This window comes from Agelaius tricolor, unplaced genomic scaffold (assembly GCF_023055355.1).
Source record: "Agelaius tricolor isolate 1412-34295 unplaced genomic scaffold, bAgeTri1.0.p SCAF_4, whole genome shotgun sequence".
Classification (NCBI taxonomy): Eukaryota; Metazoa; Chordata; class Aves; order Passeriformes; family Icteridae; genus Agelaius; species Agelaius tricolor.
In genome coordinates this window covers 5,861,728-6,374,626 of record NW_027269264.1, presented here as the reverse complement: position 1 = coordinate 6,374,626, position 512,899 = coordinate 5,861,728, and the positions used below count along the sequence as shown (strand labels likewise).

At 42.3% G+C, this 512,899-nt stretch overlaps 4 protein-coding genes and 1 long non-coding RNA gene across 13 annotated transcripts; 2 read left to right on the top strand and 3 right to left on the bottom strand.

Moving 5' to 3' along the window:
* Window positions 1-19,491: 19,491 nt before the first annotated feature.
* Window positions 19,492-31,983, bottom strand: INIP (INTS3 and NABP interacting protein). 3 transcript variants are annotated; one of them, XM_071424446.1, is made up of 6 exons: window positions 31,765-31,983; window positions 31,035-31,142; window positions 30,433-30,520; window positions 23,624-23,726; window positions 21,038-21,128; window positions 19,492-20,160 (listed from the first exon to the last, which is right to left on the bottom strand). In XM_071424446.1, exons 3-6 carry the CDS (start codon window positions 30,455-30,457, stop codon window positions 20,065-20,067), a joined length of 315 nt encoding a protein of 104 aa, XP_071280547.1. In that variant the 5' UTR covers window positions 30,458-30,520; window positions 31,035-31,142; window positions 31,765-31,983; the 3' UTR covers window positions 19,492-20,064. The 3 variants fall into 3 exon arrangements, 2 of the variants coding, with proteins under 2 accessions (XP_071280547.1, XP_071280546.1); XM_071424445.1 differs by lacking the exon at window positions 31,765-31,983 and adding an exon at window positions 31,502-31,639; XR_011678813.1 differs by lacking the exons at window positions 23,624-23,726; window positions 31,765-31,983 and adding an exon at window positions 31,502-31,639 and having other exon boundaries at window positions 20,114-20,160.
* Window positions 31,984-42,923: 10,940 nt separating this feature from the next.
* On the top strand, window positions 42,924-95,825 carry SNX30 (sorting nexin family member 30). The gene is made up of 9 exons (XM_071424442.1): window positions 42,924-43,239; window positions 64,724-64,912; window positions 71,255-71,365; window positions 74,091-74,249; window positions 76,609-76,804; window positions 77,453-77,652; window positions 83,226-83,312; window positions 88,610-88,762; window positions 90,915-95,825. The coding sequence occupies exons 1-9, from the start codon at window positions 43,078-43,080 to the stop codon at window positions 90,972-90,974; spliced, it is 1,317 nt and encodes a 438-aa protein (XP_071280543.1). The 5' UTR covers window positions 42,924-43,077; the 3' UTR covers window positions 90,975-95,825.
* Window positions 95,826-95,827: 2 nt separating this feature from the next.
* Window positions 95,828-103,718, bottom strand: SLC46A2 (solute carrier family 46 member 2). The gene is made up of 4 exons (XM_071424441.1): window positions 102,045-103,718; window positions 100,434-100,517; window positions 98,660-98,816; window positions 95,828-97,214 (listed from the first exon to the last, which is right to left on the bottom strand). Exons 1-4 carry the CDS (start codon window positions 103,102-103,104, stop codon window positions 97,157-97,159), a joined length of 1,359 nt encoding a protein of 452 aa, XP_071280542.1. The 5' UTR covers window positions 103,105-103,718; the 3' UTR covers window positions 95,828-97,156.
* An 11,376-nt stretch (window positions 103,719-115,094) lies between these two features.
* PALM2AKAP2 (PALM2 and AKAP2 fusion) lies at window positions 115,095-382,286 on the bottom strand. Of its 7 annotated transcripts, XM_071424436.1 has the most exons (12): window positions 382,196-382,286; window positions 381,706-381,751; window positions 332,998-333,078; window positions 317,046-317,176; window positions 271,964-272,078; window positions 271,323-271,344; window positions 263,045-263,146; window positions 221,933-222,015; window positions 134,822-137,213; window positions 127,951-128,129; window positions 124,734-124,772; window positions 115,095-118,664 (listed from the first exon to the last, which is right to left on the bottom strand). In XM_071424436.1, exons 2-12 carry the CDS (start codon window positions 381,748-381,750, stop codon window positions 118,572-118,574), a joined length of 3,282 nt encoding a protein of 1,093 aa, XP_071280537.1. In that variant the 5' UTR covers window position 381,751; window positions 382,196-382,286; the 3' UTR covers window positions 115,095-118,571. The 7 variants fall into 7 exon arrangements, with proteins under 7 accessions (XP_071280537.1, XP_071280534.1, XP_071280536.1 ...); XM_071424433.1 differs by lacking the exons at window positions 381,706-381,751; window positions 382,196-382,286 and adding an exon at window positions 333,254-333,403; XM_071424435.1 differs by lacking the exons at window positions 124,734-124,772; window positions 381,706-381,751; window positions 382,196-382,286 and adding an exon at window positions 333,254-333,403.
* On the top strand, window positions 208,855-210,772 carry LOC139588789 (uncharacterized). Its single transcript, XR_011678812.1, has 2 exons — window positions 208,855-209,475; window positions 210,065-210,772. It is a non-coding gene; the product is annotated as an uncharacterized lncRNA (long non-coding RNA).
* Window positions 382,287-512,899: the final 130,613 nt, after the last annotated feature.

The following is a 512,899-nucleotide window of genomic DNA, read 5'->3' as shown; positions in this document are numbered from 1 at the left end:
AGTTAAACAATTGCTTAAGTAAGTCCTTCCCTGCTCAGGAATGTACTTAAAAGCGAGCTTGACTTAAACCATGTGTTTATTCAATCTCAATATAGTAGGACTGAAAGCCTACATTCTTAGAGCCATTTTGGAGAGCCTTTTGGAAGTCATTTTCCTGAACCTCAATTCCAAGGCACAATTTGGCCTGAAATTATTTATTTTGCATGCAGAATTTCAGCAGTAAGGTCTGATTTCCACATTGTTTTGTTTTAAAGTTCATTTAGAATAAAGTGTGAATCCAAGAATATGCATCCTTTAAGTCAGGCTTGTCAGATGTGAAGTTTTTCTGTTCAAGAGGTTTTAAAATGAAAAGACCAGAAAACTAAAGCTAATAAAGCCCCTATATTATGAAAGTGAAAGATCACAATTGGAAAAGGTCAATGTCTAGATTTCTGCCAAAGGAACATGAGAAAAAGGAAAAAGCCAAATCCCCCTGAAAAGTGGTATCCAGGGAACAGCAATGTGCATTGTTTTTAAGACATCAATGCAGGATAGTACAGGATAGTAAGAGGTAAGTGACATCATGGGTGAGGTTTAGAGGAACATGCTTTTCACCAGGTATTCCGGGAATGCATTTCCAGCACCTGGCAAATTCTGCTAAAAAAAAATCCATTCTTGATGCTTGGTGCTAGCAGATGCACTGTGCTTGTAAAACATGTAAAAAGAATCCTGTCAAAGATCCTGCTGTTTTCCCAGTAACAAGTGGAAGGAAGAAAGGAAGACTTTTGGATGAAGAGACATGGAAGTTACACATGCACAGTAAACCTGTTGAATTAAACTTTATAGCTTGGATTAAACTGTCTTCACAGAGGTAGAAGGTAATGAACTTCTGTTGGGCTAAAGGTGAGTATGTAGTGGGTGGTTAATGGTTAAGGTGTTTAATGCAGATTCAGGTAAGTAAATTGGCAAAATTCTGGTACCTCAGCTACTTTCACTTTTCCCTTTGTACACTGATTAACTTAAGATTGCCGCTTGAAGAACTGCTGTGCTCCCACAGCCGGTGGAACGGCTGGATAACCAGCAGCAGTGTGCACATGCTGGCAGCATATGAGATGCTTACTTTGCTACTTCTCTAAAAAACTAGAAGGAAATGACACCTGGAGGAGCTTTAAGACAAAATCCTGCATGTAGCATGATGTGGGTGCAGTTTATCAGGGACAGGTATTTCGACTGATGCAGTTTAACATTTTTGCCAGTGATGTGGAGAGTGGGATTGAGAGAACCCTCAGCAAGTTTGCTAAAAACACTGAGCTGTGTGGTGTGGTAACACTCTGGAGGGAAGGGACACCTGAGTGTGGGCTGATGCATGAAGTTAAAAAAGGCCAAGAACAAGGTGCTGCACCTGGGCTGGGGCAATCCCAAGGACAAACGCAGGCTGGGGGATGAACGAATGGAGAGCAGCCCTGTGAGAAGGACTGGGGGGTGCTGCTGGGTGAGAGGCTGGACATGACCCAGTCATGAGCACTCACAGCCCAGAAAGGCAAATGTGCCCTGGGCTGCAACCAAAGCAGTGTGGGCAGCAGGGGAGGGAGGGGATTCTGCCCCTCTGCTCTGCTCTGCTCTGCTCTGCTCTGATCTGGTGAGACCCCACCTGGAACACTACCTCCAGCTCTGGGGTCCCCAACATAAGAAAGATGTGGACCTCATGGAGCAAATCCAGAAAAGAGCCATGACAATGACCAGAGGGCTGCAGCACCTTTCTACAATAACAGGATGACTGGGGCTATTCAGCCTGGAGAGGAGAAGGCTCTGTGGAGATTTCATGGCTATCTTCCAGTACCTAAAGGGGTTCTAATAGAAAGGTACAGAGGAACTTTTTCCAAGGGCATGAAGTGATAGGATAAGGGGGAATGTTTTTAACCAAAAAGGGGAAAGGGAAAACCTTTTAACCAGGGTGGGGTTAGTTTAAATATTAGGAAGAAATCCTTTGCTGTGAGGGTGGTGACACACTGGCACAGGTTGGTGAGAGAAGCTGTGGATGCTCCATCTCTGGAAGTGTCAAAGGCCAGGTTAGTTGTGTTGTGGATGGGGTCCAGCGGAAGGTACCCATTTGTGGCAGAGAGTTGAAACTAGATGATCTCCGAGGTCCCTTCCAACCCAAACATTTATGACTCTATGATTATTCACCTCAAAACTCCTAATGTACTAGCAATAACTTTTAGTTACACTTGTCACCATGTCTCCTAATTTTGCTTGTGGAGGCTGAGAAGAGGTGGAGCCTGTGGTCATGCAGGCACAGCTGGGCTGCTATTCTGTACCACCCCCATCATCACTGGGCTGTGGCATTGGGGGTAGAAAAAGTGAACACACTGCAGAAGCAGCACTGTTTCATTCCATTTCTTCCTCAGGGAACTTTCCGGGACCACCATGGCAGACTTTGTCCCTCTCCTGCTACTGCCTGTCCATTCCTGTCCCTCAGGAAGAATGCAACTCCAAGCAGCAAGCACAGCTGAGCCCAGCAGAGCACCATGGTGACAGTGTGGGAAGAGCCATGGGGAATAAAACTGAGCCTGAGCCTGAGCCTGAGCCTGAGCCTGAGCCTGAGCCTGAGCCTGAGCCTGAGCCTGAGCCCAGCCAAGCCAAGCCCAGCAGAGAAGACCCTAGACAAGCTGATGCTACTAAGCACAGTTGAGCCCAGCAGTCAAAATTAGGTGACACAACATAGACTATTCCAGCTTTTGGGAGGTTTTTCCATCATTTTTATTCACTGTCTTGTGCTCGGGGACTGAGAATGCCATCTGGGGAGAGCATCTGCCATCTTGTCTTTGTCTCAGCAGCCAAGCATGCTGAGTTGAGGCAGCGAACATCTCTTGTGTGTAAAGCACCTTCCCTTTGGCATACTTTTGTTACTAGTATTGCGCTGTTTTTCTGTGTTTCTTATTTCATTGCTGTTTGTTTTCAGTAAATTTTTATCTCAACCATTGTTATCTCAACCTTTGTCCCTCTCTCACTGGAACAGGAGTAGGGGGAACAGGAACACCTTATCTGTTTACCTGGAGTTTAATTCCAAGCTATTTTTAAACCACCACACCATGCAAAATAGTAAATTAAACGGGACTGGAGAAAACCATGCTTTAAATGTGTAGCTAGGGAAAAGCAGCAGAAGCATTGACCACTGAGGAAATAGGATGCCACTAGCCATGGAACCATTAACTCTGTCATACAAGATGATGCCATTCATCTGCTTTTGGAAGGAGATTTCTGTGTGTCTGGACCTTGGTGAAGGACACTCAGAAATGTCCCTGAAGGCTCAGGGTGGCCAGAAGTTCTCATGTGCAAAGGGTCGCATGAAGAAATGATTGAGTAGAAAAACATTGCCCGTGCGACAAAAATGGAGAGTTAAGCTGTATCCTCCTCTGCCATGCCATCTGCTGTGGGGGTCACCTCTCCACAGCATCTGTGCTCAGTCTCATGGGTCTGGAGCCCCTTCTGGAGACAGGTCTGTTTACACAGTTGTAAAAAGTGGTTATGAAACTATTCAGCAGACCAGAAATTGATCAGACCACATTGGTGCTGCATCAGGCCCATGATGCTTGCAGGCCAGCAGGAAGTGTGTTCTGGCTCACCAAATGAGAGCTGGGTGGCCTCTAAACGGCATCTAAAATCCTTGTTCTTGCTGAACAACAGTGGGATCTGCCAGGAGCCTCTGGTGTGTGTCAGTGTCTTTGCTGCATGTGCTAGCACAAAATTTAGTAAGAGACAGTTGAAGATGAGCAGAATCTGTGGATTTTAGGAACCTCCAGATACTGCAGATATCTTTATCTTCTTTATTTACAGTAGTTGTGGGGGAAGATTAGTATTTTTGCCTCCATAGAGAGAGAATGAATACAGACACTGTTTTTTCTGATGCAGTGCCACTGAGAAGGTGACTGCTGATTTGCATTATGAGCAGCAGTGGGCTCTGCATAAGGAACTGCCTGTGCTCTAGAAGAAGCATGCAGAGATGGAAAGAGACATCAGAGCTGAGCTCTAACTAGTTTTGATGGCACCTTATTAGCTTATCTGGCAGGTCTCCTCTTCTTCCCTCACCAAACACATGCAGAGTGCAACTCCTGGCACCAGCATGGAGCAGAGCATTAGGTGTCCAGACATTTACCATGTGCATTTCAACTTAAATGGTCTGGCATGGAGCACCCACCAGTCATCAGATAATAGCACAATTGTCTGAATAGATGTAGGGTGTGTGCGTGTTTTGGCAAGAAAATATAACTGTTTTCTTCCTGTATCATCTCAGTGACAGACGTTTGGCAAGAGGGCTTGTGCCTGCACAGATGGCAGTGTTGTGTGATTTTGCAGGGTTTCTGCTATGAGTATGGCATCAGCTGAACCAAAAACAGAGATAAATTTTCCAAAGGAACCTGCCTTATTGAAGGTAAGGAAGCTCAGGTGCTGTGTGTTCACATGGCTAGCCTGCATCCCCTGTGGGTTAGAAAATAAACCCTCCAGGAAGACCTCGGAAGAGGGAGACAAAAGGCATTTTAGAGATGAGGGAGCAGGACTCAGATTTAGGTGCAAGATCTCCTCCTTTATCAGTTACTCATGTACCTACAGTGGCACTGAGTTTGCACAGGCAGCCTGTCAGTTACACACATAAAAATTCAGTCCTGTGGGACTTGATCTAGAATCGTCTAGTGCTGATGTGATTATAACACAGGGAACCAGTGATTGCATGGCTCTTCTGGCTATAGGGACACATGTTCCTGGCTGCTTAATGCTTTTCCAAATTCAGTGTGATAGGTCCCAGTAGGAACTCCTTAAGGAGTAAGGGTGTAGATTTGTTAGCATGTCCTGTTGATGGCCCAACAGTACTGCAAGTACTCCACGAGGTATTCAGACATAATTTCAAATGCTTGGAGCATCATCTGGCTCCTGACAGGCAATGCTGGGCAAAGGGCTTTGTGGTTTGGTATGCAGCCACTGAAGCCAGTGATCGAGGCAGAATGGGAATACCCTTATCTTTAAACAGAGCCCATGAGCTGGTGTTGTATTGAACCAATATCCCAGTTTCTTCAGGACTCTTCTACATTGTCCAAGAATGAAAGTGATAAAGTGTTTTCTTTGGGACCAGAAAAAAGCAAGTTACCCCAATAAAAAACCCCAAACAAACCAACAACCAAACAGAAAACCCCCCAAACCCCATAAGCAAGGATGCTGTATTTCCTGGAGGAGTTCAAAGCAGGATAACTCTTATTCCAGCCTTCTGGTGATAGAACACCCTTACAGATGGTAGCTGATACATGCTTGCCATCACAAACTGTAATTTTATTTCAGTTTTTTTTTGTTAGGCTAAGACTCCTTTTCTGCAAGCATTAGAGCTGCACACTGATTGCAGCAGCCATTGCTTTCTGATCTCATACACATCCAAGCCCTAGAGCAATTCATGCTATTTTTTGTTGTTTATGAGGACAAAGTTGTTACAAATGGAGAGGGGAGTTTTAAACCAGTTTCCATCTTTCCCAGCCCTTGGGCTTTAGACAGCACTTTTACTGAGGTGGCCAGCACCTCAAAGCCCACTCTCATTGCAAGTTATTAACAATGTTTGATTAAGTCTATTACAAAATGAATTATTTATTTGATAGACACAAATTTAAACAACATAAGATTTTACCAGATGACATTATTAACTACACGGGATAAGCAAGGAACAGTACTAGCAGATAAACAATACAGCATGAGTGAGGTCCCTGTACTACAGCTAGTGAAGAAATAGTATAGATTAGGGTTCAATGCATCTTACCATCCAGTTTCTGATGGGGCATACATAGGACCCTTCCTCTCAGCTTCTGGAAAAGTATCCATGGAGATGCATCCAAACATCGTGGGGGAAGCCCTGCATATTTCCAGGGAGTGTGTAGGAGGCTTCTGTTTCTGTGGAAATTTGTGTAGTTTTATATTGTAAAGTAGAGTCTTTTGGTCAATGATATTTAATTTTTATCTCTCTCTACATCTGCTCTCCAGAGCAAGATGTTTATTCTCAGCTGAGGGTCTCAGCCCTCTTGGCACCAGGGATAACCCCCTGGGTTATCTCATCCATATGCACCAGCTGAGGTGTTGACACAAAGGTGTGTAGGGAGAAGGAAAGGAAAAACTGATACAGACTTTAATGTTCACGACTGTGCACGTGCTATGAAGCATTCCTGAATGGCCACCCATGTACCCTGTTCTCACTGTTTCGTTCAGCACTGAGTGGCACTAATCAGAAGCTGTTACTGCAGGCTATCAAGTGTCAGAGCTCAGCTCAAACCAGACACACCACTTTTGAAGATCTGGAATAAGGAAAAAGTAGGAACTAGGACTTAATTTCCTAGCATATGATAAACCTTGCCTTGGGAAGCCAGAAGCATTCTAAGTCTCTGTCTCCTGTTGCAGTTCAATAAATTGCCTAAATAAATTCTTGATTCAAGAAACAACCTTTCATGCCAAGGCCTGCCAGAAGTTAATTAAGTGGGATTAATTGCAGTGTGAGAATATCAGTGAGGCTGGAACTATTATATCTTTCAGGACAACTGGTGTTGTATATTTAGGATCTTGATTTTAGAAGGTTGTTTCCCAAAATGCTCTGGGTGCTCTCAGAAGTAGTCCTTGGATGAGCTACTGTGTGCCAATCACAACTCATAAGACGGCAGGCAGTTTGTGGGGAAATGTGGGACTGAATGTTACTGATCCATGGACTGGGCAGAGAAACATCCTGGGAAGTACAAAACCCTATGGAGAATGGGTAGGGAGCAAGCAGTGCCTGAGCAGTGGCTACGAGAGGGTTGAGCGAGACCCAAGGGCACAAGAGGGCAAACATCTGTCAAGGAGACTGCTGGTGAGAGCAGCTCATCATTTCTGTGAGCACCCTGGCCTCTCTTAGCAGACCTGTCCACCTAATAACTCACCAAGCTCACAGCTCATCAAGTGAGCCAGGCTGCACACAGGCAGAGGAGGAACATTTGCCATAACCAAAGGTTTTAAACACTACTTAGTTTAGGAAAAATGCTTGCAGCCTACGTTTCAGATGGAAATAAGTCCTTTTGTCCACTGACTAGTTGAAGTGCGCAGAAGAGGTGGGTCCCTTCAGTTCAGGAGACTTCTGTCCTTGACAGACTTGCACAGAAATGTGCATTTATCACATGTTCCCTCTGTGTAGTTTTTTTCCAGCAATGTTTCTTGGAGTCTCCAGGACGAGACCCTGAGATGTCAGGGATGTGCACACCACAGAACGGGGACTCCTGTTACAGAAGAGTCTGGAGCTCAGAGGATTAGACAATGGAACTGCACTGTTAGCCTGGTAGGGCTCATCTGTTTCTCTTTCCAGGTTGATTTTCTTGCAGTGGGTCCTTCAGCTGGATTTATGCAGTTCCTTTATCTTTGATATACTATATAAACAGCAAAATCTGCAAAAATGTAAACGTCTTTTTAAAATCACATCTTCCCAGTGTGCAGCATTACACCTCTGGGACTGCAGTAACAGTCAGCAGTGGCCAAAAAAATCAGAGGTTTGAAGGAGAAATCCAGCCTCTCCCTCCCGTTGACCTTCAATGTTCCACCTTTTCCCTCTTCCTACCACACTGAGATAGTCACTGTGGGAATCACAGTCCATTGATGTTCAGAGCAACCGCTCACTGCTGAATTAATTGGGCTGCAAAATCCCATTAGTTTCAGCCCTATAAAAAGTAGACTTTAAAGTATAGTGGATATAATAAAATTATAGTGGTATTGTAAAAATGCATTACTCTTTCAAAAAGGACATTAAGTGTCCGAACATCTATAAAAAATTCTCCATGAATCCTCTGCTTTTAGTTCCTGCCTATAGGGCCAAAGCTCTCAATTTATGAAATGCACACTGCCTGTCTTCATTTGACTCATGGTATTCACCCCGGTGCACCTGCCTTTGGTACACTGAAGCAACAGGATCTTGTTTTGTTGTGCCTCATAGGGAGAAGAAAGTATGTATGGGTGGAAAATGCTACTTGACTATCCTAGCCTGTCTGGCTTGCACAGACACCTGTGGTGGAGAGATGCACTGGCAGCACAGTGTCAGCCAATAAAGGAATAGAGGGAGTTTTTTGCTGGTGCCAGCACCGATTAAAAAAGGAAAAACCTTTGCCTTTGCCATCCTCCCACGGTTTCTACAGTAAGCCAAAAGTACAGTAACGCTGTGTTACTCCTTCTCTATTACTAGCTCTGTGTGGCAATACATATTTAGCTTTTCAGCAACACTAGGGTAAGTCATGTTGGTGCCTCTTAGTTTTCAGCAGATAAACTCATGAGAAAGCATCAGGGAAAACTATCTTTCTTAAATTCTCCCTATTTTGTGAAAAACACATAAATTCCTACTACTCAGCGATGGTGGCAGTGTGTCACTAGGACAAGCTATTTTTATCCCCTTTCTTTATTTTTTTCCTAGTATATTCAACTAAGCTCAACAATTCAATTCTGATGATGACTTCAAGTGCTGTGAGCCCCAACACCATCAAGGATATCCCTGTGCTCTCAGTGTGTGGAGATATTGGTGCATCACCAAAGGACTCAGAGATTATATGGACATCACTAAGGTCAGGAAACTTTGCAGAATACTGGATTATTTCATTGCTGGGAGTCATCCCTTCTGATGAAATGAAGTTATCATAAAGTTTAAAAGAGAAGAATTTTCAGCCTCGTTTATGTCCTTGTGGTCTTGGGGATTTTCCAAGTTTGTCTCAATAAAACTGTAGCCTTTTCTAATTTATACCCTCTTTCCTTCATGGTTGAGCCGGTAGCTTTGAAACCCAGGGCAGTGCTAAAGGTTTCCTTGTACATAACGCTTGTGCACAACCTTAGTCTCATGCTCTATGAGACGAAATTTCCTACTGTTGCCCTAAGGTATGGTTTCTGCTTCTGGAGCTAGCCAGTATAACCTTGGGTATTTGAGAACTTTTCTCCAAAAATGAACTCCCAGAAACATCAAAAACATTACCCAAAAAATAAGAACTTAGGCTAAGATCCAAAGTATAAAAACCCTGCTCACATTTTTTACTAAATTTCTCTGTTAGGTTTATCTAAGATATTGGCAGGCAAAGCAGCCAGACTGGCAGTCTGATTGCAATACTGACATCTCATGGCTAAAAGAAGAAGTTGCTACTGCTTCTTTTTCTCCTCACTCCTCCTTCATCTTCTCCTTTGTCACCTGAAAAGTATCCATTTCCATAAGTACCACATTGCTGTGAAAGTACAGAGTGGTAGGTCACACACATTTGCACAGTCACACTTCAGTGCGACTGGAACCTTCATTCACTTCAAAAAAAAAGCCAGGAATTTGGCTCCTTTCTTCTGAATCTGGATTTCTACAGCTGGCGTAAAAGTGGCACCAGCAAGTGAAATGTATATTATTTGTTTGAACACCCCTTACACTGCTTACACAGCATTTCATTGCAGCCTCTTCCCCGAACTCTAAGGCTGCCGAGAAACAAATATCTGGGGAGGCATGGAAGCTGTTGCAAGGTTCTTCAGAGAGAGCACAGAGAAGCTCTAAATGTGTTTTCCCCACCTGTGATGCATTTCCTTTCTGAAAATACATTGTAATACGTTTCCTCTTCCTCTTATTTCCAATTCCAGAAGTGAAGGTGAGTGAGCCCCTGGAGGACTTCTATATCACCATGAAGAAAACAGATGGATCTGACTTTGTAGTCACATCATTCTGCACTATCCATCTAGGCTCGGATCAGATCCTCAGGAATGCCAGTGGCAGCTTTCTCCACCACCAGCAACACCTGGTGTTAAGCCTAAGGTCTTGAGCAAGGCATGTCTGATGACTGCTCCCACAGTGTCTACTTCTTCCTTGTTGATGAGGAGAGGTGTGGAGGATAGGCTGCCTGGGAGGTGACAGCACCATAGCCCTGCTCTCCAGGGGGAAATACTGCAGCGAGGACCTGAACATGCAAACCTTGCAGGAGAAGGCAGGCAGAGAGTCTGATGACATTGAATTGCTGAGAGACTCCCAGAACAGGTTATTTTTTGCCAGAATGGTAGCAGGAGGCAAGAAAACAGGCAGAACATGGACTGTTATGGCTGGATCCCCCATGAGCACAAGCTCTGCCCACAATGCCTTCTCTACAAGCACATGTGCATACAAGGGCCCCGACACCAAGACAGGCAAGTCACCCCCTGCCTGGGGGTTTGGCAGCAGGTCAGAGGCATGAGGAATGTCTGGTACAAGGAGCCACAGGTGGGGATATGCTCCCTCAGAGCTGTCATCTTCAAGCTGGTGAAGAAACCTGGAGCACTGTGAAAACTTAACTTTTGTTTCCTTCACTAAAGGTTTCCAGGAAGTTTTTCCATCTTCGCATCTAAGACAGAGCAACTCTGCCCTCTGTCTGCTCTCAGCATCCAGCATCCCAAGAAGTCTCTAGGATGATGTGAACAAGTTTAGCTGCTTTCTAACAAGAGAAAAAAGTGGAATGACAGGACAGGGCAGAGGAAGGCAGAACATGCTGTGGGCCCATTTTGGGGATGAATATTGATTTTTTTCTGAAGAGCTGGGGAGCAGTGGTCTCCTTCAACACTACCAGGTCTTCCAAGGAAAGAGCTGGTGCAGAGCTTTTTCTTCACTGGAGGCAGGTAACATGTATATGATGGATTTTCCTTCCTCGTAAGCATAGCTAGGAGAAAGGAGACTGAGTTTTGGGGACCAAGAACCCCTGAAGCTTAAGTGCCTATGCTTTCAGAGCCACTGTACAAAAATTACTTTCTTGTGAATCATATTTTTTAATAGTTCACACCTTTGTATGCTTGTTTGGCATATTGTAAATACAGTTATTTTTCATTACCTGATCATTTACACTAGATCTGTAGGCACTGATAAACTACTACTGGTTTACCAATTAATAGAGATATGGAATTAATTAACAAATTAATAGCAGACAAAAAAATAGCATCACCAAAGGACAGCATTTTCTGTCAGTCATGTATAAATGGTGAACCCTTAAATTAAAAAAAAAAAAACAAAACAGTTTGGGGCTGACCAGGTTTTGAGACATTTTAAGAGGGGCTTATATCAGAAGTCAAATTCTCGGTCTGACACCCAAATGATGTAATTTTCAAAAATTGGTGATCAGATATAAAATTAATTGCCCTGAACTTCTACAGTTATGGCTTTCTCTTGAGAGGAAAACTTCATTTGAGCTGGAGCTGTGACAAGCCTTTAAGTCACAAACAAAGACAACCTGGAAGACAGCACAGAGCTGGGGAGCAGTATTTGATGTGCAATCAGCTTCTGTTCCAATGGAAAGGTATGGCTGGGTTTTTATCTACCCTATTGCAGTGTTGTGAGAGGATTAGTGAGGTTTACCATGCCCACTATACAGACACTGACTGTTCTAGTTCTGTATAACACATCTCCCCTGCCACATCAGAATAAAGCAGAACACTATGGCATAATTGTTGATCATCATCTGACTACTAATGAGATGAAAATGTTTCAACAGATATCCTTGCAACTGGAATCTTTAACTCAACTGGAGCCAGTAAGATCATTACTTCTTCATCTGAGTTTTGAATTTTTTTCAATTCCAAGTCCAGTCCCTAAATGCAAAAAAATTAAGGACACAATTCCCTCCCATTATGTGAGTTATGAATGCAGGAAAGCTAACACTTGCTGGTAAATAAAGCATTATATGTCAGATCAGTAAGAACCCTAGCTGTGATTCAGTGTTTTGCTTTGTTCTTCATGAAAATGGTCTTGGTTTTGAAAAGCTGACATATTTCTAGGAATCTGCAAGGTGTATTTTGTTACTTGCTGTAAATATTACTTATAGGGATATTTCTGAAATCAATTTGATTGTCAAAGAGAAGCCTGTAATTTTCACTATAGCATATGCATTAAGAATTCCCATGGGTAGATCTCCTGCCACTTGAAACCAATATTGTAGGAAATAGCTGACAGAAAAGAAAAACATAGGTAAGAGTCAGGGAGGGGGAAGGAGACCTAGCACTGGCTTTCATTGCAGTATCAAAAGCAAGAAAGAAATCTACAGTGATGTATCTACATGAACTACTGGCACATTTATGTGGAATGCACAATGTATACTGAACACACATCACAGAACTGGGAGGCAGGGAATTGCTGTCTGATGGAGATTTATGTCCTTGAGTGAGGGAAAAGTCCTGTATGAATTCTATCTGGGTGTGAACTACTGAGAGGAGAAAAAGCCTCCTCCAGTTTGGCATTATGCTTGTCCTGACCATGCATAAAAATATTCACTAGCACAGAATAGGCATTTCCCTGACACATCTTTCTCAACCTCCCTCTTTGGAACTGATCCTCTTTAGACAGGCATTGAATTCATTGGTTTGGACAAAACCAACCTTATTACCTTGAGGGTCAGGCTCTCAACTGTGTGAAACTGTGGGTCAGCTTGGGTTCCAATTGTTTTTTCACCATTCATCCCAAGGGAAGGAGCTCCCGTCAGACTGAGAGCACTGCCTTTGCAAGCATGAATCCAGGCACTTTCCTGTGCTGTGGAAGTCAGGTCACATTCCAAGCTTGGACAGAGCAGCACACAGACTACTCCTGTGTGGTAAACTTACCTCTGGGGTTTCTGGTTCCCTTCTCAGATGGTCTGAGAAGCACCAGCACAGGGTAATACTATTTTGAAGTCCCAAGTCCTCCCTTGGAGTGAGAACTAAAGCCTCACTGGGCTCTAATTATCATCTTGCATTTAAAATGACATTTGCACTTCCCAGCACTGAGCTGGAGTGTGAGGCTGTCTCAGGGGAGCAGAGAATAAGAACTCTCCAGAGCTAAAAGGACTGAGGTGCTCCCACATGCACAGCACAAACCCATGTTCCAAGACAGCACTGGCAACTCATCTTGCAGCTCCATGACCCACAAAAGAAACCTTTTTCCAGTCATCACTCATCTGCTTTACCCTCTTTTTTTGACCCTTACAGTCTGGTGGCAAAAGTAAGTTTCTGGGAGGACTGTGCCAATTAATTGCCTTCCACTGGGTCAGAGCCCGAGGATGTGGCAAACTGACCACATGTGAGATGCAGGTGGTCTCTGTGGGTTAAAGCAGAGGAGCCTTACATCCCCTTGCCTTAACCTGTCCCCTTAGAGAGCTCTGGACTGAGATAGATGGCTCCATGTGCACTTTATCAGGTGCTGTTGTTGCTTACCTAGTCTTTGCCAAAATCAGGTAGCATCCCTCACTCATGTCATCAGGCTTCTGCTCAGGCCAGAATCAGCCAGCATTTTGTTTGACTCAGCTTGCTACACTCTTCACAATCTATGTCACTCTTCAATAATAATAGAACTGTTTAAGTGCTGCAAAAAGCCCCCAACTTCCTCATCAATGAATCTGAGTACTTCAGGGTGATGCTGAGCTATCCAATAGCGTCATGACCTTTCTCAGCTGAACATACTCTGAGGGTTCCCAGAAGTAACTTTCTGATCCTAGTCTTGCTTGCATCTGTCAAAAAAGCACTTACATCTTGTTTAGTACTGAAACAGACCTTCATTAAAGCACATTTGCTGTGGCATAACCAAGTAGCTCAGGTAAGGGATATTGCAAGGAAGGAACACTAATGGGAGGGAGGGAAGGAAGAAGTGGAGCTGGAGAAGCAACACAGTGTAACTGAGAGAAATGAATGTGTCTAGCAGAGAGAAAAATGTTAACTGACAGGGTAACCACAGAAAGTTTTAAGAAATTGCTGACAAGACTTACAAAGGACCAAAAGGGCATAAAAACCAGGCCAGCTAGAATTACAGATCACATTAGTGTGGAAAGGCTAAAAAGTAATAATCACAGAAACAAGAATCACCATGTTTCCTGTCTGCTTTAGGGCTCTGCTGCTGTACTGAGTTGTCTTCAGCCATGCTGAGGGAAGCAATTTGCTGACTTAAGACATAGAGGATATCACTGAGGTGGGGCTTTGGATAAGCAATAGTTTATTAGGTTTTAGACTTTCCACTCTAGGTTGAATATCACCAGCTATCCTTAACATATGTCTGCATCACCAGAAAACTGTGGTGAGTGCTGCTGGACTCACAATTTCTTCTTATGTACTCTAGGGATCAAGACATCCTACTGACATCTCTGAAACCTTGCCTCTGAGTTTATCCCTGGAATAAGGTACAAAGGAGCATGGGGGAGCATTTCCATTACTATACATGGAAATATTTTTTTTTTGTTATTGTTCTAGCAATGCTTAGCTGAAAGGAAGATCAGTACCAAAGGCTGAATGAGCAGTTGTTTGTACCTATTAATGACTTCCTGTGCTTAGGAACCTGTCATATGTCAGTACACTGCTGTGTCATGTGATCAGCAAACCCATCAAAAAAAGATGGTCTATCCAAACGGACAGGTTAATAAGCAGGCTTGTTTGCTGACAGAGCAAACTGACCAGTTCAAGGTATTAAATTGAGAGTGATTAGGCCTGAATCTGACAAAACCAATCTGTGTGAGAGGGAGACTGGGACATATACACAGGCCCAGCTCAGAGGGAAAAGTCAGCCTTTACAAACTCAAAGTCCAGGGAAGCACGCTATGCTTAGAATGAGTAGCTTCAAACCAACCCTTCATTTAGATGGGACATAACCCGCCCCCCCCCTTACAGATACTACCGGGGTGCTGGCAAGGCAGCCAGTCCTACACAGGCCAGTGCACAGCATTTTGCTTTCTGTGGACAAACAAGCCCTCTGCTGGGCAGAGTTTGAAAACATATGACTCTTGGTGTGTCTCTTCCTGACAGGCTGTGAACACTCAGTCCTTCTGACCCATCCCAGTTGTCAGCCAGCTGTGCAGTCTTGCTGGCAGAGAAATATCGAGACAGCAGCTTTGCTTGGGCCTACATGTGGCCATTCCCACTTCCACAAGTGGGCACTGACTGACAGGTGGAGAAAATCTACAGTCATCCAGACAGAGAGATCCTCTATCATACTTAGGGCATGCAGTGATGGCTAAACCCCAGCATAATGGGAAACTTTATCTGGTCGCTGTTGCAAACAACAAAGCACAAGAAAGAAAGCTCTTTCCAAACACGGAGTGTAACATTGCTCTTTTGGTTTCCATCTCTCCTGCTCAAAATTTTAAACATAAAAGGCCCAGACTCTGACTTACTTTGTTGTCTTCACCATCTGAAAAAGAAAACCAAACCAAAGCTAAAGCACTAGCTATTAGTGAAAGCAAAGACAAACCAGAAAGCAAAGAGCTCTGCGCCTCCTAGTAGGGGGTGATGAACCAGCCGCTGGTGTGGGATGCAGAGCAATAGTCTCCAGATGATGCCTCACACTACCTGACTAACCAGGAGCTAATCCTGACAGTTCCACTGGCTTTCCATGTACCTGCAGGCATCGGAACCCCTTAGCATTTTTCTTCATCTGCAAAAATGAAGGTAACAGTAACTTAGTTTGCCTCATGTGAGGATTCAAGTAACACACTGAGAAAGCCAATGAAGATGTAAAGATGCCTGTAAATCTACACATATTTTTTACAATGAGACATCTTTCCCTACTGAAGTTTATGCACCACCACCCATTTATATAATATGCTAATATGTGCAACATATGTGCATAGTGAAGGTGGCATGTAAGCTTGTGATTGTAAATTCCAGGTAGATTTTGAACAACATTCAGACCTTATCTACAAAATCTTCATGAAAAAAGAAGCATCCACTGACACCAAAGTATCCAGATTAGAGGCTTCAAGAGAACAGATTGAGAACTATGTCACCACCTTTCATAATTCAATACCTGAATGACACTGGCAGGGGGCAATAGCTGAGGAAAGTTATTTCCTCACCAGTAGTTTAACATAATTTTTCATAAGGTCTCACCAAAATAATCAAGCTTTCTCTATTTAATCCATTAAACTTTCTCTCTAAAAAACGTGTATTCAAGGAAGGAATGTAAACAAACATTTATCATTTGTTTCCTTCTATGAGTGGAAGAGCTAGGAAACAGGACAGTATTGTCTTTGTAAAATACCTGGGTTGTGCTCTGTGCTTCCAATAAATGCAGAAACTCACTGAGCAAGCTATTAACCTAACAGCATGTGAAAACTACTTCACTGATTAGTTGTCAAAGTTGCCATTCTCTACAGAAAGCTCTGTATTTTAGCCCTCCAGAAGTGTTTCAGAACACACTGATTACCAGACTTTCCAGAGACAACAGTGTTACTGACAGGTGCTATGGAATTTTCCCTGTGTGTTAGCAAAACATAAATCAGGCACACAGAGCTCTGGACAGGTGGACTTTTCCAGCTGGGTGTCAGACAATCCTTCCTTCATTCTCCACCTCCTCCTTCAGAGGTGTCTGTGCACACAGACCATCCAGCAGACCAGCTGCCTTCTGTTAATTTTTCCCTTAGGATTCATGTGTCCGTATGTTCCCCAAAACACGGGGATCAGCTTCAGTTTCAGCAGGACTGACTGACTGTCCTTCAAGAAGGCTTGCTATTTGAGCTGATTTGTCAGGAGGAATTGTCACTGCTATAAATTTGGCCATCAGGAATCATCCAGCTGCTTTCTCAGCCATTCTCCTGATTTTGAATGAATTAGCTACCATAATGCTTAAGAGGATGCACTGAGATAGTCACTGCCTGCTCATGTCTGTAATCACATACTACACTGTTTCTGGCTCATTCCCTCCTTCAGCCCTTGTGCTCTCCCCCTACAACCCCGCAGATTCTGTAAGAGAAGCCATAAAAGCTGTGGACTCCTAAGGTGCCATTATCTGCATTTCCCTCCATCAGTTCAAGCTCATGTTCCCTGTAAACTGGTTGATAATTGACATTCTCCTTTTCTCTGAAGAGGCTGGGGAAAGCCAGGCCTCTTCACGCATTTCTTCAAGGCTTGGGTTGGAGCACTAACTTCTCTGCTATGCAGCAAAATGGTAAGTGACCTTAGCCTTTAAATTACAAAGGTGATTTAATAAAAGCCTAGAGCCATCCAAAGTGTGTACCTCAGACAAGGATCCTTGAACAGTGGTCATGAACAGTGCTACCCTGCTGTGTCCACAGGACTAGAAAATTACAGGTGGCTTGACCATTGCTGAAAGCACATGAAGGCAAAAACAGCATTTATCAATTCTGCTGATTGAGCACATCAAAGCAATTAGGAAGATCTAGGCAAGCTGCACCAGGGGCTGTAATTTCTTTCCACAACTGCACTGCACTGAGTCTTTTGTGTTCTGATATAAAGTCCAACACAACATCAGGTATTATTGATCAGTTTCATACCAGTGCTTCTAGGAATTCAGCAGAATGAAAATACTAAGCAAAAAGGGAGAGTAAAACCACATATGGTGGGAAATCACACATGGTTTTACAGGCCAAGCTTTTTGAGTTAAACCAGAGCATTTTCCAGAGGCTACTGTGGTGGGGAAATGCTGGGTGACTTTGGAAAACAAAGATGTGAAAACTTGTCTAGTAGAAGAAAAAGATGACAGAGCTAAGAAACAAGCTGTGGGTTCAGTTCTTTTAGTGCTTCTGTACATCTTTGATCCTTTATCTCATCTGTTCTTGACAGATTACAACTCTGCCATCACTTAGAAAAATCTGATCTCATGATGCTTTAGCCCAGTCTGTGAGCTGCTTCCACCCCACCATTCAGCTCTGACACAGACACTACACCAACCTGTGGTGAGTGGAAAGGCCAATTTCTATTGTAGCAAATTAAATAAAAATTACTTGAGTCATGTGTGTTGAGGTACACAGGCCAGCACTGTATAACAGGCCTTCAGTTTTCATCTGATCAACTTAGTGGTTACTGCTAGGAGCAACACATCCCAGACACTTCCTGGTACACATGTATTCTAACTGGTAATAGTTTGAATCTGAATGTGTAGTTCGAAGAGAAGAAAGGGTTTTGCTGAAGTTACTGTATAGGATAGATTAATGTATCCAATACTGATTAATAGTAGGAAAGAAAGAGTGGCAAGACACACTGATGCATCTGACAGTAAGTGCTTGAGTCTGTCATTTTAAGATAAGTGCTTCTATATATGTAATTTGTGCATTTGACAGTTAATCCTATCTACATATAGCACCAAGACCCTCACAATTGCAAAGAATAATTTGAGACATTATAACTTTAAAATATCATAACAGCTGCATTCATTCCCCCCCCCACCATTCCTCATTCTTGAGCTCAGGCCCTGAATTTCCAAAAGCAGATCTTTCAATACCCAAGGTGAAAACAACCCAGCCAACAAGTGTTAACTCCTTCAGTGGAGCAACCATAACTTTGCCAGGGAAAAAGATGATTACTGTTGCATTGCCTGGACCATTTGCAGTCTGTACAATACCAAGATTCTGTAGTTCAAATATGTAGCACAGAGCTCCTTAAATGTTAATTCAACTCAAATATAAAATCCATGCTTTCTACTGCATTTGCTTTAACACCTTTGCCTTTGTATGTTTCCAGGTTGGACAGATTCATAGCTGCCTCTTTTACACTGAGATTTGCACATCTTTTTCTTCAAAGCATCTAATAAGATATGCAGCTCACACTACAGAATAATTAATAGACAGGACAATTTCATACGGTAATTTCATAATTGATAATTAAAAAGAAAAAGCTACACAGAGCCAACCACAGAAAACAGAAGTGACTTCTTTCTCCACTGCCCACAAAAACCATCATTATTCCCATGACTCATCACATCAGAACCCAGAAAAAAAAGCATATGGTATGAATAGTTCTTGTTAAAATTGCACATCTTTAAGCTCTACCAGGCTGGGTCCAGAAGATTCTCCTTCCTGAAAATGTTTCAGTATGCTCCAGTTTCTGCAAAGGTCTATGTTCAGCTGAGGTATACAAAAGCAGTGGCATTTCCCTCATACCTTCACCCATCTCTTGGTAGTTGTTCTGTATTCCTGATTACTGCAAATATTAACAGTGAAATATGAACAGATAGTTCAGTAGTCTTATTGGGTTCAGGCAATCCCCTGCATATAGAAACAGAATACCCTACATGCCCCTGAGGAAATGCCAACTACAACCCTGGAAACTGCATGGGACAGCTAAGCTTCTGCAAAGGACAGAGCTGTTTCAAATGGGCACCAGTTTAACAGATGCTTTCTGATTTATTGTTCTCACATAAGTTTTCTTGTTCTTTTCTGTTTTCTAAAACTTGCCTCCATAGGTGCAATCAGTGCATAACTGCATGAGCAAAGCTGTGGAGATATAAAGAAGTCTAAGTAAGAACTATTTTTCATTCCAAGTTACTTTATCCTGGTAGCACAATCACAGTTCCAAAATAATTTACCTTAATATCAATAGATTTTCTTCCAGCAGGAAGCTGGAATTGTTTACCATGGACAAAAACACCAAGGAAAAGAGTGAACAAAAATAGAACACACCGAGTCTTGAAAAAGGCATAACTAGAAAAATTTGTCCTTTTAAATGGAATTGTCTTTGCAGACAACACTTTCCATGTGAAATGTCCAGAGAACTTTTGACATTTTGCCCATAAAAAGACTGTTAGAAACATTTTGTTTTTTCCCACTTTAATTCATTTTCATATTTCACAAAGCAAGGTAAGAGGGGAGGAACACTCTAACTAAGGACTTAAGACCAGATGATGCTACAAACAGTACACTAGAAATGTTCCTGCATAGGAGAGGGTGGGGGAGGAAGACTGGCTGATGCATTTGACAAATTCGTGTCTGTTTTAATGAACAGAAATAATTTTCATTATTCATTACAAAAACCATACCTCTACATAATAAAAAGAAACATAAATGCTGTCAGATTGTGCATCTCTTGGTGACTCTGTTTTGGACATTTATTTAAAGGAAGCACTGAAACAGGGAAGAGCAAACCCTGTGCACTTCAAAGTCCAATAAAAGTCTTGCATTTGACTTTGATCCGACAGAGGAACAGAAATAATACAGGATAAAAAATTCTCAACACTATTTCCCCATCACTAGAGCTCACACTTCTGAATGGCATTTGCAAGAACCCAAAAAAAAAGTAGGTTTTAGGATACATAAAGAAATTAAAAGGTCAGACAGCTCCTGCTGTGGACAAAAATCGGATCTTGAATTTCTGAGACAACATTCCTCATTCTGCCTCAAGTCGAGGTAAGACAGGAAGAATAAGATTTCCAAATGCAGAATCTTGAGTTATGAAGTATCCTGAGGAGTGTGCATGTGCGTGCTGGAAAGAGAAAAGCATTTGTTAAAGCATCTCTCCCTGCAGCACTGACATGATTTAAGATTTCATGGCTTCTGCAGCATTATTTATTTCTCCCAGTTTGCTCCTTAATTCTGAAAGTCAAATTCAAACCCAGCATTTTAGATCAGCTACATCAAAATAAGGCCCATCAGGGCAATTAACTTGGGCATTCTCTTCTGCTCTTCTCAGCCAACCCCGTGGAGGTGGAGCAATCAATTCCTCATCGCTCTTTGCCTAGACCCCATGTTTCCACTTCCACTCCCTTCCATGACCAGCTTGCAATTCTTGGTTTACGACAGCTGCTACATGGAGCACCACCAGACAAAATCCCAAACATGGGACACCAGGATTCTGCTCATGTGATGTAGATATATGCTTGTTCACCTGAGGGAGGCAGCTGCTGTATGGCTCTGGAACACCTCTGTGAAATCCTACATGCCCTTTCCCAGTTAAAAAGCTAGATGTTCTGCATATTCCCTCCCTCCACCACTAGGGAAGAGCCCTGCTGGATCTCAAATTCAGCCTGAGCCTTCAGTGTGCCCTTGAAGTGATCAAGGACAACTGGCACAGTGAGCTGCACCAGCAACAGCATGGCCAGCAGGCCAAGTGGAGCCATCTGAGCTCAGTCTGAGACACAAACTGGGGGGAGCTCAACAGAGACACCACGAGATGGCTGTGGGGCTGGGTGGAGCTCTCCAAGCCCAAGAACATGTTTCACAAGAGACTTCACTTATGACAAATGCAGAAATGAGAGATACCTAAAAGGGGCTTTTCAATATTTCTAGGAGCGGGGAAGGTGCTCTCTGAAGGGATGCACATCTAAAAAGAGTCAAACTGAACTCTGACCGTATCAGCTCACCTGCAGTGCAGCCTTCTGCTGTGCTGCAATGTGCTGTTGCTCAGCATGATCACGGAAATCCTTATTCAGAGGTGATCTTGCAAGTGCAATGCTGCAAGAAAGAACAAGATGGTATGACACAGACCACAGCCAAAATGTGTTCTTGCCATTCTAGCCATGAGTACCATGACTTCCTGAGTTCTCATTTCACTCATGGCTTGGCAATTGTCAGTTACTGTTTGGAATTACTATCTGTAAATATAAGAGAAAAAAAGGGTAGGTGGAGTGACCACAGCTGTATAATTTGAGCCACCATAAACAATTTCTGCCAATCTAAACCTGAAGCCTATTGTGGATTTTGCCCATGGGTTGAGTCCCACTGAAGTGAATGAAACCAGTGGGGGGCAGTGTTGGACAATGCAAGGAATTTCTAAAGCAGCTTTGTGCTTTCACCACTACTCATTCACCGAGTGACTGTTCTAAACAGCTGTGACAAACAGAAGCACTAACAAGAGCTCTGCAGACTTCAGTATAAGAACAGATCTTCGGTGGGGGGGAAGCAGTTCACTACCTATGAAACAGGAGCTTCCTATTGATGTTAACTGAAATAATGATCCTTTGGTAACAGCTTGGAGTACCTAAAACTGATTTAGCATATCTATCTCACTGCAGCGTAAGGTTTCAAATTAAAATTTACTGATGCTGTTTCTTGTCTTTTATATCTTAGGACTCATCTGCCTTCTTAAACCAAAAAGAAGACACAAAAAGCACCCCCAACTCTATATATAAAGTAACATGGAAATTAGGTGAGGGTTACCATTGGAACTGTATCGCAAAACAATTCCCAACTACCTCTGAAACTGTCACTGGAGACTGCTGCTGAAATCCCTGCTCTTACCAATCACAGAGACAGAAGTACAAATGACAAGGATCCCAAGCAAATTCATCAACTGAATTTTACCAGCAGTTTCAATGTCAACAGCTGATTTAGTAAATCAGTTTTTGACAAGTAGCCATGCTCATGAAAAGATCTGCAGACAAATCTATGCCTAAATGCATAACAAAAGCTAAACAATTCAGAAAAATTTTTGCTTATGGCAAGTATTAAGATAAGTCTCATTGCTGGAAAAGAGTAGTACTCAGTTTATTTAAAACACAGTATTTTCAGTGATTTTGGAGGCATTTAATTTGCAATTTGTAATCTGTACTCTCTAACTTTTCAATATGATTTCTGTAGATAAGCCTAAGGCTCCACCATAAGCTGACATTTTTCAAAAGAGGTCTTCTGTTCCTGGATACAGGATTTTCACATGCCAAGTCAAGAAATAAACCCATTCACCCCTATGCTGTCCCTGCCACTGTTGTGCTTTAGGTACATCAAGCTCTATTGGTCAAGTTTGCACAATTTTTATGGTCTCAATTCTGACAACTCTGTGGTGCAAGACCTTTGGCACAACATCAAAAAACTGTGAGCTTCTCAAAAATCACACATCAGCCCACCACACCAAAGCAGAGAGTCTGACTGTTGCATTGTAGGTTCCACCCATGTCCACCTTCAAAACTAGAAAATTCTAATTCTGCTCACTAGAATACAGTGTTGTATTTCCTTAAAGAAAAAAGAGAGTAAACAAGCACTCCCTAAAGCTGTCAGGCTTATAATGAAGCACAGAAACACTGCTGCCAGGAGCTGTACATAACAGTATGATATTCTGATTTTCTTCACAACAATTTTGCTCAAGTAATAACCACATAAAGTTTTTAATAGTAACTTCTTACCTCACTCAGAAGCCTACATGAGGCAATTTCAAGTATTCTGCATGTTTTTTGACCTTATGAAGGAATTAAAAGTGCTGTGGAATCTCTCAGAAGAAAAGACACAGGCAGCACTCAGACTGTAGTCAGAGTATTTGACTCTTACACAGGTGTTGTGGGTTACACTGTGTCTAGAACATGGCACTGCACTCACATCACCATAACCCCAAAGTGTAAGGATGTCAATTTCTCCACATAAATTATTGTGTGATTTTCTAGTTACTGATTTATGACAAAAATCTGATCTTCTTGTCTTCTATGGGAGAAACCCACTAACACGCTTCAACTCAGATTAGACTATTACACTTTACAATGTAGAATCATCCCTACAACACAGCATCTTTTACAGGATTATCTGCTGTAACATACACTGGTTTCATCTTGCACATAGGGAGTTTCAAGAATAACTCACTCCTGCTGTAACTGTTCTTTTCTAAGCACACAGAATCCTGAACCTAATGGTCAGCTACTTCCATTCACCAGAGCATTTCAGCTTAATGAAATGTTTTCTGAGTGGCTGCTTCCTGATTTTTCTTTATGATAGACTTTAATGCGCTTGAGTAAGCGTATCTGCTTCTCTCATTCTCAAATGGAAATTATATAGGCCAAAATTCATGCTATGTAAACCATTTTAAGTATGTTCCTAAAGACCAATGTCCCTCTGCCTTGTTATTAAAGATGGTCAGAATACACTTCTGTTGAGTATTTATATAAGTTTACACCTCACTAGCTGTTTGGCTTTTTTTTCCTTGATGTAATCAGTGATGGCCCAACAGGTCTAAGAACATAAAATACCTGGCTCCAGGGTGATTTGTGGAAGACTGGTTTTGCATAAGTAACTTTCTCTTCTCCTTGTCTAGTTCTGCCAGGATTGCAACCCTATTTTTATTCTGGAAACCTGGTGAGAATGACAGAAAAATATTAGAGATATTTATTTGACTTCTGTGGCCCAACTCTAACCCTGTGGAATTAGAAATCCCTGTAGAAAACTACTCTAAGATGAATACACTGATCTTCACTTCAAAAGACTATTATTAAATAGGCTTCATTTTTCAGCATGCAATAGCTTCCATAAGCTATCATGCATATTATTACATTTTAAACAGAAGCTTTTAACTCAAGTTAGAGCCTATCCCTTCCCAAGCCAGCACTGGAGCTACAATCAATGTTTATGTTTAAATAGCTGCCTTCCAAAAAAAAAAAAAAGCAGTAAACTTAGCAGGTTCTACATGTAAAAAGTAGTCACTGAATGTTCAATTCAACAATAACAATGGAGTAATATATGCATGGGGCTTAATTTCTCATGTCAGTGAATTCAAACTGTAACACAAGCATTTCATATATATAACAGGTAAGAATGAGCAAATCACTAAGCTTGCACATGTGTTTATACAAATATGTTTCATTCAATCTATGAAGAAAAGTTTAAATATAATGGGCCCTATACACACTACCCTTACTCTGAGTATGATCAAATGCTGGAATAGAGAAGCAAATTTTAACCATTAAACTGTCCGTACACCACATAAGAATGTGGCCTCCATCTGCTTTCATCACTCTTCCAAAGCGACCTTGAATACTAGAGAAGGGATCAGGAAGTAGGGTGACTTGAGAGAATTTCAAAAATGCCCAAAATAGCTGCCACCCATGTATTCTTCAAAGTTGCCTTCTAAATGCAAACATGGCAAAACTCCTGCACCTACACAGGACTCATATAATAAAGAATCTCCCTGCAGCCCTCAAACAAACCAGAGTCACAAGCCCCTGCTATTGCCCAGTATGCCCAAACAGCACAGCTGAGGACAACAGCTCCAGAGCTGACTCTTACCTGCCTCTATGCCACCAAGTACACTCCTCATGTCAGAAATGCAAACTTCTTGAATCTCTTATTTCCTGCTGTTCTATAAATAACAAGCTATGACAACATCATTTAAAAAAAAAGTTAAGAGTAAAAGTCAGCTCTCCTTTATTTCCTCCATGCAAAAAGTTCAAGATTCCCCCTGGAAGTTGCTGCACGCTGTGCCCCTGCCCTGCAAACTCTGTTAATGACAGCACTAAACATGGTAGTTCACAAGCTGTGAGGAAGGCCACACATGATAACTCTTAAGGAGACTATTAGCATGCCAAGGTAAAATGATTTATTTTCAGTAGCTGCACTCAAAAAGTTCATCCTCTTTGACAGACCATGTCCTGATGCTCAGTCACATAATCCAGAATTCCTTTCATCTGCATGGCATAATGAAGGACACAGTCACCAGAGAGAAACCTTGAACTCTAAATAACAATATGCATCTGTACTGCCTTGCTATCAAGCTCTAACCTTTTTCTTCTACCATGCCTAATATACACATCCATGAACTTCAGTGTCACAAGAGTTCTCGAAAGGAGCACAGTCTTTTGATTATATTGTACTATGGTTTTATGTAAGATCACCCACAATTATTTTGATATTGGTTAACAAGATTTTCAGTTACATTTAATTAACTGGAATTTTTCTGTCCACTAATCTCTCCTTCCTATGTAGCATTAGCTCCACTTAAACTCTGTTTGATAAGAGTACTGATTCAGGCCTTTGATGTTTCTCTGCTCTTCGGGTATTGTACACTATCACTTTTTTTTTTTTTTGAAGACCTTGAGCTTGCAATGAATCTGAAACCTTAAAACAGAGCTGACATACAAAGGCTGACAAATCTTGCCAACAAGCTAGGATTTAATATCTCTGAACCGCAGCTAGCCCAGACTTCACTTTCTGGTAAATTTTGGAGACAATGTGTGGAAAAGATGACTGAATCACCTCTTAGAGGGCCTGACCTAAAACAACCATATGTTTGTATGCTCATTCTACACAACTTTAGTCCAAAAACCATTATACTTGACATATTACTCAGCACCCTACTGATACTGGTTGCTTATCTTAAACTGCATAAATTTAAATGCATGCTTGGAATTCACAAGATATGATGATTATGGAAAGAAAAAGGAGACCACTTTTTAATATAAGTTTGTGATCTAAAAAAATAAAGATTAAATATACTTAAATTTATCATAAAACAGATGGTATGATTCAGAAAAGCCTGAGACATTTTAAATGCTGTTTTTAAACTGTGATCACAAACAGTAGAAGACTCTGTCTTCTATTTTGAGTCTTGTTACAGTATCTTGTGAAAGAAACTCTAGAGGTAGTCAGAAGAAACCCAAGTATCTTTTCTTTCCTCATACCACTACTAAGAGATTTGTGCTGTGCTTTTGTTTGATTGTTTGTTGGTTGGGTTTTTTTAAGTAGTATTTTGCACTAGAGTTCAGACAGTAACCACCATCAACCTGCTGTGCTGAAAAATTAATTTGTTTAAGTGAATTTGTTATTGGCAAGGGAAAAAAAGCCTGTTTAAGAAAGTGGAGGAGCATATTCAACACATACATGTTAGTACTCCTCAGCTGAGCAACGTGATCTTCCTGCAGGAAAACTTCTTCAACGTGCAAAGTAAAGCCTGTTCATTTAAAGGTTAACAATGGAAGGGGGGGAATATGAGAAATCCATTTTACAGAGAAATTCTGGCATCCTTAGAGAGTAATTAACCATATCTGGCAATAAATAAGCAAAACTTTCATTTTCTTCCCTGTTGAGGAACCCAAAATGCTTTCAGAAAGACCAATTTGAAACTCCTACAGAAGTTTCCTGCTTCAATTATAAATAAGAGCAATATTTCATCTGCAGATTTGTCGGTTCTGCTTTCTACTTTCTGCTTTCGTTTCTTCTAAAAACGTGGACATGCAAAAATCAAAAGCTGTCCTTAGTACAGACCAGATTCCCATCTGTGAAAACCAGTGCAGATTTTAAACACCCGAACTTCCTAATAGAGCTTTAAATCTAGACTTCCCTTCACTGGGCTGAGTTGTACTAAGATTTTGAGTTCAAACAGTTCGTATATTGCAGTTTATAAGCATTTTCCTCTGCTTTGCTGACATGCGTCCTGACACAAAACAATCTATTCAAGACAGTTAAATAGATCATGGGAGCGTCAGATGTCAAACTGAGCACCTAGATCCTCAGATTATTCTCTAATGTAGCAAATTCAGGACATTTAGAATTTAAACCTTTCTGACACCTCTGTTTCTGACATCAAGCATTGTATTTGTGCAGGATGAGAAAGATTACTTGCATCTATTTTCTGCACATGAAAGGCAGAAAGCCAGAGAAAGCTGAAACCTTGCTGAGTGATACTGCCAGTTTTAAGAGCTCACAGCAAGCCTCTCTCTCTAACCTACTCTCAACATTTTATCTACCACCCTATCTAACCATTACCTATGTCAGTTAGTTCTTCTAATAAACTCTGCATAGCTAGCAACAGCATTACATTTATCTGTTTTCAATTTTTTGCTTTTCATTGATTATCTTTTCTCCTTGATTTGTTGCTTCAAATTCACAGGACATTTAAGTTTTTTCCAAGATGCACCGTTTATCATTTACCCATAGATGTGTAACAGCACTAAAAAGCCCACTGTTACTTTGTGTCCAAAATACACTTTTACTTAGAAAATGTTTTCAAAGCTGTGTGTGAGCTCCAAGCTCTGAACACTGAAATGCACTGCATTTTGTCCTGCCTGCTCAATTCATAAAGGACTTAAAGCAATTTCTTTACTGAAGTGCATGTTTCTATAAATGGCAGCATTCATTAAGTGAGGCAGCAGCCTCTTAAAAAGCAGAATTCAAAGTCCATATTAAACACACACCGCTTGTGAAGAAAATGGAGTAATTCTATTCTGATGGCCTCTTCTGCTTATGATGACTGGCATCTCAAAACATCATCTAACAATCTGCTGCATGCCAATACTCTCAGTAACAATTTACATCTGGATATGCTTTCATATACTTTGTATGACAATGAAACAAAAGGTGTACTGGTTACTCAGTAAATTAAGTAGAATTACTTAAAAATACATTAGTATTTTGTCTGTGCCTCCAGAAAACCGCTACATACCTATAAGTATATATGTATATATGTATACATGTATATAAGTAACTGACAGCTTTATGGCTGCAAAGTTCTCAAGTACTATGTTTACACACAGATCAGACTCAGATTGGGAAGGGCAAAATGTGTGGATGATGACATAATTCAATGCAGAACAGTACAATCTTCCTTTTCAGACTGGTGAACAGAGAGCCATATCGAACTGCTTAGAATGTGCCCTGGGAATGCCCCCACATATCTTTAGGGAAAAGAATAAACAACTTTCAGGACATAAAGAGACTCTCGAATTGCTGCAGCCTTAAACTTAGAATTCTGTTCATATTTCAAGAGCTTCTTCTTCCAACATACCAGAACTCTTCTTTTCTGAAACGTTCAGCCCTGTCTGAAGCAGGATCTGTATCTTTTCCACCTCTGAGGACCAAAAGGAGAATTCTGTCCTGAACAGTTACATTTCTCTCATTTCAGACAGCTTCCTCTAGGAGAACTCACACAGAGTGGCTCATTCAGTTACACACAACAAGGCTCTGGCCTTGCTGCACACAAGCACAGGCATTTCACAAGAGCAGCCTGATGAATCCATGTTGCCTAAGTACTGTGAAGTATTGCAGTAGGAGCAGTGTATTCCTGAGCACATGGAAGTATTTGCTCTAATTCAGAAGCTGATTTCCACCCCTCAAAGTGTATCACTCTGGTCAATGAGTGCATGTGATAGACAAAACACAGCATACATACAGCAAGACCTTCTATTGCTTATTAAAGCCACAGTCAGTCTCGTGCCATCAGTTCCCTGTGGTACTAATGAACTGAAATAAGGCTTTTCATTCAATTCTTCTTGGTTTTTCTGCACTCATATGCTGCTCGCTACCAAGAGTGCTTTTCTAAGAGGCCAGTGAATAAAAGTCTGGTTCAAAACATCTTAACTTTTATAGTCCAAGTCTGTTATCAATGGAAAACTCATATTTACTCCTAAGAAAATATCTGATACAAATCAAAGGAAAAACATTAGTAATTCAGTACAAAAAATTCCCATCACTGTTTACCTGTGTAGAAGGCTACTGTTTAATTCATCCTTACAGCTCTGCCTGAGTAAGTGCTACCATTCAAAACCCTTCTGGTGAGCATTTCAGTAAACTTGTATGCTTTTTGTCCAAGTGAAGAGAATGGATTCCTTGAACAGTACTAATACATATGCCAGGAGGCAAGCTAAAAATGCAGTGTTTTTCACAGTCCTTTTCACTACCAGACTGCACCTAGCAAAGACAGAAACCCTGAACTGTTGTTCATATTCACCTGTTCCTTTCTAATTTTCCTAGTTGTACTACTTATAGGCTTATTTGGTAATTAAACTTGATAGCGTTTCTTGTCTCCTTAGTTGAAACAATTTTCAAATAATAACTGCATGGTTCCTTTAATGAGTCTATAAAGGATATCCCAAATATAAAAGATCCTAAGGGTCTACTAAATTATAAGTCGCTGGAATTGGGAGGGAAGCAAAAGTATTCTGGCCTTAAAATCCCATCTCAGTAAACCAAGATATTTAAGAAAAAGCAGCTTTTGACTCTCTGTGACAACATTCTATTCCTTGCAATGGTGCTAATTTGGTGTTCATAGAAAAAAAGCAAGATTTACCATTACGTACCAAAAACTTTCTCAGAGTTAAAATTTGCAAACAGACAGCTCTGCAATCTGCAGTACTTCTCTCTCAACACCTCATAAAATCTCAAAAAGTATTCCTGAAACTACCTCCTTTTCATCAAGTAGCAAGTAAAATCTGTGGCTTGGACCACATGAGTCATAGGATACCCCCTGAAGTATCATCCAGCAACACCAGGTTTGCAGGATTGCTTGAGATAAGGACACAAAGACAGACCTGCAAAAAGTCTCCACTTGCTGGGAAAACTGAACCCAGAATTCATTTCTCACAAACAAGTAAGGGAAGAGCCATACCTGAGAAGCTTTGTCCCATATAGGAAAAGCCTCAGAGCTCCCCTAAGGTTTCCAGAAAACCTCTAGAGGGCGATTTAAGATCCTTCTTCAAATTCACTGAGTGGCACCTCCAGACCCTCAGCCCCCTCTAAAGCACATGCAGAGAGATGGACCATTACTAAGACTTTTATTATTTTACAGATACAATTGAGATGCATCTTGGTATAAAGGAACAGTTCATCGCAGTTACCATTATGGTTTTAATTGGCTTTTTCTCCTAAGTCTGGCCAATTGCTGCTGTGACAGATATTACTGCCTGGGTCTTGCTGTTCCCATAGAATGTATTTGACTTCTGGCTGTTCTCTGATGTTGAGTGCAATAGCTGCAAGTCATGTTCAAGGCCAAGTGCTGTAAGTGTCTGAAATAAGCTTCAGGAAAGGATTACTGTAGCATAGGCTTGATACCTACTTCCTAACCCTGAGCACAACATTGTGCTCAGTAATAAAGAGCTTCCCAACCATCAGTGGTCTTTTCCAACCATTAAATGTGTGTGTACCTTGTCCCAGAAGAATTGCTGCCATTCTGCTGCTTTCAGCCCCACCTCTCTTCCCATTCTTCATCTTTCCATAAAAATAAACTTAAGTCATGGTGATTTCACTGATATTTTGCATTTACTTTTCCTTGAATACTTAAATTAAAACTTACCTTGTCCTGAAGGATTTGCTGCCATCCTTCAATCTTCAGCCCTTGTTTTATTCAGCTGGAGTTCAAATCTTTTAACCCCCACAAATATCTGCAAAACAGGCACAATACAAGATGAACATACTCCTTTAAAATAAGAGCTTGGAATTCAACCTGTTAGAGACTTTATAAATATGGCAACTGTTAGAAAGCACAAGCTGAACACAGCATGTGTTTTGCTTAAAATATATTATACAGTTTATATTGTTCTGACTGAAACTTTGGGCTTGAAATAGCAAGGGTTGCGATCAATGCTTTTTTTCAGATTCTAGAAGTAGTAGTAACATTCGAGTATAAATAATATAATAATTGGAGTCATACAGACCATTTTCCCAACTAAACTTTTTCCTGACAAGGTATGTCAGACTACACTTAAGAATCAAATCAAACCTTTGTAGTCCTTAAAAGCTGAAGCCTTGGAAGACCCCAGTTCAGGCTCTAACTCAAGAAAAACTGATTATTTGAGGAGAGACAATTTAAATCCCAGAGACAAGGCCAGCCAAAATTGGCTGCAGCTGTGGCAAAAAAAAAAAAAGGAGGCCTGCTGCTCCTTGGTCATACGTCACCTCGGACCACCATCAACATCTGTTTCCATCAAGGTGCCAGGCTTTAAAGTGCAGTGGCGAAGAGCTCTGGCTCAGCCAGGCGGAGGCGAGGGATGGGAACGCTGAATCCTGCAGGAAACGTGAAGCACAAATCAGCCACACTTCCACAGGAGACCGTGTCATTGCTACGCTCGGGACCTGCGGGTTCCTGAGCAGCAACGCTGCGGTGAATCAATAACCCAATGACAGTATTAATTAAGCTCAGCGAGAGCGGTCGGGACGGGTTTCTCCAAGAGCCATGGACGGCCTGACCCACTCCCCCCGCCGTCCAGTCCCCCCTTCACTCGGGAATGGGCTCTCCCGCTCGCCTTCTCCCTCCCGCCCACAATGGACGGATGGCCTCCCTGGCTCTCCCCGAGCCGGGGCCGCTGCCTTGCCCTAGGCCAGCCGGCCTGGCCCAGGCCCCTGCAGTCCCGCCCGCTACCCACCTGCCCGGCCCGAGAGCGCGGGGCACCGGCTCCTTTCACCCCGCTCGCCCTCCCCGCAGCGCGGCCGCGCCGCTTCCGCCCCCTGCTCGTGACGCTCCACAGCGCGACAGCGGCCGCGCCCTCCTCCCTTCCCGTGCCCTCCCCTCGCACTTCCCGCGCCCTCCTCCCTTCCCGTGCCCTCCCCTCGCACTTCCCGCGCCCTCCTCCCTTCCCGTGCCCTCCCCTCGCACGTCTCGCGGCCTCCTCTCCTCCCGCGTCCTTACCTCGCCCTGCCCAGGCCCGGAAGGGTCGGGGTTGTGCCTGTGGGAATGGGGGCAGGCCGCTCGGAGTGTGGCTTTCAGCTGGGAGGCAGTGTTTGCCTGTGTTTGCTCCTGCCGAGGGCATCCCCCTGGGGATAGGAGCAAGCGCCAGGGTTTCACGCTTGTGCCGCACAGTGGGGGACTCCAGGCAGCATCGAGGTTAAATAGTAAAAAAACCCCACAAGTGGAAGGGAAGAGGTCGTGGAATCAGGTTGGAAAAGACATCCGAGGTCATGGAGTCTAACCTGTGACCCAACACTACCCTATCAGCCAGTCCATGGCACTGAGTGCCACACCCAGTCATTGCTCAACGCTTCCAGGGACGCTGACTCCACCACCTCCCTGGGCTGGGCAGCTCATTCGAAAATCTAATCGCTCTTCAGGGAAGAACTTCCCATGGTGCAACTTGAGGTTGTGTCCTCTTCTCCTGTTTCTTTTTTTCTTTAAATCACTGCCATGCAGATTGTCTTTGAAGAGAGCAGCAATATTTGGAATTAATTCCAGAGAGGTTTGTTCATGGAATTAGCGCGTGGTTTGCTTTTGGAATGTCAAGTAACAACGGTATAGATGAGGGTATCTGATTAAATGATCCGGTCTGACCTGGGGAATAAACCATAGTCTTAAAGCAGCAATCTGAGACTTTTTATGCCCTTGTGGTTAAAATATTTGAATCAAACTGGACTAAGTAGCAGCTGTAGCTTTGATTGAACTATTAAGGACTGCTATAAATACATGATTTAAAGACTGAATACAGATGGATCTGCATACAGATCTCTGACCTCTCTGTAGCCAAAAATCAGTCACATTGTCTAATTCAGTTTGATATGCAGGGTTTTTTTAAGGCATAAAATAATTTTCATGAAATAAAGACCCTTTTCTTCTTTAACTGAATGTAAGGACAAGAACAGGAAAACAGTTACTTTTTTTGTATTACTTAGTTCAAGCTGTCTACGTAGACATGCTTTTACTGCAGGATATTAATTTTTTTCATATTCAGGTTTTGATGGTGTATGTAACAGGCACTTCTGAGAAAATGACCCTTACAGCAAGGGTGATACTGGATCTGGTAGTCAAACATTCTGCATGCTGCAGGGCATTTGATTTCATCTGCTTTCTCTTTCATCAAATGCTAGAAGTCCATAACCTCCTCACTCTTCAGGCCTAAAGTGGAAAAAGAGCTTATTAAAACTGTTGATTTAGTTACAATTTAATTACTTATATTGCTAAGAACACACACAGGGTCTATACGGTGCGAAATGTCACCCTAATTCATTAGCTTGGACAGCCACATATATACAGAAATATTGAAGGCAATTAGTTTCTAAAGATGTGCTGCTGCCAGCTTTACTATCTTAAAGAAATAAATTACGTATTTGAGAGTGTACAGAATACATAAAAATCTTGTTAGTGTCTATAATAATGGAGTCATTTGTCTTAAAATAGTGTGCCTTAGTTATTATACACATGGATTTTATGAGTTAGGCAACAATCTACTAACCAAGCATGCTGTTCTTCCATTCGTATTTTTCAGACACCCACAGTGTTTGACATTTGTAAAACTGAACAAATTTGTGCCTGAAAACTCATAATGTCCAGATGTAGAATTTAGTTACCTGGATTGTTTGCCTGGTAAAAGCAGTGTGTGTGTGTTTGTGTAGAGGTGTGTGTGTGCCTGTACCCAAACCAGCAGACAATCTCAGGGAGTTTTCTGTTTGCTTTAAAGCCCTGTTGATTAATACTGTGGGAAGCAAACATCGCTGCCATTCCCACATACTTGTATTTTTGTCAACTGTTCTCTTTGCATGAGCAGCTGACTGAGCACCTGCCCTCCTGATTCTGTTTTGGTATTGCTTTTGTTTTGTTTCATTTTGTTATTTCTCATTCTGCCTTTGGAAATGTAGTATGTGCTAATTTTTTTCCCTTTTAATTGGTCCCTTTTAACTGTCCCTTTAATTTTCTGACCATTTTATCTAGACACCTCGCTTGCAGTCATTAACTGCTGAGGAGCAGGGTGAGTGAAGAGCAGCACAGCATGCTAAATAATAATCCTACCTAATAATAATCCTACAAACTAATAATCCTACCTGGTGGAATTCTCTGTGAAGTCATTCCAGGACTGAGGATGTAAGTGATTCTGAAATATGCAGTTTGAGGCAGACAGGCCTACCTGCTGTGCTCCTCTTTACACAGCTAACCCTGGCAAGAAGAATTAATTAGGACAGTGGTCCTTGTTTGGGGATCAAGAAAGGAAGATAGAGAAGGAAGAACAGCAGGGCAAGGAGGAAGAGTCATCAGCATGAAAACTCAGGTGAAGAAAAGCTGGGACTTGTTAATTCTACATTTCTGTACAAGTGTGGTGAATGTTGATCATAGCAGTAGCTTCCAGCATCTCTACAAAAACATGATCATGTCTCAAGTCAAATGATCCCTTGGCTTTGAGAGGAGTTTCACATCCATATATTATCAATTAATTTCTCCTTCGGTTGTAGAAACAGGAAGAAGTGTAACCCTTTAAAGGAATGGTGTCTAATCTCCAATGCATCAGAATACTTTTGCCTGAAACTTCTCCTTCTTGTTCAGCATAAGCAAAACAAAAAAACAACAAAAAAACCAAACCAAAATGAAGCATTTATAGCATGTCTTTTGGAAACCCACTACAAAATCTTCACTTTAAAAGGAGGCTGTTCTTGAACACTACCTCACAAATCTTACCATGCTCTTCCTTCAAGCATTAAATGCTCTTTTTCAGGCCAGCTGTTCTCATCATCTTGGAGTAGCGGGAGCTGTGTATCCCATTATATAAACAAAAGCTGTGTTAAATTGAGTGTAGTTCTGAATAAATATAAACTGCAACATGAAAATGTGGTGGGACAACCCACATAGCTGAAATGCTGCACTGGATGGCTACAAGCTCTTAAGCAGAGACAGGAAATGGGGAAGAGGTGGAGGGATGGCCCTTTACATTAGGGAGGCTTTTGATGCTATGGGTGTTGAAACTAATCATGATGAAGCTGAATGCCTGTGGGTAAGAATTAAGGGAATGCCAACAAGGCTAACATCCTCCTGGGAGTCTGTTATTGTCCACCCAACCAGGAGGAAGAGGTCGACAACTTATTCTATAAGCAGATGGAGAATGTATCAGGATCACCAGCCCTTGTTCTTGTAGGTGACTTCAACCTACCAGACATCTGCTGGGAACTTAATACAGCAGAACAGAGACAGTCCAGGAAGTTCTTAGAGTGTGTAGAGGATAACTTTTGTCACAGCTGGTGAGTGAGCCCACCAGGGGAGGGACTATGATAGACCTGCTGTTTGCAAATAGAGAAGGGCTGGTGGGAGATGTGGTGCTTGGAGGCTGCTTGGGGCAGAGTGATCATGAAATTACACAGTTCTCGATATTTGGTGAAAAGAGGAGGAACACCAAGAAGACTTTTACATTAGACTTCTGAAGGGCAGACTTTGGCCTACTCAGGAGACTTAGAGAGTTCCTTGGGAAGCAGCCCTTAAAAACAAGGGAGTCCAGGAAAGGTGGGTGTGCTTCAAAACAGAGATCCTGAGGGCACAGGAACAGACTGTCCCTGTGTGCCGAAAGATGAGTTGATGAGGCAAACGCCCAGCTTGGATGTGCAATGAGGTTTTGAAGGAATTTAGGAATAAAAAGAGGATGTACCATCTTTGGAAGGAGGGTCAGGTCCCTCAGGAAGTATTTAGGAGGCTTGCTAGGGCATGTAAGAAAAAAATTAGAGAGGCCAAACTCAGTTTGACCTTATTTTGGCAACTTTTGTAAAGGATAATAAAAAATGTTTTTACAATAGTAATGGCAAAAGGAAGGGTAAGACCAACCTTTGCTCTCTACTGGATGTGGGAGGGAACTTAGTAACTGTAGATAAGGAAAAGACAGAAGTGCTTAATGCCTTCTTTGCCTCAGTCTTTAGTGGGAAGATGGCTTGTCCTCAGGACAGCTGTCCTCCTGGGCTGGTAGATGGTGTCAGGGAACAGAATGGTCCCCCCGTTATCAAAGAGAAGGCAGTCAGAGAACTTCTGAGATGCTTGGATATTCATAAATCTATGGACCCAGATGGAATCCATCCCAAGGTGATGAGAGAGCTGGCTGATGAGCTTGAGAAGCCACTATCCATCATTTACCAACAGTCCTGGCTCACTGGTGAGGTTCCAGATGACTGGAAGCTGGCCAATGTGACCCCCATTCACAAAATGGTGGGAAGGCAGATCCTGGTAATTATAGGCCAGTTAGCCTGACCTCAGTACCTGGCAAGGTAACGGAGCAGTTTATATTGAGCGTCATCACACAGCACTTACAGGATGGCCAGGGTATCAGACCCAGCCAGCGTGGGTTTAGGAGGGGTAGGTCATGTTTGACCAGCCTGATCTCCTTTTCTTCCACCTGCTGAATGCAGGAAAGGCTGTGGATGTTGTTCATTTAGACTTCAGCAAGGCCTTTGACATCGTCTCCCACAGCACACTCCTAGACAAGCTGGCAGCCCACGGCTTGGACAGGAGCACTCTTTGCTGGGTTAGGAACTGGCTGGATGGCTGGGCCCAGAGGGTGCTGAACGGTGCTGCATCCAGCTGGTGGCTGCTCACCCTGAGGGGTGTCCCTCAGGGGTCTGTGCTGGGGCCAGTTCTGTTCAATATTTTCATTGATGACATGGATGATGGGATTGAGTCTTTCATTAGTAAATTTACAGATGACACCAAGCTGAGAGTCTGTGTTGTTCTCTTGGAAGGTAGGAAGGCTCTGCAGAGACCTGGAATGGTTGGGTGGATGGGCAGAGTCCAATAACATGGTGTTTAATAAGTCCAAGTACCCAGTCCTGCATTTTGGCCACAACAACCCCCTGCAGCACTACAGGCTGGGGACAGTGTGGCTGCACAGTGCCCAGGCAGAAAGGAACCTGGGGGTGCTGGTGACAGCCGGCTGAACATGAGCCAGCAGTGTGCCCTGGGGGCCCAGAAGGCCAACAGCATCCTGGCCTGTATCAGGAACAGTGTGGCCAGCAGGAGCAGGGAGGTCATTCTCCTCTGTACTCAGCACTGGTGAGGCCACACCCTGAGTGCTGGGAAGGACGTTGAGTCACTTGAGCGTGTCCAGAGGAGAGCAACAAGGCTGGTGAGGGGCTTGGAACACAAGCCCTGTGAGGAACAGCTGAGGGAGCTGGGGTTGTTTAGCCTGGAAAAAAGGAGACTCAGGGGTGACCTTTTCACTCTCTACAACTTCTGAAAGGTGGCTGTAGTCAGCCTCTTTCACCAGGCAACAACTGACAGAACCAGAGGACACAGTCTCAAGCTGTGCCAAGGGAAATATAGGTTGGATATTAGGAAAAAGTTTTTCACAGAAAGAGTGATAAAGTACTGGAATGGTCTGCCCAGGGAGGTGGTGGAGTCACCATCCCTGGATGTGTTTAAAAAAAGACTGGATGTGGCACCCAGTGCCATGGTCTAGTTGAGGAGTTAGGGCATGGGTTGGACTCAGTGATCTCAGTGATCTTGAAGGTCTCTTCCAACCTAGTGATTCTGTGATTCTGTGATTTCAGACTGACCACGGACAGTTCTAATCACTAGAGGCTGAAGTAGAATAGTGATTTACATGATGGGTTGTTTTTCCCCCAAGTGAAAATAGTATGTACATGATGTCTCCTCGGGTTGAATCAAGATCTTCCAGAATGCTGTTTTCATTTCCATATGGCAGTGCTACTCATACATACCATCCTAAACACTCCCTTTCTCTATTTATTGTGTGTGTCACAAAAAAACCTCTTCAAACAAATAAAATACATTTTGAAGAGTCTTTAAATGTTTTAGACTGATTGGGGTTTCCATATCCAATTGTGTAAAGATACTGTATCCATAGTTATAGTCTTTCTCCTTGAATGGATTTTTGATTTTTCATTTTATGGCCATTTAGCACAGACTTTGCTTTGTATCACATGTGTCCTTTGTTCCCACAATCCTGTTTATGGCACCTCCACAAAACTTGACAGCTTTGAAGGCTTTTGATATAGGAAAAGCTTATGCATTATCTTACATGTGTGCATGAATGCACAGGTGTTGTGTGCTCATGACTCAAAACTGATCTTATCTCTAGAGAGTCACTGAGCATGTGCATAGGATTTAACATGATGGAGCCAAAAGCCTGCCCTCTCCAATCTCTGCAGTACAAGACATGAAGGTCTAGTAGCATATGGAAGGAAGGACCCTTTTTGAAAAGATAGCTGGATTTTTTTGGTTTTTTAATATCTTCTGGAATGGTGTTTTTCTATTGTAGTTTCCTGTGTGCCTATGTGCAGCCAGACACAAACGTTATCTTTGCCAAGGTAGACCACAGTGGGGAAAAGGCAAAGCAGTTGAGGAGAAGCTGTTGACAGCAGGGGAAAAAAATTTTACTGCCCTTGACCTGTCAAACTAGCCAAGCCTGCCAGTATCTCTGTGGCCTCAAGCCTACCTTATTGTTTGTACTGTCTGGAGTATGCTATTGAGAATCCTAGAAATTTGTCTTTAAACAGAATACTTGATGAAAAGCATGTGGGCTTTACGTGCCTGGTCTAGTAAATAAATACAATGTAGCCTCCTGATAGTCATGGTAAACCCTGTTACCATTTTATGTCTCATCTGGACAAAAATATAAAGATGCATTACAAAAAGAATATTGAGAGACAACTGAGAGTCCTTCTCAGGCTCACACTGAGCAATTGAAAAGCCATCTGCCATTATAAAAACATCCTGGGTGGTATTACTGGTGTAACTGGCACTCCAAATCAGAACAGGTGCTATCTTTAAATTTGCAAGTAGATTTTCCTGCACATCATCTGTGGATCCTTCCTCTCCCTGTTTATCCTAGTAAACAATCTTAAGAGGTAGCCTGCAGGACTTTGATTTCAATGATACAGAAAGAGAACTATTTTTTCAGGAAAAAATGTGTGAAACTGGTGACATTTTTCTTGAATTGGTGAGATTCTTGGTCCCCAAACTGACCATTTGACTTCTTGCCCAGTTAGTATTACACCTGTCTGTTTCATCCTGCTTCTGGGCTGAAATGATATAAACATAATAAACAGTTATGATTTTGCTAGGAGAGCATACGAGTTTTTTCAAGTTCACTTGGGTTAAGATGTGGGCATTGAATAGCAGTCTCTTTTCAGCCTGCCACTGATTCACAGTGTTTTTTATTCTGTTTTCACTGTGTATTTTATTCTGGTTGCATGTTTCATGTGCTGAATGGTTTTAGCTTGGTAGAAGTTTAACAAAAAGAAAATTATCAATGTAAACATCAAGGAAAATATTATGGTTGTAAAATTAAACCACAACAGTGGAGAAGGATATATAACCATGTTTTTAATCAGTCATCATTTCCTAGCAGAATTAAGACATTTGATTATTTCTCTGCTGGTATTATAAAAATAGACACCTTCCTCAGTTTTTGGTAGTACCTCGTGTGCCTGCTGTTGGAGCCAGATGACCACATGCTGACACATTCAGAGGTTCCTATTTGTGTGTAGAAAATAATCCTACAAGAAGTCAGCCACACAGCATATCTATTTTTTTCTATTTCATTTAATGCACAATAGATTTGGAGATCTTTATGACCCCTGTTCATATTGTGCAACTTCTTCTAATCAAGGTACAGGAATTTGCTCCTAACTCTAATTTCACATTCAATGTTCTATCTTCTTTTTGAAGTTCCAGTTCTTGAAATCAACAACATAGTATGCTCATCTTCTGTGTTAAAAAAATAGAAACAGGTTTCCCTTACAGCTGAGGAAGAACCTGCAAACCCACCCTTGTCTGTGATATGAACTTGCAGAGAATACAGCAAAGGCCTGACAGTTGTACAGATTTTTAAGATTACACATTTAAAGTAAGTTTAATCTATTTTAAGGTATGATTTATGATTTTTGAACTCTTCTAATAGGACATAGAAAGGTTTGGTTTGGAAGGGACCTAAAAAATCATCCAGTTCCACCCCCCTTGTCATAGGCAGGGAACCTCCCACTAGACCAGGTCGCTCAGAGCTCCATCCAGCTTTGTCTTTTCCTTGTTTCTCAGTATCATAGTTTGCATTTGCTACCTCAGATATGTATCACTGTTAAACCTAGATTGCTGTCTGTACAAATCTTTGCATATTTGGTACTCACCAAAATCGGAGGACGAGAGACATCTGTCATTAGTCATTAAGACAGGGCTAGATTGCTTACACTGTCCATTTTTTGGGTTTTTTTAAAGCATAATATCATAAATTATCATAAATTACATTTAAGTATTGATTTTATTGATTTAGTGTCAACAGTTAGCCAGCTTGACTTTATAGCTGGTGTGGAATTGGAATTCTGAAATTTAACATAACTTTCATAGCCAGAATTTAGGAATATACTTGATAATAATCATCAAGTTTGTATTTTTCTTGTGTAACAGCTCTTCCACAAATGTCTTCTAAACTTTTTCTAACCAGATTTCAGGTTACTTGTATTCACAGGTGCACAAATATTCCTGCATTTTGCATATACTGATCCAGTTAGTTATTTGAAAATGTGTCTAAGTATTCTATGTCAGATGAAATGAGTAAGGATGACATAGCAGAAACAGGTAACACAGATAATTGTAATTAATACAAAAAAAAGAGGCATATATTGCCCTATCACAGGAAACTAGACCAGTAAGTGGAGCTTGGAACTTCATCCTTGTATACAGGCTATTGAGAGTCACCTTACAAACCTCAGAAACCGGACATAATGACTTCTGTAGCAGCACTGAGTCTTTCAGGCTGGAAAGGATGTAGGGAGGTCTCTGGGCCAATCTCTTGCTTGAAGGAGGGTCAGACGTGAGATCGCACCAGATTGTCTTAAGAATCTCCAAGGGTGGACTGCACAACCTCTCTCTGTAACCTGCTCTGACTCTTGACTTACCTTCAGGGGGAAAAAAGTTGTTTCTAATATCTATCAGGAATTTCCTGTTTCAGTTGATCTTTTGTCTCTTGCCCTCCTGCTATGGTCTGCTGTGGTAAGCCCACTTCCATATTTTCCACCCCTTCCCTATGGGATACTGGAGGATGCAATTAACTGCCCTTGAAGCTATCTGCTTCAGGCTCAAAAAGCCTCAGCCCTGCAGCTGCTGCTTGCAGATTGTCACCAACCATCTCAGTGCCCACCTCTGAACTTTGTCCAGTTTGTCAGCATCTTGTATAAAGGTCCCACAACTGAACACAGGATTTCTGATAAGGTCTAGTGAGTGCCAAGCAGAGTCTGATAAATCCTGCACTCAATCTGCTGCTTGTGCTGCCTGCTGTTTGGGCAGCCTGGATACCACCAGTCTTCCTTGCTGCAAGAATGCAGCCTCCTTATGCTCAGCTCAAGGCCCACTAAGCCAAGGTTTAATGAGTACAAAGAAGGTAATTTGTACTTGCACAGAGCTAGGATGGCCCCAGGTTTCCAAACGTTAGAAGGTGTTGGTGTCCCTGACCAGGCTTTCTTTGGAAAAGGAATGAGTTGGAAACACAACTGGGTGAGAATGCCTAAGGGAAAAGAGAGAAAGAGCTCTCAGTAAGTCATAAACCTTTGAGATACAGGCTGTCACAAAACTGAAGGGAACCAATTCATGAAAGTGCGGCAGATACACACACCTGCCTGCTCCTTTATCACAATAGTTTCCACTTAAGATTTGGATAGTCTAAAAGAGAGTTGGGACACATGTATCTAAACTGACTAATGTGTATTGCTTCCTTTTTCTGATAGATAAATAGGTTGTTGTTTCTGAAGTGTAATGAAGAAGGGATATTTCACAGCCACTTTCTCACTGGGGCCTGGCACTTGGACTTTTGATGTCTGCTGAAGTTCAAACATTATGTAATATTAAGGAGTTATTTATAGTAAGGATTGATTTTTTCCCCGTATTTTTTCCTGTGATACACAGTATTTCTTTCTGTAATTACAGTCCACAGTGTTGTACCCTCATGCTTGTCCTGCCGTGTGGCACCTCACAATGACACCTGTAAAACTTTTTCTATTAGTTTTAGTGCTGCCCTTTTGATTTCAGTGGTCTGTACTCCCCAGGAAAAATTAAACACAAATGAAATGTTTACAGCAACCAAGTCTTATCTGGTCTCATAGGTGTATGTTTATCCTCATATATCTATCGGTAGCTGGAAGGGATTGTGACAGTCTTATAGTGATCCATCACTTTCCCCAGTAGCATGTTACTCTATAATGTCTAATTAGCGCTGAGCAAATTATTTGGGAAAAAGCAACCTATCCACCAGATTTAGCTTAACCTGCTCAGGAAACATCTTAGACCAGCACTATGATTTTCCACCTATTATCTGGTTATTCTGCCAACATGAACACTTTTTCCATGCTGTTAAATGTGGATAGATCACTGAATTTTTGTAATGGATACATGCTGTTAGATGGATTTGCATGAATTGCTTCTAAAGTTCTTGATATATCTTTCGGCTCATTTCAGCACGATCAAACATTCTACAACAATGGGAGATCTCTCAACGTGAGATCTCTGCGGCAAAAGTAGACACGTGGCATCAGTGAAAGGATGTTTCTATGCAAGCCTTGCGTGCAAGACATCTCTCAGTGTATCCGGTGTACTCCCACCGTGAGGGAGTCCCGGAGGCCGGGCCTTGTCCCTCCTGAGCCCGCCTGGGCTCGGTCCTACACCGCAACAAATTTCCCTTCCAACATGAGCGTAATTTGAGGTCGGCAAACCTAGAAAAGTCGAGGAGCAGGATTGCTTTTCTGACACTTAACCCGCCGTGCGACAGCGTGCGGCGACACCGCCGCACTCCAGGGTCACCGTCGGGGCTCGGTGGCGCGGTGCCTCCCCCGTCTCGGGTCGGCTCGAGTCGGCCCGGCCCGGCCCGGCCCACCAGGGGCTCCACCAGAGCTGCTGCCTCCCCCAGCCCGCCCGGGGCTCCACGAATCCTGATGCCTCCCCCGGCCGCCCCTCCGCCCCGACCCGCCCCGCTGCGCTGGGTGGCCGCCGGGGGCGGTGCCTGTGTCCCCGCCGCCAAGCCGGGCCGGGCGGGCGGGGCGGCAGGTGGCGCGGATGTCGCTTTGGAAAGGGGCGGGCGGCGGCGCAGGCGGATGCTGCGCTCGCTCCTCCTCCTCCGTCGTCGCCGCAGCCGCCGCCTCCTGCGCCTCGTCGTATCGCGGCGGTGGCGGGCAGGCTCCGGCCGGGGCCCCGCAGCTTCTCGCCGAGGCGGCGCGGCCTCCGCTCCCTCCTTCCTTGCCTCGGTCGCTGCCTGGCCCCGGCGCAATGTCGGGCGGCGCGGCGAGCGCCCCTAAGCCCCTCCCGTCCTCCGGGCCCAAGTCGCTGCGGGAGATGCCGCATCCCCTGGCCACGTCCAGCAGCGAGGAGATGGGGCCGGCGCTCACCCCCAGCCCCGACCTGCTCCTGCCCCGCAGCATCGCCGACAAGGTATGTCCCGGGGGAAGGAGTTGCGGCATTTGAGAGGGCCTCTGGTGTTGAAGGAGAGCTGGGAGGACTGTGTGTGTGTGTTTCCCTGACACATCCCTTTTCCCGGCTTCGTCTCGCCGTGGGGAGATAAAGCCCTAGGCGCTGCTGACATCCATTGCAAGAGCACAGGGCAGCTCCGGGGGGAGAAGACATCGTGTCCCTTGCTGCGGAGAACCGTCTGGGACACTGGTAGTCGCGCTGTCAGAGGAGGGTTGCGAGAGGCAGGATTTTATTTACTATGTCTCCTGTGGCTCATACTCTACAGATCGGTGTAAATTTTTCAGGCATTGCTGCAGCTCCTTTGCCGTCTCCTTCCTGTAGTCCTCACGGGGAAGGCTTTGAGCTGGCATGGTTTCCTTATCATCAGCTTGTTTGTGATTGTCCTTTCCAGGCTGAATTCCTGCTCACTTCTTCCCAGCACTAGTACCAACACGGTGTTCTGCAGGAGTATCTGTGTTTGTTTTCCCTTCTCTAGGTTTGGGATATGTTCACAGGACAGTAGCGAATTCTGTGAAGTGCCTTCCTCGTGGTAATAATTCGGTAGTGGCAGTATAGCACTGCCGATACATTAACTATGCTTGCAAGGACTTGTATCCCTGTAGACAAGTCTTCCTGAAATTTTTAAGGTAGGATTTCCTGGGAGCAAGAACTGCAAAGGATGATGTGGATTTAAATGCAGTTCTGGTACAGGTGGTTCGTGCATACAAGGTTTTTCTGAGTTGGTGGTGGCAAGAAGTGCTTCTTCTATGGCTGTTGTCCTGGGGAATATGGAGCTGCTTCTGGGTAGGATGGATCCCTTAGGCTCCCGAAACCTTGAGGCTGTCAGCAGTATCTAGCCCAGTACCCTCCCATGCTACAGGAAAGTAAGTCAAGGTAGCCTGGCCTCTTCAGTATTTCACCATCTGCTGTGTGCAGCTGTGATGTAGGGATTCAGCACTTCTTCCTTCCCATGTAAGGAGTCCTCTTCTTGAACATTTGCCCACTGTTGCTCTAGTGAGAAGCAATGTTTACCTTCTCTTCAAGAATTTAGGCCTTCATCTAACAAATGAGTCAATTGATGACCTGTGGAGAAAAGGGTGACTAAGGCAGGGGTAGAAATTAGGGAGGTTTTTGTCAGTGATGGATGGTTTAGTGATCTAACTAGGTTGATGTCTGGCAAACCTGTAGCAATAGAAATTGGCAGCTGCCTTCACAAGTCTTGCCAGCTGAGAAGCTGCAGCTGTTGGCACAGTCTATCCACACTGCTGTAGAGCTGGTGAGAAGCAGTATTATAAGGAGTATCTTTCACCCTGTAATGTCGTTCCTCAGTTGTATTGAAGAACTTTTTTGCTTTTGGAGTGCAAGCAAGCTTCTCTCTGCTTTACTGCTTTGAGGTTTTGAGAAGTGTATCAGTATTCCTGACAGCCTGGGAGCAGAAATAACTCTAGATTTAGGCTTTGGTCAGCTAACTTCTCATAAGTGGGAAAGTTCTTGCCCAGATTTTCCATTGGCAATAGAAATGAAATCCACCTTCCTATACCCTGCATGTAGTACCGTTCTGTTCTAGGCACTTGGCAGCATAGAAATACTCTAAAAGGCAGAGCAAAACTGTGGTACGTGATGTTTAGACTTGAGTGCAGTTCTGTGCTTGACCTGGAAATGACACTAGGCTATGATCCTTGCAGAATAAAAGTAGGAAGAGAGAATATGGTATTTTTTTCCTTCTAGCTGCATTATCAGAAAAAGCCGTATGTCTTATCCTGTTGATGGAAGGAGATCAACAGCTTTGCTGTGTATGGGATATCTCTTCTTCAGCTTAATATGTCATACACTGGCAAGAAAAAAAATGTAGTAACTTCTTTTCCATCTCAGAAAAAAAAAAAAAAAGTAAACAGGTGTTCTAGCTTTAAGGCAATGCCTGCACTGTGTATTAAGTAGTATAGAGAGGGAGTAGAGTAAGTGGAGGTAAGCAGATAAAACCACTTTTTGGGTGGTTTGTATGTCTCAGTCTCAGAATCGTGGAATAGTCTGGGTTGGAAGGGAGCTCAAAGATGACCTAGTCTAACCTCTGTGCTGTGGACAGGGACTCCTCACTACATCAGATTGCTCAGAGCTCCATCCAGTGTGGCCTTGGACACTTCCAGTGCTAATCTTAAGAATCTTAATCTCTGATGATGGATTATTATCTTTTGAGAGACTGGCTCATTAATCAACTAATAGTGCTGAGTAACTTCAATAGCTGAGTAACAAAGGGAGGTCAGCATTCAAGTCTGACTTAGGCTTAAAGCTCTGCATTAGTTATTTATTGATACTTTACTAGGAGCTGTTCTAATCTTCTATCTGGTCTTTTTAGAGAACCTGGTGGAGATTGGTACTGCAGAAATTTTGGTCCAAGTCTCCTGCCTCAAAGTGTCTTTGAGACAGATTTTTTAGGGACAACTGTCCATATTCAGACATGTACTAGGATATCACTTTAGGAAGAGGGCTAGTGAAAATAGGTGGTAGCCCATCACCATGAAGTGGATAATTCGCTTTTTCTGGTTTCCTTGTGTTTCCTCTGAGCAAATACTTCCTAAATTCTGCTGCAAGCTTCAAGTACCTAAGACTGTAATCCTCTGAGGGGAGAAAGTTCAAAAGTAGAGGGAGGTTTTCTGCCCAGAAAGTGCTTCAATTTTCATTCCCACTGATGTATAGCATAGAAGTGGCTGAACCTCTGCCATCACTGCTTTGTATTGTTTAAAGCATGCTTTTCTTACTTATTTTTTTTTATCCATTGAGAAAGAACACCACTTTGTCCTGAGTCAGAGAAACCTGGAGGACAGGAACACTTGCCTCTGTCTCCTTTTGGATTTTGATTCAAATATGGGAATAGTGTAGTATTTCAGATCCTGTGTAACTTTAATGTCTCATAAACCTTAGGTTGCTGTTCAAGAACAGTGGCTAATGCTACTAGAGCAGTAGGTCATTGGAAAGGGAAGGAAAATCTTTTGTGCTGTTTACTGAGGCCATCTAAGTAGACTAGTCTTAAGTTTTCTGAATCTTAGGAAGAGGGCTGCAGAACTTTTGTTATATGAAGTAGTGTCTTTATCCTGACTTGTAATGGACAGTAGTTTTAGAAAACAGGACACCTTGACTTTTGACAGTGTCTTATCTCTTAAATGAAAAGGACATTTTAGCCAAGCACTTGACTTTTACAGTCACGTTGCAGGAGACATGAAACACTTGAGTTGTAGATTCTTGTTTCTAAAGCATTTATATTTGTCATGGTTTGAGAGGAAGTGAGTTTTTTTGGGATGCTGTGGTCAAACCAATAGGTGCTCAGATTTGAATATTGGCACCTGGTGTGGCCGCTGGGGACATGGATACGCCTCTGAGAACACGGGGGTTAAAAGCGGAGAACTCCCAGGAAAACTTTCTCTTTGTTCGGGTCAGGGAAAGGCTCAGGCCTCTTCCCTGCCCGGCTGCTGCGGCTGGGCGGGGGAGGGGAAGCCATGCGGCCGGGTGAGGTAGGCCCGGGCCCTGAGGATGGAAGGGTGGAGGAGCAAGAGGCATTGGGCAGCCAACAACAACCCCCCCCCCCGCCTCCCCAGGGTGGGGAGGGAGAGAGAGAGAGAGAGGGAGAGGGGAAATGGGCCACGGGAGAAGTGGAGAAGAATCTTAGGTGGCAGGGGATGATGGAATGGCCTTTGGCTGGACGTTTGTATAGCCATGGACAGAACCATTTTTCCTGTGACACAGAGACTGCATTTAGGGGGAGGCAAAGGCTCAGAGCCAAGGGAGTGCAGTGATTTTATGTGAAAGAGTGCGTAAACAGAGAGAAGGGTGAGGAGGTTGGTTGGTGCCCTTGATCTTCAGTGGAGGAGAAGATCTCTCTTTTTGAGACCCCTTGGCCCCAGGGGATGAAATGTGGGGGGGACAGGTGTCCCGAAAGTGAAAGACGGTGCTTTTTTTTTTGGAACTGGACAAAGCACCCTCAAAAGGAAGACCCTAGAAGCAGCTCTGGTCCATGTTCAGTGGTGAGAGCACTGGACATGGAAGGAAGATGTCACGATGGCAAATGATCTCCGGGCGGTGCCATGAGTGACATGGAAACACACGAGGTTTCAACTGTGTTTCCTGGGGAAGCCTACGGCACAAGAGGGACTCCTCACCCCTTGATGAACTGAGAATTGATTATCTAAAGGGTGGTGATGGACTGAGAGTTGGTGATCTGAGGGATGGATGTATTGGAAATTTGGTGGGGGGAGGAGGGGTGTTTTTGGAAGGTTTTCAGTCTTTCTGTGTGTTTCTTTTTACATATAGTTGTAGGTTAATAAAGTTTTCTTTATTCTTAAGTTAGAGCCTGTTTCACTCTATTCCTGGTCACAACTCACAGCAGACACCTGAGAGAATGTATTTTCATGGGAGCACTGGCATTGTGCCAGCATCAAACCATGACAATATATTGGCCATGTGTTTCTGTAAAGATCTTTCTGTTCCCCTGAAATCTTATTGCTTAAAATACTGTCTTGATGCCTGAGCACCTTTGAGTGAGTGAGTGTCTTTGAGTTTATTCTCCTTTCACCCTGCTAGCTTTCAGAGAAGGAGGCAGCTAAAGCTGAACCTGAGTGCTACCATGTTTCTTGTGTTTTGTCATTTTTTTCCTTTTATTTGGTTGGGGTTTTTTTAACATCACGTGGGAGGAGAAACATGCAGAAGAAAATAATTTCCCAAGTTGCATGGCAGGTTAGTTGTAGAATTAAAATAATTGTAAAACTGAAGCCTTGCTGGTTTAGCTTTTGGAACACATAAAAGCTAATTAAGATCTCGTTTTTAGAGTAGATACACTGCCGAGGAGGGCAAGACATGGGGAAGTGCCTGAATTTCTCTCTGCCTTTTCTTTTTTAATAAAGAAGGAAGTTCTGCTTGTGCATGTGCTCAAGTTTGTCACTTTCAATAGCAGATCTGCTCTGTGCACCAGGACAGATGCTTTGACAATTAGGAGAAAAGGCAGTATTAATAGGTTACTGAGTTTAGAGCAGAGGTGAGAAGTAGACAATATTTTGCTCCATGAAGGCTTGGATTCAGGCCTTCTGAGGCTATGTAGATTTAGTAGGCTGCTGCTAAGATTGGGAAGTGCCAGGCTATGCAGAGTTAGAAAGGAAGTGTTCTGTATGGCTTAGTTTCGCTGTCGTCTAGCTGTGATCCCTCTAGACTTGTATAATCTAAGAGTATCTTCCTAACATGGTGGTGTTGGCTATTCTTGCTGTGGTCTGCCTTGACACTGGCAGCTGTCTGATAAGAGTCCTGATTCACATCACTGGTTTCTTGCCAAGAACTCCAAAACATTTCATATCCCACCTGTCCTAGGACTCAGGCTCCCTTGTCGTTTTTTAGACATTTCTGACTGCTGCAACTGTACTTGTGGCCAGCTACCTGTAACTTTCTCAGCTTTTATTCTTGGAAGCTCTGCCTACCTTGTTTTTGCCTCAGTTAACTCTATACAGCTGATGGGAGCTTCAAGGCTGTTTTACAGGCAGTCTATCAAGCAGATAGCAGAGCTGATGTGGAATACCAGGCTTGTAGTGAATGCATACCTTGAATTTGCTAGTTCATGGAGATGGACTCCAAGACTCCTACTGCAAACTTCTGGTTACTAACTTAAAACTATTGTTTGCATGCTCCTCTCTTTCCAAGTTACCACCCTGGTGAATTCCTAGACTTCTTATTAGCACTTTATCAAATATCCTTGGTGTTTGCTGGAGTGCTGTTACATAGCGCTTACTCTGAAAGGGAGCCTGGCACCTCTCCAATTCCAAAAAATATACTGGGAGTTTGAGGCTCTACTTCCAGCCTTCTTGGCTGCTATTTTATGATTATTGCTCTTAACTTTATCCACCTACAGATGAAACCAGTTTACAGTGTAATCTGAAAACTTAAAATAGATCTGCATGAGCTTCTACAAACTTAATTCTCTGACTAGATGAGAACTTAGACTCGCACCATGTATTGTTCTTAAAGGAAGCTGGAGGTAAATTCTCAGTTTTGGGACAGACTGAAGACTGTAGAAAGTCAAACTGAAGTTGGTGAACTTGGGAAACAGTGTCAGTATGGATGGGTTGATCTATGCTCCTATCTACAGGATGCAAAAATGACAGTCACAGGGAAGTTGAGGCTAGAAGGCACTTCTGCATATTGTCCAACCTTTTGGCTCAGATAGGCCAGGCTGCCCAGGATGCTGTGAAGTTGTTTTTTGAACAGCTTTCTGAGCATCCTGTTCCTGCATCCAGTCACCCACAAAGTAAAATATCTTTCTAATGTTTAAGTGAAACTTCCAGTATTTAAATTTTCACTAAAAAGAGTCTGTTACTTCCTTCTGTACATGGTTCCATCAAATATTTATCCTTACTGATAAGATTCCCTGAGCATTATTATCTCCAGGCTGTTTGCCTTCTTTGCCTTGAGACACGTTGTTGGCTCTTGGTCAACTTTTCCATCGCTGTCTGTGGGGTTTTTTTTTTCATTCCCTGTGCCAAACTGCTTTTCAGTTGATCAGCCTCCAGCACACACTGCTGCATGGGGTTGCTCCTGGCTGGTGCATGACTTTGCCTTTTCTTCATATCGAATTTTTTGAGGCATCCCACAGCCCATTTCTCCAGCCTGTTGTGGTCTTCCTCAATGACAGCACAGACATCTGATCAAGGATTCTATGCAGTTGTGTACTCTCAGTACAGTTGCTGAGGATGTACCCTGTTCCATCATTTAGTTCCTTAATGATTATAGTTGCCTTCCCGTTTAGAAATGGGAAAGGGTACTTTCATGGTATCTTACACCATAGGTGCTCTAGTACTGTTGTGAAACTCAGTGGTCTCTATGAAACAACTACAGCCAGTTTCTTGAATTGAACTTCTTTTTGAACAACATGAAGGATGGCTGGCAAGTTAGAACAAACACTTGAATCAGCATAACTATTTTAGTACCATTACTTTTTCAATCTCTCCTGGTAAAGCTAAACATAGCTTCTTCTGTACAACAGTGTTATTACTTTGTGGTTCTTACTTCAGCTTAATGGAGGGAGGGGTGTATACTTTGAGGTTGAATTCAGTGTTGCACAGCTTTCATAATATTTTCAACAGGATTGCTTCATACATAATGAGATAGAGTATTGGAAACATAGAGCATACATAGAGCAAGTTGGTTCTTCAGGTTTCAGAAGGATGAGTCTTGGAGTAACTTGTCAGCCATGGAAAAAGTTATGCTTGATTTTGAGAAGGAATCCTCAGCTGCCTGTGCTGGAGTGCCTTAAACTTAACCAAGTAGCTGAATGTTTTCCAACCTCATTCATGGATAGGAAGGGATAACCACTTTGATAACAAAGTTCTCTGATTACTGTTATATGGGGACCACCTCCTACTACCAGTGCCTCAGGAAGCATGTCCCTGTAATTGATGGTGGGAGGGGCAGAGGATAAAGAATGAAGGTTTGCCATTGACACACCTATCTGGGAGACCTCAGTTCCTAGATTTATGTGCAAATTGTTGTCCTGGTGTCTTCTAGCATAGTGGTGTACTCTTGTGGTATCTTAAACAGATGGTCTGGCTGTCACATGCTGCTCCAGCACTGAGCTGGGAGACTGCTCTCTGTAAAGTAGGTCAGGAGACAAGGCAGGCAGCTCTTTTGGTGCAGTGGAGTTAGTGCCACTGCAAGAAAATCTACTTGCCACACCTGAAATGCATATTTAAGATTGTAAATTGCATGTGCTTTAAGTCTGCGGAAGACTTTTTATAAGTCAATTTAAAATGTCACTTTATCTTGTGTATTTCTCAGAAATAACTTTGCTGAGGCTTGTTCTCTGCTGACCATGAGCAAGATCTTACATGTTGTAAGATCTGTACTGACTCTTTAAGTTGTGACTGAGTTGACTGCCTGAGCCTGGATTCCAGTGCACCTGAAATTTCCAAGATCTTGTGGCTGGTAAAAACTGCTTGCATCATTAGGATGTAATGGTGAAAAAAGGTCTGAACTCCACCATGGCAGCTATAACTGTGAAGTAAAATCTGTGGAAAGTTACTCTTCAAGGGGGAACAGTTTCTTTCCAGTTACTAAGAGCAATAACTGACAGCAAGGTAGTTACTAGCTTCCAGTTGCTACCAGAGCAGTGCCATCAGTTCAATTACCAGTTGAAGATGGAAAAAAAACCTCAAGTAAGCTGCAATTATTTTAATGAGTTATCATTTCCATTACCAGTCCAACTTAAATGGCCTTCAAAAAGGGCAGGAAGGGAGACACAGAGGGAGCTACTGACTACTCAGCCTCACCTCCGTCCCTGGAAGGGTGATGGAACAATGAATTTTGGTAGCCATCTTAATCCAGAGAGGATGGAAAGGTGATCAGAAGTAGTCAGCATGGATTCACTAAATCATGCTTGACCAAACTGATTGCTGGCTGTGAAGAAACAGCTACTTGTTGGATGAGCAGTGGATGTTGTCTTCAGAAAGGCTTCTAGGCACTGTCTCTTAAAACATCCTCATAGGGAAGCTCAGGGAGAGTGGACTGGATGAGTGGACAGGGAGGTGGATTGAGAGCTGGCTGAACAGCAGATCCCAGAGTCATAATCAATGGCACAAGCTCTAGTTGGAGGCTTGTTCCTAGTTGTGTCTCCCACCAGTAGTGGGTCCAGTCTTGTTTAATTTACCCATCAATGGCTTGGATGAAGGGCAGAGGCCTCCTCACCAATTTCACTGACAACACAAAGCTGGCAGCAGTGGCCGATAGCCCAGAGGGCTGTGCAGCCCTTCAGAAGGACCTCAGAGCCTGGAGAGATGGGCACAGAGGAACCTTCTGAAATTCAGCCAAGGCAAGGGCAGGGTCCTGCAGCTGGGGAGGAACAACCCCAGGCACCAGCACAGCCTGGGGGTGACCTGCTGGGAAGCAGCTCTGTGGAGAAGGAGCTGGGGGTCCTGGTGGACAACAAGCTCTCCGTGAGCCAGCAGTGCCCTGGTGGCCAAGAAGGCGGTGACATCCTGGGCTGCATCATGAAGAGCAGTGCCAGCAGGCTGAGGCAAGTGACCCGGCCCCTCTACTCAGCCCTGGAGAGGCCTCACCTGGAATGCTGTGTCCAATTCTGGGCTCCTCAGTACAAGAAAGGCATGGAACTCCTGGCCCAGATCTAGCAGAGGGCATCAAAGAAGATTAAGGGAATGGAGCATCTCTTAGTGAGGAAAGGCTGATGGACTTGGGGCTTTTCAGCCTTGAGAAGAGGCAGCTGAGAGAATCTCAACAATGATGATGAGTATCTGAAGGGAGGGTGTCAAGAGGATGGACCAGGCTCCTCCCAGTGGTGCCAAGCCATGCAACAAAGACCAGTGAAGCAGACATGTGCACGAGAAGTTCCAGCGGAATATGAGGAAGAGCTTTACTGTGTAAGAGATGGAACATTGAACAGGCTGCTCACAGAGGTGTATTCTCACTAGAGATATCCAAGAACTGTCTGGGTGCAATAATGTGCAACATGCTCTGGGTTAATGCTGCTTGAGCAGGGAGGCTGGGCCAGATGACCCAATGTGATTCCCTCCAACCTTACCTATTCTGCGATTCTGTGTTTTGACAGGTGAATTTATGGGACAAATTCTACTTTATAAATTGGGTAGGTCAAGGGATGGAAAGAGATGTCATCTTCATCTGGAGGTGATGTTACAATACCAAAACTGTTGATTCTCCACCAGATATTTCACTTAAATCAGGAGGTATTTATTAGAGTAAGCACTTAAGTGATACTGGTTAGTGGAACTAGGTGAAATGGTTCTGAAAATTGAGACAATAATCCAAGGTTCATACAACAGGCAAGGAAAGTGTTTAGCCAAGAGCTGTGATCGGTGTGGTCCAGAAAGCATAAATCCTGTTAGAGAGCATTATTGCCTTAGAGCCACATTCAGAGCTTCTACACTGTGACTTCAGTGAAGTGATGCACAACAGGTGACATGCTACTTTGGAAGTGAAAGTGGTGGTGTATATAACCCTTAAAGATGAGTTTCTCCTTTGTCGTCTTAGGCATCTTGGTTGAAGACAAGCATTGCACAAATGTATGGGAGCAAAGACATGGGAAAAATGTGTAGTACTCTGGTTTGCAGGAAAATGTAGAGAATGTAAAATGCAAACTTGCTTTTAGATCATGCCTCAAATTACAGAGACCTGTGAAGAATGACAGCCTCACTTCCTGTCTTGGAGTAATCAATAGTATTACTACTGCAGTGATCTGTAGTAGTAATGGGAGGCTTACAGCACTGAAGGACATGCTTTTGTTATGATTATCAATCTGTGCTTTGACTTCATGCTGAGTTTAAGTCTGAAAAAGCTTCCCTACCTTAAAGTTTCTCTTTTCTCACTTTTCCAGTAAGCTTGAATGATTCTGTGTGTTCCTTGAAAAGGGATCCTTTGCAGACAGGTGTTGTTCAGGGGCTGGGAAGCCTCCTCCTCATCACTGGTGCAGATGGTGTTAGCAGTAGGCACTTTGAGCTAACTCTGTGGTGAAAGCAGTGGCATCTGGTAGTGATAGACTACCCAGATGATAGAAGCTCATGATTTTCTGAGTGGAACCTTTGCTTTAGCTTTTTAGATGCTAGAATAACGCAAATTAAGTGAAATTTTTGAATACTGACAAGATGAAATTGTGGGTTTTGGATTGTTGCCCAGAAAATCTGTGGACATCTTTAATCAATGCCATTTATTGCAAGTGATCATCCTGACCTCTTCACAATTTGTATGATGACTCCCGGTGTGCTGACTAGCCTGCTTCTGGATCAGTATAGTTCACTTGAAGCCATGTGTGCCTCTTATGTGCCTTTGTGGCTGTGATAAGCCTAGACTATTGACTAAAAGGTGTTTCTCTAGATAGATTAGTCTGTAGATCTCAAGTTATCGTGGGTTGAGGTGGCCCAATGCCAGGCACCCACGAAAGCTGTTCGCTCACGATCTCCTGCCATAGCTGGGCTGTGGAGAGAAAGAAAATTAATGAAGGGTTCATGAATTGAGATTAGGACTGGGAGAAAACACTTCAAGGGAAAACCAGGCTCAACTTAAGTTACAAAGTGAATTTATGACTATAACAGAATCAGAGGAGGATAATCAGAAGTAAAATAAGCCCTTAAACACCTTTTTCCCCCTAGCCCCTCCCTCTTTCCTACCAACAGCGCAGGGAGGCAGGGCATGGGGGTTTGGTCATCACCGAGATTTTCTTCCACTTCTCCGGGAGAGGAGTCCTTCCCCTGTCAGGCCGTGGGGTCCATCCTATGGGAGACAGTTCTCCATGAACTTCTCCAGCATGGGTCCACTCTCACAGACAGCAGCCACACTGAGCCTGCTGCAGCATGAACTCCCCCCTTGGGCAGACAGTCCTCCCAAAACTGCTGCAACATGGGTCACTTTTTCCATGGGGTGAAGTCCTCCAAGGACAGGCTGCTCCAGCCTGGAACAAGGGCCCTCTCCACCAAGTCTCCTGCTGGATCACAGCCTCCTCCAGACATCCACCTGCTCTGGCATGGGCACCTCCCCCACGGGCTGTGGGTGGATCTCTGCATCCCCCTTGGATCCCCACGGGCTCTGGGTGGATCTCTGCATCCCCCTTGGATCCCCACGGGCTCTGGGTGGATCTCTGCATCCCCCTTGGATCCCCACGGGCTCTGGGTGGATCTCTGCATCCCCCTTGGATCCCCACGGGCTCTGGGTGGATCTCTGCATCCCCCTTGGATCCCCACAGGCTCTGGGTGGATCTCTGTATCCCCCTTGGATCCCCATGGGCTGTGGGTGGATCTCTGCATCCCCTGTGGATCCCCATGCCTGTGGGTGGATCTCTGCATCTCCCGTGGATCCCCATGGCTGTGAGTGGATCTCTGCATCTCCCATGGATCCCCACACACTGCAGGAACACAGCTGTTTCACCGTGGTAGACCACGGCCTGCAAGAGGAATCTTGGCACCTCCTCCCCCTCCTTCTGACCTTGGTGTCTCCATGTTGTTTCCTTCACGTGTTCTCACCTCCTTCTCTTCTCTGACTAGAAGCAAAAACCTGTGACTTTGTTTTGGTTTTCTTCTTAAATATGTTATCAGAGAGGTGTTACCAACTTCTCTAGTTTTGGCCAGTAGCATGTCCATCTTCAGAGCCATCAGGGATTGGCTCTGCTGGACACTGTGGAAGTTTCCAGCAACTTCTCACAGAAGCCACCTCTGTGGCTCCCCGGCTACCAGAAACCAGGCTGTGCAAAACCAATACAAAAGTCCATCAGTCTCTATAGATAGTTTTCTTATTGTGAGGAAATATTTTGTGATTGCTTTTCCTCAATTTTTCTCCTCAAAGCAGCAACTAAAGCAGTCATGCTGTGTGGGTTTTGGTTTGGGTTTGTTTGGTTTGGTTAGTTTAGGGTTGTTTGTGGGTTGTTTGGTTAGGTTGCTGTGTTTGTTTGGTTTGGTTAGGGTTGGTTTTTTTTTTTTTTCCTTTCAACAGATAAGCACTTTATTTATTTTATCCCTTTGAGAGCAAATGCCTTTCTACTGGAAAATGTCTTGTATATCAGCAAATGTGATAGAGGGATATCGCTTAAATTGCACCTGCATAAACTAACTCTGAGAGCTTCTCCAAGAGTACACTCCTCCAGGTCTTCCAGGGCATGAGATGTAGACATGAATACTCCCCTCTAAGTATCTTTGCCTCTGGCCTCTGTTACTTGCACAGTGGTACCTTGTCAGTACGACTTGCTCTCACAAAATCTTCACTCGTCTGTGTCAGGAAAACTATTGCAAGTCATCTGAAACAGAGAGCATGAGGGAACCCACATTGTAGTGTATGCATATTCTTTCTTTCTTGTTTAAATGAAATAATCACTAGGATACTACAGTGCTTTCCAGCCCTCTTATCTCTTTCCCTCATATTTCTTCTCTGTTTCTCCTCAATCCTTTGCATCTGTTCACATTGAAAAAACCCAGCATATTACTGTTTGCTCTCAAAAGCCAAATGAATAGTTTGGTGACACTGGGTAGCTGGATAACAGATGTAACAACGAAATCTGCTTCTAGAGAGTGGAGGGAAAACCCCAGCTTCTGCATGATATGTCTGCAGAGCTTTAACACAAAACTGTATGTCTCTAGGAGAAGGTAGTTTAGTTTGGACAAGCTTAATAAACTGTTCCATCTGTAATCAGATATAAATCTAGTTTCCTGGATTGGGAATGATTCCTAGTCATATGCAGCATTCAAGTTTTCCTGCTCGTGGTCTGAAATCCTGGCTGCTGCTTTGCTATGTAGAAGGTCAGCGCTCAGCTTCTGAAAATGAAGCTTTAAACATAACACAGGGTTCCTTAGCCTTGTTTCTTGACAAGGTGCTCTTTAACATGTTGAAATATTTGTGGTGTTTTTGTGCACACAACTGCAGAATCTCACGTAACAAATAATATTACTGGAAGAAAAACCTTTCCTACAGACATGGAACTTAACAGAGCTAGAGGTCATAAATTCCATTATTTTCTGAATCTTTCTAAGGACATGTAGCTTCTGCCATTTGTGGAGGCCTTTGAGCTCTGAAGATAGACTTGAATTGGTGCCTGTTGCCTACTACTGAAAACCATAGAAGGACAAAAAAACCTCCAGCTCTTTTAAAGGAGCATCCAAGTTCTGCCCAAACCTTAAACTCTATTGCTTCCTATCAGGTCATAATCACTTTTATACTACTTTCTGCAGCTTAAACACAACTGAACTAATCATGCTGCACAGTTGCCAGCCTGGCAGTTTGCTTAGGAAGACAGATTCAGCCTTCTGCAAGGACTCAAGTGCTCTAAAAACAGATGTAAAAGCTAGCCTTGTATCTGAAACTTCTTATTTTAAGAGAAAAGCTCATCCTGTGGATGAGCTACCTCTCGATATTTACCACAGTAAGGAAGCTATGGTAATCTTGAAGTTATTCCTTGCACTTTATTTCCTGTGCAAAGGATTTGGGGGATGTGCATGTCAGCTTCGTGGCAGTTAGTAAGTTCAAAACATGTATTATAACTTTACATTTTGCCTTATTAATGTCTGCTGCAAATAATTACCCATTTCATCTTCCAGATGCCTGTCCTCCAAAGGCATTTGGCCTTTCATGCACAAAGCAGCACAGTAACATGGCTTATTACTAGTATTGAAAGTTTTGTCTTAACTGTTGTAAACTGTTGTAAAACATCTATTGGATTCCACTCACATTCCTGATTTTTAGAACCATAACCATGGTTCTAAAATGGTTCTAAATATGGTTCTAACCTGAACCATATTTAGGTTTAGAGTGGGATTTGCACACTCCCCCTTCTGGACCACAGAAAGAAACGTGCTTTTTATGGACTGTGGGAAGACAGACTTATAGCCAGACTGACTGTATGAGCAGATAGTCTGATGTGATACTTGGCACTTTCTTCTGACACTTTCTTTAGCCCTGGTACACAGGAGTGCTGAAACTAAGCTGTATTATAGCTGTGTCCCTAAAGACTTTAGCAACAGAGGTAGGAGATAGCTTATCGCTCTTCCTGAAAATGCTGTTTGCCAGAATGTTCCTGTGCCCACATTCTTGTTCTGTTTAGCTTAACTGGGATGACTTATTAGAAAACAAACCACAAAGTATAATAATCCATCCTATGAAATTTGGCTGTTAACCTCAGAAACAAGGTGTGAATCCCATGACCTACATGAGAAGGCTTAGAAAATGCTTGTGTCAACCATGTGGTGCCTCTGTGAAGCTTGTTTCAGTGTTTTTCTGTCCAGCTGAAATGCAAAGAAGCACTATTCCAAGTATGATACCTGTATAAGCAAGAATGATCCCAGGCCTTAAGCAGTACCAAACTGCAGGCCATCATGATTAGCTGTTGCATCTTAAATTCCTTTTTTTTTTCACACACTGAGGAGTGTGTCTCTAGCCAAATCTGACCTACAGAGCAGAAATAGTAGTTCAAATGATGAACACCAGAGCAAAGTCACCAGACTTATGGCTTGGCAGCATGTTTATACTTGGACACTTATTTAAAATATTCTGAGAGCAAATTGGTCTAGTCTTTATCTAGTGGATTTTTGGCTAGATGAGCAAAATACCAGTTGTATTGCTGAAACTTTAGAGATGAAGCGTGGCCCTGTTAAATTGGGTATTTTCTGCCTGACCCTGCAGAACCCACAGACTCAGTTCATAATACCCTTCATAGCTAAGAAGTTTAAATTTCACTTGGGTCCTCAGCAGCCCATCATTGTTCCTCCTCTACTGACACATTAGGAGCAAGAGGAATTCCTTTTGATTTGTTCTTAGTCTCTGTTCCTCTTAAAATGGCCTCAACCTTACAGTCTGATTTTAGATGATTATTATAATGGAAACCACTGACCTCTTTGGAAAGTATCATCTTGTTCCTTGTGAGTACATCCACATAAACTGTACCATCCCTTCCATTACTGGAGAAGAATATCAGGAGCTGGTACGTGTAACAATTTACACTTCTCCAGGACGGTAGGTCTAGACTAGAAATTTATTATCACAGTTCTTCAGTTTTTGTCAAACAACAACTTAGCACTGTCTTATTTGTGGATCAGTGTAGGAACATGGTTCTTCTTCTTGAAAATGAACAGGGTTTTTGGCATTTAACTGTGGGGATTTTTTTTTTTAAACCCAGTTGAGTATGACTGCCTTGTTCTTTCCATCCCTTCTGTGTCCACAGCATTCTCTCTTCTCTGCACTCTGTATGCCCACTTTGGTGCCTTAAATTAACTGTTCAAAAGCAAGTGCAAAAGGCTGGGACATGTACTATCTCAGATATGTGAAGAAACAGAAGTGACCTCTGAAAAACAAAATCTGATGTTCCTGCCTGGTAGAGAAGGAAATTGAACATACATAAAGGGGAAGTAAATGCATTTTCTTCTGTTGTTCTGTTTCTAGCTGGTATTGAATAATAGTATTGTGTAGACTGAAATTTCACTAAACAGGTGGGTCTTCTGATAGAATACTGTACATGGATGAGCTAATCTAGGTGTAGTGGAAGATGCAGAAGTGCTTTTTCTTTCTACATGGAGTTGACCTATACAAAAAATACCTGCATTCAAAACTTGCTGGGATAAGACAAGGAGTGTTACGAATAGATCTGTGAAAGCCAAGTTCATGTAAGCTCTTACAGTGCTCTCAGGAATGTTGGTGTCTAAACCACTTCAGTTTTCCAGTCACTGGCTGCCATTCCCATGTGACTTACTGTCATGTACTGAAGGTATGGAGATAAGAGTGTTCCAAAACCCAGCTATAATTGTGTGGAATTGTTGTCTGCTTAACATGGCTCTGTCATTGTGTCTTTGTGAAATGAATGGCAAAAAGCAATGGAACACCTTGAAACAGAAGGAGAAAGTCTACAGCACTCTGAATTTCGGAAGTAAAGCAATGGCGTTCTAGGAGCAGTATAGGCCTGGCTCTCAGGTCTCTAAGTTATGCAGGGGTATTTAGGGTTAAGTGCACCTCTAAACAGCAACATTTCTAAATGTCTCTTTGTGTCACACAATACTTGTTGAATGGGAGTAGTGTGCCCGCAGCATCACATGGGTTCAGGGTAACTCTTTGCAGAGGTGAGTTTATTTGTGCTTGGAAGACCTGGCTGAGCCACATCTTCTGCTTCTTCATGGACTGCTGCTTTGACAGCAAAGCTATCTGGTTAAGCTGTACACTTTCTCAGGCAGGATAGGTGAAAACTAGCATTCATTTTCTGGAAACCTTAATATTAACTAGTTGCTCGTAACTCAGCAGAAGACTCCATGGTCTCCACAGTAAAACAATACCTATGGAAATTTAGGCCCTCAAGGTTGAGTCCTGGATGTTTTCTCTGGCAAACTACTCCCTGAGGGGAGGCTGCCATCCAGAAGACTGAATACCAAGCTCCTGAAGTTTCTACTTTTTGTAGATCCAAACTGCTCTGTAAATGCAGTTGTGGAACTCTTGGGAGAAGATGACAACAGTTGGAAACTTCCCAGCTAATTTTGAATCTCACATGCAGACTTCTAGTATAAAAAATTCAGTTGAATTTTGTGTTTGGATGAAGTGAACTTCTTGATAGATTTAATATCTGTTTCTGGGCTGGCTGACTAGTCAAGATGTTTGGAGAGCATGATTTAGCAAACTAACGTGAAGCAGCCTTACCAGATGGCAGCCTGCATAGTTGTCAGGTTGCATTTCCAACACAGGCAGTTTGGTCCTACTTGCCTGGTACTGTAGGATACCAAACATGCTGCTAAAATCACCTGACTTCTGTATCCATAAATTCAGATGTCTTGAGGAATTCTGGGAACTTCATAGGAATGCATGAAAAGCCTGCTCTTGTGGTTGTTTCACAGCTGTATGCAAGAACCAGTAGCTCATGAACCCGAAAGTCTGAATATCATACTGTATCTACTATAGGTTGTGATCCAGGCCTTGCTACACCTTGACCTGACCTACTTCAACAGATGACAAAGCTGTTTAGACTGTCCTGAGGAAGTAGGGGACAGAGACTAAGGATCTTTACTCTTTAATTTAGAAAAAGCTTTGAAACTTTGGAAAAAGTACTGAGTACTGTGAGTAACAGGTACTTGACAAAAGGCTTTGAAAGCAGTAGGTACCTGCTGTGACCTGGACTGTGCTGGTCTCTTATAATACTACCTCAGAGAGTTACTTAAAACATGGATGGGCAGCTACTTGATGCCCTAAAGGTGAAGCTGATGCATGAGCCACTGGTACTGAAGTCAGACACAGCTTGCTAGCTTGTTTATATAAAATGGATAATACTAGCCAGTATTTCAGATGCTTGTGAGTATGATAGTTCTGCCAACAGGTAGAAACACAGGTGGCTGCATATCTCCTTTCCTACTAGGCTCTGCAGAACATACTGCTCTTCCTGTGGTAAAAGCAGACTAACACAAATGCTGCAGTCTTGTTTCCTGAACACCAAAAAAAGAAAAAAATTAAATCACCCAAGTCTCATGGAAGAAAGGCTGGGAAATTAACATGACATGGAGGTGCTCTGATGGTAGGATTACAACCTGAGGTATCTTGCTGTCATACTTCAAAGCCTGTCTCTTTCTAGCAATAGCATAAGACTTAAGCAAAACTGATCCTGCGTACTGTTAAACAAGGATTCAGCAGCTATATGTGTTGTTTCTAGTGCACTTATCTAGGAGGTTCCACCCTTTCAGGAGGAGAAATAGTTCGCTTCTAACTTGGCTTTCATCTACTGAAAAGTAGCCAAGTAGCAGGGTATGATGCCAGCTGTCTTTTCCAGGGGAGGATCCTGCAGATGAGGCAGTACAGCGCAGTAACACATCATCTCTCCTTTCCCCACCACCACAGCTAGCAGCTCTCCTGATTTGAACCGCTGCTGGTACAGAAGCTTTGCTTTATGTAGGTCTGGAGTGTTTTCATCCAATATAGAACTATCACAGCCTTTAACACCCAAGACATTCCACTGGACCCATGACTGCATGAATACACTTAAGTGCAATGAAGTGAATTCAAACCTTCACAGACTTCTGTGCTGCTGAAAATGTGCAAGACATACTCGTATGTTATTGTAACTTCCCAAGAGAATTAGTGAGGAAAGTGCTATCTTCATACTAACTGGCTTGCAGCTAACTGACTTTGGTTCTTTTTCTAGATTCTCATATTTTAAGCAGGTTCCATCACATGCTTTAAGCTCTCTTTTGGAGAAGTTTTATTACAAGCTTTTGAGATCTCCTCTGGAATCAGGCTTAAGCTGTTTTTCCAAGTTAATTGTCCTACTGGAAGCTTAGAATATGACTGGCTGCAGTTCTGGTGCAAGTTCTATGTTAATGCTCAATGCACATGGGCAATGATGAGCTGTCTTTTACTTTGGAAACAGAAACAAATTTGTCTTCTGTGGTATGAAGGTATGAAGCTACTGTGGTATCCCAAGGTTTGCTTTGCTTTTTACTCTGGTCAGCAAATTCTCTTGTCTTGCTGAACTGTAGATTTTCTGAATCCATCTCCTGTTGTTAACCTTATCTTGTCTACTGCTTATTTTGTTTGTGTAATTTCAACAGAACTTCTTATCTACTGAGTTACTGTGCCATTGCTTCCTCCTGTTGTATATGTTCCTCCTATGCTGAGTCTGAGCAAGAAGCTTGTGTAGTTTGAAGTGTCTACCTCATGTCTGAACTCGCAAGCTGTGCCTTGCTCCTCCTGCTCTTTTTGCCCTCCTGAGAGCATTTGAGTGCCTGAGTTCTTGTCTTGCTCACCTGCCAGTTAAATCTGAAACCATCTATTTGTTGGCAACTGCTTCTGTACGTTAGCTGAGGGAACATATCTAACCTCAGTTAGTACACAATAGTTTAGATTACCCCTTTCCCAAAATGTCTAGGCTAAACAATTATTTTCTCTACTTCATAAGGCAGCCCTCAAGGTGAAGAGCAATGCTGCCACAGTTCTACAGTACTGCAACACACAGATGGCTCTTTTTTAAATCCCAGTACACCCATGATGATGGGCAATGACTGGTAGAAATTTAGCTGTGATTTTAGCCGTTATCAAAAGCTGACCTTTGTAAGTAACTTTACCTCAAAGCTCTTGCCTGTGATTCTGTACCTTTGGCTAAAGGAGCATGGATGAATAGAGGGGGTCTCATTGACATGTGATTGCTTTGCTAAGATGTTATGTTTTGTCTGGCCACTTACAGTTGTGTGAAGTTGGGTCTAGGAAGTCATTGTGTAACTAAAACACTTACAGTTAATGTGGTGCTTAGCTGTAGTGATGTTTCTCTGTTTAGCAACAAGGTAAATCACTCTGTGGATAAATCTATTCCTGTGCTACTATTAAAAATATGCAAACAAAAAACTGTCCTGTCTTCTCTGAAAAGAAGAGCCATTGATCCTTAGGACTTTCTCTGTACAACTTGTCACACACTGACAGCTCCCTCTGCTATAAAACCAGAGCAAAAAATGTGTTAAGTTGCTGTGATAATTATGCAAGTGCAATGTGAAAAACGCCAATAATTTGTTTTTAAAATATTAAAAGTTTAATAGTAATAAAATGGTTATAAAAATAGTAATACAATTAGAGTAATAATAATTTGGACAGTTTGAATTAGTACAATATGAGACAATAGAAACAAAGAGTTACAGATGTCCGGGTACCTTTTTCTGGGCAGCACAAGCCTGAAAAAGGACATCCGTTAACAAAGGATTAACCCTTAAAAGCAATAGCCTGTTGCATATTCATACACTTCATACATGATGCATAAATTACATTCAAACAAAGGATTCTGTCTGGTCATTGTCAGCTTCTTTCTCCTAATCCTAACAGTGCCTTCGAGGTGGGAAGAAGTTTGTTTCTTCTGATGAGAGGGCAATAAATTCTTTTTCTCTGAAAGATTTAGGTGTCCTGTGGCTGCTATCTCCCTGTGAGTCCTTTCTTTAAAAAAAGTATCCTACATAGCATAGTTCCTATTTTAACATTTTTTATAACCTAAAACTATATTTAACACACTACTTAAGAGAATTAATACAGCATTACTTTCTAACACAACACATACAATATTCATTTTAATATTTGCAAAAAGCCAATCACAAAATACGCATTTTTCATATGCAATAACAACTGTTATGGAGTAGTTGGTTTGTATTGAAGTGTGAGATATGAAGGTGTGTGGATGTACCATGTTAGCTATAAAGTTGTTTTGCTGCATTTTTCTTCCTAAAATAGCAACTTGCTGGATCTTTTGGCCTCTCTCTTCTCTAGGTGCTGGATGACACTCTTAGGCTGGGGAGAATGGGGATGAGGGCCTCTCCAAAAAAAAAGTAGTGTTTTCATTTGCATTAGGACTCCAGAAGGGAGGTGTGCCTAGTCTCTTGTGCGGGAGAGTATAATCTGTGACTGTTGTGTACTGCAGTGATGGCAGTTCAGACTCTGGCTGCTGTCAACATGTGTGGAGGTTAATGGATTGGATGGGAGCCCTCTGATGGAAGTTTTGCTCCTTCCTCCACCATAGGAGTCTCCAGAGGTGAAAGCTAACTGCATTCCAGACAACTGAACTGTTGCCATTTCGCCTGAAACCTGTCTTATAAGGTCTCTTGATTTGCCTAGCTGTTTTGTTTTCAGTCTAGGTTGGCTCAGTCTCACCAGGAAGTGTTGGTTCATCAATGCTGTCGTTCCTTAGGAACTGAAAGCAGGTTGTGCTGTACTTAGGGAAGGTATATTGGTAATGTGCTTTATCCTCAGCTCAATGCTTGAAGACTTTAGTTTGTTGCCCAAGTGTCCTGGAAGAGGGTGGTCCTTGGGGATGCTGAAACAAACAACCCTTATAATATATCAGAGAGAGGGTGGTCCTTGGGGATGCTGAAACAAGCAACCCTTATAATATATCAGAGAAGCTTGTCTGTGGTGTCTTTGAAAATACTATGTTTTACCTTGAGTCTGTTAAGCTTATTAAAAACTTCCTTTTTTTTTTTTTTTTTTCTCTCCAATACAGGATCTCAGCCTGCCCAATGGCACACCTGTGGACACTTCTAGCCCGGCCTCCTCCTCATCTCTCCTCAACAGACTGCAGTTGGATGATGACTTGGATGTGGAAACTAGAGACCTCTTTGTTACTGTTGATGATCCCAAAAAACACGTGTGCACAATGGAGACGTATATTACATACAGGGTTACAACAAAGGTATGAAGCAATATTCTCTTTCCTAGTACTTCCTTCTTTGTGGAATAACTGGAGGTCATGCTGGATATTCACATCTTGCACTGTTTTCCTATCTTAAGGACAAGAACTGAGTGTCTTTTGGTACCTTGTGAATGTGTTGAAGATGATGACTTTTCTTAGCACAACTTATTTCAGTGTCTGAAATTGTGGAAAAAGCTTTTAACATGTCAACGTAGGTTTATTATTTTTTTGTCTCTGACTCCTAAGAATCAGAGTAAACTTGCAAGGCCAGTTTCTTTCATTAACTTCACAGTTTGTTCATTTAAGTAATCTGACACTCACTTGGTTTGAGTTCCCTTAAGGTGAATGTGCCTTGTTACTCGTTCACTGTTAATCATCTCACTTTTTGTGTCTATCCTTTTCTGAAATGCTTTAAGCTTGTTGCTGGAAGTGTTTTCTACATTTCCTCTGTTATCCACTAAAATCATAGTCTTGATCCTCAGCTGTAAACTAGCTTTCATGCAGTTGCTGGTTCAGATAGCTCTACAGCTGATAATAAAATGAAGAAGCCTGGGAATGCTGCTGCCAACCAAAAGTGTCTGGAGATTATTTCAGCACCTGTTGCAGTTCAGTCATGAATGTAATCTATATATATTTATATGAAAAGTGATCTGAAAAGTCCACTACATTCACAGCTGAAATATTGATTCCTCTTAACTAATTCATTCTTATTATAATGAGCTCCTAGGTGATGTTGACATCTGCTTTGGGCACTTGTAGTTACCAAGGCAAAAGGTGTTTAGTAACATTACTGGTAATATACCTGATATATTTGTCCAGAAAGATTAACATACCTCCAGCCCACTTAGATGGCAGTATGTACTGGAGCAAATATTTTCCATGGAGATAAGGAACCTTTACAGGCCACAGATAATTTTTTTCCAAATGTCCACTTCAAAGTTTCACTTTCAGACTGCACAGGACAAAATGGAGTTTCTCCAAAATAGTAACTATCTCTTCCTGCACATTTAACACAGCTCTGTCATTCATTTTTACTCTTAACAATTTTAATCTTGCAGGAAACACTGTATCTTTTTTTAGTTGGAGCAGTTTAGCCTTCAGCTATTACTTCATCAGAAGGAATAGGAACCACAAAATAAAATGCATCTTCCCACAGAGAAATGGCTAAAATTGGCTAATGTTGTTTCTCTCTTAAATTAAGATTCAAATTATTCTGCCAATATAAAATATTTCTATATAGCGGCACCCTAATAATGTTCCTATGCTTGGAAATCCTAATGTTCAAGGGTTCATTTTCTTTTTAAAGCAGAACTCTGAAACATGGCCAAGGTCTTTACCATATTTAGATCAGAAGTATTACCAAACTGTGTCTCTTTTCTTATTTAAAAAATAATTCTATACTTCTGATTTTGATGTCTACCTACCTGTCTGTTAATACTTGTTTTATTTTGGGTCTCATTTAGCACATGAATCTGCTATATCATTCCATTGCAATGCAGTTAAGAAACTGAGTAAGTTGTTCTTCTGAATCATCATGAAATCCTCATCTATTTAGTTTTATTATTTGTGGAAACTTCTGGTTAATCTCTAGGGTCAGAACCTCTAGGACTATCTAGGACTATCATTGTTCGAGACTTAACAGTATTAATGAATGAGTTACATTCTTGCCCTACAAACAAGGTGTCTTCGGTGACAAGCTAATTGCCAATTAGCCATTGAATCTGCAAGCAGTAATTAAACATGGCAAAAAAGCTGCACAAGAATAATCCATGGAGTGAGATGAGGAGCCTTCGCAACACCTCCCTTGTAGCCTTGCAGGAAAGAAATTTGAGGCCTCTCTGGTGACTCTGAATGAGGAGGCAGGGACAGCTGGGTTTTTTTCCTTTACTGGAGAATGCTTCTGGAACCTCAAAGGTTTGGATAAACATAGGTCATAGAATGAGTTATTCTGAAGACTGAAAAGCAGCATCACCAGGGGAGTTGCTAATTCTGTAATGTGTGGTTGTGACAGAATATCACTGTAGGGAAGAGTGTGGACTGATCACAGTCTCATTTGTGTTGTGTGGGGTTTTTTTTCCCTCTTTGTTTTTACAGGTCCTTCATTCTAATAGGAAAAAAAATGTCTTGCAGTATGCCCTGTGCTTTTCATCTCATACCTTTGTCAGCAGGTGGTGGTGACTGAGGAAGGGTCAAAACATTGGCTTGCAAAGGAAGACATAAGAGTTTACTTGATCCTGATTGTGTACCTGTTTTCACAGCTCCCTAGCTGTGAATGCCAGGTAGCATTCCCTAGCCTGTCTTGTGGATGAACACATTTAAAGAATGTAATGGTAATCCTCCAGCTAACAAGAAAGTGATTCAGGACTGACTTCTTGATTCTCTCATATCCTGTGTTCATCTTGCTAATGCAGTTACTAATGCAAGTTAGTAAGCAGTTTCCTTACACAGGGCGGCTAGTGAAACTGTAAAGGTAGGTAGAAGTTGTGATGGAACTTAATGGGTCATGACTGTGATGATTGAAGTCTCTGTGTGTCCTTCAGATAGATGGAGGTGCATTTTAGGGAGACTTTACCAAACAGAGTTCTTTTTTAGGAAGAAAGAGGAAAGTAAAGCTTGACCATATGTTATGTAGTCACCTATCCTAAGAAAACATAAATAAGTGTACTTCTAACTTCACTTTCATTGTACTTTCTAGGATGGCAAGGCCTTCTTCTGTGCCTTTTCCCATGGAGGTCTGAACAGCTGAGTGCCATTGCTCAGAGTCATGCAGTTGCTCTGCAGGCTTGAAGGGAGAGTCTTTCAAACCAGTCAGTACTAGCCATTGGACCAAGTGGAGGTCTTGTTTTCACTTTCCTGTCCTTCTCATGCTTCCATGAGATTAGTTGAACACATGAAACAGCTTGATTCCCTAGAGAGGAGCAGGTAAAAGTGATATGAAGTCTTTTTCAAGGCTAAACCGTTTGAGGCAAAAAGAAATACTGGAGTGCTAAGAATACCAGCCTTCTTCCCTTCCCCCTCTCTGTCATTCTCCTCTTTTCCTAGCTGAAGATGTTGCCTCAAACTTAAATAGTGGCATGGAGGGGAATCTGCAGTCAAGTCTGGTGAGTTAGAGAGTAGAACTAGGGTACAAAAATATTTTTGTCTTGTTATCACAGGCTAGCTTCAGGTTTGGCTGTTAACTCCTTCCAAGGAAGACAAGAATCTTATGCAAGACCAAGACAGGTGATTGCCTTAATACTGCCTCTAGTCAAAACCATTCCAGCAATTGAGGTAAAAGTGTCTGTAACTGTCTGCTTTCCAGAAAGTAAAACTGAGCCCAGAGTGTTGCAGTGCTGACTTAGTGGAACTGTGCTGGAATTTTCAATAAGTTCCTGGAAACATCTTGCCCATTATTTTTTGTGAGGTTGACATCTGCCATGTAAGTTTCTCAGGTTCCTTTGGAAAAGACACATGTCCTTGCAAGATGAGATTTATAAATCTTGCTGAGAAAGCAGGAGGAATTTAACTGTGTTGAAAACATAGGTGCTTTACTTGTTGTCTGCTATGGAAATATCCCTGCTCAACCATCCAGGATCCACTCTGGCAGGCACTCTTGCACCACCTGAGCTGGACCAAAGGCCTCTTCCCAGCTATGCCCCCTCACACAGTCACACCAGGTTTCCATCCCTAGGTTTTCCATAGCAGTCTCGAACGTCCCAACCATTAAAATCATTTCATCACAGCACAATTGCAAACAAACAGCTCGGGCTGGTGTCTCTGGGGAGGGACCCAGAACAAAGGAACCCCTGGGCTTTTATCCCCTCACCAAGCATGGGAAGGTCTGGGACCGTTGGCTCCTGCCATGTCCCAGTGTCCGGCCCCCTGGCTGGGCCACAGGTCCCCGGGCCCTCGTGTGCCCAGGGTGGGCTCTTCAGGGCCTCTTTCCCTGGGCTGCCCCAGCCTGAGCTTAACCTGCAGCTCCCACTGCAGCTGCACCCTGAGCTACCTCAGTGAACATGTTCCTCAGTGCTGCTTCGACAGTGGCGGGATCCTCCTTCCTCTTTTGTGCAATCTGGAAGAAATAACTTGGGCTAAACTAATGAAGAGTTTGATCTGAGATCCAAATTCTTTCAGCATTAGCGACGTTTCATTAAAACCTTGAAGGGCCTTTATGTTCTGCCCAAATAGTCTTTGAAAAGCTTATTTGCTGTCTAGATTTCATAACCTTTACAGTAAACACTGAAATGTTGCTGCTGTATTTTCATCTCAGTGGAAAAATGTGATATATGGAAAACTTTGCACTTCTGCTTGTAAAGTAAAGGCAACAAGAGCAGTTTGGTAGAGGTGAGCTATAGCTAATGTATGGTTTGTGTACTGGGACTTAACCCTGCTTTCCAACTCCTAGGCAGTCCTATATGGTTTTCCTTAACTGTTAGCAGCATAGTGGTTAATAAGCTTCTCAGTGCTAACAGATGGGAGACTTTACCTTCATTCTCATGCTGCAGGATAAGACACTGTACTGTGTAGCCATTCTGATTACTCTCATTCACTCACTATGTGATCTCTTAAAATGCCATTGGGCAGTGACAGCCAGTTAACAGAAGGTCTGCCTTCTACTGAATTACTACTGCCTCATCACAAGCTTTTTTTTCCCTTTCTTTTATTTATAGATGGCTTTATATTTAAAGCCATTTATATTTATTTATTTTTATTTATTTTCTTTACTATAGCTTTATATTTAAAGCCATTCATTCTCTTACTCCAAACAAGTGAAAATGATTCAAATGAAGTCTCAGAAGTCACATTCATAGTGTGGCACTCTTTGATGTTAAATTAGCTGGTGTTACTCTGAGAAGTGCATAGCTGAGTAAAGCACAGATCTGCAGTGGATATTGGGGTCTTGGTAGTCCCTCATCTACAAACAAAACTGCTCCAATTCATGAAGATTCTTTATGTTAATCCATGGACTAACCTCTATATTGCTTATTATGGCTAGCAGGTCAAAGAAGGGAGGAGCTGATCCTGATTTATTTTTCTGTCTGTGCCTTCCTTTACTAGAATCCAAACAATTTTATAGGTAATGACACATCAGCTTGCTGCTTACAGTATTGTAGACCTACTGTGCTGTTGATACCATATTGAGGCTCCTGAGTTCACCCTAGAAAGAGATTTCATATATAGAACTTTTACAGGATCCCCAGTGGTGATTGGTAGGAGTAAAATGCAGCAATTGAAGAGGTAAAGTCATTCAGAGAGCAAGTGAAGAGGTGGATGACGTTTAAAGGCTGCTACTGGCTGGGACTAGCAAAGCAACCAGGTGCTGGACTCGATGCCAGCTCAAGGCTGGAGTTGCCGTGTATTCCTCAGAGTGTGCTGGGTTTGATGCCTGGCTGCAGGCATGTAGTGTGCTGGCACTGCAAGCCATGCATTGCAAGGTGGACATAATGCTGCAAGTAACTGAAGTATAGCTGCCTGTGCTTCTCAGAGGGACATAACTACAAGGGCCATCTACCTTCTAATCAGGGCTGCTGCAATGCCAGGCTCTTCAGCAGACACTCCTAGTTGGTACACGGTTTCACGAGTGATTTTAGGCAGTTGCAGTACATGCTGTGCAAGCAGCCCCATACAGTCAATCAACCTTCCAGGTTATGGACTCTTCAAAGACTGGATAAAACACTTGCCAGCAGTTTATCTGCATACTTATTTTTTTCCCCTCAAACTTGTAGTGACCTTGCCCTAAAGAAGGAAAAGTTTAATTTAATGTACTAATATATCTAATTGGACATACACATAAGCAGACTTGTTTCTTCATCTTGGAAGTCAACAAAAATGGTCCATCAAACCTTGCGGTAGCTTATATTCTCATCTTTTCACCTTGGAGTGTGATAAGCCCATCAGTCTTAGAATACAAGACAGTGGTGAAACACTTTTTCACCTGTGGATAGTGCATGTCATAGAATAAACAAATCAGTAAACACCTTTACTTTTAATTCTTGATGGTTAAAATAGTCTTGTCCTCGCAATGAATATCTCATACAGTCTTTGCAATCTTGTAACTACCAAGAGAGTTATGTGGTGCACAGTGCTTCTGCTCTACAGACTTCTACCATGATGAGGGCAGAACATGTAATGAACTTCAAATAGATCTTAACACATCAGCTCTAAGCAATCATTTTTCATATTGCTACTTTTCCACTGCTTGGAAGACCAGGGGATCTTTCTCTCATGCTGGCTGCAAAATTTTGGGGATTAACACCCCCCTGCAAGGCTTGTCTGGCTTCACCCTTGCCAGAGATGGCTGTACTGCATTTGCTGCTAAGCTCTGAAGTTGCTGCACACTAATTATATCCTGTTCTTTTCCAGACCACACGAGCAGAATTTGATTTGCCGGAGTATTCTGTCCGTCGGCGGTACCAAGACTTCGACTGGTTGAGAAACAAGCTGGAAGAGTCTCAGCCAACACATCTTATTCCCGTAGGTACTAAGCAAGAATCTGCTGTTAAGGACAGTTGTGCATCTGTCTTCCAAGGGTAATATTTGGATGCAATGTGTCTAGGTTTAAAAAACAGTACTTTATTCTGTTTCGCTTCCCGTTCCTGACTAGTTAGGAAGCTTAGGCTTTCCTTGAGTGGCACACCTGAGAGGTAAGCTTTGTCAACCTCCCGCAGGGCAATACATGTGCTGACTACAGTAGCTGTGACATAAATAGAATACATTTAATCTGTTTACTCAATTATTACATCTGTATTTCAAAGTATCTAGGAATTATGAAAAGCCACAGGTACTTCAGGTTCTAGTCTCAGTTTTCAAGATGGCCTTTTGAGCTGGTTTTACAAAGTAATTTAAAACTGCTTGTGCAAACGTTTAATAGCACTGACATGTAATAGCACTGACTTGGAAGTCTCAGCCTCTGGTTTGGTAGCTATTGCATGCCTTCAGTAGGTAGAAGCTTGCCTAATAAGATTAGCTAAACTACTGCACCCATTGTTGCTGAAACTGGTGATCTGACCACCTTATTTGATGTGAGGTTAGTACTACCTTATACGTAGGTATAGGAAACCTTTGAGATCACTGCCTTCAGTCCTTTTAAACAAAGACATTTAAAAAGCCCCGCAGGAATTGAATTGGCAGGAAATAGCAACACTACTAGCATACTTTAGCTTGCCTGGGGTGGGTGATGGGGTGGAAGTTTCTCTGCCCTCCCTCCCTCAGCAAGGAGTAGGCTGTGTGAGAAGTATTGTTAGGTTGCTCTATGGTTGAGCGCTGTTTAAGTCCTTAATTATGCTAGGACTTGCCTCAAGTGGAATAATAGCTGAGTGTTTCAGAGATAAGAAGTACTTCACAAAATCATGTGACACCACTAACTTCCAGCAAATATGTTTAGTGAACAGTAGTGAAAAGAAAGACAGTGAGCTTGAGAGCATAAGGTGGAGGCATGTGTAATGTCTTAAATGCTCATACTGTTTTCTCACGTCCCATTCTCTGAACAGCTGGAACAATCACAATTCAGCTTCTGCTTCTTGGGTACACTAATAGGCAGCCAGTTCTGCCTGAAGCCTGCAAGGCTGTAAATAATAGTCGAGTAGCAGAAGGTGAGTCATAGCTGGGGAATCAAGCTGCTTTGCTCCTACCAGGAATTTGTTGCAGACAGAACAGAAAACTTTGCATGAGTAGCTGTAATACTGGACATGGAACTGGCTGTAGAACAAGCCAGTATCTTAGGTGCATTTGTTCTAGAAAATCTGGAGGTAAAAGGATGTGCTGTTAATAAGGGAGATAAAGGATTTTGTCTGTTTATGCACAAGTTAGCAATTACAGAATCCCCTGATAATCTCCTTCATGTGGGATATGGTAGGGAGGTTGCTGAATGTTTTATGTATTTATTGTCTAGAAATAGATGAGGTATAGAAGCTAAAGGTGGTTTCAGATGCACTGGCTCAAGTGTTTTCTGAAAAGATGTTTCAAGACAATCTAAGACTATCTGTATTTATAATTATAGATACTGGAATCCCTAAAAGCCTTCTGTTTTAACAAATTATCAAAAGGGAGTTGTCTTCCTAATCTCAATATAGTGATTCTGCCTAAAATCTTGCTGTAGCAAATGATAATGTCTTATCAGTGCAGTGTGTCATGACAGCCTACACTTGGAAGTCAAAACTAACCTCACTGTGAGTTCCTCTTCATCTCTTCAGTTTCTGATATTACTTCTTTTTAAAAGATCTGAGACATTCTAATATTTTCTTTCAAAAGACAGTAAACTGATCTCAGTTCTGTCTCTAGACTACAAAGGTAAAGCACAATTTTAAAACTTATATTAATCTTGAAGTCTATGCTGTCTGGACAGAACAAAAGCATGAAATTAACCATGCATCAGCTTAAAAAGTTACCTTTCATCCAAAGTGGTACTGTGTATTCTGTAATCCAAGTGTAACAGGGGGGACTGTATAACTAGCAAGTCTGGAGATAGTCTGGGCTTACATGTCAAACTGAACTGCAGAGATGAACTGCAAAATAGTAAGATGTAAAAGTGAATGTATCATCAGGCTTTTGTCACTTACAGAAACATACCCAGGAAAGTCAGCTGTGATAGATGACCAGGTGTACTCGCTCACACTTCAGAAAAGATCCAGCCATTTTCTGTGTCAAGTCCCTGGTTTGGTTTTGCTCAGTGTTCTCACTAAGGCTGTTGGCCTTTTACAGGAGGGCCCTGTTCAAAAGCTCTAAATTGTTCATAGAGGGTTTGTGGGAAGTAGAATTGTGCAATTTTCTGAGTTTCCTGAGGCTGGGCAGCCTTGCTTCAGCACTGGCTGGTGGCGGGGGTGGTGGTTATGTGTGCTTCTGTTATAAATAGCATGCAGCTCTTCTGGCATCTCTTCAGAGCTGGATCTTGAATATGGATAGCAGTAGGGAGAACAATCTAAGCTATGCTACAAGTATTTAGTGTGAGTACTGTTTGACTTCCCTGGTGTGTCTCTCAGCTGAAGCCATTCAGTAGAATGGCTAGCTTTAAGCCAGACCAGCTTAAGGATAATTTTGAGCACAGCTTGCATCCCATCTGATGCATGGTACCTGTTCACAAACACAATGTTTCAGTTCCTGTCAAGACTGGAATTTGATTGCTTTGTTTATTTCCAAATTTCCAAAACAGAAGCAAGTTTTTGGTCTTTTGAATCTTGTACTGTTTGCTTATCTCTGACAGCCTCTTCCTGAAAAATTTGTGGTGAAGGGTGTTGTTGATCGCTTTTCGGAAGAGTTTGTGGAGACAAGGAGGAAAGCGTTAGACAAGTTCTTGAAGAGAATAACTGATCACCCAGTGTTGTCTTTTAATGAGCACTTCAACGTCTTTCTCACAGCTAAGGTAAGCCAGTAACTTTCGAATACAGTTGTTGACCTTTGCAGTCCCTTCTGAAATGAGGGTAAAAAGGCATTAACAAAACTACATGAGCAGATCAGAGCTTCCACTTCCTCCAGAGGGTTATTGGGCACTCTGACTATTGTGTGTGACAGACCCTTGTGTGTGACAACAGTATGGGTTCCCTGTGCTTGAAGGGAAGAGGAATCCTCTCTGCAGATTGATAAATTGAATTCTCCAGACTTTCTTGTTTTGTAGCATGTAATCCTATTATGCAAGAGAGAATAAAAATTCAGAAAACTGTAGACTTTAAAATCCTCTTTTGGGGAGGAGGGAAGGGGGAGAGGAAGAAGAGTCTCCCTTGCACAAAAGCTTATGAATTTCTTGACTTTTTATCTTGTCTGTTCTTTTTATACTGCTTGCACTTGATGCCCTCAAAACTAAGCATGGAGGCCTCATTCTTGTTTGTTCTCAGCCAACAATTTCATGCATCTCTTCTGCATGACTCATGCAGGAATAGTGCAATTTTCTTTGGCTTTCTTTAGAACTGCATTCCAAATAAGACTAGGAGGACTTGCAGCTATGCTTGGGTTTTACCAGATAGGTGAGAAGTGCTGTAAAGGTATGCCCTTCCAAAGTCACATTAATCTAGCTCACTTAAATGTGATGTTTGAGCTCACTTCAGGTTCATGCTTCGCTTGCTGTTAATAATCAAATTCCAGTGTTTTTATTTCCCCTCCATGGTGAAATTAACCACTGAAACAAGCCAGAAATGCAGAATTTGTTTAAATGTCTTATAGCTAGTTCCTCTTTTGATCTGTCCAAACACAATGCAGCTTTCTTAGCTGCTCTATTTGTCTTCTGCCATCCCTGCAAAATGAATGTCAAGGGCTTCATCCTCTGCTTTAGGAAGAGTTTGCCTTGAGATTACAGAGCATCCTGGGGAAAGGATGCCTGTTCTGCTGAATGGTTCTAATGTTTGAACCTGGTCTAGTGGAGCAGTGAGGTGTCAGTTCAGTGTACTAGGATTTCAGAATTTAGTTACTACAGGAAGTTGTAAGATCACCTCCTGGTTGAAGAAGAGAGACCAATGTTTCTTCATATTCCCTCTTTGGACCTGTAACATACCAGAATGCTTGAGAGAGTGAGTGAATAATTTTGAGTTCAAGGATCTTTTCTGATGCCTGCTTGTAGCTCATACTGATGACATGTGGAAAGAAAAAATCAAATTGCATTTAAATGCAAACATAATTGAAAATTACACTAACTGCTAAGACGTCAGGTTTTCTTAATCAGGCTTACATTTGACTTACATTAAGTACTGGGAAGGAATACCATAGTACATGTTTTGAAGATGGCTATTTTTTTATTTGTTTTTTGGGTTTTTTTTTTAAGAAAAAACTTTAGTCTCTTAAGCTTTTAGTCTCGTCTGTAGTAATACGTCTGAATTCTTGATCTCTACAGCCTACTTGGTCTGAACACATCTCTTCCTCAGGCTCTATAGGACAACCAAACTATAGCTCCTGAGTCTGTTTTGAGATGTTGAATACTGACCTCTGCTGGAAGAAATAAAACGAAACATTGTCAGCGTTTTGACTAACTAAAACCATTTTTTTCTGGTGTACTGTTAAGGTGAAATCCCATGAAAATTGTAGAGTAGCAGTCTTGTTAGCATAGATAATCTGAAAGTTGGTTTATGCAAATGTGTAAAGGAGTGAGAAGGAGGTTTACACTTTCTGTGCAGCAATATGGATGCATCTGACCCAGCCTGAGCTACAGTCTCTCTTGCAGAGAAGTTTTGCTGGTCTCCTCACGCTGCATTTTTTCTGCTTGCAGTCTTCACCTGCCTCCTGTTTGACCACAGAACTGGAGTGAGGAGGCTGCTTACCAAATAGGTGTGCAGTGTGTAGCTCTGTAGTAGGTCAGTAGAGCCAGCTGGTGCATCTGATTAATACCGGTATTGTACTGGTATTGACTTAGAAGTATGTGTAGATGAATGATGTGAAATGTTTTGGTGGAACCAGAACTGTTAATAAGCTTGCTTCCCTGGTGAGAGTACAGGAAAATGGGAAAGTATGGCCATATGCAAAGTTGGCCTACTTGTTTATTTCTAATGTACTTCATACTATTCTCCTGGATAATTTATCTCCATGGAGCCTTGAAGCTGTGCTCAACTGTACTGCTTGTAGAAAGCCTTTGTTCAAGGCTGTGTGTCAGATGTAATCTGTTGCTTTCACAAGATTTGATCTTGACTGTAAAGTATTCTTCACTGTATTAATATTTAAACATATAAGTGAGTATTCCTAAACATATTCTTTTTTGTTTCTTTTTTGTTGTTTGTTTGTTTGTTCATTTTAATTCCTAGGATCTTAATGCCTACAAAAAGCAAGGAATGGCTTTGCTGTCAAAGATGGGGGAGTCTGTCAAATACGTTACAGGAGGCTACAAATTAAGAAGTCGGCCACTGGAGTTTGCAGCCATTGGGGATTATCTGGACACATTCTCTCTAAAGCTTGGTACCATTGATAGAATAGCACAACGGATCATCAAGGAACAGCTGGGTAAGGAGACAGGATGTTCCATCATAATACTCCAGTCTGAATGTTCTGTGTCTTATTCTGGGTGATATAATGATAATAACAATTTGTGTTGATGATTCTGGCCTGTAATAAGTCACACACAGGGCAAAATCTAATGCCTGTTCCAGATTTTAGAAAGGCCCAAAACACAGTAACACAGTATCTGATATTAGCTCAATTTAAATCTTGTTTTAAAGTTGAGTAATTTTTTGAAAGATTTCTGGAGTAATTTTTTGAAAAATTTTTGAAAGATTACAGGTGGGATAACCTGTAGATTCCACCTGGAGGAATACAAATGGAATTCCTAGATGAATACAAGCTTTACGAGTCTGTCTTAGTAGAGTTAGGTTTTACGTATGTTTAAAAAACTGACCTTGGCTACTGCACAGGTGCAAGAATCTTTGTATTGGAAGTCTGTAGGAATCATAAGTTAAGAAAGAGACAACTTGAACCTGTCACCTGTGCAGCCACAGAGCTCTATTAAGTCTATTAAGAAGCTAATGTAAGCGTTGACTCCCTGTGGGGATTAATGTTATTCAAAATTTGTGCGTGATTTCACCTATTTTGTGTTTGCTCATCTTTGTGCCTTGCTCTTATTCTGTAATCTATTTTTTCATCTGCCTCTTGTAGAATACTTGGTGGAACTACGAGAATATGGACCTGTTTATTCAACCTGGGGAGGGCTGGAGGTTGAGCTATCAGAGCCACTGGAAGGAGTGTCTGCCTGTATTGGGAATTGCTGCACAGCTCTTGAAGAACTCAGTGAGGACATGACAGAAGACTTCCTGCCTGTGCTTAGGGAATATATATTGTATGCTGAGTCCATGAAGGTAAAGAGAGCCCTGTGGCAGAAAGCGCTGTCGTGTTTGCCTGGAATTAGCAAGTTCATTTGTTTTGAACAGTGAGAAAAGGTGGTCATGGGAAAAGTGGGGAAGTAATACATTAAGTAGGAGGATATTTTCATAGTCAAAACACAATTAGGTATGTTTAATAGCAGGGTACTGCATGAATAGCATTATCTGTCTGCTCTGCTCTTCAATCAAGCTAGGGTCAATATTATAGGGTGTACACAACATGTGCACCCTACAATAAATAACCAATGAGTTGCCCCTTCATTGGTTTGGCAGGTGATACTCTATAGGAGACTTCCAGTGGCTGCCTAGAATCTCTCTTTGAATTGAAGCTAGTTGTGCTTCAGCTCTTCACTACTTCACTAGAGAGTCACTGTGGGGTCCAACAGGAATTACAGCATTAGCAGTTTATATCACTCGTATGAAGCAGAGTTGGGTGCCTTATTTTAGAACCATGTGTCCAAATGATAGATATTGCTTCCTCTGTCATCCCTATACCCTAGGCATGATATGTCAGTTAAGTTCTGCATACCAAGTAACTGCTTAAAGATGGTATTCTGTGACTCATAATTTTTAAGAACTTTATGTTTTACTGCTTACGCAGACATAATAAAAGCTACTTTAATGTGGGTTTTATTCTCTTGAAGTTATGGAGCGTTGGTAATCAATCACATCTAATGGGGAAAAGAATTACTGAGTTAACTTTACTAAAAAATTATATCCAGGACTTTAGTTTATCCATCAGAGCTTTTCACAACTTGCCTGTGGCACAGTATGTGTGCCATATGTATGTATCAGTCCCACTATGGGGTACTAGCAGACAAGTTCCTTCTGAAGACTTATCATTTGGAACAACTGTTACAAGGCTGTGATATGCACTCCTTTACAGATCTAATAGCCCACCGTAAACTTACAGTCTTACATGTAGTCCTTACTTACATGGTATTCCTTCTCTGTCTTAATGTCATCCTATGCTTCTCAAACTGAGAATTTAAACACTTTCTTGTGATCTTTTCCCAGCTTCAGGAGTTGTACATCTTTGTGTTTAAAGTATTCTTGCAGGTGGCTTTGCACTAATTCTCTGGGTATATTCTTTGCTTTTGTCACCATGGATTTGGCCCCAGCATGAATAAGTTGTATTTTCTCTATGGGTCTATTAACAGTAAAGTATTTCTTGAACAGAGTGAGCTGTAAGAAGCCTTGTCTTGGGATGTTTGGACTGTAGGAATTGGAGGTGGATGGAGTGTGATTATAAATAAACAGAGTGTGAGGCTAGTGATTAAATACTTTAACTCAGAACATCTGGCTTTTGATGCTAAAAATACCTACCAAAGATGGCATCTGAAGGGGCAGGCTGAATTGTGAGAGGTGCTCTTCAAAAATACAGCAGGGGAAATTTTTTTAAGCTGAAAGCCAGGGTTTCTTCAGCTGAAGAGGTACTTTAGGCAGATAATCACCACTCACCACAGGCAGAGCGGCATTACAGACTTGCACCTAGGCTTCCTTTTGGTCTTTTACAGCCCTTTTAGAATGGCACTGTCTCCAAGCCAACACTTACTTTACTGTCTAAAGTACTTGTTCAGCTAAAGAAACCCTTGCTTTTTAGCTTGAACTGTTTAGACTGTTGACTTGACTTTCTAGTGCTCTAAAGAATTACGCTGTTTAGTGTCTGGCTTGGACATCTTATTAGCTTTACTCAGTCTAAAAATTTGGAAATCGAGAACAAAAACTATTATTAGCAAAGACAGACGGTTTGTATTTTCCTTTCTTCTCAAATAGCAAAACTGAACTCTCAGGTTCTACAAAGTGCAGTTTTCTTCTGTTAGAAAACATCAGCCTGTTTCTGTTTCTGAAGTGAGCAGCTACTGAACTGTCCTTGCAGAATCCGTAACGCTAAGTAAGTAACCAAAGTTAGTAAGGAGTGCACCCTTGGAGTGCAGGAGACTTTCTGTTGAAAGGGTGGTCCTCTTCACTAGCAGTGCATTCCTCTTCATCAGCTGCTGTGAGGACTGCTTGTGAGATGAAAGTCTGTTTTGTTCTTTCAGAGCATATCTTTTGCACAGGGTACTTGATGGAAGGTAACTCCTCAGGTACTAGGAGTTCAGTGAAACCTTGCTTTCTTTGTTGTACACTGTACCCCTGGTGTAGGTGTGGGAACATGATCTATAGAGCAGTCATAGCTGAATGTCCCTTGAGTAAGAACTGCCAGATTATTGTCACTGTTCAGAGACAAAGAGGCCTTGATGTCTTCAGGAGCACTGTTGTACCTAAGGAGAAGAGCCTGAGGGAACTGCACCCCAGTAGTTCTGCTTGAATAGAAAATTGGTTGTTTCGAGGGAAGCCTAGCCTCTGGATTTGTTTGAAAGATTTGCAGAACAGGGCAGAAGCTGGTGTTGTGTCCTTGAGTTAAAATGTGTGCTGGTAGTATCTGGAAGAGACCGACCCTTTCCAAATTACTTGCCTTGCTCAGCACTGGTTAGGCCACAACTGTCTTCAGTTTTTATCCCTGCTGCACACAAAAAGATGTGGATAAGCTGAAGAGGGTCTGGAAGAGGACCCGAGATGGTCAAGGGACTGAGAAGACTGCTGTATGAGGAAAGGCTGAGAGAGCTGGGTATGTTCAACCTTGAGGAAGAAGGCTTAGGGAAAATCTTATCACCACCTACTAGTATTTAATGATTGAGTACAAATATGATTAAAGCTCCCTTTTCACAAGAAGACCCATGGAAAAACGGGGACAGTCAGTGCAAATTACTCTTGGGGACATTTTCATTAAACACAAGAGGAGAATTTTCACAATGAGAACAATCATCCTTTTGAATAATGTCTCCAGGGAAGTGGTGGACTCCCCAACACTGGACACATTTAAGATCCAGCTGGACAGGGTGCTGATCCATCTTGTCTTTTGCCAAGAAGGGTAGGATGAGCTAATCCTTGAGGTCTCTTCCAGCCTGGTATTCTGTGGTTTCTATTACATGTCAAGGTGATGTCTCAGTTCCTGGTGCAGCGAGGCCCTTGTCAGCAAACATGGTACCACATTTGCTGATGTACATTGGTGTTGCCCTGGGAGGCATGTGCAGAGGACAAAATCTCCTATACACGATTCAGTGCAGATACTAGGATGTTACATGACTTCTGTTTGCTCAACATTGCTATAAAGGTTTATCATGTGACGTGATCCCCCGGGGTGTTCTTGGACATTACTTTTAAGGCATGTTTAAAGCAAGCACCACACTAGTAGGTAACTGTGTCCTTAAGGGCATGGAGTAACTAGAGATCCTCTTGTGATGTTTAGTCACAGTAGGAAGCTATGGAGTGTGCAAGCAGGATTGAAATTTAAATTTGAGGTAAGAGGCTGATGGCAAGCCCCTGAAAGCTCTGTGTGGGCCCAGGTGGAATGTTTCAACTAAATACAAAATGGTGAAGGACCTGCTGAAACTAGGCTAAGTCTTTCGTGTTAAGATACCACTGGTATAGTTCTGGCCTGAAATAACTGAAGTGTGTTGATTGAGGTTTTTTAGTTTTGAGTTTGGTTTCTTCCAACTTTTTTTTTAAAAAAAACTTTTTTTCCCTCTGAGTGAGGCCTTAATGAGTATTGCATGGTCTGTGGTAATTTTGAGGATACTTGATGCAGAGCTTTTCATAATTGCTGCTAAAGCATCAAGGCATCAATCTAGAACAGAGAGATTGCTTAAAGGTGCCAGAGGAAAATACGAGACAAGTGAAAGGGAGGGCAATATTTTTTTCATTACCTACAGGTCAGCCATTACTGGATACTTAAAACCATATTCACAAGCTCATTATTAGTGGTCCCCAGTAGGTGGACTTGAGCGCTTAAGGGGAATTAAGACACCTGTTCTTTGAATCCAGTTTGCCAATAACTGTTAATCATTGGCTACTCCTGGTAGAGATTCGGCTTCCTGCACTAACTCCAGGCTTCTAAAGGCAAAATACAATTGCTGGAGGCAGTTGTTTTTCACAGAAGAAATTTCAGTTGATTCAGGTTCAAGAGGCAATACAAAGTAGAAATATCTATTAAATCTCTCAGACTTTTGTTGCATTGGTAACCTCAATCACTTAAAGGCCATCCCAGATAGTTGCATAGATTCCAAAAAGAAGGGGCAGTATTGCGGTTTTTCAACCAAACACAACCAGTGGTATGATTCTTCATCCTTTTTGGAACAAAAGGGAGAGTTGAGCTCTTGAAGGTGAATTCTTCAGGTTTGCCCTCTTTTTATTGACTAATCTAATAGTAGCTTTGTGGATGGAGTGCCATTCCCATTTATAATGGATTGAACATCCCTACTCTAGAGCAGCTGCATTGGTGACCTTCTCTTGGCTTAAGAAGGAGGAGAGGGATGATGATTAGTAGATATATGTACGTCCTTAGTTGCTCTTAATTAGATCTAGAGTGGCTGTTAGAGGAGTTACTTTTTTAGAAACATGTTTCAGTAGGCAGCACTGCACATAACTAGTCATGTGTTACGAGCCTTGTCTGGACGTGTTGCAATGAGTAGTTACTACTTGGTGTCCTAATGGGACAATTCCTTCTGGATGTCCGAAGGGAAGACTCAAAGCCAAGTTAGCTGCAAGAGAATTTCAAACTTACAGAGAGTGTTGGTTGACTCCCCTCTGAGCACTTTTAATAATAACTTTGCATGGACAGAGTAATTTAAAAATACGAGTTGTTTCTTTGTGGTGTACCACTTCAGTGTACCTGAAGTGGTAAGTTGCCTGCTCTTGCAGACACGAAGCTGTTTATTTTTTAGAAAGACTAATTCCTGTGGTTCTTTTCAAACTGTAAGATTGTAATATAAACTTGGTGAAGTTCTTTGTGGATATAGTACAAACTAAGGGTAGCATCTTTGCCTCTCTATTTTGAAAATACTCTGTCAATAAGATGTTTACTGCTTGAGAAGCTCTCTCAGGCAGTCCAGTGCTTTTCATGTAAATTGTTCTTTTCATAATTTTATTTTTTTTTTTAATTAAACCAACAACTAACCTCCCCCCCCCCCCCCCCGCCTCCAGCTGATCTAAAATAAAGGCTTGCTTTTGCTCTAACACTGGAATGTGACAGCTTGCTTAAAAGGATTCTGAAGAGTCTTTGCAAGTGAAAAGGGATTTGTAATACCTTCTGTGATGGTCTTCCTGTCTCTTAGCCAATGCTGTTGTCTGTCTGCTGCTTGAGGATATCCAAAACTTTACATTAGTCCTTGTCAGCTTTCATGTTTTTGTTTGTATCCTTTTCATGGTAGTAATAGGTCAACTGATTAATTAAATTTACTTGCTCAGGATTATATTAGTGGTTTCATGATTGCTTCTATATTGCATGCCTCCAGCTTATCCAAATGTTTAATTTTATATGCCCCTGCCAGCAAGTGCTGCTCATTATTAAAAGCTACTCCCTAAATGCTGTAAAACAGGACAGAGTATATCTGGAAGTCTGACTTTGGGCTTACTTAGCACTGAAGATGTATCACTTTAGAGTTTCTTGTGGCCTGGGGGAAAGAACAAGAGGATCCCTTCACAGCTCTCTTTTCTCTTGCCCATAGAATGTTTTGAAGAAAAGGGACCAAGTTCAAGCGGAGTATGAAGCAAAACTGGAAGCAGTAGCCTTGAAAAGAGAAGACCGTCCAAAGGTTAGCACTTAAAATTGCTCTACAAAAACAGTTTGCACTACAATACTTCCTGAAATGAATGGAGAAGCAGAACTTGCTTTTTTCATGGATCTGGGGGCTTCTTTGCAGTTTAAGCAGTTTCTGGCAGAACAGAAATTTGTTGTTGGCAAGCTGGTGTGAAATAAAACCTAAGTATAAATATATGTAACTTGTCTAACAACTTCTGAAGTACTGATCTCTCACAGTTCAGAGCAGGATGACTCTGTAACACTTCAACAACAGACAGCAGTCAGTTGGACTGTTCAGTGACAGGTTAACAAAGCAGTGGTGGAACAGTCCCTGGTGACTCAGCAGTATGCCAGCTCACTGAGTTAAAGTCCTATCCCTGGCACTGTGAAACTGTATTGTTGCAGAACCCTGGGTTTGGCTGTGGAAAACTCCTTATTTTGCCATTTCTGCTAGGGAGCTCTACCTGCATGATGCTGAACAGAGATTGCACCATGCATCACTTGATGACAGGTTTTGGCTGGGCACCATGCAAAAGCAAAGCTGTGAACTGACATGCTTATGCTGCCACCCGCTTCTGCATGAAACACAGTGCAAGAGCCTTTTCTTAAATCATTGCAGCTTTAACTGATGATGGCAATAGGGTTTGTTCCCTTCCTCTGTTTGGAGGTTTTTGGTTTCCCTTGTATTTGTGTTAATAATTAATGGGTGACTTTCCAGTATTATGACTACTATACAATAATGTTCACTCTACAGTAGGTTCACATAATATTTTGAACCTAAGAAACTGAAGAGTATGAGAGCACAGAAATGCTAAAGTGTTTTTCTGATCTTGTGGCTATAAAAATAGTGGTGTACTAGGTGTTTTGTGGTGCTCTTGTATTTGGGTCTACGACGTGTCCCTCTGCTGGCTGGTGTGGTATACACTCTACTTCCTCAGTGTAGCTTTGTATAAACAGGAGCTAGCAGTTTTATCTAGGATGGAGGGAACTAAACCTAGCATATCCAGCAAGCTGGTTCTTAGACATTTCACTGTACCAATCTTGCGCATGTTAAAAGTCCTTTGGATCTCATACCTCGGAGGGATTATTTTGAATAACTTTTGGAATACTTTTTTGCATACTTACATCTTCTCTTCAGAGTATCAGAATATTTTTTGGCAACTGTTTTACCTTTTTGTAACATAAGTAGTTTGTGTCATTTACAAGATGAAGTTGAACAAACTGTGTAGAACTCCTTGCATAGTTCACAAAATACTGTCTGTGGGGTTTTCAGAATCTTTCCAGCTGGAGGATGTGTCATTACCTGTAAGAGCTCAGAGCTGTGCCTAGAAGCATATCTTACATTCAGCAAGGTCTCCTGGCTCTATGACATGCTGGAAACTAAAAGCTGGCAGAGGGCTGCAGTCTCGCTTCCGCGGCCACAGGAGCTGACGGGTGCTGGCTAGCCGCTCCCAGAGTGACCGGTGGAGACCACAAATCCCGCCACTGCCAGGTCCTCTGCGAGAATCCCCGAGTAGTGACTCTGTCTGCGACGTGGTGACGCAGGCGTGAGCAGAACTGCGAAGCACTGAGGTGAAGGAAGGAAGGAGCGGACACGCCTATGGATGCCAAGGCGTTTTACTGACCCAGGCGGGGCCAGTGACGGTGTCAGAGAATGACCGTTGGGGAGGCACTGATAAAGGGGATGGGCGTGACGGGAGGAGACACAAGGGAACCAATGAACGAAGCCCAGGGGAGGAGCGAGGGACACAACTGAACCAATAAGAATGGCACAGGGGAGGGAAAAGGCTCAGGAGACAAATCATATCTTAAGTAAGGGATGATTGACAGAATAAAGTCTCAAAATAAAGGGGGGGTGGTTACAATGATGGACAGCTAACTGGCAGGAGGAACAAACCATTATGAGGGAGAGCATGGGGGGAACCGAGGGCCAAACCATAATCTTAACTTATAAAAAATAACCAACTTTACAATAAAACCCGTATAGAACACACCGTGCTACAGAGGATCATGTTGTGGAATGGCGTTTGTCTTCCTTGGCATATTTGCTGATTTGGTTGAAATTATGTAAAAAGATCCCAAACAAAACTTTAAGAGATCAAAGGCCTTCTTTTAGATCTTGAAAGATAAGCCTATCACTACTTAAAAATCTCTCACTGGAAGACATTCTGGGACTCCTGTGCACATACCCAGCCTGGCATCACAGAGCTCACCAGGCCATTAGATTGTTCTGGCAGTGAGATCAGCCTAGAGCTCAGTGGCCTATGAGTGCAGAAGGCTTGTAGTGCTTCTGTGGCTCTTTGTCAGCAGCTACTGCTCAGAATGCTGAAGCTTACACCAAAAGCCACCATAGTGGCTTACACCGCAGTGTGGGTGGTGTTTACCAGTAGCATCATGGTGTTTGTGTGGTGTCTGCAGCCTTTCAGTTTCTAACATGTGCAGTGGTGAAATGCCTCTCACCCATTTCTGACCCATGCTGGAGCTGATTTTGCAGTAATCTAACCAGCACAATAAAGAATGGGTGTGGTTTTGTTTTAGTGAGATGAAGTTTGCCTCTGATGATCTGTTTTATTCTGTCTACCTCAAGGCTTTGAAGTGTGGTGATCTATGGGAACAGTAAATATGGCAGTGCAGAACTTGAAGTAGAAGGTGGGGGAAAAAGGCCTTGTAATAAATAACTGTTTCCCAAGAGCTAGGAAGGTAGAAATATCTTATGCAAAGATTGGTTGTCTAATTAATGCTGGATTTGTTGTACTTTTGGACCATTTGCTACTTGGTAATGCTGATATAGAAGAGTTTTAAAGTGGACATGCTGTTTGTAATTGAGCACACCAAATTACAGATATTAGGCAAGCTTAGATTTTAAGAGAACAGAATCATTGTGAAGAGGATTAGATGCAGATGCAGAACTTTGTATCACATATGTACAACTTTATGCTTAGTTCTTGCCTGCGTGTACCTCTCTCATCAGTTGAAATTGACTACTAAAATAGTCCTGGCCCCTTTAAGAGTGTGTTGGAGTTTCAGCAACAAGTTTGAGGGGTTTTTGAGCTATTAAGTAGTTGAGAGCAGGTATCAGTAAAGAAGTAGCATTTTCCCTGAGTCCAATCTACTGTCTTCCTGGTTCTTAGTTGTTAGCTAATATTTAGTGTCTCCATTGGTAAAAAGAGATAAAAGTATCAGCTTTGATGCTTCAGCTTGGGCTAAATTTGATGACAAACATATAAATCTCTGCATTTGAGTTTTCACTGATATAAAGTGCTTAAATGCTGTTAATTAACTTAAAATTTTGTCGTAACTACTGAATGGCAATTTATGTACTAGGAAGCTGCAGTTTGTAAGGTAAGGCATTTGCACACCCAGATAGGACTGCTGCATGTGCAGACACTATTTTCATGATGTCTTTGGAGACTTAGTTGGAGTTAGCTGTTGTTGTTCTTAATGAGAGCACACATGACACATCTCCTGACCACTGGGTTATCCCTGTAGCTCTAAATTCATACAGCCCTCTCAGCCTGAGCAGCCAGAGACTTGCTGTGAGAAAGAACAGATTTCTACATATCTTCATTGTGGTTTCAGATCCTGGCAGAAGAAGCAGGGAGCTGGTGAGTGCTTAGAAGCTAAGTTAGTTAGATTGGGAAATCTTACAGGGTTTTGCTTCCAGACTTCATAAATATTTCTCTTGATAGCCTAGATTTCCCCATTAAGATAGCAGAGTACTTATGATGCAAGGCATGCATGCCTTGAGGGGAGCATCCCCTAAATCTTACAGTCACTGACTTGGTTGTTCTTGTCTGCAGCCTGTGAGGAAACTTCATCTGGAGTTGTAGCAGAGTGAATTCTGTAGCCATAGGTATAGTGCTCAGACATGGCAGTGAGAAAAAGTATCTACTGAACCTCCAAGCTGCCTGTAGCGTAAATTCAGTTGTGTGAATAAAGGGGAACTCAAATCCCATGAGTGTAAAGAGCTCCTGCATGTCAAACAGGTTGGTTTATTGAAGAACAGATGTAAGACCTTCTGTGAGTAATAAAGTGATCAGTCCTAATCCATGTCCTGGAGCAGAAACACAGTCAGTGTGTTTCTGCCTAAATTGAGTACCTTGCCAAACTGCAAGATAGTAGCCCACCTCAAACTTCATGTAAGTATCCATGAAAAGCTTCTTATGTAGTCTGTTAATCCTCTTCCTTCTTTCACACTCCTCCAAGTTTACTAATAAAGTATCAAGTACGAGAGGAGCTATCCCAAAGTTCTTCAAATGTTCTTCATTCTGTATTTTGCCTTCGTACAAGTCACAGCTTCCAGAGCAAATGTTCACCTCTCACTTTGGTACCAGGATTCAGGAGTTTCTTCTTCTGAGCTCATGGGCTTAGTCTGCATGTCCTTACAGCATTCCTGTCTGTGTGGACCATGCAGCAGTGAGAAGGGAAAAAAAGGTGTTCGTCTTTCCTGCTTGAGGAAACACTAGTAAATTATTCCTGTATTTGCCTGGTGATATACATTATATTAGTTAAAACATAAGCAAAGAACACCAACTTAGTTGGTCTAAAGTGTGTGTACCTTTAGACCAACTAAGTGAGTTGGTCTAAAGGTAGGCGAGTGACTACTGTCAAAAATTCATTTAAATCTCTACCTCAGCTTGCAGCAGGCTGTCCTTCAAGATGTTGTTTGTTGCTTTTGCATGGTTGCATGTCCATTGTTGAGCCTAAAAGTCCATGAGCCAATCCCATGTTGATGATCACGAGTGCTGCGCAGTTAAATTTTGTTCAGGAAGCCTGGAATGTTAAAAGTGGAAGCTAAAAACTAAGGACTTAGAAATTTTATTCTGCAGTTGTCAATACCGAGGTGTCTTACCCACCTTTTTTGATAAACCTAAATATTGTTGTTATATACACACTGGTGTAAATTGGGACATTCCTACTGCAGCTGTAAATGGGAAGCAGAAGAGCTTGCTGTGGAGCTAAGCTGCTTAGTTTGAGCACTAGGAAGTGACCCTCAGTACCACTACTTACGCCAAATGGTTTTTCTGTGCCTTTAAAAGGTGCTTCCTCCACGCCTCTATATCAGGCATAGAGATGGACAAGCACAAGCGCTCACCCACCTCAAACAGCAACAAACAAATTAAACAATCTCATATCCTCTCTAGTTCAGAACCATAGCTTTTTCCCTGCAGCCATAACTCAGTTGATTCAGGATAACTACTGCTTTGTGAACTTACCCTTTCTTCTGTAGTTCTGCTCAGTAAGGTTTGAGCTAATTCAGCAATCTAGCACGCTTACTGACAGTTTTAATCCTCATTTATCTTGCTGCAGGTACCCGCAGATGTTGAGAAATGTCAAGACCGAGTAGAATGTTTCAATGCTGACTTGAAAGCAGATATGGAGAGATGGCAGAACAACAAAAGACAAGACTTTAGGCAGCTACTCATGGGGATGGCAGATAAAAACATCCAGTACTATGAGAAGGTATGTGTCACTGTTGGAGCACTGGCCGGAATAAGAGTAGTTTATTTTCCTCTGAAATGGTGATAATTCTTCAGGAAATCTTCACACTGTCTTGAAGACAAGAATATTAGACATCTGAAGCTGCTCTTTGTCAGAGTTGGAAGTTGTGGTCAAGTGAACTCTGTCAGACTAGTGGTCTTTTGCAAGTCAGCACTCTAACAGCGTTTTATCATGCATGCTTGTCTGTTTTGCACTTTTGAATTGAACAAATTACTGAGCAGCAGCGGTAGTGATTAAAAAACCCCAGAATTACACATACTAGTAATACTATGAGAGTAGAAAAATCCCTTGATTCTGCCTTTTCTGAACAAAACTACATGAGTTAATGCACGGCCACAGACTCATATATAGATTTAACTTATACATCTGCTATGTATAAGTTATTCTAATTCCTGTCCCTTTGTGCATCATTCTGTCCCTTGTATATTAGTCCTGAAAACAGCTAGCCCTCTGCCCTTTTTCAGTTCGTGTATTTGTACCTGAGGTTTAGTGTTAGATTTTTTTTATTTTTAATTAAAAGGACGTTGACATTTAACTGCATATGCTTCCAATCTAATTTTCTTTTGTGCTAGAACAGTGCGGCCCAATGCAGTGGTTGATACCATAGATCACAGCACAGAATGGTTTGGAAGGGACCTTAGAGGTCATGTAAGTGTCAACCTCCTGCTAGAGGTAGGGATGCCTTTCACTACAGTAGGTGATTCAGAGCCCCATCCAGTATGAACCAAAACCACTTGCAGAGATGGGGCATCCACAGCTTCTCAGGGAAAGGTGTTCCAGTGTTTTCTTATTCTAAAAGTAAAGAATTTCTTCCTAATTGTCTAATCTAAACCTGCCCTCTTCCAGTTTAAAGCACTGTCCCTTTTCCTATCACCACTAGCCCTTGTAAAAAGTCCTCCTCCAACTGTCTCATAAGCCCCCTTCAGGTGTATTAAATATTTATGAAATATTAAACACTTCTAGAACTACTAGGCTTATGCATTGCCTAGTAAACTATACTTAATCTTGTCTATTCATGTTTACACATCTGTTTTACAAGCTTCTTCCTGTGCTAGGTTACCTCTCCATGTAATATTATATGCAGTACCTTTTCCCCTTCCAATCATAGTTCATAACTGCTCACACAGAACTTCCTTCACCCTGGTCTCTCAGTTCTAAGGCTGCTGTGGAGAGGAATATTAGAGACTTCACTGAACATCCAGTAGTGCCTCTGCAATTGACAGTTAGATCTGTACATTAGTTTTGCTTTTAGCAAGAGGGTTTTTTGGTCAGAAAGTGTCCAGTCGCTTCAAGGTACACAACTAGAAGTACTCTATTCATCTGCAGTACAATCAGCAAGGTTAGAAGGAGGATGTCTGTCAACAATGACTTGTGGATATAAGAGCTGCTGATGAGTTTGCCCCATTTCAGCATTTAATAATTTGGATTTCACAGTCTGCATTTGCCCACTTTGACTTCTGGGCTCTATGTGGTTGAAAGACAGTAACAACATACAGTACAAGGATTGTAGTAAGTGTATGTGTCTGGGGAAATGACTCCAAAGCCTGGAGTGGCTTTCTAATAACCCAGAAACTACACTTACAGTTCCCTATACCAGGCACTACCAGTTTGTCCTGTAGTGGAGTTGAGTCCCAGAGCCATACTGGAATACACCGTGTCTCAGAATTAACATCCCTAAATGCATGTTTTCTTTCAAATAAGTTTGCTGGATTGTTAGCTGCTATTGTGTCCAAATCAGCCTTCACCCACAGTCACACCACAAAGATGTACATTTCTACTCAAAACAGTTCATCTGCCTAGCTGAAAGCTGTGATATTCTTCAGCTAGAAAAATCTAGGTTAGTATTTGGAAATCCTGGATGTTCTGATGATTTTTAATGGCTTGGGCCAGCTGATGACTTTGGAAAACTTGAATTTGTTGAATTTGTTGGGAAGGTGCAGCTATTCTAATGCTTCCTTGCTGTTTGACATTCTGGTATTTTTTCCCACTTCTGTAATAATCTGTAGAGACCCACATTACTTTTCTTCAACTTGCATGCTGTTGGTCTGGAAGGGTTGGTCAGAAGTCACATGAACTGATATAAATTAAATTTTGTAAATCTTTCTTTCTTCAGTGCCTTACGGCGTGGGAGTCAATTATACCACTATTGCAAGACAAGCCAGAGACCAAATAAGAAGTACCTTCATGGACAGTCTAGCACTTCTGTGCTCAGTACCACTAGTCATACTGGAACTGTATGGAGGACTCTTTTTGTTAAGTTAACTGAAATGACAGCTGCACTTAGTTTTTCAGAGTATCTGTTCCAGCCTATTTGAAATTTTTTTCCTGAATTTTTGTGTTTAAACAGGGGCATGTTTCATCTTTTTGAGTTATCTTGAATGGTTCCTTCTTTATTCTATGGAGTGATTGGGGTTCACAGAGAAAGTGCATGGGGATCTTGATAAAATTTACCTCTCTAGTCTGGAAGGAACTGATGAATGGAACACTAAAAAGATGAAAATAAAACTCTACTGCAAGGTGCCAAATGACATCTTTATTACCATTCTGTTTTAACCAATCCTTCTCTCTATTTTTTTTTTTTGAATGGACAAAGAAAGGCTGGGAAAGAATATTTTCTGTTTTGCTACCACCTGTGTGCTCCCTCTGGATGAGATGGTCTCTGTAGACTTTTCTGTCCAGGAATCAGGCTGGTTCTAGACAGACCATACCAGCACCAGCTGCAGATGGCTGGTGATGGAAGCATGAGCTGTGGTTTTTGTGAGTGTGGCATGCTGTTGGTTCATACTGAGTATCTTTGTTTACCTTGGTGATTATGAAGTAATGTCAGTTGACTGAAGTGTACTTGTGACTGACTTGGGGATCAAAACCAGCTTAGCTACGGGAATGAGTTGGACTGCTGCCTTTCAGGGGTTGTGGGAATGGGGAAGGATGGGTCTTTTAATTTTCCAAAGCTAGCTCTGGAAGTTGCATGGTGGAGATCTCTTATACCATGCTTTATGTATGGGTTTTACTAGAGCCACTTTAGGCTTGGTCACCTAAGATGCCTGCTGTAGTAAAAGTAGAACTCTTTTCTTTCTCCATGCTTTATTTGCAGCAGCCAAAAGCCAAAAGGTGTCAAATGCTTCCTTCCACCAAGCATCAGAGTGTGTGAAACTTGCCTTAAATGGGTTGGTGGGGGATAGATGGGTACCCTATTAGGTTCATACCTGTCTCTGCTGAACCACATGGCAAGTTTTTTAGGGCTACTTTTGTTACAGATCTATTTTCTTAGTAGCTTCTCTTGGCCTTTAGAATTGCAGCTGCTTCTGCAAGTCCCTTTTTTGTCCTTGCTCTTGCAATCCAACCTCAAGTAAATGCCTGCTTGGTGTTAATGGCCTTAGGCCTTAGGAATGCTGCCGTGATTTAACAATCCTAGTGCAGGGGGTTGGGACTCACATGAGTGTAATACTGAGATTTAGGGCAATAAATAACTCTGTGCTTACTTTCTAAATTGGAGTGATTACTTGTTCTCTGGCAACGTTCTTGCAAAGAATGTGAGCAGTGATTGATTTTGTGGAACTTCTCTGCTCTCCTGTAACAAGGTACCCACCAAGTACTAGTCTGATTTAGAATTTATTCCTTCATAAACACCAACTGAACATGCAGCCACCCTTCTCAGCCTGGTGGCTTTATGGAACTCTCAAGATGAGTTATTGCAGCACTGTGGTAGCTGTCAGGCTAATGAGATGGTGCTCTCTGCATGAAAAAGTAAAATATAAGACATTTTAAGAAATTTTTCTTTTTGGCTCAGCCTTATTGTCAGCTCTGTGGTACTAAACAAACTATGTTTCTTGTTTAAGATCAGTTTGTCAATATGCACTTTTTGGTGTAAATGAGAACTCTGGTTTAAGTTACTGTTAGGTTCAGAATCACAGACTCCTCTTTTTCAGGGGAAGTACTTAAGGGCATCATCTTGAAGTAATCTAGAATAAGCACTTGCATGCTATCCAACAGTCTGTCCTTTAGGGTTACAGTCTTCCCCATTTTCCACGAAGAAAGATCAACATGCTTTTTGAATTAGTTCAAAAAGAACGTGGAATAAATGGAATTTTGTAATTGACTCTACAACATCACTGGGACTCAAGCAAAATATAACTTGAACTAATATTTAGTTGGTCTTCCCACCATCTTAGTAAAATAAACAGCACAAGATGAGTAGAAAGAATGGTGATTTCTTTCCTGCAGGTGGTTTCATCTGATGCCTTACAATACTAAGGGAGTCTTCCTGCTTTGCTTTATGTCAAACTGAAGTGGGTGTTGCTTTTGGGGAGTTCAGCAATTAACATCACAGCTGTTCAAGAGAAGCATAATGGACAGTGGAGAGTACCAAGTGAAGCTCAAATCAGCATGTAACTGTTGAGGCTGGAGCTGCTGAAGATCAAGCTACCTTACATGATCTGGACTGAAACCTCTTAAGCTCTTACTAGGGCAGTAAAACCTGGCATTCAAAGGAAGAATCCTCTGCAGGAGGATTTGCTGCAGTGTAATAAGGGTGTGCATAGGTGGATCTCAGTTTCTACAGACTGTGGAGTGGTCTGTTCTTATGAAGAGCTGTTGTAAATCACAAGGTGACTGAGGGAGAGGCTGTGGGTGAGGTGTGGGGAGGATCCTGATTGTGATGTTTGGGGCAGCCTTGCCAGTCAGGAAAAGTACAAAAGTTGCAGGAAATTCCTGTAAGATGCAGAGTGACACTTGTATCACATAACTGTTGTTAGAAGGAAGTTGAGTCCTGAACTGACAGTAAAACTCTTAATATGTGATCCTGTAGTCCTTATAGAATGAAAGTCTTTACTTTGGATGGTCTACACTTCCCTGAGAGAAACAGAAGATGTTGGTAAAGGGAAGCAAGAATAATGCAGGAGCTTCATCTTTGAGTAACTTGTTGAATGTTAAGTCACTGAAGATGACTCTCTGCATGTGCACCAAAATGACACCAGAAGTAGTTGGTGCCCTTTTTATGAGCCTGTTTAAAATGTGGTTCTTTCAGCAGTCCTTAAATCAGCCCAGTTTTGCTCATAATCCATAACCGGGGCAAGGCCCTCGCAGGGGATGCATAATTCACTGCTGCCCAGTTACTTCTGTATAGTTTCTGTGGTGTTTGTTTCTTCTGTTAAGAGGCACCAGCACAATAAAGCAGACACTGAGCTCATTTCTGTGCTCAGTATGAACCATGTATTGTTCATGTATACCTTTATCAGGATCTAAATCTTGCAATAAACATAGATGTTAAAACATCATGGCTTTTTCAGGTATACATTGAAAAATGAAAAGGTAATATGTGTAGCCCTAAAGACACAAACAGTTTTGGTGTGAATTATATTAAAGAATAAAGTATGGATTCTTCACTGAAATCTACTTGGATTTTTGCTGCACTAAAACTTATTCTGAGGATAAAGTAGTGGAATAACTGATAGAAACAAAGCAGGAGTGGCAGAGACAGTTCTGTGGAGGCACTGTGCAGTAGCCTTGAAGCAGTGGCTCTGCATAGCCTGTTCATGAAACATTTCTTCAGCTGTCAGTCCTGCAGATGCAAGGGTACAAAAGAATTCTATCCCAGATAGCAGGGACGGTTCATTATTTTAACAGGAGCCATGCTTTTGTTAAACTTGCACAATTTAACTGGATATCATTATGATTATTGTTGCAGACTGTTGAAAATCCTTGTCCTGATCATCACTGTACAAAATTGTATAGACTAAATTAGCTCGTTAGATGTTCTGTCATCTTAAATTCTGAAGGTAGAACATTCTTTCCTTGGGTGTATTAAACTTTTACTACAACAACACATAGGGAAAATCAGGACTTTTTTTTTAAAGACAGGCAAGTTGCTACTACTTGTTGGATTTTTTTTTCCTCTTGTGAAGTAAAACTGGGGATCACAGGAAAAAACTTGCCTTCTGGCAGACTGAATGTGGCATTTAAAACTTTTTGGGAGTACTGTCGAACCAATTTACAAATGAAAATGGCAGTGCTTATTTCTCTGCTTAGCACTTGAAAGTCCTGCTGAAGTATCTGACTTGCAGAAGTACTTAGTAATGAACTGGACAGGTTTTAAGGTTGCATGCCTAAAGCACAGTGAATTTGCAGAAAATAATGAGCTTTCCAAAGAGGCACAAGTAGATCACCCTTATGTAAATGGCATGCTAAGACAAGCATGTCCTAGACTACTTTGAAGGTCTTGGTATTCTATGCTTTGAAGCAAACCATTACCTTAACCTGGTGCTGGGATGTGTATCCATACTTTCAGATCAAGCTGCAGCGTTATGGCCAGTGCAACATTCCCACTGCGCAAGGAGACAGGTTGCTGAGGGCCAGTCTTACAATAAGAGCCAAAGGGCTTTTGTACAGAACACAAAAATAAAGAAGCACCGTCCTTGCTCTCGCTTCTCTGTGACTGTATCCCTCTGTCACTCCCTAAGGTCTGGAGAGCTGTGAAGGCAAGCTGGCTGTGAGCTTCACACACTGTGTTGAAGGTGTCAGTGATGGGGACCAAACGGTGCTGGTTCCTTGTCCAGACTCTTCTGCTTTCACTCTGTAAACCTACTCACCAGAACTAGAGTCACTGTTCATACCATTAAAATACAAAATGAAAGCTGTGAAAATACTTGTCTCTGTGTGAATTAGCTAGTAAACAATGTAAAAATGGGAAGGAGGCTTTTGTTTCCTGTACTTGGTCAAATCTGGCAACAATGCTCTTGTTCAGACTCGCAGGCTAGGAAATGTTGTCTTGCCTTCTGGTGCTGGCATGTTTCTATATCCTTTCATATATCTCTTTAAATATATTTTGTGCATTGTTTACTATGGAGATAGTATTGATGGAGAAAAATGCTTTGAGGTAAAACTGTTTGTAATTCTCTATTACTGTGTAAATTTTTTTAAAATGCACCATTTGTTTACCTCAATTAATTTAATGGAATGGACCAATAAATGTATTAAAAGATGACTCCTTTACTTAGAATAAAGTTTCAATTTTTTGCGGTCTTCACTGGTGAAATGATGCATGTGCTTGTTTTTTTCAGCAGCTCACTATCTTACTGCAGAAATACCCTTCCTGTAAAATTTTCCATGGTTGATCTAAATAGAAATCATCTGACCTGTTGTTGCATTACTTCTGATACTGAAAGTGAAGGAGCTGAGGAAAGATTGCGGGGGCGGGGGGATGGATGGGGGGGAACAGGGTGACAGCAACTTCCTCAGAGGCAGGGATTGTGTAATGATGAACTGACTTCTGCTTGCTATACCCCTGGCTCAAACAGAAGCTGCCTGATTTGCCTCCAGATTATTTCAGTTATTTAAGGGCTTTTAACTTTCCTTTACTTAGTCCAGGACCTTGGAAGCCACTTAATCCTTCTTAGTTCAATTAGCAGACATATCCTTGTGATATGTAAGCAGACATATCCTTGTGAGATATGCCACACTTTTGACTAATGTTTGGATTTATGTGACATCATCTCATGCTAGCTGCTGTATGGTATGAGGTTCCTTTCCAACCCAGATAAAAGCTTTGGTAACACAGTACTATTACATGGTATCAGTGTCCGTACAACTCCATAAATCCTGTAGGAGCTGTGTGCTGCACTTAGCTGTTCTTTACCTGTGACAAGAGTAGCACATTGTGGTGGTATGAGTTGAAACACCAGCATTAGCTCTTGAGTCTTAGTCCTTGCATGAGCTCTGTTGAAGCACTGTCCAGTGTGACATTCTCCCAGAAATCAGGGACATGAACATCTGTTCAGGGTTGTTTTATTGTAGGGATTACTAAAGTTCTGTTAATCTTACATATTTTTATGGTGTTATTTCTCTATTTAATGGTCTTGTACATAACATTAATTGGCCGGGCTGATAACATCTGCAGGAGATGGAGAGCTGGTGTGTCGTGCTGATGGACCTCTGCATGTGGCATGTGGTTTGCAGCTCTCTTTCATCAGCCAGAGTCACAGAACTGCCCTGAGATTTCTGAATGAACAAACAAGAAGGAAATGGAATGGAAAACCAATCCTCTGCTTTCCGCTTCCTCTCTGAACGATGTGTCTGGAAATGCCACTTTCATTTCTAGCCTATATCCTTGTGCCTCTTTGGTATTGCTGACCAGTGTAGCAAAGAGCAGAATGCTCTGAGGACTGCTGGTGTGCAATAGCTAATGCACATACTCTGCAGGATGAGGTGTGTGCTGCAGAAATAACAAGGAAAACATCTCTTCCTGGGCGAGAGGCTTAGTGGCTCAGTGGTTGTGGCATGCTGTGAAGTGGAAATACAAATGCTACGTATCCTATTGTGTTGGTAGAGACTAATGATAACAACCAGAAGATGCCTCTGTTACTCAGTCAGAATCTCAAGGGAGCCAGTGGTTGACCGTTGTTTGATGGCCACAAAGCTGTAAAGAACAATAAAAAATGCAGATAATAAGAATTAGCAAACTACCTTCTCAAACTGCAGTTTGCTCTTTCCACATCTATGTCTTAAACTTTGCCGGGGTATCTGGAGCTGGCTGCGTGCTAATGGCATTCCTCTCAATGGTCTGCCAGCCTCTCTTGTGTGCATTCAGTGACATTGGCACCATCTGTCATCCCTCACTTTATTAACCTGTGTTTGTACTGGTAATAGTACTTCTATTTGGAACCTGTATTAAAAAGCATTTGAGTAGCTAGCAGTGACCCCTGTTAGAGAGAGGGTTGCATATAAGAAACAAGTCTTTTGTGTCTGGAAGATCTGAGAAGGAAAGCAGACCCAGTGGAATGATGAGTAGAAGTAGCCTTCCTCACACTAGTAGTCCTGAAGTCACTGATTGTCAAATGCATTCACAACCCCAGAAAGCCTTTGATGCTCTGGATAAAACAGAGGTGGTGGTGGAGGAGCTTTCCTTACAGGCTCTGCTTCCTGTCTAGGTGGTGCAGCTGAGGTCAGTATACTTTGTCCTTTCAGACTTTGTACTACTCTATTTTGTTTAACTACAGCAGAGCTAGGCAAGAATTTTGCCTAGAGTGAGGCATTAGCCTATCCAGTACATGCCTTACATCTGAATGAAGATATTGTTCTTACGTGGATTAAATACTGACATTATCACAGTTCACTTTATACAGAAAGAATCTTGCCGTTTCTAGTAAAGCAACAAGCTGGAGAGTCTTGGGGAGGCTCTAATGGACAAAGTGAGACTTGGAGGGAGATCCTTCAAGAATTCTGTAAAAGTAGGTGGAGGGGTTGTTTCAGCTTTCTCTCTTCAGATTAAACTGGTTTTGTGCTTAAAAGTTGTTCCTGAAATTGTATATCGCAGTCACTCCATGGTGGTACAGTTGGGCAAATTCAATGGATCAGAAAAGTAACCATTTCCTCCACTGTGGTAATAGTGTCTCTTTGAAACATTTGAGGAAGACTGAAATTATTCTTTTCTCAATGGATAAGTAACATTTAATGGAATTTTAAAAAAACATTTTACTTTGTGTAGGGTTATTCCTTCATTCTACTTACTACTATTTTCACAGTACCAAACAATTACATTTGGGTGAATGCTTTGTCCCCAGGATTATCTGTTAAACTGCCAGATACTCTTCCTACAGCAATTCGTGTTACATTAAACAAAAATAAGATTTAAAAAAGCACTTGCTAGACATTGCAACTTTCATTCTTTGAATCTCTTTGATATTTGTTAACTCATTTCTGCAAGTTTGGTTTTTCCCCTTTTTTAAAAAATTCAATTGGTGTGGGGTGTTGTTTTCTTTTTAAAATTCTTTCCTATCTACTTTATAAATTTTAGACCTAGAATCAGGAAGTACAGAGAAAATACAGCATGTCTTTTTCAACAAAATCTTTCCCATTTCTTACCTTAAAGGGAGGAGACTCAGGCAGCCAACTAGAAAAGACAAAATGAAGCAGAAGCCGCTGTACCAGTCCAGTGTGTTTTGATAGATCTTGTTGTAGACTGTAGATGTCACTACTCCCGTGGTGACTAAAGACAGCTGCAGCAGGACAAACACCTTACCTGTAAGACAAGAACATAGTTTGTTGCTGGAGATTAACAAACCAGCTGTGGTATCTCCCTGGCAAATCCAGGATCACAATTGTGTAGTCATTGCTCCACTAACACCACATGGCATGAGCTTCTATCTGCTTCTGTTCTAGACAGCAATTAAATAATTTTTCTTTTTAGGTGTTGGACAAAAGATTCAACTGGAAAACTGTCTGCTTAAACAGTCTACATATAAAGATAGTTGCTTGTAAGAGCAGCAATAAACTGCTCAATAAGTGCTCCTTTTCCTAGAGGTAGAAAAATAGTCTAGAGCTGACATCTTCAGGATGATGGAGACATTTTAGTCAGGGTCTGCTTCTGGCCTAGGCCAGAAAAGTGATTCACAGGGTTGAAATTACAATAATGCCTGAAATGGGGATGTGTGTGTGATTTGTATGATATTTCATGTGGAAGAAAGGCAGAAACTGAATTCTAGTTGAAGCCAATCTTTACTGCAGGGTTTCTGTCATGGTAAATGGATGAAAGGGAAATAAGCCCGCTGGGACTTGCAGACTGGGGGCAAGGTCAGGGCTGTGTGCTGAGCTTGCTGCCCTTGTAGCAGTCTGCAGCCACTCAGCACCAGGAGGTGAAACTGCAACCAGAAGGCAAGTGCTGCTCTGCTGCAGGGTCCTACTCGAGGTCTGGACTGACACCATCGTCATGTGCAGCCCATATGGCTCAAGGTGGCGATTAAAAATGTTTGATTTATAGTGATTAATTTGGGATGTGAGCTGTGCTGTTTGTGGCAGGGAGATGATTTTGCTGTGGTGGATGTTGAGGGAGCACAAGCAGTAGGAATGAACTGGTGACTGAGCAGTGTCGTGTTCATATGGGAGAAAGGAAAAGGATGTGTAGGATGCAGAGGAAACTTGTTTGGAGGAGGCATGAGCAGTTTTGGGCCTGTGGTGCTGTTTGAATGAATGGCCAGTCCTGTATCTTGTGTCTAAATCTAGCTCATTGGGGTAAGGTAAAAATGGTAGGCCTCAATATGCTGCTGTAAAATACATTTTACTAATTTTTATTATGTAATTTAATGGAAAAGAATTCCAGCCACTATTCCAAGAAGGGTCAATTTTTATGCAAAAGCTATTCTTTGTAGTTAAATCAGGTGTGACAGGAACAAACTGCAAACACCTGAAGAAATCTTTAGAAAGCATAACTGAAAAAAAGATTAAAATAATCCATCCTTCCCAAAGATGGAAGCAAAAGAAGCCAGATATAAATGGTGCGACTATAACAGTGCTTCAACTCAATGTCCTGCTTTTCTTGGCTCTCCCTGCAGTACTGTGTTTTTGAGAAGCACCTCAGCTATTTTCCCTACCTTTGAACTATGCACTAATTGTAATGTTTTGAAGTATGTGCTGAAAATTCTGTTGATAAATGATGATGCAACCAAGGACAAGAAGATTGGATGTGAGAATCTTGTCCAGCAAGTTTCTCTGCTTCTCCCTTCCTGTTTGTGGTATCGTTTCCTCTGGTATTATTACACAAAGCACAGATTGCAGCAATAACTTACTTTTCTCTTAGTATTCTAGGCTGAATAAAGGGATTTCAGGGGGTTTTGGTTGGTAAGGTAACCAAAATACTCACCATAGGATGATCCTTCAACATGCTTGGACAACATGGACCTGATAGTTGGTAAGGGGATGAGGGCAAAGAGCATCACTGCCCGTGCTGTAATGCAATGAATTATGAGTTATCACCAGTATCTGCTCTTTGTGATCCAGCACAGCCACTGCTTTTGAAGATTATATGCCACTGGCTTGGACAGACACCTTGTCTCACCTTTTGTCTGCTAAAAAAAGCCACCTATTGCTCCCATTATCAGAGGTCCTTTGCCCAAACTAGACACGGTCTCTTGTTCTCAGCCAGACATCCCAGCGTGGATGGGATCCTCCCTCTCCTTTGAGATCCATGAGGATGATGATTTAAGTTTTAACATGCAGAGAGCCCTCTGTGCTACACAGCCTTGACAGGAACAGTACTTTTATAATGCTACATCTGTCTTGCATCTTGGTGCTTCTGGCTTGCAGTATTCTAGCCTGTCTCTACTGTGAAAATCTGTGGGGAGCTGGAATTACCTTCCTGTCAGCAGAACCAGCCTCAGTGAAAACATGGTCCATGTCTAGTGTATCAAGGTGTTTCTGCAATGCAGGGAATAAGCATCCAACACACTGCATAGCAGCAGGCCTTCAGGATGAAAATAAGCTTAATTATTAAGTAAGCTTTTTTATTTTTTACTTAATTTTTAAATCTTTTTTCCCCAGCTTGATTGGCTAAACAAACATAATCTCTTAAAATTTTCACTCAGTGTTTGGCTTAGTACACAAATACAATATCCTATCATCTTTCCCTTTAGAAAAACTTTGTTTACTTTTCAATTCCCCATTCCCTGTAGGGACAGAGAGAAAAAGCACTTCAGGGCATTTATCTCCAGTGTCTTTCTCATTCTGAGAAACAAAACCTTAAAGTCATGCAATAGATAATACTCTGTGAGATAGCTCTGGCACAATGCATGCAGTTCTTGGATTTTGTTTTTCATCACAGGTTAGCTCCCAGAAGTAAACTTCCCTTTCCTTTATCATGGGATGCTGCCCTATCTATTCTTACCTGTCCCTTAGTAATTTATGTAACAGTATGAGATCTGTAAACTACATTATTGTGGTATTTTACAACACCAATGTTTCATTAAGTTTCCCATCAGCTGTAAGTGCCTTCATATGACAAAAATAAATCACACCTTAAGATGTTCCCATAATAGGAAGCCTTTGCCATTTTGCTTCTGTTGTAGCCTTAAGCCTTGCCTCAAAGGAAGCAAGTGCTTCCTATTGCTGCAGTGGTGCAATCCCACTAGTACAGGGAGTCAGCAACAATTCCCAGTCTCCCAGAGTGTGAACACTGTTCTGCTCAGATCTGGTGTGTGACCAACTGATGAATTACAAGTCAATGAGCCTTAAACTAATCCTTGGCAGACGTGTATGCCTCCTCAGGATATTGTTGAGTGCTGAGTCTTAAGAGTACTAAGGGAGATGTGGGGAAAGAGGACTAAAAAGAATGCTTTCTTGCAAATTGTTCCTGTGATGATCTGCCTAACTCCCTGCTTGCAAATTTGCCACAAAGCAAAGCAAAAAGCCCTTCCAGTGATGTTGAAACAACCATTTCTCAGCTGTATTTGCTCATGTGCATGACTGTTCAACTCACCAATGTAGAACAGGAACGTCCACTGCACGAAGGCCATAATGAGGATGCCAGCACTGAATGAAGCTACTCCGATCATGATCATGGTAACATCCCTCATATATCTGGAGAACACAAGAACTCCTAGGAAACTGGTAATGAAGATCACATACCCAGCAGCATTGCCATGGCCAATCTCCACAGCATTCCAACTTAAAGGTTCCCTGAGCAAGAACAGTGGGAGTACGTTCATGGCACCAACCACAGCCAGGTCATAGAGTATTGCTGCCACAAACAGCAGGATGATGATGAGCTTCGACGGTGACACTGGAGTGAAAATGCTGTTCTCTGAAGGCTGGGAGCTCCCTGCTACCACTGCTTCTGGTAGCTGACCACCTACCTCCTCTGCACTCTTGGCTTTGGCTGGGCAGGAAGCTGCTGGCTTGGGGACTGTGAGGACAAAAATGCTGTAGAGGAGACAAAAGGCATAGCAAGCAATGCTGCAGCACACCAGCACGGTGCCTTCTCGGTAGCGGTCGCTGAAGCCAACAAAGAGGTAGCCAGATGCCATGCTTCCCAGAAAGCCAGCCAGGCCATATACCAGTTCAATAATGATGAGCCGCAGAGACCTCTTGCTTTCAGAGGACCCCAGGGATCCCAGAGCCATGATGCCTGCCCAAAGTGTGGTGAAGCCTCCTGTCAGCCCATTTAAGGCAGCAGCCCCATACATCACCTCCACTGGCCAGCCCAGCAGAATCAGGAGGAGCAGGAGAGTTTTGGAGCCCAAATAACCAAGAAGAGGGAAGCAGATGGGGATCTTGCGATGTATTCTGTCCCCCAGCTTGGATAAGCCATAGGCTGACACCAGTGGGCTCAGGCCCAGAACTAGGTTGTAGATGATATAAAAATTAGATACAGCCTTCTGCTGAGCATCTTCCAGGACGTGGGAGGGAGCAGTGCTGTTGGTCTGGTTGTAGTAGTTCTTCACTACCAGCAGCAGTGCTGTGTCGTAGAAGGCACTGGCCACTTGGGAACCCGCGACCACTGGCTCAATCCACGTCCTCATTGACATTATTCCCACCATGCTGCTAGTTGCCACCTCTTCTTGGAGAGAGCTGCTTTCAGCAGCGTTTAAGGAAACAGCATGCGAGGAAACAGCTCCTCAGAAGGTCTGCTCTGGAGGCATGTTTAGAAACAAGCAGCAGAAGGTCTGCTGGGCTGCACAGGACTGGAGAGTTGTGCAAGAGATGATCTGGCTGGCAGGATACTCGCAGCTCACCTTGCTATGTGTACACACACCTGCACATCCCTGCGCTGCTCTGAGCTCTGGCTCAGACATGGGAGGCTTTTGTACAGCCAGAGAACGCCCTGCACTCGTCAACTGCTGCTGCTCCTCTTCCTGGTGTAGTTTCAACAGAGGTCAGATGACCTGGGGAATTTCTCTCTCCCAGAATAGGAAGTGAAAATGCCCTGATCAAGTAATTGCTGTAATTTGGGGTGGTGGTTTCTTTTTGTTTGTTGACGTTTTGGGTGGTTTTTTTTCTTCTTTTGGTGTCCTTCATGTGTCAGAGAACTCTCAAAGTGGTTGTGGGGGCAGGGAATGGCTATGTGCCTTTTTATCAGATAATTTGTGAATTCCCCTTTACTCCCAGCTCATTTTTCTTTTTTTCTACACAAATATGACATTGTTTCTTTTGCTTTTACCTGCTTCTGTCTTCCCTGTTGCTGTATCATGCCCCTTATGTCATTGTTGTTTCAATAATTCAGTCAGGAAATTACACCAAAAAGAAATTAAAAGGCGAAAAGTCTATTTCTGGTAACCTATCTCCTGTGGCTGCCACTCTGCTTGCTGCATCCTTTGGCTTTACAATGTGGGAATTTGCAAGAGGAGGCAATTTATCCAGAGGCATCAATGACTGCTGTGTCTCAGTAATCAGCCTCAGCTCACCTGCAGGCTGAGGTGGGTGAGAGTCCACCTCTGGAGAAGAGAAGAGTTTCCAGCCCTAGCTCCTCAGGGAGATGGCTGTGCATCTCTTCAGGTGCTTATTTCCATAGACTCTCAAGCTTTGCAGGTTGAAGTCAGTTTACAATTTTCTGCTGCCTGAGGGGCAGGTAAAGTGACCCACTCAAGCAGGGCCCCGTGGGCACAGCAGTGCTGCTAGCCAGAGGCACAAGAAGCTCTTGGACCAGGATATGGTGCAAGCAGGCTGCCAGCTCCAAGGACAATGCTTGCAGTCCCAGCTGCAGGAAGTACTTGAAGGATATTTGGCAGTCTCAAAAATGCTAACTTAAATGATAATGATCTCATTCTGTACTGGTTTAATGAATCATAACAGGCAGAAAAACAATCTGTTCTAGGAAGATTTATGGTCATTACTTTAAAAATAAATTACTGATGAATTTGAAAAAACAATGTTAAAGCCTCCATCTGTTGGACTCTTTGTTGACTCAGGTGACATTTACTCAATGCCATGGCTCAAGAGTTTCTTTTTTTCACTCTGTTTGGTTTGCAATAATTTTTGGCTTATATTTCAAATACAGAAAGAAAGGTACAGGATCTAACAGGGTAAGGAGTGGGGAACTGACCACTAGAATGATTTGCTCTAGAAAATTCCACCTTCATCAGAGAATTTTTTGTTAGACCAAAAGGCTTTTAGCCAGCTCTAAGTTTTGTGTGTTGTGCCAACAGCTGCCTTTTTTTCTTTTTCCCAGATTAGCTGCAAAAGGTGTCTAGTTTCTTCAGCTTTTTTTGAGAAGGGGGACAGTTTTTTTTCAGCAAACCCTGAAATATATCCAGAAGACAGAAATTCCAGACAGCCTTACTGAATACCCCACAGCATCAGCCTGTGACCAGTTTAAGCAACAAATGCAACCAAAGGAACTACCTTTCTACCTAACTACATTTCAGTTCACCCAGGGAGCCTTGTGTCTCCCACCAGAATTACAGGGCGAGAAAAATTACTTGTCCCATTCAAGCTTCAGTTTGGGACACGGGGTCTGGTGCAAAGGAATCAAATTGGAGTGCAGAGGTGTGTTACAGTCACTGTGCTCAAGACACTATAATCTGCTCCACTCCTACATGAGGGATATATTTCCTCCACACTTCGTTGCACATACAGACTGCTTGGCTTATTCAGCCAACTCTGTTCGGGCCTAGATAGCTAATGAACTGTGCTTAATGTTCCTAGTGATCTCATGAATTTTGTCTACATGTCTGGGATACTCTGTGTGTTCACTCACGTTAAATGTACTTTTTAGAACTAGTTCTCATGGAAGGATATATTTCCATGTCAGTAATTTCAAAACAGTAAGTGCTAAAGTAGGAGTTTAGCTCAGGCTCCAAAATATTTACTACTGCAAAACAATTTTCACAAATACCATATTCATTTGATGCCACAAAATTTTCAAAATTACTATTATCGAGTAATTTTTCAGACTCCCCTGTTTTTATAGTGCTAATATTTATAGGGACATTTGCATCTGCTTTAAAATATGTTCATGCAGCATAAGTTTGGTGGAGCCTCAAGAGAGTGGTCCTTGACATTTAAGAAAAATGTATGTACAGAATCAGAGACTATCTTAGCACACAAATACAATGGTGTAGCCTACTGGAGAAGGACCACACAGTTTTAGGGCATTTTTCCCTAGAATGGTCTTGTCTGGAGGCCCACTAGAGGAATAGTCAGCACGTTTCACCAGCTCTTCAAAGTTTGTCAATCTGGCCAAACCAGAGCTGTTTTATGTTTCTCTGTGGTGATGTTTTACATTCCTCTGCTGTTTCTTTTTTCTTCAAACCATTTATAGCAATTCCATCACTTTTTCTTTCTGAACAGAGTTGCCATAGGGATTTCAGTATGCTAGGGGACCTGGGCTACACTCTGGAACTTGGTCTTCAGCATTCCTTGTCTGAAGAGGTCCTTTTGAGATCCAGGACTGCAATCCAATGTGGGCAAGTAAGCCCTCCTCATCTCTTTCCCTTAAGCCTGCTATTAGGATCTGTGATTTACAATCCCTGCCTGGCAAGGCATTTTGCCTCCAAGGTGGTAAATCAGCTCTAACTCCTCCTCTTCCTACTTGGTATGTGCAGATCATCCTCTCCACTGTGGCTTTGTGGCAGTGGTAAAGTGGGGAAACATGACTAGAAACTGTAAAGTGCCTGGGTCTGATCCTGGACGGAGCTGCAGCCCCACTACAGCTCCAGAGGGAGGGAGAGCTGGTTGAAAACACTGGGGAGAAGCAGCTGTTCTAGTGATGGCTGGTTTTCCTTTGGAAAATACTTCCTAAGTGACCAAAACATTCTGTGGTTTGGGAGACTCGCTTCCTCAGTGGCTGCCATCTAATTATATACAGCCCCTGTCCTCACAAGGTGTGTGGTTCTGCTTGCAGGGATGGGGGAGATGGAGGGAGGATGGGAGCTGTGTGGAGAGTCAGGGGCACAGGGATGCAGCATTCTAGCCCAAGGCAGTTGCTTGCTGGATCCAGAGCCACTGATGGTGGAAGCTAATGCCCAGACTGTGTTAAAAAACATCTATCAGCCTTGTTTTGTGGCTCTGAGAAACAACATCAATGTTGTTTGGACACTCAGGAGTCTGGTGTCAGTGTCTGTGGCACCATTACTGTAATAAAATGCAAGACCATGCCTTTACAGGTGCACATGGAGGTGCCTCAGACACTGAGACCTCTGGGCCAGCAGTCTGGCATTTGGGATCTCCAGCATCATCAGACATGTGGGGATCATCTATGGAGAAATCTGCTCTCCTCTGCTTCCCCTGGGAGGAAAAGGGAGCACAGGCCATAGGCAATGGGAGCACATGGGTGCCTTTTCCCCCATGCCTTCAGGCCTCACCCACTGCTCCACAAGAGCAAAGGCCAGGGTGGTGTGCAGGCTACAGACACACTGGAGGAGGGATTTGCTCCATGGAGAGACCTCATGGGGCACACTGACATGGAGCATGGAGAGGAGGGGTGACCCCCCCACAAGGGTAGGGAGGTCTGCCAGCCCTCCTTTGGAAAAGGCTGGCACTCTCCATTGCTTCAGCACCGCTTTCAGAACAACACAGGAGAGCAGCAGGGAGTTGCGAATGGCAGCACTGTCCAGGGCTCCTTCAGGACGGTCACTGGCTGACCAAGCAGCACCAGACACCTACATTCCCTTGCTGTCACCACCAGTCATCATGGTTTTCTCTATTTTTCTCCATTCAGAATTTTCTGCTTACTTTTTGGAGTCTCCTCTGGGCCTATCCCCTGCTGAAAATAAAACACAGCATCCTTTGATAGGTGCTTTTTGCTGAGTCAGCTTTTCCCCCCTTAGCTTGAGAAATTTGGGCAATTAATAGTCCTGACAGCTAATTGTATGCCTCAACATTAGTACTCTCTATGGAAGCAGGAAAAAATGCTTCTTGCAGTACCTGGTGTTGGCCTGATCAGTTGGACCACAGAACAAATTCTGCAGTCAGTCTTAGATAAGGCCCAGATAATCCTCACACTAAATTAATTTTTTTGTGTGTGTGCACATCCTCCTTTTCATTTATATTCATTACCCTTTTTTAATTGTTGCCAAGGTATATATGTGTTTGGAACAGAAGCACTGCAAATTTTAAGAGTGTGCAGGCAGCAATGGCCTTGAAAATTGGGATGAAATAAACTGTCCTAGCACTACAACTTAAGCAATCCAACCTTGCATAATAGTGGATAGTCTGAAAAAATTATATAGCTATAGCAAAAACATTATTATTTAAAAAAATCACTGCTGAATGAACAACAGTCATTAATGTATAAAAACTTGGTTCAAACCCACAGACTTCTTTCCCCTTCCTAGGTGCTCTCCAAAGCTATTTTGAAATAATTTTGCAGGACTAGTTCATATTTTGTTTTCTGTTTAGGTCTAGAAAACTTTTTGGCAATAGTAAATCACCTATCCTTAGAAGTAAGGGGAAGAAAGAAGAAGAGGAGAGCAAAGGAAAGAGGAGTGCTGATTTTTCTGGTCTGATAGGACCTTTGCTAAATAACTCAGCCCTAGCCAGGTACAATTAGAGGGAATCTATATCTCTCCATAAGCCTGAGACTCTACAAGAAGTAAGAGTAGCTGGAAAAGAACATCAGGACAGTGGAGAAAAAAGGGATGAATCCACTCCATTTTCCTGGCTGAGAGGTGGAGACCATCAAAAGCATCATAAATGCATAAAGATACAGGCTCTGCATTTCTGCTTTGTGCAAGGCATCGTGGTTTCTCTGGAAAGGAGGGAAGGTATATAGTTCTTTAAATCTTCTGGAGACACCCTTGCCTGGTAATCCATTTGTTTTCATCTGACAGATCTCAAGCTAGCTCCTTGCCTGGCTAAATTTCCGTTTTTCAGGCAGGTAAAGTTAGCGCCAAAGGCATCACTTGCTGTAAGCCCTCAGTGATACCCCAGACATTTAGAGCAGGCAGATGGTAACTCACTTCTCACAACCTCTCTCTGTTTACTCTGCTGGGCTGGGTCCTCAGTACAGAAACTGGCTATGGTTTTAGCAATTTAGATTTTTAAATTTTTTGTGGTGTTTTATGCAGAACATCCTGTCAAACACATTCAGTCATTTGTTAAAAAGAAAAAGCAAAAATCAAGAAATGGCATACACAATCCAGTGACCCTTCTAAGCCGTAGCACCCTTTTTTCCATACAGCAGACAGCAGCTTTTCACATTCTTCACGTGGGGTGTGTTTACTCAACCTCAGCAGCTCAGAAATGAAAAACACAGGAAACTTGATAACAAGCTCTCCTTGATTACAGAGCGCCATCTGATCCTCTGTGGCCCACTCACACAGGCCCTTCAGCACAGGTGGGGGTGAATGCAGAGCCCACACACAGGTGGTTCTGGGCTACAAGGTTGCATGGCAGTGCCTATCCCTGTCTTCACTGCAAACAGACTCCAATGCCAGCTGAGGATTTCTGAACCTGTGCAACCAGGCACAGAAAATAATAGGGATAACCCTGTTTATAACATGTGCCATAGCCACACCTGGCTAATTATCCAGCTTGTTTTGAGCTGGCAGGGTGGAGAGGCTCCTGAGACAGAAGGGAAAGGCACCAGCTTTGTCCATGAGGGTGGCTGGGAGGCTATGGGGGAGATGTCCCTTCTCATTTTGCTTCAGGGCACCAGTGAAAAAAGGCACCAGTGGTGTAATCTTAGGACAAGAGAGCAGAATTGTGCATGGGTGGGCAAACTGCAGTCCTAGTGCTGGAGAAGCCTTAACTGGAAAACAGCAAGGGCTTTTGAGGCTCTGTAACCCATCCAGAGGCGTCACCTCCACTTGAGACACGGGAAGATGTGTCTGGAGTTCCCCAGCCCCACAACTCTGCATCAAAGTGTTCCAGAAGATAGCTCCAGACTCTGGAGAAAGCTCATGTAGACAGTGCATACTACTTGGAGGTTAGCTAGCACCCTCCCAGCAGCTAATGAATGAACAGCCTTGGTAGATTTTGTGTATTCTTAGTACATGTATAAAAAGATATTGAAAAATACATCTAAGAGACTTAAATACTGCACATCTTCTCCTTTCTTTGCAGATCCTGTTATATCTGCAGGAAATTTTGGAGTTGAAGAGGGGTACTGGGTAAAGGGCACTAGGGAAGCAAGAAAGTCCAGGCAGCTTTCCAGCAATATTGCTGCTGCTAACTTTTTACAGGCTGGATTTCTTCAGTGTCTAACAAGCACAGCTGAATATAAATATACATATATACATAAATGTAAATTTTAAACTGTGTGGCAAGACAGATGCTGTTACTGGTATTTGCTATTTCCTCAATGCTTCATTTCAGCACTGTGGATATTCAAAGCTTCCCTGGGCTAAAACTTTTCTTTTATGCCCATTGTGTAGATGCTGAAATGGCCATACTAGTTGAGAGCAGGACTGCTTTTCCCCACTACAACCTCTGCCCATTCTGGGCAATGGTTTCAAAGCTCCTGATTAACTGCATGTGGGCAATGGGGAGACATCTCCCAGCCACTTTACCTATTGCAGCATGGCTTTGTACCTTGGTGGCCAGCCTAGAATGAGTGATCCTCTTGAAGGGAGGACTGCCAGCTATACTCACCTCCTGAAAGACTGCTATCACCAGTCGTTGCAGGACCTGAGACACTCCTGTTTGCTGAAGAGCAACAGGACACGGCTGAGGGTCACGTCACAAGCCCTCCAGAGGACCGTGCTGCTCTTGCTCTGCTGTAGATGAAGTTGTTTTGCTGCCGCAGGGCCAGGACCTTGTGTGGGGGATGTGGGATCACACCTCCCACTGCCACATGTGATGCACTTCCACACCACCACTTTCCAAGAGTAAATAGCTGTCACCTTCAGGGATTTTATGTTGGACTTCACCTCCAAGATGCCAGTGGGAACTATTAGCAGCTAGCAAGTCATGTCTGGCAATGAACTTTAGGGCACCCTCAGCAAGGACTCATAAGCAGGGTAACCTAGGGCCTGGAGAATAAACTGAGCTCCTGACATTTTAAAACCACACTGATTTAATATTTCTATACAGGAAGGGAACAAGAGATTAAACAAGATTGGAAAAATAGAGCCCACTGAGGTACTGAAATGCTGGTTTGATCCTTTAGTAATCCTTAGTTTGATCCTTTATAATAAATTCCTTGGAAACACCCAGCTAAGCTTAGACTATATTGACATATCTTTTAATTTATAAACTCTGAGTCCTCACGTCAATAAATTATGAGGCTCATGAACAATTATATCATTCAGCTATTTCCTGATTCCCTTCTGCTGAAGACTGACCCAGCAAACAGAGGCAAAGGAGGACAGCTGAGCTGGATCTTGTCCACCACAGTCCAGACCTGGCAGCAGGTGAGACTTAGGCTGTAACTGACAAGAGCTTTTTTGTGGTTTCCAGAGAGCTTGGGTAAATATGCTTTTTGCTGTATACTTTCCACCCCTGCTGAAACATTGCCTGATCATGCTTTTTACTGACTTCTGAAATGGCTTCTTCCATGAAAAATTCCCATCAGCATAATTTCCCCCTATTTATCTTTCTGTTTTCCACTGTTTATACCACTCTGACCTGCATTACTAATCCTCACTTTCTTTATACAGCAAGTCCCACAAGTTGAAATTACTTTTTTCTTTGAAAACTACCCTCTGCACCACATACAAGCTCAGCCTGCCTTCTGTTCAGCAGTTGTTTTCCTCAAACACAGCATTAAAGAAAAGCAGAAATCATGCCCTTTTGGCATGAGCAGTACAACAAAGAGAAGAATTTTGTTTCACGTGGCTCTCCCCCAATACCCCTTCCAGTCAGTCCCACTAACATATCCTCATCATTTTATAGTATGCTGGCACAGGCTCAGTCCATGAGCTTCCAGCTGAGTTTAGTGCTGTGTGGCCCTCAAAGAGCAAGGCCCTTACAGTATATGGCTATCTAAGTGCTTTGGTACATTTGGATTTAGTCCATTTAAGGTTTATCTCATGGTTCTCAGTTTATCCATCTTCCATGGGATGGATAATAGGATGATTTGGCAAAGTGTAAATCCAGTGAAATACCTGAGGAGAGGAGACCAGCCTGGGAACGAGTCTGTCTGGAAGCTGATGGGGCCTTGCAGGGGTGGTCAGTCAGGAGGCTCAGTGTAGGCAAGGTGAGATACCTCTGTGCCCATAGAAACCACCTAGTCCTGGTGCCCAAAACCAGCCATATTTTGGGGGTCAATAGCATCATGTGGAAATCAGAAGGGAGCAGCAGAAGGCAAGGAGATGGCAGGGAGAGGAAAAGGTAATATTGTGAAAGTCTGGGTCCACCTTGGGCTGGTGCTGTACCCCAAAACCATGGTCTTAGAAGCAAACAAGCCTTCTCAGAGAGTGAGCAAGTGCCCTACTTTAGCATCTTCCTTCTTTCACTCCAATTAAATAGGGCTGAATACTTTCTGCCACCTCCACACAATGTGGGGGTTAGAAAGCTGTCCAGCAAGTCAACTCCCATTGCATATCTGGAAACTCCACCTTTCTCCATGGAGATAATGCTTCACAGAGACCTCTTTCCCCTATTCTAATGACTGCAATAATTTTGAACACTGCAACGTTGTTGCCAGCAACACTTTGGAAACCTTATATGAGTCCTGTGAAAAGCTATTTCATCAAGGTCGTGTCATTATCCATGTGATTATCCATGTGTTTTTGCTAATATTTTCCTGGTTTAGTGTGTTTCAGTTGCAGCTTGAGGACTTGATGCTCACTTTAATATAAGAAAGTTCAGATTTCTCAGATACTACAAGAGGAAGAAATACTTGTAGGGGTCATTTGAACATAAGCATCCTGGCTCACTCTGGGTCACCAGAGTAACACCCAATGGGGACAGCACTGCCCTGGTGTGTCTGCTGTGGCTCAGTATGATATCCTCCCCATTTTGTGGAGCAGTTTCCAGCCTCCTGCTCCTTCCCCCTGCTCTGCATCCACCTTCTCAGCCAGTAACAGTTCCCACAACAAGGGTTCAGTGCAGTAAGGCCCCTTGTCAAGTGCTCTGTGTGTCCAGCCATGGTCCTGCACCAAGCTGCCTGCCAAGGCAACACAGAGCCTGCAGTTGTTCCCAGCAGTGGCTTCCTGGCAGGGCTGGTGTGCCCCAGGAGCTCCTGTAGGAAGGGCCATGACCAGGGCACTGGGTATGCATGCTAAGCACAGCAGCTTTTTCTGGGAATCCCAAGCGTCTCCCCATGGGAGGCTTGTGAGATGTGCCATGGCTCTCTTCCTGATCCTCTACTGGCCGCGGGAGGGCTTCCTGCATTAGTGGCAGGGTGCTACAGCAGTGAGCTCGGCACTGAACGGGCCCTGGGGCTGGGGCATCGCTCAACACGTCCCTCCCACGTACTGGCTGCCCCGAGGACCTGTCTTCCAGGGCCCGTCCTTGGAAATGAAGCTCTCACCATGTCATTGCAATCCCACCTGCAGATGTCACTGGTGCCACACAAATCCCCACCACGCAATGCTCCCCGTGCTGTTTGCAGGAAGAGAACGGGACAAGGTAGCTTTGCACATTTTTCTTCCTTCATCGGTTTTCTTGCCGCTGCTCCCACACTCTAGATTGTACCAAGGCCTGAATAATTTCCAGCTCCTGGGGGCATACCATTCTCAATTCACTGCAAAGCTGACACATGCCTGGAGTGGAGCAGGAGCTCTCACACTGCCTGCCATGTTTAGTGCTTACTGCAAAAGCTCTCTTCCTAAAGACCCCATTGGTAAAGCAGTGGGTTACGATGCCAATTAATCGGTGCTCAGCCAGAGCTATCACCAGACCATGAACTCTAGATGGCATTCTTGTTATTTTTCTGCTGCTGCTTGTTTGTTGTTTAGCATTTTGTTTGTTTGTTTTCCCCCTCTGTTATTGCTGAAGTGACAGGATAGCCCTTGGATCTCAGTCTTGTGCCATGTGAAACACTAGGAGGCTTTCAGCCTTTAGCCTGGGAAGGAGTGGAGGGCTGGATGCAGACTGCTAGTAGTTTCCTGCACTGCTCCCCCCAGTCAATTCAGCAGCTAGAACGTAAGTGGAAGTCTTTAGTGCTTAAGTTCGTCCTTGTATTTGTAGTTCTGTCCCTCCACCCTGTTACAGCTTGTGCTGCTCTGACTTGCTTTCCTTACACTACAGATCCCTGTTTGTATGATTTTTTTAATGTCCTGTGCCCATTCACAACTGAAAACACTGTATTGAATGCTCTCCCTCCTTTTAAAGCAGTTTCATCAAACCTGGCTCTGTAGAGGAGATTCTTTTCCTCTCCTTTTGCTTTCCTATTGTTCTGGGGCCCCTTAAAGCCACCTGAAACTAAATGCAGTATCTTCAAATTCCATGGGGCAATGCCAGAAATTATTGATAAAATGCTCTTCTATAGTCCTTACTTACATTGTAAAAAACACCCTAAAGCTTGGCACATGCCATTTCAGCTAAGCAATGGGGTGACAGGGACTTTAAATGTCCTGAGTGCGTTAGGAAACAGATAACAACAGCCGATAACTGCAAAATTCCTGACCTGCTGCCACCCACTGGTGTCAGTGAATTACTTTTGCAATGTCTGAATGCTCCCTTGCAAAAGTCCAGTTTTCACTTTTAATTCACTGAAAATCCAAAGAAGATGCCAAGGAGTTCCTTTTCCCCACTGTGTGCCCCTAGTACACCATCCTTCTTGGCACAGAGAAGGGCAAGGCAGAGGAAGACAGAAAGCCTCTCCTATGTTGAGAAGACAGCAACACCTTTTTTTTTTCAAAGACAGAGGGACTGGAACTGGTGGGTAAATTTTCAAGCTTGTTCTCTAGCCTATTTCTTGACTTCCATTTACTACACTGGCATGTAAATCAACAACTGATTTTCTCCATAGGCATTTCTGATACAATCTGCACAGGGAGAAGAGAGCTGGTGTTATGGAGAGCACGAACTGCAGGCAGCACTTGTTCCCTAGGCAACTCCCACCAAAATCACCAGTGTCCTCTGCTGCTTCCCACAGAGGGCTGTAATTAAATACTTGACTGTTCCCGGCACAGGGAGGGGCAGAGGCTGGCATGAACCTGGCTAGATCCCAACAAGTCCCTGTGGCCCTTCTGAGGTGCACCCAGTGCTCCGGCACCTCCCAGCTCTTGTCGGGAAAAGCTGGCAGCAGCTTCCTCACAGGGTCAAGGGAGGGGATCTCCCCTCGTCTGGCTGACCCTAAAGGGGGTGTGAGGGCCAATGGGCAAGCAGCTGGTTGCTGCAGCCAGGCGTGTGACAAATGGACAGCTGGCTGAAGGGTGTGCTCTGCCACACAGGACAGTGGGGCTCCTGCAGGGGTGAAGGAAGCAAGGAAAGAAAGGTCATGAGATTGATCATATTTGGCCTCTGCAAACCTCCACAAGCATGATAGTGGAAATGTGCAGGGATGCTCTTGTTCCTGCAATTGACACCACTAAGTGGGGAGAGATCTCTTCCACCTCTAGACAAAGAGAGAGACAAAAGTCAAGAACCACAGGAAGAGACCGACTGATTGCCACGGGAGGCGGGACACAGGCCATTCTCTTCCAGCTACATGCAGCTTTCAGGGGCACACCTTCCTGCAATAACATGAAGAAACAGGCAGTTTTATAGAAACACAACACAGGTTTCTATTTTAATGAGAAAATAATTATATACTTGCATTGTAGGCCTCACAGTCACTATAAAACAGAAGCAGGATAACATTTAAGTGGTTAACATACAGAAAGCCAGGTATTGTTGAAACTGGTTGATAAGTCATGACAAAGATGCTGCCTTTTGGCTGCCTTTTGGTTGCCAAACAAGTCAAGACTAGTCTATTCTCCCTCAGAAATGTCAGTACAGAGCAAGATGAAGCCCAAATCGGCAGCTTTAAAAACAAATTGTTCAGAAAACCTGCACTGTAACCTCAAACCAATTATATTCACAAATGCTAATGCTTAACTATTTTTCAATACACAGTTTCATTAAAACCAGTCTTTGCCACGGGAAAGGATCTGAGCATTTCTTTTGTGGAGACAAGGTTAACTCTGCAATAGTGCTCTTTTGTTGCATTTGATATAGTCATATATAGATAGATATGTATTACTGCTGTATACTTATAAACACCTAAGCTTGGTAGCATGCAAATGAAATAACAGAGGCAAGGAAACTGCATCTCACTCTTGTTACCACAGCACTAAATGTGCTGCTGACTATAAGTGTCCATAATTTCTGGAAGAGAAAAACTGCTGGGTGAAAAGTCTGTCTGTCCTGGACTGAAATACTTTTGTTGCAGGGGCTGAAAGGAAATGCTTCTATAACAGAGAACAAAGCATGAAAAGATGTCTTATGATGGGTAATTATTGTCACTGGCCTCCAGTGAGAAAGCTGGAAGGAAAAACAGGCTTACAGACTAAAGAAAATAAAGATGCAAGTTCCTGGGAAGGTAGTCCAGGGTTGACCCAGCTTTCAGGAGCAAATACTGGGGGAAATCTGATGAGTGCCATTTACTGCAAGACCACCACACCACAAAGGCCATCTCCTATTCTCAGGAAACTCCTTTTTCTCTCTTAAGCTCTCCCCAAAGGCCAAGAATCTTCTTGACACAGGTTTGTGGGGCTCACATCTGCAGCTACGTGACATATGGTCTCACTAGTGCTGCACTGGTGCTGGTGGCTTTTCCTACAGCTGCATGGCAACAACCCACCCTGAGACAGGAATTGCCCTTGATTCACCCTTGATTACCACGCCTGAAAAACAGGTCCACTTCATTAGATACATGACTCATTCACAGGCATGGAACCTCCCCATGGTGCCTCTCCTTGAGATAAGCTTGCTGCCCTCATCACAGTGAACTCTTGGTTCAGCAGGTCTTCTTCAGTTCAGTAGGACTTACAGGGGACAGGGAAAGAACTGAGTCAATGGGTAGATATAAATGTATTTTACTACAGTTCCCTAAAAATAAGCCTGAAAATTATAAGTGTCCATGGACAAAAATCACATGCTGGAGGAACTGAAGTGTGGTGGTGGTGAATAATTTGGTTGCAAGCTCTGTGTTTGTTTAAAAAAAGCACCAGAAGTATGCTCACAGTATCAGTACTCATTTTAAATAAGTTCACTGTTTCAGGATAAAACAGCACAGCAGGTCATGAAACCAAGGAATGGCTTAGGGAGGACACAGTATTCTGGCTGATGACTTTTTAAAAGATACCGAAATAATAACTGATTATAAAAAAGAAAGAATATTTTTTAGAGAAAAAAGGCTTTGATGCTTTTTTTCCTATCACCTCCCAAATTTTTGTTTTCTAGTCCAGAAATTATGGTTCCCAGTTGTAAAATATTCCTATTGTATTGCTTGGTGATAAGAAAGAGTAAACCCGCAGCCTCTATACTACATACAAATACAAAGCACAAGAATAAATACCACATTTCTTTTCCTAATTGTCAGCTTACAAAACTGGTCAATACTTTGCAATTGTGACTCATGCAAATACCATGTTGGGTCAAATTTTAATATCACAAATACTGCATTAACTCAGTGCCTTATTTTTATATCCCCTTTCGGAAAAAAAAAAAAATAGCACTCACCCCTATAGCTGGTAAACAGCTGTGGAGAAAATAATCAGTGCACGCACTGCCATACACTTTGTGGTATGCCAGCCTCATGCACTCCCCCACACACTCCCCCACACTTCCACACACTCCCACACACACACACACACACACACACACACTAATCCTTCACTGCTGATCCCAAGCCTAAGCAATAACTAAAGGCTCTATGGTTTGCTTGTAGCGCTGAAAACACTGGCTGAACAGCTAAAATAATATTTTCTTCCCTTGTTTGCTCTTCCTTGCTCATTCCTTCCAACTCATTATGCCCTTTAGCTTTTTTGTTGCCTGGAAACGTGAAGACTTTCACAAAGCACTCTACTTCAAAGGCTTTTTAAGTTGTATAAATATAGTTGAAGACATAACTCTCTTCCTTCTTTATTTGATACCTCTTTCTAGGCCAGAGTCTGGCTTAGTTCATTTATTGCCTCATTTAAAAATTAAATGTCCTTTATTTGTATCCCTTTCCCACTACCTTTCTACTTCAAATTATCCATCTTCAAAGATTTTACACATATGCCATTCTTTCCCACCCCACCATCAAAAAATAGTTGTCATTGCTAAATACAGATTTTCTACTTAGAAACTTTGTTGCGTAAATATGCTCTGAGAACCTGGAGCTCAGGTGATATTGCAAGCATATAGGATCCTAAAGCTAAGGTAATCCATTTGGCTTAGCTCTCATCCCCATCTATTCCACTCCTAAATTGTGATGGCTTGTGTTTGCAACACAAGGATTGTTTGACTGAGTTTGCTGGATTGTACATTTGCAGTAACTGCCTCCCTGTTTGTTGGGTTTTTCTTGTTTTAAACAGATAAATTGCTAGAAAGGGGAGCAGAACCCACCCCCCCCCACCCCAAAAAAAAAAAAAAAACCACCAACCAACCCAATCCCAAACCCAACCCTTCAGTCTCCTCAAAGAAACAGAACAGAGGGCAGTATCTTTGTGTTTTGTGGCTGGATAAGAGTATGCCGAATTAATGCCGACAGTCTTGTGCAGCGGCTGTGGGAGGCGAAGGAACTGCAGGAGGTTCTGACAGGAGCTACCGTGGTCCTGGGGACAAGCAGGGCTGGCAATTCAGTCAGCGAGAAATACAGGTGTGAGCCCTGGCTGCAGACTCCTCCACGAATCACTTCCCGACACATGCCTGCAGCCTGTCTGGTCCATGGGCGCAATCACCCTCTTGTGCCCACCCCAAGGCCTCCCACCCCCTGCACCCTTCTCCATTGCATTATTTCAGAGGGGAGATGGAGAGAAGAAAAAGGGGCTGTTTCCTAGGTGTGTTTTTCCTGTAGTTTTAGGATTGCCAGGAGCTGGATCATTTCTGTGTCTATGTGCATCGAGTTTCTTGTGTATTTAATAAATATTGGACTAAAATGCTGCTGCTTTCACGGTGGGTTTTTGTGTTTGCTTTTTTTTTTTCTTTCTTCCTTTCTCATTTTTTTGGTTCCGGCACGCCTGGTTGCTGTCTTCACACTGCAGAGTGGTTATTCATCCTCCTCTCGGTTGGCATAAATGCCAGCTTCCCAGCGCAACGCCAGAGCACTCTTCCTGCGGTTCACCCTGGTTGCCTCCAGGACCTGGTCAGGAGAGAAAAGGAAAGCACAGGATGTCACTCAGCTGGCCCTCCCACGGGGCTCCAGTGCCACACCCTGTGCAGGAAGGAAGACATGCAATGGAAGCACTCGCTGGTGTGAGAGAGGGAAGATGGCACACAGGAGCAAAGCCACACCACAGGAGGACAGAAGTGGTAGGAGTTGTCTGGCAGCATCTGGCTCTCTGCAAGGGAGCCCCAGCTGACCTCTACCAGCCCAGCTGCACTTGCCCTGTCCAGGTCTTGGTCCTCTCCCCAAGGCCAAGTTTAGTTTAGTTTCAAACTAAAACTGCAGGAGCCAGAAAGCACTCTGCAGCTTTGTCCAGAGTCTGCTCTGGAGCTGCACATGAGGCCCAGGAAGCAGCCAGCCACCTCTTTCAGCACATCACCCTCTCGGGCAGACTTGGCAGCAGTGCCTGCCCCCAGCCCCTTCTCGTGGTCGTGGGGCTGCAGCTATGGCACACTGTGATCAAAGTGAAAAATCCTTGAGGGAAAAATCACTCCACGCACATGTGAAAGGATATTTACATGAGGAAGGCCTACAAAGCCTGGTACAAGATGGGCCTGATACATTTATATGTATTTCATATACACACATCATACACACGGGTACATGCACACACTGTATCTATTTGTACATATGCACACACACGAACAATTAAATAAAAACGTAAGAAACAGTTTTGACACGTGTTTTGAGAAAGTCAAAAAGAGACAACATCAAAAGGCATTATTGTGATGTATCTGAGGTACTCCTCAGCAAATAATGCATGGCTGTGGGTGTTTTTCACAGAGCAGAATGAGATATAAAGGGGCCTGGAGCCTTCTTACAGAAGCACACAACAGTGTTATTTTCTAACCAACACTGAATAACAGCTCCATGATGAAACTACAGAGCTGGCAATGTCAATTGTCCTCAGTGTGTTTTAACCATCTCTCCCAAAGAAGCAAGCTTTTGAAGCTTTTTACGTCAGTAAAAAAAAATCCCACAACAAATACATGACTTTTCATTGAAGCAATGCTGGCCATCCCTCATCACTAATGCTTCCTGCAAGCTGCTCTGCACAATCCCTGACTGCAGAAGAGTAGATGACCTTTTGAGATAGGATGATGGTATTTTATTCTTCTGTGAAGAAAGTCACATGCATTGAGGACTTAAGCCTTGACTAGAACGAAAGTAAAATTATTCAAGACTAAAGAAATTCTTCTTCCAGCTTATGACAAGCTGTGGTTGGAAGAATACATACTGTACCAGCAGTATCAGAAAATCAGCTCTGACTGCCAGCTGAAATTACAGGCCACTGTAACTTTGCTTATGGGAATGAGAATGCACTACTGCATTTATGCCAATTGTAACCTCTAGATCCTTCATTCAGGAGCTGAAGATAGGACAGAGTTTGCCAGCATTAGTATTTCTTTGCCCTCTTAGTTTCTTTTGACTATAACTGAACAAGTCAAAGACCTAAAGATAAAATCTGGCCAACAGAGATGAATTTTAACAAAAACTCCATCTCATTCTCAGCACTGACCAAGGCTACAAAGTTAGTCCAGTTCCACTAGTGGGATTTTGTTCTGAAATTCTGCCCAAAATCATGCTTCCTCTTTTTGCAGAACCACCACCAGAAGGAGGGACCAGGGCTGAGTGGTTTCTGTTTTTCCTAGCAGAGGAGCAAATGTGCTCACAAGAAAAGGAAAAGGAAAAGAATGAGAGGAGAGGAGAGGAGAGGAGAGGAGAGGAGAGGAGAGGAGAGGAGAGGAGAGGAGAGGAGAGGAGAGGAGAAAAAGAAAATAATCAGTAGGAAAAAATTGGTCTGAGACATCAGTCTGTAAGAGGTGTACTGGAGTTACTCCCACTGCAGAATGCCTAAACCAAGAAAAGACACCTCAAACTGAACAATGGAGAAGCAAAACTGGGAGTGGGTATCAGTGCATCATTCAGCATAAATTTCAAACTAAAACTGCCACTATGTTTTTAAATAAAGTCTGTGGAATTTGGTCTGCAAAGTATGCCAGCTGAAAATAAAATGGATTTTGCATAGTTTAGAACAGCCTGAAATCAGCAGCTTCTTTGCTGTACATCACAGTATTTGGATGGTCTCTGGTGATGGATTGCAACAGTCAGGACACCTGAACTTTGAAGATTCTCACTTTGGACCAGTCAGCTTCTATTTGTCTTCAAAGATGGCAATGGGGTTTCTTCCATTTATCCCTGGTCTGCACAGCTACCCCACAGTTTGTAAGCTTCTACAGATGCTGCTGGGTCTCCAAGCAAAACTGTATCCAGATTCATATCTGAGGTACCATGAGGGCATAGCGTGTGGATTTGCCCCTTACAGGAAATCAAGTCTAGCTCAGTATTAACACTAAATGGTACAGCATATAAACTAAAGATCCTTTTGAATAGTTATTCCAGAACTATTCTTCTATCTATTGAAAAGTGTGTTTGACCTAAAACAACCCTTGTTTTTACAAGGCTGTGACAGTTTTAGACCCTCTAGAGGAAACAGTGGCATAATTATAGCATGCAACTGGAATGACTGAGTGGGGAATTGGGACTCCTCAATGGAGCAGTGAAATCATGACCCAGGAAACTGCTTGCCTAAAAACAGCCAACTATCTCAATTTTGAAATAAATTTGGCCGGTATCAGGGCTGACTCTAGACCCACAATGAGTGCAGCACCACCAGGCTCTCCACAGCAAGTCAAAAATGCTATGTCAATGCTTCACAAGCACCCTCCTTGATAATGCCCTGCATCAGCTGAGTGGGGGCAGGCAGGGCAGATTGGTGCTCAGGGTGTCTGTCCTAAGGCAGCTAAGGGCCACAGCTTCAGGAAGATCATGAAGCAGGTGCTTCACTTAAGCTTGGGCTCCTTCAGCCTGTGAACTATGTCCTATTGAAAAGGCCAAACCAGGGAAAAAAGCAATGTTACATAAAATGTCTTATTTGGCAGAGGTGATTTGAATACCAGCTGTAGTAGAAGAGGAAGAACTTGGAGGGCAGAAGTAGGTGTGAGGGAAAGACAAAAGATATGCAGGGCTGTAAGAACTGCTCTTCACCTCTCTGCAGAAAATGTCTTTATGGATCTTGTGGTTGCAGCTCAAGGTCTCATTAGGAACTGCAGAAGGTTCTTTCCTTGAAGATTTAATTTATTTTTTTAGGATTTTGGGGAAAAAAATTGTAACAGCTGCCACTTTAAGGTGGCATATGAATAATTTTTCTATCCATCCTAGAGATGGAGACTTTCCATCATCATTCTGAATTTCCCATCATCAGATTTTACAAACCCAGCACACAGCTTACAGCTTTAATAAGTGCTCTCTTACTGACAACAAGAGTAAGCAATATATATATATATTCTTTAGCCCAAATAATATTTATCACAGCCACTGAAATAGTGGTGTTATTTTTGAGTAATCATAAAACTGACTGCTATACAGTACACGACAATTTTTGTTGAACAGTAGTAGCAGAACTGATGTGGAAGTGAAACAGTTTTTCTGAGGTTTAATATTTAACTGATTCTTTCCATCTGAATCTGGAAGAACTAAAAGAAGAAGAGAAAGCAGAAAATGCAAAGGTCTGCATGTCTAAAATCTGTAAGTACTAGGTGATAAAGTTGCTGCAGAAAACACATTCATGGAGCACAGTGTGCATAAAGAGATGGAAGTGCAAATGCAGGCAAGAGGCTGCCTGCTCCTGCAGATGTGAGTGTTCCTGCTCAGGAATGATAAACTAAATGCTTTAAATGCTGGAACTACCGAGAGAACATCTATTTCTTCTTCAGGTATTTTCTTTACTGTACCCACTTAATGCTGTTTACTGAATACCCAGACTGCTAGTAAACACAGTAAGGAGCTGGGTATCTGAGACTTAAAATTTGTTTACTTGAAACAAGACAGTGGCAGTATTAAATTGCTGCTTCTAAGTATTAAAACATGAACTGTGTGCCCCATGCCATCAAATCTAGTATCATCAAATCTAGTTCATCTTCTGTTTAGTAACACAAAAATTTTCAGCAGTAGCCTTTAATGTTACATAAATCACCTTACTGCAGTTATCTGCTACAGCATGATTGGTATTACGGAAACTCAAGCTAGTGTCCTGTACATTTGAATGTATGTATAGGTGTAAGGCCAAAACCAGAGGGTTCTGAAGATAAAAGTATCCTATACAAGGGCATGCACTTAGGTCTCTTTAAACAGCAATGGGGTGTGCTGCTATTACAGGCGGCAGGAATCTGGGGGAGATGCAACACATCACCCTAATGAAGCCGGATGTAGCTGCTGTGGTAGCTGAACTTCAGCACTTACTGTGCCCTGCTGGGGGGCTGTGTTCTGCTTTCCAGAGTGCAGCTGTCAGGATGACTGTGTGGATGCCCCTGCTCCCAAGCCAGGGCAAGCACAGCTGGCACAGCTACAATGATTAAAACTGGGCCACCTGCCTGCACCAAAGTGCATTTTGGTAGGCTCTGGTGAACAGGAGACACAGGTCAGCTGTGGGGTTAGTAGAGAGTAGGGGCATATGTGCCTTGAATCTTGCTGTTGCTTCTGAAACAACCTGCCTAGTTTCAGCTGAAGATTTCCAGTGAGAATCATTGCATGGTTTCTTCAGTTTGAGGATGGATGCTGGGGAATAGCCAGAGAACATACTTTCACCTTTCATACTTTCACATGAGGAATTACTGTGTCCTACAGTATTTTTTATTTCTAGCCCCTTTCCCATTCATACACACTCTTCTTCAGCTCCTTACTCTTTGTATCATTATCGTAACACAAGGTGGGCACAAAACTCTTCCCAGCAGAAGACCATGGCCTGGGCCTGTGAAAACTACACCTGAACTGCCTCTCACACAACATTGAACACTCTGATCACTATCTGCTGTTCACAAATCTTGACTTAGATTATTGCATATATTATGGAGGAGAAAAGGCACAACCTCTGTTTAAACCAGGACTCTGAAAGCACACTGCTCTGATACTGATTTAACTACACAAAGATCAATCACTGGCTTGTATCAGTGTGATAAAACTTACTATAAATTATTTAATGAATAGGAAATGGCTTGTCTTTGCTTTACTCTCCAGGTCAGAAAATGCTCATGTACTTGTCTTGAGGTAGCTGATGTGGTCAAATATATTATGAAATAGAAAAAGAAATGGAAGATTCAGGTTTATAAAAAAGTGCTGGACAAAATGTTGGACAAATGAGTATCTGTCATTACCACAATCTGCAGAGAGAATTACAGGCATTTGAAATACACATATTACCGAGCACCTCATTAACAAACATGGCAGAAACAAACATTGTAGTTAGTATCAACTACCTGCTCTTTAAATTACTTACTTTGGCAAAGTCCAACTTTGGGGGGTATAAGGACTGTGCCAATTACTACTTTGCTTAAATATTGAATGTCACTGTAAATACCCTTTATGTGGCAGATTTGGGTTTATTCCACCCCGAGACAAACACTGATGCTAAGTTGTGGAACTGTGATCAGTCATCACATCACAACAGACAAGGACAAGGAAAGGTTCACAGTATGAAACAGACTGAGGCCATGCACTCGGATCTGACTCTTCCACAGATCAAAGGATGGTGTGCAAGTTTTTTTTATAAAACACTAGAGATTTTGATAGTATTAAATATATTGTAATCAAAGATAAAGGAAAACCACGGAAGTTTCATGCAGCATCTGAAGACACTTGGATCCCAGATTAGCTTTGCCAGCTAAATAAATAGTAAGGGGGATTAAGGGGAAGTTCTTGTTTCTCACCTCCGGAATGCTGCACTCCCAGGCAACAGCTCCCATCCCTTTAATTACAACCCCTCCCATGCCATAAATTGTAACTAGAATCCAAGGGTTAGAAAACCAGCCACAAAAATATTTGCTGATGAGAGTATACGGGAATATCACACACACACACACACACACACACACACATTTTTTATATGAAATGTCACTGGCACACACTATGAAAATGACAACTGCAGCAACGTGCACTTGGAATCACCATGCAAGAAGAAGCAAAAATAAACAAGCACTTGAAAAGTACCTCAGAAGTAACCTTGCTAGACAGTAATTTACAGGTGTACTGGTAGAAAGGGAAAAGACCAACATTAGTACATTGAACAAGCATGTTATAACTAGGAAACAAGAACAAATTACAAAAATTCTAAGAACTGGCACATTCCACAGTATAAAACTTCAAGCAACTTAGTGTCATAAAAAATAAAAAGTAAAGATTAGCCAGTTGGTGTTATTTTAATGTTGTTGCTTGGCCAGTCTCAGTCTTGTTTACCATCAGTGCTTGACCCCTTTCCTTGCTGCTGCTTTTTCTCTTTCACTTATCTCCTGAAACCTGAACTGCAACACATCCTCTGGAAGAAACTGCCCCCCTTCCTGAGCAGCACAGCTCTTCCAAGATGTGCTTGATTTGTCCTCTCTGAAAGGCATAACCCACAAGCCTTGACCACAGAGGCCACGTTGTAGCCACTAAAACCACCGAAGCCAGACATGAAACAGAAGGTGGTGGTGCCTGAAGGAGAGACTACAGAGGGTAAATGCCCTACAGAAACCACCCTCCTGTCTTTTGTTGTGTCTTACACAGGATGAAAGTGGATGTCTGTACATCAGTACTGCTGGTGTGCTCAGCATGAAAGGGAGTTCCCATGGACATGAAACCTTTCCACAAATCTGTCCATTCAGGAGACCATGGCTGCTGTGCCAGGCACCCTGACTGCTTCCAGTACTTGAGGAAGTGTCTGGTTCTCCTCACTCACATAGAGAGACGCTGAGCCACATTCAGCTCTCAGGACATAATGCTCCAAGAAGCAGCTGCCTGTCTGGTTGTCAGTTATGCTGCTTCTCCTGCTGTATTTAATGTATTTTTAAAAACAGTGCAGTGATTGGCTGTTTTGTTTCTTTAGTTACACAAACACCGTTTCCTGAGAACACTGCTCAAATGCTCTCTGCTGACAAATTAAAGCTATTTGGTTTTTAAATAAATAGTTGCTTAGCCTGGACTACAAAATATTCACTCAAACTGACAGTGGTACAAGTGCAGCATTTCTTATTAAAATTATGCCATTGACAGGCAAAGGCAATGGCAGAGTTGTTTACCAAAGGAGAGTGGAAAAAGCCAGGGAAAAGAAACAAAACACTCTCACTCATGTCAGGAAGTTCTCTCTGGGCTCTGCAGGACACAGACATCTAATTGGATTTGGGTGGGCAGCAAAAAAATCTTGTTTGGCTTTATGCAGTGGGCTTACAGAAGAGGAGAATTGACGACGAACCTCAGCTCTGTGGGACACTGGTGTGCACTGGGACTTTTCAAATTCACTGAAGCCTTGAAAATTCATGCCAGAAAAGGATCTATCCCACAGGTTGTTTCAGTGGCACCAATGCCCTGGCAGTGCATCTTTGGGTTGTCAGTGGCTGGGCAGCTTTAGCAGCAGTGGAGAGCTGAGATGGCACCCAGAGCACACCTCTGTGGTCAGATACTGCCCAGACCACTGCCCAGCATTCTGGACAGGACATCAATTCAAACTGTAGCAGAGACCAGGCAACTGTGGCCAGTCCACCTTCCAGGGAGCATGTGTGCAGCTCTGCAAGCACTTGAGGAACTGTGCTCAGGTAAATAAATGAGCAGGACCTAAGATTCCAGCCACAAACTACCACTTCACAGGCTGGGCAGGTGACCTTCACTCTTCACAGGGGCAGAGGAAGAGCACAGGGTGAGTACAAGCTGAATGCCACCCCATCAGCAGAGCAGCTGCTCTGAAGTTCGCAACCACCAGGCCAATGATCTTGATGTGGGACTCCAGTGCTGGTTTGCACAGTGGGTGTTTTATACCCAACTCTTTTTAATGTTGCTCTCAGCCTCTGCAAAGGTCATGAGTGTTGCCCTGCAAGCCTCTGAGCACCTTCAGGGACAGATGCTCTGGGGAGATGCCAGGAAACAGCACCCACCAGAGCAGGTGGGACCACCCCGTTTTCACTGGGTGCTTTGGGGAGGGAGAGAAACCAGAGAGTGGCTCCTTCCTAAGATGTGGCCCCAAGATGCCACTGCCAGAACGAGACATGCTCCTGTGCACAAACTGGTTTTCTATTTGCTGTAGAAGTCTGATGGGCAATGGAACCTTGCTCATCAGCAGCCTCAGTAGAATAAGGGACCAGAAATTCAGGTGTGCACTGGAAACAAATCTATCTGCATTTTTAGTTAGCCAACAAAAGTACAACAGGACCCCTCCATATTGCATTCCTTCTGATTTTTACTGCCTTTTGTTACTGTGCAATATCCACAAGCAACTAAAAGCTGCCACACTAGTGCAGTACTTGTGTTACAAAACTTCGCTTACATCTATACCCCTAATAAGAGCCTGCCTTTAGTGAACATTACTAGAAAGCAGTTTGTTGGAGCATCCTTGGCAGTAGGGTCATTGTTCAGCCATCTTTGGGAAATGTCTGGAGGACTTTGGCTGCTTCAGCAAACACTGACTCTGACACTGAACTTGTATCTTACTACCTTCTGCACTCACTGCACAGGAATAATGACTCTGAATAAGAAACAGCTCATGCTCTCTTAGGAAAAAGAAATTTTCCTGAATTTTGATACTTGCAGTTAAAAAATCTGTAGCTCTTATTACTAGTGTCTCTAATAAAGACTACCTTAATTCAGAAACACCTTAATTCAGATGAACTCTACTACTGCTTGTGTGGAAGGAAGACAACAAATCCAGCAACAACATACCAGCTGTTAAAGGATCCAAGTTAACTCCCAGTCTAGTTCCACAACTGCTGGTTTCTGGGGAAATTATCAACTTACAGTGAAGACTGAGCACACTTGGATTGGATTTTGGGGATTGGGGGGGGGGGGCAGTCTACAAACACAGATGTGAATACATGCTTGATCCAGAAATTTCAATGCACCACTGAAATAAACCATTGGAGGGTCCTGGTGATGTGTGAATTAACAGAATCTGCCAATTACAGGGCAGCTACACACTGCTCTTATTATTAGTTAACATAATTAGCGAAAATTAAACATAATATGAGCTGCCTTTAATATTTGTAGTGACACACTCTTCCTTTTCACTGGCCTGTATCCTTCTGTTTTGAACACCTGCCCCTTGCAATGTGTTAAAATCCTTACCCACTTGCAAGGTGATCTGATCAGATTCTGGTGAAATGACCTTTCTCAGTGTCTGTTGGTTCTTGCAAGTCATGGTCTCTATCACAGAGCATAAAGGAAGAAGGAGAATGGCGCTTACCGCACTGTCGTCCATCCTTTCTCGTCTCTTGGTTTTGTGTGTTTCATAATCCTCCATCAGGGTCTGCATCAGGTTCTTGGGTCGCTGGGCTCCTGCAGACTCCTCGGGTGGAGGGTCCAACTGTGAGGCAGGGCCTTCTGTGATGGAGGATGGAGGAGGCTTGATCTTCTCTATCTTCCCTGCAATGACATGAAAAAGAAGGACCCCTTCTAAGCTGAGGACTCACAAATTGTTTACCAAAGATGACAGCTGGAGAAGCATTTCCAGCAGATTTTGAATGAGGAAACAGTTTGGAATGAAGTCTATGAAACAATCTGGTAAATCAGGATGGTCATAGACTTTAAAAAAAATTCTCCCTCTTCCTGTAACCCACTACAAAATCTTTTTACAAAACCACTGTTTACAAAAGTACCTGTTTGAAATACCTGTTTCCTCCTACAGGATACATTTCTGTGATTTGGAAATGTTTGTAAGATTCTGGAAAACCACAAGACGATTTTTTTCTTGCTCAGCCAGTACAACACAGGGACCATGCACAAGACATCCAAAGAAGGCATCTTGTTAAACACAGCTGCCTTCTCTTTTTCCAGTGCTTTTTATATGCTTTGTAAGCAAGAAGGGCTTTGGGTTGATCCTCAGTGCTGCTCTTCCTTGCAGCATTTTCCTGCAGGTTGCAAAGAGTGCTTCTGTGGCAGAGGAGGATCAGGTCTCTGTCCTATAAACTCTTAGTTCAGATAGGGCCTTTGAGTTCCCTCCTGGTTGAAGGAAAGCCACAGAGAACTCATTTTGCTCTCTGGCTGAATCCATTGCATCCCATGGAAGGTTACTGTTTTGAGCACAGTGACCCCAAAGGCAGGTAAAAGGCACTCCAGGACAAGCCTGTAAGCTGCAGGAGGACTCACAGGTGGACAACCCATACTTCTTTGGGAAGGACAGCCTGCCTTTCTCATCATCAGGCGCTGACTTGGGGTGAACCACCCATCATCCTGCTGGGAAGAATGAGGACGACAGTGGCAGGTCATGGGAATGATATGTGGGGGTTCTCAGCTGTGACGGGAGAAAGAAATGCTGAACCAAAATCACGTTTCCTTTTCCATCGGACCATCATCAACTCTTTCAAATAAGACACTTCAATGAATGTAAAAAAAAATACCATGAAAAGAGAAAAATACCCACTGCAAACCCCTTAAAAATAAGTGAAATAATCAGAAGGATCATGCTGATTTTTAGGAAACTTGTTGATAAAACATATGAAAACCCTAGCTGGTCCTTCAAAAAGCGTCATGACAGTTGCAGCCACTAGAGGGCAGCCTTGAAATCTCCTGTAAAAATCAACACGATTTATTCTTGAAAGTAGAAGTGAGCCAACACTCCAGAGGTATTTTTACAAGAACTTCCCCTGCCAGGGTTTTCCATTTCTGATCAGTGTTAAAAAACCCAGCATGATTAGTTTCTCATTAATTTAAGCTTAATTTTAGCTTAATTTAAGCTTAATTAATTGGGCAGTGATGAGGATAGGAATCCATCCTTTTTATAACACCCTACCAGAGACCGAAGGGGGAGCTTCTATGAGCACAGGCTCTTCTCTGGGTTGCATCAAAACTTGCTCCACAGATAAAGAGGAGTTGTGCTGCCAAAGCAGAGACCAACAATAGGTCCTGAGCTGCCCAGCTGCACCCATGTGTGAAGCTTAGACTGATCAGCAGCAGAGACTTGAAACTACTGACACCCTGCCAGTTAGGCCCACTGGGTAAAAAAGTGTGGTGAAAATGAAAGGCCTGATTAAGGGTCAGATATCTTGGTGATTAAGGACTTCATCCTTCCACTAGTAATTGCCTTGGATGGATGTACATAATGGGGGAAGAATGAGGCTTCTCAGATGTCTGCCAAACTTGTACCTTCTCCAGGGATACATACACACACCACAAGATGCTCAAATCTACAAACAAGCCTAATGGCTGAAAAGAGATCCTTTCATTCCCTTTCACCTGGAATACAATGCAAATTGTAGGTTTTGGGGATTTCCATTTAAGAAAGGGGAAATCTTCATGGAGGGCTGTTTGCCCTGGACACAAGGCCCATCAATTTCGATTATCACAGATGAGAAAAACATTAATGTTGGAAAAGACCTTCAAGAAATCATTGACTCCAAGCTTTGTATTGCACGTACATATATATATATATATATATACACAATATATGTACACATATTATACATATCTGTATTTATATGAAGGCTACAGCATCCCAAATCTATAAACACACATTTACTTAGAGATGCTGTTGAAATTTTTTTAAGACATTTGCGTAGCAGAGAAAACTTTTCAAAGTAAGACATTTCAGCAGGAAACCAGTCTGTGCTGGACTCAGGGGATTGCCTAAGTATATAACAAAAAAAAAAAAAAAAAAAAGATTCCTCTAGTAACACACAGCCTCATTACCACTCCTGGTGAAATGTGGGCTTCTCTGCTCTTCTTGGGCACCAGGTGAACAATGCAAATATGCAAAACCACAAACAAGGAAACAGTAAATAAAGTGTGTCTCAAAGATTCTCTCACTTCATAGACATCCTCCACTAGGGAGGGAGTAAGAAAGCAAAGGACAAATGAACTGGGTTAGTATGTTGTTAAGGCACTCCTGGAAGTATTCTGGGGATGACTGATGAGTACTCCAGAGAAATCCCTGGAGAAAATGATTAACTTTCTTATTTTCATACCAGTGCCTATAAAAGGGTAAGGAAACAGCATCTTCCATGAACATTTCTACTTTAGGCTTTCTCATAATTCTGATTTTAAGAGGGAGTTCATACATATGTATTATATCTGATCCTTATTCTGCACATGCATACAAGGCATTAAAAATTTTGCAACGACCACAGAATATCTTGCCCTAAGTTTCTGCTCCTCTTCCCACTACACAAAAAGTATCTTCAGGCTTTGGCTGAACCTGAGAAGCTTCCTAAACATAGGTCTTTATTAGAGAAAAATTGAACTGGAAAATGGTTTTGAAGCTGAAGTGGTTTCTCTGACAGAGGCTTAAGCTCCACAGCTGCCACTCAGGGTAAGAAAGTAGAGAGAAGAAAGAAAAGGACAGCACATACATATCCCTCACAGTTACTGACAATTTAGAGGTATCTGACTGCTTGTGTGTCTGAGCTGCAACTTCCCCACTAAGCTTACAACACCCACTGAAGTTCTCTCATTTAGTTCATCAGCTGACGGCAACAGAAGATGAGCATGGGGGGCAGTTCTCCTTGATGCCTGTGCAAGTGTTTGAGTGCCTGCACACAAGCACAATGTGCCTTATGCCTCACCTGGCAATACTTTAGTGACAAGCACCAAAAAGGCAGATGTGGCAGCTTCCCAAAGTACCTCTCAGGCATGGTTTCTCTGCTAGTTACTCCCCATCTCTCAGCCTGAGACAGCAGATATTGACAAAGGGTTTGGCTCCAGATGAAAAGCCTTCACTGAACCAAAACCTCCCCTGTAATGATTCTCACACCTCCTTTTGAGGAACAGGACTACTCAGAGCCAGGCACTACAGGAACTTAGATATAAGTCCTACATAGTCAAAGTTACTTCTAATAAAAGGAATAACAAAAACCATGGGAATTACATAACCATGCTTATGCTGGATTCATCTCATGTCACACGCTCATCATCCTGCTCAAATAAACTATCAGACAGCCCCTCTTCTCTGCCCAGGAGAGATGCTGTATCACCTGCACGTTGTTGGAGGAAACCACTGTCTTGCTGTGCAGCTGCTCACACCATGCCAAGTGCAGCAGGAGCTCCAGCAAAACAATGCAGGAGACATTCAGTTTTAAATAGTGCTCCAGAAATATTTTGGGATCCAGGGTGACTACCCATACAGCAATACTCTGGCACTTTGGTCTTTCTTGAGTCTCCTCATGCAGGAAACCCAACTTTTCTGGGAAAAATTCACATAGGCTCTTCATCTTCACCTTTCCAGGAGTGCCCTGGAGAAGAGTGTACACATTCCACTGAAATTACTCTGCGTCTCAATTCAGTGGTCTGAGATGGGTTAAAAGGTTGTTTCAAAGCATCAACAAACAATTTTAAAGGATAATTGTTAGCAGTACAGAAGTTTATTACTAAAAGACCTTTTGGATTGTGCTGAGTGATTGGCAGACAAACTGAGTGTTACCATCAGTTCTATGAAGTTGCATGTCAGGGTGAGTAAAGCCAGACTGTTTGCTATCTAAAGTAATTAGTGGTTATTGCACAATTGCACCTACATGAACTGTGTTAATCTGCCACACTTCAGTTAAATTACACTGCAGTTCACTGCAGTCCCTTTTCATGGCTTGTCTTTCTGTTACCTATGTCAGTATCCACCCAATTCAAAGCAGAGAAGGGGAGCAGCAGTAATAAGTAGTCAGGGAACACCAAGAGTCCTAAAAAAGCTACTCTGCCCAGACCACCACCAAAATACAGCCTGATTTTTAGGCCATTGCTAATTAAGTTTATTATTATGCCTTCTCAAAACAATAAGTATGCACTTCCACACTTAAGGATTAGAAACAGATTTTTCAAATTTATACTTGACCCCTTAATCCCTTCCTGCTGAGGTATCCTGATGTTAGTGCCAGTTCTTTCCTTGGAAAAGGCAATTTGCTGACAGATATACCTCTGTTTCTTTTTTATTATTATCATCAGTAGTAGAATTGCTATTATTTTTCTTTGTGAAACTAGATATACATACTACAGTACCAGACCTATTCTACAGCATATTTCTTACTGGCCCCAGCAGAAGCAGGTTTTCTTTTCTGATGCGTGTGTCACCTCTGCTCTGTCTATCCTAACAGCCTGATGTTTGTAACTCTGCTAAATTATATTTTGACTTTTTTCACAAATATTGAAAAGATCCTGTAACTTTAAAAGGGAAGTTGCTGCAATCTCGCAAGAGATTACATGGTATTCCTCCACCCTATTTCTAAGGATGCCTGCTGGTGTTAACAGCAATACAGCTGGCTAAAGGGACAGCAAGGAGGAGATGAACTTTATGAGAGGTGAGGTTTATACACCTTCCAATGCTAAGGGTCCTGCAGCTGAGAGCTATGCTGAGCACATCTGCTGTTCAGCAAGCACTAAAAGTAGAAGAACTAAGAAGAACTTTGCCAATGTTCTTTGTGGGTTTTTTGATAAATGATAGTCTTAAACACTGACACATATTCATCTTTTCCTAGAAATTATTTCTTTGCCTTGTCATCGGCTGCAAATTGCAGTAGCTTGAGTCATCGGCTAAGAGATCCCAATTTTCTTTCTTGAACATATGGCAGTTGGACATTTAAAGGAAACTGTCTGGAATGATTCATTATAAACAGAAGTTTATAATTTTCTCTAGAATGTAATTTACGACAAACATTTTTACAGACAAAAAGTAAATGCCTTGTTGTGTAGAGAAAGCAGAAGTACGTTGTTTTCCCAGAAGCTCTGTTAAAACAAGCATTAGTGTCAGCAGCCCATCCAACATCACTTCTGAGTAAAATACAATCATTATCTACCCCATTTTGAGCACTTTCAGTACAGATGACGCTGTTTTTGAACACAGTCATGAGCACACCTTATGAAACAAGTCCTCCTAACTGAAGTCTGTAGTGCCCTGTATCTCATGTCTTGTCAGATATTTCTCAGAACACCTCAGATTAGAGAGGATCCTTATGGAAAATGCTATACTAGGAGTTATACCAATAGCACTTCAAAAAAAAGACTGGTATTTGCTACATTTTTTCAAAAAATACATGTTAAGATCATTCTCTTTGCAGAAGAAACTAAATTAAGTATTCTCTATTTATGTGCTCCATAAAACTCCAAGTTCACAATCATACTGAATAATGGGCTAAATCTACTTCTGATTCAAACTTACCATGACTTTCAAAAGAAAATTACTACCACTGACTGGTATTTACACCAGTGAAATAAAGACAGCACTTAAGTACTTTTGGTAGAATCAATACTTTTTCACAATGACCACTGTTAATAAACCCTACAGGCACTTGCAAAGCATATGCAGGTATATGCTTAATAAAAATCACTACACAGAAATAGTGTGTTTCTGGGGTTTTTTTTTAAATGTATTTTTTTCTGTATTATATTTAGAAGGCATCAGTGTTTGACATTATTTCTTGAGAAGGGGAATGGAGAGACAGATATGCTGTAATTGCTGTGAATGTCAGAAAAAGAATGCAGAAACTGACTGGTCAAGAGGACTTCCACTGAATCTATTGAACTATTTGTTTGTGTTGCTTGTTTAATTCAGTAGTGAATAACACCAGCTAAAATACACAGCAACTCATAACTCTGGATATAATTTTACAAGACAAAGCTCATTAAGACCAAGATCTCAAAACAGAAAGCAAAACACAGAGAAAAATATATCTAATTCATACCCCAAAATCTGCACATCTCCACTTATTCTGCACTTCCCTAATGGCGTGCAAGAGAACAGGAAACCTATTAAGGATAGTCTTGGATGTTTGTCTTTCAAACAGCCACACAGCTGTAAAAACTGCTGCTGTGCTTCCTTGAAATGATCCTAAATTTCAGTGGGTGGTCTGAGCAGCACAGTGATGGACATGTCATGCTACCATGTGGCAATGGGTGAATACAGAATGGGGTTTAGTAAGGATGATCAGCATCTCTGCACTGTATTTGTGAAAACCCAGAACCTTCTGCAGGTGTGCTCACAGCCAGAAAATTAAGCTGTCCCATGCAGTTTCCAGGCAGGTGAAGTCATCTGCCCTCCCATCCCTGCAAAACAGTATTTTCATTAAAAAATTACATAAAACTAAACCATACCTGACCCTTCAGTCACGTTTCACTTCTGCTCTGACACTTTGAGCTCTTACCTGGTGCAGTTTTGTAAGACACGGTTCTGGTGGGCATGGGTGGTGCACTCTTTGTAACAGGGCTTGGTGCCATTTGCAAACCCTGCCGCTGCCTCTTCAGCTCCTCTTCTCGTTCCTGGGCAGCTCTGATCTCTTCTTCAATCATGGACAAAGTCCGCTGTTTCCTTGACCGCAACTTGAAAGGGCCCACAGTCACTTCAGGCTCCTGTGTGGCCAGGATGGAGGCAGTGCTCCGAAGCTCTGCTGCCTCTGAATACTTGCTGAAATAGCTGACTTCATGCCTGTTTTCTTCCACAAGAAATGGCTGGCTGGCTGAGTACATGGGCGACTGCTGCAAACTCTTCCCTTCCCTGAGTCCTGAGTCTTCCTCTTTTGAAGTCTTTGGTATGGTGTCCCTTTTCTCTTGAACTGGTGAAGACACCTGGGGTGGCTCAAACATTGGGTTTTGATGCTCCTTGGAGGCTGGACCTGGCCCAGTGCCGGCTGGCTGCTCTTTGGCTGAGGCCTCTTTCTCTGCTGGGATTCCTTCTTCCTTCGGGTTTCCTTTCTCCACCTGCTCAGCTATGGCTTGTTGGATGGCGTTTTGAACTAGCAGGCCAGCCTGGTAGTCCAGCTGGTCGTCCATCAGCATGGAATCTGCCAAGGCAGAGGAGGGTGAATCACAGCCTGGGTCACTGAAAGACTTGGAGATGCCTTCAGCCCTGCACTCTGCTGGAGTTTCAGCCTGTGGGGTCTGCGGCAGAGAGAAATCCGCTAGAGAGCTTTCCTGCAGGGCGCTCATGGTCTCATTGGAGGCACCGCTGTCACTTACGTTATCCATGCTGAAGTCATTGGAAAGGGTCTCCAAGACCGTGGTATCCTGAGACCTGACAGACAAGTCATCCAAACCGGAGTCAAGCTCCTCTGGCGGCGAAGAGGCGCTTCCTGACTTTGGGAAGTGATCTAGAATTCCCTGTCCATCGTCCTTGACCATTGTGAAGACTGCCCTTGCACTCATGAATTCTCCATCCTCTGCCCACAGTTTTGAGGCTGGTCCAGCTCTGGGGCTATCACTGCAAGGTAAGTCTCGTGCTGTGTCAGCTGTGGTATTCTGAGTGCTTTTGTCATCTTCTGAGCTACAGGAGACCTTCTGTGCTTTGACGACCGTGGCGTTGTTACCCTCAAGCTGTCCAGTTTGCCCACACACTGAAACGGGTCTTGTCACGGACGACATCGGCCTGTCCACATATGGAGAATTGAGGCTTTTGTAGAAGGGTTTGACAGAGAACATTTTGGGTGTTACTGACCGCCTTGGTGGGGCCTGACCCTGAGATGGACCTGAATTCTCCATCAGCTGGAACTGCTTCCTGGCAGCTGAGAAGTCAATTTGCTCTGTGACAATATCTTCTTTCTTGATATTGACAGGCTCTGGGGATACAAAGGAGCAGCTGACCTGTTTGGGGGATGTTGGTGCTGCACCTTGCTGCTGCTGCCTCTCCTTACGTTCCTTGTACTTCTTGTGAGACTCCAGATGCTCTTCATCCAGCTGATCCTCCAGGGGCTTCTCCTGAGGAGGGTTCCACCATTTGGCAGCAATGTTGGGGTTCTTCTTGACAGCCTGGCTTTTAATGAGTTCCCTTCTTTCTTTTTCAAGTTCCATCATTTCCTCTGATGGTCTCACTTTGCGGACTCTGTATTTTTCTTTCTCTTCCTCATCTTCAAAGAGCTTTGAGGGCTTTTTATCTTCATGGAAGGCTCGCAGTTCAAACTTTGCTTCTTTCTTAAGGGTTGTAAGAGTTGTCTCTCCATCCTTAGAGGATCTTCTAGAACTGTTTGAAGAAGTGGGACTTCCTGGCACCTTCAGACTCTCCTTAGTGTCTTCTTTCAGACCACCCACAGAATGGCCATTGGATTTCAGATTCTCATCTGTTATATTAGCTTCACGTGTCTCAACCTCCAAGGATACCTGCTTGTCTGCTACATTTTCTTCCCTTTCACTAGATACTGACTCTTTATTGACATTAGCAGATGCTCCTGAACCATCCATAACGGAGACTGCACTTGGTTCAGGGGAGGATGTCCCATTAAATGTACTGTCTGCAGCAGAATCGCAACAATTTGCCTCCAGCACTTCATCTAGGTATCTGATCTCTTTAGCAACTTCACTGTCCAGAGATTCATGTCTGTCCCTAAGTCCATTTCGGCTGGAAGCAGGCGAAAAGAAGTGGGTTGGATTGTCTGTGGGATGTGGTGAAGCCACTGTGGTGATGCTTTTATGTTCAGAAACTGGAACTTCAATTTCCATTTTCTCTTCCTTTGTAGCAAGCACAGTAGATGGCTCCAAGAAATTGGCACAGTTTTGGTCTCTGTTTTTTCTTAACCTGATGTCATCCTCAGGGATTCTGGAAGATTTCTAAAATAAAAGAGAGAAAAATTATGAAGTCTTAAAAAATGAACACCTAATTTTTTGCAGAGCAAACACCATCTGGAAAACAAATCCTAGCACTTCTTAAAGTTGAGATTAAAGCATTCCCTCAGAGCATGGGAAAGCAAGGCAAGCCATTAACACAAAAAGTAGGGAGTTACCTACCATAAGCTGGAAAAGGTACTAAAACAACAACAAACTTTCATTTAAGAATCTCCCACTTGCTTACCATCCTCACTTTGTCTTTATTTCATGCCTGTGTCTTGGTCTGTGACCAGGAATAAACTTTGAATTTCTAAGTTAACAGTAACTTGGCAGTTTAGATTCCTCAATGATTTGCACATGCAGTACACAACGCCTATCATCTTGGTACTCCAAAAATGCTTTCCACGCCTAAGTGAAATCTCATAATGCTTCTACTGATGAAAAGTATTACTGCCTGTGCTTTGCAGAAACAGATACTCATATGCTGAAAGAGTTGGTCACTCATACCAAGTTAGGAAAAATGATGTGGCAATGGTAGGGAATGTTCAATTCTCAATGCTCAATCCTGGTCATAAAACATGGAGCAGAATTACATGGTGCTGGAAAGACATGGGGTCTTCCTCCATCCCACATGGAAACCTACACACAATTGCACTTGGGAGACAGGAAGCATCTGTAACTCCCATAGCATGAAAAACACCACAAAGAGCATGACAGGGACCATAGTCATGGTATCCTCCCTTCCACTTTGATCTGTAGTGCAGATCTACTGGATTCATGTTTCTCCCTGATGTGTTGCCTCTGGTCACAAGCTTATTGACATAAATACTATTTATGCTCATATATAGGCAAATTTTACTGGTCAAGCAGCCTAGTGAACTTATTGAGAGTAAAGTCTGAAGGAACTTCTGATTAAGTTGGTAACACGTCAATTAACTTCTCAATAATTCTATACTGCTAAAAGGCAAAACCAATCCACAACACCAAAACTAAAGAGGACATTTTAAACACGGTTCTTCAAAAAGCACTTGCTAACTTCCTAAATAATGAAAACCAAAAGTGATACATTATTCCCTTTGACTCACATTTTAAAAGATAAAGGCAGTATCTGGAGCTCTCTGCCTGCTTTGCACATGTGTTTCTATGTGTGAGGCGTTGACTTTGAAAGCAAATGGCATTGATCAAACCCTGTGAACTCAGTGGCCACCAACAAGAGCACCATTGTCAGGTACTCACCCCTGCCTTGCTGTCCCTTATCCAGCATGGTATTAACACACACCACAGCAGAAGATGATGAACAAGGAGCACAATGGCACTTACCAGTGACCTGAACAATCATATTGTCACTGGATTTATACTGGCAGCCAAATGCATTTGACACACCTTAATGAATTACAGCCAGTCACCCAGAAGAGCTCTTTCTAAAAACACTCTGAAAAGCTTTCTGTCTAATTACATAGTTGTACACAGTTGAAGACAATGCAGGCTTCAGCCATCAGATACTTTCTTCCTAACTGTGCTTAAACACCGGAGGAAAAAAATCTTTAAAAACAAACAACCTGCTTTTGTCTACATATTTTACTTGACAAACTTCAAACTGGTTTTACTTGCTTCACTTCTTCACTTTCTGTTGAACTTAGAAATATTCCAGCTGAAGTTCATAGCAGTTCTTTTCTTAAAGGATATTGCATTTTTTATCATTTAAATATTGAAATGTGGTCAGTTTCTTCTTTAGTCCTGTTAATGATACATTCAAGAAATCAGATGCTCTGCAAACAAATATAAAGCATAAAAAGTGCTTACTCTGTACAGTGGGCACAGATGGAATGAAAGAATCATAGATAACAGCTTCTTTTAAAATGAAAGGGTATTGCTCTTGATTTGCTCGCAGAGCTCCATGTACACAACAGGTACTCAGGTGACAGGATTTAAGACTGCAATACCTTTTTGATATTTGCGGTTACATCTTCCCAGCTCGACTTGCTGGTGCAAAAATGAGTATGGTGGCCCCTAGAGCAGTCTGTGCAAAGTCCAGGACTGATAGCTGTCCCCTTTCACACAAACCATGGGTATGAAATTATGCTCCCACTAATATTTACTTATAATCTGATAGATCAAAGCCACTAGTGACATCGGTAGCTAACTATGTCCTCTTTAGCTTCAAAACCATATCCTAAATGGACAGAAAATCAGTTAATGAAGATGTGTTCTCCTGCCACCAAAACACATCTCCTTGCAGAGCTGAAGGAGCTCTTGCTCCTGTGCTTCTTGTACCTGCACACCATGGAGCTGGAAATATACCTGATTGTCCCAGAGACTGCATTCACTGAAGCAGGTCTGTTTCCACCTCTGCGCTGTGTGAACCACTCCAGTTCACATCATATTTGGATATTCAAGTTCGGTAAGAGAACCACAGGTAGTTTTTTGCCTAAACCTCTTAGCAAGTAAGAGCCCACCCTCTCACCACAGCTGCAATCCATAACTCACAATTAAGGCACATGCATGTAACAGCCTAATCAGGGTGTGCACTTGTGACAGCATGTAATTCTGGAAGTGCATGTTGTCTATGCAATTAGTGTGGGACAGGTAATTATGTAGCAAAATAGACAATTATGCAGTAAAACCTACGAGAAAACACTGCTTCTTATTGGAGGAGCCTTTCTGGTGAGGACTCCAAGCATGGCAGAGGAGCCAGTGAGGATTGCTAGGAGACGAAAAAAAATACATTCAAAGGAACCACCCATTTATTTTCCTCAAAACATTCTGCCAGAACCTGGGGACAACTTTGTGAGGTTGTGGCAATAAAAATTATGCTCCAGACACTCCTGCAGGGAGCAGAAATCAATCTACTGATGTATTTCTTGAAGAGAACTGAGAGAGCTAAGGACAGAAGCAGATGGCAAAACAAAGCTTTTCAAGACAGTCCAGGCCACAGAACCTGCCCAGGTCAACTGAATGGGTGCAGGAAATGGCACATGTTGGGGACGAGCCACCATGGGTGGGAGGAGGGGGGCAGTGGGGTACACACAGACCCCCATGCCTCAGCTGCTTGGTGGAAGGAGGAGAGCTTTCCAGGGGGCTGCTTTTGCTCCTCTCTGATAAGCCTGCATCAGCAGCTTTGTATTTGCCACCTACAGGGAGAAGCTTTTAAAAGCCTGCACCATTACAAAGACCTGTGAATAGGAAAAGGGCTGCATTCAAACCTAATGGTAGTCAGTCACAAGGCATTCACAGTGATGCCCTTAAACTACTCATCTAGACCCAGATTTTCCAGAAGTTGCTGTTACATTTACACTGTCTCTGAATGTGTGTTCATTTTTGTCTAAGTCAAGATGCAACAGGGCAATTAGTGTCACTTCTACAATGCTGCTGCACTTTAGTAAACTATAGTTATTAGCAGCTTAGAAAATTATTAGCATATTTTCTCTTTGGCTGAATTCTTCATCTACAAAAGTGCAAGTGTTTGGGCAATCAGCTCTTTTAGAAGGAATAAAATGTGGGTGTGCTACTAGCAGGACCCAACAAACGTGCTGCCAGTGCCTTCCTTTGTTTGATGCAACAAAAAATGCCTACAGAAACAAGTGGGAGGAAATCCTTCTGAGTCAGATCAACATTCTTCTGAAGCATCAGTAGCAGTGGTGGGAAGGGAGAGGAAAGGATCAAACAACTAAGAAGTTTCATGGTTTAAGAAAATCTGGAAGTTTCCTCATTGTGGGCTTTTACAATCACTCCAGCCAAGTTTCAAGACAGCTTTTGATGCTTTTGGTCTCCTGGCTTTGTTAGGACTATCAACCTTCCATTTCTTTGGCTTTCATATTCTTTTGGAGATGTCCTGTACTTCATTTGCTCCTCCTCCCCCTGCTTCAGCATTAAACCAGTGTTTTGTTCAACCCTTTCCACTCTTCTCTTCAATCTGACCATCAGGCCCACCATACATCAAGCAGTTTTAGTAGCAAAACCTCATTTGCGATGGTTTACTGGCTAATCCATACCATCCTTGCTGATGTCAGTCATCTTCTCCCCCTTCACCTACTGTCTTGGCCAGCCTCTCTGATTGTCTTATTTGCAATTAAGAAGGAAGCAAATGATGGATTTGTTAGGAGATTGACTCTGGCAAACCTTCAAGGGAGCAGCTGCTTTCATTCACCTCACCCTTTTGAAGAACACAGTCACCACCTGCATACCAGATGGAGCCAATCCCAAACACTGCAAAGACACAGAAGTCAGCTGAACCTCTGTGGTTCCAGACAGACACCCTGTCCAGAGACAAAACTCCTAGCCAGCAGAGGTGTTGCCCCATGCTTGCTAGCGACAGTCTTTGCAGAACTCATTTTCTTTAGGACCCCAAGTGTTGCAGTTCATAATGAACCAGAAAAGCAACAAAAGTTGTAAAAGGTAATAGCATCTATCCCTCACAGCCCATATCCCCTACCACACAACAGGTGCTCAGACAGGTGCCACCATCCTACCCCATCCCAGGTGGGAATGGCAGCCCAAACCACTGTGGCAGCTCCTGTCTCACAATGGCTCCTGCACTCCCTCCCTCTCTCTCTCAGCAGGGAGCTGCCACCCCATCTAAGTCCAAATATGTGGTGAACCCCCCTTGGCACAGGAGGGAGAAGAATGTGACAGAGGGAGCCTTTGCACAAAGCAGTCTAAAGAAATGGGCCAAACATCTGTGTTTTAGAAACTACCTATTTGGGTGAGCTAAGAGAAAGCAGTAGCAGGAAAAAAAGTTCAAAAAGATCCTAGTAATGGATGGGAGAAGGGGTGAAGATGATGATGAGGAACTCAAGGAAAGAAAGTGTTTCTACTCACATTACTTACAGAAACTATACATTTTGATTTAAAAGAAACAAATCAAAGCACAAAAAAAATCCCAAATCCAAACCCTAAGTGTTGTCTTCTTGCTTCCATGCAAAAAGGCCTTCCTTTTTCATACACTCTTTTATACTGACATCTAAAGATTCTTAAACTACTAAGGGAAATGTTGCACAAAAAATTTAGAAGTTTTCTCTTAATAAAATAAAATTCAAGTTTCAGGAAAAAACCCAACCCAACAAAACCCCTCAAATCCTGTGGCCAGATTTTGAATTTAAGACATGTCAGGCACACACTGACACTACCTCGAATAGTTCCATTCACAACCCTACTTGCACCCAAAAAGCAAAACCTGGCCTGTTCCTCACAGTGCATTATACAGTGTCTTCAATACAAAAACTGAAACAATATCTGCTTTCTAAAATGTTTTAATGTTGAGTGTCACAGTGACATTCTCTTCAAGCAGCTCTCCACGCTCTTCTGTGACTTTTCTGAGGCAGCCAGACAGGACAATATTTTCTTTGTGAAATGCTGGTTTGTCTCCTAAACACTTCAGAAATCACAAGAGTACATTCAAATGCAACAAAAATCAATGCAACTTTGTATTATCTCCTCCTAAGAACCAGTGTAAGGAGCTCTTTTGGACTACAGACAGTGATAAGTGATGTGGGGATAGAGTGCCAAACAAAGTGCTTATTTGGAGAGCTTGCTGTGTGACTTTTTTTACGTGGTTTTCCTATTTCCTTTCTTCATGGTTTAGCAAAGAAGTTGTGATTGCATTCATTCAGAAAACACGTGAAAGGTTTTGCAATATTCTTTTGGAAATATCCATCTGAGCCACAGGCTTCAGCTTCCCCATGTGATACACTGTAAAGCTCTTTTATCAAATCAAACTCCAATCTTCTTTTGCTGCTGTAATAAATTAAAGAGGGATAAAAGTGGCCCAAGAATTATCACAACTTTAATGATAAACATATATTGTACGACAGGATATTTAATGATGAGGACACAGTCACTTGATACTGTATTTTTCCATATGTGCCTCTGTAGCTACAGTATTTTTTTGTGCCCTCAATTGCAAATAGGTGAATTTTTTTCCTGGGTAAGTTAGGATCCAAATTTGTAATAAACCTTACTATCTCCTGCTAATGCCAGGGTACATAAATTGAAGAGGTACTCTACTGGTAGGAAACCAGGTGATCTTGCATGCCAGTTATTTTCTCTTGCTTCCTAAAAACACAGATCTGGTCTCTCCATGAAAAATTTTCAACCCTAATAACTAGATTTCAGCCAGTGCTACAGCAGTAAGAAAATCAAGTATCTTCCTTCTTTAATACTTGTGCAGCTGTTGTAAAAAAGCAACAATAAAATGCTGAGTTCTTTTTACAAAATATTTTAATTCAGCAAAGAACTGAAACTACACAAAGTACCTATATGGATAAAGTGATTTATACAGAAATTAATATTTAGAAACAAAAGGCTGCTAACTGCTGAGTGAAAAGAAATATCACCTCTGATTAAGAAAAAACAATGCAGAGTTTATTAGAGCATGATGGTTACACCGCTGGTAGTATGGAAAGCAACATATATTCAAGTGGTGTAGACGCAGATACTACTCTGTGTGGAGCTGGTTAGCTTTGCTATGAAAGCTCTGTTCAATTTTACATAATCAAGATGGAAATCTGAAATTACAGGAATCTGTGATTATACTCTCATAAAGAAAGTGCAGCACTGTTTGGTACTGCCACACTCCACATTCACACCACATTTTCAATCAGTTGCACATGGGTAGAGCCAGGAGCTTGAAGTACCCAAGAGATCAGTAAATTGGCAATGATTTCAGGTACCAGAACCTGCAATCAAAAGGCCATTCTCCTGTTCTCTGCACTGTTGGCTTCTTGTAATGTAGGTCAGCCTGAAAGTGCAGCTGAATTAGAGCAGTAAATGCATGCAAAATAATGCATCTCATGCAGAAAAATGTGGTTTTATCATTACTCTCATCAGTTCAAATCACACTTCTGATGCTCCTTTCACCTGCAAAATTATTTTCACCTCAAATTAAAATACACCAGTAGGTATTATTATTTCTCATGCTGCTTCATTCAGTTCCCTAGGACAGAAAGGACAGCACGCTCTCTGTGCAGGCATGGGAAACAAACCAATGCCACTGAGGGACAGCACTGGACTAAAGGTCAATACAAACCACGTTAATGTGTTAATCAAGCGCACCACCACAGATGGTTAGTACTTTTTAACTTTGTTACACATTTTTCCTAAGGCTTATTTTTCCGTGGCTTGCGTCCAAAATCTGCTTTTGCTGAAACAAGATTGAATTCCAACAGCTGGGATACTTGATTTAAAGAGGTTGTAGTGCTAAGTCACTTAAATTGGTAAATATGGTCTTGTGAAGCAGCCTCCAATGCTGCCTAAGAAAGCACAATGGTCTGCTGGAGAAATAAAGAGCATCCCATCCAACTAACACATAAGGAACATGACACAGTTAGAAAACTGCCCACACTTGGCGGGCAATTCAATGAATGATAAAATCCTTAAGAAACAGAAGGAGAATTTCTTTACAGCTGAAGGTCACAGAATGAGGGCCTGTACCATTGCACTTACAGACACCGCTTGGCTAGGCTCCCCACTCAGCTGGTGCTGGTGGAGCTGAGCTAAGGGCTTGGCTGTTTAGTAGCACTCTCACACTCAGCCTCTGGTTTGATGTTAAATTAAAGAGGAGAAATCCCAGGTGAATAAGGAAAGAGAAATGTTCAGCTTAACAGAGAGCCTAATACTGATACTGAGTTGAGCAGAACATGACTTCTGAATGTATGGATGAAAAATCAGTTTCACAAAATGCTGCAGTTGAAATCTGCCCTGCACATGTCGGGGATGGAACAATTGCTCTGATAAAGCATGATCTAATCCCAGCGGGGAGGGGAAAGGACGCTAAACTAAGCCTTGCTCTTAATACTCTCTAACCCATCTAGATAATGTCAGCACAAGGAAAGAGTGACCTTTACGGTTGCTTGCACGAAAAAGGATAGAGACAAGGGGAAAATTCCTTAGTCTTTTCACCGGGGGGCACAGGGCTCCTGTTCCATCTAAAGAATGAATCTACAACTCTCCTATGTAAATGAGAGAGCTCGAAAAAAATACTGACATGTTAATAATTTTGGTGAATAAGAAAGGGACCTCCTGAGGAAGGAATTTGGGTTAGGCAGGGGCAGGAGGAAGGCAGTAAATGGAGACAAAAGGCCATGCAGTTCACTTGCTCTCTGAACAGGTATTAGGATTGCTAGGAAAACCTTCTTTAATATATATTAGGAACAGAGATAAACATGCCTTAAACAAACAAATAGGCTTTCTGAGGTGTATCAGTGTTAAAGTCTTCTGAGGATACAGTCTTTCAGTAGCTGGTACAATTCGGTAAATATTTCATAAATGGCAGCCTAACCTTTAATTTCTGAAAAAAGATACATGATCTCTATGCTGGAGTTCTTTGACCACTTACTTTCAAGGGCAATAGAGTAGGAATTGAATGCTTTAACTGAAACAACCACCTACAAACCTTTGCAAATAAAGACTAAGATTTTTCACTTTCAATTCTGTTTCACAAATGTTAATGGTTGGAGGTCATGCTGCTTTTAACTATTTTCTAAAGCCTAATTAATACTTGCTGTACTTCTGAAAGGCATGGCTGTTCAATACCTATTGGAGTTTGACAAGACTGCTGCCACACAGGCTATGCTGGACTAATGGAACAAATTATGCTCAGAAATATAAGGCCAAACATCTGTTTCTCTGACAGCTGAAGAAAGTTAAGAATTATCGTTGATGTTTTGTCTTTATCAGTAGGACTTGTTAGAGCTGCTCTCATCCATTAGATTAAGACTCATCACAGCAAAATCTCCTTAAATGAAGGTATGCCTACGTAACTGTGCTTGGTGCAGTGTGTCTCACCCAGCGGCAGCCTGCTCTGCCAGGAGCACAAAGAACAGTGAATGTTTATTCACTGCAAGCAGTGAGTCTTGGGAAGGTTACAGTCTGAGGTCTCAACCAGCCAGCAGGCTTAAGCACTCTGCAGACTGCTTTCTTCCCAATTTTTCAAGGAAATGGAATTGTTTTAAAGCTAGGAACCTCTAAAACGCTCTATTGTGAGAGAGCATGTAGCTGCTTGAAAAGGTCCCTATGTAGAATTAGCTCTACCCAAAATGTATTTTAGGCTGCTACCTCCAGACCCAGGCAAAAGCCTGTAACAGGAACATTATAAAAAGAAAACTGAAATGATATGAATGAAGAGGATATCTAGGCTAGTACTAGCTCAAAAATCACATTATGTAAGTGAAGAGGGGGGGAAACATGATGGTGGTCCAAGGATATAACTGAAGTCTGTGCCATTAGCTGTGTTACACACACAAGTGGGAAGAGAAGCCATTTCCAACAAGAGCAGCACATCACCTCCCCTGCCTGAGTCGCACTCCCCACTGTGTCACCATGCCCACTGTCCATCAGGGAACTAGCACACAAAAATGCCTTCACTCTCAGTCCCTTTTACTAGAAACAGATCATGGAGAAAACAGCAATTGGAGATTTTATACAAGAGCCAAAACCTTGTAACTCTAGTGGAGTGCAGTTTGCAGAGCTCTCCCTCTAAGGGCATGCATGTAATTTAATTTTCTGCACAGGGCATGTAGAAAAATCCCCCTTCAAAGATACATATCAACAAATGAAACTTGCTATCATTAAATGATGAATCCAATATAGCCAGGATGTTTGACTTTAACCTATCATTTCAGTGGACTTTGACACACCATTTCAACAAATATCCAGCAAACAAGTAATATTTAACAGTAAGTCAGACTACAGAGTCCACAAAACAGTTTTGCTAGTGAGAGGCCAAATGTGTACAGTCTGTAAAGAAGGAGGATGTTGCTAAATTCTCCACATGCCACTGCTGTTCCTAGGCTATAAATAGGACATACCATGTGAGTTTGGGGTTTTGAACAGTTAGCAACTTCATCTATGCTTTGCACAAAATTATGCACTTCAGTCATCTCACTATTCTCCTGCAGGAGAATATTTCATTGAAAGTGAGACTTGCACAGGCTGTTTTTTTTTAATTCCTTGTTTGGGGAAAGTAGTTGAGAAATCCCTGAGACATCTCCTTTCAAGCACCTACCACTTCCTGTCCCTCTGCCCCTGCTTCCCTCCCCTCTTCCAAGCAAAAACTCATTACTCCTTCTTTTCCTGCTGAAAAGGACTGGATTAAAATGACCTACAGCACATTTGGATTATATTAGGATATTATTTGATTAAGGTGTTCATTACTTTCTCTTTGGGCACGTGGAGGAAAATGTTATTAACTGAACTGGTTATTCCAGCTCAAACTGCTCTGCTTTAAAATTCCTTCAGATTGCCAAGTTCCTCAGATGTGGGTTCTTTTCTACCTAATTACAGAAAATTAAAATAAACAGTGGTTAATTCATTTAATGTTAGCAAAATCTCTAAATACAACTAAACTGTCATATTAATAGTTGCTGTATTTCTCAGACAATTTGCTATTTGATAGGAAATGCTTGCTTGGAGCTATTTTAAATGCTTGCTTGGAGCTTTTATAAGTCATAAAAAGGCTCGACATTAAACAGCAAGGAGCACCTCACATTTCTGTAGAAACACAAGTTTGACACATTCCAGATCAAATTGCTTTAGAGAGGGGGGAAGACCAGACATTCTCAAAAGAGTATTTGTTTACTAGCATATCACACAAGCAATAGCTTGGTTTTCAGTATTTTAACTGACTGCATGAGACTTCAGCTATGGAGTCTGTCTACCTAAAAGCCAAAGCACAGGCTATTAGGACACAGCAAGTCATCTTGGCTTTCAGATGCTTTCCCCTAAAATACCCTTCCTCATTTCTCAGGAGTTAAAGAATGTGCTATCCTGATGCATGCACAGAGATATCAACTAAGCGCCACAGCACACATCAAATGCCATAAAACCCAGGAATGCTGTTGCTGCTAAATGTGACTGCTCACAGTACTACGCTTAATTTCCTCCAGTGTTAAACAACTAAAAGATGAAGCTGAACAGACACTCGGAAAGCATCTTTATGAACTGAAATTTGCTTTAGTGTCAGGAAGAGTAATACACTCAACTAGAGAAATATACCCCTTCAGAGCAACTAAACACTGAAGCAACAAGACTTTGCAAGTGCTGTCGGAAGAATATAGACACTGAATGTGCTGGGTGGTTCTCCTAGTTATCACATGCACAGGATATACAAAAGTATATTTTCTCCTGAGAATCAATATCCTCCTGTATTACGTCTAGTAGAAAGTTGTAAATTTCACTACTACAATGAACAAACCAGCTACAATTCAAAGAATTCCACAAGTATCACCTGGAAAAATGCTACTTTAAATACACCTCCCAATATAGAAAGATAAAGATTAAATTTGATAGATAATGTGTGGCAGGTCAGAAACCTTAGTTTGCCCTTTCTCTCTGCTTCTGTAAACTCTGAAGCAAACTCCAAACGTGCTGTTTTCCATAAAGACCTTAGCTTTTTTTGGCTTGTTAAATCAAATTCCTTCCCCAGCTCATTACCGTACTGTGATGTCACAGGCTAAGGGAGACCTGGTTTAAAAAAAAAATAAGCCCATAACCTCAGTCTATTCACACAAAGAGAGTCTTGTACAAGGGAAAATGCCAGCTCACACTTGGAAAGAGCACAACTTCACTTAAACTGTAATAGACGCAGCCACCTCCTTGGAGATACTTTCAAAAGCACCGTGTTGGCAAGAGACATCTTTTCAGGTAGCATAAGCAGGAATTTACTGTTGTAGGTTTTTTGTGGGTAGGTTTGTTTGGGATTTTTCTTTTTTTTCTTGGTTTTTGGGGTTTTTTTTGTTGTTGTTTTAGTTAGTTTTTTGGGAGGGGGTTTGTTGTTGCTGTTTTTGGTTTTTTGGTTTGGTTGTTGGTTTTGGGTTTTTTTTCTTTTTTTTTTTAAATTTGGGTTTTGTTTTGGTTGTGGGTTTTTTTTGGTGGGAGGGGGCAGGCTGGAAGGGGGCTGGCAGGGAGAGCCACAACTCAACAACACAGCATGTGGCTGGCTTAGTACTAAGAAACAGCAATTAAATGAAGGGCTGCTGTGAAAGACACAAGCTCCAAGTGGTAATTACCAGTAATTTTTACCTACCACAAAACAAAAAAAGGCTTGACTATATTCTTTCCACAGGGGTGGCTGAAATGTTAATGGAAGCACTTAGGCCACCTTTGGTAAGCAGTTTCAGAAGACTCAGGTCAGGGTAGAGGTGCACCGCTTGCATGGAAAGTACCAGCCATATGGAAAACAACTGGATACAAGGAATGTAAAAAAAATCCTCAAAACACAAACAAACAAAAAAACCCCCACCCAAATTTAGAAGGGTGAAGGAGAAAATAAGCAGAACTTTTTGAACAGCACCGTACCTGTTCATTACTGCTGCCCGTGGGCTAGTGACATTTGAGTACCCTTGGATTAAGTTTCCTGGAAGCTTGATAGTTTAAGGTAAAAACATGAGCTGTGCTGACCAGACATCCCCTGCAAAGGCCCTCTGGACTTCGGGTTAAAATGGCTTGAATTTAGGGTCACACATGATGCTAAAAATGACATATCTCAAGCAGATTTTACTCACTTGAGGAGTTACATAAAACTTGCTTTCTTACTTCTAGGGCATCAGCAAAGGGAAGGCACAGCCATTCTTTACCAGCAATAATGAAAGTGACATTTTCGACAGGAGAACCCTTGAAGGCAGTGGTAGCTCATTTCACCAGATGCTCCACAACCTGCCTGAGCCACATTAAATGAGGCATGTCAAGCCTCTACATTTTTAAAACGGGTAGTAAGAAACTCTTTGTCATCTGTTAAATATATCTATGAAAAGAGAATGTAAATAAGAGTCTCACCAGAACGGAAAAAAACAAAAACAAAAACAAAACCCAACAAAAAATGGCACTCAACATCCCTGTCCTAAGCGCTAAGAGTGGCTTTAGTGAGCCTAAAGTGACAGGAAATATCGTGTGCCTTCATGTAACACTTCCCACACTGTCTGCACAGTAGAGGGATGGATATTTTAATGCACAGTTACAGATTTTACAATGTTAGTTATTTTATTCCCTTGGATTGTCCCAGAATTTTACACTATGAAGAGGTATTTTATTTCTCCCACAGAGAAATAAAATACCCTTTTTAAATAAAGTGCAAACACTTAAAATACAATTTCTATAGCTGATTACTGATTAAATACGACGTTTAGGTAACCTTGCCTCATCTGTGGTCACTGAAGGAGCAGAAGGTCACCAGATATTTATCTTCTGTACTCGCCCTGACACCAGATGTCTAAAGCCCCACATGCCTGGGAGGTCACTGGAGGACAGAGCTGTAACTGGAGCACTCCCCAGGTGTGCAGGAGATGGAGCTCAAGACCCTTGTTTGATAGAGACTCATGGGAACTGTCCATTTGACATGCAAATGCTCAGTTTTCACTGAACCCTAAAGGAGTTGCACTATATAATTTTTCTTTTTTTTTAATGACCTGTTTCTCATATCAACTTTTGGAAAAGTTTTGGAAAATATCAGTTTTGGAAAATATATTGGCATATTGCAAGAATGAATGAGCTAAATGGTAATGACATGTGTCCAGTAGAGCAGTGTAGCTTAGTAGCAAAGGCAGCAGACACACCCTGCTAAACCCTTTTCTGCTATACCTGGCCTCAGATAAACCAACAAGGCTTTTCCCCTCAGGAACTCAGACTCACCATTGCCATCAACTTAAAGTAAGGTGGGGCTTCTCTTATTTTTTGTTGTTTGGGTTTTTTCCCCCTTAAAGCATCAGTCCCACACAAAAGAACCCGAAGTTTATTTTAAAAAAAATAAAATTGTAGAGTTCTTGGTTAAAACAAAAAATTTGAACAGAAACTTGAAACAACTGAATGATCAAGAAACAAATAAGAATTAATAAACTAACTCAAAGTGGTCCAAGAATACTTTAAAATTATTCCTTTTAACTTCAGAATAATTTCTTTTAACTTCCTGAAGTGCAAAGACTCTTGACATATCTGAATTTTTAACCAACTCTTCTGCATGACTATAAGCAGTATGCCTCTGGGTCCCGTACATCATGCCATACTGAAATGAAGTAAGCCTACAAAGATTGAAATGTTTTTCTCTCCTAAAGATTCTGTACTGGTATCAGAGATCCGCTGAACAATCAGCCATTATTATCTTCTAGAGACATCAAGGGCAAGATTACAAAAGGCAGAGTGCTGGCCTCAGTATGTGGGGAAAAAAGGACCCTTACAAAGTGATTTACCTGCTTCAGACCCTAATCTTCCAAATTTGCAGCATAAATGCACATTATATCCAAGGATTATGGGTTTCATGTCTAAATCTGCATGTATGTAATATAAGTGTAAGCAGGCAACTCTTTTTTTTTTTTTTTCTGCAGATCTGAGGATCCTCAGACCTGCAGCACATGGAATCCTGGTGGTAAATGGCCATAAGACTGCTCTGTGCATGCCAAGAGGCCACCTGTGAAGGCAGGTGAGGTGTGTAAAGCAAGAGCTCAACCAGTAAAAAAAAATTATGTAGGTGGCACCATGTTCTCCGCTAGGGCCTTCACTTTGGGAGGCTTCTTTAAGCTGAAACAGCCCTCCTCAGTGAACCTTCACAGTACACGATGAGGCACTGAGTGTCAGGCACAACCTATGCTATGTTTCTGAGAGAGACCATCCCAGATTTCAGCAGGAGTTTTCAATTTATGGTTTTGGTTCAACACAAATTCTTTAAAAATGTGGCAGAAGCACTGATCTGCAGTGTTATGTCTCCTGATTAAGTAGTAACAAAATTACAGCATTCACAATCCCTTTCAGCTACCTCAGGCCACAGACGCTTATCAGCCCAAACACCTTCCCACACTGGAGGTAACTGCATGACTTGAACCACAAGGCTCATTGCTACAACCTTGTAAACAGCTAATTCTGCTCTTTTAACATATGGGAAAAGGGAGAAAAAGAAAAAGGGGGGGGGGGGGGGGGGGGAAGGGCGGGGGGGGAAAGAAGTGTTCCTCTTTATGGAAAGTATACACAAGCTTAACATAAATAAACCAAACAAATCCTCTTGTGCATCCCTTTCCTGTTCAGGGAGTAAATACCCTACCTCACCTTCTGGGTCTGTTGGACTAGCATAGGATCCTTACATGACTATTAAATACAAGATGTCCAATTGCAGAAGAAAAAACAAGTATCAGAACTTTTCCCTTACCTCCTTCTGTATCAACACACCTCACTGGAGGAAGTGTGGTATGTCCTCTGTGTGACAGCAAAGCTGCCTGCATGTGAGGGAAGGTCTGATGGGCCCAGAGACACCATATTGGCACATTATTTTTAAACTATAATCTCCACAGACATCTCTATCTGGGACTGTAAAATGAAGAGTGCCCCAGAAGCCTGTCTGCTTGAAGCAAAACTGGTGCTTAAGCCTACAACTGCTAGAGTTCACGAAACATTTTAATGATCTCCTTCTCATTTTTAATGCTTCCTCTAGAAATGTACCGTTACCAAACCAGTGGAGGATTAATTATGGGTGATGAACATTATGGATGGTGAACATCTGAGGGTATCCTGTGCAAGGGACCAGAGTAAAACAATAAAGATACAGGGCATTTGGTGAGGCTTTTAATGCCAGCCTGCCACTTGCTGGTTTGGTGCTTTTTCACTTTTAAACGAATTGCTCCATTCCCCAGACTTCTCTCCAGGTAAAACATTTCAGACCTCACTGCATGGTCCAGCACGGTGAAGAGATGCAGGGAGCACATCTCATGAGAGGGAAGGCAGTTTCCTGAGCAGGTGCCCAGCAGATGCCAGCCTGAGCATGCTTGCTCCCAAGCTGATTTTCAATCTTTGGCAGAGACAGCTCATAGCAGCAAGGAAAGGCAGTTTGACAGAATTCCTTTTTGCAACAAAATCTTTTAAAAAAATAAATAGTTTTCTTGGATATTTCCTCATGTTTAAGGGGCTATTTGAAAACAAGCAATTACAAAGAATTTAATCTGGTGAGCAATCGTAATTGTTCTTCCTCCTCCTTCCAAGGAAATCACACACTTTAAACCCAAAGTTTCCCATGGTGCTGTAACCAGGCCTCCTTTTCTTAAAAAGAAGAACAGTATGAGACAACCAGTATGAGACAGAAATAAAAAGTTTCTGAGATAGGTGGTACGAACAACACGCTCACTGCTCAAACCTCTCCCTTCCAAAGAGTACCCCCCAATTGAAACTTGCATTTCAGATAAAGTCTTCACTGCTGCTGTAGCAGCAGGAGAATAACTGCTCAGTATGAATTACCCAAGGATGGCCACCAAAATAAATTCCAATAGGAAACTGTCACATTAAACCTTGATGGGAGAGCCGAGGGCTCTTACATTTCACTAGTGCTTTGCATTTTGCAGTGAGGAGGCGCAATGCAGTTGCTTTTTGCTGCTCACTTTCACAAGGGAAGGGGTCCAGTGCCAGGCTCTGATGCTGCTCACTGTCAGGGCCATGTCTTCTTATGACAGAAAAAGACTACAGCTTCTTTGGGAAAAAAATGCTCACACTGGCAATGTGTACTTGTACTTATGTGAATGTCTACTCACACTGGCTGCTGGGTTAGGTAACATAAGCAGGAAACCTTTAACCCCGGTGAAAACTAAGAGTTTGTCTTCAACCCAACCCAAAGAATACCTGGAGGCTCTCTCTCCATGCCATTTGGATTGAAATTTATTTCCAATGCTAAAACTGGTCTTCATTCATAGTTCTGTGCTTAACAGGTAACACTTCTTAAATGATGTGTTCACACTTGACTGCTCTGGAAACTGGGGCTTTGGGGGCATTCTCCATTCAGAAAAAAAGTGGCACATGGCATGTGTACTACCCCCAGCACAGCAAACATAAAATACCTTGTCAAAATTACCAGGGATGGAGCAATAAATGCCAATCAGCTGAGAATGCTATGTGTCATGAAAAGATGAGAGCAGGAAAAACAAGTCAGAAAGATCATACAGCATCCCACTTCTTTTCCTCAGATAGTGACACTTAATATTTAAGGAGCTATTCATCTCCTTACCTGCTCTTGCACACAAACAAGGGATCCAAAATGAAAAATTACTTAAGTTTGCTGCAAGCCCCTTAGAAGGGAAAAGACTTCCTCTCGTCTCTTCTCCACTTTTTCAGTACCTCTCAAAAGCACTGTCTTACCCACAGGCTTTTGTTGTGGATACTGAGGTGGGTGAAAATTCCACAACCTGTGACATCACATGCCAACACCCGGTGTGATTCCTGTAGCCATGTACCAGTCACTCCACAGTAAACTCTTCACTCTTCTGAGGTTTAAAAGTCTAAAGCTGATTTAAGCATCTCTCACTGGAGGGGTGTGCAAGCAGAGAGCGCCTCCTTAGTCTTCAAGGGGAGATAACCCAAGCTGGCCTGACTTACACTCACAGTAGGAGTATGAAGCCAGCCTGCACTTCTAAAAGCCATCTTTAGCTGCTCCATGCTCCATATGGGGACACAAAAGGGTAACTGAGCAATCCTCTATCAGCTGCCTGATGGCAATGGTCCTGTGCAGGCTCTTGCCTCTCCCTAAACACAAGAGGCTTCCTCTGGAATGATTTTAAATGTTGTTAGCACTTCAGATGACCTGTCATCCTACATGCTGAGCCTGTTTCTCAGGCAAACACAAAAGACAAGGAAAAATACCCAAAACCAAACCAGTCCACAACCACCCCAGTTAAAACAATCAATTTATTGTGGTAGCAAGGAACCTGTGCTCAGTGTTTGTTTTGATTTGTTTAGATAAGGTGGCTGGAAACAAAGATCCTCAGGAATTTTGAAAAAGCTGAGAGAAAAATGTTTGTTTTAAAATAGAACAAAGTGTTTAGGTAACTCCCAGACTCCTAGTCTTGCAAGCTGGAGTTAATTTCTATTAATTCAGCCAAAATCTAAAGCTTTTTAACTCTGGTGCCGTCTTGCAAAGTTACATGTTCTGCACTGGCAAAACAGAGGAATGTTCAGAGATATAGGAACCATAATTTCTTTAATGTAGTCAAACTTTCTCGTATATGGTGCTCTTCCAGATGCAGAGCTGCTGTAGCTTTCAACAGACACAGTACTTTTAACTAAACACATAGATAGAAAATTAGAGAGATCTTAACAGTCTGGAAAAAAACCAAACACTTATTTGCAACAACAGCACGCACTGCTATCTGCCATCTACCTAAAGGAGACCAGTAAGAAGCACAGGACAGCTTATCAACATAAATTGATTATGGCCAGTCTATTACAAACCAAGATTAACACTACAAAATGTCAAACATCCCCAAGCTTAGAAAATATATGTGTATTTCAAGTTGCATTTAATGCTTCTTTTGCTGTAATTACTCAGCTGTTATTTCCTCTACACTTAATATTGGCAAATTGGTCAAAACACACCTGATTTTGTTCTACAACAATTCACTGGTTTCATTAATAGGGTAGCTTTTTTTTTTTTTTCTTAATAGCGTAGCTCTCTTTATGTCACAACAACAGTAGCAGCAATAAAATTCCTTCATGTCAGGGAAAAGACCCTCCAAATTTTTTTCCCCTGATTTTCTCCCTCTCATCCCAAACCCTGAACTTCCTGCCCTTTACCGTCATCCAGCACCAGCAGAATATTCAGAGGGAATCCTGCATAGCACCATGACTATGCTGACTGGCCAACTGATGTTGTGTTTCTCCTGTGACAGGCAGCAACTTCTGAGGCTAAACTCCGCCACAGCTCTGCATTTTCCTTGAAGAACTGCTGAACACAGCTTAGGAGGTGCAGGCAGGCTATTTCTGGTCTAAAAACACAGCTTAAGCCCATTTAATTAAAACCTTCAAGAAATCCATATTCTTGCTTTCCTATGATTCCAGAAGCATGTGGGAAAGGCAAATACAAGGAAGATGTCTACTGGTCACAGCTTAAGTCTTAGACATACATCTGTTGCCAATACAGAATTATGCCATCCAGCAGGACTTCACACAAACAAAGATAAGAACTCTGATGCTTAATCAAATGAGCAACAACATTTCAGGAAATGTTAAGGCATCTTTAACTACAAGACAAACACAAGCATGCATTCCCTGATTACAGTGATTTTCTAGCATTTAGAGGCAATTACCTAAATTTTTCTAGTAGTGGGTTACTGATAAGTTTGTGTCAAGGCACTGTGCTATCTTCCAAGTCATTATAAATTTCCTCTACTGCTCCCTGCTATGAAACTAAGCTTCACTGAATTGATGGCCATGGGCAAAGAACTGTAGATACAATTGCAACATAATATCCTACATAAATTCAGTATTAAAACCTAGCTCAGTCTTCAAGAATTTAATTGAAGAATTTATAATTGATTTCTCTCTCAGCAAGTGAAATGCAATACAACCACATGAATTCCCCTGAAATTTAGGATCCCCTTGAAATTTCACTGCTTTTTGAGACACGACATTAAACCTAAATAAGAGAGAACAGGAATGAGCTTGCTGACAGTAAATGCCCTGAAACAAGCACCATGTCCCACTATAAGCATATTCCTCCTGATGCAATAATATTTTCTTATTTTAAAAAATGCGGGTTGGAAACATCTGAACTGTCCTTCACATTTTGGAAGGGGAGATGAAGAAGAATGCTGACGGAGATTTACCACAGTGAGGCAGAAAGCCCTCATAAATACAGGACATTCCCAAGAAGCACAACTTGTCCTAGGACAACACAGATGTTCAAGTTCACAAAAAAGGAAGAAAAGGTAAGGCACTCTGAAAGTCAAAACATGTGCATACAGGTTTGCACATACCTAATCCTGAAGTCTGTCTGAGACTGTGAAACTCATGGGCACTTTATAGGAAATATCAATCTGAATAACAGATGTATAATACCAAAACCTTGTTAAAGAGGGCTACAGATCTTTTACTTGTGTGATAACTGATTAATTAATAGAATATGTGGAAGAGCCTCTTTTTATTGATAAGAACATTAAAAGATTTCTTAATGGAATTATTTTAGTTTTTTACAAATTATCCTCCTGCAAATTTATTTCTCCTCATTTAAGAACTGATGGTGAAGAGCTCTCTGTAAATCTGTGTTCTTGTGTGAAACAGAGAGCCTTTAGACTGCTGCTGATAGCCTGCTGGGCAGTGTTGCCATATTTGTCAGTTTCTTGTCATTAGAACTTCAACATATGAATTAGGCACCATACACAGACAGTGCAAATTGTCAAGTATTGACAGACCTCAAATCTTACTATACAAATACGGTGCTACTGGTTGATAGTTTACTAATCTTGGAATTATCTGGGGCGACTGTTTGACTGTTTATCTTTTTTTTTCTTTTGTTTTTTTTCTTTTTCAGGGTTGATTTTCCATCATACTAAGACTTGCCTACATCTTTTTCTTTTGCCTAGACAAAAGGGCATTGCAGCAGCTGTAAATGTAGTGTGAACACCCCTTGTGTACATACAATGTTCATTATGAAGCTCTCCATATATTGCTAATGCTCATTACCTATGTTTGGCAGACGATGAAAATGCAGTTGTGGCAGTCTGCACTGCCTGAAGCAGTAGATGAGAAGACATGCAGTGGCTCCCTGGCTGCTGGAGCCACCCTCCAAGTGCTCTGCCCCATCAGGCCTCCCTCATGTCACTGACTGCACATTTCAGTCACTTAAGTGGAGCTTCCTCTTGGCCAGCCTTGAGTAGCACAGATGCTCCCTGGGGGACATCTACCAGAGGCCTTCTTTGCTCCATCACTGCTGAGAGACAAACAGCAGCTGCTGCCTCTTGGAGACTGGAGAACTTGAATTACGATTACCTACGTTAACTTGTGTGTCTGAAATGTCTCTTTTCTGAGGTTTTTTTCCAGAATGCTTTCTCTTCCTTTTATTGATCATTGGCTTTCTTCAAGCTTTCTCTTCAGGAACAGCTGTTCCTGTTCTTCCTCTGGCTTCTTCTATCCACCACCTACTTGCATCTTGATGAAAAGGGTTGTGCTAAATGCATCAAGCAACATTCCTTCCATGTAGCATCTTGTAATAGCAATATCCTGTGGTTTGAGCCCATCCACCCTGCCTCTGCCCAAGCTCACTTCCACTGAAGTTCTGTGTATGGATCCCCTTGGAACATAATGCTTAAACTGAACTTATCAAGTGCCCAGCAGACCTCCTGCCTGGCTTTTTCCAGGCGTTTACAGATCAGTCTCTCACTCTAGTCAAACATCAGCATTGAGGCATTTGTTTTTAATTCCCTCCTCCTATTACAATAATAGCAACAATAAAACCAATCCATAATGATTTCCTGGGCTCAAGTCAACTGCTCAGCAAATTAGGGCTCTAACAATGACAAGAATGCAGGGTTTTGGAAAGCAATTGCAAATGTTGTTCTAGCCTGTGTCCCCTGTCGACAGCTGTCTGTAGGAGCAGTGAGAGGTTCTCTGCTGCAGCATACACTTGGGAATTGCAGTAATCAAACCTGCATGCAGAATGAGCTCATTCGTCCCTTCCTCTTTCTGGCATACATATTATCTATCTATCTATCTATCTATCTATCTATCTATCTATCTATCTATCTATCTATCATCTCCATATGTCTAGAGGGAGACAGACAGGAAGCAGTTCCCACTGTGGTAACTCTGTGAGGCGAGAAAATGACTTTCTGCTGAGCTTTATTCACATAAATCTATGCACAAGCTATCTCATGGCAAATTCTAAGCCAAGGAAAGGCTGCCCAGCTCCAAGTGTCTTCCCAACCTATACTCCTGTATGAAAAACTGCAGAGAGGCAGCTGGAGAAACATGGGATGGTAGTATGCAATCTGGAAAGTGCAGGCAAGAAGAAATCCATAAAGACATTCTGTCATTGTTTTACAGGGATGATGGGCAGAACACCACCTTGCATATTTCTAGTCCCACCATACAAATACTTCTAACCACACTGTAAGCACCTAGGTGTTTCACAATGTTCCAGGAAATTACCTTAATTTCACAGAGTATTCTCAATCAATGTTTTAAAAAATATTTTCTGTAGCATATCACCCTCTTAGTCCATTTTACAAAACCATGGACATTCAGCCATAAAGGCAGTCATCAAACTGGGACAACCTAAACTGGGAAAATACTTGAAAAAATAACACGGATTAAGCAGCATGTCAAATATTTGACTCACAGCAAGACTTGTGAATTAGATGCCAGGGCATTAATGCCTTAGTATGACACTGTACCCAAGACGCTGTAAAGGCTCTGAGATTTTACCTGGGACCTGCAGGTGAATGGTTCTGTGACAATACCACCTCTCCCTCCAGTGTAGCTGTCCTTTCCTGCAATATATGGCATAAACTGGCCCAAAATGTCACACAAAACATTGTCTCACATGGTTCAGGAGGAAAGGCAGAGTAGCTTCAAACTCTGGGAAGAAGAGCTGGATTACCACTCTGTGAATTACATGTGGAGCATTACCAGCTGGAAGGCAGCCACCAACAGGGGAAAGAAACCATGCAACCACTCCCATTCTAAGATTGTTACTCTAGCATGAAATTCTTACAAATTTGTCCATTTGTTCTCCCCCACAGACAACCCTTCTTCACACAACCAGAGGGAGGGCAAGGATGGCTTGTCAGTAAAAAACAGTGAGGGGCTTGTGAGAAATTTCTTATGACAGCTGTCCTTTGTCCACCAAACTAAACACTCACACTGCAATCAGCCCTTTTTTGGGGTTTTGTGTTGCTCTTTCTTCCTTCCACCGCTGAACAGAAACCCTTAGAAAAGGGCAACAGTGTAACCATGGAGTACCCCAAGAACACCATCTGCCTTTCCATGATAACAGCATTAGACCATGGTATCAGCTTCATTTTAATTTCCAACTGTTGCTTCTTTGAATGACTGGGTAGTAATCAGGGCTTTAGCTGGTGGAAACAGTTAACATTAAGATTTATCTTGCATTATTAATACATACTGTGAAAGGAACTGGAATTGTAATTACTTGTAGACTGAATGCTTAAGGTTTGGAGTACAAGCTGTTTGGTGTTCGCCTAGCTCTGGTCTGAACAGGATTCTGGGGTCACACAGCAGATTTGGGGCAAACCTTGGCTGTTTAGTTTCTTGGGAGCAGCCAAAGGGCTGGGGGAAGCGACTGGGGCAGTGGCAGCTCTCAGCTGAACCAGCCACCCGTGCCTGTGGCTTCCCACTAAAAACTCCTTCCCCTGGCTGTAGGCGCCTAAAAAAATGCTGAAGCACCTGTCTAACTTTACTGACCCCAACTGGCTTCTCTGGTTTTAATACAGGAGAGCTTAGAAACTCAGGATGCTGGGAAAAATTCCAAGCTGATTTTCACACAGCAAAAACATTGCAACAATCCCTGCCTGCCCCCTATCCCCTCCCTGCCCCGACTGACATGTTTGTTTGGTGGTTTCCCTTTCGGACTGACAGGTTAACAAGAACTAGGTGTTCAAAAATAACTTTTATGAGGAAGATAAAAATGTATTTTATGTTTCTTTTTACGCACTTTGTAACTCACAAAGTGACAGGAGAGTTTTGTGAGGTGAATATTATTTATCAAAACTGACACATTCAAGATGAGACAGGGACCTAAATCAGTTATTGCAACTAGAAAAAGAAATACAACAGCTAGTCTGAAAACTGAATTTGTATTCCTTATGAGGACCTAAAGCTGGAAGTACTCATCATGTGAGAACTCTGACCTATAAATAATCTTAGCTTAGAACAAATGAACATTTTTGCATAATCCATTACAGTTTTCTGGCAGAACAAAAAATAACACCAAACCAAAACCATGTCTCATTTTTAAGGAAAAAAACCCAAGCCATTAAAGCCGACCTCCAAAAAAGGAAATGTCTAATCTACAAGTGCAAGTATCCAAGCATGTCTCCAACACTTCTCATTCCTTTTAATAAGAGAGGAAACCAGGCCACCAGAAGTTTACAGACTAATGCAATTACAGGGTGGCTCAATAAGCACTGATTTGTCTGTTCTCTGTGACATGCAAGATAAAGCTATGCTAACAGGTCAGCCTTTCACAAAGCTGAATACTCACAAATCAATCACAATGGATGTTTTTCAGGAGGGAAATAGCAATTAGTTGTTCACAAATATATGAATGGTCACTTCTTATACCTATTTTTAAGATCCATTAACTAAATAATTGGATTTACCTATAAATAACAAATGTATTTTCATCAGATAGCATTTAACATTTCTTACATCACAGGTGAAAAAAAAAATCCTCTTAGCAGTATTAAAAGGTAAATAAAATTAAACTCATGATCACAGCACCACTTCAGAGTCACCATGAACTTTGAAAAGTCTGTAAATACAAGGATGCAAGTGTACCATTAAAAAGTCAGTCGCTGCAAAAAAAGCCACTTGAACAAAAAACAAGCTGTTTTGCTATTTGCAAGTGGGATGAACGTGGGAATCAGCCTCTCTTCTGGAATGGTGAGCAGCAGTTAACACGTGGACAACAGCACAGACCTGGACCAGCTCCAGACATACTGAAAGCAGAGCTCATTTGTTTTCAGGAACCACAAACACCACAGATCAGGCCTTTAAAAGAAAAATGCTGGAATCCTGATGCTTAAAGTGAAAGTCCCAGAACTGGCTCCTGACGCCTGTTTCTGGGACAGGCAGATCTAGATGTTACCGAGGTGTATATACTCAGATCTGTATGCTAAATTGCAAGTATTCAACAAATAGCAAATTTGGGGTTGTCAGTGTCCTACCAAGAGGAAAAATAAAATATACACTAGAAGGCCAGTTCCATCACTAACTTAATGTCCAGTGCATAAGAATCTCAGATTCTGAAAAGAAAGGAGTAAAGTGCGACAATTTTCATCACAACCTATATAGGAAAGTTATCAAGGCTACTTCAAGAGTTTGCTGAGCACTGAATCTAAAACACTCATGCCACAGTCCAAGGGCTGACACTTCTCCTAACTAAGGACCATCATTATTCACTTTGTTGACTACAAGGGAAAATATCCAGCTTGCCAAAGGATAATTCAACTTGACCCAGTCAGAACCCGAGCGGGACCTCTGTGTTATTCTATGAGGGCATGGAAAAGCTCTTGTTTGTCTACCCAGAAACGCCCTTCACAGCCTGCTGGTATTCTGCTCAGTGGAAGCCATCATACTTTGCTACGCTTTCTGACTTGTACAAACACACATAAAGCAGTATTTGCATTATGTCAGCTGATAATTTCAGGAAACACTTGTGGACAGAGCGTTGCTGAGGAAGTCAGCTAAACAGAAATTACCCAAAGGAAATAAATGGCGTCAATTAAGGAATCGTGAACATCTCAGCAGCTAAGTAACAACATGGCTAATGTGCTTATCAGTGCCTTAGCACCGTCATCTCTTCTTACCAATTAGTGTCTCAAAAGGGATAAAGAAAGATCATAGCTTTCTGAGATAATTCGATAACCAACTATTACAGAAGCACTGCCCAAACCTGCAGCATAATTAAGGGCATGTCTTCAAAGCAGAGCTCACCCAGACTCACACCTCTGTGTTGCATCCCCCATCACCACTCTGCTTTGCACACATACACCTCATTACAGGGTTTGGGAAAAGTAGCCTTCTGGCCTAGTAACACTGGCTGCAGTCCACAGGGATCCTGGTTTCATGTTGGTACTGCTGCAAGTGGCTGCCAATGGTCCTTATCCAACCCTGAGTCTGCATGTGTCTGGTGTCAGTGCACATGCCAGTTCTGTTGTGGAAATCATAATATAAGCACAACCCTTAACTATGCTGAAACTGTGAAAAGAACTCTTAACCAAGGCACTTCACCTTGACCATTTCATCAGGAAAGCTGATTAATGCTCAGAAGCTCTCAGCACAGCTCAGATGGGGACCTCAATGTACTAGGTTACTCTTGTTTTAAAACAACAATAATGACCTGGTCAGAACCTCCAATGAGAGCTCAGCAAAGAAGTGGACACATGACAGCAGGCTGCAATGTCAGGTGACAAGAAGATGAAAGCAGTATGAATGAAAAGTGGAGATCATGCACATACCATCAACATTACTCTTCTCAGCCACAGGGGTGTGTTGGCATCACAAGGGTAAGACTTCAAGGAAGAGAGTGGCAAGGTTTTTTAGATAGTTAAACAGACTGTAATTAAAGCCATAAGCCAGAACTTCTTCCAACCTCACAGGTTATGCAGGGCAAAAAACAAACAAAAAACCTCCCAATCGCTCTGCAATCCTCAGACAAAGCCTATCCCTCAGAGGAGGAAGGAGCACAAGACATTTCTGATTGTACTGGGGAGTGTTCAGGGAGACCATGAGTAAAATATTGCCTATTTTCTAACAGAACTATCTTAGCAATGATTATAATTAATGAATGGAACAATTTATTAAGGGCTGTGATTAATGCTGCCTTATAGGACATGTGGAATCAAAACTGGATGTTTTTCTAAAAGATAAGTTGTAATCCAAACAAAAATCAATTTGGAGGAATCCACTAGTCTATGTCACAATGCCAGTCATAATGGGATCACAGCTGATGCTTTAAACCTTATAACCCATTAATATAGTGAGTCATGAATATCGACAGTACTGTTCCTTCCTCCAGTGAAGTGTCTGGTGATACGATGCCTAGATGTGGGTGGATTATGATTAATGACATATTTTACTGTGACTTTGCTCAAGAATTTTTTTCCCTAATGATTGCCACGGCTTGGACAAGTTCTTTTTCCAGGAATTATGATTCAAAAACTGACTTCAGCAAAAGCTCGATGTTTTTGTATTTATACCCATGTATACTTTCCCAGCAAAAAATGCACAAAGGTATTCTAATGGGAACTGAAGACAAGTTTTAATTTTATAGAATTTGTACCAAAATGACCCAGAATAAATTTATGAACATATAATCAGAATTTTTAATTTACTGCCAGAAAACAGCAATGCAGGTACACAGCAGCTCAAATGTAACTTGAGAAGGGGCCCTGAAAGTCTTTCTCACTGAATGAGGACAGTGAACTTGGTGGACAGCTCAAAACAGATTAAGACACTTCTGCTGGACAGCTTCTGCTTACAGGTCACGCAACCTGGTGGTATCATCACTCTTTTCTCCTTTTATCTCATTCTTTTCTTCATCAATCTCCAGTCTCTTGATCATATGAAAAACAAAGGGCAGCAAGAGCAGACCTGTGTTCCACTGGGTCAGCATTAAAAGACTGAAAACTAAGAAGGCAAAAAGAAGTTGAAGAGAACTGGGAACACTTTCCAAAGGCAGAAGGGCATCATGTAGGAACAGAAACAACAACCTAGAAGGGCTTTAAGTGTAGTGTGCAGCAGTCTGACTAGCAATAAGAGAGATGAAATGACCCAGCTTACTATAACAATGCGCACAAACTGGTATTGCTAGCACTTGATGGAACTAAAGCTCCCTAATCATACAGCAATAAAAATAATCCCATTTGCTCAGATGTCATTATTAAAAGTCCCAGGAAGCCAAGAGTTGCCAACACAAAAATGTGGCTATATAGCCATTTTTATTTTCCTTATGTTTTTGAGTTCTTAGCAGTAAGTCTGACTTTTTTTCTAAGCTTTTCTCTGATACCAGAAAAAGCTAGAATATCTTTACTTCTGAAAATTCTTTTAAAATTCTTCTAGATCATTAGATAACAACCCTTTAAAAATTCTTCTATGATCCTTCAGTTACATGAACTCTGATTTTCAGCAAAATCCTAATTTTCAAACACTCAAAACAAAAGAAGTGGTGGTATAGAGAGAATAGAACCATTTTTGTGCAACCAAGTACTATCCAGCTATGGTGGGCATTTGTGGCTCATTCATCTGCTTACCTTATAGGGCACTAAGGTTCTTTGCTAGGACCTGTTAAGATCAGAGCAGGACAGGCAGTATGTGACCCAAGTCTATGCAACTCCAGTCATCTGCTGCTGCATTATGTTAAGTGCAAGTCAGCTCCTTGCAGGATGCTTTTGCATTTACTTGCTATCAAGACAAATTACCAGTCTGAAAACACCACTTCAGTTGTAAGGCAAGAGGATTGGTTTTCACTGTGCAGTGCTATTCATCTGCCTGGGAACACAGGTTCTTGAAAGGGCCGGGGAGTTATGTTAGATACCATGCTCAAACTTCTCCTGCCTGAAAAATGTCAGGAAATTGTATCAGCTCTTTAGTCTGAAAAGAAGCAGCCATGACTTGATTCATCTGAATCACTGGAGACATACTAAGAACACTTTTTGTTAAGTATGAAAGTGTATTGGCTTTCAGTGCCATAGTTAATATGTGGTAGCTCAAATCTGGGAACCACCAGCTAGAGACAAATTATTTGCATGTAATAATAATGAGCATTTTTTCTAAATCTTTCCTTTATCACATCATGTGACAAATAAGAAAATCTAGAGATGCTAGGCCTAACAGGTTTATGTGTAAAAGAAAAGCAACCCAGCCAAGCCTAAAGCACCTCAACAATATTAAAGAATCACATCTACCTTTACTGTTAAGATCTTTCTGGGTTTTCTTCTGATCTAATTCAAAACAATTCAATGCAACCATAGAGTCTCAACAGATCAGTAAAAATCAGAATTCCAAACTCAATGGAGCGACTGCAGAACTCTTGGTGATTTACACCCTTTATTTGTTTCTTGTAAGGCTTATGATGTCCTTTAGTCACACACCTGGAAAGACTGTGACTCGGCTTTAGGGAATTTATGTTCACGAAGCTCCCCCTTACTTCCTAAGGGCTTTGCACAAATTACAGCTTTTTAAATGAGCAGCATTCATTTAAACTAATTACCACTACTGCTGCACTGCCTGGATATGCCCCTAATGAGCCTCAGGACAGTTTGCTATGTAGCAGGAGACTAGAGGCAGCCCTGCCTCGTCACTAATCGTACCTGTGCTAACTCCAAGGTCCCCAGTAATAATGTTTTGGCAAAACTTCTCCATTTTTGGGATCACTACAAATAGTACCTTCAAACTACTGCCACATTATCTTGCTACATCCAGTCCTGCACTAGTCTAAATCAAGGAGAGTTTTGCTGCGGACTTGAGCAGAAGCAGGCTGTAAGCCTGAATGCTGATCGCATGCAAAAGTGAGCTGTACAGTCTTACAAGTATGAAATGCTAAATGGTGACTTTAGCTGGGCCTAAGAGAGAAGAAATACTGCAGCCTTCCTCCAGCAAGGTCAACAGTATGCTTTCATCAGCTGTCTAATTAATATGATTTAATAAATATTAATGTACAACAGTGCCTGCTAAGGCAAAAGGTAATGTGAAACATCACTGGCTTGACTAAATTAACTCACTGCAATAGAGAAATGCAAATAAGTAACAAATCCAAACATTGAACTGCACTGTTTATTTTAAAAACATAGAGGGCAGATTTGTGCATGGGGGGGCTATGGACATCTTCCACACTGTTGCCACACTTGAAGTTTTAAACCATTCCGGCATTACCCAGAGAAAATCCTGTGGAATTCAGACTTTCTGAGCACGACTCCACATAACACTTCCCAGTTTGTTCCTGGTCCATGCACATGTGTAATGAATGGCTGGTATGCAGACAGCAGGCTATGATTTCATAGCCTGGCACTGTCATAGCAGGCATTACTTCATCCATATAGGGAAATATCACTTTTTTTCGAAGAAGTCATCTCTGGCTGATTTTGAGTAAACAATTATGGAAAGAAACCTCAGAGTATCACTGAGAGTATCACTTCATCATTACAATGAAGTGGCCATCCTCCTGAGGAATTTAAATTAGAACAGAAATACGCATATTCCTATCTGAGGTGGTATCACAACCACAATATTGCACTGCAAGGACAGTAAATGCATTTAGTCTTTTAACCTTTTTTTGACAGCAAGTGCGCACTTGATTTCATTTGATATGAATGTTCCCCAGGCAGCCTATTTAATTTTTGGCTTAGGCAATATTCTGAGCTGAAGCCCAGAGATTGAACTGCAGCCAATGCTGGCAGCTGGCATTCTGCTTTCTGACACCTTAATGCATTTGGATACAAACATCCAAAATTTATTACCACTGCTCTAGTACTTGAACAGCTCTGTACAGCATAAAATTCAATGAAGAATGCCATGCCTTCAGGGACCCACTGGACACATGGCCAAATTTTCTTTTCATCTATAGCTTCTGGTAATATATTGGGTCTCAGATATGCTGTAACATATGACTGTGGAGCTATGTTAAAATAGAAACAGGATAAAAAAAGCATTTCATGGACTTTCTGAGTATTTTGTTTTCAGTGATGCTTAAGACACCAGGGGGAAAAGGAAGGGACAAATTGCTGCAGAAATTGTGGTTAGATAACTGCTAATTGTGAAAGCCATACATTCCAGATTCATAATTATCGAGAAGTAAGCTTTTATGATATAGTAAAAATAGTTATGAAACCAAAGTCTGTGCTGAAGGAGACCCCAGAGCCAGCTAAGAACCTGCTGCAGGGGGAAAAATCTGCAGAAATACCAACCCTTTGGAAGCCCTGGGCTATCCTTCTTACAGCACAAAATCCCACCTCCATCCCAAAGAAGATTACGTAATGACTGATAAGTGATCTATACAATCTGTATAGTTGGATCCTTTAAGATAAAAGGATTAGAAAAGGCATAGTCAAAATGTACTTAGCAACAAATGCCAATTGTCCTCATATAGGTGTACATAGGTCTTGCTCATTCTGTTTTTAAGTATGCACTTTCTAGAGAGACTGATACAAAAAAAATCAATCTTCAAAGATTCTAAAAGCTAATGAGATACAAACTTGCTAGATGTAAGAATAAAATGGTGTAAATAACATTTTAATTTTGATTTGCCTCTTTCAAGCAGGGAGACAGAAAAACACAGATCAGAAGACATTATTTAGAAACCATAATTTCCAGTATTTTGTTGCAACTTTTGATCCTATAAACCTTTTTTCAAAGTTTAAAGGTTTTTCTGCATTTGGAACTTTTGGAAAGAAGACCCATACCAAGTATTTCAAGAGTTGTGATAAAATCAGAAGAGCCAGGAAATGCAATAGGTATTTTTGAATTGCAAACTAACTCTTTCATATTAAATGCCATCAGAGACTAGTAGACTGGTTTCATGGAAAAGAATACTGTTATGTACTGTGAGAATAGGTGTACAAATAATGACAGCCAAATTAATTTAAGGTTACACTTTTCAGATGTCAATCTTGACCATAGTTGTTCTACTGCTACACTTCATGGTAATTTCATGAATCCTCAACACTAAAGGTTTAAAAAAAAAACAATTTAGAAGACAACTAACTATTATTATCCAACTAGAGTGACTCAGAATCAGAAGTTCTGGAATTCATCCTCCTGTCTGCTCCCGACTTGCTGCATGACCTTGAATAAAATACTTAATTTACCCAGACTGCAATCCTACCTTAACATGTATCTCCTAAGACTCCTATGAATGGTTTAATTAATTACTCCATCTCTATAAATCTTTCAAAAGCTTAAGGATGGAAGGGCCTATGGAAATTAAAATTATTAACAATATTTTCCTAAACAGAGGTAAACAGTGATGTATGTTTGATGTATGAATACAAATTCAGGTTTTCATAAGAGTTCTGACTTGCTCCCTCAAGTTACAGCAATTTGGAAACATGCAGTGACAGAATGAACAAGACACATTCTTACAGATCCTTAATTCTCTGTGTAGCTCTAGCACTGCCTCCCCTTCACATCACATTCATACAATTACAAATTATGGTTGTTTAACATTATGAAAATAAATCATTCTTACCCTCAAACCCTGCTCCATGGACAAGCACAGGACCTGCCAGGGTGCTGTGTACCTGAACATGTTTGGCCCCTTTTGAAGACAGACAAATAGCAAAAGGCACACAAGTCTCTCAGATCTTCGTGTTGCTCTGCATCTGAGGGATGCTTAAATGAAGAGAAATCTTTCAGCTGTACTCTTCAAGGGCCACTCCAGCAGACTCTAAGACAGTGTTACAGCCATTCCACTTGCATCCTGAGGAACTGAATAACTAATTCAATAAGAGGCTTTTTTCCTTGGGAAGAGCTTAGCTCAAACTCAATTAGCATAAATAGGATGATAACCTTTGAACCTCCCACTCCTCCTCTTGATGGTGGACAGCATGTCATGGCAGGGTCACTCCTTCTCCTGCAAATCTTGAGTTTGTTTTATTTCCATTGCAGACTCTACTTTCATTGGACTCTACTTCACAAGTCTAGACGCAGATATCAGGGATAATCTGTAGCTTTGCCTTCTTTATTTTTGCTATTACCTTTTAGTGTGACTGAAGGGAATTCCCTGTTCCTCTTGCCAGGAGGGATTCCCTCCTGTCCCTGTCTCTGGCATCCTGACCTCTACTTTGCAGCCAGCACAGTAATAAATAATAAATTCACACAGAAGCTGCTATGATCACTCTCATGTTACAATCACCACATTAAAAAAAATTACTACCCTAAATGAGACTGAAAGGTTTCCTCCAGAATACCCCATTGTGAGGTCTTTGCAACACTGGAAATAAGATATACTGCAGCCTTGTTTATGGTTACAATTTTCTTAATGGATTATAATTTTTTCTGTTAGAGAACAAGGCTTATTCTCAAAGACAATTAACTGGCAAAAGAGCAAAGCTCAGTTATTTTTACTTTTATGTTATTTCAGTGATGAACCAAAAAGGCACTTGTCAGTGCTACAGTGGGATGCTTTCTATACACCAGTGCCACATTTGCTTTTAAGGAAGTTGTTTGTAAGCATAAACCATCACAGATGGAAGTCCACGTAAACAAATCAAGCAACTAAGTTATCCTGGTTTCTTTCTTTAGTTTTGACAGAGGAAAAAGCAATTTTAGATTTATATTGACTCAAATCAGACTCAGTGAACCTCAATATTTTATCTCCAGTACTTGTACTGCAGCAGTGACACCCAAATAAATTACAGGGAGGCAGGAAGAACTGTACAAGAATTGTCCCTATAGCTACTCTTACCAGAGAACTGAGGCTGTGCAGAGCATTGCTCCCCCTTCAGCTCATAAACAGAAAACAGCTGTAACAGAGTTCTGCAAGTCCAAGTGGAGCACAAAAACCAGCAGAAGCACTTTCACACACAACTCTTTTGTTAAGAAAATTCTCTGAGAAAATGTACCTCCTCATAAATATTTTGTCTTTCTTGACAGCAGAGGGACAGCCAGCCATGAAAAACACCTAGAACACTACTAAAGCACTGATTTCACCACGTACTTGGCAAACAATCAAAACACCTGAAGTCTGGACTAACATGGATTACAGGAGAACTTAAGTTAAAACACAAGCTAGAGGAAGTGCTGCCTTTCTGCTGAAGTAACAGTAATTTACTTCAATAGGGCCAAGGGCAGGGCTGTGCATTTTGGTGAGAAATGGTCATTCTACACATCCTTTGAACCCTCCCATGGCCAGATTTGCAAACAAATGATGTGGCAAAGAAATGAGCTTGTCTGCATGCATCCTAATCTTGTACTTTCTTAATAACTTCCTTTTTTTTTTTTGTTTTGCTTGTCAAAGGCTGTGTGCCTTGCTCATTACCTATATGATGAAGTCTATACCACAGAATTTAACTCTAAATTCCACAGTATTTAACTCTAAATACCATAGTATTTCAACTCTAAAGTTAGATATACATACAGAACAGATCAACCTAAGTACCAAGATACAATCATGTAGACTTGACAGTGAACCAAGTCTGCAAAAATACCTGAAACCCAGGAGATCCTCAGAACAATACTCATGACAAAATGTTTTGTCTTAATATAGAATATTAAACAAGCTTCCTAAAAAGAAAATCTCTGATCTTTGATTTTTGTAGTGGAAGAACTGAATGCTCCTGAACAGCTCAGAAACTAGCTAGCTGAAAATATTGTGATATATCATCCATGTTTAGAACAGTTAATTAACTGTGAACAACACACTGAGGCTGCTTTTACATCTTTTGCATTAAGAAGAAAGAATTCACGCAAGTGAACAATTAAAAATGCATAATCTGAACTTTTATGACCTTACACCCATGCAAACATAATTTGCTTATTTTCTGCAAAAGTAAGCCATCTTCACCCCTTTCATTCTAGGCTTTTCCCCCTTTCTTTTTAATTAGAAAAGAAACCAGGACGCCTCAGCCCACAGCCAATTTTAAATGAGATCACAGAGCCGCTGATGATAATATAAACATTCACATACAAAGATCAGAAAGTCAATGCAACAGCTGACTTGTCTTCAGGGAGAAACAGTGAACAAACACACTGAAAGGGAAGTCACAGAGATATGACTGTGCCATCCAAGCCGGGTCTATTGACAGAGTACATACTAATGAATGCCCACTGTGTCTGAAAGCCTATCATTCTTCCCTTTCACCAAAAATCATTAACACCAGGGGAGAGCTTTCCAGGGCTCGGAAGTCAAAATACTAACACAGTGCTTCTCTCCAGTGGCTGGCTGTCAGAAGAGTTAGTGTTGAAATCTTCTTGGAAAAGATAGGCAGGATTTACAGCAGCAATGCAAAATGCAATCGGTTCTTGGAGGAGAATGCAAAGCACGTAGCAATAAGTATCACGCCCACATTCTGTGGTTTTTGTTTCTCAAGCAAGGGTCATTCAACTTCCTGTGAGACTCTGACAGCACAGGATTTACTAGTGCTGCCCTTCTACCCCTCCTTCTTTTATTTCCCAATAAATACAAAGCCTTAGGATAAGGTTAAGAATTTATTCAAGCTGATGAAGCCAGAAAAGTTGTTTGCCTTCCAGCTGTCCATGAGTAAGGAAGATGAGACACTGCATCAAAGAGATAAAACCTCCTGCTGTGAAAAATGCATGTCTTTAAACTATTAGATTGGAATTTATGAGATCGAATTCAATCCCAGGCTCTGACTTGGAAAAAATAATTTAATCTCAGTGTCTTTTATCAGAAAGGTGTCTATAGCATATTATGAGTTGTATGCAAAGAGTGTGCTTCTGAAGACAGCTGCTAATTTGTCTCCTTCTTTGAAGACTTCAGGACCAATCTCTCACATAACATCAGTGAATAAGGTAAGTATCCATATGGTGTCTTCTTCTTTTGGTATCCAAAGAACCCAAGAAGAAAAGGCATCCAAGATTTTCAATTTTCTTTTTTCATTTTACTGCCCATTAAAATGCTTCATTACATTTTCCTGGTCCCTCAGTGCCCCACTGAAATGCAGTGGCTCATGCACTAGAGCATATTGCAGCTACAGTGCCAGAAGAGTGATGAAGACCTCCACTTCCCTTTCTCTGCTCAGCATACCTGACACTTAATACATGGGAACTTGAAATTTCCTGAAATGCCTTTGTTTCTGTCCATGCTATATGCATGTACAAACACAGAAGTGGTGTGAGAAATAAGGCACCACTGTGCTCTGTTATTCCGTTACAAAAGGAAGGGAAGTATTTGTACCTGTCCTACAGAAGATAGCCTGGCTAAAAAGGACACTGCCACGTAGGAGCCAGAGGCTCTCTCAGTCTTGGCGATGAGCACTCAAAGACTTTAAATAATCACAAGGTTTGACAGTTTCAAAATATAAGGTTTGATGATCTGAAATTTGGGCGAAAAGTACTCAGCAGTCTAATCCTGCCAAATATCCATCTGTAATTACTAAATGTCATGAACACTTTATTGAAGAAACACGAACTGCAGAATTGAACAAGAGAGCCCAAGAATTCAGCCTGAGCTCCTCAGGAAAGAGTGACAGGTATTTCTAGTATGCAGTACTACTATACTGCTGGTCTTCTGTTCCTAGAGTAAGAATTCTCCTACAGGTATAAACCCCTCATTTTTCATTCCTGCCTCCTGATTGGAAAGGAGTAAGATAGAAATTTAAACCAGCCAGTCTCAAAATCTCCTGAATTAAATTTATCATTTTGCTCATCTTACCTCTTCTGTTGCACAACATTTCATAATCCCCATTTTATATGTGACACAAAAGAGCAGATTCAAAACGATATTTGTCATCAGACTATATATGCAAGATGTCAGATAGTAAACCAAAAACATGCAGTATCAGCAACATGAGAAGCCTGTCTTTTCCAATCATGTATCTCAAAGGCTAAGCAAATTTCCATAAAGAAATGGAGAAGTTTGAAAAGAAGCAGCAAATTCTTTTTCCAGACCCTGTATGTAAAGCCTGGAGAACGCAAAGCTAGAAAACATCCGGTTGCTTTGTGGAAGAAAGTCAAATTATTATGCAGGTGTGCTAGTGACTGGATGCTGAGCCCAAAACACTGGGTTTTTTCCTTTTTCTTTTTTTCTTTTTTCCAGTCAGTCTAATAAAATAAATTGTTTCTTCCTACATTACCCAATCTCCATTGTTTTTTGGTAAACCTCTGTGGATACAACACTTCTACTATTACTCAACGTCCATCTTCCTTTCATAAAAGTGCCATCTCTGGGAAAACAAGAATGTGTAGTGATTAGACCATCAGCTAGTCTAGGTGCTCCAAGGAGTAATAACATAAGGTGTATTTCAATAAGAGCACATGCAAGGTTAGCCCAGTACTAAATAATTTTCTCAGTACTTAGAAAAACTTGTTCCATCACAAGAAAAAGTATTTTTTTAGAGTATTTCAAAGTGAAAACATGTAGGTGACTATGGGCTGGACTAACATGGTCTAGAAAGATTAATTCAGATAAATAGAAGGACTTGAGGAGCACAATTTTCTACCTTCTGTTTGAAAGGAAAAGCAGTAAGAAAGGGTGTAAGAAAAAGGTATTTTGTCCAAATGCTCAGCAGCTATACATTAATGTGATTCTTGACTGCATTTTTCAGAAGGAATGCATGAGATCATGAAGGCTAAAATCTTAACAGTCGCTGATTGCAAAACTTCCCTTGAATACATCAACCTGTGCACAGCAAACAACTAGTGATGGTATTGAGGCACGATCATTGAGGTTCTCCCATTGTACAGAAATTACTTGGCTTGGTGAAGATATATAACAACTTCCTAGCATGCTGTCAAACAAATCCTGCCACCAAAAACACAGGAAGAAGACATTATGCAATCCCCGGTTCAGCTCTAGGTTCTCTAGCTGCTAAGGCATGGCTCACAACACAAGGAATTTAACTGAGTATCTGGCTGTAGAGGGCAAGGAGCTTTAGATTTTGCTCATTCACTGGTATTCACATGGCTCTCCCTAAGCAGGAAATCCCTAATTCTCACTTATATTCTTTCCAAAACAGATACATCTGCTGCTTGACCACCTTTTAACCTCTGAAAGACCAAAAGCCAAACATTTTTACAAATGGGAAAGATGACAAAAATCCTGAAACTACAGTAGAAGAGGAAACTCTCTTAAAACCTTCACTGAAACTGCTGTGGAGGGAAGAGAGAGAGAGATGATCCTGAGACAACCAATGTAAAATAAACATCAGGAACAGAATATAAGGGTAGAATTGTCTGTCCTGACTGTGAAACAGTTCTTTTCAGCTTTTCTAGGGTGTCCCTGTCTAGGTAATATGCCAAGTGTATCCCTGGGCTTTCTACAAAAGGAATTATGCACTAATCATAGAACTACAACCTCTTGTGGTTTAGCAGAAAATATCACAAGCACTTAGATGACAACAGTTGGGATCAAGTGTAAAAGTCACCATGGAAAAATAGGCTTTTCATTAGCCTAACGGTACTAGAAAGGTGCTGGCACTGTGGTTTTGATACTGCCACAAGGACAGCAGGCAGCCACAGTCACACAGCAGTGACAAGCCAGGCCAAAGGAGCTGCTGTCATCCTCCTCACCTCTGGCCTGGCCATGCTGGGTTTGGTTGTCTGATGATATGGCTGAAGAGTAACCTCAGTAAAAAGAAAGGGAACAGTGATTCATATCTAAAATCAGCTTCCAACTGAGCAAACACAGCATTACGCAGCATAAATTGACGCTCCAGTAGCCTAATCATCATACTTACCTTGGGTGGTCAGCTAGCAAGCCATCAGCTCACCTTCCCCCCTTGTAATCCTGTGAAATTTGTTCAGCTCATAGTTTGAAGCAGTGTTTGGACAGTTGAAATCCCCAAATGTGCTTTTCATTTGCAGTATCTTAGGCCCCACTGCAAAACTGCTTCCGGAACTTTAACAAATGTATGTACTGACAGAAGAAGGAAACAAGATTTCCTATGTCATCTAGTCCCATCATCGATTATGGCAGGAAAGCATGACAGTTTATCATCTTCATGAAATTATTCAAATTCTGTCTTAAAAAAAAAAGAGGCTAAGAAAATTTGTCTCCATTGTTGCCATGGCAGTGTTAGTCTGATCCTCAAGGGCTGGGTTCTAGTTTCTAGTGGACATCTAATATCTAGTTCACCTCTGTTTTGGTTTTTTCCCAGTACTGACCATTTGATTTAGTAACCTACTGCCCTTCTTGTTGTTTCCCTCCCTGATGCATATATAAACTTTTGATACCTACCAGTCTGCAACTTTCTAGACTAATCAAGTAAAGCTCCTTTAATCTCAAATTGTATGTCAGGCTTTCATCTCTTGGCTGTCCATGCAACCCCTGCAGTGCCAAGTCATGCCCCTATCGCTTTTGCACTGACAGGCAAGTAATCACAGCCCAAGAGGGAAGAAATTCTCTTTGTATTGCCCCATAAGGAAAGTCAGCCCTCAGGGAAACCCCTGGGTACATAAGGAAGGTATTTACATAGAAAGTGTATGGGCAAATACAGGTGTATGGCACGGGAGGTGCTGGCAGTTGGTGGCAGTGCAGGAGATGCTCACAATTCTATTTCCCTCATCCAACAGGATTATACCAATTAAAAGATGACAACAGCTTGACAATATGACAATGACAATAGCAAGCAGATGGCCATTTCAAATACAAACGTTTTCTCCAAAACTGGTAGCAGCAGCAACAGCTGTGCTGAAATGGCAATGAGTCAGTGCACCAAGAAACACAGAAAGTATGTCGTCCTTCATGGACTGCCTTACACCTGCTCCTCTCAGACGGCCCGACACAATTCCTTACCCTCTAATTGTCTTCCAAGCTCAACCGACACTGAGCTAATGAGTGAATGATTAAGCACCAGCCCATGCTACTCTATGCCCTGGATAAGATTACCAAAGTTACACTGCCAAGCCAAACACTTGCAGCTCATTTCCTTTGCATGAAATGGCATCAGAAGGGAAAAATAAAACGGAGGATGCTCACGCAACCACTTTGTTTACAGGAGAGAAAGTTTCAGCAACTCAGTGGGGAACTCCGGGAGAAAATCCCTTCTCCCTTTGCACCATGCTCTAACTCTTCGTGTTGGAGCAGCCAGCACCACCACAGCCACAAAATCAGTCGGACTGTCAGCTGCACGGCACTGCCCTGCCACAAGTAATTTCAGAATGCAACAAATAATTCTCAGAAATATGGATCCAAGCCTCTCTGAATCACGTGCCATACCCCTCACCCTGCTACAAGCCAGCCCCTGCCACATCCTGGCCCTACCGCTCCATCCCTCCTCGCACCTCATTCCCTGCTGTGTCCTGCTCCCTCTGCCAGCACCTCTTGCTGCATGCCTGAGCATGGGAGGGGCCCTGCTGGCACTATCTGCAGGCATTCAGAGGCTCTGTGCCCAGCTGATTTCGAGGCTGCAGAGCCTTGGGAAGGTTTAACAGAGGTTGCCCCTGCACAGCTACGTGGATCTCTGTGCTGCAGAACAGAGCCTACTGGCACAGACTCTGCACAGCTATGGCTGCGGAACTGGGTATGGAGGAAAACTTCTGCTCTTCTCTGTTCACTCAAGTCTCAGCCTCCCTCCTAAAACTAATCATAAAGCCTACATCTAGGTCTCACATACAGCCCTTTTGCACTAAAATGGAAAGTGGGAAAACGGAAAGAAAAAGTCCCAACCAGAAAGCTCCCAGCAGCTCCAGCCACATGAAAATGTTCACCAGCCTGTCTGAGAAAGTTCACCAGCCATACGGCATGATTTTATAATGGCTTTTACATTTGCTTTTTCCATAGGAGTAATACCTTACATATTTGTGCCAAGTGAGGTGTAACATGACAAAATCATTGGAGAAAAAGCTGCCAGTTAAAACTTTAGCATGAAACTCATCTGATTTTCCTTGGAGTAGGTACATGTTGCATCCTTTTACAAAAAATACAGTTTCTAAATGCAACTTAGTAAGTCTGGTGACTGGGGATCAGCTCCACTCAATCAAAAAATGTTAGGAACTTACAGTGTATTAGCCTCATCCCTCCTAAGTCTTTCATGCTTCTTCCCAACTTGTTTTGATCTTTCATTTTATTGCAAAACTTTGTCTTTTACTGTCCAGGTTCTGTCCTTCCAGCAGTGAACTCTCACAGCTGATGGTCTGTGCCCTACTGAGATCTTTGGAAGACAAGCTGTGTCTCCAAAGGACATATCCAGGCACTGTATCCTCAGAAAAAGATCACTGAAGAACCACTGGTGGATGAAGAACAAGGACACATGAATTCACCCCATGACAGGCTGCATACAGAAATGCATATAGAAATCTCATCTCAAGAAGAAGAGATACTATGACAACACCACGATCCTGGTAGTTTGGTTTTCACAAAAGTAAAAAGCAGCAAGAGAAACACCAATGTAATTCCAGCTGTGTCAAATTCATACTTGTTATTTCAACTAATAAATATTCTATTTACATTGGTCAAATATCCCTCCACATGTGTCAGGTATTTTATGTAGAGTTTTGATGAACGCTCAGCATTACCTTAGCCTACCCTTGTCACTCCTTCATTTTTTATCAATTCACAAGGTCTTGTCCCATTTCAAAATCTCAGCAGTCACAACAGCCTCCCATCATGTGCAGAGCACTCAGCTGCTCCAGGGCGTGCTCTTTTCCTCTGAATTCTCCGAACAATGTGTCTTTTCTTCTCCCTTTTAGCCCAATCCCTTTAAAAACGATGAAATTTTGCAACAGGATTTGTACAAATCCCCTCATTTTCTGTTAATTAACTAGTTATAATAAAGCAACATTTATATATAAGCTATGAAAAGTTACTGCACTGCCTCTTGAACTCTTACACTGAAAGCTTTCTACTAAAAGACCTTCTCTGACAATAAGTATGGAATCTGTGCAGAGTTCCCTGCTCCCATCTGCTAACAGATGCTGTGAGACCATTGCACTAACTTCACCCACTTCCAGTGTTTCCAGCATGCAACACCATCTGAGTTTTCCTTACAGCGACTGAGGGCTTCCCGGTGTTAAGTGTGCTGAACAATGTCTGCCCAGACCAGGCAGAGACTGAGCTTGTCCCAGCTTTCTCTTATGTCAGATGCTGCTGCTGCAGGGCACAATTAGGGGAAATAACCTTTGGGAGGGGAAGGGGGAGGCAGAAGGCTCCTTTGGTGCATATGCAGATGTCTTTGAGTGCTCACACCACACACACACACAAACACACACACACACACACACACACACACACACACAGACACAGACACACAGAGACGTGTATGCCTGTATTGCTGCACAAGAATATATATATTCCTGCTGTGTCAACCAACAAGTGGGTTTCTGGAGCACTGTTAACAGTAATTTCATGTTGCTTGCACAAAATGTCACTTTGCCCCTGCCAGGATGGATAAAGGCTACTATTGTACAAGAATCTCACTTAAGATATGGAGCATTTTCAAGGATGAAAGCACTTCAGTCATTGCAACTGCCTAGAAACCCAGCAGTGGGATTGATTCCCTGACTAATGTCATACTGTGACACCCTTCTGGAATCACTTGTTACATGCTGCTTTTTTGCCCACACTGATTAGCCACCACATACTAAGACAAAATATCTGCCACTGCTATTGAACTCATAGCCATATGGTTATTGCACCAGCTCCTCCATTCATCTGGCTGGGTGGGCTGTATGGATATGAGGAGTGGCTGCACATCACACAGCCACAAATGCTCTTCTGGCTCAAGACACTGAGAGCAGCTGTGCCTTTCACAGAGGTTTGTTATGTCTTGAAATGTCTTAAGAGACATGTGAAGAGAGATGCTGAAAAATGAGTCTAAAATCCCAGACTCAGTTCAAGAAACTGCTTCCGTCCATTCAACAATTTTGGGCTGAGGTACGATGCTGTCTGCAGACTTGCAGCTGCCATTCACAGTAAGGGGCAAAATGCAAAGAGAATGAAGATGTGCTATGTTAGAGCCATTTAGACAGCGAGAGTGATCTAACTTATCTTTCACAGACAAGATAAGATCCAAACTTGATGATGCTGTGTATGGAGCTAACCCTTGTGCTTGGAGACCAAGGTATTTTGAAGGACCAAGGACCTTCACCTCAAGGTATTTTTTTAAGGTGCAAGAATAAACAAATGATGAAGTATCAATCCATGAAAGTCAAGAGAACTGCAGCTGATCATTCAGCTACACTTATTTGAAACCAAACACATGCATTTTAAAATCTGGTAGCTAATACAATACCACTGAGCACAGATACAGAATGAAGCAAATATGAGTTTTAAAATGCAGTTTTCAATTGAAAGGTTACAAAGAAGAAAAAAAAGTCAATTCACTGATTTCTCTTCCTTAATCTTAAGTGCAGCATTGCAGTTTTGTGAGTTGCTCCTGCAGGCCTTCAATCTAGATCAGAGACACTTCTGCCCTCCTGCAGAGGGAGAGGGTGCTGCGTGCTCCTAGTGCTGTCAAGGAAAGCAAAACACCAGCAGCTGCTACCTCGTGTAATTTGCAAACAACAGCTAAGGACAGGTAAGAGCCAAAGCTTAGCGGAAATAGATGTTTTGCTAATTGCAGCACCTTTGGATGTAACCAGCCGGAGTGCTGGCTGTGAGTGACAGCCCACCTCTTAAGAGTCAAAAGCAACATTTAAAAGGAAACCCTGACACTCTTTGATTAGCATTGTTTAGGAGCGCCTTGTTAAGCCAGAAAGGAAGCGGACATTCGGTTTCTAAGGAGCACCACCAAACAAAATACCATCTAAACAAGATAAATGTAGCAGCCTGAGCAAGTTTCTCGGCAACTCCACCTAGGAATTTCTCTTGCGAAATTGGTCTCTCCTGTGCTTCTAGACCCATCTTACTGGGATAGATCCAGCTTGGGGGGCACCCTTTCCCTTCTACACAGATTATGTGAATGAGCTTTGTGGAGTTATGTGCAAATCTGTGCTCCTGTAAAGCCCACACACCGGGCTCTTACACACAGAGTGTGCCACTGCCAGACCTTACAAGCCGCGACAGGGCAGTGAGACCTCAGAGGGAGAAAGCCTCTCCCTCCATGGGGTTCATCTGAAGAGTCCTTCTCACCCCCCAGATCTCCATGGGCACTGCTCCAGAGTGCTGGGTGGAACGCAGGGATAGCCCAGGATAGCGGGGTGCAAAGCCCACCCAAAGGCCATCCTGAAGGCACAGCAACACTTCCACACCCTCCTTCCCCACCCACTGCTGTTCCCTGCCTGGAAGCCACTGGCTTTTTTTCCTAGACACTGCTTCCAGTAAGGTTTTATTCACATTAAGCACGTTTGGTTAGTGCGGCACGTGTGGCCTGGGAGAAATGAAATGTTTTTGTTGCTTAACAGCTCTCTGGTGGAGGCAGATCCTCTGAAATGAGGTTTAATACCCAAGTCAGGTTACCTGTGCCAGCCTGTGGAGACAACAGCAAGCAGCAGGGAATCTTTAGAGACATTACCTGACTGACACCATATTCTCTCTTTGAGACCACAAAACCATTTAGGTTGGAAAACACCTCTAAGACCATTGAGTCAAATCAGTAACCCAACACTGCCAAGTGAACCACTAAACCATGTTCTTAAGTGCTATTTCCGAGCTTTTGATATTTCTTCAGTGGCTTCTCCCCTATTTTAGGGAACAAGCCCCTTTCTGAGGAACCATCCAACCACATTTTACATACGCTAAAAGCCTCAGACAGAAATCTTGCCCAAACTGTATTTGTGTTTCCATCTGTATTTATTCTTTAAGAGCTCTGGCTTGTTTTTAATGGCACTTTAATCCAGTGCTTTTTGTATCAAGTGCAGCGAAGGAAATTTAAGGTTAGTGCAAGGCTTCTTTGTGTAGTTAATTTAAACACGTTTCTATTACAGTCAGGCAATAACATGTCTGCCTTCAAACCCGCTGATGTGAAAAAACAAGAAATGGAAATACATGAAACAAAGTCACTGCTTGAACTTCTCTTGGAGCACCTCTCCATGGCTGTCACTGAACCTAACTTAAGTCCTTATTTCTAGTAGGTTAAGCATGGAAATGTTCCTGGGGAGAAAGGCTGCAAGAATGGCCCCTCAAGTGCTTTCTCTTAAGTTAGCATCTTAGTCCCTGGCAGAACAATTTCAAGGGAATATCGTACTGTGGATGTGATGGTGACACCTTTCTCTGCATCCCTCTGGAGGCCCCAGTTAAAAAATGAAAGCAGAGGGAAGAAGCTCAAACTTGAGCAAGTAGCACAGATGTGTAGGAGTCAAAAGGGAACAGACACAGCCACTTCCCTTCTGGGATGAAGGTTGATACTGAGACTGTAAAAGCAAGAAAACAGGGAGCAAGATGACTAATTAAGATACAGCATTTGTAACATTCCGTTTTAACATTAAATTTATTTGGTAAGTAGTCGTCACTAAGGTATTGAAGAACACCAGACAACTGGAGAGACACATTTGCCATTTTGCAACTAAAAGTTAAAACCAAACAGAAAATGAGGAACATATTCCACTTTATGGTTTTTGTCTTGTTTAGTTTGTTTGGGGTTTTTTTTGTCTGAACTGTACATATATGTGAGTTTCATAAGTTTTTCCGACAAAGATTCTGGAGTATCCTGGTTCTTTGTGGATCCCTGAATGTGCAACGGGCTCAAGAGGTTTAAGTCAGCTGATGCAAACGCTGAGCACGTCCACACTCAGACAGATGGTGCACTGCCCAAGTGCACCAACAAAGAGGACGTGTTGTTCACAGACAGAGCAGGCTCAGCAGACTAAGTCAAGGTCTTTAAGATGGTTCTTTCATTGGGGAGAGTGGGGAAGGATGTGTTTTGATCATATCCTTTTCTGTACGGTGGCTAATGAGCTGTACATAAATAATGGCAATGTGCTGTGCAGCTGCTCTGTGGTTAAGGATGGCCTTGGGGCATCATGCTACAAAGGGCAGGGACTCCTGTGAAATGCTTTACAAGCACCTCAGCCACATGTTTGGGAGGGGCAATAACTACTTCAAATTGCAAAGTATGAACACTCAGTCGTCAGATTCCTCGTATTTATCACATCGTTGTTGACTATTCACAACTTGCTTATCAGGATGAAGGACCTGGGCAGCACTTGACACATTCTCACAATGGAATGATAAAGAGTACTACCACTCCATGGTGAGCATAAGCACGTCTGTTGGTGAGTCAAAAGGAAAGCTATTCTATTTTACTCTAAAGGACAATTACCAAAGAAATGTTCACACAAGGAGAAGGACTGGTTATTCGCACTGCATGAAGGTGTGGGACTGTCCTGTGTTTACGGACAGCAGCTGGAGGTGCTGTAAGGCACGTTCCATTGTGAGCAAGCACAGGGATTTGTCCCAGCTTAAGCTGGAATGTCTGGGTGTATCTGATGTGACAGAGAACCATTTGAGGGAGAAACAGAAACTCTCGAGTCCCAGGACTCCAGCCAAGCCTGCTGATAGCCTGTCAGCCCCTCCCTAAAGTTTTCTACTCCTTTGATGCTCTCCCTATCACGACCGTTAATCCCTCCAATTTCACTGGCCTTTTCTGACTGCTTAGGCAGAGATCTCCCTGTCAGATGTTAGGGATGCTGTCTGCTGTATCTTAGAAGCACCGTGAGAACAACTCTTTTCAAAAGCACCAATATAGGTCAGTTTTGCCTAATCGATGGGTCACAGTTTATCTCACTGAAACTGGGCGAAGAACTTCACGTGATGTCAGTGGGCACAAAGCGAAGGCACTGCTGAGATGTTATGCATTTTTGCTAAACCCTCAGCCCATTTTATATAGTAGAAACAGGCAAAAGAATTCCTGAGCATCTACGGCAGTCCTAGGGAACGTCCACACCGTGTTTTTTCCACGCGAAATGAATACCTGAAGCAAGATTCTAAAAGCCATGCCTGAAGGCCAGTAAGAAAATGCAGGAGTGGGTCCAAGTAGCAGTCCTGTCTCTCCCTGCCTACATCCTTTCAGAGGTCAAGTCTTGGGGGATGCTTGTTTGTTAATGTTGTTAAAAGTCAGGACGAAGGCCCATCCACGTTAAATAGCAGCACATACCCAAGGTTTGCTGTCTATGTTTGTCCTTCCTCCCCACACCACATCCTCATGCTAAACTAAGCTAATTTTTCCCCAAAGTATCCCCGAAGAGTGAACTTTCCCTTGATCCACAGGCATATGACTGACCTGTGTGACTGCCTTTGGGATCAAGAGAAAGTGGGGAAACATCTTTTAAGTGTGATTAAAATATTTTGATAGGTTTATTAAAAAGCAATGTTATTTCACACAAGGGCTGTCCTTAATGTTCAACTATTCTCTGTTCTCATGCTGCATTTTACCTTTGGCATCCTCTTTGATTCCTTAAACTCTATTTAAAGAATTTAATAGGTGGACATTATATATATTAGTCAAAAAGGGCATTTCCCACGTGTTTTAAGGAAAAAGCACATGTTGTTTTTTGTTTACAAAAGTATGTATTCTGTGGAAAAAATGGTATAAAAACAGAAGGAAATATTCTTGAAAAATTAGACAAAGTAAACGTTCTTAGAAAAAAGTTCTTACTTAAAAGAGCAATGGGTAAGTTCCTGTGACTTTGTTTATATTAAGCTTGTTCATAAGCACACCACAAAATCTAGGAAAAGGATGAATCTTCTTGAGATTTCTTACTCTGAAGACACAGAACAGTAAGACTAAAATGATGTGACTCTACAGAAAAATCCATGCATATTATCAGACATGGTTAGGATTTTGAATCAGTTAAGAAGGCTAAAGAACAAGGTTCACACTTGCTCACTACTCACAGATGTGCTAGGAAAATGTTTTCTGATTTGGTTTTCTCCTCTTGGGTCATATCAATGTAATATGTAGATTGAAGAAAACTTCCATCTAATTTTCTCTGCCCCACTTCCAATCCTTATCTTGGCAATAGTGCCTGAGGAAAAGCAGCTAACTCTAAGTCTAAAAATGACAGGAGAGATCTTCTGCCTGTCCTTGGAAGTGCAGTGCCGATCTTTCCTGCCTGTTATAGTGTTTTCATCCACTCTTTTTCCAAGATGAAACTGACAGTGGCAGGAAACAACTGGTTAACTCTTTTCCTTATTCCTTATTTTCCTTCTTGTTCATTTTACAGTTCCTGCCTTCTAAATCATTCTGATGACCATCATTCATTCTGATGACCATATGTCTGCTTCAAGGGTAACAGCACACGGAACTGCAAGAGAAGCAGAAGTGAGGGGCTGAAGCACAGCACTACCTCCCAGTGAATGGGGGGAGACAGGAACAGTCTAAATATTTAAGTCTCAAAAGAACATTCACAAGAATGGACTGATCCATGTTCCTCAACATGTCTCCCTTTCTTTGAAGGTCCTTTCAACGAGGTACAGGTAATCAAGGAGTCTCTCAAAGTTCCATGCTGTTATTTAAGCATCTTCAGTAAGTGATTTTATTAGTTCTTCTGGTGGACTTACATTCAAATACTTCACCTGGAAGGAGGTGAATTATCTTTTAACACACTTTTAAATCTTGCCTGACAAGAGGCACATCCTCTTGTCCTGACCAGGAGCTCAGCTGCTACTTGTACTAGTTCATATGCAGATGCTTGTAAATAACTCCTTCCTGCAGGATGATAAGAAAAGCATTTGCTCCCTGATTTTCTGTGCAATTATTTTCAAGAGAAAGGTGCTTTTGTAAATGTGCAAATGAATCACAATCTTCAAATGCAAAAAGAGAACCAAGTCTGAAATGAAAGGCTGGCTGTGATCTGGCTGCCTTACCTGAAAACTTCTCTGGAGAAGGCCATCCTCTACGAATTAAAAGCCTGATAATTTCCATAAGCTTTTTTTTTTGTCTCACTTACCTTCTTCCAGAGTTCCCTACACTTGAGTTTAAAAAAAATGTGTATATATATAAATATCTACATCTATACACACACATAGACAATGAGAAGAAAGCTAAAGATGCCATGGAAGAAATTCCAAAGGATTAAAAGGTTGCATCAGGCCATCTAGAGAATCTTCAACTTCTCCATTGCTTGAGCTCTCTGACGAGAACTGGAAGTATTTTTGCAGTTCATATTTCAGTGTCTGATTGGCAGCATTGTTCTTGTCTGTCTGATCTTCACAAGATACGGGAAGATGAGCTAAAACTTATACTCTAAATATGGAAACCCTGTGTTCAACCTGGTGTTACCCTGCTTCAGCTAACTTCTTTTTGGATGGAACACTGCCAGCAAGTTGGCCTCTTCACAGACCTGTCCAGTGCACCTGGAGTCTATTCCAGTACATGTCTTTCTGGAAGAAGCATCCAGGAGGCCCACTGTACCATCCCCAATCTGTAAAAAGCACTCTTCCCACCACCCCAACAGGTCTCCCTTTAGATGACTGAATTTGCTTGACAGAGATTACATATATGCATCTTGATGTGTCTTGTACTGCTTAACCTATTATTGTACAATGAATCTCAGTTGTGGTAGTTCGTGTCCTTTTAGACCCTGTTAGCACTTTATCCGTGTTATGGTGCTTCTCACACATTGAACAATTCCCTAATGAACTACAATACCCCAAATCTTCTTCACTTTAAAAACTCCTGCAAATTTCCAACAATTCCTGCCATAGTAGTTCCCTCACTTTGCCAGAGCAACGAGCAACCCAAACCCTGTTCTACAAAGGCCATTTGAATCAAGGATACGTGCCTCTGGTGTTTCTGCTTGTCCTGTGTGAACCTTTAGTGCTGGTAAACACAGGGCATGATGTTAACACACGTTCTCCAGTGTTCTATGTGCAATGCAGCTGCAGTGTACCTATGCACCACGCAAACAATACAAAATATTACCTTTAGCTTCAACTGGCCCTGAGCCCTCCTCACTTAGCAGTCCAGAACAATATCCATTGCAAAACATACGCTTTGGCATGCAAAGGAAATACATATTTGCTCCTACAAAAAAGGACACCTATATTTTTTTAATGTGGCATTTATGTGGCAGGGTATGATCCTTCTGTGACCAACTAACAGTAAGGTGCACATCTTAATCAGTTTCTCTTTCCTCTTCTCATTATATTCTTACACCTGACACATTTTGGACATATATCAGGGCATATGAAAAGCACCAGAAGCACCTCCTATCACCTAACTTGGAAGACTGAAGGGGCAGACATGCATACAGAGATGGGATCCTTCCGTTTTGTTTTATGACCAATGTGCCTTGAAATGTGTGATTGGAAACGGGCTGTGGTCCCACTGGATGGCAGGGTGAGAATTGCTACAGCCATTCCCCACCTGAAGTTGGTGAGTGTTGCTTTCAAAGGAGGAATCACAAACCACTCTTCCTTAATCCACCTGCGTTTAAGGGTGCAATCTGGACTATCCTCCCCAGAAAACCAGAAACATTTGAGCCCGAAGTATTCAATCCACTTCAATCCACAGTCCACTATCCACTGCTGTAAACCTCCTCTTTTGCAGAAAAGGTAATCTGTAAATTCTGTAGACTATACTAGCAGCTGCTCCAACTGTTGATGGCATTTAGTCAACCCCGAATTTGTAAAGAATTAAAGACCTTCTCAAAACTGTTCCATTCCTCTGGAAGCACCACGAAAGCACTGCTCTTGGTCTGCCATGAACAGGTATTGTATTTGTTGAAAACAAATCAAAGGCAAAAGATCCATTAATATTCTTGCAAAAATCCAACAATTTGCTCTGATGGACTTATAAAACCCTTCTAAAGAAAAAAAAAATAAAGCAACCCAACCCCACAGGCAATTAAGCCCTGCCAAAGGAGACACTTCCATGGCTGCAGTTTTTGAGTGAGGTAAGAATACAAGAATATTGAATGATATGATGCACTTTAAAATTCATAGGTGTAGATCTAGTGTAGTAATCCAGTCATAAATCCTGGGGGCACACAGAGAGCAACTAGGAAAACACGTTCCACATGAAGAATCCAAACTTACCTTGTGCAACAAAGTGCAGGAGATTTTGTCTTTAAGGTCACCTCAGTGAGAAGTTATCCATTCTATTTAAAAATACACTGTATATTCCTAACCAGATATAAAATCTTCTGCAAGACATATGCTTTAGGCATGCCTTTAGTTGGAGGAATCTTTGTGTGCAACAAGCCTACTTCATTAACACCCCAAAACGTGTGTAAATGTTGATACAGTGGTCTGTATGGCCAAGTTGAGGCCTTCAAACTTTAAGTATGCTAATAGAAGCTGAGAATGTTATATGCAAAAGCAGAACATAACCCAGAAGGTGTAATGGTAATTTTATGGAATAAAATCAGGTTTATAATATTAAAAATATGCAAGCAAATGCTCAATGGAAAACCCAAAGGCAAAACACTTTGTCTTGACCTATTTTTGTTCTCAAACATGACAGGACTTGGACTGACAGTACCCCAAGAGCAATACTCACCTCGAAATAGAGCATAATGCTGTGCTTTAACAAAGCTTTCACCTGAATACAGTAAGACAAAGGTGAGCAGGAGTTATCTTGGAGGTCTGTATCATAGCCTCACATCACGGTAACATTCTGCTGCTGAATTTTGCTCTATAAGCACACCAAAAATCCTGAGTACATGTTCACCATTTCTCCTACATGACAAGTTGCCCTCAGCTCATATACCCATGAATCAAGAGCATGGTTTGTTTTTATCTGAGAGACTCTTACACCCAGCAAAAAATTCATATTTCACTAAAAGAATGCAAAGAAGGTTAAAAATACTTCATGCACACAAGCGCATGAAAAGTTCAAGTCTGCTTTTATTTCAGCCTGTGGTCAATGGCTTTGTAGCGTTTTTCCTGTTCCAGTTTTACATTCATGACTCCCCCAAGATTCTCCTCATGCTATGCTGAAGGCTTTTCAAGAGCCGAAGGGCAGATACAGACTGGTTATCTTGGGTATATTAGATGCCAAACCCATCTCTTCTAAACCTGCCACAAAAAGGCTGTGCATCACATTTCTGGGGGTCTCCACTGCATAGCAGCTGTCTGGGCTGGAGTGGGAATGACCATGCTGTATCCTACTCTGCAAGCACCAAGAAACATCAGCAAGCTCAGAGATAGTCTGCTATAGTATGCAGTTAATCGACCACATTGGTCAGTGACTTTTCTTCCCTGGGTCAGATTCCGCAGCATGTGACGCTGGATTAATTACAGCAATACATAATTACAACAGCATGCTAGGCTGGCCAAAAGTAAAATCTTTTCTTCTTCAGTATCTCTTCTGTATCTGTGAGTTTTCTGCGAACACCAACCAAGCCATTAACACAGCAGAAAGATGTTGATAAAAATTCCCCCATAGCACATATGAAGGATCAAGTACCTAAACACATGGAGATGCGTATCTCTCTTGACAGTAAGAAAAGGTTTGCAGGTAGGACTGCAGGAAAATGAGGCATGGTGCAACAAGGACTGATTTTCTCCTTCCATCAAGGAAGGAATTTATGGTTTTTAATCACTGTCTGGCATTCTGGTTAAGAAGGTATAGGGAATTTAGATTAGTAAGACTGTTAACAGCATGGGGAATAGTCACAGTAATGATGGATATAAAACCCCTTCAATCCTACTATTCTCCAACCTACAATAGACATCTAGTTAGCAAAGGTTTTCATTTTGCTTTTGCTATTGAATGAGAAGAGAATTGGGATATACAAAAGAAAATTTGATTTTACTTTCACAAAGACTCATAGATGAGATTTTAGTTTTTAAAATTCAAAACTTAAGTATCTCTCATCTTTCTTCCTCCCTAACCAAGCTCTTGAAGTTGATGAGGTTCAGACAGAGCTGTCTTTACTTACTTCACTATCAAAGTAATTTACAACTATTTGAGATTTCTGACTGGGATGCTGCTATACAAGGAAATCAGATTGTGAATCACTGTACTTCTTAACTTTGCCAGAGTCCAAGTAAAAAAGGCACCTGAGATTAGTATTTCTTGATTTATTTAATCTGTAGCTAGTAAAATAAGTGTTCCAGAAAACATGCTGATTTTAAGTTCTAACTTTATTAAAAACAAACAAACAAACAACAACAACAAAAAGATGGCAAGCTGTGCAGGAAGAGAGCAAACTGTTTTGTGTTTTCACAATACAATACACATTTCTTTGAGCTTCACAGAAACATAATATAATTTCCTTTGATAGGTTTTATCTTGCATTTTCCCATATATGTAAGCTGGTTTTTTTCCCTTTTATCTAATAAAACATTTTTTTAAGCTTAGAATAGTGTTCTTTCTGGGAACTGGAGCTAAACAATGTACACAAGTGGCATACAGCACCATAAAGGCACATGGTAATAACAACAGAATACTCAGAGAAAGGCAACAGGTGATATTGTGGTTGCTGTGGAGTTGATGCAGTACGTGTCATTAACTGATGATTAATTAGTGAGGGCTTTGCCTAGTGTTTCTGTTGGTCTCCAGGGCTGTGCAGCAGGGCAGAGACACAAGAGCCAGTAAGCTGGGAAGGTTTCTCCAGCTTCAGACTCACCTATTTCTTCCCTCTCTTCCACTTCAAAATGGACTGATGATATTTTTAGCAGGGGGAGGTGGAAGCAGTAGGGGGAAAACCCCCATGTTACTTTCCTTTTACAACTCACTTTCTAAGCACTCAGTCCTGAAGTTCACACTTGCAACTTCACATAAACAGACATCTAAGTCCAGGGGACTCAAATGGGAGGCTCAGGCTTGACACAGGTCTGCCTTTGGTCTGGGACTGAGAAGATATCCTAGCATTTAAGTTCTCCTAAAAAGCAAAGATCATTAGCTTGAATTTTAATTTCTTCCTTCATCAGTGCCTATAGTACAGTCCTCACTATATTTAGTTGCCTTTATCTCCTCTCATCAAATATGGAGAAAGGCCTCTCTCAATCTCAGACATTTTTATAGCATTTTAGAACTGTCATATCATTCTGCTTTCCTGATAATCCTCAAATCTATTTTCTTGCAGCACTGTTAATGGAACAGCATCCTATTTGTATAAGGGGAGTTTGCAACAAAACCAGGATCTACCCTCTGGGATTCACATGCTCTCATTTTAATTAAAAAGAAATCCCACTAAAATCTGCCATTGCCACAAGTGAATCAAATTAATTTAAAAATTTTTGAGGATGGGAACAAACCTGGTTTTTATGAGACAACAATGGCAGCTTAAATCTGTATACTTTTAATAGCATAAATTAAGACTCAGTATTTAGAAGTATTTTCCTTGGGTCTCAGGAAATCCACTGAAGTGGTGGTGTAACCTTGAGTAATGCTGTGCCCACTAAATCCACCTCAGGGAGAGGAATGCTGCTTATTTTTGCATAGATTTTACTCAAAACTGCACACATGTTAATAATGGTCATAAAATTTTTACTTCAGATGAAGAAAGTGTTTAAATATTTACTTCCTTAAAAAATATCAAACCCCAAACACAGCAAGGAACCTAAAAGCAGAATGAAATTGCTCTACTTACAAATGAAATCACATTTGGGGCATCTTTGTTTTAAAGCTTCCAGTAACTGGAGCAAGATGTGTTTGCATTCAATTTCCTACTTATTAAGGAATATAGGTCTGAGCTACTGCTGTACATGATCTTTGCAAGGGTGTACAGGGTTGAATGGTAGGTGAAAGATGGCAGATTAGACACAGATTAGGTTCTCATTGTCTTTGCTGATTGCTCAATCTTTGTTTCACCTGCAGCTGAGGAGCCAAAGAGATTGCAGAGAGAGGGAGAAGGACAGATGGATGGCCAGGCCCTGCTTTGGCTGGTAAATGCAGGCCAGGAAGGAGAACATTGCACAAGCACCACAGCAGCAGGTTAAGAGGAGCATCTGCCAGTCTCATCGGGTGTAAACCTCTGCACTATCTGGGACAAGGGTGTGAACTATTCCAGTAAGTGAAACGGATAAAGCAGATTTGTCCCTGGGGAGGAAGGCCCACTTCCCACTCAGCCCACTCCAGCCCATCTCCAGTGGCCATCAGGGAGAAGACTTGCTGGATTCCCAGGGAGCACAGCCCTGCATGAGGTCATGAAGAGGCTGTCTGGGCAGAAGCTGGGAAGAGGCTATCTCCCAGGTCTGAGGGCGAACTCACACAGATGCTGGGCATGTCTGCACAGTTTCAACCCCTTGGCCGCTGGTTCCTTGCTTGTTCCATCAGTTGCAGTGCTGGCTGTACCACCACAGCCACAGCCTTGGTGCAGGACAAGATACTAACTTAACTGAGCAATGACTTGACAGCCACATCTTCAGTGCAGAACACATTATTAGCTTAATTAAGCAACAAATTACTAAACCAGATGGAAGCTATGACAGCAGCCCAAACTCTGTTGCATTATCAAGCAGCTGAATAAGCTTCCCCCTAACTTTAGTCACAGGGGAGAGAAGACATAGCAGGGGCGGAGGCAGCAGGCATAACTTCTTCCTTTGTATTCATGGAAGTGGCTGTTTGGAGTGGGAAGATGCTGTTAGCACCACGTCGAGAGGAAAGCCTCTGGTTGTGGTTTTTGACTTGGTTCTGTATTTTGTCAGCTCAAATGTCAACCCTGGTTATGTTTCTACACTCTTCTTGAAACTCTCACACATCATGACCACAGTTTCATCTCTCCCCATTCTGCTCACGTAACCAAATAATTGACAGCTAGCACTTATTTCCAAAGTTTGCTGGTTTCTTCCGGTGAGGAAAAAGGCACCTTTATGGCTCACACTGCCATAAAGCAATCCTGCCTCCTCCAGCTGTTAGGTTTCCTCACAGACACTCCTCCCCAGATGGTGGTCTACATTCAGTTCTCTGTTGTGGCCACTGCCATGCTCAGCTATGCCTCCCATAGCTCTTTGGGCTAGACTTTCATGCAGGTAGAGCAGATCACTTCCAGGGTGAACCTGACACCATCCTTAAAAAGATGATCACACCAAAAGAAGTTTAAAAACCCTACCATGCAATAGATATGTAGGGAGTGATTTGGGAACACAGAATAAAAAGCCGAGTAGGAGAGCATGCCACCTCCAGTTTTTGAAGGATGCAAAACTTCTTTCACCTCTTTTTTTAAAAACCTATGCAAACTATTGTACCTTAACATACCACTGAAAATGAGCAAATGCTGGCAGTAAGCATTGGTACCAACTCACTTTAGGAAGCAGCAGGCTGCAGACCTCTCGCTCTGCCTCTCTCTCTCCTATCCAGGCACTCTGAAACTTCACACATGTTAGGAAAACTCCAAACGACTTGGAAAAAACAAAGTCAAGTATGAACCACTTGCTCTCACCTCCCCTGGCATTTCCGGTTTGACATTCCTATTCTTGAATTTATTCATGGTCACAACTAGGTGGAACAGATTCCTGAGTGCCTCCCTTAGAGAGTACAGAGAATAAAACCCAAAATTCTGGCAGAACAGTGGTTTTCCATGTGGATGATTGCTGCTGCAGGCTGCATTCGTGATAAAATATGTTGTTTATGTTACATCTGCTTCTCTCAGTTTCTCCTTAGCAAGGTTGCTGCTTGAATTTGGGTGACAGGACTAGATGCTGACTGAAGGTATTTCAGCACAACCAACAGCAAAATTTAACACAAAATAATCTTCATTATAAATGGCAAAGAAACATCTCTGCTCCACAAGACCCAGCGAGTGCTTGAAGTGAGAAGTGGCATGCTTGTAAACTTACAAAAGAATGACAAAGCAGCAGAAAGGATTCTGGTTGCTTCTCAGAGTAGTCTCTATTAATGGAACATCTTGACTCTTTCCACTATGACCTTGCATAAAGGCAGAAAGGTCTGGAGCATTAAGGAAGGAAAGGGCAAAGAACAGGGGGTTTGCTCCTGCTTGCCAGAAGGCACAATCAGAGTCCCTTGAACAGCCAAGGGGACATGTTACTATCACTCAATTAACAGATTAGGAGATGTATATGATGTTCTTTGTAGAGAATGGATTAGGGACCATCTGTTGATCCATTTCACCCTGGGAAGCATAGGTGAGCATTTCTGATGGGTGTAAAGCTGGACAGTGTGCTCAGTCTGCATTCCTTTGACTGCCTTGCTCCCCATGGAGACACAGTTCATCTGGGGTGTGTGACACTCCTTTCCATCCTGTGCAAGTAATTTTTCATTGCTATCAGCTATCCCTTGGTAGCACTTTATCTGAAGTGAAAAAAGCTGTTTATGGAAGAAAGTGTGATGCTCAATCCCAAGGATTAAAACTGGGAAATGTTGGATCTGAGGGGTAAGCTTTCAATGTGCACAGAAACCTAGGGAAGAATAACCTCAGCCAAGATGTTACTTCCTGCCTTCTGCAGACAAAGAACCAACAGTAGCAAAGCACATTTTGAGAAGAGCTAACAACTCAAGTGCTTCTTTTCTGCTAATGCCTTTCTCCTAGACCTTCTCTTCCCCTCTGTCAGCCAGAGGGGCTGTTCATGTCTACCCCTACACTGCTATTTCAGTGACGCTCTAGTTTTAAGCAGTGTGTGTAGGAGAGTTAAGTCAGACTCACAGCCCTCAGGCAGCTTGCTACTCATGCTAATTAGCTGTCTAAGCAATGAGTATATTAGCTTTACAGCAGCACCAACAGATTTTACTTATATCAGAAACAATAATGCTGCCAGATGAAGCTGTAGGGTGTATACGATAAGAAATCGGTGTAGAAATGAGCAAAAGAAGATAATCACCCCATTAGAAAGATTCCAAGTTAATGGTGACCAGGTCAAATTGAGGTTTTATTACATATGGATTCTGACCCCGATATTCTTTACCAACTGAACTAGGAAGAACAATTTGAAATTCAAGTGAACACAAACTCAGATCTGATTTCAAGGAGAATTTCCATCTGGAAAAATTGTGAAGAACTACTGACGAGTAAAGCAGGTATCAAGGGCTAATAAGATTGCAAGGTGGAAAATGTGTGCATGACAATGGTGAAATTTCCAAACAGCTGAGGATTAGATCTAATAGGATTTGAAGTTGCAGATAAAAAGCCTTAAGTTTCAAGCCAAGTGAAACTGTATTTGAGTAGAATCCTCTTCATCACTGCCTTATTCACCTAATCAAGCTAACTGCCAAATCTACATGCTTACAACCCCTTACTGATTCCAAGTTGTGTTGTTCACTTCTGTGCCCCAGGGATTTTCAATCATTTGTGCAGTGCTGTCCCACATATTTTCCATTTAATTTCTGTTGTCAGGTGTCAACCTTTAAGATTTTTTTCTGCTGAATGTTCAGTAGTGTCCCAGTTACACATCACCAGGGAAATTTCAAAAATTTTCCAGTGAGGTGTCTTAATTGACTTAAAAACATAAGGGTCTTATAATGCAACACTTTCTCCTGGCGTTAGATTCTTCCTATAAACTTGACCAGCCTTATTTTTGACCTAGAGTTACCAGCAGGGTGATCAAAAGCAGAGTGGCCCTAATCAGATGTCAGACCTCCATCCCCACTCACCAGTTTCAGCTTCTTACCTTAAATCAGTCATGCCATCTGTAGGGAAAAGGCAATTAAATCAACCTGAAATCAACCGAAAACTCTTCTTTTTGGATTCACTGTTCCTGCATAGCCTTCACTGCCTGTCAAGACTGTTGGGAACTATTCCCAAGTATGACATATCATGGACACAGTTAGTTAGGCAACTCTTCTTTAGTAGAAAATAGGCTTTAAAGAATACATTGAAATGAGTATTATATAAAGGAAACTATAAATGCTAATAACCAAGTATTTGACATATACAACCTTTTCCAACTACATGAGTGTTCTGAAGACCAAACAAAACCCTGTACCATGCACACATGGTACCATGCTTTCAAATAAAAAATACTCATCTGCATTTCTTCAATTAAAATGAACCATTGGTACTCAACAGCAGGCACCTAAATCTTAATTGAGTTGTATACACACAGTTATATGAAGAGAGTTGCGTTGATGTGGACACCCCTTTGCAAATCTGCTTCATGAGGTCTGCTTTATCAAGATGATGAGCTGACATGGAAGTAATATGTGTGAGAAAAAAAGCCATTCACATTTTGTGATAATTAGCCTCTAACAGGGAAATTACAGGGAACTTACTTTGAAATTCAATAACCCTAAATCTACAGGAACCCCTCCCAGACTGTTCTTGCTAAATCTTCTGAGTCTGATTCAGCCTCAAAATCCCCTTGCTTCAGTACGTAGTGTACTTTAGTTGAACTGTTGTGCTGCATTTGGCTGGGGCAGAATTAACTTTCTTCAGAGTGGCTGGTATGGAGCTATATTTTGTATATTTTATATTTTGTACTTGTGCTGAACACAGGGTTGATAATACAGAGATGTTTTTGTTATTGCTCAGCAGGGCTTACACAAAAACAAGGTCTTATCTGCTCTTTGTTCTTGCATGCTGGTGAGGAAGTTGGGAGAAGACACAGCTGGGACAGGTGACCCAAACTGACCAAAGAGATTTCCAGGCCATGTGACATCATGCTCACTACATAAAGGTGGGAGGAAGGAGGGGAGTATTTGGAATGATGGTGTTTGTCTATGCAAGTAACTGTTATGCATAATGGGGCTCTCCTCTCCTGGAGATGGCTGAACACACACCTGCGACAGGAAACAGTAAAATAATTCCTTGTTTTGTTTTGCTTTGCTTGTGTGTGTGGCTTTTGCTTTCTTTACTGAATGGTTTTGACCTCAACGCATGAGTTTTCCAGCTCTTATCCTTTTAATTCACTCCTCAGCCCCACAGGTGTGGGGATGAGTGAACGACTGCCTCGTGCCTGATTGCTGGCTGAGGTTAAACCACAACACATGCAAATAAGGTAATTCAAATACACCAATTTGAGAAAACAGCATTATATATGCTAACCAGCATTTCATAAAGGCTAACTTTTGGTTGTTTCTACTCGCATATGTTCATATTTTTGCAAGATACAAGTGATGTCCTAAAACTTCTATACTAAAAACAACACCTTGAACTTAATGTGCCATTCTTCTTTAAATGCCTCTTCAACATATCAGAGCATCTGGTAGACAACAGACATGCTTTATGAAAGCCTAAGAACCAAGTACAAGGTAGTGCTATGTCATCTGCTATGCATGTGCCTCTGGAGAGGCATTTGCTATCCATGTGCCTCATGTGAAAGCTTGCCTTACCACAGCTCCACATACAGTAGAAAAAAACCTTGAACTCCCATTTTGCTTCCATTATCGCTACATTTGGTGACAGAGCCACATTCCAAGCTAATAAAATGAAGGACTTTGGATCTCACTCTCCCTGCTTATGTCATACTTGAGTCTTTCACAGGAAGCCAAAAATAATTGAGGGGGCAGGTGACTACTGTCCCATGAGTCAGTGCAGATGTGGGACACCACATTTTCCCCACCCATGTCAATTCAGGCTGCATGAGTAAAGCTAGCAATTAAGAGTACAAAACAATTATTCTTCCTGACATCATTCCAGCCTCAGACCATAAGAGCTTCCTTTCACCCTGCCTCTGCCTCACTGTTTTCCTTCAACCATTTCCCAGGCTTCATCTTGTGACAGTTTTGGCGTAGAATAATGCAAGTCCAGAATCACCAAAAAGGCTATATGTTTCAAACTATGAATATCTGTTCCACCAGGAGCCAAGGAATACCTAATTCTACCAGTGTAAAAGTCTGAATAAGCAATAAGCATTATGCTTGATTGTCCCGTGCTGCAATAGGGAAAAAAAAACCCTGCAAATCTTTGAAGGCTTCTTTTTATCTTCTGGGACTGGCTGGTCCTGCAGGCAGGGATACAGCTGACTTTTAAAAGCATAGCCACGAAAGTAAGAGTTAACCTAGGAGGCTGCAGTTAAGGACCTATCCCACATGTTACGTCTTTCTGCTCTTCAGGCATGGAGGAGGAGGTGACTTGTTACCTAGAGTTAAACCAAGACCTGTAGAAACTTCAGCCTGTCAATCACAACCATTGAAAAGGTTTTAGGTTTGAATTTTACTGGAACTAGTATGCAGAGACAAGGTAATTTTGCTCTTGGCTAGCACTTGTGAGCTCTGTGGTGCTTATTGGCAGCAATGCTGTCTACTGATCTACTGCTGTCTATCTGCTGTTTTTATTCTCTATCTTGTCTACTTGAGATTTTGGGACAGAAACTATACCTTATAACAGGTTTATATAATTACTTAAATCCTATTTTAAATCTTAATTAGGGATGTAACAAAGAACTATTAATAATATTCAGAGCAGCATTAATCTCTCCCTGCTCTTTCACTTGAATGCTAACAGGAACTAGACCATCAGGGAAAGAAATTGAAGGCAATTTGAGTTTTGAGAGAAATGGCAGAACAAGAGCTTGGGATCTGCATAGCTGCAATAGCTTGGGTCTGCAGGAGATCCCAAGGAATGAGGAAAAGGTGGGATGGTGAGCCTACTTACAGTCTGATAAAGTAAAATACATGTACAGGACATCATAAAACTCAAACCCCGATGCTGAGCAAGTGTTTCAATAAAAGTGACTTCAACACAAACTAAAAGAAGGTAATGTCAAACCCTAGTTTAGGCATCTTGCCTGATAAATACAGAAATGGAATATACCCTACCCCACTACCACCCTTAAAAAGCATTTTCCCATTCCCTCAATGGCAGTCAGGCAGGATCAGTAATTATCAAACTGTTTCATAGAGAGTGCCATAAAAGAGATTTCATTCTCACTGAACTGTAAAGTTAACCCGGGCAATCTCTGAACCTTCAGAAAGAGCTATCTTCTGTGAAAATTAACTGAACCGACTATGCTTTAAACTAAAAACAAATCAGGAATTAATTTTTCAATTCTGCACGAAACCGAAACCTTTAGAGTGACAGCTGTACCTTTAAAAGTTTTCACTAAGATCACATAATAATATCCTGAGGAAAACTAAAGCAACTTTTTTCCCTCTCAACAATATCAGTTCACAGCTGAACAACAGAAGGGTGGAGGAGGAAATTCCTTTATTCTCACCTTCCAAAAAAAAGTTCCTTTTCAGCAAGCTTAGTACAATGAGTTTGTCATCAATTGTTTGCAGGAAACATCTCACATTTTTTCCTTCTATGCAATGAGTTTAATCACAGAAGGCTGACTTAATTTTATAAAGAAAACAAGGCAAAGGAAAGGCAAAAGCTATGGTCACATAAGATCAGAAATCCCACCAATCTCAGTAAAAGAACCCACACAATGCTCACAGAAGATTCAAACAATGTATAAACACAAGACCAGAGCACAACAAGAATAACAGCACATAGACAGCATTCCCATTTTGTGCCTGGACTAACCAGAGTTTGCAGATACCTTTTTAATTTTATTGTTTTCATTTTATTGTTTAATTTTATTTAATTTTATTGTTAGCGAATCAACTACTTGGTCTGCAGCAACAATACTGCAACTGGCAAGAACAAGAATTCAAGAGCAAAAGTTAAACTTTTAGTAATTTTTTAAGAGGTTTTCTAGTTTTTCTCTAGTGAAAACTATTTCTGATGCAGCTTTTCCTGATGGAATACAAGCCAACTGCTGCTTTTCCATGTAAAGCTCTGATCTTTCTTTGAAAGAATCAACAATAATGCAGTAACACACAGTTGTTAGAGAAGGTTATATTCTAGAAGGAAATAGAAAGGCATGGATGAATTGTGTTTTTGGCTGCTTAAATCAACCCCTGTATAAGCTTGTGTCAGCCCTGGGGCTTTACTGCCCCAAACCAGGGCACTGCTCCTAGTCTATCTTTTTGAAAGGCGAAGCAGCATTCTGGGAAGAGACCAGCAATAAGATGTAGCCTTCAAGGTGTCCTCCAGGCTTCCTGTTCTGTAGGAGGGTTATGCATGCCATGTATACCTATCTGATGCTGAAAATGCAGATACAGGAGTATCAGCAAAGTGAAAAAGCTTTCCTGGTAACTGCATTCCAGGAAGGCCTTTGTAAATGCACGCAATATCTTAGGAGCAAATATATAATTCAGCCAAGCTGCCCAAGGTACAATGTGAGCAGTGAATCAGATGAAGGACTGTCATGGTGACAAGGATCAAATCTTTTACTCCGTCACACCACCAGATCTGTGTTAACTCTCCAGCAGCTCAGGCAGTTACCAACTCCCTGGTGCACAGCTGGCAGGAGAACTTGGTTCCGCTGACAAGGTTCTTCTGTGTGCTCCCACCACTACTGTCATACATCACGCTGCTTTTTAAACACACATCTCTCTGTGACAAAGAAACTGACAGTATCAGTTGAACACTCAGACCTCTTCCCTGAAGAAAATGACTCAACCTTCCTCTCAACCTCACACAAATCAAACAGTGACCAGAAAAAGTTTGGATATGTACACTTTACTCTTATATTAGGCTCTTGACACCCAGGGCCAACAAACACTTAGAAAAACCCCTTATGTAACACCAAAAGAAGAGAAGCAAACAAGAAACAGGCTAAAGGTGGAGGGAGGACCTCGGTTTTGCAGAACAAAAGCCCAGAAATTCATTAGTGAGACAGACATTGCAAATGTAACGCAGACTAGAAAATACAAGAGTTGCCCCCTCCTACTGAACAAGGGTCTGAGCCAATACCATTGCCCTGGCCAAGCTGACTTGCATGGTCAGATCCCTGAGCAGAGCTGCCTGCTCCAGGGCAATGATGCTACCCACCATCTCCTTCCCATCACAGATCTCGGGAGAACCAGGATCCTGCCCTGCCACTCCAAGGACAGCTGGTTTTTGCTGTTATCCTTTTAACAGCTGAACCAAAGAAACTCTGGCAACACTGTCACAGACTGTGGGAAACACTGAGAGAGACTAATAACATATTTCTCTGTTATTTGTGTTTGTTAGCACAGAGGAAAATCAGAGGGTCTTCTCCTGCCAAGGCTGGGCCTTTGGCTTGAAGGACTTGAAGGAGGAGTAGCTTATTTCAGAACTTTTCAGAAAAGGTTATAAGCCTCAGCATCTGAACAAGAACAACAAAAGACCCAGAGAAGCCTTTCTTTCGGATTTGTCAGGTCTTTATAATACACTCTGAATCTAAATATTTTTGTTAGTTTTTAACTCTGCAGCCCAGGAAATATTTTAAAACTTTAAAGATGAAAAAAAAAATTGCAGTTAACAAGTCCAAATTTGTTATCAGTGAAGCTGCTGTATAGTTACATAAAAGAGGATTTTATTGATTCCTGAAAACTGCAGAAGAGAAAAATTTGGTTTTAGTCTCTTGTGATATTTTTTCTATCATCTATGGTAAGCTCCATATCAAGCCCACATAATCAAAGTAAGTACAAATTAACTAGAAAATTTCAAATATTGTTCAATAGCATGAATTAACTGATGTCTAACAACAGAATATACACACAAAATCTGTTTCACCAAACCAATGCAAAATGTATCACCCAGCATCTAGTCCCAAACCTGAAATGCAACAGAGCAGCAGAGGCCTGTTTCCATACTGCCCAACTTCTTAAAATGCCTGAGGTCTGGCCTGACTAGGAAGAACCTAGAAATTTTGTGATCATGACCCTCTACAGTGGAGGTCAATTGTTGCTGGAGCCCACTGCCATTTTCTTGAGGAATTAAACCATCAAGTCCCTATAAAATCTTGGCATTGTGCCTAGCAAATTGAAATCCTCCTGCTGTGAAACTGGGTCCCCTTTAAAGATGTCGGGCACACTATTTCAAACTCACATTTGCCACAATAAAAACTGCAAATTGTTCAGCGTCTCCTTTTTCCTTTTATCCCCCTCCCTTTTGCTTCCAAAAGAAATTATTCATTAGATCCAGCAGCTAGAAAGATAATTTATATGGCATGATGCATTTCCCAATGCATCATCTGACAGATGACTAATGCAAATGGGATATTGGACAAAGCATCCATGTACACATGGGCCTTTTAACTACAGAGTCAGTCCCCATCCATAAGATACCCCTGTGTCCTGCTGCTACAATTCTACTAAAGTTCCAAATCCTCACCACTTAAGAATGCACAGCCAAAGAGCTGGTAAGTACCTGCAGAGGTAACTTGGCATGATGGTGTTCAGATGTTTAATGTTGACTCTCCCAGTCTGGACCAGCAGTTGTATCTGTGTCTGGAAGATACAAACCCTCAAAAAGGTTGTGTGAGCAGTGAACCCTGGCCTGATGTTTCACATTTTCTGCCGAAGTGTCACTATCTGCAATGCGTGGAACATTGAAGAGCAAATTCTTCAATGAAAGAAGACAAAACTGAGTGGGGCTCAACCAGAGCCCAGCCCTGTTGCTCTTCAGAGGTCATGCAGTGTAGCATGAGTGCTGTCCATGTGTCACAGGCCGACACAGAGGAAAAGATGGCACAGGTTACACTGGTAGAAGTGCTTTAGTCTTTAATTATCTCAGATCCACTGCATCTGCAGATGAACACTTCTGGACAATGCAACTTTGCCACAGCTTTAAATGCCATCTTGCTCTCCATTTACTGAATACTAGCATAAGTAACCTCCTCTCACTTTCTTTCACACTCACCACCACTTTTAATAGAAACTGAGCACTTGATGTGACAAAACTTCAGTCCTATCATCCTTTTCTTCCAGAAAGAAAACAAGTTTCCAGCAGGACACAGTTTAATACAGACCCTACCCAGCTCTCCACAAAGTCACATCCCTCATTCAGGCCAGCAAGATCCAGCAAGATGACCTGCCAGAGTCAACAAGAACAGTAGGCAAGGCGTGCCCAACAGCTGAACTTCTGAGTTTTCCCCACATCCCACTATAACCAGAGAAGAATAAAGCAATTTTGCTGTTGAACTGTTGCTGCTATACAAATGAAACCCCTGAATAATGGAGAAGCGTGGGGAATGAATGACAGTCAGAATAGCCTAAAAACATTTTATTCAGAGCAGAAGTTCATTTGAAAACGACATCTGACAAAAAGACAAGAGCAAAGGATTTCCCCACAAGAAACATTAATTCTATTGTAGTCTCTTATTTTCAGCACACTTCACCCTGAAAGATAGTTTGTCTCAGTCACCAAATATTTGGAATCCAACTCTACTTCTGACCACCAGCCCCCAGCCCCAAGAAATAAATGAAAAGTCAGTGGAATTAACTGCCACTCAGAGCTAAATTCTGGAGAGCCCTGCTCATGTGCTGATCTTATCACAAACTGGCTTCAGGACTGTCTAAATATGGCAGTAGCTGTTGTCAGCTTTCCAGTGACAGCTCCAAATGTGAGTTTTTTCCCCTAAGGGTGATCCTCCTAGAAATTTCAAAATTACCTGAGCTATCTCTGAGTTAATTAGATAGAAAAAGATTTTTCAAGAAGTTTAAGGGCTTAAAATATATCCCAAAATGCCAAAAATGTCAACTAATTAAAAGATATTTTTAATTTGAAGTGAGAACTATTCGCTAGAAGTCTGTCAATACACACTCTGAGCTGCTGTGCCATGCCACTTCTGTTCTCATTAACCAAGTTGATAAGCACATTTTATACATCAAAATGAGCATAAGCCTGGGCCTTACAAATGTATCACTTTAGAAAGCCAAAGAGGCAACAGGACAGAGGTGTTTTGGGTGCCCATCAAAAATGCTGTTAAAAGGTTTCATTTTCAGAAAGTGAATGGGCACTCCTTCAGTCTATGTTAGTTCCTCTTTTAAAAAGTACGCTTCAAATTTTAAAGAACTCCCCAAAAACTGCAGCTGCTGCTCTCCTTCCTCAGAGCTGCTGTTCAGAGATTCAGAGGAGACTCATATGGATTTGAGAGTCAGAGAGGAAGAACAAGCTTTCATTGGCAGTAATGTAAGAGGAAGGTAATACGTCTCCGACATTTTTAAATTAAACAAAGCCAGGAATTGAAACAGAAGAGTGTTAGTGAAAGTACGCATTATAATGTAGTAATAGAAGCATTGTGGAGACTGGGAACATCAAATGGATGCAGGACAGGCTCAGGCACTTATCAAATCAAAGAACAGCATCTAAAGCCAGCACAGGTTCTTCTGTGCTACTCTTTAGATCTAACTAAAGTATCAAAATGGTTGGTTTGATTAGGCCAGTTTCCAGTGATACACTGACCAGTGTGTTCAGTATATGTACCGCTTTCACAACAGAAAAATACAGATTTGTCATAGTTTTTACCGTTGTTCTAAGGGCCTTTTCCAAACTAAATGAATATACGACTCTATTAAAATACTGAAAATACACAATCAAATGGAAAAGTCAGACCATAACTTTGGCTAACAATTTCTCTTTTTAATGATCGCAACCAGCAGCAGGAGCAAGGAACAATGAAGAACTGGATCAGTCTCTGCTCTGCCGAGCTCAGCCAAGCCCTGCCAGAACAATTCTGCTGGGAACCTGCCCTGGTGTGTCCCTGTCTCAGCCCCACATTGTGTGAAACAACATGGTGTTGAGGCCTGAATGTTTTTGAATTCTCATGGCTACATTTCCTACTAATGCACCTGGTCCTCCAGATCTTCCTTGATATTTTGGCCATAGTCATCCTCTCCTAAGTGCAAGCAAGCTGTGCCAGTAAGACATGTATTGAAAACATAGGGACAGTCAGCACAAGCCACAACAGTTTGTTCACCTTGCATATACTTAGTTTTAAAATCAGGTTAAATGACTCTCTGGGTTTATTGATAGTAGTTCCCACACCAGCATGTGGGTTCTCAAGAGCACTGCCAGCAAAAACCTCTTCTTGCGCTCACTCTTGGGGCAGGGTAGCAGCTAATAGGGAACTCTAAAATTGGAAATAAATGACCTATTTCTGAGGAAAGCTGATAGAATAATATTTAAAGGTTTGAGATTGGCTTCACACTGTCTTCCTTACAAGGCTACAGGAGTACTGTGATACACTCCTAACAGACCAGAATTAGAAAGACAAAAGATCTGTACATACCAACTCAACAACTTTAACAAAACCAATCTTTACTGCTTTACTTGTGCAAGCTTTATTAATACATGTACATCTATTTAATTAGTTTGCCAATAGAGTTTGGTGCAGGATGCTAATACAGGTGTAAATTTCATCTCATTCCTTTTTCTGGTCTGTCATCTTCCTGAAACCTGTCCTAGAAGAGCAATTAGGAAAAAAAAAGGGAAGGGAAGGGAACTTCTTAAAAGTGAAGCTTTTGCAAACATGGGTGAATCTTGTTTGTATATTAGCAGCTATGTTAGGGATTTCTTCTCAACTGGCACTACTAAACTTGCTCCACATTTAATGAGATATAGAAATAGGGCACTCCAAGCATGTATACAGATGGAGCTGTATTTTTCCTTGGAGTGCTGGGGAAAAAATGGCTGTTATTAAGCTCAACTCAAACAACCCTGGTGTCACTGTCCTAGAACACGAGGCATAAGATGTCCACTTGAATTCTTGGGTTTAATGGTTAAAAAATAAGATCCCTGTTCTCAAGTATCAGTCCCTGAGAAGAACTGTCAGGAAGGAAGCTCCCTATGTCCTCAGATGCATCTGCACCCAGGCACAGTCATAACGACTTAGTAACTTGGTGATTGAAGCAGTGGTGTTTGTGGGTTTGGTGGTGTTTATTTATCTGCTTGGTTGGTTTTGTCTGCTTGTTTGTTTTGGGGTGTGTGTGTTTAAGTGAGTATAATCCTAATGTGCCACCAGTTTAAAGGTATTTGAAAATTAATATGACAGAAGATTAATTTTTTGCACTATTTTGTTGAAGTGGTCAACTTTAATGGCTAGAAAGGGACTAAATGAGACGCATAAAAGTCACCCTTCCCTGCCAGTACTACACCCACTACACCCTTAAAAACTTTTCCTGATTCATGCATGAATTATACTAACAGATGTTGCATAAAATAACACAAAAACATATAGAATAAAGCTGGTAAAACACAGAGAACCCTTACCTTCTGAGGTACATATGGTGATGTGCATTTAGTAATTGATACAGACAGTTTTCTGCTCTTTTCCCCTTTTGAATCCAGAAACACAGAAGAACAGGAAAATTATGATGCCCAGAGCCCCAAAAGAAATTATTGCAACCAAGAGATTCTAGACAAAAAAAATCCAGAGCTTTGGAAGCATTCTTTCCCCCTGGATAATGATTCATCTCTTTAGTCAATTAGATAAAGATGGAAGAAAATTCCAAAATGAACAGGATACATTTTCATGATTCAGTAGCACATACCAAAGTTTTCCCTAGAGCTTGTGCATGTCTTTTAAAGCAATATTCCTAACCTTTCTAATAGATGTAGATATGTTTTGGAGGAAATCTGATTTATTTTAAATACGATATTGTTTTTCTCTATTATTAATAAGGGATTAAATAAATAATTCTCTGCTAGTATAATACCTAGGGAAAACTCTCACTTTCACACTACACTGCATATAAGTCTCACACTAAGCAATGCAACACTTGAGTCTTGTTACAATACAGTATTTTAATAGCATTTCTGAGGAATTATTCTGAGGATACAGTTTTCTCCTGGAGATCCAGTATCTTACCACCATCAAATAAACAAAAAGTGAACTTTGAACTCTCATTAATTATAAACTTAAATAAAACAATCTATTTTTAAAATTAAGGATGGCATGATTTACAGTTATAATGGATTAATGAAGGTTATTCACCACCAAAAGTAAGAACAACAATTTGTGCTGATGACCCAGAATTTTAATATGAAAAAAATGTATCCTCTTTTTTGTTAATTCTGTCATAATACCAGAAAAGTCAAGCGCTGTGTGTGTTATTACTTGGGAAACAAGCCTGCAGTAGCAGCTGAAATTACAGTTTCAACTTAGTGAGTTTGAGTGAAAATTATGGAAAAGCCCTGAAGACTGTCCAATGTAGAGAAGAAGAAACAAGAATTCTGTTGTACAGGTGAAAAACTTTGGCACTGATGATTCACACTTGTTTTTTGGGATGGACTAAGATACATATGTGATCTCCTGAAGTTGTTGTGTGCGACATGTATTTTTTAAAGCTTTGTACACATTTCAGTACTGAATAACCATGACTCTTAACTGATGACAGAAAATACTGGAAGGGCCTTCATCTTAATCAATATCTAGATTCCTGCAGTCAACTTCAATGACTATGATGACTGGTTACCATAAGGTATTCAAAAACCCCCCGAAATTCCCAATCTGACTCTGTGAAAATGTTTCCCATTTAGCATAATATGGGATAGTTAATGTTACCAACTACAAGTGAACATCTGTCCTTGTTAGATGGCTGAGATGGAAACTATTCCTAACTGACTTACCCCAAGAGGAAGACTGCAAGGTTTGCTTCCTCACTGGAGACTAACCAGCAGAATCATTCTCCAGGTCCCTCCCTATCAAGCTGTACTGTGAAATACATTCTTAGCAGCAGAAGAATCCCAGATAGGAGAGTTCAAAGATTATGGACTTTGCTAATTTACCAGAGCAATGCATGCCAAAGTCTTACAGTTAGTTCAGCAGATAAGACTTAAAATTTTGGAGATGTAGAAGAAAAAGAGCACCACTTTGACATATGGCTCAAAGAAAACTAAATAAATTATAGATATAATGGCATCTGTTGGCATTCATTCAGTGCTGCTGCTATATTTCAAAATTAAGCCTCATTTTATAGAACTGCACTCTAGTGGTCTAGGTCAGCAATCAATTTAAGAACATTCCTCTACAAGACCAATGCAATATTTAGGTAAGCTGGCATCATCGTCAATTAACAGGCCAGCTTCTTTTTTCCACAATAATTTGAATGCCAAGCCTATCCACATCAACTTCAATGGACTTGGTCCTAGTGGGTGGGAGTATTGGAAAAGACTTCCTCAATGAATTATCTGTCCAGAATTTCCTATGGAACCTTCATTAAGTTTTGGCATTGAAACAAATAATAAAAAAAATCCACCTAAAAATGGGAAATAGGCAATGAAAATTGTATCAAAATTACACAGAATTCAGGCTGAACTCTAGCCATCCAAGAAACAGGGTGCACATGAGAACAAAGATCTGCCCCTTCAGCACAGCCTGCTTGAAGAGACAGCTGCCGCAGCTTTTTATTTTTTAAAGGGGGGTAGGAGGAAGAAAGAGACCATTTGGTAGCTTGAACAACCCTCTTTATCCCACAGCCATAAATGTACTGCCCATCAGCTGAAGTCAGAACTGCCTGAGAATCAGTACAGCAGCACATGAACAAGAGAAAAATCACACTGTGAATAGTGACAATAGGGACAGTTCTGGATGATGCTTTATGTAGCTCTTCTTGTCTTGCTATAAATGGAGTATCAATAGTAGTTGCTAAATCAGCAGGTGTTTCCAGTAGCAAAAGTGAATTTTGCGGTTTAGACAAGACAAACCAGGCATGAATCAAATTATCTTATGATCAAAGTATACATCAAACTGCTCAGTATTCTGCTGGCTGTATTTTTCACTCTTTAAGTCATATGATCCTGTGTTCTTAACTCTAGCCAAAACTGTGGCTGAAGTCACAGGAGTTTGGAGTAATTTAAAAGGACTGCACACATCCCTTGTACAGAAGCTGCACATCCACAGTGAAGAGAAATAACCATCAGTGGCCACAAGACCTATTTTTTTACTGGCACTATTACAAAATATCTATAAATATGGCTTAATTTACTTAAGAGCTCACCTGGGACTTGTACTCTTTGGACAGCTAGGAAAACTAATACAAAAACAAGGAATCAGTTCTCAAAAGCCAGTATCTGTATGTAACATTTTAGATTTCTCAACACTTATTTTGGCAGGGGCTTCGGCAGGGCAGCAAATGGACTGGCATTCAAATATAAAATGAAGATCAATCGATAAAAAACACTTAATACTGAGTGGTCAGAAATGCTTGCAATGAATACACTTAAATGAACACAATTTCCGCTGTAACTTCTGCTGTGTGCAGAGACATAAAACTGTGATCTAAAGACATGAAAAAACTTGTATTTTTTAGGGAAAAAACCAGTCACACACTATAACAGATGCTGATATATACATACACAACTTCTTTGGGTTCCTGAGGCTCTGAGATCAGAAAACGTAATTGTGAAATTGAAATAAATCCCTGCCAGATAGGCAAAACCTCTGCAAAACACTTACACAGCATGAATACAAATTGACATACCAGAGCTATGAGACAATGCTAGAATCAGAGAATATCATTACAACGTTGAACTGCTAATCACCACCTATAATAAAACAAGTTTATTTCATTGGTAAAATCACAACTGGGGGTATATGCTCTGTCTCTTCTAACAGCAGGCTGGTACTTGCACCTAATGTACATCTTCTGGGACCTGACAGGCAATTCATGTTAAGATAAAAACCTAACTTCAGTGTGATGACTGCTCTTTAAGGCTAATGATTAATGTCATCAGGAACTCAAACACTGGTATACCCACAATAGCTGCCGGCCTGCTCACCTCAGTAATAATTTCAATAACTTTTTTTCAAAGAGACACCAGTGTTTCGGAAGTTTACACTGCAGTGGTCCTCAGCAGAGGCCAAACAAAAAAGAAAAAAAAATACCTAAAACTCATGAACTCGCTTTGCTGTTACAGAGGAATCTAAAAATAGAAATACTTGGAACAAAGATACAGGGGATTTTCTGTTCAAAATGGGGAGTCCAGGAAAATTTGAGATCGCCATAAAAAACACATGCTGATTAAAAAATAATTACGTCACAGGTTTCTCAGGCTCTGGCTGAACCCCCTCCACACGCCCCCTCCGTGCCCACAGCCCGCTCGTCTCCCAGGCACGGCGGCGGCCCCGGGAGGGCGGCGGAGACCCCGGCGGGGGCAGAGCCGCCCCAGCCTGCGGACACCGCGGGGATGCGGGCACGGACCCGGCGGTCACTACGCGGCCCCCCACTCCGGCGGAGCTCCCGGCAGTCAGCCCGGGCCGTGCACGCCGGGGGATCCCGCGGGGCTGGCGGGCACGCCGCCCAGGACTGCCCATGGCAAGGCTAGAATTGTCCCCCTTCGGCATCCCCTCTTTCCTCCTGGCCTCTTCCCTTCCTCTCCGCGCATCTGCATTCTCCTTTCCTCTTCTTGTCTCTCCCTCCCCGCGATTCCATCTTCCCTCCTCGCTTTTCCCCTGTCCTTCCTCGCACCTCTACCGACAGACCCTCACCTCCCCCGCCTCGCCCTGCCTATCCGCCCTCTCCCCTCTCCCGCTCGCAACCCGCCGAGGGCCAGCTCGCCGGCGCCGCAGCCACCGCCGCCTCCCTTCCCTCCGCGCCGGGAGCCGCTCTCTCTCTCTCTCTCATACACACACACACACACACACACACACACACACGCAGACAGACAGGCAGGCAGACAGAAAGACGCCGCGCGGACGCGCGCATCCCGGTGCTCGGAGGTACCTTATCCAAACCGCTCCCGCTCCTCGGGCTCGCAGCGTGCGCTGCCAGCTCCGCGCGCAGCCCCGGCACGTCGAGTCCCCCTTCCTCCTCCTCTTCCTCCTCCTCTTCCTCCTCCCCACCTCCCTCCTCGCCCGCCCCCTTCGCCGACGCCGAAAGAGGGGGGCAAAGCCGCCGCCCGCCTCGTCCCGCTCCGCCCCGCCCCGCCTCGTCCCGTCGCGCCCGTCCCGTCCCGGCCCGCGGGGCGATGCGCTCCGTGCGGAGGCTCCGCGGCCGCCCCTGCGGCCCCCGCCCTGCCGCGCTCGGGTTACCCTCCGCCTGCGAGCCTCTCCTGTTACGATGCCCGCGGCGGGCGGGAGGGGAGGGAGCCGGGACCGGGGGGGGCCGAGCCCCGTCGAGAAGGAAAGGAACGCGGCCCCGCGGCTCGCCTCCGGGGAGTGCACGGGGCGGGAGCTTCACTCGCCGCCAGCTCCGGGGGTTTCCAAGCCGCGGGTTTCGGACTGTTTTCTTTTTGTTTGGTTTTGGCTTGATTTTCTTTATTGGTGTGGGGTTTTTTTTTTGTTTTGGTTTTTTTTTTTTTTTTAATAGGTAGTACTGCTGTCCCGGACTTCTTCAATGTTGCCTGGATCCCAAATATGCTTGCAAAGATTCCCATTGATGTGCTATTCTTCCTGTGAAGAAGCTCTGCCTTTTATTTTTTGTTTCAATACCAGCTTAATTATCCCCTCAGCTCCTGTGCTGGAGATGAGGAACAACTAGCCCTTTCTTTAAGCTGGAGATGGGAACAATTAACCCTCTCTTAGACCTGCTCATGGGTTTGTAGATCTCCACAGTAATCTCTATACATCATTACATTTCCTGGCTGAAGAGTTGTAGGTTGCTCTCACGGGGACCTTTGTTCACAGACAGTTCTGTACCTCCTAGTGTCCTTGATGCACTCCTGAGCATGACCCTGATCTAACAGGGGTTGAAGAACTTGTGTATTGAAGAAATACACAGGATTTAAGATGTGATCAAAGCACGGATTCATACAGTGGTACAATGATATTTTCCTTGACAATACTTCATGAGGATCTTCTGAGCACAGGAGGTGATGTTTCTGTGGCCTGTCATAACCCTGAGACTTCACTCATGCCAGCTCAGAGCCCACCCTTTTTAATGACTGTTTGTCCATGTGTGTTATTTTACATTCACCTATACTAGATTTCTGATATTGAACATTCAATCTCATAATGTCCAGATAAATTCTTCACAATCTTTCCTCTTATTACTGCCAAATAAATTCATTTTGATGAACTTTGCTATTTGACTCCATTCCCAGGAAAGGCATGAGTACATTGAACAGCACACATTGCAACACTGACTCTTGCAGAACTCTACACCAACCAGCACCTCCCTCCATTGTGAGAACTGGTGATTTATTCGTGTACTTTGAATTTTATCTTCTAAGCAATTACCGAGCTATACCAGCGCTTTCCCTCCTGTTGTTTTCTCTGCTTAGTCTCCTTAAAAGCCTTTGTCAAGAGCCTTTTAGACACCCAGTCTGATATGGAAATTAGATCACCCTTATCCACGTTTTTGTTTACCTTTTCAGAGACCTCCAAAAGGTTTGTTTAAGGCAGGACTTTACAGCAGCAATGTTGACTCTTCTCAGATAGATTGCAGTAAGTGTCCTTTAGTTCTAGCCCAATTAGCATCTCTGTATTTGGACAGTAGAGGCATGAGGTTTGCAAACCTCTAGCTCTTCAGTCTGTATTGAAGTTTAGTGTCACATTTTCCACCTTCCACTCTTCAGTTGCCAGTGTTTTAAATGGGAAGGTACATGCTGTTGCTGATAATTCAGCTGCTGCATTCTCTGTTGAGAACTCAAGGACACAGATGCTCACACAGAGGCATGGTTGCTACCTGAACACTGTGTGATAATGAAAATGATTTGTAATAAAAAGTAATGGAATAAGGAAACCGAGCCATACACATGTAAGTGCAGACATGTAAGCTGGTGCTATAACTGTAAGTAAGAAGCTATCCTAATAATCAACTACACCTGGCCACAACCCTCTTTGTAAATGTATGGGTCTAAAAACATGCAAGAGTATGGTACAGACAAAACCCCACCAAGGTCTTTGACCAGGGAACTGTCTGTCATTCTCCCTACTGGCAGCCATCTGTTTTCTCTTTCTCAGACTTTGCTGTAAATTCTCTGGACAAAGGATGGGCTTTTTAATGAACATTTTTTACTTACCACCTGCATGGGGCACAGGAAGGAGGAAGAGAGATCAGCTCTGAACAGGGGTGTTTCAGCTGCACCATCTAGGAATGTCCCCAGGAATGTCTGCAATGCAGTTATCTGCCCAAAGACAGGACTCCTAGCCTCTGTCCTTCTAGGATAAGGTGCTGGAATCACAATGTGTCCTCATTCAGCCTATTTGCAGAGAGCAGGCAGGGAGCAAAGGAAAGCTGCACCTGTGCATGGACATGCATTGCTGATCCTGCCCTGCAGTCATCAAAGTCTGTACTCCCACAGGTAGGCATGCCATCCAAATGGCAATATGGGGATATGGAGTAAAGAGGAAAAGGAGCATGGGGGTTGCATCCTTTTTGTATGTTTCACAGGTCAGACCACCCTTTATTTGGTTTTTAGGAACTTCAGCTGCTAGAAATAGAGTAAGGCAGTTATTGGAAGGGAGGAAGGGAAATAAATTAGTGATTTTTGCTTGTGGAAACCTTCAGAACCATCCAGAAAAGTCCCCTCCAGGCCTCAGAATCATAATTAAAATAAGCATTGTCAAGTATCCTGCTTGCTAAGAGCCCCATGTTTTGGAGAGACTGGCAGTAGTGGACTGTGGAGGAAACTGTGGAAACCAATGATGCTACATTGTCAAGCAGGGAATTTTAGAGCTCCTCTTCCTCTATCTTATTGTTCCAACAATTACCTTCTGCCCCTTTCCTGCTTTCTGGACTCATACACGATTGGACCGATGCATGTGACTGCAGCACAGATTTTCTTCCATTAGGTAAAGCAATATCACAAATGAGACTGATGCAGTTAATGCTCTGTAATTTTTTTACAGAGAGGTCCAGGTAGTGGAAAGGAGCAATTAATCTTTGCCAGAGTGCAGTCTTCCTTTACTTTTACTGTAATGTTAAAATACCTTTACCTGAATAATGAATTGCAAGATCAGTTGGTATTGTCCTAAAAACTCTGAAAGGAGGAAGAATATAAAGATAGCTGCATTAACCAAATATTTGTCAAGAAAGATAGTTATTTTTAACACTCACATGACAGTTCCTCACTTGTCATTCTATTTCAGGCCTGTTTTATGTGCTTGTGAACTAAAAAGGTGTTATACCTAGTATCACCTCATTCCTCCTCCAATGACTGACCAATTTACATCCCAAGACTGTGCTGAACATGTTGGAAAAATTGACAAAAAAAGATCCTGATATTAATGTGGCGTCTTGGAGAACATCAAGGAGCTGCAACTGTGTATCTGAACTTCTGCTTGCAGGGGACTGCAAAACTGAGGATGCTTTTCTACTTCTGCAGCCTGTGGACATGAAGACTAGTGCCACTGAAGTCAGTGGCAACAGCAGATGCTCAACATCTCTGACAACTGGGCCACGTGCTTGTGTGAGACCTTGTTATTATATAAAAAGGCTCTTATTCCTGCTCTTTTTATCTCTCCATATAAACTGACCTAGTTTGCAATCTGCCTCTGTACAGATGTGTGCCCTTCCATGGACAGAAAGAGGATGGAACCATTGCCAACAAAGAGTGCCTGGAGTTAGAAAGGGGAAGAGACACAGGGCAGCTCAGGATGGGGAGATAAAGAGAAGGAAATTAAAGACAAAGATGTTTGGAGGAGAGGAGAGAAAAATAGGGAGTGAAAAGAGTGAAGCTGTATCAGTATCTGCTGCTCCTCCTTTATTCAGGAGACAGAGGAGTTACTCTGCTTTTGGACCTTGTCAGTACAGGAGAGCCTGGTTTCAGTGAGGCAGATTTTTTTATTGTTATGCAGTGGACCTTCAAATGGAAAATAATTTGAAGAGGTTACCTCTTCCTATTATAAATTTTTTCAGGTTGCTCTTTACAGCCCAGCACACTATTTGTGTTCTCTATGAACTCTAAAAGGTGCTGAGAGCAATGCAGAACAAAGAAAGGAAGGAAAATACTGTGGTAATGATGCTGAATATGCCAGGCACTTTTATAACATTTATTAAACGAAATGCAGTCCAGAAAGGTGATGCTTGATATGGTAGCCTCCACACTGAATTCTACTGAATATGAAAAATGAGTTTTGCTTGGGATGCAGATTTTTAAGTGTCTTAGACTGACTGTCAGAAATGTTGTGATTAGAATAATTTTCCTTTTATTGTGGTTCTGGTTATTTCTCTGACTGAAGAAAAACATGGGGATGAGCTGGATGAGGGAATTCACTAGCTTGTAATGATGTGTGTGAGATGAAAATGGTACTTCAGTGTATTCTCTGTGCATTTATAAAGCTAATGAATGCAGAGATCCACCAGACAGTTAGCAGAAGAGCTGTAGGAAATTTAGGGGTCACATTCATAAATGCTTTGTATTCAGTTCAGGGATTAAATGTTGTGAATTACAGAGGCAGGGAGCTGCTGGTAGAGAATTGACTGGAGATCCCTGTTCTATTTCTGTCATTGCTGTTGACTTGTGATGTGACTGAAGGCAAGTCACTTCCCCTTATTTGTCTGTATGAGTTGATGAGTTTTAGGATAGGGACTGCTGGTTAGTGGGAACGGTTAGTGGGAGCTGGCAAAACGTAATAGGACCTCAGCTGTGGTTAAGGAGTTCAAATAGAAAAAGTTCATACATAGAATGAACTTAAAAATTCCTTTCTGAAGTTATTCACCTGACTTACAGGCTCATTTACACACATCTATTATGTGGTGGAATAGCTTGGCAAGATCTCTATCAGCCACTCACTACATGAGTAATCTCATTGGCTTAAATGTGACTCCTTGAGTGAGTAATGTTTTAGTATTGGCTCCATAAACTGTCTGAGTCACCATCAGCGTACAAACTACGTGTGCAGGCAACCCTTCAAGCACTTACCACACAGTATAGTGTGTTTTACTGCAAGCAGCTCTGTCACCGAAGTAATACCCAGCAGTAACTGTTTCTGTCATCTACACCCACGTGAAAAGGTACTCTAGGCAAGTTTCTCTGGCACCATGTTCTCTTCAATGCACGGGAATTGTTAGTTTCCCTTCACAAGAAATCCAAATAAGCATTCAGTACCTGTAGTATTGTAAATACTGTAAATAAAAAAATCTATTTTATTGCAGCTTTCAGGAATTCCACTGCATAACCAACTCATGGATCTTCCCTCCTTGTCGAAAATACAGTCAATGCAAATCTGGAGCTGTAAAGTTTCACTTAAAGTCCTTTACAGTCTTATTTCAGCTAGTGTTTCTGCTTTGATTCCTCCTGCCTTATCTTTGTCTGATTGTACCCCTGTCCACAATGGCCCCTGTTTCTTTCCCCTATTGTGACTTCCCCTTTGTGACTCTTTTCAGTCTGCTCCTTTTCCTAAGGGTAGAAAAAAATTCCATTCAGTAGTATCCCTCTTTTATTCTATAACCCCTCTTTCTACTCAGCTTCATCAATAACACCAATACGAGGCAGTCCTTAAAGATGTTTTGCCATGTCCATCTTGCCTGATTGAGCCAGATCATCCTCAGGCCAGTACATGAATCTCTATATATTTTTCAAATTACTGTCTCCATAGGAAGAGCCATATCAATATAGCAGTACTTGTTACCACAGCATTACATATTCTACACTTGTATTAACTGGTGGGGCATGATAAACATGGACTACAGTACTGCAATAATTATGTACAGTTGCATATTGTTCCTGTGATAGAACGGGCATAGCGAAAAAGATTTAAAGAGCAGTCATTATTTTAGAAATAGGGAACCTCTGTAATTCTTCTATACAATACTTCAATAGCATATTCTCACAAAAAAGCATTTGTTTGTGAACTAAAGAGCTTGATCCAAAGCCCAGTGGAGACTCTTCCAATGCATTCAATAAGCTTTGGATTAAGTCCTTCCTGAGGAACAGATGCAGCCTTTTATTCACTACCAGTGGAACAATAAAAACAACAAGACAAAGAATAAAGTTATCTACAGAGAATAAAGCAGTGTTCTCCTGCAGCAGCTTAAATAAATTAGGCTCTATAGTTAAAAGAAAGTACTGTAGAGCCCGTCAAATTGTTTGTGTAGGTAATTCACAAAATGAACAGTCCAGAAATGTTTAAGTATCTACACATAAACACCCATACATAGTGTTATTTCACTGATTATTCAACGTTGCAGTATTTGCAAAAACTGAGTTATAAATATAACTATGAATTCCAGTAGTTGAAGCAAAGATAACACAGAAATAATTTGTTGCCGTTAGTGATCAAAACTGTGATGGAAGAAGGAGCTGGAAGTTTTTTTATGCCATAGCTCTTAGAGGGTTCCAAAATGTTTACTGAGACCTGGACTTGAGACAGGCTTTCCTTTAGTAAGTTTATCTCATTCAACATAATGATTTCTTATCTGGCCCATGATGTTATCAAAATGCAGGCAATAATGGGTGCTGATGTGCAGAGACCTCTCCTGCCCCTGCAGGAAAAACTGGGGCCGGAGTCACTCCAGGAAAAAGAGTCTGATAAGGGAGATAAGAAACTGTGGGAGATACAGGAGAGCGGACTAAAGTAAAAGTGACAGCAAACAAGAGGAACAATTAGCAGAAATTGAGCATTAGCAGAAACTAAGCGGGGTGGGAACCTGGGACTTGCAGCAGAGAAAAAATAGGAAGAGAATGTAATCAGATGCTTTCAATAGGCCTGTGTAGATCTTGTGAAGAAATCTAGTGAGAGAGAAAGAGTGAAAAGTATGTTAGAGAAAGAGTGAAAAATATGTTTTTGTAACACCTGCGTGGATTTCAGTAGAAAGTAGAAATTGGAAAAGAAGCCTGATTAGAATAGACTGCAGTCATAGCAAAAAATGCTCTTCAAATGAATATGTGGAGAGACACAAGATGGATTTTGAAAGAAATGTCAATGGAATTTGAGGAACTGTTAGTGTCTGGGACAAGAAAATGTGATGAGCATAAAAGGACATTACACAAAACTTTAACCAGGAAAGGAAAAATAGAATCAAAAACTGAAGACTAATACTACACTAAGCAACTTCTATAATTATTAAAAACAATAACATTTAAACTTTACCTGCTCATATTGCAGGTAAATATAGCCTTTTCAGCTCACAAGTAGCAACCTCCAAAACAGGTCAGTTTTCTTAAATTCTGTACATCTAATTGCTAGGCAAAGCCAACACAGTAGTTACTTCTGAATGAACTAAATGGAGAAAGGCATCTTTTGTCATGATATCTTTTCCTGGAGCATTACCACAGATGCGCTCTGACAATTATGAAGAGAAATCCTTCTGCCTTTGCTTTTACTCCTATATGGGGAATTGTCAGCCTCCAGTGACTGAAATCCCTACTACACAGAACATCAGGATCCTCTTCCCATACTCCCAACATTTTCACCTTTATGTTGCTACAGTCTTAGGGAATGGTCCTGCAAATTCTCGACCTTTCAATCTTCTGAGTTTTGCACTTTGAAGTGCTAATCTTCAGCAGTTAAACTGCCTTCTCAACACACTTTACCAGGCCCTTGCAAGAGAAAAGCTGGATGCTTATTCCTTCTAGTGCTATTGCAAAGGTGTTAAATGCCTCCAACTGGAATGTGTCATGTGTCATCTGCTGCATAGTGGATGGCAACACTAGAAATGACTGAGAAAACCAAGACTACCTAAAAGTTCTCAGAAAATCAGAGACAAGTGGATAATATTTCAAAGAAGCGGATCATAGTTCAAAGAAGAAATTTTTGTCTCATAACTAAGAATATGTTTTTTCACCTCAAATAAAAGTATCATAGCTTCCTAAAGATGTGTCCTTTTCTTGAATTAGAAAGGAAACAGGCCCAGTGACCAAACCTATGGTTAGCTGAAGGACTTGCTGTGCCTGCAATAAGCTAAGGTCTTAGCTTCACTGTGTTTTCTGATCATCAGAAGTGCAATCAGGCAAAATGAAGCTATAATAAGATGATATGAGAACCTGATAATAGCCTGATAATAGGTCTGCTGATTAAATACACACTCTGCAGTACGAAACTGAAACTGATGTGCATTTTAATGTCTAACTCACTGTTGGAGCAGGCAATCTTATTTGTCTTTGGATATGGAGGTGAGGGGGCATATTACACAGGTCCACAGCTTGACAGTGTTGTTACTCAGCTTAGACAGTTTCCACGCAGAGTCACAAAAATAAAACTCCAAAGCCAGGGGTCAAACATAATGTTTGATCACTTTGAATGACTGATAAGTCTCTGGTTTCCCTCAGCAATGTTGCCTGTCTCCATGATGATACAAAGATGCAGTCGAGAGCAATTAGCAGAAATAACTGGGAATGAACTCTTAGCTGTGTGCTGTGACATGCGGTTCAGTAACGCAGATGAATTCTCCTCTCCATCACCCTGCCCAGCTCTGCTGACTTCAGCATGAGGTAAGCTTTGGACAGGACCAGGGATGGACAGTGCAGCTTGGGAAGGCAGTGATGAGAACAGGCAGGAGCCAGCTGGGGAAAGCATCAGTTGCAGAAAACAAACTATTTTCCTCTTTGAAGTTGGCTGGTACCTTGCCTCCGTGTTTTGCTGCATACTGTGAGTGAATTTCAGAAGTATCTGATCATGGTGGGCATAGCAGCGAGACATATCTGATACTCCCTGAAGAGTCAGGAAGAAGGCTTACACATTGAAAGATCCCAATCATCCCAGATGACAGGGATTTTTGCTGTCTGGTCTCTCAATGTCCATATACTTGTACTATGCAGAAAAAGCATTTCCATTATAAACTGATACAGAATGCTGTAAAATACAAAAGCCTCTGCCATTTTGGGTCACATGGAAAGTTTTCATCCACAACACATTTATGGCAGCAGGACAAGAGGGAGGATGAGGGGAAGTGGCATATCCTAGAACTGCTTGAATTGGTTTTTTTTGTTTGTTTGTTTTAAAGCAGCAGCACTATGAAATTAATGATTTTTCCCATAAATTTCTGGACTCGCTTAGGTTCTTTGGTGATACAATATTTTATAAAACCGATGAAAAAGAAAATTAATGTTCTATACTTCTGATAAAGTATGACCCCAAAATATTAGCAATGAAAGATAAATTCAGCCTACTGCTGATGTTCTCCATGGCCCTAAAGGTTTTGTTGAAATTAGAAGTCGTCCACCAAGATAACCTTTCAATCTCCTGTGCAGCAATATTACAGAAAACCAAATATTGTTCATGTACATCTTCTTCCTTCTTGCCAGTCAGCAGCAATAATGGTGGAAATATAAAGACAACCAGCTGCAGTTTATGCTACTCCCACACACATACACTTTTTGAGCAAAAGCTGCAAGAATGGCTCAGTAATAAATTACACTGTATTCTGAACCTGCACTCTAAAGAGAGCTGCAGGCATAACAGGATGCAACAATGCAACAATGAAGAGGCAGCATTTTGCTATTTAGAAATGTAGGAAGAAACATAAAAAACCCTCCAAGATTACTCACAAACTTTGTCTTGTTCAACAATAGGTCTAATTTGGCTTGTTCAGAGCATGTTACATGGAATGGCTCTTAGGGAGGACTACAAATTCTCCCTCTGGTGAGGGAGAGTATTCCAAGTGTAGCACTTGTTTACTGATCCATATCTTGTCTTCACTGGCTATGAATATCATTATCTATTTGATGTAAGAATTTTCTACACTTAATTGAAAGCTACACTAGTTACCATTTACTTGAACCATACAGTCAATAGCACAGTCAGGACCTTAGTGTAGCTTGTTGTGTCTTTTTTAATAGTTCATTAAAGGGAAGGGAACTTTATGATGGCCCAGGCCTCCCCTTGGAGTAAGTTGTTTGTTGAAAATAACACAAATATGAGGATTTCACTTTCTTGTTTCTATTAATTGAAAATATTATTGAAACAATACTGCAACTAGGTGTGCATAGATTATTTTTGGAGTGGATCTAGAACTGATAATTTTCATATATGCAAATAGCATTGCCCATTTGACATTTTAACAATAGAAAGGACAATCATTTTGGATATCTCTCTCAGCAAACTTGGAAGAGTTTATAACCAACTGCTCCATATAATCTTTGCCTCAAACACAGTATTGTCCCTTCCACAAATTGTTAGCACTTAATAGAGGAAAATTTTAGCTCTTTGTAATTTTCAATGACAAAATTAATCCTTTTTCCATGTGGGTAAGGATACTCTCGTGGACTTTATTGACTTTCCTGTGCTGGCATTTTGCTGATTCTGCTCATGCTACATTTGCAGCAGCACTGAGTCAGCCTCCCTTTTGCAAAATTATGTCATTAAACCTCTGCCTTCAGCACGGGGTCTTTATTGAAAAAATGACACCTCTTTTTCAAAGCCAAGGAGGAAACAATGCTAAGTCAGATTTTGTTCTGTGTGATGTTACACTCCCAAGCATTCGAAGTACTGTGCTATTAAAACAAATTGCATTCAGAGTCATCGAACATTTTTCCCCTCTTCCTTAAGGATGACCTTAATTTGAGCTAGAGAATGTTACAGGCTGATTAAACTCCAGCTGAGAGCTTTCCCAGCAGCCCGAGAGGTGCTGCTTGTGACTTTAGAGCTGCCACAAAGCAGCTACACTGAGCAGAGCACTGATAGCAACCCGGGCACAATGTCTAGGAATGCCTGTGCAAGTCCATGCTCCAGCTCCAACCAGAATAATTTAAATATCAGATTTAACTATAACATGAAGGGGGTTTCATTTTGACTTATTTGCACTATCAATTTAGACCTTACTTTTATTGCTTGTGTTAAAAATTATTTCCCTAATGAAAAGTAGTTTATTATTGATTGGTGTCTCTGAGGATGCTTTGACTTGCTGCTTTATATAGATTTAACCTTAAATTTGGTCCTGATACCCAGAAGTGTGAAATTCTGTGTTATGCCATCCATTCTAAATTGTTAATTTAGAACGTGGTACATGTAGTCAGATTCGTATTTGTTATCAGTAGATCTGTTTTGTTTTGGTATTTTTTAAACATTAGCACTGTAGAAAATAAAAAAAGTAGAGTCTGTAGGAAATCTGCATTTTGAGAAAATGATTTTTTTTAGCTAGTAAAAGAAAGAAGTAAGTCTTGTAAGAAAAATCAAAATGTGTTTTGTGTTTACATTTTCCTCATTCAAAAAAAGAAGTTATGCAGATGCTGGCTTGAGCTGATTATTCACCATGGCCTTTAAGATCTTAAAGGTAGCTTCTCACACTAGTTTTCACTCACAGACCAGAAGAAGACACAAGTTTACTGCATTTTATCTTTAAATGCTTCTCTAAAGAAATTTAACTAACTGTAATTAAAAAATTCCAATCAAACCTACTTTTATAGCAGATGTATGAAATATGCTTCATCAGTCTCATATGAACCTATTTAAGAGCCTAGATTGCTGTTTAATTTAATTTTTAAAAGTATGAAAGATTAAAATAAATTTAGGTATTAATATGGCCTATGTATACTCAAGTTTGCATATTTAGAAATGTCTAGAGTAAAATTTTTGTAGACACCTCTAGTTTTTAACATGGTTGTTTTTGGCTTCAGACAAAAACTTCTTCAGCAATGTAGGCCACCATGAAGATGAATATCTTGGCCCTGCAGGAGTTCACTTGCCCATTCACTGCCTTTCCACTCTTTATCTTACTGACAATTTCATTAGCTGCTGTTGGAAACACATGGCTGCACACGACCACAGTGAGAATGACAAAGAAAAAGGAGTATTCCTGTCATGGCTTTTCCAGCAAAACAGCGTTTCCATATGCCACCCCACTATACCAGGCTACCAGGAAAAATACTTGGCAAAGCTTCTCAGGCACTTGCCCTCCTCATGCTGACAAGCTGCTCACAGGAAGCTGCCCAGCAGATGAAAGGAGGTGGGGCAGCAGTATTTGCAGGGGCCTGAGAAGAAGAGAATAGAATGTGCAAGGGAAGATGTGTGGGAGACTGACTGACAGTGAGGAAGGACAGAGCATTGGTTTGACACCATCTTCCATGAGCTGCCAGGATTATTTAACCAAACTTTTCGAGAGATTCACTTCTGTTGAAAATTGTCCTAATCCTAACTGTGGCAGCGGACTTGTAGCTATTTCAAAAGAAGCCCTGTGGAAGCCAAGAGAATACAGTTTACACCAATGGGGTCTACTGTGCAAAACTACGCCCAGCATGACAGCATCCTTGCAGCTGAAGATAGGATGCACTCCACTGAGTGTGGGGTCCGTCAAGAATTATGGACAGTGCAGATCCCTGTGCCTCCCACAAGGCCACAGTGAGAGGAGACTTACCCCTGCACCCTTCTTGGCTTCAGAACTTTCACAGGAGCATGGTCCCGATGGGTCCCTCAGCAGCATAGCCAGTCCTCTTGCATCTACAAAACCAAAGATATTTATTGTCCATGGGAGAATACGCATGGCTGTGAGGTTTTTTTGCTTTGATTGGATCCATTTCTACCCACCATGCTCTGTCACCAACCTGGTGTTTTGTCATTGTTGTTAAATAACATAGAAAGGCTCCAAAACCATGGCTGACAAATATCTTTGCCAGCTGGAGACAGCTCTGTGTGCTGCATAGAGGCGGCTGGCTCTTTGGGGAAAATGCAGTGGGTGGTTAGTGTTGACACGGTGTGCCATGGCTTAGGAAGAACATACTCCATTTCAGACTGCTCAGTGGCCATCCTGTCCCTAGGGTGGCTCCCAGTGGCAGAGCTGCCCTGGTTCCTCATGGGGTGATGGGATGGCCCTTGTCACCCCCAGGCAGCTCCCCAGACACTCGGTGTTCACCCATGTTGCTGTGCTGACGGTGTGCCTGTGGTCACACCCTGTATGAGCTTGTCCTGTCTCTAGAAGAAGCCAGAGGACTTTTCATCACTTCTGTGCATCCAAAGGGCAGGGCAAGTAAGAGCATCTGGACCCCTAACTAAGGTTATGTCATATTAGAGAATGCTGTTTTGTCATGCAGGGAATAGTTACCACTGCTTATTGGGTCATGTCAGGCCACAAGCACAGCTTATAGGGCATGGTGTGAGCAGCCTGTCTGCCACAACCTCTGCTACTTAAGTCTATAATCTTGAGTGTATCTCTTCAACTCACTACTGTTTGTGTATGTACCACCGTTGTGTTATGAGTATTTATGCAAAAAGTATCTGTGTTTCAGAGATACCCTCTGCATATTTTTTGCTCCAGTGGACAGTGGCACATGCTAACAGTGTTAGCTTGAGCTGCAGTTGAGAGAGACTTTCACTACAAGACCTGCATCTTTTCTTCTAACAATGTTTGCTGGTTGCAGTTTCATTTAGACTTCTTTTGCTTTGGGAGAAGAATATTTAAAAGTGCCAGTGGGACTTATGTGCCCATAAAAATCCTGAAAATGCTTTTAACTTTTCCCAGCACAGGTTCTCTGGAGCTGGTCCTTCCTCTTCCTACCTGCTGAGCAATGTTGTCCATGTAGTCCACAGAGCCAATAGATAGCCCTCAGGAAGCCTTGAGAATTGCATTAAAACCAATGTGAGAAGTAATGGAATTGAGACCTTTTTTCTTGTGTTCTCCACACTCTGAAACAGTCCACAAAGTCAGAACTCTAATCCTGTGACTTTACCACAGGATTAATCCCTTCTTTGCATTCATCTCTATGCTCTATGGGGTTCCATATAGCATTGCTGCTCTGGAAGTAATGCTGCAGAAAAAACAACTAGTTTATTCTGCTCTGAGTTCTTTTTTTTCTGTTTTTTTTTTTTTATCTTTCCAGCTCTCTTTGATAGCTTTATTCATGCTAATCTCAGGCCAAAAGAATCCCTCTTTTTATATAACTGTATATAACATTTCAGCATAATGGGTCTTTTATTGTCTACTGATATCTATATTCTCTCTTGCTTTCCAAAACCAGATGTGAAAGAGATCTGTGTACCTTTTTTTATCATTTCACTAGAACTTCCTTCATACCCAAGCTACTATGCATCTTTTTCTGCAATGTATTTGGAATTGTGAAGCTTTTGCATGTTATCCTTGAATGGATGCCTCCGCATTACCTTGTAGCTGTCGGACTGGATCAGAGGATAGGAGCAGTTGGTGCTGAAATATCCAAGTCTATATTATAAATACTTCCAGGATTTAATGTCAGGCTAGATTTAGTCCGATTCCTTGGAGTGAATGTTACCATACTGTCATAAGGAATACTACTTGATTTGAATATTTATGTTTATGCTATGGTTTGAGAAGTGTTCCATGTGACCCTGCAGCAGAGCTTCTGGTTTGGTTTCCTCCAAAAGCACTCTTGCATGCATCTCAACAGTACATCTGTACTGTGAATCACTCCACATCTGAATCAACTGCAAATGTGGTAGAGGAGAGAGGGATGAGTTCACTAAAAACCATACTACTGCTCTCTGATGAAATGCTGATGTCTGTGCAGCCTAAGCCAAGCAAGAAAGTGTATCCTGGTGACTGGGATGCTCATTGGAAATGTGGGTCACCTAATTTCACACTTGTGCCACAACTAGCATTCTGCATACCCCTTGGAAGGCACTGGTATTGTCTTAAGATATATTCCCCATTGATGTGGCAACACTTGAAAGATTAAGAAGAGAGTATTACAGTGATTAAAAATGTACCTTTCTAGAAAAAAGTCATGAAAGTCTGAGGCCTAGAAATTAACATGCATAAGGAAATTATATATTTCCTACACACCTCACAAAATAAATAAGTATCATGAGTAGGCTTCATCCCCCACTGTTTTTGGTGACAGGCCATATGTGCTATAGCATTGACCTCAGACTTGATTTACATGAAGGACGTGGCAACTTCATAATCACCCTTGGATTAAAAAAGATAAATATCCAAGCATTCATGGACATTTTATAAAGGCCTAGATAGTACCAGTTCCTGCTGCCATTATCACAGCTAAGTTTTTACATTTATAATCGTCTGTACAGCAGTGATGAAGTAACTCAAGCAGAACAGCTGCAGGGCAGCTCCATCAGCACTCTTGGGGCTCAGTGGCTTTTCATCCATCTCTGTGCATGCTAGCTCCACGTCTGTGCAGCACTGTGCTGACTTCTTTGTTTCCTTTTATTTGCTGTTCATTTCAACTGTGAATAGGGTTTGATAGATGACAGGAGGTTTGCAATAGAGAGGGCCAAATAATATTACAGGAATGAAGCAGAGCTAAAAGTTTTTCCTTAAGAGACATATCCATACAGATTTGGGAGAGAAATCAAGGTACAGATAATTAGAATGAATTTGGCTCTCATCAGCATCAGCTAGTAGAGAAAGGAACAGATATTGTCAAGATGGGAAGGATGAAATTTGAGTAAAAGTCCAGTAGTTCCTGGTAATTTATTTGGCAGTGAATGTGCAAAATATGGATGGAAAAGAAAGGTACTGATGAGGAATCTGGAAAACTACTGTGCACACCTACTCATTGCTCTCAACAAACAAGGGAAGATTTTATCTGCCTGTTCCTGAATCACAGTTCTTCATGGTTAGCACTGTGACCACAGGGAAGCATCTCTGATTGGGCTGGCTTTGGCCTGTGGGCACCACACTCATCTCAAGGGTCCTTGCTCCAGCACTCTCAGTCTCCCAAACACTTTGAGTTTCTGTTCTACTTCCACAGAAGCTAGACAGAGAAGGGAAACTTAAAGGTGCAATTCCACTACTAAAGTATGTAAACTCTCTGCAGGGACCCAAAACTCCTTTAGAAAACCCTGGATCTACAGATCTTAGGATCTTAGTTTTGATATTTGTTTTAGCGACAGAGAGCTCTGTGTTTTCCGCATACGGACTCCATTGCTGTGCTGGTAAGCTGTCAGGAAACAACTCCAAACCTACGCCACACAGCCATTAACATTGGTGCAGTCTCTATCAATCCAAAATCTGGCAGCCTACATCCTCTTGTCAAAGAAATTGGTTCAGCAAAGAGCAGGTTGTAGTGCAAGAGAAGATGAATCAGAGAACAATTTAGTGCAAATATGTGTCTCCTCTGAGGAAAAGGCAGATAAAGTACTTAAGAGTATTCACCAGGAAAACTAAATCAACCTTTCTTCATTTCTCCCAAGATAGTAATTTTTGTCTGACCAAATCAGCCGTCTGCTGGAATGCAGATGGATCAGTTTATTCTTTTTCACTGAGACAGTTTGTTTGTGGAGAACACTTCTAGTCCTTTTCAAAGCCAAGGAACATTGTATACGTGTCCCAAAAGCACAAAGTACTACTCCTAGATTGTTCCTTTCTCCCTTCTGCAGGGTGCTTGTATCCCTGATCTCTTGGCCAGTCTGTTGCTCACCAGCATGCCTCCTGCCCTGTTCAGACTGGAAGGGAGCAGGTCAGCTCAAACCACATAAATCCTGGATCATCATTTAACTTGGTCTTGAACAGGTCAAGGAGGGAATTTATTACAGCAACTATTTTCACCTGAGTTGGATCACAGGCATTCCTGCTGTATCTCAGTCTGCTTTCTTTCAGCTACCCAGGACTTGTCATTAAAATGAAAGATTGACTATGTCCTCATGTTAATGTCTTGGCAGTGCCAAGCTCAGCCAGCAGGCAGATGCCATGTTACACTACAAAGCAGAGTTTGTCACCAGTGATTCCTGTGATTAATAGAAGGTCTTCAGAAAAATAAAATCCTTAAAGAAGGAGAGGGAGAAGAAAAAGGACACAGTCTAGGAAAAATCTTCTAGCAAGACTGCTGACACATTTATTTATTAAACCACTAAAAGGCTTGGTGGTTTCCTGGTGTTCAGACTGGGAGAGATCACATAGCAGCAGGAAGATAAAGGCATAGCTTCAGTGGCGAAGAAAACCACTCATTTATCTGTTTTTTTCACTTTAATGCTACGTTGAGGCATTGCATGCTTGCTATATTTTGAAACAACAGCAGGGAAAATTTCTTACCCTTTAAATCATGTTTTGAGGGCTCAAAGAGTTAAGAAAAATTTTATACTCTACTTCATAAAATCTTCAGTCTTAGAAAAACTGTTGCAGACAGTGCTGTAAGTGCCACTTCTTTTTGATGTGTCTCATTGCAATTGTCTGAACACACTAGCTTACATAATGTGTTTTTCTGCATCTGATAGTCATGTTATTAACTGGGTTGAACGCCCAGGTTATAGAGCTAATAGCACAATTCTCTTTCGCTGATTTGCTTTTTCTTTCTAAATGGTTCCCCTTTTTTCAGCTTTCACACTGTGATGTATTTTGTACTTAAATACAAATACGACAAAAATCTCCCTGCTTGTACTAGCAGGAGGGAAATCACACTTATTTATGCCCCAAGGAAAAGGAGCCTTGGCTGGTGACATCCCTCAGAGTTGGTTTGTGACCATGCTAGAAATACTATGCTGCATCTGTACTAAGAATAAATGTCAAAGTGTCAATCTCCAAAATTCAGGTGCATATTTTAGATGCAGATGTCTGGCACCAGTTTGGAAAACACCTAAGAAGACTTTCATCAGCATTGCAGCCAGCCATTGCGCAGATCTCTGTCACTGAGATGGATTACCTCTCTTCAATTCAGGCTTTCAGTTGTGATTTGAACTAGTTCAGTCTCACCATACTCTTGACATAGTTTTTGCATGTTTCAGTTGTGGAGGAAGTGATGGTGGCTTGGAAGACCAGTTATATCTTCTATATCTAGCTATTCACTACATGGTCATGCAATACCAATCTCAATACCTGTCTTTTACTTGTTTTAACAAGGAATTTCTACCTACCAACATAGTTCCTAGTGACCAACTGTGATGAACTATTGTTGATTCAGATCTTTGTGCTTTTTCTCATAGATTTAGCTCTGTGGGAGAAAACCATTTAATAGTTAGTTCTAGTACCACAAATAGCTGCAAGTGTGCAATGAAGTTCATAATTTCTGCTACAAAGCAATCAAAATGCCCTCAGAACCATAATCTACATATATTTTGGAAAGAAACCTTAAGTATAGACCAGCCCTAAGATTAAAGGTATTCTAAGAGAATAAGATTGCAATGTTGCTTAGAAAATAGCTCCCAGTCCCAGCAATCTTGATCATAATGAAGAACTTTTGATGGAAGTTAGAGGGAACCACTAAAATTTTTGACAGAGAAAATGTTTGCAAAACATAAGCTAAAACTCTGACATGAATTTGGAGGCATGAATAAGGGAAAAAACTTGTGAATTCTGTTTCTCTGGCTTGTAATAATTTGCCTTGGAGAGCATTCCCTCATTTGGAATTACCAGGTAAGAAGAGTGATATTCTATTGTTAAAAGAACAGATAGCCTCCCAATTTAATCTAGATTTAGTTCCTGTATGTGACAGAAGTGCAGCCAAATGATGAATTCGTTGCCTTGAACAAGAGTTTAAAATTAGCAGAGAACTCCTTGAATGATATGAAGCAAGGAAGCACAAGTGATGTAATGTAAGTTCTTTTTAATCATGACATTTTAAACCTAACCACAAAAGAAAGCAGAAGGTAGCAGAAAGATTAACTGCTACTGATAACCACTGTCTGTGAGGAGAAAGAAAAACCATCACTTACAGAAACAGCACAGAAAGTGCATCTGTAGTGCAGGGGAGGGGATAGCTTGTGGTACTAACCGTGTTGCACCTGTATAAAGGATTTCTTGGCCCAAGAAATGCATGTGTGTAAATAACCAGGAAGAGGAGATTCTAACCTTCTCATCAAAGCCAACAGAAAGGACTGCAAAAACTATGTCAAATTCCCTTAGCTGCTAAGTCAGAACCATATCCAACTTATATCCTCTCTTCCTCATGCTGATCTTGCCTACACTGATGCAGATAAGGTATATTTTTATGATTATTTTTTAAATTTCCTGAATTAGATCTGCCGTTGCATCTACCAGTGGTTGGGAATGCTCCATACATATGCAAAAGATGTTGTGGATGCATCTGCAATAGTCAAAAGTGACATGTGCAGTTAAACATACTTTTCTCTTTGTTGACATTTAGCAGCAGACAGGACATTCCCCACTAGTATCGAATAGTACTGTGGAAGTAAACGTCTGTGTCTTTGCAGTGCACCTCCTGTGAATGGCAGGAAAGCAATCTCAATTTTTCAGCTACATCTTTAGATGATTTTCCAGTTATGCTTATCTGCTTTTTCCTGTGAAAAACCAGTTTGACTCAAGAGGGTAAAACATTATATATGTCAGATGGCATAACTGCAGAGGGAGTGGGACAAACATACTCTGTTGACATTTAGCTGCAGGTAATAGAGTGTATATGAGAGAAACTACTGCCATCAATTTTCCTTTCACACCTCATGGTCTCCTAGGAAGTGACATTTTGAAGCTGGTTTGCATTTGGAGATTTTACAAAACATCAGGCTCTCTGAAGGTGACTACAAGTGAATGAACTGCATGCATCCACCTGTGGATTTAGAAATAAACAGGTATAACTTTTTCTGAGCAGCTCTGTTCCATGCTGGTAAAGAATGTCATATTCCCAGATTTTTACAGGTTATCCATGAGTTTAACTACTAAAATAAGGAGGTTTATAGCACAAAACCATGAAGAACTAGTTCAGTTTTGCACAAAGCAACAGGAAGACCCCTGAGAACACTGAGAGTGGGTTTGTATGCCCAATTATTTTGTAGTGGTTAAGGGCCAGACTGCAATGAGGCAGACATAGCCCAGACTATCTGTATCTCCAGTTTTGCATACTTTTGAGTTAAGGGGAACAACTGTCAATTGTTTTGAAGAAATGTGCAACTTTTTTGACAGAAAAATTTGCATCAATATTTTATGGCAAAGTCAAACTACCAGTTTTGCTTGATAGAAAACGGTATTAATTAATGCCTTGTCACTGTCTTCTGTTGTGGTCAAGATATGAAAGAATCCTATCCAATCCTACATTTGTACTAGACACACATGTTAACACAAAACCTGTAAATTCTGCAATGGTAGAGTCAAATCTTGCTAGTCCTGGCACAGGAGAGCTGGCACAGGAGAGCTGAAAGGTGTCATCATGGTATGAGCCATAAAATGCTGGAAAGCCATGCAATCCAAGAGAGATTAGTTCACCTGAAGTTGAGGGTAGATCTACTATCTAGATCCAGAGCACTGAACAGAGTTAGTAAATGTGTAATCAAACTAAAATCATCGATGATGTAAGGTTAATGTAATCTGACTTTTGACAAAAGGACATCAGAGACAAGATCCAGACATTAAAGGATGAAGATACATGTCTTCACCTAAGCTTAGCTGTGCCACGTGGTAATCAGTTTCAATGATTTCAGAGGGGCTACTTATAGAGTAAGTTACTGTTCAATTAGAGAAGATGCATCAACCTCTGGCCTCTGTGGATAATCTTATAAAATTATATATAATTAGAAAAAATTATAATGTTTGCTTTCAAACTATTACTTGTTTTCACTAGCAAACATAGTACCCAGATATGGTATATCCTTCTAAGTCATTCACAGATTAACTCCCCAGTTAAAATAGCTAGTGAAATGTTTCATTTCCCAGCCACAACATTCAAAAGAGGCATGGCCAAAACTCTAGTGATGTTTCTTATTAAAGCCATATGCTTTAGAGAGTTCAGTAAAGGATTTCTTGACTCCTAGAGGAAGATATTGAGGGCTTTAAAAGAAAAAGCCAAACAAAAAAGAGAATAAATTATGATTTTGGTTTCATGATATTGGGCTATGATTTTCACCTAAAAGGTTTAATATTTCAGGACAGAGTTAATGTGTAATGTCAAATTATGTCACATCCTTCACCTTCCAGACAATACTTAGGGCATTGTGAGAAATATAATGCCCTAAACAACCAATACTTCACAGAATCACAGAATAAGCTGAGTTGGAAGGGATCCACAAGGGTCATTGAATCCAACTCCTGGCCCTGCACACCTCCATTCCCAAGAGTTGTATCACATGCCTGAGAGCATTGTCCAAACTTGAACTCTGTCAGACTGGTGCTGCGACGAGTTTCCTGGGGAGCCTGTTCCAGTGCCCAAACACCCTGGTGATCAATCTTATCCAACCTAAACCTCCTCTGACACAGCTTCAGGCCATTCCCTTGGGTCCTGTCACTGTCACCACAGAGAAGAGATCAGTGCCTGCCCCTCCTCTTCTCACAAGGAAGACGCAGTGAGGTCTGCCCTCAGTCTCCTCTTCTCCAGGCTGAACACACCAAGTCACCTCAGCCACTCCTCACAGGACTTCCCCTCAAGACCCTTCACCATCCTCATGGCCATCCTTTGGACACTCTCTAACAGCTCAAAATATATATATTTCTTATTGTGGTACCCAGACCTGCCCTTAGCACTCCAGGTGAGGCTGCCTCAGAGCAGAGCACAGCAGGACAATCCTCTCCCTTGCCTGGCTGTGATGCTCTGCCTGATGCCCCCCAGGACATGCTTGGCCTTCATGGCTGCCAGGGCACTGCTGACTCACGCTCAACTTCAACCAGGATCCCCAGGTCCCTTTCCTGCACTCATTCCTGCTCTCCAGCCTGTCATTCGTTTGTCTCTCTGTACATCCAGGGTTGCCCCTTCCCAGGTGCAGAACCCAGCACTTGTCCTTGCTGAATTTCATACAGTTGGTGCCTGCCCAGTCCTCTCATTTGTCAAGGTGTCTCTGCAGGGCCTTCCGGCCCTTGAGGGAGTCAACTGCTCCTCCCAGTTTTGTATCATCTGTGACCTTACTTAGTAACCCTTCCCGTCCTGTGTCCAAGCCATTCATGAAGACAAAGAGCACAGAGCTGGCATGGAGCCCTGTGGAACCCCCCGGTGACAGGTCACCAGTCTGGTGTCACCCCATTCACTGTAACCCTTTCTGCCTGACCCATGAGCCAGTTGCTCACCCATCACACGATGTCTTTATCCAGCCACGTGCTGGACAGCTTGTGCAGAAGGATCCTGTAAGAAACAGCATGAAAGGCTTTACTGAAATCCAGAGAGATTGCATCAACTGGCTTCCCTCGATCAGCTAGGTGGGTTATTTTATCATGAACAGAAATCAGGTTTGATAAGCAGGACTTTCCCTGCATGAGGTTGTGCTGGCTGTGACCAGGGATTGTGACCTGAAAACACTGTTCTTCAGGTGTTTTTTCAATACTTCCCAGAATAATCTTCTCCAGAACTTTACCAGGCATTGAAGTGAGACTGACAGGTCTGTAGTTTCCAGGGTCCTCTTTCTTGGCCTTCTTGATAATTGAAACAACATTCATCAACTCCACTCAGCTGGGATTCCTCTGCATTTCCAAGACTGCTCAAAAATCAACAAGAGAGTTCTTGAAATTACATCAGCCAGCACTCTGAGGATTCTTGGATAAATGTCATCAAGCCCCCCAGATTTGTAGGGATCCAGCTGGAGCAGCAGATCCTGCACAATTTCAGGTTTGACTGGAAGTTCAACATTTTCGCAGTCATGGTCCTCCAGACATTGAGACCCTTTTGGTCCTTCACCCATATTGAATACAGAGGCAAAGAATGCATTAAATACCTCTGCCTTGTCTATGTCACTGTTGGTGAGGTGACCATTCTCATCCTGTAATGGGCCAATGTTATTTCTACAGTCCCTTTTGCCATTAATATATTTGATAAAATTCTTTTTATTTCCCCCCACATTTCTGGCCAGCTTCAACTCGTTGAGCTTTGGCATACAATTTCCTCCCTACAGTGGCAAACAACATCTCTCTGTTTTTTTCATATCACCTGACTTTTCTTCCACTGTGTATATACTTTCCTTTTTTGCCTCATTTCCTGTTCAGTCAAGCTGGCCTTCTGCCCTTTCTGCTTGACTTCCAGCATTTGGGAATTGCCTGCTCCTATGCCTTTAGGTGGTGATGTTTGAAAAGTGACCAGCACTGATGGACCCAGGCGCTGGCAAAAGCATTTTCCCAGGGGACTTTATTCACTATTTTCCTGAGCAGCCTGAATTTTGTTGTCTTCATGTCCAGAACTGAGGTTTTGCTGGCACTTTTCCTCCTGACAACAACTGCTCTGTCATTGCTGCGGCCAAGACAGCCACTCATCTCCACTTTGCTCACGAGATCCTCTCTGTTGAAAAGCAGCAGATGCAGGAGGGCAACTTTGAATTGGTTCCCCTAGGACCCGCTCCAGGCAGTTGTCATTCAGGTTTTCAAGGAATCATCCAGCCTGGGTTGTACTAGGTGTGTGATGCTCTCAGTTAACTTCTGGCAAGTTGAAGTCCCCATGAAAGGACAAAAGCAGTTGACTTGGAATTGTCCCTTAGTTCCTCAAAGAATTTGTTGGCATTACTGTCCTGGCTAGGAGGTCTATAGAAGATTCCCACATTGACATCCACATTATTTGTTTGTCCCTTGATTTTTATGCAGAGGCTGTCAGCTGTGCCATTACCAACTGTGAGCTCCATACATTCTAACCCTTCTGTTACTTTTAAGTCCTGCTGCAGAGAGATGGGCTAACTGGATATAACTTCCCAGATTGTCCCATGCTTTGAGAACTCATGTAAAGATATCATTCAGAACAGAAACCCTGCACATTAGTAAAACCTCTAAGCCTCTAGATAAGCAAACATATGGGAGATTAAAGGGATGCTTTTTCTCTGCACTTCCTAAAGGAGCATAAGCCAGCCATTCTCAAAGGGCTTTGTCCTCTATTACTTCTTCAAATTCACAACATGTGCTCCTTAAAATGTGCCCTGCTGGTGCAATTCAAAAACTCTGACTCTTGTGTCTGTGGTATGCTAAACATGGCTCCTCAAGTGTAGAACAAACAGCTATGGCACAATCCCAAGTCAGTAGAAAAAATCTGTTTTTCTCCTGCCAGCTTGTGGAAGTTATCAGCTCAGTTCTACTTGTTCTCTCTCAGCTGTTTATCTGTCCTGTAACATGCATTGTCTAAATTCAAAATTAAAAATATTCCTGAGTCAATGAAAGTCTTTAAGCACTTGCATTCCAGAGTACATCAAAACACACTAAAGGCTGATGCTTCACTTTGGATAGTTATGCTTGGTTTCAACTTTTTTAGAGTCACATTACTTTAGTTTCCAGCACTGGCTTTGCCTGCTGGGGCAGAAGTCACATGCAAGGCAGGCCATGATGTGCGAGGCTCCCCTGCCTCATGAGGCAGTCCATCTGTGCAGGCTGCACAAAGTGGAAGCTGATGCATGAACAGTATTTGTAACTATGGAGTTTTTCCAGAGCTCGAGCCCTGAGCCAAGCTGGGGGCATTCTAAAGCTGTAATAAGAAAACTCACGTCCTTTTAAAATGTAGATTTTGTAGTGTACTTGCATCTCTCTTTACCTGTCCTGTTTCTTTTGTTCCCTCCCTTTCTCCTTAGCATGAACACCAAATAGTGTTGGTTGAGTAAAGTGTCTTCCTTAGAGAATTAGCTACCATCTTGAGGAAAAAAGCAGCATAGAGCCTGTACCAGGGTAGCAATAATCATTTTGTGCAGCTCCCATCTTGACAATAAACCCATAATAGCAGTGGAATGGAGCATGAAGAAGGCATAAAATTACATCAGGGTTTCAATTACCTTTCGTGTTACCTGTAACTCAAATACTTATTGCTTCAGTGCTAGAGTTATTACTTACTTTTATAAGATTTTAAAATAACACCTTAAAGAGGCAGCCTGCCCTCTAGACAGAGAATCCAGCTCTGAAAACAAACAAAGAGCAGGAAATTTCAGGTTTCAGGGTAAGCCCCCAAATGTTAGGCTGCTTATTTAAATAATTCCTGATGAAATGTAGCAAGCTACAGTTCTTGTGAGATTTTTAGAAATTAGAAGTGTATTAGAAAGCCTCTTTTTGAAAGAACCACTGTACTTTAATATCAAGTCTTGCATGGAACATGATATTGTGCAGCATAATGAAAAAAGAAGAGAGATGGCATTTGGTGATTTTGGGTTTCATTTGTTCATTGTTTTTTTCTCTTTTTTATTTTCTCTCCTCTTTAAATGACAATCAAATTACTTGATCCTCAGCAGCTCTCAATTTGTGAATAGCTCAGCCTGAGTTTAAAGTAAGTTTGTGACTGACTGCCTCTTCCTTTATTCAGCTATTCAAATAGTCTCTTTACAATGTGCACCAAGTAACAGATAAAAATAACTGTCCTGCTTAATTTCTTTTAACAGTACAGGCAGGTTGCTTGTATTTTCCACATTTATTTTCTGAGATCAGCATGAGTAAAAGACAGTTTCTAAGAACACAAGAACTGCCCTACTGGACTGGAACAATTGGTTTTGACAGCAGCAGGAAGAAGCTTCGCATAGGGAGAACCCCTGTACAGGTCTGTATCCCCTGTACTTCCTCCAGCATCACAATCACTAGACCAGGGATGTCACTGTACATGTCTCTGCCTTGCCCATTTAATATGCTTTCTAAATCTATTATCCATTGGTTTGTTAACATGGAGACATTTGTCTGTCTGGGTTTTTTTGTTGTTGTTGCTCGTTTGCTTGTTTTGTTTGTTTTTTCTTCTGCATAACACCCTCATCATCTACACAGTGGGTGAACTACCATGATTAGTGCTGCCAGTTGAGAAACCTCTAAGGAGAACAGACAGTGAACCCAAGAACTGAACTGTTATAAATTATGGTTTGTTAAACAGCTTAGTAATTTTAAATGTCTAAGATATGACAGCAAAAAGATTGAATGCTCAGGAATTTTTAATTCACAGTCTGAATTTCAGACCACCTTAAAAGAAACTCTCATAGTATCTAGAGGCAAAGGCAGTCAAAGTAGTCATAACTTTCAGGAATTTTAGCCTCTAGCAGTGTTTGTTACAGAGAAAGGATCAGCGGGATAGGTTCACACTCAATAAGGACACACTATTTAATAAGGAATTAGGTTAGCAAAGGAAGACAGATGGCAAGAGCAGACAAGACAGTTTGAGACCTAAGGCCTAATTCAGATTTGACACAGCTAAGCTGAATGGCCATTGAAGTCAGTGAGATGTTTACATATTTGTATCAGGGCTGAATTTGCTTTCCTGTGTTTTGCAGAAGGAGGTGAATAGTTGACTTCAAATAGATGTTTGAGGGTTTTTTTTAAATGCCTTTTTTTTTTCTTTTTTTTTTTTTTTTTGCTGGGATGATAATATGAATATTTTGGTGCTATCCCAAAGCTAACACTTTAAAACCCCAGTAGATTTAATGAGCAGAGATGTTTCCTGCATAATGCAAATGTAATTGAAAGACAGTGCCTGGCCTAAGGCTTTGTATATATATGTAATAGAAATGAACAGATGGAGACACAAGCAGAGGCTTGTTCTGTGCAACCTAAGTTGAATGGCACTATGAATTCTTGTTCCCTCACTCTGAGGTTGGTCTCTTTTTGAGTTTCTACAAAGGTTGCTGCAGGGTACCCAACTCTTCTTAGAGTTAGAATGGGAAGTATATTCATTGTGTAAGTGAATATTTGGAGAAGGAGCGCTGGAAGCTAGCAGTTCACCATTTCTGCATTTTGTTCTGTCCTTTGTTTTCTCCTTTTCCAGTACCAATAACTTCTGGTTTATAATATTTTATTTTATTTTGGCTATAAAATTAGAAGATATGTCCTATCCTAGTAAAATGGGATATTATTTTGCATTTGCTGCTATGTAATTACATCTGTCTACTATGGTTTAAGGCATATTGATTGCCACACCCCCTTTTGTTCAGGGTGCTCCCGTTAAAAATCAGTGATTAGGGAAATCCTTACTGGAAAATTGTACATTAGTTGAGACTGAGAGACCAGCATACTGCAGAAATTTGGAAAAGCAAAGCAAAAGAGAAAGGAAGACAAGACATTTGTGTTCTTGTGGAGATATTTTTCTGCCCTCTAAAAACATTGTCAGAACACTGGTTATGCAAGGAAGCAGTAAAAGATGCAGCCATGATGGGAGCAGTCATGCTTCTCCCGTGTAACGCCATGGCATTTCCTGTACCAGTGCATCGACATAAAGCAAGGGCAGGTCATCTTTCCTTGGCTTTAGCACACCCTGAAAACAGCCTGGTCTAAAACACAACAAGAACTGCCTCTGTAGCTAACAGCTCTCAATGCCAGTGGTGCACACCTGAAGGGCAGCAGAAGCTTTCCTCATGGCAGTTGCTAGTGTGTTGTACACAGAACTTTTGCTGATGGGATACATCGGTATTAATTGTACATACAGGAGGTCTGGGGGCTGTAATCATTCCCACCTTGGGCACTGAAGCACCCTGAAGGGTTTTTTAACATGGCTCCTTGCTGCTGTGAAATGGAGTTCCCTGCCTGGTAGCTCTTCAGTTTATGACTTTTCCTCTGCAGATTAAATGTACAGGCATGGTAACAGAAGAAGCATACTGGCATCAGAAAACTCTTTTTTCTGAGGAAATGGCTGAGCTACCACATTGTAGGCAGTCCCTTCATTGTCTCCTTTCTTAGTTCCTCATTTTTCATATAATAACAATAGCACTTCTCTGCCTTAATACGATGCTGTTTTTTTAAAATACACATTAAGTGCCAAAATATAGCTTACAGCATCTTTTGCACTTCAATTGCTAAAGACCATTTCCATTCAATTCTTCACCTACTGCCTGGACATAATAAAAGATATTCCACAAATACTTAGGATGTTTGGTACTTCAGTAAAGTTTAGTGTACCAGGTCAGTTGTACAAGGCACACGTGCTATTTCTATCACTTTGCTCTTAGCATAATCATGTTGCCATTAAATTAGTTATGATTCTTGAGGGGGGCCTAACTTTACAGTATGTCAGCTGCCAAGCCAAGGCTCATGTGTATAACCACATTGGATTTATCACTTCATCTGAAAACAAAAAGTATAGTCTGATGGAAATACATATTATTTCAAAAATGTGGTAATTTTCATAATAGAATAGTTTTTGATTAAACAATTTCTGGGAACAGTTCTGGTATTTTTATCTACCCTATAACCCCTTGAGTTCACTTATACTGGCATCTCCACTCTGTGTAATACATCACCCTGTCATTGCTCACCCATTTTGCTAGATGTTAATCTTGTTTAACTTAAAATCTATATACCTTTCAGTTCAGACTACATTGCCCTCTATCTTGCCATACATTAACTCACAGTACTGTACAAATGACAGCTTTGATTCAGGTAGAAATCGAAAAGAGGAACTGTAAAAGAAGAACTAGTTGAACTGAACCACATAGCTTCGCTGGTAGTAGGAACTAATCCAAATGTCAGTGTAAGTTTTCTTTGGATGATTTGCATTTCAAAAACATTGGAGTTTGAGCTTGCTAATATCAAAGCTAGGCATGCACAGTGGGCTGTGCAAACTCTTGAAGGTGAGCCAAGGAGTCACACAGGCTAAAGTATATGTAGGCAGAGTTTTAAGATGTAAACAACTACCAAGTAATCTTTTCTGCATAACTTCAGTATGCTGTCCCTCATGGCTCAGTTGGAAGTTCTTTCTTTTAATATGTCTTTCATAAATATTTGATATCCAGACTGAAGTCTTACATCTCTTTACTAAGAGAATTGGATGGGATTGATTACAGTGACAGTAATAACACAATTATAAATATTGGGGAGCTTTACAATATATTCAGGACTTTCTGGCAACAGAATAGATTTTTCCTTTTAACTTAACTTCATGGAAAGCTGGTATTTTTAATATTAATATATTGATTTAAATTTATGGCTTATTGAAAGTAGTACATCTTTTCACGTAAATTTTTTAGGATCCAGGCCTGCAAAGATTTACACAGAGAGATTCATTGTGTATTCTGGTCCCAGGAAATCAGAAACAAGACTCCCTTTGATTGCAGTGGGGCCAGGACTCCAGCTGTTGCTTTCAGAGCAGGCAGTATTGCACAGCTGAAGGTTTACCAGATTTTCTAAAATGTAGGGTGTGAGCCCAGTTTTTTGACATAAGACATCAGAAGTTTTTCACCATTGCCCTGTTCTTGCCACATTCTAGAATACTTGTGTTATATTGCCAGCAAAAAAAAGGGGAGTCCTGTCTCAGTCAACTTGAGAATTGATAAAATTGAAAACCCAAGGGCAAATACTAACAAAAGGATACACTGTTTAGAATTAACACCAAATATATTTTCATAAACTTAAGCCTATATTTGTTGTGTCAGGGGATGTTTTCTGCACATACATGAACACACACACACACACACATCCCCACTGACCCCATTCATTTCTGCAGGTATAAAACTGTTCATGACTATGAGGTCTTGGTCAAGCTCAGCCCAGTTCTGAGTCCAGCATAAAGCAAATGTAATCTTTGAGACTGACTAAACCTTTCAAGACAGAACTGACAAGGGCCGCTACAGCAACCATTCTCCACAGAGAACTTATTTTTAAATCTAAATAGCAAATCAGAGGGAAGTTAATGTCTGGAGGCCTCAATGTGCTCATCTTTTTTGGCCAAAGCTGATCTTTCAGGTCTGAGAATTTGTGAAGGTTGAGGTTGGATTGTCTTTGAGGTTAATGTTATGGAAGCAATTCAGATTTGTCTTCAGGTCTGGTATGGTCTGATGTGGACATAATGCTCTGTACAGCACATCTCTGCACAAATGACATTAATGGATACACACCAAACCACAGGAGCTGGCTCACTCATTTTCTGGGAAAGCCCAGACCTACATCCATTTCTAAATCATATGGCTGTCTGTCACCCTTGTGCAAAACCTGTAATTTGCCTAGTCCTGAAGTTTGCCTAGCTCTCAATCTTTGTGGCCTATGATCCTCTCTGTTCTGAATTACAGGGACAGCAGATTCATGTTTGGATTGTGGTAGTTCTGACTTGGAACTCTTGCAGTGGGCTGCAGCAAACCTCAAAAAACTATCAAAAGTGAGCATTTCTGTGTGCTCCCCAAGTTTACTTTTGCCTGTTGAGTTTTTATTTATTGTAGACTAGGTGACATGTTGGTTGCTTCCAGACACTGACTTGTAACTGGTATGAAGACTCCCTGGTGGACTAGCTAAGCAGGCTGGAGCCTAAACCCCATGTTCAGCATGAGAGCTGTGAAGAACTGATATTTCATCCACTTGCAATTTGTTGTGCTCCCTGATGCTTCTCTATATCTCCTCAGACTGGGAAAACCTGCAGGTATTCATCTTTTTCTCTTCTCACAGGATTCCCTTGCACCAGAAGTCTCTCTTCTCCTTGATTCACTTCCCTTCAACTCAGATGAGCTGGGAGATCTGCCACTCTTGCCCAGCTAAGCACTTGTCTGTCTTTGACTCCTACTTCAAGCGTCAGAGTGGGAATATATATTGAACTACAAAAAACTCACTCTTCTGACCACCTGCTTGGGAGTACTGATGCCACTTTGCTTCAATAGAGAGGGAATCCCATTCCCTGACTGTGCCAGGGGGAATTTTCCAATCTATCCTCTTCACACACAAGGGCCCTGAATTAGCTTGCAGTAATATTGACACTTAAAAAACACCATGTGATTATATGGACAGAGTGCCACTTTACCAAAACACACAGATTTTATTCAAGAGAAGATTTCTTTTTAAGGACAAAATTAACTGAATGGAACTAGCAACTCTGTCTTGGTGACTGTTATAAATAGTATTAATTATTTGTACTGAAACAGGGAGAAGCCACCAAAACTGCTGTACAACCTGATGGAGATAGTCCCTATAATCAATAATTAGTGCTCACATTGCTGTCTTTAAATGAATAGCGTCTCCACCTGAAAAATTAGACAGCAGATAGGCTGAGGTAGAGAGCTCAGGTGACTTGAGTAAGGAATGCAGAGACTATGTCCTTGAGCAGTGACTAGATTTGCAGAGCTTCTGGCTTCAAGGTTGGCATCTTATTGCTTCCCAGTTCTGGGACCTCTCTGAAGGGCTAGGGGGTCTACAAGACATTTTTTCACTAAGATCTTTCACTAAGATTTTTCTGGCATATTATATTCTTGCTTCAACCTTCACTACCTGATTTGAGTTTTGCTTACTTTATGCAGTGGAAGTGAGAAAGGGAAGATTTGTTTTGGGGTCAGACATTATATCTGGATGTAATTCCTACAATCCTCAGTATTGGCTAAGGGTTTCAAGATGCACATGACACTGGAAGATTTGTGTACAGGGGATGATGACTCAAGAAAAGCAATCACTCTCCATCTTTGTTCTCGGAAAAAACTTCTGGAGAAAAGTTTCTTCACAAACTTTAGCATCTGTCAAACAGGTGTGCTAGTCTTTATATACATGACAATTAACGTTAGACCGGAGTCTTCCTCTCTGACAGCAGCATCAAACTGGGTCTGTGCTTCAGAGACATCCATGTAGTGCATCAGTGCTCAAATGGGTGCTGTGCAAATATGCAGGCAGCTGAGGGGAAAAAGGCAGCAGTCAGGAGGGAAGGGAAAATCAGAGAGCTGGCCACAGGCAGCAGGAAAACAAGCAACGTCCAGTACTGACAATATACAGCTGTGGGTCTCTTGCCCATAGCTAGCTTCCTTATTAGACACACTTGACCTGAAATTGTGATGTCAGCCCTGCAGGCTTCACGTAGAAGTGCTGTGCTGGCTGAAGTCAAGGGAATTTTCCCTTTGACTCTAAACAGCAAAGTTTCTGGGAAAAAAATAGAGCTCTAAAAGAGCAAGATCACATAGAATTCACTAATAATAATTAAAATCACTAATAATAATTTTGGATAAAAAAATTGAAGGGAATGTCCTAGTAATGTCATAGCAATAATTTTACTCCATTTGAGATACTATGACATTTTTTTTTTTTTCCTTCAAACGGTGTTTTTTTAAACAACTGGTCAATTAAGAAAGTTTCAACTTTGGGATCAGCCTGGTAGAATCCTCTTTTAATCTACTTTTATTTGTTAGCTTTCACCACTGAAATGAAACAGCATTATTTATTCTGCTCCAATGCTGACAGTGTTCTCAGTGTCCTTAAAACAGAACACCACATAACAAGTTTCTGCCTCCTTTTGTTGTCTGCTCAGCACCATCTCTGCTGCCCATTCTTTGTAGGTGCCATATGTGGTGGGCTTCCACACCCATTAGCAGTGGAGAATCAAGAAGATATTTCTGCAAAATAGAGGTCTTAGAAGAAAAGAGGGTTAGTTACACAGGAGGCAAGACCTTCATCACTGCAGGTTGAGACAGATCAGTTCATTTAAGGCACTTAATTGCATTCCATAGAGCAGTTTGGGTGGGAAAGAACCTTAAAGGTTATTTAGTTCCAACTCCTCTGCCATGGGCAGGGGAGACCCCAACTGGTTTCTCAAAGCCCCATCCAGCCTTGCTTGGAAAACTGATTGGGACTGGGCATCCACATCTTCTCTCCAGGTAAGCTGTTCCAGTGCCTCACCATCCTCATGGTAAAGAATTTCTTCTAGTATATCTAACCTAAATTCTCTCTCTTTCAACTTGAACCTGTTTCATAATTATCTTGCTCTCCTGCCTGGCACTATTTAATAATCCTGTTCTCCAAAAAAGGTGATTCCTTTACAGGATGGCTCACATCTTCTGTTGTTTCCAGTTATCTAGGGTTTTGTATGAAGTCTCTAATGAAATGAGGTGGTACAAGCAGATCCATGGAAATAAATTTGGCTACCCTTGCAATTAAATTCAAGTATATGGCTAGTTCTTTTCTGTTATGACAAAAACATTTGTGGGGATTAAAATACTAGCAGAAGGGTTAAATTTTTCTCAAACATATCTTTTATGGGTCTATTCTCTAAAAGTAGTTTATTTGATTTCCTACTGGACATTTTTTTTCTTACCTATTTGAACAACGTGGCTTTCAGCAACCTGTATCACAGTAACATAGTAACCTGACTGCATACTATTGAAAAAGCTTATTAGCTTTTCTATAAACTCTTCTGGCCAAACTTTTCTTAACATAATTGTACATAATTGAAAATGACTAAACACTTAAGATGAAAATTAAGGCTGTCACTTTGGCAGTGAGTCATGTGCTTTTATAGTGGGTAATATTGGAACACACCAGGAACTCCAGGCAGTGTAACTGCAGGGTCGGCCCTGGTTTGCTCCTGTAAAGAGATTTGCTTTTTGAAATTCTGCACACAGCAGAGCCCTTTGTGAAAACACCATGATTTTGTGCCACTTATTTTCTTTATAAGGAAAAACAGTTGCTTCTCAGTGCTGATGGTGACAGGTAGTACACTTCTTTAGAGTAAGCTGGGTATGCAATCAAAGCCTGTGTTCCCCTCCTTGAATTTTGCTTTCTGGGACTATTTACCTTTCAATCTCTCTGACAGTCAAGAACCTAGTTTTAAAAATATTATTGCACCAGAGAGGGTTTTCCAAACTAATTTCAATACTTCCTTTATTTCTAGTGCTTTGTGACAAAAGTCTGCTTTGACTTCCCACACAAGCCCTTTGAGTTCACTGGCTGGGCTTGGGGTAAGGTTCTGACCCAGAAATCACATGTGGACTTTCTTTTAAGGGACTTGTTGGCCCTGCTGCTAATATTTGAAGTTGTTAAATTGTGATGTCCTTTGACATCAAACTGAATTTAATTCCTTTTAGTCTATGGATTAGAGGAGGACTCTTTTTGGTGCTGGATGATGAGAGAAAAATAACTAGTTTCCTTTTATTTTCACTTTCAATTAGAACTCAATTAAATACTCTGAACATTGTTTAGAGCTTTAAGCCCCAATGTTTCCTCTGCTGGACTTGTAATGTGTGAAGAAAGTGGAGACAGGCAGCCTCCATGACAGGTCCTGGATTTGTTCATATTTAGAAAATATTTGGCACATTGTGAAGACACATTAATAAATTAATCTCAGTATTTCTAGCTCTGTGAACTCAAAATCCTGATGTATAAAATCAGTGAAGAAATGAAAAAATGTATAATATTTCAATAGCTTCTTCATTTGTTATAGTCTCATTTCCTCATTGTATTCAAGAGTGCTTAAAAATACTGTCTGTGGTCTCATAAATGCCACAGAAAAAGGCTCAGAAAATAGACTACCACAGACCTGCAGTACATGCAGCTAGAGCAAATATTTTCCAGTTTTCATCCTTAGCTAGGAATCCCAGGAAATACTGTTTCTTTTTTTGTGTGGTTTTTTTGTTTGTTTTTGGTTTTGTTTTTGTTTTTGTGTTGTTGTTGTTGTTGTTGTTTGTTTGTTTGGGTTTTTTGTGGTTTGGTTTTGTTTTGTGTTGTTTTGTTTTTTAAATTGCAGCAAAGACTGACCTCAAATTGTTTGACTCCATGAGCTGGAGATTCAAAAAAGACCCCAAAAAGCACTAGAATTTCAGCACAAGTTGTAGAAGCAAAACCAGAAATTACTTCTCTCCTGTAAGTTAAAGGCTGTTTTTATCCCAGGGTGGTATCTATCTTAGTTAACTTTCCCAATTTACTAACCCCTTGGTGACCTCAGCTTCTGTAAAAAAAAAAAAGCAGACTGAAATAGCAGCAGTGGAGAATTTCCAGATGTCAGCTCTGTTCTCAGTGTGCAACTGCATGTGGTATTTAACAGATTCACCACTTTACCCCATCTCACCAGTAACTCAACCAAAACCAATATAAAATTGCCTAAGATGGTCAACAGAAGGAAGTACCCCACCTTTGTTTATAAACCCTTATTTCTGAAGCAATAAAGATGTTTATAACTTAGCATAGCATGTTAAGAAGAAACATTGTCTTACAAAGCAACAAAAACTGACCAGCAACAATCTACTTTTAAAATTGCCAGGGCTAAGTAATCTCATTTGCTTTAAAATAAATGATATGTCTACCACACTCCAGTGAAATATAATGATCAAAACCTGGTGGTACTTTCATTTTAAGCCACAGAATGCCCACAAACCACAATGAAATGATGTCCAGAGGTAACCACTGCACAGTTATTTTAGCACAGGGTTATGCTCAAGTGAATAGATAACCTCTTTTAGAGCAGGGCTGAGTAGCTCAACCAACTCCCCCCAGCCCACAGGAGCTACCATATTGCTGCCATTCCTGGAGCAGACTCATCCATAGCCGGAGGGATTCTGTAGCCAGTGATGCATTACATACAGTGGAAATACTCAAAAAGGAAGCTGAATTGATTTGTCGTGTCTGAGAAAGTGACCCATTTTTGCATGCCTCATTTTTTCCTTCACCTATTCTTTTCCTTTTGTTTTCTTACCTACAAGCCACCAAATGTGCTACAGTTCTATCCTTTTTCTCATAATTCATGGCAAACCAACCATTCCCAGCAAATGCTTGACTGCTATAATTGGCTGGGTTTGATTGCAATGCAGCCTGTATTTTTTTCTGGTTTGGCAATGCTGTTAGAAGCAGAACCACTCCAAAAATGTAGCAGTAAGAAGATATTTTATGTTGCTGTGTACCCACAGCATGCCCCACATTCCTCCAGTCTTGTGACAGACACCAACAGCCACATCACCACAGCTGCACAAGGCAGGATAGTGCCAAATATCCTAAATTACAGATGTAAAATGTGAAAAACTTCAGGCTCACAAAGGATTTTAGGTATCTGCACTTCCCATCTAAATCAAGTGGATGATGTTGTCTCTACATACCTTTGTAGATCTGCAGATGAGAGACTTTTTGTGAGGTCATGCTGAACTGCTCAGAAGAGCAGCAATTGGAAATGATGTTTCCCAAGACCTGAGCCAGCATCTTTATTAGTGCTCAGTGTGTCCAGAGACCTTGCTTCCTCACACCAGGAAGATATGCTGTGTATAAAAGACAGGAGCAAATTCCCTTCTTTCTGTGGCAACCAAGTTCCTAGGTTTACATGCCAGTGTCTGCATGCCAACACAACTGCTCCCTGCCCCATGTTTGGAGTGACCCACACTCTCTCAGCCAGCTAATTTTTCCCTTAATTCTTATTTTGAGTTATGGTTTAGGAAGTGCCCTCCTCCAAGTCTGATATAGCAAACTCTATTTCTATACAAGTAGCTCCTTCACTGTCTAATCTGAGAAAGTGATCTGTGTCAACTAGACTCTTCTGACAATAATGCAGGTAGCTTTTTCTACCACAGGTAGAAAAAACTGTGGAGGATGTTCTACACACCTGTGTAAAATGCTGTGGTTTTGCAAACTGCTTCAGAGACCAGCCTGGATTTCCCCTGAGCAGCTACAGCACATTCATTTGTGACTGTGCATAGTGCAATGGACATTTGAGCAGCACATGAGAACTGCAAATGGAGGTCCTGGAACAGCAAAAACTGTTACTAACTTCTTGTCCCTTTTTTATTATTCATTCTTACAGTTACTAGCCTAAAAGCTTTCTTCATGTAACTTTGAAAATATCATAGTGGGAAGTAAGAATTTTGCAGAGTTGTATGATCTTTGAGGCATTAAGGGAAGGTTGTGAGGGTCTTGCAGGAGAGTAAGGGGCTCTCTGAAAATGTGCTATTCCATTTCCTTCCCCCCACCTGCCCAATTACTGAAGCAGCTTGAGTGTTGAACTCTTAGAGTAAGCACCTATTTTCCTTCTGTTACCAGAGGGATACAGAGCTATTAAAATAAATTAAAAAGAAACAAAACCTGAGAGGCCTCCTACATGCTGAATATGCCCTTACTCTGTGAAGTCACTGACCTCCACAGAACTACTCCAGACAAGCTTCAGGGGAGTGTTGTGCTATCTGAACCAGCTGCTAAGTATTTTATTAAAAATATCCCAATCACCCCCTTTTTTTTTCCTTAGAAATTTTAAAAGGGGAAATGCATAGAAATACCTTGTTTTTGAAACCTTAGTTACAGCAGCAATATTAAAATTGTCAAGTCTGTTGTTGGTATTTACTTGGATGACTCTATTTTGTACAGCAGAGGAATTATCAGCTGAACATCTTCTCATGGCTATGGAATAAAGTGAGGTGGAATGAAAATAAGAGCATGTCACAGGCCATGGTATGCAGTAAGAGATGGAATATGTACCTGATATATCCAGGAGTCCAAGCACTAAGTTAGTTGCACATGATAATGCCCTTGTCAATTCATGGTCTTCTCACAGACACTACTGCTAACTCAAGTTCATGATCCCTCCTTTTGCCATGTTGAAACACTTTCTGAATTAGGAAGGTATTTGCAAAATCAAAGAGATTGAAACAATCATAATAATTTCTCTCAGCAGAATCAATTCTTGTCCTTCAATGACAGAACCATGCCAGTTCTCTCAGCATTCAGAGTCTTCTTGGACAGCCAAATTGACTTTCTGTCATTGAACACAAGTAGGAAAAAAAACAATTTGAAGCCCCACCTACTGCAAAACTTTCAGGACTAAATTCTAAAGCAGAAATGCAGGGCCATTTCCCCTTCTGTGATACAAAAAAGTACCATATTGCAAAAGTGTGTGTGTGTGTGTGTGTGTGTGTGTGTGTGTGTGTGTGTACATACACATTTTATCTGTATGGCTTCTGAGGGAAAGGAGCTGAGGGTGGGTACTTGTGTAGCAATGGGCAATTTGTGGTGCATTTTTTAAATGTCAGAGTTGAAGATGAATTTTTAGATTTCTGAGAAGGAGGCATGTGATACCTAGCTATGTTATCCATCCTATCATAGTTCTAACCTCAGGTAAACACACTATTTCAGGAAAAAAACCCCAACTACTTAAGGGTTTTTTCTTCCCCTCCCCCCCCCCCCCCCCCTACAATTCAGATTATGGTGAGGTTCCTCCAGTCCTGATATAGAGAGGATGCTGTCTGTGATAAGCCCCAAAAGAAAATTGCACACTGTTTACTTTGTCAGTCCTTGAATAATTCAGTGTTCTTTTCTCACAAATTATATATGCTGTATGGAATACTTCCCTCACTCAGGAAATAAGTTTGCTCAGAACATACTGCCTTTCTAGCTAAACCCAATCTTTGTTTTTCTTCTGCAAATATGAAAATGTGCCATGTGATCCTAGAGCAACAGGGTCTACAATATGCTTGGCAAAGTATCACAGGAGAAGAAAAGGAAAAAAGAAATGAGACAGTAACAGGTACGATGAGTTAATATGTATGAAGGATCTCATAAAAATAACACCAGCAGGGCACAGCAGTGGAGGAAAGGGAAAAAAAACCAACTCTGGAGTTAGTATTTTAATTCTTTTAGTGAGAGAGACAGGTCCTGTGCAGTATGTCCTTGAGATCACAGCATATCTTGAACAGTGGTAGGTAGAGAGAAACACAGTAAAAAGACACAGAAATAGGCGCAGTGAAAAGGCAGATTTATTTACTAGTAATACTGTACAGAGAAAAAAAAGAGAAGCCACAGTTACAGCATGGCTGTTGCTGGCAGTGTTCTTGGTTTTTTTTATTTTGGTTTTTTTTTGTACTCATTTTTTTAATCTGAAGAAAAAAACATAACAGTCAAAAAAGTACACTTCAGGTTACAAAGTACAGCAGCTATCCCCAGCAATTCTAATCCAGTGTTAGCACAGCAGATTTTTCCCCAACAAAATGGGATTTTATTTACATTAGCTCACAAAGAAAGTGGGAGACTAAAGCTTAAAAAAAATCTCAACCACAATCTACATTCACCATAAAAGCTGCATTTTACACAACATTTTCTTGAACCCCTAAAAAGAGTTGTTCTTTGCCTATGGAATGAGCATAGTTGGGAGGGGCAGAAAACCTTCATAAATGTGTTCTTTGCATTTGTCCTGACCTGCTCCTTCTTGGCTACCTTTGCTGCAGTCAGATTCAATTGGTCAATGGAAAAGGAAAAACTTTCAGATTGATTATTTCTCTTGTCTGTGCCCCTAAGCAGTTCCCTGTGAAATAACAGGAATAACAAGTGCAATATTTGAGACCATCAACAGTAAAGCACCTTAATAATAAATACTGGCTGATCTTCATACATCCTCAAAGATATTCCCTAACCTGCACAGTGCTAAGTATGTGTTACACTTCAAGTGTGTGCTTAAGATTAGTGTAGCTCAAGCACCACGTTCAACTGGGACTTTATACGGTTGCACAAAACCTTCTTAATTTTGGAGTTTGCCTCTCTTTAACAGGCATGTTATCTTGGAGGGATACCAGTAGATTCTTGTCAGCTCATTTTACTGAGAATGCCTTTGCATGGATCAGTCTGTGGGGAAGTTCACATTTTCTCCAGGCTATTTTGCCCTGCTAATAGCAACCTGACATGCGGTGGGGTGGATTGCCTTCTGCTGCTGTAAGAACTGCTTTCTAGATGCTGATATTTTATGTACCTGGACACATCTGGCTCGTATGAGTTCAAGGGGCATAGTGTGTTCCAAAGGAATAGTAAGAGAGACAGCAGATTTACCTAAATAGTGAGATTTTAATGGAACTTTCTGTATGGGCAACCCACAGGATGCCAGATTAATAGAGAGGGAGAGTGCTCCTCTAATGTCAAATATGTCTGAAGAGTCTAGGAAAATAGAGGAAAATGTCGAAATAGTGAGGACAAGATACCATAATTTCTTAGAACTTACACCAGCAGGCCTAGGGTGAGTTTTATAAGTCTGATCTCTCCTTTCTTCCCCCTCTTTTTTCTAGGAGACCACAGAAAGGGAAGCAGTCAGATGAAGAAAAAAGATCAGTTGAGCCATAGTGTCCAGAATGAGAACAAGCACAGAGACAGGGGACTGGCAGAGTCTGGGGCAGAGATGTGCAGAGAGAAAAGTTTGGAAATAAAAGTTACTCTGCCTCTTATCTGTTGTGTTTGTGTGGAGGTATAAAGTTTACTCCTCTGTCCCCTGCATCTCCAGGCAGTGGGATTTAGAGAGTTCTTGGAGGGCGTTTGTCTCCTCAAACACAGTCAGCAAGGAGACCATGCTCTAAAACCCTCTGCAGAAAAGTGCACCAGTTTCACAACACCATTTAAAATTCTAATTAAACTAATAAGAAGACACAGTTAAAGCAGCATAAGCCTTGCCTGTAGCATATTGCTTAAGGACCAGACCCTATACACATTTGTGCATGTGCTTAAATTTTACTTGTCTGGGTCATCCCATTAAAAAGGACAACTTGGATGCTTGATTTTACGCTCATGGGCAAGTCTTTAGGTCTTACAGACCCTATGAATAGATATGCAAGGTCTAAATTTTGGTACAAGTCACTAACATATCAGTGCAAGTTAAAAATATATAAATATACCAAAACTGGTGAGCTTGAGTTACTTAGCTAATTCTAAAAAATTAAATAAGGGGTTTTAAATTCAATTTCTGAAGTAGATTAATTCTTAGAACAAACCCCTAAACCCACCTTTGAGAAGAATTTGGGAAACAATTGCAGGAAAGCTTTGAAATACAATAGCAGCGAAACCCCGCAAAGTAAGAGAAGCTTTTGCAAACTGAAGGAAGGGGCTCGGAATTCTTCACAAGTTTGCCCTTAAGAAAAGTAGCCTATTCTTAATCCACTGAACAGCCTAAGTGGAACCATCACAGGTAAAAAGCTATAGATTTTGCAAGACTCTTTGAACCCACAAGGAAAAAGGCTCCATTTTATAATTGTTTAATTTTAAGTACAAGTGGGAGATTTTAAAGAACTTCATGCACCCTTGTCATTATTTACAAGCTAAGTTAATAGAAGTTTATATTACAAGTTGGATTTATATTCTTTGGACTATGTGACAATCCATTCATATTCTAAACTGAATAAATCAGCCATTTTATAGAATTTACTCTTTTACATACAAAAATTACAGTCTATAATTTTGTTGGATATTGTCATAGTCTGCAACTATTAAGCTCAGAACTAAAGTTTACTCTTGCTGCTCAGAAGGCTCAAGAAATACAATCTGAGCAAATCCCAAACTTTCCAACAGACAGTGAGAACTGGTTGAAACTTAGTGAGTTTAGAAAAAATAAAGAGTCCATGCCTCAGCATGTGGGAAGATCCTCTACTTCATCTAAAATATTTTGTTCAACTCTTTCCAGTGGCACCATCTCTTGCACTTTGAAATCTAATGTTGGATAAAATATGACAAAACATGTGTTTCCCCTATTAGCCATACCACTCTGCTGAAAGTAGTTAGCTATTGTCTACTATGTTAGCTTTCTAGGTAAAGAAATTTGTCTAGTTATAGAAGGTGTAAGTCCACCTTTTTCTGTGAAACATGTTTAATTATTTAGCTGTGTCTATAGCAGTTATATTGGATTCTACTCTTCTAAATGGACTCTTTAAAAAGTGTTGTGATCCTTCTTCCTGGGAAAAAATGTGGTTAGGTCTACAAAAGATCCCAAGAATTTGGGCATTGTCATAAATGTATGAAAAAGTTGAAAGGCTCAATGTCATGGGAAGGATGATATTCCAAAACTCAATACCCATCTAGGGTTTGTATCTCATTACAAAAATATTTATTCCTTAAATTCCTTAAAAAAATACACAAATGTAAAATACTACATTTTCTATTATATCCCCGCTTACTTTCCAAGTATGCCATTTGGATGTTTGACTAAATTAAAAGGCAGAACACCTTTTATTTCTCTAGCAACTCTCTATGCTATCTTTTTGCTCAGATTAGTTTGTGGAATCTTAATAATTTGAGTGTGAAGAACCAGTAGTGAACTTAGGTACAATGGCAGGGGATGAATACATTAGCCATCAGGGAAGCCCCTCTGAATGATTGCTCATGGATGGTAGCAATGCTGACTCAGGACTTGATCCCACTGGGTGCTAAGCACCATTTTGTTTTGTATTTTTCTCAGTAAAGGTACAATGCTTAGAGTTAGCCTCTCTGCTTACACCACCTTGGGCAAACTCAGCAGTGTATAAAATCTGTATAGGTACATAAGGAACACCCAAACTATGCTCTGCATCGATCATTCATGCCCTGATCTTGCAGACCCTTACAATGTTCTTCCTGTGAGGAGTCCTGTTGACTGAAACAGGTCTACACACAGCAGAATTAAGCATGCACATTTTTGTTTGCAGGACTGAAGTCTCATACTGCACTGGTAGGGGTACACTTCTCAGAGGAGGGCTTATGCACACTTCTCTTGCTGGGGATTGAAAGATAATGTTGTGTTTATACAGCTTTGGAATACAGCCTGCACTTTTTGGAAAAAAAAAAAGGAAATAAAAGATACAAAAAAGAAGAAGGAAACCCAAGAGTGCTAAGGCAAACTGTCAAATGGCACATCATACCTAGTCATTCATTTAGATAACATCACAAAGGCAGACCAGAGGAGTTCTGTAAACATATACCATACAGTACATCAGCCACAAGAAATTAAAAAAAGAAAATAACCCTGTAATTCTTTTCTTTCTGTATTGATAATCTAGTAATTGAAAGAGATTGCCTAGCCACTAATCATAATGCTGTGGTTTTTGATTTGTATTTTTTTTTCTGTTTAAAAAAAGAGGAAAAAAAGAAAGAATGGAAGTAAAATGCAGTGGTTTGCAAAAGAAATGGTCCCTGAATGCAAACAAGGGACGACATGGAGAGTGGGTTCATAGAAACTTAGAAAATACAAAATATAAAAAAGTTTCCTAGGTTACTTTTTTCCCAGTCTAGGAAAAAATACACTGAAAAGAGGTTTTTCTTTGTTTTTCTTACAAAAGTTAAGGCGAGCAGTTTGTTGTGGCAAAATGCTATTACTGAACCAGTGTCTGACTCTACATTTTCATATCCCCTCATGCTGAAACTGAAAATATACATGTGATGGTATAAGTTAAACAGACAGGGAGTTTGCTTAAAACAATATAAAAAAAAACCATCCCATAATGATGCTTACAAAAATCTCTCTGCTTGACCACAGAGCAGACCGCTTTCCTTGTGCCTGATTGTGCATGGATTTTCACAGGCAGCCTCCTATCCAAGGGTAAGGGGAAAACCAAACCTTTCAAAGCCCAAACAATCCCTGGAAAAACAGTTTACATTCATCAGCCTGGTCTAATGCATCTGAATTCTGCTGTAACTTGGCTGCACGCTAGTGGCCAGAAGGGACAAGGCAATGTCCGGGCATGGCTGCTGCCCTTGTGGAGGAGGATGATTGGAGTAAGTGTGTTTCAGCTAAGGCCCTGTGATTTCACACCCATTAGCGCCTATTTCATGCTTTTCCTGACCTCAGATGGGGAACTGCCTTTGACCTGTAAAGACCAACCCTATGCAGGTGAACCTTTAGCTTTCCTGGACCTACTGGGGCCTGTTAACTATGGAGTTAATGTGAACACATAAAAACGACTGGCCTTCCTAGGCACTCAATGTTAGCTACAAGTACTGAGCAGTAGGTATTTGAGAGGTTTAAGGTTTAAGGCTTGTGCTCTACTTCTAACCACTAAAGGGCCACTTCTGGACTTCTGGATGGTGTGCCACCATCTCCCCACCGTGCTGTGCCTCAGATGGTGCAGTGGTCTCAGACATGTTCTGGTCCCAGCATCAGCAAACATCTCCCAAAGCTGGCTGCTAAGGGAGTAATCCCCAAAATGCTGAGTTGGTGCTGAACCAGAAGGTCATCTGAAAGGGGAGCACATGGCTCAAGAGATGCAGGGACAGAATGGGTTAGATTAGAATGATACCCTAAATTTCCCAAGCAGGAGGTTTTGAAAAAAAAAATTTCATATGAGGACAGAAGTAGTGGGGGAAAAAGATTAAGTTGTGAAGACACCATGAAGCCAGGATGGCTGTGAAGGTGGCATCACGCCCAGAGGGGAAAAGGTGGTGAGCAACAAGATGACTGGCCAGGCCAGGAGGAGTTGGCTGGGAGATCTGTTTCCGAGTATTATGGTGAGGTGAGCAGGCCCCAGAGTGACAGAACTATTGCAAAGTGTGCCGGGCTCCCACATCATTCACAGGTACATGCAAGACAGAAGGGGCTTCACCCTTTGTGTTGCAGGGCTCCTAAACATGCCTGGGGACAGCCTCACCTGCCATATTGGGATCAAAACTTCTTTGTCTTAAGAAATGTTTAGAATTGTAAATGTTTAGCATTTCTGGGAAAAGAGAGAAAGGGAAAAAAACAAAACACCCAACCACCACCAACCAAAAAAAACCCCTAAACCCCACACAGCTCAGCCAAAACCACACACAGGCTGCTAGTTTTTAACAGCCACCAGACCTTTTGTTGCAATATGAGGCTCTGTGGCCCTTCCACTCTGTGATAAAACTTAACCACCTAAGCCTGAGTCAAAGAATGATGTGCAGAGCTTCTCTGGGTGAGTTTGGTCCTTCTCCCAACAAAAGCCCCCAGGGGAGGCAAAGGGAGCATGTGGAAGTCTATTCATTTCTGCCACTCCAGCTGGTATGGAGGTCAGCAAAATTTCTGCAGGTGTCAAAGAGGTAAGACTGTCTTTCATTACTCTTGCTTTTTTACTACTTGTTTGGGTTTTTTTGTCTGACAGTCACCTGGGCAGTGGTGAGAAGTTTCATTGACCAGTTCCATAGTGACAGCTGAGTGACCTAACATGGGAATTACCTTCTGCTTTTTTGTATGTGCAGGTTTTCAGTGTGCCTCATATTACCACCGCTGAATAAGTGTCTTTTTTTACTGGCACAGAAAGAAAAGAGTACAGAGCGAGAACTGTGCTCGGTCAGATGCTCTGGACTAACAATTAATGCAGTAAAAGCACCATCCAAGAAAGAAGAGAAATATCATAGGAACCACCTCAGACTGAAAAGAGGCTTTTGTTTTTTTCTTTTTTTTTCCTTTTTCTTTTTTTTTACTATTTTTTTCAGTTGCTGTTATTGATTTTTAAAGTCTGATAGTTTCAAAGACACTTCAAAATAATCTTCAGCACTTGTTCACACTATCAGAAAATATAAAACCTGATTTTTAATCTCACTCATGTAGTTATAATTCCAGAATAACTCCACTACAGTGAGTGAAGTTAAACTTAAGCCAAACCAGTGTGATACAAGAATCAGGTTCATAATAACTCACCATGAGAAAGCTAGCTGCCTTCTCATTTAGAAGAATCAAGAAACAAGAAAAAAAAGAAAGACCTATTGATTTTGGATGCCTTTACATTTTTACATTTTCATCTTTAGTTGTTTTTAAGAGGCCTGATTTTCAGAGGTCAGATGAAGAAAAATGCATTGGAAATCAGGCATCTTTTAGTGCCCCATGTTAGAAAATGAAGCATCCAAAATGACCAGCAGTTTTTTTAAATATTAGTCTTGTGGCTACAGGATCTCCCAAAACAGCTGCTCTGACAAAACTCCAGTGGGCCTCCACAGAGAGTCCCTGGACAAGCAGGGCAGCATTGGACCCTATTGCCTGTCATTATGTAGGTGCACTGGAGGTACACTCCGTGAGAAATTACACTTCTGTAAGAACACAAAAGAAAACTCTGGCCCTGTCCCCATTCCCAGCGCTGAGAATTTTGCCACTGAATCCAGTAGGAACAGGGTCAGACTGTCAGAAAAGTTCATCTATTCTAGGGAAATAGTAAGCAGCATCCCTCTTCTACTGGAGTTCAGCAGGAAAATTTAATGTATAAACATTGGCAGAGTTACTGAAAGTAACTCTGATGAGTGACTCCATTTCTGTTGGTGTGACAGCTGTATCTTTTTCATGTCAATTTCAACTGTAATTTGGGGAGATGAAGTGCATATACAATACTGTAATCTGGAAGATTTATATAAGGCAGAATGATCATTCATACATTTTCTAGAAAGAATAATTAAGGTCCACTTCTGGTATCACCAATTAGCGGAAATGGTTAATGGGCTTTTCTGACACTGCAAACTAAACTTGAAAGTTACTAAAAACCAAAATTATGCAATTTTGTGGGAAAGGCTTGTATGATTTTTAGCAAATCAAAACAGTAAAGTGATCTGAGCCTTTCCCAAGAAATAAAAAATATGATACATAAAATAATGCTTAATGTGATTTTTCTTAAAAAGGAGAAGTAACATTTTTTTAAGGCTCTCATATCTGGTGGCTGTGAAACTCAGACTCCCACAAAATCCTAGGAATCTGATCAAGCCTGCCAGATACTTAAAGAAAAAACATAAAAAGTGTTTTCATTATATATATAAAATATATATATAAAAATCAAATAAATATGAAAACATACGTTCCATTTCTTATTTATCTCTCACTCTGTAGTACTAAGGAAAAAAAAAAAAACAACAAAATAAAAGACCATCACCAACAACACAAAGAAAAAGAGAAGCCAAAAGCCCCCAGCCCCTCCCCAACACCAAATAGTATGCCAGATGGGAAAATAACCATGCGTTCCTCTTCTGGAAAAACTAGAAAGAAAAGCAACCCAACTGCAAGGCAATGGAGGCGTTCACTTCCAGTTCACAGTATTGCAGTTAGAAGTACAGTGAGGTCTAGGTAAGTGATGGAGCAGGAGCTGCCTGGAGCAGGGAAGGAGGAGGTGTTCACATGACAATACAGCATTGACAGCGCTTTTTCTTTTGTGTACCTGGGGCAGCTTCCAAGGGCAGGCTCTCTTCCTTCCCCTCAGGAGAGGAGGGCTCTGTCGTGTCCGACAGGGGCCTGCCAGAGACCAGCTCTGCAGCGTTCCCATCCATGGTGGAAACATCAGTCACTGTCTTCTCCCGCAGTGACTTCTCATCATCTTCATCGATCAGCACAAGCTCTGCCTTGATGGTCTCATCATAGCCCAGCACTTTCTTTGTCTCCTCTTCATCATCGATGTTCTGGTAGCCCATAAATATCATTGTCACCGGCTGATCTGCACTGGGCTCTGGGGTTTCACCACCACAGGGTTTGTCTTGTGGCTGAGGGTTCACAGCATGTCCTTTGCCGGATTTGTGTACCATTTCTAGCTTTGCCTCCTTGAAGAGCATTTGCTCCTTCATATGGCTAAGGTTTCCATCGGCTACCACATTTTTGTCTGACACAGTCATTGTTTCATACCCTCCTTTTACACTTGATTGTCCAGCTTTTTGCATAAGTTCATCTACGTCCTTTGAGCTTAATTTATGTACTCCATTTTCTACCACTGTGCCACCAGAGTGAACCTCATAGACTACCTTGGAACCATCATCATAGACTTTGAATCCTCTTTGATGGGCCTCATCTGGGCCAACAGGTGAAGCAGAGACAATCTTGGTCTCTCCTGTCTGTTTGTCTTTCTCCACATTAATTTCCATGGTGCACAAAGCTTGAATGAAAACAAGAGAGGAAGTGCATGTTACAACAAAAAAAGCCAGTGAATGGTTAATTGCCAAACAGACAAAGAAAACTACGGTGCCCCTTCTTCCTGTCTCCTGCTTCTAAAGGGCTAAGCGATCTACGTTAGAGGTGGGGTGTAACGCTGTGGACACTGTTAACACTATGGCTTTTTATGCAGGTGGAGGCTGGGCATATTTGTGGCAAACAGGACCTTCTCTTCCAGCTCCCGTCACATGGAGCTGTCTTTGGTCAACTAGGAGCACCAAGAGGTTAGGTGTAATTTAGACAAGGGGAAGTGATAGCATGCAGGTTGCCCTTTAACTTTTCATTCTGAACTTGCCTCAAAATTCAGAGAGAACCCCTCTACTCTCTTTTCTGCTATCAAACTGCCAGTAAGTTGGTATCAAGTTGTGTTTGCTGCAACACCTAGACCATTTAATTATCAATACTTGTCCTTGATTAACTCTGCCATTCGTAGCACTCAAAACATTTTAGAAGGGTGAAGTAATATTGTTTATCTCTGTTCTGCATGTGGGAAAACAAAATCACATGGGAATATGACAAGCTCTCCCACAAGTGTGTGGCAGGGCAGCTCTCTCAGCTTTCACACCAAGACAACAACTGTGACCTCTGCTTCCAGGTTAAGAGAATGTACAAAATACCCAAAAATGCTCCCTTGTTTATGTGAATTAAGCATTAAGCACCACTATGAAAGTTGAAAAAAAAGTAATAATGAACTGATTTTCAAACAGTCATGAAACAACAAGTAAAAACATGTGTGAGGGCTGTTGCTTTAGAATAGCAAAGGTTTTGTGGCAGTTAAGGATGTAGTAATGAGATGGAAATTGTAGACCACACTGTGGGAATAGACAAGCAGTCTACTCTGCTCCAAAACCCATTCTGAGATATGATGACATACCACTAGACAGCTTTTCAAAGAAAAAATGTGCAAAGGCATCTCAGACTTTCCAAAGTGTTCATTTGTTTAAGCATTCCTCGTATGCATATGAAGACATTTGGCTCCTGGACAGACATCCACAGACACTTAATTACAAATTACCACAGGCAGTGACAAGTGTTTGTGAAACTTACTATGATCACTTTCATCAACAAAACTCAATGGTATAAACATGATTTATTTTACCTGGGAATACCACAAACTGGAATGTTAGCTTTTTTTTCCTGATTTACTTTCAAGTGAGTACAGAACATCCTTGCCCCAAGAATCAATGTAGCTTGGTTTATATTTTAAAAAAATAATTAATATAAAAAATTTCTGTTACTTTAATATATTTCCTCAGTCTTTTTATTCACAGTAGAACTACCTTTCCTGTAACCTTAAAGCAAAGTATTTCATCATCAATAGGAAATTTATCATGACATGCATGATTACACTGCCTATAGTGCTAGATAGAAAATGAATGTGTTGGTGAGCATGTGCATGCTCTTCATGACATGGTCTCCTTTGCCCCCTAGGAGTGCAGTCTGGTGGGCAAAATGGTTGGGTCTGTCCATCTACATGCTGTGTACATCTGCTCGGACCTCAGCCAGCCCCAGCAGGAACTGGTTAGGTCAAGTACAACACCACAGAAATACCTGCATGTAGCCAGGGGACAGAGATGCCGGTGGGTGAAGGAGCATTTTTGTCTCTTGAGAGTGATGCATTGCTGAAGGCTAAAGTGGGCTGCAGAAGCACCATTCTCCCCTTGACCATTGCAACCTAGGGACTATCCCTAAGGACTGTGTTTTTCCACTGCTTCAGGGCATTTGTGGACTAGTTGTGTCCATAGCTGTCACAACCCTGGGCACAGGATGCCCACTTCCACACTAAAGTAGGGCTTACAGTTTTTAACATCCCTCCTGTGCTGGCATTTTCATGCCTGGCCATCCCACTGCAGCCTGGGCAGCCAGAAGGGAGCTGCAAGGCTGAGAGCTGAGCTCTGCTCTGAGGTGTGCAGCTGGAGACTGCAAGGCAGCTGGCATGGTTGGAAACAGGAAATTAAGGCTGGAAATAAAAAAAGACCTGTTGCCCCAGGGCTGGTAGCAATTAATTTTCAAAGCAATTGGTCTCAGAAGTTGTGGCAGACAGTGCCATATTGAAGCTCAAAGAGCATCTAGCATGGATCACTTACTCTGGACTGTCCCAGCCCAGGAACTGGTGTGCAAGTGCCCTTTATGTCTTATTCAAGTGCCTCTGCTCTGAAGCCTTTAATCCAATTTATAGGGATAATTGAACAAAGAGATGCAGGAACCAACACTAACACTCTAGAACTTTCTAGGTGCAGTTTCTTGAGGGAGAAGAAGAAAGGAAGAAGAATTTTGTATGTTGGCTTGGTCTCTAGGGCTTGGGTGAGTGGGCTCTGCACATTGCTTGGCCTCTCCAGGGCTGCTCAGGCAGATATTGTTCAATAACTTTCAGCATTACAAAGACAAAAATAGAGGCTGACTTGTCTGTGGTGAAGATCATAAAACTAGAATATTTCTGAGTGGCCAGGTGAACTGAAGATAAGCTGAACCATGAGGCAGCAACATTCAGAAAATCATCTCTGATGGGCAGAAATTCCTGACTTGTCCTGAGCACCACAACTCAAAAGACAGGGCACCACCTGCCCATCAACTAGCTGCCTGTTACCCTCTTAGAGAGAAGTAGTACCCTGAGTTCCCCTAGAGCTCCTGTGCTTCTTTTTCTTTGAAAATTAAAAATATTTGGTGCATGGCTTTTCATTACAGACTGGTGATTTTCACGTGAAATAGTTGAGTGTCATGTATGTGCAGTGCAGAAGAGCATGGCATCTGTAAGACCCTCCCTGCTTTGATGCACAAATATTGGTCAGTATTGTGCATTAAAAGAAGGCTTGTACAGTAGGAATGAATTCCAAAGTAGATAGCAAAAATCTGATAGTTAAATCATGTGAACCTGGCCGTATTTGAGTTTGTGACCTTGAGGAGCATGATCCTGGCAAGGAGCAAAGACAAACTCCTGAACTTTACAAGAGAGAACTTTTAACTGCTCAAGGAGTTGGTAAATGAGATCCCCTGGGAAATTGTCCTTAAGGACTGAGGGGCTGGCCAGAGCTGACAAGGCTTTGAGACCACTTTTCTTAGCATGCAAGGGCCCTCTATCCCAATATAGGATAGAGAAATAGACAAGGTAGGTAATAAACAAGGTAGGCTGGAAACTGGCATGGGACTGAGCTAAAGTCACCTCCTCAAATCAAGGAGTAAGAAAGCAACACCTACCAGTGGAAGCAGGGACAGTGACCCAGGGAGAGTACAGTAATATGGTTTAATGTCATGGGTCAGGAAAGCCAAGGCTAAGCTGGAATGGGACTTGGCAAGGAACATGATGAGCAACATGAAAGGGAGTCTGTAAGTACACAGGTTAGGAAAAAAGGCCAAGAAGAATCAACCTCCTTGTATTTCACCGCAAACAAGAATGGAGAACTGGTGATAAGTGATATAGAGGAGGCTGAGGTACTCAATGAGCTCTTTTGCCTCGGTCTTCACTAGAGTCAAGCTTCCCAGTTCTCTGAAGTACTTGATCCTCTGAGTAGGTGTGAAGGAAATGAATACCCTCCCACTGCAAGTGAAGAATATGTTTGGGATCCCTTGATGAAACTGAATAGTCACAAGTCCATGGGACTGGATAACATGCATCCCAGAGTCCTGAGGGAACTGGCTGATATTCAAGGCCAGGCTGGATGGAGCTCTGAGCAACCTGGTCTAATGGGAGATATTCCTGCCCCTAGCAGATGGGTTGGGGGAATGAGATGATCTTTAAGTTCCCTTCCAACCCAAACTAGTCAATGATTCTTTAATTCTGTGTTGTTGCCAAGCTACTCTCCATCACATTTGAAAAGTTATGGCAGTCAAGTGAAGTCCCCACTGACTGGAAAAAGGGGAACACTACCCTTTTTAACAGGGGAGAAAGGAAGAACTGGGAAACTACAGACCAATGAGCTTCACCTTTGTGCCTAGGAAGATCATCAAGCAAATGGTCCTAGATGATATGCTAAGGCACATAAAAGATAAGGAGGTTATCTGAGGGAGCTATCATGGTCAGCAAGTTCAAGTGCAAGGAGCTGCACCTGGATCAAGGCAATTCAAAATGCGAAGACAGACTGGGAGAAGGAGTCATTGAGAGCAGCCCTGAGGAGAAGGACTTGAGGGTTCTCAGGATGCAAAGTTGGATATCAGGCACCAGTGTGCACTTGCAGCCCAGAGAGCCAATTGTATCCTGGTCTGCATCAAAAGAAGTGTGGCCAGCAGCTTGAGGGAGGAGATTATCCCCCTCTCCTCTGCCCTTACTCTATCCACCCGGAGTACTGCATCCAGGTCTGCAATTCTCAGCACAAGACAGGTATCAACATTTTTGGAGCAGATTCAGAGGAGAGCCATGAAGACGATCAGAGGGATGGAGCACCTCTCTCATGAAGACAGACTGAGAAGGCTGGAATTGTCCAGCCTGGACAACAGAAGACTTTGTGGAGACCTTATTGCATTCTTCCAGTACCATTAGGAGGCTTATAAAAATGAGGGAGAGAGACTTTATAAGGGCAGACACAGACAGGACAAAGGGCAATGATTTTAAACTGAAAGAGGGCAGATTTAAATACTCAGAGGGTGGTGAGACATGGAACAGATTGCCCAGAGAAGCTGTGGATGTCCCATCCCTGCAAGTTTTTGAAGGCCAGGCTGGATGGTGCCCTAAGCAACCTGATCTAGTGAATGGCATCCCTGCCCATGGCAGGGCAGTTGGAACTAGATGACCTTTAATGTCCCTTCCAAGCCAAATCTAAAATTCTATTGTTCTATATTTAAGAAGAGTTGCAAGATACATATTTTTATCTATGGTATGGAGTAGTATGATGTAACAATGTCTTATACATTAGGGAGACTTCAGGCAACAAATTCTATCACTTCTTCAAGAATGCTGTCCTTGAATGATAACAGGAGTGATCCTTTTGTATTTTAACTCTGGCTAATTTGCTTAAGCTTTTGACTCTGTCAACATTTTATTTTCATATCTTCTACTGTGATTTTAGATATTCTGAAGTGTTTTTAGATATTGGTTTATGACCAAACCAGGGACCACATTAAAGCTAAGCAAATGCATAAACATATATTAATTTCTTAGAAAGTTGTTCACCAGTAAAAGGCACTGCCATGAGAGAAGTGAATAACAGAACCTTGCTTATCTGCCTGTGTGCATTATGTTTGTTCTCTGTGAGAAAACCTAACAGCCCAGCTTGTCAAAGTAGTTGCAAAATGAACTAACATTGGTGCTAAAATGTCTTTATTTAACCAAAGCATATTTACTCCAAAATGTGATCTACTAATAGTATATAAAAGTATGTGACAATAGAGTTGGAACTGAAAGCAGTACTTGAAGATGACAGCCAGTATTCACAAGTACAAGTTTCTGCAGAAGCTTTAATTACAGTGAAACATGATGCAGCACTTCGGGACAAGATACCAATGTGCCAACAGAAGGATCTAGATTCTGCCTGTTTTGTAGATTCAGAGGCTTTTCTTTAAAAAAAAAAATCTACTTACACTTTGAGCCTCTTTTAAGATGGATGGTTACAGCCGACCTTTAAGAACACCTATTGCACACACACGATACATTTATCAAGGACTACATTAACAAGGCTTCTGAGTCATCCAAAATATGAAAGAAATTATTACTTTCGTGTTGTCGACAAAATGGCACAAAACACACAGAAAAGCTTGCTTTAAAGACATATCAGGGTAAGCACTGGTGGTAGGAAAGATTTTGGAATGGCTTGCAACAGAACTTATAGAAAAAATTACACATTTCATAGCTGTGCACGGTGCCTTAGCTGCAGACATTGCTTTGCTATGCTGGTTAATCCATTTCTCAAGTAAGCCACCTTTCGTTCCTTTCCTTGGGACACCTCTTAGGTAGCCACCAGCAATTCAGTCTTGACATAGGGAGTACATTGTTTAGAAAACAAGAATTTTGAAAACAATAAAAATGTACAGCTTCTAACAGTCTTGTTACATTTAAGACACACATATAACCTGAAAAATAAGTGTTAGAAAATTCTCTGTATGACTCCAAGCACAAAACAAACCCACCTTTTCCCAAAAAGAAAGAATGGCATACAAAGAAGTAAAAACACATAAATATTTGAAGAATGTATGTGGTCTTTGAGTGCCTGTCTGGAGTTGCATGGGTACAAGAGAGGACACAAAACCTGGGCCTAAATACTATGTATATGTACCAGGAGAGATGGAAAGAACTGAATGTTTCTACATTTAAAAAAAAAAAAAAAAAAGGGGGCGTTTCCTATGGTACTTTTATTATAGTTCAGCTACCTTGTTTTGAGAGTATCACTGCAGTTCAAAAAGCCTTGACTTACTTACAATACACATCAATCAGTATTTCCTGGCATTTAAATGATATCAGGACACCAGACTCATTAAAGTAATATAACAAAAAGAGTTCATGGCTATTGGACTGGTATTATAATACTTTGCTCCTTGAGACTTACCAGCTACTCTGCTTGATCCGTCCCACCCAGGAACTGGCTCTGCTGTTCGTGAATAGAGGGTTGGGAGTTCAGGGATCTGGGAGTAAATGTAATTTACTGCATCTGGTGTCAGAGAACAGGAAACAGTTAGATTTGTGCTACTAGCCCCAGTGGCTTCATTGCTTAGACAGCAGAGTGTTGTCAGCCCTGACAATAGTCACTGGAGCTTTGTACTAGATAATTGGATCAAAGCAAACAAAGTGCAAAGTCACTGTCCTGTGATTGGTGTTCAATAGACTAGCTGAGGCAGGAGGGAATGGGTCCAGATGACTCAAACCTTATGTCAGATGAACACATAAAATTATTTGTCAGGAGGTTCTGGATTTATCAAGTTGGTGAGCTTTAAAATGGGGAGTGGGGTGGGAAAGGTAAGGAACAAACCCACTGCGATACCCAGAATACATGACATTTCAAATACAGATATAAAAGCCTAAAAATGCTAGTGCTGACTGAATAGGATAAGAAACCAGCTCTTTTGTACCAGTTGTTTCCAATATTAATGAATCAGAATGTCACTTTTTGTTCTTAAAGCTGAACTTTAGCTAATAATGAAATCTGATATAGTTATTGATAGGGTATCTGTTTTAGTTTTCAGTAAGTATTAGGCTCCTGCCAGTGCTGCAATGTCATCGTTCATTAATAAATCCTGAATTAGTAGAAAGCTATCTTAAATGATTGACTTGTTTTACATTTGAGATTATGGCTGCCTATCATAAGCTAAATGTGTACTTTAGAAGAGATGTTAATAAATTCAAAAGTATTTCCTTGGAGATATTTTGTGGGTGGGTAAAATATAATTAGCATTTATTGTTCTGCTTGAATTCAGTGGCTGAGCTAAGAGCAGAGCTCAGAGAAGAGATGTGCAAATAACTGACTTCAGGTCTTAAAGCTGAGGCACCAGACCAAAACAAAAACAAAAACAAAAACAAAAACAAAAACAAAAACAAAAAAACCCAAAAAAACAAACAAAAAAAAAACCAAAAAAAAAACCAAAAAAAAAGATAAAGAGAAGAAAAAAAAATATCACATTCTTTCCTATCAACTGGAAATGTTTTCAGCTCTGTATGGAATTGATTAAATTTATGTTCAAATATAAAATCCTATTTGATGTGAAACAGACCATTCTTTTTCCTCCAAGGGTAGGAGGTGCCAGTTCAATGAAAGATTTGTCAAGTCCTTGGTACTGCCTAGTCCATGTGTCAGGGTAGGAGGCAAAATCTCCCTTCCTTGAAGCCTCTTGTTGCTATAAGCAGGTGAGAGAGGGTGACCAGTGCAGACCATAAAAGGGAACTGGTGAAATGAGAGAGAAAATGAAAAGTTCTGTTGTAACCTTCTTGACTGCATCTGGTTAAGGGAGATACTTTCATCACATTCCCTATGAGCTAACGCCCATCCCAGAAAAAATACCTATGCCTGGTAATGTCCTCAGGAGGGACATGATGTGCCACGTCTAATTCCAAAGCTTTTTTGGCAGGAAAATTGGGCCTGATACTAGTGAAATGGTTTTACTCCCATAGCAGTCAGTGGTGGCCACCATTGCTACTGGATGCAGAAAAATAAGACCCCAGGATGAAACTCCATTGCTCTGTGGACCACTGTAGGTAACTCAGGTAAGGAGTCCTCTTTCCTCCCTTCTGGTGTCATAAAAGTAAGGCACAGAGGCACAGTATAAATTCATTTAAACCCCTCACAAATTTAGTACATAAATGAGTTCAGTTTGTATCAGATAAATTGGAAAAATCTCCAAGCCTGTCCAGGCAAATGGTCTTTTATTTCATATTTCAGGGGACAAATGGCAGACTTGGCAAATGGACTTTTACAATTTCAATGCATACTGTATCTCAAAGTTTTGTATTTTTAGCAGTAGAATCTAGGAAAAATAATTGTTTTAGACACACAACTGACTGAGCACTGGCCAGCAACAACTGCTTTCTTTTGCAGGGTCACTTTCCTCTAATGAGAAATTGGTACAATGCTTGGTGCTGTTGCTCTGGGAAACATCACCAGCAAATGAGTAGGCCATTATTGAAAACTGAAGTAATTTCTGAGAACAAAGAAGTGGGGACTCTGTTTCTGGTCCAGGGAAAGAAGGCACTTGGTGTTCTGGAAATAGCACAAACTTAGTAATTATTCATCCCACAGAGTGTCCTTTCAGAACAGTAGTTTCAGTACACACTCATCAGTGACTGAGTGACAGATGTGTCACATGTGTCACATGTGTCACGTCATAATCAATGCAGGCTCGAACTGCTTAACTAATCATCCTTACTTCTGCAGTTCATGAGGATCAATAGGCATGGCTGGGGTATAGTTCTCATGCAAGGACACTGCAGGAGGCAAAAGTCTTTGCAAATATTTATTTTACCCCAGTGCTTATAGGGGGAACTAAACATCACTGACATCGAGCAGTAGGGAAAATCAGTTGTACAGCCTGATGGTGACACTCTCACTTTGATGTGGTAGGTATCTGTGGACCTTAGTAAGCTTTTTTTTTTCCCCCCTTGCCTCCTGCTTTGGGAGACAGTACTAGGCTAAGCGTCAGATGCTGCTAGTATTGAATTAGTTTAGAAACTTCTCTGTATGTTAATTAAAATGAAATATTTTAAAAATTAGCTTCAGGGCTCCAATCTGTCCTTGTCATGAGCAGGGAATGCTGGGAGGGGCAGTGCAATTCTCATATAGTTATTCTGAAGCTAGTGGTGGTGCCACATGTCAGAAATAGGGTATTTGACTACAAGTTGGGGTTGGTTGATTCTACCAGCTCCCGTCTTGTGTTGCTGCCTTCCCCATCCAGCCTCCAAACAAAGCAAATACGCTCATTTCCCTTTATCTCACTGGCAACAAGGACTCTTTCATTTAGCACCTTTAAAAGAATATAAGAGGCTAATTTTACAAGGAATGGATGAGATGCAAATTAGCATTTTGTTCATGTGAGAAGACAGAACATATATAATATTTAAACAGACTGCACTCAATATCTTCATTTCAATCTTTGATAAGTTATTAATATCTAAGGATGACATAAAACTAGTTCTGTGTGTTTTTTACTACTTGCAACAAAATAAATTTTCGGAGTATGGCACTCTTCTGGATTACCAGACAGACAAGAGCTTGGCAAAACACATGGGGCAAGGTGATCCTTCAGGGTGCTCACACAAAGCTAAACCTTCAGAGCTGCTCTGAATAGCTCCCACACAGAGCTTGTGATCAAATGTCAGATGGATTAATTTTCCAAGGGACAGATTCTCTTTAAAAAGTCCCATACCAATAAAATTAGTGGCAGATCTGCAAATAATGACTCCCAGGGCAGGGCTGTTCCACCTTCGAAGCTCTCTGGGCCTGCATGGGACTGCATCAGGAAGAACAGTGATTTTGGCCCTTCCATCATGTTTGTAAGAACATCAATGGAGGCTTTTGCTGAAAGCTGAATAATCTGGCTCTGACTTACTGAATGCCTTAAATAAGCTTGGGGGTTAGGGTCCACAGCCGACACTTGTACATCTATAAGCAATATGGTGAGGTGCATTTATCAGAGCACTAAGAAATGCTGCCCAACCCTTTCTGAAGGCAAGAAGCCTAAGGGCAGCCATCTCAAGTGCATATATACCAATGTATGTAATATGGGCAACAAGCAGGAGGAACTAGAGCCTTGTGCCCAGTGTGAGAGATGCTGGAAGAACCAGAGAAACTTGGCAGGAAAGCTCACATGATAAGGCGACCACATCGCCTCACAATGGATGGCTACAAATATAATATCTTCAGAAAGATAAGAAAGGAAGAAGAGGAGGTGGAGTTGTACTTTATGTGACAGAGATATTTGTGTGTATAGAGGAGAGCTGTGGAGACCATGCCAGTTCTATTTAACTAATGCCTTAGGATCATGATTAGAGGGGTCATCACTAAGGAGGATGTAATGCACTGGCCTCCCTGTCAGGATGATGAAGCCAACAAAACCTTACTGTGGCTGCTCAGTGAAGTCTTGGGCCAACTGAGCCCAGTCTTCATGGGTCGCTTCAATTACCCACACATTGTTGGAAAAAAAAAACCAAACTGTGCAGATGCGATCCATCAAGTTTGGGGAATATCTTAGGGACTCCTTATTCCTATGATGAATGAACATGCTGAACATTCCTAGGATGCTGAACATGCTGACTAGGAGCAGCACATTGCTAGATTTACTGCTTGCAAGCTGAGAAAATTTATTTGACTTACACTGGTAACCAATGACACCTTGGATACAGTGAGCAAACATTGTGGAGTTTAAGGTCCTGCTTAGAACACTGAAGATCAGTAGTAGGACGAACACCTTAAATTTTGGAAGAGACAACTTTAATATGCCAAGAGCCTAGCTGTGAGAGATTCCATTAGAAGCATCCAAGAAAGTCAACATAATAACATCTTCTATTGAAAGGAGTTTGTGAGTGCTGGGAGTTATTTGAAAGTGCCTGCTGAAAGCACAAGAATGGTCTATTCTTTTCAAAGGCAAAGGAAGAAATCTCAAAAAAAGACTTCCCTGCCTTAACAATGAACTATTAGGTGTAATTAAAAGCAGAAAAGGCTACATAATAGCTGTGGAAAGGCAGCCAGCTGGGCACTGGGCACTACAAACACCTTGCTAGGAAGATGCAGAGAGGCAGTCAGGAAGGCTAAGGATCAGCTAGGACTAAAGCTGGCAAAATATATCAAGAAGGGTTCTTCAGTATTTGTGAGCAGTACGCAGAAGGAAAGACACAAGACCACTCCTTAAGTAGTGCAGGGAAGCTAGTCACTAACAATGGTAACAAGGCAGATTTCTCCTTTTTTGTCCATAAATCCACATCCAAGAGTATTGAGAAAATGCCTGACATTTTTGTAAGGAGACTGTCTATAATATTTGAAAGATACAGAGTTCAGTGGATGTCCCTGATGACTAGAAGAGACAAAAATGTCATACCGCAGAAATGGACCAAAAGAGGACTCAGGAAACTGGAGGCACAATGCTTTGTCCCCATGGCAAGTGACAGAATGAGTCGTCCTAGAAACTGTTACAAACCAAACAAAGCAGATGATTGGGAAAAGCCATAATGGATTTACCAAGGACAAATCATGACAGACTAAACTAATTACCTTCTACAACATAATAACATCTTCTATTGACATGGGGACAGCAGTGGATGATGTTTATTTAGACTTCAGCAAAGCTTTTGACACTGTTTCCCACACTACTCTCCTGGCCAAGACTCATGTGTGAGATGGGTAGGAAATTGACTCACATGTCACACTCCAAGGGTGGTGATAAATGGTTTTTACTCAGGTAGCTAGAGGAGCTGTAATTGTGGCAGCTCTTGATGGAGACTGAATTTAAAAGTTATCAAAAGCCTACAACTGAAAGTCAATTGCTGATTAATTTCTACAGGACATGTGGAAAGAACTCTTCAAAGAGCTGTACTTGACTCCTCTGAGGGCACACTGGTCTGTTTTGCTCTTGGGCTGCACAGCTTGTCAGGATCAGAGGACAGAAAACCAGAAGAGTCTCTGAACAATGTTCTGGTTACTAAATAATTCTGGTCAGGTTTCCTAGACCACTTCTTGGCCAAATATATGCTAATACATACAAAATTCAAACAGAGGCTTGTGCAAACTGTCCAATTAATGTAATTGTGGCTTCTGTATGTTGGCTGAAGTAGTAACAAATAGTTTGCATACAAACAGCCAAATATTGCAGAGGATACATTTACCTCTAAGGCAAATTCAGCAGACAAGGGAGTTATATCAGATCTTCATGTGCCTTTTATTTTATATATACACTGAGAAATAAACATCTACACATGGAGCAAGAGCTCTCTCCTTTCCATTTGTTCATGATGTGCATGCAGCATAGCACTGCAGCATGCCTAGTTTTGACTGCAGACCTGAGCACCAACAAATGATGTAATGCCTAGCATCATCTCAGACCTTGCTTAATGGAGAGCTTGTCAGCTGCAAGCCACTACAGTCATAACTGAAGGTGACGGGGCCACAGCTCCCAGCCTCAGCATTTCTGCTCTACTTTCTCTTACACAGTGATTTTCGAAGGCAGTGTGTTTCTACCCTGGAAAATGTAGAATTTGTGTTAATTGTGCCTGGATGATTTCAAGCTCAGAGATTCTCACTGCCAAACACAGCTTTTTTTTCCCTATGAAATCTGTGAAGGACACAGAGCATCATCTGATCAGTCACTGGTGCTCACCACCACTTCTTCCCGTCCCTTATAGCCTTTGCTTGGACCTCTCTGGGCTCTGAACATCTTCTAGTAGTGCTTCCTGCACACTCAAAATCTCTGTCACCACAAAATTATACACAGGAACACAATAGTGAGATTAAAAAACTGTTTGTACTGTCACTGCATTTACAATAAAGGGACACAGAATAAACAAACATAAGATGTGTGGACTTGGGAGTCTTTCATGATCTGGCAGCAGCTGAAGAAATTGCCCAAACAGGTCATTGTCGGTTTGTGTCTGTGTTTTACACAGCCTTCCTGGGTTATCCAGTGGCTCCTACCTTTTTCCTCTGGAGGAGAGGGGAGGGGAGGGGAGGGGAGGGGAGGGGAGGAGAGGAGAGGAGAGGAGAGGAGAGGAGAGGAGAGGAGAGGAGAGGAGAGGAGAGGAGAGGAGAGGAGAGGAGAGGAGAGGAGAGGAGAGGAGAGGAGAGGAGAGGAGAGGAGAGGAGAGGAGAGGAGAGGAGAGGAGGCAGTGGTTCACTTAGTTGTAACCCCCTGCTCTATTTGCTTGCACGAATTGCTCTCTTCACTCTGGCATATTTTGAAGTTCTTTGTTACCTTTCAGAAATTACCAGCTGTCCTTAATTCTGGCTCAGTCTGTCAGGAAGGGATCTACTGAAAGCAGGCAAAATCTGGAGAGCATGAGGGCTCCTTTTGAACCTAATGAAATACTACATTGCTACATACCTTCAGGGAAACTACCACTTCATAATTGTTAGCTGGGGCTTCCTTTGGTTCCTTTGCTATTAAAGACACATGAAGATGCAGACTGCACCTTGCAGGAGTCATAGAAACTCCTGAGCACCTGGTTGCTAATTCCTGCAGGCACTGCTCCTAATTAAGGATCTTACTAATGACCATGGTGTAACCCTGCATAGGTACAAAATATTTGCAATTACCATTTTGTGGTAGCCAAATTCAAATCCTTCAGAGAGAAGGAAGAGTAAGTTGTTACAATGGAACATACTATCTGGGATTTTTTTTTTTACAATAGCATAGAACAAAAATCTTGGATTATATTGCTAGCAGGAGCAAAAATTTCTGAACTAGGTCTTTGACTTAAAAAAAGTGCCCTCTTTAGTAAGTAATAATAATCACCTGGAAAGACAGCTCCAAGTCAACTCAAATACTACATCGTAACTTCCATTGTATCCCATTGTTTTCATGTTGGGATCATCCTACACGTTCCTCATCTACATTCACAATACAGTTGACAGCAGCTGGAGGAGATAGTCTTAACCTCATTATTTTGTCAGTTCAAAGACATGTACTGAGAATGAGAATCTGGTGCTCATATTATCTGCAGATGCCTTAGCATGACATCCTTCCAGGGTCCTAAGGATCCTGGGGTGGCACTACAAAGGTCTCTCCAGCTTCCTGGGAACCATGCCTATTATTTGTTTACTCAGACACCTAAATTTATAGCTACACTTTGTATAGATCACACTTTGTATGACACTGAGTTAATAAGTTAGGGATTACTTCATTCTCATCCAACCAAGTGAGGTTTTCCTTCTGCAAGAATCATCATGTGGAGAATATTGCTCATCAGTGAAATAATCTGTTTTTGATAGTTGTTCCTCTGTATTAGGAATAGTCCTCATATAATTTAGCTGGTTATGAACAGAGCATGAGCACATACAACAAGAAGATTGACCACAGAGAGGTGAGAAGGAGTCTAAAGTGCAGAGCTATCATGTGCTGAAAGGGGACAGTAACACAGAAATTGTATGATGTCTGCTTTAAGTTATTCATGCTGTTCTTTCCCTTTGTGTGAGCATAAGAAGAGGTGGAACTCTGCCAAAGCAATACTGTTTTACCACAACAGTGACGTTTGTGCTTGCATTATAGAAATACCAAAGGAAAAGGTAATGGCTCTAGCAAGAAATCAGAAACACACAATGAAGGAAACAAACCCAGTCTTTAAACCTTTGCAGCAAAGCTATAGTAACAACTTGTGTTAAACCCAAAGCTATAAAATAATAAAAAGGCACTTACCACCATCCTGGTGGGAGAAACTCTGTGAAGGGAAAAAATAGGATATTTGGTTAAACCTTTAATATTTTGGGTTTAATTTGCTTTACATCTTATTTTTATGCTAGGCTTACTTCTATGGTTCTTTGGAAATTTTAAATGGGTATCTGTGATTGCTGCTCCTTGGATTTAGGTGCCATCATAGACTGAAGGAGGGGGACAGGGTGCAACTAGATGAAGAGCTCTGCTTCTTGTTGCAGGCTGTAATGTTTTGAAGTGGTATTTTTGGCAAATGCTACTGTCTCTGGATGCCATGAGAGCAGGGAAGTTTTAAACAGTCTCAGGATCCTCCTGATATCTTTAAGGGGGGCTGAAAGCCCCCTTAAACCTCATGTGGGTTCCCTTCTGATAGGGAGATAGCCTCTGAAATCCCTCTTCAAAAAAAGCTGGGATGCAAGGGAGAACCCAAAAAACCCAAACAGAATAGATCTGATGCCACTGTGTCTTTTCTAGTCTTGCTCATAGTGGTTTAAGCTAGGTGCTCTGCAACTGCCCTAAATCTTTCCTTAAGTGCATTAATTATAACTACTGCTTCCAAATAGAGCTAAGAGTACACTTCGGTTTCAATCTGTGCCCAAGTGTCTTTTTCTTTTTTTTTAAAATACCTTTTGCAAGTTGTCAAAGGATTTCTCAGTCTCCTTTAGTTTCTCCAAAATTATTTGTTCTTTGGCAGATATTTGTGATTCTTCACTTTCTAATTTCTGTATTTCTTGTTCCAGTCTGTAGAAGACATACAGACATGCACATACACACAAAAATAAAAAAAAAAAATTAGTTTAAAATGAGAGAGAGTTTTCTAGATATTTACTGGCATTTCAAATGTCATCAAAAACAACTTTGTCTCTTATTATTCACAACTGATTTCCTAACACATGAAGGACCCATGAATTATTTGTAAAACAAACAGATCTATTTACAGGAAAAACAGTGATTATCTTATCCACTTCTGCAAAAGCATATACAGATGAACTAAAAATATACTTCAGTATTCCTACACTCCAATTCCCGTAACATCTCTGATTTTTACTTTCATTTTCGAAATCACAGTGCAGGATATAACTATGAATATGCAGTAGCATATTCATAGTTATATGAATAAGTGGATTCTAATGTTTCTATACACCAGACAATGAAACTGCAAATAGTTTTTGGAAACTGGCAGTCAACCAGTTGAGGTAGGAGTTTCTCTTGAACCCATATTTTGCCAACTCTCCTTTGGGATAGCTATCTGTGCTTTTTACTATTACTGCATGACACTGGGGTCCTAGAGACTTTGTGTAATAAAATACATATACAGTTTAGAAAATAAATGTACTCTGCTAGGCAGTAAACACTCAGCACTCTCATTTCTCTTGTCAAGACTTAGCAGCTGAGACCTCATACGTTAAGATGAGTTGATTATGATTTGGAACATGTTTTTAGAGAGCTTAGATTCTCCATTACTTTAACTCAAACCTCCTTTAATTGACATGATTTATGCAGATGCAGGAATATTCCCTCTTTCCTTCCACTCTCCTCCTTTCATGTGTGCCACTGTTTTTGTTTTCTCACTTTTGAAAAAAAATTTAAAAAAATATATATAAAATAAGCCAAGATGAATACATTTGGACAGGGATAGTTATCTAAAACTTCCTTTGTCCACCAAAAGATCTGTAGCTGCTTATAGATTGTTGAACCTTATTTCCCTGAATGGGACATACCAGCACCACCCAGTACTTTCCTTACCCATGGCTGCTTGTTCCTGCCTTTCTGCCATCACTTTTCAAATGAAGGATCAGGATACTGATCCACACAAAAGGACACATTTTTGCTCTTTTCCAGCCTTGATCAGCTCAGGACTCCACTAATGCTTGTTCAATCACAAGGCAGAAAGCATGGAGAAGATGATGTAGAGAGGAGAGAAGGAGGAATTGCTTCTTTGACAGATCTGACAGGTTCAGTTTCTTATGAAATTCTTGTGTTTAAATATAGATGCAGGGCTCTAACTTTAGGCACTCACTTGGGAAATTTTTTCTCACTTTTTAATTGTATGATGATGAAAGATTTGTGGCACTTACTGATAATGCTTTTCATTAGAGGGAAGGAAAGGTATTAGAGGCTCAAGTTGTTGCAGATGGAAAAAGGCAGATTTTATTCTCCTAAAGTGTACAAATACTTAAGAGTCTCAGAGTCATGGTGATTTGCTGAACTGCCATTAAATGTAACACCCTCAATCACTAAGTTGAAATGGCTTAATTGCAATAATTTAAAAATGAACTGTTGAAAAGTACTGCTTCAATCCATTTCATCTTTCCTCCAAAATAATACAAAACATAAAATATAAAAAAAAAAGTAACTAAGTATTTTGTTCTGCTGCAATGGAACAGGTCGATCCAGGATGGATATTCCCCTCACGTTGTAATTTAGGATGAAATTTTTCAAAATATCCTCTTCTATATTGACTTTTTTATCTTGATTTTTTAAAATACCTGGTGAAGTAAAAAATTAATTTGTCACTCAGGTCAGGCATTTGCCACACTCTTGCTGAAATCAAGAACTTGGAAGTCCCCAGCTAGGTTGCCCTCTTTTCCTTCTCTATCCTTTGGAAGGATTTGTAGATTCACATACATTTGTACATTGCTGATAAAGACATTTGAAATATTCTGCTGTGCTGACTGGTGAAAGCAAATTGTGTGGCTGAGTAAGTCAGGGTTTACTGGTGTATTTCAGTTCTTCCCCTGTGAATCACTAAGCAAGCAGCATTTTCAGGATGCATATTCTGTAAACTAGTACATTTTGCTTGCTATTTTATGTGGAAAGAAACCAAAAAATGGGAGTGTGTAGAAGTCAGCAACAATAAAATACAGGGAGAGGAAAGAAGCCCTTTTTTTTTTTTTCCAAATGAAGTGGACATTAGTTAGTAAATTATGACAATGAAAACTGAGTATATGCAGTAACTCATTTGATGCATGGTTATAAGCAAGTAAACTCCTTGTAATTTGGGGTCATCATAAGTCACTAATTTTTTGTACACCAGCTCAGATTGGAGAAGGTCATTAATTGTTTGGTCTTGCAGAGAAAGTTTGCTTTTAACACATGCACATGTGCACTTGGACATGCACAGATAGCAACTGATACCATCTCTGTTATCTTACTTTCTGACTGCTTGCTCTTTTGCTTTTCCCCTCCTGGTTCTCTTCCTCAGTTTCTGCTTCCTTTGTGCCAGCCTACCCTCACCATTAAAATGAGTTGGGCAGATGAGACATTATGTTACTGTTTTGACAAGACATCTAGTTGTTCTGATTTTTGTTCTCATTTTTTTTGTTTTTTTTTCTTTGTTTGTTTGTTTGCTTTTTCTCCTGAATCCCTTCTTTACTTTCTTTTAGAAGTGATAATGACAACAACTTGCTGAAGAGGAAAAAGATGGAGACAGAGCTACCAGGATTTAGAAACATGGATGAAGCTGTTAGAAAGAGAGAACTTCTGTGTTGCTCTGAAGAATGCATAAAACTCATCCTATCAAGGCAAATTGCCTTTTCCTCAATGAAATCAGTACAGGCAGACTGAGAGTCACCAAGGCTCTATATAGAATGAAGAAAAGTACAGGAAAAATATAGATAATTCATGAGAATATACCTGTTACATAGCACAGGGGTCATATACCAGACTTTGGTACCCACAGGAGGTTGCTTTTTACATTATTGCTAAATTTATTTGACACTAATTTGTGCTCTCTAGGCCTAAGGGTTGAGCCACCCCTGCTGAGGTAACATAAATACTCAGGGTCAGAATTTCTATGTGAACTGTTGTATATATTCTTTAGTATATACTGTATATATTCTTAGTATATGTTGTATATATTCTTTAGTAACCACTTGGGTACCACAGAGCTCCCTGAAAAATTTGAATGTAGAGTCCTCACCACTTATTTGGGCTGTCTTTTGACATATGGTCCAGCAACGCAAAAATTTAAATCATGCAAACTGAAGGTTGTTTTGCATTGTTTACTTTTTTAGTGAGCCTCATATAATCAGAATTGCTCAATGGTAAGGAGAAGTGCCTGATTTTTTGATAGTAACACACAAAAGAGTCACGTGAATTTGGTCTGAAAAATAAATGCACTACTATGACATCTGTTTTGAGCAACATGTTGTATAATGGAGTAATAAATTAATTCAGAGTGCACATGTGCACATACATATCTATACAAAGACATTACATTCTTCCTGTGTAAACCCGTTAAATATCAAGGAATGTCCTTTTCTTCTAGCCCAGTTTAAAAAGGATATGCCTTAATTGTCATTTGACACCTGGCAAGGAAACTCTGTAATTCCCTTGTTCCTTAGCAGACTTAGCAGATTTTGGGCTGGCCTTTGAAAGATGGCCAGTTACATAAACAACTGCAATATCTGAAGTGTTTTAGGGAAGAAAATTAAGAAGGAAAATGCAGATTCAGATAAGGCAGAAGATAAAACAGACTGTTAGTATTTCTGCTTCATTGGCCCAGGCAGCTAGCTGATGACTGAGATTTGTTAAATTGTTTCTCTAAGAAGAAATTGGGTCAGAGGGTCTGGGGTTGCTGTGGCATGGGCAAGTCATGTTTTGTTTCAGTGATTTTATTGGAGTCCTATTTTCCCAAATATCACAGAAGCAAATGGGAAATTTTGTCAGTCAGAAAGCCAAACCTGCCTTGCTGTTTGTCTGTCCTGCAGCTTTCTCTAATGGATGGCTGCCATAAGCATCTAAGAGTGTAAGAGGATTTTCAGGGGGGACTGTTTGTATAAGCTAGGAAGCCAAGTGACCTTCCTTCTCATGTTAACAGTGCTGCCCTGCTTTGAAGAAGAAGGAACCACAAACAGCTGAAAGGATGCTGTCTTTTGGACAGTGCATTTTGCCGTCATGTGAGCAACCCAGATTCCTCAGCTAGTAAGACTACAGGCTTCTAGGATAATAAAGGCTGTAAACGACTTTGGGAGGTCTCTAGCCCAACCTCCTATTCAAAGCAGAGCCAGCTGTGATCCGGCCATGATGATCATGGCTTTTTCCAGTTGGGTCTTGAAACTCCTGAACAATGGGGGAAAAATATATTATAAGGCTACTTTCAGGCCTTCTCTTCTAGACTGTTGCTACCAAGACCTACAAAATTCAGACCAGAACCTTACAGTACTGCAAGGGAAGGAGATGTACCAGATTAATAAAGGGGCACTACATGAGAGTGGACAAGGCAGCCAGGACAGCTTCTGAGAAGACCAGAGGCAGAAACAGCATATGAGTTCTCCTGAACAGATGCAGGGATATAGACCACAAGAGCTGTTAGGTAGGACAGAATACTATACTTTAAGTGACAGTAAGAGAAGTTAAGCAGGGAGATCTAAGAGGTGAAGAGGCAGAAGGCAAGGTTTGGACCTGTTGTATGTGCACATGTGCATTTACATTTAGCAATCAATAACCAGCAAACATTGTGCACTTGGATACAGGACTCTGCTTTGTGCTCTGAAGGTGCTGAATGCACTTTCTCAGGTGAAGGATTTCCTCTGTTTCTTCTGTTTCCCACATTGAGATGTTGAAACCCACAAACCTGGCCTATCATTTTCCTCTTTGCTAAAAGCAGAGGCTGTTCTGTCCGAGAAGCCTTTCCTCGACCCCAGGAGAGACCCTGAGCATGGTTCTGTGCGGCATTCACAGAATGAATGCAGATGCTGATGCAGAGTCACACTGATTTGAACACACAAATCCTAAGTCAGCAGAACCATGCCTGAAGAAAACAGCCTTCTCTATCCAGCTAATTAACTCTGGCAAACACAGACTTCTAGGGATATCTACATTTGGCTTAGCAGTGTTTTGTTTTTCAGGGTAGGAGAGTAACAGCATTATAAACAGGGAAAACAGCTGCAGGTTTATGGACTAGATTCCTTAGGCTGTGCTAACTATGCATTTGGAGTTGTACCTGAGAAATACTTATGCAATTTCTGCAGTGAAAGCAGAAATGTAATAAAAATTATGTCTGCAGCATACACACTGGCATGTCAATGTAAAAAAGAACATTCATCAGGACCAACAGGGAAAGTATACAAGTATTCAGAACTTAAGAGAAAAACAGGAAAGACCTAATCACAGTAAACACTTGAAGGGAAAAGGTGATGGATGCATATGTGGAGGGGGGGATGGTTCAACTTTAACTGATTATTTTGCTATTGCTTGACTGATACCATAAATCAAATTGATATAAAAGCCACAAATAAGACAGTAATTAGTATCAGGTCTCTCAGAGCTGAACATCATTAGGTGTTATAGCCAGTATTAAAATGGCATAGTCATAAGCAGAACACTGCAACAAACCTCTGATATTCATTGAACAGAGAATTAAACACCAAGTTTAGGGATAATTGTCCTTGCCTGAATGGATGAAACTGATCTCTACATTCTTTCTGTACCTTTGGATTTTGCCTTCAGGTATCTTTTGATCACACAGCAAAACCAGAAACTGAAACTTCGCATGTAAGGTTCATCATCCTGGAAGTACAGTGCCTTCTGCAAAAGTTCACTGGCAAAAATGTTCCGCTCCATGGGCCTCTCATTCCCATTTCTTTTAGGGGCAGCAGGGTACCTGTTAGCTTACCCAGGTTCAGAACAACTTTGGAAAATGAACTTGCAAGGGCAAAGGGTGCCCCTGAAAGATATGTAAGTCTTTTAAACCAACATAACTGGATCCTAGTCCAGCACTTCAGCCCTTGACAAACTTCCTATTACCTGTATCAACTGTCAAGCACCAGCAACCTGTCTGTAAGCCAGCATGCTGTGAACAGTACCCTTTGTCTACTGTAGGGGAGGGGTAAAATCACTGAATAATCTTCAGATTATTTTCCACGTTGGCTTAGTTTTCTTAGCAAACAGCAGCAGTTGTTGCTGAAGCCAATAGGAGCATTTGTGGATGTCTCTCTGTATCAACACACAGCCAGTGCTGATGGCAAAAAGCTGCTTGATTTAAGATCTGTTGCAGGCTGAAATGGGATTTCAGAGTTGAGTTATTCAATGCCTCTTAGTTTCGTCTTTTTGCAGTGCTCATCCTTTTTTGAACAGCTCACTTTCAAAGAGGAAAGCTGGCAGGGCGTATCTTACGAATTTGAACAGGCTGTTGTTTACAGAGTGCAGCTGAAATTCAAGAACCGCAAACCTAATTAACATCTTTGAAAAGGCAAAACCTCCATGACTTGAAAAACTGGGAATCCCTCATTGCCAACCAGGGCTTGGATATGAGATTCAGGCATGATGCTGAATGAATTGCTCTGGTAGTCCACATCAATTTTGCGGAACACAGGAGAAGAGAAACAATGGGAAAAGCCCTCCACCTGGAAAAAACTGCATCCCAGTACCACCTGAGGAACTTGAGAAGTAAAACTCCACAATTCACTTGGCTATCTGAAGTAAATGTGTATACACACACAGAGAGAGAGAGCAGTATAATGATATTCTGCATCTGCCTAGTGTAGGATGAAGTTAAACCATGCTAGTGAAACCAAGGTGAGCAAGTCAAGCATTGGCCACAGGACTTCTTGAGCTAAGCAGGATGAGGTGGAAAACACAACAACCATTACTTTGATTTAACTACTACAATGTTGCCTGCTCTGGATGTAGAAGACTTAATGTAATGCAAATTTTTTGACCTGGAATTGAAGAAGTTGTACAGTTGAGCCCCTTTCCTTGCCAAATTAACAATGTTTGCATATTAACTTTGCCAATCAGGTTTGCCTGATACAGCATTAAATCTCTCAAATATGGGAACCCTCAGCACTCTGGTGTGGCTCTTCCTCTAACTTTCTCTTCTTAAAATGCTATCTCAGCCTGGTATGATTTCCTCATATCACTGTAGCACATAACTTTTTGCCCTCATGGCACTTACAGCCCACACTTGTTTTTGGACTTTTACCAGTGTAAATCTTTCTAAGCTCAGTTCTTCCAGTATTCTGGAAAAGAAATGTGACCAGCCTGGGTGAGACTGCAACCTTAAAAACTTCCCACTGACTCAGGAGATGGCAGATCACTGACTAGAAATCAGTGAATCATGCCTTGGATGCTTGCCCTTAGAGCAGAGGAGTACATGGCTTGACCCTCCTTTGGGAACAGAGGGGGAAAAAAGTTTAAAAAAAGACCTGTTCTGAACCCAGTCCAGGGGCCGGTGATCAAAGAGGTGAAAGAGCAGAGTCTACTTATTTTCTCTGTGTGCTTATAACAGTGTTTGGACCAGGAAGCTCCTGTTTGTGCTCCTGACCAGGATACATATAGAACCTGGCAGATCTGACCAAGTCCCTGATCAGTTGAGTAAACACCCTGATACCTTAACCTTCTCTAGTAGCATCTGGCTCCTGAGTCATCCAGCCTCTGGACCACTTGTATTTAAAAGAAATGGCACAAATGTTCTGGTTTCTTGGCCCAGCCAGGTAAGAGAAAAATGATTATTTAGGCTCTTCCTGGTGAAGCTGGGTTTTCTCTCTTCTCTTTACCATTACTCTCATTTTCTTCTTTCCTCCCAGATCCAGGCCTCCTGGCTCTGGAGCTTCACAGGCCAGTGTCCAAAATATTAAGGCAAACGAAGTAAGAGCCACAACTGATAAAAAATGCTCGGCCTGCACGAACCAGACATGCAGATCTTCGTGTCTAGACAGACAGGTTGTCACATCAGAAAACAGACAGACTTACATTGCAAGTATACAGAGATGCATCATCTGCAGTTAATTGTTTGGTACTCACTGGGATGTCAGGAGAAAGGCAAGGAAGATAAAATAGCCGTTTGAGAGAGGATACATGCTGTACTTTGCAATTGAAAGGTGAAGGTACAACGACTCAGGAAAGACACTGAATCCTGCAGGAACCTGCTTGCTTTCCCATGGCTTCAAGTAAAATTGGCAGGACGAGCACCAGGGCAGATGTCCTGGGATGTCTGAGAACACACAAGAGTGCAAGGGACTACCATACCAGTGTGGCTTTTGGTCATTAAATTTTCTTGTGTTGCAAGATGTGGTTCCAGATGAAGGAGGATTGCAAGCACAATTTTCCCCAGCAGAGTCCCTGTACACAGCAGAATGCACCCAGAGACTTAAAAAGCAACACAGGTGTGGCCAGCCCTGTTGTTGGCTTGTAGCAGCCATGCACAGGAAATTCGTTTAGGTTCAGCAACAGATGCCAGCAGTTCAGCTGTACAGTGGTTTGTGTTATTTATATCTTGGGAGAGATCCAAGAAATAGAGGGAGAGCAATTGGGGGATGATGGCTGAGTGCTCATTCTTCCATCGTGCACCAGTGCTAGCTGCTGCAGTTACCCAAGGTTAGTGCAGATGTACAACCAAAATTAATGCATGACCTTATGCAGTAACCACACTGCAAGCTGCAAGGAAGGAGAATGTTTTTCTGCAAATTCTGTACATACTAATACACTGGAGATGCACATTGAGTTACCTCAAAGCATTTACAGGCAGGAGGCCTGGAAAATCTCCATCAGCTTTTTAAGTGAAGGGAAATTAAACAAAAAAACAAGACAACGTATTTTTTCTGAAGAGATTTCAGCTTCCCATGTACAAACTGGGAATGTGCCTTTTGTCTCTGATTTACAGTGTCAGATGAGAAATGAGCTGCTAAGGCTCATTGGGTGCTCAGGACAGAACATGAACATGGCAAAGATGCCCTGCAGAAAATAAACTGGGTACTGGTCACCTACCCATCTGAACCCACCTGGTCAACAGCCATCTGAACGTGAGCCAGCAGTGTGCCCAGAAAGCCAACATTGTTAATAGCATCCTGGACAGCAGGCCCAGGCCCAGGGCAGTGGCTCTCCCCCTCTCCTTGGCACTGATGAGGCTGCACCTCAAGTCCTGTGCTGAGTTTTGAGCCCCTCACTCCAAGAAAGACATCGAGTTGCTGGAACATGTCCAGAGAAGGGCAACAAAGATGGGGAAGACTCTAGAAGGAGGCTCAGGGAAGACCTCACTGCTCTATACAACCACCTGAAAGGATGTTAGAGTGGAGATCAGTCTCTTCTCCCAGGTAACAAGCGACAAGGCAAGAGGAAATGTCCTCATATTATGCCAGAGGACATTTAGATAGGGTATTAGGGAAAATATTCTTCACTGAAAGGGCTGCCAAGCATTGGAACAGGCTGACCACAGAATAGTGCACACATTGCTTCTGGAAGAGTTCAAAAGACATGTAGATGTGGTGCTTAGGGACATATTTCTGAAGGGGCTACAGCAGAAATGCCATAAAATTCTGCAAGCTCAGAGTGCAGGCAGTGCTGCATTGAAAAGCAGCACACATGGGAGACTGGTTTTAAAGGAAACATTGTTAGCTAGGGCTGGAGATGGTATGTTGTCTTCTGTCTGGACCTCAGGTCTCTGCAGCTTTTTCCTCAACTATCTGTTTTGTCTGCCTGTGAGACCTGGGGAGGTGCTCTCTGTGCTTCCATCTGTTCTTTGCAGGGAGCTGCCGAGGGTCATGCACAGCAATTCTTGCAGAGTCGTGCTTCTCAGCATGGACTGCTGCAGTGAAGGGCAGGGGCAAAGGCCATAGCACAAGAGTTGTGCCTGGCAGAACTCAAGAGCACACCTAGAGTGAAGGACAAACTTTTTCCTGCTACAGGCTCCTTTCCTTTCTACCTCCCCTTCCCTTTCTCTCCCTTCCCCTCCTTCTTTTCTTTCTTAAATTCCTTCAGAGGTTATTTCCACTCAAACTTCTGCTGAGTCTTTTTTTCTGTTTAGACAGAGCACTGCCTCCATCCAAAGTCAGTGGCAGCATGATTTCTATTGCAGGGAATGAGGACTACAGTCCTAGAAGAATTCCCATTTTGAGCTATTTGGGAATCCCTCCCTGCCCCTACCATGTTTAACATTTAGCAGTATAGAAGCACATGCAAGTGAGTCTTTTATATGGCAATGAAAAGATGTTGCAGTTACTAACTAGAAAAGCAGGGTTGGCAAAAACAGCAATCATGGGCCATGGCTATCTATTTGTATACTTGCTGTAGTCTCCAGCAAATAATTTTGCCTCCATTCCACCATCTTGATCCAATACATTTTGCCAATACAATAGAGCTCAATTGTACTTCAGTCCATGCTTATCCCCAGGAGATGCCTTAGCTGGTATTATTAATTATATTCACTGTGAGATTTCCATGATTTTGGTTTGACTTGACTCATATTTGCTGCTAAGAACTGCATGGACTGTGTAACAGACTTCTGGTGCAAACAAGGGATTATCAGTTTGCTTCCTGTTGTGGTGGCTTAAAAGGGCTGTTTCAAGGAAAATGGTGCTTACAAGCTTACTTGTTGGTGCAAAAAGTATTGCCCAGCATCCAGCATTCTGACCTGAGGTACACCATGTGATTGACTGAATTTAGTCTGAGAACAGTATTAAAAATGAAAAAGAACCCCAGAAAATTAATGGAAACCGAATTAAACTTTTATAATGGTGGGATTATTCTGCTGTCCTGTGGCTATTAAAGCACAACTACCATAAAAAGCTGCAACTGACAGGGATCCCATCTGCCTCCCTTTGACATTTTTGGACATACTTTTCCTTACCTTTTGTGCTGTGCTTTAGTCATGACTGCCTCAACCTGCAAATGCCCTCAGCAGTCTTTGACAAAGGAACTAGATGGTATGTGCAGCTGACAGTCAGTATGCATCAGGCACTGAACTTTATTAGGTCCCTTTAAAAATTCCCCATATTACATGACCCTCAAAAATACACAGATCCATTCCCCTGCACTGCTTGCCAATAGGGACAGAAAAAGGAAGGGGAATACCCAGTAGGAGCTGTAACTTGTTTTGTTTGTTTCTTGATACAAACAGTTTCTTGGATCTGGGCTTTGCAAATCTGTCCTCTGCTGTCATCCACTTACAGGAACTCACAGTTCATTTTTCCAGGGTGAAGGCTGATGTGAGGCAAGGAACATGCCCCATGGGAATGGATGGACTTTACACTGGGAGCAATGAGAGATGCATCAAGCTGCTGCCACCCTGAGCATGATGACTGCACCATCCTGATCCTGCTTCCTCCATCTGATCTACCTCAGGGCTTTTATGTTGTGCTTGTTTATTAATTAGTGCTAGGTAGCAAACATCCCCATGTCCCAGAAAGCCACTGGAACAAACACAGCTTCACTGTGGAGAGGCTTTGCCCTGGTGGGGTGGCTCCAAGGTTATCCAAAGTGCTCCTGTTGAGGCAAATCAAGCCAATCAGGAAGCCCCCAGAAACTTGGACTGTGTTTGGTTTGTTGTTTCCACCCTTAGACATTTCCTGCTATTGTTCTTGTCATTTTCTTTGAGTGTTCACTGGGCTGGTGGGTGGTGCTGCTACTACCGGCAGGGGAGGCCTCCGGTCCTCTTGGGCACATGGAGAGCTCTATGCCATTCCTTTCACAGACTCCCACCACTAATTTCTGGCATACAAGGTCAGGGAAGGTGGACCTGTGGCAGTAACTCCATCTCAATGTGCAAAGCACAGTTCCTTTTCCCATTGGCTGTTCTCAGCTGGGCAAGAATGAAATCATACCATAAAATGATGAATGAATTCCAGCTCAAGACATTGCTTACCACCCCTGGTGAAGGAGAAGATGGGTGAATAGGTGAAAGCAGCAAGTCCACAGCATCCTGGGATCTATATAGAAAGCTGTGGAAATACTGACTATATGCTGAACATGAATGGCCCTAGTTTTATCTCAGTCACACAGAGCCTGGCTTTCACTTTCCAAGGATGCAGGATTTCATCTGCAATGATCTAACGCCACCACACCACTAGAGGACAAGAAGAGGTATCCAGGCCTTCACACACAATGCCTGTATCTCATTTTTTAACTCTCTGAAGCTTGTGATTATTTTTTTATTTCAGATGCCTCTCACAAGTATCTACCTGCAGCATGAAGGACAAAAGACCTGGATGCTGCACTCCTTTGGGTGCTGTTTCAACCTCAACTGGAAATCACAGCTTACCAGTTCCTATAACATCCCAACTGGTCAGGTAATCATGAGCACATCTTTGGATTTCATGTACAATCTAAGACAACTTGCTGTGCTGTGGACAGATTGTAAGACTGCGTTTGTTCTTGGACAGCATCTATAAATCTGCAGAGAGATCCCTGGAAGTGTGATGTTATTGCTGAACTGTAGTGGTGAATAGAGCCAGCTACAGAGCTGTGTGAATGAAGAAATGGGTGGGAATAATTGCTTTGATCTTACATGAGCCTTCCTTTTCCAGCCCTGTGTTCCACATTACCTAACATCAGCCAGACCTGAGTCATTGCTATCTGAACCTTCACAGTACTGGAGCTCAAATTAAAAAAAAAAAGGAGATCATGTTTAATAATGTGACAATGCTTTTCTAGTCCCCCTTGCTGGCTCATGAAAACTTGGAATGAAATACAGTTTTAACAGTGGAATGTTGAAAAGTTTGCCTTGACTTTGTGCTGCATGTTTGTGGTAGGAGTCAGCTGATGACTTCCTGCCTGCGTGGGTCTCAGAGGGGTGAAATTCTTGACCCCGGACTTCCCAAGAGCTGCAGAGCTTCAGAATCAGGATAACGCAGACATCTGGGCTGATTTGGTTCAGTGGCACAAAAAGCAGCCAGTAGAGTATCTGTAGAATGGGATGGGTTTTAAAAGGGTTATAAATCTTTCTTTTTAAGAGAACTTCTAGAACTGTGCCAGGGTCTGTGTTTTGATGGCTGACCTCAAGCTGATCATAGCAGGGAGATGGCACAGGACTGCCTTTCTAAGGGTAAATATCAAAGAAGAGAACTTCAAAGCACCTAACAGTATGGTAACCCCCTACTTCCTAATAAATTGCTTTGCAGTTGGTTCATTATCCTTTCTGCAGCGAGCCAAAGAAAGCCAAGTATAGCCTGATGGGCTTCTGGCTGTGATCCCAGGGCTAGCTAGTCATGAGAAGCTAGCACACTTCCTGTGGTTTCAGTGAATCCCAGGACTATGATGAACCTCTCTCATACAGGTCTTCTTGACTGTGTAAACCATCTCTGTGCTTGGAATGATGGTATTGAGGGATGGGCTAGCAAAGGGAGATGGCCCATGTCACATCTCTGGAAATTTCTGCTATGCAACTTGAGAAAAGAGGCTAAAATTTTGCAGGGATTTCCTAAAGTCTAAGTGGTTAATTTGGTCTGGTTTTGAGTCTCTCAGTCTTCCTCATGCTCAGTCTTCCTCATGCTCCAGGGATCCTGGACAGGAGAAAACCTCTGCTGAGTTTTAGCAAAACCATGAACATTCTTGGTCTTACATGTACAATTGACCCCCTTTTCTCTTTTCTGTGCCTACTATGCTTTTTACATTGGTATTTGAACAAGGCACTCAAGTAAACTAATTTCTTGTAAGAATGGGTAATAATAAATATGAGACCATTGCAAAAATCTGCTTTACAGCACTAACAGATCATTTTAATTTGCTTTGTCTAAAACATGAGAACAAGGGCAAAGATTTCACAGATGTCCATAGTATTGGGAAGGCTGGGGCCCATTTCCCAGTTTACTTCATACAGGCAAGAGTGCACACACTCAGGACATGGGAAGTTAAGAAATTACTGACCAGTTGCAGGTTGCAGGAGATATCTGTAGGTGCCATTGAAGATATACAAAAACAGCTTAAGAGTGGAAAAGCTCTTAAAAGCTTGTCTCCTGTGATATCCATGCCAATTGGTGTATAGTTATGAACACTTCTCCAGCTTTATTGTTTGAACATTCATTATCTATGAACATTTATAATTGAAGCAATCAGGCAGTAGGTGAAAGAGCAGTATTCAAAGCCTTGAATTTAAACAATAGGTATCAAACTGTAGGTGTGTATGTAGTTCCAGTGCTTTGAATAGATGAACACTTGGATGTAAGCCGATGTTGAAGTGTATCTCTAACTCAAAACTTAAAGAGTAATCACATTAATGTGACAGCTCAAAATTAGGAAAATTGTTCTGGTGCTTTGGAATGGACAGACTGAAAATAAAATCAAACTAAAAAGGCCTTATTTGAAATATGGCATAAAAACTGAGAACAACAACAATGTTCTGGGTGCTGGAATGCTATTGACTGCGGTATGTCTACCACCAGACAAGGGCAGTTGGAAGTGCAGGCTGTCAAGATGACTGGCCAAAGGGCTGGCTGGTTAGTCACTAAGTGCCAGATGGACACCACCAACTGTCTAAATTATTTCTCCCTCATTTGTAATTGGCCTCACTTGTGGCTGAGCTCCCTGGCTCTGCCTGCAGTTCTCAGGTCTGCTGTTGGCAACTGCCTTGGTATACACTCTGCATGCAGTGTGCAAGCTCCTGTCAGCAGAACAGTCCCTGAGGGAGCTGTGGGTTTTCTGGTCATGCCCTCCTCTAACAAATTATGCCTCATTTGTGGTGTGGAACATCCACGTCACCATTTCATTCCACCCTCCTTAATTTTTTTTTTCTGCCTGCTTCTCATTTTCATGCCAGCTATTGCAATCAGTTACAAAGAGACATTTTCTGATAGTGGTACAGGACTGCTGATAATTTCCACCTTATGCTATTTTAAGACTGGCAAGTAGGACCCTGTTAAGATGCCACTTTGTGCCCAAAGCAGCTGTGCCTTTAAGTATCTCTGGCTTCTCCCTTGTGATCCAAATCCACACTGAGTGGTCTTGTGGCCTTCTGGCTACAGAACTGTTCCGGTCTCTGCTCATCACACCACTGTGTGCCTCCTGTTATGTGTTTGGGACTTATAGCACCAAAATCAAGAAATCCTCTTAATAGAAAGTCCTCCTGCATTACATGCTTCTGTCTTCTTCATTGATATGTCTTTGGGAAGTACCAAAGTCTCGAGGCCAAGAAGTCCTTAAAAAAACTGCTGGGAAACAAGTGAATGACATTATGCTGAGTTCAAAAAGTTCTGCACAGATTGTTTTGTAAAAGACACAAACCCCAGTTTAGAAGGTGAAACTGAAGCTGCCTGATTCAGGCTACTTTTGGATGGCTTGACATTTGAACCTAAAAGTGACAGGACAATATACTTGCCCTCATGTACGTGGTTGTTCCAAAGAGCTCGGAGGTGTTGCAGAGGATGGCTCCTGCCCGGTCCTGAAGCCCAAGCACAGCTCTCATTATCATTCTGTCTATGACTGTCTCAGATGGGTGTCATTGAGACAGAAAGTAGAAATTGTTTTCAAAGGTACTAGGCAGATTGCCTTGCCACTGTTTTCTAGGTACTACAGTCTGCTGGGAAAGAAAGCAGAGGGGTCCAACTGCTTTTGAACAGGTCAATACTATTGCAAATGTCAAAATGTCCGACATTAAGTAGAAAAAAGATGCAGAAAAGGATGAGAATGGTTTTTGCCAACAGCACACCAGCAAAAGGTGGGAAGAGCTGAAGAGCTATGTTCAGTTTATCATGTCTGTGCACATGATGTAGGTAATCATGGATAGGTAATTTTCACCCAAAAATTAGTCTAGCTGTCGGATTTTGTCCAGCCAACCTCTCAGCCAAGAACCAGCAGATGAATATGGTCACTAAATATCCAGTGAAAGTGGCTGAAGCTGTGCTTTACCCCACATTTGCAGAGGGCTGCTGGTGGGCCATAGTCCATTATTATGGCTCATCTAGGTGATGCAATCTGCTGATCTGACTGTGAGTTTGAGCCCTTCTTTTCTTGCTGTTTCAAACTCCCACCACTGAAATCAGTACTGTAGTAAACACCTGCTCAATAGCAGTGCTCTCAAAAACAGTGGCCAGGGAGACCAAGAGAATACTGCAGACAAATGCAACTTTTTCTGACAGGTTGCTAAATATCCAGTACCTTTTGCACACCTATTTATCTTTTCTCATTTCCCCTTACCCCTCCCTCATCCTCTCCCTACAACAAGATTCTGTGGAGTCACACATCACCATGTAGGAAATACTTGTTTAGCAGAGTTTTTTTCCCTAAGATGTGTAATACAACAAACCTTCAGACAGACATGTTAAATATACATCCATGGATGCAGGGAGCACTGCAGAAAGGCACCAAATGTCAAACTTAAAGCTTGTGCTCCTGCACCACCTTTCACTATTATGGTATATTTTTATTATGAAGGTCACATACTAGCTTTCTTTTCTGCTTCCCATTCCTGCTGCATGCTGTGTGGCTTGCTTTGATAATTGGAAATTACTCTACAAACCGTCTGCCATGGCCCAGGAGACAGAAAAAGGTCTACCATAGCAGCAAAGAATCAAAAAGAGCGATCCAGGTCCAGATAGTAAAAGAAAAAGAAGGGAAAATAATAATAAAAATGTCCCTACCACCACATGCATAACCAGAATTTACAAGAGGGGAGTGCTGGAGGAAGAGGTTCTCTGCAGTGTATGAGGCCATCTAGCGAGCTCAGGCATTGTAACAGCTCAGCTTTTTCCAAGGCATTTTGTACTGCTTGTCCCCAACAGAACCCTTCACATGCCAGCTGTCAGCCAGGTATGCACACGGATACTTCAACAATATTCTTCACTGCAAGATGAAAGGGGAAAAAACCTCTGCAGGAGAGGAGAGGAGAGGAGAGGAGAGGAGAGGAGAGGAGAGGAGAGGAGAGGAGAGGAGAGGAGAGGAGAGGAGAGGAGAGGAGAGGAGAGGAGAGGAGAGGAGAGGAGAGGAGAGGAGAGGAGAGGAGAGGAGAGGAGAGGAGAGGAGAGGAGAGGAGAGGAGAGGAGAGGAGAGGAGAGGAGAGGAGAGGAGAGGAGAGGAGAGGAGAGGAGAGAGCGACAACAGAAAGGATGCAGCAGATGTCAGGGAGCTTGGCATGTGGGTTTTTATGGGAAGTTAGAAATCTGGTGGCAGTGGAAGGGCAACATGGTGTGCAACTTTTCACTGAATCCTGTCCTCAGCTGCACAGTTGGGGATGGCAAGGGGAACTACTCAGCTGCGGAGGGCACTGCAGCAACTGGGGTGCTGAGAAACCTTGCCAGGAGCCGTGAAATATAGGGTGCTCACTATTATGGGGTGTCTTCCCTGACAAAAAACTACTGAGTCAGGGAAATGGGAAAGTGATGTGCTAAAATAATTTTAAGTTCTCAGAGAACTGATGCTTGTATTTTATATGATACTGGACTGGCAGTCCTGCAAGGGAAACTGCTGCAATGCAAAGTGTCATACCCACCAAGTCCTGTCCTGGTGCTTTGCGTCCAAGCAGACCAGACCGGTTGCCTGGGGATGAACACATGAACAGCTGCACTGCCCATCCACTCCTCTGCATCCCACATGAGGCTGCCAGGTTATGAGAGCAACAATAAATATCTGGGATTTTTGATAGCTTTTTGTGGCTGCTCAGAGAGCCCTTGAACATACCTGAACCCACATCTGACTCCAAAACCCACAACCATTGTAACACTGTCCAGATACAAACTATGATTGCTCAGCTCAGGGTGTAATGCTGGAGAATGTGAGTACAGGATGGTATTTCAACATTTCTGGTGCCAGCATGTGATTCCTGCCTCTGCAGCAACATTTTGGACTTTCAGCAAAGGCACAAGTGTTTATACCAAGTTTGTCCTGTTGCATTAGAAGTACCTTAGAAAAATGGAAGGAAAAGACTGGAAGATCCTCACCTAGTAAACATTAGTTTAATCTCATGAAATGTTGGGAGCCGGGTGAGCACATGGTCCACCAGTTTTTCTGTCTTCGGCTGACTGAATACATTCACTTTCTCATCTCTTGAAAAATTGTTTGACCTGCTTGGACCTTCCTCAGTGGAGAACTCTACATGTACACCAGTTTGTCTCTGGAAGAGCTATACATCTGGAGCTTGGTAATTGTAATAATGACAAACTGTTCCACATTGTCCTGAACTGTCACTGAAGCCTTGATCTCTAAATTTTAGGACACCAAGTTAGTTTTAAGTATGAAATTATTAGTGCCAGTGCAAATAAGCATGCACAGCTGGAAACCTTTGGTATTTCAATAAGTTTGCATGTGTCTACACAGGCTACAGACAGGAGAAATAAAATATAATTAGCTTTGTAGCAGTGCCATCCAGTAAATACAGTAGCAGCATTGCTACTAACAGACCCCAAGCTTTGTGATAGCTTTGTAAGCTTTAGGACTTGTCATGGTCCCTCTGTACTCTCCCCCTTTGTCTTCTGCACATGTCTGTATAACTGTATGGTGTAGCTGTGATCTATAGGCAGCAGTGCCAAGCAGTTTGTTCTGTGGAAGGAATTGCATATGAAGCCACTGATGTCATTCCACGCAGAGGAACATGGGCTTAAGGAAGTACCTTAATACAGTCAGTTTTAGTTGTGTACTACTCATGTTGTCTTGGCTCATCAAAAACTTTTTAAATTAAGGAGTGCATTTTTAAATTCAGGATGCCACAGCTGAAGCCCTGAAAGAGAGATGCAGTGTACTGTGAGCAGGAGGATGGGGTGGGATGTGATGACACAGGCAATGAGCACGTTCACAATGGTCAGATAAAGACTAGAGCTGGATAAAACAGCTCTAGGACCAGCAAGGAGGGAGAGAAAGGAACGAGTCTCAAAAGAAGCACGGCCTGCAGGTCAAGGCAGGTGACTGCTCCTCTGCACCTGAGCGCCAGACTCTGTGGGCTGCAGCTTCAGAAGGATGTGTACCTGCTGGAGCAAGCCCAGTGGAGGGCCACGGAAATCATGAGTGGTATGGAACATAAGTCCTATGAGGAAGAGCTGAGAGAGCTATGGTTGCTCAGCCTGGAAAAGAAAAGGCTCTTGGTGGACCCTGCCTTCTAGTTCCTAAGGGAGGTTTGTCAGAAAGATGGGGACAGACTTTTTTTCAAAGTTGGGCTCATATCCATAGGACAGGGCCAAAGAGGGTAGATTTAATATAGATATAAGGAAGAATTTTTTGTTATGGTGTGGATAGAAAGAAACTGGAATAGATTTCCAAGAGAATCTGTGGATCCCTCATCATTCTAAGTGTTCAAAGCCAGGCTGGATGGAGCTCTGAGCAATCTGACCTAAGCTGAAGATGTCATTGCTTGTTGCAGGGTGGCTTGGAGTGGATGACTTTCAAAAGTCCTTTTCAACCCAAATTATTCTGCACTTTCATGATTCTATCTAACATATGCAACACATATATAGCAGATTTGACACAGAATTACAGACCCATGAAGAAAGACTAAGGTATAAAGGGTATTAGAAAAAAAAAATAAGAATTGCTCCAAGTGGACTCCAAATTGAGGAAAAATAAACCAGCAATGTCTACATTACATTCCCCCTAGAAAAGGGAAGAAACCCTCATAATCAGCATAATATTTACCTTGATGAAGAGTCTGAGATGCTGATAACTTGGCATATATTTTAACTATGTGATGGATCCGGAGAGGTTGTGGAAGAGTAACTCTAAGAACAGAGAAAAGGGCAGGTGCTAGGAGACATGTAGCTATTACTCTGCAGACTTTTTATGTAATACTGTTTCTCTTTCTCCTCCTATAATATTTTGACTGATATTAAAAACAAGTCAGTAATTAGATTGGTAAGATTTGGTTTACCTTAACAACAAAGTTTTGGGTTTGCATAAAAAGCCTGCTTATTTTTCATCCTGACATTTAATTGAGTGCAAGTACGTTACATTGTAGACAGAAGACGGATGCCTAGCTATTTCCCAGCTCAATGCTTTATGCACTATACTTTCTTTCCTGTGGTCTTTTTGTTTGTGGTTTTTTTGTTTTTATTTTTGGTTTTGGTTTAATTTTCATTTTTGTTTTCCTTTTCTTTGATCAGATGGACTTTGGGTAGCATATTCAGAAGAATCTATTTTCAAGGGATAATTTATCCACAGCTAATTTAAGGACAGAAATAATTTTCCAGACCCCAGATTTTTAAAAAGTTTCCAAATGCTGTAACAATACAACATCATGTGTGATTCAATGTTACAGCAATTCAATGTTACTGAATGTGGCAGCACCCATTATTTCAGTCTACAGGAGAAAGACCAGACCAACCTGAACACTGGCTTCCTGTGTCTAGGTCTAAACCAGAGTACTAGGGAATGGTGCAGGCAAGTGCCAGTGGGTAGGGTGGGGGAAACTAGTGGGCATTGAATAAAAAAATAGAAAGCTTTTCAGGAGAGAGGCAAAATAGAGCTTTTTAGCTGTAGTTCACTTAAAAATGCTTGTTTTATTTAATAGATTCTATTCTTTTAAAATAATGGTTCGTTGCACTTTCACTTCCAAAATTACCATAGTTTTTTAGAAAAACAAGGTATTTTGAAACTGTAAAGTTAAGTGTTAAAATGTAACATCTCAGAGTTAAATAAAGTCAATTTTTTTCTGTCCATTGAATTTAGCAGGTTATTTTACCGTACCCTTTTTAATACTATGGAAAACAATGGCTTGGCTTGAATTGAAAGTTCTCACTTCCTGCTCCTTACAGCGTCCTCAGTCTAGGGAGCATGTTATACAGATGTGAGACTTTCAGGTGTGCTAACTCATACAGAAAGGCTACGTCATTTTTAAAAATAACATCAGGGTGATATTTCAAAACCTAAGGCAACATGGGGAAGCACCAAAAATTTCTTATGGAGGTTTTCCTCACATAGAGATTCACTGTTATATCCTTGTTATTATGGTAGCACTTGTGACATGAAAGCAACTTTCTAGAACTTCATGTTCTATTCAAACATTTTTAGTATATAAAAGAATGCATCTTTTGAAGCATTGCCAGTCTTTGGATTATTTCAGTGAAGGATAGATATATTTTGTTTCAAGATTAAAGACTGGAAACTATGATATAACACTAGTAATATTTGCATGCAAATAAAATCCAGATTTTTTTTTTCTCAAAATTATTTTCTTCTCCTTTCACTTTTTTTTTTTTTTTTCCACTCGGAGGGTTTTATTCCTTAAAATCTTCCAGGCAATCTGTCAGTTTCCTAAGCAGAAAAAAGTTTTCTGCTTCTTTAGGAGTCTGAATGCCCACAATTCCTGAATATAACTCTCTGGGATACTGTTATTATATACATATGACACTAACCCCCAATAAATGTACACACATGGACATAAAAACTTGGTGGCAGATTTTAGAAATATAGACCTCTCTGTCATTGCTACTGTAATTTTAAAGAAATTATTTTTTATTCCAGATAAAGATGTATACTTAATACTTCTTTTGCTATTATTTACTGTAAGATAAATAAATGCAAGCCACCTTGCTATCACTCCAGAAACAAAGGATGCATAAAATGTGGTCTTTGGGGATGTATATTTGCACTATTCAACAAATAACCTTTAACACGTATCCATCCAAAGTTTTCTCCTGCAGTCCATGCATACATCAGATTTGCCTGTCAAAGAAGACATTTTCCTTTAAAATATGGCAAAAAGAGAAAGTCCATGGTTTCACCTTCCATTGGTTCCTCCCCTGAAGTACCTCTTTGTGGTATGGAAATATGTGGTATGGAAAATGTGGTATGGAAAAATTTTCATTGGAAATATGAAAATATAAATTACTCGATAAACTAATGGCATTGTCTGTAATCTTAGTGAGATGCCAGCTGCCTTTGTGTTTTACCAAACTGAAGAGAAGATACTAAATCCTCACTTTGTGGTGCAGGTGAATATGCATACAAGGTCAGTAGAGCTTTCTTTACTATCCAGCTAGCAGATCATCCTTATGACTTCTGCAAGTTACAAAACTAAAACATTTCCACAGAGTGTGGCATCAGGACAACTTCACCTGGGATGACTTCTCACAGGATGCCATGGAAAATATAATGAAAATGGCAATTTTTACGTCTGTTGTACTTCCAGTTCTCACCTATATCTCCTTGGTTTAAAAACAACTGGACAGATCATACATTGGCATCCTATGGCAAAAAGGAAACTATAATAGTTCCTCCCATCAAAGCTAATCACACAGTTCAAAATAGGACAGTGACCCTCCCAGCTGTAAATGTTACAATAGGGAAGAAACTGTTCCAGATGTGGAGTTAGCCTGTGAGCTGGCAATCTGTGCCTCTGGGAGTTAACCCTCCCCTGGTCACAGTCATCCAGGACACAGCCCTGGGCTGTGAGGGACAAGAGCACTGGATATGATGCACAGCAGGCAGAGAGCTCCTGTTAAGACAGAGACATTAAGAAGAAAGTTACAGTGGTGATGTGAAACCCTAGCCTGCTGCATTGTGGGGTCATGGTGATTCCCCAGCAGATGGAAAGAAATGCTTATGAATGAGAATTTTAAAGGGATACATCAAATATAACACATTTCTAGTGGTCTGCCAAACAAAGCTCTGCTGCACACACTTCAGTGCAATGTTGGTTGATATTCTGGTCCCTGATTTCCACCAGACTTTTATCTTGAGTATAGTTGCACTATTTTTAAAGGAGGACGTGGTTCTGGATAGCTTATGGAAATACCTTAATACAGTCAGTTTTAGTTGTGGACTACTCATGTTGTCTTGGCTCATCAAAAACTTTTTAAATAAAGGAGTGCATTTCAAATATGTTTAAGCCTGGCAGAAGCCTGTGCTGACATTGCCTGTTGACCTGGGGCCAGGTGCAGCACTCCAGGCTGGCGCGGCCTCTGGCGGCTGCCAGGCAGGGGGGTGTGTCAGCAGGGCACTGCGCTCTCCCTCAGGGAGGGAGCAGAAGTGGGTTTTGGTGAGTCCGGATGCTCAGCACAGCACTACAGCCTTTCCCACGCCACACTGACCAGTAGCTGACCTGTCTGTCCCACATTCAAAAATAGATACAATATACAGCCTGTTTCCAGTTCTGGCTGAGGAAGAGAGGGATGTAAAAGTAATATTCTGTGGTAAAATTGAGCTTTCCCAGGGATAATTCCTAATGGCTGTAAACTGCTGTCCTCTCCCTGGGGTGGGATCTTGACATAATTTCATGAAAACTTGGTCATATAAGCCTCTGTATTTTAGTTAACTATTTCTATTTTGGACCGCTTAGTGTCTTATGTTAAAAAAAAAAAAAACACTAAAAAAATAATGCAAAAACATATACTTTGACCTTATGATTACACTTCTGTTGGGAAGCAGTCAGGCTGAAACTGGCACTTTCCATGTGTCCTCAGAAGGGGCTGTAGTGAGAAACCTGGTATTTCATACAAGAAATGCTCTAGGATTTTGTTATTCTCAACTTAAAATAAGCAGGGATGGAGAGTGATGCATTTATGCACTATGCAGAAATAAACAATGACATGTAAGAGGGAGTCAGGCAGTGGTACTCACAGGAAAGGTGACCTGACAACACTTAGGATGGGAGCCTCTAGAGAAGGCCCACACCATCCCAGCACAGTAAATTCCCAGTGCCATTCTTGGTTTGCCTGCTGGCTTGCAGACTGTGGGACACAACCTTGAAAATAAGCACCTCCTCTTTTCCTGTCTGGGACACTACACATTCTCAAACTGCTTCTCCTCATGCTTAACATGAAACATGGCGGGAGAGCTTTTCTATGTTCTGCTTTTGAGACAGGACAGAACAGGAATCAGAAGTCATTGCTGAAGACCAATCCAGTGAAGAATGACTTCTCTGGAGGAATGAAGTCTTGCCATGCTTGAGTGATCCTGTGTGCTTGTGGAAACCACAGCACTGTCACAACACCAAGCTGGGAATGCCAAACACGTGTTTGGGAAATGGAAGGCAGCCTAGTGAAAGGATGAATAAGGGCAAGAAGGAACAGGAGCAGAGAAGGCATTTTCACATCTCCATGCTGCAACTGATGATTGATGGGATCATCACAGCTACACTATCACTAAAAGGAGAGGGAACAGACCTGTTGCATGGTTCCTGGCAACAGTGACAGCAGGGAGAGGGCAGGACTCCCCTCCTGGCCGCCGTACTGCTGCCTCCTGTGTCCCTTTCCACGAGGTGGCTGTGCTTTCTGTACCAGTGAAGGACCCCAGGGCAGGACCACCTGGTGCTGCACGTGTAGAGGATGGGTACAGCAGGGTGCTGCAGCCGGCTGCTGTGACAGCACAAAGCAGGGTGAAGGAAGGGAACCACAGGTTCCTTGGACAAGATTAGTGATATCTTACAGATTAGGAAGGTAGCTTAATGAGTTCCCTGTTGCCTTGGATGTTTAACATGCTGTATCAATAGCAGAGAATGTAAGATGCTTTTGGCAATTCCTAGCAGAAATCTGGAAGATATGAAATAAAGAGATATAACAAACCACTGAAAGGAAGTACAATACTCTTAAGACCCATTTGTATTGAGCAACTGCTGTGACAGAAAATATATATGTTTGATTTTCCTTGTAGATACAATGTGGTAAATAACTGTTAAGCAATCATGAAGTATTTTTATGCCGTATTGAGCAGTTGTTTTGTTTCCCCCTTGGAATGACTTTTTATCTCTCTGACGATAGATTATTTTTCTGTCTTTGCTTAGAAGTATATACCATTTTGACATTTGTGGGGATTAAAGGACAATCGAAAATTATGGCACATGGTTGATGATTTCCCTGAGAAGTATTACTCCTTTGCAGAACACTGACTTAATTAAATGTAAAATATTTACAGGAATTTATCTGTTCCATGACAATCTGACAGGAAATTATCTCAATATTTTGTTTCCATGAAGCAGAAACATTTGCTTTTTACATTACCATTTAACAGATAAAAAAAGATAAATATGTTACACTGTCAGTGTTGAGAGTGTTTTAGTCTTATCAAAATAAATATTTCCAGGAGGTCAAACAAATAATATTAATTCCTCTCTTTCATAATATTTTTGATAAACATATTTTTTTCTCTGTCTTTGAGGCAGTGCTGAAATTTCAGTCTCAGAATTTTGTCTATGATAGGTATTTCTAGTTATGAGCCATTCAAGTCATCACTTTATGCTACAGCTTCTTTTATAGCTTCAGCTTCTCATAATCCTGTTCTGTAGGGTGTGCAGAATCTAAAATTTATGCCTTCTGTTTTTCTTCACAGATGTCTATTCTGACTCAAATGACAAAGCATGAAAATCCAGAGTCTATTTCAGACTAGTGAAACAATGTTAAATTATTTGGAGAGTAAAACTGAAACTCTGAATTCAAACCAGAAGATATATTTCTGCCTTCAAAAAAGAACTTTGAAACAAGTGACTCCAACACAGAAATATTTTTCCAGCTAGTGAGAAGAGGGGGAGTGGAAAGAAAACTCCATCATGATTTCAAGCAGTTGTACTGGGAGCTGGCTGGCTGCTTTGCAATGGTAGTCCATCCAGTTCTGTGCCTGGCATTAGCTGTTTCTAGATATTTTATGGAAACAGACCAAAAATTCAGTTTTGACTTGCATATAGGAAAGTTTTTTCCTTACCTAAAATGCAAGAAGCTGGCTTTGTTATACACAGCAAGAGCCAACAGCCTGTTCCAAGCACTAACAGTCTGCGAATCTCTGGGGACTCTACATGGTATTTTCCAAAATACACCACTATATGTGTTTACAAGTGCAACGAGATAACTGTTCATAATGCAAAAAATTGGGGGTTCCCTCATACCCACATTTTTAATTCCTTGGTTTGAGTTTCACAATCTGTCATTTGCTCTAGTGAAAAGCAGTTTCTGATCTCACTTCTCTGTTTCATTTCCATATACACTTAGCACTTCCCTTCTCCAAGAGAATTACAGAAACATAAAATAGCGCAGCCCTCCTTCTTACATCAAGTATCTCAACAAACTGGTCAAGCTTCATCCTAAAACTGTCCAGGAACAGAGATCCTCTGTAGCAATTGACAATCTACTCCAGTGCTTCAACATGCTCACTCTTGAAAAAGGTCTGCAGGAGAAATACTTGATTATTTTCTTGAAGATCTGGCCTTCTGGCATTTTAATCCCATTTCTCTTGTGTTTGAAATTCATTTCCCCCATCTTTATAGCTATTTTCAAACTAGTTGAAGACATTATCACATCCTTGTTCAACTTTCTTTTCCCAAAATAGTTTTCTTCTGCAAGTTGTGGATCTTTGTTATCAGAAAGAGGAAGATAAGTCTCTGACTGGCTGGAAGCAAGTGCTGAATCCTAGTGACCCAGGGGGAGGGGTCCAGGAAGGTCCTTGATTGCAGACTGTGTTGGCTGAACTAACATTGTTCCTGCTGATTGTCTCTGACCTCATCTCACAGACCTGAAATGATGGGCCCTCCATGGCCTCTCCAGTGCTTCACTGTCCTGATTACTGGAAGAATTTGTCTAATGAACTTCCATTGCCAATACTTAATTTCGGTAGTTGTTGTCCCTTCTACTGTGTACACAAAGAACCCATTATTCCTTCCCATTGCCATGGCTGATGAAGGTTTTGAAGACCTACTCTCTGCATTAGACTGAGCACTCTTTCCTTGCAGACCATATATCCCAACCACTTCCATCTTCTCCTCCTGATTTTCTGGTAGTCTGAACTGTACTTTCAGTGCAATTGTACTTTCAACTGCACATTAATCCAAGTGAGGTGTTGCTAGCGATCAGGAGAGTACTCTTTTATGTTTCATTATCTGCATACCAAAATGTCTTTACAGCCCAAAATCCTTGACTCATGTCCAGCTTCTTATTCATCCTAGCTCCCACATGCTTTTGAGAGAATTGGGCTGACAGCCACAGTTGGCTGTCTACACAGTTGGCTATGCCTGCCCAAAGGTAAAATTTTGCAACTTCCTTCTATTGCATTTTAGCATCATCTCTGATTTGCAATTACCATACTGTTCTTCACCATGTGCCCCCATGCTTGATGTTGTCCTCAAGTTTAATAAATAGAGCATCTACTCATAAACCTTCTCATCACCTACAGTATTATAAGGAGATGAAATAGTCTAAGAACCAGAACTATTTTGACGGAATAGTTACTTACCAGTATTGTCTCTGTCATAGACAAGTTTTGTCCAAATCATATTTCTACCCGCTGAATTATAAAAGCATCAAAGATCCCTTACTGTTAAGGTAAATGGCATCCTCAGCTGACATGGTCTGCTAGGTTGCTGTCAAGGAAGCTGAGTACCTTGCCAGGCCTTATTTCATAAATTCAAGTTGTTTAAGAATCTCTATATTCTCCTAGACAACCACATGTAGTCCTCTAAGGAATGAAATTAGGTTGGTATCCTTTAACTGTTCTTTTCTCTGCCCCCTTGGTAAAGTTAAGCATGGCATTTGCTTTTCCTATGAACATCTCTTTCCAAGACTTCAAAGGGACAGGACTCTGAGATGGTTTCAGCCAGATGTCCAGTTGGGGGATGGATCTCACCATGCTCAGATGATCTGAAACCAGTCTTATTTGCCTCAGTATTCCTCAACTTGTTTTTCCTGATTCTGCTCCAGATATGTACCGGGTGCAACTGCACTTCTTGCCCAATTCCAGCACACCTTTTCAGTGAAGGCTGAAGAACAAAACATGACTCTTAGTGTCATCTACCATCTCTCCTCTCTGTGAAACAGGAGATAAGCATTTTCCTTTGTTTTCTCCCTACCAGTAACACTAACACAAAATAATTTCCTATTATGGTATGCATCACATTATGCCTCTGCCTTTTTAGCTTTTGTCCTCACCTGCTTTTGTAACTCTTTCAAGTTATGCTTAGGAAACTGAACTGATTTCCATTTTCTGTGACTTTTTGTCTTTGCTTAATGCCACAGAAAAGCCAGTGATTTAGTGCACTGAATTGGGTCCTACACCTCCTATCTTTTCCCTAGCCAGTTTTTGCTTTTATGGTAATTCACTCTGTGTAACTCCTCTAGCCATCAAAGTTTTCAGTTATGAAATTTTGAGTTTATTGAAATCTGTCTACCCCAAATCCATTATTTTTAATTTACTTTTCCATTTGTGAGTCACAGACTTCATAATTTCATAGTCATCCTCATCCCTAACTGTTACATTTTGTGGGGTCTCACCATGAACTAACCACTCTGCAGAAATTTCTCATTCTGAACAGTTAGCTGAAAGAGGTACTAATGCTCCAAAAATTTGCTTCCCTGTACAGGGTGAGGATAACATGATTAATGCTCTTTTTAAAATAAGCATAATTTTTAAATTACTTGCTCTTCTTGTAAGTGTTTCTTCTGCGGAACTTGCCAGGGGATGCTACTAGTTAAATGAATCTGAGAGTGGTGATTGAGTCTTAGAACTTTTCTAGTATCATTAGGGTAACCTAGGTGCTCTTGGTCAGGAGAAAATTAATATGCAAAAGCTATTCTTCCCTCAATCAAATCACAGCTTCTTTTTAGATAACCAAACAGTACAGCTACAAGAATGATAATCAATGTCGGACACAAAGAACAAAAATTATCCCTCTCTTCTGCAAGTCTATCCTCCCACTTAAAAAATTGTCTTCCTAGGAGGATAATGAGGAAAAAGAGAGAAACAGTGAGAATCAGAGGAGAACCTGTGCTGAAACAATAATTTTGACATTTCCTGATTCCATCCGGAATTAAATAATTGCACCATCACGCTATAACCTATTGTTTCTGGGTTAGTAGGATTGACCTGTGTTGTCCAACCCCCTCCAGCCATGGTCACACAGGCTGAGCAATGCTTGAGGACCATCAAGGCCCCTGCTCAGTGAGCATGGATGGCACAGCTGACAGGGGTCTGTGATACCACTGAGTAAAACTCCAGTTTGTGGGTTTGCAAATCCTCCCATTTGCAATCCCTGGGATGAAAGGAGGCAAAAAAACTAGAGCTAAAGCCTGGAAAAGTTTCTGGTACTCCCCAGCTCCCTCTGTGCTGGAGTGGCAAGAGCCTTCCTGTTGCTGTCCTAGAGAGAAACAGATAGTGAGGATCATACCATTGTGGAGTGCAGAGGAAAAAGAGGGTTTCATCATGGGGACATGTCACGTTGCTGCTCAGAGTTAAAAGGGAATTGGGTGACAAAGGAGGAGAGCAGGAATCCAAATGTTGCCTACAGACCCAGCTGCCTGCCTTGAAGACTGTCTTTAAGGCAGGTCACTTTACTGAGATGTGACAGGAGAGGAATCTGCAGAAAATTGCTGTTTCCTTGAAACCCTTTGCCATGTTGAAGAAGTTACCAAACTCTTAAGAATAAAACAATTAAATAAAACCAGAGGCTTGGCAGGAGGAAAAGATAGATATGAATAGTATTTAAGAGGAATAAAGCTGTGGGAGCTGTTAAACTCCAGCAACTTTAACAGCCATGACAGCTTTAAATCCTTACTAGTCGTCCTACCAACAAAGTCCACCTAACTGCAGCAGAAAAGGAATGCCTCTCTGTTGGCTCCCCTTCCTTTCATTTGTTCCAGCTGATGGGGGAGAAGATGCACAATTAATATTTTATCACCAAATTAATAACTGATGCATGGTCCTTAGGCTAATATTTCTCACAAACAATATATGCTGTATGAAATGAGAAGTTCAGCTAACCACTAGAGAGGAGCTACTTTATTAAAAAAAAATGAATGGAACAGCAATGAGAGCTGCTGGAGTACTTTTGGTGATTTTGAAGATGATGCTTTATCACTTCACCTTGATTCTCCTTGGGAAGCTATCTTCTCTGCCTGCCACAGTTCCCCAGTTCTTTATTAAAGTTTCCATCCAGCAAAAAATGGACTCTTGTTCTCCAGGAAAAGCTGGAGGAAACGGATTTTTCAAACCCCTCATTATGCACATCCTCTCAGAATACTTTCACAAACATATGATTCAGCAGCCCTGGGGCAAACAGATGCATTAACACATTTTGTACACTCTGGGCTATTTCCCAGACAGCATTCCTCCTTTGGTAGACACAAAACACTACTATATGTTTAGAAGACACTTTCCTATGAAGGAAAGAAAATCCTTCAAAGAATTACTTAAGATGGGACCATTTTCAAAATACAGGTGGTTCGGATGAAAAAAATCATTCCTTCATAACTATTCAGCACCACAAATTGCTCTCAGTACATAGAACAGCATGAACTTTTCACCAGTAAAATAGTAAAACAAGAAAATTACGTAAAACCAAGATGTTCCATGTCCTGTTTTAGTGTCTAGTTACTATCTAGAAAAGCTTCAATTACAAAAAAAACCCCAAACAAACAGATTAATCCAACATAGATTTGTATTATAGTTAACTTGTCCCAGTTATCTAGGGGCAAAATCAGTGTATTACAGGCTACTACAGCTTCTGAGAATCTCTCTACATAATTTTTGTGCCAGCAAAAAAAAGTCACATATTTAATTTTTGAATGAAAAATTTCAGATCTCTGTAGTATATGTCGCTTCCATAATGATTGTCTTTTGAATGAAGGTTATTCATATTCAGAGAAACGAATTTAAAAGCCCACTTGCAATACATTTTCAGCTTTGTTCATGTACAGTACTTTCAGATATCTATATACCTAACAAAGCAACAAGCAGTACAGTCAGAGATCACTAAAGACCTCTTCTCTAACCAAACATAAGCTACAGTTTTCCTTTCCCTTATTGCACAGAATCCTTTTCTGCTCAGCAGCAGGTAAAGCAAAGACTAATGAGGGAGGAATCACCTTTCAGAAATGCTGGGTCATTGCATTAGGTTTTCCAAATGTCTTTTCTTTGGGGAGATGAGGTGGCTCAGCGGGGGCCGCTAAGATGGAAAAATATCAATGTATTACTCATCTTATTCAAGATGCCAGTACGATGCAGTCTGTACTGACGCAGTAAGTGGTAAGACAAGCCACCTAATGAAGCTGGGAAATTATTAAATACCAGCACTCTTAACAAGAAAAATTACATTTTCAGGATAGGTAATTTTGCAACTTTGCCCTACAGACATTTCATATGACAAAAGAAGCACTGGAAATAAGGAAGGAATATCAGACACCCCGCTTTGCCTGAGTCATGTTTCACAGCTGTTGTTGATCTGGTAATTGTTCAAAAGAAAAGCTGTATTTTCTTGTTTGCAATTGAGGCAAGTCAAGAACAGCGCCACTGAAGTAAGCAAATTCATGATTTAACTGTGCTAACCCAACAGCACTCCAGTGCCACATAAAGCCAGCCTGGTGCCCAAGGGTATTCTGGTGGTGCTTGTTGGAGGGCCTGACAAAGCACAGCTCCGCCAAGGAGCCACCTGTAAAAGTCATCCTGTTCATTAAATGTCTTCATTTGTCACACACCCCATTTAAGCAGGAGTTTTCACTTCCTGAAAGTCATGAAGAACCACAGTGCATTCTCCTGGCCTCCACTTGCATTCAAGAGGGAGCAATTGTGGATGTTCCATTCTCTTTTCTTCTTTGAAATGCCTGAACAGTGGAGTGAATGTCTACAAAACACAGTGCAATAGCAGCCTTGCTAAAAAGTAATGTGTTAGCAAGTTATACTGCGGGCAAGAAATCTGTTTGGTTCTGGGATCAACAGTGGAACTGTTGACTGTGATCAAAGCCTAGGACACTGTAAGCCAGGACATCAGGATGTGGCCCTCATATGTTCTGCTAATTGTTTGCAGGTTATCAAAGCATTTGTTAGCTATTACATTACCATTCTGTAGAGAGGAAAAATTTGAGGCACGGATGAAGAGTTTACATGGTGGACATTGGTCTGATTTGGTCATATTTTCTGCTCATGCACTGCAAATTTTAAATAACAGCATTTAACAAACCAGTCTAACACAGCATCTCTCTGCTATATCTGAAGTTTGGTATTGCCTTAGGAGCTATCATTTTGACTGTACCAGTCCCTGATAATTGAAGGTCTCTGGGTAGAAACAGTGTACTACAAACATTTAGGAAAAAATTAAACTGGTAAGAAGAAAACTAGTTCTCAAAACTGTTTATGCAAAGAAGACTTAAATTACTGAAACCTGTTTTCAATTCATTCTTCCAGGAAGCCTACACCGTTTTCAGCAACTGCTGTCCAGACCAAGCTGGACTCTTTACCTGACCTCTGATGCTACACATACATGAAAGAATCTCCCCAATAGCCCTAACAGGTCTAGGAAAATAGGATTATTTTTCTGTGATATAGTATCAATATAAGCAATGATTATCATTTTTAAAGCTGTTTTTAAGTAGCAAAGAGCAGAGAATAACATGGGGGTTTTGAATGTAGGGTGGTTGCTCCTGAAATTACTTGTCTAAAAGATGATAAAGGGAGAGTTGACCACTGCTGCCTGCTGGAAGATTACAAAACATTGCCCATAGCCATAAAACTGGGCTTTCAATGACCATATGTGTGACATAACAAGTTACATCTGATGTGGTGATTACTTCCAGCCTTTGGCAGGCAGGAAATTTTAGATTGTGCTTAAGTGAAAGTACAGCAATTTCACAAGAAGAAAACAGAGCTGAGGATCATCATGTTCTTGGCATGGTGACACCCTGCAGTTCTCCACAGCTCTCCCCAAAAGGTGATACCAATGGGGTAAGGGCTTAAAGGCATGAGGCATTTCCCTTACATGTTCTGGGGCATAAACAGGGTACATGTGTAAATCCTATGGTATCTTCACTGTTTCCTCCTGCTGCAACATTTTCTAAAGTCAGAATGATTTTATTTTACCTTTTATTTATTTTCTTGGCTGAAAATCTTATGGCATCAAAAGCGGACTGCCAGTTTAACAAACATGAACCACTTCCCCACATCAAAAGTGATGTCTCATTGCTGGGTGTAACTTCTGACAGTGAGCTGGGGTGTCCTTGCAGGACCAAATCAATGCCTAGCCTCATACAACCCCTCTGGATTAACATTTGGAAGGTGAACAGACTACTCTGGTTTCCCTACCTGGATGCTGCAAGCAACATGAGATTTACATGCTGCCATTCTGCTGGTGTCACATTGTTGCTTTGCAGCAGCTGATGCCTGGAATGCATTTCTAAATTTAGGAACATTTTGCCTATCTGGGCTTATTCCAGGTGTGCCAAGTCACAGAGCTCAGAGGTCATCAGTCAAGTTGGAAAACCCTTAGCCTTTTGCTGTAATTTAGTAGTATTTCATATTGCCCTTCTATTCTTTTGGAACTAAGATCTTTGTCTTCAGCTGAAAGTCTCAACAAACCTTACCTGGGTTATTAAGACTGCTCCTTTATCTAATGGACTTACATGTAGAAAAACATCTTCCTGCAAACCAGACTACTCACCCACATCCTGATTGCAATGTGGATTCTTGGGAGGATCATGTATGTGATATTCATTGTCCTGATTAATGAGTACCCTCACATAGAGCAAAAATGAGACAAAAGATGGACTCATACCAGGAAACAGCACTCACAGTTTTCTAAGTATGTTTTTAAAAATGCACAGGATTAAAACTGAATTGAAAACTTCCAATATATTTTTAGGGCTCCAAGATTTAATTATAACTTGTTTTCCCTGGTCTCTTATTTGACATGCATGTTACGTGCTCCCTTACCATATGCTTACGTATTGCCAGCAATCCATGATTACATGGAATATCTGTCTATTCATAATTTGTGCAGTTAAGGTTCTGTAGGCAAGTTCATGTTTCCCAAATGGGTTTCCTACAAACAAAAAGTTCTCTAAACAGCCCAGTAATAACTCCATCATTTAGGACATTTTCCCTGAGCTACAATCAAAGGTAGCAGAGTCTGAGCTGGAATTGCTTTCTCTCTCTGGTATCTGTTTGTAGACAATGAATGTTTCCTCTGGTGTTAAAGATCTTTGCTACAATTTGAGTCCACCAGTTGGTTATAGACTTAACTACTTGAGAAATCACTCAAGCTTGGAAAACCTAAGCTCTAGTCCATGCTTCTGGTCCCCACTTCCTTTTCTTGTCATTCCTTGCCTTGATGACCTGCATATAAAGTTTTTGCAGCAAAGAGTATATACTACTGTGCACAGCATGGGGTGGGGTGATGCAACCCCCCTGGAGATCCAGTAGGAATCCTGGGCTCCTGACTCACTGCATATAGAGAGTGACAGCAGGAGAAAAAGAAGAAATAAAACAAACCCAGTGGTTAATGAGCAGAGATAAGAAAACCACCATCATGTTACAGAGAGTCATCATTTGGGACCTGGATTTTGACAGCTGAATTAAAATAAAACTCCTTTAGGAATTACCAACAAAAGCTATTTAATTTATGCAGGTGTGTCACACCATGGGCCTGAGGCACCCCAAGCCATGTCTTCAGAAGCACTATGTCTCAGCTGCCACTGCAAAATAAAGATAAAAACATGAAGAATTCTGAAGAGCAAAAATTCACTTGCTATTCTAAGGGGCAGCAATGAAGCTCTCTTCATAAATGAGAAGCAATTCCTGTACCAAAGAGATGAGCTCACATCATACTAAATGTGTGAGAAAGATAATTGCACAAATGAATACTGGAGTATGAGATGTGGAAGAACTGCTGAAGTACTTTGCTTAAAATAATGCAAGAAGCCTTTGGCAGAGGTAAGAGTTTAACCCAGGGGTAATTCTGCACTTCATTCTCTCATGGCTGATTTCTTTCCTTGAAGCAATTCCCAGAGAAATGCTCTGCACCACCTACATTGTCTAGACAAGTGCAGGATGCAAAGACTTGGTCCCCGTGACTCTCTCCACTAGCAATGACTGCAAACTTTCCCACTGATGTGCTGGTTTGCCCAGAGGGTAGGTTATTATTAAAAACATTTTATTTCAGTATGTATTCTAGTAGAGAGGTAAGTACATGGCTACAATAACCTCTGCCTACAGAAGTCACTGCATTTAAGAGTCCTAACTTTTTGCTGGTAAAAACATCAGTCCACAAAGGGAAGCTTTGCTTGTTTAGCTGCATTAGTAAAAATGTTCTAGAATAGAGTTTGCATAATTTAACTAACTTTCATGTGAAGACTAAATGCATTTTCCTGGGAATGGGAAATTAACCTGGTATTGCTCTGCCGGGTCTTTCAGACCATATACAATCTGACAAATGTTTTTACGGCTTTTTGAAGTTTCACCAGTGATCCAGTTATTCAGAATCAGCTTCATCTGTTTCAGATAGTCTTTTCCTTGACAAGTACTTTGCTTTTGAATTTACTTGTCTTCTTAGGACTCTGGTACTGTATTTGGGTGAATGTGTCCTGAGGTAGACTGACAGCTACAGAGAAGGGAGAACAGATCCCCATTTAAGCCCCAGAAGAGACATGTTACTGGCACCTAGAGCATATCAGACCCTTGTCCACAGATTCTTTTACATGGGTAGCACCGAGGAGGACCAATTTCAGTATATACCTGTCTTCCACTGTCTCATAGCTATGACTCCTTGTACATCAGGTAGTCTTCACTGGCTGAAGGACTTCTAAAAAGAAGCATGAACATTGTCCAGGTCTGACTCCAATGCCTGGTAAACTAGAATTTACCTTTCACTTCAAGTATTCTTTCTAAGACATTAATGATGTTCTAAAGTCATAATCCAATACTGCAGTTGCTTGGCCTTGCTGACCAAACTTTGCAGCACACAACATGCTTTGTTCAGGAGTCCTAGTTGCAGCTCTGGGTATTGATTACATGGAAATCCCTGGTAGAGCTGTGCTTTATCAGACCTTGAACTAATATTTTATGTTGTTGGTTTTGCAGAATTTTTGAGTTTTCCTTCTTTCCTCCTTCTCTTCCCCTCCTCTGTTGCTTGAAAGTACTCCTGACATCTTTGTTAAGTCCTTTTTCCCCTGTGGCCTCACAGGTCACAGCAGATGCCATGCAAGTCTTACTTTTAAATTATTTTAATCCATGTGGATATGTTGTGTAAAGTCTCTTGCTGCCTCCACTTATCAGTCCCTATCTCTCCCCCATGGGTTTTGCTGCCCTTGTGCACATGTCATACCAAGTCAGTTCTGTACTTTGACTTCTTACTGCAATCTGGTGCTGGGGCCTGATTCCTCAATATCTTACCCTATAGAGCCATATACCATTTCAACCTACAAGCCTGTGTTTGTGCATGGCAATGAGCATGTTTTACCTTTGTAACATGCTGGTCCAAGCGCTCTGAATGATCCTTGCTGTTACTTTGACCACATCGGTTGTATTCTTGGATGTCTACAGATTTTTCGGAATGCACTGAGCTTCTCTGTTACAGCTTGTTTGCATTTTTAAAGGGAGACCATGATACATGTGCAAGCCCATTATTGTCTGTTCCTGAGCATGCCTGAACATGCCTTGGGACTTTTTTCTTTAACTGTGAATTCTTTAAATGAAATTCATTACATGTGCCCCTTTCTTATCAATCAGGATTCCATACTGCACATCCAGTCTTTGCCTCCAATGGACCAGGATGGGGATTTGCTTTACTTTTTGCCTTAGGATTCACCTACTGCAGGAGTTAAAACACCCTACAGGGAAGTTGACATGCTTTGCAGAGTGCGGATTTTTTAAAATCAAGGCTCAGACTACCAATGCCCACTGGGTGGCTCCAGACACTGCACCTTGCCCCACCTCCACCTACTCAGCACTAGTCCAGCTCTGCAGAAGAACGTGTTAGTGCTGGAGATCAGCAAGAGTGACAGGGCAGAGCCCGGGGTCACAGAATCACAGAATCACAGAATTTCTAGGTTGGAAGAGAGCTTTAAGATCATCGAGTCCAACCCATGTTCTAACACCTCAACTAGATCATGGCACCAAGTGCCACAAAAAATGTCATAAACAGATGATGCACCAGACACGTAAATAATGATGTTGATGAATATTTGCATCACGGTAGTGCCCAGAGGCCCGGTAGAGGGTGCCTGTGCAGGAAGAAACATCAAGGCTTGAATTCCACACATTGCCCTTGAGGCACTTAACTGACCCACGTGAAGTGAAGAGAGAGAGAGAGAGAGGCTTACACAGGCCACAGAGGTGATGTTGCTCCCTCACTGACTGCATGGGGGGCCAAATGAGATGGTGATTCAACGTAGGTGACTTATTTAAGCTCCTAGATCTCAACAGGATGAACCTGGCCCTCTGGGAGAATGGAATATTGAGGACTAGAATTGCACCTGTGTCTTCCCTGGCTCTGTGACCACATGTGTGAGCATGTGTACATGTACACTGCATGTCCTGACCTCAGAATTTTATCTACACACACACACACACACTGGATGTTCTGGTCTCTTTATGTCCAGCACATAAAGAGTGGTTTGGCAGGGAAGAGAGAAGTCCTCTGATTTAATTTGGAGAGAGACTAATGATCCTGTAAAGCAATAAAACAAATTCATGCTCTTGCCTAACTCTCTGCCTTCTCTTTCTAAATACACTCCTGGTTTGTCATGTCCATGTCCATGGATTGTGCACAAATTGGTTACCTTCACACAAACTTGTCTTCCTGTTATAGAATTTCCACAATTTTATTTTTTGTCATCTACCAGGTGCTATATGAACCAACTGTGTGTAAGGAGCTGTTTCACCTGTACTACGCTGTGTTAGGGCTGGCATACAAGGAGAGTAAACCAACCAGACAACTCCAACAAAAGTAAGCATAACAAGGAAAAGAATGGACTCTGGTCAGTTTTGTTTTACTCCATGTAACTGTCCCATTTGGATCGTGATTAATATTTAATTCGGACTAATGAAGTTCAACAGTTTCCCACACTTCATGTTATAACACAGTTCACTGCTTCAGGAAACCCCTGTCAGTTTTACTAGGCTTAAAAGAGGTGTGAGGATCCTAGATGGCTTTGCATCAGTGGTGATTCAATACATAAGATAATGCATGTGTAAGGAAGAGATTTCCCCACCTGGCTAACCCCATCACATTAAGAGATGTGCACTTTTTAACTTTGAAGTGTTAAAGCCAAGGAGGCTCAGGAGTTTTTCATCTGATAATATTTCACTACGTCTCATCTAGTATGGCAGCAGAAACCCAGCCTTGCACAAAATGTCCATTTTATTGAAAGGCTGCAGTTATTGAAATTGCATTTTTCTTGCTGAACCTGACCTAGAGGTATTGCCCCTTTCACAAGAGGGTGAAGCATGTGAGCTGGTATTAACTCATGTAGAAACTGATGGCACTTTACAATTGTTATCTTGCCTAAAAGATGCATCCTTGTGTGGTGGTTTTAAGCCCAGCTGGAGATGAAACACCATGAGAAGAAATTAACTCCACCCTAGCTGAAGCCAGGACACCTTGACAGCCTGCTTCTGTTCTCAGGGAGTATGTCTCTAAATCTATAGCACACTGACATGAGTGAAGTGTCAGAAGCACTAGAGGAGGAAAATACTTTGCTATGTACAGGCAGAGTTTTATATTTCTTTTATATCTGGCTCTCAAATTAGGCAAATGGGTGTCTTTATCGAGATCCATATATGGTACACATATTTAAGGAGAGCAGACACAGCTGGTATGGAGGGAGTCTGTACTCCAACTGAAGAGTCTATCTTCTTCTCTATTCTGTAAGATGCATAGGAATAATTAAGTTATTATGAGGTAGCAATGCCTAGGAGTTGTGGAAGAGCCAGAGATTGCTACTATTAAACTCAGAACACCAGCATTTAAGCAACTGTTAAGGCACTGGCATGGCATTCTACTATTTTGAGTTGAGTTTCAGAGCTGAAGTAGTAAGCTGTGTTATTATTTTTAGTGTCAGCTTGTTGTTTCTTTTTTTTAAGTGTTGCATCTGAATATATTATACCATATGAAAAAACTTCAAATCCATTGCCACCCAGCAACCCTAGCTCATTGCTTTTCTTACATCATCATGCGAGTTCTGAGAAATTCTCTAATCACACTGCAGAACAGGTTCCTTTGAAAACCTGTAATTTCCTGGTTGTTAGGCTTTTTGTCTGGTTTTGTTTTGGTCTCTGTTTTTCTAAGAAATGCATAATATATAATAAATAAACCCCATCAAGAGCACAATGGGAGGTGAATGTTGTGCTCTTTTGGAAACCACCGTTCTGAGGGATTGCTGAAATTGGAATCTGCAGACCTGCAGCACATGAGAGCTGGTGTTGATCAGTCTTAGTGGAGAGCTAGACAGAAGGCTTGGGGATGAACAGCTACTCCTGTGCAGAAAGCTTGATAGTCCCTCACAAGGTGAGCAGAATTTGAAGACACTACATGGCCATGAGGAGATATTCTTGCAAGTTCACTCTTACAGAGCTCACCCAACAGAACTGCTCAGATGGGAAGCGTATGGAGGTGGACTGAAGGCTTGCCTATATCTGGCTGTCTACATAAAAGCCGAAAATGCTGAATAACAATGCTCCTGATAATTTTCTCCATCTGCCATCAATGTGAAGTTGCAAAATAAGACACACTGTTCTCTGCACTAGCATAATTTCAGGAACTGCTCACATCTCTCTGGAGGTTAAGACTGAAGGGAAATGGCTGAGACCTGGCTAGGGAGAGGTTTATGGCAGCTCTGGTCCCAGCTTACACTGTCTGCTACAGGGGAGGTCTGGGCAGCTGGTTTTGACATCAGATGATCCTTCTCTTGAAGGAGTGCAGTTGTATCTGTCTTAAGTTCTCTCTCTCTCTGTTATGGAAAGACTATAAGTGACAGTGCAAGATAGACTAAGTATGTTTCAGAGTTCCCAGTCTGAAACATACTAGGTTTTTATCATGGAAAGAAGATGCAGGAAACAAACATTGGCATTAGAAAGAAATGAAACAATGGATGCCTGAAGGAGAGAAAATGCTAAAGGTGCAGCAGCTGCAACAACCTCAGCTGAACCATGAATCTGTACATGCTGGACTCTTCAGTGAGAAGAGATTTTAGCACAGACCTCATCTGGCATCACAGATCTGTTAGGCACTCATAGTCTATTAATAAGATATATTAAGATTTTATTTTCTGCATATCAAATCAGCTTGGGGAGGGTTTTATTCTCATGGCCTAGGGCAGCTTATCTAACAGAACTCAAATCTAAGCATTTACCTGTAAAATTCAATTGCAGTAATGGGAGAAGACAATGTTTCTGCCATATTTGAAGAATTTCTACAATATTTTGCATCTGCTTCCACTTAGATTTGGACTTATGCCTAATACTGGTAAGCAGACAGAGACCAAAGACAGTAGAACAAGAGAGTGCACAGCCAAGGCACCTTTTGCTTGGGAGAGGTGGTAAGCTTTTACTCAGCTTACAGTCAGCATCTATTTTGCGTCATGCAAGCTTACAGACAGCATCTATTTTGGTCTCTCAGGTTAAGTGTTTTTCTTGGAAGCTGTGCTTCTCCTGCACTTCATTTCATTAGGCATCTTTCAGTTCAGCACTCTGAGATGGGAGTTGCTGGGAGGGAGGGATTTTTTGCATACATTTTCTACCTGCCCACATCAGCAAGATAGCAACAACCATCAAGGGTGTGCTTGCCCCAGGACAGAGCTCATGCCCTATGGGCCAAAGCACAGACTTTCCCATCGTTAGCACTGGAGCTCTCCCTCCGTGCTGGACCACCGTGGAAAAGTTTTCTCCTAGAGGTGATACAGCAAAGGCTTATCACCAGCATGCAGAAAGGTGAAGCATTTCACAACCCCAAAGGGCTTTTGCAAGCATAAGGACCTTGGATGTGCTGACAGCTGGGCAGTCCTGAGCAAAGAGCAAGGGATCCGCTTACTCCTTGGCTTCTTCCTGCACTGCTTCACCTGCAAGAGCTGTCACAGCACCAAAGTGCCACAAGTGGCTCTTGCGTGTACATTTTGGGGATCCAGAATCCACTGGTTTAAACTGTCTGCCTGGTCCACATGTCCAAAATGGCTAAAAGAATAATTCATCACTCTTTGGAGTTGTTGGGCACCTCCTCATCCAAGGTGAACAAATGCACTGTTGATTACTGGAGGGATATGCCACTCTGCTGAACATTTATTTCATGGTTTTCTTTAGTCCAGGAATGACAGTAAGTCCAGTCCTGGTACTTCATGCAAGTGTTCATCATCAAGCAGGGAGATATAGAGTATTCCTTGTTTCCATGCTACCCAAAAGCTTCAGAGAAACAAAAACCCTTCATCTTTTGCAGTAAACACAGGCCACCAGCTATGAGCTATAATTTAATCTAATATAACAAAAGAATTTTGGGGGCATTTGAAATGCTGTGAAGGAATAGTAGGCTTGGAGTGGGCTGCTCTGTTTTGTGGACATTACCTGTATAATATCCAGATGTCAAATCCCAACTTTCCATTCACTGCTGCAAAACACCCAGACCGTCATGTGGTAAAAAACCCCAAACAATGGGAGGCATGCAACACATTGCAGCATTTGTTTCACCTACAACACACTATCACAGGTATGTCTGTGGAAGTTACTGGAAATCTCTATCAATGCTATCCCAAATAATATGTTTCAGGTCTGTGATTTGGAGAATAAGTTTAAGGGAGGGGAAATGCTTTTAATTAATTTTTGACTCCTTTACTATAATTTACTCAAATCTAAGGTAGCTGCAAAAAACGGGATCACTTCTGTACTTTGTAACAATGGGAAAGATAACTCAGAAATATCTGCCTCCCTCTACCACTGTCCCAGGATCTTCATACGAAAAAAACTAAATAACTTCAAAGTTTGTGTGAAGAGATATTCATGTCTGGCTTCACTCTGACATTGACACAATGCTGCCACTAGTCTTCCTGCCAGGTTTCAAACATTTAGCAACATTATTTCACTACTGACAGACATCCAGTCCACTAAAGACTCCATGAATGTTGAATAAAGGGTTCCGTCTTCTTAAGTTCCATTAGGTCCATTAGGTCAACGGGACCAACCACTTTTTTAAAAGAAATGCAAGAGACAAAGGATTTTTACATGAGGCACCTTGTGCTTTTCTGAAGATTGAAGTCAGGCAATGAGGAGTGCTGGAAATCCAGGACCAAAATCATTCAGCTCTTTTGACTCCTCGATTTTCACTTTGCATTCTTGGTTACAAGGGTTCTAAACATATTAAACTGATCCCAGCTGTCAAATCACTGTTCTGCCTGTAATCCACAGTTACACTATTCATATGCCAGCATCGCGTCCTAATCTTGCACTGCTTGTTTTTTTTAACTTATATGTACATTGTGTACTTCTATGCCCTCTTGATGTTAACTAGCAGCATTATAATAGCATTAAATTATTTGCATTTCATTATTTGTTCTGTTTTATTCCTCTTTTTTTGATGCTGGTATTTTTTCCACTGCTTAACATGAAGTGCACAAAAATGCTGAGTAATGTAGACATTCTTCTTCAAAATGCCTTTGCAGATGAGGAAGCTCATTAAATCATTACACTTACTCATGTCTAAGCTGAGTCATGCACATATCCTTGCAAGCTACAAGCTGAAGTATATGATTTCCTGTATCATGATAAAATAGCACAGAAGTCTAATAAATAAGAAGCAGTCTGTACTCTTATGCATTTTTACTGCCTCAGTTGAAATTAAACACTTCCCACACAAAGGAGAACTGGCAACACTATCTTAAGAATAAGCATTAGAAGCATGTTTACATCTTGCAAAACATATTATTTTAGTGAGAAAGTCACTTAAAACTGATCTAGAGTGAGCAATGCCCAACCAAAGAATTTGTGTGATGTGAAAGGCCTTAAAGACCATCCACAAACCCAGTGCTAGCTTTACTGTTTCTCCAAAAGGCATTGGTCTTTTCTGGACAGCACACATCCTCATGAGCCCACCAGCTACACAAGCCCACCTTCATGAGGCTACATTCTCATTTAGGAATGCTAGTCTGGCCTCAAACACTCTCAGTTTTCTCTTCTAAGGACCACAGTTCACTGAGATTCTCAGACCTACTGGTACAGCTGGCCTGCAAATAACGACAGATACTTCTCTTGTACCACAGCAGTTCATGTAGTAAAAGCAGGGGTATGAGAAAGGAACCCTTTTGACTGCTTCAGTGTGTGTAGAAGAAATGGTGCTTTCTGTCATGATGATGGGATGCTCTGCTGCCAGAGAAAAGGGATGAATTCCCATTCTTAAAGCAGGCTCATGGATACTGGCTACCAGCAGGTGCTGGACATTGTTCCTCACAATCTAGCTTCATCCTGATCCAAAAGGAAATGCAAAGGATATATTTTTAATAATATATTATGTATTTTTGTATTTTTTTCCAGTATGTGTGTCCCAATACTTTTTCTCAGACATATTGATTCTGCAGCTGCTCTGTGCTTGCCCATATGATGCAGTGTGACACTAATGAATATGTAAGCTGCATAGCACAGTGGCTTTATGGTCCTGTGGAATCAGCTTTAGGGCTGGTCTTGAAGTAATTTTCTATCCTCCTCATGAACCAGCTTAGTCTGTTCTCTGTCACCTTTGTTGACAGGGTTTGGGCTTTTTTACAGGGCTCCCCTTGATAGTGCAGAGTGAACCTCCAAAGGGCCACTGATTCCCTGCAAACATGAACAGATGAACAATCTCCCTGTAATCCACCCCCTTGATTCTCTCCTGGGAATGTGGAGGGAAAATGTAGTGCACAGACAGCAAGAAAAATACTTTCAGGATGAATCCATTCTACTTCATTCCTCAGCATAATGTGCTTGATGTCCTTCTACAGCCATTTACCTTCTTAGCCTATTTTGATGGGCTCTGGATATGCCATGTTGTCATGGATATAAGAGTAATTAGATTAATGACCTCAACCTCTGCTGTCTAATCTCTACAGTTCAGATGTAATATTTTCTCATTTAAATTAAAATACTTTTTTACTGGCTTTGGAATTCCCTTAGAAAGACAACAGGGAAGTTAAGTTTGTTAGTGAGGCTGTCACTCAGCTGAAATTAGCCACTCTGACATGTTTTGCTGGATGGGGTCAGGGCACTTAGCATCTTTCAGCACTAGATGAAATATGTATTACAGTACATATTTCTGAAGCACAGTCCATGTATTCTTTCCATTTACAGTATTAATTTATGAAGTAAAATATCAGATATCATATGAAGTCTAAAAAGTTTTCTTGCCTTCTGCTACCACAAACATAAAAGAACAATACACATTCTCAGACCAGTTTCAATTAACATGAATCACAGGACAAGGACCAGTAGCACGAGGTAACTCTTACATTCATGCTGATCAATATCTTCCACATAGCAGTTATTTAGCATTATCCGGGCTTAGGGTAGGTCTGCTTGTCTATATCCCCAGAGAAACATTCTCATTGACTTCTCCAAGAAATTTCACAAGAAACCTGCCATAAGGCAAATTGAGTTCACCAGATATGAAGTTAATACCTCAACCTTTGGACTGCTGGTCCTATTCCCCTTTCTCTGTAGTAGCCTCAGCTGATGTATTTGTAAAATTTGTGTTGCCAAATTTCACCAGCTTTTGCCAGTTGAAAAAACTCTAAATTGACATAACCTAAATGGCAGAAGCAGCCCTGGAATTTGCCCTATGAGGATTAAAATCACTTTCCTTATGAGCCTTTTATTCCTTTAGAGCGCTTAGTAACGAAACAAGGAAAAAAAAAACAAAAAAGAGGACAAATGTCAACTCAGACTACAATGGGAAACTGATAAAAGGAAATCACTCTAACACACAAACCTTGCTTTTGAAAGCAGGAAGTATTTGATCTGCTGGTGGCATCTGCTGGTGCATTTCAAGAAGTCATTTGCACCAGTGAAGTGAGTGCAAAAGGATGCTCTCCCTCTTCGAACTCATTTTGGCTGTAGGAGGTGTAAAGAAATGGAGAATCTATTGGGTTTTGATCAAGTCATACACATGCACCTGAAGGGGGAACTTGGCCCTCTGTTTAGCTACCTCACGAAAGAAATCCATAAAAGTCCATTAAACAAAAGATAACACACTGACTCATCTTGAACAACATGGACGTCCAGGAGACAAATGTTGGGTGTATTTGGCTGTATGTGTGACTGCCTTTTACAGTCTTGCCTGGACAGCTGCCATCAGCTGTTGCCAGAGATGGGGACCTGGGCAAGGAAAATCTCCAGCCTTCATGGGAGTGACTGTTCTTAGGCAAAGCTAAAGGAAGCTGTCCCTACCTGTGTATGTTTTCTTCCAGCTTTTTCACCTTCAGCTCATCCTCTTCTGACTGCTTCCTTCTGGCTTCTTCCTCTTCTGCAGAGCCAGCAGGAATTCCCTGTAGCAGCCATTTTTCCCGAAGAGCTTTTGACTGCAATGTAAAAAAATCCCGTATCTTAGGTATAGACTGAACAAAAACTATCTGAAGATTGAGAAGAAGCTGTCTTTGTTTATGAATATTAGCTTGTCCCCACTGAATTTCTGCTTACTGCTTCAGACAGTTGATAACAGCCAAACAATCAGCTGTTTATTTAGATGTCAGGTCTTTCACATTGAGGAGTGTCAGTTTCACAGTATACAGTTTATTTACTATCAGTGCCTTAACATGAAGTTCTTTTTAGTTCCTAATAAAACCAAGAGTTTAAAATGAGCAAATCAGCAAGTCCTGGAAGAACTGAAGTTTTTGAACTGAAGTGTGGATTTCTTGTGACTAATAAAGTATAAATAATGTGCTAGAAGGACTAAAGTCATAAAGTTTTTAAAGCTTTAAAAACAAAAGATCAATGTGCTCTAAATGTAATGTTTTTCATGGAGTATAAAATTACTCTCCTATTAAATCAATCAAAGATGTTTTCTATTTATACAACACATGTGTTTCCATATATTTACAGGCAGACAGACAGGCACATGTATACATAAACATGAGCATGCAAATCATCTCTTCAGCATACAAAAATGAGAACAAATGGACAAAAGTCTTTCAGAAACTGTGGAAGGGTTGCCAGGACACAGCAACACTGTTGCAAAAAGCATCAATATCCTTCACCCAACAGAATTATTTCTGGGAGTTTTGTTGAGATTTCTGCACTGAAAATACGGCTACAACCTCACCTCGTTTAATCCAGCTGCAGCTTATCCAGGGTAGTTCACCAGGGGAGGTGGACTAGTTAAAAGCCATGCTTTACACAGCTCACAAGCCTATGTTCCTTGTCTGGTCTAAATATGACAGAGGAATGCAGCAGATAGGATGAGGAACACCAGGAGCCCAAAGCTAAACAGGACTTTGCCCCTTGGCAACAAGGAAATTGAGCTGGATGAAAAAATGGTAATTTAGGGGACTATCCAAACTTTCCCTTTTAACTGATTAGTAAAGGGGAGGCTTGGTTTTGAATTTGCAAAGTGATTGGCAATGCTAGTTCAAGGAACCAGCTCCTCTTCTGCAAAGAAGAGTTAAGCAGGAAATCATCAGTTCAAGGAAGCTGGATTTCAGAGGCAGCCCAAACATGCTGTATATGTCTTTTGAATGCCATGCTTGTTGCTGGAATAGAACCTGACTTGTGCAAACTACGTATAAAGCGAAAACATTTACCACCAACAGCAAGCTTCAAACCTTGCCTAAAATAGAAACATTTTTGACATGACAAACTAGGTTTTCTTGCTAGCTTTTGAGTGTGTGTGTATATATATATAGACATAGTATCTATGCACAAACTATTTTTGTCTCTCCATGACCTATTTGATGTCAGGCAATTAGATTTTAGTAAGGCAGCAGACATAAAGCAATAACAAATGTACACACAAATTATACTTTATAAATTACTCAAGCTTTCACTGTTTTTAGCTGTGCTGTGCATGACAGGATGTCTAGGTGGATTTAAAGTGATTTCTATGTGAATTAGGACTTCTGCATAACAGAAAAGGTCTCATGCTCTTGTCCCATGCAGCCATGTTCAACCTGCTGATGCTAGTGACATACTTTACCTTGATGAATTCAGCTTTGCTCATGGCTTCCAAGTTGCTAGTTGCCAAAACAGTATGAGTGGCTATCTCTAGCCACAGTTTCTGCAGTTTGCTACTCCTTGTCGTGGCACTACCATCTATTAGTACTTTCTGCCTCATTTCATGTGCTGGTAGTGAAATTTTTGTGTTCAGCTGAGCTGATTACCAGCCAGAGTTTTCGTCACCTTGTTCAAACTCACCATGCTATAGAAATGTCCCCTCAGCAGAGGACTCTCAAGTCATCACATGTATGAAGAAACAAAGCAACACAAAGATGGATTTACAGGTCTTGAGAGGCTAAACTTTTAACAGTGTGCGCTTTGGCCTTTAAAGTCTCAATAGCACAGCTCAGTAGGTACCTGCTGGGCTAGATCCAGTGCAAAGCCTAGTGAGGGCTGACTGCTCTCTAGCAAATTGCTGCCTTATCTTTCAAACGTGGACCAGCTGCACAAGGAACTACGTTGCATGCATCTTACTCAGCTGTGATCTTGAATCAGAAATCTTGACTGACACTCAGTTGGAAAAAAACTCCTAAGTTTCTAAAGACCAAATTCTAAAGATGATGACAGCATTCTCTGCTTTAAACCTGGTTCAGATATGGCTCCAGCAAAAATAAATAAATAAATAAAGGCTTTGACAAAGTGCTGCTTGGACAGCACTGGCACTGAAGACATTAAGTTAACAGTAACTCCTCTCCTCCAGGAGGCATTGAGGCTTTTCTCAATGTGCTTTTACAGAGTCTCCGTGCTGATGCTCACACAGAGAAGCAAGTCCCTTAAGTACAACTGCTGTACACTAAAAGTAAGATATTTTGTACAGCCTTTGTTTTGGTCTTTGTTTATATGAAACACTTAAGCTACAAAATCACATGGTTTCTTTCCCCCTAAGCCTTTTTTTTTTAACCTATTGATAGCATGAATTTGAAACTGGAAAGCATCAATGGGCTTTTTAAAAGACATATTTAGAGACAAGAATGCTATGATCTACTAAAAATCCTCCCTCGGGTGAAATGTCAGCATATTTTATCTGAAACAGGAAAACTGAAAGCTTTGATGTTTCTAGCTCTCCTTTTTAAGATGAGAATTAAGACATTTGTTAAATACTATGCTGAGGAATTCAGACAAGAGAACCGAGAAATGGAAACATTTATAAATGTATTTCTTAAACTGCATAGAGTCTATTTGCCAAGCTGCTGAGGCTGTGTGTATTTATGCACTCACTGCTGATACAATAGGCTAACAGGCAGGCATACACCAGGGGATGCTGGTCACACATCTGCTGTGCGGGAAGCATTTTCTTCCAGGCCACATAACTGCTGTAGGAGAGAAGCAGTGGGCAGGGATGGAAGCATCTCTCACCTGCTTTGAGCAAACATTTCCCAAGGAGGCATTTTCAACACAAACACGTAGGGAAGGCCTTAGTACATACGATGAAACCAAGGGTGGGCAGTGAGGCGATGGTAGAGCTGTGCTGAATACTCAGGCATAGCTCCTGGATATTAGACAGCCCACATCAAAGCAACCCAGACAGATGCAAACCAGAGCCAGATGCAGACTGGAAACAAAAGAGAGTTTGCTACCATCTGTCCTCTATAGCTATGAAATTTGGATTATGCTTCTTAAAAAAATCTCGCAAAATCTTACCCCAGGAAGAATAGGAGGTGCTTCCCAAGTGTGCTAAAATAAGGTTTGCATGAGGATGGAACCCAGAAATACGTTCCTGTATGAGCCACTCCTGTTCAACAATATTGTGCATTTGCTTAACAGCTGTGATTAAAACAGCCACAAGACAGTATTTCAGCATTGTTTCTCCTTCATTGTCTGCTATGAGATTTAACTCCTCTCTGCATTTGAAAGCTTTCTTATGCACTACAGCTGTGCTGTATGATTAGATATTGTCCAAATGATAAAGAGCTCTGAGAGTGGCAACATACACTACTGTAAAAATACAGGTATTTGTACTGGTCATTGCCATACTGGAATATGTGAATATTGTGACTACTGTGAATACAGTGAATATGTTGTTGTTTCAGAAAGAAATCCTTCACTGACAGAGCAGCAGCTATGCTATGTACTGTCTGGTATAAGTAATCCTTCATTTACTGCAAGAGAACAATTTCTTCAGGGCTAAGTCCTGCAGCAGAAATTAGATCACATCATTAAAAAGGCTTTCTGTTACTAAAGTGGAAAGGGCACTGGGCTTGAGATCCTCTAAGCTGCCAGTGCTCTCAGTTGATTTTGTTTCTCTGCACAGAACTGAGAATTGGGATTGTAGAAATAACTTGCAGCTTCACTTTGTTTAGTTTGTTCAAGCATAGGAAAACCAACTGACATCTGCATCATGCAAAATCTGAAAAAAACAGGTCCCAGTTATGTGAACAGACCATAGGGAGGACATAAATAAGTGAACAACTGTTGGACAGGACAGAAAGAAATTGTGCCAAATGTCTGAATGCAGCAGACACAGTGATGGTAGATAAAAGTGGTGCATTGCAATCTTACATGCTAACATTTATTACATGCTTACATTTATTCCACTTGCATGCTTCAGGACAGTGAAGCCTGAGGGCTTTAAGCTGCTTACATTTAGTGCTAGCATGGAAATAATGCATAGCTTCTCAAATGCACACAGTAGAATTAATACTGTATAAGCAAAGAGAACCTTTACTGTTAGTGCTGCATTTTGCTTTAATGTTGCATCAAAGGTTTAAGTATCAGAGGACATTTTATTACAGCAAGTAAACCTTTTAGCATCCTTTTCATAAATCACTATGCTTACTCCATGCCACCTCTTCACTCCCTGTTTTGTGAGTTGATTAGTTCTAACCATCAGTCTTCTCAATTTTGAAACAACTTCCATAAACTTTTTTCATAAGAATAATAATTTGCAGTCCTACATATAGTGTGACAGTGTCTTAAACTAAGGCCCAGATGCATCTGCCAGACTTATCATGACTTTTTATGACAAGAGAAAAAGCCCAGTCCTTGCTGTGCTGCTACCTTTTGAGGTAGTCCCTTAAATAAGCTTTGTGTGTTTTTTGAACTTGCATATGTTTAGGGGCAATTAGTACTATCTCTCCTTAAAAGCAAAGCTTGTTGAAGTGGAGTACTCCTCTGTCTCCTGAGTTCAAGGAAGATGATAATCCTGAGAAGAAACAAAGGTCAAAAGTTGACCCAAGACAGCCTCCTCCAGTAAATGTGCCTGCTCTTGTGAAACACTTCTGGATATGGACTATTCTGGGTAATTATGGTCTTCTGTGCCCTAGAAACAGCCACTAATGATCCCTAGTGTAATTCCACTGAAATCAAAGTCACTTTTATTGAAATCTTTGCCAAATTGAAGTTTTGCCAAAAGTCTTTGCATTTTGTGGGTTGAAGACCATGAGGCATTAACATTTTAGAGCTGAAGCTACTTATTAATATGAAATTATTTTCTCCCTCTATCCATTCAGTATTTGTGCCATGGAAAAACATGAACACAAAAAGGTTGGTTCTTCAAATCATACATATAACCAGCCCATGCCTACTAAAAGAGTGCAATGAACATTTTTTGCACGTCACATCTGTGACTCAGATGCTACCCCCAAACTCTCCCATTGGGATGCTAGAGTAACTGGCTGCATTTCAGATTTGTTCTCTGCATTGCAAAAAGTTACCTTGTTACAAAAAGGGTGAGGTTTTTAGGCAGATCTAGAGCTTTGGATGCAGCAGTGAGTGGGATTTTGCCGTTTGGCAGGTACCTGGAGCCCCTGTGTCACTCAATGGATCAGCTACAAGAAGGAAAGCCTCCCAGAGCAGCAAAGCCTGTTCTGTTTGTGCATCCTCCCAGGCATCTGCCTGGGTTGATAAAATTGAGTTTGTAAGAGACACAAGTGCAAGAATGATTGCTGTCAAAAATGCTCTGGGATTCCTCTTTTGTCCTGTATAGCCTTCTTCCTCTCCAAACACAGCATTTCTTGCTGTTGTATTCTTGTGTCACTTGAGCATCCACCTGGCTCTAACCCAGCTAGTACAGGCCACCCAGCATGTCTGGGTCTGGCCTGCTGATGCACAGCACTGTTGCCAGCGTTAGCAAAGAGGTCACTGGGACATGAGGTACTGAGATTCTAGAAAGACTTGTTCCTTTGCCAGCAGGCCTTCTCTTGCCTTTCAAAAAAAATGGAAAAAAAAAAAATTATTCACACGGCTGTAGTGTGAGTGGGCATGTTAATGTTAGATGCCCTTAACCATTTGTGCATAAACATGCAAATATGCAAATACAGAGCAGGGCTATAGACACAAACTGTATGACAGGTAAGTCCATCTGGAAATAAGCAGCCTCCTGGAATGTATTACTGAGTAAGGCTGTAGTATTTAATTTTCCATTAGGCAAATGAAACAGTCTGCCTCTGCTCAGACTGATGCAGAGTTTTCCTACGTGGGTTTTCACTGTGAGAGAATCCTCTTGCAGAACAAAGGAGAGGTGTGGTCCTCAGCAAACACAAGAGATTCTGCTCTGCTGCAGGATGGATGCGGCCTTGTATGGTATGACTCTCCCTGGAACGGACAACCAGCCATTTGCAGCTTGCTGGTATGATCTGGTTTTATATAGTAGCAAAACCTTTTGTTGCCTTTCCAGTTATCTAAGACACTTGTTTTAGCCCAAGGAGCATGTCTGCATGATAGATGGATATGATTCAAGCATTGCCCAGATTAGGGAATTAAGCCAAGCTGAAAAACTTGCAGCTTTATTGTAGTCTTTACTTGAATCACATTGTCATAGTTTTCATATGTGTGATGCTGGGGAAAAAACCCCAAAAAGTATCCTAGCTGGTAAAGCTTAGCCAGCTCAAGAGCAAACAGCATGTTTTTAAAGAAGATTGAACATTATCCTGTAGAGTTGTCAGTTTGTTGTTGTTATTCTTTGTTCAGGAAATGAACAAAACATTTCTTAGAAATATCTTAAGGAAGTGATGTCTTAAAAAATTTCTTTAAGGAGGTTACATTTAGTCCAAGAGTTGCAAAGGTTGTACAACAGTCAGTTAATGTGTATTAATCACACAGAACATTAAAACACATAAACTTAACTTTTCCCATAATTTTTAGACCTGTCCACTGTAATTGACAACCTTTTGTGACCAAGTATTGGAGACTGATGGCATAACCTCTTCCTAAGCTTCTTCTCAGCCACACAGGTATGGGTAATTTGCCTGAGTTTCTCCTTTTCATAAAATCCTTACTGTATTAGACCACTGAGGCCAGGATATCCAAGGCAGTTGGCTCACCAAAGGAACTGCTGCTCTGCCTGTCCTCAAAAAGCATGTCTCCTTTTCCCCTACAGCTCCTGGAGTAACAGAATTTTGCTACAGCACCAGTGAGCCACCAGGCTGTGGGTATAAAGGGGGTACATATGAGGAGATTAGAAAATAAATAATAAAAGATGCAAGTAAATAAGGAAATAAAAATAAACAATGGACACTTTTATAAGCCTGAAATCATGGCAGCCAAAGACTTTGCAGAGATTATCTTTCCCCCTTGTTTGCTTGCTGTAGCAGGTCCATTTGACTGCCCTTCAGCTATTCTGACTATTTACATAGCCACTGCTTTTTCTCAAAGCACACATTCAGGACAGCAACAGAGCAGACAGGAGCATGTAACACAGTGCCACATGACTGCAGAAACAGGTGAAGGAAGACTGAGATAGCTGGCATGATTTGTGCTCACTTTGGGAAGGGCTGCATCTCAGCTGTGTGCCTGCATGACAAGGAACATCTTCAGTGTGAGCCATGTGCAACTGGAGCTACAGATGCAAGGAGAAGGCATGTCTGTGGCAAGTGACCTGAGGGATGGGTATGATGACAGCTGGAGATAGCTTCTTCAGGAAGGTCTCATGCTTTGTCTGTTTGAAAACCTCACAGGAACAGAAATTGCAGCTGTTCAGACGGAGGCCCAATCAGGAATGATTTTTGGGGAAAAAAGCAACAGTCGGTTTATGTCCTCTGAGAAAGCTTCCCATTCATTAGCAACATCACCAGAAAACTTTCTGTGTACACAATGTTCAGGTCTCATTTATTTAACTTTGTTAAATCAAGTAGGCAGTTGTTTCCAGTCAAAGATGAAGACAGATTAAAACCTAAGCTCTTGTAGCTTCAAGGAAACCCACCACAGAAAAAGACATTGTCAAGATTCTACAAGAGCAGATCCAAAATTTGTATCTCTCTTTGAGTATCTCTCTCATTCAGCTCAGAGCAGTGGCCTGTACAGACTGGTTTCACTGACAGGGATCACAGGTATGGTCCAACACAACGTCAGTGTTTCCGACATTCATTAACGACTTGAGATGACATTGACATGAAACAAAATGAACACTAAGATGACAGTTAAGTCAAGCACAGCTTCTTTCCTACATATGTTTTCTAAACATCCAGTCTATCAGAAAGTTCTGCTTGAAGTAACAGGAAGATACCCCTTCTGGAGAGTTCTGTTTTATGTTGGAGAGTTAGGGTTTATTTTTCTGTGTCTCTCTTTAGGAAGTCTATGTAAAATTTCAGACTTTTTCATTGCAGGATGATAATGATGGCTCTGTTCAATTGTTTAATATTTCACTTGTGGCAAGGTTAAGCATCAATAAATCAGAATAAAAAAACAAGTGTCAGTGACTGCAGCAGAGATGAGGGAAGGGATGAGGAGACTGGGCTGCCTCAGCAGGCAGATACCATCAGGGACATAGCTTGCAAAAGGGGATGCAACAATGAGGTCCCACATGGCCCAGCTTGGGAGCAAGTGTCCTGGAGGTAGGGCATGGGATTCTGTCCTGGTCAAGAATCCAAGTGTATTGGGATGAAGATATGCATGGGATAAACCTGCTCCTGTTGACACATAAATTGCTTTTTAACTCCATGAGAAGGTATCTGATTCCCACAGAATTTTGGAGTTGGAATAAAAACAGAGTGGCAAGCTGGCTGAAGTGTCTGGCCTTTATGTGGTTGGACTGAACACCGAATAAGACCCCCTCTTAAAGATACACACATTAAAAGACTGACCACAGTTTTACCTCTGGTGCCGGAAATTTAGGTATGCTTTGGTTTTCCCTGCAGCTACTCACTCCATGTTTATGAAGGAAGTAAAGCATAGCGGTGAGAGAAATAAAAAGATAAATCTTTTTAGAATAGTTAATAATCTGAGATTTCAAAAATTGTCAAATCTCTCCCCTCAAAACAAATAAGCTTTGCAAGTTATCATTACTCCAGAGCCACAGTTGTTTTGCATTATTATCTCCCAAAAGAATAATCTACCTCTATATTCAGTCTCTTCTTGGCTTCAGTTTATCACTCCTTCCCACATACACACATCGGTCAAAAGAGGCAAAAAGAAAAGTTATATTTCAGAGATTCCTTTATTTTGTAGTCTTAAAATTTCTTATATTCATTATTTTAAAAATCTGGATTCATGTGATATGAATTTGGTTTTGAACATGTTTCAGGCCATTGGGAAGGGCTGAGGTTGCAGCGAGCTGTAAGCTTCCTTGAGCTGGCTAAAACAAAATCTGCAGGAGTAGCCATGAGGTGCTCAAAGGACTTTTGTTACTGCTTGAAACCTGACTGCTAATTTTGATGCATTTCAAGGAACTCCTGCCTGTACGGTATGTTTATTTACACGATCATCCCAGGAGAACTCTGCCCCAGTTCAAAGCACAGCTCACACATAATATTTTTCCTAAATAAAAGAACAACTCGTAGAGGGATCATACCAGAATAATTACAGCCGTGTTTCAATGATCAATTCAATGTTCCTTATCATGCAAGCAGATAAGGAACACGAGTTAAAGGACTAAAGCCCTCATCTCTCTGTGGTAAACAATTTGTGTAGCTGGTCTGGATAAACAATTCTATTTTTTAAAATTATATTTTCTCATTACTGAAAGATTTTAACTGGGGATAGTTACTTAGTTTTATGATCCAGAAGAGAGCCTCTTGATTCTCAGTTTAAATCCTGGTGGGAAACAAACTTCTCATGGTAAGGTGGGCATCGGCCCACAGGTGCTAATCACAGAATAGGACAAAGAGGGGTCAGTGTGCCCTGTGCTCTCAAAGTGGAAATTTCTCTCTGAATTAGTTCTTAACCTCTCCCTGTCCCAAAAGTTTTGATGAGGCTCTTTACAGACAGTTAAAAATGAATTTGTGCTCACAAGCCTGTTCCTCATGGGGGACTTAAACTACCCCAACACCTTTTGGAAGGACAATAGCAAGGCATAACCAATCCAGGAGGTTCCTGGAATGCTGTGATGATAACTTCTTTCTACAAGTGATAGAGGAGCCAAGGAGAGGAGGTGCTATGCTGGATCTTGTGCTCACCAGCAAGGAATGGCTGGAGGGAAATGTGAAGCTCGAGGGCAGCCTTGACTGCAAGGACCACAAAATGGAGTTTGAGATCCTTAGGAAAGCAGGGAAGGTTCATATAAAGCTCACTACCCTGGACTTCAGGAGAGCAGCCTTTGGCCTCCTTAGGGATCTGCTTGGTTGAGTACCATAGAATAAAACCCTGCAGGAAAGAGGTGCCCAGAAAAGCTGGTTGGTATTAAAGGATCACCTTCTCCATTCTCAGGAATGATTATCCCCATGAAGAGAAAGCCTGGTAAATATACCAGGAGGTCTGTGTGGATGAACAGGCATCTCCTGGGCAAACTCAGACATGAAAAAAAAGCCTATGGAGGGTGAGAGCAAGGACAAGTGGTAAAAGCAATTCCTCCAGGTGAGGAATAAAAAGGGATTGTTCAAGAGGCCAGGGATCAGATCAGGAAAGCTAAAGCCCTGATGGACTTTAATAGGGCCAGAGACATCAAAGGCAACAAAAAAGGCTTCTACAGATATGTTGGTGATAAACAGAAACCTAGGGAAATTTTTCAGTCCCTCCAGAAAGAAAAAGGAGACCTGGTTACCTGGAACATGGAGAAGGCTTTTTTGCCTTTAATGACTTTTTTGCCTCAGCCTTCACCAGCAAGTGTGCCAAACAGACTGCCTGAGATGCAGAAGGCAAAGGCAGAGACTGGGAGAATGTAGAAAACTCACTGTAGTAGAGCATCTAAGGAACCTGAAGGTGCACAAGTCCATGGGATCTGATGAGAGGCCTGGTTGAAGAGGCGGCTAAGTTATTCACTTTACTTGAGAAATTATGGAAGACTTGTAGTTGTCAGTGACTGGAAAAGTAGACATATATCCTCTGCTTTTAAAAAGGAAAAAAAGGAAGACTGGGCAATAATAGGCATATCACTTCCATCGGTGCCTGGCAAGATCATGGAGCAGGATCCTTCTGGAAACTATGCTAAGCCACATGAAAAACAAGATGATTGGTGACAGCTAACATGGCCTCATTAAGGGCAAATCATGCTTGACAGATTTGGTGGTCTTCTATGATGAAGCCATGAATCATTGCTGGATAAGGGAACAGCAACAGATGTCATCTTCCTGGGCTTGTGCAAGGCATTTAACACTGTTCTATATGACATTCTTACCTCTAAACTAGGTTTTGGGGAATATTGCACTGTCCATGTAGGGAATGGAGACGGTATGACACCATCAAACATTTTTTGTGTGCTTGGCTGAGTTGCCATTTGGTTAAAGGATTAATTTACTTGAAAATCATAAAGGGATTTGTTATAAAGAAATAACAAAATTCCTTCATTTGTAAAAGTTATCTCTTTTTTTCCCACGATGTTGTACATATATCAAGAGAGAGACAGACATACCTATTTGTATTTTCTGACAGCAATTCTTTTAAGAATAGATTAAATTTGGGACAGTGATATAACTGGAACCATAAAATTGAAATTTATTTACAGATAAGATAGTTTCAGCTAAAACCATACGCTAACAAAATCTCTATAAGAATGTGAAAAGGCTTTCCTTTTCTTGACAATAAAGATGTAATTATGTTTTAGATTGTGCTTGTGAAATGCAGTCTTTAAGAAGCAGATCTTAAAAGAAATAAGTCCCTAATATTTACACTATTCCAGAACTAATATAACTGTGGAAAATGGATTTATCGTAGTTGTAATACTTAAAGTAACAGCATAGAAGTAATTTTTCATTTAGTTAGGAGGTTTTGTTTATTTTGTTTATTTTATTACCATTGGCCACCAAACAGTAAACAATAACAGAAATTCTATTCAGCTAATAAAAGAGGCAGTCAGATTTTGGAAGAAATACTCCTATTCTGGAGTTTATTCAAAATAGTAAACATCTCTGTTAAAACAGGTCTGCCCAACTGCTGCCTAGCTGAGCAAGTTCTTAAAAGGAGTTATTGCTTGTAGGTTGTATTCCCCAGTTCAACTAATCAATCAAAATAAATTTCAGTCTTTCTCCAGAAACCAAATAATTTTGATGGATACGGCACAAAATATGTTTGGTGTAAGGTGCATTTTGACCACTTCTCTGATTTTAAATGATAGAAGCTGGTCACACCTCCAGTTTCCATGGACAAGGATGCCCCTTTCGTAGGCATATGGCCAAGAAACTGCTGAGGCATGAAGTTTAAACTTTATCTATTGTTAAACAACAACAACAACAACAAAATTACAACTCTATCTGCCAACCTTGTGTTATATGGAAGAAAAAATATTATTTTCATATTAAGGACTGGAGTAGAGGTGAGGTTAGGGGAGCTGTTGTAAATTGACTCTTATTAGAGCAAAAGAGCATGTTCAATCTCAAAAAATGGGGCTTCAAAGCATCTTTATACCTGTTCCAACATTTAGGGCCTTTCCAATGAAGGCACCTGATTGTAATGTAGACAAATACACCTCCTGCCTTCAACAGAGAGCTCAAATGGCCCCAAGGTACTACACAGTAGTGCCCACCAATGTCCTTCCTTTGCAGCGATTCACAGAAGTGAGGATATGGTTTCACTGTCAGCAAAAGGCAATCCAGCTTTTAGAGCCTATACGACCCTAGACTCTCTGCTACTCCAGAGTTTCACATTTGAAAGGTTTTATTTGATTAACTCTGAATCACACACAGACCATTAATAGCTGAGCTACACTTTTGTTCTGATGTCCTCAGCACTGGCCTCATACTCAGGAGCCTTTGTAACATGTGTTGCCAAAGCCTTGCTCACATTCAGGGCTGACTTTTACTCGGTCTAGTGTATGTCGGGTTGCTCTGCCTGAAGCAGTGGGACAGCACCTGCTGCTGCCTTATTTTCAGCCAGGTAAGTAACAAGGGAAAAACAAATGAAGTGGTAGTAAAGTCATTTCGTCAGGGGTCTAATTGGCATCAGCAACTTGAAAACTGCAGGTAATCAGCGTAAACATTTGCAATAAATTATTTCTATTAGATATTTTTCCAATGTGAATAAAATTTTCTGAAGTTAACAGAAACCCTGTGGCTTTCAGAACCTTTATTAGGTAACCAAACATGCTATTTTACACAGTGCATTTTAAAAAGAAAATTACTCTGACATTGCAGAAAAATGAAGCAAACCCATTGAATACTGGCATGAATGTCTTTGTGTGAATTCAAGCTGTTATGCTTGTGGGATCAACCCAGATACTGCAGACACAGGATTAACCCAGATTTCATTTTCAAAGGTTTCTTCACAGCAGATTTTAATGAACACTTATATGAAATCCTTACACTCTATATTGACATCAACAGCCTCACAGCATTTTGAATAAATACAGGGGCTTCCTAGGAAAGCCTGGTCTTTTAACCTGTATGTATGCCTTGCACAGAATTAGATGAAATCCACATTATTCGGGAAATGAATCGTGTTCTACTTAGCACTCCGAGGGAAAATAGATGCACTTATTTTGGTCTGGTGTGTCAGACTGGTGAGCCATATCAGACTGAGGGACTATATTCATATCAGACTTGGAGCCCCTGCCTTGGAGGGGCTGAGGACGAGGAGGGTGAAGTGAGGGAGAGCACTAGGGAGGTGGCAGAGGGATACACAGTTTTGAAAATGAGCAAATCAAACTGGCAGGTGAAATAAAATGTTGGTCAGCACTTCACTAAGCAACCAGAACACTGAATGATGTATGAAACAAAAATGCGGTTTTCTTCATCTGTCTCCAAAGAGAAACAGAATCACTACCAGCCAGTGCCTCTATCTCCATTTTTAAACATGTTTATTATTTTAATTTTAGGAAGGTTCTAGCAGCAATGAGGATGAAATCTGCAATCCCAGTTAGACTTCTGCTATCACCTCATTCAGATCTCCCAGCAGACAGCTGCTTGGTGGTACAGGCAGCTCGTAGAGCAGCAGTCACCATGACCACTCCAGTAAAAGCAGCATAGTTTTCCTCTGGTGACAAGTGATGACACTGAATAGAGAGGTAGTGTAGATTTTATCATATCCTGACGCTCACTCTCACACACAGCATTACAGACCTTCAGTCTGGCTGTGATTTTAGCTGAAAAAGCTGCCATTTTAAATGTCTCTGCCATTAAATTTCTGTGCCCTGATCTCCCATTAGCTTCCTCTATGATTACTGCTCTTGCTCCAGCCTGTGGGTTAAAAAATAAAGGGACACAGCTATTTTTCATGTATGCCTCTGAAAAAATCCATGCAGCAAAACTGAACCTCCTCTGGTGGCAATCAACATAGCAGGGCTGAAGTCAATGCTAGTCTACATCAGCTGAGGGGCTGATCCCACTGCACCACCTTAAGGGATTTTACTTTTCCTAGGGATGATGATAAAACATAGCAACAGCTATATCAAAGTAAAACAGATGAAGCAGAAAATTGACAGAACTGTCTATCCAAAAGGCTCTACTTAAAGAATTTCACAAAGAATCATAATGCAGTTAGCTTGGAAACAGTTAACATGCTAAAAAGAGTCATCAGCTTGGTAGCAAAAAGGAAAAAAACAAGCATCATGAAGGTACTGGAACAGTACTGCACTGCTATGCTGCAGCATCCTATAGTTATCTGAAAAAATTCTCCCCTGCCTATACTCAATGGAAGCCTGAGCAAAATGGCAATTCCTGTTGCCCCACAGAAATGCAATCACATCTTTGACTGGAAACACCAATGTTTGACATCCACAGACTGATGGTAAACTTGATTGGGGCATTTATGTAGGCTGATAACAATTAATTGGACTTAACTGCATTATGTTTACCAGAAAAAAAGGAATAAATTGCACAACATGACTGCAGGGTCTCGGAGAGGCAGGAGAATTATCCTGCCTGTAGCATAACTTGCAGTGTGGTCTACAAGTGCATGTGTGCGCACAGATATTCTGCACACCATCTCCTGATGCAGGTGCAGTGTTCAAACACACACACATGCACACACACACACACACACTTATTCCACAAACAACCTAAATATCTTAATTTTAAAAACACAGCTCAGCTCTCTTGCTGTGAGGATAAACTGTCCAGTTCTAATAATCTTTCTCAGATATTTTAATCACTGAAATTACTCAGGCTCCCCTACTGAACTAATATAGCAAGATCTGACCCACAAATTCTCACCGGTGACAAAAAGATCACATGTATGTTTTTGTTCTTATCTTTACTATGCACAAATATTCTCCTGACAGGAGGGATAAGCAATAGAAACAGAAAGGATGGCTTTCAAATGATGCTATCTGCAGCTGTCATGGAGACCAACAGGGACTGGGATTGCTCAGCACCCTGTTAAATATCAAGGTGCCTCTCCATGTAGATACACACATATGCATCAACACCTTCCCTGCATGTACATACATGCCCATTTTATTATGCCATGCACACCTAATAACTTCATCCTGCAACGAAATCTTTACACACATACACAGATGCATGCTAACTAACACTCCTTCTGCAATGCACACACACAAAACCTAACGACAGGCACCAGAGAAATCCAACACAGCTCTGCAGGCAGAAAGTGCTGGCTGAAGCCATGCAGTGCACACCCAAGCCACAGCGATTGGTGTCTCATCATTATGTATAATAAATAACAGCATTTAATAATGACAGCACTGTTGTGCTGCCTGCACTCACACCCTCCCGACTCCAAGCTCCTAAACCGTTTAAACAACATGGTCCTGTGCATGAAACACACGGAATGAAAAGCAGGCAGGACACGATCACTGCAAGAGATAGGCTCCGGCAGTGAAAGCTGCTTCATGTCAGAGTGGGCTTTTCCCAGCTTTCAGACGTGTGATCTGCATGTCTAATAATGAACAGATTTAGTCAATCCATCATTTCTGGCATCAGTCCCTTACCTTGAAATGCTGCAGCTGAAGTATCTGGTCCTCAAGCTGTTGTCTCTTGCCTTCTATTTCTGTCTGCCTTTTCCTTTTCTCCTTGGAAAAATAATTTTGAGAGAAAGAGAGAGAGAGAGGGAGAGAGGGGGGAAGAGAGAGAGAGAGAGAGGGAGAGATATCTTGTCAGAGAAATGGAGGCTTTAAGGGTAGCAGATTCGTAACAGCATGTAAGCAGTCAAACACATCTGTACGGATGTCACCAGTCCCATTTCACCTGCTCCTCTGCCTGCTGGTATGCAAACAGCAGCGTCCTGGGAAGATGCCAGCCCCAGACTGGCTGGTTACTTGCCAGTAGGAGAAATTCTCCTCGCTTGCTCCCAGCAGCCAGAGCAGCAACAGTGCACAGTCCCAGAGGAGGGGAGAAAACAGGCATAACAGCCAAGAGAGAAGTTAAAGGGACAAAGATATGATTTTCCATTTGACATGCTGGGGCCAAAACCATGGATAGTGGGGTGCACTCGTGTGACAGCAAGATGTCACAAAAGCAGGGTTGGCATCATGGAGGAAGAGAGCAGTCTGCAGACCTCATGTTTCCCCAGCAGGGTTGGTGGTAAGGCTTTCCCTAGGCTCAATGGGGGAAGATGTTTCAGCAAGATTGCTGGGATTTACATACAAAGTAAATGGGATTGGTAACCTCCAGCTGTCTGTGTTTAACATTCAAGTCACCAGCACATGCCAGCAGCTGGCCCTTACCAGCTCCCTAAGCTGGAGTGACCAAGTGGTGCCAAGGACAGCAGAGTCCTTTCCACAGCTGAGCTGTTACAGCCCCGTTCATTGCCACTCGCCTGTGCCCAGGCTGCCCCCTTCAGCAGGCAGCAGACTCTCTCAGGTGTTTCAAGAGGAGAATGACCTGCTTTTTCCCCCTGCAACACCTTCCTCTTATGCAGGTAAACTCTTTGCTTTTGTCAGCCTTCTGCACCTTCTTGGGAGCATTTCTCCTCATCCGTCCATCCATCCATCCATCCATCCATCCATCCATCCATCCATCCATCCATCCATCCATCCATCCATCCATCCATCCCTATCCTGGACGAGGTTCCCTCTCCTCAAGATCTTTTCTCATTTTAGATTTTGCAGCCAAGACAGAAATACTGAGTAATAAATGAAGGCAGTCAGTCTCTGTTTTTACTGGAACAATGGTTTTTATTTCTTATCTGCAAACCCATTTTTTTGTTATTTAAATATTTCAGTAACTGTAAGGTTTGGTTTGAAGACATTTGGGGATTCCTTAAATCCACAAAATAGTTTTTCTTACTTATTTCTAGGCGCCCCACTGATGCTCTGGGAATTCTCTGCTTTCCAGGGATTTCAAGCCTTCATGCCTCATCCTTAAGAGTATATGATAAGATTCTGCCTATGCAGAATTAATCATCCTTATGTTGGATGTCAAACAAGGCATTTTGGGAGGAAAACATTACTTTTACAAGGACGATCAGGAAACTTTAAAAAAATTATTAGTTAATGTCAAGCTCACTAAAAACAAAGCAAAACAAAGAGGTAGAAAACTGCCTGGACCACTTCTGCCAAAGAGCCAGATGCCAGAATGGTGATGGAAAGGCTGGAGTAATGAACCCAGAAGAAGCAGAACAGCTAAATGTTGCATACACTAAGCTGTTCTGTAATGTTTCGCACACTCTTACATGCTGATTATTCATGTATATCTACATTTACACACACAGTCCGCATTGTCTGCAATATGTAAGACTACTGCTGAACAAATACATCCTCATAGAATAGAATCCTAGAATCATGGAATGGTTTGGGTGGGAAGAGACCTAAAACACCACCTTGTTCCAACCAACCTGCCAAGGGCAGGGTCACCTTTCACCAAAACCTGTTGCTCAGTGCCCCATCCAGCCTGACCCTAGACACTCCCAGGGCATCCAAAAACTTTCAGGCAACCTCTTCTAGTACCTCACCACCCTCACAGCAAAGAATTTCTTCCTAACATCTAATCTAAAGCTACTTTCTTTAAGTTTGAAGCCATTTCTCCTTGTCCTGTCTCTACATGCTCTTGTCAAAAGTCCCTCTCCGTGTTTCTTGTAGGGTCCCTTCAGGTATGGATAGGCTGCAATCAGTTCACGCTTTCTCTTTTTCAAGCTGAGAAATACCAATTCTCTTAGCCTTTTCCTAGGAGAGGTGCTCTATCCCTCTAATCATCCTGTTGGCCCTCCTCTTGCTCAACAGATCTGCTGAAGTTGTTATAGAGTAGGAAAATCAGAATTTCCAGTAACTAATATGTCATAAACCTTGACATCTCACTGGTCTCCACACACAGAAGACAGTTTTCATTTATGCACATACAGGCATACAGAATTTTTGTGCACCTTTAAAAATCCTTCTGATAAAGAACTGTGATCTGTGGATCATCACTCCTATCCTCCAGTCTGCATTAGCCCTTTCCATGCTTGAAGTGAATAGGGTATTAGATGGTTATGGGCTTAAAACCCCAATATTATTCAGGGACATTTCTTGCCTTTTTTTTCATTCTGTGATACTAACAGCATACATGGAGTCTGAAAACCAGAATTTGTTTTCTGTTTTGTCCTCAAATAGCTGGTCAGACATGGACCAGAATAAAGTTGTTCTAAAAGCTGCCCCAGTAATGGCCTAATATTCTTAGAATAAGGATAATTCTGCCCTTTTATGTCAAACTGGCCAGGTGAAAAAATATTGGATTTCATATATGTAGGCATTAACACCCCACATTTGACACTCCATAGGCCAGCATAAGGGACACACATCTTCACTGCTAAGTGATCTAGATTGATAAGTGTGTCTATATATATATACACACGTATGTTTATATATAAGTTTGTATGCGCACACACACACACACACACATATATACGTATATATATACACACATGTATATATGTATGTATTGTACCGTCCACAAAAAACTTGCCACTAAAACATGTAATAGAAACCACCACAATAGATCCTTTGGCTGGTTGTGTCATGCTGTATAATGGATGTGACAAGAAAGCCTTATAAAAGATAGATGAAAACTCCTTTTCTTTTTGAGAAAGGGAAAGCACTTAAGAGTATTTTCCCTGCAGGCAGCCACACAGCAGGCACTAAAATACTTGAACTACTTACTAACTAGTGGATTTCTGTGGAGTTAAATTGGAATATTGCTCAGGTTTCCATTTCACTGGCATTCAGACAGCCTGAGTGTGTATGCCTTTACCCTCTGATTTTGTAGAAGTTATGGCTGAGAAATATGAAAACAAAAGTACTCTTTTTTTTCCCCTCCCCGAAAGACTGTGCAAATCAGCTATCAGGGCATTCCGCCTTCAGGCCACTATATCACATTGCATTTAGGTTTATCCCAGTCATTGGAGGTTGGGACTATATATGTACCTGGTTTATGTAAGCAGGTTTTAGAACAGTAGAAGACTGGACTGGATGACAAAAATCCTACCAAACCCATCATGTCAAGGATTTTAGACATCATGTCATCCTCCACTTAAACAGTCCTCTAATTCAGTACTTTACTGAAAATGTGGGATTTGAAGCACATGCTTAACTTGAGCATTTGTTAAAGCACTTTTCTATGAGTAACCCAATACATCTTCCTCATTACTTTGTTCATCTATTTACAGAAAATTTTTTTTCTAGGTATTCCTGCTAATTACAAATTTCTAAGGGTCCTGGCACCAAGAAAATAAAAGGCTTGCTTTAAACAAAAAAGTTTACTCCAGAAACTGGATTGAAGAGAGGTGGAAAAGACTGGAACTAGTTTTATTGTGATTGTGGCACGTTTAAAGGAAAACTCTTGTGTCTATCTCAAGTGTGCTGCTTTTTTAAGAATACAGATAGTTGTCACAGATAGTTACCCTTCCAAAATGGTAGAGGAGTTCCATTTGGGAGGTAGTCTCAGGCACTCTGAATATTTAAGATATTAATGAGCAAAACAGGATTTAACCTTTGCAGCTCTCACTTCATCAAATTACAAGGAAAATGAGAAAGGTAAAATACTCTTTTTTTCCCACTCAGATCTACAGGATGGGAAAAGAACAGAGGTCAAACAGGAAGTTGACTCATGTTGTGGAAAAATGAGATTTGTATTCAGGCTTTCATACATGGGTGTGCAACATGTATTATTTATTTATTTTAATTTATAATAATTTTATATCCAAGAAACTAGATTTGGAAAGGATTAAATTCTTAGCACTAAAGTTGGTCAGGGGCATCTTCCTACTGCTAAAAACCAAATATATGAGATACTCAGTAAGAATCCTTGCACTTGGAAGAGCAAGAGGCATTGGGAGGACCAAATAGAGATCTGTAAAATCACGGAAGTAGCCAGCAGACATCTCTGCTCACTGCGTTTTCCACAGAAAGGAAAAAAGGGCCATCAAGTGAAATGGGATTGGGCAGGTTTGAAGCCAATGCAATGGTCAGCTGTGAAAATCCATGCCTCAGGATGCTGTGGGTTCTAGAATGTCCCAGGGGATGGATGTCCCAGGGGAGCTTGGGGACAGTCAAAGAGAAGGAATATTGTGAAGACAGTTACTACAGAAACTGAAATACACCTGGTTCAGGAAGCCCCTGAACCACATATGATTTTAAGGTCTTCTGCTAAGTTTTTGTATGTTTTTGTCTTTCTTTCATTGTTAATCTTAACAACTACTGACTTTTCTTGTCTGAATAGAGCATTATGTTGATAAAAACAACCTAGAGTTTAATATCACACTTGTCAAACTCTTCCAGTCAAAACAACTCCAACAAGCACAAACTAGTGCCACCAATTACAAAAAACTCAAACCCAAAGCAAGTATAGGATCTTGAAGAAAACAAGTTATACCAAAACTAATCCCTGTAATACTGCAGTCAGAGAATCCTTCATTTTTCCATTACAGAATAATTTTTGTTCTTGTTTATAAATCTGACTGCAGAGTGTGGGAAGTGATACAGAGATTACTCAGCCCACCAAGCCATAACTGTCTGTGGAGAAACATGCACCTTTACCAATCCTTGGGGCAGTAAAGAGCTGGTAAAGCCCTTTGATCTACTTGCACTGGCAGAATCATCTGATTTCTTTGCTTTAAAGCCAGCTCAGCCCTGTGGAGAAAGCACACCATGAAGCAGCACGGAAGCTAAGCACTATTTGATTGACCTCACTGTGAAAATACATGCCCTAAAATTGATGTCAGGCTAAGGCTCATGGTACAAGTATCCAAAAGAACATGCTGGGATAAAAGAAAACATCCCCAACTCAACAGAAAATCCAACAAAGGTCATGTGAGCCTTGAGGAGAAGGGTGGCACATCACTGCATCAGTAGTTTCAGAGGTTGGGGATGTTTTCTTTTATCCCATTAAAATCATCCTGTATGCCAAGCAAGTGTTCAGCTTGACACAGAGGCTGTGAGAATACAAATGTTGTGACAATGTTTGTCTGTTGTGATAATGCAAAATAAATGCACCCAAAAATGGCACAACTGGAGGAGAACTATAGTCTGCTTAAAAACAAGGAAAACAGTTACAAAAAACTATTATCAAAGAATTACATTATTTCTTCAACAAGTGACTATTTTCTTTGCTCTGCCCAGTTGGTAGATATTATTCCCCCTGCATTTAAAACTCAGATATCTTTAGGGCAGAAAGTGAGGAAGAAAAAAAAATCCAAGGGAAAGAGCTCCTGATCTCTCATTTTTCTGTTGCCATTTCAGAGACACAGAGAATTTTGGCAGAACATTCTGGGTTCTGTACAAAATTTCAACCTGCAGTTGTCATAATCCCAAAAATCTACTCCTGAGGGAAACTGAAACTTTCACAGGGTGGTGGTGGTCACCATTTTCCCTGTGGTGACTACATGTCTCTCATAAGTGAAATCAAATCTGTATATTTGTTTCCTCTTTTGTTGTTTGGAGCAATGGTTCACAGGAAAGAAAATATTGAGAGAAACAGGCTACTTTACTCTCTTCTTTTTCTCTTCTGTTTCCCCCCCTTCCGCCCTCCCTTTTCTCTTCTGTTTCCCCCCTTCCCCCTTCCGCTTCCCCCCTTCTTCATTAATGCCAGGTCAGCTCTTTATTTTCCTCTTGTGCCTGAAAGCAGGAAACTCTCCTGAGACCAACCATCCCTAGCAGTTGCAATGATGCAGCCCAGTATTGGCAGCACTTTGCAGACTCCAGCTGTGAATGTTACCTGCTGTTGTGAACAGCAGGCAGCACAAATCACAGCACCAGAACAGGCAGAACTGAAGCAGAGACACTCTTATTTCAGAATAAACACACCTCCAAGGATGGTGGCAAGATGGATCATCTCCTTTTGGATCATCAATGCCCACTTTCAATACTTGCTGCCAACTGTCTTGCATGACTATTCTTGGTGAAAATCCTGTTGTTACGGATAGCCATGCAGACTCTGTAATTGCAAGCTGGGGGCTTGCCTGGTTTGTCCTGTTTTGAGCACTGGGAAAAATATATGTTGTTTCCAATTATTGGAAATTACTCTTGCTGCAGCTCCTCTCCTACCATGCTCCAAGCAGAATCAAGCCTATGCTTGTCTTGAGATCCATTTCTTCTCTGCAATTACATGATCAACAAGACAGAAATGTAAGCTACTGGCTTTCCTCCCTTAGGCATTTTCCTGCAAGACCCTCTCTGCCCCAGTTCCCGGAAATCCCATGGCTACCTCCCTAAGCTTTGTTTTGCTTGAAATATGAGCGAGGGACAACTTCCCTGCACTTGTATCTGGAATACACTGGAATATGCACTGGAATACAGCTTCTGAACTTAAGAGAACTGCACTCTCTGCTTCTGTGTAGCATCTAAAAGACTGACATCCTCCTTCACTCACACTTCTCCTGTGCAGAAGGTTTATTTCTGAAAACGCAGAGTCAATATTTCAAGTTTCCTAGGTGTCCAAGACCTTGGTAGCCCACCTTACTGGACTGCCTTGATACCTAATTGAAGCAAGTTGTATGTTGGAAAGTTCTAGATGGGATGCAGGGATAGCAGGATACAGCCTGCTGCTGCAATGATTTTCATTATCTTCTACAAACCCACATATTTTGTGATAAAGCTGTGTCCATTTCCATTACTCCAAGCAAGAAGCAGATGGGTTATCGAGGAATGAACAACAGGAGTTCCCAACTGCACAGATGCAGCAGACAAATGCCTCAGGGGAGCAAATGAAATCCACATAAAAGGTAAGGGCTGGGTTTAGCTCCTTTCCTCATGTCTGCTCTTTCCACAGTTGTATACACAGCAGGAAGCAAAGCTGAGATTGGAGATAAGGTGAACAATTAATGATCAGCTATGCCCTCTGCCTCCTCTCTTGTGAAACTGGTATAAAATGGAGATTATTGTCACAAGGGTTGACTCTCATTACCCAGACACTGCACGCACCAAATGACTTGGCATGTTTGTACTGGAAACAGAATAAACTTAATTCACCGAGTCAGAACCAGGTAACAGAGTAACTAGAAGAGCCTGGAAGTTATGGAAATGCATTATTTTTCATATATTGAACAGGCCCTTGCTAAAGGTAAGGCAGAATTATTTGCAATAAGGTAACTTTCACTGAAACTTTGCATCTCTTTTCCCTACTTGTGAGGGTCAGAGAAGTTACTTATGCACAAGGCAAGGGTGGTTTGAGAGACCAAGGGTGGTAAAGAGACATGGGTCCCAGCAACCAACCTAAATGTTCTCACAGTAAAGGAACAAATATTTCTGGTCTAAAGTCCCCTTTATTGATGATTTTTGTCACCTGCATGCAGAATAACAGTTCTTGTAAAATTTATTTGGTCTATTTCATCTAAGAGTTAGGCTGATCTTGCACTATATCAAAAGATGGGGTTCTCCTTTGCTGACCTGCTAAAGCAGATAGAATAGCTCTGCTTCCACATGTGTATTGCCCTTAACACAGTGTTCGAGCAGGAGACATGAAATGATCAACTGGTCTGTTTGGGATATCAGAGGAGGAGTTTGTAACCCTGTAACACTAATTGCAGCTCAGGGCTTCTGAATGATGAACATTTCCTGACTGCCACAAACCCACTGCCAATGTCATAGCTGAGACTATCCAAGTCAATACTGTTCAGGAGGAGAAGGGATCATCTTTGGTGAGGACAGCAATTCCCACAAATCTCTAAAGGGCTGCAGCAAAAATTTCAGCTGCTCTGTGTGCTTGTAATTATAGCTCTCTGGTCACTGAAGGCAATCACCATTATGCACACAGACAATGACTGCTTAATTAAAATCACCATGCACCTCAAACAACAAATAAAAGGATGGCACTTCTCCCAGAACAACAGCCCTTACCAAAAACTGATGAACACGAGAAGGAATTTCCTTTTCAAAAATTCCCTCATTAGCAATTTTGAAAGGGGACATAATGGAAAAATGTCTCAATGAGATGGTGAAGTAAAATTATTTGAGGACAAAGCATAGTTCCTCTGGTATCCCATAGGGAAATTCCCGCTTTGATGGACCAGTAATACCCATTTTCATGCAACTCAGATATTATATGCAAATCTTCCTTTCACTGAATGCTACGGGGTCAGTGGAAACAGCTTCAGGTCTGATGCAATCCATGGGCATTTTTGACTGGGCCATCACTATGATGAGTCCTTGAAGTATGAAAAGTTTTAGTGAACTTCCCTTCTTTCCTCCCATTTCTGAAGTGAATATGGACTGACACCCACAGATGCTGCTTCCCTTCAGTTGCTGACAGGGAAAAAAGTCTCACTTTCCTGTGCATTTACAATTTGATCGTGAGTGTCAGGCTCTTTAGTGGCTGCTGGGAGGTGACCAGGGTCATTGGGGTCTGAGGATCCTTTCTAAGAGATGCGACAATGAAGTCAGTTACCATATAAATGTCAGATTCCCACCTTCTATTAATTCCATCAGCATGTCTTCCAGAACTTTGAAGTTTTTACACTAACCCTGAAAATGGGTAAGAGCTCCAGGTTACCTGAGTACAGAAGCAACCATCTCTGGAAAGAGTAATTCTCCAGAATTATTTCTGGAAAGGGCTCAAAAAACTGTATAGAGCCTGTTAGTATAAATCACGAAATGATTTATCCATTATTCTGGATAATCCCTAATAGCAGTTATAAATGACAGGCAACTACACCTCATTACCTAGTGCCTACTACAGCTAACCTCCAAGATGATACATATAGCTTTCTAGCACTGACCTTCTCCTACTGCAGCCTGAGCTAGATGAAAAATTCTGTCTTCATCTAGCATATTGCCTTTCTTCCTAAAAATAAGGTGAATTTTCTAGATTATGTCACACAGAATAAAATCTGAAACTTCTATTTTCTCTAGACAAACAGCAAAATTCTTATATAAGCTACTTTTTAATCAAGTATTTTTTCTCTGTATTTTTCTTAAAAATATTTTTTGGGTAAGAAATGTTAAGCAAACTTTATTCTCATTCACAAAAGTATACAACAGGGAGTTTCTTTAGCCTGAGTAGACTATTTGTAGAAAATCAGTTCATTAACTTTCCCTACTCTCATGTTGCTACTAACTGGCTTTGGTTTAAATCCATGCCATTCAATGTCTTTCACTGTCTGCTGCTGAAAAGAAGAAAGCCAGGATTTGGTCTGTGGGCATAATTTAATCACATTTCCACAGCTTCAAATAAAAGTCTCTTGTTTACCCTCATGCCCCATACACTCCTTAAATACTCCTTTATACTGCCAGTAAGGCTGTTGTAAAGCCTCACTGTAAAGGTGGAAACACCTCTGATCAAAGCTGAATATACAGAGAAATACCTATACAAGGTTTATCTACAAATGAAAAATAAATAACAAGGATTTTAAGGCATCCAAGCTGAAGCTATGATTGCTTATGCTGGTTTCCCCCTAAGCAAATGTCTGGTGAGGATCTCCATGCATTATTTTTCACTTGGTAAGAACTTAGATTAGAAATACCAAGACTGGGATTTCAGTAGAATTTGTTTTCCCTCTTTATACATTTTAATTGCAGATATGACAGACATGTTCACCTCAATAAATATAAAACTTCCCCAAGACATAGCATGTGAAGTGGGGAGAGGAAATTGGATTTTCTGCAGTGGAAAGGGAACAAACTGGTCTATCTGGTTAGCACAGAGCAATGGCCAGGATCCACAGGGCTACCAGTGCTAATTCTGGTACTTGAATCATATCCAGCTTTTTGCTTGTTATTTTCAAAGCACTGGTAGAAAAGACCCAAAAGAAGGAATTAATACATAGAGCTGGGCTTTGTGTTTTAGTCCTTACATTCTGGCTGGATTAGCAAATTGTTTCAGAGTCTCAGTGCCTCACATCAAAATATTCTTACTGAGGCTTCCTCCCTTTGCCTTGCATGTGGCAGCTTGCCTGCTGGCCCTGAGGCTTTCGGCACTGACCTATGTGGCATCCCACCCGATCTCCTCATGTCACAGGGCTATGCTTGGCAGTTGTACTGTGCAGGGATCCTCTGCTGCTGAAAAGGACTTCTCATTTGTAAGATAAAATTATTAGCTCAAACCCCTATCTTTAAGCTTTTGTCCAATCTAGGTCATTAGCTAAGGATACTTATATTGTCTAATGCTCAGAGATCTGCTAACACATGTGGCAGTTGTTGGTGTCACAACTACTTTCAGTCCTAACTTCTACATGCAGGAAGAGTATAATTCTACATTCATGCCTGTTTTTACAGAGAAAGGAAAGAGGGACAGAACCTCCCTTATGAGCACAGTGCAATACAATTCAAAGTCTGAGACTTGCCACCTTCTATCTGCCAGTAGCCTTCCAAACTGGTGATGCTAATGAGACAACACACCAGTTCACAAACCACCATTCTGGCTAAGCTTTCCTTTCTTCCTGAAGCAGCTGTAGAGGGTTGGGTTCCTCTTGCAAATCTCCTCTTGGAGATTTGCACCTTGTGAAGACCCACACAGGTCTGAGAGGGCACGAATGCCCCTCTTCACTTAGGAGGTAACTCCATGGCTGTCACCATGGTGGAGCTGTTGGACATGCCATTTCTGTCTCCTCTCCAGTCAGTCAGGGGAGTCACATTACTCCAACAGAGAACACAGAGACACCATTGACCATAAATGAAGAACTTGATCATGACTGGGAGAGTAGATATATCCATGTGCTTGGTAGAAAAGCATGCTGTGATCCAGGTATGCTAAAAATCCTACCCAGCCTTGACCTTGGCATCTTGCCTTTGTAACACATAAAAGAACTGGCTTCATTTCCAGCTTGCTTCTGGAAAGCTTATTTAATCTGACAGGTGTAAGATCACATGCCTCAACACTGAACCTTAGCAGTATGTGGGAGGAATTACTGCTATGTCATTCCTTTAGGTCAGGCATCCCAATGCTCTCTGTGTGAATGGGAACAGCTGGGACATTACACTACTTATTGCATAACAAATTCATCTGCTAGCCTTCTCCCTTCACCATCAAAGGCAAAGACCACCCTCATCCTGGCAATACAAAGGGACCCCCAATGCAGCTTTTCATCACCATCTGGTCACATCAAGTAAGGAGGAACTGGTAAGCACACCAAACCTGTGAAAAGTTCCTGACTGCTCTCCAGGAGCAGATAAACTGGAGAGCCTCAAGGTAGGATGCTCATCACTGCAGGCCACTGGCAGCATGCAGAGGAGTACACAGTGTCAGTCTGCTGTACTGATGGGGCACACCCTAGGCAGAGCAACAGAAAAACACAGCCTGGATCTCACCACCTCAGTGCTTGGCTCCAGAACCCAAATCCACGTAGAGATGGCAAATTTCTGCTGTGCCATCAAAGGTTTGTCCCCCTCAGAAAACTGCCTGCATTTTTCTGTGATTTGCATCCCTGCTGTGAAGTGTATCTGGGAGTTCACAGCTCCAAGGTCATCTCAAGGACCCATATGCCCTGCTGTGTAGTTTGTGCAGGTTTGTCTACCCAGGTGCTCATGGTTTGTGGAGATCTGAATAGTTGTATAGTTTAGAGGAATTTCACACTTATCTGACAAACAAACCTGACAGGTTTATAAAACTGTAAACCATTTGAACAGCTTATTAAACAGCAATGGGTGTACCAAAAAAACCCAAAACCAAACCATGCAGCTAGCAGAAGCTTCAGGGATGTAGGTTGATTCCTGCCTCTTCCTTCCTGCCTCCTCCAGTCAGAGTAACGTGGCCTCTTCTACTGAATGACATCTACAAGATGTCATGCATGTCCTGTTTAACTGCCCTGTGCAACTCCACTGTCTTTATCTGGGCATTCTGCAGACCTCTGCATAAAGGAGGCCTTACTATTCTATATCAATAGATGTTGAAACCATTCCTTCTCCCTCTTCCATGGAGTATTTCTGTCAGTTTTGCTCCTCCATTAACCTGAAAATGCATCTCTGCAGCAACTCCTTCTATGAAGCTAGAGGAGGGAGAGGAGACAACTGCAGGCACATCCCTCTCAAAAGTCATATTCCTTCTTCCTTCTACCATCACTCCATCCGCACATAGCAGAAGAACACATAATTTTGCACATATGAATGTCCTTAAGGAAGGTCAGATCCTTCCTCCTTAAGGAAGATCAGACCCTTCTCTGAGGCTGCCTCAGAAGGCTTAGCACACTCCTTAAAGCTTTGTCTTTTTAAAACGGGTAGCTTAGTCAGTTCCAGGGATTCAGACAACATAGTCAGTGACTGTAGACTACAGACTGGACTGTAGACTCTCTTCTACCTGGAAGGCATCCAGAAATGTGATCTCTGACCTTTAATATGGAAAGACCTTAAGAAAAGTGCTCAAAAGGCAAGAGATGCTTAAGTACATTGGCCTAAAGTGATGCAATACACCACTTAAACTGAAGCACCTGCCTCTCATGCCACAGTGTAAGGTTACATTGGGAGAATTCAACAGAATATTTGCTCCGTGCTTGCGTAAACTATATCAACAACCATTCTTTATACTCTCTCCATAATAAATCTGGAAGTAAAAAGGTTTCAGAGGTGATGCTGCCTTTGCCCTAGCAGAACTAACTCTGCCAGCTTATGAACAGAGACATGTAACTTCCGGATATGTTACTGGCAAAGGTGGTCAGAGATTCTGTATTGCATTGATAGAGTGATTATAGTGTCTCTTTTTTTACCTAGAAGTAAAGGAAAAAGGAGGGAGGTAAAGGGCCAACAGCTCCCCACCTAGCTTATGAAGGAATTTTCCAGAGTAAGGAAATTCCTCCTATTTTTATTTATTTCAAACCAAGCTAAAATTAAGATTTTTAAGCCTTTCTTCACTTTTTAAAGAAAACTACTGGCCTTCCATTCAACTACTTACATCTTCCACACAAATCTGTTTTCACCTTAATGGTTGTGCTGCAACCTGAAAAACTGGACCCCTGCAGAGCCCAAATAGGACACAATTACAGGCTTGGGTATAGTGCCGCACACAGCTGAGTCACTTGTCTTTGCAGGGACCTGCAGAAGAGCGTGTGAAGCCAACACCCAAGGTCCAATAAGAAAAGACATACTCAAGACTTTTCTAGGGTTGGCAGGAGAATCTAGGAGGGGTGCTGCGAATTTATTTCCTGGTACAGAAGATGGGTTGAAAAATCCCTCTTCTCTGTGCATTAGCACTTATGTGATATGTAATCAGTTATCCCTCACTATAAAGAAATTCAAGAGAAGGTTTTCATAGCCTGAGTGTTAGTGGACCTGTCATTCTGCAGAGACAGTAGCTGCTGAGTTCTATACAAAATCCATTTCCCACAGCTCAAGTCAGCACCACATTTGGCTGCAAGTCCCCAACAGGAAGGGACCAAATAGTTCAAATGAAGAAAGGACTTGGAAGCCTCAGTAAAGTCTGGTTGGAAAGACATTTTAGTTTTTGCTCACAGCTTGGAAAACCAGGATTTTTCTCCAGAAACCATATAAAATATTAAAATATTCACTTTTTGTAAGATCATTTAACAAGAGAAGCATCTCCATCCTTGACCATTCTTGATGATCACTGCTGTTTGTTGGTCCCTCTTAATCTCCCAGTCCATCGCAGCGACAACACAACCCACTATATCTTTACTGAGCTCCCAACTGGTCCACCACCATAGACAGGAAACTTTATTTAGAATGCAAGCTTTTTGTGGAAAATACAGTCCCTCTGTTCTGTAATCACACAAAATCTAATAGCAAGAGGTACTAATTCGCACCTAGGATTCTTATGTTATGACAAAAACAGTCTCACAAACAGACATACACACTGTGCACAGGAATTCTGTGCAAACTACATAGATTCCCAAATCCTGAGTCCGGATATATTGAAAACTTGCATTTTGTGAATTTTTGTCTCAGATCCTCTGACAGGTATCTTGCACAGATGTAGTGTCATGTTCCTACAGGAAGGGACAAATGGAACTTACCTCAACTTTGCCCCCTGTCACATTTCACTATGTGAGTACAAGCACAGTGGAAGCTCAAGGAAGAGCACACAGCGTTTGTCATTAAGCAATAACTGTACTAACTGTATTCCACCATGCCAGAGACAAACACACAAATTTAGTATGCTTTCTAACTGTCAGGCATAAAGTTTCTTGGCAGGGACAAATGATTTTCCACAAAGAGCTACTCAGGATTTATAACTTATTCAAATGATTCAAGTTTTTTTTTTCTTTTTTCTTTTTTTTTTTTTCTCTTGAAGGACATGAGTTTGACACACTACCAAGCTCTCAGTATAAATGCTAAAGAAAACTTTGAGAATACTGTCACCGGGATTTTCAAATGGCTTCACCCATTACCTCTAAAATGGACAGAATGAAGTCACTAAGTGCACATCCCCAGCTCATACTCTTCCAGTGCATCAGAATAACCTTTACAGCCCACATCACTGATCTGGCAAGCATCTGTCTCTTGTACCACTGAAATCATCTGTAATCTACTTTTGACAAGGGTCAGCTTGCCTGCAAAATCACTGCTCTGCACAGCCCCTAGAAATAACAGATTTTCCCCATCAGAGCAACGAAAATGTTAGAGATGACAAGCTGCAAGATTGGATACATACCACAAAGAAAAGAGGACACAACACTAAGGTCTTACAGCAAGCTGAGTTTTGCTTGGCATAGCATGCACAGTGCCACTACAATCAGATCACAGCAAGCCAGCTAGTAGTGACACTATTGAAGCTCCTGTCCCTGAAATGCTGGGTTTTTCCTAGGTATCCCTCCAGTCAAGCAAGGATGAATTGACAGAAGTGCTCCAGCCCGTAGACAGATCACAGTGAATTCACAGGCAAGCAGGTTGCTCTGCAAAAGTGAAAGATGCAGCCTGAAGGGGTGGTGTTACTGATCAGTACAAGCCACTCTACCTGTGCTCTCCACAGTCCCCTGAAAATCAAATTAACAACTGCCTATTGCCAAGCAGGCATGGGAAGAAGGAGACCTGTGTCCCCTTTTTGCATAGCAGAGAGCCTACAAGAACTTACAAGATGGACACCTGAAGGTCAGGATGCCATCCAGAGGGACCTTGATAAGCTCAAAAAGTGGGCCCATGGGAATCTCATGAAGTTTAACAAGACCACATTGAAAGTGCTGCCTGTGGGTCAGGACACTCCCAATATCAACACAGCTGGGGGACGAACGAATGGACAGCAGCCCTGTGAGCAGGACTGGGGGGTGCTCCTGGGTGAGAGGCTGGACATGACCTGGCCATGGGCACTCACAGCCCAGGAAGCCAAATATGTTGTGGGCTGCATCCAAAGCAGTGTGGGCAGCAGGGGAGGGAGGGGATTCTGCTCCACCTGGAACCCTCCATCCAGCTTTGGGGTCCTAGCACAGGAAGGACATGGACCTGATAGACTCTGTCCAGAGGAAGCCACCAAGATGTTGAGATGGATGGAGCACCTCTCCTATAGGAAAAGGCTGAGGGAATTGGGATTGCTGAGTCTGGAAAAGAGGAGGCTGCAGGGTGACCTAATTCCAGCCCACCAGTACCTGATGGGATCCTACAAGAAATACAGAGAGGGGCTTTTGACAAGAGCATGTTGAAACAGGACAAGGGGGGATGGCTTCAAACCAAAAGACAGTAGCTTTAGACTAGATGTTAGAAAGAAATTCTTTACTGTGAGAAGTTGTCTTGAAGTACTGCATGTCCCATCCCTGAGAGTGTTCAAGGTCAGGCTGGATAGGGCTCTGAGCAACCTATTCTGGTGAAAAGTGTCCCTGGCATGGTGGTTGGGATGAGATGGTCTGTAAAGTCCCTTCCAACCCAAGCCATTCCATGACTCTATGATTATAAGACTCCCATGAGCATGAGTGAGGGATAGGATGTGCTGGTAACAATCAGTAACATTACAAGCTCTTTCAGTACTCTAATGTCTGAAGTGGCAAAATGCTGAGTTCCACTAGAGGATAAAGTGTTTTGTCTGCAAATGGCTACATTTTCTGTGTCTGGGTTTGATGGGAAGAAGGACACTCAACCTCTTGCCCACCCTCCAAAGAATCCAAACTCAAACTGTCTTCTACGTAGCTTGTACCACCTGAAGGAAGAGTCTGAAGAGAAAAATAGCCTTGAGTCTACTTTTGACAGACGTCATAGAAAGCATCACAGTATGAAGGAGCTCCTTCTAGAGATATCTCTAAAAAAATCTGGTTTGTGGTTCTATGACTTGTATAAGCCTGCTCACCCCTGTGGTGAGCAAAAGCACTCAAAACCACCATTGATGAAGCACTTTTGTGACAAGAAGGGAAAAAACACCAAATACCAGAATTAAAGGTACACCTCATAGAAAGAAGATTTTCAACCAAAGGCCAGGAAACCAGCATCTTTTCACCAGGTGCTTCCAGGCCCCAGATTTGCTCTGTTCTGTACTGTGGTAAGCATGAAAAAAAGCAAGACTTTTCCTTGTATATTTCTTTCTGCCAAAGGCTCCCTTACAGGGTCTCTTCCTCCAGAATTTGTTAGACATGGTTGTCAAGGCCCTTACTTATAAAGGAAAGGTATTTTATTCATCATAACTCTGCAAAGCACGTAGTAAGTCAGTAGATTGTCTCTAACAGCTATGTAGAAGAGTAACAGGCAGCTAGAACACAATACAATCTTGTTTGCCACCCACAGAATATATAGTTTTCTCCCTGTAATCTAATCCTTTTCTTCAGGAACTTCTACTTCAATGGCAGATAGCCAAGGGAGAATCCAGAGGAACTATTTTTTATAAATCACACCTTTGCTCCAGTGTTTCAGGCATGAATTACAGGAAATTTTTCTGGTAGCAGCAGCTGGATCCCATGTCCCTTCCCTGGAGCGGGAGTGTACCCCATAGCACAACTGGTCATTTGGTTCTAGATAATACCTTGCCAGGCTGTCATCACATTGAAGGCAAAGAAGTAAGAGATTGAGGATTCTCTGCTTTTTTGCACAAGTTATTCTTGTATTGGGAAGTTGCAAACAGTGAGAAGAACTGCTGAGGACCATGCTGAAATATTTTCATCATAGAGCAGCATGGCCAAAGGAAAATATCCTGAGGTATCAATACCACAGAGAATTTCAGTATGAAGAGGAAGCACTGGCTACATGTGGTCTCCTAAAATTTTATTTAAAAGAAATTCTGATTCCTGGAGTCATGATTTCTCTTCTGGTCTGCCTTGGGAGATGCACAATGCTGTGCTGGTCCTTGTATTGTAAGGTTTTATGTTAACAAATACAATACAGCCAGAAAAAAACCAAACATAATTTCTTCTGAGTCCTTCCCCACATTATTGTTTTTTAGAAACCAATGTAATTAAATAGGTTGGAGTAACTGGTGATCCATAGATTCTGCTTGCTTCTGTTGATTTATCACTTCTACTATTTTTGAGCACTCTTCTGAGAACTGGAGATATGTTTTGATAAAGATACCATCTTCTAGGCATGGATACAAATAGTGAGTCAGTCTATTCATAATAATGTCACAAGAATGACCACATCCAAGCCAGTATGAGGCAAAGGTCTCTGCAATGCATGTTTTCTGTTTGTTACCAACAATTTAATCTGTTTGCGTGAGGCAATTAAGGGACCAGGCTAGACTCTCAGGCCATGCATATCACACTTTAATCCTGTTGCCAGGGTTTATGCCTCAAATATGTACTTTACTGGAAGATGCCTGTTTGTTTTCCTGTGACTAGCTTGGTCAGAGCTGGTTATTCTATAGACCACACAGCTCACATTCCTCCTGGAAGTCATTTCGAGAGCTGCAATTTTCAGCAGCAATCTCAAATAAAAATTTCCTTAGGCAAAAAAAATCCTGGTCCCGCTCTTCTTATCTTAATGGATGTCTATTTTATGGTTTTTTGTGTTTGAGGTCCTTAAAATTTTGCAAACGATAAAATGGTGGACATTAAAACAATTTCAAGAACAAAAGAGTCAGTATAGACAAAAAAGACTGTCAAATACTTTTGGATTACATACATCTGCTTTATGACTCACATCTCCAAATAATATTTTTCCTCAGCCTATACTTCCTCCTAGTCTTCAGGCAATCCCTTTCCCTAATAAAGCTTACTAATTGAAGAAAAATTACCATGGACAAAGACACATTGCCCTTGAAGAGGACCAGGTAAGAACAGCACATGAAGAACTGATCAAGACATGGCAGATTTCACAGCCCCTGTCAATTTTCCCAATGGCCCACGCTATAATTCCTTTATTTAAATTATAATTCCTTTTCCGTATTTATATCAGTAACACAACTCAGGGCAATGGTTCCTGCGTAGCCTGAAGTTTACCACTTCCTTTTCATTCCTTCTCCTTTTACCTGAATAAGGTCTTGCCCGTATTTTTTCTTGTTGCTTGTTTTGTCCACAGCAGTACGAACAGGTCTAATAAACTTTGCCTCATTTCCTACTGTCATATGGGTGTTTATGTGTTTATGAACCAATATGCAGGTGTCATGAAAGTCCTTTTGCTAAATTGCAGAACTACTGTCCACCTATACCCCACCGTAATATCGGCTCTTTTTTCCTTTTTCATATGAGCAGTATTAATCCTTGATAATCTGCTTTAAATGCTGAGAATGACTAACAGTCTGCAATAGAAAATAGCTGTGCTGACTTCTGAATACCCACCTTTGCTCAGGGACCTCTGAATTGAACTAAACACAACCAAATCTGCATCCCATTTATGCAAATGGACCTGTACTCACAGTACATAAAATAATAGTAAAATATGGAGCTCTAAAACTCAAGGCTTTTACTTTTTCTGTCATCTATTTTCATCATGGCTCTACTTTGGCTGAAAATGCAATGCCTTAGTGATCCTTGAGGACACTGAATGGTATTAAGGCATTCTTTGCGGGACACTGGATGGCACTAGTATCCAAAATACCACTGCCAGCCCACCATTTGTTTCGCCAAAAACAAGACACTGATTTAAAAAAATCTAAACAGGCAAAACAGCAGTCCCTTGGCACCTGGTAACACTATGTCTATGTCTGCCAAAATTGCCCAGGTCACAAGAAAAGTGACGTAAACCACTGCAAAATATGTCACTTCATTGTTTGCCACAGCTGCACAGCAGAAATTTGAGCTGCACAAAATCTTTGTGATCATACTGCTATACTTGAAAAGTTATTAAGAAATTGATTCATTCTGCTTAGATGTTGGATACATGCAACTGTGCACTGAGTTAGGGGAGCAGGGAATAAATGAAAGTAGCATGTCACTTTCTTCTTTTCATGCATTAGAAATGGTCTACCTACTTCTGCTATATTAGTGCTTGGATAAAATCCTGTGGAGTTTTTTTGTAAGCAAGGATGACATTGTAATTTGGTGAAATTATGCTGGACTAAAGTTAAGACAAGCAGCCTTGTCTACCCATGATGCTACCCATGGTCTCAATGGTGTTGATGGAGGTGCTCACAGCAAACTTTCTCACTTGGATTTGAAGAGTGAGGTGCTATAATTTCATTTAAGTATTTTGTCTTAGGAAAGGTGCTTGTTGTCTGACTCAGCCTTGTCCTCAATTTAGAGATAAAATGAGAAATGGGGATTTTCAAATTTGTTTTTTACCCTGCAACACTCAAAACACACTGGAGACACTACAACTGGAACATCTCTTTTCAAGGACTAACAAATAGAAACAATTTTACATGTGATGTCTGCAAAGCAGCCATGGCTGACTGGCAAACTTGCTTCAGTATGTCAACAGATCAGGGCCTCTGCCAAGTGCTTAAAGCTCTGTGAAAAATCCATTATTTCCAATGAAATGGCAGCCAGGGCAGCAACGTGCCATCCTTTTATACTCACTCAACAGGAATCATTCTTCATTTTCCTTCACATCACAAATAGGGACAGTTGTCTTAGATTTAATACTATCAGAATAGATGCTAAGCCCAGAAAATGCTACATTTCAAACAGATAACCTGTCTTTCAGCAACCACTTTGCCTACAAAGAGACAAACATAGGGGCAGAAGGAGAAGGCAGGAATGGGGAAAGAGAAGATGGTAAATAGCAGCTAAAACAGACAAAAGGGCTCTGTTGCAGAGTGCAAATTAAGCACAGCTGGTTCACAGCTGCACTGTATTCCCCTAGAAGGTAGGGCACTTGGGAAATGCCGTAATGCTTTCGTTACTGTCAGGATGGTACAACAGACTGGATGGACTGAATGGCCCTTTTCTCTGATGCCCATAAAAATGATCATAAAAAATCCATTAGTTCCCTGCATCCTCATGTGTCCTGAGACAGGCTGTCATGCGTAATACGGTAGGCAGACTCTGCTGCTCTGCTTTCAAGGGATTCACAGGCAAAAGTCTTGGAGTAACACCCCAAAATCTGATTTTGAGGACAGACCAGAATCATTTCAGGCAGGAAATTGAAAGCAAAGATGAGAGTATTAAGCTGGCTGCAAGGCAAGCTGGAGCTATTGACAAGCTTTAACCTTTTAGCATCAGTGGGCTTGAGCCCACTCTGCCTGTCATTTTCTTAAGCTCATGGTTTCAAACCTGGCTCTATACAGTTTTTTGTCTCTTCCTTCCCACCTGATGAATTATTGCATGAGCCTCCTGAAGATTGCACACAATTACATCATTACAACTCTCTCCCACTTTTCTTGGCCCACACATTCATGTCAATACTTCTATTTCTCATTTCCTCCTTCCTGTGATTATAATTGAAATCTACTGAGATAAGATGGAATGATTATGAGTTCAAAGGCTTTTGACAAAAAGTACCCTGCTGTTCATGCCTCACTTGAGGAAGCTCTTGCATATTTGCGTCAGTCCCTTGTCTCCCTGAGATAGGTGTCTGGCTGCTGCATGAAATGGGGCATGGTCTATAAAATACAGTGGTACCAAAGCTGAAAGCAAGCTCCTTGTGTTTGCATTTGTAGTCTGAGATGACAAATGAAAAATAGTAACATTTAAGAGTAACCATGCCTCAGACACAAAAGTCATTGTTTGTGCAGTGGAGGAAGCAGAGCATTTTAAACTTCTGCATCAGACTGAAGTCTGAAGGCTCCTCCTTTGAGCTATTAAGACCTTAGCTTGATTCCTGATGTGATACAGTAGTCTCCTTCTAACTAGGATCACGTATGATAAATTCTACCAACTATAAAAAGCTTCTAGAAGTGACTATGAAATCAAGAATGTAATTTTTTCCCATCAGGAGTATATCATGAGCCACTCTGAGTGTAGATGTCAACAGCTTCTTTGTTGAATTTCTCCCAGAAGACTCAGAGCTGGAAAAAATCAAAAGCACCAGCTTCCTCCTTCTGAAGTTGTGCAAGAGCCTTTGAGGTTTTGCTATTAGCAGCCTCCTTTTGCAAACTGTTTATTCCAAGGAACATTCATTCCCCAGATTAAGGTCAGCTAAGGGTTTCCTTAAGGCAGCTGAGCCACTGCCATCTCTGCTGGAAGGGCCCAGACAGAGATGCAACTTTGGGACTACTGTCACAGGCATGTGCTGTAGATTTGGCACAAACCCAAAACCTAACTTAAAATGCTGTAGTGCCAAAGGACGCTCATATTTTACTCCAAAGATAAACAACTGCTTTCTGGTCATTTCCAAAAGCAGGATATCCATCTCTATGTCCCACTAAGCTCATCAGGGAAATAACTGGTTTATCTTCCAACAAGAAATTAGACATGTGCTAGTAGGTTACACATCTAAAGATGAACTTGAATGCTTTTTCCTCTGTGCCTTTCACACACCACTATAGCTGTTTGTACAGCAAAATATGACAGTAAAACTTTGCAGGTAAGCCTTGTGCTTTTCACCACAGCCAGGCTTCAACACTTCCCTGAAAATAGACTTTTTAAACAATATTAATTGATTCTACAATAATAAACCCCCCAGACTCTTCTTTTTAGTTGCTTCACAAACTAAGACATATGAAGAGATTTCTTTAACTAAATTTCTCTGTGGCTAGGAATTAACTGACACAGAGCGGGATGTTTCTGTATGAGGGGATGTATAGATGACCTAAATAGAGTTATTACATAGAGATGTGATGCTCCTGTAGTGAGTCCAGCATAAACCTACAAAGATGGTGAGAGGATTGGAGCATTTCTCTTATGTAGAAATGCAGAGGGAATGAGTCCTCTTCTGCTTGGAGAAGTGACAACACAGAAGAGACCTCACCAACATCTATAAATATCTGAGGGCAGGATATCGAGAGAATAGAGCCAGGCTTTGCTCAGTGATGCCATGCAATAGGGCAAGCAGCAGAAAGAGGAAGTTCTACCTGAACATGCAGAAGAACTCCTTTACTGCGTGGGCGACTGAGAACTGGAACAGGCTGCCCAGAGAGGTTGTTGAGTCTCCCACACTGGAAATACTCAAGCACTGTCTGGACACAATCCCGTGCAATTTGCTCTAGTGGACCCTGCTTGAGCAGGGAGGTTGGGCTAGATGACCTCCAGTGGTCCCTTCCATTCTTATTCATCCTATAATTCTGTGATCAGGGACAGTCATCTGGAATCAGAAAGGCTTGAATGAGACTGTAGGTTGACAGACCAACAGTTTTTCCATGGATATCATGCAAAGAAGATTTCTAACATCTATTTGTGCATGAAACACATTTCCCTATACATAATGAAAACTGCAAAGCTCTTTCTGCTATTCAGCCTAAGTCCCAGATCTTAAAAATGACAACAAATGAGTGCAACTACTGCAAAGACAGGGTATTTTTTTCATCTTCTGTATCAAGCTTCCTGCACTGGTTTAGCTTTGCAAATAATTTCCAGCAATTAATCAAAAAACAAGTCTGTGGAACACTACCTTCTGTTTTCCAGATATTTCCAGTCAAATGAACACTTTAATTTGTCCAATTCCTATTCTCCTGCTCCTGTTATTTGGGGGAATCCACATTATGTTGTCTAAAAGAAGTCATGAAAAGGGATGGTAGATCCACAAAACCTTTGGCAATCCATTTTATACACATTTTATACTGATAGCATCCCCAGAGAAAAGAAAAAACCAAACTTCTTTCCTATATATAGTTATCTTATAATTATCAAGTGTATCATGTCCCTTTTCTCTTTTCAATTTGCTATATAGGAACAAATGTTATCTATAAAAGAGTTTAATTTTTAAAAGTGAAATTTTTCAGAAGATTTTATAAAAATTTATTCAGTAAATACAGAACATTCCAGATGCATTTTGCCTGGAACCTCAGTTCTCACCTTCCAAAGCAATGATCACTTAAAACCTATGTGAATGTAAGTACAGGCTCATATCTGCTTTCCGAAGGACTTCACTGTTGCAGCAATTACTGCTTTCCAGCTGCTTGTAACTGCCTTCTTTGGTCTGCAACTGTGTGTCTACTCTGAGGTGTCTTTTTCTGTGGAATGTCAGCCACCTTGGTTTAAATGGAGAAGATGGGTTTTTCGTTCCACCATCTAGCAAAATACTGTCCAGCATAGTGGCAGTTGTCACCTCCTCAGGGCTTCAGCTGGGCCTGGAGCACCTGACTATACATCTCCACTCCTACAGACTTCAGTTGCATTTGTGCAACATGATATAAAAGCATGAGGTATTCTTGGAATTGCTGATCTTAATCCAGTCCTTGCGTCTCTGTGTGGGTCTATTGGACCTACTACTGGTGTACGAATTTTCTCCACTTCGGTTCACCTACAAAGATCTTAACCTGCATTAAGTTTTTCTAATTATGATTTTTAAAAGATTTAACTCTTCTATAGTGCAATATGAGCACAGAGAATATGATCTTCAATCAGTACCTAAGCAATATTGGAGTCTCCTTTACAGCACATATGTGTACCACTGTTCAAGGCATGGCTTTCCAGGGTACAAAAGGGGCTTGCTGTTTCCTTCTCCTCACTGTCCCTTTTGAGTGTTTGCATAGCATAGTCAACCAACCAAAGTGATTAAGAGAAAATAACAGCTGGCCAGCCAACAGGTGCCTGCTCCTGGTGTCTTGCAGAAGCCTTCTGAAACAAGCTGGAGATCACCATCTGACACCATGTGTGCCAGCAGCTCCAGCAGTAGAGGGGTGTGGGCATACACTGCACAGCTTCTGGCTGGCCAAAATGCAGATGAGATCCTCTAAATACATTTTCAAACATCAGTCCCTCAGATACCAAAAAATGGCAAGTCTGCTATTTCTTAATGAATACTCCAGACTTAAAATAATTGAGTTTTCCTCTATTAGCATTCCAGTCTGATCCTATTAAAAATGAAACAAATTTTATCTTGATTATGGTCTGGGATTCATAAAAGGCTGGATTCTCTTTCCTGCCTGCCATGCTTTTTTATTAACTGCCAGTTCCTGTATATCAGGAAAGCAAAATTACATTGGAAAGGGACAGTTTTGGACCTACAATGTCACTGGCATATGAAACATCATTCTTTGTGGGGTTCCTATGCCATTCTGACCCATCATTGCTCATGGCTGGCCAGAGTCATGATGAGTGACATCTTCACCAGACCTGACTGATCACATTGAGCTATGAGATAGTTATATATGCAGCTACATGCTACTTGTTAAGGTCTGTTTTAGAGTCTGTGTCCCCCTACTACAGCAGACTTGCAAAACAAAATGATCTGTGGGTGATATGCAGCCCACAAACCCAATTTTCCATTTCATCATATAGTTCTTTCACAGTAGGGCAACTACATTTGTGTCCATTTTACAAGATGGGCTGACAGTGAAGAGCTAAACACAATGAACACACAGTATGACTTAAATGGGGGGGCCATTGCAGGAACGAAACATTAACATTTTCATTTTTAAGCTATTCCATAAGGCATGTTTATGTTTCATCTAATTAATACTGTCTGCTCAAATATTAATCAGAAATAAATAAAGTATTTAAATACTAAAATATTTCAACAGATTAAAAAGAATTATGAACTTTTACTTTTTGGATTAAGTGTTTCTTCTTCATTTTTGAAAGGACACTGTGAAGTTTTTGAAATCCTGTGGAGTGAGAGGAATTCTTGTCTTCTTACCATGTCTAGTCACCAGACCACACATTTCAGGTCAAGAACGCACATAAATTACACAGCCCTTTCCTGCAGCTGCACACAATAATAAAAGGTGCTGCAAATAGTAATTTATTAATTTTCCACAGATTCTCAGAAAGCACTGATTTTTCCGCCCAACCAATTAGAAATTTTTGTCTTCTTTACATTCTTCTCTACAGAAACCTTTCTCTGCTTTCTGACAGATCACTTGGCTGTTTGTGCATTGCTAATATTTTCTTATGTTGGCTTCTAAAACCTAGTCAGCCAGCTGTGATTTAACAGCAGTGATTTAACTGGTTCAACACGAAACCTTCTAAAACCTAGTCAGCCAGCAGTGATTTAACTGGTTCAACACAAAAAGAAACAACCCTGAACAGTCAGATTTTATGAAGTGCATGTTACATATTTTTGTGCCATGACTGCCAGTCCTTGTGATAGTCCCTCAGGCTTTCCAAGACCTCTGGGCCCAGCAGAGATGCCTTAGCAAAACTCATTGGTACTTGCAGAAATGCTACGATGGGGATGACAAAAACTACCATGATTTGCTAACAGGTGGCTAGAAGAAGTTGCTGATGGCAGGATTCCTCAGCCAAGAGACAGTTTGTAGTGGTGTCATGGTTTGACACTGGCCAGATGCCGGGCACTCATGAAAACTGTTCACTCTTCTCTGCTATAGCTGAGCAGAGGAGGGGGAAAAAAACAAAGGGATCGTGAACTGAGATAAGGACTGGGAGAAAACATTTTAAGGGAAAAATAGGCTCAAATTTAAAGTCATAAAGTAAATTTATTATTAACAGAGTCAGAAGAGGATAATGAGGAATAAAATAAGCCTTTAAGACATCTTTTTGCCCCAGCGCTTCCCTTCTTCCCACCCACTGCACAGGGAGACAGGACGTGGGGAAGGGGGGATTGGTCAGTTCCTTACCTGATATCTTTTCATCTTGTTCAGAGAGAGAAGGCTTTTCTTTACTATGCTGGGACTACCTCCCAGGGGCAAAACAGTTTTCCCAGAATGGTTGTGTTGTGGGTCACTCATTCAATGGGGTGCAGTTTTTCAAGAATAACCTACTCTAATTTGGAAGCAAGGGCCCTTTTTCTCTGTCTCTGGAAGCAGGGGTCCACTCTCTGTCTTCAGGTCTCCCAGTGGATTACAGCTTTTTTTGGCCTCCACCGACTCTGCCGTGGGCACCTTTCCCATGGGCTGAAAGTGAACTTCTGCGCTCCCTGAGGACTTCATGGATTACAGAGGGACAGCTTGTTTCACTATCATCCTCATCAGGGCTTGCAGAGGAATTTTGACTATGACGTTTGGAGCACCTCCTCCCCCTCTTTCTTTTCACTGAACCTTCATGCTGCCATACTGTCTTTCTCCACATGTTCTCACTTTCTCCTCTTTCTCTGACTAAAAGAAAAATTGCTGTTTGTAGCTACCATTGTCAACAAGTTTCACCAATTCAAAGATTCTTGCAATGTCTCACAGTGCTGAGAGGTCAATCTTGTCCAGGTCTTGTGCCAGGGAATCGCTCACCATGCTTCTGCCACCGGCCACATGGCCTTCCCCACCGCTGTGTAAGTGGCTGCGGCTGCCGCAGTGCTGGTGCTATTTAACACCTCTCTTCATGTGGGTCACTGAGAAGGAGAAGTTGCTGCTGCCATTGCCCCCCCTGCCCTTCTCCCCACAGAGCAGTTGGCTAGAGGTGGCCAAGCAGGCAAAGTTTGCCACAGGTCATGCCAAAACAGTGGCAGCAGCAGTGCATCACTGTGTGCTGCACTGGGATGCCCCAGCGGTGGCAGCTCACCACCCCTGGAAAAACTCACTGCATGTTGTTTTGATTTCCTTCTTAAATACGTCATCGCAGAGGAGTTACCAACCTCTCTAATTGGGCCAGTGGCTTGTCCATCTTCAGACACATCAGAGGCTTTGCTGGACACAGTGGATGCTCCCAGCAGCTTCTCACACAAGCCACTTCTGTGGCTTTCCCCTGGTACTAAAACCTTATCTAAATCAGCATAAGTGTTCAACCTCTTGCACTTGGCACAATGAGGTTTTTTACAAAGGAGCAGCCCACCTTGGCTCTCTACTAGTAACTAGTCAAAAGAAGTGCTCTTAGAGCATTTTTAAGGCTATCCTTCGAGTATTCTCAGGGTAGATGAGCAGTCAATCACTTAAATTTTGTGTGACAGATAGTTCATAAGGATAGTCTAGCCTTTAAGCAACAGTGCGTTATATTCCACACAGGAATTTAAGTGCTGGTGCCCACCATCTTCAGTAGGAACACAGAGCCATGAGACCTTTGTAGGGCTGGATACGAATGCATACACACAAGGGTGAGTCGGTCGTACTGCTCAGCAATTTCCAAATGTTTTTTTAAATGTTTTTCAAATGTTGTGAACCTCACCTTCAACACAGTGTACTTACCATCTTGATGTCACTGACCTAGTGCTACCCAGCTCAGGCAGGAAGGGGAACACTGAGGATAGCAATACTCACTTGAAATGTTAGATAACACCTCTCTAACACAGCCCTCTTTGACTTGAGTAAAATGTTGCCCAACAAAGGACTCTTAGTCTCTTTGACCATTGACGCTTCAGGTAAAATTCATACCTGAGCATTTCTGCTATACCATCTCCCTCCTTTTTATCTTGGATAAATCAAAATACCACAATTTCTGCCTGTCTCTGTGCTGTGCCCTGTTACTGTCAAATCCTGCAGATTGGAGATGGTACTATACTCTACAGGACAGCTTTGAAACACTGCCAGGTTGGAAGTTGTCTCAGTCTTTATATTTCACCATTCTGCATTACAGCAATGCCCAGAGGACTCAAAACCAGAACTGCCCAGTTACCTAAAATTTCTTACAGACAGCATATTGTACTTTTCTAAAGGCCTCCTAAAAGCAATGAAACAAGGCTTGCAAGCTCAAAGAGCATTTAAACCAAAATTTGTTCTGGTTTCAGAAAGATGTGATTTTTTATGGGACAGATGAAAACACAATGCTTATTCCTATTACCTTCATCTCCCTTTCTGAATAAGCAGATGTCACATGGTATTGTCACAGATGCAAATTTCGAAAACCTTCCTGTGCCAGCTATCTCAATATTTAAACAACATTTTGGTGACAGCATTTTGGTGGCTTTTTATGAGGAACAATCATGTGTTACACCAGGAAAGATTAAATTCTTCCTGTATCACATGTGAAAAGTTGTCAGTACTCTGGGTTAGCTCTGCAGAGACACAAAGATATCTGTTTTTTTGTAGGCAGACATCAATTCTCCAGTTCTTCTCTATCATTTGCATGTTCTTGCAGTGCCCTGTGAAGAGTCTCACATGCAATGTGGCATCACAACAGCTGTTTTCCAAGTCATAGTGTGAGCAAAATCATACTTTTTTATGCTAAATAAATATTGTGAGAGAGAAAAGTACATTTAACCTGTTATGAGATGATAAATTGGAGCAGGGAGCAAAGGGCAGATATATTAGCTTAACAGGGCACTGCTAATTTTTATAATCAAACTTTAGCTGACTTGCAAGAGAAACAATTTTTTTATTTTGTATCTTGAAATTCTGACTTACTCTGAAGCAACAATTAAGCTTAGGAGTAATATGTATTTCCATCTGCACTACAGTATTACCAAGAAGACACAGATAAGGAGATAAAACTCCAGATTCATTTATAGCAACTATCAGATTTCCACCTGAAAACATACAGCAATCTTTACTCATACATAACCTCCATCATATTGCAATTCAATTGTATTTTATCCTGCAACAGTTATTTTCTAAGATGTGGTCACCATGAAAGGAGTCCTTAGTTAATTGTAGCTATAGGCTCTCCATCTTAACTTTGCATCTGCTCTCAGTTTAGGTCTCAAAGGGTAAGTTTCTGATACTTAACTAAACTTCTCCTTGCTAAAAGCAGATCACATCCTCTGCAGATCTGTTAGTAAAAGTCTTAAATGTCACTGTAGGCAATGCACAGGAGGAATATCAAAACCAATGTGGCTAGCCCTGTTTTGGGCTTTTTAGCTGGCTAGCCAACTCTTGTGATTTTGTAAAAAGTTTCACAATATTTCCTATTTTTCTTAAAACCTTAGCTGTACAGTTATATAACTAGATGGGAATCTTAGTTTTCATATTTCAAAAGTAATTTAAGAATCCTTATGGATGCAGGGAAGAGGTGGAAGTATGACTGAACTGTGGAAAATAATTTTAAAAGTACCTAAAATATTGCAATGGGTTTTTTAATTACCTGTATTTTACAAGCCATATCTCCACTTCATTATGGAATCGGCATATAACCATATTCTTCCATGCAAACCGGTAAGAATTAACAGGCCTCTTTTGCTGCATTGTGATCCTTTTGTTCCCCTATGCAGTGGTAATGTTATGACTCCACAACTCCAGCTGGGCACCTTGGTGTGCTTAACAGTGTCACAGGCAGATCATTTCCGTGAGATGACACTTTATTTTCTAAATATCTTTGCCATCAGCTTGAGCTGATGTCAGTAACACATTGTCATCAGGAAACAAGGATGATAAGTTTAAAGCAATAGAGTTGCCAAGGAAGTGACTGAATGCAAATTAAATCTTAACTCTTGCTCAGATATACATGATTTTCTTTTTCAAATGTCCATAGCATTTTTACAAGTCCTCTGCATCATTTTACAATCTAAAGGTGGAAAAAAGAGTAGTTCCTACAAAGCTTTCCCTCCCCTCTCTTTTCCCTATAACTTTAAGCAGTACTTATAAAATAGTGAGTATGCCAAGAATTTCCTTCTGGAATAATTTCCTTTAAATTGTGAAATGAGGAAGATTTAGCTGGTAATTGCTATGGATGGTTCTTGGATCTTGTAGTTGATTCTTCAGAAACAGAGTAGTCTGAAGAGACTGAATTACCAGGGGTAAAAAGTTTAATGGCAATTAAGTACATAACCAATGTGTCTTATTTACCCTCTTCCAAAGGAAAACTGAGAGACAGTTTCAAATGCTGATAAGAGAAACAAGAAAGCTAAGTTTTGAGTTAAAGGAAGATTTAGGAGAAGAGCTGAATTTCAGTCTTGGCATTTGCACAGACCGACATCAAAGAGGACAAGAAAATGAGAAGCTGGGATAGGGTGTAAGGATGGGTACATTTATAACTTTCCTTTCCTTTAGGTTTCTAAAACATTTTCTTATAGTGTGGAAACAGATGGGATCCACCCACCAGGAGTTTATGTAGATATGTTCACTACATTTAGAAATATATTATGAAAATATAACCCATCCCATACAGAAATGTAAGGGAGTGGGGGCACAAGAGAGTATGTATTTTCAAGGTCGCTTCTTTAATTTAGACCCCTTCCTATTGTATGCTGAATGCTGAATTCTGCAAATCTGGTCAAAAATTTGCATTCTGCAGAAAAACTTCAATTCAGGTTGATCATGGGTGAATAAAAGAAACATGACAAACAGTAAGGATGTTAAAAGTGTCCAAGTACAGCCATACAGAGGATGAAACAGGAGCTCTTCAGTTCTCTTATCAAGGGGAAGGAAAAAAACTCTTAAAGAAAGTATGGCGTTAACAATGGATTTTTCCACGATAAGGTATCTTTTGACCACTGTAATTGCTACTGGGTGTTTTTTTTTTGTGCTGCATCAAGCTGGGTCTTGATTGCCATCCAAATATGACAAGGCTTGAATTATCAATCAATACGTGCAGAAGATGACTTTATTCATCTCCATTACAATCAGTTGCCATACTAGAGCACACCACTGGACTACTACAGGGCTTAGTTCAAAGACATGACAATGTCAAAAGTAAAGAAGAAAAACAGAAAAAATCTGATTAAGTCAGTCTGATAATGAAAAAACACAAGTTCAGTCACATCTGCAAACAGTTACATCTCTGGTGCTTGGTAATGATATATCAAGTAGAGGAGAAAGACTAAATCTCTATGGATTCATTGAAAAGCAAGAAAGTTTAGAAATACTTTTGTAAACAAACTGTTAACAGCATGTCTTGGCCCCCATGGAGTGTTCAGTGGGAATGGCAGTAATACGTCTCTCTTCCATTTATAAGAAATTCTCTGTAACAGAAATAGGTATAGGAAAAAAATCTTCTTTTCTGATGCAACTTTTGCCAAGTAAAAGTCTGCTGTAATGATATCTTCTGCTGTCCTGTGCTGAACAACTGGCTTTCAGAGAAGACAGACATACTAATAAAATAGGATTCTTTTACCACTGCTTGTCGTGAGGGTGCATCCTTATTGAGCAGCTAGCTGGCTGACACTCCTGATAACTGCTGGTGCTTGAAAAGGCTCTCTTCCTGCCATGAGGATTGCTAGGAAACTAGTGCCAACACTTTCACCTTTTTGGTTTTCCTCTCTGAATCTTAACAGCCTTAAAACCCTCAAAATTTCCCACCACCCATCCAAGATCACAGCTTGAAAGTCAGAGGCAAAAATGATCCATTCCACTGCTAAGATTTTTGAAAATATATGCCACAGTTATGTCATTTGTAATGAGTTGGACAGAACAGTTCTATACACCTGAAAATATTTCTGCCTCTGCTTCTCCTTCCTAAAGTCATTTTTTACTCATGGCTTAAATTAGTTTTTTCTTTCTAAGGGTTATTACTTGCCATGGGACAGTACCTTTGAATCTGTCAGTAGAAACAGAGAGAAATCAAGCTAGTTCCATAGCTGCTGTTGCTGCAGAGATGGAAAGGCAAGTTTCCTAGGTCATGCTACACTGAGAGGGGATGTTCTTGCTTTGCTTCCCTAGAAATAAAGAAACATGGTATTCAGAGAATCATAGAAATGGTTTGGGTTGGAAGGGACCTTTTAGATGATGTAGTTCCAACCCCTCTGCCAAGTGCAAGGGCATCTTTCACTACATCAGGTTGCTCACCCAACTTGGCCTTGAACACTCCAGGAATGGCGCGTCCACCGTTTCTTGGTGCAACCTGTGTGGGTGTGTCACCACCCTCACAGTAAAGAATCGATTCCTTATATCTAATCTAAAACTACCTTCTTTCAGTTTAAAGCTGTACTTCTTGTCCTGCCACTACATACCTCGGTAAAAACTCCCTCCCCATCTCTCTTCCCCCCCTAGGCACTGGAAGGTGCTATAAAGTCTCCCTGGATCCTTCTCTTCTCCAGCCATGGGAGAGATGCTTCAGTCTCCCATTCCTCTTCATGGCCTCCCCTGGACTCGACCTAAAAACTGCATGTCTTTCTTATGCTGGGGGCCCCAGGGCTGGACACAGCACTCCAGATGGGTCTCACCGGAGAGGAGTAGAGGGGCAGAATCCCCTCCCTCGCCTTGCTGGCCTCGTTGCTTTGCATGCAGCCTAGGACGCTTTGGCTTTTGGGGCTCTGAGTGCACATTGACAGGTCATGTACAGCCTCTGAGCCACCAGCAGCCTCAAGTCCTTCTCCCAGAAACTGCTCTCAATACATTCTCTGCCAAGCCTGTACTTGTGCTTGGGACTGCTCCAACACATGTGTAGGTCACAGCCTGTGCTGTAATACATCTCTTATGAGGACTTAGCAGCTTCTTAACTCTATCCCTTATTGCAGACATCCTAACAAAACCTGCCCCTATACCCACCAAATTTAACTAGGCAAACAATTATAGTGATCATGAACATCAACCAAAGAGAGAAAAGCCATGTCAGCAGGCTGGATCAGTTTCCTCTTTGCACCAGGTGTCTCTGCAGTGGAGTCACCAAGCAGACTTTTGATGCAAATTCTGGTCCTGACACCTCTGAAGGATCCCTGAAAGTGTGTTATTGTTATGGCTGCTCACATGCACAAGGTAGGAGTAAGGAAGAAAACTGATGGGTTAACTGATTATACATGCTGTAGTCACAGAACATACATGACATGGCTGAGGAACAGCAGTGCAGCCCATGTAGGAAGATTCAGCCCATTGATGCCAGCTAATCAAAATGTATGAAAGCTCTACAGAAACAGCTCTGCTGAAGGCCTTGCTGGCATGGCCTGTGGAGGTGGTGCAGATCTTGGGCACTAAAGGATCAGAGCATCCTGCAGACAAGATGCCCACACAGGATCTTCCAGCACCCTAAACAGAAGCAGGTCAGTGGACTGTGTCTTTCAGTGCAGGGTGGGAACCTTTGACCACAGAGATTAACATGGACCCGGGCAGTAGGGTTCAGTGTGGAGCCTGCCACTGGATGAGTCGAAAAAAAGGTTCAGCTTCCTGAATGTCTTGGGTAAATGATTTCACCTTTTTGTGCTCATTTCTCATCTTCCCTGCCCTGTGCTCTGTTGGAGGCTGACGCTGGGCACCTGTTTGCTGTTTTGCTGGCATGATGGGGTGTAGACCTCAGCTGTAGACCAGACTGCTCTAATGCCAGTAATGAACAATAGAGGTTTATCTTCTCCACTGCCAAAGCAGAAAGAAAACTATTCTGAAACTATTCAGGAGGTGTTTAATGGCGCTTTGTTTGCCTCCTTTGTAACATCAAGCTTCATCAGCTGCTGGAGACAGAATAATAAAGGTCTGGGAAGCACTTGTGCCTGAAATTCCATCTTCAAAGCACCATTTAGACTTGATGTAGATGGCACTGCTTCTGTGCCATGGCAAGTATCACAACTCACATTTTGTAGGGAAGGATGGGGCCACAAGTTCAGGTGGCATGAAAAACCCTGTAACTATGTGACAAGCCAAAACTATTAGAGGGGGTTTGATGGTTTTTTTTCTCAGCAATGCTGTTGCCTCCAATGGCATTCCTTTTATTCCTTACTAGTTAGTAAAGTTAGTTTCTCTCTCTCCTTTTATCTGAAGGAGAAGCTGAAACAAAAAAATATTGTTTTAAAAGTAAAGACCAAGGATGCAATCAATGTAAAAAGGGTAAGTAAGTGTAAGTTTTTCCTATCACTGCGTGCTGTTGTTCAATTTGCCACTTGTGAAACTCTCAGAATGAAGATTTACTTTGGATTTCTAGCAGATGCGAAAGTCAGACGCACTAAAGTTTCACAATGTCTTTCAGATCAATGCAAAGGTATTCTGAATAGAGGAAGCATTACACAACAACCTACCTTCCAAAAAATGCAGGCTTTGAAAAGCCTCAGGCTGAGTAAAGAGCTACTGGATTCTTTCGACAATATTGCTCTTTCTCATATGTCAGGAAAAAGTGGGCAAATAGCTAGTCCTTGTCAGTACAACAGAAAAAAAAAAGTAGTAAGTCAAGTTTTTGATGGTGGTTGGCTGGAAAAAGATGCCTGAGTAAGGACACTAAGGAGAATAATACACGACTGTATCGCCTCCTTTCTGAAACAAAAGTTTAGACTTCATGCTGAGCTTACTGAGTTTACTCTTTGGCACATATTTTTGAGTCAGATGGGGAGCTAATGGCTGCCATACACCACAGTAAAGTGCAGAGGCAGCTGTGCTCATCCTAACTGCTCTCTGCTTCTCTCAACTGCTGATCTTGTAGCAAGTTACCAGCTTGTTTCCATTACCCTTGATATCTGTTGTACATCCATTCCAGTAATCGGATTTCTTACTATGAGGACATGTTTTGGATACCTAGCAGACCTAAAAGCCAGATGTGCATCTTTGTACAGATGTAGGTATTTCAGCGTATGACTTAAATAAGCTCTAAATGATTGTAATTATTTTTGACGTCTTTTAGCCAAGGAAAATATTTCCAACATTTTGTAGATGAGATACTTATATTAATTTTTGAAAGACAATACAATTGGAAAGCTGAATGCCGCTTACATGGTGACTTTTTGGAAAGTGATGCTCTTTACTTCAGTAAAAAAAACCCCAGCTCTTGAACCAGCCAAAACCACGGTTGCTATTACTCAGGTACCCAAAATATGTTTTGTTTAGTTTGTTAAATTGAGAACTGGTCTGCAAAGATGGAGTTTTTAAGTCACACACCAATACGATAGTTGTAACACTGTAAAACTCAGGATGCAATTACTACAACACAGAAAGAGGCTGTCACCAGATTTGCCACTTTTATTCTCTATTAAGTATTGAATATCTGCAATTCTGGATTGCACACCTGGAAACATGTAATGTTTCAGCAATATATCCACACGCAAGCCAATTACTTACTGTTCATGGTTTAAGTGGGGCTTTATTAAGACTAAAAATTCTGCTAAAGAAGGATAAACAGCTTGAAATGGTGTTGGGATTTAGTAATTCTCCTTTGTTTTTGGGGGTTTTTTTGGTCTCTTTGGGAATTTTCCCCCATGCGTGTTGCTAGGAGACAATAACGGGATACTTAAGAGAGACAAAAGAAGTTGTCACAGCTCAGGGGAGGGGGTGTAGCTGGCTACTCTCTCTTTCCCTGGGGTTTCATGGGGGGCAGAGATACTGTGAAGATTTGGACTGGGAAAACAGATTTGGGTGCAAATCCCCTATCTCTCTTGGGCTGTCAGCATTCGGAGGGGAGAGGGACGGAAGTTGCTGTGGGGAGAATACATCAGCACTGTGGGGTTCAGTCTTCGGCTGCTTCTCTTCAGCCGTGAGCGGAGCTCCGCTCGTCCGAGCAGCCGCTGCACTGGGACTTTATTCACCCTACTTCACTAAAAAAAAAGGGACTTTTCACCATCTGCTCGGGCGCCTCGGGTAAAACCCCAGGCTCCCGAGCCCACCTTCCCCTGCCCTGCTCAGAACCGGGACGCTGCCGCCTCATCCCCGCCGCTGCCTCATCCCCGCCGCTTCTTTGCCACTGCTCCGAGTTTTTGTCACGCTGTAGCCCGCATCCCCTGCCTGCCCGACGTCCTGTGGCTCCCGCTACAGCTGCGGAGTTAGATACATCTCGTCCACCACCCCGGGATTTTTGCTCATCCCTGCCGCCCCAGCTTGGTTCTCCCGAGAGTCCGCTGGGCCCCGGGATCGGTGCCATGGGGTTTGTGGATCAAGGCCTCTCCCCCATCCCTGCCCGTCTGGGCCGAGCCGCCATCGCCACAGCGACCCCTGCAGGCGCGGGGAAGGCACCGCCCCCGCCCCGCCTCCGGGAGCAGCGGCGCCCCTGCCGGCCGAACCCGGAACTGCAGCAGAGGGAAAGCGCCGCGGCCGAGCGGGCCGGGCCCGAGTTCGGGCTCTGTGTGGGGTCAGTGCCGGGGCTGGTGATGTTTGTGTGCTTTATTACACACACTGGTCATGAACTGCTGTTCCTATTGTCCTGTCTTTGCCTGTGAGCCCCTTAGGTTCAAAATTATAATAATTCGCAGGGAAGGGGGTCATACTCTCCATTCCAAGGGAGGTTCCTGCCTTCATAGCAGATGCTTGTCTTTCAAACCAAGACAAATGGAGTGCAATATTAACCACACGTCAGCACTGAAGAGTCTCTCTGATCAGTTTCTTAACTGTGATGTGAGCTTTCTTAAAATGCAGGAATAGAGAAAGATAAATCTGTAAGGATGTTATAATCTGAGAACCTGTTGCTTTACCTTAATGCATGCTGCAAGGCTTTCTGCCCATACAGGTCAAGATGTAGGTGCAAAGAAATCGCCCTGAAGTTGAGCTTTCTGGAGGCCTTTGACAATTATTTGCCTTACAGATTATGCACTTTGTTTTCCAGCTCCCAAACAGGTCCTAAAGACTGGCTCCAAAGTTTCAGTGCAAAGTTTTGCATTGTTTTGCAAAGGCAACTCAAAGCCAATTTGGCTTAGATAAAAAGAAAAACAATTAATTTCAATCACAATTCAGTTTTCACAAGCCAAAGGGTAAGATTCTCATCCCCTTTGATTTTAGGCTATAGCTTTAAGGAAATTTCAGCTTGCTGAGCCTTCACAGTTTCACACCTTCCAGGATTAACAAAGAAACCCCAAACATGGTTTCACTGAAACTGAAAATAACTCTTTAAAAAAAAATTCTCTACCCCCTGCCTGTACAGAAAAAAGAGATGGTACTATAATTACTCTTATTTTTTCTGTATCCCAAACCCCCCTGTCCCCTGCTTCCATTTGTAACACTTCTCACAAGAGAAAAACCTGTTGAAAAAGATTGTACTGAAAAAGCAGCTCCTTGCACAGCACAGTTAAAGCATGGGAAGCTTATTCCAGCAACGGTATATCTGCACTCTTGGTAACATAAAAGGGAAGAAGTCAAGAGCAGAGGGAAAGTATTATGAGAACCAAGCTGTCAAAAACTGGCTTTCTCCTGTGGGTGAACATGAACACATAGAGTTTAAAATCCAGTTTTTTGGGCTTTTTTGTCATAAAAAGTTGAACTTTGGATAGTTGAGTTTGGGCACTTTCTAACTGTGCCTCTGTACTGCTGATATGAGCATTTGACAAATGGCAAAGCATGCAACTCTCAAGGTTAAACAAATAGTGAAGCTGAGTTTTTGTATTCATCCTCATCCTTATACTTCCTCCTGGAAAGTCTGATTTATAGGTCTGATTTAGCACAGATCTGGAATTTTTTGTGATGATAGTGTTAGAAATGGTGTGAATGTTTATGGGGATACTTACTCCTATTCCTGCTCACCACTGAAACTAGCAGCAAAATTCCTATAAACTTGACTGGAAGCAGAATAGGATCCTGCTGAAGAGAATAGGGACTGATGGTTCCCCTACAGGAAAAAAGGTAATTTTATGTCCTCAAACATGATCAGGTTAGCCAACATATCTGAATTCCAGTGCCTGATTACTCACACACTTACCTATTCAAAATGCAAAGTAAACCAACACAGCTTCAGATTTCTCCCACTGCAGTTGGGTTAAATTGCTCTTCTGGGTCTGCAAGCATCCATAAGTCAGCTGCCAAACTCTGGGAAAGAGTGTGCTTGGCATTGCAAAGAAACTGACTGGCTGCAGAAGAACCCTTTATACGCAGACTAGTTACCACTGGTTGACTGAGAAACATCTGAGAACAGGCAAAGATACTGGTGATCCACCCTAGAAGGAATACAGAAGGTTTTTCTACCCTTACACAAGATCAGCTTAACATTGGTATTTTCTTCACCAGGCCAGACAACTCTGCCTTGCCTCAGCAGTAATTTTCTTCCACTTCTGATCATTCCTGACTCTCTTGGACTCTTCTCCATTGTGCCCATGGATTTCTTGGAGACTTAACACCCAGCATGGGTCTGACCAAAAGAGCATTCCACATGCCTAACAAACAGCATTCCAGAATATATACCATACTAAGCTTTTATGTTTGTGTGCATCTGTCTGTCTATCTATCTATCTATCTATCTATCTATCTATCTATCTATCTGTCTTAATCTATCACCACATATATACACATATATACACTCACAGTGCCTTTTCCATGATAGAAGAGACTGAGATGAGACTGCTGAGTAATGTTCATAGCATTGTCCACTATCACTCTTTCTTCAGTACTGCTACACAGCTGATGGTAAGTACTAGGTGCTTGTAATGAAGACACCATGTGAAAAAGGCCAGTAATATTCCAGTATCATTTTAAAATCCCTTTTTCACTTCAGTGGCACACAGATGAGCCTGGTAAAACCACTCTCCAATCCATACAGATAGTATATAACCACCTTTCCACCGGTCATCTTTGACTTGTCCAGAGTTATGTCATTACTATTATTCACTTCAATATAAATTGGATTTATTTTACCAATGAGCATGTGTTTTCAAACTAACAGACACCATAAACTATTCTGTTTTCTTATATGTCTAAGCCAGGATGGTGGCTTGCTTTAAATGTCACAAACCAAAATGTAGCAGAAACTGTAGCTGTAGATACTTGGACCACCAAAAAACCACTGTTTTTTTCCCTAGATCTAGATTCCTTAGTGTTTCAGGGCTGCTTTCATAGGCAATGAGTTTGCAGGCAGAGATACAGAGGCCAAATCCAGAAGAGAATTTACCCCTGAAGTGCTCTGAGATTTGCAGCAGAGTTGTAAAATTCCTACCAGCTTTTTCCAGTTCAGCAGGATTTTCCACCTGCTCCTTCTCAGAAGTGGAATAATCTCTGAACACCCCTTGCTTTCAGAATTATTAATTCTTATATTATATTAAAATCCAAGGGAAAAAAAAAAGTAAAGAGTTGCCTGTGTTGTAAGCTTTATTGATCCTGGAACAACTCCTCTGGAACACTCTGGAACACTGTGAATTACAGACAAAGTCACAGAGGAGGAGGTCTGTGACACATTAGTCTCACCAAAATCTTGCATCAGCATCCTAAGCAATGTCACACATGATAAGGAAAAGAATAATCATAAACAACTTCAATTCTATTATTTTTCCTCAAGAAACCAGGAAGTTGGCAATCTGATACTCTAAAGCCAAAGCATGAAAAGTGTGAACAGGTCTCTGTTTCACAGGTGAGTTTCAGGCATCCTATATTGTCTGTATCCTATAGTCCAAATTGTATTTTAGTCTAAATCTTGTACATTTTGAAACTTTAGCAATAACAACAGTAAATTTAGCAGAAAGAACTGGTACAATGTTTTACTGATTCAGGGACACAGTTCTTCAAAGTGTTGCATTTAGGCTCTTCTTTATTTTATTCTTTTTAAAACTAGAGGTTCTTTTCCTGCCTGATTAGAAGTTACTTCCTTAACCAGACCAAATTGCTAAGATCTTGGTGATGCTGGGATGAGTTTATGTACATTCCCAATAAAGCAGGTATCCCTACCACAAGGAGCAGTCTTAAAGATGTAGCTTTCAATGCTGAATCAAAATTCTGCTGGAGCCTATTTGTCTGACATACAGCAAGTGCTTGCATATGCTCATATTTATTAAGAGCAAATACATGACTAACAATTGAGCCTTACTTTCTATTTCAATGTTGAGGATTCAAAAGAGATAAGGGATTAACTTTCAAATACTATCTGCAAAAAGCTGCCAAGTTGAACTGGCCAACACATTCAAGATAACCATTTTGTACCAACGCCAGCATATGAGACAATCCAGTCCCCTGGGCAGCAGTTGTTGTAAATTTAGTGCCACCTTGGATACCAAGTGCTTGCTTTATGTTCCAAATGGGAAACAGTTGGATGACTAGGGATCTTTAAAAAACACATCGTTGTCAGCAGGAGCTCTTCCAAGGACCTGGCACGTGGTGGAGAACAGAGCTGTTCCATGAGAGGTTAAGAAGAAGGGGTTGTGTACGTGCTTGTATACTCTTTCCCTCTGGGAAAGGCCGGTCATTCCGCAGTGGCACTCATCTGGTTAATTAATGGCCAGGCGCTCGCCCCGGCTCCGAGCCATCTCAGCCCCGGGCTCGCTCCTGCTGCTGCTGTGCCCTAACGAGACTGCAGCTGGGTGGCTGCAGCCAGCGCCTCGGCCTGCTCAGCGCTGCCTCCTCCAGCAATAAATCACACGGCAATCTGGCTTCTAATTTCTGTCCGCAATATTCAGCCTCTTAAAAGGGTCTCCTCAGCCATCTCTTGCCCAGGTTACTTCCCACTACTGCAGTGCTGCTTGCAATTCTGCATGGCAAAGGAACATGTCTGAAGCAGAGGAGCTGACAATGGCACAGCCCCAAAAAACTGTTAAGCACCTTTTATTTAGTCCTCCGCTGGTAAAATGAGGGCCTTCTTTCAAGGTTTGTGATTTGTTTGAAACATCTGAACACATCTCTGCTGTCCCAAATCTCCAGCTGATTGCCAGTTACTGCTATTATTAGGAACTGCAGAGGGTCTGAGCCCCACCCTGCTGTTGTCTCTGGATCCTGACAAATTATGCTGGCAGCTCAAATTAAAACAGTCTGAGCACTGCCTAAATCAACAACCTGAGCTGTGTGCTGTCTGGAAGGGGCAGCAACTCATAGACGAGGGCAGGTCTGTCTCCTTCCAAAAAGAGCTCTTCGAACTGCATTGGTTGCTGGCCTTTTTTTGTACACAGAGAGTATTTGTTTTTACTGGCGAAGAGGAAGAAAGCTTTACACGCCTCCAGCATCTAACCTCACTGGAAGTCAGTTAAGTAACAGAAAGCATCTGTGTGTCAAGAACTACACAGGTCTGGTAAGCAATTGCCAATAGGCCATACCCATTTCACTGCCACTCAGCTTTTTGGGTGATGTTAACCCTTGCAACCACGTAGCTTTTCCTGATCAGAATTTGCAACAGAAAATGCTTTTCTACGCTAGGAAATTAGGGCCAGAGGCAGGCATAGCACCCTTTTGGTTCCAAGCTCTGCTTCTGAAAGGCATCCTTAGTCCAACCTGTGCCTCAGCACACACAGGCTCAGCATATACTCCTGTGCCATTTGAGAGAGGGCAAGGTAATAATTAATAATTTACTAGAGGTGCATAGTCCAATACTTTACCAAATACACTTGGCAGGTGAACCATCTTGCTGGTGACTGCTTTGTGAAAAGGATACACTTTATTCTGTGCAAGCATAAAACAGTATTTGTGAAGCAGTTAGATGGATACAAGGAGTGATTCCTTAAAAGAGCAGGACTGCTCAAGGAGAGGCTGAATATCAGTGTGGAACCCCTTTCAGGCCTATCCCACCTTCAACCTAGGTATCCAGCTATCCATTACTTCAAGCATGGCATGTAAATCCCACAGTCTGACCGCAGACTAACTATACCATGGTATAGGAAATCTGTCCTTAAAGTAACACTGCAGGCTAGAGGTGTTCAATAGTTTCCAAAAATGTATATCTTTCACAACTTTTTATTTAACCAGAGACTTCAAAAGAACAACAAAAATCACAAAACCTTTTCAACAATTTTCAGCTTCTTTTTAAAAATATAATTTGAAAGGCACAAGGTAAAGTCCAGTATCTCAGGCTTCTTGTCTGTGCTCAAGAGATGTTGGTGATGTGTTAAGGGCTAGGAATGTGCTGTGGAAACAATTCTAAATTTAAACAGTTGAGTTTGGGTAAGTCTGGAAACTGTCTAGAAATTTCTCAAGAGCAAACTGGTTTCTGTTTCTCTAATTTTTTACCTAGTTTTCACAGATATTTTGACAGAAATATTTTTTCTTCATATTTTTGCTTCTCTTGCTGTCATCTAAACATTCCTAAAGCAAAAATACAGATAAAACTTGAGAAGGTAATTTTAGTTTTCTGGTATTTTAGGCATTTTTTTGCTTGATTTTTGTCTTAGTATGGGCAAAGACACCAACATTTTACACATGACTTCTAAGTGCTTTATATGTTCCAGAAGTAAAGGCAAGATTCAATCTTGCTTGCATGTATTTCTCTGTCTAAGGTCTGCCATGAAGCTGACTCATGGTATTGCTGCAGTCCAGGGTAGGGCTGCATGCAGATCTGTGTGCAGGGAAACCTCTCCTCATCCTTTACAGCAATGCAAATGTAATTTCTCTCCTTTGGCTGATTTGCACTGAGGTTCACAGGAATCTCACAGATCTGTGTCATGCTCACAGTACAGAACTAATTTAGATTTAGTTTGTGCTAACCCCTAGTTTACTCCTGCTAAACCCACCCCGGAAATATTTGCAGCAGGATGCAGACTCAATTCTGCCAGGTCTTCCTCACCAGAGTACTCTGGAATTATGATAAGGTCTCACTAGCCCTCAAGTCTTTTAGCTTACAATGTAAAAAGAGGAGAGCTACAGAAGGCTTTTTTCTGTTTCAGGTAATTGGGTGTTGGGACCACTGAGGAATGGTTGTGATTAATCAGAGCCATAAATATGATAAGTAAGCTATGATAAATAAGATAACAATAAATATGATGAGCAAATAAGATAATGAGGGGGAAATGGAAAAGGGAAAAATGGATTAAACTATATAGCAATATTGAAATAAGTTTGAATTCAAGTAAGTATTGCAACAGGAGCTTTCTTTAGTGTCAAAACTTCCAGATTTGGCTACTCCAGGAATTTGAATTGTTTGAGTACACAGGTTGGCTGCACTTGATCAGGACATCTAGGCCATGCTTCATAGTGCTTAAAGGAGAACTAGGAGCATGGCAAACAGATAAAAAACTTCTCTGCCCGTAGTTTGCAGCTTAAAAAACTTCTAATGAGAAAGTCCTTTATGGATTCCACTGCCATGAGCTTGCCTGGTTTGTTCTCAAGCCCAAGTGCACCCTTCAGCATTCACCAGGTCCTGAAGAATTGGGCTCTACAGTTTAACAGCTCGTTACAGGGAGAACATTTTTTTTGTGCTTGTTTTGTCCACAACTGTTACCTTCCTTAGATACCTACTAATCCTTGTGCCAAAACATGTAAGTAGTATTTACTTATCCTCTCTCTCCACAACACTCATTCCTTTTGCAGATTCTTCTCACTCACCTATTTTCCAAGGAGAAAAGTCACAGCTGACTTTTTTTTCCATACCTTGCTGCATTTTTGTTTTTCCCTGCAGTCCCTGAAGACAACTGGATTAAGATGGATTCGATCCCATGCTTAACTTAAAGGACAAAAGCATTACTTCCTAAATGAAAGCATTGGAAACTAATGTATTAAGCCATACAGAAATAGCAAGCTGTTGATTAAATCAATTTGCCACATCTTTCTAGGTGATTCTCAGCACCTAATTTCTCACATTCTAATATTCATGACAATGATCTCTGGAAGGACTCACAAAAATTGTGGAGCAGTGTTATAGTAAAATGATCCTGGATATGATGTGCTAGTCACGGGTTTTCATTTTGTGGAGTAAAGGCTATTGTACTAGTATTCTCAAACACCTACTGAAAAATCAGTGCACTGCTTCACGTAAATGTGAATGCACATAGCTCCCGTTTGGGAGGAGTCTAAAATCTCACTTGCTGTAGGTTTAACTGGTATGAAACCAATCTCCTGTGCAGGACCAGGATCCCTCTCCTTGTCCCTGTTGAATTACCTCCCACACTATTTCTTGTTCCTTGTCAAAGGCAGTGTTGCTTGGACTACAGAGCCCTCTTCTGTGGTGCGAGCCCCATACTATCTTAAATCTGGATGTACAAACCCATACTGGCCTCTCTTAATGCCAGCTGTACACAGGTGTGATGTATTTCTTTAAATGGAAGATCCAGTTTACCAAATAATCAACTTGCTGTCTTCGTGTAGTATATCCAGCTCCTCTGCCACTTCTTACCTGCACATCAGCAATTTCCATTTACATCAAATTACAACTAGGGAATGCCTTCAAATCTCGAAAGACTGCTTCCTGTGAATTCTTCCCTGCCTTTGCTCTCAAGGAACAGCAGTCTCACTCACAAATAGCAACTTTTTGAGACCTGTCAGAAAGCCAGTCCTTAATCCATGTAAGGCAGACCTCGCTGATACAGGAGGGGGCTATTTTTAAACACCACTGTCCTGCCATAGTAGTTCAGCCCCCTGATGACATCTAAGTAACGTTGGATTCAGCTCAACAAATTCATCATCTCATTGAAAAAGCTAGAATGGTCTTTCCTGACAGGCGGTATCTTTGGTGTGGCTAATTGAATGTCAGTGATACTTTAATTGAGTCACTGCTTCTCTGAGCTGGGCACTTGTAAGTAAGGGACCATCATCGCTGTTGTTTTTGTCTGCTAAGGAATCAGTATAGTAGTTCCCCACTTGAATCTGTATGCTGGACATCTCTTGAACAGGGAAGCCTCCAACTCCTGCGCTGGTTGCTGCTTTTGTTGACAATTTCTCCTCATTGCTGCTCCTCAATGATTGTATTTAGTTCACCTGATGTATGGATAACACATGTTCACTGTATCATATGTAAATTCATATCCCAGATGCACCAATCAATACCCAAAACCCCACTTCCCAGCTTTGTGATTGCTAGGTAAGGGGCAGAAAATACTTAGATTTTGTAAATGCTTGTCTATATTTAGGTCACTATCACCTGGAGTTCTCTACAGTCATAGAAGAGGTGCCCTGTAACAAATTTTGGGGCCATACATGTTATTTATCCAAAATAAGATAAATTAAGTCAGCTCACCTGTCCCCAGGCCACTGAGTCTGGGACTATTTATATTCCCAACTTCTGAGCAACTTGCAGCCAGCATATTTTTAAAAGCCACGAAAATGCTTCCTTTTTCACCCAAAATTTTAGCCACCAATCCCCTTCAGAAAACAAGCAGACACAAACACCAAAGTGCTCTATACAGGAACAAGCCCAGAGAGAAGATGGCTTCCTCTTTTAACCTCTTGTGTGCCTGCTGAAGACATCTTGCTACAGTATTATCTGTGGGCACCACTCAGCTCCCTTTCTGGTAGGGCAGCAGAGGGATGCTGTGGTGATTCAGGCTCAGGCAGTTAGAGGTGTTAAGAGCAGTGTGTCATGGCAGAAAACTTTACCAGTATCTGTCTGTTGCACACATGACATCCAAGTTGGAAGATGTGATGTGGCCTCTGCTCGAGTAAGGATCAGAAAACCAATTGCTCCTAGTCATCACAGAACCTCTGCAGTACACAGAGTTTCTGTTTTTCTCCCAAGCAGGGAGAACTGGGTTCCACTTTTTACTAGCTGTCTCACATCTTCCTACTTCTCAAACCAGATTGGCACAGTGCTCTGAGTCTTGCTATAGTCAGTGTGTGAATTTTAGGGACCTCTCAAAGATCTGAAAGTCACAGCCTAAGCATTTCAATGACATTAAAACATGCACATTTGAAGCTTCTCTGGTTTTAGAATCACAAATTCTATTTTAAAGATGTGTTTAGATATTTCTTGCCCTCATAAACCATGGCATCCAAGTACAGCTCAATCTTGCATGCATCCTTAACACTGCTCTAAGACGAGGCAAAGTCTATTATTCACTGTTTACAGATAGAACATGAATGCACAGAAAGGCTATGTATTTGCTGCAGACAAAACAAGTGGCTAACTCACGTTCACTGAGGTTTAGAATAATGTCCTAACAGTAGACTCCTTCTTTTCCTCTTCCTATGACACTTTGCTCTGTGCCAGAGAAGCATATATTAAAACTGTGATAAGTCAAGGTAACAAAATATAAAATCAAATGCTTCAAAACCAGTCAGCTTTCTGATGTTAAAGTTCATATTTCTGGTTTTGGATTTGTTTTCTTTACATATTCAGTGATGGGGACTTAGAATTCACTCAGCAAATTTCCCAGCAAACTCATTTACCATGGTGATAGAAGCAAATGTACAGAGAACAGGTGTGTAGCGAACCCAGTGATGACTGGATTTCTTTCTGTAAGTCTAGCATTCAACCAGTGTGATTGCAGAACACTGGAGTAAGCTTCTGCTCATGTCAGAGAGATACTGCAGCAGTTTCAAACAGATAAAGCACCAAGCTGAACTGAAATGCCATTTCTTTCTTCTTCTGAGAAAGGCCATTTGAGAACTGACCTTATTTTAGCCAACCACTGGCAGGCAGGAAACACCTTACTTGTGTCATGTCACTCATTCTGATGGAGCAAAGCTAGAAATTAACTTCTCTGCATTCTGACAAACATCTGCAGCAGACCAAGCATAGGAGAAAAACCAACTAACAAGCTTATATGGAAAACCTGTTGCTCTGCAGAGTGCTAAGCAAACAAATTGGTTCATGGACCCACACCAACACTTAAAATAAGGCTGAACATTTTTTATGCTGAAGTAGAATTCTTTCAATCTAATTAACTGCATACATTGCCTACTATGTTTTATGGATTACCAGAAATAGAAACCAAAGAGGAAATATGTATAGAAAGGTCCAGACTTGTTCAATCTGGAGGTCCAGACTCTCAAGGCCTTCTATTACGCCTTCTATTACGCCTTCTATTAGCATAAACCTATTGTAAAAGCTGCCATACACCAGGTGGTAATATTAAATCCATAATGGCCTCATTGGTGTGAGATGCAGGGCACTAAGAAGCAGAGGACTTGATCTACTTTGGTGACAGGTTTCAGGACATCATGTGAAAATGACTGTTGTCTGGTATTCTGTTACATAGCAGTTGGAAGAAACAACAATAATGAAAACTTTTTTCCCTTAATGTGGAGACAAATGTTTCAGAGCTATGCACTGCAGCATAGCACAGAGCTATGCAGCTCTGCAGTACAGTTCTGCCATAAAGGAGTCCCAAATCACCAGCCATGGTGAGGTTTGCCTCTGGGGGAACATTCCTGGTGTTTGCACTTGAGATATGGCAATGTCTATGTTGATAGAAAACTGAGAATCAGCTTAAATATGCAATAAAAATATGCATCTGCTTTCCCCTGCCTGAAAATTAAATGGTTATAGCTTCCCCCCCAAGAAATAATATCATTTGCTCTTCTACAGTTAATATTTTAGAGAGAAAAATCCCTAATCTATTTATTTTAAATTTCCATTGGCCTATCAGCAGAGTAGTGGACTTAAGAAAAATATCTTGGAACAGCAGCAGCAGAAGCAGCAGCAGAAGAAGCAGCAGCAGCCATTCCTATTACACTACAAAAGAAATCTGTAACCTGTACCAGCTACAGAAAAATGTAGCATCTGTTGATCACTGGGGGAACTGGGGAAGAGAACTAAAATCCATGTGGGCTCTGCCATCTTCTGTTTCCCTTCAGATCTCCAGGTGTGTGGTCCCCGGCACGGGCCGTGCCATCCGTCTGGGACTGGCACAGCTGCATCAACATCTCAGCCATGGGGAAGAAGAAGAGCTGGGTGTCACTTGAACAAGGGCAGGCTGTATGGGGCTGTCTGACTGGCAGTGCCCACAGAAACACAGGCCTTTTGACACGATGCCTGTGACATGCTAGAAGATGAGCTGGCAGTTTCTATATGCCAGGATGATGGTGGATCCTAAACAGCCAGGCCCCTTCCTCACCAGGTGTCACTAGACACGTTCCTCCAAGGTCTGCACCAGCTGAGCTCATGGCTCAATTCAAATACTCTACTAAATGTGAAAACAGAAGTTATAACTAAAATGGGACTCAATCCTGCCTATATTTTACTCATAGTGTAATGCAGCTCAGCAGGAAATTTTTCTGAGATCATGTACTCAGCTATGGAGCTGAGATGACAGTTTAACTAGTAGATCAAACAATTACACAATTTTGACAATGCAGTGTCTGTGTTCGATTGTCTTAAAACTAGCAATAACACAATTATTTTCTGCACTAAAAGCCATCCTGCATCAGATCATTTTGCTTGACTTCATCAGCTAAGGAAAACCTCCAACTGTGAAAAAATATTCAGCAGAGTACTGATTTTCTCCTGCAATCTCCTCTCCTCCCCATTTATTCCTTCTTTTCTTCTCTATCATCAATCTTTTAAGCATGCCACTGTGCATTCACATTTTTCTTTCTGCACGTGTCAGCTCAACGCTCTTCCTCAGAGCCCTCTTTCTCCGCCAAATCCCGCAAAGCAGACTTTAACCACTCGTTTCCCGAATAGGGAATGCCACACACAACTTTGCACAAGCCAGGCTCTCCCTCTGCTTCCCAGCCACTGTGCCGGAATCCCCCCGTCCCTCCAACAACCCACGGCTAAGGACAAAAGAGCAAGTAAAAGGAAACTGACTTACTGCTATGGCTTGGAGCCTTTCCTTGTGCAACTCTGCTTCCGCCATCCTGGAGAGAAGGACACGGGAGGAGAGAGAGGGAGACCGGTGGGTGGGAGGGAGAAACAAAAAGGCAAACAAAACCGAAACGGAGCGCACACTGCAGTCACGGAGGGGAAACTGTAGTAATGGCAAAGAAAGCCGAGCCTCTGTGTAGCAGTCGGCCACTTTTGGAGGCACTGCAGGCTGGCTCACGGTACGATCATTTTAGTCACTGGACCAGTGCCTGCCTGGCTGCCTGTCTCCCAGCTGTATTGCTAACTGCATTTCAGTGCTGCTTCTGTGTGCTGGTGCTGTCACACAAACCATGTAGGCACTCTCCAAGCAGCTGAGCAGAGGGATTGCTCGCATGGCTATAATTTTTTGCGTTGACGTCTCAGCTCATTTGCTCCTCCTATGGGGTGCTGGGTCACGACAGGAGCTCGACATCAGCAGCGTGCACAGTAATACAAACCTGCCTGACTGCAGCAGAGGAGGCAGACAGCTGTGCCACAGCGTGTCCTTAGCGAGCAGCACAGCGCGCAGGGAAGGACGGCGGTGGCACATGGCGCAGGGAGGGGAGCTGCGGCAGACACGCAGGCGGCGGCTGCAGCCCCCGCTGAAGCAGGTTTGGATAAGGGAAAGGACAGGGCTGCCAGGAGGAGGGAGAGCACGGACTCTGGGCGAACTGCACAGACAGTCGTCAGTGCAGTGGGAACATGGCATGCTGCAAAATGCTGCTGCTGCTGCTGCTGCTGCTGCAGGGCAGCCTTTAACAGAAGTGACGAAGAGCATCTGGATGGCGAGGGAGATGTAAGGTGTCCACACATCCTGCATGCATTGCATGTATTGACATCGGACATTGAAAGTGGTAAAGCTGTGTGTACAAACAGTTTCACTGAGGAATCCAGTGTTATAAATACAGAAGAAGGAGGCAGGTGAGGAAGTGACGGGACACCTGAGCCATTATCACAAGGGTACCTGTGATTTCAAATTTGGCTTTGGTTTTGCATGTAAACTCCTCACACTTTTTTTTTTTTTTTAATTTTTTTTTTTACCTCTGTCATTGTCTGCTTCCTTTTCTCAAAGACAGCAACAAAGCCCCCCCACTCCCTCACAGTCCTGTCCTATGGGATGCCACTGCATGGGCGAGCATGGGGCTGCCCCAGTAGAGGGGTGTCTCTGAGCCAGGGCAGCTACCACACCAGATGGTGGGTGGGGGCTGACCATGACATCATGGGGCTGTCCTGCCATGAGCATCATATGCTGTAAAATGCACTTCTGGATGGCAGGAGACATGCAGAAGTGCATTTTGCAGCATATCATTTTGATGTGATAACCTCTTGCTGCTAAGATGGGGAAACTCCATTATCTTGAAGGAAAGTAATCTGAAAGTCACCCTGTTTCCCATGTGCCTGCCCTTTCAAAGGCCACCAAGCCTGGCATTATATTTTTCCACATCCCAGTCTCCTTGGTCAGACATCCTCCACCTCCATACCAGTTCCAGTTCCAGGACATGCTACTTGCTGCAGGCTGTTTTTCAAGGCAGCTGCTTTGTCAGGTGTTTTTACTTCCTGGTCCCATTTTCTTACTGGTGCACAGTCTCCTTGTCTTGTGACAGCACGTCAAAATGACTTCTTGCTTAGCTTTACCTCCGTGAAAGAGGGCCTGTGTTGTCTGAAAACTCACAGAACATTATGAAATTCCAGTAGTCACTGTGGCCAAAAGGCAAAGTTTTATTGCCATATCCCAAGGGAGGCAGTATGAGTAAGTTGGTGATGGGGGGATCACAGCTAAGGAAAATGCAGCAGTTGTGGCTACGTACTGGGATACTCTTTCAGTCTTCCAGCTTTAAGTAATTTATTGAATAGCAGCTGCTTTCTAGCCTGTTTGATCTTTCTCTTGTCACTGTTCTTCAAAATCTCTCCTTTTTATTTTCCATTACCATGTAAAGGTCCATGCATTGCTACTTGTATTACTACAGCTGGTTTTGAAATATCCCATCACACAGAATCCAGACATCTCTACTCCCACATGTGCTCTGAGAACATATATAGGCAACTGCTACTAAGGCTTGATTGCTATGCAATTAAATCCCTTCAGTACCCTTCTCATGTTTTGCTGTCAAGCCTTGCCCAGGGGAAGAATTCTGCTACAGGCTATATCCAGCAAAGACAAGGGTTATGTCCCAGTGCTTAATGGAGCTGGAATGGGCAGCCTATTCATGCTACAACCTGTAGTCACACTACATGTTGCCAAAGTTGTGTGCAATATGCATCACTTCAGGCCATCTCCTCTTTTCCTTCCATATGACATCCACTCAGGAAGACATTTAAGCATATATTTAAGTGCATTCCAGACAGTCATATATAAAAATGGATGTGAGTATCTCAATTATGGTGTAGAGCTGAACACTGTATTCTGTATCCTCCCCCTCCCACCACCCTGCCTTGTTTATCCTCTCTCCAATGCTTATCCTCTCTGCAATGCTTGTTGCCAGCAGAAGATAAGCAGGGTGCATCCCTAGTGAGTGCTGCAGCCTTCCTGGTCCCAATGAAACATCCTGCAGGACTGTGCATCCCTCCGGTTTAATTTGCCAAGGAAACATGCATCAGCTCTATTGACTCTTTGTGACTGTACAGGAATGATAGAGGTTGCATCTGCAACTGCAGCAGTTTCTTGCTCTTGACGTGCAGTGAGAAAAGGCTGGAAGTCATGCAATAGTAAAAGCCACCAGTTTCTCTACATGTAGTTCTACATTTCTCTACATATAGCTTTCTCTCATATAGCTTGAAGCCTGTGATGCAATGAGGTTGAAATCCTTTACCAAGGCATTTCACAGAGCACACCCAGGTGAAATGACCTTTATGAAGTGACTTACTACACCATGATGGAGTCTGCAGCAGACAGCCCCTATAAGATGTTTAGTTAGTGAAAACATATTAAATGAAACAAAACAAAGCATCTAGGCAGTCCATTTTTAAACATATTTCTCATCCATGTTGGTTAAGATTTTGTTTCCAGAATGTCTTGCTAGGTTGGTAAGAGATTTGAATTCAAAAATTAAGAAATTTTCTTAAATTCTAAACAGTTTTTTTTCTTACTTTTAGTGCAGGAGACCAGGGTAATATTTCCAAATTTTAAAGACACTAGTAAAACAAAAGAGAATGGAGTGTGTAGGGAGGAGCAAGGAGATTCCAGAAGAGTAGGTAAGAGCAGGTTTAATATACTTTGATCAGTTGCTAAAAAAATGGAAAGAAGGAAAAAAAAATGTCCCTTTTATTTCTTCAAATGTCAGTTCAAAAGCTGTTCTTTTCACAGCAATTTTTAAAAGAGCAAGAACTGCTAAATCCTAATAATGTGTGAATTGCATTCCATTTCCTTGCAAAACAGATTTTTATTTTCGTTTCTTTGGAAAAGAGTGTAGGAAACAATCTGTAGATCCTACTCAATGCTGGAGAAGATCCTGAAAGTACTCTGAGCTCTGTGTAGCCTGAACTTTAAATGAGACAGCTAAGTTATGTGGTGAAAATCAGGTTCTTGTCCTTGCTATGCAGCTGAGCTGGATTAGGAAAGGTTCTGGCTTGAATCACCTGTGTTTGGTTTTGGTCAAGCCAACCAGGTTGTTTTTTGCCATTATGCTGCTTACTAAAAGAGCCCTCCTGCATGATGCCAGGAATCTTATCCTTAGGAAGCCTTTGCCTTCTCATTCTCCTGGTGTTGGCAGACTGATTTAGTCTAAGAAACCAGAGTTTATCCTGAAGACTGCATAAGGAAGGCGCGTGCATACACATGATGGTCAGGATTAGCACCTCAGCAAATGCATCAACGTGTTTTTGAGGTGACAAGTTACTGGTTGGATCCTGGCAGTGGCTGTCAGGAAAACACAGAGCAAGGAGGGAAAACAGGCTTCATATTTGCATTTCAGATTGTTTAAGAGGAGATACTTCTGGCTCTTAAAATTACCACATACCAACATATTGCATTGTGCTGCACTAACACTGCTCTGGCATCCTCAATATTGTCAAGCATTCATGCCTACAGCATGTTTGAACCATATTATTTTCGTCTAAGTCAAAATTCTGAGGTTTGATTAATCTTTCTTTACCTTCCTTACCAGAGTCTGGCTATATTAAAATAGTTAGGAATGAATAAGTAATCTAAACTTTTGGATACCTGAGCTCATCACCCATGCTCATTTTTTGGGTTTCCTCAAACACTATGCCTCACACTACGTTCCCTTCAAAATTTCTGGCAGTGTCACCATCCAAAACTTCCAGGAAAGACTACTCCATCTGCAGTTTTAATTGTAGCTTTCTGCCTCACCACACAAAAACCTCTTCCTGTCCTTCTCTTGACTCTACCCAGACAGCTTGCAGGGGATATGGAGTGCTTACAACACCAGGGTTGTGCTTGGGTTTCTTGGAACTCACAGTTATGAGCTGCAGAGACCCTCATCCCAGAGAGACATCACTCCAGGACAGTTGTCTTCATCCTGCCTGGACACATTAACCCAGGAAGTGGTGGCTGTATGATGGAGAGCGTTGTCCAGGCCCTTCACACCCACTCAGTATGGCTGGTGGAGGGAGGTGCCCAATACGTTGTCACTCATGACTTGCAGTTGTGAAAGTGAGAAGTTGAGTACCCAAATATGTGCCCTCACCCTTCTGTGGGGTAGCAAATGCTACCACCAGTACACTTTCTTCATTACCCATTCCCCCTTGCATGGGTTTTCATGGGCACAGCCCCCAAGCAGTTTGGGGTGGTGGGAAAACCAGTCTGTGCAAAAGGACAAGCAAAGGCTTGGAAATCTCCCCTCCATCCCTCACAGCACTTTATACCTAGAAAATGCATGTGGTGAAACTATTAGTTATACATCTGAAGTTGAACAAGAGAGAGGTGTCAGAGTTCAACCTATACCTCTGAGTCCAGTTTTCTAAGCACACAAGGTCATTCTTTATAGAAAAGAATTTTTTAATCAAACTTGGAGTAACTGAAATTATTTCTTCTCCCATTTTCCTTTTTTTTTTCTGTGTGCCACTTGCTATCAAGACATGGAGTTGAAACACACACAGCCGCAGCAGGAGATAGCGTTGTTTAAGAAATAAAACCTAGAGTACAGGGCTTTGTTTTGAACCTTCCCAAGACAGCAGGCGTATGAATAGGTAAGCCGTAAATTATTAATAAATGCAGTCTATGAAGTTTTCTATGTTTGTTTGGTTTCATTCTGAAGCCATGGGAAGATTGCATTGAGAAGTCCTCTGACTAGATTCTGACTAGGTTTCCATTTAGTCATGAAAGCTCCATGACAGCTCCTCTCAACAGACCACAGATGCTGGGAGTGGTAGGGGCCCTCGAGAGACTCCACAGACTAGAAATCGGGACAAATGTTGTTTGTTGTCCACAAACAGTTGCTTGTAGGTGATTTGGCTGGAATGAGGGGTTAGAAGCAATTGTTTTCCTGAGACCTGTTGTTCTGCCAGTCCCACTACCAGGCTCAAACAGCCTCATGCTAGCCTGAGGCTTATTCAACACCTTGCAGTAACTTGGCAGCTACTGATGTCCTTGGCAGTAACTTAAGAAGTGAGCCACAGAGCATTGCCTGCCAAAGCCTCAGATGAGCAGCCCTGAAGATGCCGTTTTCTGTGACTTTCCTTGAAGTAGGGAAGAAGAAGAAATTATGGATGCACTTCTCTTTTCTCTCTTTTTCCTTGCCAGGTAGCTGGGTTATTTGAAGATTCCCAGGTGGAGGAAGCAGTCTGTCTCCCCTTGGGATTTCAGTGCTGGCTGTAGCACTGCAGCTTGCTTACCCAGCTGCAGGATCAGGGAAGCTACAGAGCTGTCAGCCTGCCCTCAAGGCCTGGCAAGGTCATGGAGCAGATCATCTTGAGTGTGATCAAACAACACCCACAGGACAGCCAGGAGATCAGACCCAGCCAGCATGGGTTTGGGAAGGGCAGGTCCTCCTTGACCACCCTGATCTCCTTTTGTTACCATGTGACCCACCTAGATGCAGGAAAGGCTGTGGATGTGTCTGCCTGGACTTCAGCAAGGCCTTTGACATCCTCTCCCACAGCACACTCCTAGATAAGCTGGCAGCCCATGGCTTGGACAGGAGCACTCTTTGCTGGGTTAGGAACTGGCTGGATGGCTGGGCCCAGAGGGTGCTGAACGGTGCTGCATCCAGCTGGTGGCTGCTCACCCTGAGGGGTGTCCCTCAGGGGTCTGTGCTGGGGCTGGTCCTGTTTAACATCTTCATTGGTGATCTGGATGAGGGGATGGAGTTCGCCAGCAGCAAATTTGCAGATGCCATTGAGTTGGACAGGAATGTTGATCTGCTGGAGAGTAGGAGGGCTTAGCAGAGGGACCTGGTAGATGTGCTGAGTCCAGGAATATTAAGTTTAATAAGACCAAGTGCCAGGTCCACACTTTGGCCACGATAACCCCCTGTAGCATGACAGGCTGGAACGGAGTAGCTGGATAGTGCCTAGGCAGAGAAGGACCTGGGGGTACTCTTTGACAGCAAATTGAAGAGCCAGCAGCAAGCTCACATGGCCAAGGCCAAGGGCATCCTGCCCTGTATCAGGAGTAGTGTGGCCAGCAGGAACAGGGAGGTCATTCTCCTCTGTACTCAGCACTGGTGAGGCCACAACTTGAGTGCTGTGTGCTGTGTGCTGTGTGCTGTGTGCTGTGCTGAGCCCCCCCATCCCTGTGCTGAGGGATGTTGAGATGCTGGAGTGTGTCCAGAGAAGGGCAGCAAGGCTGGTGAAGGGCCTGGAGCATAAGCCCTGGGAGGAGCAGCTGAGGGAGCTGGGGGTGTTTATCCTGTCTCACTCAGGGGAGACCCTATCACTCTCTGCAGCTCCCTGAAAGGAAGGTTTAGCCAGGTGGGGATCAGCCTCTTCTCCCAGGCAGCCAGTGACAGAATGAGAGGACAGTATCTCTTAAGCTGTGCCGGAGGAGATTTAGGCTGGACATTGGGAACAAGTTCTTCACAGAAAGAGTGATTGGACATGGGAATGGACTGCCCAGGGAGGTGAAGACCTTTCCTGAAGGTCTTAAATAAAAGACTGGACATGGCACTCACTGCCTTGGTCGATTTGATAGGGTAATAGGTTGGATTTGATGACCTCAAACATCTTTTCCAGCCTAGTTGGTTCTGTGATTCTGTCCTTGGCCCAGTGACAGCTCCTGGGGAACAGAATGGGATTGGATGACCTGCAGAGGAGAAATGTAAGACAACTTTTCCCAAATTCCTTTAGTCTCTGAATTACACAAAAAGAAAATCCTGATTTGTCCTTATCTTCCCCTTTCTGTTCTCAGTGCCTCCCTTGACATTCAACATCCACCTGAGGCAGAGAGAAATGATGAGAACAAGTAATACTGCCAGCATTACAGTGCAGGACAGAGACATATCTCTGAATAGGACAACTCTCTTTACTAAAAAGGGAATTTTTGTTGAATTTCAATTCTATCAGCAAAATTATGCCAGCAAAATAGGTCACCACCCCTTAGCTGTGCATCTCTCTGTAGCTGTTAAAGAGCTGAGAATTGTGTGTACCGAGGACTTGTGCTATCCACTCTATTTGAAACATTTTGTGGTACTGAGTTTCATTGTTCCTGACAACTGTAATGCTGATACAGAGGAGGCTCTTGCCCCTCCAGTCCCTTAAACCTGACTTGGCTATTCATTGTGCCAAGAAAAAGAGGAAAAAGTGTACATTTTTTCACTTTAGATTTTAAAACTAAAGCTTGGTTCCTATAGGTTCTGGCATTTCTCTCTTTTCAAACAACTCTGACTGCAACAGGAAAACTGCTTTTAGTGATATTTATTTCTATTCTTGTGCCTTCTGATCATTCTCCACATATAGCTGAAATTATATTCCCTTAAAAAATGCAAAAATATTTACTGCTGAGGTTTGGGTTAGTACACTGGATTTTGCTTTAGAAGTGAGATTGTAAAGAAAATAAATAAGTTGTCTGCAGCCAAAAAGACAAAAGCTGTAGAAAGGTGAAAATAAGTGAGTGTTCCAGAATGTAACTGGGGCCAGAATCTGCATATTTCTTTTTTACTACTGCTGTGATGACACTGAGATCTTTGTTTTATTTTTTCCCCCACATATGACCAGAAGATAACTTAATACCTAATTTTTAAACATCCTTTTGTTACCAGATCCTTTAGCCCATTCTCAGTTTTGTCTCCTATCTTTGAACTCCTAGAAGAAGGGCTATGGGATTGATGTTGGATTTGCCATGCCAAAAAAGTTTTGAGGAGTTCATTCCAGTCTACAGGGGCAGCTTTTGCTAATGGCAAGCTTTCAGCTAAAGTTAAATAGCTAGGAAAAATATGACGTCATTACCTTCTCCCCAGTGGAGGGGCTGCCCAGAGAGGTCTCTACAGCTTATCTTCATCAAGGCTGTAATTTAACAGTGGGCATTTAAACCAGTCCTCCTCAATTTCAGCACATTGTAGGAACACAAGAACTAAAATTTTGATTTTATCTCATTGGCAAAGAGGAGTTAAATGCATCAATTCAAATAAGGGGCCTTAACAGTTCTTTGAAAGAGTGAGTCAGATTGGAGTCAGGTCTGTTTATCACAGTCCATCTTTCTGAAATCCTCCTGAGACCTGTCATGTGGCCTTTAAGCCTGCTAGTCAGTGGTGCCAGCCCTAAAATAAACTCAAAAACAAAATAAACCAAAAATCAAAATGACATTATGCATTTTTAGACAGTATGCCATTTCTGGTCTTCTGACCTGACAAAAACTGGAAACCTTCCACACAGAAATCATCTCCTGGCCTTTCGGCCTCCACTTCAGAGAGTGGCAGAGCCACAAAGAAGAGACAAAAATAGCTGGCTACTTCCTGGACACATGCTGAAAGTTCAGTGTGAATTTTCAATCAGTCTACACTATGTTCAAATTAGTACATCTGACTGCTTTTGTTAAGAGAATTCATTAATCTTTTCACAGGCTGAGGCAGCCAACAAAGTGCCAAGACTTTGCCTTGAACACAGGTATGTATTACATGAAGATCCTGCATTGCACATGTGAAAGTGATTCCTTCCAAGGGTTATTAAGGCTGTTCCTTTTCTGTGGTCACACTTCCAGTGCTACAATCACAGGCACACAAGCACACTGTCAAGTCTCTGTCATAGGAAAGGTATCCCCACTGGTTCCTTGCTCAGGGTCACGACGAGAAAATATTATTCCATCTAATGCTTTTCCAAAAATAGTACTACAGACAGCAGATGCTGAAAAAAAATCATAATCATAATTCCAGAGGAAAATGAAAATTCCACTAACTTCCTATTTGTGTCACTCTAATGGCATTATTTTATGCTTTAATGCTGTAAGGTACAAACTGGAGAACTGTTCTATGCTGTAGAACAGCATTCTATGCTTCTATTGCATACCACATACAAGCCTCACTCAAGATGACATTACCATTAAACTGGTATCTCTGGTGTGCATCTAATTATTAAATCATCTTTATTTTGCACCTCTAATGTACAAAAGTCTTGTTTGGTAAGTAGCATTCAGAAGAGATAGTCTTCATTAAACCTAGTAGTCAGAAGTTCCCAGGATGAAATTTAATGCTGATTTACAAAGCAGTCTTAATGATTGACATTGTCTTCCACTGAATTTAGTTAAAAATGATTCTCAAACCTCTAGACTGCTTTGAAATTCCCTGTCAACATGTCTACATTTTAAGCTTCTGCATGTATTTCAATTTTGAAACCTGGAAGAGAATACAAGACATAATTGTTTCAAAACTAAGCAGTCACCCACCTTTTAAATAAAGATATTTGGGAAGAGGTTGAATGCTTTAACTTTGAAAACTTCCAGTTATGTCTTAATTTAGTACTTAAGCAGGCTTTTCATCTTTCTCCAACTTTCACTGGTTTATGTCTCCTGTACCAGAGAATAACGTGTGGAGCAAGGCTGCAGGTATCCTCAACTTCATGATAAATTCAAACCTCTCTCAAAAGGTCTGAAGTGTTCTCATGTAGTTAGGTTAGTTACTGCTAGGTGTGTCAGGAATGAAAACAAAAAGGCTCCCTAAGAGGCTGAAACTGGTTTACAAAGGGCACATACCATGAGAGAGCCTATTGTAGCTCTGTGCTTTATCTATTTGTCCATCGTGTATTAAAATAATAGTAACCATGTAGCAGGGCCATCTGCACAACTGGGGAAGAAGGCAGCATGTCAGGTTGTTAATTTAACAATATAAGACTACTTTTTATTGAATTATTCTTGTGCAGATTTCCCCTAGGAGGTTTGAATCAATTAGTGAAGTGAAGTGAAAAAAATCTCTCAGCTGAGGTGTGCTTCTATCACAGACCGCTCTTCACAACAGTCTGAAACTCTTTTGTAAGGATGGTGGAGGAACTTTGCTTCTCTTATAAAATTGTAAAGAGACAAACAGATACAACTAATGAAAAAATGCATCTCTTCTTCATGATGTTTCCCAACATGATTTTCTATTCTTCGCTCTCAGAAAAGAAAAATCGTCTCCCTGTTATTACATTTTTTCCTTGATTTCTTTAGATGACCAATTTATTTGGTCTTCTAACTTTATGGGCATTACAACATTTGTAAGTTGGGCACCCAACAAAAGTATGGAGAGAGTGGATGCATGAGATCTTTTCAGACAAATTAATTTTATCCACATTTCAGACTGTTCCTACAGTGGAAAGATATACTTTTTAAAGACTGATAAATATATTTTTTTAAAAATATACCTTTTAAAGACTGATAAAATACTTCCAGTTGACAGCTGTCAAAAGACAAAGGTGTTTCTTGTTTCTAGAGCCCAGGTTGTCACGAGAATCAAGAAAGGTGGTCATTGTGTGGTTTTATAGCCGTTTCAGTGTATTTCAAGTATGCATAAACCTACGTATGTATGTTCACAATATATGTAAATCTTCTATCTGGTGTGTGATGACAATGAAGTGACAAGAGCCCTGGACATGTCTGTTTCAAGCAACATCTTCAATATATCTTTTACTGTACATGTTATTAGTTGCCAAACCACAGTTCAACTATACTGAAAGCATATATCTCCATGTTGACATGAGAGTCTCATTTAAGGATGATGGCACTTTTCAGAAGACAGGGACCATATGGAAGAAGGGACATCTAAAGTTGTATTTTGAGTTTTCACATATCAAATCTGTCTAGGAATTACCTAATTTCTCTTCCAACCCCCTCCTCGCCCCCCTCTCCCCCAATATCTGAGTCGGTAATGCTGCTTGCAAAACAAACTCTAACCTAAACAAGTTAAATGAATTTATTTAGTAGAGTAGATCAATAAGCAGACAGCCTGTAGATGACATTACTGGTCAGACCCTGACAACTTTCAAACCATCCTTCTATGAAGGTGTTTCTATGCCTGTCTTCTTGTCTTCTCATCTTGTTCTTCTAATGTGCACTCTGCAGTACTGGGACTGGTTGCTATGTGGCTGCTGAGGAAGGATGATTAGTTACAGGATGATTAATTGAAGTTCATTCTACATAAAAACTTACAAATCATATGGTGTATTTTTGGTTTTGGTTGAAAAAATTATTTGAAGTCCTTCTTATTAGTACCTTTAAAATAATAAAACTTTGCCTGGGAGTTCACTATCACAGTTTGAAAAGCAATTCTGGATTTGATTTTTCCCTTTCAAAATACACCGGTTTAAAACCACATTTCATTGTTATCAGCCTAAGATGCTAGCCCTCTGCTGTCTGATTGATAGTTAGTTCTGACTCATAGCAGTAATTCGGCAAAGATTTCCACAAATCAACTCCCCAAAAATGCTTCTTTTTTAAAAGCCATTTTATGGTTGTTTTCACTATACTTGTTATCCAGCTATCAGTTTTGATTTAGTATTCTAGGCTGCCTGTCCCATCTCATGATGAAAGTGTACCAGCTGTGAAATGTTGTAGTGAGAATCATTCCTGCAATTGATCTGAGCACAGTTTTCCCAAAGAGCACAGAAAATCCACTGCTGCAGAAACAAAGGGTAACTTACGGTCTTCTGGAATGAGGCAGAGAGGAAAAAAAATGCAAAGCAAAAGGAACTTTCTTGATACTTCGAGAGAAACAAAGAGTGCACTGAGAAAAGTGAGTTAATAATTTTAAAATGTCAGGAAAAACAGAGGTTGCCTTTAAATCAGGGATCTGGTTTGCATTTTCAAATTAAAATGATGATTGAAAGGAAGCAGAGCTAATATTTTAGTCTGTTACTTTTGTGTTAAAAGCTCCACAGTAAGTATTAGCTTGCATTTTGTTTTCCTTGAGTGAACTGCAATTTCAGCTGCTACAATGCCAGAGAGTCAAATGCAGCATTGTTGCAAGTAGGAAACTGGAAAAACCTTTCAGCAGTGCCCATGTTAGATAGGACTGTAAGTAAAAGTTGCTTCAAAAGTCCTTAAAGTATGCATAAAAAAAAAAAAAAAAGGTTAAAAGAAAGTTTGTTTTGGACTTTAGCAGATGAAGCCTAAATTTTTATATGAATGTCCCTATAAGTATACAGAGCTCAACATACAACAGAGGCAGTTCTTTTATCTGTTTGTGAAAAGCCTAACTCTGGGCAACTTAAGATCCATGGATACCATGGTTATTGCAGTTTTAATATTTAATTAAGTTGTGATATTTTGGCTCTAGATAAAGTGCTGAATGATTACAAATACTGGCTACAGATGTCTGAGTATCTTTTGCCCTCAAAGCAAGTTGCAGCTGTGTGTCAGAGCCTTTGAACAGATTGCTTTCAAATGGTAGCCCCACTGAACCTATCTCAATGGGTCCTCATTTGAATGATTTGCCCCAGACAGCCTGGATTTACTCAGCCCCTGAGTCTGTGTAGTTGAAGTTGCTACCATTTGTAGGTTTTTGAAATGTGGAAGGCTTTCTTGGATGTGGAGGGAGCTTAAGGAGTGAGGTTTTGCCAGCAGGAGATGGGATAGCCTTCTGACAAGGGATTGCGGTGCTGGAAGTCCAAGGTTTGTTCCTGGCTGTTTTGCTCCCTGTGTTGCCCTCACATTGGGCTGCTTTTCCCCACAACTCCAAACACTTGGACAGTTGAAGATAGCAAAGGCCAGTGAGCTTTCTGCCAATGTGCAGCCTGGCCAAGCTGCGATGGGAATGCTGATGGAAACTACAGGAGAGGCTGAAAGTACTCCTGAATTTCCCCAAGTGTCTGTTTCCCATGGCTTAGAACTCAACCAGAGGATATTTTAAGTCAAAGCAAAGCATGTTTGACTTTCAGTGGTTAGCATTCCCCATTTCAGTACTTTAGCCTTATCTGCTGATGTTTCAGAGCTGCTAAAATAAGACACAGACACACTGAGAATAGAAGAGAAATGTTTCTGCTGCCTTGATATAGAGTTGCTGCTACTGTTGAAATTGCAGAGTGGGAATGAGCTGAGAACAAGTTTTAACTCATGGCTCTCGGCTTCGCCTGCAGAAAAGATGTCTCCCAAGAGCAGAGATCCCATGCCTTACCACCAAAGAAAGTGTATAATGTGGTAGACCACCAATCTTCCCAGGGCACCACAGCTGTAATCAAAGTCTGTGTAAAACACAAAAGGATCTTGACTTATTCAAAATCATTAAGTCTTTTCTGTAAGGACACACACACTGGCAGAGTTAAATTCTGCCCTTCCATCCTTTACCCTAAACCCCCATTTCTATGCTGCATGTCAGGACAGGAGCTAGAAGGGCAGTAGGTTAAGGCAGACAGGACAAATGTGGCTCTCTGAGCAGAGAAACTGTTGCTGTGATCTGTTCCCAACAGCCTGACACTTGGAGGGGCTGTCATGCGCTTGTGCTGGAGTTAAAAGACCTTATAAGGCAAAGCCTGAACAAACTGTTAAGCAGCCTGAAGTGTTCCTCAGTGCTGAGAAACCTCCAGGGAATGCACAACATATCCCTGGCAAAGATTACAGCATATTTTACAGCAAGCTCATAGAGTAACAAAGCAGATATTGTATCTTTGAATTTCAGGCTCTGCAGTCTGGTCTCAGCAAGAAAATTAAGATCAGGTCCCCCTCATTTTACTGCAATGAGAAAAGCTCAGTGTCGTTAATTAAATCTGTCTTTAGGATTTCATTGAGTTACACATGAAGTCCTCTTCTGGAAATATACTTTTCACAGCAGAATACTTATTTGGAGGTCTCTCCAAGCTCATGGCTGGACAAACCAATTTATTTGATCAGAGGCAGTAGTCAATATAAATGATAAAATGAGCACACCTTGCACCTGAAATCTTCACAGTAAACCACTCCTGCTTTGGCAACCTCCAGCTCACTGATGGTCAGTTCAGTGTGAGGAATTCCAACCCCTCCTCTTTGGCCACTATGGGTCAGGTGGAGCTGAGGCACAGCTGCCTTGCACCCTCATCACTGACCTGCAGGAGAAACACCGCATGCCTTCGTGCAACAGGGTTGTGATCAGTGACACAGAGTCTTGTTGGAGGCCTGTCACTAGTGGTGTCCTTCGAGGGCCTGGTATTGTTTAATTTACCCATCAATGGCTTGGATGAAGGGCAGAGGCCTCCTCAGCAATTTCACTGACAACACAAAGCTGGGAGCAGTGGCCGATAGCCCAGAGGGCTGTGCAGCCCTTCAGAAGGACCTCAGAGCCTGGAGAGATGGGCACAGAGGAACCTTCTGAAATTCAGCCAAGGCAAGGGCAGGGTCCTGCAGCTGGGGAGGAACAACCCCAGGCACCAGCACAGCCTGGGGGTGACCTGCTGGGAAGCAGCTCTGTGGAGAAGGAGCTGGGGGTCCTGTGGACAACAAGCTCTCTGTGAGCCAGCAGTGCCCTGGTGGCCAAGAAGGCGGTGACATCCTGGGCTGCATCATGAAGAGCAGTGCCAGCAGGCTGAGGGAGATGAACCCTGCCCCTTGTCTCAGCCTTGGTGAGGCCTCACCTGGAATGCTGTGTCCAGTTCAGGGGTCCCAAGTAAAAGAAAGACATGGAGCTCCTGGAGCAAGTTCAGCAGGTTTGGGTTGGAAGGGATCTTAAAGATCACCCAGTTCCAACCTCTCTGCCATGGCCAGGGGTACTTTCCACTACACCACAGAATCACAGAATACATTGTGTTGGAAGGGACATTGAAAGGTCATTTAGTCCAACCCCCTGCAATGACCAGGGACATCCCCAAATAGATCAGACTGCTCACAACCCTGTCCAGCCTAATCTTGAATGTTTCCAGGGATGAAGCATCTACCACCTCTCTGGGCAATCTGTACAAGTGTTTCAGCACCCCCATTGTAAAAATTTTGTCCTTATATCTAATCTAAACCTATTCTCTTCCAGTTTAAAGCCTTGTTTTTTCACTACACACCATTGTAAAAATTTTCTCTCCAACTTTCTTGCAGGTTCCTTTTAGGTACTAAAAAGCCACAATATGGTCAAATCAGGTCACCCCATAGACTTCATTTCTAGTCATTTTAAAAGAACAGCATTGAGGCAATAAGGGGACTAGAGCATCTGTTTTATGAGGAAAAGCTGAGGGAGATGGGCCTTGAGAAGTCTGGCAGATGGTCTCATCACTGTCTGTAAGTATCTGGAAGAAGGGTGTCAAGAGGATGGATCCAGGCTCTTCTCAGTGGTGCCAAACAATAGGACAAAAGGCAGAAATTGATGCACAGGAAGTTCCATGTGAACATAAAGAAAAATTCTTTACTGTACAGGTGACTGAACACTGGAAAAGGCTTTGCAAAAGCTTGTGGAGTCTCCCTAACTGGAGATACTTAAGAAGTGTCTGGATGCAATCTTGTACCATGTGCTCTAGAATGACCCTGCTTGAGCAGGGAGGTTAGACCAGATGATGCATTATGATCCCTTCCAACCTGACCCATTTTGTGATTCTGTGGTACTTCATGATGCTCACTACCAAAGCAGTCAACTCCACCAGAAAGGCATGGTCCATCTTTTTCCCCCATAAGCCAGATCAAAGTGCTGTGATTCTAACAGCTGATGCCCCACTCACAGGCGGTTTGTTTAATCTCTTCTCTATTACTTCTTTTCTTTGCATTCTCTTACTCAAGCCTTTTTACTGTTCAAGCCCTTTCCTTGTTTTCTGATGTTTTAAAATAAATTCTTTCCAATTCCTTTTACTGTTTCTACTCAACTGCCTGTTTATATTATGCAGGTGCTGACTTAAAACTTACATGGGCATCCAGAGGAAAAAGCATGCTTATTCACTTCTCCAAAGTCAATGTTGTTGTTCAAAGCACTGTAAACAATAAAAGCAGCAGAAAGCTGTGAATACCAGTATGAAATTACTTTCAGAAACCAAGACCATTGAATTGAGATTTGTTTTCTTCCTCCTAGAAGGAAGATTCATGGAGGTGGTCTTGCTACAGTTGAGGAGGAGCAGATTGCACATCTGTTGGATATCCACTAACTCCTCATACTGTATCTAATAGATTGTCATGATTTAGGTTGGGTACTTCTCAATTTAGTTCTCCCAAGAGAGTCCAAACCACACTGCCTCTCACTCCCTTCCGCCTTCCCCTCCCTCTTCCCACTTTGGCGGGATGGAATTGAGAATTGGAGACACAAAAGGTGAAAATCACAGGCTGAGATAAGAATTTAGTGGAAACAGCAATGAGATAAGGAAACAAACAATAACAGCAACAGAATTGATTACAAAAGGTATAAAACAAAGAAACCACTTACACATATAGCCTTTGAAAAATATTGATGGGCTCTTCCCCGCCCTTCCTTTTCTCCTGACTAGAAAAGGACACCCTTCTCAGAAAAGGGAGAGCTCCTTTGCCCTCCCCCTGGCAATGATGCAAGGTGGTATTGAATAATATTTGGCTCTGGCCATGCCCCCCTCCCAACTACTATAAAAAACTAACCCTGTCCTGGCTGAAACTAAGACATGCATATCCATGTGAGGAGGACGTGCCAACACATTTGCCATTTGCTGTTGATACTTTGTTCCTGGATGCCAAAAATAGGATTAGAAGTATGTTGAACAAGTCTGTAGTTCACTTCTGTCATAAGACAAATTCAGACACATTGCAGCCTAGTCAGTTGCAGTGATGCTCACATTGTCATGAATGCAAAAGATTTATTTATACATCTTTGTTACATAATACCAGCCATCTTCATGAGAAGATAGATATAGCCTACGAGACTTTTGGCAGGGCACTGGATAGCAAGACACAAGCACACCTGTAAATCAGTCCTCAAAGGTAATATGGAAATCAACAGCTAGATAAAGTATGTTGTTAATGAAGAGCTGATAGGAAGTTAGTCATCTGCAGCTGACAATTGACAGTAACTGAAGAGGCTTACAAAGTGCCATTTGTCTTGTAACTGTAATAAACCCAAAACATTGTAAATACTCAAATTTCAGCAAGTTAGTTTTGACCATTAACCTACCATTCTGTGCATTGCTTTCTAAAAATTGACAGCTAATTGAACTGGAGGGCACTTCCATAAGGACAGGGCATTAAATGAACATTTTAGAAAATCACATTTGAAATCCATCAGCACAAGAGCATTCTCATTGAAAATACTTAATGTCTAGGAAATGCTTTCTCTATAAACTACGAAATAGCAGCAGCTGGTGACCAGAAAGAGCTGAAGTATAGTTATTTTTAAAAATTGGTTGTAAAGGCAAGTAAATAGAAAAAAAAAAAAAAAAACCTATGGAAAAAAGCAGTGTAAGCAAATACCATGAAAAAAAATGCACTCAAATCAGAACCATGTTTGGGGATACTAAATCAGTGTTAAGCTGAGGGTCAGAAGAATAAAAGTAGAGAAATGAACACAAAATTTTCACTACCTGAATTAGATATAATAAATGGGCTAAGACATGTTATTATGGTTGGTTGAGCCAGAGACTTGAAGTACCACTCAGTTTGATGTGTAACATGTATGACTGCTTGCCTCTAGCTGTAGAAGCCCAGAAGATAAGTGGCTAACATATATGTCTCAAACACTGATGGCCAGACAGCTTGGAGTTAAACAAAGGAGTGATGGTAAGAACATGCTGTGAAAATAGAATAAAATGGAGTATGGCTGGAGAAGGGGACCAGACAGAGGTAGGGCGGTGTTTTTCTGTGTCAAACACCCTTGTTCTGGCTTCTGGAGATAAGCGCAACACAGCACAACACAGCTGCAGGAAAAAGGCCAAGAAGCAGGCACAGACTGTCAACTAAAGGTGAACCCAAGAGAGTTGGGATCAAGATCACCAAAGACCCCTGAAATCCTCTGACCCATTTTCACAAAGGTATAAAAGAACAAACTTTGCATGACAAATAATTTGCATTTAAATTATAAATGAGAAACTTAGCTCTAGGATGAGGAAAGTTATCTATAAAATGTACCTCCATGAAGTCCAGATGGTGCCTCCAGGACCCTAAAACACCTCCTCAGCTGGGTCAGTGCTGGAGCCATCACTAGTACTGGTAATCCTTCCTTCCTTCCTTCCTTCCTTCCTTCCTTCCTTCCTTCCTTCCTTCCTTCCTTCCTTCCTTCCTTCCTTCCTTCCTTCCTTCCTTCCTTCCTTCCTTCCTTCCTTCCTTCCTTCCTTCCTTCCTTCCTTCCTTCCTTCCTTCCTTCCTTCCTTCCTCCCTCCCTCCCTCCCTCCCTCCCTCCCTCCCTCTTTCCTTTCCACCTCCCTCTCTCCAAATCTACCATTATGTTTTTATACTGAAAGATAAGGGACTAACTACTAACACATACCAATTTCCATGCCAAGTGTATAAATTGCTAGTAAAACTATGCAACTTTTTTGGACCCTCTGACTTTTGCTTTTCCTTTTTGACCATGAGCATCTTTGTGTTTGCCTGCCTTTCAGAGTGGAACACACCAGTAGCTAATGGCACTGCAAAGCTTTTACCAGTCTTCTGAAGCAGTCCTCTTGTACCATAAAATAAATCTTGGTTTGCCATAAACTGCTGACACTGGAAACTTCTTTCTGTCCTCCTCTATATTTTATCTACACCCCCCCCCATTTTTGTTAATATTCAGAATTATTTTCTAGATTAATAATGAGAAAAAAGAACTCTGATGATTTCCAGATCTTTTAGAAATATGTGGCATTTTCTGAAATCAGAAAGTAACACATGGATGCTGGGGTTTGACTACGCTTAATGCCCTAATATTTACAAATAAAGTGTGCCAATGAGGTAAGCTAGACAGTTCAGCATTGCACATGTGACTCAGAACAGATATTAGATAATGCTGCCCTTGACTGGTGTCAAGACAGTGTAATCAGGAATGATCCAGAAGCTCAAATACCAACACCTGACACTTACATGCTTTGAAAAAAATGCCTATGCAGTCAAGTATAACTTTGTAATTTCTGCTGCATGCTTTTGGACACAGAAAATGATCCCAAAATCTGATGCCTTTTTTCCTACAAATAGCTGTGAAGGCAAGAGGAACAGAGTTTGTACAATTTAGCATTTTATATTTACACTGTCAAGCAATGAAACTCAGCAATGAGAAAAGCATTTTTACAATGAGCCTCTGTGTGAAGCCTCTACCAGCTGAAAACCCTAATGTTAAAAAGATATCAAAGAAAGCTTTGGTGTCTGACTAGAAACTTTTTGCTAAGCCTACTTGAGTCCTACAAAAACTGAAAATAAGGTTGGAGGTATTCTGCTCTCTTGATGAGCAGCTTGAAGCTTGTGCCTATTTAAATTGGATTTGCTCTGGTCTGTTCTGTGAAAATGAGTTGAACATTCATTTCCAAGGTTACCCTGGGTCAGAGACTACTGACAGATGTGTATCTGGTAAGGGGAACTCTGATCTTTGCACCTGGGATTAAATTCTGTAGAGCTAGAAAACCATTTTATTTTCTGGGATAAACCTGTGAATGTATGCTATCCTCTTTGGTCAGGAAGAGCACAGGAACCTGACTGCAAGCAAAATGTTAGTGAAAATATAATTACTGAGTGGACTAACTACAATACTATTAGAGGGAGAAGCTGCGTGGAGGGATGAATTGCTGCTTGTCTGCTTTATGATTCATTCATCTTATTATGCCAATTGAAACAATTTGCTGCAGTGTCTTTTGTACACAACCAGGAAACACAGAGGCTCTCAGAGCTTCAGTAGTTCTCTCATTCTTGTATGGCTTGGTACCATTTGAATCAACCTTCATGTAATTAGATTCCAAATTTTCCTCCTTCACACACAGAGGCACTTTTCTTAAGAAAAGCAGGCAAATCCATATTAGGTCAAATTTGCCCAGTCTATGTAAACCAGCCTGTGATGCTGGAAGCCATATAGGAAACAGGCATGCATGCTTTTGAGATCAAGGGAATCAGTGAAGTTGTACTGACTTATTGTGGGCAAAGATCCCAGAAGAGACGAATGTTTATGACTATGAACTGATGCATGTGGCTGGTCAAAACCCAAAGGTTTGAATTAGTTCCCTCTTGTTGTTTCCCAAAGCAGTAATCCAGCTCTGAGTATGCCAGTGAGCCTCTCATCAGAAAACATTACAGAAAGCCCTAGGCATGTGCATCCTTGTAACTGGCTTTTCCTGTCATGACTAGATCTTTCCACGTGTCCTTGTTCTTGACAGATAAGAGTGGATCTCTTTTAAGTGCTTCTTGGCTGACACTGACATCTCAATAGACAGATAAAAAATAGAGAGATTTCCTCCTGTTTTTCCTCCTCCCATCCACAATTGTCACTTATCTCCCCAGCTAAGCCAATTATAGTGCCTGAGAAGTGTCCCCATGAAGAAAGGGAAGCAGACAGACAGACACCAATTGAATTTCCTACAGGCAGTATACAGAGGTTGTTTTGTTCCTGCAACAGAGACATTACTCCCTTGTGCCACTGGTGACTCAACTGAAGACTGAGCCCAATGAGACAAAAATTATGCAATATTCCTAAAGATCCAGCAGGGATTGCAGATATAGTCTGAAGGTGTTCATTTCATTTCACTATCAAAATGCAACTTAACCTGTACTGTTTCAGAAAGCTGTGAAGTGAGAGAAAAATAAGAAAAGAGGAGGAGAGAGCAATGGAGAGGAGGAGAGACTAGCACTAGGGAGGGACGGGAAGAGTGATCATCTCTAAACTCCACTGCCTTGGTACATGTAGCTGATGCCATCCATTACCTTGTAAAAAGGAAAAGACATTGGTCACTATTGGACTTCAGTAGCAGACTGGCCATAGATAAAGACTTCCTTTGTGCCCAGCAGGCACTGCACAAATGCTGAATGAAGTGCAGCCTAAGGATGTCCTCTGCAGGAGCCAAAGACTCCTCTGCAGAAAGGAGAAACATGTCTGTGCCAGCTTAAATCCATCTAATTTGGCCAAAAACAGGGCCTCTGCAGTACAAACTGGACTGTTGGTTAGCCATCCAATTCAGCTTCCAGGCTGCAATTTGTGCAGATGTTCTGGTGCTGTCCAGGGCAGCTAACACAAGGCTACTGAGTGCTTGCTCCCACTTTCCAGCTACAGCTCAGGTAACTCTTCAGTAAGGGAGGGAATGAAGATCAACAAAAGGGACTCAGCAGCCTACCAAGGGCAGCATTCAAACAAGCTGTCAGTAAGTTTGATGTGAGCAATAATGAATAAAACATGTTGTCAGCAGAGGACCAGAGTCCTAAAGCATTGACAGGTCTTAACAAGCCTGCATCAGAACTGTTTTGTTAGTATATTTCTTTACTTATATATTTAATATACTTGATTAATATTCATCAAACCTGTAGTGGTGAAATTTCTAGAGCTAGTGTCTGTGCTGGCAAACTGTGTTAGCAGAATTTGCACCAGTGTAATTGCATGAAGTAAGAACAGCTGAAGTACACAAGGGCTTTTGCTGGAGCAGCAGTTATGCAGAGCAACTGTATCTGTTACCGATAAAGCACTGCTGCAATATTTTCTGTTGTCAGACCACCTAGCCCTAATTCCTTTAAAGTGTGTACTTTATTGCATTTTCATAATAGCTTCAACAGTTTCACAACCGAAGTTGTGTCTATCCAGCTCTGTCATTGCCTGAATATTGTTTGATAGGGCAGGAGGAAGGAATGTAAGAAGAAAGGGAAAGGGGAGTGATAGTTTTACCTCAATCTTCAAAGAACAAATCAGAAAACCTTCATTTTTCTAAAGTACTTCAGATTGCTAACTGAAGTATTTAATTTGCATGTAAAATTGTATAAATTATACTTTGAATGCAGATGTTGAAAACTTATGAAACTTGTGTAAACATGCATATGTCATCTTAAGTGAAAGGTGTGGTGTGAAAAGTACATTGCCTTGGCTCTCAGGACATTCATACATATTTAATCCCAAAGATAAGGGAACAAGCTTTTACCCTCTCTTTTTATATGCCTAAACTGAGTGCCCAGCCTTCAGTTATGTCAGGGTCCCTGTTATTTGATATCAACAACTCATCTCAAGTTTTTTCATTCAAAAATGGCCTTCACAGGAAAAGCGAATCCCACAGCTCAAAAGCGTAATTGCATCAGCTCATTGTCATGGGCATTTATTTCACCTAATGATTCAATTTCCTTCCTACAGCCTTTGACAAGACAAAGGTGAAATGTGTTTTTGAAATTCAGTGAGAAAGCATTATGAAGGTATGTTAATATTTGGAGAAATCATCTCATGTCCTCCCTGGGCACAGCACCCAGCAGTGTCAGAAATGTGTCAAACAACAAAAGGAAATACAAAACTTTCCTAGTTTTTAAAGTAAAACTGTCACAAAAATATTCTACAGTCAGGCCTGATTAAAGGCAAATGGAGATAATAAGAATATAAATGGCTGCAGTAAAAAGCAAACAAAAATCTCAGTTCCTCAAAAGAGTCAATGCTCTTTTGGTGGCTAGCCAAGTGACTGAAACATCAGCAGTACTAGTCCAGCTCAAGGAAGCCACTTTTTGCACTCTACAGGGGTTTTTTTTCCTTATTTTTGTTTCTGTCTCATGTCATGTAATGTACTATTATGTATCTCCCTGCCTTCTAGGTCAGTCCAATGAAACCTTTCTAGTGAGTCATCTGTTTAATGACAGAACATTAGCATTCCAATAGAGCATTGTAAATCACTTCATCTACTGAGACCAGGTGTTTCATCCTCAGATAAGTAGAACTTTCCCTGTATGTACACCTCTTTCTCAGACATAAATATGACTTTGCAAGTAACCTGGTAAAGGTTTATTGATTTCTCTGGGTATATTTTGCCGTTTTGTGTTATCTCATATTGCTTTCACTAATTCAGGCCTTTTAAAATTAATTCACCACCATTCAGTGAGGAGTTCCAGAGTAGGAACATCATCACTATTGCCTGCTGATTTTGTGGTAGAGTGGCTTGCTGTTACTTGTCCTTTTGGAGGTGTTTTGTATGGATTCTTCTGCCATACTTGTGAAAAGCTTCCTTCCCCATCATTTATGGGAAGATGTATACTCCAGATATGACATTTGGTGGTACATTCTGGCCATCTGTTACCTAAAATTTCTCTTCCAGTTTATAAGACTGACTGGCACCAAGGGTTTCTCTTATCTGTGATGGTGGAGGGTGATAGAGCCCTGCTACAACGTATAGGTACATCATTGTTTCACTTCTGAGCAAGATTTAGTAAAAGTACTTCTTTGCAGAGGATGTCTTGCCCTCCAATCCACAGTCCTTTTCCATTAGCTCATCTTCATCAAAATATCAAAGAAAATTCAGTTACATAATTTCTTGTTGAACACAACAGCTCCTTCATTAGGGGTAACTAAGTATTAGTAAAAGACTCAAGTTTTAAACATATGCAGTCCCTTTAAATATCTCAGGAAATGTAAGTAAACAAGGAATGGTCCCATTAGCCAAGTCCTTATGCTCCTTTCCTACTTTCTATCAGTATCTGATGCAAAATTGGGCAATCTGGTGTATTTCAGGGCTACTTACCTGTGGTGTACCCTGAAGATTTTTTTTTTTTTTTTGCTACAGTATCTCGCTATTTGATTTTCCTTCCATCAGTAAGTACTGAAGAAATTCTTAGGAAAGCATACATACCATGATGTCTAAAAATGCAATTGTATGAAAGAGACAAAAAAAGTGTGAAATACTAGAGACACTTATTCATTTGTTTTTCCTGAATTTAAACACTTCCTATGTTCTGAGTAGAAAGATACTTTTTCTGATCTTTACATCTGTTTACTTCAGCATTATTGACACTGGAATTCTGAAGTTGAATGCATAGTAGAGGGATTTTTGGTCAGACTTCATTTGTTAATGCCTGTATGTTTAATTGCTATAGTTCATCAGTCTCTCTGAAATGGTTGCTAGTGCAACACATGCTTTGTAATGAGGGAAGGAAGCATTATTTACTATAAATAGTCTGGCATCCATCTTTCACAAAGGAACTAAAGTTCTGTCTTCTTCTCCTCCTTCTCTTCCTCCTTCTCTTTCAGATAAAATAGTATTTTAGGATATACAGAATTGAAACATGCAACTTGAGGCAGACAGATTATTTTTGAAGTGATGGTCTGTGGTGTCTCAGGTTAGCCACACAAAATCTATTGTCTTTACTGTAGACCCTTTAGCTCAATATACCAGTGTTTATTTCCAAAAAATATGTTTTTCTTCTTTCATGAAATAAATTATTGCATTGTGAAATGATGACAGTCAACTTTAACTGTGAATTAGTCCATTTGCAAGGACACTTTGTGTTCTTTACACTTCAAACACATGGTGATGGTAAAAATTATTATTATGGATAGAATCCAATTATTTAAAAGGTCAAATATTGTTTCCTTGACATATTTTCATTAAAATAAGACTCACTTGTATTTATTTATATCACTGCAGCTTTGCATATAACAACAATCACAAGGCACAGTACCTAATAAATAATCAAATATTATGTGTCCTGTAGCTGCAACATTAAATGCAGTACAACTGTTACTTTCCACTCCTATTCTTTATTCCCCAGAGTACTCTTGCTGTACAGAAACATTTTGTTGATGGAGGAAAAGACAGTCAGGTCATCTAGACTAGATTACAAGTTTCAGCCCCAAGGGAGTCACACAATGGTATGGTGTGCCAGGCTGAAGAGCTGTTGCCTAGTGGGCCAGAACAGATCCTGAAGGAGGAAGGTATGCTTTAAAAGAGCAATCACATAGAAATGCTTCCTCCCAGTTTCCAGTTATTTGAGGCTCAGAGATTTCTGGAGCTGGACATAACCCTCCTTGAACTTTGCTGACCCAGGCTTGTACACTTGCCCTTTGAACCTCAGTAGCCCTTTAGCATCCACAGCATCCTTCAGCCTAAAGTGACTCTTCAAATCATTTGTGCTTCACATGAATGCTTTACCATGCTTCCCCCACTTCAACTCTTTCCAGGCTAACAAATCTCAGTTTACAACCATCCCCTGCAAGAAAGAATGACTCCATCCTTGCAGTCATCTTTCTCTGCCTTCTCCTTATCTTCTCCAATTAGTGCTAATATTTCTCTAATTCATTATCACAGGTTATCTACATACATCTTTTTTAAAAGTGCCATGGGATCCTTGCATTTCTTTTTGAGTGGCTTCTTCAAAGTGCTGAGTTACTATCACACTCTAGCTAGAGTATGTAGGCAAATTAATAAAGGCTCTGAGGCACAAAGCTTTCCTTTTGCTTTATGCTTACCTAACAAGGGGCAATTAATCCCACTACAGACAGGTCAGACCCAGAAGGGTGTGTTTGGTGCAGGGCAGCATTCATCCTTCAGCCTGGCTGTGGGATGCAGTTCTTACTGAGGATGTGGTGCTACACTACTACCCTAAAGGACACTGCCTGGAAGTAATACATCCTGTGCTCCTGCAACCCCACCCTGCCTTGTCTGTGTCCCTTTCCTATGGTCTATATGAAATTAGACTGCTGTATTCACATTGAGAATCCCATGACAGTATAATGCTCCTCAATATGAGATTTAAGAATCATTTGAAAAACTGATTGACATGAAATCCTGAAGGAGAGCAGTAATTGTCCTGAGGCCTGATGACACTCTTTTCTGTACTCAAGAAAAACACCTTCTGGGCTGTATGGAGAAAAATATTATTTTTATAATATCTCTCACATGACTCAGTCTCACTGTAAAGCACCAGTATTATCATAAAGGGACAGTTGCTGAGAAAGACATTCTTTAGGGACATCTTGTTTTGCTTGCAGCAAACAAGTATTATTGGCTGAATTACTTTAGACTTAGCAGTCTAAACAGGCTTCCCTTCAGCAATAGGAAACTCAACTACTTCACTTTACAGCTTTTAGTCCAAATTTATGTGAGATCAATAAAGAACAGAGAATCAGCAGCCTCATGTATTACTTTAAGATGCTACTTTTAAGCACTTGTAGGTGTGTAGAAAAACAGAAGTTTTTGCAATCTCTGCAAGCTGCATTTTTTTTTTCCTGGAAATAATAATGCTCATGGGATTGCATTTGATCCTGGAAAACAACAGTTCTTAAATTTCTTGTCATCACTTCTTCACCACCTAGCATAGGGCTTGGCATAGGGTACAGTTGGCACTAACTTGCTGGCCTAAATATGGGCAAAGAAAGGATGTGTGAGGTGTATGGACTATTGAACTGTTGTATAAACATGCATAAATGGTAGGTGAGTTCTTAAAGGGATGAAGGTACCACTGAACAGACAGCTCTTCTAAAGAAAAATTATAGTACTAGTCCATCTTGGTGGTGTTTCACCATAGGATCTTCACAGAACAGGAAACAACATCTCCATAGCATCTGCCACGCTGTCTGCAGGCAGTGCTTGAAGTGATACTGCCTTGCAAAGCAATGAAGATTATAGGCAGCAACACGTATCAGACTTCTTTTCTGAACAGTGGTTGTTCAGTCAGAGCCTTGGACTCTGCTGCTCTGAGACATGACTCACAACAGGACAAATGACCAAGCAAATAAAAGCTTGGGTTTTAAAATCATTCTTGATAGATTCTTATTCCAAAGGAATAGCCTCACCTTTCAAGAGAGCTATTTTTGGAAGCAGGAATAGCTGTGTTTTGGTGTCATGCATGACTAAAGAGTAAGGCTTTAGCAAAATTAGTATTTTCAATTTCAGCTTTTATTTGTATCCTCTGAAAATGCACTTCTTTAGTGAAGATGTTAAAAACAATTTTATTCATGGCTGATCCTAGTCTGCAAGCAGGAGCAGCACTTAGAGATGCTGATCAGGGTATAAAAAGCTTTAATGATGTATAACTATCAGTCTGTGAAAAATCAACTAACATTACTGCATTATGTTGCATTAAATCTCCATACTGAAATGTTCCATTAGCCACTGAGCCCAGATGCTGTTTTTATCTGCTGACTGTATTTGATCTCCCTTATTAATATCAGCCTTTGTGTGCCCTAGAAATTATTTTGTCTTTGCTTTATGTCTAGTGCAAATTTACAGAGAAGGATGATGTAATTTGTGAAGGAGTTCTACAGTACTTTCAGCTCAGATGATGTAACTTTTATGGCACCTTTCTGATATAAACGATCCAAGGTTGCATTTACTGAGTTTGGGTTTGTTAGCTGAGCTTTGTGCCCTCATTGCAAACATCACAGACTGTGATAAGAGTGTGTGAAAGCTTACAGAAAAATAAAGAAATTAAAATAGAACCAAAACAATGTCAGCACACAGGCTCAGTCCATGGGAGTGCCATGAACCCTCCAGATCTTCATATCTTTTATTCTTGGTAGTAAAGACTGACCACTTATTTTTATATTTGAATAGCGCTGTACCATTCATCATGTTTTAAAATCTTTCAGAAATTATAAACACTTTGTCAAAAGGGAATTTTCATACACAACAGGAACACAAAAACTTTTGTCAGCTAGGAATCCAATTTACTTCTGTTTTCATTACTATGGCTCAGCAAGAATACTTAAAATAATTATTTGAATTCCAGAAAGTTCATTACAACTAGGAGAGCTGAAGAACACCATGTATTCATATAAATGTGTTTAATTGTTTCACAATCTTTATAAAATTTTCAAGGAAATTCTGCAGCCATGTCGTAAGAGAAACTTCTCGCAAGAATTAGTAAATGGGAGGCCAAACTGTTGGAAGTCATGCAGGAACCTGTGTTACCCAGTGTATTCATAAAAAATCTGGGAAAGGAGATGAGCTATATGATGATGGCATTAAGGTTAGCAGCCAGAAAAGTCAAGTGTGAAGAGCTGCAGAAATATCTGAGTGACTGAGTGAGAAACTGACATGAAATTCAGGGTAGGGAAATCTTACATAAGGTGTTCCACAAGGGAAAATATCTGAGCTTTCCGCATAAAATAATGGACAATGAGTGGATGATGACTTCTTCGGAGGAGGTGTCGGGGCTCTGACTGATACTGCCAAGAAAATGTCATCGCAGTGTGAAATTGTGTTAAAAAAAAAAAAATAGCAGGGTAAAAGGAGCAGAGAACAAACCAGAGGAGGTTATAATGCCACTGAATAACTGTGTTTTCCACATCCTTAGAATTCTGTGTGTAATGTCAGTACTGTAATTTCAGAGCAGATATAAAGGAGTTGGGGCAGGATAACTCAAGGATGTTAAAATACCAGGCATAGTTTTTGTACTGGGAGCCGCTTAGTAGGTGGGGGTGCCTCAACCTGCAAAAGAAAAAAGTATAGGGGTTATTGTAGGGATCTACTTATGAAATTGTCAGTACCTGAGAGGGATTGATTGAGTTCCCTGTCATCCAGTTCTACAACAAAGGGGCTTCACATTCAAAGAATGGGAACAATGTTAAAAACAATGTGAAATGATTATTCAGGCGACCTGTTAAACTTCTTGCCAAAGAATGCTGTCATAGTGCAGCTTTACATGGCCCAGGGGCCACTACGGTTAACTAAACACACAAACAAACACAAATGCAGGAATTACCCTTAAGTGGAAATCCCTGGGGGCTGACAGAGTGTTAAAGAGAAGTGTCATATATTCTTGGACTGTACGTGTTGTTTCCCAGGTATCTGCTTTAAAATGACTGCTGGAAGCAGGATAAGGAACAAGTTAGATCTTTGGTATAGCACAGTGTGGATGGCCTTAGGTATGTCACTCTCTAAATAATGCCTCTAAATATGCCAGCTATGGCAAAGGGCAAAGAGGTACTTTTCTGTGTGTTCCTGACTTCAGAAATAGTACTGAAGTATGGGGAGGGAGAATTACCTCACTAGGTGTAGCTTCTTGTAATCATCCTGGTGATGACAACACAAAAGTTTTCTTTTTCTTGTTTGAGTTTTTTTAAAAAATATCTTGTAATCTGCAGTAATTTCTCTCTTCACTTCTTGTAAAGACTTCCTTGCTTGAGGCAAAACAATACAGAACAAGGCAGAAAAATACATTGAAAAATCACAGGGTTTGCATTGCCTCTAACTTAACCACATCATCATCTTAGCTATTAATCTCTATGTTTATACTGAACTTCACTTCCTGTAAGGAATATTTGTTTTTTTGTTGGGGGGAGGGGGAGAAGGAAGCTCTGAAGGAGAAGAGAATTGCTCCAAAGAGCTGTGGTCAAACAAGAATTGCCACAAAGAATTGTGTTTGTGAAAAAATGTCTTATGCAGCATCTTCTACACTGATAAAATGTAGGCTTTGGAAAATTGAGAGATATCTAACACAAGCTTTTCCCTCTGCAGCAGCGCTGTCAAACACCACTACCCATATATTTGCTTTCACAGACATAAAGTCAGTCTAAACCCCAGCTGCTGCTGCCACAGGCTGAACTGTCTTTCCATACAGAACCACAGAATGGTTTGGGTTGGAACAGACCTTAAAGATCATCTCATTCAACCCCCCTGCCATGGGCAGAAACACCTCCCACTAGTGCAAGTTGCTCAAAGCCCCACCCAGACTGGCCTTGAACATTTCTAGGGGCATCCACATTCCAGATGCTTCTCTGGGCATCTATTGAACATAAGATTTTCCCTCCCAGTATCTTTCATCAGTCTGTATTAAGTGGGTAGTTACCCAGTCCAAGGAGTTGATGCATCAGTGAGTTAACCTCACAAAGAAAAATTACTGCTTTCCATATGCATCTGTCCCATCACGTGCAAGGGATAGGGGCAATGCCAAGGAGATGGCCTGTCTGGTCAGTCATTGGTTTGTGCCTTGCTCACCCAGTGAATGCTGACTGAGGTAAGAGGTCTCTTTCTTGTACAGAAACTATTATTTATCAATGTTCAGTAATGGTAAAATGATAAAGCAAAGACTCTGGAAACTTAGTAACTTCAGTAGTTCAGTCTGACCTTTGCCTGGCAAAAGGTATTTCAAGCATCTCTGTTTTCTTTTGGTAGCACCTTTCCTATTCTCAAAGACTTTTTTTACACAAAGTCTGGCAAACTTATCTTTCCTTTAATCCTTCTTCTGGAAATCTATTTTGTAACAGTGGAGGAACTTGTGAAAATAATCCTTATAGGGCTATTGCTTTTTTAATGACTATGTTTCTTTCTCTTCCTATCTATAGATTCACATACTATAAGACTCTGCAAAATCAGCCTTTACCACTTCTCAGTGTCTTAACCAAGAAATAAATATCTCACCTGCTCTGACCTCCAAAATCCAAGCTATTCTGGGAAAGGTGACTTTTGACTATAAATTGTAACCACATGTTGTATTAAAGAGCATATCAAAACTGATCTCTTTGCAATTCTCATTTGTGCTAGCATCTGGAATAATTTAAATTATAAATGAAAACCTGACCTCTGTGGTTAGCCAAATCAAATGGCCTGAAGGCTTCATATTTAAAGAGCCATTTGATTTCTAAACAGATCAGGAAGTTGGAGAAACCAAAATCTGACCAAATCCTTCAAAAGAAAATAAGCAAGACAAGAAAACAAAATAAAAGGGGAAGGGGGGGGGGGGGGGGGGGGGAAGGGGAAGTGTAGGATAAATGCATTTACTGATCTCTAGACTACAAACCCAGACCTAAAAAAAGAAAAAAGTAATGTATACATTCTGCTAACACTGAGCAATGAACCTACCTGGTCGCCATTTCAATGACTTTCTGTAACTCATCCAAAGTTTCCAACCAAGGACTTACTTGAAAACTAAGCATATGTTTGATGTTTTTGACAAGAAGAGATGGGATTATTCATGATTTTAACGTTGAGGCATAGATTTCACCAGAGTCATACTGAGGGGAACATGTTCCCTGAATGCAAATTCCTCATTGGACAAGACTCTTCTACCAGGACTGCAGGTTGAACTCCTGCTGTTGCTGCCAGCTCAAGATCCCCAGCCCTGTATCAGGTGGAGGAGAGTTCAAACAAGGCAAAAACTTCATGTGGTTTGGAAGCTTTCTAGTGGCTTTTCTCAGTTACATGAGTAAAAATTGTTAAATATATGCAGTCAGCACTGTGTGGAGCAATTCTGCTGAAAAATGCAATATCGTTTCCCTTGATTTAGGCAGGGGATTAATTAAAAACACATATGCATTTACCCTCCTGCCAGAACTCAAGCTGATCTAAGTAGGTTGGCAATAAATTTTTACCAATTCCCAAGGCATCAGTATGAATTAGCACAGCATGTTGAGAGGGGTGATGTTAGTTCTTTCTTTGACGAGGATGTCTTCAGATCAGGTAAAGACCTTTACCTTTAAACAAAAGCAAAGTTTACCAGATTATGTGGGTGCAGGAGGATAATGTAGCAGGAAATGCAGGCTTCTGTACTGGAGTGAGAACTGTAAATGTCAGCTCAGTATACCAAGAAAGCAGTCAGCCTTAGGAAACTCAAGTTACGTTATGATGCTGAGTGAGGATTGGCTGTCTCGTGTAAATCCTTGATATTTATTCTGTAAATGTTTTCTTTAAACATGTAGTGAGACAGGTCCTTACTTTGCCAGCAGGTAAGCATTTGCTCCATTTGCAAATCCTCTGAATGACAGGAAAGGTCAATATTGCTGCATAATCACTTCTCAGGCTTTCGAAATTAATAACCTCATAGCTCACTATCAAAACAGTAATTTTTCTTTTTCTTCAGTGGAAAACACTGAGTGGCTATAAAGAAGGTCTATTACTAAACTATTCTATTTTGAAAGATACTCAAATGTTCTGGAAGTAAATCACAAATTGGTGTTCTCTGATGTAAGTATAAAATCGTGTCTTTCTAAGTACTGGATGCAGAAGAAGTGGTTTCAAGAAGTGGTATAGAAGAGGCCTGTAAAGAACAAGTTAAAGACCTCTGTATAATTTAATATTTCTTATTGTATTTAATGAAAAAAAATCACACAGAGACATTTTCTAAACATCTAGTTCCTATAGTGTTTTTGAATTACACATTTCATTTGTTTTACAAGACAGCTTGGGAAAAATTGCTAACATGGAGAAGGAAGCATGGGTTTTTAGTAAAGAATAAGGAAACATGAATTCTGTTCCTGGCTCTGCTATAATTTTCCAAATGACCCTCAGCTATATTCTTAACAGTCGTGCACTTTTAGTTGAACACACTAGGATATCTTTTCCCCTCATACTGTCTTCACTTGTCTCACTCAGTAGCAAGCTGCTTGAAGCAGGCCAATTCTCACCACACACTATGCAGGTCCTACAACAACGAATATCTGATTTTAATGATTACCAGATTCATTTGATGAATTACATCCAAAGTAAAGATGGAAGCATTACACAGGGAAAGAAATCAGTGAGCAATGCTGGAAAATATTATAAAGGGAACTAAAAATTTCATTCTTTTGGGCTTTGTGGTTGGAGGGGAAGGTAAACTGAGATGTGATGTGAAGGCTGGGGGTGGAATAAGTCTATGCAATGCATGCAAAACATAAACCACTATACTCACAATACAAGAAGATTCCATTGTATTTTCTTCCCTTTTCTGCTTTTATTTATTGCATTGGAAGATGCCCCTGGGAATGCACTCCCCTCCTCCTATTACCAAACATAAGGAGGTAAAAAAAAATGAAATTAAATGCAGGCAACTTCTTATAAATTTGAAGTTTGCTAGGCTTATGAAGTTGCAAGAGCAATGGATGCAAGTGTGTCTCCCAGTTTCCAACTATTGTAGGTTTAGGCACAAGATCACTAACATTTTCATAGGGAATAATGATAACTGTAAAATTTGTCAGGAAATCACTCAGAAGTGATGTTCATTCCGTTACTTTATAATCAAATTCCTTCCTAAGAGCAAATTTAGAGCAATTTTTCTTTAATCACCACCCCTTCCATCCCCCTGCCTCTGCACATAGTGCTGCTATGAAAAACTGGAGAGGAAAAAATCTTCTGAGATAGCTTATATTTAAAGGCTACAGCCAAGTCTAGAAAGCTTTGTTCCCAAAATAGAAAATGTTTCTCCAAGTTAAATAATTTCAAGACTCTCTGTCAGTTTCATCTGCTTTTCTGTTCTGGAGTGTTTAGTCTAAGTTACCATGTGAGTGTTGCAGTGGTGGGTTCATATTGTGCACGGGTGCCCTTCTCACCTGCTACATTTCCTCTTATAACACCTCACAGCCCAAGGGCTTCCTCATTCCCCAAACCCTAGTAGTAAAAAGCCTGTGTCTGATACTATTTGTATATAAATGCAATACTATATCTAGTGTGAGATTATATGTATATATACTCTGATGGTAACTACTATTACTACTAACGAGAGCAAATTAGATATTAAAAATGGCTTGAAAAATTCTTCAGCCTTTACCATATATGGTTTCTCAGTGCATCTAAGCCTCAAACCCTTCCTTCTGGCTTGAACATATATATATAAGCCACCTCCTTATAAATCAGACCAGCAAAAATAAACAGGGCACAGCTTTCACTTGCTGCAGGAGGGGCATGAAAAGGAAGGGGCGAAAGGTGAAGAATTGCAACAAAGCACAACTCCTTCCTCTTTCTGCTATGAAGCACCAGAGAACTGTCTTCACTTTTCTCTCTCCTTCCTTTGTTCCAAATCACTTTTGTCTCCCCTGCCTCACAGATATTGGCTTCTGGATAGGAAGAGATTTTCCTCTTCTGGAGGGAAATTCATTGACCTAATTTAATATTTTCTTCATTCTCAAAATATTACAATGATACTATTTTCATGAAAAAAATAACACACCAGCAATCTGTTTTCACCTGAGTGCTATAAATTAGCTATTTCTGGACAGGCAATGATCACAAGAAAAAAAAAAAAAAAAAGAAATAGGAGTGCTGCTGTCATTTCAATTATTTTTTCACAGAAAATTTTCAGTGTGAGGTCAGAAATACCCACTATTTTTCACTAATGCTTATGGTGACTTTGCTTGCCGAAGTGCTAAAGCATGTTGCTGTGGCCAGACATCATGGGCTGTGAGGTAATAGAAAAACCAAATACCTTTTCTTATGTATGACAAGCTACAAAACTGTCACATATAACCATGTCACCTCAGCTCTGAAAAGCCTGGAATATTGTTTTACACCACACTGATTGCCTGCCTTTATAAAGCAGTGGTTATTGCTATGTTGCATCCAAATAAAAACTCTTTTGTTGCCTAATTAAGCCAGAATAAATGTAGTAATGTGCTAAATGAAATGCAAATATCCATCTTATGGATATCCTTGTCCCTTGATTCTGGGGATATTATATGAAGGTTAAACAAAATATTTGGAGCAAAGTCTGCTTTTTATAAACCTTGTCTCTGTCTAACCTTTTCCTCTCAATAACATGAAGAAAAAATATACAGTACTGAATGTTTGGCAGCACCTCCCAGCCACCGTGAGACAGTTACTCTGATGCTAAATCACATTAGCTGGAAGTTTGCAACAGTGAGATATTCTTGAATGTTTTGCCTCTGTTTCCACACAGCAAAGTTTGGTGTGAGATTTTTGCTTAAATTTCCCTTTGCACAAACTTTTCCCCATTATTTATGATGGCTATCCATTTTACAATGATACTTTTAAAATATGTTGGTGAAAACCTTTCTGTACTTGCTGTTGTTTCTTAATGGAAAGTTTCTGAAACTGTTCCAAAGTCCTCTTTGGTTTGCCTGCCAGTGAAAGACTCAACCTGTCCTTGCTCTCTACTCCATTTTGTTTTGTTAAATTTAGTTCTGTTTCTTGATTAGGTGCAAGTGACTGAACAAGTTTTTCCTGGGTGATGTGTACTCATAAACATGTGCTTGTTGCAAGTTGAAATAAGCTACAGGATTATCCCCTTTGTGGGCAAAAAATTAATAAATCAATGAAATAGGTAAAAGCAATTCCAAAGGCAATATATACTGTGAAATCCTTCTGTGAGGCCTGAGACAGTAATGAACAAATATATATTTTTAAATGGTATATGAAGATTGTGACTGCAGGATAGTTTTAAAATAGATAGATAAGCATTGCTCAAGAAAATCAGAAGTCTAATTCTGTCATAGACCCATAAAAGCACTCAAGTTGATGCTCAGCTTTAAGCTGATGTTAGAACAGGACACTGATAATGGGTTTATTTTAGTTTTAAGGAGGACAGCTGTGTTTATTTCTTTTTCACCTAAATATTGGGCAAAAGTGCCTTGAACACTGGGATAGATGTTTTTCTTAACCCCCTAAATAAATCTAAACAATAAACTAAATAATTATGTATTAATTTGGCCAAAACATTTTTCTCCTTTAGCTTAGTAATCTGATGAGCCATTCTTTCCTGCTTTCCATTGTCCCATGTATGCTGTGATGAAACTTATGTTTCTTAACTACTCAATAAAAGCAAAATGTTTTTATGAAGTCTCTCTTTAAATTTGTAATGCTTTACCTATTCGTTTCCTGACCTCTCAGTGTTTGCTTTTGGTAACAGCTGGCATTGCATCACATCCCAGTATAAAAAGGATGGCTCTGGCTCTATCTGCGCCCAGAACCACTGCCTAAAAAGGGAAGCAAGTATCCACACTCCTTCAGGCCTCACAAGAAAGTTTGCGCATGAAAACTGCTGATAGTTCCCAAAACCAAGGGGCTGCTTACACTTTTCTGTTCTCTGTTCTGCTGTGTGCTGTCGCCCAGTGGAAGTCAGTGGTCCTGCTCAGCTTCCATGCCCTATTACACCATCAGACTAAGGGTTATTATGGTCCAAAGATCTTCTAAGGGCTGCCTATTGCCCTCTCCTCTTCCTTGCAGTCCAGAAAATGTTCCTCTATGGCCAGAGATTGTGCTGTGATACTGAGAGGTCTGGGCCAGATCCCATTTACTGTTGGACTGGATGATTTGAAGGGTCTTTTCCTGCCTAAATAAATCTATGGTTCTGTCACCAGTACTGCCAATGTCCTCAACCATCCTTGACTGTCTCTTTGTCCTGAAATAGACATTTCTCATCCATTTTTAAATTAGAAGCACTCAGGTCAGTGATTAAAGAAGTATATTGCATATATGCTTATATTTCGATCAAACTTTTTTTTGACTAGCAGATAGTTTTCAGGTTTTCTACATATACATTTTATACATATAAAAATACCTAAATTAGTGTAACAATAAGTAGAATTGGGTTATCAGTTTGCTTTCTACTGAGCAAAGGAGAAAAAGCCCTCCAGAACTGAATTTTCTGAGACAGGACAAGAGTCCTAAATGTGATTGAGAAGCAATAGATAACTAGATTACATGAATGCTGAAAAAAATGCAGTGTACCAGTGCTTAAAGGGCTTATGGGAAAACCATTTTTGCTGTTTGTATTCACCATCAACACATACTAAGAACAGATATCATTCCTTGCTAGTGCTGAAAGCAGCCAGTTTATTCCAGCTAAAGAACTCGCCCCAAAGCACCATTCATTCACTCCATTTTAAGTGAGATTTACTTGTGTTCATGAAGATCAAGAAGACCTGGACCAGAGTGAGGAACAAGCCAGATCCCACACCCACTGACAGGTGTTTCAGCAACCTCCTCACCTCTCTGCCTACCGAAGCCTACGGAAGAAGATAGTGTAGCTCCTAGTCTTAATTTTAGCCATTTAACCATGTCATCAGCTCTTAGGGGAACTACTTCAAGTGTCTTCATATGAGCCCCAGAAATACATCATTACCATGGTTTGGTGACCAATGAGAAGAGTAAAGGTACAGGAATTTCAGTCTGGAAGCCCTAAGAGTAAGGCTCTTTTCATATTCCTCCTGACATTAATGGTGACCTTGGTAATCCAAGCAAAATTAAGTAGTGGCAGATCAAAGTCCTGCTGCTCTCTCCACTCTCTGAGCTCATCATTCAAATGCAGAGCTACTCTCAAATAAAAGCCAGATGTTGAACTGCTCCCTTTCCTGAATAGCTGAGATATCACTTTGAGAGCGGACTGGTCCCGGTCCTGAAATTGAACCAACCTTTACAGTAGGACATCAAGGCAAATAAAATAAAAAGGCACAAAGCAGTGCTGGTGGTGATGAGGACAGATTATCTCTTAGAAAGTAGTCCTCTCACAGAGAAGGGGTTAAATTACTGCTGGGAAACTAGCTGTTTGTTCCTGTGCTGCATTACATCATCCTCTTTTAAACCAAGCAATCTGCAGAACAGACGCAAGCAATGCTTCTCATGGCTAATAACACTAAACACTCACAGGGTAAAAAACACTGCTCCTGGTTGGAGGCAAATGGGGCAAAGACAGCCTTGATCCTCACCCTGGCAAGGGTGAATTGCCTGTATATTCTTCTGAGAATTAATATCTTGAAAAAAGTTGATAAAACTTGTAAAAAAATCAAAACACCAATAAAAAGAGGGTTTTTTAAACTTTCTTTTGAATGTATGTTTTTTAAAATCCAGTTTTATTTAAATTTGTAATGTTTAGATTTTTCTTAAGATTTTTCTCTTTGCAGTTTTTATCCCAAAAGACTGGACTTCTTTTTATCTCTTGAAGTTTGAACTTTCCAGCAAAAGAACCTATTGAGCTTTTAATTCTGGAAATGTTGTTGTGATTTTGGCAAAAGTAGCTTCCATTCCTGCACAATTTAGTGTGTGAATATCATGGAAGTCAGCTCTCCTGAGTTATAACACTGTGTATCTTGAAAAACCATTTAAAAAAAACCTGTGATAAAATATGATTAAATCCATTTTGTCAGCTAATCTTCTGATTCCCCATCACTGCTTTATACAGACAAAACTCATCCAGCCCATATGAAGTCAGTTGGTTTAAGCTGTAGAAAAGGTGTGTTGCCAGATCAAACACTTGATTTTAACACTGTATTGCTAACACTCCCTCCTTCCGTTGTTTGGTGGGAGCTTAGCTTGAGACATCCACAATAATTTTTGTCTAATAAAGAGCTGCTATCAAAATTTAAAAATTCAAGATTTGTCTTATGTTTTCCAAATATACAAACATTGTTTTGTATATATAGCTTTAAGTGTGGGCAGCAATTTAAATTTACTAACCCCCTGTCTTGACTACCCCCAGAAAATGGTTTTATGTGGTTAAGACTCAGCCCTTGGATTTCACCATTAATTTGTTTGGTTGCTTTGGAGTCAGCAGAATGAATGGATGTGCTCCTTACGTGAGAAAATGTACCTTTCACAGTTTGTTTATTCTTTGCCCCTGGCTCTCCTTTATGAGATTCTCCTGTGAAGCCTGAATTTGAATTTCTAGCTTCACACTCATTTCTCTGGAAACTGACTAAGCAATAGAGGAGACTTCAGAAGGGGTGACAAAGCCTTGTACCCCCCTCCAGTTTCAGGGTTAATAGCAGAGAAAATGCCAATTGCTCTGTCAAGAAAATGCTTGTTTATAAATATTCCGTCTTTCCAGCTTGGAGGTACCATGCATAAAAGTAATTTTAAAATTGCTCATTTTCAATTTTAATTCCCTTTAAATCTATGAGCTTATTTAAAATTACTGCAAGTCTATTGACCTTCAATTCTTTAAAATTTTAATTCTTTAGAAGATCCAGCTCCAAACTACAATGGTAAATATTAAATGCCATCATATGCCAGATACAGAAATCATATGGCATTGGTTTTTTTTGTGCTGATGGTTTCTCATGGATCCAGAATTTGCCCACAGTCTATTTTAAAGACAGACAGAAGCAAAAAGCATGAAAAGAAAATACTATTCCTTTCCTGGAGGGGAGAATACCATGACAGTAGAAAAGACAGAATGCCCTCATACCTTTTTTGATATCCCCCTTTTTTAAAAAAGTCTACTTTTTTCCCATTTCACTATGTCACTATGTTCCCTGTCTCCTAACAGGCAAGGTTTGGCCATGCCCAGGTGATGATGACATTATTTAGGGTCCCAACCTGTGCCCTAGAAATTTCACACTGGAAGAATTTTTCCTGCAATTCCAAAGGCCATTTCCCATTTGCCCACAAAACTCCCATGGTCCAAGGGACAAGTTAATTCCTTCAAGATTTGGAGTTGTGATTCAGCCTACTTGCCAATGCACCAAGAGTGTGGTGGACTGGGGACATGTCTTATTGCTAAAGAAAGTTATTTCTTCCTTTTATTCAAATAAGGAATACATTTAAATTTAAAAAAAAAAGCCTGATTTTATAACCCATTTCTTTACATGTACACTTACATGTACACTTTTTCAAAGCAAGTAATTCATACCAGAATAAAAAAGAAACTGTACAATATTGCAGATTCTAATTTAGAATTATTTTAGCAGAAGGAGCATCTGATACTGATAATAATAAAATCTTGCTATACAGCCACATAATATTCCAAGCATTGAACATACAGTTGAGTCAAAGTAGTAGTAGAAACATTTAAGTTACTCCCCAAAACTGAATTGGCAGGGAATTACACAGATAGTTGTAATTTTATCATGCTTATGAGCTTTTCCTTCACTAATAACAAAAATGCATCTTTTCATGGCTGGAATGACAACTGGGTTAATGAAGTGCTGTGAAAAATACTGGGAATGGTATCACTGTACAGCACCACTTAAAAGTGAAGTGTGGTATTGGTACAGAACTGGCACAGTGATTCTGCCTCTGAAGTGCTCTTTCCTCAGAATAAAAAAGACAAACAAGGGTGCCATTTTAGTTTAATTTATTTCAGTTTAATACTATTGAATTTGTTTTTCTCTTTTTTTTCTATTTCTTCTTCCTTTTTCTTCCACCATCTTTAATACTTTTCAGCATGGACTCATGAGAGAAAGAATGACGAACAAGAATCCTGATCTCCAAAGGCCTTGTGGCATTTTCCAGAGCCAATATGGGCTAGGACAACTCAGCAATCTCCCACACTGATCCCAAGTCTGTCCTGCCTGGGAGGATCAGCACTGGTATATATAATGTCCCCAGCACTGCACAGCAATAGGAGAGGAGGAAACTCTTGACCTGCAGATACCTTCAGCCTCTGGTAAGGATTGTGATGTCTGAAGCAGCAGCAGGAGTCACTTTGAGCTTCACTTGCATCATCACTTTTTCTGTGGCCTACTTCCTGATCCTTCAGGAAAAAAAAAAAAAAGAAAGAAATTAAAAAGAACCAAGAAATTCAAGGGGCAGCTCACCGAAGGCTGAGCTCCAAAGGCCCTCTGGCACACAGTGGGAATTCCTACTTATGTTAATGCACAAAATTGAGAACATACCTGAATGCAGTACAGAATTATCAGGGAGAATATTTCTTCAGTATCTCTATGTTTCTCTGAATCCAAATAAATCCAACTGCCTCAAAACCAGATAGCAAATTTCTGCTAATAGAGGTATTGGGAAGCTGAAAATGTCATGAGGGAACCTCACACAAAATCTAGCCCCATGCCTTTCTTTTCCTGTGCTTCATGGTCTGTGAAGATATATGTACTATCAAGCATTTGGACTTGTTTGATTTCAGAGAATAAGTCAGAAATTAATTAGCATTGAGTCTTTGAAAAGTTCCTTGTTGAAAAGCAGCAGCATTAATTCAGAATAAGAAAGCCTCACAGTAGGTTTTGTGGCTTAAACCCAAAGCAGCTTCCCATATCAATAAATATACAGATAACAAAGAAGGGAAGCATTTGCCCTGAGAATTCTGTACTGCATTCAGGTATGTTCTTGATTTTGTGCATTGACATAAGTAAGGGTTCCCACTGTGTGAATACTTGGGCTTGTGACTTCAATCTGCAGCACACATGTGTGATGATTTAATGGGCCTCCTGTTTAGTTTATAGCCCATCCACTCACCCAGAAGCAGAGAGTAATGATCACAACCTGGAACAGTTGCAAAGCATATGTGGAAGGCTTTTCAGCCCTAAGGCTCTAATCTCTACTGTTAGTCACCACTGCCATGTGGCAAGGCTGTTACCGTCCCTGACTCTGAAGCACAATTCACAAACTCCTTACACATGGTTTATGAGGCAAACCTCTACAAGGCTGTGCTGCTTTGTTCTGTAGGAAAGAAGATGCATCAGCCTTTACTTCCCCCTTTTCTTGCTGTGCCCAAGAAAAAATTATTTGTCAATGTTCATTTATGAAATAGTAATTGAATTTTTCTTCTGGTGATTAAAGAAATCACAGATGTTGACATGTACATCTTAAATGAAAACAAAATGCTGGCCAAACCACAATCATGTGGAGGGACCACTGTTACCTCCTGATGCAAACTACAGACTCCAGATGAATCCCAGATGCTCACTGGAGTATGCACAAAGAGGACTGTGTTTATTGTCACTGCATGGTTATTCAGCAGTATGTCCAATATTAAATGATGAAACTTGCTTTTAAGCTATTTATCAGATGAAAAAACAAACCAAAAAGCTTAGGAGTCTAGAAGGTGTCTTGATTGACAAGTGAGAATTTTAATAGTAATTATATTGAAAACCCTATGAGTTTAGAATCATTATTTTTGAAGAGGCCCTTTGTTTATTTTATTTACTTTTTTTTTGTTGTTTCTGTTCACGCTCCATCAGTCTTTCTAACAGGGCTCTAGTATCCCATTACAAGAAGAGTATGAAAACTGTGAGGACAAATCTAAGCTATTATTTCTGAGGCACATTAACTATAAATGTGAAATGGTCACTTTGAGGAGAATTCAATTCTATTTCAGTAAAAAACAGTCAATTCTCTAATTAGCACAGGAAACAAATGTGTTTTAATTTAAAAGATTATTAAAGCTGAAAACTGATTTTTGTCCTATTAAAACATAGCTTTTATGGAATTACAACCTACAGAACCTGGGCACATTCCTCTGAACAAGTCAAATTAATTGTGGGAGCTGTAATAACTTATCAGGAAAACAGGAATTTTGATAATACAAGTCAACAGAACTTAAGAAATGCTGGGTCAGGCCTCCTCCTGGTTATGACTGGAAGAGATCTGCTGATTTACACTAGCAGGGAATGTGTTCTGTTTCTCAGTTATTTTTGCTAAACATAGAACACAGTAACAATTTTTTTCATTATTATTATTCTTTTTAATTTTTTTTTATTCACACTCTACACAGATCTCCACCCATATATTGAAAATCTGCTGGCAATACTTAAGCTGGAGCACACACTTAGGCACCAGGAATATATTTTGGAGAGTGAAGCTTTTATAGTGGAAAGGCTGACATACTCCAAACTATTCACAGCAAATGCAGTGGAATAAGGGAAAGGGAAAAGATGCAAAGAACAAAATGTATTCTTACAAGAAACTCCATAAGAATCTGCATTCCAATTAATACTGGGTAATCCCAAGAAAAAGAGATTTAGCTTATTATTTTCTTGCCAACTGATACTTTAAAGCTAAATGTCACTCCAATGTTTGGGGTTTTTGCACAGATACTCTTTAGCAGAATGACGATCTTAGGGTTTATTTTCTATGACCACTATGCTTGGAATTTGATTCTTTCTTCCTGTTGTGGGATTTACAGTCAAGCTGCAGATTTTAACCCAGTTCATCTTCCAAGATTCTGGAGCAAACCTTACTAATCAGAAGACTGGATCCTTTCTGGCTATGTTTTATCTTATTTCATCTTCAACTCCAAGGTGCTCATTCACCAGGTAGAAAACTACAAAACTGCAGCAATGTCCATTTAGAGTTTGACTCATATTTTTAAATAAAAATTTTATTAAGAAGTAAGTGTGCAAATATTTGTTGGTAGCAAGAATTGAAGAATACTCAGAATCAAGGATTCAACTAGAAAAAGATTAAAAACTCCACCCTTCTGTTCATTGACGGGTTCAAGTAATCAAGACTGTATTAAAAATGGCAAAAATGTAAAGATTTGTAGATTTACTTACTTCATCCTCTAGCATTCACACTTAGCCTGAGTAAGACAGTAATGGCTACAATTATGTTAGAATTTGAAACCAGTATTTAGAAAATAATCATTCTGTATGTTTGCATCTTGTATTTTAGGATATTTTAGTTAATTTCTACGGAGATCATCAATTAAATATTTAGTTTGAGGAATACATTTTGCATGTGCTAGTATTCCCCAGGGGGATAGTGCTATTTATATTTCTACATTCTTTCACTTCTATGAAAGGAGTGAACTAAATACAGCAAGGGGGAAGCATGTTCCAGGCATTGTGGGTCTTAGCAAATCTGCAGCTTCCAAATCATTGCAAACCCTTGGGAATGCAACTGCCTGAGTTAAAGTCAGCCTTACATGGATGATTTTGAAAGCAGATTGTGGGTCAACAGCCAACTACAGCTTCAGGGAAAAGAAATCTCCAGGAGTTTATAGGACAACTGAGTCTTAGCTGGAGAAAAACAACATGAACAATAGTGTTCTGCCTTGCTGTGAGGATGGGACTAGGGCTGCCCTTCAGTTGTGCCGGCAAAGTCACTGCTTGCTGATGCCCTCCTCATGCCCGTGCTGTGTCCAGCTGGAGAGTCACCTGTGCAGGGTTTTGGTTTTCCCATCACTAGCAGGTACTGCAGCCCACAAGATGTCACACAAACAAACAAACTTGGCCAATGCTGCCATGGCAGTGGGAAGTCAGAAGATAATGGATTAGCAATTCCAAGGAGAGGTTACTCCTATTAGTCATGGAGACTATTTTCCATAGCATTCAGGGACATTAATAACACTGTTAATTACACCAATTAACAGCCTTCCATGGTAATATGAATTATAATTAGTATGAACATTTTGCTAATTAAAACCTGAATTAACCCCAGTATCAGCTAATTAAATTAGAAACACAATGAGTTTACTTTTGAGAAAAACATAGAGAGCTGTTTCTGCCCATCTGACCTTGCATCCTCTCCTCCCCAAGTCCCCCTTGCCCCTGAGTCTGTCACTAACCATGACTCTCCATGGTGCCATTTCACAGCAGCCCTGTGCAAGGATTTCTTGTGCTTAGAAGTTGTTCTCAGGTGGTTGGTCTGCTTAGCTGTACAATCAGCTCCTTGTTGGGAATACAGGGCATGGCATGAGATTATTTTTCTGGTAAAGAGGGATATCTTCAGACAGAACAAGGTGAGCAAACAAGTGCCTTATTTTGGCAGAGATACATTAACAATTCTGGTTTTGTGTTGGGTTATTTGTGTCATTGTTGTGTCATTGTTGTGTCATTGTTGTTGGTTTTGTAAATTGGAATAGTGGTGTTAGCCAAAGGTGCGTATTTACAGCCAAGATGCTATTGATGAACTTCGCAGCATTATCTGGTACTGAGACCTTCTTTTGTTCATCAAGCCAATGGGCACAGTTTCTTTTCTCTCAACACTTTTCCACCTTTGTGTTTTTCTTCCTTTCACTGCTATCCTCTAGGAGCAGAAATATCAAGGGAAAATTATTCACCCTGTATTCCCATCCTGGTTCTGCCACTTACAGGATTCTCCCTCACTACTAATTTCATCATACTTGAACCATCACAGTAGTGACAAACACATTTATAAAATGTATGAATGTCAACAAAAGTGTTATTTTCAATTTCTGTTTTCTCAACACTTTAGAAATAACCACAGAATAATAATTGCTCTTTCTGTTGAATTAGATTTTTTAACATTGAAAATTTGCAGAATATTTGGATATACTTATTACACAGAAGCAAAAGGTAGAAGAGCATTTTGAGACTCACATAGTTAATATTAATTTTAATAATCATAATCAGTCAGCTTTCACTGCTGTTGGTTCAGAGAATTAAAAGCTGTTGGCTCAGGTGTCACTAATAAAACAATCAAATTGTCAATTTTTATTTACTCGAGTTCAGTAAAAGAGTACAAGTGTAGTCTTTAAAATATTACAGCTATACTGAATTTCAGAAGAGTATTGGAAGTGGAAAAGTCTCATATTTTTCAAAGATAGATACTTTTTTTACTCATCTAAAATAAAGTGATTTCTCCATTTTTTAAAAGAATAATCAACTGATGTTCTATCTTCTTGTGATCTGACCTGTTCTACTGAGCTATAGTTCTTGAAATTAAGTGCACAGTGAGTAAAAGTATGAGGAAAAAGAACATGTTGCTCTAGGAGCTCTGAAGTGAGGAAGATTTTAATCTTAGAAGCCATTTAGATGCTACGGAGATGGTTACCATAACACTGAGCCAGTGTCAGGTGCAATAAGTGTTTCTCCTAGGTGATCAGGAAAACATGTATCTGTTTTCCATCATGCCAAGAAAGCACAATTAAATCACAGACATGCCTGGGCAGATTGCTGTGTGTACAGTCATGGGTCTGTAAGCACAAACAGCTGCCCGAGCATGAAGTTGTCCATTGAAGCCAAGGCCTTGAAGAGGAGCAAGGACATGGGACTGCTGCAATGTAGTACTGGGGGAACTCCTCAACGTTGAGGGCATGTCCTTGAAGGGCAGAAAACTTCTATGTCTGAGCATTATTCCTCTGTGAGCTTCACCCAAGTTTTGATCATATTAATGTCACCATCAGTTTGGTCAAGGAGATTTTTCATGGGATACATTGAAGTGAATGTCTCATCTCACAGTGGGTGTACATGAGGAATAACTAGCTTGAAGGTGTGGTGCTCTAGGCTGTCTCCCCCCTACTGACTTTGGGAATATTTAGAGATCATTATCAACATTTTCGGGGAAATTGCTCTGATTTCATATTGCACCAACACACCATGACTTGAAAAATAAAACAGCTTTGAAAGGATCTTTGTGTGCAGTTTCCTTTGCTTTCTGAGTTGGATAAACAGTTCAATGTGTTTGCATTGGGATATTAATATCTGCTTTGTCTTCTTTTGCCCATTTATGCTAAAAGCAGTAGAATTTAGAGCTCGCACACAAAATGGAAACTGTCTCTGGGTGGAACTGGCAGATCTGAGTATGACTTCCTTGTCATTTTGAGCACACCTCACACTGTTCATCCTGATGACAAACACAGGTTTTCAAGCAATAACACTTGCTTCTGTCCATTGCCCAATCGAACACCATTAATGTCAAGAACTCCTACTGATTTCACTGATCTCAGCACCCCAATCCTTCTCTTGTAAACACCTACTCCCTCAAGTGGTTTTCATTCTGAGTTAAGATTCCTTACAGAGTGTTAAATGTAAGGACTTAGGCCACCTTAACTTTGGACAGCATAAAATTTGGTCATGATCATGAAAATATGGATGGAAGTTAGAAAATCAGATTCATTCATCCATTATAATTATGCTGTTCACCAGCTTTATAAAGCAGGCAGAACTTTCCCTTAAATGATAAAAGGAAATTAGAAGTAAGCATTACTCAAAACAATGAACTGTTTTAAAGCAAAGCTGAATTCCTTGAGGTTAAGCAGCAGTAAAACTGGCAATAGGAACACAGTTGAGAGCTTTAGATACACTTGTTGTTTTGGCTGGTGTCCAATTATAAAAAAAACACTGTCCTTGAAACTTGGCAATTAATGATGGTAGAAGTAATTCCACAAAGAGATTATGGGATATAGACAAATAGTGGGGAAGTGGGGAGGAGTAGGGAAAGGTTTTGACCTAAACAACCTGCAGACACACTTCCTTCAGTATACAGGTATTTATTTTTCTTCAAAGATGCAGTAAAAAGGAAAGGACCTGTTCACTTTTATTTACTTCTAAGAGCATATCCAAAAGTTGTAAAGCTGTTTTAAAGGTTCATGATGGGAAACACCCTGGTGCCTCTGAGACTACCATAACTGTACCTCAATGAAAAAAAGTCCTTTCACAAAATCTCATGTAGTAATCAGACTGAAGAGTTATAGCACAAGTCATGTCAGTATTTTAAGTTGCAGAAGAGGTGTTGAGAGCCATCCTTAGTTTAGTGCAACCTGTTCTCTGGTGGGCAGAGAAAGCTCTGAAGCAGAGGGAGGGTGGTCATCAGAGGAACAAAAAACCTGCAGGGAAAGGATTTGAGGATTCTTAAGAGTTTTCCAGCTCAGGGAGCCTGTCAACACAGTATTGAAGCATGCAACCACTTTGTTAGCTATTCCAGCAACACCACTCCTGGGTACCAAATTATAAGATGTACTATTAAAAGGAAAAATGAGAACATGCTTCTCTCACAGGCATCACACTTCTCTCACAGTTTGGCTGTCACACATCTAAGTTGGCCTTCATAGAGCAAAAAAAATACTTCTGCAAAGATAGATGTCTTCAGGCACTGGCATAATGGTGAGTTCCATCAACAGAGTCAGTGATTTCTGTTCTCTTTTGCATCTCTTTTTTATAAGTTCAGTAGAATTACAAAATGTGGAAAAGACTTTGGAGAACTAGGTCATCTGTCCTTTGTTAAGATATAGCCTCCCAGAGCTGGCTGAATTTAGGCTATTGGGTAGGTGAGATTGTAGGACTGGTTGGATCAACTTCTCTAAAAGCTGTCAAAACACACTTCTGTTCAGGCAATAGAAGGAACCAGAGAGAAGCTCAATAGAACTCAGGAGGAAGTAAAGGGAAAATACAGACCTTTGTATTTCCATATTTCTTTTCCCATCATGGCCTCCTACAAAAGCTTTGTTTCCCTAGGTATCAGTGTTTGCCCAGTTTTTAGTGCAGTTGTACCTTATATTAATATATTTTTCTTCCTGCCCTAGGAAAATTGGTATTATTGATAATAATAATAGTAATAGTTATTTTTTTCTTACTGTAATAGTTATTTTTTCCTACAAAATGCATAAGACACATCAAAGGGAAGGACCTTGAGCAGGGTGTGCTGTCACAGAAACCAACTTAGTTTGCTGGTCTGCTGGGACTCAGGGTCCTCCCCCTGACTGGACTGTGTCTTTCTTACTTATAAACATATATAAATCTGGATACCAGTATATAGCTGAAGATATCCAGAGACAGCTAACTTCACTGGGCAAAAGAAAAGCCACATGGATATTGAGTATTGGAAGCTGAAACAGACTGGTGAAAAAAAAGAGGAACACTACATTTGTTCAGTTTTTAAAGTATGTGTGCCTAGTTTGGACTTTTCTTTGATGTAATCTTCCATCTTTCCTACATCTCACCTACTCTGATTTTAAATTCCATGAGAGGTCATAACACAGGAGTGCAGGAGAGCCTGGACTACATCAGACTGAGTGTCCATCTACTCTGCTATCATTCAGTGGGAGCCTAAGTAAGAGTGAAAATAAATACAGGAGGAAAGGTCATTTACCACAGCAGACTCCCAGGCAACATCTACTTCCAGCTCAGGTCACATGAAGACTCTCTTCTTGGTAAACCTTATGCTTCCATGAACCATGAACAGCCTCCACTCTGCCCTTGAAACCCCGCCAGCTTTCAAAAGCCATGTTTTTCAGCTTTCTGTGTGCATCTCACAACTTCACTTGAGAGAAGCCTCACAGATACTCTGGTGAGGCTTCTTTCATAGTGCAGGTGTGTGCCAACACCTGACCTGTCTCCCTCCAAGCCAGTCAGTCTGGGGAAAATCCATTCATTAGTAATAGCCTGAAACTATACCTTCCAAAGATAAGGAAAAATCCTAACATTGTCACAAAGCATGAAAGGGGAGATATTTTGACACTGCTGAATCAATTCTGCTTAGAGCAGTGGTGTGTCATGTCTTCTACTCCAGATGGTGTGTCCCATGGAGAGAAAAGACAGGAAAAAACAATTCCTCAGATTTTGACAGAAAGGGTATAAAAACCCCCATGGTATTCTGGTCTTTGGATTTTAGGGACCTAAATACAGGTGAAATAAATACAGGATGAAAAACTGCCCATTAGAGAATCTGGACTCAACAGGCTTAGTGGCAAAATGGTGGAATCTACACAGGGAATTTTCTCCGATTGAATAACACTTTCAGGACAAAAAAAGCAAAGCTGAATGCTGTGGATGGTTGTTGTCATGTTTGACACATGCAGACTCTCTTTGCAGAGAATCAGAATTTATTCCCCAGGAGGCTACTGGTTTTCATAGCTAAGTGAGGATGAAGGTGCTGTATGTATGATACAGCACATTCTATTAGGGCTTCTGGAAGCAGGGAAAGACTAGCTATGTGCTCAGGAAGGGTCTTATACCTAAAAAGACCCAGAAAATGGGAGAAAATATATAAATTGACTCTCTTCAAAGGAATAGCCGCTGTTTGCCATGTGCTTCCAGAAAAGAAAGAGTGAAATTGAAGGATGGAAGAGAAAGCAGATCTCCAGTTTCTTATTTAGAAATTATTTTAGCTTCTTGTGTTCCTGGCAGTAGCCTGTGACATGTCAGATCTCAGGTTTGAATTCCTACAATGATGTGCTTCTCATGGTCTTAGACCAGACTAAACCAGACTTCCAGGTAAATTAGTGGACTTCCAGTACTGTCAGTGTAATGGCTTTCACTGGCACTGACTTAAACTCACACTTGTGATTTACACACAATTTTATATGTCTGCATAGGTTGAAGAAGTCCTTATGTTAAACAGAATGCTGTATAAAGTGCCTCCATTTGAACTATTATGAAGCTGGTCTCATTTTATGACTTCAAATACTTTCCACATTATCACATATTTCGGACTGCAAACCCGCAGGAAATTAGTAATTATTTTTAACAGTTGTAGCTCCCTCTTTTTTTTTTCTTTTTTTTTCTTTTTCTTTCTTTTTTTTTTTAGGGTAGGGGGAGGTATGGGAGGGGGGGAAAGATAAAATATATACCTTTCCCCCCTTGAGTTACATGTAGAAAGCTTTTACATTGTCTAGGAACATAAAGAAAAAAATGTTGAAAAGAGTTAAAACTGCTACTGTGAATTAAGCACATATATGCTAAAATACCTGGCGAAAATATCAACATCTGGAAAGAAACATGTCTTTTTTGTTGTTGTTAATCCCTTTGAGAGAAGTCATTACTTTATGTATCTTTCTAAAGATTCAATATAGTTCAAAAATTAATCAACACATGATGGAGAAATTACTTAGGTTCAACGTCTTATGCTGCATGGAAATTTGGACTACATGATCATAAAAGCTCTTTCTGGAATTCAAAATTTATAAATAGCTACCTGCTTCTAGTGATTTCTTAGGAGTGAAATTTGGCTTGTTGAGTATGTGTGTCGGCATCAGAGTAGATGGCCTGTTCAGGCAGACATATATATATATCTGGCACTGATTGAATATTGGCTCAATTACTAAGCTCAAAAAAGCTTAAAATAATTCTTTTGGCCTGCTTGAGGTTCTGTATAAGTTAAATGCCAATTACATAAATCTGTACTAGTAGGCATTAAGTCTGCCATACTGTGAGGTGTACTCTATAGCAATAGTTGTAAAGTTACATACTATAATCACAGTGTAGTGTAGAATAGTATAGTGTAGTATAGTGTAGTGTAGTATAGTATAGTATAGTATAGTATAGTATAGTGGTGTGGTATGGTATGGTATGGTATAGGTAGAAAAGAATGACTAGAAAAATGCTGAGTATATACATATATTTTCTATTAAAGACCTTATAGCAGTCTTCTCTTAAAAGCCCAGCAGTTAATTATGACCACAGTGTCTTAAGTATTTTGGGATTACACCACTCTGGAGGGGAAGAAAGCTTTAGGTGACTTTGCTTGTTTTGCTTTCTCTTTTCCTGGTGGTGGAGAAAGGATGAAGCTGATTTGTTTAAATGCTGTAGAGATAACCAAACTATGATTAAATTTCAGAGCCATTTGCCAAACTCTGCTCATGAAACAATGCAAACAAGACTGACTGCAAATTAATTCTATTTATGTTTTATCACAGAGAAAAAACATTCTTAGTAAGAGCAGAGTTAAGACTGAAATAATACTTCTGGTCTTTTAGAAAACGGCAAATATTTTATCTTTTATCCACAGGAAAATTCTTAAATATAGTAATTTTGAAATAAAAGAAAATTTTAGAAAAAGATGTACAAATTTTTGTGGCTTTGCACACGAGAAAACCTTTCAATTTTTTTCATATGTGTATTTTCCTGAAAGCGAAAGCCAAGTTTCCGTAGGACTGATGTCACCTACATCTCTCATGACTCATACTTCTACAAATACAGAGGTTAGTACAATTTTCCTGTTGATACATAGCTCCAGATTGAAGTTCTGTCTTGAAAGTGCATTCTTAGTAATAAACCACAACTGTTCTTAAGACCTGTGGTTGAAACACACTAAAACTCAGACACTGAGAAGAGCTCAGACACCTGAAGCAGAACATTATAAAGCTGCATCTAAAGTTTGCAGTGCACCAGAGAGTGAAATTGACTATTAGAGGCTTAAGGTGGAGCCTAGGAAAAATCAGAAGAAAATGTTTTGCTTCCAGAAATTGCACAGACATGGAAATTCACTGGCATGTAGGATTGCCTTAGCCTTAATACCTCCACTACACTTTTCCTGTCTTTCTTTTCATTTTCAGAGGATATAACATTCCTCAGGTTTGGAGAAATTTTGCTTTCTGTGTGGACACTCAAGAAAGATTCAAAGTTAATCCCAGAGGCTGTTTGTAGCAGGCTCCCTGTATAAAGAGACAGGAGCAAAGATGAACTGGGTCCAAAATTGAAGTTTGCACCTTCTCTTCCTTTTTATGCAAAATGGAAAAAATAATAGCTGATTGCTGACAGCAATTTAACCTCTGAAATGTACTTGGATTTTATATAATTTTAGGAGTGAGATTGCTGGTTAAAACTAATTACCCTTGCTGATTGGAGAGGAGGAATTTCTTCAGAGCTCTGGAGTAATGGGTCCCCTCAGTGCACTGTGATGCAGCCAAGCCTGAGTTTTTCCACTGAAGTTGGGCTGTGTTTGGTCTGATGGGAAGTACCTGTGTCTTGCAGTCTGAAGACACGCTGGAGGTACTGGGCCTGGGAGTAGTGGGAATTAGGGAGGTGGGCTGCTTCTCTTGGGAAATGTTTCACTGAATGAGAATGTTCAGCCTGCAGATGTTTCTCTGAGTTAGGGCTTCATCTGTTACATTAGGACGGATGTTCTAGCAGAGATCTCAGGTCCTGGCTCTCTTTAGGTGCAAATTTCCTGGGCCACACTAAGGATATGATGATTTCAACTCCATTTCTTCTCAGACTGTGATTTTTCTTACTGTTAGTGTGCAGGAGACTGCATTCCTTGTCCCTAATCAGTTATAAAACCTGTGACCCAAGGTAAGTGAGAAGGGAATTTATCTTCAAAGTCTTCTGTTATATACCTACATTTTACTACAGCCACTACATTTTAGTGGCTTTGGCTGTTGGGAAGATAATTTTGAAATGCATATCAAGCATGTCACATATTGTCAAATAAACCTTCAAGCATGTTCTATAGATCTGAAAATTATTCTGGAAAGCAACTGTGACCTGCTAAATGGAAAGTACAGCTCTTGACTGCCTTGAAAATAGACTCATTGAGAAACAAGACAGAATGCCAGTGTCTGTGTGTGTAGGCGCTCCAAGACTCCCCTGGTTTCTCTTCACCCCCAGGTTCTGAGATAAGTGCTTGTGTGAACACAGAACTGCTGTGTTCACACAGCGGTATGGGAAATATGAGAACTGCTTTCCTATATTTCTGCTTTTTAAGTAATGCAGCATCATCATCTATGTGTGCAGACCAGCAACACACCATAAAGTTAAAGGAGCACCTTGCTCTGCATATAGATCAGACCTCTGGGTTGCAAGAGAGTTTCTCACATCAAGCCATTTCAAATGCACTGAGAACAACTTCAGAGGAATCCTCTGTTTGGGCTGTCTCAAAATGGTGTACAATTAGGCCTGATCCTGACCCTCACTTTGATAAAGTGCCATGCAGATCCAGCTGTCAAATTGTGATGGTAGTTAATAATCAAATGTATGTTTCTAGATATTTATAGCAGCCATGGAGAAGAAAATGTGAATATGTTGCCTAAATGAGACAAAGATTAGTGTACTGTCAGGCTTTCTAACCATTTATCCCAAAATGCATTTAATCTTAAACAAAATAATCTCCATTATAAATCAATACATACCTCATTAGAACAAAATAAGCAATTGCACTAATGACTTGCATTTAATTGAAATAAGTGGGTGAAGGAAATTAACAGTGTGCTGAAGAAATATTGGATTACCTAATGGCATTAATCTGTTTTTTTAGAAAAGGAGCTTTGGAAAACAACTCTGGAGGGGAAAAAAAATTTACAGTGTTAGGTTTACTCACTGTTCATACCAATATAAAATGTCAGGTTGATTGGCCATTATCGTTAAGTAAGACAGGCCCAGAATTCCTGGCAGAAGTGATACATAGAGGGGTTAGATGGAAAATTTCTTTCTGTCTGTGGGAAGATCAGGGATCATGACACATTCACAAAAAGGCAGCTGCCAAGCAAACTGAGTTTAACTCTGCACTGTGAGCTATCCTCAGCCTTAGCAGTGGGATTGCTCACATTGCATCTAGTTAAGGTTTTACTTTTGCCTCTGTGGGAAATGGTAGTTCAACTGTTATTGATGACATAATACAGATGTCTGTCTGAGACACAGGACCCTTGTGTTTTACTTCTGGGGAGTAGGAAATCCATTTTTAAGCTGAACACTAGTGGGGAATTCTGCTGCAAGTGCATTTTAAAATATTTTAGCACCGGTGGCCTGAAAAGTTACTAGTAAAAGAGTTAGTGGGACAATGTCAGGCAAGGAATTGCATTTTAAATGTTTTTTCTTTAAGTTTTTCTTTATCCCACAGTAGATAATCCACCATAAAACAAATATTGATATGGCTGACAATTTAACTATTATTTTTAAAAAGCTTTTTCTCTAAATCAGCTCACAAAAATTGCTCATTTTCACTTCCTCTCAGTGGTACAGATTATACAAGCTTTGTGACCAGGAGGGTTTTGAGTTTTCTGTCTGATAACCTCAACTGAAATGTACCTCATAAAGACATGATCCTTCAGCAGATGTGCTTCTCTATTAATGGCCTGTTTTACATCCCAAGCTCATGCATTGGCCTTGCAGTTCTGCAGTTGTTTGCATCTATGTGGATATGTGCGACGTGTTGATTAACAGGAATAGCTCGTTCTGGCACTCTCCATGTTGATGCAGCTACTGTATACCTGAAGTCTTAGCAAGGTTAAAGTGGTGGATAATTGGAACATTGAAAGTAAAATGTATATGTTTACAGTTGGACTCAATGACCTTAAAACCTTTTTGCAACCTAAATGATTCTATGGTTTTGAGAATCTATATTCCAGAAACTGGAACAGGGTTTGGTGCTGCATTCCCAGCCCAATCTCACTCCTTTACCTCGCTTCCCACCCATGCCATATGCATAAGGTAGAGGGGTTGCACTGCACAAGCTGTTTGTGGCCATCCTGCTATGGGTGCAGTGAAAGTTGAAGTCATTTCCCTGCTACTGATCCATAACCACAGAGGTACTGCCTGTCACTCACCACTCTAAGCATCAGGGTGGACATTTACTCTAAGTTTCAGGGAATGCTGACCCATCTATAGTTGTTCTGGATGTGTATAGTTATATATATACAACAATAGTTGTACTGGATGTGTATCTAATATAAGGAGATGGAGTAAGAGCCACCAAGGAAAACACCAGAGAGCCTTCGTGGATGGAGCAGATTCAGTGTGTGGAACCTGATTTCAGGCAAGCTAACTTGGTAAATGAGGTTGAAAAGCAGGGAAGGCAGGGTTGTCCACGCAGGTTGCCACCCATGCACCCCCCCTCTTCAACACTGCCATGCTCACTCCTTAACAGATGTGGTTTGCAGACCCCTTTGAACTGGACAAGGGCTCTTTAATCCCAAAGACAGTAAATGGAGACTCTGGCTATGCAACTGGAAGGGGTTTACAGAAGCATGCAGAGTATATCAGACTTGGGGAAGAAATGCAAAGACAGGTAAAGTGAATTGTGGCAGGTTAAAGTACTACTCTTCTAAATTTAATACTAACATAGGACAGCAAGTTTCTTGAATTTATTTCATTTTTTACCCCAAATCCACCTGAATTGCATCTGTTACTATTATATTGCAAGACAAAAATTTTGGTTTAGATATTAAGAGGCTGTTCTATTCTTTTAAATTTTTTTGTGTGTTGTTCTCATGAAATACCAAGATAAAGAGAGTTGCAGGTTGACAGGTAGTTGAATCTTTTGCTATAAAATCTACCAATGTTTAATTCCATTAATTCTTTTAAAAATTCATTTTAAAGAGGAATTTTTTAAAACATTTTTCTTCCTGATTTCTATTTCTTTTTAATTGTTAAAATAACAATTTGTGGAGGTTTTAAGAATTTGGAATTTGTGAGGTTTTTTTGAATTCATGAGGTTTTAAGAGCCTTCAAAATTAAAAATAAGATTTTTTAAGCTTTCATTAAAAAAATCGAATCTTAAATAATTACTGTTTATAATACACAATATCAATAAAAATTGTATTTTTCCATAAGCATTCATCTTAATTGAAAAGAGTATGATGTTATTCTGAAATTTGGTATTAAAAAAAAAAATGTAACAGGTGTGGTTATTACAATACCAGATCAAAGATTCAGAAGCCTAAAATATTGCAGTATGGTACTAGGAGATGCAACATTACAATATTCAATTAGTAAGGCAACCTTTGACTGCTGAGAATTTCTTACCTATTATAATACATTTAAGATGAAATTTTTCATCATCTGAGGTATTAAAATATAGGCTCTCAGCAGGACACAGTGAAAAAAATCTATATCTTTTTACCAAAGTGGATGAAGTCTCTTTCTTCATGCAAATTAACATTTTACAAACTCATGAGTTTTTTGCCTGCTATGTATCCAACACCATGTCTTATGCACTCCAACAGGTGTATACAAACTTTGCACAATTACAATTTGGTTGTAATGTAACAAGCTTGCATGCTTGTTAAAAAGACTGCTTACTCAAAGCAGGCTTCTTACTTGGACTGCTGCTTACTTGGCGAGCTCCAAAAGAAATATATCCTAACATGGTCTCATAGTTTATGTTTTGTAACAGTATCAAATGGAAGAAAAAAAAATCCAGCAGACATACAGTCTCATAGTTTATGTTTTGTAACAGTATCAAATGGAAGAAAAAAAATCCACTATTTTGATTTGATTACAGTTCTTGATGTTTTCAAATTTAAAAAAACCCAAGGCCTCCCTGTGTTTGCTAATCATGCTCAGAGTGTGCTTTGCCCAGTTTACCAGGCCAGACTGAGTGAGGCATTGATTACTCTAAATAGTTTGCAAATAACGCTGTAGTTGAAAGGCAGTCAGAATGCAAAGCAACCTTCACAAAAATGACGTTAATGGCTCAGTTTAAAATTGGGGAAAAAGTTGAAAACTAAATTTTTTGATCTGTGACTAACTCAAGAACCTGAAACAGGCTTCTTGGCTTCCATTTTGTCATGCAATTTCTATCACTAATAATGTAAGTATAAGAAGATCTTTAAGTAAAGCTTCTTTCTTGTTTATTAGGCTAAAAAGTTCTTGGAGCATTGCTGTCACTTTTTCTGCCATTTGCCAGTCCCAAAATATCAATAATCACAGCCCTGCTTTTATTTTACTGGAAGACTGATGGAAAAATATACTCAGTATACTTATTCCAAGCACTGGCATTTAAATAAGAAAGGACAGAGAGATGCAATTTTTTTTTTTTTTTGGTGACTATCTGGTGAATAGGGAATGGTTTTTAATATATCCAGAAAACAATTAAGCAGATCAGCTAAAACTGTCTTTCTCTCTTGAGGCTTTTAGAATCCGACTGCCAGTATTTCTCCCACTCCCCATTCAGCTGAAACTACACCCAAAGAGCCTCTAAAATTCTGCCTTCCACAGTAGGATCAATGCTCAAAACATTTTACCAGTACAGCTATAGTGGTAAAGACTAGGTTTGTGTACTGATGTAATTTGGGTAGCAAACCCCATCCAGTAAGACAGGATTATTGTGACACAGGGCACTTCTGACACCCAGAGAGCTTAGTGATCCCTCCATACTAACACATGGAGATTGACAGTGTGCTACCATGCCTAAAACTGATATATTTTTGGGGCTAAGCTCAAACTATTTGCCATAGACAAAACACAAAGCCAATGCTAATGAAGTGGCCTCTTCCTAGACGAGTTCCATCTAGCTGTAAGTCACTTTTTAGTCAAGAAATTTTAGCAGCTACTCACTTATAAGACATTAGATGCACTTTGGCATACAGCAGACATACAGCTTCAAACAGAATATTAAAATATATTTAGGGCTATACAGTGCAGAAATATCAAAATCAGAAAAAAATTCAGGGGGAACCAAAAGTTTGCATAGTTTAACCCATGTCTGCAGACAAAGGTCTAACTAACAACTTTGCCATCACTGAAAATGTGCTTAATTCAGGCATGTTGCTGTTAAGGTTTTAATGGCATTACATAGTTACAAGGTCTAGGCTAAATTTTCAACAAACTAAGGCAAGGAACCTACAGGCTTTAATTTCTGTGTAATGAGCAAAATTACCAGAAACACTGACAGAGCCTTCAGTGAGTTTTTGAGTCATGGTTATGTGGTACCTTGACACCTCCCTGCAGAACTGGCCTGCATAGCAAGGCTAAACTGGAGAAAAGTGGGAAAAGTTTCCTATACCCTCCTACACACAAGAAGGCCCATATAGAAATGGCTGCACATAGAAAGGGTGTAAGCAGAAATGGATGGCAGGGTACCAATTTGGGCAGCAATGTTCAGCCACTGTAAAGATGCTCCAGATCTCTGTGTTCTGCTCTGTGCATTAGAGAAGGTGCAAAGAGGGAATATGCATGCCTTTTCACACACATATATATGCTTCTTCTCCTCCAGAAATATTAGGTAGTGCACGTAGTTCTGCAATATTTAATTCTGAGGAAAAATTATCAATTAAAAGACAACTTGTCCGTGATTGACCTCCTCCTATGTGAGATTGGGAAACAGGAGACCTCAAGCATTTGGAAGATTTAGGTATTGACTACCATTGCTAGGCCAGCAAAGACTACAGACCCTCAATCTTCAGCAGAGTTAGCTAGTCCAATAAAACCTAGAGAATTTTTTTCCACAACAATTGTGTATCTGCTTTTAACACACTTTCAGGCTCTAAAAAATACTGGATTAATAGTAACCACATGAAAATGAAAATAAGTGCCATGAGCAGCCAAAAAGAGAAAAAAAGTGTGCAACATGCGGATTCGCTGGGTGTTCCGGCACAGTCAATGTATAACAAAATCAGCCTTGACTGTCTCATCAATATCCCACTGCAAATTAAAAGCTTGTTTTGCTGTATTTACTGAAGGATTCTCCTCTCACTCTACTACGTGCAAGGCATTTGTACACAGTAAACGTTTTTCTGAGGTAGTTCTCATTCATCAGCAATAAACCTCTGTGCAAATACTTTTTCCCTCTGGAAAGCAGGGCTAGAATTGTAGCTGTTTCCTTTTTTTTCCAAGACACACGGTCAAAAATATGCTGGAAATTCAATCCTGTGTCAGATGACTTTTAAGGTTTTTCCAGCTCTTTCCATTTCCATGCAATAATACATTAAATAATTTCTTTCAAGATAAGATCAAATGTGGTTAGAAGCTAAAATTTTGTTTAAATTAACCTTGACCTCCTTCTGTTTTTGTCTTCAAACAGTCTGCCAAATTCTTCTGACTGTCATATGTTTAAAGGTCCATTTATCATCAGTATAAGGTGACATAACCCTGAATTTATACTGTTTTCATCTTCTCTCTTAAAGGAGACAAGAGAATATACTGACAAGATATGTGTGCAATATAAGACAAGGAGGGGAAAGCATGTTTTCTGTATAAGACAATTAAGAACAATTCTCTTCAACAGACTGAAAGCCCTTATGTCATCTGAGGGTGCCAATGCTGTGTAGCATATTTTTTCCCAAACTTTTAAAAAATGAGTATATTTTCCTTTTCTATAAGTCTAAAAAAGTTTTTTATTGCTTTTTAAGGGTTTTTACATAATTTTTTTTCTCCTCAAACCCTGCTAAGCAGGAACTATCTAAGGTTTTGTGGAAAATTTACTACAAATTTCAGATGTATTTGTCAATGAGATATTGCATCTAATTGAAGAAAGTGGCAATTACAATATTTAACAATCTTCTTTTGCCCCATATACTCTTGCTACACTGAAAGTAAATAGAGAGCAGCATCAAAAAAACCCAAAGTAAGCAGTTAAAAATTGTAATTTTACCCTCTATTCTTCATTGCTTAACTCTTGCCCTCATGCTTTCAACAAATTGCCACTTAAACGAAGAAAGAACACAAACCCAGATCCTTCCTCAATCCTTTCTTATAGCTATGATAGCAAAAGAATGGAAGGTACAGTTTGACATGCAGTTTTAAACGTCAATCCCACACCAGGCATCCTGGACAGAAGAGACCAAATGAGACACATCCCAAAGGAAGTGTCGAGTTTGTATTCAGCAGATAGCTGATACCTAATGCAATGAGAGGTAGATACTTGAAATCAAAACTTTCAGTTTTAAGATAAAACCTTCATGTTATCAAGCTTTCTGCTAAAGAGTTGTGTGTGTTCATGACAGCAGAAGTGGCCAAGTTTTCTATATAATGTAGAAATGTTTTGTTGGATTTAAATAGGGTATTCAGATATTTCAGCTGAAAAATGAAAATGGAAAATTGTATTGGGATAAAACCAGATGGGTTTAGACCTTGAGTGCATAAACTTTGAGGCCAAAAGTAGTAATTTTGCATGTCACCCTTCTTACTTGCAGGACAGCTTTGAGGCTCTAGAGCCTGATTGATAAACTAAATTAAATTCAGGGGTAACTGAGAGAAAAATAACTGACCTTCATTTCTGCTACTACAGATAGTTCACTGACTGCTGTGAAAATAGTACCACCTGATAGGTGCAATAGTTGTGCTAGGTATGGTGTTGTTAAATCACGTGGCATTCAGAAAAGCAAATGTTTCTGAAGCAGCCTCTCTGACCCTTGTTATTAACCATATGCCAAGCCAGAGGCTCATTTACAAAAGAATCAGAAATACAACATTTAAAAAAAGAATCAGAAATATACTTGAGAGTGTAGAATAATGTGGTATTAAAAGCTAATAGACAAAACCCTTATGTAGCAGAACTGGTCAAAACCAGCACTGATGCTGCAATAAGTTATTAAAATTAATTTGTCATATTAAAGGAAATCGTGCAAGTCACTTCTTTTTCATGCCATCTTATATCTACTTTAAACTTAAGAGGCCACTTCAAGGACCCAAAGATCTCCAAAGTAAAATATCCCAGTCCTGTGTCACTGCATGGAAAATGTGAAACTATTGAGAGGAAAAACCTCAAAAATTTATCCCGGTCTTCAGATACATGCTGTCTTTAACTTACCCTGGCTACAAAAATATGCCACCTGGGGACTGCAGAGGGGAAATCCCACAATTCATCTTCCCTCTCCCCTCTATCCATTTCTGTCCTCTGTCTCTGATGGGAGGAAGGCTGAGCCTTCATCTTGGTCAGGAAGAAAAAGTGGTTTTGTCAAATTAAGGTAGACTCAACATTCCCTCCATGTTCTGCCACAGCTCAACAGCAGGGCAGCTCCTACACAAACTGAGGCTAGCCTCTATTCTCAAAGTGCATGCTAGAAAGGGTTTGAGCATTTAATTTTTAAAAACTTTTAATTTTTTTTCAGGTGGACAGCACTTTATCAACGTAAGAATACATTCTTCACCACTTGCATGTTTTACCATCAAAAGTACGTCAAATATGCCTGTACACAATGTCAAAGTTATTTCTTACAGATAATTTTGTTGTATTATTCAAAGTTACATTTACCTTATTTAATGGAGAAGGAAAAAGAAAAAAGACAAAAGATAAAAAGGAGAAAAGGGAGTAAAGAGAGAGGATCAAAGCTGGGCTAATATTCCTTGGAACAGCATTTAAGTAATGAAATTGTTCTTCTGGCGTCCTTTACAATATAAGCACTTAAATCTAGATATTTTCTCTTGGGACAAGAAATCTTTCTGATCAGTTCTAGGTGGGAGATCTTGAAGGAGGACTGGAAGCCCTGGTATAGAACAAATCACAGTAAAGACTCTTTGTAAAAGCAGATAAGGACAACACCCTTCAGAATACTCAAATTTGTGGAAAGGTGGGCGCACCTTTGAACACCCTGATGGGGAGAATAGAAAGATTATGCAGATGCAAAATGGGAACTGGAGACCTTGTGGCAGCTTAAAGACAAAGTGCTTCAGAGCTGTACCTCAAATCAAAAGACAAAAGTGCATCGACTAACTCTTTCAACCCCATGAAAGAATGAAGGCTGCATTCATCATCAAGTGCAGAGGTCTTCCCTGGGAGCACCACACACACATCCAGCTCCCTGCTCATTCACCCTGGCCTGGGAGCAAAGCACAAGTCCAAGCTCTGGAAAGACATTACCATATGCTATTTCTCTTAGAACATTACCACTTGTGTCTGCCTGAGCACAGCTTTTTGGTCTCTTTCTCTACTTGATGATACTTGGGAAGCTCAAAAGTAATTTTGCAGAAGAATTTGAGTCCTTTGAGATACATTGCTGTCATGTCCTCTGTATGGCAAGGCAGAAAGTCCATGAAATGAGGTAGAACTGAAGCAGTAATCATCAAGAAAAGGGAGTGAAGCTGGAGAAAGATTGTCCTTCTCGGATGTCCCAGCTAGCTATCCAGCACTGCTAGCAGTAGGGGTGCACTATCCCGATCTCCATGGTTTGGGACAGCACCTAAGGCAAACGCCCTGTGCTATGACAGCAGTGCTACCTTGTGGTAAGATGTGGCTTGGCTTATGGCTACAGTCAGCAGAAAAAGAGAGCACTCTGCAGCTATGGTGAATCCAGGTTTGGGGGAGCCCCAGGGGAACCGACAACCAAAGAGCAAGAGGGGGAGGTTGCAACAGCTTATAAGGAGGGAGGGACACAGGGGAGGAGTCAGTCCTTGGACGAATAGGGTTTCAGAGGGGAGTGGGATACAAAAGATTGACTTAGGGAGAACACCAATGGGGATAACTTGAGGGTGGGGCCCTGGCCCCTGAGACAATCACTCTAGCTGGAAGTTTCCAGAGAGTTCTAGAGAGAAGGGTGGGAGTGCTGAGTGACGGACAGGGCACCGGAGAGGGATTTGAGAAAGGGTACATTAATCTCCAAGGCAACTGGGGAGGAGTTGGGATAACTGGCAGCACAAGGGAGGAAGGGGAGAACCAGGGCAGAACCATTACACGATGGGGGGGGAATAGAACAGTCCAACTTATACAGACACAACACAACAAGGGAGGACTGAGTGAAAACAGAGAAACCATAATTTACGAAGTTAATTTATCCCAAAATGCTTTCCATATGCTTATACTTAAGTAGAAATTTACAGCATTGTGTGCAGTCAATTATTTAAGTACTGATCCTGAAAACAAGTAATGTAATTTCCTTGAAATTACTCCTGCCCTTTATTGACCTATTTCTGTTCTTTCCCAGCCACTTTTAAGCCACTGAATTACTCCCCAACCTTGGCTTCCCACTCCAGCTGCCTAGTGATGGGGGCAGTAGGAAGGACAGCACAGCTGCAGTAGCTGCAGGGCCACATATCCCGGGAAAAGGCTAGACAACAATGCTGGGGGGCTGCAGCCCTGCTCAGGGTGCTTTATATTGGTACACACAGGGCTGACTCAGGAGTGAGGCTTAGCTGGAGCAATGAATTGAGAAGCAAGCATTACTGTATCCTGTCTCTCAAAGCAGTGATTGCTATCTCAGCTGGGTGCTCACACCAAGTTCTCCTATTACCTCATCTCACAAAAACTGTACCAAGTTTGTTTGGCGTGTGGGGTTTTTACATGGTTTTAGATGGAAAATCTCCTTACTTTTGGGGGAAAAGACATTCTTACACCAGGATGCAAAACCCCTCAGAGATCTGATGTGCAGCAAGGAGCTGACACTGTTAATCCCACTGGAACACATGTAGTATATTAAATTTTTAGGGGTGATGTTGGTGTTTGGTGTGAAAACTAGCATTGATGGGTGAAAACAGAGCATGCTACACCAGTGATGAAAAAAGTGGCTGGAGACACCAAGGTGACCTACTCCTCACACACAAAGTTGGCTCCTGCTAGTCCAATGCCTTTGTCCCATGCCCTCTCTCACTTTGGATCACAGTTTCATAGCGTTTCCCCTTCATGAATTTAAGCAGGTTTAATCAGTCTCAGACAACACTCTAGCAGCTTTCAGGATCTTGGAACCTTGCAAAAGTCAGCTGCCCAGAATAATGGCAAATAGTAGATGCATTGAAACTTCCCCTAACTACAATCACAGTAACTAAGATATAGAATGGCCAGAGGCCAAAAAGGAGACAGATCATATAAGATCTCCCTGGGCCTCATTGCACTTTCTAAAAAGGCTGCAAAACAAGAAGCATCTGAAGCATAGGCCAGGTTCAAGAACAGTGCTGTGCTTCATCATTCTGCTGTTGGCCACAGTTCTATGGACAAACAGCAGGCATTTAAGAAGTAGAGGATAAGCCCCTGACGACTTGACTTCTAAATCAGAAGCTACCAAGACCATGGTTCTCCACAAGCCTGAATATTTCTGTTGTGAATGTTAAGAAATGCTTACTGCTTCAGCTTTGCTAACCTCATGGTCACAGTGACACCCAGTGGAAATGATTTCCATAGCCGGATTGTATATGCTGTGTTACAGGCTTTTCTCTCTTCCATGTCCTGCTCTGCCTCACCATGTTTCCAGAGGCTGTCACAGCAGCCAGCAGCACAAGGAGGCCCCTCATCCCTCAAGGTAAATGTTTCTTTGTTAAGTTCACAAGTTGCAAATGCTGCACATCTCCTCCCATCTGTGTCAGAAAAGGCTCTGTGAGGTGAATTTCCCAGGCTTCTTCTTTTATTTGGATTCTTCTTTTTGATTTCAACTTTCTCTATGAAGGCTGTGAGGATTGAACGTGAAGAGAGGTCTCAGTGCTACTCGGGGCAGAAAGGGAGTGCTTTCTTTGAAACTGTAACAAATTCCTGCCCCAGGCATAACACGTGGGTACCTACACCAGGCTCAAGCCCTTCAGATCAGCAAATGAAAATGCAGCCGAAGCAGCCAGGGACAAGATGCTGCACTGTGTGTGCACTGTGAGTGCATGACTGCATGCAGAAATAGTACCTGCAGTACTATAGTGCAGTATCCTCAAGGAAGGGCGTTTAAGTGCTGCAATACATATGTCTGTTCCGTGTATCAGCCCTAAACTATGTAGCATATAAACTCTCACATTTTGCAAGGACTTGTGTCCTGCCCATCTTTAGCCTTGTAAGCTGTGCTTTGTGTGTGCTTTCATCAGCCTCCTGTGATGCGCATATCACCTACTGCCTCCCCTAGTTAAGAAAGAGAGAGTAAAGGTCAGAACTTTCCAGCCTATGACTGGGGAGACAGAAGCTGATGTGGAGAAAAGGAAACAGTGCTTCAAGAGGGGTTTGTCACTCACCTCATTCATCCTTCAGGAATAAACTGTGAGAGCTGGGAGGGACAGCCACCACCACTGTATCTGAAGCTGGAGGGAGTATCAACCCACCTGTGGACTCTGCCCCCAATCTTGGACTGTCTTTGATTCTCCTGCTCCTTCCTTTTGTCTCTGGGCACTCCAAAAGGATTTTTTGAGCAAGATGCTGCATTTTCTTGTGGGGTCCAAAATCATCCAATAGGTTTTTCCATCTCCATGACCTTGTTTTTCCTGCTCACCTCCCTCTATGCAATACTGGAGTTTCAGCAGAGATGGAACTTGAGGGCAGTCCCTGTGCAGTCCCACCACTTGTGGTGTGGTGGGAACATCCCATCACAATAGAGGTGACATTCAATATCCAACACTGAATTCTTTGGGCCGAATATGTGTAGAGCACCATAAGAAGCTTGCTTGCCATCTGCAGCAGGGAATACAGTAGCCTGTGCTGCTCAACAGAGGCTTTGATCTGTCTGGGACAGGAGCTCACAGCATCCACCTGAGCTGCTAAGGCACTGTGGCTGGCAGTGCAGTCAAGTAGTGACTTTCCCAGTAAGCCTGATGCAAGCATCTCATTAGCACTCTAAACTGCAACTAATAGACTGTAATGGTTTCTTCCAGGTCCTGTAGTATTTGCAATTTATTATTTTAATTTGTGGACTATCACTGAGGTATAGACTTCTAACTAGTGCCACTGCCATCTGAGAGAAAAACAAAATCCAGGATATTCTTATAATAATGAACAGATTAAAAAGTTTGAATAAGATTGAACAGAAACCAGACCCACTGTTAATGAATCCCACTATCAGAGTGGTCATGTATGGTATTCAAACATTCATGCATTTACTTGTAAAGCCACTACATCCCTGAACCAAAAAGAAACTATACTAAAATATTAATGTGACTGAGAACTTCTCAAAGCAATGCTAAATACAGCTTTTCAAAGTATAAAGCCTGCAAGAGATTTCACAATGAACTACAGTATTAAGAATGATGCTGATTAACAATAATTAATATCTATAGCAAATTTACAGAAAATTATTATTTAATCCTCATAATAACAGTCATTAGGCCAGTGATTAACATTACTTCATTACAGTCCACATATTTAACATTCTTTTTGCAGTAATTCCCTGGAGAGAAATAGCAAGGCTTTATCTCCATCTGATTAAACACTGCAAAACTTGTAAAATCACCTTTCTCATCCAGATGACTTAAGACAAACAGATTTTGGCCAGCTACACAGAGAGCCTGAATAACTCCAGCCAGACAGTCTTCCTTGACTAGCAGAAGTTGATGTGATGGATTGACACCTGCTGCCTCCAGAGAGACACCTTCAGTGGTCTGCCCATGTCCCCTCCCTAATCTCTTCCAAGATATTCCAGCAGAAAGACACTCTCTTACTGAGTCCTGTCCATGTGGGGAGCATGCAGGCCAAAAAGGGGTGCACATATCTTTTGGGTTGGAGCACTGCACATCAGTTGACCATACTGTGTTTTCAGTAACTACTTTTTTTATACAGTGCTTTGTAATATTTTTTTTCCCATTTTTGAATGTCTGCCAACAAAGCAGATTGAAGGTTATACAGAAAGGTTAAAGATTCTAAATGTAAACAATTGCAGAACACAGCAAATAAGACAACCCTTCTAAAGGTATTCAAACCTTGACTTCCCAGCTTCTCAGAGCTCATGGAAGGACACCAGTGCCATGGCACAACATGCTCAATCAAAGCCTCTGGTGCTCTGTGTATTCTTCTGCTGAGTTGTGATGAACTCTGTTCTTATTTTTTCTTTGCCCTTTTCAAAGTGCTTCAAAAAAATCAATTTTCAAGCTACTATACCACACATAAAAAACACACAGTTTGCTTTCAAACACAGTTTGAGGGATGACAGCCAGAAAGCTCATAAATGAAAGCTGTGATATAGAAACAGATCTGTACATACACATGTTTAAACATATATTGTTTATGTACCTATTGATCATGACCACAAAAGGACACATATATGTATATTTGCTTGTTTCTGTTCATTTAAATAATAACCGATACCTTATAATCTGTAATTCATTTACAGAAATTCCCCATGGTAGCTCTGTTTGTCTGTTTCAAAAATGATTTGTTCTACAGGCAAATCAAACAATCTCTGGCTGTTTCCCACACATTTAAAGGCTTATTTGAATGGATGACATTCTGGGGGGTTTTGTGCTGCAAGAAGTGCTGGGCTGCTCTTTGGAAAGGTTGGAGGGGTGAGACAGGGGACTGCCCAAGGATTTTTTGATGCTTTGACTCTTTGGTGTGGACAGTAATTACACCATCAATGAAACCTTCTGAGTGCATCAATGAAGCTTAGAAGCAAGGACAACTTTTTGTGTCATTTCCAAATAAAATTGACTCCATCTGAGTCTCTGAACTGCTTTCCAGTTGAACACTCAGGAAAACCTTATATTGCAATATCAATGCTTGATAATGCTTGATATTATATGATAATGCTTGATATAATGCTTGATATTGAGGCACAGACAGGAAAAGGAGCAGCAGGATGGTCTCTTTGAAGTCACCAAGTTGTGGCTTGCAAGGAGGTTTAGCAGTAATATGCAGTCCAGACTAGAAGGATTTGGCAGCACTGGGAAGTACAGTGAGACAGATGGATGGATGGATGGATGGATGGATGGATGGATGGATGGATGGATGGATGGATGGATGGATGGCTCCTCCTGCTCTGCTGCAATCCTCTCTCCTCTTTGCCATCCAGTGTTTGTGTCCATTTGCTCTCTTCACCCCACACCGCACTGCCTGTGCCTACCATCTCTGCCTCTGAAAGGATCCATGGGGAGGCCCCAGCAAGAAAACTGCTGCGGGAGCTGTGCAGAATTGGAATGCTCCTTATTGCTCTGTTGGTTGCATCCTTGCAAAAAATGCCTGTTGTGATGCCACTGGAAGTGGAACAGGCGGTGGGAAGTGGAGAGGCAGAAGCAGGGTGAGCAGAGGGCACAGCACAGCATGTGCCTGGAGGGGAGGTGAGTGAATAGCCCCTAAATATTGAGTAAGTGCAGTGATGGGGATTGTATGAAGGAAAGCAAAGAAGAGCAAACATGTTAGAGCTGTGAGATTTCTTTGAAAAGCTGAATGTCCAGCTGCCTTACCAGTCCTTGACCGCCAGCGCCTGTGGCAACCAGGAAAAGAACTGAAGGCCAAAGGCTGCCCTTTGTCCCTTCACCCTGCTTCACATCAAGCCCATGACTTCCAGAAATTCAGACCAGCTTGAGATGAAGTGTGTAGAAAAGATTTTTTCAACTGGATGTAGAACCTAGGAAAGCCATTTTATATCCCTTCTCTGGCAGGAAAGGGAAAACAAAGGCTCAATCATTGCTTCATAAGCATCAGTATGGAAGCGGATGCTAGATCTCTGCAAACTGCCCCATGTGTCTTATTCAGGGCAAAAGGGAGAGCCTCAGGACTCCACAAGTAATCTGGGACCTTCATAATTTAAATCTGAACATCCGAAGGACCTGGGATTAGACAATTCACATGTCTAAAGGCAAAGACCAAAGGAAAAGTAGGGGTTCACAGTCCTCACGGGCACACAGATTCATGATTTCTGATGTGGTTCATTAGTAGACTGCCATGCTGTGCCTCGTTTCCCTAGACAGGAAATGTATTTAAAGTCCAAAATCAGACACCCTGCATCCTTGGCTATGTGGACTGTCAGTGCTTCTTTCTTTCTCACCACTTTACAGTGATACTACATTGCTGAAAATTGGAGTCTTTACCCAGCCACATATATTTAGAATATAACCCAAGCTATGGCAGGGGTTGGGGAAACAATCACCTGTTTTAGCACATGAGAAGGACTGTGAGGCACAAGCACATCCCTCTTCCTACATCATTTTCTGTGGATTTAGTGCTCTAAAACCTCCCTGAGTCGGCAGTTGCCTGTCAGCAGACAGAAGGCTGCATCCAGTGGTTAAGAGCAAAGACCAAAGATCAGCGGCTTTGGTGAGGCCAAGGGAATTATTTTTTTCTCTGCAAGACAGATGACAGTGTCAAATGCCTGCTTTGCTTAAAGGTGATTTCTTTGGTAATAGTCTGGAGGCTAAACATGCAGACCTTCCTGAAGGAGCCTGTGGCTCATTGCACATACTGTTGTGCTCAGGAGAAAAATATGAATTCTGTTGGAGAGGGGCAACACAGAAGCATAGCATTTATGCTTTGGGAGGGCTCACAAAAGGATCTTGGAGGCTAGAGGTCTATTTCTGTGCTGCCAGGCAGAGTCAGCTAAACAAACTGGAAAATTCCTGACTTGAGTGCTCATGTCTAACACGATCTTAAAAGCCCTCATTATATGGGCACCCTTCTGTTCTGCATTTAAATCTATGTCCACCTAATGATAGACAAGGTATGGGCATGGGCAGAGGGAAAAAGTAATGGCAAAATCTTGGAGTGAAAAATCTGGCATTTTCCATCTATTTTGGGAGGCTGCATTCTGAGATGGAGCCAAGGGTTTATAGACACAGACATTGTGTCTACAAACTGACGTTTTTTCCACTGACATTATCAGGCCTTTAAGGAGATAGTTTCTAGAAGTTATCATAGAACCAAACCAATTTAGATTGAAATTGATTTTAACAGTACTGAATACTTCAATGATAAGCATTAACACAACTTAGAGAAATAATGTGCTTGTGATGGGTTCAGGATTATAAAAACCGGTCCTTTGCTACTTTCCACAGAATTTTCCAGACTCTTCTGGCTCTGTTAGGCAGCTCCTCTGCACTGAACATGGCAGAAGTTTGCTCAAAGACCTTCCAGCCCCATGCTCGTACAAAGTAAATTCTGACTGTAATTTCAGTAATACAAAGTACATTCCATGTGTAAGTAACCACTCACATACAACACATCTTGGTGAAATTCTGTAGTGTTTCCAGATTTTAATTCTCAGGTGAAGTTTTCCTTAACACTTCTCTACCTCCACAATTGGTATAGCTCAGGAGAGTCACCCTCCTATATCCTGTAGCATGGCACAAATCATACTGACACATAGTTCCTCCTTCCACTTTTCCATCTGCAAAGCATTTGTGTCTGCATGACCTTCATCTGAAGATCTTTCTCAGCTACATACATATTAAGCAAGTTACATGCTTATGGCATTCACATGACTTGTGATGTGTGTGTCCTTGCCTTAGCTTATCAGCTGTTCCAGGTGCGGCAGTTCCTGGGCTCCTAATGCTGCCTCTTTGCATAATCCCAGAATAGGACATGTGATCTCAAAACCCAAATGAAAAACAAAATCTATGACTGTGATCAGCAAAGCATGTATGCACAGGCTTGGATTTAAAAGTGAACACGTGCTTCAGAGTTTTATTTAATAAAGATGAACTTTGACTGTGCAATTTACTATAATCTCTGAAATTCAGTGTCTGCCTAGAAATCAGTGAGGATAAACCTTAAGAAGTACTTTACATTCAGAGGCAATTTTGTTTGTAACAAACAATGCAGGCTGTATTTTCCCTACCTCCTCTTCTTTTTCAATGATATTATGGTGCAAAATCTTCCTTACAAAAAACGTTTAATTCAAATCTTAAAGAGTATCTCCCAGTGAAACAGTGGACATTTGACAACTGACTTCATTTCCAGGCACTGTTTTGGGGCACTGCTTAATCAACTGTGCACATTGTTGTGTGAATAGGCTCATTGAAGTGACTTGGGTGGCACCCTAGAGTGAAGAGAGATGAGACTGAAGGCTTAGTGAATCCCTAAGGTCCTGAAGCAGTTTTCAAGCAAAGGGACCTAAAGAAAAGAGGAAAACTGACCTAGTAAAGCACCATGCAAATGTGGGAAAAAATCAACAGTAACTCTGTATTATTGCAGACCTCAAACAGAGATGCTTAGTAAAATCTAGACACAGCTCTTACCTACATCTCATGAGAAAGAACTGTGTGCATTAATACAGTCTGGAAAAGTCTAATCTGAGCAATTAACTGTATCTAGTTCTGAGGAAGAGTGGCTGCTGCCATTTATTCAAATGATGGGGAGAATGCAACCTCTGCCCTCAGCAGGGATCTGAAGGCATCTGTGCCATGCTGCTGCAGGAGAAATAAGGTGATTTTGAACCATTTCAGTTTTATTCAAGTCAAAGAGTAATGGGTAGCTTAGTACCAGAAACTGAATGGAACTGGTTTTATTTGCAATGTGTTTAAGAAGCTGTGGGAGGGGGGCGGGTTCTGTCCTTAAGCTCCGCACATACGCAGATTGCTTATTACTTGACATATTTTGGTGCCTTATATGAAGGAGAAGGGTGGAAAGGAGATCAGAATTGGATCTTCTTCAAAAAATTTCCCATCCTCTCTAAGAAAAGTGGAAATCATTTATTTTCTGTCTTGCAATGCATGTGGATGCAATGGGATACACAAAGCCTCAGGCAAGACATTTCATGGTGAGGATAAAAATAAATAAAAATAAATACTGAAAAATATGCCCATGGTTACCAATAAAAGCCCCTTCCATGTTGGAAAGTTTGCTCAATCATGAGGTTTCAAGACAACATATAAAACTTTGGCACCCTCAAAAGTTGTTTCTGTCAACTGACAGCAGAGCTGGGCTTTTCATTTGGAGTAGCTGAGCCTCAGCTGGTGCAGGAACCACCAGGGACCATCCTTTGCCTCTGGGCTGGTGGTGCCCAAGGTCCACACAGGGGTTTTGCTCCTGTAGATGCTGACATGAGACACTAATGGCACAGCACCATTTCTTTCCCGTGTGTTGTGGATTGCTGAATTGCTTAGAGTGACATCAGCAGTCCTATTGACTTAAGGGAGGCAACCATGGGATAAATATCCTACAGCACCCTATCAGGAGGTGCAAAACAAGCTTTCTTCTTGTTTGATCTCATCAAGCATGGGAAAGTGCTGCATACTGGTGAAATGCTTTCAAGAAAGTAAAGGTTTTCACCCAAATGGTTTTTAATCAGAGAGATTTATTCTCATTGAAACAGTTAACACAGAAAAAAAAAAGGGAATTGTTTTTCAAATAAAATATCATTTCAACATTTTATCAAAAATATCAATAAAAGTTTTTTAAAGTCTGTTTTTGTCAAACACAGGTTATACTATGCAGATGAGCTCAGGCAGCTACAGAGAGACAAATGAGAGCAAATATCCTGCTACTTGCTCCTGCACATGAGACTAAGCAGAGATTTCTGTGTCTCACAGGCAGTCAAAACAAGTTTTTCCTCTCCAACAGTAGGACCAGGGGAGACAGAAGAAAAGAATGAAGAAAGATTAAGAGAAATCTGTGCACATCACAAATGTTACTCTCAGTGAACGCCAAAATATCATTCTTACTCAATGTATCTGTCAGTGCAAGTGGCAGAGTTCAAAAACAAGCACTGTTGACACAACAGGACCAGCAGTGCCACAAAAAAAATAAGTGGTGGTCCCCTGCCAGAAAAGTAAATGGCTGTTAAGGACATCTGTGAAAAACAACTGAAGGAACTAGGGTCATATATATGTCAGGATAGAAAGACATGGAGATAATAGTTTTACAGAAGTGTTATTGGCCTTCAGAGGTATTAATGCTGCGGTTGCCACTGACAGAGAGCAGGACTGCTATACACCTTTTACCAGAATACTTTCCAACAATGTCCCAGACTCTTTGCAATTTGGATTTTATATCAGGCAAGAATGAAAACATATATTATGTCTTTTTAAAATATATTTCCACTTTAAAAGTAAAAAATGGGAGGTTTTTTGTGCTTCTAAATGAGCACTTTAAATAATTCTTTTACAGCTGAAAAAGTTTCATCTTTTTGCTTCCTTTTGTTTCACTTTCTTTCAAGTTCTTGCTTCTATTTACTTATTCCCAAAGAAGAATAAGAAGGGACTTTTGGAGGAAATTGCTGTTCCTGTGTTCTCTTATTTTGTTTCTTCAAAGTGCAAAATGATAGAGAAGTAGAAATTACCTTAGTTTTGAAAAAATCAAAGCTAAAAAGAAAGAAAATGGATTTTAAAAAATTTTAGAGCTAAAATAAAAAGCAAATATAGATGAAAATTAAATTAAAATATATTTTTTTCTGGAATGTCTGGTAGAAAAACTTAAGGCCATTTCAAAAAGGAAATTTTGTTGCAATGCATTTTCTTGAGAAATGTGTTTGATTTTCATTTGCCATAAGGGGCAAGTTTTCCCTACCAGAACTGCCAAAATAAGATTTAAGTAAATTCTGCAGAACCAGTATAGTTGATGCAGAAATCAATACTGACAAAAAATGGGGGGCATTTCTGTAGACACATTTTTGAAAAAAGAGACTCGGTACAGACCTTTGCTCATGGTGCAGTAATGCCCTTTTAATTTACTGCATAGTTTATTTAAGTACTACCTCTTTTGGATCTCCTTTCCATTTAAAAAGAGATCATTCAGTGACAGGCTCATACATTTTCATTCTTTGGCGTTGCCAAAGCGAGCTGCTGAGCTGCTCATCCACCAGCCCTGGGCTTCAAACTCTCACATGAGGATGTTTGCTACAGCTCCTTGCCTCACCACAACTCCTTGTTGATCCCAAGTAGTGCATGGTTGAACTTTGATGCTCTTACTGGAATGACAAAAACTGGAAGTCACAAGCTTATCTCTTTCGGAAGCATGCTTTTAATTTCACCTTATAATAAGCTCTTGTGTCCCACACTGGTTATCAGACACCCTTAACACATGTATGCAGGAAGGACACTTGAATGAATTAAAGTTCTTCTAATGTCAGCAACCATGATTTGCACCATGCAAAGACAAATGCCAAGATTGTTACTTTGCTTATGTCCATCGACTGAGTTAATAAAAGACTGGAGGAAAAGGACAAACCACTTGGCCTTCCTTGTTTCATGCAGTCTCATCCCGCGGCCACAGGAGCTGACAGGTGCTGGCTAGCCGCTCCCAGAGTGACCGGTGGAGACCACAAATCCCGCCACTGCCAGGTTCTCTGCGAGAATCCCCGAGTAGTGGCTCCGTCTGCGTCGTGGCGACGCAGGCGTGAGCAGAACTGCGAAGCACTGAGGTGAAGGAAGGAAGGAGCGGACACGCCTATGGATGCCAAGGCGTTTTACTGACCCAGGCGGGGCCAGTGACGGTGTCAGAGAATGACCGTTGGGGAGGCACTGATAAAGGGGATGGGCGTGACGGGAGGAGACACAAGGGAACCAATGAACGAAGCCCAGGGGAGGAGCGAGGGACACAACTGAACCAATAAGAATGGCATAGAGGAGGGAAAAGGCTCAGAAGACAAATCATATCTTAAGTAAGGGATGATTGACAGAATAAAGTCTCAAAATAAGGGGGGGTGTGGTTACAATGATGGACAGGTAACTGGCAGGAGGAACAAACCATTATGAGGGAGAGCATGGGGGGAACCGAGGGCCAAACCATAATCTTAACTTATAAAAAATAACCAACTTTACAATAAAACCTGTATAAAACACACAATGCTTCAGTTTCACTGCTTTTTCTGCAAGCTGTGCTAGGGGAAGTCAGGCTGCTAACAGAGTCAGCATCTGTTTGGGTGCAGACCTGAAGCTGGAATGCCACTGCCTACGCCTCTCATTAAGTCTAAATGTCTCCTACCCCTGCTCTGCCTTGCATTGCCCCTTGCTCTTCAGAGACTTAAATTGGAGCCGAACATTGCTACAATTTTTCATTGCTTCCTCTTTCATCTCCATTATTGCTTCCTCTTTCATCTTCATTATTGGCTTCTGACAGTAAGAATATCTGTAGCAAAAAAATTGAAATGGATTAGGCTAGAATTTTCTGCATTGGTGCTTAAATTCTGCTTATAATTTTGCAGTAACTTCTCTTTCCCAGGCCAATTCCATGCATTATCTATCACTGAATCAATATAAAACATATCTTGTTTTGACTTCTCTTTTATAGCTTTCAGAACTCCTAAGAGGAGTTAAGTTGCTGCAATCATTCATTAACCTCTTGCTGACCTACTTATCCTCTCTTCTGCATAAGTAGATTTACTTCCCCAAGTCTTTTCACTGACGTGTCTTTCAAATCTCTCCTCTTTAAGCTCTTCTCTGATCTGTAGCCCATTTTCTGACATCCTACCACAACTGGCTCTAAGAACTGGATAGAGCATTTTGATGGAGAATCACCAGTATATGAGTAGAGAATATACAGTCTCTCACCTCTTGATTCCTCAGGCTACTGCCCAAACTTGTCAAAATCAGACAAGACCCCGTGACCTCAATATTGCCCACACTTAGCTGATCAAATCTCAAACTGCATCACACTGTTAATAAAGTTTCTGCAGTGTGAATAACCCTTGTTCCTTACATGCAGGTGTATAGTTTAAGAACTGTTACAGTATAAGCCACAGAAAGTCTCACATCCAGTCAGAGGTGACTACCTCACCTGCTCTGGACAGCTTCTCTCCTTAGGACAAATTTCTGCTAATTTCAACACTTTACTGCTTATCAGTAGAAGGAAAAAGATCCTTTTATATATTCCTCTTTCTTCTAGTAGTTATTTTTTCTGAAAGTTGAAGACCTTTCAGAGCAGTAAGCCCACAGCTACAGTAGTTATTTCAAGTGTTTGAAAGTGTGTTGTCAGAGCTGTTCATTTGCTGAGGTTAGACACATAGGTTAAATAGATTTTTGTACTGGAAAGACCTTTGATGTTGATCTGTTCACCCCTGTAACACTGTCATACATTTTCATTTAGCAGAGTCTGCATCACGCCTGGTAATTCTGGCTAAGGTAGAGGACATTTGGGTGTCAACTAACAGAAAATCTCCCAGAAAAAAACATCTTTGTCTCCTCAATTTACCTCTGTACAGTATACTCCATATAACTCAACTCCAACATCATGGCCATCACTTTTATTTCAGCTACACCCTGTGTTTGAGGACCTGATCACAGTCACCACTTCAGCACCCCCTGTGCAAATGTGCAAACCAATTAATCCTCCTGATTTCATCTCTAGCTAAGCTGTATGTTCATGATTAGTTATGATCTCTACTAAAATTGGAGCTGTTATTTGCAGATTTGTGTACTTCTAGCTTCTAGTCAGTAGACAGTCCTGGCTTTCATGATCTTGTTTCCTCACCAATGCAGAGATCAGTGTGCATGTAGATTAACTGAATGCTTGCAGTCTGGCACTTAACAATTTCTCAGAGACTACAATAGATTTCAGCTGTCAGCTTAATATTAGGTTATTTCAAGAGGAGACTTAGTGCAGGCACTGCTATTGGCCACATAGCAGGATTCTGTCAAGTAATGCTAGGATATGCAAATGCATTGGTTTCAAAGTCACTGTAAGGAAACCTTACAGTCAACAAGACTGTTCCTCCAGGCCAAAGGCTGTAAGATTTCTTCAACCATGCCTGTCTCCCACTGGTTCAACTGTTCCATTGTCATGAAGTTTAAACAAATGTGCTTTTCCTAGAGACATTTCCTGGAGACTAGACTGAAAGAAATGAAGGTTCAAAAGCTTCAGTTACTCCTCCACTCCTAATTTGCTTTTTCTCTAACAAAGGTGGTTGGGCCATATGTTTTTGAGCAGCCCAGCCATAAGGCCTTTTGCATTCCTCACTTTCTTCAGCACAGTGATAGATATATACTTCCTATGTGCCAGTGCTGGAACCACCTCAGTGCAGTCATTGGTATACCGTGCTTGCCTAGTATACACACATGCTCCAGGAGTGGGAGGAAACAATTCTGTGTAGGTACCAATGAAGAAGCACATATTTACACCTGTCAATGATGTTTTAACTGGATATTTTTGGCAAATGAATGGCCCACATGGGGCCTAAAAGCATAGCTTTATCTTTGTGAAGGCATGCCAGGCAGAGAATACTAGAAGCTGTCATCAACATCCTGCTAGAGCAGAGTCCTAAAGCAAATGTCACAAAAAAGTAGCAGAATAGGAGAAAAAGAAAATCCTGCTAGAATTGTGTGGGAACTTAGGACATCTCTCTAGCTGTCTAGAATGGCCAAGACCCTTGCCAGGAGGCTCAGAAGCCCTGGCACGGAGCCCAAAACACCTGTAGTTTTGATTATGACCCGTGGAGCAAATTAACAACCCTATATGAAGATCAGCAAGCCACAACAGTTTAGGTAAAGTAATAGTGAAGTTATCACAGAGTGGAAAAGTAGATTTTGGCGTTTCTAGAATGGGAGTTCAGGAGGCAAGATGGAGGGATCTGGGTGTGTCCAGCCTTCCTCCTTCTTCTTCTTGGCCTCCATCTTCTGCTGTGATCTTGGCACTTTTAGATTGGTTTAGAGTAGAAGCTCACTGTCAACATAGGTGATAAGTATTAGAAAGTGATTGTAAACATTATATATATATATATATATATTTATATATATATATATATAATATACATATATATATATATATATATTATATATGTAGTTTTTAGTATAAAGACATAACACCACCCTGGGGGCAGGCAGTGTGCCTAGAACTGTCCTGCTGGACAGAGCTCAGCTCCGACTCATTCTTCAAGCACTCAAGCTGAGGAAAGAGACTTTTAACATTTCTCAAAGTCACGGTGACCAGCAAAAGATCCTGAAAGAATTGTACAACAGCAGTTGTATGATAACTTAAAGCTGAATTTGTTTATTGGTTGACTTTTAACTAATGTGGTCATTTATGCTGCACTAAGGCAGCAACATTCCCTAAACCAGTATTTGAATGAAAATGTTGTTGCAATGGAGCTGACTTTTAAATTTTTATGTATCCAAATGGACACCATTACATTGCCTAATAAACAGAATTTTGAGCAAGAACAATTTTGTTCTAAAATGACAAGGACAAAACATCTTTGTGTTTCAAAGTCGTATGTAATTTACATCACATTTTAAACAAAATTGTTCTTCCAATGGTGCAACCTAAGTAAGTTCACAGAGTTAATCAGTACAATGCTCAATCTTCATTCCACGTCAGTTAAAAGTTATTACAACAGAATTAAGATAGTTTCTTCAAACATGCTATGGAATCAGTAGTCTACAAATTGCAAATATTGCCTGATTATCTAAGTACTTCCATTTTTAATGCATAATTTAATGTGCATACTATATATATATATAATAGTATTAATAATGATGATTTTATATATATATATATATATATATATATATAATCATCATTACTATTACTATTATTCTCCTCCTCTTGCAAGGCCACAGGAAAGGAGCAGTAATTTATCCCAACACATATAAGAAATTTGCAGAGAACTAGATTGAACTCATACCTCTTGGGGTAACCCTCTTTTTACCCTTTGATTTTGATAAAGGCTGGCTGTGCACATGATACAATTGGGAGCTTGCCTCTTCAGAAAGGTGAATTTTCTTCCCTTTTTTACAGTTATCATGGTTGCACCTTAAATCTGTGTGGAAGCCTAGGGGCCTACCATTGGAACTTTAACCTCAGGGCAAAGATGACCAAGGTCAAAGACAGATACTTCTCGGAATGCAATAGTCTTGTCCATGGGCATTTGCAGGCTCATGCTGATGCAGCAGGTTTTGTTGGTATCACCCAGTTCAACTGCCATTTTTTCCTTCTATGTACACACCCTAGAATGTTCTCCCCTCACTTGTCACCTATTGGTCCTGGCTTACTGTGTTGCTCCACGCCTTATTCCTCCCATATAAAACCCTGTGTCCTCGGCCCCATTTTGTCTCTGTCCCTAGACCCTCTTCAGTGCAATAAACAATGTTTGGAGTTCAACACAAAGACCCGTCTCTTGCCTCATTCGTCAGCAGTTTAAGCAAGCGTGCTCTGGGCTCTGGGAGTGCAGGTCACTCACAGAGGCTAGTTGCAGACATGCCGCAACAAATCTGCGTATAACTGCAAATCTCAATCATTTCTTCTTGAGATCTTGCTCCCAGGACACATTTTTCTTTTCCTTTCTGTGGGGAAACTTCTCACACATTTATTGGATGCTGGTTGCTCTGCATGTATGTCTACACTGCTGCCTTTATAAAAACCTTTTGGAAATTATCAGAGCTAGTAGGATTCACCCAGCATCAGGAGCTGATGCAGCCTGGGAACGTGCTGATTTGCAGAGGCTTCTGGCTTCCCAGGTGAAGCCAAGGCAAGCCCTGCTGCTGCTGCTGCTGCTGCTGCTGCTGCTGCTGCTGCTGCTGCTGCTGCTGCTGCTGCTGCTGCTGCTGCTGTGCGAGACAGCCCCGGCTGAGCAGGGATGGCACCACTGTGCCTTGGGCTGTTTCTCCTTCCAGAGCTGGGCGGTGCTTTTGAGGCACTAATGACAGCTGGTGGGAGAAGGAAGGCGCCTTTTCCTGCGCCAGCACTTATGGATGCACTAGGGCCACCTTCAGGGAGACTGTCGGCCCCCACCAAGTAAAGCAGAGGGACACAGCTGGAAAACGCTTCCTTTCGAGCCTTCTTCTGTCTTGGAAAAGAAAGGAGACACGTGACAGGAGGAGCAGCAGGGCCCGGTCCCTCCTCCTTGCCTGCAGTGAGGGGCGGCTGCCGCTGGGCGGCGCCATGGGAAGGGAGCGCCCCTGCGCGGGTCGGGCGGGGCGGGGCAGCCGCCAGGGGGCGCCCGGGGCGGGGCGGGGCCCCTCTGTGAGGGAGGAGAGCCTCGGGCAGCTGCGCAGCCACGCACGGGACTGTCCGTCCGCAAGGCACGGCGCCAGGGCAAAGCTTAGCTTCAGCGCACGCTGACCGGCAAGGGAACCTTCCCATGGAGTGCAGGATTTAGCTGTTTTCATTCCCAGTCCTGTGCTGAGCTAGCAGGCCACCCAGCCTCCTCAAGCACAGGTGCCTCCTCTCCAGGCTTCCTGCACTTCCTTTGCTGACAGGGTCCAATCAGGCACCCTGGGAGCAGGCTCAGCTGATTTACAAAGCAATGCTGTCCAAAAGAAAAAAAGGCAAAAGCCAAACCAGAAGGGAACTATTAGTTCCCAGGCTGAATTCCTCACAGGCGGAGGCAGGATTCCTCTGCTTCCCAGAAAGATGCAGAAACAGGAGACGAGGACACTGTGCCCCTTACCTTCATGTTTAGGACCTTGCTATTGCAGGCCAGCGTAGCTCATAATGCTATTCATCCCTTTACCCAGGTGTCTTCAGCTTGTTGGGATTTTCCCCTGAGAGCAGCCTGAGAATGCTGCTTGCTCTCCCAAGGCTTTGTTCCTGCCAGGAAACGCCACAGACTCACTTAGCTTCCTTCTTTCTATCACGAGGCCCAGGTGAGCTGCCAAGAGGATGAGCAGTGTAAGCCATTCCTCAGCAAATGCCAATCCCTGTAAGAAATGCTGATTCCAGTGGGATTTCCAAGTGTTGTTCTCAAGAGCACTGAAGTTCAGGGTTTCAGCAAGCAGCTTGGCTCTTGCGGTTTGTTTTGAGGATCCCTGCGGAGTCCTTGGGGGCCCCCTTAGCTTTATGTTCGCTGGTAGCAGCAGGCAGGCAAGGAGACTCCACAAGGCTACTGAGTTTGATAATTACATGAGGGTTTATTGAGAGTGCCACCCCAGGAGCAGCATGGTTTCTGAGGGAGAAGAGAGGGAGGGTGAGAAAGGGAGAAATGGACCAAGAGACAGTCTGGTCTCCCTCGCACATCTTAACAGCAAGATTCAAAGTAGGCGAGGAATAAAACTCGGGTCAATGGGATTACAGATACATGATACTTCAGGGGAGGATCACAGGCTTGGAATAAACGGAACATTTTCAAGGGGTGAAACAGCATACCATTGAACTAAAATGAAACACCACAGTCTGTCTCCACTGTGCCGGCAGAAACCACTTTTGCTAAGACATAGGATGTAGAAAGTAGAGGAAAAAATTGGTTGGAAACTCTTGGGGTGGGGGCAGGCTGCTAGAGCTTTCTGTTGCTTTTCTTAGAGGAAATAGGGGTGTTTTGTGAATGGTGGGCAGAAAACGGTATGCAGGCACTGGGGACTGATTTGTACGCAGTGCATGTTTGAAACTATTCCCTGATGTCTAGCCTGGAGGAAATTGAGGTGACCCAGCAACATTTTAAAGCTTGGGGATTATGACACCAGTGAGGCGCAAATGTGCTGTCTGTGCATCCAAAGGGGTTCCTCATCTAATCAGAGATTTCTTGAGAATTGTCCTGACTTTCAGTCTGACACACAGAGGGAATCTGCATCAGGACAATATGCAGCCTCCCACACGTCACATGTGGTGCCTGACCAGCTGCTCTCTCCGCTACACTTGCTGGGCTCATGCCAGTGGTGGTTCTGGGGCTGGGAAACACCTGGACTTGTGTAGAGCCCTTCCAAAATGCTACCATGGCTGCAAAAGCAGGCAAAGAGCAAAATCCCGGACCTTTCTCCATTCTTTTTAGTTTTTAACAGAGAAAGAAAATCACTGGTGGTTTTCCAGGCACTTGCTGCTAATGCTCAAGAAAGTATTTTTTGGAGGGAAAAAAAACTGGTTTCAAGGGCAGAGGAGAGGAGGGGAAGGAAGCTTCCAAACTTTGGAAGGCTTGTGGTTGCTCTGTTTTCCTGAGCCTGCCTTCCTCAGGTGTGCCCGCCAGCTGGACCACCCATTTGGTCTCTGCCTCATAACTCCCTTTTAAGTGGGACTTGCCCATTTTGTCACACTGGTTTCCTCCTCCCATCAGCTTCTACGTTGTCCTACATTGGGATTTTACGTTCTTTTCCTTCTTCCTGTGTGTCCATTAGAGTCAGATCCCTGTGACTGCCAGATGCCTACTGCAGGGAAGCTGCCAGAAGTGAGGCACAGGCCCCAAAGGCTTCTTTGAGGTGCCGTCATTGTGCAGCAGCAGTGTGCTGCATGTGCAGCAGGTTGGTCACTTGGCTTTTTCTCCCCACTTAGGTGTCATTCTTCCTTCAGCAAGCCCTACAATTTGCTGGTTGATGTTAGCCATGCAGCAAATGGGCAGGAATGACAGGCATTCCAATGGAGGGAACTCTCTGGGATATGAGCAAAGCACAATTTCATCCAAAGAATTTAAGCAATTCTTCTTGGTTTTAGTCAGAAGTGCTGCTGGGCAGAAGGGCACATGGCCTTTGGTTTCCTCACATCCTGGCTCTTTCTCAGTGTTCAGCTTGGCATACAGGCTGTATGGGCTTGGTGCCTGTTTTGTGTTACTCTTGGATCCTTTCAGCTGTGGGTTACGGACTGCAAGGGGGTTTTGTGCTGCTTTGGGACAGAGGAGAACTTTCCGAGCTTTTCTTTTGCGTTAGCTGTAGAGAAGGTTTGGTTGCTATGCATGGATTCACTGACCAACCCACAGCAGCTGCTATTGTGATGTGAGCAGAGCGCTGCCACGTCACAGCCTTGTCAGCAGGAGGTTGTTCTGCTGCCTGCAAGGCCTCAGCGTCCAGAGCAGCTCTTGGCACGCTCGGTGCAGGAGGATCACCTCGACTGAGCTGTTCTCAGCTTACAGCGGGTGTCCTTTTGCTCCTGTATTTTCTTGCACAGTCCGTGGACTCGTGTCTTGTTTTTCCCCTTTTTCCTTGCACGGTCTTAAGACCTGTGCAAGTGGGGTTTTTTTCCATTTTGTTTCCTGGCCTACGGACTTGAGCAGCACTGCTCAAGCGATGGAGCGAGTCCGTAGAGCACTCAGCAGCGCCTTTTCATTGGCGGCTTCTCGGAAAGCCTTTCGTCGTTTGACTGGTAAATAGAAGATTTTTTTCCCCTTGGGGTAGCGTGTTGGATCAAAAATGGCATCAAGATGCCATAGGTTTGGTAAAGTTCCTGTCAACAGCTTCAGCTGCAAAAGGGGTGTCTCTTGCCGAGCAGAGTGTAGGATCTTCCAAAATGCAGACTGGGAGAGCTTTGCAGGCATCCTTCTAAAAACTGTGCGCTTCTCTGCAGAACTGAGGAAGAGCATCTTTTTTCTGCATTCCCTCCTTAAAGGATGTGCCTGTTTTACTGGACCCCTCTGTGTGCTACAAGAGCCACTGGCTTTGCACTGAAGGGCAAAGTGCCAAGCAGTTTGTGTGTGCTCCTGAAGCCCGGAGCTGGGCCTGTGCTGTGTCCCAACAGCGCTGCAAGTGCTAAGAGGGGTTTGCTGGAAGCTTTTATGAGCAATTGTTTACAGCAACCATGTGGGACATCCTGCAAGCTTTTTACAAAGATTAAAAGCAAATCCAGGAAAGAGAGGAGAAAAAAGCTGCTTTAGCTGTAGGCTGGACAATGAGCTCCCATGTAGGCACTGAATGCAAAGGAACAATTTGCATCTTCATGACCAAGTTCCTAGTTCCTTAGTGGCAAAGCTGAGCAAAAGGTAGACACAGCCTAGGGTACTGGTTTGCAGTCCTGCTTGCTGTGCTAAAGAAGTGTTGCTCCTGGAGGGATGTTGTGAAAGGAAAATGCTCTCTGCTTGGGTGGACTTGTTCTGTGGGATTCCTCAGCACAAACAGTTTTCTAACAGCACTTGGTTCTTTTTCCCTTGCCCCTGGCAGGTCGCCTCAGACGTGGAAGGAGTGAAGGGCAGGGTTTGGTGAGTGGGATGGGCACCCTTGACATTCCTGGTGTCTAAGGATTGTGGAGAAAGCTGTGGGCATGGCCTGTTGCAGTGGAGTGCCAGCCAGGCAGGCCAAAAGAGAGTCCACCTTAATGTCTGCATGAACGCTACCAGAAGGATTCCATCAGTTTCCTCCTTTTCACCTGAAGAGCTTTGAACTAATGAAAGTCAAGCTTTGCAGACAGGAGGCTGCATGCTGATTGGTGCCAGGCTGAAATATCTCCTTCAGAAGCATGTGCAATCCTGTCTAAACATTCGTCTCATTAGCCCACTTGAATTGAGTTTTAATGACTGAGCATCCCACTTTTATCCAAATTCATGACTCCTGCTCAGGACAGCTGGGAATAGAGCTCAGGAGAAGTCAGGTTCCAAATGACAGGTTCCACCCTGTCCCTCATGCTGCTGCCTGTCTGCAGAGCAGCACCGCAGCAGCAGAACCTGCTCTGGCTCGCTCTCTTCCTCCAGAGGCTAAAGGGGAGGCAAAGGACAGCAAAGGTGTTGTCAGTCCAGGGCCTGAGCATACTGCAGCAATCAGTGGCAGCTTTGGTTGGTTCAGTGCAAAGCTTTGGTGCAGTGCAGGGCTGCAAGTTTCTGAGCAGGCAGCACTTGCCCTTTGTGGCTGAGGATGCTGTGGGCTGGAGTCCTGCCATGACCTAGCTCTTCAGCCCAGCCACGGACCACCCACGCGAAATGGCATCTGAACTTTCACATGCAGGCATCATTGTCCTGGCATTCTCACAGGGACTGTGAACTTCCCTTGGTGTCAGATATGCGGTAGCATGATGTCCTTTAGGGCCACTGCTGTGAAAGGCAGCCCCTTTGTGCCCAGAGTCTGTGCAGGCTCCCTGCTGTCAGCAGAGAGAGAGGTCCCAAGGCGCAGTTCACAGCCTTGTGGGGTGTGGAGGAGCCACTGTTGCTGCAGGGACCTACCCCTCTCCACGCCCTATCTAGGTAGCTACAGGCCCTGCTTTGACTGCACCCTTAACTTGGACGTGACCCACGTTTGTTGAGAAGACTCCTGAGCAGCTCTGCATGGCAGAGACAAAGTCTGTCTGTGAAGGGCTGGAATGCAGTTCCTATTGGCTCTCTAAGGCCTGAAATCCTGAGGGGAAGCCACTTGAGCAGAGCAGAGCAGGGGAATGTTCCCTGCTTCTACTCAGACACTTCCAGAGCAACTCAAGGGTTAGTTGGGACATATACACCACATAAATACCACATGAACAGCCCCACACATGAGCTTTTGCCTTCAGGTGAGCTGTGTCACTGCTTGCTGCTTCTGCCAGCTCTCAGGAGCCAACTTGCCTGCTCCTTATTGCTTGTTTGTGCTTTTTCCCTGCCCATTCCTTGCAGGCCCCATTAGGAGAGGTTCTTGCCAGTCAGGACTCCTCAGCCCAGGCAGGAAAGGTGGAGCGGCAGGAGAGCACGGATGCGGTGCGCGGCATCCAGGAGTTCGGGTGTGTGTTAAGCTTTCTCACTTTCTCTCAGCAAGGGTGGACATTGCTGGGCTTTAGGAAGCCAAGTGTCAAAGAACAAATTTGGCTTTCTCATCCTTTGACTTGCTCAGCACAGACAGGGGAAGGCAGCCCAGGGCAGGTCTGGCTGCTGACCCAGCTAGAGCAGAGCTGCCTGCTGGGACTCACTTCTTAAACCTTGACAAAAAGCATTCTGAACTAGACCAGAGTAAAAAGCAAGGGAGGTTCAGGCTGGCCTTAAGGACAGCAAAGCATTGAACTGCAAAGGCAGTCGTGCAGCAGAACAAGCGCCTCAGAGAGCTTGTGCAGATTCCACCCCTGGAAATTCAAAAGTCCCAGATGGACAGAGCCTTTAGCAGCCTGTCCAGATGCTAACCCCAAGTGCTTGGAACTGAAGACTGGGCTAGCTGCTTCCTGGGGTCTCTGCCAGCCTAAACCATCCTTTGATAATTGGATTGGAAAATCATGCCCACCTCCTCCCCAAGTTATAGCTTGCAGGCTCTTTCCTTATTTCACTAGTGAGAGCAATAGGAATTGTGGGAGTATTCATCTGGACTTCCCAAGTGTGTCTTAGCCAAAGAAAAGCTTTTGCAAGTCTGGTATCCACTGTAATCAGAACGGAGCAGGCAGGAAGCTCTGTAATCAGCAGGCAGGAAGCTGTTATACTGAGAGTACCTGAGCTTTCTGGAAATGTTCTGTGGCTTCTGGAAGCTAGTTTGACTTCCTCAGTGGTGACTCTTTCACCAGCACGAACGACAGGGATGCTGGTCTAGGGAGGGAATTGCAGCATTCTCTTGAGGTGGAAGTAGAGGGCTGTTGGAAGCCCCTGAGACTGCCTTACGTGGGACATGGTATGTAGTCGTGGTCTTGCAAGGAGACCGTGTTGCAATTAAAGGCTTGTTTGTCTGTTTGCTTGTCGTAGATGGAAGGAGTTGGCTGCATTTGAGAGACAGTGCCACTCCTCACTAGAAACGGTGTCTGAAGTGGTGGCACAGACGGAGGAGGAATGGCAGCCTCAAAGGGATCTGCTGAAGGAAGCCGTTCCTCTGGCAGTGCCAAAGGTACGCTCCCCTTGTTCCTAGGCAGCACTTGTGGGAGAGGGATTTGTCCTAGCAAGACCCCCCCCCCCGAATGCTGCTTCTGGCAGCAAGCTGAGACAGAGACTGTGCTGTTGTTGTTGTTGTTCCTCTTGAAAAATGGTGCCCCCCCACTTCCAGGTTTGCCGCCCACAGCGGCCAGCCCGCAGGGGTCTGGAGAAGCTGCTCCAGGAGTTCTCTCGCCAAGGGCACACACTGTCCCAGGTGTGCAGAGAGAAGGCGGTGCTGGCGCAAGAGAATGCTGCCCTGGAAGCCCAACTGGCAGCCACAGAGCGGGACCTACAAGGCCTTTCAGAGCAGCTGGCAGAGGCCAGGTAAGGGCAGGGAGGAGACCCTGGGTGGGACATTATTGAAGGTCTGTAATTACAAAGGTGCTGGGCATGATGTCAGGATTTACAGCCTGCTGTGTGCTCTCCAGATGGTTCTCACGTGGAGTATAAAGGAGACACAAGCAAAGAGAAAAGGATACTGTCATCTGAATGTTTTTTTTCTGCCAGCTCAAGCACTCAAAGCCCTTTTTGGGCACCTGCTTGGGACACCTTGCACATTCCTACACTTTGCACGAGTGCAAAGCAAGCCAACTTGGCAATGAATTGAATAGCAGGGAAACCGAGCAGATGTTTGCAGAGAACGGAAGTTTCCCTCCGGTTTTGCTTTCTCCTTGGGTGCAGCTGATAGTCGATTTTTCCACGACAAGCAGTTTGACATAGGATTTTTGAAATTCAAGGCTCTTCCATGTGAATGTTGTGAGGAGGGTGCTGATGCTTCAGGTGAAGCTGGAGGGTCATGCTGAAAATCTTGACAGCCTTCAGAGCTCACTCTTGTGAAGCATAGTGCCAGAGCAAGATCAGCTTAAAAACACCAGCAGCAGCAGAAGGGAAAGGCCTTGTGACTTCTTGGCAGTGTCTGGGGATTCTTGATGAGCGCTGATTCTTGCCCACTTGTCCGCCCACCTGTGTAACTTGTCAAGGTCCCTTTGGCTGCTGCTTCTTCCTTTTTAAAGAGTACCAAGATATTTGGGCACTGCTGGCTTAGTTAGCCAAAAATAAAGGTAGCGAGTGGTCTTGTTCATCAAATTCCAGTCATTTAAATGGCAGGAAACGGTCCCTACCCTGAGATAGTTCTTGTTCAGATAAAAACCTAGTTCTGCTTCCCTACTCATGTTGCTGAAAGCCGGAGGCTTCACTATATCGTTTGGTGAATTCCCTTAGTCCCTTTTACTCAGAGAGTGCCTGGCAAACAAAGTACCGGTCCGTATACTATGAATGGCACAAAACATTGACGAGTCAGCCAGGAGAGCACGGTTCTGTCCCCCTGCAGAGTGACTTGAAAGTGCTGATGAGCTCAGGGCTGTGAGCAGAGGCTGGGCTTTTGCTCCTTTGCAGATACTTGGTGGGCACACCCACGTGTCAGGCAACAGCAGTTTGAGCTTTGGCTGCTGAGCTCAAACTCAGCTGGGCTAGGTCATGAGGGAAGGCTGCCCAGTCACCTGGAGGGGCCTGCTTTACTATGTGAAGTGGTAAAATAGTCCTGCTGTATCTGAGTTGCCATGCAAGCCGTTTTCCATACTAAGGTGTAGGGATCTTAAGGCACAGGTTACTGGAGAAACTGTCCCTGTGTGCCAGGAACAATTGCTCTTCATCTTCACACCTTGTAGGTCAGAGAAGGAGAGCCTGCAAAGCAGCCTGCTGGAGGCTCAGCAGCACATATCGGAGCTGGAGATGGCCAGGAGCCGTGTGCAAGCCCAAGTGCGCACAGCCACGCAGGCCCAGGAGGCCATACTCGGTGAGAGGCTCGTGCGCTTTGTTTCTGCTGATGGCCCTGCCTAGTGCAGCTGCTCCCAAGCCAGCTCTGTCCGCAAGGCTCCTGAGGAGTGAAGGAGCTGAGGGCAGGTCCCTCCTTGCCTGAAACGGAAAGGGCTTCACTTCAGCACATTCCTCTGCTTGTGGAGTCTCTGACTCTTGCCATGTGTCATGTTTGCAGAGGATGTGAGGGGCCTTCGTCGTGAGCTGCTGGCTCTAAGATCTCTCAACCAGCAGCAAAGTGAACACATGGCTCAACAGCTCCGCTGGGTAGGGGAGCAGTGCGGGAAGGCTCTGAGACTCTGGCAATCTGCTCAGCAAGTGGAAGAAAAAAAGCTCCTGCAAAAACTGGTAAGAAACAATACACACCTGAAGATTTCAGGCAACTTTGGAGGGCTGGCTTAGCAGAAGAGCAGCCTGAGTATGTGACATGGCCGTAAGCATCTGCTGTGGGCTATACCTTGCTGAGCCAAGCAGCAGGGGGCTTCAAGGGCTCATAGTCCAAGGTCTGTGAAGACCCAGAGGATAATGCTGGGATAGTATATGCAGCCACAGGTTCAGGATGGGCATAACCTGGAGGCTGGTGGACCCACCACCCAAAGCAAGGCAGCGAAGGGGCAGGATCTTCCCCACAGCCTCGTGCCATGCAGCAGACGGCTGCTGAGCTTGCTGCCAACTGCAGTGCCAGCAACTGGGTTCCTTGCTTTCTGTCCTTTCATGGTGGACAGAGGTCTTCCCTTTGAGCCTGAAGCAGATGCAACAGGCCCCATGTTGCTGGTGTTTCAGCTGGTGGCCTGCCTAGTGACTGGGTCATCGAGGTGCTGGCCTCGTCCTCGTCCTGCAGTCCATCTGCAGCTCTTCCTTGATCAAAGGGCAGGGGGACTTTGAGAACAGAGCCTCTGAGAAGAGGCAGAAATCCTGAGGAGAGAAGGGCCAGACAACAGGAAGCCAACAGAGCAGGGAAGAAAGGTGGCATCTCCTTCCTTCCACCTGCTGACACTCCCTCTAACTTTTGGGTTAGAACAGCATTGCTGGAGGGCACAAAGTCACTACTAATGTGCACTTTTCAGGTGGGGGGGGGGTTGTTGGAGGGTTGAAGCTTCCATTTTTTCTTTGGAGATCCTTGCAGGGACTTCATCTGGAACTGTCTCTCCCCCTCATCAGGAGAGACAACTGGCACAACAGCATTTGGAGGCACTGGAGCAGCTGGAGGAACGGGCCAACTTCCTGGCTGAGGTACAGAGAGAGCAGGAGAAAAGGCTGCTTGAGATGAAGCAGGAAATTGCCATCATGCAAGCTGAACAAGATACCAAGCAGAGCCAGTCAAGAGGCACAGATTGTGGAAAGCGAGTTTGTGCGCTGTTTTGGACTCCTCTGCTCTCCTTATGGGCGCTGCTTCTCTGGACACTGTCTGTCTGGATGGGATTGTCTCTTAGCTGACCCTTCATGAAAATGAGAATGAGAACAAAATGCTTTTGGAAAGCGTGAGCACAGTAGTCTTGCTTGCCACACAAGTGGTGGGTGGGAAGTTTAAAGCTGTCTTCATTTGTGTGCAGGTCCTGCAGGAAGAGCAGCGTCAGAAGGCTGCTGTCCTACACAGGGTGTACTGGCTGCAGAGAGAGCTAAACCAAAGGGAGCAGCTGTGGCAGGTGCTGAAGGAGGAGTGGGAGAATGGGCAGGTGAGCTGACTAGCCAGCTAGCAGAGGGAAGGGCAGTGATGGGGCATGAACTGGACATCTCAGGCAAGGGGAGGTAAGGACAACTGCAGGCACTGGGAGCACAGAGCCTGGCAGGTTCCAGCGCTGAGCACCAGGAAGAAGAGCTAGGATGGAAGGGTTAGAGCTGGGTAGAGAAGAAGAAGGAAGTGCCTGAATAGAAGTGCTTTTGAGACTGGAAAAGAGGAAACCTGAGCATGATGGCAGGTGCCAGTAAGATTTCTCCTGATGGAATATCAAGGACAAGCTGCAGGCAGAACTGCAGGAAGCTCAGAGGAAGATGAAGGCAATGGAGAAGAGGCACCAAGAAGAAATGGAAAGGATGCACAAGGTCCTGCTGCAGTACAGGCTGGCTGACCAAAAGCAGGTGAGTGAAAGAGCAGGAGGCAGTGCACTCATGCAACAAGTGGTCTCTGCCCTTGTTGCCTTTCCCCTGCAGAGCAGCAGGTGGATGGGGAAATGTCTCTGAGCGCCATGCTCTGTGGTCTCCATGGCAGCTGGTCAGAAGGACACTTACTGGGCCACTGAATCTCAGTTGCTGCCCTGGGCAGCAGGGCTGGTGCCTTGGCCAGTGGGCCAGCAATCCTGTGCATGTATTTCTGCTGGCCTCCTAGAGCTTGCTTTTTTTTTGAGGGGTTTGTTCAGGTGAGCATGGTGACCCACACAGATTCTGAACAAGTTGTCCCTGTCCATGGTGAATGCAGTCCGCAGAACGGGGTGAAATGTAAAGTTGTTCTTTCCCTGTCACAGTCTCTCCTATGGCTGGCTGTGACAAGCTGTAGTCTCTGACTGCTCTTTAGGTTTGACTTGAGGAGGAAGAGTTGACAGCTCAGCTTGCAGCCTAACACCAGTGTTGTTCCTAAGGGCTTGCCTTTGAAATGCTGTGTCTGGGCCATCGCTGCCAGGCGCCCTTCTGACACAAACAAATTTCTTGTCCCAGATGGACGCAGGATCTGCCATCAAAGCTGCCGCAGCAGCAGCATCCTCTGAAGAAGCCTCCTCTCCGCAGCCTGAAAACCGGAGCATGAGCAGTTCGCCCCGCTCAAGCCAGGAGAGAGAGAAGCACTTCCTGAAGCTGCTGAGTATGTCCTGGGGATTTCTTGTGCAATCCAGCAGTGTATTATAGTGTGTGTGCCTCAGCATGAGCTGTAGCACATGTTCCTCCTCACTTTGGTGTCAGACAGACATTTGCACTCCCTACAGAAGCCAGTGTTGTGCTTGGGGGCAGCCAGGGAGCACTTGGAGGCATTCCTTTTGCCTTTGAGGCAAAAGGTGGGAGTGGGTGGGCTTTGCCTGAGCTTCCCTGTGCAGTAAAGACAAGAGCTGGGATTGTGTCCCAAGCAGCAGTAGGCTGCAGCCTAGCCAATGACTCAGTGAAGGTGTGTGTGTGTGCTAACTGATGAGAACACTTGGCTTCCTAGATTCCCTTTAGACTCCTGACTGGTAACCAGTCATTGGAGACAAAAGACTTCAGAGAAATCCATTGGCTGTGGGGCTGGTTTAATGCTGGTGTTGTTTCTATGACTGTTGGTACTTCTACTATTCCTTCTACGGTTTGGTTTGATAAGAATTCTACATTTTGGTTAGCCTGACCTCCTTGAAGAGAACATCAGGTGACAGCACAAATAAGAGTGGAAGATGTCTTTTCAGTACCCCCTCCAAGTTAAAAAGTTACATTCTTAGAACAATCTCAAGCTATCAGAGAGGAAGAACTGTTTTCAAAGTGCCCCTAAAGAAGAAAACCAGGACACTTTTCTTACAATCCCTAGTTGGTATTTTAGTTGTGTCCTTAGGAAGATGCATCAAAGAGACACATCTATGTGGCATGGTCAGATAAAACTGCCCTGCAAGCAATTCTCAGGAGGAAGCCTGCAGCCCCTCTGCTGCATGTTCCTCCAGTAGCAGGCACTTTGTCACTGCTAATGCCCAGCTGGTAAATATTCTTGGAACACTGAGCATTGGCTCAGTGTTCCAATCCCTGCACAGAGTCCTGCACTCTAGGAAAGCACACCAAGGCTTAGTGACTCTGCAGTACAACTGAGTTGCTTCTTACAACTAGTAAGAGCTGCCAGTGCAGTGCTGTCAGAGAATAAGCGGTCAGGTACAGAACAGAGCCCAGTTTACTCAGTGTCTGCCATCAGCTGCTGGGACAAAAGGGGGGTTGGATCGACTCCTCCAGGGGTCTGAATTCAAAGACAACCATGTTCTGTCTTGAGTGGGGTCAGCTGTAGCAGCGGGGGGGGGGGGTTTAGATGCTGGTTGCTGCTACCTATTTCCCAATAAGCATCTCCTGGGGAAAAGCCACTTGGGTAAACATTCAGGCAGGCAGTCAAGTCCACACACACCACACTCACCACAGCAAGCTCAGTGCACAGAGGCAGAGAGGCCTTTTATAAGGTCAGTTTAGGCGAGGTTTATTTGAGCACGCCCGAGGGGAACCAGAAGACAAAAGATAAGCCATGTCCTCTGCACAAGGTTCCAGTAGGGGCGGGTACGAGGGCGGTACCAAGGGGGAGGGCAAAGGGAATTGGCTCTCAGGAAGAAGGGGCCGTCCACCAGGGGTATCACAACCAATGAGGAAATAGGGGAAGGAGAAACCAGGGAAAGTTGGGACCTATGGGGAAGGGAAGTGGGATGTATCGGTGTTATGCAAGAGTCCATGAGGAAGACTTTTCTGTCTGCCCAGGTAGGGTGGAACTCTATTGTAAGTATTCCTCCCTTCATGGGAGGGCTCTGGGGATTTCCCTGAGGGACAAGGAATCAGAGGATTCCACAGTCAACAGCTTGTAAAACAGCTGGCTCTGGCTCTGGCTTCTTCACAGTGGCTGTCAGTGGCCATTGGTGGGCTTTGCCCAGCTTTTTGTCATACCTGCCCTGCCACTGACAGTGGTGTGACTGCAGAGGCTGCAGCCTTCCTTAGCTGTGAGGTTTCAGCTGCCTTCACCTGGACTCGTGAGAGGATCAGCATCTCATTTGTGCAGGTGTCTGTGTCACGGCAGCGCCTGAGGAGCGGCGCTGTCCTTGTGGCCCGTCTGGGCTGTGCCCTGTGGGAAGATGGGACCCGTGGGTGGTGTCCAAGGGGCCGAGTGCAGTGCTAGTGACTGCTGCTGCTAGTGACTGCTTCTGCTGCTTGTGACTGCTTCAGACCAGGCTGAAGACAAGGACTTGTAGCTCTTCGCTACATGGGGAATGGGCAAAGTGGTCTTCAGAACTTAGCCTGCTCATAAATGAAAAGGGTTCTATTTCTTACAGCCATTGTTCTTGGATGTAGCACAGCATGAGCTGCTGTTCTCTAAAAATGTCAAGGCATTCTTTAGGCAAACTGCTGAGAAGTAGAGAAAATCCCCTCCTCTCCTGAAATTCACTTTGCAATATTCTTTCTGATCCGAAAAAAAGAGGATGTTGATAAAAATTCGTCCCAGATGTTAGGGTGCATTTAATCCTTGGAAGTATGAAGCCTTTTGTTGAATCTCACAAGAGAGTGTTTCTTGCCAAGAAAATGAAGGGTCCGGAGTTTTCAGCCCTCCTTCCCATTTGTAGATGACAACCACTTGCCTTGGTGTCCATTCTTTTCTGGTCTCTGTCTGTTCTGATGGTTTTTCCATGGGCTTAGTTTCCCTTCAAGGCAACCCTCCAAAGGAGTGTGGGAGAATCAGACTCTGTGCAGGCCAGAGCTGCCTGTCTTGCTGGGGCTGCTGTTGTTGTTGTTGTTCTTGTTGATGTTATTGTTAGCCAAGTGACCAGAAATTGCTCAGAGCCCCAGAGAGTGGAGCTGGGTTTCAGCTGTCCTGGAAGTCAGGATCTCTGTTTTGAAGTTTGCTTCTTGCAATTTGTTTCTTTCAGGGCGTGTTGTGAGTGTGGGAGGTCCGGAAAAGAAGTACACGGGATGGAGACGTATTGGCAGTGGGTGAGTGCAGCCAGGCTTAATTCTACAGAACCATGGGCCAGGAAGTTTGGTGGTGCAATATCCCATGGAAAGTCAGGCAAGCTGCAAGCATCTTCAGACCCTAGCTTTAGATTGTCCCTGTCTCAGTGCTGAGGCAGTACAAGGCTTCATCAAAGATTATGAATCTTTGGATTCTGGCAATGTCTTGGCTGCCTCAAGGAGCAGGACCTGGAAGCCCTCCTGTCCCTCCAAGATGTGCCACCAGATTGCCTGTTTTCCCATGAGCCATGGTTTTGTATGATTCCAAGTAATATGGCCACACTCATGAAAGAAGAAAAACCTGAGAGAGCAGTTTCCCACCTGATAGCTGTCAGATAACAGCTCTCAGTAGCATTTCTTAGTAGTATTTTGCTGGATATTCAGTGGTCAGGAAAATAAGAAAGGCTGTGTGGTGTTGCCTGAGTTTGGCAGGTAGGATCACAAGAGAGGAGCGAGAAGGCCCGGCAGGACTGTGTGTTTCATTGGCTGGGCAGGCGTGCCACAGGCACAGACACGAGAAGGAAAAGGCAAAGAACACCCCTGCATGCATAATCTAGTGTGTATGTTTGAGATTTGTAGCGGCCCATTTTCTTCCTGTTGGACCCAGCTTTCCTCTGGGACGCTCTGCATGGCAGAGGGCTGCTGGGCCGCTGGGCCATTGGCTGAAGAGCAGACAAAGCCCAGTGTTTTAGAGGCACTGCAGGCAGCAGAGAGCTTCTGCCTGGGCTGCCTTTTGCTTCTGAGCACTGAACAACTTCTCTGTTTTTGCCTCTGCTCTTTTTCTAGGGGTTTTGGAACTGTTTATAAGGCCTTCAATGCTGCCACAGGACAAGCGGTAAGTGCCCATGCAGATTTTGCAGCTCTTGAGTGCTTTCCCTTGGGATGTGATCTGTGGCCAGAGCTTTGGGCCGCCTATCTTTGCTGCAAAGGCTGTCCCGCAGAAGCAGCCTGTCTAGAGGCAGGCTGCAAAATGCATTTTGGACAGACTTTGTCCTTCCTACCCACCTGAATGAATGCAAAGATGGCAGTGGTGTCTTTCAGAGAAGGACACCCTAGCTTGGACTTACTGGATGAATCTGCATAGATTAGCTGATGGCAAGAGCATTCATTCCGGCCCAATTCCTCTTAAGCACAGGTTCAGACAGATATTTTGTTTTCTATCATATGGTTCAGTTGGAAAATATCATGCAAGACCTAAAGAAGGAGAGATCTTATGTGGAGCACAGTTTTGCCTTTCAGTCCTAGGGAACCTAGTTGACATACACGCACACACACAGAGATCAATATGAAGGAGTTGTTGAAGAGCCTTAAATAGTACAACCTTGTGTTGATCCTGTGTGGGTGACATTCCACTAGAGAGATGCTGTCTGTACCGCACAGACATGGCAGTGTCTTGGAGAGTCCTGCTGCTCTTTGGGGCTAAAAGTTCAGAGTCCTGAATTCAGGTTTTTGGCTCTCAGCACATACATTCCATCTTCCTTAATAGTAAGGAATTAGATAACGAAGTTCCTTATCCACCTGCAGTGCTGGGCTCAGGAACTGCACTTGGAGGGAGGGGAGGTCTAGGAGGCGTCCAAAAGGCCTAAGCCCTTAGGTGCTTATAACCTGGGGTGCATCCACAGTGTACCACAGAAAGGGTTATTAATTTATAAACCCACTAAATAATTACAAGTCGAAGCCATGTGCAAGATTGTTCTTCGGAGTTGCGAAACCCAAACTGAAGAAGTTAGGATGTGCTAGGAGTGTAACTTACTTTGAGTCACTTTGGAGTTCTTCTTTGGACAGCGTTTTCCCTGTCACATATGTGTTTACTCTGGCACACAATGGAAATGGCAGCCATCTCTGAAAGGCTGGTCAAAGCCCCTAGAAATGCTAACGTATTGCCAGTGGTTTCAATTTGTCTTCAAAGGAGCAAAATTATTTTTGGCTTGCAAAACATGTGTAAGCGATAATAGTAGTGCTAAGCAAAGTCTATTTGAGAAGTCTGTGGGTGCAGAGAGTGCTGTTAGCACTTTGTGGTTGATGGTTTAGAGTCCCTTTTGACCGAGGTGACAAGGCACCCAGGCCCGTGAGTTCACAGAGAAAGAGGCTCTGGTGATGTCTGTCCCTCACTGCTTTCAACGTCATCGTAGGTGGCCGTAAAGCAACTTAATCTCCAGCACCAGGGTTGTGAGGAAGTGGTAAAGGAAATCCTGGTCATGCGGGAACTTAGGAACCCCAACATTGTCACCTACTTTGAAAGGTAAGTAGTTCTGACAGAAAATGGATCTTTCAATTAACATCAATCCACTCCTGTATGAGGCATGGGAGGAGATTGCATTTTGTCCCCATCAGTGGTTCCTGGCATAAACAGCTTGAAGATTGATCTCAGAAACCTGGCTCTCTTACTAAGCCAGCAGCCTGTATGTTCACTGGCTGCACATTGTTTTGCTGTTTTGGGGCGTGATTTTTTCCAAGTGTTGGAGGAGAAGTGCTGAGAAAGCATCCCAGAGATGATTTCCCTTGCACCATTCCCACTATTTTTCATTGCCTTGCATGCCAAAAGACTAGGCTAGGAGGCACATAATTTGCCAGGTTTGAAATGGTTTTTCCTGTTTGTACTTTCCTTTCTGCAAAGTTTCCCAAAGGGTGTTAGCAGTGCTGCACACCCACATGCCCTGAGTAAAAGCTGTGAAAACTGTGTCTCCTTGCTGCTGGAGCTGATGGTGCAGTTTGTATATGAAGATGATGAAGCAGCTGCTGGGATGCGTCCGCTTCCGGATTTATCTTTGCCCTCACCAAACTGCCTTTTTTCCCCTTCTTGCCACCTAAGCCATCTCGTTTTCCACGGGTGTGCCTTCCTCATTGAGGCAGCACAGATGACGGGGCACTGGATAGCCTGGGTGGAGTGTGTCTTCATTTGATTCCGTCTTCATTTCCCAGTGACCTGGAAACAAAACTCAGCTGCAGTCTTTTCTTCCATACGGCAATTTAGCTGTGCACATTCAGCTCCACGCTGTTGCTTTCATCTTGCAGCTACCTTGTCAATGAGGCTGTCCTGCTGGTGTTGGAATATATGGATGGAGGCTCCTTAGCTGATGTGGTCAGCCTGGGAAGGATGGCTGTAGGACACATAGCAACTGTGTGTCGGGAGGTAAGGGGTCCTGCTTGTGCTTGGGATGGCTTGGACGGGCTCGTAGTTCGAAAGTGATGCTAAGTGAGCGATTCCATGTTCAGAGCTTTCTTTCTGTGTTGCTCTCATGCTTCAGAGAAGAAGGGGCATCTGCACTGAACTGCCTGTCAGAGTCCCTGCCCTTACTGTAGTCTGTTCTTTACTCTGAGTTACCGTTGTTGAACTCCCTGTCTCTTTTTCATTTTTATTTTCTGTTCTGCCCTTTTCCTCTCCAAGCCTTTGCCCCAAACCTTTCTGCATTGCCTTCTTTGCCTGTAAGTGCAAAGGTGCTGGTGTGCGAGTTTTCAACCAGCGGCAAAGCCAAAGAGAGACTCACCTGTCACAGGTCTCCACTTCAAAGGATGGCATAGCACCCAGCATGGTGCTTGCCACTGAAAACTGACCAATGAGCTACTTCCAGGTTCTGTCGAGGCAGACATATAACCCTTGTCCTGCAGCCTCCCTCCCGACAGTGATCCCCTTGGTACCCAAGGCAGGGACTTTTTCTCTTTGGCAAACCCTTGTTTGTCCTCCAGATAGGGAGAGAGCATCCGCTGCAGCAGCGGTCATTCTGACTGCCCTTGCAGGGGACAGTCTCCAGAAACGACTGACATTTCCCTGACAATAGCTAATATGCCTCCTTTGGAAAGATCCTGCTCTCCGAGTCTTGCAGCAGAAAGCTCTTCCTCTTTCCTGCACTCGCTGCTCCTTTGAGATCTGTGAACCTTCAGGAGCAGCCTCCATTTGCGTGTGATGCAATCAGATCAGGCTGACTTTTGGCTTCCTGTTTCTTTTTTCTCTCGCAGTGCCTGCAAGGCCTGGCTTTCCTTCATGCCAACCAGGTGATCCACAGAGACATCAAAAGTGACAACATCCTTCTGGGCCGGGATGGTTCCGTCAAGTTGGGTGGGTATTCCCGGTCAGGCGCAGCGCTCCGGGGAGGCGGTGTGGGGCTGCTTGGGAGTGGCTGCCGGGTGCCCAGCAGTGGTGCTGGTGAGAGTGCAGGGAGTGCTCTGCAAGCCCAGGGCGCAGCTGGAGGGTGCCTGGTGGTCTAGAGGGCAACAAGGTGCCAAGAGTAACTCTGGTTTGTGTGTGTGTTCCTTCCAAAAGGAGAGAGTTACAATGTAAACATCAGGGGAATAAGGAAAAGCCATGGTGGGTGGGTTGTTAAGTGGACAATTGCCCATGTCCTTGGCTGCAGCCCTGAGGAAAGAGAGCCCAGCTGCTTTTCCAGCACGATTCAGCACTGCATTCTGGGACTTAGAGTGAAGAACCCTTTCCCTTGGTCTCCTATTTGAAGCAGTGTTTGTTTTTCTCCTCAGCTGATTTTGGCCTCTGTGCTCTGCTCAGCCCTGAGCAGAGTAAACGGAGGTCAATGGTCGGCACCACCTGCTGGATGGCACCCGAGGTGGTGAGAGGAGAGCCCTACGGCCCCAAAGTGGACACCTGGTCCCTTGGCATCGTGGGAATTGAAATGGCCAAAGGAGAGGCTCCTTATATTCGGGAAAACAGTGACAGGGTAAGGTGCAAATACGCTCAGATAGCCGTGTCCTTCTGGTCCCTGTCTATTAGACAAAATCCCATTCCCACAGCCTGAAGTGCTTCCACCAAGGCCCACTTCCAAAACCATCCCTGGGGCTCCCATCAGCTGTCAAGGCTAGACCTGGTGCAGCTTGGAATAGCTGGGGCTGCACTGGCACCTTTCTTCCTTTGGGAGAGAAGGCTCATGTCTAACCGTCTGCTAAGGCAAGAAATTGCCACTGTAGACTGCAGCTTAAAAGATGGGGTCTAGGTGAGCACTGAAGGCTATGGAAGAATCACGTAGAATCTCCTGTTTCCTTTCGCTTCAGGCTAACTACCTGATAGGCAAGATCGGGGTACCAAATCTGCACCAGCTCAGGCTACCCCGTGGCTTGTGTGAATTTCTGGGCTGCTGCCTGCAGATGGATGTGGACAGGCGAGGCTCTGCCAAGGAACTTCTGCAGGTACAAGGCAAAGGGGCTGCAGGCCAAACAGCTGTTCCCTGTCAGGGTTTGCTCCTGGGCCAAACTCCAGGCAATCAGATGGGCCCCCACGTAGTAATCTCTGCTCTGGATGCTTTTCAAATGGAAACCAAGTAGGATCCAAGACTGCTTGAGGTTAATAGGGATCTGTGAATGTCATCTACTCCAAAGCCACGGCCCCTGGCAAGGACATCTTCAAGTAGATCAGATTGCTCAGAGTGCCATCCAACCTTGAATGTTGCCGGGCTTGGGGCTTCTCCCAGCTCTCTTGGCAGGCTGGGGCACTGTTCCAGCATTCTCCTCATAAACAGTTTCTTCCTTAGAGCCAATGTGAATTGAGTGTCTTTTAGCTTCAAACCGTTGCCCCTTGTCCTCTTGCAATTGGCCCTGCTAAAAGATATGTCCCCATCTTTCTTGGAAGGCCCTACAGCTATGGAAAGGTGTCCATGGGGCTTCCTCTTCTCCAGGCTAAACAAGCACAACTCTCACAGCTGTTCCTTAGAGGAGAATTCCCACCTTCTGGTCTTTTCTGTGGCCCTCTTTGGCTCTCAGGTGGTGTATTCAGGTTTACCTGGTAGCAAAGGAACCGAACTATTGCAATGCCAGGGACGGGGTTTGAGGAACACAATGAAAGCAATCCCTGCCAAGTGGTTTTAGATTGGTCTGTGCAATAGCAGGGGCTGTGGGGGAGCTCACTGGGAGCATCTGAGGGCACCCAGCTTGTCCCTCCTGTCGCACTCTTAGAGGTTTCTGCCAGCCAAACGGGGACAGCTGTGCAGGATTTGTGCCAGCCCCATGTGCTGCCTGGCCCGGTCAAGTAGATGAGAATCGCTGTGGCTTTGCTGCCAGGTCTTGTGGCAGACAAGGAGCTGCTGACTGGGCCACTTCCTTGGCTGTGCCTGCTGTGAAGGAAGATGCCAGCCGGCACAGGATAGGGGGTGCATGCCGAGGCAGACACTGCTCTTCCTGCAAGCCAGAGCTGAGCACATCTGTGCCCTGCTGCTTGTGTCCTTGCTCCTGGCTTGCTGCTGAAAACCTGCCTGTCCAGCGGTTCTGAGAACAACATGTGGGATCAATATTTTTCAGATCTCTTGGGGGAGTCTCTTGAGGAATGCCTTAGGCCCCACTTCTCTCTTGGTCACTCAAATAGCCCATGTCTAGAGCAAATAGGATCTTGAATAAGTCTGTTGGCTTTCCTAAAAAGAAAAAACCTTTGGACAGCAAGCAGCAATCCCACAGTGATATCAGGACCAAAATCCCAGAGAGTGACGCCACCTTGAGGAATGGACTAGTGCAGTTCTGGGCCATGTTTCTTGCAATAGCAGCATCCTGGACATGAAGGCAGATGTGCTGCTGGTGCCCTCAGTCCGATGTCTGTGTATTTCTGGGCACTAGAGGAATCCAGCCTGACCCTGTTAGGAACTCAGTTTGGAAAAGAATGGCTCCTTTTTCCTTTGTCTCTTTTAATTTGGTTTGTTTTGTTTCTTTTTCCCTTTGGGCAGCATCCATTTCTCCAATCAGCAGAGCCTCTCTTAAGCCTCTTCTGACAGGCCGATTGCTGTCATCCCTGCAGCAAGGAAATGCAGGAAGCAAAGGAGATGACAAGGACCACTTCAGCACTTGGAGAACAGAGCCTCTGAGAGCAGGTAGAAATCCTGAGGAGAGAGGGGCCAGGAAACAGGCAGCCATCAGAGCAGGAAAGCATGGTGGCATCTCCTTTTCTCCCAGCTGCTTACACTCCCTCTAACTTTTGGATTAGAACAGCATTGCTGGAGGGCACAAAGTCACTAGTGATATGCACTTTTCAGTTGGGGTGGTGGTGTGAGGCATGAAGCTTCCACTGATTCTTGGGGGAGATGGCTGGGACTTCATGTGGAAGTGTCTTCCTCCCCTCACCAGGAGCTGGAAGGGCAGTGTTTGCAGGCACAGCAGCTGCTGGGACAAGGGGCAAACTTCCTGGCAGAGGTACAGAAGGAGCAGGAGAAAAATCTGCTTGAGATGAAGCAGGAAATTACCACCATTTAAGCTGAACAAGAAGAGGTGCGAAGCAGAGACAGTCAAAAGGCAGAGGCTGTTAAAAGAGAGCTTGTGTGTTGTTTTGGACTGCTCTGCGCTCCTTATGGGCACTGTTTCTCTGGACACTGTCTGTCTGGGTGGCATTGTCCCTTGTTAAACAGTGCTGGAGAGACCTTGGTGCCAAGAGGGCAAGGACCGGTCAGGTGAGAGGCTACCAGAGCGCAGGTTTGAGGAAGGCAGCAATGGCGTTGCAGGGCCAGAGAATGGGAAAGCCAGAGCTTTGTCTCAGAAGGAGGGAGGTCCCACAGGAAGCCCCCTGCAGAGCCAGGCTAGAGCCGTGGGAGTGGGCTGCCAGTCAGGCTGCTGAGGAGGTGCCTGAAGCTGCTGAGTACGTCCTGTGCATCCTTTGTCTGATCGAGCAGTGTACTGTGTGGGTGCCTCAGCATGAGCTGTAGCACATGTTCCTCCTCACTTGGTGCTGAACAGACATTTGGACTCTCTACAGAAGCCATTGTGGTGCTTGGAAGCTGGCAGGGAGCACTCGGGGCATTCCTTTTGCCATTGAGGCAAAAGGTGGGAGTGGGTGGGCTTTGCCTGAGCTTCCCTGTGCAGTAAAGACAAAAGTTGGGATTGTTTTGCAAGCAGCAGAAGGCTGCAACCTAGCCAATGACTCAGTGAAGGTGTGTGTGCTAGTCCTGCCAAACTGATGAGAACACTTGGCTTCCTAGATTCCCTTTAGACTCCTGACTGGTAACCAGTCATTGGAGACAAAATACTTCAGAGAAATTGCTTGGCTGTGGGGCTGGTTTAATGCTGGTGTTGTTTCTATGACTGTTTGTACTTCTGTTATTCTCTCTGCAGGCTGCATGGGCCCCGCCATCTAAATCCCCACTTGTTGTGGTTTGTTTCTAGAATGTTCTGTTTCCCCCATGTTATGGTGTTAATGGTTCTGCCTTTGTTCCCCTTCCTTCCACAGTTACTTGTCAATCTCCCAACCCCTCCCCGGATGCCCCAGTTACTGATGTATCATTTTAATTCCCCGCCTCCGGCTGCCTGCCAGTCACCCAGCTCTCCTGCCTCTATCTCCAGAACCTTCTAGCCTGTCTGGGGAAGGGTGATACATAGGTGACAGACATAAAGGGAGAACCAATTGTAACAAACTGAGGGAGGGGCCCCGGCCCCTGAACCAATCACCCGACACCCTGGCTAGAAGGTTCTAGAGATAGAGGCAGGAGTGCCAGGTGACTGGCAGGCAGCCGGGGGCGGGGAATTAAAATGATACATCGGTAACTGGGGCCACCGGGGAGGGGTTGGGAAATTGACAAGTAACTGTGGAAAAAGGCAGAAGCATTAACACCATAACATGGGGGAGACAGAACATTCTAGAAACAAACCACAACACCCACTCTAAGAGCTTTTCAAATGAAAACGAAGGAAACGTGCAGCGAAGCAATTGAGGAAGCAGAAGAGATGATCAGGACCACTTCAGGATTACTTTCTGCAATGGCAGCTTGGAGCTGGACTGACAATAATAGTCCTACACACCCTCAAGCCTGTTGGAAGATTCCCTTCCTTGTCAGCCAGGGAATAAGGCTCTACATTCACTTCTGAATTGGCCATTCTTTCTTAAAGATGGAAAGTCCTTCCTAAGGGCATTCTGGTGTGGTTTGGAATTGGGAACAGTCTCCGTTCCTTGATCAGCTCCAACCTACACTGCCTTTGGAATGCTGCCCATTGGCCAGTTTTTGCCTAGCCGAGGACTTTTTCTATGAGGAAGAAAGTGCAAATGCATTTCCAGCCAAAAGCCAGTGAAGAGCAGGGCAGCCTGTGAGAGACGGTCTGAAGTTCCCCTCATTTGCCTCATGACTGCCTCAAGGACCGACTTTGGGACCCTGAGGAGCCTGTTTGGAATCGTGGTCTGCGGTGCTGGATAAAGGCCAGAAATCCTGAGGCCCCTGAGCAGAGTTCTGGCCTGCCAAGCAATTGTTCACAGCTGTGTCTAGAAGTGACTGCTTCCAGCAGGGCCTGCCGGGGGCGAGGCGCCCCATGTGCTTGCACCTGCTTGGCGACAATAGCCCAGGAATTTTCCCACCTCTTGGCCCGGTTGGACTTTTCTGGGGTAATCTTTGGTGGTCCAAAGAAGACCCCTCATCTGCTTTTCAACCACCATGACAGACAGACTGAGATGGAAGAAGCCTCTCTCTCAAGGACTGAGACATGAGAAGCTCCCCCCTCCCAAGGACTGAGACTGAAACCCCCAAAACGGGGGAGCTGTGTGGGCGAGCCGACCTGACCACAGCAAGATATTTGCCTGCAAGTGTGGCCATTGGACCAAGAAGACATTGCTCCTCTCCTACTGCTGAGAACATGGACTACCTGTTACATCTATTCTTTATTGGATCTTTGTCCCCCGCAGTGGTTTCAATAGACTTTCTTCAAGATCTGTTTTCTCCCCCCCTCAGCAATGGACTATAACAGAATCTTGAGTTAACCAGAACCTTTGAGAGCTTCCCAACATGACTAGGTGAACTCCATCAGCCGGATTACAAGGACTTTGTCTTTCTACGTTTGCTAGCTATATCCCCTCTCTCTCTCTCCTCTTTTGTCTGTCTTTTTCCTCTCCCTTAATCCCTCTATGGCATTTGCTGTGCTCATTCAATAAAGGTGCATTTGTTTGGACTAATACTGAAATCCCCACTGTGTTGTGTTTTGCACTCTGAGATCAGGAAAACGAACATCACAGCTCCCTGCTCGCGTGAGCGTATCGTGACACAGCCAAAACTTCCTGTGCAGATCCAGGCTTTCAGCTGTGCCCATAGATGCTTTTGGTTCCTGCTCGGTGTAGCCGGCACATCTCCCCTGTGACTGCTCCCGTCTCCCAGGTGGCCATGGCTAATAGGTATGAGGCTCTGAGAGTGCAACGAAGAAGGCAGGCACATCTGCTGGCAGTACAGGAGAGCAGAGAGAAAGTGCCTGGCAGGACCCTGGCCAGCACCTGCTGTACCTGCTCTTTGTCAACAGTACAGGACTGGTGGGTGATGCCGCACTTGAGGTTGTCTGGGGCTCAGCAATGATGGAAAGTCTGTGTGCTTGAGTGGCTTTGTCCCTCCTTCTGTGCCTTCTGTTGTCCCTGTGTTCCGCGATGTCTACCCAGGGCTGTGTAGCTGCGTGGCACAGCTGAAGTGCAGGAGAGCCTCATTTGTCTGCCCTTTGAGATGGCTGCTTGTCATCTCTGGAGAGAGACAGGAAGACTGACTCGGTGATCAGAATCCGATTTTCTTGTGGGATACAAGCATTTATATACTATTTTAGGGAGACTAGTAATGTGTACTACAATGATTAGGTTGAAGTCACATACACGAACTTATGCATATACCAGCATCTCTTGCTTGCATTGTTCTATAGGATTTTCTTTTTCTGGTAAACCTGTCTAATTAAATCTTCTTGCTATCTAGATCTAATTTTCAAAGTTCCATTTGCTTTTGCCAAGGCATTTTATGTATCAATTCTCTTATCCTAATAAGGTCCAAAATACTCTCTGTCTTGTGCACCCCAATATCTCCCCCTTCTGTGTCAACCAAAACCACTCCTTTAATGGTCTTATTAATTAATCTCTGCACGCATTGAAGCAAACAAGGTATCATGATTAATATAATTATTATTAAAATCACCACATACATACCTATCCTAAAAAGAATCTTTTAGTTAAAAACTCCAGCCACTAAAATCTCATGCTTGATCTTTATAAACTAAAAACATTCCTGATGGCAGCTGCATGACTGGATTTAGAAAGTCTGCCAGAAGTGTAATTGTACTGCAAGTTTAATTCTTATAGATAGGGTGATAGGGAGAAGCATTTTTAGACTGATTCCTTCCCATGTATTTAAAATGAAGACAAAAATCCAATTTCACAGAACCCAGGAATTCTAATCCTTGGGGTTCCACCAATGGTGGTTCATGAGGTTAAGGGATCCAATTTGATGTGATTTGATCTGCTTTCAAAAAAAAAAAAATCGTGTAAAGTTCTGGAGGAGCTATATTCCCCCCTGGTTTTTTTGCTTTTTACTAACATGTGTGTTTCTCATTATGAACATGAGAAGGTAACATCAAAGCAAAACAGTATGTAACATAACAATAAACTTTTACTAAGCAAAAATTAATCAGAAAATAGATACAATTATAGCACATGAGAAATAGAATGGTGTTTTAAAACAATACATGATCAATTTCTTGAATATTGTACCATTACTTAGAGTCTGTAGTAATCGGCAAGCTTTATTTTTTTAAAGTGAGGGCTTGGAAAATCATTCTCGGGTAAGATTTCTAAGTTCACCTTAAACGGAGGTTTAGCTGTTCTAGGTCTAAATTTGGTAAGCCACAATTACTTGAATATAATTTTTGTGCAGAAAATTTTCTCTACTAGTTAAAGCTAGGACTTGGCTAGGGTCTAGGCTTTTAACTGGATGAGTCTTTTTAATAGATTTTAAAAACCTCTTAGTAGTTAGAAAAATAATAGATGTCTTATAAATAGTTATAGAACAATAAGTGAAGGTTTGAAAAGTAGCTGGTTTTCTCATTTATCGTTAGTTAAATAGTTAGTTAATGGGACCATAGACAAATAGTAAATGAAAAAAGTAATGTTGGTTATAAAAAGACAGCAAATTCACATCACAAAATCAACACCATAATCAGGGTTACTTGATATATCAGTAAAAATGGTCTTAAGAAATTGAGGTTATATTTCCCTAGACGTATATGACATTAAAGCAAAAAAGTAAAAGAAGGCAATAAATAACTCCTAACTAATTACAGTCCTAATATGGAATTGTTTCTCACTCTTCAGTATTACTTCTAAAAAATAAAATTGCAAAAACTGTTCTTATTTCTAGGGCAAAATATCTTATCTTGTAATTTAAAGGAGCAAATTTTGACAAAAATTCATTCAGACTTTATGTCATTCACTTGTTATAGCAAAGGAATTATGTCTTATAACTCAAAGAGGTATACTTCAACAAAACTTAAAATCAACTTCACTAAAACTTAACCTTAATCAAGTATCTCTAAAAGAACTTAAAGTTAACATTGCTGAGACTAAACAAAAATCAATCTTAACAAGAATTAACTTTCTTAAACTCTATTATTACAAAAATGTTACTGAAAATTTGTCATATAACGGTTAAACATCAAAGGGAACAACATGCAAGTAAACAACTGTACTGAAATCTTTACAATAAAATTACCTTGTTAGAACTATGGAGTAAAAAGCAAGCACCTAAAAAAGCCGACAGTGGAATTAAATCTCAAAAAATTACTACAGATAAAGTTCAAGATTTGTCTTGAATGTGAGCTAAAGAATATTGAATTTATGACTTATCTAATTACTCTCAGTGAACCATGCAGTTTTGCTATGTTATTAATAGGTAAAAAGACAGCACCTCTATACCAACACTAGAATTGTTCTAGTAACAATCCTGTTAAAAATCACAAATCACAAGTTAGAAGGTAAATCTCAACACTGGCTGGTGCCAGGCAGGTGGGGCTGCACCCCCTGCAGCAGCTTTTAAAGACTGCTTGGAGGATTGATTGAAGTTTGGCTTCGTAAGAGTAATGGCAGATAAACATTGAAGGCTAAACTAAAAGAGATTTAGTTCTATTGTTCTGAGCAGAAAAAGCTGCCCATTTTTTTAAAGGTTGCAGAGTTCACAAGTTAAAGCAATTGCTGCCAAGTGTGAGTTGTAGCTATTTCTTGTTAATAATTGCATGTTGTAATCTCCTGTTAACAGTTTCCTTTTTAATAGCGCCTCGAGCCAGCCCGCCGCTGCCCCGGCGGGGGCCCCACCTTTCGGCGTGGGCCCGCCGTGCCGGGGGTGACCCCGGGGAGCGGGGGGGCGCTCCCGCCTCGGCGCGGGTCCCGGTCGTGCCGGGGCTACCGGCCCGGGTCGCCGTGTCCCGCGGGAGCAGCTGCTGGACGGCTCCCTTAGCCGAGCGTCGCCCTGCTGCTCCCTGGAAGATGGCACCCAGACGCTGGAGGGGAAGGGACATCGAGTCGGCATGCAAATGACCTCATTTCCTGCATGCAACGGGATGGACCCCTCACGAAACAAAGCCAAAACCCCCTAAAACAACGAGCCAACACAAAATGGACAAATCAAAGTGATGACTAGACGTGAGGACAGAATCCAGTATCCACCAAGGCCTTTTTACCCATCACCCTAACCTCAAAGATGTCAGCTACACACAAGACCTCAAATGTTGAAGGAAAAAGCAGCAGATTTCCTTATGTTGTCTTGAGGATGGAACTTCTAGCTCTTGTCTGCGGATCAGTGGACGAAGTTGCACTCTTCCTCCTTTTGTGAGTCACTCCTGGGAACACTAGTGTTATGAGCATGGAGCCACCCAGAGGTTCTCCCCACCAGAGCTGATCAGTTTTAATAAAGGCATCAAGGAGGAGGAAGGTCCCCTGCCTGTGTTTATTTCAATACAGTACTAAATAGCTGTACCAAAAATGATTAACAAATACATTGTTAAAAAAAAGGCAAGTAACTGGAAAACTGACCAGGGTTAGGTGTCCTTCAGGGCTTTAGATCTGTATGAACTGTGCCTTTTGATAGCTGGGCTGCTCCTTCCAATACTTGAAAGTGCCTGGGGCACTTCAGCTGGGGACCATTGTGGTGGTGTCGAGTGTCCCAAATGACTCCTGTACAAAATTTAAATGCATCAAAATTCTCCACTCTGTTAAAAAATATTTCCCCCACAAAACCAGGGACACAGACATCACAAAAAGTTTAACTGTGGCAATCAGGCCCTGGTATTTGCATCAAGTGTTGGTTTTCCAGGCTTTTGCTCCTTCCATCCACGCTGGAGAGTCCCTGAGTCGCTGCTCATTGGGCTATTGGCTCCTTCAGATAACAGTCACACTGGCTCCTGTATCAATGAGTCCTGTTAGGAGTGTCTCTGCCTTTCAGAGTCCCTTTGCATTGGCATGTTGGATGCTCAGAGGTAATATTTTGTGTCCATAAAATCTGTGGCACCCCTGTAGAACTAAACCCTCCCTCCCTTTATTCATCTATCGGGGGTGCAGGCAGGGGTGCTGCAGGAGAGGGTATAAGTTGAGCTATATTGCTCTTGGCCGGGACTGCACAGGGTGGATGGGGGTGTCCAAGCCATGATATTTATTTCCCAAAGGGAATCAGAGTCTATAGCCCCAGGGAGAACAAACAACCCTGTTATCCAGGTGGAAGATCTGCCTATAATCAAAGCATGCATATTCTGTCCTGGCGATCCGAAAACTCCTGTGGGAAGCAAATGGACAGATGAATCAAGCAATGTTACTGTGTCAGAGGTTGCCAGGTCCATTCCTGCACTGCCTGGGGTGGCTGGTTGTAAGTCAGCGACAATTGCTCAGCGGGTGAGAGCAGGGCCGATTGGAAGTTCATGGTTGCTCCCAGCTGCTGCGTCGGCTGCGGAATTTGTGTCCTCGCACGTCGCCGTCCCGTGCTGCGAGAGAAGTTTCCCTGCAAAGGCTGGCCATTGTGGTGGAACTTGGAGCGACATCTATTAGCAAGGGGAGGGCCTTTCCAGCAGCAAGGGCATACACCCGGAGCTTTAGGTTTCTGCGTTCTTTGGCAGTCTCTCCAGATTTGCCCATATCTCTCGCAGCCAAAACAAGCCACCTGTTTCCCAGGAGTTAGTTTCACAGTGGCAAAAGCGTTCGCTATGCCTTGCCCCACGGCTTGATATGTGATTGCTGTGGTGTGTTTTAATGTCCCCAAGCGGTGGCACGCTTGTATCATTTGGAGTAAAGTGGGTTCAGGTTCAGGGGGTAAAGATTTTAAAAGCTGCTTACAGTCCAGGTTGGTGTTCTCGACGGCCAGTTTGAGGAGTATAATCTCCCTGGCTTGCTCGCTATTGATTTGTCTCTCCAATGTTGGTGTCAATTTGTCCACAAACTACAAGTAAGGCTCTTTCGGACCTTGTTTGATATTCATGAAGGACTGTTGCGTAGTTTGGCATCAGGAACCTTAAGGAATGCCAGGCGAGCTGCCCTAATATCCTGTAGGGCTTCTCTCGGAAAGGTGCCTTGGCCATTAGGGTTGGTATGCGCCCCCTCCCCCACAAGGTGGTCAATAGTTAAGGCAGCCAGGGCTTGGCTTGCATGCCCTGCATACATTGCAATTAAATTTTCCAGCCCTTTTTTCCATTGTGGCATAAATATAGCATATTGTGTTGGTGTGAGCAACAGATTTGCCAAAAACTTACCATCGTGAGGAGTCATGAGGTGAGTAGTAAAGCTTGCTCTTAATAAATTACTAAAGTAGGGGGACCCCAGTCCATATTCCTGCGCAGCGGTACGTATGGTGCAGTTCCTTAATTTCCAAGTGATCTAGGGGCTCCCATTGTGGATTTTCCCCCTTCAGGCCGAATTGCACAAGGGCCACAAAAATTTCTGCAGCAATGTCAAGGTCTCTGTCCTTAAGGGCTTTCCTTTTTATCTGCAACCAATTGTTACGCGTATCTGAAGGGAGTAAGCTCGCATCTTTTTCAGGGCCAGGGTTGAAAGAGTCCAGCTCCCCTTCACTGCTAGAGTCAGTGCCTGCTGCATAAGCGATAAGTGTGCGGCGGCTCTGGCATGGCTGGCAATGTGGCGGTGGGACTGGGGGTGGCGACCGGGCTCTATCCCTGGCACTCGCTGGGGAGGGCGTGCAGACCAGGGATGGAGAGTGGGACCTGGGCAGGTTTCAGTCTGGCTGGGGCCATCTCAGGGTAGCCTCACAGGCTGTAACCTCACAGTCTTCCCTGCACCCTCCCACTTTTTTAATTGCGTCCATGACCGCCTTCCAAGCAGGAATCATTCAGAGCTCTGGGTCATGGCCAGACAGTGTAGCGAGGTCATAGAGCTTTACTCTGACCTTGTCCCGGAAGCGGAGACTAAATACAGAAGAAGGGGTAGCATCGGGGACCATGTGTGACACCCATCATAAAATGACTTAAGGTCATGCTTTGGGATGGGGGAGCCACGCCTGTCCAGAAGGGCAAGCACGGTTTCATAGACGTCTCTCTCTTTGAACATTTCCTTTCCCATTCCTTTAGTTCCCCTGGCTCACCTGTCAAAGCGCAGCAGACAGGGATTGCAGGCCCAAATGCGGTTCTCTAACCGTCACGATCAGATCCAGGGGCTCGCCGACTCCCCGCCTGTCAGGCAGATTCATTTCCTCACACAGGGCACCAATTGTCGGCGATGGAGATAGACAGGGAGACTGACTCGGTGATCAGAATCCGATTTTCTTGTGGGATACGAGCACTTATATACTATTTTAGGGAGACTAGTAATGTATACTACAATGATTAGGTTGAAATCACACACACAAACTTATTCATGTAACAACACCTTGTGCTTACATTGTTTAATAGGATTTTCTTTTTCTGGTAAACCTGTCTAATTAAATCTTCTTGCTATCTAGATCTAATTTTCAAAGTTCCATTTGCTTTTGCCAAGGCATTTTATCTATCGATTTTCCTATGCTAATAAGGTCCAAAGTACTCTCTGTCTCATGCACCCCAATATTCCACTGCAGCTTTGGACTGTTCCAAAGGGGTCTACTTTGGGTTTGTCATCTGCAGGCCATTGCAGAGCAGTGGGCCACAGGCTGCTGCCGGAGCTCCAACACAACACAAGTGTGGCAGCCCGAGAATCAGTGCACGGATCTTCCGGATGTTCAGAGACATTCAGTTGCCAGAGAAACAGCAAGCAGGACCAGAGGAGCTTTGCATCTCCCTGCCACAAAATCGAGGTCAGCCTGCAAATGGAGTCAGAGCAAAGGTAAGCATGCACCCGCATTCTAAAGAAGGAACTGCAGCCTACAAGAGTCCTGGAAATTGATTCTCTTTGCTTCTTTTGCCCCCTAAATCTCATTGAAGAAGTTAGGCTTTTCAGAACCAGCTAGGATGCCACCTAGAAGAAGCAGACTTGCTTTCAGTCAAAGCTTTTGAGACCAAAAGTCTTGTTTGCTTGGGTTCCTTGGATGCCACTTGGGTTGGCGCATTTTCTGAGTTCCCCTGGGATGCCTTGAGCACTGCCTTATGGGCTGGGAGGACATTTTCTGCTGCTTTATGAGTGAGGAGAACTTCCCAGGCTTTTCTTTTGCATTAGCTGTACAGAAGGTTGCCTTGCTGGGCACAAGAAAGCCACAGAGCAGCTGCTATTGTGAGGTCAAGGGAGCGGTGCAACAGTGCTGTCAGCACAGCGTTGTCCCGGTGCGCGCAAGGCCTGGTCATCCAGAGCAGCTCTTCCGCTCGCTTCCTGCAGGAGGATCCTTGTGTGCAAGGAGTTCTCAGTGGACGGCCTGCACCCTGAGAGGAGTCTTGGCTTTCCCTTGGGTGGCATTCAGTGTGCAAACCTGCGCAGCACTGCCAAAATGATCGGGCAAGTCTGTGCTGCGGTTTGCACCGTCTTTTCTGTTGTCTATTCTGGCTACTACCTGACCCAGCTGACTCGTAAGTAAAGGTTTCTCCTGGGGCTGGCATTGCCCAGCTTTTGCTTCACTCTGCTCTTGATGCTGCACTAGTGACCCAGTTTATTTGGGAACAAAATGGCCATGAAGATGCCACCGCTTTGGTCAATGTCCCGCCAGCAGCATCAGCTAAAAAGGGGGCATCTGTACTGGGTGGCAGGTGCAGAGTATTTGCAGTGCAACCTGCAGCGGTTGCCTTCCCTCCCCGGGAGAGTGCGTGGCAGCGGAGTCCGTCATTTCCTCAGCTTGCTGCTTCAAGCAAGACGAGCTGCAAATTGCAGACTGTGAAGGGAGATCCTCAGAAGTACTGCCACCAACTCAGTGGTTCTCTCCAGGAGTGAAGGAAAGCGCCTTTCGCTCCAACATTGCCCCTTAGAGGCCTCGGCTGCGTGACTTGACCCTTTGATGGTGTGCCAAGACTGCGATTCCCTCGGCGATGCAGCACAAACTCCAATGCAGGGAGGGTTTGCTGCTGAGCCCAGCAGCTGTTCCTGGGCTGCTTCAGCAGGGAGCTGCCACTGGGAAGGGGCCCTTTATGGAAGCTTTGCTGGGCTATCGTCTTCAGCCAAGGGATGGGAATTAGGGCATGCCATTTAAAAGGATAGAGATCTAAAATGCAGGAAAGAGAAGAGGAAAATGCTGCTTGAGCTGTTGGGCACAACAGGAGCTCAAACTTTTGAAGAGCAGCGGGCATTTCCACCACTCTGTTTCTAGTTCTCTCTTGGCAAAAGAGGCCCAAATGTCGACAGAGCCTACTATAGCGTCCTTGTTGTTCTCTTGCTGGCTGTGGGAAAGAGCTGTTGCTCCTGGAGGCATGTTGGCAAAGTGGCTCTGTGTTGGGACTGCCTCTTGCTGTGGGAGGCGCCAGCACGGGCACGTTTCTAAGGGCCTCTGGTAATTTTTGCCTTGCTCGCTGCAGGTCACCTGACACGCAGGTGGAGACAAGCCTGTCCTTTGGTGAGTGGCAAAGGAAGCTGAGAGGTTGCTGGCATGTGAGAATTGTGCAGCAATTCTGCCAGCTTGGCCTGTTGCAGTCGAGTGTGGAGTGCCAGCGTGGGAGGCTGAAAGGAAGGCCAACTGCCCGGTGGCATCAGCAGTAGCAAAGGGAGCCCTGGCCGTTTGCTGATTTTCCAGTGAAGAGCCTTTCAAGAGACGAAAGGCAAACGGGATGGCTCCAAGGCGTCTTTCTGCTTGTAGCCAGCAGGGAAGCTCAAACGCACAGCAAGATGGAGTAGCACCTCATGCAGCCATCTTCCTCGACTTTTCGTGACTCAGAGTCCCACTTGTATCAAAGTCTATGATTTCCTCTACTTCTGGGTCCTTTCCCAGCTCAATAGAAAGCAGCTCCTAAGGGATTGGCTTTTGCCCATCTCTCTCACTTCTGTCTGTCTGCAGGGCTCAACAGCTGGCTCAGCAGCTCCTCTGGCTGCCTCTGTCATGGAGGAAGAGGCTGAAGAGGAGCAAAGGAACATCAAGCCTCCAGCTGCTGTCCCTCCACAGCCTGAACACGCAGAGCCGGTAAGTGGCAGCTGAGCTTGGCACTGCCTTTGGTGCAGGGCCAGGCTTCCCGTTTTGGAGCAGCCCTTGTTGCTCATGGCTGAAGATGCTGGGGGCGGTGTGCCTGCCATGACGTAGTGCTGCTTGAGGAGGGCCAAGGAAGTGCTGGCCAGTGGGTTCTGAAGTTTGACATTTAAGCTGGGATGCTGAGAGGGCCCGAGAATGTCTCTTGGCATCAGACAAGAGGCAGCATTCCATGATTCCCAGCGTAGGAGTCAGCGCCTTGTGCCCACTGTCAGTGCAGGCTGCCCGTGGTCGGTAAGCGGACGGAGCGGCCCGGAGACGCAGCTGACAGCCTTGCAGGGGATCTGGGAGACACTGGGCCCTGGAAGGGACCTGCCCTCTCCTAATGGACTAATTTGCTTCAGGCTGTGCTTCACTTCCAGCCGGTCAGAGCAGAGTTTGGAGAGGAGAATCCCTGTCAGCCCTGCATTGTAAAGGGCGGGTGGGTCTGGGCGGGGCTGGAAGGCGGCTCCAAAGGGCGGCTCCCTAAAGGCTGCCATAGAGAGGGGAAATCCGTGAAACAGATCAGAGAAGGGACACGCTGCGGGCTTCTGAGCTGACCGTTGCATGCCAGCTCCGGGCTGCTTTCATTGTCCAGGGAAAGACAGAAGGAGGACAGCAACAAGGCTCTGGGGCCATGCTCTGATCTCTTTCTGGATCTTGGCAGCCTCAGTGATACCTTGTTGCCAGTGTCTAGCAGAAAAGCTGCAAACGTGGAGCATGGAAGTGTCCCTGAGGGGCTGCGTCCAAGTAGCCTTTGGGCTTTTCCCAAAGTTGCCTTTGAGAAGGGGACATGGGAAACGCCCTAGCTGGAGAGGCCTGGCGGTGGCTGACAGCACCTTCCCAAGGCCTTGCTTTTGCCGTGCACTCCGCGGGGCATCTCTGCCAGCCACCCTTCTGACAGGCAATCCTTTCTTGTCCCAGCTCAAGACGGGCTCTGCAATTACACCTGGACCGGCATGGCCTGCAGCAGCCGGCTCGCCCCCGCTGCTGGCACTTCCTGCAGCAGCGCAGCCCAGCAGCCCGAGATGAGGGAGGAGCAGGGCCTGAAGACACTGAGTACGTCCCGTGCATTTCTTGTCTGCCAGAGCAGTGTGTTGTGTGCGTGTCTGGGTGTAGGCTGTGCCAGAAGTTGCCCCTCGGTCTCAGAGGCATTTAGGCCCCTCTGCACAAGCTGTTGTTGTGCTTTGAGGCACCGCGGCAGCGCTCAGGGAGTTCCTGCTGCCTATGAGAGCGGCTGGGCCTGGCTTGGCTCTGCCTGGGCTGCCTACTGTGCCAAAGACAAAAGCCGAGCTTGTTTCTGCTTGAGCAGAAGGCTGGCACCTAGCAAGTGACTAGGCCCCAGGAAGCTCTCTGACCCAAGCCGTTTTCTGGCTATCCTTCATACTCCTAGTCGGGCTCAGACACTGTGTGCCCCTGGTAGTGGACCTGCCAGTGATTCTGGACACTTGGATCCCAAGTGCTCTGGGGATGCCCGGAGGCAGACGAGGAGACCAGGATGTCGGTGCAGAGGCCGGGTCTGGCGCTGAGTGCAGAAGGCGGCTGGTCAGGGACAGCCCAGGAGCTGATCCTGCAGCTGCTGCTCCAGCGCTGCTCCAGCAGCGTTCCAGCAAGGGCCGCAGGAGCAGGAGACAACGACAGTTGCTATGGGCACAGCCCAACATTCCATCTAGAACCCCCAGGGGAGCCATGGGACAGAAAGAGGTATGGGCCGCCTCTGCCCCTTGTACTTCTTCTGCTGCAAGTTTGCTCTGAGAAGCTTCCCATTGGGCCTTTTCTCCTCAGTCGTCTGATGAGACGGGCAAAAGCAGTGCAGGGACAGCCCTGGCTCTTCCCGGTGCTTCTTTGCAAGGTGCCTCCAGCTGAAGGTGCACAGGAGCCTGCCTCTGTGCAAGGGCCCAGACCTCATCTCCTGCCCTGGAGAGCCGGAAGGGCTCCTCCCACTGGCTCTCCTCCAGCTCTGAGAGGAGCTGGAATTTGCAAGTTGTCCAGCGCAGAGCCAACTCCAAAGCTTCCTCTCAAAGTGGAGGCATTCATCCTGCCCCCTTTCTCAATTCTCCTTTTGCTGCCCAATAATGTCACTGCATGGTTTCCCTCCTTTGGGCCTCTGAGCTGGTCTCTCACCTCATCACTCCTCCCTTGAAACTTGGAGAAACAGGATGTTTTTCAGGCCAACTGATGGGGACACACACACACCCAGGGACAGCACACGGGCATTTCTCTAGCAAACATTCAGGCAGAATTTCTAGATCCCTCTTCCAGCTCCCTTGGAGAAGCTCGGTGGTTGTCCCAAAAGACTCTGGCATTCCTCTAAGGAAGCAACGCTAACAGAATTGCCTTTCCGCACTGCTGGCCTTCACATTGGTTTTAACGCCTAGATCCCAGATATGACAAAAGCCAGGCAGCTTTGCTGCTTTCCTGCCTGTCCTTAAGGAAAAGCAAATCTTGCTTCAGTCCCAATCTTGCTTCCTTCCCAGCCTGCATGTTACCCGCTGGCCAGCAAACTGAGGGGGCAGCTGGAACAAGTCCCACTGCAAGGCAGATACTTTGTAGCCTCCAAAGCCCACCTGCACCGGCTCCATCAGACAAGGGCAAGCTTGCCTCGGCTTCCCAGAAGCAGCCTGGCAATTGCCCCCTCCCTCGCCCCCTCTCCATCCACCCTCCACAGCCCCTGCCACCAAAGCCTTGCTAGGCAGGGCCATTTGCTGGCCTCCATAGAAGAGTGACTTGAATTCTTCTTTGGCGCAAGTGCCCCAGCTGTGACAAGTCAGAGGATAATGATCACACCCGCTCGGCTTTAGCTAAGGAGATTGCTGGAGGCCCAGAGCGGGACACTGGTCTTTTCAGGAGAAACTGAAACTGAACTAGCCATGCCTTTGTGGTGCATGCCGATAGGAATTGGATAGAATCGGAGGGCTTAGAAACGTCCTCCAAGGTGGTCAGCTCCATCAGTCCCCCAAAATGAAAGAAAGTTTTCTGGCTGGGCTCCAAAAAGGACTAAACCCGCTGCTTTTATGCCAGAAAATATGGTGAGACCAGACCACTCATCCAGATGCAATTCAGTGAACTAAACAAAGCCTCCCTTTCCACTCCCAGCTGAGATGTTGAGGAATCAAAGGCTGAAGCCCCAGCGTTATTTCACTGGCAGTAAAGGAGACACACCTCAGGAAGTCCTGCCAGCTGAGCAAGGGGCTGGGCCTGGGGGAGGTGGCGCCTGCCCAGCTTCTTCTCTCAGGGCAAGTGCCGTCTTTGCAACACCAGGCAAATGGAACAAACATTGCTGGAGTGATTTCATACAGACAAACAGACAAAATGGAACAAACTTTGGTTAAATGATAAAGACCCATTGGCTCTCAACAAAGGCAAAATGACAAAAGGCAGAGCATAGACAACACCCAACCTTTGAAATTTATTGAGAAATCTAATGAAACTGATGAATCTCCAATAATACTAATGGATCTTAACTACTAAATTGAGGAGATTCCTATCATGTCCTATCACTAACTATGTAGAAGATTCAACTACCCTAAAAGCTTAAAAAACAGTCCTATTCCTATCTAGTCCTATTGACACCTAACTCTTGCTAGCCCTGGACAACCTGCGGGGTTGTCTAACTTCAGAGTCTTTTTTTCTTGGGGAGAGGCTCTGCTGTCTTCCGAGGCCGATGTCTTCTGCTGTGTTTGTTCCTTTCCTTCATGCTTTCAAACACCCTGCAAGATAGGAAACAAACCATCCATTGCTGACGCTAGTACACACCATGAAAGCAAGTGCCGAGATCTCCGTTTGAGTATGAATTTCTGTCTTTTCGGGCAGTGGCACATTTGTGAATGGACCAGCACCATGAGTCTGATGGTTCTACTTTCAATGCCTTGAAATGTCTTCCTCCTTTTGCTGCATCCTCTTTTGAATTTGATCAGCAGCATCAAACCAAGCTTTGATGGATCTATTCCTACTTGTATGAACTGTGTCTTGTTGGGGCACGGCAAGGTTTCATTGTGAAGGCTGGGTTTTACCTAAGCTCTTTGGGTTTGAGGTGGGTGTTAAGCTTGAGCACGGCTGCCGGGGGCGATGCTGCAAGTGCCCCCAGCTTCCCCTGCGGTGCCTTTGAAAAGGGTCAGCCCGTTTTAGTCCAAAGGCGCAGCTTTGAGCAGAAAGAGGAGGAACTTGCGCACCGTTTGCACTGCCCGCAGGGAAAGGGGCCTCCCGCCGAAGGGGGCGGCTGGCGCGGTTGGCAGCAGGGACACTCGGCGCTGCGAGCCCTCTTGCGGCTTCTCTTCCCTGGCTCCCCGTTCTCCTTTCTGGGAGGGCTTTTCCTCCTCTTTGCTTTGCCCACACTCTGGAAATCAAAGAGTCCTTATCAATGCTTCCTTCCTCTCACAAAGCTGGAAATCAGAGCATCCAGCACAAAAATCTATCGGCCTAAGCAAATCCTTCCAAAGCCTCAAGAGCTGAGAAAACGGCTGCCTTTGCCAATGGGCTGCGGCGGGCTGCCAACACAGAGCTTGGAGGAAAATACTCCTCTTTTCTACAGGCCAAAGGGGTGGGATAAAGACCTGGCTATTTAGAGCTCTACATTTCTTATTTCTACCTTTCTGCCTAACATCTATTTCTCTCTGCTTTTCCTCCACAAATGTCTAGGCAATGGCATTTAAATTCAGTCCAATTAGGGTAGACACGTGGTTAGTCATTTTCTACTACCCAAAATAATCTCCCTCCCTGTCTCTCTCTCTCTCTCTCTCACATGATGGGAAGCAAATTGCTCTTTGCCAGTAAGGAAAGTTTTAGGGGAGCCACAGCACCGGCAGCTCCTTCTTGGGGACTATGCTGGGATGCTAGAAAAACTCCCTGAAAATCTGCAGCATATCCAGAAAGGCAGCCCGGATTGCTGATGTCAGCAAGCAGTGGGGAATTTGGGGTCTGATTGGAGTCAGCGAGGGTGCCAGCCCTTGAGAAGCCCATCTGTAGAGAGTCAAAGCCCATTTTGGTGGCGGTTCTGCTTTCTTGGGTCAAAGTTAGGCTCCAGAATTGCATACTTCAGGGCAGCAGCACAAGGAAGGCCCGGGCAGCATCTGCTGTACCTTTCCCAGCGCATGGGACGATGTGATCCTGGCAAAGGGGCGTCTGGCATGGCTCGCCAGCAGCTTTTCTCCCAGTTTCTCGACCTTCCTGGCACATCTCCATTTTCTTGCCCCTCACCTGAGCAAGAGTGCTGGCAAGTTTATGCTCCTTTTTCCAGGAGTAGTAGTACTCCACACACTGGGCCACGGTCTTAGTCTGGATCTGTTGTGAAGAGAAAAAGAAGGAATCGAAAATGGTGTCGGGTGCACTGGGGAAAAAGTAGACTATGGAGTGAAGTAGGAAGTAAAAGCATGAAGTAAATGGAGTAGGGTGTAAAATGAAATCAACATGGGGAAAGAGAGGCATCATGCAATGTCTTAAAGCGTGTCTTATGCTAGGTGCTAATACAAGCAATGCACAGAGCAACAACAAATCCATCTAGCACAGTTCTTCTTTGCCCGCTTCACTCCAGTTATGCCAGCACAGCGTCTTGTGGAAGCAGCAGCAGACCTGTGCCACAAGTCTGACAGAATAAAGCTTCATCTTCCAAAAGAGCTTGGAGAAAAGGGCTGGAGAGGCAGGATCATCCTTTTGACACAGGCTTTTGATGTCCCTTTTGTTACTACTTGAAGATACTTGGTACTTGAGAAGAGAGAGACTGAAGCCCAGTGCTTGTTCCCAGAAATAACCAAGCTTTCCTGCTGATGATCTGCTCGGGTAAAGAATGTCCCGTGGCTTTACCCGCTTCTGGATGAGATGAAAATCCTTGCCGTAGGTGTGGAAAGCCTTTTGGAAGGACTCCTTCTCCTCAGGTGTCCATCTATCAGAGCCTGGCAATAAAAAGCAGCGGGTAGTAAAGGGATCCCTTGATCCACACCAAGTAGATCCCACTGGCTGCCGAAAGAAAACGGTCGCAGGCCGTCATTCACGTGTGTGTACGTGTCTGCTCCCTCAGAAGGTCATGAAGACAAGGGCAGGCATTGCTCGGGGAGAAGGATTGGAAAACAAGTAAAGCTGAAGGACTAGATGCTGGTGCTTTCCCCACCCACAGAGGAGACAAGACCTTGTGCTGGTCTAGGTCACGAGGAAAGGCTGCCCAGTCACCTGAAGGGGCCTGCTTTGCTATTGTGAAGTGGTAAAATAGTCCTGCTCTATCTGAGTTGCCATGCAAGATGTTTTCCATACTAAGGTGTAGGATCTTAAGGCACAGGTTACTGGAGAAACTGTCCCTGTGTGCCAGGAACAATTGCTCTTCATCTTCACACCTTGTAGGTCAGAGAAGGAGAGCCTGCAAAGCAGGCTGCTGGAGGCTCAGCAGCAAATATCGGAGCTGGAGATGGCCAGGAGCCGTGTGCAAGCCCAAGTGCGCGCAGCCACGCAGGCCCAGGAGGCCATACTCGGTGAGAGCCTCGTGCGCTTTGTTTCTGCTGATGGCCCTGCCTAGTGCAGCTGCTCCCAAGCCAGCTCTGTCCGCAAGGCTCCTGAGGAGTGAAGGAGCTGAGGGCAGGTCCCTCCTTGCCTGAAACGGAAAGGGCTTCACTTCAGCACATTCCTCTGCTTGTGGAGTCTCTGACTCTTGACGTGTGTCATGTTTGCAGAGGATGTGAGGGGCCTTCGTCGTGAGCTGCTGGCTCTAAGACTCTCAACCAGCAGCAAAGTGAAGACGTGGCTCAACAGCTCTGCTGGGCAGAGGAGCAGTGCAGGAAGGCTCTGAGACTCTGGCAACCTGCTCAGAAAGTGGAAGAAAAAAAGCTCCTGCAAAAACTGGTAAGGAACAATACGCACCTGAAGGGTGCAGAGAGCCTGGCACTGTGCTTCCAGGCTCCAGCCCTGAGCACCAGGAAGAAGAGCTAGGATGGAAGGGCTAGAGCTGGGTAGAGAAGAAGAAGGAAGTGCCTGAATAGAAGCACTTTTGGGACTGGCAAAGAGGAAACCTGAGCGTGATGGCAGGTGCCAGTAAGATTTCTCCTGATGGAATATCAAGGACAAGCTGCAGGCAGAACTGCAGGAAGCTCAGAGGAAGATGAAGGCAATGGAGAAGAGGCACCAAGAAGAATTGCAAAGGATGCACAAGGTCCTGCTGCAGTACAGGCTGGCTGACCAAAAGCAGGTGAGTGAAAGAGCAGGAGGCACTGCACTCATGCAACAAGTGGTCTCTGCCCTTGTTGCCTTTCCCCTGCAGAGCAGCAGGTGGATGGGGAAATGTCTCTGAGCGCCATGCTCTGTGGTCTCCATGGCAGCTGGTCAGAAGGACACTTACTGGGCCACTGAATCTCAGTTGCTGCCCTGGGCAGCAGGGCTGGTGCCTTGGCCAGTGGGCCAGCAATCCTGTGCATGTATTTCTGCTGGCCTCCTAGAGCTTGCTTTTTTTTTGAGGGGTTTGTTCAGGTGAGCATGGTGACCCACACAGATTCTGAACAAGTTGTCCCTGTCCATGGTGAATGCAGTCCGCAGAACGGGGTGAAATGTAAAGTTGTTCTTTCCCTGTCACAGTCTCTCCTATGGCTGGCTGTGACAAGCTGTAGTTTCTGACTGCTCTTTGGGTTTGACTTGAGGAGGAAGAGTTGACAGCTCAGCTTGCAGCCTAACACCAGTGTTGTTCCTAAGGGCTTGCCTTTGAAATGCTGTGTCTGGGCCATCTCTGCCAGGCACCCTTCTGACACAAAGAAATTTCTTGTCCCAGAGGGATGCAGGATCTGCCATCAAAGCTGCCGCAGCAGCAGCATCCTCTGAAGAAGCCTCCTCTCCGCAGCCTGAAAACCAGAGCATGAGCAGTTCGCCCCGCTTGAGCCAGGAGAGAGAGAAGCACTTCCTGAAGCTGCTGAGTATGTCCTGGGGATTTCTTGTGCAATCCAGCAGTGTATTATAGTGTGTGTGCCTCAGCATGAGCTGTACCACGTGCTCCTCCTCACTCTGGTGTCAGACTGACATTTTGCACTCCCTACAGAAGCCAGTGTTGTGCTTGGGGGCAGCCAGGGAGCACTTGGAGGCATTCCTTTTGCCTTAAAGGCAAAAGGTGGGAGTGGGTGGGCTTTGCCTGAGCTTCCTTGTGCAGTAAAGACAAGAGCTGGGATTGTGTCCCGAGCAGCAGCAGTCATTGACTCAGTGAAGGTGTGTGTGCTAATCTGGCCAAACTGATGAGAACATTTGGCTTCCTGGATTCCCTTTAGACTCCTGACTTGTCACCAATCATTGAAGACTAAATACTTCAGTGAAATTGATTGGCTGTGCGGCTGATTTAATGCTGGTGTTATTTTTATGACTTTCAGTACTTCTACTATTCCTTCTATGGTTTGGTTTGATAAGAATTCTACATTTTGGTCAGCCTGACCTCCTTGAACAGAACATCAGGTGACAGCACAAATAAGAGTGGAAGAGGTCTTTTTCAGTATGCACTACAAGTTAAAAAGTTCCATTCTTAGAACAATCCCAAGGTATTTGAGAGGAAGAGTTGTTTTGAAGTGCCCCAAAAGAAGAAAACCAGGACATTTTGTTACAATCCCTGTTTGATATTTTAGTTGTGTCCTTAGGAAGACGCATCAAAGAGACACATCTATGTGGTGTGGTCAGATAAAACTGCCCTGCGGGCAATTCTCAGGAGGAAGCCTGCAGCCCCTCTGTTGCATGTTCCTCCCGTACCAGGCACTTTGTCACTGCTAATGCCCAGCTGGTAAATATTCTTGGAATATTGAGCATTGGCCTCAATCCCGGCACAGATTCTTGCAGTCTAGGAAAGCACACCAAGGCTTAGTGACTCTGCAGTACAACTGAGTTGCTTCTTACAACTAGTAAGAGCTGCCAGTACAGTGCTGTCAGAGAATAACCGGTCAGGTACAGAACAGAGCCCAGTTCACTCAAGTGTCTGCATCTCCTGGGGAAAAGCCACTTGGGTAATCATTCAGGAAGCTAGTCAAGTCCACACACACCACACTCACCACGGCAAGCTCAGCACACAGAGGCAGAGAGGCCTTTTATAAGGTCAGTTCCAGACAGGCTTTTTTGAACATGCCAAATGGGAACCAGAGGCAAAAGATGAGCCATGTCCTCTGCACAAGGTTTCAGTAGGGGCGGGTATGAGGGCGGTACCAAGGGGAAGCGCAAAGGGAATTGGCTGTCAGGAAGAAGGGGCCATCCACCAGGGGTATCACAACCAATGAGGAAACAGGGAAAGAAGAAACCAGGGAAAGTTGGGACCTGTGGGGAAAGGAAGTGGGATGGATCAGTGTTAGGGCGAGTCCATGAGGAAGACTTTTCTGTCTGCCTGGGTAGGGTGGAACTCTATTGTAAGTATTCCTCCCTTCAAGGGAGAGCTTTGGGAATTTCCCTGAGGGGCAAAGAATCAGAGGATTCCACAGTCAACAGCTTGTAATACAGCTGGCTCTGGCTCTGGCTTCTTCACAGTGGCTGTCAGTGGCCATTGGTGGGCTTTGCCCAGCTTTTTGTCATACCTGCCCTGCCACTGACAGTGGTGTGACTGCAGAGGCTGCAGCCTTCCTTAGCTGTGAGGTTTCAGCTGCCTTCACCTGGACTCGTGAGAGGATCAGCATCTCATTTGTGCAGGTGTCTGTGTCACGGCAGCGCCTGAGGAGCGGCGCTGTCCTTGTGGCCCGTCTGGGCTGTGCCCTGTGGGAAGATGGAGCCCGTGGGTGGTTTTAAGGGGCCGAGTGCAGTGCTAGTGACTGCTGCTGTCCAGGCTGAAGACAAGGACTTGTAGTTCTTCACTACATGGGGAACGGGCAAAGTAGTCTTCAGAACGTAGCCTGCTCATAAATGAAAAGGGTTCTAATTCCTTCAGCCAGTGTTCTTGGATGTAGCACAGCATGAGCTGCTGTTCTCTAAAAATGTCAAGGCATTCTTTAGGCAAACTGCTGAGAAGTAGAGAAAATCCCCTCCTCTCCTGGGGTTCACTTTGCAATATTCTTTCTGCTCTGCAAAAAGCAGATGTTGATAAAAATTCATCCCAGATGCCAGAGTGCACTTAATCCTTGGAAGTATGAAACCTTTTGTTGAATCTCACAAGAGAGTGTTTCTTGCCAAGAGAATGAAGGGTCCAGAGTTTTCAGCCCTCCTTCCCCTTTGTAGATGACAACCACTTGCCTTGGTGTCCATTCTTTTCTGGTCTCTGTCTGTTCTGATGGTTTTTCCATGGGCTTAGTTTCCCTTCAAGGCAACCCTCCAAAGGAGTGTGGGAGAATCAGACTCTGTGCAGGCCAGAGCTGCCTGTCTTGCTGGGGCTGCTGCTGTTGTTGTTGTTGTTCTTGTTGATGTTATTGTTAGCCAAGTGACCAGAAATTGCTCAGAGCCCCAGAGAGTGGAGCTGGGTTTCAGCTGTCCTGGAAGTCAGGATCTCTGTTTTGAAGTTTGCTTCTTGCAATTTGTTTCTTTCAGGGCGTGTTGTGAGTGTGGGAGGTCCGGAAAAGAAGTACATGGGATGGAGACCTATTGGCAGTGGGTGAGTGCAGCCAGGCTTAATTCTACAGAACCATGGGCCAGGAATTCTGGTGGTGCAAGATCACATGGGAAGTCAGGCAAGCTGCAAGCATCTTCAGACCCTAGCTTTAGCTTGTCCCTGTCTCAGTGCTGAGGCAGTACAAGGCATCATCAAAGATAATTGGATGCTGACAATGTCTTGGCTGCCTCAAGGAGCAGGACCTGGAAGCCCTCCTGTCTTCCAAGATGTGCCACCAGTTTGCCTGTTTTTCCGGGAGCCATGGTTTTGTATGATTCCAAGTAAGATGGCCACATTCATGAAGGAGGAAAACCTGAGAGAGCAGTTTCCCACCCGTTAGCTGTCAGATAAGAGCTCTCAGTAGCATTTCTTAGTAGTATTTTGCTGATAAAAATATTCAGTGGTTGGGAAAATAACAGAGGCTGTGTGGTGTTGCCTGAGTTTGGCAGGTAGGATCAAAAGAGAGTGGCGAGAACGCCCAGCAGGCCTGTGTGTTTCATTGGCTGGACAGGCACGCCACAGGCACAGACACAAGAAGGAAAAGGCAAAGAACACCCCTGCATGCATAATCTAGTGTGTACATTTGAGATTAGTAGCAGCCCTTTTTCTTCCTGTTGGACCCAGCTTTTCTCTGGGACACTCTGCATGGCAGAGGGCTGCTGGGCCGCTGGGCCATTGGCTGAAGAGCAGACAAAGCCCGGTGTTTTAGAGGCACTGCAGGCAGCAGAGAGCTTCTGCCTGGGCTGCCTTTTGCTTCTGAGCACTGAACAACTTCTCTGTTTTTGCCTCTGCTCTTTTTCTAGGGGTTTTGGAACTGTTTATAAGGCCTTCAATGCTGCCACAGGACAAGCGGTAAGTGCCCACGCGGATTTTGCAGCTCTCGAGTGCTTTCCCTTGGGATGTGATCTGTGGCCAGAGCTTTGGGCTGCCTGTCTTTGCTGCAAAGGCTGTCCCGCAGAAGCAGCCTGTCTAGAGGCAGGCTGCAAAATGCATTTTGGACAGACTTTGTCCTTCCCACCTACCTGAATGAATGCAAGGATGGCAGTGGTGTCTTTCAGAGAAGGACACCCTAGCTTGGACTTACTGGATGAATCTGCATAGATTAGCTGATGGCAAGAGCAATCATTCCGGCCCAATTCCTCTTAAGCACAGGTTCAGACAGATATTTTCTTTTCCATCATGTGGTTCAGTTGGAAAATATCATGCAAGACCTAAAGAAGGAGAGATCTTATGTGGAGCACAGTTTTGCCTTTCAGTCCTAGGGAACCTAGTTCACTTACTCACTCACATACGCACACACACACACACACACGCACACACGCATAGATCAATGAGAAGAAGTTGATGCAGAGCCTTAAATAGTACAACCTTGTGTTGATCCTGTGTGGGTGACATTCCACTAGAGAGATGCTGTCTGTACTGCACAGACATGGCAGTGTCTTGGAGCATCCTGCGGCTCTTTGGGGCTAAAAGTTCAGAGTTCTGAATTCTGGTTTTTGGCTCTCAGCACATACATTCCATCTTTCTTAATGGTAAGGAATTAGATAAGGTAGTTCCTTATCCACCTGCAGTGCTGGGCTCAGGAACTGCACTTGGAGGGAGGTCTAGGAGGCATCCAAAAGACCAAAGCCCTGTGCTTATAACCTGGGGCACATCCACAGTGTACCACAGAAAGGGTTATTCATTTTTAAACCCATTAAATAATTTCAAGTCTTTACCTTGTTCAGGATTGTTCTTCAGAGTTGCAAAACCCAAACTGAAGAAGTTAGGATGTTCTAGGATTGTAACTTACTTTGAGTCGCTTTGGAGTTCTTCTTTGGACAGCACTTTCCCTGTCATGTATCTGTGTGTTTACTTTGGCACACAATGGAAATGGCAGCCGTCTCTGAAAGGCTGGTCAAAGCCCCTAGAAATGCTACCGTATTTCCAGTGGTTTCAATTTGTCTTCAAAGGAGCAAAATTATTTTTGGCTTGCAAGATGTGTGTAAGTGATGATAGTAGTGCTAAACAAAGTCTCTTAGAGAAGTCTGTGGGTGCAGAGAGTGCTGTTAGCGCTTTGTGGTTGATGGTTCAGAGTCCCTTTTGACCGAGGTGTCAAGGCATCCAGGCCTGTGAGTGCACGGAGAAAGAGGCTCTGGTGATGTCTGTCCCTTATGGCTTTCGATGTCATCGTAGGCACCCATAAAGCAACTTAATCTCCAGCACCAGAGTTGTAAGAAAGTGTTGAAGGAAATCCTGGTCATGCGGGAAAATAGAAACCCCAACATTGTCACCTACATTGAAAGGTAAGTGGTTCTGGCAGAAAATGGATCTTTCAATTAACATCAGTCCACTCCTGTACGAGGCATGGCAGGAGATTGCATTTTGTCCCCATCAGTGGTTCCTGGCATAAACAGCTTGAAGATTGATCTCAGAAACCTGGCTCTCTTACTAAGCCAGCAGTGTCCCAGTCTCTCTGCAAGCCTCTCAATGTCCCTGGGCCTTACCCGGGTCGGCAGAGAGTGGGGGGGTGACCCCACCACGGCCGACTGCGGGGAGACACTCTCTGTGCCCCGAGGGTGCTGAGGGCACTCAGGCTGGTTGCCTTCGCTGCAGCAGAGACGACCGAGACGTCGGTGGAAGAGGAAAGGGGCCGTCTCCCAGCAGGGGGTATTCCAAGGTTTTATTAAGGAGTCCCGAGGGAGCTCCTATACCTCAGGGGCTTCCTGCCGAGAGCGCTGGGGGATGTCCGGAGCTCACATTTAAAGGGGGGAGGACACTAACATAGATAAAATCCTACTAACCAATAGGTATCTCTGGGGGATGGGTGCTGGGGGGATAGACATACAAAACAGTGTATGGGGCAGGACTTGGGGGGTTGACCCTTGGCCCCTGGCTAATCACTCGACAACTTGGACCGAAACTTCTAGGTAAGGGGCTGGGATGTCGAGGTGACTGGCAGAGAGCCAGGGTGGGGGTTTTGGAGATCTTATCCCAGGAAAGGGATAACACAAGTAGAGGGAAAAGGAGGGGGGGGGTACAGTCTGGGATAAACCATTTGGGAAAAACGTGGGAATACAAAACCAACTACTTCAAAGTATTACAAAATATAAGAACGCACTACAACACAGCAGCCTGTATGTTCACTGGCTGCACATTGTTTTGCTGTTTTGGGGCGTGATTTTTTCCAAGTGTTGGAGGAGAAGTGCTGAGAAGGCATCCCAGAGATGATTTCCCTTGCACTGTTCCCACTATTTTCCATTGCCTTGCATGCCAAAAGACTAGGCTAGGAGGCACATAGTTTGCCAGGTTTGAAATTGTTTTTCCTGTTGGTGACTGTCCTTTCTGCAAAGTTTTCCAAAGGGTGTTGGCAGTGCTGCACACCCACGTGCCCTGTGTAAAAGCTGTGAAAACTGTGTCTCCTTGCTGCTGGAGTTAATGGTGCAGTTTGTGTATGAAGATGATGAAGCAGCTGCTGGGATGTGTCCGCTTCCAGATTGATCTTTGCCCTCACCAAACTGCCTTTTTCCCCTTCTTGCCACCTAAGCCGTCTCGTTTTCCACGGGTGTGCCTTCCTCATTGAGGCAGCACAGATGATGGGGCACTGGGTAGCCTGGGTAGAGTGTGTCTTCATTTGATTCCGTCTTCATTTCCCAGTGACCTGGAAACAAAACTCAGCTGCAGTCTTTTCTTCCATACGGCAATTTAGCTGTGCACATTCAGCTCCACGCTGTTGCTTTCATCTTGCAGCTACCTTGTCCATGACGCTGTCCTGCTGGTGTTGGAATATATGGATGGAGGCTCCTTAGCTGATGTGGTTAGCCTGGGAAGGATGGCTGTAGGACACATAGCAACTGTGTGTCGGGAGGTAAGGGGTCCTGCTTGTGCTTGGGATGGCTTGGACGGACTCATCCTTTGAAAGTGATGCTAAGTGAGTGATTCCATGTTCAGAACTTTCTTTCTGTGTTGCTCTTCCGCTTCAGAGAAGAAGGAGCATCTGCACTGAACTGCCTGTCAGAGTCCCTGCCCTTACTGTAGTCTGTTCTTTACTCTTAGCTACCGTTGTTGAACTCCCTGTCTCTTTTTCATTTTTATTTTCTGTTCTGCCCCGTGCCTCTCCAAGCCTTTGCCCAGAACCTTTCTGCATTGCCTTCTTTGCCTGTAAGTGCAAAGGTGCTGGTGTGCGAGTTTTCAACCAGCGGCAAAGCCAAAGAGAGACTCATCTTTCACAGGTCTCCACTTCAAAGGATGGCACAGCACCCAGCATGGTGCTTGCCACTGAAAACTGACCAATGAGCTACTTCCAGGTTCTGTCGAGGCAGCCGTATAACCCTTGTCCGGCAGCCTCCCGCCCGACAGTGATCCCCTTGGTACCCAAGGCAGGGACTTTTTCTCTTTTGGCAAACCCTTGTTTGTCCTCCAGATGGGGAGAGTGCATCCGCTGCAGCAGCGGTCATTCTGACTGCCCTTGCAGGGGACAGTCTCCAGCAACGACTGACATTTCCCCGTCAATAGCTAATATGCCTCCTTTGGAAAGATCCTGCTCTCCGAGTCTTGCAGCAGCAAGCTCTTCCTCTTGCCGGGCTCTCTAGCTCCTTTGGGATCTTTGAATCTTCAGGAGCAGCCTCCTTTTGCTTGTGATGAAATCAGATCGGGCTAACTTGGCTTCCTGTTTCTTTTTTCTCTCGCAGTGCCTGCAAGGCCTGGCTTTCCTTCATGCCAACCAGGTGATCCACAGAGACATCAAAAGTGACAACATCCTTCTGGGCCGGGATGGCTCCGTCAAGTTGGGTGGGTATTCCCGGTCAGGCGCAGCACTCCGGGGAGGCGGTGTGGGGCTGCTTGGGAGTGGCTGCCGGGTGCCCAGCAGTGGCGCTGGTGAGAGTGCAGGGAGTGCTCTGCAAGCCCAGGGCGCAGCTGGAAGGTGCGGAGTGGTCTAGAGGGCAACAAGTTGCCAAGAGTATCTTTGGTTTGTGTGTGTTCCTTCCAAAGGGAGAGAGTTACAGTGTAAACGTCCAGGGGAATGAGGACAAGCCACGGTGGGAATGGTGGGTGGGTTGTTAAGTGGACAATTGTTAAGTGGACAAATGTCCTTGGCTGCAGCCCTGAGGAAAGAGAGCCCAGCTGCTTTTCCAGCTTGATTCACCCACTTCATTCTGGGACTGAGAGTGAGGAACTCTTTTCCTTGGTTTCCTATTTGAAGCAGTGTTTGTTTTTCTCCTCAGCTGATTTTGGCCTCTGTGCTCTGCTCAGCCCTGAGCAGAGTAAACGGAGGTCAATGGTCGGCACCACCTGCTGGATGGCACCCGAGGTGGTGAGAGGAGAGCCCTACGGCCCCAAAGTGGACACCTGGTCCCTTGGCATCGTGGGAATTGAAATGGCCAAAGAAGAGGCTCCTTATATTCGGGAAACCAGTGACAGGGTAAGGTGCAAATACGCTCAGATAGCCGTGTCCTTCTGGCCCTTTTCTATTAAACAAAATCCCATTCCCACAGCCTGAAGTGCTTCCACCAAGGCCCACTTCTAAAACCATCCCTGGGGCTCCCATCAGCTGTCAAGGCTAGACCTGGTGCAGCTTGGAATAGCTGGGGCTGCACTGGCACCTTTCTTCCTTTGGGAGAGAAGGCTCATGTCTAACCGTCTGCTAAGGCAAGAAATTGCCACTGTAGACTGCAGCTTAAAAGATGAGGTCTAGGTGAGCACTGAAGGCTATGGAAGAATCACGTAGAATCTCCTGTTTCCTTTCACTTCAGGCTAACTACCTGATAGGCAAGATCGGGGTACCAAATCTGCACCAGCTCAGGCTACCCCGTGGCTTGTGTGAATTTCTGGGCTGCTGCCTGCAGATGGATGTGGACAGGCGAGGCTCTGCCAAGGAACTTCTGCAGGTACAAGGCAAAGGGGCTGCAGGCCAAACAGCTGTTCCCTGTCAGGGTTTGCTCCTCGGCCAAACTCCAGGCAATCAGATGGGCCCCCACATAGTAATCTCTGCTCTGGATGCTTTTCAAATGGAAACCAAGTAGGATCCAAGACTGCTTGAGGTTAGAAGGGACCAGTGAAGGTCATCTACTCCAAAGCCACGGCCCCTGGCAAGGACATCTTCAAGTAGATCAGATTGCTCAGAGTGCCATCCAACCTTGAATGTTGCCGGGCCTGGGGCTCCTCCCAGCTCTCTTGGCAGGCTGGGCCAGTGTTCCAGCATTCTCCTCATAAACAGTTTCTTCCTTAGAGCCAATGTGAATTGAGTGTCTTTTAGCTTCAAACTGTTGCCCCTTGTCCTCTTGCAATTGGCCCTGCTAAAAGATATGTCCCCATCTTTCTTGGAAGGCCCTACAGCTATGGAAAGGTGTCCATGGGGCTTCCTCTTCTCCAGGCTAAACAAGCACAACTCTCACAGCTGTTCCTTAGAGGAGAATTCCCACCTTCTGGTCTTTTCTGTGGCCCTCTTTTGCTCTCGGCTGGTGTATTCAGGTTTACCTGGTAGCAAAGGAACCGAACTATTGCAATGCTGAGGACGGGGTTTGAGGAACACAATGAAAGCAATCCATGCCAAGCGGTTTTAGATTGGTCTGTGCAATAGCAGGGGCTGTGGGGGAGCTCACTGGGAGCATCTGAGGGCACCCAGCTTGTCCCTCCTGTTGCACTCTTAGAGGTTTCTGCCAGCCAAACGGGGACAGCTGTGCAGGATTTGTGCCAGCCCCATGTGCTGCCTGGCCCGGTCAAGTAGATGAGAATCGCTGTGGCTTTGCTGCCAGGTCTTGTGGCAGACAAGGAGCTGCTGACTGGGCCACTTCCTTGGCTGTGCCTGCTGTGAAGGAAGATGCCAGCCGGCACAGGATAGGGGGTGCATGCCGAGGCAGACACTGCTCTTCCTGCAAACCAGAGCTGAGCACATCTGTGCCCTGCTGCTTGTGTCCTTGCTCCTGGCTTGCTGCTGAAAACCTGCATGTCCAGCGGTTCTGAGAACAACATGTGGGATCAATAATTTTCAGAGCTCTTGGGAGTCTCTTGAGGAATGCCTTAGGCCCCACTTCTCTCTTGGTCACTCAAATAGCCCATGTCTAGAGCAAATAGGATCTTGAATAAGTCTGTTGGCTTTCCTAAAAAGAAAAAACCTTTGGACAGCAAGCAGCAATCCCACAGTGATATCAGGACCAAAATCCCAGAGAGTGACGCCACCTTGAGGAATGGACTAGTGCAGTTCTGGGCCATGTTTCTTGCAATAGCAGCATCCTGGACATGAAGGCAGATGTGCTGCTGGTGCCCTCAGTCCGATGTCTGTGTATTTCTGGGCACTAGAGGAATCCAGCCTGACCCTGTTAGGAACTCAGTTTGGAAAAGAATGGCTCCTTTTTCCTTTGTCTCTTTTAATTTGGTTTGTTTTGTTTCTTTTTCCCTTTGGGCAGCATCCATTTCTCCAATCAGCGGAGCCTCTCTTAAGCCTCTTCTGACAGGCTGATTGCTGTCATCCCTGCAGCAAGGAAATGCAGGAAGCAAAGGAGATGACAAGGACCACTTCAGCACTTGGAGAACAGAGCCTCTGAGAGCAGGTAGAAATCTTGAGCAGAGAGGGGCCAGGAAACAGGCAGCCATCAGAGCAGGAAAGCATGGTGGCACCTCCTTTTCTCCCAGCTGCTGACACTCCCTCTAAATTTTGAGTTAGAACAGCATTGCTGGAAGGCACAAAGTCACTACTGATGTGCACTTTTCAGGTGGGGGGGTGGTGCAAAGCATGAAGCTTCCACTGATTCCTGGGGGAGATGGCTGGGACTTCATGTGGAAGTGTCTTCCTCCCCTCACCAGGAGCTGGAAGGGCAGTGTTTGCAGGCACAGCAGCTGCTGGCACAAGGGGCAAACCTCCTGGCAGAGGTACAGAAGGAGCAGGAGAAAAATCTGCTTGAGATGAAGCAGGAAGTTGCCACCATGCAAGCTGAACAAGAAGAGGTGCGAAGCAGAGCCAGTCAAAAGGCAAAGGCTGTGAAAAGAGAGCTTGTGTGTTGTTTTGGACTGCTCTGCCTTATGGGCACTGTTTCTCTGGACACTGTCTGTCTGGGTGGCATTGTCTCTTAGCTGGCCCTTGTTAAACAGTGCTGGAGAGACCTTGGTGCCAAGAGGGCAAGGACCGGTCAGGTGAGAGGCTACCAGAGCGCAGGTTTGAGGAAGGCAGCAATGGTGTTGCAGGCCCAAAGAGAATGGGAAAGCCAGAGCTTTGTCTCAGAAGGAGGGAGGTCCCACAGGAAGCCCCCTGCAGAGCCAGGCTAGAGCTGTGGGAGTGGGCTGCCAGTCAGGCTGCTGAGGAGGTGCCTGAAGCTGCTGAGTACGTCCTGTGCATCCTTTGTCTGATCGAGCAGTGTACTGTGTGGATGCCTCAGCATGAGCTGTAGCACGTTCCTCCTTGCTATGGTGTTGGACAGACATTTTGGACTCCCTACAGAAGCCATTGTGGTGCTTGGAAGCTGGCAGGGAGCACCTGGGGCATTCCTTTTGCCATTGA

Coding starts and splice junctions, on each gene's coding strand:
- INIP (XM_071424446.1), bottom strand. CDS start 30,457: ATGGCAGCAAATCCTTCAGGACAAG. Junction 23,727..30,432: donor AGCAAATCCTTCAGGACAAG/GTAAGTTTTAAT, acceptor CATTCTCACCAG/GTTTCCAGAATAAAAATAGG. Junction 21,129..23,623: donor ACAAATCACCCTGGAGCCAG/GTATTTTATGTT, acceptor TCTTTCTTGCAG/CATTGCACTTGCAAGATCAC.
- SNX30 (XM_071424442.1), top strand. CDS start 43,078: ATGTCGGGCGGCGCGGCGAGCGCCCCTAAGCCCCTCCCGTCCTCCGGG. Junction 77,653..83,225: donor TGTATGCTGAGTCCATGAAG/GTAAAGAGAGCC, acceptor TCTTGCCCATAG/AATGTTTTGAAGAAAAGGGA. Junction 83,313..88,609: donor AAAGAGAAGACCGTCCAAAG/GTTAGCACTTAA, acceptor ATCTTGCTGCAG/GTACCCGCAGATGTTGAGAA.
- SLC46A2 (XM_071424441.1), bottom strand. CDS start 103,104: ATGGTGGGAATAATGTCAATGAGGACGTGGATTGAGCCAGTGGTCGCG. Junction 100,518..102,044: donor GACGTTCCTGTTCTACATTG/GTGAGTTGAACA, acceptor ATTGCATTACAG/CACGGGCAGTGATGCTCTTT. Junction 97,215..98,659: donor CTGAGTCTCCTCCCTTTAAG/GTAAGAAATGGG, acceptor TGTTCTTTACAG/CTTTGTGGCCATCAAACAAC.
- PALM2AKAP2 (XM_071424436.1), bottom strand. CDS start 381,750: ATGGCGGAAGCAGAGTTGCACAAGGAAAGGCTCCAAGCCATAGCA. Junction 333,079..381,705: donor AAAGGCTCCAAGCCATAGCA/GTAAGTCAGTTT, acceptor TATTTTTCCAAG/GAGAAAAGGAAAAGGCAGAC. Junction 128,130..134,821: donor GTCTTACAAAACTGCACCAG/GTAAGAGCTCAA, acceptor ATGTCATTGCAG/GGAAGATAGAGAAGATCAAG.